The 517,280-nt window shown below is 28.7% G+C and overlaps 9 protein-coding genes, 6 long non-coding RNA genes and 3 other non-coding genes across 27 annotated transcripts; 13 read left to right on the forward strand and 5 right to left on the reverse strand.

Annotated features, from left to right (window-relative positions):
* Positions 1-5,422: 5,422 nt before the first annotated feature.
* Positions 5,423-5,584, forward strand: LOC123262332. The gene has a single exon (XR_006508921.1). It is a non-coding gene; the product is annotated as a U1 spliceosomal RNA (small nuclear RNA).
* A 9,766-nt stretch (positions 5,585-15,350) lies between these two features.
* Positions 15,351-41,960, forward strand: LOC123261007 (neprilysin-2). 3 transcript variants are annotated; one of them, XM_044722442.1, is made up of 10 exons: positions 15,351-15,641; positions 33,041-33,186; positions 35,356-35,484; positions 35,568-35,813; positions 38,480-38,691; positions 38,837-39,013; positions 39,096-39,590; positions 40,727-41,021; positions 41,097-41,347; positions 41,434-41,960. In XM_044722442.1, the coding sequence occupies exons 1-10, from the start codon at positions 15,610-15,612 to the stop codon at positions 41,770-41,772; spliced, it is 2,322 nt and encodes a 773-aa protein (XP_044578377.1). In that variant the 5' UTR covers positions 15,351-15,609; the 3' UTR covers positions 41,773-41,960. The 3 variants fall into 3 exon arrangements, with proteins under 3 accessions (XP_044578377.1, XP_044578378.1, XP_044578379.1); XM_044722443.1 differs by having other exon boundaries at positions 35,443-35,484; XM_044722444.1 differs by having other exon boundaries at positions 35,449-35,484.
* A 5,528-nt stretch (positions 41,961-47,488) lies between these two features.
* On the forward strand, positions 47,489-50,620 carry LOC123261030. The gene is made up of 5 exons (XM_044722504.1): positions 47,489-47,784; positions 47,939-48,131; positions 48,448-48,629; positions 50,119-50,285; positions 50,347-50,620. Exons 2-5 carry the CDS (start codon positions 47,954-47,956, stop codon positions 50,546-50,548), a joined length of 729 nt encoding a protein of 242 aa, XP_044578439.1. The 5' UTR covers positions 47,489-47,784; positions 47,939-47,953; the 3' UTR covers positions 50,549-50,620.
* Positions 50,621-54,212: 3,592 nt separating this feature from the next.
* Positions 54,213-58,281, forward strand: LOC123261048. The gene is made up of 3 exons (XR_006508598.1): positions 54,213-54,231; positions 54,369-54,570; positions 57,932-58,281. It is a non-coding gene; the product is annotated as an uncharacterized LOC123261048 (long non-coding RNA).
* On the reverse strand, positions 58,021-58,743 carry LOC123261043 (interferon alpha-inducible protein 27, mitochondrial-like). The gene is made up of 2 exons (XM_044722516.1): positions 58,464-58,743; positions 58,021-58,397 (listed from the first exon to the last, which is right to left on the reverse strand). The coding sequence occupies exons 1-2, from the start codon at positions 58,578-58,580 to the stop codon at positions 58,275-58,277; spliced, it is 240 nt and encodes a 79-aa protein (XP_044578451.1). The 5' UTR covers positions 58,581-58,743; the 3' UTR covers positions 58,021-58,274.
* Positions 58,744-60,264: 1,521 nt separating this feature from the next.
* LOC123261006 (calcium homeostasis endoplasmic reticulum protein) lies at positions 60,265-69,774 on the forward strand. The gene is made up of 8 exons (XM_044722441.1): positions 60,265-60,340; positions 60,597-60,767; positions 63,203-63,863; positions 63,948-64,019; positions 64,083-64,479; positions 66,666-67,078; positions 67,173-67,613; positions 69,257-69,774. The coding sequence occupies exons 1-8, from the start codon at positions 60,322-60,324 to the stop codon at positions 69,549-69,551; spliced, it is 2,469 nt and encodes an 822-aa protein (XP_044578376.1). The 5' UTR covers positions 60,265-60,321; the 3' UTR covers positions 69,552-69,774.
* Positions 69,775-69,989: 215 nt separating this feature from the next.
* LOC123261050 lies at positions 69,990-75,889 on the reverse strand. Its single transcript, XR_006508600.1, has 5 exons — positions 75,517-75,889; positions 74,200-74,287; positions 73,145-73,352; positions 71,885-71,995; positions 69,990-70,179 (listed from the first exon to the last, which is right to left on the reverse strand). It is a non-coding gene; the product is annotated as an uncharacterized LOC123261050 (long non-coding RNA).
* A 7,383-nt stretch (positions 75,890-83,272) lies between these two features.
* LOC123261026 (transcription factor cwo-like) lies at positions 83,273-99,106 on the forward strand. Of its 3 annotated transcripts, none has more exons than XM_044722496.1 (5): positions 83,273-83,396; positions 92,487-92,616; positions 96,246-96,429; positions 96,742-96,978; positions 98,191-99,106. In XM_044722496.1, exons 1-5 carry the CDS (start codon positions 83,332-83,334, stop codon positions 98,739-98,741), a joined length of 1,167 nt encoding a protein of 388 aa, XP_044578431.1. In that variant the 5' UTR covers positions 83,273-83,331; the 3' UTR covers positions 98,742-99,106. The 3 variants fall into 3 exon arrangements, with proteins under 3 accessions (XP_044578431.1, XP_044578430.1, XP_044578432.1); XM_044722495.1 differs by having other exon boundaries at positions 83,290-83,396; positions 92,484-92,616; XM_044722497.1 differs by lacking the exons at positions 83,273-83,396; positions 92,487-92,616 and adding an exon at positions 95,532-95,911.
* Positions 93,773-93,934, forward strand: LOC123262333. Its single transcript, XR_006508922.1, has one exon. It is a non-coding gene; the product is annotated as a U1 spliceosomal RNA (small nuclear RNA).
* Positions 99,107-102,012: 2,906 nt separating the features above from the next.
* On the forward strand, positions 102,013-107,303 carry LOC123261023 (eukaryotic translation initiation factor 3 subunit E-like). Its single transcript, XM_044722478.1, has 7 exons — positions 102,013-102,206; positions 102,328-102,444; positions 104,133-104,294; positions 104,385-104,507; positions 104,595-104,827; positions 106,197-106,526; positions 106,603-107,303. Exons 1-7 carry the CDS (start codon positions 102,117-102,119, stop codon positions 106,859-106,861), a joined length of 1,314 nt encoding a protein of 437 aa, XP_044578413.1. The 5' UTR covers positions 102,013-102,116; the 3' UTR covers positions 106,862-107,303.
* Positions 107,304-116,116: 8,813 nt separating this feature from the next.
* On the forward strand, positions 116,117-119,045 carry LOC123261035 (actin-binding Rho-activating protein-like). Its single transcript, XM_044722509.1, has 4 exons — positions 116,117-116,348; positions 118,233-118,363; positions 118,436-118,685; positions 118,767-119,045. Exons 1-4 carry the CDS (start codon positions 116,331-116,333, stop codon positions 118,872-118,874), a joined length of 507 nt encoding a protein of 168 aa, XP_044578444.1. The 5' UTR covers positions 116,117-116,330; the 3' UTR covers positions 118,875-119,045.
* Positions 119,046-127,473: 8,428 nt separating this feature from the next.
* LOC123261000 (agrin-like) lies at positions 127,474-464,312 on the reverse strand. 5 transcript variants are annotated; one of them, XM_044722425.1, is made up of 26 exons: positions 385,570-386,683; positions 338,984-340,618; positions 329,030-329,065; positions 297,216-297,248; positions 242,128-242,337; positions 176,925-177,161; positions 168,651-168,866; positions 167,603-167,844; positions 161,720-161,906; positions 148,002-148,099; positions 145,123-145,252; positions 144,795-145,031; positions 144,297-144,587; positions 143,248-143,397; positions 142,888-143,148; positions 142,584-142,730; positions 140,776-141,012; positions 134,263-134,457; positions 133,994-134,167; positions 131,723-132,062; positions 130,367-131,650; positions 130,000-130,253; positions 129,826-129,922; positions 128,232-128,348; positions 127,946-128,120; positions 127,475-127,830 (listed from the first exon to the last, which is right to left on the reverse strand). In XM_044722425.1, the coding sequence occupies exons 2-26, from the start codon at positions 340,395-340,397 to the stop codon at positions 127,573-127,575; spliced, it is 7,020 nt and encodes a 2,339-aa protein (XP_044578360.1). In that variant the 5' UTR covers positions 340,398-340,618; positions 385,570-386,683; the 3' UTR covers positions 127,475-127,572. The 5 variants fall into 5 exon arrangements, with proteins under 5 accessions (XP_044578363.1, XP_044578360.1, XP_044578361.1 ...); XM_044722428.1 differs by lacking the exon at positions 128,232-128,348 and having other exon boundaries at positions 127,474-127,830; XM_044722426.1 differs by lacking the exon at positions 329,030-329,065.
* Positions 174,093-188,809, forward strand: LOC123261051. The gene is made up of 3 exons (XR_006508601.1): positions 174,093-174,104; positions 176,593-176,597; positions 188,395-188,809. It is a non-coding gene; the product is annotated as an uncharacterized LOC123261051 (long non-coding RNA).
* LOC123261052 lies at positions 192,105-214,511 on the forward strand. The gene is made up of 3 exons (XR_006508602.1): positions 192,105-192,205; positions 212,357-212,457; positions 214,290-214,511. It is a non-coding gene; the product is annotated as an uncharacterized LOC123261052 (long non-coding RNA).
* On the forward strand, positions 222,642-235,610 carry LOC123261022. Of its 2 annotated transcripts, XM_044722475.1 has the most exons (8): positions 222,642-222,893; positions 223,462-223,497; positions 232,648-232,792; positions 232,869-233,003; positions 233,122-233,318; positions 233,402-233,637; positions 234,230-234,655; positions 234,747-235,610. In XM_044722475.1, the coding sequence occupies exons 3-8, from the start codon at positions 232,720-232,722 to the stop codon at positions 235,003-235,005; spliced, it is 1,326 nt and encodes a 441-aa protein (XP_044578410.1). In that variant the 5' UTR covers positions 222,642-222,893; positions 223,462-223,497; positions 232,648-232,719; the 3' UTR covers positions 235,006-235,610. The 2 variants fall into 2 exon arrangements, with proteins under 2 accessions (XP_044578410.1, XP_044578412.1); XM_044722477.1 differs by lacking the exon at positions 223,462-223,497.
* On the forward strand, positions 403,755-404,053 carry LOC123261049. The gene is made up of 2 exons (XR_006508599.1): positions 403,755-403,810; positions 403,962-404,053. It is a non-coding gene; the product is annotated as an uncharacterized LOC123261049 (long non-coding RNA).
* LOC123261047 lies at positions 421,889-424,553 on the reverse strand. The gene is made up of 3 exons (XR_006508597.1): positions 424,207-424,553; positions 422,571-422,628; positions 421,889-422,458 (listed from the first exon to the last, which is right to left on the reverse strand). It is a non-coding gene; the product is annotated as an uncharacterized LOC123261047 (long non-coding RNA).
* A 13,490-nt stretch (positions 464,313-477,802) lies between the features above and the next one.
* LOC123262323 lies at positions 477,803-477,925 on the reverse strand. Its single transcript, XR_006508915.1, has one exon. It is a non-coding gene; the product is annotated as a U5 spliceosomal RNA (small nuclear RNA).
* Between the last annotated feature and the right edge of the window lie 39,355 nt (positions 477,926-517,280).

The raw sequence follows: 517,280 nt of genomic DNA on the forward strand, positions 1-517,280 counted from the left end.
CTATTTAGTAGAAAAAAAATGAACCTTTTATTTCATAAGGTTAATTGGCAGGTGTAACAATCCTTTTGTAAAATTTGAACATTTAGTAACATGTAAGACCAAAAAGTTAAGTGATTTACCCCAATAGAATAAGCAGTCTCAATTGAAATTTTAACAATTAAAGGAACTGTTCGATTTTTTTCAGTCAAATTGAATTAATAGAGTATGGAAAAAAAGCAGACAGAGTGGTGAGAGCATAGATTTTTTTTTCTGCCAACAACTTAAAAGTTTAATAATCGATTGTACAAAATTTTTTCAAGTATTGATAATATAAACGTAAGGAAATACATCTAATAGATAACATAAAAATAATACGTTTGACCGTCCAAATACATTCATTACTCGCATTTTATATTGTTAACTGTAAAGAGAAGCCAAATTCATGCCCGTGAGTTGATGATTAAACATAAGGATTACATTCAGTAATACTTTAAGCAGTTCTACACCCTTATCCATTCTCTCCCTTCTTCTCCATAATCCTCTACCCCTTATAGATACAAGACGACTGCACTGTTTTTTTTTTTTTTAGTTGAATTTTATTTTTTTCCTTTTCTAAGTTTCAATAATAATAATGGTTATATTATTTGTATTAAAAGTTTTAATTTTATAACAGTAATTTAAATATCAATCCTGTATTATCGTAAGACGCATCATGTTTGACATACAAAAAATTGTTTTTTATTAATTTTAAAGTTGTTCTAAGGCTGTTTATTGTTACTTATATCCTGACTAGAAATTTTAATGTAAGACCTATTGGGCCCGCGTTTGGTTTCCTAATAGAGACCCCACATGGGGATGTCACGCAAAGTCCTATGCGGCCCTCATTGGGCAATCCCTTTTAGGTCCCAAGGGGGAAATCCCTATCAGAACCCAATATAAATTTTGAAAAAAAAAATATTATGATTTTTGAAAAGATTAAAAATAATTTAGGATCAGATACTCATATTATATTAGACCCCATTAGTAAATTTAATTTGAATTGAAATGAAATCGTTGATCGAAAAAATCCTTGTCGTGAGTTGGGCTCGAACTTGCGTTCTCTGGGTCCTTAGTCCTTGTCGTTACCGCTGGTCCAAGCGGGAGTGCTGATGAGGAAAGTTCCTATCTCGTATACATGAACTTTACCGGTTGACTGAAACATTATTCATGTTATGCTCAAGCTTTAAGAAATTGTTTTTTTTTTTTTTATTTATCCACTTTACTGACGTGAAACAGTATTTTTCTTACCTAGGGCAGGAAAATAAGAAATGTCTCAGATTACATGTAATTGTTGACCGAGGCGAAGCCGAGGTCGACAAACATGTGATCTGAGGCTTTCTTATTTCCTGCCCGTGGTGAGAATACTATTTTTCTCCTCGACGGAGGCGGAAAGCGGCATTTTAATTTAGCGCAGCGGGCGGAAAATTGACGCTTTCCGCCCGGAGGGGAGAAAATACAACTTTTGTATAAATTAAATAAAAAATTTAAAAATAAAAAAAAAATTTACCTAAAAATGTAAAAAAATTGAAAAAATAAAAAATAAAATTCCTTATAACTGTCCGATTTAATTTAGAATCCCCCTTATACTAACACAGAAAATTTTTTTTTGAAAATTAAAATTTTTTTGAAATGCGAGTTATTTTTTAAAATTTTATTGTATGGATAAACATTTAATTATGAAAAAGTTTAATTTTTTTTACAATATAAATTCTTTTGCAAATGTGAATCCTTAAAAGTTGGATATTTTTCAAAAATTGAATTTTTACATACTGACAATAAAAATTATCTTCAATTAAAAGTTTTTTTAACTTCCCGCTAAGAAAATTGTAAATTTTCAAAAATCGGGAAGTTATTGTTTTCACCCCGTTTTTCGAAAATCGAGTTTTCATCAGATCTCGACGTTTTGAGGTCATAGGAAGCTTTCCTGACTATTTCCGCGGTGACGTCACCGTGTCTGTATGTGTGTGTGTGTGTGTGTGTGTGTGTGTGTGTATGTAAATCTCGCACAACTTTTGAACGGATCATCGATTCGATCGAAATAAGCGGCGTTCTGAAGAGTTTCTTCGAAAAATTCGTTTTTTTGAAATATTTTTTAAACGGCTGAACCGATCAATTCCAAAAACTACTCAGCTCTTAACCTCAAAAAACCACATCGATTGCCACCAGCCCGGTCAAAATCGGTTGATTGGTTCGTGAGATATCGTTGTCGAAAAAAATTGAAAAAAATGTTTTTTTTTCAGAATTTCTATGAAATTTTCAGTCTGACCAGTTTACGTTTCAATATTTTTTAAAGAACTCAAAAAACTGCGTTGAATGCCGTAAACCGCGAGAAAATCGGTTAATTCATTCAAAAGTTATTGCGGTTTGAAAATTAAAAAAATAGTGTTCTATAAAACTTCCATTAGCTATTCTTAATAACTTCTTCGAAGAGCTCAAAAGCACAGAACAGCAATTTATTTGAGCTCGGAGAGCTCAAACATACGAAAATTATATTTTTGAGCTCGAAGAGCTTAAAAAATAAGTGAATTGTTGATCACTTAGGTATGGAGGTAGCGGGAAGTTGCAGGGATGGCCTTTAGGGTCAACCGTTTTCCTAATTTTTTATACTAAGAAGTAAAAATTCTGAGTATGAATCTTGTTTCAGCAACATCAAAATGTATTTCAGTCTAAGAACTCACACAGAAAGAAAAATTCCTTTACTGGAGAACAAAATTCTTGGTTTAAGAAAATTTTCGGATGCCTGAAGGAAGACCGAAGTTGTATTGGCCGAAGTAAAAATTTTTCTTGAAATTTTATTCTTGGTGGAAGGAGTTTTTTTTTAATTCAACTTATCATAAATACTTGATACAATAAATTTTTATATTTGATCAAGATTTTTAGATACTTTAGGAAAGCAGCGCCACCTACCTCAGCTGAGAAAAAAATTTTCTCACGTTGAGAAAATTTTTCTCTTAAATATTTGATACCGATTTTGTATTATTTTAGCGTGCAATTATACATTTTGAATAAAAAAAAATGATTCAATATTATTTGATCTTGCCATTTGACATGTTGATCAATAGAAATATTAATGAAAATTTACTTCTATCGAGATATAATTTTTTTGGAGCAAGAGAGAAATTTTCTCAAGATAAGAAAATTTACTTCTATCAAGAACTAAATTTTTTCGAGCAAGAGACTGAATTTTCTCAAAACAATAAGATTTTCTTAACTTAAATAAATTTTCTTGGATCAAGATACTTATTTCTTTAATAAGCAAGAAAATTAATTTTATTGGAATAAGTGAAATTTCTTGTGCCAAAAAAAATTTTTTTTTTCGCTCAAGAAAATAATTAGGAAGAAAAATATTTTCTTGGCTCAAGTGAACCTTTTTTTTCTGTGGAGTACTTGAATTTAATCTGGAATTGATCCCAAATTAATCTAGAATAACTCCGCTAAAAAAACTTCGGATTCACTCTACACGCGAATTGTTTAATTACTTTACTCCAAAACTCCGAGTAATGGGACTAAATTTAAATTTGGATTAAGATTTACTCCGAATCCATCCCGATTTTTTACAATGTATTTTTAATCTCGTAAAATTAAATTTTTCAAAATATAAGGTTATGTAAAATTTGATGAAGCTGAATTTTGTAGTTTTTATTTAACAATGTTAGATGATTTTTTTTCCTAATTCTTTTCTATACTTATCGGCTAATTTTTATTTTTATTTCTAATTAATTTACAATGAATATATGCTAATAATATAAGCTCACAGATCTTTGGGTAATTGACTTTTTATATAAATAAACGATTGTCTAAATTTAAAGATTATTTCTTCATGCATCTACTCTCAGGTTGGGTTATCCCAATTGGATCCTACTACGAGCTCAGTTAGGAAAACCCATCGATGCCTTATTTACATTACGTTGGGAAAATTCTCTTCGGTCCCACACTGATCCCACTCGGAAAAACTTAGCAATTTTATTATTATTTTTCGTTGGGTTATCCCATTTAGGTCTCACACAGGGCCCTATTGGGAAAAACTGAATGAAAGTACTCACTTTTGCATTGGGATTTCCCATTTAGGTCCCACGCCGGGTCCTATCGAGAAAAACTGAATAAAAATTTTTATTTTTATGTTGGGATTGCCCGATTGGGGGCTAATTAGGCCCTTATAGGGATTTCCCAATTGGGCGTACCTCTTCGGGACCCAATCAGGTCCAGATGTATACGCTGGGTAATCCCAAAGTAATTTCTAGTCGGGATAATGATGATTAATTATACTGAAAACTAACTATCTTAAGAAAAAAAAAAAATTTACTCGTAGCTTCGCGAAATTTGTGTAAGCAAAGGGTCCGAAATTGAAATGTTCAAGTCGAGGTTCCAGGTAATTTTGACAAGGATATTTTTTGATATGTTTGATAAAATTTTTTCGATCGTAAAGCACTTTCTGATGCTTCGCATCATGAGTCGTTCAAAAGTAAGATTTATTTCGATATCTCCTTAATTATCTAAATCAAAAATGATATATTTTTCTATCTATCTGATGAAATCTTACTATTGCATTCTTTTTAACGATGATGCAAGTTTTTGGTATTAGTTCGAAAAATTTTCTTTCATTTTGGCTGTTGGATGTTCTTTTCAAAATAGTAAAATTGGGTATTCTATTTGAGAAGTGTAACAAAAATCAGTAATAGCTTACCATAATAAGCTTTGAAAATGTCGTCAAATTTATTTTATCGTCACTATGTAATACAACAGCGAGGTTGCTCTCCAACTGTCGGTACATTAGAAACTTTAGCTCTCCTGATAGTCAGCGCTTTCTTATATAGAAAGTATCAATTTATATAAACTTTACATTTGCTACAGAAGATACAAAGTATAAAAACTTTTTCGATATTTACATACAATGATCATATAAATATACTCAATGTAATTTCAAGCTAGGATATTACCTTACTCATATGACTGCGGCTCATTATTATTATTTTACTTTAAGTATGGCAAAGTAAAATATCTTTAGTCCTCAGTATCTTTTCAGCAAAAACATTTATAAATTAACCGAAGAGAAAGTTTTTATCATTTTTTTTTCCTCAATCTGGAAACATGAGCGGTCCTAATTTATACAAAATCCTGAATTATTCAAAAAGAAATTCCTTTTATACTTGTACTAATTATTTATTTCAAACATTCATATCTTTTTTTAAAAAAATTTATATTTTATATCCAACATATTATTCTTCTAATGAATAAGTGTTTTAGATAAACATAATTAGATTTACTAAACTTTCGGACATCTGCTGTATACACATATTCGATAAATTCGCATACTAACCGCTACGTGGCGCGGAGTTTGACTTTTTGTTCCGACTTAGATACTTGTTCTAGAGTTGTTAAAACCGATTTTATAGCGGAGTAAAGCATACTTACCTGGCGCAGAGGATACCGTGATCAACAAGGCGGTTCCTCCAGGACGAGGCTCTTCCATTGCACTACGGTTGAGCTGACCCCTGCGAATATCCCTAATGTGGATATCTCGGGCGTATTATTTTTGGTAGTCGGGACTGCGTTCGCGCTATCCCGGACAATACATTTTAAACATAATTGATAGTACTCTAAGTACCATTAATTTGGCTTCTTTAGGGATATTTCGAAGAAAAACATTTGTCTATAAATATTAAATTAATTCCAGTTAAGTTTTAAAGTATAGGTTTATACTTAATCAAGTTAAATTTACATCGTCTGCTCTTAATATTTTCTTGTTCTATAAGTTTTTACAAATATCAGATTGCCAAAATACATTCACTTAAAGATTTTTCTTTAAAATATAATGGAAATACAACGAAATATGAACATACAACTAATTTTATTAAAAATATAAATTTTGTAGAGTTAACTGTTGAATTAAATGATTCTGAAATTAATTGACATCAGAAAATATTTCGGTTTAATTCAACAAATAAATTAGTGCTAAAGGGATTAAAGTTGACAGTAAGTTTTTTCAATTTTAACGGGGAAACATATTTCTTTACTATTTTAGAATAGTTTACTTGACAAAAAAATGGTCATATTTCTCCTAATTCGAGTATCAATAAATTTAAAATAAATATGTTTAAAAAAAAAAATTTTTTTTCGTCCGTTAAAAAAAAAATTAAAATCTGGAAAAAATTTTTTTTTCAATACCTATACATTAGTTGAATTTAAAAAAAAAATTTTTCTCGTATCACGTCGATTCTCTATAAAAAATATTTTTATTCCTTCTTATCATATCATTATCATGAATGTTTCGTTGTATAAGTGTGAATATAGAAACATGAAACAATTTCTGAATTATGAATGAAAAAAATTTGAATCTAAAGCAAAGATTATATTAATTTTAATATTTTTATAATTTTTTAACAAATAATTTTGCAAAAAAAATTATTCTACGGAGATTATTTTATTAATGGTATAAAGAAAATCCATCTCTGAGTGAATTTTACTCTGAAGGGATTAAATCAATTAAAAATCATCCACTCCGAATTCACTCCGCAAATTTTTTTATTGTGTATAACTAATGAACAACTATTGTATAAATATTGATACTTAATTTTATATAATTAAATAACAATAAAAACACTACTTAAATAATGAAAAGCAAATAAGAAAACCCCAAATTCAACCATCTTAAATAATATATTTATATTCGTCTGAGAGTACGAAAGTTCCGTTAAATTCAAATATGAGGTCACGGGCATTGTACGTTAGTGTTAGAGAATCCTTGAGCGACACTCCTTGTGTTAACTGCAATATATTTTATCTTAATTTATTTACAACAAATGTTCGGATCCTTTTTTTGAAATAATTATTTTGCTTTTCCTCAAAAAATCTTTTCCATTTATTTTATGAATTCTAATCATTAGATGTTTTTAAATACTAAAAATTAAGAACTAAAATTAATTCGACTCAACTTAAAAGCTGTTGGTTGGGTTTAACCCATAGATTTGGAAAAACTCACCAGCCACAAAATATACTAAGTAACTTATATATTTCCTTCTTTGATTTAATCATAAACCACAATATATTTTATTATTCTTCTTTCTAGGATTAAAATTAATTTTATTTGAAAATAATTAAATCGATGCAGGCCGGTTATTTGATCTAAGTATTGATGAATCTCCGTACATTGTTGATCTTCGCATAAAAAAATATATGCAAAGTATACATGTGTATACATTTTTCCTAAATTAAAAATTTTTTTCATCTTTCATAAAAATAACAGAAAATTTTAAGGATCCAGAAACTTAAAAGTATAAAGTAACAAAACTATCTCGATTTAACCGGAATTTTTTAACTGCGCAGTACTTAACTGGAAGATAAAATAGCCGCTGTTCTGAAAATATTATTCAAACCGACTGAAAATTTGATACTTAGAGATAAAAGTGTTTAAATTAAAATATAAAAATCAAAACGTGAACATTTATCATTTTGTTTGTTCATTATAGATTAAGTAATTTGTTATATTATTTAAGAAAATCCCAATAAACAAAAAATTATTTTTTTGAATAACTTCATGACTTTTCACCCCGTCGGTAATTTGGATTTTAGAAAAAAGTTATTTTCAGTAATTAAAAATTAAAAATCCTCATGAGTACATCCATAGATGCATATATCATCGATATATCAAATGTTATTCACGGTGTTGTAAGTAGCAATCGAAATAATTACAAAAACTAACGAGCATATAATTCAAGATCGATTATTATTACTTAAGTTATCGGATCAGTGAGTGGGTCGCCGAGATATAGAGATAATGTTATAACTTCTCAATGAATTACCAAGACGTACCGTTGCCAGATGTATCCATAACGGAACAACCACTGTGTTCTAAATACGTAAACTTGAATTCAGTATTTGTAGCTACATAATATAAATGGTCATCATCTGCGATGTTTATTCAACTTTACTTCGAGAAAAAAAAAACTTCATTTATAAACTTAAGAAACTGGTTTTAATCGATAGAATATACGCAATTTTAACATTTTAAAGCGATCCACTACAAAGAACTAGAAAAATCTTTTAAAATTTTATCATGATTTTTGTAACGCTTCAACTTACAACAGGTAGTTGATAGATGCTTAACATTGTCATAAAAAAAATTTTTTTTAACTATCTACTGACACAAAATTTATTCGTGTTTTTTTTCTCTTCTAAATTTTAGTTTTTTTAATGCCAGAACATTTTTATTAAAAATAATTCCTTTGTCTGAGCATTAATTCGTAAAAAATGTAATTTTTTAACATAGTCCGGTAGTAATACTAAAGTTCTAAACAATAAGAGAACAATTTAAGCAAAGTGGCATTGAGTACAGATTGTTCGTGATAAGAATATCAAAAGATAAACTTGCATAGAATATAAATTTTATTTGCGTAAATTTGTGTGAATGCTCAATATACTGATGTATAAAGTTATAAATATATCATAACCAACCCTGACTTAGCAAATAAAAAATTAATCTAATTGGAGAGAAATGATTAGATTTACGATTAGTCGATCTTCATAATATTTTAATTGGAAAAAACGTAAACAAATATATATATAAGTGTATACAGTAATTGCCCGATCACTAGCACAGGGTCATTGACTTTTAAGTAGCCTAACAAGTTTATATTATTATGTGTTAAATGCTTTATATATATTATGCGAAAAAAATATTATTTTGAGATTAGGTTAGTCGAACACAGTATGATATATTAAATTTTATCGAAGATGCAAACTAGTTTATATTAATGTTACATGGATGTATCATTTAATAATATAATTTCCTTCATGTCTGTGACAATAAAAATACTGGCAGATCCATAAAATTTAACTGACCTATTTACAATTAGCATAAATAATATTTTTAACTTCAATTAATTTTACGGCCATTAAAATTTATTTTTATGTTGAAATACTTAAATTTTAAGTATAATGCGGAATCTACAGGTCACATTATTATTTGCTGCTTAAATCTTTTAAAACTTTTAATTGAATCAATAGAGAGCCAGATTAATTATTAGGATAACTGGTTTTTAGAAATGTTAAAGTTTAAATTTTAATCTTGGTAAAAGGTTCTAGGTTTTAAGATTCATTATGAAAAATTAATTTTATAAAACTTGAATGGGTTCAAGTAAGCGCAGATTATTTTTTTTTTAATTTCATTACACAAGATATATATTCTCGTAATTGTTGTAATATATATTTCTTAATTGTTAAGCGTAAATTTATTTGAGAATATTTTTATACGTATTAATATTTCATTTTTTATGAGATGTAATTTTTTTGACAACGATATCTCTTAAATGAGTACGATATCTCAAAATCTATCCAAATTCTAATTTTCATGAAATCTAATGCCAATAGAATTCTTCCGAATGCTCTAAACCGAGCTTTAATCGGTCAAACGGTTCCAAAAAGTTAAAAAGAGTCTACACAGTAAAAAATTTTTCGTCATTGTGTAAAGTGTAAAAATATTTGTGTAGAATTTAACATTTTAGTATGTTGATTCAACACAATAGAGTGTTGATTCAATACAGATTGTGTAAAAAAAGTCATCAACACAAATTTTTGTGTTAAATTTGACGAAAAATTTTTTACTGTGTACACGCACATACACTTCTTCGCTGAAATAGTCAAAACGGCTTCATATAGGAAGTTCCAGGGATGACCTGCAAGGTCAATCGTTTTTCTGATTTTTTTCAAGTACTCTGTAAAAAATTTTCGGAGTAAATGCGGAGTGGATGATTTTTAATTGATTTAATTCCCACGGTAATTGAAATTCACCGAGAAGAACTTTATTCCTATTATTTATAGAATTCATTGCACGGAGTGAATTTTTTAATCTTTCGTTTTTATTGAATAAAAATCAGAAATAGTTGTTATTCGTTTAAAAACTATAAAATGCATATTAAGAGATTTTTGAAAGTGAAATTAATGTAACCTTCGCATTAGTTTCAGTTTTTTTTTTTTCATTTATAATTCAGAAATTGTCTTATGTCTTTTATATTCACACTTGTCTGCTGAAAAATTTATAATTATAATATGATAAGGGCGTATAAATTTTTTTTTTGGTAATCGGCATGAGTATATTCAAAAGGTATAATGCTACAAGAAAAAAAATTTTTTTTAAAAATTTGAATTTTTTTTAAATTGGGATTTATTCTGAAAATTAAATTTTTTTGAGACTAACGAAAAAAATTTTCTTGGTATATGAAACTCATTTCTTTAGCTAATTAAAAATTTCAATGTAAAAACACCATACTCAGATGTTTTTCAGTATAAAATGCACATACACTCTGGAGTCACTTTGCGTTTACGGTGCAAAAAAAACTCCAGGTTTACTTTGTACGCGGAGTGTTTTATTTTTTCACTCCGAATTCACTCCCAATTTTTCCCAGCGTAATTATAAGATGTTACTACTCATTAACTATCGAAATCTTAGCTTTCAATTTATAATTTATTCGTCAATTATTTAATTTCTACATTCTTAAAAGAAACTACAAAAACTAAAGGAAGCGTAAAGTATTTATTTTTTCAAAATTTGTCGAATTAATGTTCAATATTTCAAGATTATTGCGTTGAAATTTCACGTCAATCAAAAAAACTGACGAAGATAAAGCGTTGTTATTGTCCGTCTCTCCCACACGGTTTATATATACCGGCTTATATATATACGCTATAGCGTACGCGCGGCAGGAAGTCAATGGACACTTACTCGAAACTTACTGCACCGATATTTTCCAAACTGAAAGAATTAATTGTTTGTAATTTTTAATTTCTCAAAAAAATGCTTTAGTTTTTTATATCATCCAATTTCCATATATTTGATAATGAAAAAAAATTTTTTTTTAATTAAATCAAAAATACAATATCAAAAAAATGTCTTGCTACACTGATAGAAGGATTTGTTTATAGTTAAAAATATTTGTTAATATTTAACAAATCATTTATTAGAGACCACTTTTTAGTCCTTAACAAATATTTCTTAGTATTTAAAAAGATTTATTAATATTTAATAAATGAATATCTGATTTATTAAATACAAACAAATCATTTTAAATATGTGGGAGTACTTTTCCACTCTCGGAAATTTTGCGTCAACCACCGTACTCTTTGGGCCATAAAATCCCTTCCCCGACATTCAAGGGGCTCATGACGTCACGGGACCCCAAGACCAACGCTAAGTGTTAGCAAAGGCTAATACCCTCAAGAGTCAAGGGGCATGAGGCAGATTTTCCTCAGCCACTGAGGTATACACACTTACGGTCTAGGACACATCCTATTTTCCTTTATTTCACGCATCGTATTATTGTAATCGCGAAGTACTATATTGACTATTATTTATACACGAATTTTATCTATTGTATTGTTTTCTGATAACTATATTCTACGGGATTGATTATTTATTGTGAGATTTAATTAACTTCATCCGAATATTGTAAAGAGTATAGTTATAACTTGAATAAATTATAAAACGAAAGAAATAGATTACTACAAATACTAAGAAATATTTGTTTGATGCTAAAAAATAGTCTCTAATAAATAATTTGTTAACTATTAACAAATATTTTTTTAATACAAATAAATCATTCTATCAGTGTACCCTACCCATGAGTCACGTTATATTACACATTGCCCACAACTGGTTGAACATGACTCACATAATATATAATTATAATTATTATTATATATAATAATCTTTATAATAGCTAAAAATATGAGATTTTTAGAAAAAAGTGAAAGAATTTTCACACGAGAGTTAATTAAAATAAATAAAGTTTTTTTTATTTTTTTTTTATTTCAGTAATCAATTAAAACTTACCGAAATTTTGAAAATTTATTGATCATTTCAATAAGTTTTTTGATTAAATAAAAATATTACTTAGCTGTGTGCGGGAATTGAAAATACATGTTTCGGTATCGCACCGAACTGGCTCTAGGTCAATCTTTAGATACATACACTGAGCTTTCACATAATATCAAAATACTGCGAAAAAAATACCTGGTTTTTAAATTATGTTAAAGGTACTAAATTTTTCACTAGCGAATATTAAATGTACATCCTCTAATTTTTATTTTTTTTTTTAAGGAGTTTTAAAATAAAATTTGTAATTTACACATCATCGATTATCTTCAAGAACTCAATGTTTATAAGCATCTCAAATTATTCACTGTATAACTTCGATGACATAAGACTATTGGGTCAAAATATGTTTTTTTATACACAAATAATTTTTTATTATAATACTTCAAATTGAATCATATTACAGTAAACTCTCATTTAATTTTCATGTTTTATTTACTAAATATATAATGATTTTATCTTGCAATAACAGTCAATGGTGCGACAAAATATATATTATATTCTATTTATAAATCAATATACAGTTTCTAACGTACAAGGACAATAATCTTTCATTGGCAGTTCAACAATTCAATATCAATATAAGCATGAATATAAATTGAGGCGGATATTTATCAAAGATCTTAGATTCATTAGCTTTATCACGAGCTATGTATTATTCAAGCGCAAACTCATGTGAACAACACCCGTCAAGATTATATTGATAACTATGCTTGATAAACATCTATCCGTGAATAATATTATGCATTACATTGAGTTGTATTCAATTCCAGTCTTATCTAAATAAAATGATGTTAAAAAGAATCATCTGGTTAATTCAGGTTAATCGACTTCAACTAGGTGGAAAAATTAGTGATACAAGTGCATTTACTATTTTGTGATTAAAACAAGAACGACACTCTTTCAAGCTACTTGGCATACTTATTCTGTAAAATTATTTTATTGATTTATTTATTTATTTATTCATTAATTTATTTTCCAATATATACAATAAGTGTGGGTAGAGCACGTCGCCTCTGCTAAGCCGATTTTCTACCGTAAAATTATTTTACTTTGGTTCTACTTTAAACGATTCCACCGAAATTTTGACAAAACTGTAGTAATCTATTTCTTTGGTTTTATAATTTATTCAAGTTATAACTATACTCTTTACAATATTCGAATGAAGTTAATTAAATCTCACAATAAATAATCAATCCCGTAGAATATAGTTATCAGAAAACGATGCAATAGATAAAGTTCGTGTATAAATAATAATGTCAAGATAGTACTTCGCCATTACAATAATACGATACGTGAAATAAAGAAAAATAGGATGTGTCCTAGACCGTAGGTGTGTGTATCTCAGAGGCTGAGGAAAATCTGCCTCATGCCCCTTGACTCTTGAGGGTGTTAGCCTTTGCTAACACTTAGCGTTGGTCTTGGGGTCCCGTGACGTCATGAGCCCCTTGAATGCCGGGGAAGGGATTTTATGGCCCAAAGAGTACGGTGGTTGATGCACAATTTTCGAGAGTGGAAAAGTACTCCCACAAAACTATACAAAAAAATTAATTTCTGGGGCACAACGGCCCCCGTCCAAAAAATAATAAAAAATTATTTTTTGCCGAAAAAAATTTTCCGAAGGAAAAAGAAGTTTTTCTGTATTTTTATTACTCTATAGGATACCTGATATATCCTGTTTCTTTCAACCCTTCTCTTCAGATTTTTTTCTCAAAAGCAAATTTAATTATAATGATTTATTTATAAATGAAAACTATCATAGTCCCGCTTATGTTTACGTAATAAAAAATTTTTTTTCCATCAAATTTCATGCATGTAGAAACTGTATTTAAAGAATATGAATTTTGGGGAGCCTATGGTTTAGTCTTTAACTAAAATACTAAAATTAAGTGGTTTACGTATAAATAAAGTGATTCTTGAGCCGCGCATTGGCGCTATTAATCAACCCACTGCTTTATAGTTGTAGCGCATGTGCCTTATTTTTTCTCGTTTGAATTGCCGCAAAATATTTGAAACCAAAATTAAGCCATAATTTGTCTAATTTTTTTTTTTGATACTTTTGAATTTCCCAATTATTTTTTTTTTAAACCTTACTTTGTTATTAATCTAAAACTATAACTGTTATTATATTTTAATGCTGTATTCTTGTGTAAAAAAATGTATTGTTTATTGATGGCCTTGAGGAAGCTTTGGCTCTACCCACACTGAAAAAATATATATGCGCATATATGCTGGCAAAAATACATATACGTCGCTCATATAAAATATATACGCCACATACTTTTTTTTGCCCCGTATATGCGGCATATATTTTTTTTCAGTACGGGTAAGGTCAAATAAAAATGTTCAACTATCAACTATATATGTAAAATTTTTTCTATATAATATGTTAACATTAAAAATTGCGAATAATACAATATTAAAAGATTGTCAGGGCAAAGTTAGTAATTTTAGTTCTATAAAAAAACATCTAACGAAAATTCAATGTATATTAATATCTGAATGTTTTTGCTGGAAATTCGAAATTTGTCACCACAAAAATTGATGAAAATTTTATAAAGTGATATATTTTTTTTTAATTAATAGAGATTATAAAGATTCTAAATTTGCTTCCATAATTATCAAGTAGCGTATTTTGAAATTTGTCATTTATTACACAATTGACATTTAAATTATTAGACCAGTATGAAAGTTTGCTGGTAAAAAAAAAGAAAAAAAATTTAACCGAACTATGTATCTCAACTGTTAATTGCAAAAAATAATTAATAATTTAATCAAACTCACCATTATCACAAAAAATAGTATATTATTAGAAATAAAAATTAGAGAGATAATCAGATAATATAACAGTCATAGAGCATCCTGTAATTAAATCCACTTGTCACTTATTTTTTGCTTGAATAATGTTAAATTTATAAATGTTTTTATTTCTTCATTTGTAGTCATAAGATTTTAGTTAAACATATTTACATTTTAATCTCTATTAGTTTATCGTCAAAAAAGAACGAGAGTCCTTGTCGCTAAATAGTGCGAGGAAAGTAGCACAATGTGTGTCAAGAAACTTATTCAAGGATCAAAAAGAATACTTGCTATACAATTCAATATCAAAAATATTCCTTAAAAAAAATAAAATTACATTATGACATAGATGTAAAAATAAATAAAAGTATAGACAGCAACAAAAGTAATGTGAAATTTTTTTCTAATGAATAAACATACTTTTGATCATTGAATTCCAATATTAACATAGTTACCAGTCATTACACTCAAAAGGTGCAATTTAAAAATTAATTTTGTACAGCGTTGAGGTGATACACGAGTTTACGACTAATATGAAGGTGTGCCATTTGAAACAAATGGTTGTTGTGTGGTGAGTGAGAGTAGCGTAAAAAAAACAACTTAAGTACAAACCGCTGTTGGGAGGGAGAGGACGTTTAAATACAGTAGAGAAGTGCGCGCGCTCATTCAGTCCATCAGTTGCATTCCATTCCAATTCATCCGTATCAACAGTATCTTTTATTTTAATATATTACATATAAGTTTTACTACAAATTAATTTTAAAAAATAATAATCGTAAGTCGGAAAATCTAACACTAACAAATTTTTAGCGTACATGACATTGAGGTCACCAAGCGCGCGAATTATCACGTGCATTAAAAGTGTTATGTGTTGGTGAAATCAATTAAACAAAATAAATGATATTGTAAAGATAACAATCGAGAAAATGACAAATAGTATGAAGCAAACTGTTATTAAGTAAGTTTATTGATGAAATTATTTTTAAACATTAATAAATAATTGATAACTGATGAATTTATTGTTACTATTTACTGGCATTGTTTGGGATTTCAACGCACGAGTGAGTTGTTAATGATATAAATATAAATACATTCCAAGCATTGAAATTACATACGCTATGAAATTATATGAAAATAATGTGAAGTTTGAATTTTAAATAAGGTAAAAGACCCAATACCGGAACGATTTGACAATTATTATTTTATATTTTATCTCGTACTCAATCAAATTAAACAAACTTTTCTTTATTAGAAACCTCAATCTTTTTTTTACATAATAAAATATGAATGAAACTTTAAATTATATTGGAAATATTGAAAAAAAATGTTAATGATGTTAATAGTCTTAGATTTCTGACTTATCAAGGTCTCTTAAATTAATGGTTTTGCTAAGAAATCACTCGATGATCTTAAGCTCATAGAAACATAAAGGAAATACTTTTCACTAAAATTTTTTTTTTATGTATTAATACAAATACTAAGAATTCGATGCAATTAATTGATAATACAAAATAGACCCTATTGTTATTTAAAATTTACTGTTCGTCTATTGGTACACCCGAAATGAGCTAATACCCAGTATCGGAACAGTTAGCCATATTGATATTATTTATTTACATTTACGATATATACTGTGTTTATTGTTTACATCAAGCACAACAAAAAAAGTTTTTGTGAAATAACATTTAATACAGAAAGTAATTTTATTATAAAAATTGTTTCAAATATTCGTAAATTTTAACTTGAAGAACAAAAGCAAATTTCTGTTTTGAAATTTTCTTTTTTACATAAGTATCGTCAAATATAACCTCGAATCGTTTATTTTTTTTTTTTTGGATTTTTAGTAAAAATTTATTTGATTTTTTAATATTAAATAATTATTATTAGTTTCACTATGCATACATGTCATTTGAGTTCTGAATTAACTGCTTAATTTTTTATAGGTAGTAGTAGGATGCCGAAAGTTAAGTCGAAGATAACATTTTATAAATTCGTTTTATAAATTCAGAAAAATTCACATAAAGTATTATGATTTGTTAATTAATTATTTAATTAATCCAGCTTACGAAAAGTGGACTCTTTAGATTAAAAAAATTAGTTTTATTTATCGTTCCGGTATTGGGTCAACCATATTCCGGTATTGGGACTAGGCATTTAAGGTGTTCCGATACTGGGTCTTTTAGACTTTTTCAAAAAACATGTTTTTTTTTAATATGAAATTCGACAAAATTGATAAATTTAATTATTTTCGTGTAACTACATGTTTATTCTATATGATTGGATGAATTATTATTACTAATGAACCATTTAAATATTTTCTAAGTAATAAAAACCAGTCATGTACCCTTCGTCGTTCCGGTATTGGGTCTTTTACCTTAGTGTTCTTTAATTTTGTTACAGTATAACGAGTCTTACACTCTTAGACAGTGTATTTGTTTATTTTTACTTGATTTATTAGTTGCAAGTTAAATTATTAATGAGAAATAAATTACCTCAAATAAATTTCTATGAAAGTTATTACAAAATATTTGTTTATTTATTTTAATAACAATAACATCATTTATTGCATGACAAAAAACTAATTTTTTTTTATAATTTAATGGTGTGAGTTATTAATATTTATAGAAGTTTATATAAACAATTTAGAATATAGATACTGATCGAAATATTATTATTGTTAGTCATGTTTTCTATTAAAAATTGAAATTTCTTTGTTGTCTTTATTTTTTTGATAATTCATATTTGTATTTCTACCAAATTATACTTTCTAATTAATTTTATAAAATTATTATTAATAGTATTGTCAAAAATAATTTTTTATTGAACTATCTGAAATTGTCAACAAAACAACTCAAACTTCGTGCGATAAATAAATAAAGCTATCAACTAATTTCAAGAAATCAGTAACTCATGATGCAACTATGTCCTTCACTTCTTGTTTAGAAAAAAAATTATAATTCTGTACAATTACACTTGTTATTCTTTGCGAATCAAAATATTGGGCTTACATTAAAAAAAAAAAAAAGTAGATAACAATGATTTGTATATTGTAAGTATTACACAATTTTGTGATTTCAAATGTAAATGTATGCCATCAGATTTGGTAAATTGTAACAAAATATTTCACGTCAGCGTAAATAGTAAAACATAGAAATTAAAAAAAAAATTTTTTACAGACTACTGATTTCTTATGATTCTGAAATTAACAAACATCTGTTAATTCTCAGAATTTTTTTCGACAAACAAATTTTTATAGAAAAAATTCTACGAGTAAATTTCTAAAAATCTAAGAATTTATTTTGTAAAGATATATTTTTTGTATTAATTTGTAACGATAAAAAAAAACCGAAAATTACAAGATATCTTTGATTTCAGTATCATAAATAATTTTTTTTGTAAAAGTAGTAAGGTAAAAGCCCCAATATATGATCATGTACCAGTATATGATCACTCCATGTATTTCTATATTCACTCCATGTATATCTATATTCACAAACATAGATAGATAGATAGATAAAAAATTTATTTGGCTCTGGAACCTAAGCTCCCTTAAAGCCATCAATATTTAAATTACATTGGTTTACATAGGTTACAAGATTACTTACCCGAGAAAAAATATTTATATATAATTATATATATTTATATATAAATTGGTTATATATGATTATATATGAAAAATGGCCAAATATAATCATATCTAATCATATATAATTATATATAACTATATATAATTATATATAACAAAATTTAATTATATATTGATTACATCTAATTAATTATTGGGTTAATTTTATGGATAGAGTATTTAATATGGTCCTACGCAATTCTCTGTAACCAATTAAAATGCAAAAAAAAAATCTAGCTATAATTTTACTGTTATAACACCATCGGTCACCCATCCAACTATTAACCCTGCTCAATGCTGCTTCACTTTAGTGATCTCCGTGCGTCTTGAAGTTTCTGTCTGCTGTGCTGCTGTCTTAGATGACAATGATTCTATGATCTACATAATGTATCATATGGGTTTATCATAAATATAATATAAAAATTGATTTTATAATATAGTAGGATAGTCATAATTCATAATTTATTTATTTTACCGAATCTCATTATAATATAACACTTATTTAAATAATAAAATAAATAATGATTTTACTATTAGGTAGTAGCAGAGCAAACCAAAACATCTCATAGGAAATGTAACAAATTTTGTATTTCAGAATTATTAACCGTAATTATAAACATCATTTTACTCTTTTTGTGATTACCAAAAAAAAATTTTTTTTCAAAGAAAAAATTTGTATATATGTTAATTATATATAAGCATACATAATTATATATACTTATATATAATTATATATTGGCTATATATAATCTTGCTTGGCTGTATATTGCTCCATATATAGTCATATATAATTATATATGACCTCATATACAATTCCATATATAATCATGTATGGCTATATTTAATTATATATGGAATTATATAATCCTGCATGGCTGTATATTGCTCCATATATAGTCATATAAAATTATATATGATTATATATAACCTCATATACAATTCCATATATAATCATGTATGCTTATATATAACTATATATAATTATATATGGAACTATATAATCCTGCATGGATGTATATTGCTCCATATATAGTCATATATAATTATATATAATCTTATATACAATTCCATATATAATCATGTATGATTATATATAATTGTATATAATTATATATGTGATTCCATATATAATCATATATGATTATATACAATTATATATGATTATATAGAAACATTTTTTCTCGGGTAACTAATTAAAGGTTTACAATTAGATTTAATTTCAAATGTTATAAAATCCAAATAGATTATTTAATACAAACAAATAACTTAATTTAAAGTCATAATAATTCAACAAGAAAAAATATTTAAATACGATCCAAAATAAAGATTGCAATTGTTAATTGTCATGTTCAAAAAAGTGATTGAAGCAAGCATTTTTAAATTCAACCAAATTATCTACAGCCACAGTCTCAGCTGGCAGTGCATTCCAGATACGTATGCCATGAATTAAGAATGAATTATCATACATGACACAATTAGCCTGCGGTATACGAAGATAGTCTTGTCGGACATCACCTCTACGCAGTGCTACAGGCAAAAAGTCTAGTTTTGAGCCGAATAGCTGCCGATAATTTAGTCGAATTTCCTTATAAAACAGACAAGCAATGAAATAGTCTTTTCTCACTGCAAGCATTAGCCAACCTAACTTTTTGAAATATGGAGTAACATGTTCATATTTTGGTACTTTATAGATAAATCTAACACATGAATTCAATTTACGCTGCGTCTTTAATAATAATTTGTCTGACATATTCGTATACGCCGCACAACAATAATCAAAGAAAGGAATTATTAAAGTAGATACTAGCTTAATACGTAAACTTTCACTAAATATTTCATTGTTTATTTTTAGTTGTGCTAGAATACTCATAGCGCGATTGCACAAATTTGTTACTTGATTCTCCCCTGAGAGAGTACTATCTATAGTCACCCCAAGGTATTTTACAGTGCTACTATAAGGAATAGCACAACCCTCCACAAAGATTGTGTCGGCTAGTCTGCACTCACCACTACTAATTTTTGCTCTACTTCCACAAATAATTGCTTTCGTCTTCAAAGGATTCATTTTTAGATGATTAGTTCTACACCAATTTGTGATTTTTATTATTTCACCGTTAAGCTTATTCACACAAACACTGATTTGAGAAAGATGGCAAGAAAGGTATGTCAGTAAGTCATCAGCATAGAATAAGTATTTGCAATCTAAACGTTTAGCTAAATCTGTGATGTATAGTGAGAATAATAACGGACTAAGCACACTTCCCTGAGGTACACCACTTACAATTTCTTCCCACGACGAGTTACCTTCGCTAGAGCGTACGGACTGCTTTCTGTTTGCTAAATAAGATCCAATCCAATCAACGGCTGAATTCGACATGTTCATAGATGACAATTTACATAATAATCTTTTGTGATTAACAGAATCAAAGGCCTTGCTAAGGTCAAACGAGATCGCAATTAAAACCTTTGACTCATTCACCGCTTGTCTTATATCGTCACAGAACTTTACAATGGCAGTCTGCGTACCCAAACCTCCACGAAATGCTGTCTGATATTCATCGAAGTAATTATTGTCATTGATATATTTAACAATTTTGTCATGAGCACACCGTTCCAAGGCTTTTGACAAGTTTGGCAACAGCGATATAGGCCTATAATCTTCATAGTTTACTGGATAAGCCTTTTTTGGAATAGGAATCACATGTGATAGCTTCCAATTCTCCGGAAAGACTCCTGTAGTTAATGACACGTTGAAGAGGTCTGTAATTGCTTGCTGAAAAAAAGGCAGCACACATTTATATGATTTGATAGAAAAGCCATCCGAGCCACATGAATTTGACGTCAATCTCATAATTGATTTTCTAACTGTTACTGTGTTCAATTCTGTGAAAGTGAGTTCATCGCCATTATTATCAACCAACAATATGTCTGACGTGTCAACATCTGAATCGATGACGTTACCCGACGCACGTGCAAAGAATTCATTTAATTCATTCAAGTCAACTTTTATAATAGTTTGTGATTTCTTATGTTTAACAATGCCTAATCTTCTTAGATCATTCCAAAGTTCCCTCGAGTTTTTTGCATTAATTAATTGATTGTCAAAGTATTTTTTCTTTGCTTCAGTAATACGTTTTTTAACCAATCGCCTGACGTTAGAGTACTCTTTATAAGCATAACCCGTCCTTCTGTAGATGCGATAAAGCTTATTTCTCCGACATTGGAGACTTCTAATATCATCAGTGAACCATGGAGCCAGTGGTCGACGCGGAACAACCAATTTTTCAGGCGCGATAGAATTTATAATACGTTCAAGGTGTGCATGTAAACAAGTGTTCATTTCATGAACTGAGTCCAGCTCCTTCAGAGCTTCATAATCAATATTTTCACACAATTCTCGCAGCTTATCATCATCAATAGCTTTCCAATTTCTGAATGTAAAGCTGTTCAGCTGTTGTAATTCAACTTTGTAATTATAAGTCACAGAAATTAAGTCATGATCAGAAATAAATGGCTCTGAAGATTGTTCTGACGCCAACACCTTGGACAGATCATCCACAATGCAAACATCAATCCAAGAATCCGAGTTTTGTAAGTGATGAGTAGGAGCATACTCAACAATATGCAAGTCTAAACAATCACAAAACTTCCGCAGTTGATCACCATAAAAATTCTTTTTAAGTCTGAATTTAAATCTCCAACAATAACAATGTTATTAAATGGCACCATTATGTTTTCCATCTCCTCCTCTAAATCATCTAAATGTTCTATGTTGGCTGGTTTATAGACCACACCAACTAGTATCTTTTGCTTTGATGAACTCAATATTTCAACGAATAAGTACTCCGGATGTTTGTCTTCTGAGTTTGCTGAAGATGCAACATATTTAGCTTTAATATTATTTCGCACATAAAGAGCAACCCTCCTCCACTACGAAGATGGCGATCATGGCGATAAAGAGTGTGATGTGGGAGAGACATCATGTTATCAGGTATTAACCGATTCAACCACGTTTCCGAAACAGCAATTATGTCATAATTATGATCTCTAAAATATTCTTTAAAAATTTTAAAATGACACTCATTTCTGAGCGATTGAGTGTTTACATGACAAACTTTTAAATTACTTAATCGAGTTGAAGGACTCTGCGATGAGACGATGGACATTGACGATAGTGAGGGAGCAGTGATTTGTTATTGAATTAAATCCTGCAGTGGGCCTATTCCCACTGTAGGTCTCAACTTAACAGGTGGTTAATCATCTGCATACCTGACATTTACTGAAGTATTCGAAATCCAAATGTTTTTAGGATGAATTGTCGGGTACTTTTTACGGACCTCGAGCCGGAGCTTATACAGAGATGACGGATGCCTACGAAGAAGATATATAGTAGCATCCGCATCCTGGACCTGAACGCCAGGCATCAAAGTATTAACTTTTACTTTGTTTTTTTTTTAATACTTTTAATGCATTCATCAACATGCTTCAAGCTATTGAACTTGATGCAAACACTGCGATAGCTCCTGTTACTCTTCCTACCCAAACGTTCCACGCTGACAATCTCATTTTCAGTAACTGGTACTTTCAAAGCCTGCGTTAATTGTACAACGACGTCGGGAAGCTTTTCTCCATCTAATTCAGGAAGACCAGTAATCGTTAACTCATCCGCAAGTAAACGTGATTCCATTTGCAGCATTCTAGCCTGCAAATCACCATCAGCAATATTTTTCGCAATAGCTCTAGCTTCTTCCAAAAGATTATTACCACCATCAGGTTGAGCTTCCTCAATTTTAGAAACCCTAGCCTCCAAATCCTTGACATTTTTCTGCAACATATCATAATTAGAAATCAGCTTGTCAACCTTGTCATTGACTGACTTCATAGTTTCATCAAACTTGTCCAACTTTTTTCCGAACTTAGCCATATTCTTATCTACTCCATCTATTTTGTTTAACTTCTCAGAAATTTCCTTTAATGTCGGTGACACATCAGTGACACAAGCCGGACAGCAATCCTTTACCTTAGCGGCCGCATGTGCCTTAGATGGTAAACAACATCGCACCTTCACACATGTGTTATGAAAGTAGTGTTTACAATAAGCAGTTGTTTGGACAGCTGATGCAGCGTCACTGATGACATTTAGGCACAATCCACACGACATAGACATTGTCACAAGAATTGTGAGATGGTAGCACAATATATATACCAAACGCAAGATGGCAGCACACTTAAATTTTCTAATAGGTTAGCCAAAATAAAACTAACCAAAATCAGAAATTGCAACTGTTTTCTTTAAATACAAAATCCGTTCAGTAAGAAATACAAGTTATTATCATTTCAAAAAGAAGCCAGTATTCGAAAATATAGTTTAAATAAATTGTCTATATCAGTAAACCACAATATCATTTACAAATAACACACCAAATGCACCAATGCAAAAACACGTCCGCACTATACAGCGCACAAATATAGGTTTACAAATACATGGAGTGATCATATACTGGTACATGATCATCTATTGGGGCTTTTACCTTAGATAAAAAAATTACTATTCAAATTTAGGTACGGCTACTATCATTTTCCGTTCAAAATTAACAATATTTTTGTATTGTTTGGACTAGATACTCAGTATATAATTTTTATCTGCATGATATTGCTCACTTCTTATGATACATTAGAAAAATACAGTATATTAATATAGAAGAAGTTGAAGCGAAAAGAGGACAAAATAAGATCTCTGGATTTTTTTTACTCAGTATGAAAAATTAAAGACTAAAATTTTACAAATTGTTTCTTTTTCTTTAAATTTTATAACAACTTAACATTTTATGTAACTATATCTAAATGACATACGGCAATTGATTTGCTTGGAAAATTAAATAGTGTATAGAACAATAGATATAAACAAAAGTAAATATTAATTTTATTTTGACAAGTTCTTATTTATTGAATAATTATTCTCAGAAATTATGAAACGTACTATTTATTTATTTTCTTTCCACTTATTTCGTGTAAAATTTACCGTCAACAACTTTTGCTTGGTAAGCATATTTTTTAAAAACAATTGCCACATAATATTTTATGACTTAATTTCATAAATTTAAAAAACTTAGGTGATAACATAAATGATATTTTTTCAGTGGGGTCTAGCATTCATTTAAATATACACACTGTATATAGGGTCGTACTTTTAAAACTTATAATTTTTTCATCATATTTATGGAGTTCGCTAAGTACAAATCTATTGGAATCAAGAAATAACTTTCTGATGCAAACCAAAACTTTTAAAGCTACCGAGATGACAAACAGGAAAAAATTTGTCCAATAATCTCTCACTGACGGAGAATAAATTATGTCTACGGCCTATCATATCAGTGAAAGTAAAGTTTCATATTCCCTAACACAAAAACAACTAAACTTACATTATAGTCGACAGTGCAAGATTTACGAGCAAAGGACTCTACTCCTACAAATCTTGATAGCTACAAATAAAAAAGACTAACATGAAAATCCACTAAAATCTTAGACTACTTACACGATACATACCTTTTTTTGTAAGATGTCACACTAACACTCTACTCTACTCTAAGAGACTACTGCTGACCTAGTCATGATTTTTTTTTCTTTTATAAGAAATAGTGCGTTTCCTGACTTTATCTTTCTTCCTTATTATGAGGAAAGATCGATTTGTATGCTAATAAGGAAGTCAAATAAATTCGATATTTTTAGTTCAGGATAGACAAAGTCAGAATGAAAAAATAACAGTTTGGAAAATTTAAAAGCATATGATTCGTAATACTTATTTAATTTTTGGAAACAGTAAAATTTATTTTTATATTTTCTTATTTGAGAAACCAAAAATATCTTCTCGCTTATACAGTATTACTCACTACTATTCAAAGTAATATTCATACATCACAGCTACACTAGTTTTCGGAAAGATAATGAAATCTAACATGGTAACGTGCATCAATAAAAATTGGTTTTTATGATAATAAATTCCGTTAAATATTAATTGATCAAATGATAATTTATTATCGATCTCCGTTAAGCTTTGTGTTATATTCTGTTAATAATTCCGGAGGTACCAAAAATAGTTAGAAAAATCCAGTTAGAAGGTTACGTCGGGATACCCAAGATATGAATAATTTATTGAAACCTACAAGTAATAATAATGGACTTCAAGAGGTGTTTTTTAATCAGCGATTATTAAGAAATACTTCTTTATGCAGTGGTTAGATAATTTTTTTGTTTCAAAAGGTATAGGACTAACCCAATTGGATACTCTTAAAGTAAACTTGGGAAGATATTAAAACCTGATTAAGACTAACAAAAGCCTCTCAGGCAAGAAATTTCGGATCATATAACAATATGGTCGGATGAAGATAGAAAAATCAATTAACCAAACAAACTCATGATGGGTCTAAAAGAACCTTAAAGAAAGAAGTTCATGTTAAAATGATCATCCATTGTAGATCAAGAACCAGTCGATGCATTAATCAAGGATTAAAATATTGATATTGACTAGTTACTGATCTTAGTTTCCTGGAAAATTATTTTATTTTTAACTTCCCACTTTGACAATTAATAATTTTCAAACGTAGGAAGTTATAGATTTCGGTTCGATTTTGAGAATACGAATTTTCATCAGATTTCCACGTTTTGAGGTCCTAGAAATCCCCGAGTAGAAATTTACCGTCTCAATAGCGCCTTAAAGGTCTCATTTCTTTTGGTTATTTTTTTTTCCGAAACTGTCATTTTTAACGCCTCAACAGCATCTCAAACTCCTCACTTGAGATTCTCAAGCTTAAAATTTAAGGTGCTATTCGCTTTTTAGCGCCTTAAAAGCCTATAGCGTCTCAATAGGTGCTCGAGAACCTCAATGTTTTTCGAAACTGAGCAAAGCCTCAATAACTTCTCAAGTTGCTTTAATATAAATAAAAAAACAAAATTATAATAAATAAATTAAATGATTTTTTTATATCATTGAATTTATTTATCATTCAAATTCTTTGTTATTTACAGACAAGCTAAGATAATTTTTATTACTCACATTTATAAAAATAGATATTTCCAAAAGATTTTCAATAAAAATAATAGTATATTCATTTGTAGTTTGGAAGCCGTATATATGAGCCAATTTAACATTAATATTATCGAAGAGTAGTTCAAAAACTCGATCACCATCAAGTTTTTTTATTATAATATATAATGTTTAAGGATGCATTCAATATTATAATTTGCACATTTATTCATACAATTAATTAAAAAAAAATAATGTATCATTCAATAGGAAAATTTTCGAGCCTTTCAAGCTCGAAAAAAGCGAGAAGTTCCAGAGATGACCTGCCGGTTAACCGTTTTTCAGATTTTTTTCAGTTAAAATCAATACGTTATTATCTCACTTTTTGAAATTTTATTCATTGACTTCATTGCATAAATATATCACATCAACATATCTTATAATTGCTAGATATTTTTTTTTGATTCTCATTTCATCTACTTTGAAAAAATCCGTAAGTTTACTCGAACAATTCCCGAAACAATGTCTATTTACGAGTTGATGTATCAGTAAACTTCAAGCCACACGACTACTAGCCAAAATTAAGATTTATTTCTGATCCGGGTTAGTTGTTCGAGTTATTTGTAATGTGATGATGATACAATTAGACTTTTTTTAAGTTTGTATTAGCGTAGTTTTGTATAACAGAATTTCTATTCGGAAAATAGCTTACTTTTAATTTGGATCATTAATATTGAATAATTCTTATTTATTCTTATTTACTAACATATATTATCTATTTAACATACTTCATAATGACTATTATTTTAAATAAAATTATTTGAAAATTAGAACATATTAAATTACAGCGTAATTGGTGTTTATTTTTATTTTTATGTAAATAAAATGTCCTACGGTTGGTTTAAGTGACAGATTTTTTTTCCAATTCATAACAGATTGATGAAATGATTTCCGGAAAACCTTGATTATATCTGCTTATTTCAATATCATGTTATCATGAAATCATGATTCATAATATCAGGCAACCTACTAATAATTTTGATCTAGTCGTCTATTAAAATCTTTAAAGCACACAATGGTTTCACGTAGATTTAATTTCCATGATTTATAATTATACATAATAAACTATTATTATTAATCATGATCTGTTGACTATTGCATAATATACAACAGCATGTATGTCTAGACAGTAGTGAGTGTAATCTTTATATCTTTTACAAACAGAGACTCAGAATTGTCGGTTTCTTACTATTTATATTATGCAGTTAAACCCATGAACGAGGATAATCTACACTAACACGACACAATTCAATAATTGGACTGAAAATGAATATAAAATAGAAAATCTTCATTGCAAAATCTTTTCAAGTGAATTTTTCCAAACGTACAACTCATTATATTAACAGTTAATTATATTTTGTAGGCAAGTAAATAAACATAATTTATTTTTTAAATTCATCAATTCTTTTCTTTTCTTAAACTATAAGCATTTATAATTTTTAAAATTATATTTAAAAGATATTAATGATGTAAATTTCAAGAGAAAAATTTCATGTTATTTAAATTACATTATCTAAAAATGTTTAATTTTCAGTAAAATGCCGAAAAAATATCCTTTTATTTTTATATAAATTGTATTATGTAAGTTAGTGATTTAGTAGCCTCCCACTCTTAACTTATACGGAGTAATGAGATAATAGAAGGTTGAATGTTAAAAAAAATAATCATCTGGGCTTCTTAAATTTCCGGAAATGAAAAATATGGCTCTTAACACAGTAATTTTCATCAAATTTGTCTTAAATTTCATACGTACTTCTAAGAATAATTTCCTTTTTATTTAAATATGAGTCATGTCATTACAACTCAAATGAACAAAACTTTTATTTAAAAGTTGAAATATTTTAATGCAAATTTTAGTTGTTTTGACTACTAATCGAAAAAATTCCAATATATTATCTATAAAATCTTGTTTTATCCAATGAAATCTTTAATTTTTTATCACTTGCATCGAGACAATTTAGTCCAATGCAAGCTTTAGCAGACAAGAACTGATTACTTTTTCTTATGAAATAAATTTTAAAATTTTTATACATTGCATCAATTTCAGACTTTATTGGAGTTTCATAAGAATTACATTTGTTTATTATTAATCTTAATACGACGAAAGCAAATAATATAAAACAAACTTTTACGGTGAGAAAAGAGTAATCATTCCTTTTTTTCTCATGCAATTATTTCTCTGACTCATAATTCATCATTCTGAAAATTTATCTGTGCATAATTTTCACTTTAAAAAATTTTCTGCAAATATAATAAAGATGAAAATCCATACGACTGAAAAGTACAAAACAATTAAATTTAATTGCATTTGTTACTTTGATTCTCGAATAAAAAATAATTTTTAGTTAATCTAGTTAATAAATAAATAAATAAATTTTTTTTTAAATGCGTAGCTTTATTAAAAAAATTCACAAAATTTATTTGATAATAACAATTACTATTAAAAGCATCAGTAAAAAAAAAGATAGCAAAACAAAACTTTCTTTTTTTCAATTTTTAGAATAATTTGCAAAATTTTCCTTGAAATTAAAATCATGTAATTTTTAATGTTTACAAATTCATGGCTCGTGACATACTCAAAAAACTTTCTAAAATTTGCCAAAATGCGAATAAAAAACAACTTGTTGATCTGGCATAGAATGACCTATAATTATAAAGATAGATTTCTTAATACCAATCTTCTCTATGATATTATGTAATATCAAAAATATCAAATAATTCTGTTTTTTATGGTAGTAATTAAATTAAGTGTGACAAACTATTCCATCAAGCTACTCGGCCAGTTAAGATGGGATATTATTATTAGAAACATGCTGTCCTCGAGACAACTGAAATTCGCAGCACATTTTAAATGGTAAAAAATAAATTACACACATATATGTATAATATTCCGTACATTATTCAATCTACAGTTATCGACCTCGCGTGTATGATTTGGTATAGACTTGGTATGGCGGAATGGTTTAAATACACCACGGGTTTTATTGCTCAATTAACAATGTATAATGATACCGATAATTTTGTTGATTTATTAACATTAGACATTTATATTTCTACATCATGGCAAAGAATTTTATTAGATTTAATCCTAATTGAATTTTTTTAGATATTCTTCATTTATTAAAATTTTTAAGCACACAATTTTATTTAATAACACGTTATCCCGTTAACAGCACTATTTGTCAAAGTACTTATCATCTTAAAAATAATAATGACAGTAACTTTCCGTTTTCTATAAAACTAATTCGCTCTATGACAGGAAGTAAAAGTATTTAATTATTAAAATAACATTTAGAATGATATTTTAGTTAAAATCTTTAATAGATATTATTTTAATAATATACTATTTATATACACCGAAGAAATTTCGCGAAGATTAAATTGAACCAACCGTGAACATCAACCGAAACGCTTCATCAAACTCGATAAGATTGCTGTGGTATTGACGCGGGAAATTTAAGTCATCTTAAGTTAATTTAAATATTATCGTATTTATTAGGTTATTACCGTGTCGGTACTTTTATAAAATAAAAATCTAAATCTCGTTTGATAAACGCAATTATGAAGTTGTTTTTAAATAATATTTAACCAGATCATAAACATTGACTGTACAGCAATAAAAATTTTTATATTAATAGGATTGATAAAACTATGGCTCCCTACACTGGATTTATTAAACAATTACCTGATTTTCTTTATCAATAAAAATATTCATTACAATCACTATTTTATCATTGTGTGCTTTAGAAATTATTAAAAGATTCTAATTATGTAAAAAAAAATTAGGAAAACGGTTGACCCTGAAGGCCATCCCTGCAACTTCCCGCCAATTCTATACCTAAACGCTTGAAATTGCACTTATCACGTTTTTGAGCTCTTCGAGCTCATAAATACAATTTGTGTGTTATTTTGAGCTCTCCGTGCTAAAAAAAATAGCTTTTGTATGATTTTGAGCTCTTCGAGCTCAAAAGTTTGATAGAAGTTTGATAAAACACTATTTTTTGAATTTTCAAATCGCAATAACTTTTGAATGAATGAACCGATTTTCACGCGGTTAGTGGCATTCAACGCAGTTTTTTAATTTTCATGAAGAATCTTCAAGTTTAAATTGATAGAACGAAAAATTTCGGAGTAATTCTGAAAAAACACTTTTTTCGGTTTTCTTTTTTTGATCTTAAGAGCTGATTAGTTTTTGGAATTGATCGGTAAAGCCGTTTAAAAGTTATTCCAAAAAAACCACTTTTGAAAAATTTTTTTTTGTAGTTTTTTTGCGATTTCTCAAAATCTACTGGTCCGAATCGTTCCAAAGTATATACAAAATCTAAGTTTGGTCAAGCCCTTTTGAATGGCACCAACCGCGATCAAATCGGTCAAGCCGTTCAAAAGTTATAAGAGGTTTACATACATCCACACACACACACACACACACGCACGCACGCATACAGACATACAGACACCATCGCGGGAATAGTCAGGGAAGCTTTCTAGGACCTCGAAACGTCAAGATTCGATGAAAACTCGATTTTCGTAAAACGAGGTAAAAACAATAACTTCCCGAATTTTGAAAATCTTCGATTTTCTTAGCGGGAAATTAAAAATTATTTTTCAGTGAGATGAATATTTTTTTCATAAAACATAAAAAAGTTTACATTCATAAAAAAAATTGTGTAATGAAATAAATCACGAAATAAGTATACGTTAGATACTTATAGATTATGTAATCGATTTGTCTGTTATTTATAATATAATATTCTCTCTTTTTAAAGTAAAATAGCTTTATGCAATTAAAATCAACTTTAAATTTATTTTTAAGTAAACAAAAAAAAAATTACTTTTCATCGAATATATTGCACAAAGTAGATGAAAATTTATTTAAAAATTTTCAATCGCTTATATGTGCCGGTTACTTTCTAAATATGACTAGGGCAGAATAAGATATGCTACACTAAACATCGAAGTAGAAGAAATCTCGAGGTTACGAGGTCGATATACCCAAGTTGTTGTTTCCTGTCGTTCTTGTCAGACTTGTTCTATTATGTTATACAGACTCGATTGGTCCGATGAGTACGCGCACTTAATGCAGACCATTTAACTATTTATCTATTTGTATTAGTCAGCACGAGCTACGAGAATTACATGTTGTATAGTACGCATGGAGATTATTTGTCCGCAACTATAAAATATTTCCACTTTGATGATCGGATTGTGTAAAATCAAAATAAAAAAATTAACTATTTAATTACTTATGGCTCGTAATTTATTTTTACACATTTCATAACAAAACACAAAAATGTTTAATATTTAAAAGAACAATTGTGCCTAAATCACTAAATTTTGAAATTGTGCTACTTATTGATGTGAAATTCATATCTAATGCATTTTTTAAGATTCATATTCTTAACATTTTGTTAACTATTTCAACTGACTGATCTTTGTGAATGTGCAGTATTAAAATAATTTCCTTGATTCAACATTATTTCTCTTGAATCAAGTAAATTTTACACAGTAAAAAATTTTGCGTCATTGCGTAAAAAAATTTTTATGTTAAATATTTAACACTTTTTTATGTTGATTTAACATAATAAATGTTAAATTTACACATAAAAGTGTTAAATATTTAACACAAAATTTTTTGACGCAATGATGAAAAATTTTTTACTGTGTAAAATTAACTTAATTCAAGAGAAATAATGTTGAATCAAGGAAATGATTTTAATAAATTTTTTTTTTATTTTGAATTAAGTATCACTGATAGAAGGATTTGTTTATAGTTAAAAATATTTGTTAATATTTAACAAATTATTTATTAGAGACCACTTTTTATTCCTTAACAAATATTTCTTAAGTATTTAAAAAGATTTATTAATATTTAATAAATGAATATCAGATTTATTAAATACAAACAAATCATTTTAAATACTAAGAAATATTTGTTTAATACTAAAAAATGGTCTTTAATAAATGATTTGTTAAATATTAACAAATATTTTTAACTATGAACAAATCCTTCTATCAGTGATGAAATTTTTTATGTGAATGACTTGAACCACAAAAAATTTCTTTCGGTCAAAAAGATTTTTTTAGTTCAAGATTTTTTCTCTTGAATCAAGCTAATTTTTGTATCATTATAACAATGTTAACATCATATAAATATAAGGAAGTTTCGTCGTAGTTGGTCTATTGAAAAACTATTCAAATGAATTTAAGAATTATCATACGATAACATGTTGTTTACAAACATTATACATACCCGGATGTCCTAAAATCACTTCCATATAATTATCAAGCATCCGGGCTTGCATATGGTTAGAATTTCATTTTTTAAAAGAATAGGAATATAATATATATTAATAATAGAAAAAATTATTATTCAAATGAATAAGCCCTGGTTAAAAATACTGATTGAAAAGAATTGAAAAGCGGTCACTCCATGCAAACTGTATATCTATATATACAAACAAAAGAATTGAAATTATTAAAAAGAATTTAAATTTTATCATTTTTAATTCTTTTCAATCAATATTTTTAAACAGGGAGTCTGAAATAAAATGAATAAATATTGACTGGCTTCATTAATAAAATAAATCTATAGTCTATAACAAAGATAAATAAAATATGTAAATAAATATAATAATTATTTATTTTTAAGAAATCCAACATGGTGGAAAAGAAGATCCGCTTTAGAACGAGGATTGACGATAATTGCAGTTTGCGGAGTCCTTTTATGTATTGCCTTGGCAATAAGCATTGGTGTAATAGTTTCGAACTCGAGGTCATGCAATGGCACAGATGCAGGTGAATATCTGTTCTTTTAAGTTAGAAAGTTTTTTGTTACATAAATTTTTTTTTTATTTTTATTGTTATCATTAAACTTAAGATCTTTAATACTATAGAGATTTTATAAGAAAATTTTGTGGTACAATTTTGGGGCTTCAAATTAAATTTAATAAAAATTTTTTTTAATTTGGGAAAATAAATAAATAGTTATAACAATAACAGCTTAATGCAAATGCACTAAAGTTTAAATAAAATGTCATTAGTCATTACATGAAAGACTGTCATGTTCAATTCAATCATCATCGTTTTTAAGGTACTTTGGAACATGTCACATATCATACGTCGTAATTCTTAATTCTAATCAATAAAATACTCACAATTTTTAATTTTGTTTTTTGCTTTAACAAAAAGTGCAATCACTGATTTTGACAAAAAAAAATACATTCGCTGTGGCTTCGGAAATTAGATTTAAAAAGCTACTTAGTTAATAGTCGCTCATCATCAGTAAAATCATGGGGCATTCCATAACAAATCAGCCACTTTTTTAATTTGACCTCCCGATTTTTTTCAAAATTTCATGTATTTTCGAGGCTCATGAAAAACGTGTTTACGAATTTTTCCAAATTTTTTGACCATTCATTTTTTATGTATGATTTTTTTTTAATCCAAATTTTTTTTTATCAGATACTCATTACGTTGCAAAAAATAGACTAATCGAGTCGTTAAATTTTTTCATTTTTGTTTTAAATGCTTTTTTAAGAAAAAAATACGCCGTTCGATTTGTTTTATATATTCTCACACTGAAAAAAAAATTAACTTCAATCAAGAGAAAAATTCTTGAACCAAAGAAATCATTTTGAAGAGTTTTATTGTCTTTAATCAAGACGAAAAATTTTTATATCAAGCAAATTTTACTTAAACCAAGAAAAATTTATTAGCTTGAGAATTTTTCTACTTAAATCAAGAAGATGAAATTCTTCAAAATTATTTACTTGATTCAATTAAATTTTTTTTTCTGTGCAAAAACATTTTTATAGATCAAAAAATTCTGCACTGATAAAAAAATTGACTTGACTTAAGAGCCAAACTCTTGAACCAAGAATTCCATTTTGAAGAAAATGATTTTCTTGAATCAAGAGAATAAATTCTTGACTCAAGAAAATTTTCTTAGACCAAGAATAATTTCTTAGCTCAAGAATTTATTCTCTTGACTCAAGAAAATCATTTTCTTCAAAATGGTATTCTTGGTTCAAGAGTTTGGCTCTTGAGTCAAGTTAATTTTTTTATCAGTGTGGAGCCCGGCCTTTTCGTAAATAAACGTTTGGTTCATTTTATTTTGAAATTTGAAAAATTTTTTCCCAATACTAAATTTTTTCAAACACTTTACCGATCGGACTTTACTACTTTTTTGTATTTTTTCCATTCCCGTTATCGAAATTTAAAAATTAAGTATAAACTACTTACAGTTACTCTTTTTTTAGTTTTTCAATTCAGTTTTAAGAAGTTAGAATATTTTTTTATGGATAATAAAGCAAATTCATTTAAAAAATATGATAATTTTATAATTTCAAGTATTTAAATGCTAAAATTTTCATACTTATATCAAATTAAAATCTATCTTGAACGATAATAATGATTTTTTGTTGCCAAATTGTCACATGGTACCATAAAGAGAGTAGAGCACTTTCACACGCTTGTGCGTTGAAAGGTGTGCAAAAAACATACACTACTAATCGTGGAGTTTCAATTTACTGAAGATATAGTTAGATTAGCTGAATACTGTAAATCAGATATTTTCATTTCATAGTAAAACAATTGAATGAAGTGTCATTTGTCATTTATAACCTGAATAGATCTTTAGTTAATTTAACTGTACAACCACAAATACTTTGAATTTTAACCTGTGACACTAACAAATATAGACGAATAAATTATTAATTTTTTGGGCCAAAATATCGTAAAAAGCAAAATATACCCTGATGACTAGACTAGTCCTTGGTTTTTATAAATGAATAAAAATCAATAACACTGCGATGATGTCGCAAGTTAATATTGAATCAAACGTATTACATCGATTACTAAAATTTAGTTTTATCATTTACCTTTTCACAACATTCATAATTTCAAATATTCATGCTACTCGCTTTGTTTGCTCTTGCACCCGAAATCGCAAATGCATGCGAGCAGCCGTCGCAAAAAACGAAATGCTACCATCAACAGTAGAAGCATTAGGACTAAATTCGTCATTACAACCCTCACCTACTGTTGTTCGAGTTCCAGATAACGTTTGTAACTCGCCAGCATGTATTCATACTGGTAAGTAATAGCTAATTTATTACATTAATTATGCAAAATTGGAATTGAATTGTGGAAAATAATCAACATTTTATTTGATCTAGCCTCGAAGATTCTTAAAAATATGGATTCATCTGTGGACCCTTGTGATGACTTCTACAGATTTGCTTGTGGAGGTTTTCTCAAAACAACAACTATCCCTGACGACAAAGTCAGTGTAAATACATTTAGTATCATTAGTGACCAAGTTTTTGAACAGCTAAGAGAGAGCATTGAAGATCCTCACTTAGCAGAAATGGCTCACCCATTCAGACTTGTTAAAACTCTCTACAACAGTTGCATGAATAAAAGTTAGTATCTTTGTTTTAATAATTACTACTATACTTTTAATTAGACTATGAAAAACTAAAAATGACCCATTATTTTAAGGTTTTTTAAAGACCAAAAAATTATAATCTTAATAAAAAAAAAATTATTCAAATGTTTGTTAAAAGATTGTTTGTTTTATCAAAAAATTTTACTGCGTTAAATATTCAAGGATTAGTAAATTACAACATTTAGTAATTGGTTACAAAAAAAAGGCGAAAAATTTGCTTAAATATTTTAATTACAGAATATGGTAACAAACAGAGTTACTGACGATTAAATAATCACTCTTGTTTTAAGTGGAAAAAAAAACAATTTCTAAGTTTTGTAACGTCCACGTTTTCAAAATATAAATATCTAATTTATCCCCGGCTCGAAATTTGCTCGCCGGAGTCCAGAGTCATAAACGGGGATCACATTATCAATAACAAAATATAAACAAAACACTTCATTTTAAATAAATCAAAAAAAAGGAAACCTCTTTATTGGCCTGATCATATTAATAAACGATATAAACAATATAAGCAAATTAAACAATATAAACAATACATTAGAACACTCTTTTCTTTTTATTTAAGACAACAAATATCAAAAAGCTTAAGTGATAATATGTACAAACTTTATGTCAAAATTAACAATATTCGAACATAACCCGCACACACCGTTTGTTTTTCCCTTTTCGGTGCCACCTGGTGGCTAAACTCTGTCTACTACCTTTACAAAGTAGTATTCCTACCGACGGTTACACCCTAAATCGCGGCCCTACTTACCCCTAATCCCGTTCGGGTGCTTGGAAAGCAACCCTTTCCGGCCCTACTTTCCCCTAATCCCGTTTGGGTACTTGGAAAGCAACCCTTTCCAGCTACGCGGTGGCCAAATTTCCCCCACATGGTCAAGTCAGCACTTTCCTGGTTCCTGGTCGGAGACGAGGTAGGAGTTCCTTGGTAATCTTCCTGGTGAATGGTCTTCTACTAGGAAGGTTTTTACCACTGGGAAACTTGGTTGTCCTTTTCCGTCAATAAAAATTGCTTTTAACAATTTTTTGACTAGTCTTGCCAAGTGAGAATTTCTCGCCACCTAGTGGCATATTTAAAACTACATAAATCGGAAAAATCTTCTAAGTTCTTTTCCGATTTATTCAAAAATGAATTTGATTTTGCCGAAATATCTGTTAGCAGATTCACTCATTACATCTTTTTTTTTTAACAGATTTTATTTCCATACTAATCCTGGTCGGGACTTAGAAAAAATAATTATTTCTCAATTAATTATTCTTTCCGATTTATTATTTTCGCCCAAAATAATTATTTCACAATAATTATTTTGACGATTTAATATTTTTACCAATAAATTGATCAATTTTAATTGTCAGGTAAATGTAAGTAAAATAATTTTTGTTCTTCTATAGAAGAATATATACAAAAATTTCCGTTACCGTGATCGGGTTTTAACATTTCTCAAACTATACTCTACCAGCGACAAGTTTTTGGCTATTACGCCACCTGTCGAGGCCATCGAACTACACATTTCAAACAGTCATTCACATAATTAATTTTATAACTGATTATTTTCCAGAACTAAATAATTAGATCATAAAAAACGCAACAATAATTTTATGAATATAAATATTTTGTTTATTAACCGAATAATAAAAAATTAACCAGATAAAAAGAAATGCAAATAGAACAAGTTAAAGATTTAAACAAATCCGTAATTCCAGTTAGGCTCAAAAATAAATTCTACTTAGGTAAATAAAATTATTTAAACAAAAAGCTTACACGCGTAAATAATTATAATTAAGACTCTGTCTTTTTTTTTTTAAACAAATAATAATAAATAATTGGTAATTTAATATAAGAAACGACGTAAATTAATAGTGACCATCACATCCCTAATGACCATCACAGTTTTCAATAAAGAGCATATATACACTGAAAAAAAAATTTAACTTGAATCAAGACGAAAAATTCTTGAATCAAGTAAAATTTTTTAGTTTAAGAATTTTTCTACTCAAATCAAGAAGATTAAGTTCTTCAAAATGATTTACTTGATTTAAGTAATTTTTTTTTCTGTGTATAAAAGTAGGATATTTAAAAAATTAAAAATTAAAACTTTTTTTCTCACCTCCGGGCGGAAAGCGTCAATTTTCCTCCCGCTGCGCTAAACGAAAATGCCGCTTTCCGCCTCCGTCGAGGAGAAAAATAGTATACACACCACGGGCAGTAAATAAGAAAGCCTCAAATCACATGTTTATTGACCTCGGCTTCGCCTCGGACAACAATTGCATGTGATCTGAGACATTTCTTATTTTACTGCCCTAGATGTGTAATATACTATTTCAGAATATTAAAAAAAAATTAATAAAATAGCGTTTTTCAATATTAAAAAAAAAATGATTGTTAATAAAAAGAAATTTAACAATATAATTTTTAAATAATTAAATTTTTACACTAGTTTTATGATTCAATAAAAACAAAAAAAAAGTAGCATATCGATAAAACATCAATATTTTTCATAACTTTGAATAAAAATTATTATTTTAAGACTAAAAAATCATGAGAAATTTTTTCAATCACAGAATTTCAGAAAATGTTACAATAAAATTAAAAATTAAACGAATTTATGCTGAGAAATAACATTTTATTTTCAGCTGGCATTGAAGAACAAGGACTTACCCCTTTGTTCATCATCATAAAGAAATTAGGCGGCTGGCCCGTACTTGAAGGAGAAATGTGGAAAGAAAATGATTTTAATTGGATATCATCAGTTTACAATTTCCGTGAATTGGGCTATTCTGTAGATTATTTTTTGGACTTCAGTATTGGTGTAGATCTCAAAAATAGCACGAAGAGAGTTTTAGACGTAAGTGTGTAATAAATGTATACTTAATTTTTAAACTTTTAATAACTAGAAACTCTGAATAGTAAGTTGTAAGTATCAACTATTATGTTCAAGAATGAAAAATCTCATGAAATAAAAATCTAGTACGACTTGAATTTTATTACAGCTCGATCAAGCTACGCTGGGATTATCACGAGAGTACTTGTCGAAAGGATTTGACGACAAGATTGTAAAAGAATATTACCTTTACATGGTTGATATTGCGGTGATCCTCGGTGCTGAGCGTGAACGCGCTGAACAAGAACTTATGGAATCCCTTAAATTCGAAATGAAGCTTGCCAATGTAATAATTCAATTTTATTGCTCACTATCATGATATAAAGCATATATATTATGGTCTAATAAAATTTTATTTAATATTGCAGATATCTTTACCAACTGAGAAACGTCGTAATGCAACTTTATTGTATAATCCAATGACACTGGCTCAATTATCGGATAAATATCCAAGTATTCCTTGGAAAGAATACTTCAACACGATTCTCAAACCTCATGTCCAAGTTGATGATAATGAAATAGCAATTGTCAATGTTCCTAGTTATATATCTGACTTTGAAAAACTGATCAAATCAACGCCCAAGAAGATACAGGCTAATTACGTAATGTGGCGTGCCGTTGCTGCATCAGTGAGTTACTTGAGTGATGAAATTCGTAAAAGACAACTCGAATACTCGACAGCCCTGAGTGGCAAGACGGAAAGAGAACCTAGGTGGAAAGAGTGTGTTGATATTGTTTCTAGTACTTTACCAATGAGCGTCGGAGCTTTGTATGTAAGGAAATATTTCCACCAAGATGCTAAGAAAAATGCTGTTGAAATGGTCGCAGATATCCGAAACCAATTCAACAAAATTTTGAAAACAGTAAGTCAATTATTTTAACTAAATTTTCTGAATTTCTTTGTGAATTCTCACTCAATACAGTTTAATAAAATGACAGAAAAACAATCTTTTTTGCCCTCTGGGCGGAAAGTGGCAACTTTGGTCTCACTGCGCTAAACAAAGTTGCCGCTTTCCTCCTTCCTCGGACAAAAAAATATTATACAGCCCTTGGGAAGTAAAAAAGAAAACCTCAGATCACATGTTTGTTGACCTCGGCTTCGCCTCGGCCAACAATTACATGTGATCTGAGGCTTTTCTTATTTTCCTTCCCAAGGGGTGTAATATACTATTATTTACCAGAAATAAGCTTTCCAAGGAACTTATTTTGAATACAACTGGTTGTCTTGCTTTAAGAAATTTTTGTCTTCTATCTCGTCTTATTGGCTTTAAGAACAATTTAACTAAAAAATTAAAAATAATTTCGTTTTTTTTTCTAAGAACTTTACTCTTTTGGTTCAAGTATATAATAGTCTTTCCATTCGAAATAGCAAAATACTCTTTTAAATAACAAATTTTTCATTTAAACGATTCTGAAACGTATTTGAAATTTTTTTTTTTCTTGGACTGAAAATTTTTTCTAGATTTAAGTCAATTTTACTTGATTCAAGACAATGAAATTTTTCAAAATTATTTTCTTAGTTCAAGAATTTTTCTTTTGAATCAAGTTAATTTTTTTTTCAGTTTACTTTTAACGAAATTCTTGAAACATGTCTGTATAGTATCTTGCGCCAATAGTATTTTGAGTCAAGAAAAATAAATTTTGGGATGACGTATAGGTATATGTGGTTAGAAAATAGTGCTTAGTTGAAGAGTAGAATTCCTCTGCATAATTTTTTACTCATCCAAGGATTCTAATTTATTGATTTAAGAGTAAATTACTTGAATTAAAAGAACTGAATATCTTGAAACAAGAATGAAATTCTAAAGAAAACATTTTCTTGAGTCAAGTAATTTTTTCTTCAATTTATGGAACGATCTGAAGCCAAACTGAAAAAATTATTTTTAGATAGTTAAACAAGTGTTTAAATAATCCTTCATTAGCATAGAAGCATCGCTCTTTATGAACAACTTCATCAATTTTAAAGACAGTTATAAAAATTTTTTAAAATAATTCCTAGGTTGACTGGATGGATGAAGAAACTAGAAAGAGTGCTCTTGATAAAGCTGCGTCGATGACAAGTCATATTGCGTACCCCGACGAACTTTTGCAAGACTCTAAATTAGAAGAATTTTACAAAAATCTAGAGCTTGAAGATAACGCTTCTTACCTTAAAAACATATTGAATTTAACATTATTCGGGACTGAATACTCATTTAGCAAACTGAGAAAACCAGTCAACAAGAGCGACTGGGTATCACATGGTCGACCAGCAGTGGTTAATGCGTTTTATTCATCTATTGAAAACAGTATTCGTATGTATGATTAAGTCTTATTAATTATGAATAATAAAAGCATTGTTTTATTATATTTTATTTTATTTTATACAGAATTCCCAGCTGGAATTCTTCAAGGCGCTTTCTTCAGTAGCGACCGTCCAAGATACATGAATTATGGTGCCATTGGATTCGTAATTGGTCATGAAATTACTCACGGCTTTGATGATCAAGGAAGGCAGTTTGATAAAGATGGTAATCTAGTCGATTGGTGGGCATCATCAACCAAGGAAAAATATCTACAAAAGGCTGACTGTATAATTAATCAGTACGGCAATTATACTGTAAAAGAAGTCGGAATAAATGTAAGAAAATAATTAATTGTATAATTTATAAATTTTAAACATTGTTCTGGTTATAATAATTGCATTTCTTTCTAAAATTTTTTCAGTTGAATGGAATAAATACTCAAGGTGAGAATATCGCTGACAATGGTGGTATAAAAGAAGCTTATCTAGCGTATAAAGACTGGGCTGAACGGAATACACCCGAGCCAACACTTCCTGGACTTCCCTACTCGCCCAGACAAATGTTCTGGATAAGTGCTGCAAATACGTGGTGCTCTGTTTACCGTCCTGAAGCACTAAAACTTCGTATCACCACTGGATTCCACAGTCCAGGGGAATTCCGTATTCTTGGACCGATGTCTAACATGCCGGATTTCGCTGCTGATTTTCAGTGTCCATTAAATTCACGGATGAACCCAAAAAATAAGTGTACCGTATGGTAATAATTTAGACAGAAAATATTCATTTATTTTTTCACCGTACATATTTTTAATATTGTATTAAAGTTGTAGTGACTGTTAAATATTTTAAATAATTAATTATCATCACGATATTTGAAGCCGATTAAAGTTTTGATAAAAATATTTGCAGAGTGAGATTTTTTTTTTTTTAATTAAGGTAAAAGCCCCAATATATGATCATATACTGGTACATGATCATACATTGGGGCTTTTACCTTAATACTTTATTGTGCAAATATCTTAATGCTATTGGAATTTTTTTTGAAGTAAAGAAAATTTTTAAGAATAAAACTTTTTTTTTAGATTTTTTAAATGTAAATTCAAATTTTATATCTTAAAAGTGGGCACATAAATTAATTAATGATCAGTTGTTTTTTTTATTTTTATTTTTTATTGAAATTTGAGGAAAAATGTATCACTTTTAATAAAAAATGAGAAATTATAAAATGATAAATCATAAACACGATTCTTTTTAAAGGAAAACAAAATATAATAGCTGTAATTTTTTTACATTATATAGTTTTATAGTACAAAGTAACTGTTTTATACCAGAAAAATATTTTATGTTAGTAATCAAAATATGCATCGCAATTGTTAAAAACAATTTTCCTTAAAAAGAACATTTTTATTTGTTTTAAATATTTGTTATTTTGGATCGTAAAATTAGACTCAGATTGTAATAAAAAAAATTTTTTTTTTAATTGTGATCATTACCATGAAGAATTTCGGCTTGTATAAAGTTTGAGATGTAATCACCGATAATTCATACCGAAAATTCGCTTTTTATATTGTTATTAATTAGTTATCTATTAATAAATATAAAAATAGTTTAAATATATCTATAAAAATTTACTCGTTCTTAAGTACTTACAGATACTTATAATGTTATAATTAAGTCAAAACAACTGATGAAACATGTCTTTCATCGTATCACCATTTCATGATATAATTACATACGAAACTTATAATGAAATATATAAAAATATAAATAAATGTAAGGCTTTAATTTGTAATATAATTTGTTAGTTTAAGAAACAAATATGTTTATTTACTATCTATTAGCTGAATAATAAATATTACTTCTTGGAATAAACTTAAAAGTTTATTTATCACCTTAAATTACCTGAGTATATTTTATAGATTTATAAAATTTTAAAAAGTTTGAAAATTAATTAATTTTCAAGTTTATATAACAGTATTTGTTTTATACTCAATGATATCAAAATAAAATTTTTCATTATTGGAACAAAAGTAATTCTCTTTTAGCACATTAGTGCTTTTCATAAAATTTTCTAGAATATTTAAAGCTTTAAGATTTTAAAAAATTAATTAAATTATTTTTTCAAGTGTTATATGATTGAGATAATAAATGAAAAAAAAATTGGCTAGGATTTTAATCAAATTTAATTTGTGATATTTCCTAAACAATGAGCCGTCGGTAATGTGGATACTACTGCTCTTTATATCGCTGATGATGATTTAGTTGCAGACTGACAGCAGATAGATTCTGGCTTTTCAACTTTCTCAGTTAATTTGCCACAAATCTGCACCTCACAGTGATACTAAATTACGTTAGCAGATTAGCGTCAATCTAACAGCAATATTTGAATTTGAAAAATCTAAATTTGTAGTCAACTTTTAGTTGAAACTAATAATTGGATAGCAATTTTTGATCCGTATCTTTAATTATAGGTATGGAATGTCTAGTCTCCATACTTTTAGAGGTAAATAATTATACGATCTTTTTATATACATTGCCTACAGATAGTAGCAAAATTTGTAAAATTAATTAAACGACCTTGAATAACTTTTTTAAAATAATAAACAAATTCCAGACAATAATGATAGATATATTGCTCAATAAAAAAATCATAAAAAAAAAATAAATAAATAACAAAGACAGTCCAGACCAAGATTTGAACTCTAAATCTTTTGAAAAAATTCTGAGTACATAACACTAAACTCAAAAATTAAAATTTTAACCAGTAGCTTTATTTTTTTCGATTTGAACAATTAATATCAGAAAAAAAAATTTTTTTGGGTCTATACGTTTACATACATCGATAATGTATAAGATATAAGATATAATAATATTGTGACTGAAATAATATTCGAGGTCAAATTAAAGTATTAACTACTTCAGTATGCATCGTCTCATTTTATTTTAAAATATATCAAACCAAGTATTGAATGAGTCGTTAAAAAGAATACAAGAAAATAATATACTATTTCTGTAATATACCTTATAAACAGACACATAAGTAATACGTATAAATTACAGTATAGTTAATTGAAACAAACATGACATCAAGTCATTCAAATTTTAATCAGTGTCTGGTTAACGACAACTATATTCAATGCATAATTCACTAACATTATAAAATTTGAGGAATTTTTATTCTTTTTCTTTTAGTTTTTCCTCCAATGCTAATTGAATGTTTTGTTAGAAATAACTACTCAGGTATCCCTGATAAAAAAAAATTAGGAAAACGGTTGACCCTGAAGGCCATCCCTGCAACTTCCCGCTAATTCCATACGTAGGCGCTTAAAATTGCACCAATGACGTTTTTGAGCTCTTCGAGCTCAAAAATACAATTTATGGGTTATTTTGAGCTCTCCGAGCTCAAAGAGATTGCTTTCCTATGCTTTAAAGCTCTTCGAGCTCAAAAGTCTGATAGAGATTTGATAAGACACTATTTTTTGAATTTTTAAACCGCAATAACTTTTGAATGAATAAACCGATTTTTACGCGGTTAGAAACATTCGACGCAGTTTTTCAAGCCTCACAAAGAATCTTAAATTTTGAATTGATCGCGCTAGGAATTTTGGAGTTATTCCGAAAAAACACTTTTTTCGGTTTTCTATCGTTCACGATATCTCTCGAATGAATCAACCGATTTTGACCGGACTGGTGGCGATCGACGTGGTTTTTTGAGGTTAAGAGCTGATTAGTTTTTGAAATTGAACCTTTAAGCCGTTTAAAAGTTATTCCAAAAAAACCACATTTAAAAAAAAATTTTTTTTCAGTTTTTTTAAGATTTCTCAAAATCTATTGATCTGAATCATTCCAAATAGTTTTCAAAATCTAAGTTTGGTCAAGCCCTTTCGAATGGCATCAACCGCGATGAAATCGGTCAAGCCGTTCAAAAGTTATAAGCGGTTCACATACTTTCACACACACACACACACACACACACACACACACACACACACACACACACACACACACACACACACACACACACACACACACACACACACACACACACACACACACACACACACATACAGACACCGTGACAACCTCGCGGGGATAGTCAGGGAAGCTTCTTATGACCTTTAAACATCGAGATCTGATGAAAACTCGATTTTTGCAAAACGGGGTGAAAACAATAACTTCCCGATTTTTGAAAATCTTCGATTTTCTTAGCGGGAAGTTAAAAAGTATTGAGACAAAGAAAAAAGTATTAAAAAGTATTGGTTTTCTAGTCAATCCAATACTTTTCAATACTTTTTCCTTTGTCTTAATACTTTTTTTTATTCAGGGATTGTTTAATTATTGTTTATTGATACAAAAGAAAAATAAGTATATTAATTAATATTAAATTAGCTACACACTGAATTTAACTAAACAAACAATATTAAACGAGGTTAAATTGACAGAAATACAATGTTAAATTATTTGCAATAAAATGACTCTAAATCTGGACAATTGACACTTGATGGTGAAAGAGTTCAGCTCGACTAACTATAACAGAAAAATTATTAGTTACATCTAGTACTCTCAGTACTCAGTATACTCCTACTACTTCATTAAGGGTCAAGGGGTAGTGGAAACATTACCAGGTATACTGAATACAGGACTTTACAGTGAACTGTATACTATACAAACATGTATACATATTCAGGTATACTAAATTCAGTGATGTTGTCCTGTAAAAATTTTCTCTAAAATAAATCTAAATATTAATTCTAACATGTTTAAAGTAATTTTAAAACACATGCATGAGCTTTAATACACAAAAAAATTAATTGGATAAAAAAAAATTAATTGGATTGAAATATATACTTTTTGTAAGTTAAAATGCCTCAAAAAAATCTAAAAAACGGTTGACCGGCAGACCATCTCTAGAACTTCCCGCTTTTTTCGAGGTTAAAACGCTAGAAAATCTTCCTATTGGTTGATCACTGAGCTCTTCGAGCTCAAAAATTCAAAAGTTATATAAAAAAAAAAACGATTCCCAAGCGGCACAAAGTTTTTTTTGTTAATGTTTTGTTGAATTATTCAAATTTGACAATTATTAATTTTTTAACTTCTTATTGAGTGAAACCTACCAAAAAGTCAACATTTTTTTTGTGACGCTTGGGTTATTTAGAAATTTTTAAATGGATATAACTTTTGAACGCCTGGTTCGATTTTAACTTACTTGTCGTCATTCGACGAAGTTTTTTAAGTTGAAAAGAGTGTCTATGAAAGCTGGAGTTGATTAGTCAAATATTTTGAAAGTTATTTAGAAAAAACTTAAAAAAACATTTTTTTTTAATATCTTTGAAACGGCTTGATCGATTGACATCAAGATTTACACAACTCGAAGTTGATTCATTCTAAAGATATCGTGCGACAAAATTTTATTCACACACGCATACACATACACACATACACACGGCCGTGGAGATCTGATGAAAGCTCGCATTCTCAAAATCAGACCGAAATTTATAACTCGGTACTTTTGGAAATTAAATAAAATAAGATATTCAGAATATATTCCAGAATATATACTTTTTCCGCAGGGGATGTCTAATCAAGATATGAAATTGTACGAAAATTTTCTCTCTCAATATCACAAGGTTTTATTCACTTTCTATTGACTTCTTCAAACAACTATAATACAATGGTAATGAATAAAAATAACAATTTCCACTCTTATAATTTAGATGAAAAATATGAAAATATATCATGTAAGCAAACTATTCGTAACGGTGACACGATAAAATCTCTCCGAAGAAAATCTTCCCAACAAAATCTCCTCTCTAAAATCTAATTTTAAATTATAATATTATTATCTCTGACAGTTATGATGGTCTATTTCGTACAAATATACACAGAAACCATGATAAAAGGGAACAACGAAATTTTGAAGCGTATTTTGTTGGGGAGATTTTGTGGTGGAACCATCCGTAACGTGATTGGTCAAATATATGATAAGCATGACAATATAGATAATTCCATACCAAACATTCACACGCGCGCTTGCGCGCGCAACGTGTCTAGTAATCTATTAAAACGTAATATTTTTAACTCGACTTGTGAACTTGAACTCGTTAAATAATTACAATAATAAACTTTATGCGATGCGCATAGAATACATAAATTAATTTCAATAGATATTATATAGATATTATATATATATTGCTAAATAGAGCCTTCGATAATTATTAAAGAAAAAAAATAATTTTTCATGAATCAAAATTAACATTTTTTTTTTGAAAATTTTTTGTGTCTCATTGAAATTATATTATATTTACATATTGTTTATAAATTTATATTAGAATTCGAACATTATTTATGAGTAAATTAAAATGAAATAAATTTAAGCGTAAGCGAAGTCATAACTTATCATTTTTTTAGCACATTCACACATATATAGTATATATGTATGAAATATGCATTGAAACATTTATCTTGACTTGAATGCTTGCCAGCTTTTGCAGATTTGCAAACTTAAGTTGCCAAGAGTTCTTTTTAATTAAACAAAGTTTTAACATTTTCAAAACTTAATTGTGGGAGTTACAACTTATAAATAATATCTTCACTTAGTTGATTGTAATCGTGACCACACGGTTTGAGTTAGTTAATTAAATAGTTTGTTGAACAAGAACATGAACGTCAGTCATATCTAGCGAACAGTCGGTATACCAGACGTCAAAGTAAACGCACTGACGTTGATAAAATTCATAATAAAAATATTCAAGATAACTTGTGCTATTTTCTAAGTAAGTATTATTTGAAATTGTATTTGCTATCAATACTTAGATAGTAACTGTCGTGATTACAGAATTAAAAATTTATCTGAAATAATAAGTCTTTTTTTGTTGTTTGAGATAGTATCAAATAACGAGTATTTTAATTATTTTGACTCAATTTAAGTTTCTGGTGTAAAATATGGTTTGGTCTCGTCCACCGGGTGATCTAAGAGTTTGGTCTACTGTTGAAGCTGTCAAGCCGGATGGAAAAAAAATAAAATTCATAATTCAAGAAATACCTCCGAGTAGATATGAAGAAGCTCTAGATCATTTGTGCACTGTTTTCATCACAAGTGAGGCTATATGTCGAAGTATCAGTGAGTACGATAGTGAAATAAATTCTTTTTCAAAAAACAATTCCTTAAAAATCAATTCGGCCTCATAACAAAAAAGGCATAAATTTCAAGTTCGATTTTAATGATCATCGAAAAAAGTTTTTTTTTATAAAATTTTCTTTTTATAGAAAGAAAATCATATAAATGGAACTAGAATAATTTACAAATTCAACAAAAGTTAAATTCGATTAAGAGTAAAATTTTCAATAAAAAAAGCATTATGAATATACAGATCTTGCAATTATGATTAGGTATTCAATAAACTATTTGTAAAAATTGATAATTGTTTTTTTTTCAGATTTGATTGATGATGCTGAATCAGTAGCTGAAGTACGAGCTTTTTGGACAACAGCTCTCAATCAAGGAATTTCGATCGGTGCATATGAACTCGATCAAAACAATCAAATATCTAAATTTGCCGGAATGAATGTACTGATGATGGGTGATAAAGATGAAGATAAAACAATCACACCTATAACGGTGAGTCTTTTTTTACTTTGTCATAATATTTACTCTGAAGAAAAAAATCATTTTTTGAAAAGAATTTGTAATTAATCCCTTTCATAATTTATTAGAGAATATGAGAAAAAAATAAAATTTTGTTAGTTTGTTTCTTTTTTTTGATATTGAATAAACTGAATTTTTAAATTGTAAGTGGAAAAAACTAATGGTAACAGAAAATTAAACATTTGTCCGACAGTACAAAAACTTCTCTTCTATCGTTTTTTGAGAAAAAAATTTTTTATATCTTTTACACGTCTGTAGTTACTTTGTCATCAGTCAAACTGTCGTGATATTTTCTTATCATATTTTTAATTTGACAATAAATTATTTTACGTTCATACGGAAGTTTTTACAATAACATTCTAAGCATACAAGATACGTTTAATTATTATGATTTGTAAAATAATTGTCTTGTACATTGAAATATTAAATTTTAGTTATTTGTCACTAAATTAGTAATAACAATAAAAATATAATATTTTTCTTCCGTGTATTAACAATAACATTAGTTAGAGTAATAGTATATTATTACTTCATAGCAATCTATGATTTGATACGAATTATTTTTTTTAACCATACATTATGATTGCTTACAGTATCAATTATTAATGTTTGTATCAATCAATGAAGAGTAATGTAGTTTTCGTAGAATGAAAACTTCTAGAATAACCGTTTTTTTAATTTGCATTTGAATGTATCGAATAAATCAATAAAATCACAGGTACTTGGTGAATTCTTTAGTTTAAAAAACAATTTAACCGTTGTGAATTTTGTACTTTTCATTCTTTTATTATTGAGACTTCATGAAGTACTGAAAATAGTTTAAAGACAATGAATAACTTTTAAAAAAACTTCAGCATTTATCGAAATATTAAAAGCAACATATACATACATAATAATGTATCTTCCGTGACTACAAAGCTGTAACTTAATTCAACTTAATTTAATGACTGGAATACATCTAACAATTGAAGAACTCATTCGAGTACACTAGTATTTTATTTCCTCAAGTAATTTTTATTATGACCATGAAAGCAATTCTGATATTAAGTGATTATCTTATTTAACTTTATCAATAAATGTAACATTGTGACTTAAAAATACTTACTCTTTCAAAAAAAACTTCATTTTTTTCAGTGTATTTTTATGAAAAATGAAAATTTTTTAGTTGACGGAAAAAATAAACTATTATAAATAATAATCAATTAATAATGAACACTATTTGAAACAATAAAATCGTAAATTTAATTATTAATTTGTGATATTTATTATTCGAATGCTATAATTTCACATTTATGTAGCCAAAAATACCATCGCAAATAGTAAAAATAGCTATGCAAATGTCCATAAAATTGAAATGCCAGGTCGGAGTCCGAATTACTATTTGAAACACTAAAAGTTAACACAAACCTACACATATTTTATGATTTTTTTTTCTATATAAAAACCAAAATATTTTATCTAGAGTACCATGTCCAAAAGTGAAAAGCTACTTACTTTCATGCAAAACCTTTCTGCAGAAGTGGACTTTTGTAAAAAATGGGGTGTCGATTATTATCTGGGTGCTGCTGGATTAGATGTAGATACAAATTATCGTCGCCTAGGATTGGGGACACATCTGTTATTAGCGAGGTAATTACTATCTCAAATTTTACTAATTCTATTCTGCATTTTTCATGTTTGAATGTTTTAGAGATAAGATAGCTGAAGCATACAACATTCCAGTGTCATCAACATTTTTTACTTCGCCAACCTCCCAAAAAACTGCCAAAAAAGCTGGATTTGAAGTTTTCTGGGAAAAACGTTGGAACGACATTGTTGATGACAAAGGCAACGTTATTTTTCCAGGACTTGGAGATACGTATTGTAAAGTAATGGAGAAAAAATTCAAGTAAAATCTGATATAAGTAATGAAAACTTAATGTTATGTATGTGTTGTTCTAAATAAATACAACAGAATAAGAGAACAATTTGACGTTTAATTCAATTTGTAATTACATTTTAAGAAATATTTATGTAGGTATAAATAAGAAACTAAGATATTACAATGCTTAATCGTTGTATGATTAGAAAAAAAATACTTATAAGGTAAAAGCCCCAATAGATGATCACGTACCAGTACATGATCACTCCATGTATTTGTATATCTATATTCATAAATATAGGTATACAAATACATGGAGTGATCATATACTGGTACATGATCATCTATTGGGGCTTTTACCTTAAAGTTGTAAAAAAAACTATTGATAATCTTTAGCGAATTATTTTTTTTTAACTTCCCGCTAAGAAAATTGAAGATTTTCAAAGATCGGGAAGTTATTGTTTTCACCCCGTTTTACGAAAATCGAGTTTTCATCGAATCTCGACGTTTCTAGGTCCTAGGAAGCTTCCCTGACTATTCCCGCGATGGTGTCTGTATGTGTGTGTGTGTGTGTGTATGTGTGTGTGTGTGTGTGTGTGTGTGTGTGTGTGTGTGTGTGTGTGTGTGTGTGTGTGCGTGTGTGTGTGGATGTATGTAAACCTCTCATAACTTTTGAACAGCTTGACCGATTTGATCGTGGTTGGTGCCATTCGAAAGGGCTTCACTAAACTTAGATTTTGAATATCCTTTGGAACGATTCGGACCAGTAGCTTTCGAGAAATCCCAAAAAAACTAAAAAAAAAAATCTTTTCAAATGTAGTTTTTTTAGAATAACTTTTAAACGGCTCGATGGTTCAATTCCAAAAACTAATCAGCTCTCAACATCAAAAAACCACGTCGATCGCCGCCAGTCCGGTCAAAATCGGTTGATTCTTTCGTGAGCTATCGTTGACGAAAGAAAACCAAAAAAAGTGTTTTTTCGGAATTACTCCGAAATTTTACGTTGTATCAATTTAAACTTAAAGATTCTTCATGATGCTGAAAAAACTGCGTCGAATGCCACCAACCGCGTGAAAATCGGTTCAGTCATTCAAAAGTTATTGCGATTTGAAAATTCAAAAAATAGTGTTTTATCAAACTCCTATCAACTTTTTGAGCTCGAAGAGCTCAAAAGCGTGCAAAAGCTATTTTTTGAGCTCGGAGAGATCAAAATAACACACAAATTGTATTTATGAGCTCGAAGAGCTCAAAAATGTCATAAGTGCAATTTCAAGCGTTTAGGTATAAAATTGGCGGAAAGTTGCAGGTATGGCCTTCAGGGTCAACCGTTTTCCTAATTTTTTATTTTAAGAATATTATCACCATTGTTAGAAAGAATAATTTTCTTTAAGTAGAATTACAAATTTTCCAACAGCAATTTCATTAACTAAAAAAATAAAAAAATATAAGCGAAAATTTCTTTACCTACTTTTGTGTATGAAACATAAACTTTCATAATACTTTCTTTAAACCGAAAGCTTTTTAGATAACAAAACTACCAAGAGTAGTCGACCATTAAGACCATAAGATCTTCTTATCAAAATTTCAAATATGTAGAAATGGAGTGGGAGTTGTAGGTTATCAGTAACAGTAAGTAGTGTTAAAAATCATCTGTACTGTTGATACCGAAACAAGCTCTGCTGCATTATCGAATATTAATAAAAAAAAAAAAAAAATAAATATTTCTTGGTTGTTTGAATAACAGTCAGTAATATGTGATATAATTCGTATCATAACTTAACTAGTGTTACCATTATTTTCACTGAATTTAAGTTACTTGTGTAAAAAATGGTTTGGTCTCGTCCACCGGGTGATCCAAGAGTTTGGTCTACTGTTGAAGCTGTCAAGCCGGATTGAAAAAAAGTGAAATTCATAATTCAAGAAATACCTCCGAGTAGATATGAAGAAGCTCTAGATCATTTGTGCACTGTTTTCATTACGAGTGAACCAGTATGTCGAAGTATCAGTAAGTACAATGAAGAAAAAAATTCTTTTTAAGAAAATAATTACTTAAAAATAAATTCGGCTTTTTAATGAAAAAAGCATAAATGAAAACACAAATTTCGAGTTCAATTTTAATGATTGTTAAAAAGGGTTTTTTTTTATAAAATTTTCTTTGGATATAAGGAAGATTATGTACATAAAAATAGAATAATTTATAAATTCGATAAAAAGTAACAGTAAAATCATCAAGAAAGAAAATATTATGAATAGACAGATCGTGTATTTATGATCAGATATTCGACCAACTATTTGTAAAAATTAATAAATTGTTTTTTTTTTTTTTTTTTCAGATTTTATTGATGATGCAGAATCAGTAGCTGAAGTACGAACTTTTTGGACAACAGCTCTCAATCAAGGAATTTCAATCGGTGCATATGAAGTCGATCAAAACAATCAAATATCTAAATTTGCCAGAATGAATGTATTGGTGATGGGTAATAAAGATGAAGATAAAACAATCACACCTATAACAGTGAGTCTTTTTTTGCTTTGTCATGATACTTACACAGAACAAAATAAAATTTGATAATGTATGACCAAATAAAGTGTAAAATAATATCGAATTAATTGCAAAATATTGTAATTGAATCGTTTGAGAGGGGATGCATGGATGTATGATAGTAAGTGCATATGAAAATATGCGACTGTACCTGGTAACAAATTTGCTAGTGAGTGTATGTATAAGCATCACATCTTCTACAAATATTAAGTAATCATATTGTTCTTTTTTACTTAAAAATGCTTATTCTGTCAAACATTTTTTTTTTTCGATATTGTAATGCATTATAACGATTTCCAATTAAAAATAAAAATATTCTATCCAGAGTACCATGTCCAAAAACGAAAAGCTACTTACCTTTTTGCACAACCTCTTTGCAGAAGTAGACTTCTGTAAAAAATGGGGGGTCGATTATTATCTGAGTGCTGCTGGATTAGATGTGGATACAAATTATCGTCGTCTAAGATTGGGGACTCATCTGTTATTAGCGAGGTAATTACTATCTTATATTTACCTAATTGCACTCTGTATTTATCATGCACAAAATGCTCGAGAAATCTATTCCGAAGTCTTGAGCTCCAAAACACAACTTTTATACCTTTTCGAGCTGGAAATTCTAGTGGCTATTGAGATCATACTTGTTTGAAAATTTTTAATTGCGATATCTTCCGAACGAATCAATCAAATTTTTCGATAACGATATCTCACGAACGAATAAACCGATTCTGACCGGCCCGGCGGTGATTGACGCAGGTTTCTATATTCTATAAAAGAACTCAGAACATGCATTTAATCAGACATAAAATTTCGGAGTAATTCGAAAAGATCACTTTTTTTTATTTTTTTCGTCAACGATATCTCACGAATGAATCAACCGATTTTGACCGGCTTGGCGGCGATCGGACATAGTGACTATTTATAATGTAATTTTTCCCTTTTGCTTTTTTACGTGCAGTCGGCTCCACATCGGACATCATGTCGCGCAAGGCCGGAATTTCAACTTTCGGCCCGTGTAGTGTTATATACTATTTCGATCGTTTCGGACATGCTGATGCTTTATCTTATGAGTCGTAATTACTGAAATAGAGTAGGAGTGACACGTTATAAGTAACAATAAGTAGTATTAAGAATTTTATGTACATACTATCAATACCTAAACCGACTCTACAGTGGTAACAACCAAACATTAATCTATAAAAATAACCATTCATTTATTAACTAAAACAATAACGTCAGTATCATTTTACAAAATTCCCATAATAATAAGCTGACAAGTAGTGTTTCTATTGCTTTTTCAACTACATTTTAGTTATTTTAGTTATTGGTGTAAAACATGATTTGGTCTCGTTCCCCGAGAAATCCAAAAATTTGGTCTACTGTTGAAGCTGTCAAACTAAATGGAACAAAAGTTAAATTCATAATTCAAGAAATATCTCCGAATAGATACAAAGAAGCTCTAGGTCATTTGTGCACTGTTTTCATCACAAGTGAAGCGATGTGTCGAAGTTTGAGTAAGTACATTGATGCAATAAATTATTTTTATAGTAACATTTAAATAAAAATAAATTTTGTTTTACGTCAGATAGATATGGATTATAACATAGATTTCGAATTAACTTTCAATAATTGATGAATTGCGTTTTTCGATCATTTTTTCTCCAAATGAAAAAAAAATGATATTTGTGAAACTATTGTTGCAAGTAAATTATTAATTAATCAATTTAGGGTTACGTTCTGGATTTTCCAGCTCATATTTTTATAATTTACCAGGCAGGTGTCTATAGGAGATCTATAGATTCCAGGCGCACCCTGCTCTTAGATACTCTATAAATTTTTAGAATAATTATTAAGGGTATTATATTTAAAATAATACACACGATTATATAAAATTAAAGTAAATTGTTTAATTAATTATATAATTTGGGCCAGATGGCACCGGACATACGTCCGGAGCCCCAAGATGATTGTCGCCTGATTGCTCAGGGCAGACTGCTCTGGATTTGCATCCAGTACAATAGATTTTAATAATTAAATGTCGCAACGCCGCATCTCAGGTTACCCTAGTGAACACCATCGAGGCCCGAATCTCATGCAGCGTCATGAGTTTTGAATTCGAGTCGCGATGGCGTTCGCAGAATTTCTTTATCTCCTCGTCACTCCGTTAAATAATTCTTGCAACGGAATGATCGAGGTTTTATTTAATAAAAATAATTTCTAAGAACCGTCAAATAAATTTCGAAATTCGCTAGAACGTTACATTAGCAATAATAAAATTCAGAAAAGAATCATCAAGAGACAAAATATATTATAAATGTACAAGTCCTCGATAAATGATCAACAGACTGGATAGAGTCTGGCGCCAAGTTCCGTTCTCAAGCCAGACTACCGAGTGTGTATATACCGTAAGCAGAACGGTTTTTTGAGGTTACAAATTTTTTTTCAAATTTACTTTGATTTTTTTTTTTATGATATTTTATAATAGTAGTTCATGCTTTTTATTACGCGTATTACTTGATTATTATCAATTATCTTTATAATTTCTATTTAAAATTATTAAAAATAATCAGCACAAACTATAGCGATCCAGATTTTTAGATTTTAACTTTTTTCTTATGTAAAAAAAGGACGGCCAGAGACTAAATAATATAAGGATACATGCTAATCTTATGATAGATGGGAAACTACAGTGAAAAAAAGATATTTGACAGCTTGCAATTACACACGCCAGGCGGCGCAAGAATAACTTTTCCATGAACTATAGCTTAAAGGGGATAGTTTGCCACCGGAAATGTATTAAATTAAAATTGTCAATTTTTATTATAATTACAAAAAATACTGAAATCCGAACAAAAACAGTTTCATTGTAAAAAAATCACGCCAAGTCCACGTTCATAAAACTATTAAGAAAAAAAATTTTTATTTCTTTACAAAAAGATATAAAATAAAAAATTAAAAAATCCAAGTAACCGATATGGTTGTATATGATTTTCGGAAATTAAAAAAAATTTTGTTGTAAATTTAAAAATTAAAAGAAACAATTTTGGAACGTACTTGGTGTGCGTCATTGTGTACTTCATTTTTTTTAAAAAGACCGAGTAGATAGATTTTAGGAATTTCATAAAAAGAGAAATATTTCTTAACCACGCACACTAAATACGTTAAGAGGTAATAACGGTTAACGGAGAACCGGTTAACCGTTTCCTCGGTTATTGTCAAAATACCAAGTATTGTGATTATCAAAATACTTTTTTCTCAGTGTAGATATGTCAAACGCAAGATATGAGCTCGAAGAGCTCAAAAGCACAGAACAGCGACCGCTTTGAGCTCGGAGAGCTCAAAATAACACATAAATTGTAATTTGGAGCTCGATAACGTTACAAGCGCAATTTCAAGCGCTTAGATATGGAATTAGTGGGAAGTTGCAGGGATGGCCTTCAGGGTCATCCATTTTCCTAATTTTTATGTTATTTATTTACAATCAGCAAGTTGTCACAATTGGAGATTAATATTTCTGTGACATGCGGCTAATGTTTATTTATTTTAATTAAAAATAAGTGACTGAATTCAGGGAGAACTACTCGTATGCAATATCATTGTGCTGAATTATTTATTTTTATCATTATATTGGCAGTACTTTTATCTCGGATAAAATTTTATCTCGAATTGAAAAACTGGCCCTATGAATGCTTATATTTAAACAGATTTTTACAAAGTAAATATAAAAAAAAACTCATCATTTTATGCAAAATGAATCAAAATTTATTTATAATAAGCTTGAGCTCAGTACAAACATTTTATTAGATTAGAAGCTATAATTTTGATTCATTTTTTACGGGTCGATTGTTTTTACTGTAAAGCGGTAATTTTTCTTCACATGATAAGATTTACTTTATTAACTTTTTTCCACATAAATTCATATGAAATTGAACGAAAATTTATTTTATCTGTCAGTCTTCAAATAAATTAATATTTCAACAAATAACTATTTTTTTAGCTTTCAGATTCATAGTATGAATTTACATATATAATATATAATAAAGTTTGGAAAATCCGAAAGTGCACGCCTCATAATGCTCATTCATTTTTTAAGAAAAAAATTAATTGTGTAATTGATTAAAAAAAAAAAAAAAAAAATTATAATTAAGTAATTTCTTACAGAGTATTTTTTATTTGTTTTTTTTAAATATCAGCGCCCTTTTTTCTTGTCATATGCGCACGCAGTCTAAAAAAATCTAGCTTGATCAAGTGGCGCCATAGTTTTCACGTGACAAATAAGAAAATTTCGTTTGGCTTTGTACGATTGTATCGTAGTGAATTTTAATAAAAATTCAATTAAAAAAAAAATACGTAAACTAGGCCACTGATATGAAATACGGACCCAGTTTATCGAATTCTTAAACTAATAAAAAAGGTCCGGTCTTGAAATATTAATTTGTTCGGGAGTAATCGTTGGTACATCCAAAATGGAGTGACATCCGGACGTCCACGTAAAATTTTTTTCAAAACGTTTTTTTTTTTCAAAATAGCAACATGATATGATTTTAGAAAGTAAAAGATGGTTTAATTTAAGTGTTTTTTCGGTGTACATCTACTTATATCATTGTATAAGTGTAATATGGTTGTGATAGAGGCATTTAAAGATCACAAAATTGCTTGACCTTGACGAGTCGAGTATAAAGCACAAACTAACAAACTAAAACAAACTAAAATAAAATAATAAGTGTTTACCCAAACTAAAATAATAAGTTATTTACTTTTTACAATTTTTTTAGTTTTATTAAAAAACAGCAGAAGTCAATCAAGTTCAAACAGTGTGGTGCTGAAATGATTACTTATTGAAATTAATAATTTTATTTTAAATATTTGTTGCAGAGGCACTATCCAAATAAATACCGAAATGTGCAGATCAATCCAGCAAGTGTAACAATACAGTGTATAGAGGATAGAGGCAAAGTCTGTCTTATACAAAATGGCTTCTATGGTTTTTTTAATTTGTATTTTATTTTTTTTTACCATAGCTTTAAAAAATAAGTACAATAACATAGTTAGTAAGAAAAAATTTGTTACAAGAAAAATAAGCATACGGTATTATCGTAAGACACATCATATGATGACAAACCAAAAATTGTTTTTATAAAATTATTGTTCAAGTTGTTTAAGGACATTTGTTACTTATGTAAATATGATTTTGAAAGCAAAAAAATAAATGACCTTTTTAAAACCAAAAAAAGACCCACATTCTGTGTACAGCGACAGCAACTAATCCAACTGCTCCAAACAATAAATTTCCTAACCCAGTAGCACCTAATGACTGTAATGTCGCAAACAACGATCCAGACTGTAAAAAATTAATTGATCAATTAAAATTATTAGCAGTTACTAAATTAAAATTTTAAAAGCTTACCACTACTGCTGGGCCTTGCCAACTAGCGGCCAATGATCCTTTGATTATTCCTGACATTCCGAATCCCAAAAGTGGCAATGCACTAGCTCCTGCGATACAGCCAAGTACAGCACCCATTATTAATCTACTTTATATTTATATACGTAATATGTTGTATATGTCAAATTTTAATTTATGTGCAATAAATATGCTTTAATATGAAAATGGATGTAAGCACGGAAATTTATACACGATATACGCTTACAAGTATTGTTATTACAAGTGCCGAAACACGACTATAGTCAGACCAAAGAGTATAAGATATCTTATACTCTTTGAGTCGGACTATATAGTAAATAGCGAAGTAACAATGTATGAGTTTGTTTCTATTTAAATGGGAATCCCCGATCTGTATCCTAACTCAGAATAAAGATCAGGAATTCCCATTTAAGGTTGTACGGACACTAATGCACTTTTGAAGATCAGAAGCTAATTTTTTTATATGTTATAAATAGCTATCTTATACGTCTAAATTAATTTTTTGGAAAAGATTAGTCGAAGGGTTATTGTTTAATAAATTATTAAAAAATAGAAATTTAACATGTAGGTTATAGAGACTGTTGACGAGATGCACATTTATCGATTTATGTGGCTAATCCATAGGAAGATTAAAAAACAAAAAAATTATTTTTAAATCAATCAACTTTCATAGAATACGTTAAAATTAAAATTAATATTTTCTGCCGAAGACTTTTAAAGCTATTTTAATTCAAAAGATCAGAAATTCACAAAAATATCAGTCCGACATACTTAAAAATAATTAAACCACGTGATTCAGCGCAGTGTGGCAACGTTGCACAGAATAGAACGCGCCAACTTTGAATTTTAATTTTTCCTCTGTATTTCTGTGGGTTATGTTCTTATACTTACTTATAAAAAAAAAGAATTTGTTGTTTTCAATTTATTAAGCTGTAGAAAAAAAATACATTTAAAAATATGACTATAATATTAAAAATGTAATTGGCAGTAGGGAGAAAGGAAATGTAGAAACAGTCAACACTTTACATCACATTTTTTTGTTATTTTTAATCTTTTATATTTTTTTTCGCGCTTTTACTGACATTATTTTTCCAATTTACAATACTTTTTCTTGCAAATTTCCCATTGTGTCTAAATTGATTTGCATTACTCATTCTGCTATTACAAATAACCTCTTACAACTTAACACTAACTCAGCTACCCAGCGAGGTAAATATAAACAGCTGTTAAGCGCGATGTTGCCAGATCTAAGTTTTGTGAAAAAATACTCGAGTCAAACGTTAACTATTTATTGTTTTTGTTAATTAAATTAATTTATTTATTTAAATAATAATATTGTTAGATAACTGTTAAATTATAGTAATGAATTTTCGTATTAAAATTTTTAATTTTTATAAAAAAAAATTTTTAATTCTATTATGACTTACGGGGTACTGTCCGTGCAACCTTAAAGAAAAACAAACTCATCGAGCAATAAAGATATATCCTTATTATCCTTATATGGAATTCTCATACATACGGTAAAAACTTTATTATCGATATGCTTAATGTGTTTACTAGTGTTTACTGAAGTTTCAGAAGATGGCGACAGTAGCAAATTTCCAGTGATAAATAAAGTATAGCAAAGAACATGAAAGCAAAGCATTAAAACGGTATAGTGCTGTATGTAAACTAAAAAAAACTTTTTAATGAATCAGAAGTTTTTTAAATTAACGCATTGTTGCTAAAAAAATTATAATGCAGTTAATATTACTCATTTATTAATGAAGCTACATGAATTTTTATAGATAGTTATTTGTGTTTTTTTATTTAATTATTTGTGACTTAATTGTAATTTATAATGGATCAGGCGCCATCAGGTAAAATTAATATTTTTAACCGGTCTCTTACCGTTTTATTTGACGTTTAACTGCTTTTGAGAAATAAAAATTTATGTTGATAAATAGCATATTTAAAATAAAACAAGTAGTATTTATTATATTAGGATTAATTTATCTAAAATGAGTTAACTCTAAAGTTTTAGCTATGACTTTATTTTGTGAGGTTAAATAGTTTGTAACAATGTAGTACTTGACATAAATAATATGATGGTAATTTGTTTTCATTTAATTACAGATATCGAATTGCGCAATATAATCGACAAATTAGCTCAATTCGTCGCTAGAAATGGACCTGAGTTTGAGCAGATGACAAAAAATAAACAGAAGGATAATCCAAAATTTAGTTTCCTTTTTGGAGGGGAATACTTCAATTACTATCAGTATAAAGTGACTACAGAGCAAGCCAGTAAGTTTGCTCTTTTAAATATTTAATCACTTTTATTATCTTTACACATATTTCGTATTTATTATTATCATTTACATTCACGGGCATCTTTCATTTGACTACGGCCATGAAAAATTAAAAAAATGATAAAATTGACATTAGTCGACGTCAGACAGTTATTAATTTTTTTCTTGATTTATAAAATACAAAAAATTAAAATTATCTATATTCCTGTACAAGGAAAAAATTTTTAAAAGCTTGCATAAATTTTTATGTTTTTAAAATATTCAAAAACTTCAAGGGTCATGAAAATCAATAATACTGAAAAAAGTCAACATTGCAAAGTTTTGAGTATTTTTTCATTTATAAATAGATGAAAACAAAAATTGAAAAATTTTAATATTGTAAAAAATCAATATTCTCTCAACTTTTCACAATCAAGTACTTTTTTTTCTATTAATAACTGGTATATAGAATAATACTAAAATGAGAAGACATTTGATAATGTCTAGAATTTTTTTATTAAATAAATTATTAAAAACTAAAAAAAACTTTCAAATGCAAAAATTAAATAAAAATATTTATAAATGCAATTTTTCAAAAGTATTTTCTTTGTATTACATTACTTTTTAAATAAAATTAAAAAATTGTGAGGTACCTGCTGATTTTAGTATGATCACATGAAATATAATGAAAAATTCAAAAACAATTTTATTAAATATTTTCATTGATTTTAATAATATAAAAAAAAATTTAAGTATAAATCATTGTACAGTAGAACCTCGTTAAGTCGAACCTCGATAAGTCGAAAACCTCCGTAACTCGAAGAAATGTTTCATCCCCTTCCCTTCAAGCCGTAAAACCTCCGTTACTCGAAATTTTTACCCTCTATAAGTCGAAATAATAAGTGAGTCCCTACAAGCAGTTTCTGTACATTTTTACCCTCCATAACTCGAATACATACACTTGGACCTCTTTATCTCGAATTTAAAATTATTACCGTATGTAAGTATCTTATTAGAATTGCCAGTTCTACAAAATGGTAATAGAATTTATAGTTAACGTCAGGTTTTCTGTTGGCGTTTGTAAAATACTTTTACTCAATTAGCAATTTCTTGGTTCAAGAAATTCGGTGACGACCAAATATTTTATTATTATTAATTATCAATTCCTGAAGAGAAGCGTCTCAACATTGATCTTTGAATTTAATCTTTGAATTTAAATTAAGTAAAAATTATTTCAATCAATTTAACAAATTTTCAAGAACATTAATTCTTGTATCAAGAAAATTTTCTTAATAAAAGTACTGAACAGTGAAGCAGTAAAGCAGTGAAGATTAATCAAAAAAAACAAGGATGCTGCGGAACAGTTCGATGAAACTAGTTACTGCCTAACTCGAAACCCTCTATAACTCGAAAACTCTATAACTCAAATTTTTTCGCCGCTCCCTTGGAGTTCGAGTTATAGAAGTTCTACTGTACTTCATATTGGCCTATTCCTATTATTCCATCAAAAAAATCAGTAAATTAATCCTATAAATGTACATTTAAGACTGAGTAATTTCTAATTCAATCAATAAATTGTAATTGAAAATGTTAATAAATTATTAAATGTTCTGATCAATAAATAGCAGTTAAAATCTTCTAAATATTTTAATTCTTGAGACAATATGAATGGTGTGATGAAAATTTTTTTTTATGCACAGACATGTTTTTTATAATTTTCATATTATTTTTGGTAATTATTTGCAAGTAGGGTCCACCCTATTTTTGGCCATATCTAGGTGAAAAATTAACATTTTTTTATTTTTTTTATTCTGCTTGTTTTTACGGCGCATTTATGATAAAAAATGCCGTGAAAGAAAAAAATAAAGATTTCGATAACTTTTTTGCCTTCAAAAGCTGAAAATAATTTTGGCTCTCATGTTTTTTGATAAAATTTCTATTTTATCTTTTTTTGATATAATTTTTTTTTAAAAGTACATAAAAAAAACAAATAATTAAAAAAAAAAAGTTGAGTATCACAATTTTCTAAAAAATTTATAAATTTTTTAGAAAAGTTGTTGAAATTGTGATAATCAACTTTTTTTTTTAATTGTTCATTTTTTTATGTATTTAAAAAAAAAATACATCAATAAAACCAAACAGAAATTTCGTTCAAAAAAATGAAAATTAAAATGGTTGAGCCCACTTGTAAATATTTACCTTATTTTTTATTAATAAGCTGACAATCAATAGTAAAATACTTAAATTGATACTATTTCAAAAAAATTATTTGTCACCTAATTTAATTGTACAAAAAATAATTAACGATTAAATTCAGTGAAGATTATTACACTGCATCACTTACAGGCTACAATCATCGTGTCAATAAAATAAGTTGTAGAAAAAAAAAAAAAAAAAAACTAAAACCAAAAAGAAATAAACAATAATTCACCAAACAATATTCGTTTACAGTTTTAAAACAAAAAGGAATAAACCCAATGCAAAATGCAGACCCACGTTTAAACGTTTCGCAGCAACAACAAACACCGGTAGCTGCCGCACCAATGAATAACATGAATCTTACGCCGTGTTTAAGCACCCAGAACAATCCGTTAAACCAAGTGGTTGGGATCGGAGCAGTTGGAAATTCCGGCTCAGTTTTGCCCGGTGTTCCTGGATCACTGGCCGTTCCTAACAATGCCGGACCACCAGGAATAGGATCTGTTCCTAACGTGATCGGAGCTGTGAATCAACCAATTGGTGGCTCAGGACAAAATGTAAATATCAATGGACCAACAGGATGGCTACAAAATGAACTAGCGAATCTTCAATCACAGCAGTCGGTTCTTCAAGAGCAAGTTATACAATCTGAACAGAATTTAGCTGCTCAACATGCTTCTCTGATGAGAGATCAACAAGGCAGAGTGGAGGATGCTGTTAGGCAAGCACAAGAAACAGCATTTCAAAATAATGCTCAAAGCACCAATACTGACTTGGCGGCATTCGATACTGTTCTCCAACCAATCATCGACAGTTGTACAAAAGACAGTATTAGTGCGGGAAAAGCTTGGATACTTCAACACAGTCTTACTGCTCAGAGCAACGAAGTAATTGCTGAGTATTTATTAAAAAAGTATGTTTTAAATTAAAATTTATTATCTTTAAAAAATAAAAATTTTATTTAATTTATTAATTTATCATAAACAATTTATTTCAGAGTAATACAAGGAGCGACGTTCAACCAAAAACTTCACATCATCTACTTGGTAAATGACGTGTTACACCATTGGTAAGTTAGAGCATGTAAATATTATTGAAAAGGAAATTTATCTAAGTTAATTTGATTCTTCAGCGCCAGAAAAAAGTCTATGGATCTTCGCCAAGCGATGGAAAACGTTGTTGTTCCGATGTTTTGTAATACTTCACTAGCTGCAACCAGTGATCAACTGACTAAGCTTAATAAACTTCTCAGCCTGTGGGAGTCCAAAAATAATTATTTTGATGAGAATATTGTTGAAAAGTTGAAACAACCCAGTCATTCATGGTCAGACTACCAGGCCGGTCTTGTTGCGCAGTTTGCAAGTGCAATCACCCCAATAACTACTTCTACCAAACAAACCTTTGATAATTATCAAGCTCAGCATCAGGCATTTGTAAATCACGCGATGAGACAAATTTCAACTATTGAACAACAAAAAATAAGTATTAATCAGCAATTAAAAGCTCCAGCTCCACCACCATCTGCAATTGTAAGTATATGATTGATAAGCTGAATCTAAAAAGGAAACTATTTCAGTTAATGTTTTTTTAAATATGAAAAAAATATTCTTTATTGATTTTAAAAATTTTTTTTTTTTTTTCAAGTTTAATTTATTTAAGTGATGAAAATATAAAAATTATTAGTATCAATCTGATTTTTCAAAGTTAAGTTTTCATCAAATCTAGATATTTTTAAATTCTAAGGAGAAATGTAATTTTTAAAATTAAAAAAAAAATGGTCAGATTATTGCATCATTTTATAATTTTATAAATTTCTTTTTTAAATTTTATTCTTTATTATTAACTATAAAAGTTTCCTTCCAATGAAATTTTCAAATTTTCAAATACATATTAAAAATTTTAGCGAAATTGAACAAATAAATCGTAAAAAAATGTTTTCTTTCTGATCTTAAAACAAATTCATGTCGAATTATAGATACAATATGGATACAAAAATCATGTGGGATGGATTCAGTTTTTTTTACACAAAATTGGGTCATTTTTTATGAATTCATATTATTTTTATCTAGTAGTTAATTTCAAATCAGAAAAAATCATTTCATTATTTAAAACTTAATTTCACAAAATCTTTTTACATGAAATTTTAATAATCAAGAATTTTTCCACAATCAAAAAAATTCATAATAAAAACAGATAGGGTAGAAGTACCGTTTGTGGCCATTTATTGTTCAAATAAACGATAGATTTTAGATTTTGTTTATTGATGCCAAGGCACAGGCCAAATAGTAATTTCAATTACATAGTATGTATAGTTTTTACAAGAAAGCAATTTCTGTGAGTACATAATATAGTATTGCGTAAAAATAAATTAAATTAATTTGTATATAAACAAGGTAAAATCAAATTAAACTTGGAAATTAATAGGCTGTGTTACAGGTCTACTCATAATATCTTTACTCACAGCTATCAATGACATCTGCAATCAGTTACATTTTTATTCGAAATCATATTCATTCAGTCACAACTTTATTCAATCAAATCTTTACTCTGATTCAACTTTACTCAATATTACTAGCATTCAGGTAGAACTTTAATCAGTTACAACCTTACTCAAATTCGACAGTAGTCAATTACAACTTTGCTCAGTTTCAATTGTATTCAGTTTCAAGTCTATTCTCTGAATTTTTAACTCAGTTACATCTCTATTCACAAAGAATTTATTCACTTACATTTATAATCATTTACAACTGTACTCACGTTCATCTCTACTCACAAATTTATGGTTAATTGATAATGTAAAAATTCGTGAGTAGAGATGAACTTGAGTACAATTGTAAATGATTAAAAATGTAAGTGAATAAATTCTTTGTGAATAGAGATGTAACTGAGTTAAAAATTCATTGAATAGACTTGAAACTGAATACAATTGAAACTGAACAAAGTTGTAATTGACTACTGTCGAATTTGAGTAGGGTTGTAACTGATTAAAGTTCTACCTGAAAGCAAGTAATATTGAGTAAAGTTAAATCAGAGTAAAGATTTGATTGAATAAAGTTGTGACTGAATGAATATGATTTCGAATAAAAATGTAATTGAGTGCAGATGTCGTTGATAGCTGTGAGTAGAGATTTTATGAGTAGACCTGTAACACAGTCAATTAATATAGAAAAATAATAATTGAAAATATAGAATTTTAATGTCACCAATTCAGATGATAACTCAGCATAATAATTCTGCGAATTGCACTTACTTTATCCTTATTTTAATCTTTAATCTTCAATGTATTAAATTTAAATTTGTTATTCATCAGATTTCGTTTTAATTATCAAAATTTTATAAGTAATTGAAAACTTCTTTTTTGAAGACTTGTAAGCTACTCGAACTTACAATTTCGCTAGAATTTACAAAAGCTAGAAAATACAATTTTGATAGAAATGAATTTATATTAATAAACCATTACAAACTCAATTTGTTTTAATATAAATTTTTTAAAACTCAACAAAAATATGGTTATAATATAATTTTTTATAAATTAATTCAAATGTTAACTGGCCAAAAACGGTGTTAAGGTGGCCAAAAACGATACTTCTACCCTATTAAATATCTAAGTATTCAGTTCTAAATTTTTTACCAGGTTTCTAAAAATAATTTCAGTTATCCACAAGGAAGTTTTATTATTATCATTTTTTATTCCTAACATTTATATTTTTTTTAGGTTCCAAATCAACCAAATCTCAACATCCCACCAACACATAGTGGACCTCCGCCACCAGCTATAGCTGGTGATTTAAATTTCTCTCAACCTCCCCCCGGTTGGGGTGTTCCACCAACATCTGAGCCACCACCATTCACTACAGTACCTTTACCGGATTTTTCAAAACCACCACCAGGATTTGGACCGCCACCTCTTATGCATGAGTCTTCCATTGAAGATCTTATGCCTAGCATGCCTTACTTTGAGCTTCCAGCCGGGTTGATGGTACCTTTGATCAAGCTAGAAGATGGTGAATACAGACCGTTAGATCCTGAAGCTATAAGATTACCACCTCCGACTCCTCCAAGCGAACGTTTAGTTGCTGCCGTTGAAGCGTTTTACGCGCCACCTAACCATGACTCTCCCAGAGATAGGTACATAAATTGTTTATATTTCTTTTTTGTGTTGTACATCATTGACTTAATAAAATATAAGTGTGTATTAAATATCAAATATATTTTTTAACAGTGATGGATGGGAAAAATTAGGACTGTACGAATATTATAAGGCTAAAAATGCAGCTCGTAAACGAAAAGAAGAAGATATTCAGTCAGGATTGAGAATTAAATCGAGATCGCCGTCGCCGATCTCAAGACCTCGATCAAAAAGTCCTAGTCCGCCAAAGAAACGCTACAAGAGTAAATCACGCAGTAGGTCAAGGTCTAGATCTCGAGGAAGAAGTAGATCTAAAACACCTCCAGCTAATAATCATCGCCGGAATAATCGTAACAATAATAATAGCAACAACAACAATAATATTAGTACTAATAATAATAGTAATAGTAATAATGCCCATGGTATTATTATTCATAATAATCGAAATCGACGCCGAAGAAATAGCAATAAAGAACGAAGTCCTGACAGAAGAAATGATAGATTAGATCGTAGTCCTACACCTCCGAGCTTCCTGTAAGTATTTTATTTAAATAATAATTTAAGGGGGTCTTCTGGTTTGACGACCTGATTTTTAAGCATTTTTTTGGGATTTTTTTGTAAAGACCAATGAAGAGATAGAACTTTGAACTTTTTACCATTTATTTATACACTGAAAAAAAAAAAAATTTTTGTCCAGAAAAAAATTTCTTGGTTCAAGAATCGTTTAAAATAAATTTTGATTTTTTGACAAAAGAATATCAATATCTATCATGATAATAAAATATTGGCATTAATTTTGATAGATTAATAAATGAATAGGTTCACTTGAATTAAACAAAAAATAATTCGATCGATTCTTGAGACAAGAAAATATATTCTTGAAAATTATCAAGAATATACAGTAGCGCTTAGAAGTATTTTGACAACATTATGCGTTAGTTTTTTTTAACAATGTTAAAATACTTTGGTGCCACCATTTTTCTAATATTTTAAAAATTAAACTTTCTATTGTTACGAACAAGGACCACTTTGACACTATTCTATAGATTATTCAAAAGCTGTTAAAAAAATAAATAAATGATTATTGTGTTTCATATTTATCTATACTAATAAATGGAGAGCCGGTTTTTTTGTCCGGTTATACTGCGAAAACTATTGAACCGATCGGAATAATACTTATACTATAAGATGCAGCGTATTTCGGAGAAGGTTTTAGTATATAACATGTTGGTGATTACTTATCCGGAACTTACATTTTTTTGACTTATAAATAATGAATTTTTATTGTAACTAAATTTATTCTATTCGATTATCATTTGTTTAGAATAAATTTTTTAATTCTATTGGTTATGTTTATATACTAGGCAGATTTCTTCACTTATGAGACCGGCAATTTCTTTAACTGAAACTTTTAATGCTCATTACAAATTTTTTTTTTTCATATCAATTATTATTAATTTTTGTAAGAAAGACATGGGAATGTTATAATGATTGCACATTGAAGGTTACGATAAATATTAGCTAGAATAATTATTATGGATAAAAAGTGCATGCCAATTCGATAGAATTGAGAATCTGTGCAAGTCAAAACAATACTCTAATTAAATTTCGTCTAGATCTAAAAATGCGATTCTATAAAGCGCCCAGTGGAGTGGACGAATAATAGCTAGTTTTTAATTAAACCATTAAATATATTTGTCAAAATACTTTTGAGCGCTACTGTATATTTTTGTGACAAGAAAATTTTCTCAAGAGTAGTACTTTTTTTTTCTCAGTGTACATATTTCAAGAGTATACGGTTAAATTTTCAGCTAAAAACATTCAGTAGAATTAAAGTAATAAAGGTCTGAAGACACCCGCCTCAAAAAAAATTAATGCTCACTTTCTCCATGATATCAGCTGATTGGCTTATCTGAAACAAAAAAACCCAGCGGGGTTTTAATCTGTATACTTAAATACACCGAGTGTACTACGATCAAAAAAAAATTTTGAAAATTTATATTTTTTTTGTATCAAAAAGTTGACAAAAAAAATAAAATTCGGACTTTTTTGTTTCAAAGTCTATCAAAAATCCAGTTTAAAAAATTTTTTTTTGGTCGTCAAACCAGAAGACCCCCTTAATAATTTGATGTTGATTTTTCCATTATTTGTTGCTATATTTACAATTATAATTTTAGTGGCTCCACATACAGTAAACCTCCACTAGAGTCGTCATTAGATGAAAGCAATAAAGGACATCAGTTGATGAAAAAAATGGGCTGGAGTGGTGCCGGCCTAGGAGCGAATGAACAAGGCATTGAAGCTCCCATCTCTGGAGGAGAAATCCGGGATAAAAATGATCAGTACAAAGGTGTCGGTATTAATTTAAATGATCCTTACGAAAACTTCCGAAAAAGCAAAGGGCAAGCTTTTATTACGCGAATGAAGGCTCGTGCGGAAGAACGCGCAGAAGAAAGAGGAGATCGAGATTAATTGTTATTTTTTTTTATTTCTATTTTTATTAATAATTATCTGCTTGCAGTTCTTAATTTTTGCATTCCTACATTGATATTGTGTCAATTGAATTTGGTTGTTATTAAGAATTCTTGGATTGCTGAAATTAAATTTTATTTTAAATTTATTGCCATTGTAAATATTATGGCATATTATATCTGATTTATGAAACAGTAGTTTAATAAATTTTTGAATTTACAACTATAAAACTTTTTTCTTTTACATTCTTTATTATATTAAGAGATTTTCTATTGCAGATATAAATAAAATTATCGTAATTTTTATCAAGTTTGAATTATCATAAATAACGTTATTTAAGATAATATTCATTATCGTGATAATAAAATATCTTAAGGGTTAAAAATAAAATTTTTTTTAAAGTATTTAATAATAAATTAATTTAAATTTGTTTTCCTCCTCGTTTCTTAATATATGTTTGTTAATAATGTAATACATATAGTTCTATAATTAAGTAAATTCTTATTAAACAAGAGAAAAAATTAATTCATAGTTGATGATAGCTTGTGAGTAAATATACAATACGAATGATACATTTTGTTTTACCAATCTTGCCTTCTTGAACTCTTGGACGATAAACTAATTGAATCTAGAAAAAACCAGTTTTAATAGAATCAAAAGTCATCAACAATAACAAATCGTACAATAAATCTAATAGCTTAATAAATAATTTTTCAACAATTATTATCATTTTTTCCGCTATTTATTCATGCCCTTGATTGCGGTGTAGGTGTATTAATTTTATTCTTTTAACTTAAATTTTATTGTTTATGACAAAAAATTTTTTCAAAGTAAATCGGACATCATCTTTTTTTTTGCAATGATACACTATTAATAGACCAGGCAAAAGAAGCCTCGACAAAAGAAAAGATTGAAAAAAATTCTTCACTATTACCTAAATCTGGTATAGTATTTTGAATCATAAACAAAATGTCCTTCTAAAGGTAGTTTCTCGTCAAACAATAGCCCAAAAACATTAAGAAAAACCCTTAAATTTCTAAGTTTTTTTAGAATAACTCAAAATTAATAATAATCACACAAAGTTTTATTAATTTAAAATTGTAGAGCATAAAGTTGCCAACAAATATTACAGTAACGATTTTTTTAACCGTCTCTATGTTTAAATAGTAGAGCGCTCCAAAGTTGCATCAAAAAATTGCTGATAAGTATAGGATCTTTTATTGAATGTAAAATATATTAAAAAATCATTGTGATGGGAAAATAGTTCTGCGAAAATTCACCAAGCATCTATTATAAATAGATGAAAAATTTTGGACAGAAAAAATTTTCGTTTATTTGCAGTATATTTAATTTTTGTCAAAAAAACTTGAATTTTTTATCATTTTTGCCCTGATTATTAGACAGCAATCGGGCTCGTAGTAATTATAAGGGCGCGCTCTATTAGGTAAATAAATAAATGGATGAAAAAATTCTTACTACAATATTGGTTGGAAATTTTATGTTATACAATTTTAAAATAATGACATTTTCTATGATTATACTAAATATTCAGTTATTCTGATTTTTTAAAAATGTTTTTCGGCTATTGTTTGACGAAAATCAACCTTTGGAGGGGCATTTTTTTTCATCATTCAAAATACAATTCCACATCAGTTTTTATGCGGTAATCGAAAAAAATAAACCCGGAAAAAATTTTAAAGTTATGCAAAATTCATATTATTTCATTAAAATTATTATAAAATAAAAGTAATAATAATAATTGTATCACACCTACAATTTTCCTGAAAAACAAGCACCCCCAGAATGATCGCTCCATTATTTGTTACAAAAGAAAAAAAATATATCATTATTATTGTTATTAGAATTTTTATTTTATAATAATTGTAATGAAATAATATGAATTTTTCATAAGTCTAACATTTTTTTCGGGATTCTTTTCATGCTTACCGAATAGTTAGGCACATTTTCCAATCTTAGTTCTAGTCCTTCGCTTGGTTTCCAACGTAATATAATTTTAAGAATTTTAATGATTTTCAATCTACATTTACAAAGCAATAAATATTTTATGAGGTCTCTTATAGTTATTTTAGATATTTCAATTTCAAAATATGCGTTCATTGGTAAAAACAAAATAAATATTAAAGTTTAAATAATCATTTAAAAAATTCCTTTATAACTTCTCACTATAAAAATCTTTAATTTTTCAAAATTTGGGAATTTATTAATTTCGGTCCGATTTTAAAAAATCATAATTATGAAAACATTTGAATGGCTAAAAAAATACGTTTAAGATAGATTCTTCTAAAGAAAAAATTATAAAAAATAATACGTACGTTTATATTGAAATTTTTAGACTGTCATTTTTGAAGGGAGGGCTCACTCTTGTTGACTTGATATGTTTCTTGATCGTTGAGTAAAAAATAACTGTATGCTTTCAACTCATCCTAAAACCAACAAATAATTTTATAGTATCTATACTTTCTAACAAGCCAATCTTTGAGTGCTTTGAACTCCAAAACAGCGGAAAATTCCAGAGATGGCTTACAAAATCAACCATTTTATAAAATCGACGATCAAATTAGTAATTGATCTAACTCCTTACTTTTTAGAGGGTGATTTTTTAACATTTTGATGTAGCAATAGTCTAATTATAAATTATTTGAATGATCTAAACCAAAGCATTATACCTCTATTAGTTATTAAATTGTTTTTCAGAGTGATAATAAATTTTGAACTAATTGTTTTTTCGTACAAATGAAAGATTGTCTAAAATGGAGTTAGACAATTTTCTAATTAGAACGTCGAAATTTGTCATTTATAATAATTTTTTTTTTGTATATTTGTAAAATATACAAATGATTGTAAAGTGTAAGCAGGATGTACCTATAATTTCTTAAATTTTTGAATATATTCCTAGACAGAATTTTTTACTTAATGAGTTTAAATTTAAATAAACATGTAAAATTACCGAATCAACTTGTATTATTCTGCTCGTAATTGGCAAAACTTTCAATAGTATAACAAATTTGCTTCATGATACACACTATGCTACACGTGTTGGGAAGGGTAAAGCATGATTAAACGCGTGACTTAGCGGCCAAGACATACCCTTCTCTTTGTCACGTGGAATGTAACGCGGTCGTTTCTCTCATTCTTTCTCTCTGTTTCTTTACAAACATTACGTCGGTGTAATATATTATTTAAATCATTCTTTTACGCTTCTTTATTTACCGCTTATTACTTAAGAATGTGATTGCTTTTTTACGTAGAAAAAATCAATTTGAAACACTTACGTTATAACGATATATCGACAAATTATTAAGCTTCGTGAAGAAATGAATTCTAAAATCAAATGTTTCATGTAAAATATTGATTACGCGTATAATGAGACTGGAATTCATTGATATTTCGTTAAGTAAAATGAAAGTAAAAAAATTTATTTTCAAAAAGATCGTTTTGATTGAGATCTCGCAATATTAAATAACTTAAAGTTATGTGTGATTATGATTAGTTAATCAAAACCACAGACGAATTTGAGTCGATTAATAGTATGTCATAAGTTATAAGCTTACGACATCTCATCATTTACTGACCGTAACTGGTTGCGATATTGAAAAATATTGTCCTTCGTAACGAGGATCAGAAAACGATAATCCAGTTAGCTTAAGCATTCTCTAAACGTATCCAATAACATTTTGATTTACTGTCACCAGTATATATTCAATTCAATAGTATTGCCACCACCATTTAATATCGTTTTAACTTGCTTTGAAACTTCACTTATTCACGTAATGTGTCTATCTGTGGAAAAGAACATTTATGGTAATGAAAATGAATAATTAATTTTACTTACTCCGAACTACTATACTTGTGGTTACAGATGACTTTTTTAGTTATAATGCGGCTAAAACCAGTGGTAAGGTTTACGAAAGCGAGGAGTTAAAAGTTCATAGCCTACACAGTCACTGATATTTTATTCAAAACGCCTGTCTGTAACTATCTTCCAGTGTTCAAAACAGCTGCTTGTTTTAGCTTATTTTGCCAGGTTGACCCTTATTCAATAGTTGTTTCAGAACAGTTGCCAACTGCTCAATGGTAGCCATTTCAGAAGCCCGATTCACTGGTTTTGTCTCGAGTTACATCTTCAGCTCACAGTTAATTAGCTTGTAATTTTCACAACTGTTCATCTCTACTCACAAATTTTTACATTATCAATTAACTATAAATTTGTGAGTAGAGATGAACGTGAGTACAGTTGTAAATGATTACAAATGTAAGTGAATAAATTCTTTGTGAGTAGAGATGTAACTGAGTTAAAAATTCAGTGAATAGACTTGAAAATGAATACAATTGAAACTGAGCAAAGTTGTAATTGACTACTGTTGAATTTGAGTAAGGCTGTAACTGATTAAAGTTCTACCTGAAGGCAAATAATATTGAATAAAGTTGAATCAGAGTAAACATTTAAATGAATAAAGCTGTGACTGATTGAAGATAATTTTGAATAAAAATGTAATTGAGTGCAGATGTTGTTGATGGCTGTGAGTAAAGATTTTATGAGTAGACCTGTAACACAGTCAAGTTTAGAGAATATTTTTAAAATTATTTAAAGATTATATTTTTTAGTATAGAAATTCCTTATTCTTACGAGATTTTAAAATGCGGAAGCGGTTACATGAGGGATCCTGAATTGGAAGATAATACCCTGGAAACTTGGTCAGAGTGTTCTAAAGAAGCTTTTAAAAAAATGACCTAGTTAGTGAATTTATTTAAATATTTAACTTAACTATTGTTATTTATGTATACAACTTCTAATTTATAGCACATTACGTTACAGCAATTCCAAATTTGATTGTCTGAAATATACTATACATACATAGAAGACGAAACGAATTATGACGACTAAATTTTAAAAAAGTTTGGCAAATCCAAAAGTGCACGACTTATAATGCTCATTCGTTCGATGAATAAAAAAAATAATAGTTAATGTTCTGAAAGAATATTTTTTTTTAAATGTTATTTTATTTTTTTTTTTTCGCGCGGTGTTTTAAACTGATCATGCGCACTGAGTGGATTTTTTTCATTAATTTGAGTTTTTCGTTAATAACAAATAAACAACATTTAATAAGGTGACCATCTCCAATGGAGATCTCTGCAAAGGGAATTTCAAGCTAATAAAAAAAAACTGATTGAATTCGTGAATTTTTACGCAAGTTATCGTGTTTTTAACGGAAAATTGAGTTGATTGACACGAATTTTCTTTTAACTATTTTGATATTTTTTTCTGGTTCTATTATCTTAAATTGATTTTTACCAGTGACAGAATTATTCTCCATTGAATTATCTATCGAATGGTGCGCAAATGCTTCGCATCATGAGTCGTGCAATTTGAAGTATGGATTCATACCGGTGAATTCGGTTGAATGTTTTTTTCTGTATCACTGAAAGAGCTTTCAAGATATGTATGAAATAAATATCAAGATGTTTGTTTTGTGCACAATATATGAGAAAAAAAAACATATAATTCAAATCTTATGATTTTTTAAAAGTTTTTATACAATTCAAAGTTGGAAAAACATTTCTCGACATCCATATATATATATATATATATATATATATATATATATATATATATATATATATATATATATATATATATATATATATATAGACACGGAAAGAAGAAAAAGGAAAAATTACATTGTATAATGTAACGTCGTGCTTCATATTAAGACTGGAGATTTTGAAAGAATTAAATTGTAAAATATAAATTTTATATTTAAAGCTGTGAAAATTAACATTCAAAGTTTGAATTTCAAAAATATTATTTTGAACTGCAATTTTTCTAGTTATAAGTCAAAAACAACACTTATTACTATTTATATGGTAATTCTTCCCTTTTTCTTTTTTCCGTGTGCCATTACTTATACGAAGCTGAAATTAAAATCGATTAGGTATAACTCACCAGTTAAGTGTATAAATTGGCTATAACTTCAGCAGACACATTTAGAATATATCAACCTCTGAATATAAAAAGTTACAGTGAGGAAATATGCAATTAAAAGTGAACGCTCCAATTTCTTGAAGGCCACGACATCCGATTATAGAAACTTGTAAAGCGAGATTTCATTGTAATAACTGTCTTGAGGAATACATAAAAACAAAAACAGTCATCTAATAATCTGTTAACCATTTGGTTAAGTCAATAAAATATTTTTTCTAGTGGTTAGTCAATAGCGTTTTGTCAATTCATTTTATTTTAGGAACAAGTTATTTTACTATCCATGATGCTTTTTTTACCACTTTTCAACGCTACAAAAAGTTTAAAATAAATTAAACTAGATTAACAACATTTAAACATTAAATATTTACGATTTTTATCTGCATTGAATTCATTTACATTTAATTATAGCTATTTAAATTTATAAATATGATCAATGATTACAGTTGCGATAATTCTATTTACATGCATCTTAGAATCTAAATACACATAAATAATAGATTAAAAATATTTTTTCATGTATAAATATTAAATATTATAGATAAATAATAATAAGAGCAATATTTAAAAATGATTACTAATACGTACCAAATAAATACATACAGGCACAATGTGATATAACAACTTTTTGGCAAATTCTCGATATCTTTAACAACAATTAATACATACAGTTGCTCATTTAATTATAAATTTGTAGGATCAATAATATATATAAGTTAAATCAAGTATTGTAAATGTAATTAGGACTATGTCAAAAGACATTCAGACGTTCATATTTCCGGTAATTAACTCTGCTATAAGTAATGTGATGACGCCAACTAAAATTTTTGGCGTATAAATTAAATAACTTCAGTAATTTTTAGATTTAGATATGTGATTTTTTAGTAGATTTCATAGAAATCTAACTATTGCATTGGTCCTCATGACGGAAATTTAAAAAAATTTTGCTATATTCCGACTTAACTCGACGAGCTGAGTCATAAAATACATATGGTTCAAAAGTTTACATATGTATGTGTACGATATAATGCGGCTTGTCACGACGATAGCGTTGCCAATTTACAACGGATCTTTACCAAACTCAACATACTTATTCTACAGATAGATACCGAGGTCAAGTTCGAAAATGAGCTTTATCGGTCAAGTAATTTAGAAATGCCAGAATTGAAGATTGAAATTCATATTTTGCCACAAATATGAATTAGTTTTGAGATCAATCCAAATTTGAAATTAATTTGTAAATAGAAATTAGCACGTCTGTAGAACTTTCGATCCTGCTTCAGAATTTTAATAAAGACTTAAAAATATTTAGGATTAATTTTATGTATAAAATATTTTTAAGTCTTTATTAAAATTCTGAAGCAGGATCGAAAGTTCTACAGACGTGCTAATTTCTATTTACAAATAAATTTAAAATTTGGATTGATCTCAAAACTAATTCATATTTGTAGCAAAATATGAATTTCAATCTTAAATTTATTTTGAATCAGAATTTGTTTTGCACGGGAACTTTTGAATGGGATAACTTATTAAATCTCTGTAAATTGCATCTGAAAGCTCTTTAAATAAGCCAATTATAAAATTTGCTGTTGCACTGGTTTTTTTTTGCATACAATCCTAGTATTTTTTTTTCTATTCATTATGAAATCTACTTCCATTTCGGCTGCCGAATGGATTTTTTTTTAGTTAAATTTAAGTGAAAAATTAATTAAAGTACAGAATTTTAACTGACAAAATGATAATACATTGTTTTTCTTGTATACATAAATAACTGAAAGAAAATTTACGCGTGAACAATAAATAAAATAATTTGTCGATGATCAAATAGGGTATTGAGGCGTACTTAACGCTATCAAGATCTGAAAGTTACATAGTAGAGTATACAACCTTTTAAAGGAATTGATTGATCAATCAATCATCTGTCTATTTTATCTTAGTCGCATAAACATTATTAACCAATAAATTTTTTTTTTTTTATTAAGGATTATGTTATTATACAATATACTAATGCAAAAAATAAGAGTTTTATGTCACATGACTTCAATTTTTAATTATTTAATTAATTACTCATAAACAATATTACATAAGTGAAAGGCAGGTGTCATCTGGCGAAATATAAGTAACTTTAAATAATTTAATAAATTTTCTCTGTAAAAAGAGATAAAAGTTAAATTAATTGAAAAAAATATAATAACTATAATTATTTTGTCAATTTTGTGTGAAAGATCTTCAAAAAATAATCAACTGTAGTTGGCATAAGAGTTTAGTTAAAATAAACAACAATTTCATTTTTTAATTTTGTAATTTTCCACAGACGTGCGGGCATTGCGCTCGTATTTTGCATGAATGACAGAAGGTCAAAATATATATTTATTTATACGATGTTTACAAAGTTGCATGCATTTCAAATTATTTTAGGGTACAATAAACCCAATCTCTATTTATGAAATTTTTATCATTCTTATAATTATTGTGAGATTAGCGAAATTTAAATATTATCCATGGTTTCTACTATGATTGGTATAAAAGTAATTTTTAATATAAACTACCCTGATTTTTTCAAATTCAACCTGAAGGGAAAAATCGAAAATTCTTTTTTTGAACTCCTAAAAAAAAAATTTACATACTATGATAGTTATTGACTTGATAAACTCATAGACTTAAAAATTGTAATTAATGATTTAAAGAAAAATTTAATCAAAAAGTAAAATTTTTTCAGAAAAACAAATGTTAGTAAGAAAATGATAGTTTAACATCAAGGTATTTAATTAATTATTGTTTATATTTTCTTTTATCTCAATACTTATAACTTATAAAAAATAGAAATTTGTAATCTTCATTTTGTAAACTTTGGTTTTTTTAATTTTTATTTATTTGGAAACATTGAATTTTGTTAAAGACAAAAAATACGATATAAATATAAACTATGTATATAAAAATATATTATTAAAATGTTTGAGAGAACCAAAAATTTTAATAGTAAATAATTTGATAAAATAATAATAGATATTACGATCAAATCTTTCAATACTATTCTAATAATTTCTAAAATAAAATCAGTGAATTAGAGTTATATAAAAATTGTACCGAATATCAAACTAAATAAAGACGAAGATATTAAAGGAACTATTTTTATCGGCGCCGGACAGAAAATACTTCGTTCAGTTTAAACTTCGCACACGTGTACGGATCTTCACACGTCTGCATATTGACAAATTTATTTACGTATTCAGCTTATAAATAATATCATAGAAATACATTAATAACAATATGAGACATCACTTTTATCTGTATATTTAATGAAATTACAATCAATAATTCTCATTACAAAACATTCAAATTTCATTGACTCAATACTGAGCAATAAATAAATTTTTACAAATATTTTCAATAAAAAAATTACAGTTCCCGAGTCGAAATTTAAATCGTAGATTCAACGTATTGAACGTTCAAATCGTAGGTTGAGCGTATTAGACGTTGAAAACGTAGGATCAACGTATTGAACGTTGAAATCGTCATTTGAACGTAATGGACGTTAAAAACGTATGTTGAACGTATCCAACGTATTATAAATGTGAAGAGAACCAATAATGAGTGAAAATAAGTAATATTAAAACTACTCAAATAACTACACATGTTTGAAACGTAAATAAACAAAAAAAAATTTTTTTTAGTTTTGTTAGGGAGATTTTACATTTCTTAGCTTAAATTTACCATTTTTTTTTTTGACAGAAATGCTTTATCAAAATTTTTTACCCTCGGAATGGTTTCCAAAATTATGTAAAATTTTATAAAATATCATTCATACGATTTTATACCAAAAATGGCCTCATAAATCTGTATATAAAATGATAACTTTTTATCCAATTTTATAAAATTTTGTACCACTGGATTTTTACAAAAAAAAAAAAATAAAATTTTCAATTTCCCGCTAAGAAAATAAAAAATGTGTAGTTATTTGAGTAGTATTAATATTACTATTTTCACCCATTATTGGTTCTCTTCACATTTATAATACGTTGGGTACGTTCAATATACGTTTTTAACGTCCGTTACGTTCAAATGACGATTTCAACGTTCAATACGTTGATCTTACGTTTTCAACGTCTAATACGCTCAACCTACGATTTAAACGTTCAATACATTGAATCTACGATTTAAATTTCGACTCGGGTTATTAAAAAAAAATTTTTCATCAAGTAAAAATTTAGTTTATAACTAGTAAATATAATTTTATTTTTATAATGTATTGAGTTAAACAAAATCTTCATAAATTATAAATTATTCGATATTTTACATAAGAACAAAATAGAAAACGAGGAAAAAGAGCAAAGTCTAGTGTATTCTAAAGAAAAAATATATACAGGGGAAAAAAATTAATTAACAAAAAAATAAAAATATTGCCTTTACTTTGTTACATTGTCCAGTTATGAGAGTACCTATCGAGAGGTATGGTACGGAGTACGTTAATCTAGCGGGGAAAAGAAATTGGTTACGGTGTAAGCGCGTGACAACACACGTGACTTGGAGCACACATTGCTCGCGTGACCGGACTGATGACGTCACCTGCACGTGTCATGTAGCGTGGTTGTGTGAAGTTGCGATGCCGCCACCCCAAGTACTTCCCAGTACCGTCTCAAGTTTATTAGAAAGTTCGTCGATTCTCCTCCATATAATATTCAACGCTTATTCTTTATTTCGCTAATATTATTATTTTAATTTCAATTTTAATAATTATAAAAATTTAAGATAATTTCAAATAAAAATTTTATTTTTTTTTATAGAATAATAGAAATACTTCACCTGCGTCAGATCACTAAAAATAAGTTAACATTATTTATAAATTGATGATATTAAAATTAAAATTTTATTATTGTCATCGTCAAGGCGCAGATAAAATATTATCAATTATCACAAATTTTTCATGTTTTTTTTTTTAATTATAATAATTAATAATAAATTGATATTTTCCCGAACTTGTATTTTTAATTTATTTATTGTTTAAGGACTTAGTGATAATTGATTACAGATATATGACTGATTGTAATTAATTGTTATTAATTATTTACTTATCCATGCAAATAAAACAGAGAGAATATTGTTAAAATCGATTTCGCTTGGCTTGTAAGCCGTGAAATTATTTTATAATCAATTTATCTTTTCCTCGTAACTGATAATACGATAACATGACGCACCACTACCTTGTACAGATTATACGCGCATCATTATGCCAAGTGCAATATTTTCTTCGAAATGACTTCAATGTTTAATTATAAAATAAAATTAACTAAAATATGTTTTTAAGTGTGAGTTTTAAACTTTACTTGGATTAATAAAGTTTCTGAGATTAAACTTACAAAGTGCTAATATTGGAAATTGATTAATTTATAATTGTTTATGCATTTTTGTAAACTCGGTGGGTTATTTGATCATCATAAAGACTGAAAAAATTAAAATTAAACCGTTTTATGGCCAAAAGTAAGAGACATTCAACAAATATTGTATTTTGGTAATTAATATACATATGGAAAATTTTTGTAGTTTTTATTACGTAGGCATGGATATCTCTGATTTGTTTATTTGTCGGAAGTCTAGTAACTCGCGTATCATATAACATTACATAAAGTAATTATAGATTTTTCTTTTTTTATAAAACTAATTCAATATTTGCTACTTTTAACAAGATGAATTTAACTATAGCAGATTTTCAATCATTTTTGTTTTATTAAGAAATAAAATTAGTGAAGAATTGAAAAATTTAATGCAATTGTTTTGGAGTTTTTTAAAATAATAACTAATTTGTGTAAAAAACCCCAAAAAATTATGAAAATTAATTTAGCCGATATCTAAAAATTTTTATAATTTTTTTTTCATTGAAAAAATTATTACAAATTAATAAAAAAAAATTTTCATTTGTACAAAACTTGAAGAACTATAAGTGCAATTTTTTAAAAATATTTTTTAGTTCTAATTTAATAAATTAAAAAAAAATCAAAAAGTCAAAAATGTCGGCTAACTTTAATATTTTATTTATTTATTTATTATTTAATTTCAATGCCAAGGCAGTATAGCCAGATGGCAAAAGTATACAAAAAGAGTTACAATAAAAGTACACGTATGACTAATGAAAATATAAAATTTCAAAAATATTAGATATTAAGAATTGATCGTTTTTCTTTACTTTACTTTGGTAATATCATAAAAAATTATCAAATATTTTTAGTATCATCACTTTTTACATATTTTAAATTTAATAACTTTTTATCCATAAAAATTATATCTGTTTAAATCTTATTAAAATATCTTTTGAGATTAAAAGTAGACATTTATAAAAATTTTGAAATTTTTTATAAAATTATTAAAAGAAAATGAAGCTAGCCGAAATTTCAAAATTTTTAGAAATTTTTTATCAAAAAAATTTCAATTAAACAATTAAAAAAAAATTTTCACATGTAAAAAACTTGAAAAACTATAAGGGCAATTTTTTAGAAATATCTTTTTAGTTGTAATTTAATTAATAAAAAAAATTAAAAATTTTTAGACCTATTTTTAAAAAATTAAAAAATCAGCAATCTTCTAATTTGACAAAAGCAATTATAAAAAAAAAAGGTTTGATTGTGGCATAATATCGTGTCGGGCCGTACCTGCGCTAGTCAACAATTGTTCCCACCACGTAACTCTACATGTCTACACTACATCGTGAAGATCGTAGCACGACCACACGTTTTATACGTGTATTGCAACCTGCCGGGCAACGACACGCGTGCCAAACGAATTAATCGGGGTCGCCCTTATTTGTTTAATTGAACCGTTTTATTTGAATTTTAAACAAACTAGACAAGTTTTCTTCCTCAGTTACTGTCATCGTGATTGTACGGACTCTAAAAACAAAACATTAATAATAATTATTATTTCTTCATTAAAATAGAAAAAAAAAAAAACTAAAAATATCTTTATATTTATAAATAAAACATAAGTAAACTTACACGGTCTTGGTCTGTTGATGCATGTTTCACCTACGCATTCGCAGATCACCTGACAATTGTGAATAGTGAGGAATTTTGAGGAGTCAATGGCCGTATCGTGGATCTCAACTCGAAGGCTTCCTCCCACTGCTTACTGATGATCACGTGGAAGGGCGTGTGGTTGATGCAAGAGTAACACGCGAGAACAGAAGCACAAGTCTGAGAAAAAGAGATAGACTGTTTGGTTGAGATTTTACTCCAAAGAGACACAAGACATCTCACTCGCATAAAACATCAATAAATATTTTATCTGGTGTGTGAAAAAATTTTCCATCAGTGACAGTGATATATTTTTATTTTTTAAAAATTTATTGTAATTTTTATTTTTAAACTAGTCCAATTCACGAGATTAATTACATCTATACCGACAAAAACAATTAAAACTCCAAGTTTTCCCAGACAAATTGAAACTTGCTGCTATAAGACTAAATAATTTATTATTATTTAAATTTTAAAATACCTGAGTGTAAATCATTGAAACTGTTTTGTAAGACATAGTTTTGTTTTTTATTGCCAATGCTTTAATTTTATTTGTTAACATTCATGTTATGTACAAACTGAAACGTTAACATGAGCTTGACACAAATCGTACTTGTTACGTGGTGGTTGACACGCTATTGCATATAAGTTATAAGTTTTAAGTTGTAAGATACAACCAAAGACGATTATTAGAGTTTTAATTTCTTCAACCGATAATACAACTAGTAATAGTGTTTCGCGTGTTACATTTCTCGGTTCAAAAATTCAACTCAAAATGATGGATACTCAAAATTACTGGGATGAAAGCTCCACGCACTCCATGCAGGTGAAATATGAAAGGTGAATAAATTATGATTTTATTGTTTTATTCTACATTAATTTTATTTGAGAAAAAATAGTCAATAGTTTGAATTTAAAATAAAAAATTACTAACAGGTAAATTTTTTTGGCAGGTGAAAATTAGTTTTAAGGTCACCGCTTACGATCACTCTTTCTCTCTCTTTCTCTCTATCTCTCTCTCTCTCTTGAATTGTCCTTCGGTACAGTGAATAATAAATAATGTAGATTACAATGTTCGGTGTTTGACCTTGTGAAATTTGCTGAGTTGTGAAATTTTTGTTGTAAAAAATTAGAATTTTTTTGGGGCAAAGGTCGGAATTCACTACAATTGAGATCTGAACATTTTTAGGATTTTTTTTATTAAAAAAATTATAATAAAAAAATAAAAATAAAAATTCTGCATGTAGAAGATTTGAAAAACTATTAGTCTTATTATAAAAAAAGAAGAATTTTAATTAATGTCCTGAATAATACAGAAAAGTTTTTAATTTAAGTAAAATTTTCTTAAATAACAAAAATTTTTTGTCTTGATTTAAAACATGAAAATTCTCTAACATTATTTGCTTGATTTAAGATTTTTTCTTTTAAATAAAATTAAATTTTTGATCAGGGAAGAAATGAAAGATAATTGATTAGTTATATTTTTCACAATTCTAAATTCAAATTTGACATAAACGAACAAGTTCATAAATTTTTAAATTCACATAAAAAATAGAGAACAAAAACACGAAAGCTCCGCAAAAAATTAATTTTCGTAACTATTTAATGTGACTTTTTTTTATTTTGTTTAAAGCATGCAAATAAAATAAATTGTAAGTTGTAAAAAAAACTTTTTTTTATGGTAAAGCTAAATGGGATGTACAAAGAAAAACATCAATTCAAAACTCACTACTTTTTAAATATAAAAGTGACAATAACATCGAAATTCTTACAGCGGTGTAAAATTTCGTAAGAAAATCTTTTAGATTTTAAATAAACACTAAAATTTCAAAGAAGTTGCTCTCAAATACAATAACTAAAGTATATACAGTCGAATCTCGTTATAAGTCTTTTTTTTTTTTTTTTTTGACGGACTCGCGTTAATATGAGAGAGACACTAATAGGACTCATAACGAGACCTGACGGTAAAATTTCTATTTTGGTCTTAAATCTTATTTAGAACGTTAGTTTTGAAATATCAATTAATTTTCAATAGTGACCTAAGCAAGTTAAGAATTATTCATCGAATCTCTTGTAATCTTAAACTGAAAAATAATCATAAAATCAAATTATCATAAAAAACAGCGAGAGAAATAGTTGTGTTGTCAATGATTTCATTAAAATCACGTGCACGATTTCTCGTCGCATATGTTTATTGTCACAGACAAATATATCATGCTAGCCGTTGACACTGTCCAACCAATATATAATCTCAACTTACTTCTACACCGGATGTACAACGATTCATATTGTAAAAGATAAATTTTACAATAGGTATAAAAAAACGATACAGTTCTTTAAATTTTTACTCCCAAATATTTTATGAGTTATAGCTATTACTATTACTATTTAATTTAAAGATCATATCTTATTAATTTGACAGAATTATTATCATTTAAAAATAGTAAATAAATATATATTATAGAAACCTTGAATAAGTATGTCTGCTTCAGACTTGAAGTTTGGTAAAAGCTACAAAAATTATGTTCAGTGAAAAATTAGCATAAATAAAATTTAAATAAATCACACGTATATTCTGTGTTTACCTTGTATTTTTTTCATGTAAAATTTTGTCATCAACGAAAATTAGATAATTAATTTGTCAAAATAGTTTTTCATTTAGTAATGACTTTGTTATAAGCTATATCAATTTTTTTATAAGCCTTTTTGATTTTATGAAAATAATTTTCAAGCGAAAATATTATTATTTTAGCTTCTACTAATTTTTCCGACCGTGATAATATAATTCTTTTTTAACCCGTTCCTGCCTTTACGGTCATTTTTCCGCTAGTATAAATCTAATTCAAGTGGATGGTAATATTCCATCTTCACTAACAATTTGGGACAGATCGTCCCTGGTAAAAGCATCCTGACATGTAATCGGGGAGATCCAGGTTCGATTCCTGGCTTGGTTAATTTTTCATGGACTTTTTCAAAAAGTTGCTCTTCATTCTCAGTGGCTTTCCATCGTTAATACTTAAAAATTGAATCGAACAGATACTAGCATTCACCAGCTAACTAGTGTTCAAGTTCGATGGTTACCCATCGACCTAACTCTCCAGGGACGATCTGTCCCAAATTGTTAGTGAAGATGGAATATTACCATCCACTTGAATTAGATTTCTACTAGCGAAAAAATGACCGTAAAGACAAGAACGGGTTAAAAAAGAATATTATTATAATTATTATTTTTATTTATTGACCATGGAGTCTAAGCCCCTTGTGGCCATCCAAGTTACAAATAATACAATTTTCATGTAATGTACGTACAGAAATAATATCAATGAACATTTCAAAAACAAAATAAACAATAAATTTACAAAAAATGATTAACATTCTCAATACCATAAAAATAATTTCTTTTTAAACTACTTTTCATAAAAATTGTATGGAGTAAGTGGTTTTTGATTTGAAACTATATTTACTTTTCAAGAAACTAAGTAATAAGTACTTTAAACTAAAAATTTCTTCGGTTAATACCGACTGACATCCAAAAATTAATTATAATTTCTTATTATGTTTGCCTAACAATGGAGTTATTGATTCTATGTATCCATACACCTCGGTGCGCTAACATCAATAAACTGAAAGTAAATAAAATTTACGATAGAATATACCTAATAAACATATATCTGTAACATATTCGGTTAATTTGTTTATGAAGTTCTGACGTAAGTACTGGAAACATAGACACTATACGTCATGGAAAATAACGATGCTACTATATATGTTATAGTGTACGACATTAGTTGTCAACTATTTATATTTACTTGTTAACGTGCATTTTACTTTTTTCACCATGTAATATGCGAATAACATTTACTCATTTGTTGCATTAGTAAATGCATGTTTAAATACTGTTCTTTTTCTTTAATCTCTGAGGACTATGATCAATAAGATTTATTTATAAACACTTTGCTATACTTTTTCTTTACTCGGTAAATTTTAAGAGAATAGTATTTTCTGTACTTACACGAAACGAGTTAAATTTATTTATTTATTTATTTGTAAAGAAACGCCCTCGGCAATTTACAAGAATATGTTACATTTTCATGTGTATAATGTTTAGTAATGTTTATATACAATAAATAGCATTTGTAAAGAGAAGATAGATTTAAGAGATTTGAGAGAAGAGAAAAACAAAAAGAAAAAAAAATTTTAGTAATTGATATTTGAAAATCATTAATTTATAATTTATAATCAATAGTTTATAATTACTATTTGTACACCTGGAATGTTATTATTTCAGAATCACCCTTAAATTGTTTTAAGCTTTTTTTTCAGAGCACTCTAAAAATTGATTTCTCATTTTTTTCGATATAGAAGAAACGATTTATAAATTTAAGAATAATTAAAAAAAATTATTAAAGAGGAAGTAAGTTAGAGAATATCAATAAATGCTGATTTCATAAAAACTTTAAGATATACTCAACAGAATTCAGTAATCACTTATGATTTTCAAGTTATTTGAAAAAAATTCAACAAATTTTGATTTTTTTACTCAAAGAAATTTTTTAAACACCCACTTTGAATTGGAATGATGTACTTTCTTTGTTCATGTAATAAATGTACCAAGATTTTCGGAATTCGTTAAGAATTTCGGGCGTAATCATCAAACAATATATCGGAAATTATTTCACCATAGCAATTTGATAATAAGATATCTAAGACACATAATTTTTAAAGAAATTTTTTAATTTTCTTCGATTTAATATATTCGTGTTCTCGCGAAAAATATCAATAATCTTATGATTTGGATTATGTAGATCCATTAGTAGATTAAGTGAATTGTAGTTTAATAGTAGTTAAACGTCAACGACTATTCTATGCATATATATTTACATCGATATATGTTATGGAGTATAAGACACGCATGAGTAAATCGTGTGCAGGTTATTTAGGAATCACGTTCAAGTCTCACTTGTATTTTTCAAGTCACGTTGATTGCCACGCGGTTATTTCGTGCTTTTTACGTTCGATATATTATTTTACTGTTGCCGAATTGTTTTTATTATTAATATTTTGATTACAAAAATTATTTCAAAATCAAGATTTTATATTTATTAAAACCTACTACTAATGTATATTAATGAATTAACTAATGTAATTAATATTATGTGTAAGTAGAGGGGGCAATGAAATTTCGAATTTTTTAAGTTTATTTTTTTTTTATGAATTTAGTAGATGAAACTTATAAATTCGGAATATTTCGTTGAAAGATTTAATGGTCAATTATTGAATCTTCATTGTCATATAAAAAGATAATAACAATTATTATGTAGCCTCTTAATTTAGATACAGAGGAGTCTACAATTTTGACTTGCAACGTGTCTTCAAGTCCCAGAATTAAATAAATAAAAACTAGAGAATATACACGGCAAGAACCAAGCGCCGTGACTACTTTTAGTGAAAGATTGTGGGAAGTCAACGTTTAAAAACGAAAAAGTCATAGAGACTTCTATTTGCAGTATATTTAATTTGCAAATGAACAAGTTTTTGATACTTTTATGTAATTTAACTTGTTAATTTAAGGGATCATTCTGGATTAGACACTCGAAAAAAATACTATTTTGATTAATTTTTTTGAAAATATTACTATAGGTATTGATAAAAGGTTTATTCAACACAGCAAACATACTTTAGACAATTATAAAAATTATCTTCATTTATAATTTTTTACTCTTGTCATGTTAATAAATAATGGGAAAAGTGAGCTCCTCAAAAAATTCGTACGTTACTGGTAGCAGTGATAACTTGATAACGGCTAATCTACTAAAATACAAAAACCAAAATTATTTATGTTCAGTAAGTCAGTAGCTACAAAACTTAGCTCGGAAATTCCTGTTTATTGATAAATGATGAAATAGATAAAAATTAAAAAAAAAAAAAAAAAAAAAAACGAAGTTTTATGTCCAAAAAAATTGTAAAATCAATAAACATTAACTATATTAGGTTCACAAATTCAATCAGCTCTATCGTTAAAAAAAACTATCGAGTGTTGCCGGTTTATCGTCAAAATATTCTAACTTTATAAATATAACAGAACAGAGTAATGAATGGCTTGATTCTAAAGATTGAAAAACTTTATAAATCAAAGTTCCAAATGCCTATAAAAAATTAAATATATTATGTGTACCATTCTTTTCGAGGTGTACACGTTGGTATACACGTGAATTAACTATGAGTCAACAGAGTTTTTATTTTAACATATAAGTATAAGCTGGTACACGTGGATATTATCACGCTTTTGCTAATAAGAAATGTTTTGCACAACTTAGTTCAATGCTCATATACTCTAAATTCTCGTATGGAAATATCTATGCGGCATCTATGTGGCATATATAATATATATGTTTGCAAAAAAAATTTATGTCAACATATATGTTCGGACATATCTTTTGCATAAATATTTTTATAAGTAGTTTGGGAAGTAAGGGCGTTGAGTTATTTAGCGAAGTAAACGAAGATATACAATTATAATTTTTATTTAAATATATTTAATTGCTAATACACGCGTGTACTTAAAACAAGGTGAAGTTACAATTATGCGATACGAAGCTTAGGGGTCACTCGGTCGAACTGAAAATTTTAAAGTGTCCATCTCGGCCCCCGACCTCTCAAGGGGTAGGGGGTACTCGATGGAAGTATATAGAAAATATATTAAGGGTAGGAGTACTTAGTTGTACGTAAGTATGGAAAATTGTTATACGTAGGTACATGTACAGGAAAGATTCTCTAGGTACACACAAATTATAGAATTGATATACGTAGGTACATGTACAGGATAGATTCTCAAATTATAGAAAAGTAGAAGTATTTTAGTTAAAAGAGATAGATAGATAGAGAGAGAGAGAGAGAGAGAAATAGATATTGAGAATATTTTGTGGAAATATTTGGGAAAAACCCTTAAGCTTCTTACCGACTAATTTTACATATTTTTAATCCTATTAGAATAAATTTTATTAGGGTCTCATCAGCTGCAAATGTGAATTTCATTACTTGCAATACAATTACAATAAAATAAAATTTTCCAAAAATGGTCTTGCAGCAGACGAGACTTTATCAGTTGTTTGGCATCACCAAGTAAATTATAATCTGGTATAATTTATGGTGATGCGACACAACTAAGACTTTTCTAACACAATACTTAATATCGTTGTAGAAAAACTTCAACTTAAATAATAACTATATTAATTAACTATTATTAATAAATAATAATAATAAAAATTAAATAGTGTTAATAAACATAAATGATAATAATAATAATTAAATAATATCACTAATCATAAATAATGATAATTAAATAATTATATATTATTTAATAATAATAATTATAAATAATTATAAATAATAATAAATAATCAAAAATAATAATAATTAAACTACCCGGGAGTGGGTGGAAGATATGACCCTCACAGTGGGTTTACCAAGTAGGTATCCTTTTATAGATTATCTTAAGAATTAGACTATTTTAGATACATGCACTGAAAAAAAATTAACTTGAATCAAAATAAAAATTCTTCAACCAAGAAAATAATTTTGAAGAATTTTATTGTCTTGAATCAAGATGAAAAATTCTTGAATTAAGTAAAATTTACTTGAACCAAGAAAAATTTCTTAGTTTAAGAATTTTTCTACTCAAATCAAAAAGATGAAATTCTTCAAAATTATTTACTTGATTCAAGTAAATGTTTTCTTCTGTGTGTTTTTATTCTTGCTTGTGTAGTATAATTTCATACTAAAATTTGAAACATTCAAGTTATTTAAATTTTTCAGACTGAACTTAAAACGGTATTTTTGCGTGGATAGAAAAATTTAATAATAACTGAAATCACCTCGAAGAAACTATCTATTACCTCGGTAATTAAAATTATGGTTAGCCTGTAAAAAAGGTAATAACTCACATTATTACTTCTGAAAAGATCTAAAAGTAAAAGTGTATGAATATGAGGACGAGATGAATGTTGGGAGGAGAAACCATTGAAGGACGCATCTAATCGTTACTGATATTGTATTTCTTTACATACAAACAATAAAAAATAGTGCTCTAGATTCCTAAACTAAACAATAAACAATTTGTTAAGAGTTTCACGGTATTCTTTGTTACTTTTTAAATATTATTGATTTATTATATTATGTAAACGGTGTTGAAAATTATACGAAATGAATTTATATTGGAAATAAATTTTGCTTTTTATTATTACATAATAATAGTTATATTTAGATTAAATAATTTAATAAAAGCTCAAGGCAAAAATCTGAAAAATAGTTGAATGGCTGGCCATCTCTGGAACCTGGAACTTATTCCGAGATAATTCAGATTGTTTCGCGATCCCTGAATTGTTGCAATGTGAGAATTTCAATATAGAATTATTATATTGTAGAAGCAGCTGACGATATCGTTCAGAAATCATTTCAGGGGATGAAGCTCTGACTTGAAGTATTTATGAATTTCATAAAAAATATTTAAAAGTTAATTTTATTGTTATACTTGAATTCTCTTACATAATACTAATATCTTACATTTGCAAGTAAATAAATAAATCTTGTAATATATCGTTATCATTGACTTTATCTACTTGCACAATTTTTTTAATTAATTTCAAGTGGCCCCACTGGGCGATTGTCTTTCAGATAATCTTTAATGATTCATTATCGCAAATATTTTTCATAACTCTATAATATTATATATAAGAAAGACACGTTTTCCAGTAAAATAAAAAAAAAGACATTAAGTTATTGGAGGTGGCACACCATACTGTTCATGAATATTAAGTAATAAAATTTATCACCATGAGTCATGAAGACAATTTTTTCATTGTGCAAAACAACGTTAAACAGATGTTTTATTTTTATAATTTAATATGAGAATTTATTGCACAAACTGTAATCTAGTTTTTGTATGAACAAAAATTATCAAATTTCATACCTGAATTTGCTGGTAAAACACGGAAAAAAATAGGTGCTGCAACAGGATGCAGTTCTGTGGGAGCAACAGGATAAAATCCGGTCGTAGCAACAGAATTTTCATGGTACAGCAACAGGATTTTTCCTGTTGGAGCTGCAAGATAAAATTAATTATAATTTTGAAGAGAAATTCGAATTTGAAAAGCAAAATTCAAATTTTCAAAAAAATTTCAATTTTAAAAAATATTTTTATTAAAAAAAAAAATTTAGAATTTTTTCAAATTCGAATTTTTTTTCTCTTCAAAATTTGAGTTTTTTTTACAAATTTGATTATTTTTTTCAATTTAAATATTTTTTTAATCCCGACAAGAAAAAATTTATGTTTGAGACTTATTTTAATTGATTCAAAATTATTTATATTTATTCAGTCCGGTTCTCTCAGTGATAGAAATGAAAATTTACTCTAAATTCACTCCCGACTCTATATAGAGCAAAATTGCTAAAAATAAACGTTATTTAAAATTTTTAATTTTCTCTTGTAGCTCCCATAGAAAAAATCCTGTTACTGCAACGGGATTTTATCATATGTTCTACCGTAGGACTGCATTCTATTGCAGTACCTATTTCTTTTTTCCGTGTTGATAACATTCTAATAATTATTTCATGAAATTTTGCAAATGGTTTTTTATATTAAGGTTTAAATGTTAAAAAAAAAAAAATTATTAACTTGAATCAAGACAATTTTTCGAAATACTAAAAGTCATCTTATCTTTGAAGTAAAAATTTACATTACAAATTTATGAAAATGTTTATATTTTAATGACGAATTAACTTTTTTCGTGTGTTTATTTTTTTTTCTAATCTTAATAATGTTTTACCTATATTCAACAAAGGATATTGCCTCTCAAGTGGTTTTTAGAAGAAAATATTTTGAAAGTAGTTTTGTATAAATTATTTAATATTGTTACTTTTTTGTTTTAGTAGCTTGGAGGGAAGATCATGTAAAGATGAAATATACAGAATGGGAATAGGTGCAGGATACTGCGAAGGAAATCTCAATTTCACTACAGCTTCTGAAGATGATGAAGTTTATACTAAAAAAAAAGTTTCAAGAGTAAGTAATTTTGTTTTAACTATTTGTTATCGAAAAGCATATCTTAATAAAGAAAATTGTTTCTCTTTTTTTTTTCTTTTACAGAATTACAGAATAAAACGTAGATGGTAATAAGAATAAGCAATAATGTTTTAAGTAACATTTTTGCTAGTTTTCTTTTTTTTTCATTGTATTGTCATTAAGGAGATCTTGTGAAATTTTTATTAATGTAACAATTAAAAAATTTATAAAAACATGAAAGTTTAAGCAATTTAAAATAAAAATTTATCTTCTTATTATTTTAAAAGTTTCGAGTAGATTTATTACCATCTATATAATTTATAATTTATTCAAAAACTCTTACTTTAACAAGTAACTCGACAATAATATCAATAAGAGTTTCGTGTATTATACATTGATTATTCAATCGTTTCTTACTCTCATGATTTATCATTTTTTGTCAACATGATGTACGCATGTGTTTTGCACATGATGCACAGACAAATGCTAAACAGTATTAAATGTTGGTCGTAGACGCAATGATTGGGTAAACACAAAATAAAAAAAAATGAGCCAATGTAGACTTATAGAAAAGATAAGTGAAAAAATATTCTTTTTAGTTGAAAAATTAATTTTGTGAGAATAATCATTAATAAGTATACATCAATAATAAGAAAAACTAAGTAACCGACGAAAAAACTATGATTATAGAATAGAATCTTCGTAATTAAATCAGAGCTGAATTTAATTAATTTGGCCAGAAAAATTTTTTAAAATCAAAACCACAGTTTGCTCAAGAACATTCTTATTTTAAGATGTTTATTTTGATAAATCCATTATTTATGGAAACTCATTCAACTGAGCTGCTTCACAGACTAAAAGTGACTTGTATAGTTTAAATTTTACGTATACGTGAATTTATTTACAAATCAAATATATTGTCGTGCATCACTATCATCTGGTGAAGGTTAATCGTTTTTCCTAATCTCTATTATATTCGTATTACACTCGTATTGAATATCAAGATAACCCGTATAGTATCTGCTCCATATATGTGTTATACACGTGTCAAGCAAGTTCATGAATCAACCGCTACGTGGCGCGCAGTTTGTCTTTTTGTTCCGACTTAGATACTTGTTCTAGAGTTGTTAAAACCGATTTTGTAGTGGAGAAAAGCATACTTACCTGGCGCAGAGGATACCGTGATCAATAAGGCGGTTCCTCCAGGACGAGGCTCTTCCATTGCACTACGGTTGAGCTGACCCCTGCGAATATCCCTAATGTGGATATCTCGGGCGTATTATTTTTGTTAGTCGGGACTGCGTTCGCGCTATCCCGGATAATATAATTCAAACTTAAAAATTTTACATCTAAGTGGAGATCAAATTGAAATATTTCTGATCTTTCTTTTACTTAATTGAATATATTCAATTTAGTATGTAATTTCATACCTATAAAAATTTCTTAGCTCCGAATTTTTTAAATCTTTATAAAAATTCACAGATTTAAAAAATTTAAGTCTTATTAAAAATTTCCAGCTTTAAAAAATTTAATTATTACGTAAATAATCATACAGCATGATTGAAAATAAACTTCTCAATATAAAATTTAAATTCATTTACTGTAAATGATAGTTAGATTATAGTAATAATTAAATCAATGATTGCTTCCAAACGTTGAATAAAAATAAATAAATTATAATACTACCAACTCATTATTATTGTAATAAAAAATAAATAAAATTTTTTTTTTAACTAGCAAAGGAATGAATAGTGTGGTAATAATAATTATTTAATTTATCTATCAAATAAATTTCTTAATTCGTAAGTATACTAAAAATGATTTGTTTTTTATGACGAGGCCGATCACCTCTAGTAACCTAATAATCACGTACACCAGACAAGATAGCGATAAAAAAAAATAATAAGAAGTCTTGCTGTCAGAGTCAGGCCGTATGCAAGATCCGGTAAATCTCAGTTATCGTTTGAAAAACATGCAGGGGACCTCTGCTGTCATTTGCGAAGATAACCGGACCATAATGAGAATATTTATACGAAGCACAGAGTTCAAATATACTAGATATATCCAGTTTATTTGATATCATTCGACCCGGATTGCTGTTTCTCCTTGATAACATTACTTTTTATATTCATCAATCATTATTCTTGTAAGCTGTATCACGTGCCACTTGAGGAATAAGTAGAAAAAAACGTGATTTCTTAATTTTTCATCGTTTACTTCATTATTCGGATTTATCTTTGTACCAGCGGTATTCCCAATAAAATTTTTATTTTATTAATAATCAAGTACGCAAAATAATAAATTAAGTCTAATAATATTTACTTAATTCGCTTTGACCCCCTTGAAGCACCTGTTGCACCAATATATCTATAAATTTATATCTGTGCTCTTCAAACTTGTTAAAATTATTACATATTACATATAAGCACATTGTATTGTGTTTATCACGTTGTTTTAAATAGGTTGACATATATATGTTGTAAACGTGATGTATACATGAAAAATATTCAAGTAATGTTATTTGTTATGTCGGCAAATAGATTATTTAATTAAAATTATTTCTAGTTAAAACCAATTTATAATTCTCATTTATTTTGAACTTTTCTACTTATCAGTTTTGAATTTTATTCGGGTCATTATATTTTTAATAATAAAAAAGATTAGTTTTATAAATAATCGGGTCATATACATCTTTGAATAATCTCATAATTATAAATTGAATTTAATAACTTAAAAATATGTTTATCATATATTGAAGTAAGAATTGAAAATGGGTTCACTGGTGTGTACTTGGATCCTCACGTGTTGTTTATATTATTGAAAGAAACATACACGTGATTAGATGATATAATTTACAGCGACAAAGAGAGAAGAGTATTGAAAATAGGATTCAGCTTTGCTTACTGACTATTATATGAAAAAATTTATTTATTGTTGAGTAACGTTGAGCACCACTCTTAGCTACCCAATCATTCAAAACGACGTAACTCAGTATTGTGGTTGGTGCTTCAGTCTGAGTTGATATCTTGTCGAAGGTGGAACAATATAAAATTCACAATTATCATTACGACATATTTTTGTTAGAAATGATACAATAAACATACGATATTATTTTTTTTTTTAATTTTATAAACTTTTTGTGACAGTGTACCGTTTTTATTGAAATTTTTCATAAATTTTTAATTGTATGAAAATGGTAACGCATAGCATGGAAAAAATTTTGAAAATGCAGTATTACACCTCAACTAATCAAGTGTCTCCGTTGAACCGAAAAAAACGTTGTTTAAGTAAAGAGGTAATAACTAATTTGCAAAGAAGACAATATTGTTGCATTAAATAAGTAGATTAAATACCGTAACACATCGAAAGGAAAATATATTTAAGATTGTTATCAGTTTTTATCAATAATAACAACGTTTTGACGTAAAAAAGTTAATGACTGTCATTTCCGATGACGTTGATGGCATGCGACCTTTTTCGTGAAATGAATAACAATAAAATTTATAATTAGAACCATGACTCTAGTTGTATTGAATTCATAAAATATATTGAAATCATACAATGAATATTATAAATTTTAATTATATTGTTTAATTGATAAATAATTTAAGTGTTTGTTAATGTTTCAGCAAGACCCCATGTCGCATAGGATTATTGAGAAGCGAAGAAGAGATCGTATGAATAATTGTTTAGCTGATCTTAGTCGACTTATACCTACTGAGTACTTGAAGAAAGGCCGAGGGCGAGTTGAAAAAACTGAAATTATTGAAATGGCTATTCGGCACATGAAATATCTTCAGGGCGCTCATCAAGGTAAATTATTTAATTCACACTTTTTTTATATAAATTATCTGATTTTTTTTTCTTAACTTAAATTTGGAACAAAATAATAGATAGAGAATTCGCAATGATGCAAAATATTTGCTTAAGCGTTGAAGAAAAAAATTATTCAGTTAAAAAAAAAATATTTAAAAAAGTTACTTTAGAAACGGATCATTTTATTGTTTTTAAGTTAAATAAATAAAGTGTATTTTTTGCAAGTTTTTTTTTCTTATATAAAATGTATCAATAGAATAAAAAATCATTTGAAAAAATACTTATTAATAAAAAAATGTTATTTTATAGATACGAAACATCCTTCAGTAACAAACATTCATAATCACCAGGAAGATAGTGTTGACAGTGTTTCACATTCAGCATCTGGATCAATAGCCACTGAACATTACAGAATGGGCTTTCAAGAATGTCTCAGCGAAGCTGTACATTTCCTTGTTGAAGGAGAAGGCTTTTTTGCAAGAGATTCTTTATGTGTACAATTAATCAACCATTTGCAACAGCATTGTGAAAAGATTGTTGCTAGAAGTAAATATTTATTTTATAATTAAGTCTATAACATACAAGTAAATACATTGAGTGAAAATTTAAAAGCTTTTAATCAATCTTATTATGCCGGTACATCTAATAATATATATATCATATTAAAATCTGATCATGTTTGAACACACATGATCATATAAATACTAAACATTCCTACACAATGAATTAAATTTAATGATTAATTTATTAAAAAATTTTCTAATGTTCATATTTCTATTGATCATAAAAATCATTTCTCCATTATGCTTATGTGTCAAGATATACACATATATGTTTATGGTCGAAAAAATATTTACACGAATAATAAGTGAATTTAAAATTTTTCATTTTTCATAACTTACTCAGAAAAAAAATTTACTTGAATCAAGTAAATAATTTTGATGAACTTTATCTTTTTGATTTTAGTAAAAGAATTCGGCAATTATTTACAAATGGGGTCAACCTCATTTTGGGCATTAACTAGGTGAAAAATTAAAATTTTCAAATTTTTTTTTTATTCTACTCGTTGTTACGGCGCATTTATGATAAAAAATGTGAAAGAAAAAAATAAAGGTTTCGATAGCTTTTTTCCCTTCAAAAGTTGGAAAAAATTTTGGCTCATGTTTCTGGATAAAATTTCTATTTTATCTTTTTTTTAAAAAAAAAGTACATAAAAAAACGAACAATTTAAAAAAAAAATTGAATATCATAATTTTCTAAAAAATTTATAAATTTTTCTAAAAATTTGTTAAAATTGTGATAATCAACTTTTTTTTTTAATTGTTCATTTTTTATGTAAGGTAAAAGCCCAAATATATGATCATGTATCAGTATATGATCACTTCATGTATTTGTATATCTATATTCACAAATATAGGTATATAAATACATGGAGTGATCATATATTGGTACATGATCATATATTGGGGCTTTTACCTTATATAAAAAAAATATATCAATAAAATCAAATAGAAATTTCGTTAAAAAAAAATGAAAATTAAAATAGTTGACCCCACTCGTAAATATTTACCAAAAATTCTTAAACTAAGAAATTTTTATTGGTTTAATTAAATTTTACTTGATTCAAGACAATAAAGCTCTTCAAAATTATTTTCTTAGTTCAAGAATTTTTCTCTTGATTGAAGTTAATTTTTTTTTCCAGTATGCAATTAATTAAATAATGAGAATCAGGCTATTAATAATAAAAAATTTTTGCAGGTGATAGACTGGGATTTCCTCACCCAGAAATGCCAACATTAAACGATACTGGAGCTTCTAGTTTTGTTGACGCAAGTATTCCAACACTTTGTCCACAGACGAATCATTCAGATCGTGGTTCGAGCTCCGGAATCAGCTCACTTAGTGATTCTGAACGTCCTCAACAGATAATTCCTCCACCTACAATGGCTAGCGACGATAGCAATCACAGCAGTCATTCAAACAACGCATCCTCATCAGTTCCCAGGCCGTCAAATTACAAATTCAAAAGTTCAATTAAACAAAGATTCTCCGCGGAAAGGATAAAATCATCGCCATTAGCCCCTTCAGAAAAGTCACATGGCGTACCAATTTTCGCTTTACATGAAGGGGGTGCTTTTTATATTCCGCTAACAATAGATTCCGGTTTTATTAGACCTCAAATGTCTTATATAACCGATACTGGACCTGACATCGTGCTTCATCCTGTAACGATCTCTGTTAACTTCAACCAAGCATCCAATCCAACGTGGTCACCTCAATACAGTCCAAGACATCAAGATCATTTGTAATAATTACAATAAAAATAACTAATAACTTTACAGAATACTCTAAAATAACTTCCAATGTCACGTGATAGCAGATATATTTTTTTAAATGATTGCGCAATTATACATTAATAAATCATCAAACCTTATTTTATATACATAAGAAGCATTTATCTATTTTGTAATAAATAACGTATTGATTATATATTATATAATATTATACATTACATTATTATATGTTAGATTCGGTTTAATGTTAATGCCGTATTATTTTTAAATTGTCAATGTTTATCGATCGACCCTTCGAGTATTTGCCGTTTATCCTTTATTACTTAGCTTACTTTTAAGATGAGGTATTTTAATATCAGTTATTAATTAGTTAATTTCACTAAAATGTTTTATAAAATTTATTTTTCATGCTTTTGAATCATATTTCATAATTAAATCTTTCAATTTGTTGAAAACATGGTTTAATAAATAAAAAATATGCTCAAAGTTAAAAAAAATAATTTGATAAAGTTTTTCTTATAAAAGTTAGTAAAACTCTATTTAATTATAATGTAATAAATAAGTTTGAATAACTATGTTATTGTGCAGGTGAAATAATGTAAATACAGTTGTAGAAAGTTATATAAATTATTTTATAGAATTTTATGTTTCTTGTTTAATTTATCGTGTTAAATTTTTTTTAATTAAAAAATACTTTTGAAATTATGGATATTTTTAGTAAGAGTATTGAATTGTAAAGTTTTTGACTGGGTGACTAAGTCAGTAAACGAATCTTATTCTTCCAATAAATTAATGCTGACGTTCATAAATGTTTTTCTATTAAGAGTTACAAAAATTAGGACTCAATTTGAAAATTTTCAATAAAAAAAAACAAGAAATTTCAAAAAATTTTTATTTGCTAGACCAGTCATTAAATTTTACAATTAAAATGACTGTATGCACTCGAAGGGTTAAATTCAATTTCCTTTTTTATGACTTGTATTAATATTAAGGCAAAAATATTGTTATATAAGTTGATCGGTAAGTGGAAGCAATTCAGTGTTAAATCTCTTTATCATGTACATTACTACAATAATAGCAATTATTACTGTTTAATTATACTACGGTACCCTTTCCAGAAAAATTTTTTTTAAATGAAAATGTTTTTGAACATGAAAATGCTCGATTAGTAATTAATTGTACAATTATTGGAATTTATGTTGTAAAAAATTATTAAAGGTGCTTGAGAGAGAACTTGAATATTTTGAGTATTTAATTACTTACTAAAGTTAAATATATACATATGAACTGATATAAATATATTTCATTTTTATTACCTCAATATAATGTACCATAAATATATCTATATAGTTTTCTTATAGTTTTAATCTCTTAATATTATAGAAATACAAATAGTGAGTAAGTTTCATTTAAAAAAAATTTTAGTATATTAACAAAATTCTATAAATTATTTTATTTTTCATAAGCAAATATATGAATTATTGAGTTAATGAGTATGATATTACCAGAAAACAAATTGTTTTGTTATTTTAAAATAAATTTAAATTTTATGTTTGGGAAAAATCTAAAAAATTTCATAGAAATGGGTTTCATAAATTCTTAAGTGCATTTTTTGGTATTGTTATTTTTGTAATAATTTAATTATTTATTAAAAATCAGAAGATGAAGGATCGGTGATAATAAATGAATGTAAGAGAATTATTACTGTGATTTGGAATTAAATACGATGATATGAATTTGTCGACAAAACATACTGAGAGTAATATTTTATGACCGCCTGATAAAGTGTTAATATAAAAAAAATACGAAATGTTGCGAAGTAAAAGAGTTTTTCTTGATAGTTTTCATCGATCTTTCATCCTTTGATTTGAAAAAAAAAAATTTCATCCTACAGGATCTTAATAACTATATTAGTTTAATTATTATCGTTTGCTATAATCACATTCATTATAAGAAATAATCTTTTTATTAATTTTATCAACCGTGATTTATTATAATTCTTCTAACCCGTTATCACCTATTCGGTCATTTTTTTTTATGCTAGTATAAATCTAATTTCAAGTGGATGGAAATTTCCATCTTCACTAACGATTTGAGACAATTCGTCTTCGGATAGTTAGGTCGATGGGTAACCATCGAACTTGAACACTAGTTAGCTGGTGAATGCTAGTATCTGTTCGACTATATGTTTAGTATTAACGATGGAAAGCTACTGAGAATAAATGGCAACTTTTTGAAAAAAATCCATGAAAAATTAACCAAGCCGGGAATCGAACCTGGATCTCCCCGATTACATGTCAGGATGCTTTTACCAGTTAAGCTACCGGGTCATTCTCCACTTACTTTCTCTCAGTATACACTTAATTAACTCTCAGTAGTTTTCAATACTATGCTTATAAATCGTTAGTGAAGATGGAAATTTCCATCCACTTGAAATTAGATTTATACTAGCATAAAAAAAAATGACCGAATAGGTGATAACGGGTTAGAAGAATTATAAGAAATAATTTAGTAATTATTTACAAGTGGGGTCCACTCTATTTTTGGCTATATCTAAGTGAAAAATTTACATTTTAAAAATTTTTTTATTCTGCTTGTTTTAACGGCGCATTTATGAAAAAAAATGTCGTGAAAGAAAAAAAAAACATTCGATAGCTTTTTTGCCTTCAGAAGTTGGAAAAAATTTTGGCTCTCATGTTTTTGGATAAAATTTCTATTTTATCTTTTTTTGATGCTTTTGATATATTTTTTTTTGAAAAGTACATAAAAAAACGAACAATTTAAAAACACCAAAAGTTGAATACCACAATTTTCTAAAAAATTTATAAATTTTTTTGAAAATTTGTTAAAATTGTGATAATCAACTTTTATTTCTTTTAATTATTCATTTTTTTATATATTAAAAAAAAAAAAAACAATATATCAATTCAATCGAATAGAAATTTCATTCAAAAAAATGAAAATTAAAATGGTGGACCCCACTTGTAAATAATTACCAAAAATTTTTATACAAAAAAATTTTTGCTTAGAAAAAAAACAAAAAAAAATGCAATTTCTGCTAATTTTAATATTACAATTGCAATCACGGAATATCGTGAGTTTCTAACTTTAATACTTTTGAATATAAACTTAACTAACGTCACATTTTCTAAGATCATTTTTTATTATATTTTGAAAAGGCATATATACAATGCGGCTTCCTACAAATAAAAGGTGGATTCTTCTCTTCAAGTTTTGTATCGTAGCCAATGACGTTGCGCTAATAACGACGCCATCCCATGTTACCGGCTGAAACGATTTGTAGTTATGTACAGTTGTATATTTTTCAGCGTGTCGTAACTTTTTTGATAGACATTTTTATTGAAATCATTCAATAAAAAGAATTTAATCATGGCTAAATTTGATCTTACATTAAAAATAATTCCATACCTGGATCTACATTTAGGTTTTCCACTCTTGGAGTATATAGATACTAAAAGGGTAAGTTATTTTTTGTCACCCATGTTGTAGTTGAGGTTATGTCAATAATTTTTCAATTGATTTTATTAATTCTTAATTCTTAATTTTAAAAATATAATTATTTTTACAAATTTGTTCGCAGATCTATGACGAAAATGAACTACTACACGCTAAACTCGGTATTCTCAGCAAAACAAACATGATTGATTATGTTATTGATATTAGGAAGCAGCTGTATCCTGATCAAGAAGTATCAGAGGTAATTTTTTTTACATTTAACTTCTTTTTTTAGATTAGCTTTTTTTCATAATCATGAAAATAGCAAACATTACATGTGAAAATTAATTGAGCAGATATTTGATAATTTTTTAAATTGTAACAAAAAAATTATGGCAAAAAAAATTGACATATATAGAAGCGTAGAAGCTGTAAAAATTAAAAATGCAATTTCTTAAAAATAATTTTTTGTTAAAGAAAATAAAAAAATTGTCAAGTGATAGCTAAATTTAATATAATATTTTTTTATTTTATAAATTTTAAAACATCATTTGTAATAATATTTTTGGAGTGTATTTTTTAAAATTCATGTAGTTTATTTAAAAATTATTAAATTGTCCAATGTTTGCTACTTTGACTTTAATTTTTTATCAGTATTTCAACATAATACTGACAGTAGTTAGCAGACATTAAAAAAAAATTTTTTTTTAAACAATTATTTGTCATGAACAATGCTTCAAAATTTACATATTGACTTTTTTCTGATCTGAGCAAGTTTCTAACTTTTTTTTTTAATTCAATTGTTAAATAAACTGTCTGATTTATAGAAAAAATTTTTTATTATAATTTAAGGAAGTCCTTTCGTTCCAGTTGAGTCATAACAACTGTAGTAGTAAATTTTCAATAAATTAAAATACAAAACCCATAAAAATTCCTAAAATTAAAAAATAAATAGTATATGAGGCATTAATCGTTGAAATTTTAAAAATTAAAAAAAAAAATAGTTAAATACAAAAATTAATTTGACTTGTAAATCAGCTGTTAGTAACCTATCCGTGATTTGGCAACGCTTCATTTTGGTTGTTTACATTTTTATTTGCACAATATAACCTTAACCGTGTTTAACTTTTTGCAGTCAGTGTAAATAAATAAATTAATTAAAAATGTTTAGTCACAAAACCATAACATTCTAATGTCTCATGGTAGTAATGCTAGTATTTTTTAATTATTGTTTTATTTTTCAATTATGAATTATGAAAATTTGCTAACAATAAATTAACTAATAAGTATGCATGAAAAACATAAGCGCGTTAAAGTTTAGTTTGAATTTATTGAATGGTCTGAAGCTCGCGCGCTACGCAACGTTGCCAAATCTTTTGACTCCATTTTATAGTAGGTAACTTGAGAATTTTTTGTGATTTTTAAATATTAATTTCTCAATAAATATCTCGGTAACTGATATATTTTATTGCAAAAAAAGAAACCTGAATATTTCGAAAATCTGATTTTTAGTTTTTTTTTACTTCATCTAATCCATGACTGATAGTATAATACGAGAAATACTGCAAACGTCTGATTTTCTCGTAAGACTCTGAACAAATACTAACATTTAAAAATTTTATTTTTTCAAAAATTTGTCCGGTAAAGTATAATTTAAACTTCACTATAAGATAAATAAGGACCTTAACTATTAGAAAAAAATTAAATTTACTCATAATCTAATATTTTTTATTTTACATTGGCGGCGAAAGGACCACCTTAAATACATTTGTATTAATAAATTATTTTAGAAAGTAATAGTGAAACATTTTTTATTTTTAAAGAAAAATTGTCTAATTTATTTCTATTAAATGTCTATTGTTAAAATCAAAAAGATTTGAAAGACTGACAGATATTAAAACAGTTTCAAATTTGTTTCTCATTTATAAATTTTAATATCTTATTTAACAGGAACTGAAGATGCGTCGTGCTGAGGTTGTTAAAGAACTAGGAATTTTACAAAACAATGTTTCCAAAGTAGTCGGGTGGATGAATGACGAAGAAGTTATGAAAAAAATGGAAGAAATGCGTGACTCCAAAGCGCTTAACAATTATTTGGTTCAAGATTTAGAAGTAAGTAAATAAATATATTGTATCAAGTACGCTTAAATTTTGATAAATGGAAAAAAAAAAAAAATACTAATAACAATTTATTTAATCTAGTTTAAAATTGAAATGATGGATGAACTCGTGAAACTAGCCAAGTACCGTTATGAATGCGGTAATTATTCTATTTCCACTTCGTATTTGTATTTCTACTTATTGATTATGCCGCCAACTGACAAGGTAATTAAAAGAATTGTTAATATTTAATAATTACCATTATTAATTGCTTAAAATTATTATTAATTCTCATTGATTTTTTCTGTTTAGAATTACTTGAAAGTTTTATGGGGTAAACTATCGTCGGAAATTCTTACGCAGAACTGGGATGCTGCATTAGAAGACGTTTATAAATTACGTGAATTTATTGATAACAGTGCTCTGGGTAGTCCTGCTCACATTCTCCAGCAACGCACGTGGTTAATTCACTGGAGCTTATTTGTTTTCTTTAACCATGTCAAAGGACGTGACGCACTTATTGAGCTGTTTCTCTATCGCCTTAAGTAAGTATTTTACAGATCATGCTTATTTATTTAAAAATAATTATTAAATTTAAATTAAAATAAATTTGGAAAATCCAAAAGTGTACGTCTCATAATGCTCATTTAATTATGAAATAATAATAAAATCAAACGAATAGGAAAAAAAATATTAAACAGCTGAAATGGGATGATAATGTGTACTGCGTAGTGGGATAAATGTACTCAATATATATAGATACACAGTCCTTTGGCTTTTCTTTTAATTTTATTAATTACAAGTAAACGACTCTAAGTTATCTAGCCATTCGCATTTGGTGACCTACAATTTTTTCAAAGAATTTTTCAAACAAAAATTTGACTCAATCAATGATTTTTTCGCAAGTTACAGTGTTTTGAGGGGTAACCCCTCATAATTTTTCAGCCTATGATGTCTTGGCAAATATATCTCGGCAATCATATCTCAGACAATAATATCTTGTTTGTGTTGGCCTATTTTCGAGCATTAACATACCCAAAAACCATGTTAAAAGGGCGCAACACGATTACGCGCATTTGTGTTGGTCTATTTTCGAGCATAAAATCTGGACACAAATTCAAAATTGCATCGAGATATTTGAATCCCGGAAAAAATAGACCTTGAAAAAATTTTAAAGTTATGAAAAATTCATATTATTTCAGATTTATTAAATTATTATTATTATTTTTATTTTATAATAATTTTAATGAAGAGGCGCGCAGTAGCCCTATCGGATCCGGCCCTTGCTTACCAAAGCATTGGACCGGGTTCGAGTCCGGCGTACACCAATGAATATTTTCAATATTTAAGTGTATTGTTCTGCTCAGCCTAAAAAAATAAAACGAGTTCCAATCTCAAAAGTTTACCCCCTACCGTAGTCTCTCATGACCTTAGTAGTTTATGCGACTTTAAACAAATTAAAAAAAAAAAAAAAAAAAAAAAAAATTTAATCAAATAATATGAATTTTTCATAATTTAAAAATTTTTTTCGGGTCTATTTTTTCCGATTACCGAGACATTTATGTCTGAGATGTTATTGTTAAGATATTATTGTCTCGAGATGTTATTTCTGAGATGTAAAGAGGGGTAGCTGTTTTCAGGGTTTCATACATGACGGACAGGAAAATTTTTTAAACTATTTTCATATTTTTTCCGTTTCTATAGCACTTGATAAATTTTTGAAAAGTATGGAATTAATCTTTATTAAATAATTTTGACAATAGTATGCAAAATATCTTGATTCTGTGAACTAACAAGTGTATAATAATAAAAATAGTTGCTGAAATGAGGCGAAAAAAATTTTTCAACCGTAAAGCATGCTTCGCATCATGAGTCGTGCAATATTTATTCAATGTAATTAATGAATTTTTTCAGTTACTTGAATGCCATTCAAACGACTTGTCCCCACATTCTTCGTTACTTGGCAGCTGCAGTTATCGTAAATCGTTCTAAGAGATCAACTCTGAAAGATCTTATCAAAGTAATTCAACAAGAATCTTATACATACCGTGATCCAATTACTGAATTTTTGGAACATTTGTATGTGAATTTTGACTTTGAAGGAGCGCGTCTTAAACTACAAGAGTGCCAGACTGTTATTCTCAATGACTTTTTCCTAGTTGCTTTGTTAAATGAATTTGTGGAAAATGCAAGGCTGATGATTTTTGAAACTTTCTGTCGTATTCATCAGTGCATCAGCATCAGGTTTGTATTTTTATTTATTTATTCAATTGTTTACCGTTGGCAGTTTCATTTAATCATAAATAATTATTCATTTCAGTATGCTTGCTGAGAAACTTGACATGAAACCAGATGTAGCGGAATGTTGGATTGTTAACTTGATTCGTAACGCCCGACTAGACGCTAAAATTGACAGCAAACTGGGACACGTTATTATGGGTGTAGAACCAGTGTCTCCATATCAACAAATAATTGAGAAAATAGAAACCTTGAGCGTACGAAGTGAAGCATTGGAAAACCTTATTGAACGTAAATTAAAAGTTAAAAGCCAAGATCGTGGCGGTATTGTTTGGAATTAATTTTCTTATAATATTAGATAAAACTTTCAATTAAATAAAAACGTTGATTTTTTCATCTAAAATAATTCCATTTTTTTAAATTGATTCTCATTGCCTTTTGTGAATTATGTTATTTGATAATTCTTGAAGTTATTCTTATAGAATTTTTGAAACATTTTAGTGAAAATAAAGTGCATTTTTACTAAAATGTTAGACTGCCTTTTTAAGTCGTTCAGTGACATAAATTCATAAATTATCAAATAAATGTAAGTCAGAATTTATACGGGATATAGTTAAACGGAAAATAAAATTCATTGCTGTGCAATAGAAAAAAAAAAAAAATGTAAATTTTTGTTCATATTTACAAATGTATAAAAAGAATAGATAACTATTTCTATTTTTACTAAAATAAGTGCTTTTGTACAGGTGTAAATGTATTGATGAATAAATTTATTACTATTAATTTAATGTATAATTATTTTAACCTCTAGAGTCATGGCTAATTTTTAAATCTAAAATTGCATTTTTTTAATTGATGTGTTTCAAAAAATGAAAAATTTTTTCAAGAAAGGAAAAAATTGAATAATTATGGATACTTAAGTAAATTAACATACCTTTGATTATAATTTCAATTTACAAACAATGTCAAAAAATTTCGACTTTAGTAATTCTTGATAAGATAAAGCTTCTGGAAAATGATCTGAAAATTTTGAGTTTCTTTTATGCTTCAATTTTATTCGTCAAGTTTTTTTGTCAAGAAAAGGAAATGATAAAAATATAATCGATTAATTACTTCCAATCCACGATTGCAATTGTCGGAATCTTCAAATGAAATAACCGCATGAATAGCGTGAAGGATTATACTAATTTTTCTTCATTTTTTATAGATCATAAATCATAAATAAATTCTCTAGATAAATAGAGAGATAAGATTTTTTTACGACAGAATCAGTTATACTCTTCAACTAAAAATAAATAAGTTGACATGTCAGTGATCGTTTGATCAGAAGTGGTTTTTCATAGTAAAGGGGTGGCTAAGAAATAGCTTATTTACTGAAATCCAAAAATTTTGGCCTATATGAAGAACCGATAACAAAAATCAAGATAATTAACCACTATTCCCAGAATTTTGAGTTAGATCCATTTGAATAGACTATTATGAATCAGGTATGAAATTTTATTTTTTTTTTTATTAATGATTAGATATCAAAGCAAACTTTAAATTTGTAAGAATAAAAAATTAGTTATAGTACTCTGAAATTGTCTTATTTTAGCTAGCTCAACAAATATTAAGACTTCGATTTTCAATGCAATTCATATTTAAATTAAATTATTCTAAATATACTTAATTTTTTCTTATATTAAATCTAATTATTGACAAATATAACTAACAACTTTAAGCTTAAAAATATTGCCCATTAAACATTAATTTGGCATTATGTTCACGTCTAAAATCAAAAAATACATGAAAGTGATCAAAAGTAATTTTATCAAGGATTAATTACTTAATCATGTAATTTTCACTTCACGATGTTTTTAATATCTTATTTAGTATTTATTAAGTTATAAAAATACATATTAATTAAGAACAGATTATTCTTTAAAAACATCAAATCTATATTATTATAAGAGATTCCTATCTATACACTGTAAAAAATTTGCGGAGTGAACGCGGAGTGAATGAAGAGTGAATGATTTTTAATTGATTCACTCCCAGCGGGAGTGATATTTACTCCGAGAAGGAGTTAATTTTTATTAATAATAAAATTCACTCTGCTAAATATCAAATAAATCGTGACACACCAAAATATATCAGGAAATGCCCAAACACAGCTCCTGTTAAAAGCAGAACTCAAAATTCCAATTTTAAAAGGTTACTTTCGGAGATTAAATTTTGACGCACCCTAATATATAAGGTCACAAAATTATTGAACCAATTTATCATAAAAAACCATATGACAGTAATTAAAAAATATTATGTATGTTGAGATAAAAAAACACTGGTCATCATAATAATCCAACATAACAATTAATTAATGTTCGCAGTATACATCTGGCCAAAAGTGATTCGATTAAAATAAACAAATAGACTCACAAACATGAAACATTAATGTGTTCAAACTGTGAGATTTCTCCAAATGCAGAAATCCCGGAAAGTCTTGGGGTTTTAACATATAGGGTCAGCCCTTCTTCTAATTTTTTTTTAATTTTTGAACTTATGTACAAAAATCACTCGCGCAAATATTTTAATCACATCACCTCAGTATCTGAATCAATTAAATCAGGTAATGTATTGAATATAATTCGGCACCAATGAATTTTCCAGTTAGATAAACATTTAAATTATAAGCTGCTTAAAAGTGTGAGAGTGGAAATTTATTTATTCAAAAGCTGCATCGATTAGATGATAACCCGTTTTTCATAACATATAGACAGAAACTCCATTATCGAAATTTCGTCGTTTATTTATTATTTTATGCATGCACGCGCATTGTACAGATGCGGATGTGAGCGTTCGTGCCTGCAAATAACTTTATTGCTTATATCTTCTCCGATAAAATTGATGGATAAGGCATTATTTAAGGCATTAAAAAGAGTTTATTGAGGCTAAGCTCGGATGAAAGTTTTTGATCAATAAATCCGGTAATTACTGAGTTATTTTATGGACTTCCACAAGATGAAACTCAAGTGTGAACTGAAATCATAAAAATAATCGACTAAAAAATAAAATAAAAAGGGTTACCATTAAATAGTTTTGTTCTAATAGGTTCGTGAATTTGAATGAGTTTTACGACACAATTAAAAGCGTTGAAATTGTCAGGTATTGCAATTTAAAAACCATGAGATTTAAACTTGTCTTATTGTATGTCTGCTAGTTTTTATGAAGCCCTTCTCTGTTATAAAAATTATCTTTATGAGATGGCTATTTTTGCTATGCCACATTATATATTTTATTAAATCAGGGTCGCAAGAATTTTTAACTTTCCGTGTTGAAAATGAACAATTTTCAAAAATAGGAAATAGATTTTGGTCCGATTGTTAGAATGCGAGTTTTCATCAGATCTTGACACATTTTGAAGTCCTAAGAAACCGCTCCGATTATTTTACGGCTGGACGTCCGGCTGTGTGCGTGTATGTAAATAAAATTTTTTCGTACGATATTTTTAGAATGAATCAATCGATCGAGATAATTAACACGGCATTCGAAAGTGTTCATTGAGACTTGAATTTGATTAGATTTTGAAGTCAATCGGCTGAGCCGATTTAAAGATATTCAAAAAATAAAAAACAAAAAAATCTGGAAATCGGTTGACCGCGCAGGCCATCCCTAGAACTTCCCGCTAAGTTTGAATTTTAAGTACCTTTAAGGGGGTCTTCTGGTTTGACGTCCTGATTTTTGAGTATGTTTTTGGGATTTTTTTGTAAAGACCAATGAAGAGATAGAACTTTTAACTTTTTACTATTTATTTATAAATAATTTAAGAGTATACAGTTAAATTTTTAGCTAAAAACATCCAGTAGAATTAAAGTTATAGTGGTCTGAAGACATCCACCTCGAAAAAAATTGGTGCTCACTTCCTTCATGATATCAGATGATTGGCTTATCTAAAACAAAAAAACTCGGCGGGATTTTAATCTATAGGGGAACCTGGGGCACGAAGGCCCCCCTGGGGCACGAAGGCCCCCCTGGGGCACGACGGCCCCCCTCAAAAATTAAGTAAAAATTTTTTTTTTCAATTTCCCTCAAGTTTTGACCTCTATAATGTTTTTATGATATTTTGGGCCAATATGTGATATGTGGGGCATAATGGACCACTCGAAAAAAAAAAATTGTAACGAAAAATAATTTTTTTTTTTAAATTGTGATAAATTTGTGGTAAAATGAGTTAGAAAAAATTTAATTGAACTGAAAAATTTTACAAAAAATTGAATTATGCAGGAGAGAGTGGTACACGACGGTCCCCGGCATAACGGCCCCTCTCATAAATGAGGTAAACATTTTTTTTTCCATTTTCCGTCAAGTTATGGCCTCTATGAGGTTTTTATGATATTTCGGACTAATAACACGTGATACGTGGGGCATAATGGATCATTCGAAAAAAAATGACAAATTTGAAGAATTCATTATTAATAATTAAGGCCTTTTCAGGTCAATGAATCGGAATAAATTTAATTAAACTGAAAAATTTAATAAAAAGTTGAATTATATAGCTTATAAAAAATTGAAAACACAGTTTTTTGAAATTAAAACAGTAATAATTATATTATTAATTATTGATCACGGTATTCTCTGCACCAGACAGAAACCGAATCTCAAAAATTTATTTGAATTCCTCCAAGGATGTCTTACTTTACGCAATTCATAATTCTAATTTTGACTTGATAAAAATATAAAAAAAAAGGTCTGGTTCAAGATATTACGTATTTTAAAAGCTCAATCTGAAAACTCAACCTGTGATTTCAATCAATGTAAACTAATGTAATCAATTCATTGCTAAATAACATTTCTGTATTTTTTCTTATACGTAGGTATAAAACCTCCGATTGCAATAAAAGAAATTAATTATATTTTTAACTATTATCTATTTAAAACTAATTAACAGCTTAACAATGAAATTTATAATAATTTCTTAAGACGTTAACACAAAAATTAAACTTTGAATAAAACATGAAATATAAATATTCGATGATTAGGAAATCACATCGAGATATTTTAATGAATATACGATTATTCGTAATGATCACAGACATATTCGTCGAATAATCTTCGCCATTACCTGCGCAAGAATCATAAGATCATTTATTACAATTTTTACATTGAACCCATGATTCTGAGAACTCTGAGGAAAGTCCATAGCAATAAAGACAATGGCAATAATCATTTTTATATTTTAAATGTTTTTTTTTTTTCAAATTTTTTGGTTTTGATTTTGTTTTTTTTTTTTTCTTTTTGTTTAATTGAAGTCTTTTTTTTTGCTTCATGTTGATTTTTTTTTTCTGTGAGTTCTCGGCGATACTCAAGACTTGTAAGAATCGTGGTTTTCCCTCGACAACGTTTTCTGGGAGGAGAATCTCTAGATTTTGATGGTAATAGCTTTAGTAAAAAAAAAATTTTTTTTATATGATTTTTTGGGGAGGGGGCCGTCGTGCCCCAGAAAAAGAAAAATTTTTTTTTCGATTTTTAGCAAAATGTCGACTGATTCGTTCAAAATAGATGGAAAATAAATGAATTTGATGGTTAAAAGCCACAAAATAAAAAAATTCGCTTCAGGAGGCCGTCGTGCCCCAGGCTGCCCTATACTTAAATACACCGAGTAGACTACGATTAAAGAAAAATTTTGAAAATTTCTATTTTTTTTTGTATCAAAAAATTGACAAATAAAAAATGAAATTCTGACTTTTTTGTTCCGAAGTCTGTCAAAAATCCAATTTTCAAAATTTTTTTGAAAAGATAAGTCAATCAGCTAATATCATGGAGAAAGTGAGCGTCAATTTTTTTCGAGGCAGGCGTCTTCAGACCGCTATAATTTTAATTCTACTGAATATTTTTAGCTAAAAATTTAACTGTATACTCTTGAAATATGCATAAATAAATGGTAAAAAATTCAAAGTTCTATCTCTTCATCGGTCTTTACAAAAAAATCCCAAAAAAATGCTCAAAAATGGGGACGTCAAACCAGAAGACCCTCTTAAATATGTTTGTTGGTTAATATTTGAGCTTTTCAAGCTCAAAGCACAGTTTTTCACCAGATATGCAATTGAAATTAGCGGGAAGTTACAGGGATGGCCTGTAGGTCAACTGTTTTACTATTTTTTAGCTTTTGAATTTTTTCAACAATCAGTTTCAATATGTAAATCTCTTTTATGACAATAATAAAGAGAATCATCTACAAGCATAAGCTACTTAGTCATGAATTATTTGTGTTTTAGTTCCAAAAGCGTGTAGTTGTATTATGAAATCTAATGTTCAGGAGTTCACATGTTTATGAGTTAATTATACACTAATAGCTTACTAAATTTTCTTAAACTGACGACCTTCGTAACTGACTTACAATGTTAAAAATATTTAAGTAAAAACTTATACATCACAAGGTTTTTCCAAGATAATAAAAGTATACTAAATAGAAAATTTACCAAAGAGTAAACACGTATCTTTGTTTGTTTGTTTATATTTATTAAAAATTGGCATCCACGAATTACTACATGTAGTATGAGTCAATTTCGTTATCTTGGATAATTTAGGAGTTACTATGAAATGACGCGTAATTACTCTGAAATTCTGAGGGATGTGCCAAAAGACTCCGGCACAATGAGATACAAAGGGTTTGAACATTGGAAAATAATTGGTGATAATATTTTAGAGCATATAATGACTAACAATTTTTTTTTTTTTTTTTTTTTTTTCAATATTGTAATCACATATACAAATGAATTTTTTTTTCTGTATAAAATAAACCGTAAAAAAAGATTGTTTATTTTTTATCATACAAAAAGTCAGCGAATTACGAATCTTAGTCGACAGATAAATTTAGCGCGGCGTTTACGGCTCTTTCAATTGACTTTTATCTCAAATTTAGCGAAACTCTGATTCGAAATGTCGAAAATAAATTTAGTATGACGTTAAAAGATTCTCCCCGCATGAATATACATCGCAAGAATGTGGATTACTACTATCGTGAGTTATGCAATGACGTCTCATTCATTTAGACGCAGAGACAACGTAAATAAGATGGTTCTAATTCCGAACTTCCGAGCGAAGAATTAAGACGTTGAGATTTACCATTTTCAGTAATATGAAAATTATTTTTTGACAATTCACTATGACGTAGATTAAATATTATTCATTTTATAATTTAGAAGAATTTTTTTGTTTATTTATCAAACAAAAAGACTCATGATTTTTCATAATATTTAGAGAGATTTTTTTCAATTAATGACATCTAAATCATAAATTTATCATTCCAATATCAAAATAGTATTATATGAAGAGACAGTAATTCTGACGTTTGTTTTTCTCTAAATTTAACTTTCATAGCCATATTGTAACTAAAAAGTAATTCAGACACACAAATAGATTAACAACCGGTTTAAGTCTTGAAATAAAAAGATGAAAGGCGTTCATATTCATTAACTCAAACGGATTTGCGTATGTTTGATAATTTATTTATTTTTATTTCGCTATCCAATTTTTTAGATCAATTTTTAAGGTTTTGCTATTCGTTCTAATTATGAACAAATTTATACTGATAAAAAATTAATTTTAGTCAAGTAAAAAATTTTCGAATTCAACTAACATTATTTTTAAGAATTTTTATTCTCTTGATTTATAAGCAGAAAGTTCTTGAACCAAAAACTTTTTTGTTTGGATTTTTAACTTAAATCATTTTGCTGATTTATTGTTGTCAGTTATTTATCGTAGACCTAAAGGAAATCTTTTAAATGAATTTTTTGCTATTATTATGAATCTAATCTAATCTAAATCAGTATTTTCTTTTTCTGAAATGAATTCCCAGTTTTTAGTTTCGATTTTCGAGCCTTAAATGAAATTAGTTAATAGTATTCTTCAAAACTTTTTCAAAATAATAACTATATAATCGATTTTCCTGGTTTTGGGCTTATGATGATTTTTAGAGTTTATTTATCAATAAATCTGCTGAATATTTTGTCCGACCTAACATTTAATTAATTTATTTTATTTTATTCACGTAAATTATTTTATGTATGATGAAAGACAATTAATCTTTCTTTTGTCCTAATAAGAGTGCAGAAATAATTCAATGTGAAGAAATCAAGTGAGAATTTTAGAACGATTGATTTATAAAATACTTTTCAGCATACCACGTGTAATTTGTGTGAATAATAACAATAATGATGTTTTAATTTTTAAAATTGAGTTATTAATGTTGTAAATAAATCTAAATTCAACATTCTTAAAATTGCATGTAAAAATTATTTTTCAAAAAAATTAGAGAAATTATCTACTTCAGTGAAATTGTTAGTAAGAAAGAGTATATCATATACCCTTATGTTGTTGGCTAGAAGCATAAATTTTGAACGTTTTCTTAAACCTGAAAAAAAAATTTTTAGTTTTTACTTTGAAGATATTTAATAAATAAACAAAAATATTTTTTTCCTTCGTAAGAATATTGTTACATAGTTCTTACCTAAAGAAAAAAAAATTTTTTCACACAGTGGCGACTGGAAAAAGATGAAAATTTTTTTTTCAAGTAATTGGTATGTTATAAAAAATTTTTTTGATAATTTTGAGAATTATACCTATGTATAATATTTAATTGTGCTGGAAAATGAATAGAAACATTTTATCATGTAAGAGATTTTGAATTCGTATGCAACTCTCTACAGTGATAAAAAATTGCAAAAATCTTGAATCAATTTAATTTTATTTGAATCAAGAATGATTTTTCAATTTAAGAATTTTTCTGTTTGATTCAAGATAATAAAAATTTTTAAAATTATGTTAATTTTTTTTATTAGTGTAGAATTAATGCTAAGAAATTCGCAATGTCAATACCACCGAATCAGAAAAAATCTAAATCGAAAAACAAAATTTATTGTAAAATTACAAATCTTTGAAAGTGAATTTATTCCTCCCGTCTTTTTCAGAAGAATATTTTATCAATCAAAATAGAGCTGTCAAAAGAAATGAATGTTTCATAAACTACGTTCAACACAAGTACATGATAGTTCATATCCAACGGACTGTAAATAATAAATACAAATTATTAACACGATTGCCTACTATGAAATAAATTAAAAATTTTTTTATGAAAAATATAAAAAAATATTCAGCGCATGAAATTTGTCAGAATGGCAAAGAAGTGATTACAATAATTGATGCAAACATTGCTTGAATAAAATATTTCATTGAATAATCATGTCATTGTTTATACGCTTGTTGTATTAACAGGTTTATGACCAGTAGCTTTATCTTAATCCAATTATAATACTTAAACATGATAAATAATAAATAACCATTCAATATAAATGAATGGTATGTTATACCCAGTTTACGAATTCTTCGAGGCGTCATTTCCTGTCACAAAATAAAACATTACTTCCGGCGCTGGCCTTAAGCACTTTTAAGTTTGGCATCCAATCAAAGATACAGATTGGTTTGAAATTGGCCCAGAAAATCATCCGAGTGAGGTAATGAAAATATTTTGTGAACGAGAGATGGTAGATGCCGAGACTTTTCCACATTTTGTGTGGATGACTTTGTCGTATTTGAGGTTGTTATAAAAAGACTTGTGAATACTTGGGATAAAGTATTCACGAAACGTTCGCCGGAGCGACGTCTTCAACGTCAGTGTGAAATTATTTTAATAACCAGCCGGGTGCACTCATTTATTTACTCAATTCCAAATAAATAATAACATTCACTTACAGTATTTTATACTTTCACTTACTTTCCATTTTATTTTAATTTATAAATAATATAAAATCTTCCTATTGTGCCCTACACTTCAATATGTCTTCGGTATTATTCGTGAGTATTAGAAAAATTTTTTTCAATAATCAATTATTGATCATTAGATTAGATGACAATATGATTTAGATTACAATTTATAATTTGGCAAATTAACATGTAATTGGTGAATGATTTTATGAGTCTTACATATATGCATACGGACAAATGAACAATAACAACTCTCGTGCAGTTATCACGTGTCAGATGAATGTAAAGTATGAATTGCGTGACAGAAAAGTTGTCATGATGCCATTGATGTGACTTTTATGGTAAGATCCAACCACAGGCTGGCCAGTTGGAAATCATCCAAAATTCCTTGGTTGTTTCACCGTTTCAACACTGAGATCTACTATCCTATGTAAATCAAAGAATAATAGAAGTCATTGTAGCATTATAACATAAGTAGTCAGTTGTTTTGTTTTTATAATACCGATTCAACAATTGAGTTTTCAATTAATAGTTTATGGGTTGGATATAATAATTATATTCGTATTCATTATAAAGTTATCAGTTATGATTATTAATTAAAACAGTTTTATTATTAATGCCGATGAAAATTATCCACAAAGCTCAAGGGCAATGTCAACGAGTCATTGTCAAAGATTAGAAGCCTTATATTTGAAGCTTAACTTTCTGTGAATGATAAAAATCAGTCGATCAGATCAACTGACAGTCACAACGCTATTCTTCATACTATTCATTTTTGTATCAATTAATTTTGACTAAGCATAAACGTTTTTTTCTTATTTTTCGGAATAGTGACTTTTTATATAAAGTTAATTGAAATTTTATAAAAGATTAAAAATTTTTTGAATGTAAAAAGTTCTCGTTAAATTTTGAACTATTAATATATTAATCTCGGGATAAAAAAAAGTCATAAAACAAATGTCTCTATAAAAAGTCAGTTTCATTTGTTGTCGCTTAATGGATCGGACGTTGCAACGTGAATTTTTTTTTTAAACATCTAAGACCTCACAGTGAGCGAAAGATTCTTTCAGGAATGTTTATTTTATTGTTATTATTATTATAGATATTTGGATAATTCGTTGTAAACGGCACTATAGTTGTTAAGAGATAAGGCGTTTACATTACACATATATTAATAAACATCTGCACTCAAGTATGTGCTTAGTATATTTAGAATATATAGTGAATAGCAAGGACAAGGGCATTACGACGTGTTTATGCTCAAAAATTTATCTCCGAGACAATTCTATTTAAAAGCACCGTATCTTATGAATTACGAGTTCTATAAAATATATTTATCATGAAAGAAATAAATTTCTTATTTCAAAAAAATTATTTTTTATGTTTTAATTTTGGTGTTATAAGAAAAAAAAAAATTGATGAAAAATTATCAAAAATTGATCCATTGAGATTTTCAAAATGTTTTTTTTAAATTACACGGAAAAAAAACAGCAATAATTACAGTATAAAATTTAAAATCGGTCCCGTCGTAATCAAAACTAGAAAAATTACAGTTCGAAATAAAATTTTTCTAAATTCAATTTTTGAATTTAATTTTCAGAGCTTTCAATGTAAATATTACATTCTACAATGTAATTCTTATAAAATTTGTATTAATTACAATCTGAAACTGTAATTTTCCAGTTTTCATTACGAAGCGCCACGTTGCATTATATATTGTAATTTTTCGAGTTTTCTTTTTTCCGTGTATTTTGTTTTTGATAACTTTTGAGAAAAAATTCGCGTGGTTTAAAAAAAAATTCAACTATCAACATTTCAAGCTAAATTGTAAATTTTTAAAGTTTATGAATGGAATTACCGTAAAAAAATTAAAATTTTCATGAGCTTTTTAATCCAAACATGTTTTGAAAAGTAAAAAAGAATAAAATTTTATAACAACATAGAGGTTAATTTAGTTTAATATTTATTTTTTAGGAATCATTGAGTGACAAAGTAGCATTATTTAATAAACAAGCTACCAGTCACGAACTAAGTCAACAACAGAACCCTTTCACAAGTGGTATGAATCTCGAAAAACCGAAGTTTTCCAAAGAAGAGTATGGCAGGTAAATTAAAAAAATTAAAATAATTTTGCTAAATTAATGAGGGATGATAAAGTATTTATTTTAATTAAACAGACCAGCAGCGGGATCGCTGTCAGATATTCGCGGGCGTAAAGCAACAGCTCATATTCTCAAAGAAATCCTTGAACTCTGTGATGTTATTTATCAGAACGGACAACCTTGCAAAGATGATCCAAATATAACTGGCATTACTTTTGGAGATTTATTCAATATTTATGTGGCGATCAGTGACAAATGTGTAGGGCTGTTACTGAGAGCTAGAAAACAAGGCTTTGTTCAATTTGAGGGCGAAGTTCTTTTCCAGGTAAATAAAAATAATTTTTTTTTTTTATTTTTAAAAATTTAATGAGTTTAATCGTTTATTACATTGAAATTATTATTACAGAGACGTGACGACGATGTACCAATTTTTCTAGTTAAACCGATCGCAGAAATAAGGCAAACATTGAAAGAAAAAATTGAAGAATCGAAGCGCGAAACAATGTTTCACTGACAAACGTTTATTTTTTTAAAAGTTATTGTTTAAAATAATGAAAATTGATTTTTAAGATAAGGATGAATGTTTTTGTACATACGTTTCAGCTGTACATATTTTAAGAACTTTTTAAGGAATATATTGTTTATCTGATGTGATATATTTTAGAGAATAAACTTTTTGTTACAACTTTTAGTATGTTATTATTTATCTTTGACTATGTTCAAATATTCATAAAGTGACCACTTTATTTATTTCAAAGAATTATTGTGTAGAGAGAGATTGAATATTTGACGATAAAAATCAGATGACCTATAATGAAGTGCCTTGAAATGCATCATTGCTGCGAAAAAAGTAGTCAATTTTTATAGGAATAAAAAAAAGTTGAGCTTTTCCATAAATTTCTTCCCGAAAGGCAAAATTTCTTCACAAAAATTAATCATTTCTATCAAATAAATTTTGTACTACTTATTGAAGAATTGTCAATGATTTTTCGAAATTTTTTACCTTTTATAATATACAGAATTTTAAGTACGAAAATTATAAATTTTGAAAATAATATCGTTGTGTGATTAGATCGATTGACAATAATTTAATGCGTAGAACCAACTTGTGGAAATAAAATCTTAATATCTTGACAATAACTTACCATTATATCGATTTATATTTAATAATTCCACTACTAAAAAGTCTAAATAAATAAAAAAAAAAAAAGACCATTCGGCAGCCGAAATGGAAGTAGATTTCATTATGAATAGAAAAAAATATAACGAAAATTGTATATACTAAACTAGGGCTTTTAACTTCTATGCAATCGACAAAAATATATATCGACGGACAAATACTAAAACCAGTGCAATAGCAAATTTCATAATTGGCATAGCGGAATGGGACATAATTTCGAGACTCACATATGATATGGTACTCATATTGAAGCTTATTTAAAGAGCTTTAAGATGCAATTTACTGAGATTCAATAAATTATCCCATTCCAAAGTTATTCGGGTGAGAAAGTGAAAAAATATGAATTTTTATAATTTTGAAAATTTTTAAATCCTGGCATTTCTAAAAAATTTTACGACTACACATATGATATGGTACTCAAATTAAAGCTTATTTAAAGAGCTTTCAGATGCATTTTACAAAATTTCAATAAGTTGTGCCATTCAAAAGTTATTCGAGTACGAAAGTGAAGAAATATGAATTTTTATGATTTTCAAAATTTTGAAATCCCGGTATTTCTAAATTACTTGACCGATTAAGCTCATCTTCGAACTTGACTTTGGCATTTATTTGTAGAATAAGTATGTTGAGTTTGGTAGAGATCCATTGTAAATTGGCGACGCTATCGTCGTGACAAGCCGCGTTATATCCGATATATATATACATTAGGGTGTCTCAATTTTAGGCGACTTATTTTTTTCAACGAAAAAACAGGCTGAAAACTTGCATGAAGGTAAGACCAGAAGCTTGTTCAAAACGGAGCTCTTAATATTAATATTTAGAGGTGTCTGTCCCTAATTTTTCATTTCCCATTTAAATAACATAGAAAAAAAAATTCTTTTTTTTGTTTATTTTTCTAGCTCGGCATACGCACCTCATATATATCAGTCCATAGCATAATCTTGTAGAGAATTCAACGCTCTACAAAAAAGGTCTCTTACACTCTTATCATAAAGACAGCCGTTCTAAAGTTATTCAGACGTAAACTTCTAAATGTATAAAATTTTGATTATTCAAGTATCAAACTGATACAAATTAATTTATTACTGTCTTAAAAATTATTTTTATATGTAGAATTGGTTCTGATGCGCTAACATTTTCATAAAGCTTAAAAAAAAATTACTCATGTATCAAATTTTTTTCTTCTTTATTTCATTTACTGTAAGAAAATTATTATTATGATTATTATTAATGATATATATTATTATTAATGATTATTCGTTAATTCATTTAAGAATTATTGCACTTCGAAAGTTCAAAAAATAGTGTTCTATGAAACTTTTATCAGACTTTTGATTTGAAGAGCTCAAAAACCTCATAAGTGCAATTTTAAGTGCTTAGATATGGAATTAGCGGAAGTTGCAGGGATGGCCTTTAGGTTCAACCGTTTTCCAGATTTTTTTGTGATAAATGAGCGTTATGAGACGTGCACTTTTCTGAGTTTCCAAACTTATCTTTTCTCTCCGTGTAGAGTAATAAATTGATAATTCCGTGAAACTTTTCCAAAATTTAATTCATTCAACTCGGATCATGATTTTCTTACAGTAAATGAAATAAAGAAGAAAAAAATTTGATACATGAGTAATTTTTTTTTAGCTTTATGAAAATATTAGCGCATCAGAACCAATTATCCATATAAAAAGAATTTTTAAGACAGTAATAAATTCATTTGTATCAGTTTAATACTTGAATAATCAAAATTTTATACAATTAGAAGTTTACGTCTGAATAACTTTAGAACGGCTGTCTTTATGATAAAAGTGTAAGAGACCTTTTTTGTAGAGCGTTGAATTCTCTACAAGATTATGCTATGGACTGATATATATGAGGTGCGTATGCCGAGCTAGAAAAATAAACAAAAAAAAGAATTTTTTTTTCTATGTTATTTAAATGGGAAATGAAAAATTAGGGACAGACACCTCTAAATATTAATATTAAAGCTCCGCTTTGAACAAGCTTCTGGTCTTACCTTCATGCAAGTTTTCAGCCTGTTTTTTCGTTGAAAAAAATAAGTCGCCTAAAATTGACACACCCTAATATACATATATAAACTTTTGAACCATATGCATTTTCCGACTCAGCTCGACTAGAATTAAAGTTATAATGGTCTGAAGACAACCGATTAGAAAAATTGATGCCCACTCCTCCATGATATCAGATGATTGGCTTATCTGAAACAAAAAAACCTGGTGCACAGAAAAAAAAATGTTTTTGAAACAAGTATATAATTTTGAAAAACTTAATCTTCTTTATTTGAGTAGAAAAATTCTTGAACTAATAAATTTTTTTTGATTTAAGGAAATTTTACTTGATTCAAGAATTTTTCGTCTTGATTTAGGACAATTACCCTCTTCAAAATTGTTTTCTTGGTTCAAGAATTTTTCTCTCGAATCAAGTTAATTTTTTTTTAGTGTGGAATTTTAATCTGTATACTTAAATACACGGAGTGGATTACGAGCAACAAAAAATTTTGAAAATTTCTATTTTTTTTGTATCAAAAAGTTGACAAACAAAAAATAAAATTCGGACTTTTTTGTTTCGAAGCCTGTCAAAAATCCAATTTTATAATTGTATATGTATAAATAAATGGTAAAAAGTTCAGAGTTCTATTTCTTCATTGGTCTTTACAAAAAAATCCCAAAAATATGCTCAAAAATCAGGACATCAGCCAGAAGACCCCCTTAACAATTTATCTGTAAAAAAAAAATTTTTCCAAATGACTCTTTTTTTATTTTCTTTGTTTTAGATCGTACACTGTAAAAAAAACCGGGGTAAGTCCAAGCGGTGTAGGTGTTAAAATTTGCTGTGTTAAATTCCAACACCGAAAGCGGTGTTAAAATAACATCGCTGCCGGTGTAAATTTTTTTTTCCGGTGTTAAAGCGGTGTTAAAAATTTTCCAGTGTTAAAATAGTTTTCGATGTTGAAGATATTTTACTTTGTGAATATTTTAATTCACTAAATTACTACTATTGGACAGTATATTCATTAATTCATAAAACTATTAATTATTGAAATGGTAGGTGTAAAATTGTATAATATTTAAATAAAGTTATTACATAGGTAACAATTTAAATAACTACAAACCAAAATTAAAATTTGTTCTGGATGATACTCATAGAGTTTTTATATTTTTTTATGTCATACATTTTTTTCTTAATTTTTATAGTCACAATTTTGTTTATTTCACTAAAAATCATAAAAATTACCCCGGGCCACAAAAATAAAAGTCTGTACTTTTGACCGGACCTACTTATCTTTATGTATTTTGACGCGCTGAATCCGAATCTGAATCCGAATCTGTGTGTGTGTGTGTGTGTGTGTGTGTGTGTGTGTGTGTGTGTGTGTGTGTGTGTGTGGATGTGTGTGTGTGTGTGTGTGTGTGTGTGTGGATGTATGTAAACCTCTCATAACTGTTAAACGGCTTGACCGATTTGATCGCGGTTGGTGCCATTCGAAAGGGCTTGACCAAACTTAGATTTTGTATATATTTTGTAACAATTCGGACGGGTAGATTTAGAGAAATCGCAAAAAAAGTACAAAAGAAAATTTTTTCAAATGGGGTTCTTTGAAATAACTTTTAAACGGCTTTACCGATCAATTCCAAAAACTAATCAGCTCTTAACATCAAAAAACTACGTTGATCGCCGCCAGTCCGGTCAAAATCGGTTGATTCGTTCGTGAGTTATCGTTGACGAAAGAAAACCGAAAAAAGTGTTTTTTCGGAATTACTCCGAAATTTTTTGTTCTATCAATTTAAACTTAAAAATTCTTCATGAAGCTTAAAAAACTGCGTCGAATGCCACCAACCGCGTGAAAATCGGTTCATTCATTCAAAAGTTATTGCGATTTGAAAATTCAAAAAAAGTGTTTTATTAAACTTCTATCAAACTTTTGATCTCGAAGAGCTCAAAAGCATACAAAAGCTATTTTTTTGAGCTCAAAATAACACACAAATTGTATTTATGAGCTCGAAGAGCTCAAAAACGTCATAAGTGCAATTTCAAGCGTTTAGGTATAGGATTGGCGGGAAGTTGCCGGGACGGCCTTCAGGGTCAACCGTTTTCCTAATTTTTTTTTTGCATTTTACTCAAAATTTTGAGGGTGTACGGGCAAAACTGAATTCAGATTCAGATTCAGCCCTTTAAAATACATAAAGATAGATAGGTCCGGTCAAAAGTACAGATCACTTTTTTTTTTGTGGACCGGTGTAATGAATACTACTTTAATATATATTTTCTATTAATATTCTTAATTTAAAAACTAAGTTTTATTATGTTTTATAGATTTATAATCTTGATATTTTAAATAGACTGTTTACTCTACTTTTACACTGGTATTACTCCGTTTTTACACCGATTTAACACCGTTATTTTGACACCGGAAAAGTACACCGTTACGCCGGTGTTATTTTATTTTAACACCGCGCGGTGTTAAAATAAGTCCATTTTTAACACCGCTCTTTTTACAGTGTAGTTTTTAAAAAAAAGAAAAAAAAATACCAAAAATTTACACAACACTATCTTCAATTTTGTGTTCTTATTTTTCCGAAAAAAAATAAAATTTTTTCTAGAAATGATACTTTCAATTTTTATCCTTTTTTAATTTGAAGGTTCTCCGAACATCCTCGGAAATTTGCAAAGTAGCATTATGAGAAATAATCCAAAATTCCTCTCCTAGATTGTTTAAATTTATACAAGTGGAAACTTATTTTTTTTACAATAATTTTTTTGTGAAAATAAATCATAAAAAATTTTTTTCGATGTATTTTTTTAATTATAGAAGATAATTTATTTTATTTAAGCATTAATCATTACGGATTCCTTTAAAATCTATTTATTAATTAGAACAAGGTCATTAATAAACCATAAGAATAATTAAATTCAATTATCGCATAGTTTATATATTTATATACAATTACTTTACATTGCGCATTTTATTACATAATAGAGTTTGAAAATAACAGTAGTGGTATTACAATAATAATAATAGTATCAATATAAAAAAATTAAATAGATAGCAAACCCTCGCGCGATTGATCGATGGAAGGCCTAGTTTAAATTTATTACTTTGTTTTTTTGAACATATGTTGTAGGTACATTAATTAATTAATTAATTGAAAAACACTCCTTAACCCAATCAATATACATTTAAACAAGTTGGCAGTAATATTCATTGTCATAATATAAATCAGAAATTCATCTTCCAAGTGTTCAACTATTTTCCAATTAACTTATTAAATTTTAAGATTAGGCTTGCTTTTTTTTTGTCCAATATCACTAACATACAATGGAAGAAACAATTGATTAAATTTAAAATCACAATCACTAGACGTAGTTGACACTTGTAGTGTTCCGATAACTTATTATCGTAGACTGATATTACTTGCCGTACGATATGTTCAATAATAAATTCGATATGTTTCTGATACCTTTTAATTTAGAAAAGTAAATACATCAAAAATTTTAGATATAAAGTCAGAGATATGTAAGTTTGCCTTTAAAGGGTTTTAATATTTACCAAAAAATTATAATTAAAATAAATTTTAAAAATCAATATAATTTAATCATTTAGGTATTATTTTTCGTTGGATGTAACGACATTAAATTAATTTATTTATTTATTAGTTACCTTATGAACTATTTGTTCATTTGTCTGATAAAAGCCGATGGCAAGGCATGTGCGTTATATTTATTTCTCTATTCAGTAGGCTGTGCTTAATATTTTAATGTTTACAAGCTTTTTTTTTAATGAAACATTATTATAATTATTATTATCATTAATAGTATTATTATTTATCATTATTATTATTATTATTATTATTATTATTATTATTATTATTATTATTATTATTATTATTATTATTATTATATACTATCATCTAAATTATAGTGTATGTAGGTTGTTTAAACTCGAAGCGTTTGCTTACAGTGAGTATTTAATAACAGAAAGTAAAAAATAATCGAGTTTGTGCCCTTCATAAATTTACTTTTGCATTTAAAATTTATATTAATTACACTTGACAAGCAGTGATCGGTAGAAAGTCGATAAAAAGTTATTTGCGTCATAGTCATAGGAAGAACAGTTGGAGTTAAAGTTTAAATTAAGCCATGGATAATATTGAAAGGCCCATTTGTGAGTTAGGTCGTTAACAAATATTTTTAGATGAGTTTTTTTTCACTAATCACAATTAAAACATTGCTATTGTATCTACATACTCCATGACGTATATTCATTGTGAATTTATTTTCAATAACTTATACGCTAACATAAATCACACATTCGTTCGTTTTATTAGTTAATTTTTTTTTCTTATTTATAAATACGCAGTAATTATACTTTTATGTCACATTAATTTTTTCTTTTTACTATCCAGTTTACTTTACATATCCATTCACATTACATACCAGCATATTGTTCATTATTTATAATAATAACAACTAATAAATATAATTAAGTACAGTTGTTATTAGCTTATCGTTATTGTTATTATTATAGTCTTTATATCTCTATTCTTTGCGCATTTATATAAAAAGCTTCTGCTACCTCGAATAATGTGATTTATCAGGATAAATCAACAGTCCTTTCAAATACATATTATATATATTTTAAATTCCACAATTTTCTACGATAACATTCAAACATAACACCGATTTTTTTAATCAATTTCATTTATTTACTTTTTGTTTTTTTTTTTTTTTTTTTTTTAATCAGTCTTGGTACAATTAATAACGTTTTAATGTGCGAGTTTAACAATTTGTGCTGAAATAAGACGACATATAATTTTTTTTATACTTTTTAGCTTTTTTTAAGGGAATATAGATTTGTTTACGTTGTTATAATGATATCATATAATTAAGTCATTCACAATGCACATAATGTTAGACGACTAAAATTTATTTTTTATATTAATAAACAATTATTTATATTTTAATTTAGCTTAAAAATATATTATTGTCCTTTAATGAAAATGTAGCACTTATATTTTATTCCTATTTTCACTTATTACATAACATCGCTTGAGTATTTATTATTTTTATTATTAATTAATAATTAATATTAATTATTATTATTTGATAATGAGAAATATCAAGCTGTTTATTTTGAATTTTTGACATAATTTAAGCCAGCTGAGGACTTGTTATTATAATGCAGCATTGCTTCACTAACCAAGCTCAATATAGCTTGTTGAGTAACCACCAAAATTATCGCATCTTCTCAGCATGTTGATGATATATTAGTATTAATATTCCTATTCGATCAGTTTAATGATGTAAATATTTATTGTAGTTGAATTGAATCTTGGTACTTGATCTGCGTGTCTTCTTAAATTCTTCGTCTTGAAGTAATGCCCTCAGCCGATGACTAAAACATTAAGATTTAAAAACGTAAAGTTTTATCCGAACTAGTGATCCGTATTTGAAAAAACTTTTGCAATTTTTCTTGGTAGTAGATTCACCTATTGCTAATACGGTAACCACTTTTTAATCTCATTAAAATATTGTCACAGGTGATACAATATAGTAGAGTTGCATTCTAAAATTTCATATCACACACAGACTTATAAAATGTTGTACATGTTTCAGCAGTTTTACTGCAGAAAATTGTATTTTTTACATTTATTATTATCTTTTATCTTTATCAATACAGTTAAATTCTGATTGTTTCATTTCATTTTTCACATCATATTAATTGATGCTTAGACGAATAATTTTAATCGCCTTAACAAATTCACGATTTTAATAAATTATTATTAATATTATTGTTATTGCTCTTATTATTATTTTTATAATCATGATAAATAACTTATTTATATTTAAGAGATTGACATTTCTCATAAAAATATATAAGAGATGTCAATTATTAATTAATATCTGATATTTCAAAATATCATTTTTTATAATATTATTATTATTGTTATTATTATTACTAATCTAACATTCTCAATATAGAGTTTGCGATGCTGTGAATATCGATAAAATCGGTAGTACACTATCACACGTCATTATCATGGCAAAATTCGATCTTTCGTCTTGCCAAAGGCAGTCTTCTTTTATCAACGATAAAGTCAGTCACGCAACCCTTGATTCCTTTATGGCCAGGCTTTCCGCCAACAAATAATTTCCCATTGGTTGTTAGGAGAGAGATTTCCGTGGCAACTTTTATGGGAATTTCGTCATCAACCTGGATTACCGTTGCTTTTCGCCGACGTGCGGCTTTAATGTGATGAAAAATACCATCGTTAACTTTTTTCTGCAAAAAAAAAGTAAAATAAAAATAGACAATAATAATATAAAAGAATAAATAAAATTAGTACCACAAAACTCAGCTTTAAAACAATGAGTTTTGTTAAAATAGAAGTACATACTCGACTTTTTATAGACACTTGATCATTTTTCCCTTTATAGGTGAATACAACAAATCCGTCCTGTAAAGATAATACAAGGTTCTCTATTTTTCCTCGGCCAATCCATGCTATCATTCCATCTGGATGTACGGTACGTAAGCTTAGCTCAAATTTATTCGATTGTTGTCCTTTGTATCTATGTAAATACAATTTATTATTTATTAAATTAATTAATTAATGTTTGTTTATTCAAATAAAAATAAAGCAAAACAAAGTGATTTATTAGAGTAAAAAGCTGATGACTTACTCAGTATAATCATAATTTTCATACTCGAAATCACTATCCTCTTCAAATTCGTAATCAGAGTAAGAATCATCATAATATTCCAAAAGAGAAGTGTTAGTTGTTAAAGTATTGTTAGAGCTAAAGCAAGTTAGTAAAATTATTTGTTAATTAGTAGTAAAGAAGATGAAGAAAGGTAATTATGCAATAGGGATTTAACCTATTCTTGGCGATAAAAAAATCTAATAATTAAGTTCTTCGTTTTTTTTTTTTATTTTGCTGTTCGTGGATTTATAAATAGAGTTTGAAAAGTAAGTTTTTTGATAACATTATTCGATTTTAAAATTAAAAAAGTTCATGTTCGTTTCTTTTTTCATTAAAAATTTTTAGGAATAACTTTTTCGAGTACCATATTATTTTTTTTCTCAAAGGGCATGAAAAACAAAATAAATTAAACGAAAAAGTGTCGTGATATCATGATCTGGAAAAAATTTTTTCATCAAAATTTTTAAAATTTCATTCAATTTTATGAAAACATAAAATTTTCATTAAAAATCAAGATGTAGCTTTTATAAAAAAAATTTTGTATAATCTAATCAAATTTTGTTAAATATCATCAAATTTCAAGGAATTCTGTGAAATTGCTGTACTTAAGGAAGTTCCGTGAAAAATCACTTTTCTTACGATATTCTTCAATTTTTAAATACGCGTACTCTTAAGTGTCCTCTATACGAATAAATTTTTTTAATAGTCCTTGCGGTGCTAATTTTTGAAATATTAGCAATTAAAAATCGTACATCTAACATGTATTCTCTATTCTGACCGTAGTTATAGTGAACACTTTATTGAATAACCACCAAACTTTTCTTAGGATTTTTTTGAAAAACTGAGAATATTTAATTGAAGTTATAACAAGTATTTTTTATCAAAAATAACATAAACGAGCGGTATTCATTTTTTTATAAAAAATGTTTGAAGTTAGCTATTTTCGATGTTTTACGTGAATGGAAGTAAGTGAGCGATAGTCTGTAAAGAGAGGTAGCACTAGTGCGTGAGAAAGAAACCAATAGCCATGATCTATTGCTGTCTTTTTCTTGCTGATGAACCTCCTTAAATATTATACTATTTTATAAAACTCTCGTCAAGGACTGAAAGTTCTACGGATGTAAATATTTTCTAAGTATGAAAAGTTGGAAAATTCTAATTTTTGATCAATAATTAATACATAAAATTTCGACGATTTAATGAGCAATTGGTCTAATTCCTTATTTTGTAGAGGGTGATTTTTTAACATTTTGATGTAGCAATTGTTCAATTATAAATTATGTGAATGATCCAAACCAAAATATTGTACTTCTAATAGATATTAAATGGTCTTTTAAAGAGATAATAAATTTTTTACTAATTGTTTTATCGTACAAATGGAAGATTCTCTAAAACAGAGTTAGACAATTTGCTAATTAGAACGTCGATTTTATCAATTTTAATTGAAAAATTCATAAATCAACTGTGAAGAACAAAATCAAAAAAAAAAATTATTTTCTTATGGCCATAACTTGGTAGAGTCCCACTTTTGCATATTTACCATAAAAAAAAGTTAATTAATGAAAACACGAACCTTCTTCCGTAACGATGCTTAAACTGAAGAAAATTGTCGCCATCAAATCTGACGGGTCGTTCTGATATTTCGCCGCCAGAAACGTCGTATCCCATGACTATAGAAAACCACAACAAATTTGTGAGGAATCTCTCTCACCAGAATATACATAACGAATTTAATTAAATTACTTACAGAATTCACAGTGAAGCCCATTGTAACTAGTTGCGCACTTACAAAGATAACTATTTAATAATGGCAAACAGACTCCGCCGTTATGACAGGGATTGCCATCAGCAGGACAAGGTAACCCATCATAGATTTCAGTATTGTGTTGAGTGAAATTAACTGCTAGATTCTGGTAAGTCTTACCATTGACCATTAATCTTTGTATTGCGCCTGTAAGCCCAGTCCAGGCACTTTCCAGACGATGAATTTCTCGCCAGTGTCTAAAAAGTAAATAAATAAATATATATGATTTAATTTAATTTTATTAAATGTATAAGAATGAATAATAGTATTTAAGAATAAATGTTAAGATAAAAATATAAATAAATCTTACTTAACGCCACCAATGTAAAGAGGCATCTCTAAATTCAATTCAGTGAGAGGACTACCAGAAAAGCCTCGTGCAATAGTGCCTTCATCTAACTGCAGAAGACCTTCTCTACCAAGTCTACTGATTCTAACACAATGCCAAGTATTAAGACTCACGGGATCGGGAGATGTTATATTAGCTATACCACTGCCTAGATTAAATTTAAACTCCAATTTGCCATTAGCTAAGTTAAGACTAATAAAATCTCCCCGGCCATTGTTAAGTTGCCCATTGTAGAGTATTAGGCCATCTGTAGCTCTTGTAAGAAACCATATTTCTATTGAAAATGCCTTTGAGACTCCTTCAAGGCAGGGAAGTTCAAGGAACCCATCGGCATTAAATTGTGGGATTAAAAATTCTGTTAATTCTCCGTCTAAAATTTCACAATGTTCTCCTGTTCTCCCAGGTGGGCACTTGCAAACATAACCCCCTTGCGGTAAGATATCACAAGTCCCGCCATTTTGACAAGGCTCGCCCAAACAAGGGTCCAATGACTCTTCACAGTTTGCACCTGTAAACTGAGGCGGGCAAATACATTTGTATGTTGGTGGTTTGTAGGTCGTTACCGGATAATTATCGTGCTCATAAGAAGAGTCATAATCTAATTCGTAATCGTAGTTGCAATCCAAAGTTGCGCATCGTTTTTTCGAATATTTTTTCGACCTTTTTATCTTCTGTTTGTTGGTACTTTGAGACTTAGAATCATTGTTGCAGTGAGAGCCCTTACACTTGACAAATTGAATTCCGTCATTGTAATTTCGTTTTCTCTTTGTTTTACTTCGCTTTGTTTTAGATTTACACTCTCTGTTATTGCAAAGATCTTCTTCGAATATCGGCTGACAGGTAGCACCATTTTTACAGGGCAGATTAGCACAAGCATTTTCGTTACACTGTTTAACGCGGTAAGTTTCTAGAACGTCTTTATCTTTTCCCAGATGAAGATCAACTGTAAATCGGTTGATCTTAAGCTTGCGAATGCAACCTAAAAATCCTTTATTGGTCCCAATGTTGTCGTATACTCGGCTGTAATTTGTTGGCATGTTACCAATAAATGTATCTTGATTAAGATCTAATGATTTAAGTATCCCTTGGCTCTGACCAGCGATATCTTCCCCGTCGTTAAAAATTAAAACACCGTCCTTGTGGTATCTTTTAGCTGTTATGCGATGAAAGTTTTTCATGGTAACTCTCTCCGGTGATGTCAATATTACTGGCCCATTTCCAAGGTTATATCGGAATTGTACGTATCTAAAAAATAAAAAAAAAGCACTAATATTTTTTTTGTAACTTATTTAGAGGGTAAATTTTATGTAATCTTACCCATCAACAATGGCGAGTGAAACAAAATCTCCGCTACCGTCATTTTTCTGTTGGTTGTAGAGAATTATACCGTTATCTGCATAAGTTTTAAACTCAACTTCAATGCTGAATTTATGATATGCTTTTAGTCGACTCATTCTGACATAACTTTTACCGTCGAATGATGGAACATCGTATTCCCGTTTGTTTATTTCTTCATCACAAAGCAAACCTTTGTAATTAGGATTACAAATGCAAAGGAATGTTGAACTTGGTAAATCGATGCAAGTTGAAGATGAATGACATGGATTTGAAACACAAGCACGAACTTCTTCTGAAGGTGTTACTGATATGTAATTTGCTGTAAAATAACAAACATAATTATTTATGCACGCTTTAACTGGGGTCAAATTATTTTAAATATACAAGTAAGGTACCCGCGGGTAATAAGGCCTAAGTGATAGAAATGATATTTAAAATAACCGCTTCCTCTAAAGGCTTCTCTAGTAGAAGCGTCTAGCATAGAAATGTCGCGACAAGCTTATAGAGTCTCGATACAACGTTCCCTGTCTTCTATATTTCATCATCCGTCATATGCTAAAGTAGCGCAGAAGAATTCCTAAAAAACGATTTGAACAAATGGTAAGGATTTTTTATAATTTTATATTTAATAATTTAAAATCATTGTTCTAATTTTTATCAACATCTTAAAAAGTATTGTTGCTAAATTTAAGTGATGATTGACCTCTAATACCAATTTTATTAAGTATAGTATAACTATTTCCAGTATGTTTAACCCGCAGGCCTTATTACCCTACCGTAGTAAAATAAAGCCTATTCGCAAGGTTTTTGAAAAAATTTAATTTTGTGTTTGTTGACGGTGAAAATTACTATTACTCCATTATATTTTGTGGCTAATGTATTAATATAAAAATTAATGTTACAATTCAGTAATTAAATGCAATATTTTCGATTTTTTTCAGAATCTCCCTTAGCTAGGCCTTATTACCCGCCAGTAACTTATTTCAAAATTTATTTTCTTAATTATGAAAATAATCAATACAGTAAAATTTTCTATTTTGTGTTGTTTTAGTTTACTTAATTTGATAGATAAATTTATACCTCAAATAAAAGTTCATAACGCACGGAGAGAAAAGAATAGATCTTATTCCTATGTAGAATGGTAACCATTACTATGTTACATAGTAACGGAAATTTTTGTGAGAATCCTTTGTTAATTTGCTGATAAAAATCTCAGAAAGCGCGACTTTTGACACAAGGCCGCACCAATGCTAAAATACGACGGCAGTTGCGCGGAACCCTATTTTCATTATTAAATAAAAATTATTGTTTTTCAAGCTAGAGCTCCAGGAGTCGAGACTTTTTGTCAGAAATTTCTTCCTCTTTAAGGATTTTTTCCGATTTTCGATATCACCTATAGTTATTTAGTTATTTACGAAAAACTGAGATTTTTTATTTTGTTTATGTTTTTTGTTAATAACAAATTGAAATTTTTATCAAAAAAATAAGAAAACATAATTATGTTCAGAATTTAATTCCGCAACAAATGAGTGGTTGTTCATATTTTTATCACAATTTCTAAGATTTTTATCAGCAAATTTACACAGGATTCTCACAAAAATTTGTGTTACTATGTAACATAGTAATGGTTACTATTTTACATATGAATAAGATCTATTTTTTCTCTCCGTGCGGACAATATGTAATTAGATGTGAAAAACTTAAAAAAATTGTACATTTTTTTTCATATGTGTGTATTTATGACTATATGATCATGGATTATATGAATTTTAAAATGATGGAATGTAGTTTTATAATGCATCATACATGTTCATAATTGATTACATATGGTCAGATCTGAGTATGTATACGTCATTTATGATCAGATATTGAATTTTTACAATAAAATATTTTATAATTCAAAAGTCTGTACAATTTCAGTGTGTATTAACAAAAATATAAATATTAAAAAAATATAAATATAAATATTAACAAAAATATAAATATAAATATTAAAAAAAATATAAATTCATCAAATGCTCTATAATTGAAATTGATGTTAAATTTAAAAAACTGATTAAATTTTAAAAACTGAATATTTAAATAGTTAAAAATTATTTCCCGAATTTTAAACAATTAAATAAATTTCTGTAATTTAAAAATTCGATTAAAAAAAATCAGAACAGAGTAAATTACATCAAATGTATGCACAAGGAATTCTTTGTATTTAGTTACAACTGGTCGGTATTTGAATTTGGTATTTAAATTTACCAAAGCATTCCTGACGATCACTTGTTTCGGCAAATCCATTAGAGCAAATACAGCGTCCATTCAAACACTCGCTATTGGGAATCGAGCAGTCTTTATCGTTTGAACAGAGATCACCAAGAAGTGCTGTAACGACTCGAATTGTTGCTGGAGTAGGTCGTGATGCAGCAGCTACACCTACAATATCAAAATGGACCATGTTAAACACCCCAATAAAAAAAAAATACTCTCTATTAAATAAAAAATTAAATAGGAGAAAGTAATGTCTGTACCATGTTTAAAATTATCACGATCAATTGTAATCGTTTCTTGTTGAGCGCGATGAGTGTAATAATAACGTTGGTCTGGCTCTGGACCAAGAAGATGCCTAGTTGACTTTGACAATGGTGATATAGCTGCTGCTGGTTGAGTGTATTGGACAGCTGTAAATCTTTTCACTGGAAAATCCGTGTTCACCGTGGGATAGTCTGGAAATCGTGTAATTTCAATTGTTTCCTGTCTTAACTTAACAACTTGGGGAAGAAAGTTTGCTACAATTTAAATCAAAGTGATGCTGAAAGTGTGTTTCAAGAAAAATATTTCTATTTAAACTTCAATAATAACGAGAAAACAGTTTACAGACATTTTAAATTAGTCTTTCACGGTACGAGCATTCTATTAATTGTTCAAGTCATTTTATCAACAAAAGTTACTTTAGAACCAATTTTATTGAAACACAAGCATTTTTTTTTATAAGACAACTTGGGCTCTTCAATTTTTTATAAACAACTAAATTAAAAAACTTTATTATTATTATTATTATTTTTTTTTTTTTTTTAAGTCAATAAGTTATTTTTTATTTGAAAACATGATTTTCATGCAATTATGTAGATGATGTGAGAATCCTCAGTAAATTATATTACTACTCAAAACTTTTATATTACTAGTTTTATTTTCAGTAGAACGGTATTATACTTTATACTCTATTGAAACCATTCGTGCAGAACGGTAAAATTCAATAAAAACAAAAATACCTGAAAAATCAGCTGAGTATCTCAGTTTATCAAGCTCCTAAGTATACTACACGTTATTCGTTATTCGGTATACGGTATGTGGAATACGGATAACTGCTCTACAGATAATTTAATTTATATTTAACTTGAAGAGTCGTCTCAAATCAAGTCACAAGAAACTTTTTCGCAAGATTTACTCACTAAAAAAGTATATACTAACTAGAAACATGATAGCATGTGCACGATTGAAAATAAGTGATGTCTCGGAAATTTCCTGAGTTTAATCGGCTCGGTCTTAACGGAGCAAGTGACTTCCAATTGAAAAACAAATCTAAAAGTTTACTTTTATTTTTTAATTAGCATTGCTTCTTTCCAATATCAACCATTCAGGTTCTATAATTCGTAAAAAAAAAAAAAAAAAAAAAAAAAACGCACAAATTATCATTCATCTCTATTAAAGGGCAACATCTATGTAAACAAGTAATTTTGTTATATACTTACAAAGCTCAACAAAGAGTTCATCAATTTTCATTTAGCTCACCGTTAATCAAACGAATTATTTTAATAACTCTTTAAATATTCGCAAAGCATTTGTGATTTATAATTTATAATTTGATCTGCTTTTTAATTTATTGTTTCCAGATATTGATTTTTATTTATTTTAATAACTAGAGCTGGAGCAAGTTATTGTTATCAGCTTTTTAGCTAGCTAAGCGTATTTTATGATACAAGAAGTAACTTTTCCTTCAATTTCTTGTCTCGCTGATAGTTTCAAAGATATTTATAAATACTTGTTATACTTATAGCTCACAAGAAGTTACTTCTAAAGCAAAAGTTTTATAAAAATAGAAGTTAATTAAGTGGACATTATTATTAAGTTATTGACTCATCAGTAAGCTTATTAATGAAAGTTATCAATCAAATTTTTTTTTGTACAAATTAATGGTACGTGTATCGATCAATTACACTGTAACTTGAAGTCTTTCGGAGTGGAAATAAAATGGATGATTCTTTACCTGAAGCAAAAAAATCGTTTGCAAAAAACTGAACAAATAATAATCATGGCAAAGTTTAAAATTTCAGTAGATATCGAACTTTTTGTTAAGATTTTCGGGCTTTAAATTAATAGAAAAAATTTTAAATACTATATGAAATTGAGTTTCTTCGATCTATTAGTGAACATTTTCTCCACTCGAGTGGTATTAAAGTAAGTACTACTTAAAAATTGTAATTTTCGATTTCAAAATATAATTTTTTGTATGCTGCTCAATAAATAAATAATAATTAAAAATTTGTTGGAGAAAAATAATAATTAATGTTCACCGAAATCGAACCTACTTTTTACGGTATTGCACTAATTGCTTTAGAATTTTTCTCCAATAGTAGATTTTTTTAATGTGTTTTAAACAATTACTTGATAAAGAAAAATATGAATGAAAAATAGAGAAACGAAATAGTATTGAAAATAATTTAAAACTTCGTTTTACTGAATGTTTTGTAAACCTTTCTTTTAAACAAATTTTAAATACTTGACAATGATGATTAAATTGTCATTCTTACGAAGTAAAAAAACTCGAGGAAAAATCTTATAAAATCTATTCAAACAGATGTGTTTAACTTTGAAAGATTCTATGCATATATTTGTCCATATTGTATTTGTCCATATTTTATGAGATTTTTATCCTCAGGGAACTGAAGCGGTATTTTCAAGTACCAGTGTAGATTCATCACACTATTACTACGAGCTTTCATATATGATTTATTGATTTATGAACGATATTGTGAGTCGATATTTTATGCTGTAATAAAGCATCAAAAACCGCTAAGATAATATCATTATTTCATCATAATTACTCAATAATTCAATGGTTTTATTTAGTCTCATTACAGATGCATGAAGGCGTGTCTGAGTAAAAGGTATGAGAACGTAAGAAAAATCAACGTTAACAACCGATAGATTTACGATCGAGAATATAAAAATAATAATGTGAATACTATTCAGATTTTCCTAAATTAATAAGACGAATTTTTATTAATTGAAAAACGATTTACTTCAAATTTTTTAAATCTTGTTTGTAGAAAATAAATACGACAATTTACAAAAACAATTTTTTTCTGAACTAGTATTGTACCCGGAAACCATAAATGCCTATAACTAGAGATCTACATTTATATGCTTTCACGACATCTATAACGCGGTATGCTGTAATAAATTTTATTGCAATAAGTGAATAAAATATCTCATAAAATAACAAAAAGATATTATTCTTAATGGCTAGTATTTAAATATTTTAGCTATAAAATCTTAATTAAAGTTTATGGAGATTAATAAATAAAATATATACAATCCAAGTTCGTTATACTGTAGGCAGCTACTTTCATTGTGCTTGATACTTTACATTCGAATTTTTTCCCATACATTTAGAGTGCTCAAATTTTATGTTTTGATGTTTCTATAGTAATTTTTTTATTGGCTTTCTCAATACGACTCCATCTCTTTAATTAATTTAGTAGATCTATTTTTTTTTATTTATCCGAAACATTATCACAGAAAGATATTTAAAAATTTTTAAAAGTAATAGAGATGCGGTACAGAATTCGAACCCATGTCTCTGGATATCTAGTCAGTTGCCCTAGACTAAACATGTTTATTAATAATGAGAATTTTAACACTATTCTTTTTCAGAAAAATAATTTTTAAGATTTTTGAAAATTTTTAGACATAAATGACTTTTAAATGAAATCATATTTTTTTTATTACCGAAATGAATTTTTTACAATAGACAATATTTAAAATTATATTATTTGTAGAAATGAAATGAATTGTGTTGTAAAGTAGTAAATTCGTAACGCGTTGGTACCAACTGTCCGTAAGAAAATTTTCTGATAATTCCGGATAATCCCATGAATAATCTTTCGACTAAAGGTAGTTTTGAAAATTTCAGACAGAAGGCGCATGATTGCTGAATCGTCTCCTTACAAGAGAGTTCAGTTTAAGGTGTTAAGTTTTAAAATGAGAATCTAATTATCTTTTTTTGTTTTATCAACTACTAAATCAATTTTTACTCAATACAAAATGTTAACAAATTATATACAGTCTGATATGGCAACGTCAGAAAATTTTTTCACGGGTGGGTTATTACCTAGTAACCATGACGCAGAACTAGAACCAGAACTACATAAGGTAAAAGCCCCAATAGATGATCACGTACCAGTATATGATCATTCCATGTATCTGTATATCTATATTCACAAGTATAGGTATACAAATACATGGAGTGATCATATACTGGTACATGATCATCTATTGGGGCTTTTACCTTATATCTAATATTTTTTATGGTTACGATAGAAGTTATCTATAACGATTCATATTAGAGCATACGTTGTAATTGAAGAGTTGAGTTTCAAAAGGGTATCTTTTCATTTTGGATTAATCGAGAAGAAAAACTGGTTATCTTCAATTACAAATATTTTTATTAAACTTTTTTAATTTAGCTATAAATGTTATCGGTTATGAAGCTACAATTCGATTTTTATTTAGAAATATTTATAATTCTCAAAGTAATTAATATTTAAAAGTTCAAAAAACTTTTCTTTTAAAATATGAAAAGACTAGCTGTTACTCGCCCACTCCGCTGGGGGCACTTTATAGAATTGCATTTTTAGATCTAGACTTGAAATTTAATTAAAGTATTGTTTTGACTTGCACAGATTCTCAATTCTATTAAATTGGCATGCACCTTTTATCCATGTAATTATTCTAGCTAATATTCATTGTAACTTTCAATGTACAATCGTTATAACATTCCCGTGTCTTTCTTACAAAATTGAATAATAATTGATTTGAAAAAAAAAAAATTTGTAATGAGCATTGAAAGTTTCAGTTAAAGAAATTGCAGGTCTTATAAGTGAAAAAATCTGCCTAGTATATAAACATAACCAATAGAATTAAAAAATTTATTTTAAACAAATGACAATCGAGTAGAATAAATTTAGTTACAATAAAAATTCATTATTTCTAAGTCAAAAAAATATAGGCTCCGGATAAGTAATCACCAACATATCATATACTAAAACCTTCTCCGAAACACGCTGCATCTTATGGTATAAGTATTTTTCCGATCGGTTTAGTAGTTTTCGCAGTATAATCGGACAAAAAAACTGGCTTTCCATTTATTAGTATAGATACTCTTTTGAAAATTAGGACCTCAATTGAAAAACATCAATTAAGGGTGTTGAAATTTATATGAATTTTTTCTACGCCTACGCGGAAAAACGAATAATTTAAAAATTACAATTTCTACAGTAATAAGAGGAGCTCCGAATAAAGAAATTGAAAAAATGTCCATTTCAAATAAAATTTTTATGGAATAAAATCTTAAGTATTGATTTTTACAGTTTCAAATGTAATTTTAGAATTTTGAAATGTACTTTTTACAGAGTTTGTAAAAATTTAATTCTCAAACTGTAATTTTTTCCGTTTTTTGTTCAAGGATAAAAAAAAATGAAATTGACAATAATATACGTAAATTAAATGATAAAAAAGTCGGTCATGTCATGTGAAGCGGAACCAAAATAATTCATGAGTAACTGCATCGGGTTAGTGACTAAAAAAATAAATAATGATAATATTATTAATTCAAAAGTCAAAAGCCAATATAACATTTTCTCAATAATATTTTTCTCTATCGTCATGTCTCAGATGTTTGCTTCTATACCGAGCTTGGACTGTAATATTAATAACATTCACTTCGTTTAATATAACGTAATATTTTTACTTTTATTCGTTCGTGATGTCAATTGCCCTAGAATCTTAGAACTTTGAGCAGAATCACACAGTGAATTGGTATGAAAATTTAATTCTACATCTACTTTTATAAATTTTAGAGTGTATAGGTATCGTAAGTAAATAAATAACTACAATTTCTGGGAATATACTAGTCGCTTGTTAACTTTTCATAAAGATTAAATAAAAAATGAATAAAGTAAAGTATTAAGGGTTTATGTAAGTTAAGTTTGTCGAAAAGTTTTACTATGTTACTGAATTCATAAAATCAATGTAAAATGTACATAGTATATATACCTATATTTATATGCTTATATATTGTTAATTGAGGGTACTTATGGATTTAGGTGAGAAAGGGGATGAGTCAATAGAATTAAAAAATTGAAGTTACAATAACATTACAAGGTTAATTGTTTACAAAATTTATTGTTATTATTTAAAAATAACAAGCAAAAAAGCACTAGAAAGATAGTAGAAAATTTATTTCACCCTAGATATGATATACGTCAAGTGAAAGGTCAATTTTATTAAGTAACACAAGGAACAATGCAGCAGCAGCAGCATCTTTCGCAGATGGTTCGGATTAATTTATCTACTAACATATTTATCAATAGGTATACAAACTTCAGAAATTTTATTTTAATTATCTCTGATAAATTACAACAGTTAGGTATCGTCTACGTCTGGATAATTTAATTATCATTATCATTTAATTTAACTGTTGTCTTGGCCCACTAAATTATCTTTTTTAATTTTACATCTTTACGGATTAACAATTACATGTGCGTTAACGAAATATTATTAGATCACCTGGTATGATATTATCATCCGTTTTAACTTTATCTACATTTATAATAATAATAATAATTGTAATAGCAATGGTAATGATGATAATAATAATAATAGTATATCGTTAAATCTTGAGTATATGCACTTTGCCAAGTTGTCTTTTCAGTAACGAAGGATGTAAAGCGGCATATAAGGCGAACGCTCAGTGAACCCACCTCTGCAGTGCCCGAAGGCTTGAGTCACAACGTCTGCCTGATGACGACAGGCATATAGTCGCAATTCACACTCGTTGTCATACGTTTGTCCATCACTTCCGCAAACTGGTACTGTCGGTAAATCTGCTGGGCATACTGATGGGCACTCACAATGAAGACTACCAATCTCTGAACAATGCCCACCAGAGTAACATTCGAGCTCGTTACAATTTGTTGCAATCATAGGGTTCGCGTCCACTGAAATTTTTTATTTAGAGTTTTAAATGATTAGATTATTATTCAATTGATTGTAACTGATTTAAAAATTTTTAGGTCGAATTCATTTTATGATTAATTAAAATTGAACGACTATGAGTCAGTGATTTTCAATTCGCTTGTTTTCTGGACAAAATAGATTTATTGAAAAAATATTAATTTAATTTAAAGATTTCTATATGAGTTAATATGCTTCCAAAGTTTTGAATTCGACAGTTGTTAAAGAAAGTTATTTTTAATGTATTATTGTGTGCAAACCATCATAATTCTATAACGAAACAAGAGTGTAAAAGTAAAAGATAAAATAAATTTTTAACGTTATGAAACGGCTTTTTAATAAATTAGAAAAAGTATAAATTCATCGTTTCTCTGCACGAAAACTATTTAGTTTCAGTGAATAATATTAACTGATAATAAAAATAATAAGATTAAGTTAAAGTTTTCAATAACTGAAATAGTATGATACATACCTAGGCCAGTAAAATAAGAAAGGTCTCAAATTACATGTAATTGTAGCTAAAATGTGTAATATACTACTTTTCTGCCGAAATGTGGCAACTTTGTTTAGTGCAGCGGCCAGAAAGTTGCCACTTTCTGGCTACGTCGAGCAGTAAAATAGTATACACACCTTTGGCCAGTAAAAAGTATAGCCTCAGATCTCATGTTTGTCAACTTCGGCTTCGTCTCGGCCAACAATTACATATGATTTTTCTTATTTTATTAACCTAGATATGTAATATACTATTTTTTAATTTAGTCAATGTTTAAGTGTGGCATAGTTATTTCGTCCTACTTTATAGTTTAACATTACGATAAATTATTAACTAAATTAAATTGGGAAACTATTGATAAATCATGGAATTTACCCGATTTTCTTGTTTAATAATTGATAAATTCTATTATTACTTCAAAGTCAAATAAAAGTATTAGAACTCATAATTTAAACTATTATTAATTTTTGAAATTTTGATTTTAAGTCACCATGTTAAATAAACGCGTTGTTGTCAAAATGACTAAATGTGATTTCAGTGGATCTACTTAATTAAAAAAAATTTTTTATTGAATAAATAAAAGAATTTTTGTTATTTTTTAATGCAATAAAATCATAGATATTTTTGTGTCTCACATTTTTTCATTGCATTTCGTAAATTAAATTTTCAATATTTTTATATTCATTTAATACGCTAAAATTAAAAAGAAAATATTGTAGTGTAAAAAAAGTGTTACTACGTTCATTACGATATTATGCGACTAACAAAATATTAATTAAAAAACATACAAATTTCTTCTTTTTTCTTTTTTAATATAACTCATCATATTTTATCAACTAATATTATCAGATTAATTCGTAATTTTACAATTATTGTAAAAATACTTTAATAAAATAATGTTTAATTATTTAAAAAAATTTTGTTGATTAAAATATAAATGAATTATAGACAGAATATTTACAACATTCGAAACGAAAAAATGAATATTAAAGAACCTATGGATTCTGGTGATAAATTAAAAGTTGAATACAAAAATACGGTTGTGCAATTTTTTTATAATACCTGAATAACACCCAGATGGTGTGAGTATTTTAGTGTGGTCTGTGCAAATAGTGCATTTTTGTCCCTGGATTTCTGGCTTGCAAACGCATCGTCCGGTCATTTGCTCGCAATCTTCTCTAACTGATCCGAAAAGAGAGCAGCCACAAGCTAATAAAAATAAAAAATCATATTAATACTATTATATAAAAAAAACAGTAATAAAAATAATAATCATAATAATATTAAATAATTGAAATAGAGTCGAGTTTAATTTTGGTAGTTGATGATTAATTGAAGTTTGTAATTAATTATAACAAGCCCTTACGAATGCATCCTTGATGTCCTTCACTAATTTTCGGTAAGCCCCAATATCCTGGCATACAACGGTCACATTTAAGACCACCTACACCAGGCTTGCATTCACACTGACCAGATTCAGGGTTACAAGTATCTGAAATGCTGCCCAATTTGTTGCAATTACACAAACTAGGGCACCCGGCATTGTCAGGACCAAGAGCAGCGGTTTTGCCGTCGGGACAGCAACCGTGCCATGAATCCATACATTCGACAACCTGAATACCTTCATCTTTTTTAAAATAAAAAAGATAAAAGAAAAAAAACTTATTAATTTCGAATAGAAGAATGTGAAAGTGTACAATCTTCATTATAATCATAATTAATATACTTTTTTTACAGCAGCGAGCGAACCGGGGCGTTTGATGACAATAACTGTTGCTCGGGCAATCTCGTCGATTAGCACCACTTCCACAGTCGTATTCTTTTCCTTCATCATCTACTAAGGGAGTATCGCCGTTGCATGGCTTAACTTCCATGCCTGTTAAACATTTTAATTCAGTATGATTAATAAATCAATATCAATATTTATAAATTTTTTTTTCTTCTTACTTTTAATCTTCGCGAAAAAATCAAGTCATTTGTTTTCCGATAAGAATAAGAGAAAATAATTTTTTACGTAAGATAGAAAAAAAAAATGAAAACTGGAATTAAAAAGGTAATATTTTCATTTCTTATGACGCTATGAAAAATAAAAATCATACAATATCATTTCTGAGTATAAATGGTCAGTTAAAAAGTAGTGATGCTTAGAAAATTAAAGAAAAATTTTCTTGATCATTAATTAATAATAAAAATTTACCATCTTATTTCTGGCTACAAAATCTACATGCTGATTTTTTTTTAAATTAAAATTTTTTTCAGAGCTCCTTAAAAATATAACAATTTGAAAAAATTTCAATTTTTCGACTGGAAAAAATTTTTTAGAACCATAAAAGTTTCATAAGTAAAAAAAGTATTTTTTAGTGTTGAAACTAATTGAAGAATTTATTGTTGAATATATTTTCATGAATTTTATCTTAAATGTACCGCAAAAGCAAATAACTTGAAAAAATCCCGGAAAAGTAATCGGAAATATTTAATTTAAATTTTTTCTGAAAATTTAATATCTTCATTTCTGCTATTTAAAAAAAATTGATAAAAAAAAATAAATATCCGACCCATTTATAGATAAATAGAACAAAAAGTAATTTGATGAAATAATTATCTCGAGTCAAAGTGTTTTTTTGCGCAAGTTTGAGTTTTTTTTCAAGCTTATAGCTTCAATGATAAATTATTAAAAATTTAAGTTCAAGTAGTAAAGCAGCTTTAAAATAAAAATGGACGATGATAAAAGAGGATGAAGGATAAAAGGAACTTTAGGGTAAAAAATGTTCAAACCTTGACAAAGGTCTAGCGGTCGTAATCGTAACTCTTGTTGGCGTTGACAGGCTTCCATCTTCATTGCGCAGATAGAGGAATAAATTTTGAGATCACTGCCACAAACGGGTAGCATATTTTCAGGGCGTATCGAGGCACAATCAAACTTGCAACTGCACCTCGGAAACCTGTCAGGTCCAAGTTCACAAGTTGCTTCAAAATCGCAATGTATATCTTTGCACATCTCTTGAGCGCTAGTGACTTCCGTAACTGCAGTTGACAGTCGAGTTACTGAAGGTGTAGACATAGTTGCTGTAGATGGAAATGGGCGGGTTAGTTGATGGTTAGTAAGCTTCACGGTTAGTCGAAAGTAATCTAATAATATATTCAAACATTTTTAAACTTTTTATTCAAACTCAAACTGTAATTTTCCTATACCATATAATGGATACTATCCGTTCCGTTATCGATTGCAATTAAATGATAAGATACATATACATATATATAAGTTGATCTTACTTAGAGCAGCGACAGCAAACTTCTCGCCACATTCACCATGAAAAGCGACGTGTAAAGCAGCAAGTTTTGCTTTATCTCGGTCGCATGCAGCACGCTGCAGCTCACACTCTGAGGAATAAGTCTTTGCGTCTGTACCACATACAGGCTCGTCTTTTGGCTCTGGACAACTTTCTGGACAAATACATTCCCCTGCCGAACATCGAGCTCCATTTGCACATTCAACATTTGTGCATAACTCTGTATAAATATTATCTTTTATTATTTTCTCTATTAATTTATGATGAACTGTGGAAGAAAAAGGGAAAGAGAGAACAAAAAATCCACTTACTGCAGTCTCCCTCAAATGCTACAGTTATTACAGTTTGAGTTAAACATGAAGTTTTTTTCAAAGTACATTCATTGGCGTAAGTTGTTCCATCACTTCCACATACTTTGCGAGCCGAGCTGCTGTTTTTTTCCTGAAATTATATTATTTGAGTTAGGACCGTTATTTTAGAATGAAATATAATTCACTAGTTTTATTATTTCAAGATGATAATAATAATTTTTACGCATTGGTATTTAGTCGATAATTAAAATAATTATTGATGAGTTTAATATTTCTTATTGCTAGCATTTTTTAAAATTTAAGTTAGAAATTTTTTGGACTATTTATCAATATATAGTAATGGAATAAAATCGAGGAGTATCTGTAAGATTATAAAATTTACGTTTTTCTTGACAAAAAGTTAAGGGCTAAGAATTTTTTTTGTTTTCACAATTTTGAAGTAAGAATATTCTTTGAAGATATTGGGTTCTTTCATAGAATATTAATTAATAATAGAACGTATTTCAAAGATACATGACAGTAAAGAGAGAGAATGAGTTATTTTATTAAATAATATAAATTGATTGATAGGTTGAGTGAAGTAGGTTAATATAAGAGAAAAAAAAATAAAGGAAATAAAACATAATAATAGAGTTCCTCATATTGTTACATGCATTACTATGTTTCTCGTTCTTATAATTTTTTTTTAAGATTTCGAAAGAAATTGATTATTTTTTGTACATTAGATGAAAACTTCCTTCATTTTTTTAAATATAAATAACACTTATTTAGCTTACCAAGGTCGGTAGAAAAAAAAACTTTTTTTTTTTAATTTATCATTTTTAAAAAATATCGATATTAATAATTTTCATAATCTCTTAAATTAAAGGTTTATATTTTTCCGTATTATTATTAGAATTAATCAATACAAAGTAAATTAGAATGCGTTAAAAAAAATGCCCAAATTATCTTTGACTAATAAATAGACAATTGATATATACTGTAAAAACCTTATTGCAAATTAATGTAAGATTATGTAAGAAGAAGGTAAGTAGAAAATTATTAGGAAGCTTTTGAGAATGAATAATAATTATTTAGCGACTTGGCCAAATTTGATATAAGCTTTAGTGAGAATAGTAGAGGAGGATATTGAAACAATATAGAACTCTTAGCATACAACAAGAGCTTAGTTGTCTTCCATTCACGAAGCATACATGGAAGCTTCATTAGTTCTAATTGGAATTCGAGACCACTGTGATGCTTGTGGTGGTTGTGCTAGAGAATAATAGTTATAATATATACCGCAGTTTAGATAGTCGTTGATAACCGGTAACTAAAATGTAAACATACTAAAAGTTACACTATAAATTGTTTATTTAATTTTACAATGAACTGCGGTTAAGTTTGTCGAACAATTGCTTGATAGTGATTAAAACTTTACAAATTCATTTAATTGTTTCATATTTTGTGGCAGCTACCAACCACATTTATGTTATTATACAGCCGTATGGTTATTTTATTTTCGGGTAAAAGTTTAATTTATTCACAAGTGTCCATTTAATCAAAACTTTAAAAAAAATAAAAAAAACGTAATAATTGAATAACGCTGCAGTCCAGGATCAGAATTTCCACTCATAACTATTTAAACTAAAAATTTATTCAAAAAAAAAAATATAAAAAAAAAATTTGGGTTTTTACGAAAGTTCGATTGCCGTCAAAAATATTTAAATTGTTTTATTCGTGCGAGAGATATCGACTATTTACATACAAACAAACTTGTAGGTCATCTCTAAAATCGTCAGAGATAATTCCTAAAATCAATAACATGGATTTCTGTAAAATGAACTCTGGACTCTCTGTAAGAGAAAATAAGTACGAGAGGACAAAAAATTTATTGAAAAATTATAATGAATAGTCTAGTATAGTCAACATTGGTTAAGATAAATTTTTAGGTCATGAGAATATTGTAGGAAAATATAAAATAAGTTATTTTTCCCGAAACGAAGATTGCTATGATAGGATAGTATTTTTTGTAGCAGCTACTGGGAACCGAGCATTGACATTTTTCTGCGGAAAGAATGGACAATAAATTTGCTCGATCAAGTTTACGCTCGGCTATTACTGATAAGGGTAGCTGGAAAATGTAGTATGAGACCAATTTTTGAGTTCGTCGGTGTTCCATCAACGATGCTTGGTTCCACCCAATAAGCATCGGTTAGCTGGCTCAGCTTAGCTATTTTTCCATCGGTTCGTGCTCAACCACTGCTCATCGGCATTATTATACTACATCTCTGCAACCTACATCAGTAAATGATTCTCTACTCGTCGAGAATATTCAATTCTTTTTTCTCTTCTCTCTACTGTACAGACATTTTCTGTTTGAAATACTTCCATGATTTAAACTGATTGTACTTTTTGTGATGAAGTTAAATTTATAATTGTTTTTCATGAGGGATTACGAAAAAAAAAAAAAAAATTCATAATTGTTAAACCTGTAAAGAAAAAAAAGTAGGACTTTGATAAAAATAGTATACCGGAAAATTTTAAACTTGTGTCTCTTTTTGTGTTGGGGAAAAGATGAAATAAAAATATTGTTTTAAACTTGAATCTATGTTACGATGAAGGGTCGTATAAAAGGCTTCATAACGTTCCCGTGTAATTTACATTGTTTCAAAAGAAAGTTTTCCTTGACGATAGTGGCTTTGAAGTTGCAACTCTCAGCAAAAGCAATTTTTCTTTGGCAAACGCAGGAGTCGTTTTGCGACACCGTGCAAACAATACACGCAGGGATAGTAAGCGTGAACAAAAGGGGATTATTCAGTGAGAAGTCCGAGTTGGGCGTATGCGGATCCAAAGCAATTTATGGTAACGAGGCATTGTTATTCTGAAATGAGACTCACCAAATCCCCACAGTTGGTCGGACAGACACATCTGGCTTCACCGGAGCTGTCGCTTTCGCATTTTCCATAATGCTCACACTTCTTATTCTCGCAGCCATCTGAAACAATAATTAAACAACTCAACTGTATTTTATTTTTATAACACTTTCAGGTTTTGCTCAACTTTTTAAACCTATTACTTTTTTTTAACAAGTATCGCGTCTGTATAGTTATTCCAAGCTATCATTTGGTTTCTAAATCAAGAAAAAAATACTTTTTTTTTTTTTTTATTTCATAACATCTTATCAAGTCCTTCCTCTTTATTCTTTGATACACTCCCCATGGAATAATACCTTCCCATTAACATTTTTTTCGAAACGGCCACATCAGGCTATATATAGAGAATAAAAAAATAATTTTTCATTTTTTCTCCAAATGTGTGTGTTATTAAAAGATATTATTATTATTAAAGTTGTGTTTTATTTTTGAAATTTTTTTGTTTTTTGAACTTTCGAATTTTTTTTTTTTTTTTTCTTTTTTAAGTTTCTGCAGGCATCGCCAAATGAACCATTATATGTATAATTTTCGAGCCAAAATTCTCAGATTCAATAATTTATAATTAATATCTCATAATTTAAAGTATGTACTAATTATTGTATAATGCCAATTAGCGTCAAATAAATAAATAAATAAATAAATAAATTATAATAAACAAAAATTGGTTAATTAGTTGATTAAATTGAAAAACAATGACAGATAAGCTCTTCAGGAGAATCAACAAAAAAATTTTTTATTTGAGAATTCAACCCTTCATATTTAATCCTTTTGTCAGGCGCTAATTCAGCGACCATGCGTCCTCCGTCGGAGATTTTTAACACTAACTTTGATCGAAAAATTACACATGGGTGGATTAGGGTGTTCCAAAAAAAGTCGATAATTTTTTTTTTTCGATTGCATGTGAAATTCTTGTTATATATGCTATAAAATAAATTCTGTAAAAATTTGAGCCCTTAACATCAACTTGAAGAACTCCATCACCGAATTTGAAGATTTACCATTGATTTAACATGGAAAAATGATTTTTTAACCTTCATTTCTCCTGCAAACTATGTAGAACATTATTTTTCGGAAAAACCATCACTGACCCTTCTTCAGTATTAAATTTTGTAAAAAAAGCTCTTAGGGTTCAGTCTCAAACGTCAACCCTCTCGTTTTTATTTGCGTTAAAAAATATCGATTTTTTGAAATTTCGATTTTTTCCATTTAATGTTTAAAATTTTGATCTCAGACCATAAAGTTTGAGGAAATTTTAGTAGATCGTTCAGTGTTTCACAAATCTGAGCCAAGAAAATTTTTGTATCACTTTTGGCTAAAAATTGTGAGGTTTGCAATATCTATTTTAATGATTATTCGCTATAATAATAAATTTTACAAAAAATTTTAAAATCTATCAACAAAACATCAAAATTTCTTTATAACAGTCAACAAAACGCTGTATTTACGCTTCAATTCTTTCAATTTTATTATTTTTCTTCATTTAATATAACAGTTTTTGGCTGTAACATAAAATTTACACTCGGCCAAAAACTGTTAGGGGAGGGTGGGGCACAACGGCCCACTTAAGTTAATTATTACATTTTGTGGTTTCTAAACATTAAATTTGTTTATTTTCCGTCTATTTCGAATAAATCAGTCGAAATTTTGCAGAAAATCGAAAAAAAAAATTTGTTTTCTGGGGCACGACGGCCCACTCACCAAAAAAAGCACAAAAAAATTTTTTTTTTTACTGAAGTCATTACCATCAAAATCTGGAGATTCTCCTCCCAGAAAAAGTCGTAGAGAGAAAACCACGATTTTTACGAATCAAGTATTGCCGAGAACTCAAAGAAAAAAAAGATCAAAATGAAGCAAAAAAAAAAAAAGGAACTCAGTTAAACAAAAAAAAAAAAAAATAAAATAAAATCAAAACCAAAACATTTGAAAAAAAAATGTTTAAAATATAAAAATGATGATTGCCATTGTCTTTATTGTGATTGACTTTGCTCAGCATCCACAGTCATGGATTCAGTGTAAAAATTGCAATAAAAAATGGTCTCATGATTTTTGCGCAAGTATTGACGAAGATTATTCCGACAAATATTTCTGTGATCATTGCGATTAATCGTATATCGACGTTCTAATGAGCAAATTGTCTAACTTCATTTTAGAGAATCTCCCATTTGTACGAAAATACAATGAGTTCGAAATTTATTATCACTAATAAACCATTTAACGTTAGGTATCACTTTAATAAATCATTCAATAATAGAGGTATAATATTTTGGTCAGGATCATTCAAATAATTTATAATTGGACTATGACTATATCAAAATATTAAAAAATCACCCTCTGAAAAATGAGGAGTCAGACCAATTGCTAATAAAACCGTCGATATTAAATTATCTCGATGTGATTTCAAAATTATCAAAAATTTATATTTCATGTTTTATTCAAAGTTGAATTTTTGTTAACGTTTTTAAAAAATTATTATAAATTTTATTGTTAAGCTATTAATTAGTATTAAACAGATAATAATTAGTTTCTTTTATTGCACTTAAAGGTTTTAAACCTACGCACAAGAAAAAAAACAGAGATGGTATTCAGCAATTAATTGGTTACATTAATTTACATTAATTAAAATCACATCTTAAGTCTTCAGACTGAGCTTAATAATATAATTAAATTACTGTTTTAATTTCAAAAAACTGTGTTTTTAATTTTTTACAAGCTATATAATTCAATTTTTTATTAAATTTTTCAGTTCAACAAAATTTTTTCCTAATCCATTTTACCTCAGATAAATACCATTGACCTGAAAAGGCTTAAAAAAATTAATTCTTTAAATTACTAAGAATTCGAAAAAAAAAATTAGGACGATGGTTGACCCTAAAGGCCATCCCTGCAACTTCCCGCTCATTTTGTACGTACGCGCTTAAAATTACACATTACGTTTTTGAGCTTTTCGAGCTCACAAATATGGTTTTTGTGTCATTTTGAGACCTTCGAGCTCAAAACTCTAATAGCAGTTTAATAAAACACAACTTTTCGAATTTTCGAACGGCAATAACTTTTGAATGAATGAACCGATTTTTACGTGGTTGGCGGCATTCGACGCAGTTTTTAAAGCCCCATGAAGAATCTTCAAGTTTAAATCGATAGAGCCAGGAATTTCGAAGTAATTCCGAAAAAACACTTTTTTCATTTTTCTTTCGACAACGACAACTCACGAAGGAATCAACCGATTTTGACCGGGCTTGCAGTGATCGACGTGGTTTTTTGATTTTAAAGGCTGATTAGATTTTTTAATTGATCGGAGAAGCCATTTAAAAGTAATTCCAAAAAAACCACATTTCAAAAAATTTTTTTTTGTAGTTTTTTTAAGATTTCTCAAAATCTACTTCTCCGAATCAGTCCAAAGTGTATTCAGAATCAAAGTTTGGTCAAACCCTTTCGAATGGCGCCAACCGCGATGAAATCGGTCAAGCCGTTCAAAAGTTATAAAAGGGTTACACACACACACACACACACACACACACACACACACACACACACACACACACACACACACACACACACACACACATACATACATTCATACATACAGACACACGGACATCATCGCAAAAACATTCAGGGCAGTTTCCTGAATGTTCTCGACCTCAAAACGTCGAGATCTGATGAAAACTCGATTTTCAAAAAACGGGGTAAAACCAATAACTTCCCGATTTTTGAAAATCTTCGATTTTCTTAGCGGGAAGTTAAAAATAATTTTTTCGATACATTTTTAACTTCCCGCTAAGAAAATTGAAAATTTAAAAAAATCGGGAAGTTATTGGTTTTACCCCGTTTTTCGAAAATCGAGTTTTCATCAGATCTCAACGTTTTGAGGTCCTAGCAAGCTTTCCTGACTAATATTCCCGCGAGGGTGTCACTATGTCTGTGTGTGTGTGTGTGTGTAATATTGTGTATGTGTATGTCAATGTAAAGCCTCTTATAACTTTTGAACGGTTGAACCATTTCATCGCGGTGTACCATTCAAACTTAGATTTCCTGAAAATTTGAACTGATTTGATTATGATATTTGATACGAAACTTCTATCAGAATATATATATATATATATATATATATATATATATATACTAGCTGACCCGGCAAACGTTGTTTTGCCATGTGAATAATTTCTAGAGAATTTCTAGTGTAGAAAAAAAATTACTAACTTATTGGAAGAGTATAAGGATGTGGAATATGAGTAAAAAAGGCCTGGAGTGCTGTGAACGATGATGTTGTTTAAAAATAACAAAACACCAAACATTAATTGTTTTAATTGATTAAAAGTAATAATTATTTATATAATTAACTAATTACATAATATTAATCTCTTAATGCTGCAGCGTGAACAATATTTTTTGTTAGCCCGTCTTTAGCTAATACAAACAAACTTGAGGGTTTACCCACTCGAGAGCATGCAACGTATAATTGTCCGTGTGAAAAACATGGTGTGCTCAAATCTAAGCCACAAACAGACATTGTTTGGCCTTGGGATTTATTAATAGTCATTGAAAATGCCAATCTAATCGGAAATTGAATACGCTTAAACTGAATTGGCACATCTGTGGGTATAATAGGTATTCGTGGTATCAATATATTTTCACCTCGAAACTTGCCATTTAAAATGGTGCCTTCGATAACGTTTTTCATTAATTTTTTAATGACTAATCGCGTACCGTTGCATAGCCATGGCGGGTTCAAATTACGAAGCAAAATAATTGGAGATCCAACCTTCAATTGTAAGTTATGTGGTGGCATGCCTGGCAAATCTAGTGAGTTCAAAAACTCTGTTGGAAAATTTACAGCTTCAGTGTCATCGCAAACTGTATCAATAGATTTATATGATACCAAGTCCCCTGGCAATAACTGTTGTATCTTCAGATTTAAAATGTCAACGTCCACATTTTTTGCAGCTAACATTGCTCTTTCTGCAAGCCACTCGAGATTTATGTAATTCGTGTGTACATCAGGAAATATTTGTTCAATGAGAGCATCTTGCGAATCAATGATTGTGCAGAAATCATTCGCTAATTTTATGTATCTAGTTTCAACTATAGTGACTTTTCCATCGCCGATATCTAAGAGTTGTTTTGAGAATGTTTCAGCGGATGGATCTTGAAGCATTTGAACGCGCATATTTACTTCCAGCTGTACTATTTCAACATTACGCCACAATGTCGATGATTTTAAGCAGGCGTTATTTTCATCAGCGTATGTTGAACGTGGAATGACGGGAAGTGTTTGTCTGAAGTCACCTGAAAGGACTAACAGAGTGCCACCAAATAGTTTGTCGTTGTTTTTAATATCTTTCAATGTCCTGTTCAACGCCCCAAGCGAATGTTTGTGTGCCATGGTACATTCATCCCAGATGATAATTTTACACTGTTTCAGCACTGTGGCTATGGACGATTGTTTTTTCATGTTGCACACTGCGTCAGGGTTATTTTGAATATTTAGTGGTAGCTTAAATACTGAATGAGCTGTTCTGCCTCCATCCAATAAAGTTGCCGCAATGCCTGATGATGCAACGGCCAATGCGATGCCATTATTGGATCGTATTTTGGCGAGAATTAGCGAAATAAGGAATGTCTTGCCAGTTCCACCTGGTGCATCTAAAAAGAAGAACCCACCTTGTCCTGCTGAAACTGCGAGCATATGCGGTCGTAAATGGTTCTTTGTTCCTCATTCATTAGTGGGACATTGCGAGTAACAATCGCCGCCGTTTCTACAGTGTTGTACTGCATTTCACGATTCATTTTAGTGTTCATTAAATCAGTTGCACCTCGATTTGGCGAATTCATACCGAAATGACTGAGTGGTAAGTTGGCAATGATAATGCAAAGATCCTCAATAGCAATCAATGCTTCATTGTACATATCGTCGCTGAATGTTATCGCTAGATCGTTACACCGTGTACGATGTTGATGTAATATATCATCAGTCATTGAATCTTTGTGATTATCCCACAATATCTCTGCTCGGGCTGGAAAACATGTAGTAAACACTATAGCGAATAGTAGACTAATTTGTATTGCTGTACAGTTTAATGCTGCTTCAGCAAGCATACATTCCCACTGATTGTCATCTTCTAGCAAGCCGAGTGCAAGGCATGCATCTTTATACGTTGTATACTGTTGCCCATTCACTTTACGTATATCTTGAAATGACAATAGGCCAGTAACATTAACCAACAATAGTCGAAGATAAAAGCACTCAATCTGTCTTGGATTCACTGTAAATACTCGCCCCAAGGCGTTTGATTTGAATAAATTGGGGCATGCATCAACTGGTGAGCCTTGCTTGCGGGGTATCCATTGTTTTGTTTGAGTCCATGTGAAATAGCGTGGTACTTGTGAATAGAGTAAAGTACGTGCAAAGGCACCAAAATCATCCGCACGATTACACAATTCAAAAAATTCAGTAAGTGTAGATTTTAGTGGATTTATAGCACGATCAATCGCTGTCTCGTTCGTGAAATATACACGCTGACCATTTTCAAGATGAACGGCTAACTGAACAACTGCTGGATCCCGTTCATGAATTGGAAAACCAAAGATACGCCAAACAGCTTCATTGGAGCTGATGTACCGACCTATTTGGTAGAGCGTTATTTCATCGTTTTTATTTACTGGAGGAGCATTCACATTGGTATTTTCCACTCTAAACACCGCCATGTCACTGCCTTTATGGACATACTTGCAAATGTATTTGATGCTCTTCACAGAACTGCAGAACTCAACATTAATATGAGCATTGTATGTTTTGCTCAGCAGCGGCGAATATGGCACGACCCAACGATTGTCAATATCAATGTCTGTGTTGCTGATGTTTTTAATAAATGATTGTTCGCCATTATCTGGATTCCTTCGACGATATATTGGATATCCGTCGACATTCGTGATTGTATCGTTAGTGAAATCTTTAGGGAAATTTTTTGTACATTTTCCATCTGACATGCAAGGCGATGAACGATTAAAAGTACCGCATGGGCCATGAATCATGTTTGCTGTAACAATATCAAACAGCAATTGATCAGTAGACGGATCGGGAATTTCTGCAGAAATTATATTATCTATTTCTTCAAGACGGATTTTGTCGATTAACCAAACCAAAATGTGGGCATGAGGTAATCCTCGCTTTTGCCACTCAACCGAATACAGCCAGCAACGTGTGGGACCGAATACATGTGATTTAGTAATAAAATTTATTAATGACTTCAGCTTTTGTCTAAACACACGTGCTGTAATGTCATGACGATGTATTGCATTTTGGCCAGGTAACAGCAAAAATGTAATCTCTGGCCATTTTGGATTACATGTGAACGTGATAAATAAACACGGTCACCCATATTCGCGCACGAAAGTCAGAGCATCCTGTATATACTCTTGCATATGACGTAGACTGCCTACGTACGATGATGGTAGAATGACAGAGTTACCAATTTCGGCGGCGTAGGCGTTGTTGACAATAGCGTCTCGTAAGTGAATGTACTCTTCCACACGTAGCTTGAGTTGATTATATCGTAAGTATCGTAGTCGTTCGCCTTCTATCTTCGCGTACATGTCGACCATGAATTGTTGACAAAGCTCTCGAAATCGTAGAATGACGTTATCCAGCCCGCGTCTAATTATCAATCTATACGCATAATAATCCTTCGAGCTAACGTTCTTGTTTGTTTCGGATCCTGTAATAATATATTGATAAATATTAATTTAAGTTAATTGCGTTTAATAATTTAATTGTTTTGTTAAAAGTATAATAATCAAATTCATAATAAATAAAGTACCTGATACGGAATCTCGTTGTTTAATATTTATGCTATATCCGTCTTGTCCCTTCCAGAAGATTAGCGGATATTGGAGAGCGTCATATGAACGGTGTGTATCAGCAATGAACTGAAGATTATTATTTCTCCTACGAATCACAATTTCTCGTGCACCTGTACGATCGCCAACCATGATTCCAGCAACGTCGTCAGCAACAGGTGCATTGAATCTACGAATGTGTTCTCCAGCTGGTGTTTTATCAGGATTAATAACAATAGCGTGATTATCGCTTTCTAATTTGTGCATGTGGGATTTGAATATTTTCAACAATTCATTATGCTCATTCAATAGAGCATCCAGCTCACTGACGATGCGTCTAGCAAAGAATGAATCAAGGTTATTGTAGCCACAACGTGCATCCACCCGATTGGCTAGTGCGCTTCCGGAGTCCTCACCGCCCATAAAGTAGATTTGTAAAAATTTATGTGGTTCGTTTGGCATTGGCAGCAATGAACCTATTTTATGATAAACTTGGCCTCTGATTTTAAATGTAGAATTGTATTGTTGACCATTTGCATTAGTATTTTGAACTATTTCTGTTGCTCCGAACGATGTCATTTGAAAGCATGAGTTGAATGTTCGAATGGACTTCAGGAACACGTTAGAATCTGGATCTGTGCCGATAAGCAAACCGTTCAATGGTTCCGGTGGTGTTTCAATTACAGGTAGTTGTACCTTCCCTGACGCGCAACACATCCCGGCTGGTTCATTTTTGAATTTCAAAGCATGACAATACGGGCATTCTTTGTCCATAGCACCAATTACTACTTTTGAATGAGCATAATATTCAATATCGGGCTCATACTGGAATGCTAGACGCAGAAATGATGTAGCTACAAATGCTCGATGTGCCTGTTGGCGTTGTTGGTCATTCTTTCTGCGTCTATTGACAGTAAAACGGTGTGATTGTCGTTGTTCTAATCTCATGACTTCATTGCGTTCAGCTCGTGTATCGTCTGATTGTTCTTGACGCAATTGCGCCATTCTCATACGTGCTCCAGTATTTTCTTCCTGAACTTGTTCTTCGGTTCTTTGGGCTCTTTCGAATGCTTCTAGATTTATTTGTATCACGGCTTAAATTGGCCCCTTTGCGTTTTGTTGGCATTGTTCACTGTACAATACAAAACACACATGAATAGAACTGATTGAATTATTTAATTATTATATTAATCATTTATTTTATCTTTGATTACATTAAATATACATGTAAAAATTAAATAGTTTCACGAAAGCGAAAAATTTTGTTTCTTAATTATATCGAAAATACATATTGTTAGAAATAGTGAAAAAAAAAATTTTGTCGAAGTTAGAGCTCTCATAAGTAAACACAAAAAAAATTTCCCAATTGTTATAAAAAACTAACTTTCACCGAATTCGTTTTTCACCATTCCCAACAATATTTTCGTTATAAATAAGAAAGAATAATTTTTGATTTTATAATAAACGTAAAAAATAATTTATACTTACAACTCAATAGCCGTTGTTTACGGGAATTCGTGACACGTGTTGAGTATTTTAGAGGTTATGTAAGTCACTTAATTAACTGATCGTGCGATTTATACTCAAAATTAATAATTTTATTAGTTATTAATAATTAATTATATTCAATAATATTAGTTATTAATAAATAAATAATAAAGTGACTCGAGAATATATTTGATATGAGAGTTACACTGAGATAGTAAAAATGTTTAACTACTACGCTTGAAGCATAAACACTAATAATAGCCGAAAACTGTAGAGGTAACATCCCTACTCCGTGCTGTTTACAGGGTGAGAAGTGACACCGGTAGACACATGGAGGGGATAACTTACCAAGTGATAATAATTGATGTTATCAAGCGGGATAGAAAATGATAAAATTATGAAAATGACTATTAAAAAGCAAGGGTTGGTGATAAAAAAGTGCAAATTTAGAGTTGTATGTATTTTTTGATGCCACATAATAAAAAAATAAAAAAAAAAAAAATTTTATCAAAAAAATAAAAAAAAAAATATTTGGAGTGAACACCCCTTATCACTTAGAGGTTAGAAAAATAGATAGTAGCCGATTCTCAGGCTTACTGAATATGCATAAAAAATTTCATGAGAGTCGGTCAAGTCGTTTCGGAGGAGTATGGGAACGAACATTGTGACACGAAAATTTTATATATATATATATATATATATATATATATATATATATATATATATATATATATATTTATATATATATATATAAATATATATATCAGGTCTAATATGGGTATATCAAGTCATACTTAGCCATATCAAGCCACAGATATCTTGAGCATTTTAGGACATATCGTAAATCATATAAATTTTATGTATAGAGATATAAGACCATATCATAAAATTTTTTAACGGGTTATTACTGAATTCAAGATATTATTTTCGACGGATACAGTGAAATTCTATATCCAAGAACAGTTATTTCTCTTTCAACTAACAATAACTTTGTTTTCTTCTAAGAACTTTATATTCTTGGTCTAAGAACAATTTTCTCCATTCAAAGTAGCAAAAATTTAAAAGAAAAGATATTTTCATTTCAATATATTCTGGAATGCATTTGAGACTTTTTTTCTATGGTATAGAAAGTCGTAAAAATTTTAAGTTTAAGTTTTAACGGTCTTAAACCAAATCGGTAATATCTTTAACCTATTTTACCCCGTGTATTAAGCCAAGAAAAATAAATTTTTGGGAGAAAAATATAGGTATCTTGTTTGAAAATAGAAAATTGCTTGGGAGAACTTCTGCTCTTTATCCAATAATTTTACTTGATTGCTTTGTTATTTTTAACTTTGCAATTATAAAAATGAGTTTTCAATTCAAAGTGTTGTTTCTGGTAACAACCATTTCGGGTTTTTTTTCTCTAATTTTTTTATCTAAAAAAAAAAAAAATAAGAAGGACGGTCATTTATTTTTGGATTTTTTATCACTAAAAATACGATAAAACTTGCTCTTAAGCAATTATCTGAAAATGAGTTTATAATTGTCTACTTTTGTAGAAAATAAAAATTTGTTTGCCAAAATAAACTTTTTTTAACTTGTTAGGTTTGTCAAAGTACACGTTCGTTAGACTAAAGTAGATAAAGTGTTAGTAGTACATACACGTGCTAGTGATGTGGAGAGGATGTTGACCGGCTTGTTGGTTAGGGGTTGCATGTACATGTAGCATGCATGCTTCAGGATAACAACTCATAGTCGGTAAAGTAAAATCGCGCCATCGTGATATGCATGAACTGTTCTTTAATTAATCTACATAACGATTCACAAGACGTCGCTACAATTCCGAAAATTATTCTCTGACAGATGAAAAGTTTGCTTACTACGGAATCTCATTAAAATTATTTTAAGATTGCACCGTAAGTATAATAAATCCCATCTACTTGTTTTCGCATTTAATATAAATTTGTACATCTATATCTAGTATATACATTTCAATAGTCAATATTGTAATTCTGATCCCTAATGAGACCTCACATTGTACACATAATTTGATCCCAAGGGGACTAATGCTAAAGATCCTTGTCATCGTGCATGCTTGGAATAATTATCGAGATTAAAAAATCAAATTACTCAAATATCCCAACGCAACTATATTGAGCATTTATATTTATATAAGCTAGTTTTTATTTTTTGAACTCCACGTTTTCGAGTTTAATTATTAAAATTTCGCTTATGATATCGCGTCAGAGTTATGAAAGACAAACACAACTTTTTCGATTCTATTTCGCAAAATATAATGCAATGTATTATTGTTTTAGTTAAAAGTTAACGTCGATTCAGGTATGTTTAAATAACGTAATGTACTTCTTTTTTATATTTCGACTTTCCTGAAATGAAACGATTATTAATAAGTGATATGTAGTATTACAATTAAATATACTGTAATTTCGAATTATAATGTTATTGTTTCATATTTGAATTATTGATAATATTTATTGACTGTTGTACACCTTAAAAAATTTTAGTTAGTTGATTTTAACTTTAAATTCGATTTTTCATTACACTAAAAAAAAGATTTTTTCCTCCCAGAATACAAATTATTATTGAACAAGTATTCTTACTGTAAGGAAACTGGTATAATTCCTATAATAATACTAAGTTTAATCCTAGGACTAATACCCCATGCTATTATGTCATGGCAAAAGTAATGGCGGTGCCATCATAATTCCTTTCATTGTGAATAGAAATGTTCAAAAATCATTTTCCAACAACTGTTCTCATGAGATATCCATGTGTAATATTTTTTTATAAACCGAGTTCCATATCGAGTCTATGTGCGCATGTGTTTCTACTATTCGTAGTTGTTTTGGTGCAACGCGTGGAGGCGTTAAACTTGCAAGATAATTCCTACTTGCGGAAAAATTTACCCAAACATCAACATTAATTTGTGAATAAAATTAATTTCTCAGAGTGACTTTATTAATGAAAGTATTTTATATTACTTCTGCATTTGGAAATGGTCAGTGAATCATTTTTATTCCGATTCAAAAAACGAAAATAATATCGAGGTTTTTAATAAAAAAAACATTTTTAACTTCTCGCTAAGAAAATTAATGAAAACCGATTGATTCATTCGGGAGATATTGCAAATTAAAATTTTGAAATAAAGTATTTTTCGAACACGTTTTTTTGAGCTCATAAACTTTTGAGTTTGATTAGTTCAAAACTTTGTGGTAGGAAATGCTTTGTGCGTTTTGGACTCAAATATAGCAGAAAGTTCCAGGGATAGCCGGCAGGGTTAAACGTTTTTCAGATTTTTTTTTTTTGATGTCACTCAATCCTTTGATCAACTGTACTATATATTTTCTTCAAATATGATCCATTTATTTTACCATTAAATATTGTCAAGATTATATTTATACTTTTTATATTTTATACTGTATTAATTATTGTTAGAAATTACCAAAGAATGGCTTGTTAGTATGCATTATATTGAATAAATTGTTTTTTGAGTAATAAAAAAGAGGGATGTCTAATAGAAAATTTTTAAAGATGAAAATATTATTTATTGTTACAAATTTAATTATTATTTTTTCGACCGAATTATATATATATATATATATATAAATTAAAGTTTTGTCGCCTAGCGGTCAAGTGACTAGTAAATCTAAATTCAAATCTATTTATTGTGTCGAGAAATTAAATTTTAACTTATCAATATTAATTGAACATGAAATCATTTTAATGAACAGTTGACAAAAAAATATTAGGGTAGTTTGATGATAATAATAATTTTTGGTAACATCAATTCTTTGAATTTATTCTATTCTTTGTAGAAGATGAAAAATAGATAAAAATGTAACATGCTCCATGTTGTTACTCCATATATTTATCCAAAATTGAATATGAATAAATTTTTTTCTTAAATTTTATCTTCTTCCAGTGCGTGATAAGAAAAAAATATTGCAATACTGTCTATTTGTCGATTAAAAATTAGAATTTAATTTTTTGACATTTTCAAAGCTTAGAATTAAAAAAAAAACTATATTTTTTTGGAAATCGACTCCAGTCGAAATAACGAAAAACAAAAAAAAAGATTGATACCATTTTTCAATTATTTATATCCGAAAATAAAATTTTCGGAGCTTTGCTTTTCTACAATTAAAATTTTTTTCATTAAAAAATTTTTGTTGTACTTAATTTATGATTTGTTAAATTCATATTATAATCAATTGAGTGCAAAAAGTATGCGTACTTGGATTTCCGATACTTTTTCTCCTGTTATTATTTTCCATGTCTGTACAATAATTGGTGGTAATCCAATTATAACGTTATTAATTAATCGTTGATTTTTAAACTAATTATAAAATACTTACTGCAAAGACCCTGATAAAGTACTTTGATCTCTCTACGATGTTGACAAGCCTCCAATCTAAGTTTACATTCGTTTCCATAGCTGATTCCGTCGTCACCGCACACCGGATTGAATTCTACAGTACACGTAGGACACTCACAGATAGCAGTGTCCCCACTCTCCGCACAGATTGCTCCCCACTGACAAATCTGTTGATTAAAAATCCAGTTTTAAGTGTATCAATAGTCATGGAAGTGCAAATATATGCGCATATATATGCTCTTCAAGTGCACAAAATAAAATATAAGTATAAAAGAATGAACAAAAATAGAAAAATTAGCTTTCAAGTCACGTTGCATTTCTAGTACTTGTAAAAAAAGTATCCGTCTCACGATTTTATTCACGTTCTACAAGAGGCTGGTAATAAAACAGCTCTTTCAATTGCTTGTTATGAATACATGGAATGGCTTTGATAGAACTACATTTCTATGAAATTATTTCAAATTTTAATTATTAATTATTTTTATCAGTTTATCGCTATAGATGCTACATGAAATTCACTTTTCGTTTAATTAGATCTGACACAAATATGTGTGAGTGCAAAAAGTTCATTTAATAATGAATATGCCACTTTGCTTAATAATGATCAATAATATACATCAATGGAAAAGATAAGATCACTATTGCTAAGCTCAATTGTGTTGTGTTTTATAGTTTATTGTTATAACCAGACTAAAGGTGATGTTTTAAATTTTTAATAAATAAAAAAATTTGTATATGATTAATTATATTTTTTATTCTTATATATAGCCTGTCATTTGGCCATATACATAAAACCATATCAGAAAATTTTTTGCCGGGGACTATTGTTAAGCTCAATTGTTTTCTTTTGTATATTTTATTGTTAAAACAAGACTGAAGATGATGTTATTTTAAAAAGTGGAAACTTTATAGCTTTTAAATAAAAGGATCTCCGGGATCTGTGTTATTGATTTTCTAGCTCTATATTTTATTCAGAAACATTGTCTCAGAACATTTTATTTTATTTGCAATTTTCGAAGTATACTCTTTCAATTTCCGTGAATATTTGATACTTTTTATTCTTTCAATTTTGTTAGTAAAATTTTATAAATTTATTGTTAAAATTTATTGAGTTTCACAAACTTTAGTTGAACTAGACATTCATTAAATTTCATCCGTAAATTCGTTAAATTTTAATGCTGGTACATTAATTTAAAGGGAAAAAATTCTAAATATCAGAACTATACAAAAAATTTATCTTGATTTTTTTTTGTTCAAACTTTGTTTCTGTTCATGTATGTGTAAAATATTATCGAACTACGTAAAAGTCGTAAATAAAGATCAAACAATTTATTGAAGAAATGGTTAGGTAAGCTTTGGATTATATTTTGTTCTTATTTCTATTAAATAAATATATCAAATTACATATAGCATAAAAACTAAACAAATGTATCACTGAAGTTCTTTCGACATAAAAAGGCTGTTGACAAATGACATTATTTAAAATACGTTAGTAATAGTATATTACACTACAAGGGCAGAAAATTGAGAAAAAGTTTTTCTTACTATGCCGGTCGAAAGTACAGGGTTCACGCTGCGATTTCACGGCAGAAAGCCTCAGTTTTATGCCGTGATCAAGTCGCGCATGCACCCTACGACGGGGAGCCGAAATAATGTATTCATGCACTGCCAACGAGACACGAGGCGGCAGAAAGTCCGAAAGTCGGTAGTCGCGCTCACTCTATTACTTATGTTTATAAGCCTAACCTTACTTGTGATTGTTATGAATGTATCTGTCTTGTTATGTGTCGATGATTTTAGGTTGAAACTAAGTTAATTAGAGAAAATAAATATTTATTTTAATGAAATGAGACTTATTAAATATTTAAATTACAAAAAAAAACGAGAAATATTTTTTATTCTGATAGATATTTTCAAATAAATAAATTCATTATTGAACAAATAATTATTTAAAAAAATACACAAACAGATTTTTTTCTTAATTTTTCTTTCTATGCATTTTACGATTATTATTTCATTTTTTTGTTTTTTTCTATTCTTAAAATCAGAGTTAATTTATAATATATTTATAATTTTAAATTTATTAAATTAAATTAAGTTCTTTTCTCAAAAGAAAATAGTAATATGAGAGATTCTAAATTAATATCTTTATTGACAGGTGTATTTGATGCCCCCCGACCAGCAGCACTCGCTTCGCTCGTGCCGCAAATGTCGGGGGCAGCATCAATTTTTTTTCAAAGCAACTTTTTGCGTACTTTCGACCGGATAGCAAGAAAACTAGTATACACTACACGGGCAGAAAGTTGAGATTCCTGCCCTTGTAGTGTAATATAATATTAATGCCTATTCTAACAAATTTCACTTTATTTACTAAATTTACTAAATTACACTTCATTCACAGATAGGTAACGGCGAATAAAATTATATTATTATTATTTTATGCAGTTTGATTTTTATGAAATTGATTTATTTATTTACAATCGAAATAAATTGTATTGAATTAACTTATAAAAGGTTCGTTGGATATTTGCATTAAAATAGTGAAATTACATTGAAAATACAATGATTCAGTTAATTTTTTTTTTTTTTAAATAACAGACGTAGATTTAATTTTACAGTATCTGATTGGTTTAATCTCAAATTAAATTGATGTAATTGAATATTAATAATGAATTAGATTCAAGTTATTAGATCGTTCGATTTTAGTTTATAGAGTTATAATTTATCAAGTTTGTGAAGTACAGTCAAGTTCAATAAATTTACTCCAGACTAATATGAAATATAAATAGCCAGTTAATTATGACTGGTTAACTATTAACTTTGCTTTCTTAAAATAAAATTACAGTTTTAGTTTTGCAGTATATCGAATTTCATAAATATCAAACTATTGTATTTTGTATTTTGTATTTGTTCATGACTATCAAAAAATTTTTCCAGTTCAAAGATTTTCTAATAGAAAAACTCTTGATTAAAGACATTATTTTTGAAGACAATCAGGTATTTTATTTCAAGAATTTCTTGCCTTGAATTTCGTCATCTTGGTATAATAAACCAATATCTTCCATCAATAACTATTGTCACTTTATTCCAAAGTATATTATTTTCGATCGATATAATCAAAAAAGGTTCTTCTAAAGTTTATGTACTTGGTTTGAAAACAAGCTTCTTAATTCAAAATACTAACATAAAAAAATCTTTTAAAAGAATGGAATTTTTACTTCAACAACACGGAAACGTATTTGAGATCTTTTTTAATCATATAGAAAGTAGAAGAACTTATAACGGAATTTATAAAAAAAAGTCCATGATATCTTGAATAAACTTTATCGCGTATATTAATCCGAGAAAAAGAAATTCTTGAACGAAGTACATGCTCAGAAAGAAAAAATGCTTTGTCGGAGAACTAAGCTTAACAAAATATTTAGGAAAGGGAAAATTTTCTTAACTGAAGTAATGTTTTATCGAGCTAAGAAAATGTTCTTGTTTCAAAAAATTTTCTTATTGTTCCAAAACAATTTAGGTCTTCTGAACAAAATTTTTTAATCCAAGAAAAGCTTTTTATCTGTGTACACTACCGACAGAAAGTTTCCGGACAAAATGAAAATTTATTGAAACGATTATTAAAAGTAAAATAAATCAAGAAGAAAGTCAATAACACGATCGTACACATTTTGTAAAATGAAATAGCATTTTCTTTATAGATTAAGTTAATTTGTTTATGTATCATATTTAAATTAAAAAGTAAACAAGAAAGTTGTCCGTAAATTTTCCGTCGGTACTGTACATTTTTTTTAAAAACAGATAAGTCCTTTATAGAAGAGCATCGTTCTGCTGGAAAATTTTCTACATATCCAAGAGCTTTAATTTATTAATTCAAGAGTTAAGAACATATAGGACAGGTGAATATTTAAATTTTGAACAAGATACTGGGACGCTTTTTGACCAAGTAATTATTGAATAAAAAATTATGAAACTTGTCAGGAGTAAGTAAATAAAAGTCCTTCGTAAATTGATTCTTTTATTTTTAAATTTAATTATTGAAAAAAAATAACAAAATGATAAATAAATAGGTAGTGTCCGCGCGTAAAATTGCTTTATCTCAGGACCCATTAAATAGTCAACTAAATAAATTTTACTATAAAGAAATTACTACACGGAGAAAAAAATATCGTTAGAATAAGGATACGTTTCGTTATTCTGACTATACGCCGTATAGTCATTTTTTTTAGAGATATACGCTGTATAGCCAATTCAGCTATACAGCGGATCACCAAAATGACGATCCATATCATTATTTTAGCGTTACATTAGTTAATTCAACTATACAGATCGTCACGTTAACAAAACAGTTGCCTGTTTTGACGAAACTACATATATTGACAAGAGCTATACTCTGTATGCTTAAGTCAAACAAATGAATCCTTAAATCAGCAATCCGGATCGTTATTTTAAGGAAACGTCATTTGTGGATACGTGGGTTAGTCATTTTAACAATATTTTTTTTTCCGTGTAATAAAAACGTACAACCAATTTAAATTAATCTTTGAGATTGATTTAATTATTTGGTTACTCTTTATTTTAGTTCAGATTACTTATGAGCCAAAATTATTAAAATGCAGCTAGGTTAGGGTAGAAAACTAATTATCAATAAAAAATTTCATTTACTATACTTTCATATAGGCCGCAAGAGAGTGCCAAAAGTAAATTATCTAGTTAAATTTTCAACTTCCCGCTAAGAAAGCGCAATTCCAAAAACTAATCAGCTCTTAACCTTAAAAAATCACGTCGATCGCCACCAGTCCGGTCAAAATCGGTTGATTCGTTCGAGAGATATCGTGAACGAAAGAAAACCGAAAAAAGTGTTTTTTCGGAATAACTCCAAAATTCCTAGCGCGATCAATTCAAATTTGAGATTCTTTGTGAGGCTTGAAAAACTGCGTCGAATGCTTCTAACCGCGTAAAAATCGGTTTATTCATTCAAAAGTTATTGCGGTTTAAAAATTCAAAAAATAGTGTCTTATCAAATCTCTATCAGACTTTTGAACTCGGAAAGCTCAAAATAACCCATAAATTGTATTTTTGAGCTCAAAAACGTCATTGGTGCAATTTTAAGCACCTAAGTATGGAATTAGCGGGAAGTTACAGGGATGGCCTTCAGGGTCAACCGTTTTCCTAATTTTTTTAAGCAGTGTTTAGAGTAATTAGTCAGTCTGATAACCTGCTTCAGTGCATTTTACATATGTTTCAAATAAACATACTGATATATTCAATTGGCATTTGTTGTCACTGGTCCAGACTGAATTACTGACACTAGACTATACTACATGTTCTTAATTTTCTGATTGAAGAAAACTAAATAACTTGAAACAAAAATGAAAAATGAATAGCTATTTTAATTAGAGCAGATAAATTTACTAAAACTTCGTAACTGGTTTTAGTCATGATTATTAAAATTTCAAAAGACTTTAAAAATAATGATAATGCAACAATTATTAATTTGTATTTATCATTTATGAAAAAGCTCTGATAAAGATATTTTCATCTATAGGTGACTGTTTAAAGTTTTATAAAAATTAATGCAAATAATATTTTCATATATACGTCGGTGAACTTTTGTCTTGGTGCATATAGAGCCTTAAAAATTTATTTTCAAACTGAACAGTCTGGTATTGAACATTTTGAACTTATGGAGAGAGTAATTTTTAATCGGTACTGTATAATGTATACAAAAATCCCGTTATTTACAGGTAAAAGCTGTTTTCTCGTCCATGAAATATGCAGTGTTACAGAGCTTTTCTAGTCTAGAAATAAAAAAAGCTCAGGAGAATATAAGCTAGTGAATGTGCCATAATATCTGTCTTGCCTTTTCAGAACATGCTCCTTGAGATCCGCAGGTACCCGTATATGCGACCTCAATGTTACTCTTAGTTAGGCAAGCATGTCTTTTGAGCTCGCAGAGAGATTTGTATGTAGTACCGCCTCTGGCGCAGACTGGCTTCATTACGGGCTCACATTCTGGCCCGCATTCACATTTCGTGATGCCATAACGGTCGATTGCACACTGCTCGACTTCACTACATTTGGCACCATCGCATGGATTGATACCTGAAATCAAAAAAGAACAAAAAATTATAAAATTATATTATATTTAATTGATACACCTATATTCTACATTCACATTAAATTTTATTTTTCCATTACAATCCAAATATTTGATTAAAAAAAAAATTCACTATGTTATTGGAAGAGTTTAGAACTTGTAGTTAATTTTTTCAAAAGCACAAAACTATTTAAAAATAAAAAAAAATTCCGTTTTCGCAAGTTTTTTTTTATCAGTTAATCAGATTTGTTGGTAATTTTTTGTTTATTGTTTGTTGCAATTAAATATGATTCAATAAAAGTACAATACAATAAATTCCAACGCGTTTTATATTTAAGGTATGCAATTCATGTGGTTATTAAAAAAATGAATACGTATGAACGATACAAAAAAAAAAGAAATTCTCTACACCTCTAAAGTGATAGGTACATTTTCAACACGCATATGACGCGAAAACTGCTGAATATTTTGATATAAAATTTCTTTTATGAGGTTCAGCGTATGTCAGAGAGTTTTGGGCTATATATTATCAACATTTTGGTAATGAAAATTGAAAAGTGAATAAACATAATAAAAATAACGAACTTTATTTTCAATAATCAATTGTTATGCTGATATTATAATAAAGAAAAATTTGGATTTTAATTTTCTAGAATAATTTTTCCAGTCGATGAATCTGAAATAACTTGTATTATACTTTGAGTAAGTCTTGAGTGTGGTGAATTTTTTTTTTATTTAAATGATATAAGTTTTTTTTTATCAAATATAAGATTTCGGTAGTACTTTATCGATATAGAATAATAACTCTTACCAGAACTGCAGACACCATTGTAGATTTTTCTCAGGGGTAATCTAGATCTGCAAGATTCCTGTCTAAGGCTGCATTCATTAGAGTAAGTCTTGCCGTTACTACCACATACTGGTGAGAACTCAAGACCACATTGCTCGCCACAATGACAGGCAGGCTGTCGTGAAGCGTCCAGTTGACAGACCTCTGGTTCTGAGCACTCGACAGTGCTACAAGGATCTACAAGTAAATATTCATTATGTTGACTAACTACGTAAGCCCATTTACATGATGAGATGAGGTAAGACTTATAGTGACATATTTAGTAACTATTAACTATCCGACTGTTCGGCTACACCACTTTAGATTAACAACTGAGTAAAATTTTCGGTTCTTTTGATAAAGATATCAACAGCAGAGATTCTTTTCAAACAGAAAGAGGTTAATAGGTGCCTGAATGTCTGCGTCGTCCCTGTTGAATTAAAACTCAAATCTGTGACTACAGGGGTTCTCGGGATAGAAGTAGAAGAAAAAGGATCTAAAAGAAACCAAGAGCCAGCAAGAGACGGAAGCATAACGGGTTTCAGTGGTGAGATTGGGTCGAGTTGTTCCGGTATCGCGTCGAGATTAATCTTCGCTACGAAAGGAAGGAAGTTGAATTCCGTTTCCCGTTTGTAGATGGGGTCGGGCTGACGAAGCAAGTTTCATGAAGAGAGAAGAGACAGAATGAGAGCAAGTGAAAGGAGTAACAGTGGTGTTTCTTGGGGTTAGTTTAAGTTACTCTCCAGTAGAGCAGCTAAACTCGATCATGATTCTTACTAGTACTAGTAGTATAACCTTTGATCATCCGTCAACTAATTTAATTTTTAATTTCATTTCATAACTAATTATTTAAGATCATTTATTTTCAAAAAAAAGCTTCAAAGTTGAGTGTTTTTGTGGTTTATCGCTTAAGCTAATAATACAATCACGATACTTATCGGACTATACTTTGTATGCGGAATATGTTCAATTTACTATTATCGCAATGATCACTATCCACATGAATCATGACATAGTATGCCTGTATTGTTGTGGTCGCGATATTGTTTCCTTACTGTGAACATTTTTCCAAATCGTATATATAGATCGCGATAATCACGATGCGTTTAGCCGCAGCAGGAAAAAATTTTCTTACGTTAGTCAATTTATTTCTTATTGAGGTGTTCTAAAATAAAAAATATAAGGTTTTGGGTCTTAGCTTCATCCTAAAACCCTATATTTTTTCGGAATGGTTCTTTGATTACGCAAAAACGAAAGTCTCAATTAAATAGTGATTATAATAATTTTTAACTTCCCGCTAAGAAAATCGAAGATTTTCAAAAAATCGGGAAGTTATTGTTTTCACCCCGTTTTGCAAAAATCGAGGTTTCAACAGATCTCGACGTTTTGAAGCCTTAAGAAGCTTCCCTGACTATTTTTACGATGATGTCCGTACCTCTGTGTGTGTGTGTGTGTGTGTGTGTGTGTGTGTGTGTGTGTGTGTGTGTGTGTGTGTGTGTGTGTGTGTGTGTGTGTGTAAACCTCTTATAACTTCTGACCGATTTGATCGCAGTTGGTGTCATTCGAAAGGTCTTCGCCAAACTTAGATTTCCTGTAAGTTGAAACCGATTCGGACCAGTAGATTTCGAGAAATTGCAAAAAAAGTGAAAAAAAAAGTTGTTTTTTTTTCATTTTTTTTAAATATCTCCGAATTAGTTGAACCGATCGACCTCAAAAACTAATCAACTCTTAAACTTGAAAACCCGCATCGATCGCCATCAAAAGCGTCAGAATCGGTTGATGCGTTCGTGAGATATCGCTGTCGAAAAAAATCGAAAAGTGTTTTTTTGTAATAATTTCGAAATTTTTCATCAACCGTTTTCCTAATTTTTATTTATTATACTAGGACTATATAGTAGTAAACATACCACTTTGGCGTAAAACTGACTCAATATTTTATTTTTGAGAATTCTCAAAATGTACCAGACCGAATTGGTTTGAATTTACACAAAATTTGAGAGCAATAGGACCCTTTAAAATACCACAAACGCTTCGATCGGTCAAACTATTCAACAGTTATTAGACACACACACACACATCATCGCGAAAATAGTCAGTATAGCTTTCTAAGATCTTAAGACGCAGAGGTCTAACGAGAACTCGATTTCCAAAAATCGAGGTGAAATCAATATTTTTCCGATTTTTTAAACCTATTGATTTTCATAACGGAAAGTGAAAAAGAAATAGTTGAATAATTCCAATTTCGAATACGAATTTTTATATATTCTGTAAAAGTGTCCTTAAAATTGTAAGGGTAACTGAGCTGTATTTTATAAAAATATTATTCGAAATTTACATTTATAGATGTTACAAGTATCTCTTAATATTAAACAAAATGTAATTTCTCCCGTGTACTAAAATTCGAGTATTAAAATAGCTATTACTTAATAGTTGTGAATACAATTATACGGTATTATACGAAAAAAACACATCTTAGAGTTTTGTTATGGAGATAATTTGTCAAAAGTGGAACGTGAGATAAAGATAATAGTGTCATATCCAAGGATAACTAAACGTAGCTCGTTTAAAATTCTGTCACCATCACTCTCTTGAGGCAATTGTTTTTGATTCACTCGCCCTCTCTATTCTCTAGGGTATAAAATGTGACGCGGTCGTCATACCGCTAATCTTTTTAGTTGCCTTAAAAGAACTTTCCATGTACTTTTTATTTTTATTTTTTTATATATTTTCACCATCCTCTGTTACTGCGCATAAGTTCCCCAGACTATTTTGCATCCCAGTTTAAATGCTTCTTGTACGACTAAAAATATAATAATCAAGGGTCTTGGTAAAGATATGCTAATAACAGGGATGTATATGGAGCACTTATAAAATTCGATAGAATAAGCGGATTAGAGAGTCCTTGCATATATGTTTATAAAATTTCTGTTATAATTTTTTTTTGAACTGTCGCATAAAAATATTTTATTCAAATATGGTGTTCAGTGCACAAAAGCTTTGCAAAGATACAGTATATAAAGAGAACTTGTTAATGTTTAACGGGAATTACAGCAAGAATTTATTTTAAATTGTGTCGTTATAAATTCTTGAACCTTATAATCTTGTATTTTATCGCAGATCTAACGGTAGTAAGAAAAAATTGGAATACATTTGTTTTTATTTAACATTGTATTGCGAATTCCCAATATTTTTTTTTTATTTAAGCTTGAAAACTAACCGTCTCTAACAAGGTATACAATAATTCATGCAACTTTTATTACGCAACACAATTGCTTAAAGGATTCATGATGCACAAAATCACAATTTCAAATGAACCCGTGAAAAATTGTTTGATATAGCCATATTTAGCCTTCCGTCGGAGATTGTAAAAACTATCTTTGGTCGAAAAATCATGTATGTCTAGGTATGTCTATATCAAGTCAAATACGTCCTGACATGCCAATATATATATGACCTAATATGGCCAATTTTTATATAAAACCATGTTCACGGAAAAAAATAAATAGTAAATGCAACATGATGCAGTCTTGGTAAATAAACATGATGAAATCATGTTGCAGCCACATGATTTGTCATGTTTCGGTTACATGATAATCATGTTGCGGTAGCATGAGAAAAATCATGTAGCAGCAATATGATTTTCATGTTTTGGCTACGTGACAATCATGTTGTGGTAGCATGAGAAAAATCATGTGGCAGCAACATGATTTTTATGTAGCCTTAATAGCATAAAATTAAGCTGCAACAACTAAATATTCAGAAAAAAAGTTCAGAAAAATTATTTATTACCAAGCAACTAGATTTTTTCTGATTTGTAATATTTACAAAATTTACAATATTTATAAAATTTACAAAATTTATGCAATAGTGAAAGATGTTTTTCTTGTCATGTATGTCATAACACCGATAGCATTTGATCGTCATTATCATGCGTGGAATGTAAAAATAAATTGTTACGCTAATTGTGTAAGGAACCTTAATCTTTTACCTCCCATTGTACCTTGTCTATCGATAAAAAAAGGCTTGAATTGTGTTGCAACAAGACACTTAATTTGAAAGTCATAGCAATTAATAATAATTTAATTACTTTTATCACAAACCAAAGCTATTGGCAATAAAAATTGTATATAATTTGAATAAAATAAGATATCGTTTACAAATTGTATAATTCGATAATTTATTCTTATTTTCATCTGCAATATTATAAATCCTAAAAAACCTAGTTACTTTGTAATAAATAATGTTTCTAAAGCATAAATATTTAGTTGTTGCAGCTTAATTTTGTGCTATTAAGGCTACATGTTTCTGCCACATGATTTTCCCATGCTACCGCAACATGATTGTCATGTAGCCAAAACATGAAAATCATATTGCTGCCACATGATTGTTCTCATGCTACCGCAACATGATTGTCATGTAGCCGAAATATGACAAATCATATGACTGCAACATGATTTCATCATGTTAATTTACTAAGACTGCATCATGTTGCATTTACTATTTATTTTTTTCCGTGTTCGTGCAGTATCAGGACATCCCTACAGTAAAAATACATGAGAGTGTGAAGTTAGTCAATAGTCGAAACTCGCAAAAAAATGGGACCTGATCCCTTATTGGTCGAAATTAAGTCGCGCGCGTAGCGCGCTATTTAAATTTCTAGTATCAAAAATTATACATGGACGTGCTACACCATTTCAGGTTATATACGAGAATATCAAATTTTCTGATCTGACAATAAAGCTATATCAGAAAATTTTTCCACGGGAACTTTTTTCATGCGTACAAACTTTCATACTTTCAAATTAATGACATCCTGCTCGACTTTGTTTAAGAAATTTTAACAATTATAATATCCGCAGTAAAATTTGGTAACTTTTCCAGTACTAATATAATATTGAGAATAGGATGCCCTACTTTTATGACTATTTCATCATTTTTGTGCACGTTTAAAAGTTGAAGCCGTACATGCATCTTTTTTTTGTAATTCCTATGCGACAATGAACCCGATATATTATTTTTACGTTTTTTCGATTTCACGGAATAACGTCGTTATATTTCTGTTTCGAACGAATAATTTTTATCTATACTCACAAAAATGATGGACAAAAATACGTTCTAAATCATAAACGAGAAAGAAAATAAATAAATAAATGAGAAAGAAAATTTTTTTGTTGTCAATTAGTACTTAGTAATTATATTTTAAGAAGTTTTAATGTAATTACAAAACCAGTAATAAAAAATTTTGATTAACAGATTGTAATAAATTAATACAATAATTAAAACCGTCATAAATTTCTGCTCTTGAGTAATTATAATTAGCACATAACGAAATGGACTAATGTACATTAAAAAAAATTTGCTTTCTCGTTGAAGTATATTTAATTAATAACTTTTTTTTTTTTTTTTACTCAGTAAATACTGACATACTGAATAAATGTTTTAACCGACAAAAAATTTTCCATTAACATTATTTATTTACCGACTACTATATTTTATAAATCTGAATTTTATATTCTCTCAAAATTTATTTTTTTCTCTTTGTGAGGTTTAACTTTTACTAATCATCTTAATTAAAATATTGATTAATTCCATAAAGTTTTTATATTGTGTTCACTATTATATAATAATAAAAATAAATTTTACTGGGTCAATTCAGATTATTATCATTATACTATTTTAATAATCCATGGAAGGAAGATAAAAATATTATAAATAAAATAAAAAAAATTAATCTTTTTCTGTCTACCCGTGGAAAAATTTTCCAATATGGTCATCTATGGGCATATATAATTTTTTTATAAAACAATATGTATCCTGATATAACTTGATATGTCATGATGTGCGGAATTGGCCTTATCAGAACATAACAAATCTTATCAATAAATTATATATCGACGGTACTTTGGTAAAACCTCGTATTTTCTGTGTATTTTAAATGAGAGATACGAGATTTTACCAAAGTACCGTCGATATGTCCATTTAAGACTATATTCAGACATCAGAAATTTTGATTTTAGAATGTAAGAGCATATTAGGCTATATCAGAAAATTTTTTCAGAGGTAATTGGAATAAGTTTTTCATATATAAATTTTCTTTCGTTAAACTAACATGATAAAAAAATAAACGAATCACTAACTTTAATCAAGCATTATATTGTTTGATTAAAAGTTTATACCAACCACTTATTCACTCGATTATATGGCAGCTAGATATGAATACGTGACGCATATTATCATTTCATTAGGTTATGTAAATGAAAATTTGTATGAAATTAATAAATTATTTAATTATGAACGTTGATGGTAGTAATATTATTATTATCCTTATCATACTATTTAAAATACTATTTAATTGCACCGATGTATTCACTCATTATTGCGAAAATATATTAACCACAAATGTGATGTAATAACTTTATAAAACATTAATAATAACCCCTTTCTTTACTTAGACAGAAATACATTGAGAATTAAAATCTGATAGTCAAATTGATTTGATAAACGTTGTTTCCCAGTTTTTTATGAACTTCAGTAAAATTCTGAGCTAAATGAATACAAATATGAAATGAACGATTTTTAGTACATTATTAAATCATGTGTAACACTAAGAATATTTAGAAGGTACATTTCTTCTTCATTTGACTGCCTAGCTTATTAAAATAAAATATCAAGCTTAATCGATCAAAGCCATCATTACATATCAAGTAATCTAGATAAAATTTCTGTTAAATATATACTCTTCTTAATTACCCACATCAAATACAGATCATAAGCTTGTTTTATTTACGACTAATAAGTGTAAATTCATGTTGACATTGTAATGAAAAAAGAACTATCTTAATTGAAGAAAAATAATTTTGCTCCAAGGAATTGATGTTGAAGACAAGTAATTATTTGTTTCAAGAATTTCTCGTCAAATCTTGTCAACTTGACTTAAGCGATCAATGTACTTTTGGCTAATAGTAATTTTCACTTGATTTAAGAGAATATTATCTTCGAATAATATAAGCAAATTCTTCACCCAAAAACGATTTTCTTCAATACTAACTGCGTTTTTTTTTTATTTAAGAACTTCATAAGAATATATTCTTGCTTCAAGAACGATTTTCTGCATTCAAAATTGAAAAAAAAAAATTATTTAAGATACTAAATTTTTACTTCAATATATTCTGAAACGTTTTTAAATCTTTCTTTTTACAATATAGAAGTAGCAGAAATCCGATAATTTTTAGTTTTGACGACAGTCTGTAGTATCTCGAACCGATATTATCACATATGTTAGAACGAAGTATAATACGTGTATTTTTTGAATTAAAAGGACTGAATATTTACACTGAAAAAAAAATTAACTTGATTCAAGAGAAAAATTCTTGAACCAAGAAAATAATTTTGAAGAGTTTCATTGTCTTGAATCAAGACGAAAAATTCTTGAATTAAGTAAAATTTACTTAAACCAAGAAAAATTTCTTAGGTTAAGAATTTTTCTACTCAAATCAAGAAGATAAAATTCTTCAAAATTATTTACTTGATTCAAGTAAATTTTTTTTTCTGTGTAGAATCAAGAGTGAAAATTTTAAACCAAGTAATTTTCTTTAATCAAGCCTTTTTTTTATTTAGTGTAGTTGTATTTAGTAACTCCGAACTTTTGTTTGTTAATTAGAAATTTCATCAATGTTCATCTGAAAAAATGTAAATAAATGTAAATAAGCACTACCTGCATTTTTTCTGTTTCAGATATTAGCTGAGAAGTTTAAAATTTAAATATGTGTGAAGGTTTATTTACTCGTAAATGTTTCTTAGTTAAAAATATTTTTAGAGTAAATAGATAATTATGAACCAATATATTGTAGTTGATAGCAGTATTCTTTTAAGTTGAAAGCCAAGTGTAAGAGGGTAAAAAGTTAGGGTAATACCTAAGAGCCAGTGTTTGTGTACTTACAAAAGCGTAAGGAGAGAAAATTGTTGAAATTAAATTTTGCAAGGAACTGGGAGGTCGACCGTAAAAAGAGACGATATAAAGTGTGATGAAATTGCGGTGGTCTTGACGACGATACAACCGTGTTTGAAACGAGAAACTCAGGCTTATAATATAACGTTGAATAAAATTTTCATTAGTTTGAAAATTAAACTGGTGTATAAGTACAGAGTAAGATTTGAACTATAATGTAAAAAAAACACAATAAGAACAAAAAAATAATTATTATAATAAAAGGGGGATGAATAATTATTAAATAATTAGTAAAAGGAAATTCTCACCGCATTTGCCACGAAAAGCAACGGTGACATTAACATTGTTGGTACAAGCTAAACGGTTGAGATCACAAACATTTGGGTAATCGACTCCATCAGTACCACAAACTGGTCCAGATCCCTCGTGATCGCCGAGATTTGGACAACTCTTGAGGCATTCACATTTCACTTCAGTACCATCTCTGCTCCTAACACATTGAGAGCCAAGCGAACAATTTAGATTGCGGCAAGGATCCTTGATTTCTGCAACAGAAAAATTTTGTGTCAAATCGAATTTTGTTCAAGAGAGTATTTTAAATTGCTTTATTATTTTTTTTTATTTCTTTTTATTATTTAACCTTTTGGAAAGATGTAACAGCAGTAAGATGTGCTGAGATTCGTCAGAAGTATCAGGAACGAAAGAGATTTCATATTTCTGATCAAGTAAAAGATTATTCTTTTTAATCCATTATAAAATATTATTTATGTATGATGTGTCGAATTAAAAAGTTTCAGCATTTATTTAAAAAAAAATGTATCATCTTTTTCAATATATTATATGATTGAAACTGCAATGCTTATCAATATTTAATATAATTTTTTTATCTTAATTTGATCTATAATTTTTTAAATGTTGAAATCATCTAGTGAAAAAATTTTCTGATAAGACTTGTTGGGCTTCTCTTTAATTTTTCAATCAAAAGTAGTGTTTAAAATCTCCGACAGAGGGCATATGATCGCTCAATCATCTTCTAACAAGAAAGTCAAGTCTCAGATATTTTTCTTAAATTAAAATCATTTTCGTTATAATTTTAATAAATTATATTTTTATTCTTACATATATTCTGACAAGTGGATCAGGCTACATATGGATATATCAAAATTTTTTGTCACGGCATAACTATTATTTATACTAAAATCAATACGATACTTTTTTGAATAATACTCATCGTTATATTATATTACTACAACGATTCTTTATGAATTCAATACGGATACACGAAAAAAAATTTTCTTCAAAAATTATTGTTAAATTCACGGTAATCGTGGGACAATATAGCTCCTGATTTATTACCATTGTTAATATAAAAATTACGAGAAAATTGAATTATTTTATGTTGGACTAAATAAAACTTATGGAAAACCATAATAATGACCAAATATTTGATGAAAGATATTTAAAAATTATATCAGTTACCAATAAATTGCTAGTCAGTTGAAATAAAAGTTATATAATACATTGTCCATGTTTACATTTTATAATGATTATCCCGAAGATGATAATAAATAAACGTCAAATGTGTAATCAATAACTGTGTACAATGCATATAAAAAAGTTCTCTTAAAAAATTACCATTAAAATTACGGAAATGGTAGGACATTATAAAGAGGCTCTACTGCGCGTCAGTAACGAAAAATAATTTTTTTAATTCTTTCAACAAATTTTACTGTTGTATACCACAATAATACACTGCATATGACCATAAATTTTACCGAGTTAACTGTAAAATTGATAAATTTTTTCGCAATTATTATTCGAAAAATAGTAAAAGATCTGGGATCGCACCATGTCTCACAATTACTACGAGTTTAATAGCAATTTAAAATGTTTTTTTTCTGTGTATATATAAACTTTTGATTTATCTATAATTGATAACTTGACGTAAAATTTAATTACTTCAGCCATTTTATCTCAGATATTGTTGAAAACTTTTACTGTCTCTCATTTTTATTTTCTGCATGACATGATGCAAAAAATTTTCATTTATTTTTCCTAGCTAATTTAATATTTAGATAATCTAAACGAAAATTGAAATATTAAATTAATTTAAACTTTTATTAAAGTTGAAAATAAATATTCAAGTGTCTCAATTGAAAGTACTTTGACATTGTAGTACTCTGTAGTATTTTTAATTTCGTGATATTGCATTAAACAGTTCCTGGCACTTGCAGCTTCAAATGTCGACTAATCAAGATGTCATGAATTTTCATAAAAAAACTTGAGACACCTTCAAAAAATCATTGTGTATTTAATTAATTGTTTAAAATGTAATGTCACATGCATACAAAAATAAAAGAAAATTTTTTTATCATTTTTTATTTATTATAGAATTGTCTAAATCAATTAACATGTCGACTTAAAAAAAAATTTGATTAACTGCTAATGAAACTTAAATTCAATTTCAGATAAACTTCTTGAGAGAGAAAAAAATTATTGTTATTTTTAAAACTTTTTAACGGGCACTTATTAACGTTATATCTGATCATATCAAGCCGTATATGTTCTGATGCGACGATAGCATATATATGGCTTGATATTATCATGTGATGGCAAAATAGAAAAGTTCAAATGATAGAAAAAAATGTAAATAATATGACTTTTTCTGATCAATATAATAAAAAAAAACGAATGTTATCTTTAATTTTTTGTAAACTCGAAAGAAATTAAAACTTCAAATCAGATAAATAAATGATAGATTTATGAAAAAAATAACACAATGTATGTAGTTTTTAGTGGTCAGTAGAATACGTTTATGGCCTTCTCAGGGCACTCAACTCTGCGGTGTTGGTGGGCGAGTCAGGAGAAAGAATAATTAGTAGTTGTCGAGTAGTGCTAGAGAGGCAGAGAGAATGTCAGAGGGTTGAGGCTAACCACCTACATGGGGACTCTGAGCTAGTGGTGAGGTAGATTAGTGGTCGGACGTAACGATTAAGTAGCCCGTCTCAGGGACCATGTTGTATATCAAGAATAAAAACACCGATCTTTAAGAATAAGTAAAGTGTAGTGTGTGGTAAATAAATTTCCGATTATGTTTCCAGATTAACAATTATTTTTTAATTCTTCTGACTATCTGACTTACTTAATTATTTTAGTTAACCGGACAGGAATAATTAATGAATTAAATGCATGAGTAGAAAACTAATTTAATTGCTGATAAATAATTGAAAAGACTCAATAAAACCCATAGAAAAATGACACAAACAATATTCTGTAGAATTTTATTTTATTCAAGGAAAATCATAAGCTGTTAAATTTCTGCTTGATTTATTCTTCCGGAAGTTATATGTTTATAGATGATTATTGATTACGATTACATACGTATATCTACACAGACTAATTAACAACTACTTGGAAGTTTTCTTGTATGAAATTTCTTTAGGTGCGACTTGAGAGTTACTTATACACTTCTACAAACGAATGCAACGATCAGTACCTATATTCTGCTTAAGAAGTTTCTATATTAATAAATGTAGCCATTTACTAGTATTACGTGACTAAAATATGTAATGTATACACATTCATATAATTTTCAACCATTATATATTGCTCATACTTGAATTTGTTTCGATTCTATTTTATGTTGTTCAATGCTAATAATTATTTTTTTAGCTACAAATTTTTTATATTAGCGGAAAAATATTTGAAAAATGTTTTGATAATTTAAGTCATCTATAATTTGTAGATTGAATTAATCAATGAATAATATAAATAAAATACTCCATCATTATTAACAGTGATATATATAGTACGACTATTGACTCCGTTTTTTCAAAAGATTAAATAAATTTCAGCAGCAAAAATTGAAATTGTAACAATAATTGAATTTATTTACTTATAATTCTTTTAGTAAAAAAAATGAACTTTCTGTTAGTAATTTTAAATGATATTACCAATTAGTACAATATTGAATTCTTATGTGGTTTATATATCTTTAATTCAATCGTAATTTGGTGCGACTTCGAATAAGTTTTACGTCAATAGCCCGAACAAGTTGCTTTTCGAACTATTTCTACGTCAATTTCTGTCATATCTTGCAACTATATTTTAGGAGTGTTATAGCGAACACGGAGAGAAAAGAATAGAACGCATTCCTATGTTAGAATGGTAACCATTACCATGTTACATAGTAACGAAAATTTTTGTGAGAACCCTGTGTAAATTCGATAATAAAAATCTTAGAAATTGTGATAAAAATATGAACAATCACCCATTCGATGCGGAATTAAATTCTGAAAATAATGTTGTTGTTTTTTTATTTTTTTGATGGAAATTTCAATTTGTTATTAACAAAAAACATGACCAAAATAAAAAATCTCAGTTTTTCGTAAATAACTCAATAACTGTTGGTGATATCAAAAATCGGAAAAAAGATCCTTAAAGAGGAGGAAATTTCTGAAAAAAAGTCTTGACTCCCGGAATTCTAGCTTGAAAAACAATAATTTTTATTTAATGTTAAAAATAGAGTTCCGCGCGACTACTGTCACACGGTCGCGCCGATGCTAAAATACGACGGCAATTGCACGGAACCCTATTTTCAACATTAAATAAAAATTATTGTTTTTCAAGCTAGAGTTCCGGGAGTCAAGACTTTTTTTCAGAAATTTTCTCCTCTTTAAGGATCTTTTTCCGATTTTTGATATCAGCAATAGTTATTTAGTTATTTACGAAAAACTGAGGTTTTTTATTTTGGTTATGTTTTTTGTTAATAACAAATTAAAATTTTCATCAAAAAAATAAAAAAACAACAACATTATTTTCAGAATTTAATTCCGCATCGAATGAGTGATTCATTGTTCATATTTTTATCACAATTTCTAAGATTTTTATTTACAAATTTACACAGGGTTCTCACAAAAATTTCCGTTACTATGTAACATGGTAATGGTTACCATTCTACATAGGAGTAAGTTCTATTCTTTTCTCTCCGTGAATTAAATTCTCGAAGAAGGTATACTAGAAGCTTAAGCGTAAATTTTTTAGCTTACAAGTAATCCAAATTTTTTTAATTTTTTGTAGCTTTATTTTTTTATTATGAAGATCGTTAACGTAGCGGGAGTCCTAAAGAGCTATGAAATCGTTTTTATAGACATCTCGAATCAAAATGAAAAAATTGCGATATTTATACTTAATAGAACTTGATATAACTTGGATTATATATTGCAGATTAATTAAAAGATGATATCATCACTCGTTTGAAAGTAAAATCATCAAATTTCGACGAAAATAAATTCATAGATGTGTGTCAATGAATTAATATTATTATCAATAATAATAGTTCATATTCGTAATGGAAGCTGTACGTGTTATTCTATAGGTAGAATTGTATAGTATATATTTCTATACGAATTTTCACTTTGTAGCACACTACTCAGTACTTTGCGCAGAAGACTTTGTAGTATCTAACACTATAAAATTGAAGATTTTCTTAGGTACCATTTTATATAGCATTGAGTACAATCTAGAAAGTAATCATTAAATAACGTACATAGAAGTTTCTTTTGGTACACACTATTTTTTCAATACACATTTTCTAGATTGCTAAAATAATGATATAAATATAGATCATATAAATGAGATATATGTAGGAGTATAAAAGCATAAATACTAGTATAGTAGACTCCTCAAAAAATTTAATTTGTTAATCATTATTTGTTAACAATGCAATTTTATCAAAATAAATTGTTTAGATGAAATTTTTTTTCAACATTTATTATACGAGTTTTAACGGACGTAATATTTAAAAGTTTTCAAACGTTTTTTTTCATTCCAAAGTGCTAAATTCGGCGAATCACTCTCCTCTCATCCTGCCACAGTAGACGATTCGTCAGACTGTAATTAATAATCCATTTTGCAACTTTTTTGTCAGTGAACTCGACGGTTGGAGCACTACTCTTGCTTTCAGATAATTTATTATCGTCCACCAACTGCACCGCATTATATCGTAGCTAGGGGCTTCTCCCCTCATATATATTTTATTTTAAAATTCAACTCGGTAGTCTGAAACAATTCAGTTGTAGGTATTTGTGTTACAAACTATTATATTTATTGCATTTACAGTTAATTTATAGATATATTCTGTGTTGCTGGAAATTATTTCTGTAAATAACGAATAAGTCAAAAATGATCGTTATAATTTAACTCAAATTGTATTTTGTAAGAATTAAGGTTCACATTCTCACTTGTTTTATACATAATGTTTAAACTATTATAGATTTATTAAAAAACTAACTTGACTGAAGAAAAATAATCTTGTACCAAGCAAATATTTTCAAAGAAAACCGGTTGTTTTACTTTAAAAACTCAGTTTTTTTGATTGTTTTTTATCTTGATCGATAACTATTGTAACTCTATTCAAAAGTATATCTTTACTTAATATAATCAAATTCTCCAACTGAACATAATTTTATTTTCTTTCAAAATATATCTACTTTTGTTTTCAATAGTAATTTTTTTGTTCAAAATATTATAAGCTGTATTCTCTTGAATTAGAATCGCTACCTATCTTACATTATCCAAGAGAATAGTGTATTACATAGCTAGTGTACTAAGATAGTCCTTGTGTGACGTGGACGATGTTTTTAGCATAAGTTGTGACGGCACATATCACGGGCTAAAGTTTCCTACTATTCGTGTCAAAAACATTGCCTTCACCACACAAGGACTGAAATATCTCTGTACTGGACCGGATAATCTTTATATTTTTGATAATCTTGTCTTCCACCACCATTTTTTTATATCCAACAAAATTTTCATTAAGTGTGGGTATTTTAAAACTCTGTCAAGAATTTCCACCTAGCGTGCATCTGAATGCGCACACTGAGAAAAAAAAATACTTTTATATACTCAATTAACAATTTCTTGGTTTAAGAAATTCGGTGAAGATCAAATATTCTATTATTATTAATCTTTAATTTCTGAAGAGAAGAACATCAATATTTATCTTTGGATAATAGATAAACAAGAGGATAGCTTTATTTAAATTAAGTAAAAATTATTTCAATCAATTTAACAAGTTCTTGAGCTAAGAATATATATTCTTGAAAATTTTCAAGAACATAAATTCTTGTATCAAGAAAATTTTCTTAATAAAAGTATTTTTTTTTCTCAGTGCATAAGGAGATGAGCTTTCAAAATAGTGGGGATGGAGGAAGATCTCAAATCCATGTTGTAGTTTCCTTAGCAAAATTATATCTCACTAGTTGATGAGCAATTTAGGTAACGCAGATATGATAAACAAAGTGGTAATCAGGTATACACAGTAAAAAATTTTGCGTCAAAAAATTTTGTGTTAAAAATTTTTATGTTAAATATTTAACAATTTTTTGTGTTAATTTAACAGAATGAGTGTTAAATTTACACATGAAAGCGTTAAATATTTAACACAAAAACTTTTAACACGAAGTATTTTGACGCAATGACGCAAAATTTTTTACTGTGTACGTTGAATAAAAAAACCTTTGGGTGAAATATTTATTGCTTGGAAACAGTAATATGCTTGTTTAAAATTTAAATTTCTATAATTAAGATTTTTTAATTAACTTTTTTATTTAAAAGTTCTAAATTATTGATCAATAAATGATTTCTTGAAGTAATAGAACTCAATAGTTAGAAGCATCATCGCAATTTAAATGAAAAATTCTTCTACTTTTTATCGATAGTATTATTTGCTTATCATCACCACAGTCCATTTAGAAAAAATCATTTAAAAAATTCATCAGTTTTAATTTAATTTTATTTAATCGTCAGATTTAAATCAGATAATTTTTATTGAAAGTTATCATTTGTGGTTTTCAACTAACTCGCAAACATGTGAAGGACGAAAGTTTTCAAACAATCCCACAGAGTTATTTTTTATCTGTTCTATTCTATTGCATAACGAAAAAAAAAATAACTGCAATAAAAGAGTAGTTTCAGGTTCAAATGAAAAGTTTTAGACTATTTTTGTCAGATTGGTGCTTATGATTTTATTAAATTTTATTTAGTCTACTGGCCATGGTAGACATGATGAAAACAATTTCTTTATAACTAACAAATTCGTTACAATAGCCAGAATGTAATAGTTGGTCAGTCACAGCGGTTGAACAAACGATGTGGTTTGATCACGTCACAGAAAGCTGCCGATCGAAGCACGACTCGTCTGAGCGGTAGATAGTCTGTTAAACTATAAAACTCAACTAATTCACGCTGACTGCGATAAAATATTGAGTGAAGTGACAGTATTAAATAAAACCACCTGAAGTTCTATTACTGCCCTCAGAATTTCTCGGGGAAATAGATAAACTAATAACCAAAGTATTAAAAATTTTTTGTTTTTTTAAATTTATTGTTTCAAGTTATTACTTTGTATGACAGGTGCAATTTTCGCGTATATGCCCTTTAGTACTATTTTGAAAAGTAAAGGTTGTGACAGGCTGATGGATAGACGTGTTAGCGCCAGCAATAAGGTTCTTACATTGTTATGAAATGAAATTCTAAACTGTGTGAATGACTGCATTTCACACTAACCATTTTATCAACTATACATCTATATATTAGACCACATAATATTAAGCCTTGTAGCAAAGTATAGTTCTGTGGTTTAGAAGCATTATCAGCGATATGTCATGTACAGACATAAACCGCTCGTTAACTACTCTTTGTTCCTTTATGTATGACATGCTTTGTTTATAAAACTAGATCTTCATGGAAAGTACTTTGTGTCATTATGAATTAAATTCAGTGTAAGTATTACAATGATATTTTAGTAGTTTCGTAGCGTAATTATTACATTAGGTACGGTAAAAAATCTTTGTCATCCTTGAAAAGGGTTGCAATTTATACGTCAAATATTCAACACATCAACGTTAATAATCCCTCTTGAGCTAAGATGATTGAAATAGTAATTAGTTAAATAATTATATTGTTTTTTAAATTGTCATATAAACATATTTTTAGAACTGAAAGACTTTTGTGTAAATATAGAACGAAATTTTTATTTTTTTGTTAAAGTAATGATTTTGCAATGCCCTGAGCTTTGAATAATTAACTTTACATACTTGAATTCTTTTGTTACTCAAATAATATTTACGAAGCTAAAACTGTCAGATTTCTTAGGTAGAAATCTGTATTTTAATTTTTCTATTTATTCTATTTATAATTAATTAATTAATTAACAAAAAAAAATTCATCAATTAATAAAATTATTCTCTTTTATTACTATTTCCGACAATCCAGTCAAGTGACAAAATAATTTTTTTCCAATGTAGAGTTTATGCTATTAAAACTTACAAAAAATTTGCCTATTGGTTTGTGCTACTTTTTACTGAAATTATTTTCTTAACCCCAACAAAATTATAAGAATTATGTAAAAAAAAAAAAAAAATAAAAGTAAACAAATCGTTGTTTATTTTAACAAAATGTTATATTTTTGTAGATGAATATAATAGGTAAGCCGCCTGAATAAAAAAATAATATGAAATATACGTTGACTGAGGTAAGCTGTCAAGTTTCTATCATTTATACTGTAAATGAGGTCGAATATTACGACTATGAATGTGTGTACGAACAGCGAGAGCGGAAAACACATGGAATTAGTCTCATTAGGAATAAACTTCTGACTGTCTGTTACGACAGGCATTATCGAAGTTTAGTAGTATAGTGAACATATAGAACTTTCGCGATCAAATCTTAACGAGGGTTCTTTATTTCTCTCCATGGTTCGTATGTCTTATGTACTTATTAAGACTGAAATTTTTTTTTGTTACAGTTATAAGGTAAATCGCTTTAACATTTAACTATTTTATTTTGGAAATAAAATTTCAGAATTGAAATGATAAGATTTCATTGTGAATTATTGCAATTTTGGTAATTTGCATAAGGTTATCAATTTTATGTAATAAGTGATTTCATCGTTATGAAACAAAAAAAAAAAAAAAACCGTACTATTTTTTACGTACACGACCACAATGCAAGTATTTACCCGCAAGCTCGAAACCATTGTTCACAGGAGTTGATATTTTCGTGCTTGCCGAGCATGGATATGAGAGAAGTAAAAAGAAAAAAATAGCAGTTAGGATAAATGGAAAAAGACAAAATAACGTAAACAACGAGGACCTGGCACTCTTGGGAAATACATGTCAGTTAAAAATAATGTTGCACTCGTATATTCTGTCTATGATTCATGTCTGTTAAATCAGATGGAAAGATGATAAATTTTTATGATGATGGTGATAATTATACAATCCTTTTATATAAACTACTTTAACTATTTTTTATTTTATTTTATTATAGAATTATGTTTTTTGTTCTAGAGTTTTTAATGCCTGATGTACAAAAGTAAATGAAAAATGTTTTTGAAAAAATTTATTTTTTGACGTGACGTAAAAAGTGACGTAAAAAGTGACGTAAAAAAGATATTTAAAAATCCTTTTATTTAAAAATTTCTCCTCTAAATGTTTGTTTGTTTTTATGATTATAATAATGATAAATATTTTGAGAAAATGTGACCTCGTCTGCCATCCACTCTGATATCATTCAGAGCTTTGACCACATTGTTGTGTTGAGAGTCCACGCAGAGAGTTATTTTAGTGCTATACGAACTGACTTCTTTTGATGAAAATTTCTGAACTTGATCGAAAACAGCTCAAAGGAAGAGGTGCAGTGCTAACACCAGTTTCTTTTTTTAAGTTCCAGATTATAAAATTAAAAAAAATTTACTTATTAATACTTTAGAAAAGAATAATAAAAAATGTGATTATTTTGTGATTTTTGCTGACAGACCGAACATGATTGAACTGTGTATAATATTTTACTTAGTCACCTCATTTATATTTCATCTTATTTTATAACTTTTTACATATTGAATATTATAAATTGATTATTACGTCAGTTGAAATTATTATTCGATAAATGAAAAAATTTGTTTTTGAACGGTACTATTGAATTTTATGGATTGAAAATTAATTTAACCTGTCAAGATGAAACTCCACATTATGTTTGAAAAATCTATGTATTATTTATTTCATACCATTCTCAATTATAAATATATCATTTTTTATCACAACAGCACTTGTCATGATATTCCGTTGCATGAATTATTGCACAGACTGAATCTGCTGAATGAATAAAATGAATAAAAAATAGAATTGCAAATAATTATTATTCAGAACACTCGGTTGTTGCAAATTAACAACACCATTTTTAGCTGTACATTCATGAAATATTGATTGACAATGAAGTTACTTAATAATAGTTTATTATTTTAAATCAACAAATAATTGAGGGTACAATAAAATAACATTTCAAAGATATTTTAATTATAGCTTGATTTTTTGTGTTACTATAACAGTATCTAAAAGTAATGGTCATTGGATTAATAAAATTAAACTTATTAAATAACACTGTATAGAATTAGACATAATTTCTTTGAAACTCATTTAAAATCTTACTTGATATTTATCAAAGAAAGATCAATTTTTTAACCAATCATTTAATACTTTCAGCTGTGTATTAATGTATATTTTTTGAATAGTTGATTAGTTTTTAATTTTTTTCGATAGAAAGTAAAGTTATCGCTTACATTTAGACTGTAATATTCTAATGAGCATAAACTAAAATTTTTACAAAAATTTCAATCAAAATTATAAACTAGGTAGATTTAGCTTATTGTAAACAAATTATAATGCATAGGAGTTTTTTAATCATAGTTTTTTCCTGACATACTGATTTTAAACGAAGCTGGTCAAATAAGGTACCCGCGGGTAATAAGGCCTGTCGGGTAATAAGGCCTAAGTGATAGAAATGATATTTAAAATAACCGCTTCCGCTAAAGGCTTCTCTAGTAGAAGCGTCTAGCATAGAAATGTCGCTACAATTTTATAGAGTCCCGATACAACGTTCCCTGTCTTCTATATTTCATCATCCGTCATATGCTAAAGTAGCGCAAAAGAATTCCTAAAAAACGGTTTGAGTAAATGGTAAACATTTTTTATAATTTTATATTTAATAATTTAAAATCATTGTTCTAATTTTTATCAACATATTAAAAAGTATTGTTGCTAAATTTAAGTGATGATTGATCTCTAATACCAATTTTATTAAGTATAGTATAACTATTTCCAGTATGTTTAACCCGCAGGCCTTGTTACCCTACCGTAGTGAAATAAGGCCTATTCGCAAGGTTTTTGAAAAAATTTAATTTTGTATATGTTTATTTCCCTTAACTAGGCCTTATTACTCGACGGCACCTTATCGTTATCAATTTTCAACTCGTCCTTAATAAAGTTTTTGTAACAAGGATCAATGGTCAAATATGTTTATGTATATTGTAATTGTTATGATTAGATCTTCTTGTGATCAATAAAAAACTTTTAAAACTAAAAAAACAATTTTTGATCCTCAATAACTTTTTCAATTTTTTTTAACTTATTCTATAAAAACCTTCAAAACTTAAACTTTATATTCATATGTTTGTATTCTAACTAAAAAAATTTAGTGTTAAAGTAGTATTCATGGTAGAGGCGTGCAATAATTAGTAAATAAGGCGCGCAGTACTAATAAGTAGCTTATCGGATCCGGTCCTTGCTTACCAAAGCATTAGACCGGGTTCGAGCCCGGCGTACACCAATGAATATTTTCAATATTTAAGTGTATTATTCTGTTCAGTCCAAAAAAATAAAACGAATTCAATCTCAAAAAGTTTACCCCCCCCCCCCCCCTAACGTAGTCGCTCATGACCTTAGTAGTTTATTCAACTTGAAAAAACAAAAAAAATTAGTAAAATTTTGGAATTTATTAATTTTGTAATTATTGAAATTAATATTATAAGCTATAAAATGGGTATATTTTACATTAAGTAAGGCAGAATGATATTATTTGAATTAAACATCAAAAGTGAGGTAGATTTGGAATAAGCATCATAGTTTTTGAATAATTTGATGTTTCCTCAGACACGGATATTGGAAGTAATATCCGAGAGAAAAACAATTTAGATCTACAGAGATCTGAATTCAGCATTTTATCTATACCTCCAATGGTCTAAATAATGGGAAAATTAAATCTACATTGATCTATGTATATTTACATAGATCAAAGCTAAAAAGTAGAGAGTGTCACCTCGTGTAAATTTCAATTTTCGATTCCAAACACCCAAACTCAGCAACAAAAAAAGGTAAAATTTAAATTTATTTCGAAAAATTTACATCGATTCAAGCCTACATAAATTTTCGCTTTTAGAAAATTAGATATTTGTTGATTTAGATTTATGAATTATTTATTTTCTCGGAAAATATTTTAGGGGGAATAAAATTTAGTTTATGTATTGGTTATAAATAAATAATACTGGATACTTTAATAAATATTTCAGATTGTGGTTGTTAACAACGAAATAGCGTTCTTCAGTAAACTACAAACAAGACTAAAATTTTCTAGTGTGATTTGATTTCTTGACAGTATTATCGCAGGTACAAATAATCAGCTATAAAATAGCGTAATAACAATAAATATAATCTAATTTAAATAGAAGCGGTAGTAAAACAAGGTGATATATTTTTATGTACATACAAAGAAAATTAGTTTTGGTGTGTACAGGTCTAGTCACGTTACAGATGAGTACACAAAACGGGCGCATCTATTTACGAGCTATGTCGTGAGGTTGTCAACCCTAAAAGTGTTATTCGCTTACTTCAGTATTAATATAACAAAGCTGAAGCTGATTTTTAATATCTCAATTATTGCATTACTTAAATTTTTGTTGATTTAATATTATACTAGAATGCTTTATATAGGAGTTTAGGAATGTCATTTGCAGATCGTCGCTTACAGGCTTGTGCGCTTGCGTTACCGTATAAGAATCGATTGACTATATGCTACTGTTGTCGGTATAAATTGATTATTTTTATTTTTGTTTGTATGTAAATGATTACACAGCTAATAAACGCATGCTTTATCACTTATTATGTTCTATCATAATTAGTAGTTACAGTACTTATGACCAATACCTCTACAATTTTTGTTCAAATTACTATATAGATTATCAATTGTTTAATTTGACGTTTAATTTATTTGCATATATTTGTAATGAAATATGACATTATTAAGTATTAGTGTCCATAATGTTATTAGATTTATTGATATAATTATTGCCTGGATCATCAATTACAGTTCGAGTTTGTGTACAATAATATATCTCTCAATTGATTTCAACGTTATCTCGAATTATCTGCCGCTCAAAATTATTATTATTCGATAGTATTAAATTAGGATCATCAAATTTATATTTAACTAATTATAATATAATATTGGAATTTATTTACGTTTCTTGTCTGTTAAATTTCTATGTTTAGATCTCTCAATTACTTTTATTTTTTTCATAAATTTATAATAACATAAGTAGATTTTACTTTCAAATAATTACCAAATCAAAAAAGTTTTTCATGGATTTATCGCAGAGGACTTTGTTAGTTAATTATAATGGCAAAAATGGCTTGGCAAATTACTAAATTTGATAAAATTTTACTCCACTAAAAACAAAATTTTCTTGGGCAATTTATGATCAAATAATATTTATAATTTAAATTTTTTCTCATTTTTTTTTTTTCAAAAATTTAAATTACTCATTGCACATTGTAACATATTTAATGATATTTTTCAAAATATTATTGAGGGCTGACTACTTGTAGTTCTAATTTGTATTTATTGACTTTAAGGCATTTAAACTCACGATATTTCAGTGTTACTCGAGTGCAAACAATGATAATAATAACAAGTTGTTTTAATACTAAAGCGAAAGTATAGATTAAACATTTATTTGTGTTTGAATTTTCTTAAGTAAGAACCATGTGACTGCTGAAGCAAGTATATATGTATGTTAAGTTAGAGTTAAACCTAGTCTCGATAAAAGCAAACTATTTATAACTTGATAAAAGTTAATGAATAATAAAAATAAAAAATTATTTTTATTCATAATTAGTTTGGTTAAGTAAATAAATATTTAATAGCATAAAAAAAAAATAGTCGAGTAGTAACTGATGAAGATCATGTTATTATAAAGGAGCAGATGACACGTAAATAATAGAGAGGGCGCTAAAATATCGCAAGATGGCGCGGATAGAGCGAACGTTTTTGGACGATAACATCGAAAAAATAACTGAACAGCAACAGATATAGCAAGATGCTACGTATTTTTTAAATAATAATAGTAGTAAAATACTCTATTAATTTTTGTAACTATTTTAATATAATAAAGTCACCCCGTTAGTCACAATATCCTCACTCACAGACGTTAATTTGTCCTGACTGGTCTTTTGAAGTTTAGTTTGGCAGAGATAGCTCTGGCCTCTACCGTTACACCGTAACGTGGGAGTTGGCGCGTCACAGATTTTCGTGGCAACTGAGATTCGTCTCGAGCGAACGGCGCTCGAGAGGCGCTGCAACCTTCAATATTGATTTTCCAATGAGGAATAAAATACAAGTACCGATGATATGCTACCAGTGTAGTTTATTCTACGTGTGTATTATTCAGAAGGGAAAAAAATTCTTATACAAAGAGGTACTTTTGTTATATATCTATAGCTTCTGAACCAAATGAATGGAGTATCGTTGAATTAGCAATACCTACAACTATATCCACTTAACTGAGAGTCCTTGAACCTCTTGATTTATCTTTAAAATTTGAAAAAGTGACAAATAATTTTAATTATGTTTAATACTTTGATAGCAAGTTTTTTGACTTTAGTAAATAATTTTTAATTTGTAAAACTCTCAACTATTATCTTAAGTTACCACAAATGGTGGTTAAGAACAAAAATTTAAGATTTGTTTTGCAATCCGATATTTAATAGTTCATTCAATTTTAACGTAATATAAACTATGAGAAAGTATATTGCTGTTCTCAGATTGCGTGACTAAAAGTTATAGAAACCTTATATATCGGGTGCTTTATTGCTAAACTTTTTTTTTAAGGTGAATAACCTATAGAATATTTATCTAATTTGGAACTAATTTGACATAGAAAATTTTTCTACGTCTGTGTTTACTAGTAATTAAATCATTAAAAATATTTTGTAGACTTCAAAGCGGTTTCCGGCAGCAATTGAGCATGCATTAGGCTAGATTTATGTTGTCTAGTTACTAATTTCAATTATAAAAGTCAAAAAAGCTGCGAAAGCCCCAACTGCTAAATCTAAGGCACGAAAACCGAAACAGGCCGCGGCTCCTAAAGTAGCCAAAAGCCCAGCCAAGGAAACTTCTGCTAAGAAATAAATAGACCTTGAATTTCCAAACTGAAATAAAAATTGTGCATATAGTTATTAAAAATTTGTTCCTAATGCTTGTTTATAAAAATTAAAAATTTTAACAATTAACAAATTAGAGTTGTATAAAATTAGAAAATCTTCAGATTTATTTACCTTAATATGTTGGGTAGAGTGATAATTTTTTTTTCACAATTAATTTCGATATACACAATGGATTAATAAAAAATTTTTTTCATATTAGCCCAATTAATTTTTACAGTTGGACTTATCAACATTAGAAAAATATTAACAAACTTTAAGCAATTTGCCAAATTATATTTTCTGAAGTAAGACTTTTTACATTGTCTTTTTGTCAAATAATTGAATTTTTAGATACTCTAAAATGTACTCAAAGAGCCCAAAAGCGTAGATATTATAATTGCAAGCTAGAAAAATTTTGAAACGTGTAAAAAATTAGATTTTTGAGTTCAAGCGTTTTGATCTTGAAATAAATTTTGGTTTTGTAGCAAAGAATTTCTAGGGTAGTCTGCAGCGTCGACCATTTTTAAAATATTTTTTATTGCATTCATAGTAATATTAAAAATAATTATGTATAGTTAACAGATAAAACCCATAATTATGTTGTAACATAAAAATCAACTAATAATCATATTGACCCAGTTAATTCCATAGTTTAACTTTACAAATATTTAAATAACTTTCAAAAAAAAAAAAAAAAAAAAAAAAAACAATTTCCATAATATATGAAAGAGACGCTCACAATTTTAAAAATCGATTTCATTCGTTTTTCTTCGCATACAATCACTCTTTTTGACTATTACAGGATTCACTAAAACGGTTGAATAATTTTGCACGATTTGCAGAGAGTTAATTTTTCAAATGAAAACTTTATTAGCATTAGTACTTTTAGCACATTTACGAAACTACATTTAATTTATAATTTATTGACTTTTAGAATTAACCAATATCATTTTTTTTTTTTTTTTTTTTTTTTGAGTATAATTGTTTTACTTATAACTACTGACATCAAATTCATTTTATATAAATGTTTATATTCAGTGAATAATGTATAACAAAATTTTTTTATTGAAACCTTGTCATTAATGACATGATTTAACATTGATGCGTTTGTCTTGCTCACGATATAGAATATAACTAGGTATATAACTTTTAATAATTCAGTATGCAATATATACTTAACCAATTAAAAGTCATTTTTCTTTTATAATAAGAAAAAGTCAATAAATTATAAATTTAATTGCTCGCTTCAAACTTTTATAGTAGTAAAATTCAAACTGAATTTCTATAACTATATCTGTGCATAAATTTGAGCTCATATGTGAGTCTTAATGTCCTAACTTAAACTTTATGTGAATCTCCATAGTCTAACTGGAATTTTCGACGACCTCTATAACTTCAATATTGACAATACATTATACTTAATCTTTCTCGGATATCTACCCTTACATAAGCCCTATCTCCATAACCTTATTAAAAATTAACTTTATAGTTTTTATTGATTTACCCAACCTTATTTTCACCTGTATCGGCTTTTGCCAATAAATAATATATTATCATTGATTTTTTGATTTACTCATCGAAATAATAGAAATTACTAAAACTTATTTAACAAATAAGTAAATATCAATGGTATATTCACTTTATCTTAAATGGTAAATATTTTTAGCCTTTACAGAACCTTTACCCTGTACATGGAAAGAAATTTTCATTAAAAATGACCGTTAAATTTACTGTAATCGTGGGACTTAATGCGGTCCTTTTATTTATTACCATTTTTGAAATATAAATTACGAAAAAATTTATTTATTTTATGGTAGACTTGATAAAATAAACCGAAAACCTAATAAAATTTATAGTAGATTTCGGTAAAATTTGTTGAAAAAAAGCTAAAAATTATTTCACTTATGTGAAATACGTCAAATACATGTAATGTATTTTATAGTTTATCATATTTACACTTATGTTATGCAAAAATTAATTAAATTAATTTTGTATGCTATTATTGTAAATACAATTATGTAAAATTTCTTGCCATTCGGCTAATTGCCTTGGCATATTAATAAACACAATACAAAAAAATACAATACTTACTGACAAATGATTAGGTCATGCCATCCGTTCCATGGTTATCGTGAATTTAACGTTAATTTTTAAAGAAAATTTCTTTCAGTGTAGAAGAATTTATTAAAAAATTTAATTTTGCGCTTTTGGCCAATAAACTTTCTAATATTGCTGTGAAAAAATGTTTTGATATATGGTTGATCTTGTCACCTTGGGTATATATTAGGCTATATGTGACAATAAAAATATAAGATAAGTTACAATAAATATAAATAAGTTACATTAATTTTTCGATTTTCTATTTTCTAAAAACATGTCAATTAACATGTAGTATTAAATAAAACTTGATTTAGTAATTGTTTAAATGAAAAATCAATGTCAAATTAGCTCTTTAAAAAAATTCAAAGAAAAAAAAAATTTTTTTAATTTATTTTATAAAGAAATAATTTTTATTTTAACACAGTAGACTTAAATCTATTAATTTTTGGTCGAGAAATTATATATGAGCATATCGAGTCATGTTAGGACCTGTCAAGCCATATCGAACCAGACATGTCTTGATACGACCCAATTTGGGGCCGTATCTAATGCATTTGCATTATAGATAAAGATCTGGTTTAACATGAGTAAATAAACATGATATTATGAAATATTTACATTAGATGCGTGTAACATAAAATCAAAAAGTTCACAACTTGAATATTTATGTTACGATTAAAATAGTTTCATCAGTTATTGACAAGAATTTCTTATTTTATCTGACGTGACAATTTCAGAAACTTAATTGACAAGATAATTTCCTCAGCATACTAAACTAAAATATTATTAAAAAGTAGGAAAACCTAGCATTATAAATGACGTCGGAAATAGTGTTTAAATTAACGATTGACTACGACAGAGATTAAATATTAATTCTAAAATCGAGTGAATTCGTCTGTCAGAAATATCCTGAAATATCCGTATGTATTTCCTAATACCATTAACGTTTCTTTCATTGTTATACTTTATACTGTCACAAGTTTTTAGTAGTCTGTAAAGACAATGAAAAAATAAAACTGCCAGTAGAACTGTCGATGAGTATAGTCACCGATGGTTTCATTAATTATCACAATTCAGACTATCAAGAATTTAGTAGTGTTTTTAGTCAAGCTTACTGCTATGAGAATACAATATAACTAATAAAATAACTAGCTCAACCAGTTGGAATTTATTTTATTTTTTAAAGTTTACGTACCGAAGGTAACGATCTAAATATTGGTACGCAGAGATAGAAATCACTTATATTTTAATTGGAGTTAACTTTTCGGTATGAATATTTTAATGGATTCAGGTTGAATCACTTCAGAGTTTTTCATTTAAAAATCTCCTTTGTGAAATGCATTTTATACTCCTTTAACTAGAGTCCATTATAAAAGTTGTAGAAAACCATTTAATGTGAATACATCAGTGGAAAAATTTGATGCGATAGTAAAATGTACATTCAATGCAATCACGCTTTATCCAAAAAATATACATCATAAAAAATTTTACTATTAATTTTATCGATGATAATCTTATTGTTTAAGTTTAAGCATAAAAAGTCGAGAGCCTCCAATCAAATTTGCAGAAAAATTTGCTCATAGTTTTATAAAAATAATCAGTTAAATAAATAGAAAATTTTTTTTTAAGAAAAATTTTTCATTAAAATCATTATTTTATTCCTTAATTGTAAGGTTTCTCGTTCAAGTATCAATTATAATTCAATGATTAAGTATTTTTACACAAAATCTTTTAGAAATAGTTTGTAGACTAGTTTATAGACTATTGTTTTTCTGTGTGAAAAAAAAATTCCTGAAAAGTTTCGGAACAGTTCCAGGGGCGGAACATTTCTATGATAAGACGTTCCAGATTATTTTTCAGAGTACTTCCGAAACATCTCCGTAATAATTCATTTTTTCGATTCAAATGAATTATTTTGATTTTAGTGTATTATTGGCATGATTTAAATTAATTAAACAAATTTAACATGTACTCATTTATTATGACTTGTTCAGAAGTTTATGACGTAACTCAACTGTCAAATTAAAAAAATCTTTTTATTAATAAAATATTTTATAATTAATATCTTCTTTACTCTTATAATTGACAGTCTTATGCTGTAATGAAATTAATTTCTAGTTATTTAATAAATTATTCATTTTACATAGCTCTAGACACGATCAATGTAATAAAAAACGAAATAATTTCATTTTTGCCTATTCAATTTATTTTTGATTAATATAACAAAATGTTTAATCAAGTATTAATTAAAAAAATTTTTAAATGTCTGTTGGACAATGAAGACTATTAATAATATAATTTTCTGAGAGTTTTAAATAATTACATAAATAAGAAATTATTCAGAAGTATCCTTTTTTCTTTGTATAAAAAAATATTTTATTACTGAAAAAAGGATTAAAAAATTGATAAATACAATATAAAGATAAATTAGAAAACGTTTAAATTTTTTATATCTTTTTATATTTATTTTGAATTTCTTAAAGCTACTTCTTAATTAAACGCATTCGTAACACGAGAAACTGTCGGGAGTAATACAGCAAAAAGAGTTTATGGTATTGCTACGGTTAAAGGTATGGTTACACGAACACATATAGTAAAGCTCGTGGCGATTTTAAGTAAGACTTTCAGTTGCTGGTTGAAGTTCGGGTAGAAGTTTCGTGTAGAAAGTTACGTTTGTGGGAGTTGATTCACCTCATTCAAAAGTGGTTATAACTTTTAAGACCGCCGGGTGCAGGAAAAGACAACTGTGACAGAATTAATTTTTATTGCCAAGATGAGCCCAGAAACGGAACCGTCATATCTTTGTTAAATTGTAGAGTGGATATTAAGGTTTTGTAATAGACTTCTTAATAATTTTTCTATTATTACGGTTCATTCTTTTAAAATAGTTTTTAAAATAATTTTTTTATTTTTTAATCAGTTTTATCTACAAACAAAATTAACTTGTAAATCACAAAAATATACAAGAAGTTTACAGTTATTAGTTTAAATCTAAACCTGTAAATTTTTACTGTAAGTAATTTATATTCAAAATAAAAAGCATAAAATTTCTTGTAACAATTAACATCTTTTCGATTATCAATTTTTTTTAACTAAAAAAGTGAATTAATTTTTACATCGACTAGTATTGAACGTAATTTCAATTTTTTAACCAGTAACTGTTAGCACAGAGTAAATTAATATATAATTTGATCTTGTTATTTTTCAATATTCGTTTAAATTACTTTCTAGAATGAGGTCACTATAAAATCTGATAAATAATAATATAATAACTCGATGTAAAAATTCAATATTGGTATTTAATATAAATATATCCGGAAAAAATTTATATATCATCATATACAATAAGATATAATCGTATATGAATCTTGTATGATTACATAAATAATTTCCTATAAATCATACATGGTAACATATGAATTTATTATGTTTCTATCTGGGTCTATAAAGCGTCATATTTAAACACATATTCTCATGTAGCTCAAAATCACACGAAAACGAAATTTTTGAGCTCGAAGAACTCAAAAAAGTACTACACGGAGAGAAAAATATGGAAATCATTCCTATAATTTTATTGAAATGTTTTCCTATACCATTTTAGGAGCCATTACTTAAATTATGGGAATTGTACCCATAATTATTGGGAAATGTTACAATAATTATGGGAATGGTTCCTGTAATTATAGGAACGATACCTATAATTATAACTGTAATATCGGCATGATTCCCATAATATATAGGAATGGTTCCCATAATATATAGGAATAGTTTCTATAATATTATAGGAACCATTCCTATAATATTATGGGAACCATTCCCATAATATTATAGTGATGATGCCTAATAATATTGAGATATTTATCATTAAAACTCAAGTTATTTGTGACTTCGATGACCACTTTGAAGCATTTGAAATCATTAGTAATTTCGATAATTTTACTTGCTTCCCAATAACATCATTTAAAATATGTAAAATAAATAATATTGTTCACATAAATAATAAAAGTTACATTCTGAAAAGGTAGATTTAATAAATATTCAATATATGTATTGTAAATAAATAATTTGTTGTAAAAATAGAATGAAATTGTAAAATTAAACAATGAATTTCCATATCTACCTTGCTCCTATAATTGTATAGTGAGAAAATATCCCTTTTATTAAAGAAACTTTAGAATTGCTACAATATTTTTCAATATTATCTAACACAATATTAACTGAGTTGGAATAAACAATTTAAGATTAAGTAAACACGTGAATAAAAACTATGAAAAAGAAATTTTTTCACTCTAGTGAAAGATCAATTTTTATTTACAAAAAAAAAATTTATTAGCAAAAAAATATATAATAATTACTTTATATTTTTGATGTGATTGCTCTATTATTATGAACATAAACATTTTTCTATTATTATGTGCATCATTCCCATAATATCATAGGAACCATTCCTATAATATTATAGGAACCATTCCCATAATATATTGATACTAATTCATTATTATATAGGAATGTTTCCAATAAATTATGGGTATGCATTATGGTTCCCATAATGAGCATAGGATTAATACCTATAATGATCATTTTATTATAGGAATCATTCCCATAATTTTTGGAAAGGTTCCTATAAATTTCTCTCCGTGTAAGTGCAATTTTGAGCGCTTAAGTATGGAATTAGCGGGAAGTTGCAGAGGGATGGCCTTTAGGGTCAACCGTTTTCCTAATTTTTTTTTCTGTGTAGACAAGGGAAAGTCTTGATTAGAACTATACAAGAACATTTAAGGAACATATACGCATAGACTATGTATGGTTCTTATGTGATTTCGTATGCAACTTTATATGATCTATATGTAATCATATGAGATTCATATACGTAATTATACACGCAGAAAAATTTTTTGTTAAAGCAACAAAAAATAAGTTGTGACAACAAATTGTTATGTCGATATAGGGATAACAAATAATATGTTGTGTTAACAAACACATAGGTTATAATAAGTAATTCATATGTTCATTCAACAAAATTATTTTGTTATTGTAACCAAATCTTTCAATTATTAAAAAAAAATAGTTTTATTGAAGTAACAAATCGATTTGTTAAAGCAACGGAATAGCTTGTTCAAGTAACAAATTTTATTGATAAGAAAACTATTTTGTTATTGCAACAAAAAAATTTATTATAATAACAAAGCGATTTTGTTAAGACAACAAAATTAACTTCAGAGCAGTAAAAACTCATTTGTTATTACAACTTCGTTGATCTTGTTAAATAAACTAGTTGATTTGTTATTGTATGTAAATTCATTTGTTATCACAGCATATTTTTTTGTTATCCCTGTTTTTGTTGTCCTAACAAATAATTTTTATGCGTGTATCTTATTAATCTGAGTATTCATAATAATACATGCCTTTTGCCCGAGCTTTTATAGTTGTTTACGTTGTCTTAAAATATTCGATGTTATCTTAGAGAATCAAATATTGTCATATATAACTATGTACTTTGATTACCGTAAGATTGCAAACATTTGGAGAAATTATTTTTTTTTTCGAAATTCAAAAATTATAAAATAATATTGAACGTTATATTAGGATCATTTTAAGAATGAAGTTTTGAAGAAAATAATTCATTTGAAAAAAAAAATTTTTTTTATCGTATTTGTTGAAATATTGAAAACTGCGTAGTTTTCGAATTAATTTTCTTCTCATAACACCATCTTCAATTAATTCACCTACAAATTTTGTTAATTAAACAATCTTTGTTGTTATTTTAACATAAAATAAAGTTAGCTTAATGAACATTGAAAGCAGACAGAGTAATATTCGAGCGGCTCATTAAACTAAATATTAACTTACACTGAAATTTCACAATATTATTGATGTAAATAATATGAATAAATTTAACGAGGTACGATCAAATTTTTTTTTTTTAACGATCTCCAATCCGATATCAATTAATTCGTGAATTTATTTTAATTATCTTATAATATTGAACATTTCACAATAACTGATGAATAACAAGTTAAGTGAGGAATTTGAATAGTGAAGATGAACTTTTTTCGTCGATATAGATCGATTTATTTGCTTTAGTAGAAAAAAAAAAACAAGAAAGTGAACTTGAACTTTTAATAATAATGTGATTGATATTATCGATTACTAAATTATAATTAGCTTCGTTTGAATGGAGTTGTTTAAAGGACAGTTATTCCTTAGTTGAAAAGTCATTTATTATTCTGAAACACATTTACAGTTTTAGTTTTAAAAGTCAGGTAGCGAGTATGTCTTTGCAATAAAGATACATGCTCTGAGTAGTGCGGTTTCAGCGATAACATAGCAGAAATCTTTGGATTAATTCAAGTGACATTTTTAATGAGGGGGGTGTGATGTTTCTTATATTATGCAACGTACACATCTAGAGTTGGCACTGAGAAATATGAAAGAAACTGGAGTTTTGTATTTTCACAAGAATTTTTCCAATACTCGTCGTCTTGGACGATCGCTTATACCGATCTTAGAAAGTGTAAATCATTAAATTTTTTTCGATCTCATTAGAACTTTCAGTTAAAATTAAGCATCAGAAAAATTCGCAAATGACATTAAATAATAAATTATGTGCCTACTCAAAAGTTTTTTAATTTTATAAATTATAATTACATTTTTTTTTTAAAACGTCAAATATTTTTTATGAAAATATCTGATCGTCTTCGTTAATTTTTTTTTGCTTATAGAGTTAATTGCTTAATTAATAATCTATTGCATGTATTTTTTAAAAACTGAATTTAACTTTTAAGAATCTACGGTTAATACGGACTAAAAACTGTGTATTGTGCCGCGTCTAATAATTATCCTTGTAATACTTTGTGCCATCAAAATTTGTGCACTCCTTAATTTAATTAATTGAAGGGAAGAATATTCATCATTTATTCATAGAATTCCTATTGACTTTGAGTCACAGTTTATGATATGCGTTGAAAATCATTTTATCTGATGTTTATCAAGCATATCAGCTTCTGTATATCATTCCCTGATTGTGATTATGATATTACTGGCAACAAAGTGATGTATATTGGGATCGAACAGGAAATTTGGTGGTTTGTTCCACAAATCTAAACATATCTCTCCATTTTGCTACCTTCCGTAGAACATGCTCTTCGACACTTCCATTCTACTTCCGCCATTCAAGATTGACTCATCGCTAAACTACGGTGAACATACTATATATGCTCTGATGTTTATCGCTTGTCTAGAGCTAGGCTGAGTCAATTGCTTTAGAATGGTGGTTGATTTTTAATCACTTATAATATTCTATTAAAATTATGATGACATTTGAATCTCATAATATAATATTCTTCAGATTAAAATACTTATATTTTACATATCACAATTTTGATGCAAAATTGTCAAGTGTAAACGCGTGGTGGTATGCTTTATTATCACCCAAAAATTAAGTTTCCGATTTTGTCACATTAAATCACACCTGACAGTCATAATATCAACATAAATAAAATAAGTATATGGTGTGAATTATTCAGGTATTTGCTTCTTACGTCTTAATCAGTAAAAAAATTTTCGTCTCTTGAATAGCCATGTATATAATTTTATTTCTAAACAGAGCTTGAAGACAATTTCGTAGCTAACTGATTGTCGTATTACAATTTTGAATTAGTTCTTTTTATAATTCACTTGTCAAAACGCAAGAGGGCGTTGAACTCGTATGGAGATAAATACCCTCTACGGAGATTGATTTATTTACAATTAACTTTTTAACATTATTTATTTAATTTATTTTTGTAGTATGCAGTAAATAATTATTTTTTTTTATCGATGTTCTACATAAAATTATTTATAAGTGAAATGCTTTCACAGTTGGTACTTTTGGATAATTCTCGTGGTTAGTTTATAATTTGCTTCATTATACCAATCTTCTAATATTGAAAGTCAATTTACTATTAACTCCCTGATACATTTCATGCTTTTGAAGCCATAATGACCACTTTCTTTAAACTCAATTATACATGCTATTACTTATATAATTTGGAACCTTAGTGAATTAGACAGCAATTTTCAATGCAAAACCACCTGCTGTAATTTCGAAATTAAAATAAAAAAAAAGCCATTTGGTAGCCGAAATGGAAGTAGATTTCTTGTTTTTCCCAAAAACTAGTAATATTTTCGAAACGACTGTAATAGCAAAATATCATGAAAAATATGGAAAATTTTTATCCGAGAAAATCTTCTATACATGGAAATTAGAGCTTATGTTATATGCCTTTCATGCATTTTATGGAAATTGCGTTCAATAGTTATTTGAAAAAAAAGCAGTGAAAATATGAAATTTTGAAATTTTCAAATTGTTGCTGTTCCCAAACTAAACGATATATTTTGTTTGTAAATTAACTTGACTTTGATAATCGTTTAAGAAATGTTTACATGCAAGGTTTCATTAAGATCCATTAAGAATTGTGAGACCTAGGCTAGACACATATCTCAATATATCGTATATATATATATATATATATATATATATATATATATATATATATATATTATAGATTATAAGAGTGTAATAATCATGTGAAATTGATTTCCAATATTTTTATTTACAACAGGGTTAATTATTAAGTGTAAAATGGATGATTATACGGAACTTCATAAATTTTCATGTTTCACTTTAACATCAGTTGATAATTCTTTAGCGCTGGATTAAAAAATTTTACTTCTATTTGATTATTAACGAATTTCAAAATTTCATCTTTGATTGGTGTTATAACTTCCAAAATACTACAGCGTATTCGACGCTGTAGTATCAGAACACAATGCTTTGATGTTATCAGTATTAATATTCCATTGTTTTACTGTTGTAATAATAGCTGAAGCTTGATTTTGTCCAGTTCCAGATATTCTAGTTTGGGGACTCCTAACAGTCGAAATTTACCCGATGATGATAAAATAATAGGAAGCCGGTCAACTTGTTCTATACCTGTAATATCTGACAACAGTTTTCCATCAAAATATAGCACATAATTATCAGTTTCCAAATTAGTTTTCAGATTTAACGTCGCTTCTTTGCGAAATTTTTACCGTGCTCGGTGAATAGTCAAATGACTGAAGTTTACGCTTGCACAATCAATATTTAGGCTAGGTAATAAAATAGCAAAAATGTAAGTCGCCGACCTACTACTCACATTAGCTCTATCCAAAGCCGCAGCAAGTTCTGGTGTCATTAGATCAATTTTAGGAACTTGTTGTTTTGGAATTTCATCTTCATAATCAGAGATTATACGAGAAGTATTACTTTCCAAAGATTTCTGGGATAACTTAGATGTTTGACTTGATATTTCATGATTAACAACATTATCAGTCTCAACTGTACAAGAATAGTCAACATTGTCATTACCGAACTCTCCGACATCAAATGTACCACTATCATTATTGTTATCATAATTGACATCAATGTTCTCTTCATTATTGTTATCACTATTAATGTAGTTATTATTTTCATCGCTTACATCAACAACCATATCTTCAACATCTTCTGGAATTGGTTGAGAATTATATGAAATAAAACCACGTCGACTGGAAGATTTTTGTCCCAAATAAAATAATCTTTTTTCTTTATCCAGTAAATTTAGCACATAAGCATGAGCTATATCAAATAGTTTATTTAATTCGTCCCGAAAAAGGGATTCATTTTTTTTTTTGAGATTTTGACTTTTTCCTCTTACAGTTTTTTTTTGTAAATTCCTCCATCGATTGTGATTTGAGGTTAGTTTTAAAAAAGCAGATCTTTTCTCTCTTGTCGGGATTTGTGCCACACACCAAATTTCGAAAAATTTGTCGACAGTGGTTGATATGCTTTCTTTCACTGAAAAATTTTTCGTTTTGAGATAATAAAATAAAAGTGATATAACCTCTTTCAATGAAGGTAATTTTTTTCCACCAAATTCACTTAATACATCACCAATCAAGTACACTGTTTTCACCATTGTGATCATAAAATTTATAACTTATATATTTTAATTATAAGCAAATTAAATTAATAATATAACGAATTTAAATAACAATCAGTATTAATAAAGAAAGACAATGACGAGAAGATAGAACAAAGCATTGAAAGCAGAGCAACAAAGAGAAATTGGTACTGAACGACCAAGCTTACCAACACAGAGCTTACTAACTACATTACTCAAATCAAACGAATATACTACTTTTATCGACGGAGCTGAATAAAGCTCATTGAATATTTTTTAAATGAAAAAAATTAATCAAATTTTATAGTTGATTGAATTGATTTAATGTATTTATAATTTTTTTAACATTTTTAATAAAATACAATGATGAGTGTTTGTTTAGTTAGTGTGATCAGGAACTTTACATTTTCATCTTACAAAAATTTATAAACTTTATGAAATATAAAATTAATTTGTTATAAAAGAGACCTAAAAATCATTTGTTTGATAATTTTAACCTTTATATTTATGTATTTGTACTTTTTGTGAGTTACGTATGGAGTAAATAAGCAAAAAAAAATCAAAATCTTAAATTAACAGAATTCAATTGATTTTACAAAAAAAAAACAATATCAATATAAAGTATGATTTTTTTTTGCAATTTTATTGGAAAATATTTGAAATTTTTGATTGGTGTTATTTTTGATTGCAAATTTCTTTGAAACGGTTGATCTGAGGAACTTTGTATACAAAATTTTGAGGAACTTTGAGGAACTTTGTATACAAAATTTTTATTTTTAAATGTACTTTCAACTTTTCAACACCATTAAAAAAAAAAATTTCTTTTTTTTTTTGAAACACCCTAATATATATATAAATTTTTGAACCATATGAATTTTTTAAATCAGCTTGACGAGCTGACAATAAAATTAGAATATATACATGTATTTTCATCGATGAGATAAGATCAACGTAATACTATTTTAGGTTGTTATACAGGGACAAAACTTTTTCATTGATTACACGGAGAGAAATGGATGGCGTTTAACACAATGTCAGTATGGTCTCCAGACCGATACTAAAATAGTATGTGTAATATTGCAATTCAGTATTGTAACGAGTCCCATAAGTATGGCGTTATTTACTATGTAGTATAGTAATGGTGCTATTGTATTTTTTACACGTATGCATAGCAGGCTTGACAAGACAGTATGGTCCTGAGACCCATACTACATTGCTGATGACGCAATGGTACTAGCGGTTCCCACTATAATTTTTGGTGTGTTAAGCAATTAAACTCTTGTGTTACCACCAAAACTACACTGACGGAAAGATTTGTTTTTATTTAATAAGCTTTATTAACTGTTAATAAATGATTTTTTAACATCATAGGATTTAATAAATATTTATTAAAAGTTAGTAAATTATTTATTAAATACGATTTATTAAATGTTAATGAATATTTGTTAACAGTTAACGAATATTTATTAACAGTTAATAAATATTTATCAATGGTTAATTAATATTTGTTAACTGTTAACAAATATTTATTTAAAATAAAAAGCTAAAATAGCAATTTTTTTTTGACACTTTTTATAATTCTATAGCTGAAATACATAATAATTTAATTCGCTAAATAAATTAACGATTTCAATATTTAAAAATATAAAAGATAATTATGAGCTGTGATAGAATTTGGTATTTTATAATAAACGTTAATATAATTAATGCAAATAATTTATAAAGATGATTTTTGTTCATAAGCAATCTTCATATCATATGACATTGCAAGTGAAACAAATTCACTCAATAAAATATTTATTAACTTTCAATAAATATTTGTTAACTATTAATAAATACTTATTAACTATTCATAAATGTACTTTCCTCCCAAATAAATATTTATTATATTAAAAAATATTCATTAAAATTTAATAAATTAAATAATTGTCCTATCAGTGTATATAAAGTAAAAGACCCAGTTACTGACGCTGACCTAGTTATTGACACTTGCAATTTTATTTTAATTAAATAAAACAAATCGACTCTAATAAATTAATAAATATAGTTTTTGAATTATAAGTTTTAAGATAATTGGTTTTTTGAAAAAATTTTATTTTTTTAATTAGAATAAATTTTTTTTAAATAATCTCTTTCATATTTTTTATAAGACAGACATAAATTCTTGTAATTTTTTAATTGATTGTTGTTGTTATTTTTCTTCACTAAAACCAATTCATATCAGAGTAAAAATAAAAAAAAAAAAACAATCATGTCATGAAATAATTAATATCATTTTTCATTTATATAATATATTTCGGACATAACCTTCGTCTATAATTAAATAAACATTCTTGTTACTCCAATGGTGTTTGTAGCTAATATCACAATATTGGCTAGGTCTACTCGCCAAAAGAATTGTACATACGGCAAGCCAGTATGGGCCTGACGGCCATACTAGCATTGCGGCATCCGTGATAACTATCGCCAATGTTACCATTCCCGCAATGGTCGAATCATCGATGTGTACAATTTAATAATGGACAAAAATCTTCGATACCATACTGTATGGCGTTCTCGCCCATACTGGTATAGTGGTATCTACCATCCATTTCTCTCCGTGTACAAAGAGATGTTTTCCTTCAAGCCGTTGAAAAATGTCGAACGAGCGCTGAGGAATAGGATTTACGATTCATATTGCCCGATATAATCAAAGTTCTTGTAAACTCACCTGAAAAGCATTCTTGAAATATAAAAACTGAGAAATTACATAGCACGCGATCGTTTTGGTCTTTTCATGGTTAGCTAATTGAAGGGTTGAGGAACCGCGTTTTTTCATCATTTCATGAATGCATAAGAGTAACTCCATGTCAAATCATCTGATCTGATATTTTTCAATATTAAGCAGACTCTAAATCTATTTATTATAGAAAACTTTAGTCAAGCTAAGAATTTCAAATTAAGAAATTAGATGTTTCATACTTTATAATAGAATATATATCAATAGAATTCAATATTATTAGATATACTATATTGTTTAGTTTGGTATTTGATAATCAATACTGTAGCGAGCGTGATATAATACCCTACTTGGGATTTAATTTTAGACAATACGATTTAATCTCTCATAGAGATCCGGGGATACAAATAACTTACATACGTATGTATTATCAGTACTCAATCATCACAATGGTGTACTATTAACTTGAAGCTTATAAAACTAATTATAATTCTGACTATAAACACTACAATTATCTGGAAATTATGAATGTTGTAGGAGTGAAAAATGAAAATTATAATTAAAACCACAGTTTGCAATATATATCAGAAGTATATTCTTATCACTAAAATAAAAAAAAAGTTTGAAAAATCCAAAAGTGCACGCCTCAGAACGCTCATTTATTTTTTAATTAAAAAATTAATTATGCAATTGATTAAAAAAAAAAAAATTATAATTAAGTAATTCCTTACAGAGTATTTTTTATTTTTTTTTTAAATATCGGCGCCCTTTTTTCTTGTTATATGCGCACGCAGTCTAAAAAAATGTAGCTTGATTAAATGGCGCCATAGTTTTCACGTGACAAATAAGAAAAGTTCGTTTGGCTTTGCACGGTTGTATCGTAGTGAATTTTAATAAAAATTCAATTTAAAAAAAATAAGTAAGCTAAGCCACTGATATGAAATATGGACCCAGTTCATCGAATTCTTAAACTAATAAAAAAGGTCCCGTCTTGAAATATCAATTTGTTCGGGAGTAATCGTTGGTACATCCAAAATGGGGTGACATCCGGACGTCCACGTGAAATTTTTTTCAAAATAGCAACATGAAATGATTTTAGAAAGTAAAAGATGGTTTAATTTAAGTGTTTTTTTGGTGTACATCTACTTATATCTTTGTATAAGTGTAATATGGTTGTGATAGAGGCATTTAAAGATCACAAAATTGCTTGACTTTGATGAGTCGAGTATAAAGCACAACCTCACGCGATTCACGCTATGAGGCGTGCAAAAATTTGACAAGACGCGGTAAGGTATATTCTTGTTCACTACTCAACAATTTACTCTGGTTGTTTTTCGAAAATTTTTCTGAAATACTTTCGAGGAGATTATAAAAAAAGTCTGTAAACAGCGTAGTTTTTGAAATTAATATTTAGAGTTCGCTCATCGCAGATTTTTATTTCAAATTTAAATAATATAATGAAAATTTTTTTTTAAATTTGAGTTTTGTAACTCTGATGGCTCATAAGGGCCGTGAGAATAGAACATATTTTGTAAGAGAGAAAATGTTCTACAAAAACAGTTTCTTATGATTTTTTTTTTTTTTCTAAAAATGAATCCTTTAAAATTTATTAGGTTAAAGTTCTAGTAATACAAATTTGTTGGCTTTGTTCATCGATAAAAAATGCCTATAATAAGGTTTTTTGGTTAAACTTGTGTTATAATGTGATTAAGGTAATTTTAGAACTTCAGATAAACTCTGGGAAAATTTTTTTTGGAGCAAAATTATGGAATAAGTGGAAATGACTTGAAAAAACCTAAAATTTTATATAATTTGATGTAAATAAGCTTTGAATTCCTCCTCTTTTATTTTAATTTAATATTTTTTTTTTTTTTTTCATTTTCTTTTTATACTTATCAGAATATTCGATTGCATTTTTATTTTCAGTAATGGCATATATACGTTTAATATTCATAGCAAAAATCTCTTGAAGTTATTGTCTAGAGTAAAAAAGTCGAGTTATATAGCCGGGGCAGATAACGATAAGAAAAAGAAGAAAAGGACAGTGCAGCTTATGGATTCAGAATAAGGGAAGAAGTAATCGTTATCTATACGACTCAGTTAATGAAGTTTTCGTTAACGTCATTCTACCCTAGCCCGACTCCTCCTGCTATCGATTCGTCGATACTACTATGCTGGTTCTCAATCACGTTACGAGTTCCGGTGTTTCGCTAACGACTGATTGAGTTACTCGAAACCTCATCCTGGATATTCACCGATGAATCGGCTTATCGGTCATTCCTGTGAATCCCAAAAATAAAACAATTGTACAAAATATTATTGTTAAAAAAAATATCAAAAATTTCCAGTTATAATAATCTTGATTTTATGATTGATGTTTGGTATTTAAAAATATTCATCTAATTAGTCAGTATGAAATCGAACACCCATTATATAATCTATAATTAAATCTAATTGGTTACAAAAGAACTTACTTAAAATATAAAATCAACAACTTTCTACCTTCAAATATATTGGATTATTATTAAGAAAGTTATTGTGTTCATGTTTCTAAAAACTTTAAAAATTTTTTTTTCTAAATTTTTCTTTGTTTATGAGTTAGTTAGAAACTTTAAGATTGATTGATGAAATTTTCAGAGCAATCAGAAACTTTTGCATAAAATCGCAGAAAACTTTTTAAAATACTGAAACATTTTCAGAACGTAATCAGAATATTCTGAGATATTTAAAATTCTATTATGCGTATTGTATCATTCCGTAAAAAAATTTTCTTTGGCCTAATACGTTCTGATACATCCTTACACATTGTTTTGCTATGTCCTGATGTATTAAAAATTATAATAAAGTATTTTTTTACGCTCATAGAAATTTTTTTCACAGGTATTCTTCTATTAGATAATATTCTGAACAATAATCAACGATTTCTTAATTTAATAATTCTTACCAGTCCTTAGGCTGGGTTACTTTACGAAAAATCGTCGAATGTTGTCTTCCGAATAGGCATGGGTTCTTTTAAAGGTACTTTAAGTACTTTATATCTGAACAAAAACAGTTTCACTGTAAAAAAATCGCGCCAAGTCCACGTTCATAAGACTATTAAGAAAAAAGAATTTTTTTTTTTCTTTACAAAAAGATATAAAATAAAAAAATAAAAAAATCCAAGTAACCGATATGATTGTATAAGATTTTCGGAAATTAAAAAAAATTTTGTTGTAAATTTAAAAATTAAAAAAAAAATTTTGGAACGTATTTAGTGTGCGTGGTTGCAAAATATTTTACTTTTAATGAAATTCGTAAAATCTATTTACTAGGACTTTAATAAAATTGAAATACACAATGACGCACACCAAGTACGTTCCAAAATTTTTTTTTTAATTTTTAAATTTACAACAAAATTTTTTTTAATTTCCGAAAATCTTATACAATCATATCGGTTACTTGGATTTCTTAATTTTTTTATTTTATATCTTTTTATATCTTTTTGTAAAGAAAAAAAAAATTTCTTTTTTCTTAATAGTCTTATGAACGTGGACTTGGCGTGATTTTTTTACAGTGAAACTATTTTTGTTCAGATTTTAGTATTTTTTGTAATTATAATAAAAATTTACAATTGGTACCAACTTAAATCTCGCGTTGGCTGCATTTTTCATAGCAAACTATCCCCTTAAAGCTACAGTTTATGTAAAAATAATTCCAGCGCACCCTGGCGGGTATATGCAAGCTGTGAAATGTATTTTTTTAACTGTAGTTTCCTATCTATTGGAGGATTACCATGCATTCTCAAATTATTTAGTCTGTGGCATATCACTTTTTACATCGAAAAAAAGTCAGGATCGAAATTTTTGAGCTTGCTATAGTTTGCGTTGATAAAATTTAATAATTTCAAGTAGATTAATTGTTATAATTGAATATAATGAACTAATATCAGTAAAATAAAGTATGAATTACTGTTATAATATAAAATTTAGGAACAAAAAGTACCGTAGAATTAAATAAAATTTTGCAACCTCGAAATACCGTTCTGCTTACAGTAAACACACTCGGTAGTCTGGCGCTCCGTTTACAACGGATTTGAACGGAACTTGGCGCCAGATTCTACCGAATCTGTGGATGATAAAAATTATGTAAAATATAACAAATTATTAAAGACTAGAATATCCAGATTTAACTTGAATTTTTCAGATAAATGGAGCGGATGATTTGAATAAATTATCACATGATAAACGACTGCATAAAGTTTCTATTATCGTACAATAGCTAAAAAAAATAAACAAGTGAAAAAAAATACGTCGATTTGTATTAATATATTTCAATGACATTCAGACAATAATAAGACATTAAAAAAAATTCAGTGTTGGAATATTAAAAAAGAGTAGTAGTGGTTTTAAATTTTCATCTATTTGTTGTCACTCATTAGAATGAATTTTTTGACATTTCATTTCTCAATATCAGTTCCTATGTTCCGTCTATAGCAGATAAAAACGAACATATAAAGATGGATGTGTAGAATCGTTGGTACATGTATACATACACTTGCATATACATATTATTACCTACACAGAAGAAGTATATTTGTCTTCTTTTAACTTCACCGCAGCCAGGTAATAATTCCTTGACGGTATAATATTTTCTTTTTTTAGAATATAACTGATGAAAATGTTCAACGTCAATTCCATATAATATTCATCGTCCTTTGAGAGATATCGTATAAAAGAGAAAAGTTTAAAGTAAAATTCGAGAGGTATGCATTGATGATGACTAATTAAATATCGACAAAAATGTCAGAAAAAAAAATTATTCCATCTATCACATTGTTTATTTTTGTAACTGTATTTATACTCTATTATAAAAGAAAAAAAAATCCGCTGGTTGACCCTACGAGGTAACTCAAATGTAACTTTTATAGATTTTTAGTTTTTCAAACTTTTATGACTTCATTTTAACAGATTGTTGAGTCCTAGAAGTCTTGAGTTTTCTTTACAGCGTTTTTTATTGGTAAACTCAATTAATTCAGAAAAAATAGAAAAATTAAATGAAAGAATTTATTGAAAAGAATGTATGGTCTAATATGATCTGATATGTCCATATATCATTTTTGATAAGTACATGAACTGATATAAAAATTGACCGCATTAGGCTATATATGGGCATATAAAACTATATCAGAATATATCTGGCTTTATAAGCCTCTATCAGGTCTAATACGGTCAAACATACCCATATATAATTTTTCAACTAAAGATAATAATTTTGAAAATCTTCCATAGAGGGTACATGATCGCTGAATCGTCTTCTTACAAGAAAATTAACTTTGAATGACTTTGGCATGTCTTAAGCATGAAAATGTGAACTCATTGACTTCAACATTAATTTTTAGTTTGATTATCTACTAAGCTAATTATTGTTTAAGTGATGTGTACATTTCTAGATAAAATATGAAACCGAAAAATTATATATAATACTTCTTTATTCTCATATATAGTCTGATGTGGGCATACATAATCAGATCAAGCCATATATAGCCACTTCTGAAATTTGATCATTTATGACCGTATCGAAGAAAATTTTTTATCAACATAAACAATTATAATTTTTATTTTTCGTTTATAACGTACACACACTCTTTTTTTCATTTAATATGATTGCTTAATCAATCTACCAAGCCCTGGTTTGTTCAATCTTGAATTGAATCAGGGTTTAATCTTGATGAAACTTCTTGATTTGTTCAGAACTAATTTAATTCAGTCAATTCTTTTAGAAGACATCTTCACACAAAATTAAAAAAAAATCTATTCCTGTTCAGTAAATATTGAATGAATGTATTAATTTAGGTGAGTCTTACAACAATCAGAAGTTAATCAAGACTTACAGATGATAGAAATTTGAGATCTATCGAGATGTTAGTTTTACGAGCCATACATAGAAAGTTGTTATAAATATTCGCCTTTTTTTACAGTCGCAAGATCTATTAATTTAATCAAAATGAATTCATTTTTTATAAATATTACAATGAAGTAATAGTGAATTATTTTTTAAGTAGATCAGAACAATTAACATTCGGTGCTTAAGTGATGATATAATAAACATTATTTTTTTTTATCATAAATTATTTTGTAAATCTTGTTTGCAAAATTTTCAATTTTTTTCCCGAGAAACTGAATATGATTCAATATATATATATATAATGTTCACTTATTTATTATTGAGCATAACGCGGTGATAGTTTCTCACGTTCACAAAAAAATAAATGTTTATGAATACTTGATGCCGCTGAAGACGTGATATATTTTCACTCATCTGTTATGTTGGAGAGAAAAAAAGTTTTAGGAAGATTTAGGGACATGAAATTTGCAGAGTGGCTTGTAATATATTATTGTAGTTTGTTGATGAATGAACTCATAAAATTTTAATTATTCAAAAACAAAAACCAATTTTTTTGCAAAAATTGACATTTGAATTTTGCATTGTAATAGATGGAAGTAATAATAAAATTATAGTGCTAATAAATAATAATTTATTTAGATAAAATAATACAAAAACTTCTTATTTACTTGATTTGTATTTTTATTTCAGGCTGTCTTATAATCATTAAGATTCATTGTCTTGATAGCTAATGACCGCAAAATTGGCAAGTTTCATCAGAAATCTCTGTAAGTTAATTCTCGTAAAGCTAACTCAATTCCACTGCATAGTTAAGATTTGTAATTTATGTTATAACCCATTTCCTTCCATTGTATAAATTTATGAGCTCTCACTTAATATCTCGTTTAATCCTGACGGCTAGCTAAAAACTTCATAGGATTTTCTAATCATATGAGATTGTTTTTTTCATTTACTTCTAAATCTTTATTTCAATATAGATGCGGTGTCGCATATCGATGTTTTATCATCTATTGTACCAATATTTTTCAATTTAAATTATACTCAGTATAAATAATTGTATACAATACAGTGGACTCTCGATAACTCGAACTTCAAGGGAAGTGATAAAAACTTCAAGTTAACGAGTTTTCGACTTAACAAGGTGTTCAAAATTTGCAAGTAGATTAGACCAAAAACTAAGAAAACAATTGATTTCTGTTATATGAAGCATATTTATTTTAAAAAACTATCAATTAATACGGTAAAAAATATTACATAAAGTCTGTTATTTTTTTCTGAAATAAAGAATTCTCAGATTTGTTATCAATTAATTTCTCGAGCTTAATGGTAGTACTACCGTTACCACAAGAGTCAAATCCCAAAACCTAACCTTATTTGATTAACGTAGTAGATTTACTTATACTAAATCACGCTGGATAAAGAGAGACAAAGATAAATTTTGAATGTTTTTTATTAATAAATATTCTCATATGCTTGGAAACCATACTGATTGTTATTAAATATGTTCTAGATGTTATTTTCTCTTGTTGTTTTAATTTTTATAAGAATCTGAACGTCCAGTTTTGTGAAATAAAATAAAGTCTTTGATTTTCCATATAAGGATCAATGGTTAAGGCAAAAATATGTAAATATTAATATCTTTTTGTCAGGACTTGCCAAGGCTTCCAAAAATTTTACTGCTTAATTATGATATTATAAAGTACCAATATGCCAAATTTCATTAAATTCTGAACGTCAATTCTAAAACCGGTAGCACTACCTTAAACAGTGAATCAAATACATTATCCTCAATGTCACTACATCTTTCAACATAAGATTCATAATCAAATTACAGTAGCATAGCTAGAGTAAAGAAATTAAGAACAAATCAATCTCAAAGTTTTATTTTTGAGCCATTGCTTGAAATAAATGATCGATATCCAGTTTTCATCAGATAGTAGTATGAAGTCGACGCATTTGGATGATCATTAATATTACATTATTGAGTATCTGTAAAGTGTCTTACTAATTATGATAGAGTGAACATTAACTGTCGATTTTCAGGTAAATTAAAGATGTTTTAAGTAATATTTTAAGAATACTTGATTAAAAATACTTTGTATTCTTGGAGTAAAAATAGTTTTTTCATTTTATCTATAACAACTTAACATTTCACATCACGTGAGACCGAAAAATAGTGAGCACAACTATACTAAGCACAGATTGTATGCGTAACTTCGCTAGCAGCAGATAAGGTAATAAGTCACTCTCCAGTGAAACATTTTTCTGATATGGCCTGATGTAGTTTAATATATCCATATATAATTTTTGATATGTCCTGAAAATCAATCATATCAAATCATATATGAGCCTATCAGGCCATGTCAGGACAGGCCTGGCTTGATATGACTTGATATTCCAACATCAGGCCTGATATGATCATATATAATTTTTTGACAAAAAGTAATAATGTTGAAAATTTCCAACGAAAAATTGAAAAATTATATTTAATGGTTTTTATTCAACGCAGGTCTAATTTAAGCCATTTATTATGTCTGCTGGATGAACTCTAAGTGGCTGTTTATCGACCGGCGCTTAGAAGGTGATGAAAATCAAAGTAGATCCTATCGTTTTCTACCGACGTGTCGAAATGAATGAAAAGGGTGTGTTGTAATAAAAAAAAGGTAATGCGAAGCGATCAAATCTGAAGAATTTTGACTGAGCGATCTATTAGCATTATAAAAACCAGTCAAGTCCCTTTAAGTTTTCAGACAAAATTTTAGCTGAACAACTCGTACAGTAATTGTCGTAATATTAATTCATTTTAAATTAATTACATATTTCATTTAATTTTTGAAGAAATTTTGTGCGTTTCCACCGTGTTGATAAATAACCCAAGACTTCGCTTCGCAGAATATCATAAATCGCATAAATCGAATATGCAGATATTCGTTGAATAAAATAAAATAAAATTTATATTATTTAAAAATTAATTAAATTTTGGGAAAGATTATTTGGAACAATGTCAAATCTTATTTTTACTAAGTTTGAGAAAATAAATAAATTATAAGTTTGAGAAGTGTTATAATCATAGACTGATAAAAAGAAATTTCTATTAACTTGTCAGGTTGAGCCGTCAGAATAAGATAGGTCAAGTTACCGTAAGGAAACTGAGGAAAAATGTGACGCAACCAACAAGAGGCAGGAAAATGAGAAAAAATAATAGAAAAGAAAAAAAAAGAAAAAGATTGGAAAGGTGAGAACTTTCCGGAAACCTCGTAGACGGATAACAAAGACTATTTTAAAAGGGCAAAAAGTGGCACTTTCTTGTGACATGTAATTATTTCAGCCCCTCTTACCTGTCTCGTTATTGTTGTACTGTCTAAGAGCTTTTATGAGCTGTTGTACTTCATCGAAAATCCAACGGAAAATACGAAATGTTGTATGCTTCATATATTATTATTAATTAGAACGTACAATTATTAAAAAAGCCTACTTTGATAAAACTTGGAATTATTGGAAATGCTCATGAACAGCTATTGTTAAATCTTTTTTGAACATTATTACTTAAGGGCTATTGAAAATTTTTTATGTACTTGAAACATACGGAAAACTAAAAGAGGAAAATTTTTCTTTCTTTCTTCGAGTTATTATTAGCTCATTACTAGTATTAGCTCATTAATTTATCTTGCCGTCAAAATAAAAACGAAACGTCGAATTGGCATTAAAACTCCGCTTCTCATTATAAAATATCTGAAATTATCTCTAATGATATCGTCAAGAAAAAAATTTTACTCGATAATTACTAATCCGTTTATTCTATAATATATAAGATTAATAAAGTTAATAAAATTATGTTGACTTTTTATTAATTTAATAATGCATTAAACAAACAATAAAAATTCAACTCGATTCATTTTCTCAGTTACAATATTATTTCTTACTGTTTAAAATTCCAATTTTTTGATAGAAATAACAATACAAATAATTATAAAAAAATATAATTTTTTACTGAATTTTACCTGACACAATTCGGTCACTGAATTGGAGAGAATTCAAGTGTGATATGAATATTCATGAATATGTATGAATAGACAGAAGCACTAAAATCGCGTGATCGCTTATCGGCTACAGAATGTTATAAATTCAAGAATTTATAATCTGTCCTACTGTCAACTTTAACACTACATTGATTTCGTTTTACATGAATAATTATCATTTATTTACTTGTAATATACTCATCTGCTACACCGAACTTATCTTCTACTTAATTGACTCGTAACGACTTTTCGAAGTCTGTTGAAATTATTGATTAGTAAAACCTGAATTTTTACGGCGAAAAGCGGGGGTAAATTAAATGAAAAAAAAAAAATATTTTTATGAAGCTATTTCAAAATTTTTTTTTGGCAGTTTCCTCTACAAACAGGAACTGCCCGTGAAAAAATTTTTTGATATGGTCACATAAACAACAAAAAATCTTCACTGAAGTTAATCACATAATTTCTGCATTCCAATATAATTTTATTCGTCTATAAAAAAATATTTAATAACATCAATAATTAAAAAAACTAATTGCAATTATTATATTGAATACCAACTTTTTTACATTATGTTATTATTTTATCAGACAACTACGGGGACAAAAAAGATACTTTATTGAGTTGTTTCTGTTTAATTTCCAGTCTTATAATTAATTGCTTGAGAATTGCAATATCAAACTTTGTGATAAAGATTCATTAATATCGTATTCAAGAGGAATTCAATTAAGTAAACTCTTTGATAAGTTCTCCAATCAAGTTAAATGACAAAACATTTAACATTGATTATTATTTAATTGAAATTTTAAAACTTATTCAAAAACTGAAAGATAACGTTATAATATTTAAATTCATACTGTTTAAGCACTAGTAGTTTATGTTTCTCGTGGGTGAATGGATAAATACGAATAATATGATCGTGCAATCGGAATGGAAGTTTATATTAAGATTTTAGTCGCATTTACTCGAGTACAAGCCATAGGCGACAACTGTAGTCATATATGCGACAATCGCACGCGTATTCAAGTAAATACAAATTTTAAGCGAGTATTGTTATTATTATCTTCAGATTCACTTTTTGGTTCAGTAGCGGGATATAAAAGCTGAAATTATCTGTCGTATACTATATACACGGAGAGAAAAGAATAGAACTTATTCTTATTTTAGAATGGTAACCATTACCATGCTACATAGTAACGGAAATTTTTGTGAGAACTCTGTGTAAATTTGCTAATAAAAATCTTAGAAATTGTGATAAAAATATGAATAATCACTTATTCGATGCGGAATTAAATTCTGAAAATAATGTTGTTGTTTTTTTATTTTTTTGATGAAAATTTCAATTTGTTATTAACAAAAAACATTAGCAAATTAAAAAATCTCTGTTTTTCGTAAATTACTCAATAACTATTGGTGATATCAAAAATCGGAAAAAAGATCTTTAAAGAGATTCCGTGCAATTGCCGCCGTATTTTAGCATCGGCGCGGCCATGTGACAAAAGTCGCGCGGAACCCTATTTTCAACATTAAATAAAAATTATTGTTTTTCAAGCTAGAGTTCCGGGAGTCGAGACTTTTTTTCAGAAATTTCCTCTTCTTTAAGGATCTTTTTCCGATTTTTGATATCACCAATAGTTATTGAGTTATTTACGAAAAACGGAGATTTTTCAATTTGGTTATGTTTTTTGTTAATAACAAATTGAAATTTTCATCAAAAAAATAAAAAAACAACAACATTATTTTCAGAGTTTAATTCCGCATCGAATGAGTGATTGTTCATATTTTGATCACAATTTTTAATATTTTTATTAGCAAATTAACACAGGGTTCTCACAAAAATTTCCGTTACTATGTAGCATGATAATGGTTACCATTCTACATAGGAATAAGTTCTATTCTTTTCTCTCCGAGTACACAGTCGAAGGTCTTAATTACAATTTTAAAACAACCCTTCAATTGTGATCACTAGATGGTAGTCGTTAAAGTAAATTACTATGTTTAGAAATCAAAAGAGGTTTGTTGATGAAAAAATTTTGATTTTAAATTAAAATTAGTTAAGAATATGGAAATTTTAATGTTATTTAAAAAAAATTAGAAAAACGGTTGACCCTGAAGGCCATCTCTGCAACTTTCCGCTGATTCCATACTTAGGCGCTTAAAATTGCACCATTGACGTTTTTGAGCTCTTCGAGCATAAAATTACAATTTATGGGTCATTTTGAGCTCTCCAAGTTCAAAGAGATTGCTTTCCTATACTTTTGAGCTCTTCGAGCTCAAAAGTCTGATAGAGATTTGATAAGACACTATTTTTTGAATTTGTAAACCGCAATAACTTTTGAATGAATAAACCGATTTTTACACGGTTGGCAGCATTCGACACAGTTTTTTAAGCCACACAAAGAATTTTAAATTTTAAATTGATCGCGCTAGAAATTTCGGAGTTATTCCGAAAAAACACTTTTTTCATTTTTCTTTCGTTCACGATATCTCTCGAACAAATCAACCGATTTTGACCGGACTGGTGGCGATCGACGTGGTTTTTTGAGGTTAAGAGCTGATTAGTTTTTGGAATTGAACCATCGAGCCGTTTAAAAGTTATTCCAAAAAAACCACATTTGAAAAAAAATTTTTTTTTAGTTTTTTGAAGATTTCTCAAAATCTATTGATTTGAATCGGTCCAAATAGTTTTCAAAATCTAAGTTTAATCAAGCCCTTTCGAATGGCATCAACCGCGATGAAATCGGTCAAGCCGTTCAAAAGTTATAAGCGGTTCACATACTTTCACACACACACACACACACACACACACACACACACACACACACACACACACACACACACACACACACACACACACACACACACACACACATCTTAGCCACCAGAAGGAAGAGCGGCAGCTAATTCCTCCCCCCGCGAAGAAATGCCTTACGGCGGTACCATGGGGGATCAGAGGATAGAAGAGAAAGGGGTTTAGGGTTTAGTGGGTAGGGGCGTTAGCGTCGAGTTTTTAGTATGACGCTGCGTCGAGTCGCCACATATCCAGGCCAAACAACTATGCCTAGAATCCGTAAAAAGGATTCCCCCCCCTAAAAGGGAAAAAAAAAGAAAAAGACACACACACACACACACACACACACACACACACACACACATACAGACATACAGACACCGTGACAACCTCGCGGGTATAGTCAGGGAAGCTTCCTGTGACCTTCAAATGTCGAGATCTGATGAAAACTCGATTTTTGCAAAACGGGGTGAAAACAATAACTTACCGATTTTTGAAAATCTTCGATTTTCTTAGCGGGAAGTTAAAAATAGCTCTTATTTGAGAGTTTAGTGAATCGAACGTTAATATTGTCCTTAATGTTTCATTAAAGCGATACCATTATGAAAAGATTTGACACTATTTCCGTAGCAGCCATAAATTGTAGTTCATTGTCGCATCATGAAACGGACTTTCGTTCGTTTTGAATGCTATCGCAAGAGATAAGTTAAGTAGAGTCATTAATCATTGATCGCAATATCACATTAATATGTTAGTATATCAAGAGCGAAATTGAGCTCTAAATTTCATAACCATAGCGTTATTAGCCAACTAGTGGAATCAACTAAAACATAGATAAAGTGAAGCTGGAAATATCGAAAGCTTAATATAACATTATCAAAGTGAACTTGTAGCAGATATTACAAAAATCAAAAAATAGTTGGCTTATTTTATGGCAAAGTCTATTCGGAAGGACCATGTGCAAACTAGAATTTCGATTAAGCATGAGAATTAACCGGCAGCAGAAGTGCATCAGCGAATGTTTAACTAAACAGGATGCGCTCAATGTCCCGAAAGACCATTCGTCTCTATACCACCTACGTACTACATGGTTGTTTACCCGACACATCGATACACCCCTAGGGTGAGAGGACTCGCCATTTATGTGACTGCATAGCTATGTATCTATTCACATGAGCATATCAGAAGGCCATTAAAGAGGTCTATTGGATATACCGTTCCTGTAGAACATATAAATATATATATATATATATATATATATATATATACAGTCGTAGCCATTATTGCCAGTAAGTTATGAAGTTTAGGGATGAATAGTCGTCTGTACATTCGTCGGTTTCTAAACTCTAAATTCGAAAAATCTTAAATGTTACCGTTTATAAAATGAACTAAATTTCAATAATAATATCACTATAATGAAAAAATGTTAATAATGTTGAGAATAATTGATACCTGTGGTAAAATATGAAAAAGAAAAAAATATCTATCTATAAAAAATAAAATCATTTGTAAGATAAACAATTTTGAAAAGTTGGCTTTACTAAAATAATGGTAGTATAAAAATAACTGAATAAAAAAAAGAATTATTAAAGTTAAATTATAAACAAAAAAAATCTTTACATTTTCAAGAATCGTCTAAAAAATAAGTGAGAAAATTTCATTAAAATATATTAAGGGTTGTGAATGTAACACATATTTTATCACAATATCAATTAACTGTTTTCTACGTGGATAGAAAGACAAAAAGGAATAGTGATCTATTTGATGTTAATAATTGCTGAAAGCATCCATTTTGTTGTAACGCTACATAAATTTATACATTTAATTTTCAAATCAATTCTATCTTCAAATTTTACTCACTTATGAGAAAGATTTAATTGCCAAGTTCTTAGTAATACACAAGCATTATACAAATAAAAATTTGTCACATGATTAGCAGTAACCTTGATTATCTAAATGCTCGTTATTTTATTCGCGTTGTCTTAATTAATGTGTACTACTGTACTAACCATATTGGTATTAACTGTAATTGTATTATGAGATAATAAGGTTTTGATATAAATTTGGCCCAAAAAATTTTTAAATAATTTTTTTTTTGTAATATTTAATACAATTTACACACTTTCGGTGTGATATTTTCTATGCAAAAACGTTCACACCGGTCCAGAAGCTAATTATATATTACAGTGTAACTTGAAATTTAAATAAAATTTCATTATAGAAGCGAAAATAATTACGAAGTTGACAAAATAAAATAAATAAAACATTTCGCAGAGAAAGTATGTAAGGGTGTATCTTATGAGGTGCAAAAACTCGTTTACGCCTCAACTGTAATTAGCTTTCGAGTTAAAGTGGTCTGGTTGCAAGTAAAAGCACGAAAGCGGATGTCCAACAACTTAAGAGGATGGGAGTCTGAAATAAACTTAAGAAAAAATCAAACAAAGAATCGCAAAGTTCTTGCATCAGCTGAAGCCGAGCAAGTTCCAAGTAAGTTTTTTTTTATCGCTTAACATGCGCATTAGAATTCGAACCTTTTTGAGATAATCAATTTATTTATTAACTTGATAAATAAAACTTATGATACCTATTCGAAAAAGCTTCTTACAGTAGATAGCTTGTAATATAAAGTTTAACTTTCGTTTTTTTACTCCTAGCTGTCAGAAACTTTCTGTCAGGGTATTGTAATATCTCCATCAGTTAAACAAAATGTTGACCCCCTAGGCTAGCATAAAAACTTTTCGCTTTTCAAACTGTAACATATTATTACTCATCAGATTTTTTTGTTGGTTTTTTAAAATACTTTCAATAACTTAATTATCACAGACATCAAAATTCATGTATATGATTTGAATTTTTTGAATTTATGCGCGTATATGTGAATTTTATTGAATGTTTACGTGGAATTTTTATCTTAAATATATCTTTTTTGTGCAGTGTATGATGTTTTTGAAATTAAAAAAAAATTTTGGACTTTGATATTTGGTTAAAGTCAAAAATTGAAACTTCTGAAGTTTTTTTTTTGAGGATCATATATTTATTTAATTTTAATCCCAAGGTAAAGGCCGAATTCCAGAAGTACATATTTAATAAGGTAAAGTAAATTCACGTATTATTATTAAACAAGGATTAAACATTAACTATTCATACATTGCATTAGCTAAATCAACATATTTTTTTGATTCAATAAAATTTAGTAGGTTAAAGATAACAATTATTGATATAATATTTTTTATGAAATTTTTCGAATTTTTCAAACTCACTATTTATTTCCTATATATCTTGGAAAATTTTAATGAATTATAAAAAGAGTATAGTTTCTAAAATTTCGATGAATTAATCTATTATGAATCATACAGAAAACAAAAAATAAAAAGATAAAATAATTTAACACTTAGTAATAAAATGATTTGTCATTAGTAGAGCTGACCATTTCGGTGGTATATTATGTTATATTTTTATATTTTTAAAGTCATTAAATTTTTGATTTATAAAAAAAAGGCCTTTGGCATGCCTTAAGCGCGAAGCGCGCAGGTATGCTCTACTCTCGCCTAAAAATCGTGATTTCGATTAAGACGTGATTTTCATAATTTAAACGAAAAAAATTATGGATAAAAAGCATATTGAAATAAATAATAGTAACTACAGGACACGTTAAAAAAATTTTCTTATCGATTAAATAAGATTTCTCAGAAAAAACTCGTTTTTCTGATGAATTAAATGAATAAGAGCGTGGTATTCACGGGAGCTATGGGCTTGATAACACCACAACTTTGTCAAAAATCACTTTCACGATTTAATTTTTTTTTGTTTTATTCCTGAGGAAGGTTATCAAAACCCTTGTGAAAATTGCGTGTCAAAATAATTCCGTTTCGATACAGTTAATTTTTTTCGATTGTCAGTTCGGTGACTTTTTCTCCGATTGCGGCAGCCATATTATTTTTCACAAACAGAATTGAAATAACTATAAACATGCAGAAACTATACATACATGATGGTATAATTACTAACTGTTTTATCATTTGTTAAAATTTTTCTTCAGTTCGACCTACAGAGGGGATAATACTACTCGCGGGAAAATTCAAATTAAAAACGAATAATTTTTGTTATGATCTAAATAATTTATGTATGACATGAGCGCTTAAGGCATGCTCATTTGGATTTTCCAAACTTTTTAATTTTGACGACAATGATATCTTTCGAACGTATGGCACAATATAGATGACCTTGCAGTGTGTCACGAACTTTTTTACACTTTGAAGCTAAATAAATTTTAACATCACAGTAAAGTATTACAAAAATTTGAAAATATAGTTTATCAAATGTTTCTTAAAATAAAAGTAGTAAAATTTAATAAATCATACATTACGAAAATTTGTCAGCAGAATATTTTATTTCTAAAAGTACAAAATTGTAAGAAACAATTGAAACCATTGATTGTAAAACTTGTTCATTTTTTATATAAATTTATGAAAATTTTGATCGATAGAAATTACATGGAAGTTGGTTTCATAACTTGAGGTGTGATTTTAAATAAGCAAAAAGAACGTTATAGTGATAAAAGAAGCTATTGAAGCTAATGAAAAGATGGAATGAGCGATCTCAGTTTTATTTTTCTATTTTTTTTTTGTCTGTCATTAAGCACAAAGATTGGGTGCTTTCCGACTTTGGTAGAGACACTTAATCAATACAGCAGTCAGTCCACCGCGTCATTACTCGCTAAATACTAGCTGTAATTCTGGTTGAATACCTGAGATTAAGTTTTTTTTCTTGCGAAAAGAAAAAACTCGAATGAAAATAAATTCAATAAAGTCGGTAGAATACTTGAGTATAAAAAGTTTTCGGAAGAAAATGTAGATCGTATATTTTGATAAGAGAAGCTGATTTAAGAATAATACATAACAAGTTTGAATTAATATAGTAATCCATAAAATAATTTTATTTATTTTATTCATGTTAGTATTCTTATGATAGGACACATTTCAATTGTTAAATCTTCATTCAACTCAAAAATAACATATAGTCGAGTCTCGTTATGAATCCTATTTGTTTTCTTTTTAGTAGATTTCATAAAAATCTAACTATTACATTTGTCCTCATGACGGAATTTTTGAAAAATTTTGCTATATTCCGACTTAACTCGACGAGCTGAGTCAGAAAATACACATGGTTCAAAAGTTTATATATGTATGTATCTATCTACATATATACACGATATAATGCGGTTTGTTACGACGATAGCGTCTACAATTCTTAAGCGATTCTAATGAAACTCAACATACTTTTTTTACAGACGATTATGAAGGTCAAATTCAAATATGAGCTCAATTAGTCAATTAGTTTAGAAATTACAGCATTTTTTAATTTGAAAAATTTGAAAATTTCATACTCTCACTACTTCTCCTTCAAATAATTTTTGAACGCGTTGAGATATTCAATTTCTGTAGAATGCATCTAAAAGCTGAGGAATCAAGCTTCAATTTACATGTTTATATGTATTTCTTAATCAAAAAATATCAATCTTAGCATCATTTTTAAGAAATTTTACTTTTGCAGTCGTTTTATCCACAGAAATGAAATAAAACGAAATAAAATGAAATCTATTTTCATTTCGGATGCCAAATGGCCTTTTTTTTTTCTTTAACCAGACTCGCATTAATACGAGAGAGACACTAATAGGACTCATAACGAGACTTGACTGTATAATGTTCTTGTTTGGCAATTTTTTGTAGCTTATTATACGATGCATACATAAATACGCATCAAGATTGATGGAAGTAAGTGCGATAACGAGGGTTTGACAGAAATTTGTTAATAATTCGTTCTCAATAGATATATAATTATACAAAATACTGATATGAATTTTATTTAATTGTATATAATAGTTGTCTCAACTTCAACTTGTCTACAAAGGAATACCCATTAAATATCCATTAAATTTATTTCAATAAAAAAATTTATAATATTAAAACCGATGTATCACAAATTTACTCAACAATTTTTTAAAACACTATCAGCGATTAATTTCATTTAATGTGAGCTTTTTTTTTTTTTTAAGATAAAAAAGTCGTAAAAGTGTTTGTTCACTCGATCAAATAAAAAAAAGTGAAGAATTCTATAGGACGATGATATATAAATATCATTAATAGAACATTTAATAATTCATAAAGAAGGTCATTGTAACAATTATTTATTATTTTTAAAAAAAATTTTTTATAAAAATTTTTTAATTTTATATTTTTCTTAGGAATCTTTACTTCAATTAACGAATAGTATTAAACAATAATTAGTTAATTTGTTGATTAATTACTGATGTCAATAGCTCTTTAGGAAACTCAAATAAATATTTTTTTTTTGTTATTTCAACCGCGAAAGTTGGATTTTCGAGCAACATGAGAGGGCGTAAAGTATACAATTTCTGGAAATCTATAGTTTAGTTAACTTACCTCGCACTTGTATCGAAAAGTAACTTCGCTCTCTCTTCATTTCTACACGACTATTAAAATACGCTATAGATGAGTCAAATTATTTTTTAATTCGTCAAACGTCCGCTAGGTAGAGTAAGAATCGGAAAAAAACCTTAGTTACAGTCGAATCTTGTAAACGACTTCAACATATATGAACATTAAATAAACAGTAATTAAACATTTTTGACTCTTCTCTTTCACATCCAACTTCCGTCGTTGATATAACAAAAAATTTTGTTCAATACTTTATGCTCAAAGGTAGGAACCCTGACAGACTTGAAGTTAAAGCACACGTTTGAGGCTATGGATACATTCTCATCAAGATCTTGTACAATATTCGAATTCACTTTGCTCGGCCGGATAAGGTCTTGAGAAGAATTCGTCCATAGCTTCAAACCCGTGAAATCACTTCAAGCCGTCAGAATTCTTACCTTTATTATTATTATTATTATTTATTAAATTTTGATCCTAGAGCAAGTGCTCCCTAAGGACCATCAGAATTAAGTACATTACATAATGAGTACATATAAATTAATGTAATATTAGGATAATAGAATATAATAGATTAATTATAGAAATTATAACATGATAAGTAAAATGATAAATAACATAATATAATAAGTGTTAATGAATATAATAATGACAAAAAATGTTATTGTTATTGTTCTTGATTCTTCGCAACAATTCTTTGCACAGTTTTATATATTTCTATCAAAATGCCAATTAAAACACGCTACTCTAAACTCTTCAAATGTGCCTAATGCAACAATATCAGACGGGAGCCGATTCCAAGTCTTTATGGCTGTTAACAGAAATGAACGCTCAAAAGTCACTGTACGGCAACTTGGTTGATGAAACACATCATTTCTACGCTCTGCACGATTTCTAACTGAGAGCAAAATACGAAAACCGTCACACAACAAATTATAATGTTGCAAATGCAACATCTTATAAATCATACAAGTTATCAAAAATTCGCGTCTACTATGCAGTGTCAACCATCCAAGCTGCCGTCTGTAAGGAGTAATGTGATCAAATCGCGGAACACCATAAATGAATCTTATGCAGGCATTAAACTTTCTCTGTAGCCTCTGTTGAAGGCTACCAGATATGTTTGTTAGAACAGCACAACAGTAATCAAATATTGGCATTGTAGTGTTCAACACCTTACTATTCATTTTTAACCGTGCAAGGCAACTCATAGCCTGCTGGCTAACAGACACCATTTGGCCATGCCATGACAACGTATTGTCCAACACTAGTCCAAGATACCTGACACACTCAACGTATTCAACCACCATACTATTCACTATTATCCTTGGAGCATTAACACACATACTATTATTCGCATGTTGTGGGCTACCAAAGATGATAGCCTTCGTCTTAGTAGCATTAAGCCTAAGCATGTTGTTACGACACCAAGCCTCGATCATCAAAATTGTAGCATTTATCTTCTCAATCACTCGTTCTATTCGATTTAATTTGCAGGAACAGTAAATCACCAAATCATCTGCATAGAAGAGGTGTTTACAATCAATGAGTTCACCAAGCTCAGTAACAAATATTGCGTAAAGCAATGGGCCTAGAACGCTACCTTGTGGGACACCACACTTCACGTTATTCCACGATGATCGAGCATCGTCTATTTTAACTGCTTGTCTCCTTCCACTCAGGTATGAACGAAACCAATTTAAAACACCAGCTGACAGATTCAGTTTTTTAAGTTTCTTTAGAAGTAGTCGATGATCTACACAATCAAACGCCTTAGTAAAGTCAAAGAACACTGCAATAGTAACTAAGTGTTCATCAACACCTATACGTATATCATCACATAAACGAATCAGAGCTGTCTGCGTATTCATGCCTTCCCTGAAGCCAGTCTGATACGGATCCAATAAATTATTTGAAGATATATATCTAATAAGCTGTTCATATACACATCGCTCCAGTATCTTAGACAACGGACAAAGAATTGAAATCGGCCTGTAATCACTGTATTGCTGTGGAGAACTTACTTTCGGAATAGGTACAACCCATGAATCCTTCCATTGCTTTGGAAACTGTGAAGACGTTAAGGAGGCATTAATCATGTTAACAATTGGTTCTAAACTGTAAGGCAGCAACTGCTTGTAATGCCTAATCGAGAAACCATCTGGACCAATTGCGCTAGTGGTAACACGGGACAAATTACGCCGAACTTCATTTGATGTAACCTCCACAAAATTGAACTGATTTTCAATTTCATCAGCCAGAGAAGTTGGAAGAAGCTGTAGATTATCAAAGTGACCGCCTCCAACAGAAACAAAATAATCGTTCAGCCCATTTATGTCAAGATTATCCGGACAAGTTGACGTTCTTGTTTTAAGAAGTCCTAACCTCCTGAAGTCATTCCAGATAGTCTTTGGGCTTCGAGCTAAAGCAATCCGTTCTTGCAAAAACTTTTTCTTAGCCTCAACAATTCTCTGCTTAACCAAACGACGAACACTACAGTACTCAGGATAAGCAAACCCAGTCCTTTTAAATATTCTGTAGAGCTTGTCTCTTCTCCGCTGAAGATCACGAATGTCATCAGTGAACCACGGTGCTGGAGGACGAGATACTTTTATCAGGCGTTCTGGCGCTATTGCATCTAAAACTCTTAGAATACCTTGATTTAAATCTGCAATTAGACCATCAACTGAGAGATCACAATTCTCCGAAACTATACTGCACTTTGATAGCTGCTCCTCTATAGATTCTTGGCACACCAATTTCCATTTTCTGCACTTCAAATGCTTCGTACGCTCCCTTGGGGCATCAAAATTGACAAATACTTCAATCATATCATGCCCAGATAAAAACGGTACCTGAGATTGATCTGAATGAGTCACAACTAATTGATCATTAACAATGCAGTGATCAATCCACGTTTCTGATGGACCTTTAGCCATAATTTATAGCTAAATTTGTCATTAAAGACAAATTTGGGAACTGGGGAAATAAAGGATAAAGGGGGGAGGAGGGACCTTACTCAGTAGGAATTTTTCGGTAACCGAAAAAATAATTCAGACAGCCCAGACCGGGACTCGAACCCGGATCATTTGGTTACGCGCCAAATACCTTTGTGCATATGTATCGAAAATAACATAAAAATAAATTAACATATTATAAAATAATATTTACGAGCGATTTATTAACTGAATTAATATTGATTAAACAAATTCATTAACTTTCAATTTCAAGAATACCATTTTTTTACAAAAATAATCAATTTCTGTGTAACAAAATACAAAAACAATTTCGATTATTTTTATGATCATTATAAGTTTTAATGATATAAAAAGCCTCGGTAAACGTTAAAGATAACTCAGTACGTTAGTTTCTAGACTAGTTAACGATCCATTGTTCAACGCATCGCTTTTTAAGTTAAAATAATTTCTTAATTAAAAAAAAAAAAATAAAGAAGTTGACAATGATTTTAAAGGGTTTCTTAGTTATTTTAACTGTACTTAATTTACAAACAAATTTCATTGCTTTTTGTAACGTAATTAATCTCGATGAAATGAACTCAATAATCGAATATATAAGGAATATAGAACTAAAAACTCTCAATGATTATAACTTAAATTCGTCTTTAATTAATAAAACTAATTATGAGGTATTAAAAATAATTTTCAAGGACGGACTGAATGTGCTAAGTGATTTTGACGAAGTATCGGAAAATTCTAACTTCGAAAACTTTGATTCTAAATGGGATGATTTTATTAAGATGCTAAGTTTTCATGAAACAAATTCTCATAATTCTTCTGAAACTTATGCGTTTTTAAATATGAATTACCAAGTCAGAAATCATGATGAGAAGATTGGATTATTGACAGATACATTTAAATATATTATTGAAGATAATTCTGACAATATCGATTACTTTTGTCACGGAGTATTCAAAACTTCTAAACATATTTTGGGTTATTTTAACTATGAAAATTACGCCAACGAATATATAAATATTATTCAAGCGGTGAGAAAATCAACTGATTCTTTATTGATGAGCAATGAGGTAATGTGGATTATTTTATTTAGTAGCAATATGTGAACTAATAATAATAAAATTTTAAAAGAATGCTTTTGTGATTCTCAATATTTAGAAGCAATTAAAAATTAAAAAAATTTTTTTTAATATTATCTCTAAACATGTAGCGATTATTTTCAAATTATCTGTTAATTGAGAGAAAAATTAAAAAAAAAATGGTCATTGTTGTGACAAAAAATTAATTTGTTGAAAACAATTCATTTTTTAACCACTCAACAATTTCATTTTTTAGCCGAAAAAATCAAATTTTTTCTTATAGTAACTTTTTTGTAGGAAAATAATTTTTTTTTGATTTGGAAAAGAACAATTTCAGATAGACAACTAGTGAATTTTCATCCAAAATACTTTTTTTCCAAAGCAAATAATGTTTTTTTCAACAAGAAAGTCACTGGGGGAAAAATTTTGATTTTTTTTTAGCTAAGAAATAAAACTGTTGAACATTTTCAACAAATTAATTTCTTATTCTAAAATGACTTTTTTTCCAAAAAAAAAATTTTCTCAGCGTATTAACCAAAATTACTTATAACAGTCGGTGAATTTTCCAACTTTATGTCGTAAAATTCCTTGTTGAACATTCATTTAATATAAATTTGATAATTTTTTAAATTACAAATCCATATTTAAACATTTCTTCGAAGATTATATTTTAAAGGGTGTAAGTAAAAAAAGGCCATTCGGCAGCCGATTATACTAATAACGTATAACTTAGTTTATGAATTAAAAACAAAATTTAATAATAAGTTTAAAACTATTTAGAACAAATTTTGGAAAAAAAATTATCTTGTGAAGAAAAAGTTTCTCAAATATTTATCAAACAATTGCAAAGATTATAAGATTTGAATTATAAATACCCAAATTTTAAGTAATCGCTTAGGAACAACAGTTTCCAAGTTAATCAGAATTTTAAAACCGGACAAAATTTTAATTGAAGAAAACAATATTTAGAACTAATTTGTGACATATTTACTGACGACCTACCCAAAAACATTACACGAAAGACTGATCAATATCGCAACTATTGAATTTACATCATGATTAAGCTATGATGCAGACAATAATTCTAAAACGGCTGCAACAGTAAAACTGTTTCATTAAACGAACTCTAAAAGGAGTAATATTGAAACTATTACCACTTCTGAGTAGTGAAAATTGAAGCTTATTAAAAGACCTTTACGATGCATTTTACCAAATTTTAATATCTTGTCTAGTTCAGTAATTATACCAAGTTGCAGTAGTAAAAACAGCAATTTTTACGATTTTTAAAATTTCAAAATCCTGTAATTTTCAAATTACTCGCCCGATTAAGCTCATCTTAGAACTTAACCTTGGTTTTGATCGATAGATAAAGCATGTTGAGTTTGAGAAGAATCGGTTATAAATTGAAAACGCTATCGTGCTGACAAGCCGCGTTATATCGTATAAATATATATATATATATATATATATATATATATATATATATATATATATATATATATACTGCTCTATATATATAAATACATACATATATAAACTTTTGAACTATATGTATTTTCTGACTCAGCTCGACAAACTGAGTCAGAAAATGGTTAAATTTTTTAAAAGTTGCGCCATGAGGACGGCTGCAATAGTTAGATTTTTATAAAATCTACTAAAAACGTAACTTAAGTCGAATCTCTTTAATTGTTTTTATTTTAAATTCAATCCTAAAATATGCATAATTTTTCAGAAGCTGACAAAATCCAACAGTTGCGGAAAATTTACGTCATTTCGACAATTATTGTTCAATTATTATAAGAGAATGTTGTTTGTTCAAGTTAAATATTCAATAGTCAATTACTACATGTGGATTATTGAACAACAGTGTAATAATTGTACGTAATAGTTGAATATATCTCCAAATATTTTTTTTGTCTATCATCATATTAATTTATATAATTTATTCGATAGCTTCATACAGAGACAGTACAAATAAAGCTCGTATCTATAGCATGAAATTACAGGATATCATGAATTCAACTGTAAAGGCACTCGACGGAATAAATTACTATGTATATCAATGCGATCCGGGGGTTCACGAACGATGTAATTACTTGACATATATAAAAACTATTTTGATGAATTTTAGAAAAGATACTTATAAATTTCGAAAGGTATGACTACTAGATGCTAATTTTCAAATAAATAATTTTTATTTTTAAAGCCTCTGAAAATACGTACATCGAGTTAAAAAGAATGATACAAACAATTATTATCGATGAAAAAAATTTAACATCTTCACGATCTTGTAACAACCGGTGTAACCTTGAACGAATTGCAAATGACATTAGCAACGAAACAGAGTGTCAAGAATTTCTCGATTGTAAAGAATTGTCTACGGATTATTATGTCTGTGAAATGGTGATAAAACTTTTTGAATTGTTTGCTCACATTTTATTTTTTAATAATTCTATTAACTACGATATTTAACTAACATCAATTAGGACAATGATGTCAGACGTTACGAGTGGTTTGAAGACTCCTATGGACATACTTATGGCAACAAAAATGATGACACTTGTCACGGGAATATGAAACTTTTATCTAGTTACTTTGAAGAACCTTTCTTTGACAATTGTGCTTATTGTGTATGCACTTGTAAAAGTAAGCCAAAACATGCACCAAATGTCATAACAAGTATTAGTTTCCGAGATCAAGTGTCAGATAAAAATTATAATAAGTAAAATACTTTATTTTTATAATAAAAAAAAAGTATTTTTCCTCAAAAAAACCAAAGTTTATTTCCCACAGTAACATGAAAAAAAAATTATTTTAATTTTGTATTACGGTGGTGCTATTTTCGGCTGAGTGGTTTAGTAAATACTGTACTTTTATAGTAAGTGATAAGATACAAATTTGTAATTAGTTTTTTTTCCGTTAATACGTAGGCTAACTTAATTAAAATTTGGTTTCACACTGAGCACAGTATCGAAATAAAAAGCGCTAATATCACACACAAATTATTCAAATTAACACTCGAACATACAACTTTTCATAGAAATTTTTATGTTGGAATAAAAATGATCTTTTACACATTTCAAAAACAAAAATTCTTTCATTATCAATAATTTTACTCTGAAAAATTCATTTTTTCTCTGTCGTTTTAATTCACATTTAATGTTTGTTGAATAATTTCAGTTGCCTTATTACAAGAATGCTCTCTTAATAATTCTTTGTATTTTAAAAGGAGAAATACTTTTTTTTTTACAGTATACTTTTTGCTTTTTAAAAGATAACAAAAAAAACTTAAATTGAAAATTGTTTGGTTTTAGGATTGTCACGGGTGCAAGGTTTGTGGAAAAAGATAATATGATTCATATTCAAATATTACAAGCAGAAGTTTTACCGCATGGAAAAACCATTAATGCAACATGGAAACCGCTTGAAAATTTTAATTACAACGAGACAATTAAAAACTATTATATCATCAATGATGATAAGTCACAGATTGAATTACGTTCGGGAATCGATTACGGAGAAGCGAAAATCATGAATTTGAATGATGTGATGTGTTATAAAGATGAAGTGGTTGTAGGTGTTAGAATAAGATTTGCTAGAGACTCGTTGGATACATCGAATTCAACCAAAGGTGCCATGGAGCTACAAATTCAAACTACTCGATTAGATTTCAATACAGGAAAACTTATGATCGATATCGATGAACCTCATTGGATAACTCCGAAAAATCAATTCGTCAAGTTTGTATTTTTTTCATGTGTAAACTCAATTCCTTTGATTAAATATCGGTTTTTTTTTCCAATTTTAATAATATAATGATGTTATTTTCAGTGAATTTGTACTCCGCAATCGAGGAAATCCCAGGAATTCACCAAAAACTGATTTTATGTTAACAACGAATAAATCTGTCAAGTTTTATAGATCAGATCTAAAGAAAGATGCCGGTCAGACAACAGTCCCTTTCTTTGACAGTCGTGAAGTATTATTTGATGAAGGTTTTCTTCTTGGGGGCATAGGTCTTTTCCTTCGTAGTGACGAAGAATCCGCTGGATCTTTGGCTCTCAGACTTTTTGATTTTGATATGTTCTAATGTAAAAGTTGAGTACGTACCTACTGAGAGAAAAACATTTTTTTTCGAGAAATTAAATTATTTTTTTAGATCGATAGTGAATCAAGTAATTTCTGATAAATTGAAGTATAAAATTTCTTATCTTGGATATTCAATTCTTTAATCAAGCATTTTTGGATTGAATTACATGTAACAAGCTATAGTTACTTTAATTGAGTAAAAAATTCTTCTATTTTGTGAAGTTTTAGCTTCAATCAAGAAACTAATCAATTAGTTCTAAGAGGAAAATGAATAAAAAAGTTTTACTTGAAATAAAAAAAAAATCATTGTTTTAAGCATTGATCATAGGATATATTGTTTTTCTCTAGGTTACTGTTTCGACTTAAAGCTAATTGTATAAGCATCAGTTAAAGTTTTCTTAATATTTCGATACTTATTGTTAAAATATTTCTTTTACTTAAATACAAATATGACAAAAAATTGTTCCATAAAAAAAATTATTAAATTTTTTGTCAAAAAATTAAACACGTCTTAATTTTTAAGCTATATATGTACCAACTAACACTTAAATCGAGAGGTATTGTGTATAATTGGATGGTTTAATAAACGCTGAATTTTTTTGTTAACTTTTAGACTTCGTAAATGTAGAAATTTATATATATTATGGGCTTAAATATATTTTCTTGACAAAGTTTGTGAAAAAAAAGAATTCTATATAAAATGGTTAAATCCTTATTACTTCAAAACGGTATGAAAAATGTTTCACATATTTTTAAAGATTAGCGGCCTGTGGATTCAGAGCAAGACGTAAAGTTTTAGCTAAAAGAGTCACCCGTGTAACTTTAAAAAATAAAAAATAAAATTGTTAAGAAAGTTCCAAAGAGAGAAGTTAAAATAAAGAAAGAAAACAAAAATTCAAGGAATAAAAAAAAACATTACGAAGAAACATAATTCACGGGTCTTTATTGAAACTTCCTTACAAGTATGGATTTTAACTTTGAATTTACAGGCTTACTCATATATTCAACTGTCGACTCGAAATTTCATACTCGTAATAGATTAAGAATACTATTAATAACAAGAAGTTGATTGGATTTTACCGAAATTTTAAATTAAAAAAGCATAAATCAAAATTTCATGTTATTCATAGCGTACAATATATAAATTCGACCTTGTCAGACCCCTTCATTACTTCGTATTTTGGTTAGAAATACAACGTTATAACCATTTTCACTTCTGTGTTTATATTATTTATTTACACCGGAAGCTTTCGTATATTGTAACGTAATTAATCTTCAAGTAAGAGATGTCTGTTGTTGTTAAGTAAATAACAGTTAAATAATATTTAACATTCTCTTTACACGTTAAAAAATGAAAAATCTGTGTGGTATGCATACTTAATTTTTTCACCCTCACATCTAACCCACCAGCTATTAGTAAAATGAAATAAATGTCATAAGTTCCGGTAGTATTTCAGTATTTGAATGGGAAAATTCGGAGAGGATTTAAAGAAAAGGAGTGCTTTTGACATGTACAAAAAAATGCTTATACTTTATCATTTAGGGATTAACCCCTTATTCCCTAACCAGTCGTACAGCGTTTAAAAATCGAACATTCTAAGCAGATTTCACAGAAAAATAGTCACTACACTTTCGTTATTTATTCTTTCTATAGAATTTCGCGAGTTGATTTTATTTTCAATATATTCCATGATCTATTCATAAACGATGGTGCGATAAAATAAAATAAAAATAAACTATAACAAAAGAAAAAATTAAGTTAGGCTGATTTTGGATATATTTGAAAAAATAGAGTAGCTTATAAAAATTTCTGAGCTAATTTTTGAAGATGACAAGACATGATGAACTTATATTTTCTTAAAGAAGACTTGAAAAAGATTCATTCATTTTTTAATACAACTCTATTTTTTACTTTCATTTTGAAATTGTTTAATTATTTTCTCAGTTTCAAAGCTCAGCTTCATTTCAAAACTCAATTATAAAGTTATAACATCTATGTCTTACGTGATATTGTTTGCAAAATGATAAATAGGAAGAAAGAAATAGTTTCTCTGTACTTAGTTATCCAAAGCTAAAATGTTATAGTAATATTGCACAGAAATGCTTTTGAACTTTAATGTGGATGAATGTTCATTAACGTATAATTGCGAAAATGTAGTCAGCGTTTATTTTAATGCAATATTTGCACTTGTCAGATGCCTTTCTCTGTATATTATATTATTATCATAAAATATTATATATTATATAATATAATATTATATTTGGAGAAAATTATACGAGCTCAGGAAAAAATTTTTCTGATATGTCATGAATCATTTACAGATATATCATGAGTCATGAAATGTCTGTAAATGGGTTGATATGTCCTGACATGGCTATATGTGTCTTCATACAATTTATTGATCAAAGCAGTAAAAAATATTCTGTAATATCAATACATTTTTAGTGTTAAAATGGTCTACACAAAGTTTGTGTTAAAACTTAGCACAAAAAATATGTTTTATTACTAACCTAAATTTCTATTGTGAAAAGAAGTGTTGAAAATCTCCGACTGAGGGCGCGTGATCGTCGAATCGTCTCTTTAATTTGAGGTGTTAAGTTCAGAAACAGACATTACTTTTTTTACTCTCTCAAAGAGCTTATCTGACATTAATTCTTCGTTGAATCAATTACTAAAAAGTTTCACATAATACGACAGGTCAATTGATGCAGTCAATTCTAGGAAAAATAAATTCTAAAAATTATTTATTTACTCTCGTGTATGGCCGTACATCAAAATTGGCTATATCAGAAAATTTTTTCACAGGTATACTCAAAATCTATGAATTTGATTCAACGTCGATTTCAAAATCAAAATTCAGATTTTTATTATCATAAAAATAGGTTAAAAAAAAAAAAAAAAAAAAAAGTGAAATATGCATTGAATATATAATGCATTTCAACATGAATTCTTCAACAGAATCACTTACATTTACAGGGAAAATTCACGTGAGAGAATACAGCAGCCGTCTCTTCAGGTTCTTGTGACGACGGTCGGTTGGCCAATTTTGTAGTATGTCGTAAGTTAGACAACGTTTCCATTTTACACGGCTGAATTATGGAGGGCGAGATTTTTTTATTCTTTCACATTTTATCCTCGAACATGGAGAGACAGGTAATGCTTGATGTCAACTTTTCTGACGTTAGGCATTCTCACTTATTCGTATTACACCTACAATGTATAGACCAAAGAAGCAACACAAAGAAATCATCAACTTTTAAAAGCGAGTTATGATTGAAAACATTGATCGATATTTGAATAGAAAAATAATTACGTAATTCATATCACACATGAGCGATTATTCTTTATTCATTAATAAATTGTGAGACGAAATTCTCCTCGTTATTAAAATTGAAGTAATGTAATATTTATGTTGTAAAAAGTGAATAATTTCGACATAATCATGTTAGATACTACTAAGCTGGCAGTAAATCTCATCCACGAACCAAAGAGGGATGAAAGGATCTAGAACTATATGAAGGAATTTACGAAATGGCTAAAGAGGAATATTACAAAGTTTGCTTTTACCTAATAGTTATTTCGTATTACTCCCTCAAATGAAATATTATTTTTTAATAAATTAGTATTCACTAATTTGAAAGATCAAAGTCACGCTTTTACATTTTCATATTTGAAGAAAATTAATAAATGCTTTTCAAACGTATGAATATTATTATTTAACTATAAAGCATGAATTAATTAAATCCTTGTTTTTTCAAAAGTGAAATTAACATAACGAATAATTTAATTAAATTGGAATAACGTCATGTTTTGTACTATAACGAGAATTAATATTTTGATCAGCTCACTTTTCAAATGCATGTATGTATACAATAAATCTTTCAACAATATCGACAATCGAGTTACGTACTATAAACGTTAGAATATTTAGTAGGAGTAGATAGAAACGAACATTGTATTGGTTCTCTGAACATAGTAGTGCTATTTGCTTTGCTGATTGTGAATGGATTCTAACGGGTTTAGCAACTATTTTCACTAAGTGTGCAAGCATTTTCTGTCAGTGTAAACAAGTGTTTAAATCATTTTAAATCGAATTTTAGCCGATGAAAGGGTCTGTTCCAGTATTGCTCTTAATGGCTGATAGCATTAATTAAAACACTAAAATTACATGATACTATTATCTGATTAGTTGTCGTTTGTGTGCAATTGGTTATAATTATCTGACTAAAATCTGGAGAATTATAATAAATAAAATAATACTAAAAATATATTTTTTAAAAATTAAGCTTTTAATTTATTGAAATTTCTATACAAGAATTCGGAAGGAATATTAGGAAATAAAGGAATCATCTCAAAATATTCTTTCAGTCAAATTTCTTCGATTATAAAGATGAATCATTTATTGTATGTGTGTTTGAAAATAAATAAGATCATCTTGAATTTTAGTAACAAGCAATATTTTTCTCGACAGAACGGTTGAAAGTAGCGTATTAAATCTATATGCTTTTTAAGCTAGTATATTTGCAAGCTCTTATGATCTTTTCTATAATCCTGAAAGCCGAATAAAGTTCACTAGCTTTTATATAATACTTCAGATCTTGTTTTTTGTTGAGTTTTAGAGAAATCCTACATCCTATCACTTCTAAAAGTCTGGTTGTCATCACCTTTTAACTTTAAAACTAAATTTGTTATATGCATGGAATTCGTACTAGTTATATAAAGTCACAACTGGTATTATGATATCAAAAAGAATTTTTTTCATGTGACAGTAATACGTGCAGAAGTCTGAGATATTATTTTATTTTTATGCTCAGTAAACATATCACGAATAAACGAGTGTATAAATAATTCGAACTTTGTTTTTGATACTTACTTTTTTTGCATTGGTTTTTATTTAAAGTAAAATAAGAAATTCTGTTGATATTAAATCGACGAATGATACTAACGTAAACATTTAGCGTAGTAAGAAAATTGACAAATGTCAAACATATCCTACTATCAGCTTATATCGTCTGAATTATCAGCTTACTAGCTTGTATCGTCTTTATAACCGTTTTTCATCAATGCTCGTCTTGGGTGATACACTGGCTTTTCTGTATACTCATAACTAGATATAATATATAAATATTATAAAAAAATTATTTCAATTTAAACAATTTTTGTTTACTAACAAAAAATAACAGTAATAAATTAATAAAGTTTTTAATCCGAAAATTATTAATCCTTTATAGAGTAATCTACGTCTTATTAAAAGATCTGCGTCGGTATCACAAATCTTCAGGATTAACCCATGAAAAAATTTTCTGATATGGCTTTTGTTTATATATAGTCATAATTGCACGCCTCATAAGCGAAGCGTTGAGGTAGTGCTTTATTCTAGGCATTTCAAAAAAAGCAGTTTTCTCGATAATTTTTCAGGCACATAAAATATATTTCAATAACAATTATTTTGCTTAACAGTAAATAATAAAATTAAAAATAATCTTTTCTGGACGTCCGTGTGTCTGTGTTTATGGATTGGTGTATGTGGCAGGGAAATTGGTATAAAAAATGATTGTACCGGAATAATTTTTTTTTTTATTATCTAAAGTAATACACGACGAACTTACTCAATTAATATGAACGTTCAATTCACTGTCGTTAAATTATTATTTATAAAAAACTAATATATGACTGTTGATTTTTTGGTATATTTATCTATACATTTTATTATAGTATTTTTTTCCTCAGCTTAGAATTATGGTGCCACTAAACCATAGCAGAGTTTTCTGTTTTTTATTATTTTGCTTTTTATATTTTATTTTAATTAATTTTATTGTGAAAAATGAGATTATGAAACGTGCACTTTTGGATTTTCCAAAATTTTTTTATATATTCTGAAATGCCTTTATATGGTCTGATATGACCAATTTTCAGATCAGATAATATATTGTGCGTATCAGGCCATATCTGACTTTGTACGGTTTGATAGGTCCTGACATAACTTCATATGTCCATATGAGGCCTTACGCGGTCATATATGATTGTTCGACCAAAGGACATATTGAAAAACTCCGACAGAAAGTGTATAATGGCTAAATCGTTTTTTTTGCAAAAATTTAAATGTGAAGTATCAAATTTTAGTATAAAAATCAATTCTTTTCACTCTCTCTAGGAGCTCATAACAATTACATAAACTTTTAGCATGATCTATTATTGCAGCGAAGTATAGTCAATGTAATAATCTCTTTTTCTAAAGTTTTTCTATATTACCGGGGTAAATTCTTGATGCTTACATGCTAACATTGAGAAAATACCTGTGTTCAATAAAAAAAATATGCAAAGATATCATTCTTCTGTTTATAAAAACGAATTATTATATACTCTAAATTATTTGAATTAATTAACATGAGTGATTTATCTGCGGTTAAAAAAAAAAATTCAACCGATCCACAAGATATCTCGTTTTTAACGTTAACCACGAGAATTTTATGAGTATTAAACAGATGTAATACCCGACTGCAACCAAATGTTATCATACATTTTATGAATTCCTACGAAACCTTTTATGTGAAAACGGAGTTATGCTTCACCGGTTTTTATTATTTTTCTTGAATAATACTCATTGCAAATTATGAACCGTGAAATTTAAATAATCGTTTTATGATACTGTGTTCAGCATTTCGCAGATAAACAATATTTATTGTTTTTAGACTGTCATACTTAGTTTTTACTTTTATCTTTAGCAAAAAAGCATATTTAGCATATTTCAATACTGTTTGATTACGATACGAGCTAACAATTTTGATAAATATGAAAAAATTTAGTGGCAACTGAATGTCTTCATCAGGTTACACTATCGTGGGTTTCTAGTTAATTTTATTAAGAAAATTTTAAGTATAAACGTAAAACTAAGTATTTTAAATAATACCATACATTCGGTAATATAAAAACTTTTCAAATTTTTAAAAAAGTTATAAATCTCTCTCTTACTTGGAGTTTCTGTTGTTTAAGCACAATGGCACAAAAAATCGTAAAATTTATACGAAAAGTTATAGTTGTGATTATAAAAAAGTTGTGATTTAATAAAATTTTAAACTACTATTTATAGAATATGACGACACTAAGAATTAACAAACTTACCACAAACACCTTGATGTTTTACCCGCGTGTTCTTTCGATCACGGCAACTAGTCTGACGCAGAAGACATTGATTTAAATATGTAACGTCATCAGTACCGCACACATGTTCAAGAGTTTTTGGACAGTTTGAAGGACACTGGCAAGTAGCTATTCCATTATCAGATACAACACAAACTGCACCCCAGGCACAATACGTTTTCTCGCATGGTTCTGAAATAATAAATTTTTTTTTAATTATCATTCAAATATTTGATGAAATTTTTCTTCAATAAACAAAGCTTAAATATTCATATAACAAAATAGATTTTTAATTATAAAATTAGTTTTCAATATTAAAAATTTTTTTCAATTAAATTATTAGTATTATGTTTGTATCTAGACATTATTGATTCATAATTTAAAAGTGGAACATTTAAATCTGAGTCTTCTCTATAAGTTAAGAAAAATTTTGTGCCAATTCGAAAAGGGTAATTAGTTATTAGGGTAATTAATTAGGTTAGAGGGTAATTAATTAGTTATTACGGTAGAAGGATTAAAAACTTGAAACGTTTATTGGTTAAATTAATAGTACTTAAAAAAGAAAAACAAGATTTATATTTGATACACTAAAAAGATTTCAAGCAGCGAAGTTATTTGTGATGAAAAATTTTACTGAAACCTCGGAGCCGATTTTTTCCACTGCGTTCCTAGTAAACGAGGTCAACTCTTCACAATGTCGCTGATACAATCTGTTGGTGCGAGGAAGTCGTATTTCACATAGTTTATAACAGGCAGCGGTAAACAGGGAATGACTCCCGCTTGGTCGATGGTAAATAAGGTATGTACGATAAGTAGTATAGCGCCACTCGTGGTCAGTCGTCTCACGGATAGGGTGAATGCTCGAGTTATTCGAACAACTCGTTTCATCTATGCGCCATCATTGATTTTCTACTCGTAGTTAAAAATTAACAAATTGCAATTTAACCGATAGGGTGTTACTTATTTATACTCACGATATGATGATGAAAAATCAATTAAAAAAAATTGTTCTGTCAATCATCAATTTTGCAAAAATATCAATTGTTAAAACTTTTCTAGTATCACGAGAGGTCAATAGTTTTTTAAACAAAGTAAATGAATAAGAGAAAAATAATCAACTCTATATATAAATTAAATTAATTTAATTAAACGGTACTTATTAAGCGGTATCAGAGAGTAATGTTTTTTACTTTTTGACAGAGATATAAAGTTTTATGACACTTATTACTTCTTAATCGAAAAGATCATCTATCATAATTTGTCTCATAGTTTGTTAATACAATTACTCACGTTTTTCTGAAAAATAAACGAAAAGTCATACTTATCACAAACTTTAAAGAGTTAATAAATTAAATCATTAGCAACTTTCGGAACCTATAATCAAATACGTTTGATAATTCATCCATTTTATATTATTTTACTATTAATAACTTATTTAATCGATAGTTTTGATTGTTTAGAAAGGAAGGTTTTGATTTAACTCCATTAAATTTTATTACTTCAAATTAAATTATATCTGAGCAAAGTATTTTTTGACTATAAAATATTGAAAATTTATTTTCGTCAAGCTGTTTTTTTTTACATTTCATTTTTTTTTTTTTTACGACAAATTTATAAATAAAATTAAGAAACTTATAGAAAATATGTTTTTCGATTACATTTTGCAATAAGCATGGAAAACTGATTAAATTGACAAAAAAATTTCATAACGGAAACGTTTTTTATACATTTAAAAAAAAAAAAATTGTAAAATTAGACGTTTATTGAAAAATCTAAAAGTAATGCTAAAATTTTTACACAATACTTTTACAGTTCTGTAAAATTAATAAAATCGAACCGAACCCGAAATTGTAAAAATTCGAAAAATGGAAGTATCAACTGATTATTTTGTTTAACTAATCCATTTTCGATGCAGAATGTTAAATATGATGTACAAATATTGAAAAATTATCGCATTACCTCAATTTGTTAATTGAATTTCAAAATTTACGAATTTTTTAAAATTCATAAAAAATGTTTAAATTATGATATCATGACTTTTTTTCTGTTTGGTCAATATTCATGCTCTTTGAAGAAAAACATCAGTATAAAAAATTGATACATCTAAAATTTCAATGAAAGATAAATTTAGTCAATTTTAAAACTAAAAAATGTCAGTGAAAAAATTTTTCTTCTTAATTTTGGACTGTCAATCTTTAAATCCACCGCGGATACAATCAAAATAACAACAGTAAAGTCAAATAAGTTAATTTTTTATGATCAGTGGTAGGGTTTAATATCTAACAATAATCTCTCGAATGAAAGAATTTAATACTGGTCTATAGAATTTACTTCTTTACATTGTAATAAAGGTGAAATTGGCAAAAAGAAAAGAGATTTAGTGATTAATTATTACTAAATTATTATTAACTGTTACAATGAATTAAAATTATATAAAACCACTATTTATTAAGAAACATAATATAATACTGTAATTTTTCTTGAATTATTAATTAGCATACAGTTACTGCAAGATAGACCACGAAGCTTAATATGTATAAATAATTAGTCCGGTAAGTGATATAGGGCCGGATAGCGTAACTAATGGAGCATCCGGTGTGTAATTGGTTAATCTGGACTTGGCTCGTGGTCCTTAATCGCATTGTGTTCTGCGGTACGCATCCATCTAATGTTTTTCTTACAAATTTACGAATCCAGTTTTAATTGTTGTTAGGCAATGTTTATTACCTTTTAAAAATATATACTTTAAAATATTAATGATTAAAATATTAATGATTGTGTCGAAATATATAACCAGTTTTATAAATTCTTAAGTTATTGCTAGTAAATAACTTTTAATTAATTAATTAGTGAGCAATATTCAGTTATTATAATGATAAATATAATGAAATTTTCTCGAAAATTTTTTTGGAATATGTAGAATTTATTGGAAAATTTTCCAGTGAAATCTTTTGGTAATTATAATTATGTATTGAAACTTTCTGCAACAACTAGTGGTTTTGTAAAAAACTCGAAGCGAGAAAATGTAAAAAATAACAATTAAAACTATTTAATAAAATGAAATGAAAATAATTCTCTTTCTTGTTGTGCTGATTTATAGTCTCACGTTCTATTCGTTACTAATTTGCAGTTCATTTTCTTTTTTCACATTATATTTTTTTTTTTTGAATTAGTTACATTTTTGTCCATCTCGGGACATTAAAACTTTTTTTTTTTTTTTTTTTTTTTTTTTTTTTTTTTAAACGTAAAGCTAACTATTTAAATTTAAATAACGAATGATTTGGAGTAATTAGGTGAATTACAATGCAATAACTATGATATGTTTCATACTCGTTAAATCCATTCTGATTTATTTGATAACATTTAAAGCCGATTTTTATAGATACATATGCACAAGGTCGTGGAAGGATCGATCGAGAAATAACAGAGTTGTATAAAAAAAACACTTGTTTTGAAAATTTACCGATTTTGATATTTCAAAATCTTTCACCCTAAACCATTTCAAATTTACAGTAAATCTAAGTTAGGAGCAATCTTTTGCATTGTCGTATACCGCGTTTCGATTGGTCAAGTCGTTCAAAAATTGTAAGACATACACACACACACACACACACACACACACACACACACACACACACACACATACACACACACACACACACACACACACACACAAGTAGACATAGTGACATCCTCGCAGAAATACTCAGAACAGCTTTCTAAGACCTCAAAAGGTAGAGAAATCTGATGAGACTAGATTTTCGAAAATCGAGGTGAAGCCAACACTTCGGATTTTTTTAAAAATCATTGATATTTATAGCGGCACTGAAAAAAAAAATATAAACCTGACGTTGATACGTATCGATACAATAGCAACATTTGTATAAGCTATGCACTAATACAGCGGTTTAGCCCCACCATAATATTTTTTCGGTAGCACAGCGATACTTGTATAAGCTCTAAATGTATACGAAGTTTTATTTCGACCACAATACGTATAAGCTCCATTTTTAAAAAAATTTCTTAGTCTGTAAAAGTAAAAAGTTATGATAAAAGACATTGCAAACCTCATTGTAAAGAAATTAATAATTTTACCTCTCTTAATTTATTATTGTTTGCTACTAAATGTATATTAATGATCTTTTTAACAATCAATTAATGAAGTACACCTTTTATATTTAAAAATTTTTAAAACTGTATTAATTTTGTAAATCAAAGCTTATATAAGGAAAAAAATGTTTACCTGATGTATTACGATACATTTAAAATTTATTTTGCTTCTTCCTATATTTAACCAATTTTGGGAATTTCAAATTTTGTTTAATATGTTTTGATTCTTGCCTCGACAATTGCGGTAGAAACATGAAAAAATTCTAAAGTTACGTCAGTGTCCGAAAGAATTGAGAAATTAAAATTGAAGACCACGTAAACATAAGCTGCTTAAGAGTTTTCGATAGAACGTTATTTTATTGTTTATAGAAATGTCATTAATTAACGTCCTTTCGACGGACAGTAAAGAAAAATTGTATACATCACACGAACAGAAATTGGATCACCCTGCACTGCGGGTCATCATGCGAAATTTCAACTTTTGGCTCTTGTAGTGTAATATACTATTTTAAAGATTTTAGATAAGTATCTGTGCCGTATTCTGGTGTAGTATAAATTCAGAGCACTGCCGTATTTCATTGGATTATAGAAATACGGCGGGCAATCGGTTCTGTAAGCAGTAAAAGTACTGTTGAAAGTTTTACTTTAATTTATCTTGATCACTGACTCGCAATATTTATGTCTTTTACCGAGTGTGTACGAACCAACTGCTTTTGTTAAATTGATTTATCGATTTTTTTCTTCAACTTTTTACGCAAAGAAAAACTAAAAGAAAATATTTCGAAAAATAATATAATATACTGCAAAATTTTGTGGCTTCATGCCAGGTTCTTTTGTGTGTAAATATTAATTCGCCCTACCTATACTATGTAAGATAAATGATCGAAACAGGTTTATCCAACATTGGCTAACCAAGCAAAGATTTTTAAGTGATTGCTAATGCAATATAAGCTTAGTAAGTCAATACGTTCTAGCAGAGGAAGTAACTTAGTTTAAGATAAAAATTCTTGGATGATGTTATTTTAGTTCTCTTAACCCATTAAAAAAATTTCTGATGGTCTGAAATGTTCATATCAAAAAATTTGATTTATCCTTATATGGCTTCACTGAAAAAAAATTTTCTGCTCTGCACGATACGATATTGCTACTGTCACAATACACGCGTGGCTATCTAGAGGATAGTGAGGTTAGGAAAACTGTATAATAACGGTGGCAATAGTATCGTGAATGGCATCCAAATGGATCGTGACGGTCGCTATCCAGACTGCTATTCGTAGCTATACTGATTGCACACGGAAAAAAAATATTGCTACTGGAGCCATCTACTAGAGAGCTACTCGTAGAGCGCTACGACAGCAAAACGTTTTCCTACAGTAGCAATACTGTATGGCTCTGGTAGGAATACTTTAGTTAGCTAGAATCGCTAACTACATTTTTCAATGGCGCCGTCTAACATAACCACATACACACGTACCAATATCTATTAACTGAATAACAATATTTATAAATAATGATTTCAATACATAATAATATTTATAAACAATAATTTCAAAAATTATATTTATTAATTGATGAATTTGAAATGATTTATTTAATTTTGATTGAATAAAAAAATTAAATTAAATGACATAAAAAAGGTCAATAAAAATTTTTGATAATTATCATAATAAATTATTATTTAAATAAAAACATGGTTCCATATTATTTATCACTAATAAATATAATTGAAAATTAATTTAGCAGATATTTAATAATTTTTAGAATTTTTTTAACAAATAAATTATGGTAAAAAAAATGAAAAAAAAAAAATTGACATGTAGAAATTTTAAAAAATCATAAATGCAATTTTTTAAAAATAATTTTTCAGAAAAAATTTATTTGTTAAATAAAATTAAAAAATTATAAGTATGAACTGGCAACACTGTACGCTCTAAAAGCATTGCGGCAAATCCCTCATCACTTGACCAAAGTCGTTAGGTCGCGTTTGTTGATCAGTCCAGAGTTAACGCGAGATGCTGGTTGACGTACACTTTTTGGGATAAAATCAAAAAATTACACTGAATTGTTTTCTTTTCTCATTTATATATATTGAGCCATACATGCTCAAATATGAAAATGTGCCACATGGTTATATCTGAACATTTTTTCGGGGAAAATTCTTTATCAAAACATCAGTTGAAAAGTTTTATTAATTATAAGCCAACTATCACGCTGATTTACGATAGTTTGATGAATTTACTACAAAAATCGTCATCTGAAGCTCAAATATTGAACTTTTGAAGCAAAAGTAATAAAAACCATTTCTAATCACAGTTAGCCTTCGAAGTTTATTGTACTAGTTTCTGACCATTTCAGTTCGGTCCAAATCAAATTTGTTTTTTATAAACTAACCAACCTAACAGTTGAATTCGGACGTGTACTATTGGTCTTAAATTGTTCCTCTTCAACTAGCTGCAGGCATTGAAACTCAGAGCTTGAACGCAGCCATTGTGAAATAGTAGATTATGTATCACAGTGATGAAGATTTAAAGAGTTTGTGGAATACCAATTCTTGGTTTTAGATCGGACACAATATATTTGCTAACCTACTATTTTTAAAGTTAAATAAATAAATTGAGATTGAAACTTTTTTAGTTACTTCATAATTCCAGGTGTCAATAAATATTTTTTTTTTTTTTTTCGAATAAAAAAATAAAGAGTGATCATAAAGTCAAAGGATCAGAAATTCCAATCAGAAATAAAAAGATTAAAGAAAACTTTTTGGTACATACGTACATATTCATACAGGTAAAGCATATTGATTTTATGAAGTATGTCAGAGGTATATCATTTCACGGTAATTAACGTAAATACAGATCGAATATCAAACCCACTTGACAAGACTTGCATCAAACATTCTGTATTAATAACTGAAGTTAATTAAAAATCTGATTATATATCAACTGCCCACTTACAAGTCTTGAATTTTTGGTAAATATGGATGAAAAGTAATGTTTTATTCGATTCTCGATAATATAGTTGCAGTCAGATGTTTAGGCGGCGATGTGTCAAAAATAAAAAAAAGCGATGTTGATTATTTTTTGAAGATATCGATACTCAAAATTTGTAAGGTAAAATCTATTTCTACACTGAGAAAACAGTTTGTTTGGCTCAAATGCGCAGATTTATTTGAAATAAATTAAAAATATATATTTAATGTTAACAAATTTCTTGTATTCAAATATATATTACTTTGAATCAAATACTACCTCGTTTTGGTTTATTTAACTGAATCGACTCATTTATTTCATTTAATTAACTATTAACAAATCTCACTTTAAGTAAATTACGCTTGGTGTCGCTACGGTCACCACTGTTATTTCTCGACGTGTTTTGTAAAAAATAACTAATGAAAATTAACTCAGTTTACAAATGTATTTGTTTAATTTTTGTAGAAATAAATAAAGTAATAAATATATATATATATGCTTAGACAAATATGTATTGAAATAGTTAACTATAATAGACATTAATAATTATGATGCTGAAGTTAGCAGAAAGCTGTCAATTTTTTAAATTTTTATTACAGATCAACGATAAAAAACATATTTTAATGCACTTGTAATTTTTTTTAATTTTTAGACGTGGAACTTTTTAATTAAAATTTTTTCGTGATAATTTTATTATTATAAAAGTCCTAAAAATTGACAGATGTCTGTTAATTTATGAAAATTAAGTTAGCCGTCATCTAAAAATTTTTAGAAGTTTTTTTATTGAAAAAATTGTTACAAAAGAAATTTTTTTAAAAAACTTCATTCATAAAAAACTTGAAAATTATAAGTGCAATTTTTAAAAAATATTTTCTAGATCTAATTTAATAAATAAAAAAAAAAATTAAAAATTAAAAATTAAAAACGTCGACTAACTTTATAGTATTATTGTTGATTTCAGTATAATTAATAATTCCAAAATAATTGCCCATTTAACCCTAAACGTTCGATATGTCTACTTTTACTACTTTCCTAACCTAAAACTAAAAATCATTGCTTTGAGTATATTCAAACATACCATTTATTTATAGTTAACAAATCTGATTTGGTTGAAATATATCATTGTTAGTACAAAGAAATATTTGTTAACAATAAACAAATCTGGATTTCATTCAAATATACTGTAACTTTGTCTCAAATAAATCAATTTATTTGTATCAAATAAATATTTCTTGTGATATTTAAATAAGAGATTTATTTATAGTTAACGAGCCTCATTTCATTCAAATGAACTGTTTTCTCAGTGTATTTTTTGACTATAATAGCTAATAAATCTTGCTTATATGATACGAATTTTCAATTTTTTTTTTTTAAGATAAAAAAAAACAAGATAAAAAGTTTTTGAGTTTAAAATTAGTGATGCTGAATTTCATATTTTTAAGCCTGTAGAGGTGAATTATTTTAAGGTTGAATACATATAATACATATTGATATTAACCCGGGCTTTAAATTTTATCGAAGCGTTATAATTATCTTGATTCCATAATTTTATCCATTAAAACATTCAATTATTCAACTTATACGTTTTAACTACCAGATTTTACAAATAATACATTGATGTCAAGATTAATTTAACACATAAATATTACTAGTGCTTGCAAAAGATATGCAGCTGAATAATTATTCATTTTCTTTAATAAAAAAATTACATTAGTCAACTAAGATCTTTTTCGGTCAGATATGTCCATGTATTATTTCTGATGTCACAATATGCTTATGTATGCATGGCCTAATATAAAAACTGGCTATATGAAGTCGCATATGACTTGACCTCTCATATTGACTCTCCTAAGAAGTTCAGTGGACACTAGATTTTAGTTTAACTACTCAGCCAATTTCTATTTAATAATATATGTTAAATGACATCTATATTTCTAGAAAATATAAAAAATTATAATAACATCTTTTTATTCTCATATACAATCTAATATAACCATTTATGACCAGATGAGAAACTGTCAAAAAATTTTCTCACGGACGTATATAAGTATTAAAATGATTCTGCGTTATACTAATATCAAACCAAACTATAAAACAAATACCCTGGTGTATGTAATATCTACCCGTGAAAAAATATTCTGATCAGGCTTGATATGAGTTGATAAGGCCATATAAGAATTTTTGATGTATTCATATTTGGCCTGATATGACCTGATATGTCCATATTTAATTTTTGATATGGCCTGATATGAAAATTGGCCATATCAGGCCATATCAAGCCTTATCAATTTGATATGTCTATATCAGACTTGATATAGCTTGATAAGCTCATATATAATTTTATATAAATTATATATGATTTCACATAAATTATTAGTTTTGTCAAGTTCATAAATTGTTAGCTGGACCCTCCAGCAATATATAGTTCCATATACTAAACAAAAATAATTCCATCAAAATTTGAGCTTTTAATTCTGATTCTACCTTTATTATTTTTTTAATTTTAAAGGAATTATGAATTCTAAAGCAACGAACTACCTTAACAATATCGTCAAATCATTTTTGCGATTTCATGTATATGTAGATAATTTTATAAATCTACATATAGATACCATTGTTACTTATATATTGATAATTAATAATTAATAAATTAGATGAAAAATTTTGTTCACTACAAACCGATTATGTATACGATTTGCATTACTTGTAGTTATAACAAACTACGCAATTCAAGTAAGTCTCTTAGGTAAACAGGTAATGAATTAGTCTTCTAAGTGTCAGGTCCACGGTTCGATTCCCACACGCGCCGATTTTTTTTTTTTCGGTGGAACTAATTATTTATAATGATACATAATGCTATATAATTATATATGGCCATTTTTTATACATAATTATAAATAATTTTTTTTACCCGGGCGGGTATATAGTCTGATATACTTATATCAAGGCATATATAGTCTAATATGGCCAATTTCCATATCATACCTGATATGAACGGTTTATATCAGGCCTGATATAGTCTGATCAGAAAATTTTTTCACGGGTATATTTATCATAACATTTATAACAGAGTTTGTTCTTGATATACGATTAATTTTACGAAAAGCCAAACACTTTTAGCATAACAATGGTTGTTATTTCTTTCCGTTAATCCTAAAATAATGCACTGATAGAAGGATTTAGTACAGAGTACTAAACTGATTTAGTAACAAAATTTTTATTCATTTATTTGGGAGAAACAAATATTTTGTACCCATCAATATTATTTGTTACAGTTTAATAAATGATTTCTTTATATGAACAAAGCCTTATTACATCAAAATAAATATTTAGTACCACCAAATAATATTTAGTAACAGGTACTAAATATTTCTTTGGCAAGTATTGTCGGTAGATGGCTATGCTTTAATTCCAATGTTTATGTGATACATAACCTATTCACTAACTTAGATTATTTTATTCAGCTCGATTTTGGGAGATTTATTAAACCTTTAGAAATACACATACTCTCAATAAATGTCTTCTATTTATGTCTTTCCTCAGTGGAGTTTAGTTTACATTTCTTAATTTGTCTATTATTGATGTGTTAAAAACTTGTTTAATTTAAAATTTTACAATGTCTCAAACAAAAAAAAATGAGTGAGCCTCACAGACATAAGGTCACAATAGAAGTGAAACTTTTTTAAGCCGCTTTAAATAAATAAACAGATCAATATATATAAATATATATTATAGCATTTCATTTATTCTCAAACAAAATAAATTTATTGGATTAATTATTCGGTTTTTAAGAATTAAAACAATTACACATTTTTAATTAAAATTTAAATGAATTTATTTCTAAGAATATTATGTTTACAACAAATGTAAGTTTTATTTTTCCTTTTTATTTTTTAGAATTATCATCTCATTTATTCTTTATTATTACTTGAATTATCAACAAATGTTATCAGCGGCTTGTGATAGCTAAAATGTGAAATAAATATTTTTGTCTGTATTCTATTTAAGTATCTCGAAAAAACCGCATCTATTGTTGTCCCATGTTTTGTCGTTGGTTCATTTGGATTATTATTTATCGCTAAATCAAATTTGGTCTTTAAAAAATCAACCAAAACGGCCGATGACTCCGATGAAAAATTTACGTTAAAATCTCCACTAAGGATTATAGGTTTTTTTTCTAAGTCTTGATTAAGTTCTTCCGCAACAGCAGCCGAAAATGGTAGTAGTACACGATGAATAAATTTTATTATGTCTGTGATATACTTATTCGGTGATATATAAATTGATACTAGTAAAATTGACTGGCCATTTTCCGTTGTACATTCAGCGGCACAGATTTCTCCTACAGCACTGAGTTGTACTCCAAGTGCCTGTATATTATGTACTAAAATGTCCATTGATGGTGTTACAATGTGTGTTGTATCGTTATCATTTTGATAAATAGCTCCACCTCCAGATCTTATATTAGGGCGTTTATATTTAACTACACAATTAAAATTAGGAATGGAAATGTCTTCATCATTATGAGTCCACGTTTCAGACAAAAGTAGAATATTTGAATTAGCAGGTACTTTGTCGATAATGTCATTGTTATGGGCTTGTAAACTTTGAATATTCAAACTATAAATTGACAAACCAGGCTTTTTAGTGATAAATTCAAGTAATTGTGATTCTAATGTCACTAATGGGTTTAATGACAGTCTTTGAAGCTCAAGTTTTAACGGACGAAGTGCAGCTGGCTCTGTTCGCCCATGATAAAAAGTAGCCGTATTATTTTTTGTAACGATATATAATTTTTCAATCGTAGTAACTCTCGATAAAGCAACCTACAATAATTATCATTTACTTACCAGGATTAAGAAAATATAATGATGAAATTATTAACACGAATGTATAAACAGGAATTGAGAAATTTATATTTGAGTCAACACGTGTAAATATATATACACCCCACTATACCCCAAAACTATTTACACAAAATAATTAAAAAATATAATGAAAAATAATTTTCCAGGAATAAATTTTAATATATATATCAAATAAGTGTATTTTTCATGTATTTATAAGTATTTACGTATTAATTTGTGCATATATCTGTACTAAAACGTTTTAAATAACAACGGTTTGCGACAGCTGATATACGCATATACATATAGCTGATATACGCATATACATATAATATATACACACACATTATATATATATATATATATATATATATATATATATATATATATATATATATATATATATATATATATATATATATATATATATATATATAAAGTAACGTGGTGGAATTACGACGCACGCGCACTGCACTCGTCCACTCTACTTGACTCTCCTTAACTCTCCCCACTCTTTAAAATATATAAGGCTTGCTCGGCTTGCTATACAAGCGATTCCCCCACTCGCCTACTCTAAACTTTCACTCAATGCTTCTCCTCTAGCGCTACTTCCCCTTTTCCGCCTCAAATCGTTCAATTTTACCCTACGTAAAGAAGTTTCACTTCAAAAATATAATTTAATGAGATTCTTTTCTTTATAATACCTTATATTTTTACTTAAAATTATTTATTTTAATTATCTTTATTTATTTTAAGTTAGGTTACACGCTAAAATTAGTTAAAAAATTAATTTCTTTGATACCAATAAACGATTTATTGAGTACCAATAAATCATTTGTTAAATACTACTAAATATTTATTTGGTGGAACTAAATGAGCTTTAATAAATGATTTAGTACCTATTACTAAATATTTGGTAATGAAAGGTTTATTACTAAATCATTTAGTATCTGTTACTAAATCTTATTACATAGAACTAAATCCTTCTATCAGTGTGCAAATCATAATTGTCAATATTTACATAAACTATTAACTGATTATGTAATTACAATAACTTTATCAAACTATTAGTAGATTACATAGTGATCGACCTCGATTGATAATTAAATATTAATTTGGTAAATCTCATCAACAATAATTATTGTTATCTATAATTATCTATAATTATCTATAATTATAATTATCTTATTATCTTGAGTTTCTATCAGTTTATCTTGCCGTGAAAACGATTCACGCACCTCTACTTCCGACACTCTGTGGTTAGTAGCTCATGCCTTTTTCACATTCCTATAGGTTTATTGTTGTAGAATAGTTAGATAACTTGCATGCACGATAATTGTTTTCCGATAGAATCTATTAAAATATTTTTTTATTATTTCTTCTCTTATTTTTTCTAACTGCAATTTCCGTACTTTAGTATTGTGTTTCGCGAGAGCCAATTGAATTTAAATAGAAAATATTTAATAGTTATTTTATGTGTAAGAATTTTCTAGTAAATAAAGTGTCTTTCATAATTTATAAAAGTCAGTTATAGAAACCATATTCTGTAATTGAAAACAACCAAATAAATTTATTGGTAACGGTGTAAAAACATTATCCATTTCAAACTTTTTCGCTTAAAAAAAAAGGACACAAATATCATAATAAATTGCACAGAATATTTACAATCAAACATACACGTGCATTAATCTTTCACAAATATTTAAACTGCTATTTTATCAATATTAATAAACTTAATTTTATATTTAAATAATCTTTAACTAGGTTTGTTATGTAATTTATCTATATCAAGCGGATATGAACGCTCACGCTCGTTGCTTTTTTGATGAAAATAAATCAAATGATATATTTTGATAAATAATGGAATGATATATAAATCTCAGGACAATTGTTGTGAAATAAACGAGCAAAGGTTGCGACATGGTTATAAAAAAGCAACTAGTATAAGAGCTTATGCTCTTGGCGAGAGAAAGATTAAAGATCTTAAAAAAATATCAAGCATCCGTCATTTAATCGCAATTCATTATCTTTTCTTTTATTATTATTGTTTTTGCTACTATTATAATTAAAAACGTAAATACATCTAGTAAACTTTACATTATTGCGTTTATCAGATTTTTTATACATTGAAATGCAAATATTAATACCGGAAATCTCTTTTTTCATTTTTTCGTTATTACTAATAAAAACTTGATTATATGTTAACTTAAGAGCCTGTGCCAAAATGTAAAATTAATTTTTTAAACCGACAGCAAAATCAAAACGTTTGATCTCTTTATTGCATTAACATTATTTTATTTAGATAAATTCTTGTTCTGCAACCATATGAAAATAAATTCAATAAGAGAAGTGTCAACTCTCAACAGTCTCTCAGAGTTACGCTAACCCAGCGACAAACGGAAAATATTCAACTACCTTATTTTACCGGAGGACCCAAAGACACGGTCGTGTTCGCGCCAAGTACTCACTCAATAAACAGACAAGTGTATGTGAGCGTGGCAGTGCATGACAGTATACTTCTACGTGTCTCTTCAATCTTTTTTATATTTTTAATTAATGATTATTAATAAGTGCATTGCTGGAAGTTTTTTTCTTTTTTTAAATCCGAAATACTTCAATTACTTTTTGTTTTCAATTTTTATTATTTTCAAGCTATTTTTATAGAGAATATGTAATGAATGTTGAAAGTATATTTTTAGAGATTTATCCATCAATATCTTAAATACTTAAAATTTTTAATATCTTTTGTGAATTCAACCTAAATTTATAAATGTTCTTGATTCAGAAGTACATCAATCTTTTAAAAGTAATTATAGTCAGTACAAAAGAGATACCGCTGAACGTTAATAGAATTCTCTTCAATTTTTTAAAAGCTCTCCATGTAATTATCTGTTTATCAATATGAATGGAAATCACAACTTTTTTCTTTTAGTCGCTTAAGGAAGTACGAGCACCAAGGCAACTTTTGATAAAAGGCTTGATTTTTTTTTTAATATGAAGTTTAAATATGTCTAAATAAATTCCGAAAATTTGAAGGAGATTGCCCAATCATTTAAATAAATAATTAACTTTGAAGTTGAGCAATTTAACATTGGTCTTATGGGGTAACCTCCAAACATTGATACATTTCTGTAAATTTTTCTCGTAAAACTGTCGGTGAATATTTTTAAAAAACTTATGGATGAAAGTAAATATATTAGTGATAAATTTAGTTCAAAAAAATTTACACTTGCCCGACTAATTAAAGTGTATTAATTAAAAGAAAAATAAATGCCGCCATTAGCCAATGTTAAATGTATATCTATATATTGAGAAAAATCATATGGTTACTGCTCTCCCCTTACCGCGCTAGGGTCGATACCTATCCCCACCCTGCCTAGCGCTCGTACTTCCTTAATTTAGTTTTTTGATACTTTTTTTTTGACATCTAGTGAGATTTCTGACACGTAAAAGAGCTAAAAATTTTCAAACCTCGGGTTTTGAAAATTAGAGATTAAACCAAATGAGCTCACTTTTGTCAAAAATTTTAAACTTTTGTGGTTGGAAGTTAAGCAAACTGTTGTGATTATTAATTTCAAGTCTAACTGTTAAATATTCAAGGCTCGTTTGGTACAATATCGATGTAATATGTGAATATTTGCTAGCAAGTTTTTATAGAATCATTATTCTCAGAAATTAATAACTCATAATGGAGTTCTCAAGAGTCAAGTTTTATTTTTAGACACTAACTATACTTATCATACCATTTACATTAGAAATAAACTTCTAGTTCTACTTGAAGGTTTTAGGAATACGACTGTCTTTTAATGAACCGATAATTATGATTTATAATTTATACAGAGGTATCAAATAAGATTTCTGAAGTAATCATCATTCCACAATCTATATTTATCATAACAACTTGTTAAATTTCGATAGGTTTGAAATATAACGTGATTTTACAAAAATAGTTTCTTAAAATCGATTTATTGTAAATTTTAATCTATGATTTCTCCTCAACTAATTGATTGAATTAGTTAATCTTCGAATATGCCTACTTTCTAGAGTCTAAATCTGAAACACTGACTGCTCACTGTTTCACACAGTAAAAAATTTTGCGCCATTGCGTCAAAAAATTTAGTGTTAAAAATATTTATGTTAAATATTTAACACTTTTTTGTGTTGATTTAACAGAATAAATGTTAAATTTATACATAAAAGTGTTAAATATTTAACACAAAAATTTTTAACACTAAGTTCTTTGACGCAATGACGCAAAATTTTTTACTGTGCAGCTATAAATATATGAAGTGGTATATTATTTTTTAGAAACTTTTACTGATTTGGATTCAGAGAGCACGGTGAGTGCCTAAAAAAAAGTGTAGAGTTTCGTCAATTGCAGGCTTTATACCGATGACCAGACTGGTTGCATACCATATGTTAAGTACATTTTTCAATAACACTTAATAAGGGAAAATAAATTAATACTATTGTATAACGAAAGTACCATTGATAAAAAAATCGATTGTGATGAAATGAATAGTACATATGAGTGAATATGATAGGTGGGTACTGATACAAAACTTCTCAAAACAGCAGTTTAATTAGCTTTGGTATAAATCGCTTACTCTACCCCTCTCGATGCCTATAAACAATGAGATTTAATCAATAGAGGAAATCAATATGAATGGACGAAAAGGACATGAGAATCCCGTGTGTTCCCGACACGTCATCTGATTCGGATTGACGTGAACGACTAATTAGCTGCGAACGATCCTTGTTAACTCTTGAATGTCCAGCATGCATACAGAGTCCTTGACAAGAGAACAAAATAATCAAGGACTCTTTACCAATCGATCGAACAGGTGACGTGCTTAACGTCCTACGGCCCTCCGATCGAATTCATCTCTGAAGAGCCTGCACTGCGGTAGGATACTCAGTCATTCCATAACCATCTGCATTTGACGTTTACTGGGTCACTTGTCAACGATTCAATGCTTTGTCGCTCCGGTGCTTTATCGCGAAAATAGAGACAGATACCTACAGAAGAGAGGGTGAATCAATCTGTCAATTCAAATTAGACTGCATTATAAGGTGATTGGTCATAACCTGGGCTCTATTATTAGTAATCATACAGATGAATATCATTACCAATAACAACACCGAGAGATAATAAATCCACAGCCTGGAATTAAAATTAGTTACTTTTGTCAATAATTTATTTTTAAATGATTTATTTTTTTCTCATTGGTTAAGATTAAATACTAAATCAGAATATCTTTTTTCATAACACTTTATTTCTATATTAATTTTATCGGTAACTAATTATTAATGACAGTATAAGAGTTATAAATAGGGGAGAGTAGGGCATGACGGCCCCCTGGAGCACAACGGCCCCTCTCAAAAATTAGGTAAAATTTTTTTTTCTGGCTTAATAATTGAAATAACTGAAATAACTGGCTTAAGGGGGCCGTCATGCCCCAACCTCCCCTACATCAAGTCTTGATATTTCTTAGAATAAATGCAATTGAGATTAAATAAGCCTTTTCTTTTGTTTTTAGAAATAAGAAGTCCACTCAAAGCAGATTATGGAATTACGGGATTAAGAAATAGATGTTAATTTGGTTTATTTTAAAGCGATAAGATTTCTTACAGCTCTTTCTATAAAACATTAATTAATTGAAAGCTAGAATAAAATGGAAATTTGAGTTTTTCTAAAATTTTTGCCCACTACATAGGCGTTAAAGTAAAGTGTTAAAAACGTAATCGAGTAAAATATCTAGAATGAATTAAAACTTTATAGAGAAAAGATAAGATTAATATAAAAAATTTTTTTGTTATACTCGCTCCAAAAATTTAACTTTTGAGCGCTGGGTGGCGTCCGAAAAGATACTCATTTTTAGAGACTCTACCATACCGTCTTTTTTTCGCGGCCTAGGCCGCAAAGTTTACTTCTCCCTTTTTTTCCGTACTGTCCTTGTGCAATCAGATGAAATTTAGAACGAAATAAATCAAATTCTAGTGTACCGACTGATGATTTTTAGTAAATTTAAACTTAGTTACTATTGAGTGGCACTAATTATTTCTCTGCTGGCAGTTTATTACGAAGCGGACCTAATGTTAATAAAATAACAACTACGCCATAAATAAATATTAATAAAAAGATAATTAATATAAAATCAAGTTTTTTTGCCCTTGTAAAACTTCATAAAATTTGAATATGTCATTATTTGCTTTCTATCCCTCAAAAGTTAAACTTATGAAGCGATAATAACAAAAAATACTGTATGGCATTTGGCCGCAAAGTGGCGATTTTCCGGCAACGACGATTTTGCGATATGAGCTTAAGGTTTGTGGCGGGAACGTACGAAAACGGGCGAAATTTTAACGTCCGAGGCGAAGCCTTGGACGGAAATTTACCCTCGTTTTCGTACATTCGCGTCATAAACTTTAAAGCGAATATATGACATATGACATAAATTACTATTTCCTTCGAGTAAAATTTTTTTACAATTACAAAATAGGTATTAATAAATCTTAACCATGCAATAATTTTATAACTGTAAAGAGGTAAATTTTTTGACTGATCAGCGATTTGTCAATAAACAGCTGCTTTTCATGTAACAATTACGAATACAGGGTAAAAAATAAGACTTTTTTAATTTTTGTTACCATCAATAAATTTTTAAAGACCGAAGAATTAAGATTAGTTACGAAGAAAGAACAAAAAAAATTGATGCTTATAAGTTTTTATAATAATGCTCTGCATTATGAATCGTGAGGAAGGGCATTCTACATCAAGTATTTCATATTTTTCTAAAACTCGATGAGTATAAAAATATATTATTTGACCATAAAATAGAAAAGTTTTTTCTATACCCCATTTATAGATAAGGTCAATGCGCCTCAGCCGAATCACAATGGCTCAGTTTTTTCAGCAGTTGATGACTTCAGAATTGTAAGATCGAGCGAGCCTGGCGAAGCCAGGCGAAGCTCGATATTAATTATATCTATAGCTTCGTTCGAAGAGATCACTAAGTAGTACCGTCCATGTACGCTTATACTTACCACATATTTAAAAGTAAAAACAAAAGCTTTACGCCCTAGCAACCGCTTTGTTTATTAATCATATAGTTTAGCTAAGATTAAATAAAGAAGAGATCGCAGGGAGGGAAAAGAATAAAATTATGAACGAAGCAGGGAGGGAGTGATCTCTTCGAACGAAGCTATAGATATAATTAATATCGAGCTTCGCCTGGCTTCGCCAGGCTCGCTCGATCTTACAATTATATCTATAGCTTCGTTCTCAAGATCACTAAGTAGATGTTCAGAGCTACAGTGAACATAATTTAAATAAAATAGAACTAAATTCAAAACAGTTTACATTTTTTTTTTTTTTTTAAATTTTAATGAACACACATAGAGGAACAAAATACAATTATGATAAAATTGTCTCAGCAAAAGTATTTTTATCAGGAATAATTGGTCGGTTATAAAATTTCTCAAAAGTCTTTGATTTATCCGACCAGCCAGCTAAGTTTTTAATAATATCTAGGTTAACGCCTTTTTATAAGCAGTAGAGGTAGATGCATGTCTCAAACTATGAGACGTAAAGTCATTACCTACACAGCTTTGTAAAAAAGAACGAATCCACCTACTTACAGTATCTTTCGACGCTTCTTTAAAAGGTTTAACAGTAGTAATAAATAATTTATTTGGATTAACAATTAAATCAGAAGTTTTTCTAAATATTTTTCTAAAGTTAAAACAATACAAAGTTTTGAATTTTGTAAAAATTTTGGTAAAAGTAAGAGAGGTTGAGAGACACCTCGTCTAGAAGTCTTAATCTTATCAGATATTTCTATTTCATAATTATTACCTCTCTTCAAAATATTACACCTTTTAATAGATGCAATAGTTTGAATACGATGAGCAGTAATTAACGCCAACAAAACAGCTAATTTTGTAGTAAGAGCAGGTAAATCAAGATCATTTAAAAGGGCTTAATAATTCTAATTTCTCTAACACAGGATCTAGGCTAAAAACTCGATCGTAGCGAGGCTTAGCTGGTTTTAAATTGTAAGCGCCTTTTAAAAGGCGAGAAATTAAAGGATTTTTACCAATTTCAGTAACACAAATTAAAGATAAAGCTGAACGAGCAGTGTTGAGTGTGCTGTAATTAGCACCATTATTAAATTTATCCGTTAAAAAATGAATAATGTCTTCGTCTTGCGGCTTAAAAATTTTAATATTCCTTGAATAACAAAAAATAACCCAATCACCGATTGGTTTAGAGTATTGATGTAGGGTTGAATGGGAAATAGAATTGATAAGTAAATCAACTGCGTCCTCAGTCACACCTCGTTCCTTGAAGGCCTGGCGGATAATCGTGCAGCCATCAGTGACATCTTTTGGGCAAGAGGATGTTGTACTTGTCTACAAGGAGATCGTAGAAGGTTAACATCAGGTTGAAAAATAATTGGCTGTGAGTCAAGTAATGAAAGCCATAAGGGATACCATGGCTGACCACACCAATTAGGAACTACTAAAATACCACAAGCCTGGTCTGTTTGAATTTTCTTTAATGTTTTCAAAATTAAAGAAAAAGGAGGAAAAGCAAAGAAATAAAAATTGTTCCAGTCAATAGTGAACGCGTCAATACAAAACGCTAGCGGATCACGATGCCAGGAACAATATTTCTTGCATTTTTTATTAAGATTTGATGCAAAGAAATCAATTTCCGGTTTGTGTAAAAGCGAAACAATTTCTTGGTAAGCAGAAAGTGATAACTCCCATTCTGTATCAATATTACTAATTCTTGAAGCTTCATCCGCGTCCACATTTTCTTTAGATGGGATGTATGACGCAAACAGCCAAATATTCCTACTCTCGCACCAACTCCAAATTTTAAAGGTTAAATCATTCAGGTACTCGTATTTAGTACCGCTCATTTTATTAATATAAGCGATAGCCGTAGAATTATCAACTCGGAGCAAAATTTCACAGTTAGATAAATTAAAAACAAAAGTCTTCAGACCATTAAAAACAGCTAAAAGCTCAAGATAATTAATATGAAATTGTTTTTCATGGTAATTCCAATGACCATAAATTACTTGACCTTCACAAAAGCTCCCCAGCCAGTAGATGAAGCATCAGAAAAAATAATCTTTGAGAATCTTGAATTTCTAATAGGATTTTTCGACGAATTGATATTATTTAACCACCAATCAAATTCACTGATTAAATGAAGTGGTAATTGCATGACACAATCGTAATTATAATTAAATTTTAATAATTCGAGGTAACGGTGTCTTTCAAATTTCTTTGAATGGAGCCAACCATAATTAACCGCTGGACAAGCTGCTGTAATGTTACCAACAAATTGAGAAAATTCTCTAATCGAGCAGTATGAAAGATTTTTAAATTTTAAAATTAAATCATAAAGATTAATTCTTTTCTCTTCTGTGAGCTCCATTGTCATGTTAACTGAATTGAAAATAAAACCGAGAAATTTACAAGAAGTAGAAGGAATGAAGTTACTTTTCTTCTCATTAATTAAAAATCCCAAAGATTCTAAAAGTTCTCGCGTGACTTTAATATTTTGCGCACATAAAGCCGCAGAAGTTGCTACTAACAACCAATCATCCAAATAAACTACTGATAACCAGCCCAAAGAACGTAAAAAACTAACGATTGGCTTGCAAATTTTTGTAAAACCCACGGAGCAGTGCTTAAACCGAAAGGTAAACAGATAAACTCGTAGAGATGATTATTCCAAATAAATCTTAAATATTTCCAGTAGTTTTTATGGATTGGAATCATGAGATAAGCATCCTGTAGGTCAAAGCTAGCCATGAAACATCCTTCTGACATCAGTTTGAGAACCGTACGGAAATCTTCCATTTTAAAATGAGAAGTGTCAGTGAATTGATTTAAATTTTTAAATTCAGAATAAATCTCATTTTCCCATTTTTCTTAGGAACAAGAAAAATACCCGATAAAAATTGCCCATTTTCTTCTGTACATTCTTGAATAGCACCAATAGACAGAAGGTCATTAATGGCTTCCTGCATTTTAATTTTATCATTATTAGAAAAATTATCATTTGTGGGAATAAAAGATTGAGTTGGTGTCGAAGAAAAAGGAATTTTATACCCAGAAATTGTTTCTAAAATAAACGCGTCAGAGGTTATGCTAGACCAAGCGTGTAAAAAATATTTTAAACGACCAGCAATAACTCTCACCTCTACTTTTGAGTTGAAGCTGGAGGATGTTGGGCCTGATTCGTTTGGTTCCGAGCCCGGGATCGAGTTGCAATTTGATTGTTTTGTTTGTTTGGGTACGTTGGCTTGGCAAACGGAGGACGCTGGTAGCCCGTCTGATTGAAGTTTGCTCGAGGGCCAGACGGGCCCTTCCAGTTTAAAGAAGTCCGTGTAGTTGGAAAATCCTTTTTTGGAGGTTGGGGTTTAATAGATAACCCTGTTTTTTCCACGGCAACCGAATTTTTAATGCGCTTGCCAAGATCTTGACCAAAAAGAAAATCGTCAGTAATAGAATCTTCAAGGACAGATTTTCTTTTGTCATCCACACAGGGGTAAATTTGTGAGCGTCTGGATTTACAGAGCTGATGAAATGACTCACAAAAAAGAGCACTGGAGTCACATAGAAGTTGTAACAACTGGGTTTTATCGACAGGTTCAACTTCATCATTAAAAATATTACAAATTGCCTGACCAAGAGAAACTAAACCACGACCAATCAAATCTTGGTTATTTGATAGATATTTGTCACGAGATTTAGCCGTCTTGTGGAGAAGAGGCAGCAACTCCGGGTTTAAAACAGGAGATGATAAAGTACAATTACCCTTGTTGGGATATTTATCAATAATTGTCGTCTTATCATTTTTATCTAAACCTGATGAAATGATAGCTTTCCAACAGTCCGACAATTCAGGATGAATGCTGTAGGTTTTTCCTTGTGAAGGCGTTTATCCTTGCCCAGCATTTGGAGAACGGAATTGGACAGGGAGGGAACTTCAGGACCCTTCGTCTCATGCAGTTCGCCTGACGCCTTAAGATCGTGTGTACAATCAGTTTCAGGATCAGAGTCAGAATAAACACTCTGACGACGGTCGTCATCATCTGAGTCTGCAATGAGCATAAGAGCTAGGTTAAGATAAGCGACCAGGAAATAAATAAATAAATTCCTGATGCAAAAATAAAATCAGATTATAAAAATCTAATTTTACTATTTTAAAAGCTTAACCTAGTCAAAATAAGTTCTACAAATACAAAATACAAAATTGTTTCCCAAAAATGATAAAAATTTAAATAAAACAAAATATAAATAATTACCCTCAGATAAGAGGTTATCAACGGGAGATTTAGTTGATGCCTTAGCTTTTTCAAGATCAATTAAATCACGATACTTTTGTAACTTTTTTTCGAAGGATTGTAAGAGGGAATTATCCTCAGCCTTACGCTTAGACATGATGTTTAATAATCAAAAAATAACTATTTAATCAATATAAGAAGATTTTGTGATGTTTATTCAAAGCGCACAAAAAACGTAATGATTAATAAACAAAGCGGTTGCTAGGGCGTAAAGCTTTTGTTTTTACTTTTAAATATGTGGTAAGTATAAGCGTACATGGACGGTACTACTTAGTGATCTTGAGAACGAAGCTATAGATATAATTTAAAACGAATTATTTAGTTCAAGCGAACGTAAATTTCTTTCTGTTTGGTGCAATAAATTTTTCATCTTGCAAGTTATAATAAGGAAAAAAAAAGTAACAAAAACCAATAAAAATAGAAAAACGAATTTACATCTCAACCCTTTTTAGTTCGTCTCAACATGAAATGCGCCTGAGAGTTTATTTGTGGTCTCAAGAGATGCACCATTCCTTTTCTCAAGTACAGGTGTCTATTGCAGATTCTTTGGTTTTATTTTTTTGTTCATGTCAGACTCCTATACCTTGAAGATCTCAAGAGACTTTCGAGAACGGGCGTTACATTATCTTGACTCAAAACATTAACTACGTGACTATCTACTTCTAAAGACTAAATGGACTAGTAACTTTGCGATTGGAAGTTTGTTAAAGTTACTACACTACGTAATGTCCAGACGACAAATTTACGTTAAATTAATTAATTATTTATGTTGTTTCTGATCTTGACTTTCGATAATAGACCAGAAATAGTGGGGCTTTGAGGAAATTCAAGATGTATTTTTTAAAAAAATCTTTATTTTCTTGACTACATTTCGTCTCAATTACATTTTTCTTTGGTTCTGCACTTTTTAGGTAGATTTCGTTTAATTTACTAGATTCAATTTTCCGTATTGAGTTTGAAAACGATCTTAGAGAAAAAATTGACATATCTGTTTGAGGCGTGCGCTAAGCATTATTTGATCATTTTGCTTTTTTTCGTTGTTAAATGTATTAAATTTTAATTTTTAAAAATAACATATCTTATGATTTATTTACGTAGATATTATGAAACTATAAATCGTGAATGCTCCGATAGTCGATAGTAAGTGGCTATTATACCTTCAAGTTTTATTTTCGTTCAATGTAATATAGAAAAATCTACTGAAAGTATTATTTATTCAGAGCTATTATTCTAGTATAATCTATTGATCGTTATACAATCCTATCTTTCTCTGTGAAGATTCTTTGTTAATTTAAACAAATTAACTTTTACTATAAACCTGCAGTAACTATGTGACTGTCGAGAATTATGAATTATGCATAAAAGAACTTTTGCTTAATGATATTTGAAATCACAATATACATAGTTTGGGTACTTTAGATGTAAATTAAGGAATTAATATTGCTTTGACAAGATCAAATACCAATAATTAAATGAAAAATATCATAGAGGCCTCTTATGATTCCAAGAAACTATTCAAAACTGCCCAAAAAACTTGACATAGAAAATTGACTGTAACTAAAAATTATATAAAGTCATGAAAAGCCACTAATTCTACACTGTTAAAAATTTCTATTGTAATTTTACAAGAAATGTATTAGAAGCTAATAGGCAAAACATTTATTTAAAATTACAATCGGGTATAGTAATATTACAAAACATATAGTTCTGTGAGGTTACTAATTTCACAAAACGGTTTTGTAATTTTACAAATATTTTTAGATTAGCTAAGTTTGTAAAATTACAATACTTTCCTTGAATTTTACTTTAATTGAAATAATAAAAAAGAAAAATTTGATTTAAGGTAGTTAGGCCTAAAAAGCAAAAATTCAAGAAATCTCCCAGACTCCGTATAGAAGTAGTTAAATACATAATACATACGCTGTTAAAATTTAGAGACGATTTACCACGTCTAACCGAAGATAATTCCAATTGAAAATGACATTTTTACACAGGCGGTATGGGACAAGAGAGAGAAAACCGCGAAGTTTTATTATTTTTGTATTGAAGAAATTTTAAGAATTTCACGAAAAACTAATATTACTTAGATTAATACATGTATAATTACCCTACGAAATTCTGGAATTCCTTACCACATAGTTTTTGAGAAATCATTGATAAACTAGTAAAGTAAACGAATAAAGTCATGCGTGGAAGTAAGTGAGCAATAGCCCGTAAGAAAGGCAACACTAGCGCGTGACGAAGACAGCACTAGCATAAACTATAGGTTGGGAAAGAACTACCTTAATATTTGTTGTCATTTTATTTTTATGAAGCGCTGACTATATTTTGCATCTCACGTAGACCTAATTTATACAACTCTGATGACATAAAGTGAAAATAATATTTACCCTAACTAAGAATCGAACGCGAGCCACGCGCTTGCCAGACTGATACGTAACGCCCTACGCTGTACGACCGATAGGTGGTTCAACATATTATTCTTATAAGCTTATCCTATGTGGTGATTGAGCATTACGGCTTATTATTTATTATTTACATTATTTGTGTTATTTGATGCTATTCATTGATGGAAAATAATTAACTTTTATATTATTTATAATTCATTGAATATTATAAAAATTAAAGTCTAACATATACTCATTCAAATATATTGATTTTTAAATAATCATTTGAGCGTAATATTAAAATTTATAAAAGATAAATGATGCCTCGAATTTATTATTACAAATAAACAACCATAGACTAAAAATAAGTAAAAATAAATATAAAGGACATTGTTTTTTTTTGATACATCAGTCTCATTTTTGTAAAACTGATAAGTATTGTTTTTAAAATTGGAAAACAGTAAAGTAGAATTACAATTCGTGTAATATAATTAAAATTGTCTGGTAACATTACATTGCACTGTGTAATTTTACAATAAAAATTGTAAAAATAAAAAAAAGCTTTTTAAATTTTTTATGAGATTATTATAATATAAATTACAATATTTTTTTGTGATTTTACATACAATTATGCCGAATCAGATCACAAATAATGTTTGCAAAATTAATAAGCTTTTTCTTAAAAATTGACCAACGGTTTTGTAATATTACAATGCGTGTTAGGTTTATACATGAAGATTGTAAAATTACAATACATCTTAGTAGATTTCCTGACAAGTGTTGGAAAATTACATGAATTGTATTTTATTTTGCATTGCTATACACTGATTTGTAATTTTACTTATTATTTGTTTTATAATATTCTTGTAATTTTAAAAAAATTTTTAGCAGTGTAATTATTTCGTTTGTTTTTTACTTTTTACATCTTAATTACTTAACCAATCATCTTAAAATTTCGTATACACATTTTTCAGGGATACAGAAGAGAACACGAGGTGAACTTTCATTCAAAAAAAAAAAAAAAAATAAAATTTCGAAGTCAAAAAACAAAAGTTACCCAAGAACTATAAGAATCCCTTTTAAAAGAAATAAATCCGTTAATTTTTCAGTAAAAATTTTCCTTATTTTCTTAATTGTGTAGATTAATATTTGACATATGACGACATTAACATGTACAAAACAAAATAAATAAATAAGAAAATTTTATCTAGTGCGAAATTCGAATTTATGTAAAACTAGTCCGAATAGCATTCATAATATATTAACTATCGCTAAAAAACATATAAAACTTTAACAAAGCACGAATTTAGATCAATATCTTTCCAAGGATACTAAATTTAACTGAAAATCTCATTTTATCATATAAATACGTCGGAAATAAAGTTTCCATTATTGTCTTGATTATATAGATAATTTGTAGTAATAAGTTAATCGCGTTGGAATTTATCAACTGAATAGCTCTAAATTATTCATATTTAGTTTGTATATAGTTTAGTTAAAATTTTTAATTAATTTCACAATTTTTGCACAACCAAACGGCTCAAAATGACAAGCACTGAGTGCACTAAATTCGCGAGTATTAACTATACATATTTCCTTATGTAAAGTGTATGCACTAAATCAATATCGTTAGTTGCCTTTGTACGAGCTATATGCACTCTGAGTAAATTCTTGAGCACTCAACGCTAAATTATTGAAGGTACAATGCTTCCTCAATTTGGCTATCATAATTTTTTTATTAATTAAATTTTTACTTCACAGCTTTTGTTATGAGCTGAAAAAACAAGGTAGTTTTCTTTTCGATAATAATAATTATTGGTTGAGATAATAATAATAATAATTATTATTAGTGATGTCATAAGTTGTGATGAAAAAATATTTGTATCAAATGATTTAGTTATAAACTTCCCACTATAAAAATCAATGTAAGTAAAAATTTGGAAGTTATTAGATTTACCCCGATTTTCGAGAATCAAGTTTTCGTTAGATATTTTTATTTGCAGATCTTAGGAAGTTATTCTGACTATTTCTAGGAGGATCTTATTGTGTATGTAAGTATGCATGTATGAGCGCGCGCTTGTGTGTGTGTGTTTGTGTGTGTAAACCTCTCATGACTTTTTAACGGCTTGATTGATCGAAATACATTGAGGCTTATTAAGAGGTTCCACCAAGCTTAGATTTCATGAAAATTTAAACCGATTCGGTTTGATAGGTTTTGAGGAATCTCAGACATAAAATTTTCAAAAATTTTTTTTTAGGATTATTTTTTAACTGCTGAGCTGATCATTTTCAAAATCCAATTCGCTTTTAACCTGAAAAAACAACGCCGGTTGCTATAAAATGCATTAAATTCGGTTCATTCATTCAATAGACATCGTTGTTGAAAAATATTGAAAAAGTAATTTTTTTTTCCATCTATTTAATTAATTATTAAAGAGTTCAGTAATTCAAAGCCAACTTTCCCGATCCAAATTGATGGTAGACTAATTTTAATTTTCATTAAATTTTAATTTTAATTTATTAACTATTTTCACCACACTATTGTCGGTATGAGCACTCATACCATCCTCGGGTGAATATATCTAACAATTAAAAATCTTTATTTAATTAAGATTAAGCAAAGATGTTATATTTTTTTTTTTCTTTTATAAAGATTTTAAATAAAGATTTTCAATTATTAGATATATTCACCCGAGGATGGTATGAGTGCTCATACACGGAGAAAAAAATATCGTCAAAATAAGGATACATATCGTTATTCTGACTATACGCCGTATAGTCATTTTTTTTTATAGATATACGCTGTATAGCCAATTCAGCTATACAGCGGATCATCAAAATGACGATCCATATCATTATTTTAGCGTTACATTTAGTTAATTTAATTTAACTATACAGATCCTCACGTTAACGAAACAGTTGCCTGTTTTGACGAAACTACATATATTTACAAGAGCTATTCTCTGTATGCTTTTAAGTCAAACAAATGAATCCTTAAATCAGAAATCCGATTTTAACAATATTTTTTTTTTCCGTGTACCGACAATAGTGTGGTGAAAATAGTTAATAAATAAAAATTAAAATGTAATGAAAATTGAAATTAGTCTACCATCAATTTGGATCGGGAAAGTTGGTTTTAAATTACAGAACTCTTCAATTAGTGAATTCACCGATCTTCTGAATAAATAGTAATTAATTATTATTAACAATGATTTGATGTAGTAAAAATATTAATCAAAATATATTACTTCACTGATTAATTCATTTTTATCAATTTCAACAGCCATCGAAAATGTAAATAATATTAAAAAGTAAAATTACCAACATGTTATTTAGTTCGATAGGCCGACTATCCTAAATCTAAGTATTGTAATCAGTAGCGAATAGTCCTAAGCAAAATACCACCTATTGTTAGTTGAACAATACCAAGTTTTTTGTCTGAACGAGAAATATTGTCAGTGGAAAATAATGTTTTTTCAGGGTAATATTCGATTGTGATAAAAATAAAATAAACAAAAAGATTTGAATTTGTACGTGGAAAATTTTCATTTGTATAATATGCACTGACTAAGTAAATCAAACTGTTAGTATTATCGAAGGCATTAAATAAATGGAATTAATTACACGTGCAACGTGTAAATATCATAATGTTTGCTGTGTAGATAATTGAAATCAAATTGATGCAGATAAATTTACTAGAACTTAATTGAAGGATGAGTTGAAAACGATAAAGGTGAAATCAAATGTTTTTTTCAACTTTCAGCGGGAAGTTAAAAATAAAGTTAGATATTGTTTGTGTTATTCAAGAGTGTATGTATTAAGCTGTATAAGGTTTATATCAATATCTATAATAGTTTCTGTGTAAGAAAATAATGAATGTTTGCTTTTTTTGAGCGTCGGATCCAAAATGATCTCTTAACTTCCAGATTACTAAGCTCATAAAGTCCATTACTTTATAGATAAGTATATTTATGTGTTTTTTAAAATAGTGATAAGATTTCGAGATGAAAAAGTATCTACATCGGATAGGATTATGACCAAATATTTCGTCCAACAATATACCCTTGTCCCTAGCCAATAATATCCAGATCCCTAATGAATTTTACACGACATTATCCTGTCCTCAGTATTTTTAGTAAGGAATATTATTTTGTGTAACAATATTAATGCTATTTAATAATCTGGATATTTTTAGAAGGAATATCTACTCATATATACAGACCCATGTTTAATATTTAACATTTTGTGTGATAATTCAATACATAATTGAGTGCTGCTTGACTGGAATATTTTTTCTCACTGGGATGCTATCGCATAGAAAATAGTAATAATTTTATCTTAAACTATGTTGGTAGTAAGTCAGTCAAAAAATATTTATAACGTGCAGTTCTCTATTGGAAAAAATGTATTAATATTAGTGTTGTTATTATTATTATTATGTACTGGCTGTTACTTGCCCGCTTCGCTTTATATAGTAATATAGATATAGATTATACTTATTCAGTAGCTGCGGTTACACAAGTAAGCAGACACATAAGTCCAAGTTTATTAAGATGAAAGCCTTCGTTCATAGTTTTCACTCGGTTTCCAGTAAACTAAGTTTCAGTTGGCAAGAGGGACTAGCTTTGTAGTGAATTAATGTCCATTTCACAGCAGTTAAATCTCAGGAAATTACACAATTATAACATTGAAATAGTAAGTACATAATAAAGTATTTAGTACGTAATAAAAAATTATAAATTTAAAATTGATCCAATTTTAATCAAAGGATTATTATTAGTATCATTAAAATACCCACTGTTTTTCTCAAGTACTAACACTGTTTCCCTTGACACGTATTATACTAGCAGAGAAAATGTAAGTCAACTTTTGAACTAAAAGCTCTAACCAACTTCGTGATTCTATTTTCATTTCAGTGGCTTGATAGTTAAGTGACTCTGACACATTACCGTTCTAAGCCATAATGTAAAAAATATAATTTCTAATGCTATAACAAACTTAAAAAATGAAAAATCAGGTTACTATTTGAATCAGCTACATTATTATATTCATATGCAAAAATCATAATCTTTAAAAAGTTTTGTAGTTTGAGTTTATTTCAAGCGAATAATGTGAATATGAGGCTTTTTACAGTATTAAATACGTTGTCAGTTTATTTTAAATCGTAAAAGTTCCATTAAGCACTATTCTTTTTGAATCAAAGAAGCTTTTGTGTATGCTATTGTGATGCTTTAATATCTGAACGTACTCACCCTATACTTAGTCTTTTTATAAACGAAAAAAGTTCATCGAACTTTTTTAACACGAAAAGGGTTTTGATCCTAGTCTTAAACTTATTAAAAGTTTTTTTAATTCAGTAAAAGCATTAATAATGATAATAGCAAAAACAATATCTCTATTGAATCTGATGTTTTTCGTTTTTTTCAATGGTTCCAAAAAGTTCTATTTTTTTGGACTATAGAATGCATAAATTTCAAACGAATTCCGGTAAACTTAATTGTGAAACAATTTTTTGACATAGTCTTACTTGTCCATATATAATTTTTAATACGTCCCGGCATAGCTTGATATTATTATTTTTAATTTTTCGACCAAAGGTACCCATGTAGGAACTGCCAGAGTTGAATGACGGGGCCATGCCTGGCCCAGTACTGGGCAACCAAGCTTGGCGCACCGATATTGGCCCATGCTTGGGTCAAGACTGAGTAATCAGCCTTGGCCAACCCAATGATTACCCGAGCCTGGGCCAACACTGGGCAACTAAGCCTCGGCCGGCCCAATGATTATCCGAGCCTGGACCAGCACTGGTTCGCCATAGAATGGCCGAGGCAAGGGAACCCAGCGTTGGGCCAAGACTGGTTTGCCATAGAATGGCCGAGGTAAGAGAACCCAGCGTTGGGCCAAGACTGGTTCGCTATAGAATGGCCGAGGCAAAAGAACTCAATCTTGAGCCAAGACTGGGCAACCAAGCCTTGGCCGGCTCAATGATTACCCGAGCCTGGGCCAAGACTGGGAAGCCTAGCCATGGCCGTTGAATGGCAACTCACATACTTGAGCCAGAATTGAGTAACCTAGCCTCGGTCATTCAATGGGAAATCCAAACTTAATTATCATTAAGTAATAGAATTTTAAACAGTACATATTTATTGTTTAACGAATATTTGTAAGCAAATGCTAAAATTTAAAATTTATTATTTAACCAAAACAATTGCATATCGTCAAAATTGATATGGTCTTAAAAAAATTAAAATATAATAATTTACAGTTGAATTTTTTATATTGATAATTTTAAACAGTAAAATTTATAATATGATATTAAAAATATTCAGAACAATGAAAAAAGTCTGAAGTATTATAAGAGCTTGTCTTGCATTTTTTTAACTAACAAAAATTTGTAAAAAATAATTAATTTTCATCAAAACACAATATTAAATAACATAAATTATATAAATAATAAACCATCACACTTCGTCACTATGTAGATTTAGTTTATATGAATGATGAGATATGAATCAACTTATCGGTCGTACAGCGTAGGGGTTAGTTATCGGTCTAGCAGGCGCGCGGCTCGGGTTCGAATCTCGGTTAGGGCAAATGCTATTTTCACTTTATTTCTATAATTAGTAAAAGTTAGGTCTAAATAAAGAGTCAAACGATCTAAACTTGCGTTAGCTCTACATCAAAATTAAAATAAAAAAATTACACTTCAAAAGTTTTTTTTTTTTATCATTTTTTATCAAATGGCATAGGCCAGACTTGAAAATTAACTATGGCCCAGTCCTGGTTACCGGGCATGGGCCAGTCCTGGTAACCAGGCTTGGGCCAGCGTTTTCATTCCAGACTTAAACCAAGACTGGGCCAACTCTGGTTTACAAGACTAACCCAGAGTTGTACAGAGTTGAGCCAGGTCTGGGTCCGCCATACTTTCCTACATGGGTAGTGTTAAAAATCTCTCCTAATGAGCTATAATATGACATGTTAATAATGTACACATTTCTAGAAAAAAAAATATTGAAAAAAAAAAATTTTTTAGTGCTTATGTATAGCCTGATATGGCCATATCAGAAAAATTTTTTACGCGAATGATTGACCGTACATTCTAGTCTTGAAACTACCTGCAGTTATCGATTTTATGGGGTTCAAGAATATCATTGTTTATACAGTTCCGAGATCATAGAACGCGAATAGATCGAATTTTTCTTCTTTGGGTTGCATTCAATTCTATAAAATGTTTAAAATATCTTCGAAAATTGTTCATTGACAAAAATTTTGTAAATGATATTTTTTGGATAATCGACCGATTTGAATTGCACTTAATGAATAGAACTTAGTACATTTTAAGTAAATTGATGTGTATCTTGAAAAGTCATGCGAAGAATAAATGTTATGAAACTGAATTAGTCAAAATTTTCAGTGTTCATTAAACAAACATTTCTGAATATGAATGTGCTATTAATAACTAACGACATGTTAAAAAGAATTTTGATCGATACATTATTGTTTATTACTAAGTAATTGGCATAACTTCCCACATTTTTGAAAATTTGGCCGGAAATTAAAAAAAAAATCGGCATAAAAAAATAGTTTAACTTTTGATAACGCGGTACGTCACAAGTTAAAGTGAAAAAGTTGAAATTTTAAATAGTGATTTCGATTAATGACATAAAAATGTCAATGCCATAAATCATTAATTACAACTTTCAACAATAATTTTCACTGTTAAAAATTACAGTTTCCGATTTCGAATTTTAAGTGCTACTTCATTATATACTACACTATAACTCCTTTTCTTTTTTTTTTCTGTGTAATTTGTTTTTATCAATTCTGTGTAGAGTGTTTTTTATCAATTGAAATCGGTGTAATAAGTGCTTGAAGATGCAGGATCACGCCAACTCTAAAGAGACTGCTACAGTTGAGAATGTCAAGCATTGAGCTAATAAATTAAAATCACAAAAAAATAATGATCTATATCATTTCAATCAAATTTTATAAGTTACGATTCTTGTAACCCTTGAAATAAAACATTGATTTCCCAATCAAGTCTGGAAGTTCAATCAAAGTTGAATCCTTAGTCAATAGATTAATTAGATTTCATAGTTTGTATTGCCGTGATTTTCGAAGAAGATTCAGCTTAATTACGCTCGGAATTTCACAGTCAATAAATATAAAATACACTCGTACCCAATAACAAAGATTCATGAAAAATCACCGTGAAAAATTTTCCTTTGTCATATTTTACCTCAATATGACCAACCCTAATTTTGACACACCCTAAAATAGTCAATTAACTAGAACACATTTAGTAAATAACATTTGGTATTTCGTGTAACAACAGTATTACTTGTGATAATTAATAAAGATCAATAACTATAACAACAAAGTTCAGCTGAATTTTTTGACGTATATACCCTTCGAAGTAATTCTTGCATTCTTCTCGAGTTATTTTGAAACTAAGCGAAAAATCGAGCTAATACAATTTTAACGTGTACGCTCACAACTGTTGTTGAGCAAGTTCCTGCGGCAGCTTACTTAACTGAATTTCTTTCAAGGTTATACCAGAATAGATCTTCTGACGGGTTTTTTATTCAGCAAAAAGGACCGAAAAGAATAGCTACCGGTTGACCCTTGAATAAAAATAAAAAAGCAGATTGGATAAAAGGAAGAATGGAGTGACAATTGGGCAAAAAAGAATATCCAATATCGAACGATACAATGCTATTGACGTCATCCATGTTGCTTCCCTTGTGTGCATAAGAATAATGTGGGTAAGATAACATTAATTACCAATGAAAATAAACTCCAATAAATTGGAAACGTTCAATTACTTATTCAATAATTGAACAAATTGTTATTTCAATATTTTTAAAAAAGAATTAAGTAACTTTCAGAAAGTAATGAATTAAGAAAGGATAGATTATGATTATAAATAAAAGTTGCCACAAGTTTTATCTGCTTCAAGTTTAAAACGATCGTGATACTTTAACTATCAGTAATAAATACGAATTCATTTACACGGGCTGATAGACTCGTAAACATACGTACACGTTTCTTGCAGCAAATTTTTTTACGAACCTTGGGATGTTAGAGAAATTTTATAGCCAGATAAACTACCTAAATACTATTTTATGCGCATTATATGACGATCGAATTTTATTTTTAGGTGATAGTTGTTCAAGATTAAATGTTTTTTACTTTTAAAAAACCTAAATTCACTTTTATCTTAATATTTTAAAGAACCTTCTTGTTGAAGAAATATTATTGCACGCCTCGTAACTCGAAGCGGTTGAGTTAATGCTTTACTTTCATCACGTCAAGGTCAAGAAATTTTGTGGTCTTAAAATGCCTCTATCATAGCCATACTGCATGCAGTATCAGTGCACTGATACGATAAAATGAGTAGACGTATATCAAGAAAACACTAAATAATCCATCTTATTTAAAACAAAAAATAACTATTTTTAAATTTTTTAGGAATGGGTATTTTCTCTTGGATAGAAATTATTCTGTTTGAAGGTTTAAAAATAATTTCTCTAGAAAGTGGATTGCAATCAATAACTTCTCAAGTTAAAAAAAATTTATAACTTTTCTTAGCGGGAAATGAAAAATGTTTAATACAAAATAATCGAATTCATATTAAAATATTTTATATCTTTTTATACTCAAAAAAATATATATACTTATTACAAGAATCCTTCCTTATTAATACTTTGCATTCTGGGATAGGGGATATTTTTTTTTTCGTGTAATATTGAGAATTCCATTATATGTAATTTTAATTAGATAAGATAAATTTAATAATTACCAAAAAATATTGAACTTCCAAAAAGCTCCAATTCAACAAATTAAAAACTGACAAAGTCAATTATTTTCCGTTTGTATTCAATATTTCTTTGAGTTAATAATAACTGTTTAACGATCCAATTATATTTCAATGGCTATAGAATTGAAGCTTAGCTGATTGTACAACTTAGAGCGTTTGTGATTTATTTATAGAATACTTTATTCGACGCTTGCTATAAGAAGATTTATATTTGAATCGATGACGAGGACTATTAGCTAATACTCTATACCCTATTGATTAGATTAATGATGCGTACATCACTTCTCATCGTACGTTAGTGCGAATGAATAAAATACTGCATTGAGAAGAAAATTTTGGTTAGCCCGTTTGAATACTCACACTGAATTAGTAATGGTCTTGATTGAAATCATGTAGAAATGAAAAAACATTAAAACAATTTAGTATCTTTTTGGAAACTACTATCAATTATTTTCGTGTACTATAAATAAATCATTTTTTCGGTATTTATGAGAAATTCTAAAAATTACTTTGCAATTTAACAAATTTAATGAGAATGCTTCACTTTATATAAATAATAATAAGAAATAAATCGAGAACTAAAAATAAAAAGAAAATGTACAAAAACATAGTAGTAGATGAGTGATAATTTTCTAGAAGCTCTACTAGTTTTAAAAAGAGCACACGCAACTACGACTGAATAATAAACTTCATAATAATGCTTTTTTTCTCTTCCTTTCATTATCAGAACCTCAATATAACAAAGTTACCTCGAGTTCGTTATTTTACTAATGCTTTACTCAAATTATTTTTACAGCCTGTAATTTTTTATGTTTTTACTGACTTAACTACGAGTGTTTTTTGTGCGTGTTGTATTCTTTTAGGTAAAATTACTCAGTGGATATTTTATGGTAGTAATCGATTTAATTATGTGTTAGTATTCTTGCTAAAGAATCCGAGTGTATATATTTTTTAACCCATATTTATGATATACTGTAAAAAAATTGCGGAGTCGATGATTTTCAATTGATTTACTTCCTCCGAAAGTGAAATTTATTCGGAGACTTATTTCATTTATGTTATTAATAAAATTCACTTGACGAAGTGAATTTTTTATTTATTTATTGAATAAAAATAATAAAATAGTTGTTACTCGCTAAAAAAATTATAAAATGCGTACTTACAGATTTATATAATTAAAATTAATATAACCTTTCTGAATTTCTTTCAAAATTAAAAATTTTTTTTAAATATTTGAAAATTTTGAATTTTTTTTAAAATTTGATTTTATGTTAATTGATTTGATAAATTCTGCATTTTATTTTTTTTTAATTAATTTTTTTAAGATAATCTTTAATCTATTTACAAAATATACATGAAAATTTTTTAAGTTTGGTGAAAACCATTCTTATGTATTCGAATTAATTTACTTGTCAAGATAATTACAGGTTAAGTGCATTACGTCGCCGTTAGCCATTTTGGGCGTTATACCGATCAACCGTGGATTAATTTTAATTAAAACTTGCATTTGACTAAAACCCACGATGTTAAATCACTAGAAGCTAATTTTAAGATCTATTTCCTACCTAAGTTATATCACTGTTGATCGTAATTAATTAACAAAGTATAAATTTTTAATCGTCATACACAAAAAAAGAGCAGTATAAAGTTTGAATATTACGGAGTTTTTTACGCTTTTGAGCTCTTTAGGCTCAAAAATCTGCTCGTAAAACACGTTTTTGGAAATTTTGAAATAGTGATATCTCTTCGAAAATCGATTTTTCAAGGAATTCGAACGTTGTTCAAAAATAAAAAAAATGCGTTTAAATTAAAAGCTGATTAGAATTTAGAATTTATCAGTACAGCAGTTCAAAAGTTAAAAAAAAAACATTTCTTCAAAAATTTTGTTTTCAAGGTTTCTCAAAATTTATCGGGCCGAATTGGTTCATTATCACAAAACCTAATAACTACCCATACACACACACACACACACACACATTTAATGAAAATTGATTTTCGACATTCGAAATGAAAACGAAAACTTCCTAATTTTTGAATACTTTTAATTTTATTAGTATGAAGCTAAAAAAAATGTACTTGATTTTTAACTTCCTGCTAAGAAAATTGAAAATTTTCAAAAATCGGGAAGTTATTGTTTTCACCCCGTTTTGAAAAAATCGAGTTTTCATCAGATCTCGACGTCTGAAGGTCACAGGAAGCTTCCCTGACTATCCCCGCGAGGTTATCACTATGTCTGTGTGTGTGTGTGTGTGTGCGTGTGTAGCTCTTAACATTGAAAAACCACGTCGATCGCTGCCAGTCCGGTCAAAATCGGTTCATTCGTTCGTGAGTTATCGTTGACGAAAGAAAACCGAAAAAAGTGTTTTTTCAGAATTACTCCGAAATTCCTGGTTCGGTTAAACTAAACTTACAGTTTCTTCATGGGGCTTAAAAAATTGCGTCGAATGCTGCCAACCGCGTAAAAATCGATTCATTTATTCAAAAGTTATTGCAGTTTGAAAATTTGAAAAATTGTGTTTTATCAAACTTCTATCAGACTTTTGAGCTCTCCGAGCTCAAAAGCATAGAAAAGCTATCCCTTTAAGCTCAGAGAGCTCAAAATAATACATAAATTATATTTTTGAGCTCGGAGAGCTCAAAAACATCATTAGGGCAATTTTAAACACCTAGGTATGAAATGAGCTTTTCTTAAAATACGGATGTGATTCTAAAAATTTTTTCTTAAATTTGTGTACTTGCATTATCTCATAAATGAAGTATACGTATAATGAAGCCAATTAAAGTCAAATAAAAGGTAACTTCCGCGTTATGAAGCATGCTGTTTAAATCTTCTAGGTGATTTATTAATTCTTTTGCCTCATCAATTAATCACTTCAGATACCATTATAACAGCGGAGAAAAAAAGGAAATTAGAATCAAGACAGTTTACAAGAACTTAATTTAAAATAAAAAACTGTTCGTAGAGAGATCTAATTAAATAGTAAGATAAATATTTATATAGGGGGTAGGGAGAGCAAAATGGGGTCCTCCAAAATTTCGTAAGAAAATTTTTTTTTTCCAAAAAGCCCTTTCAGCTTCCTAAAATATATTTTAACTTCATTTACTACAATTTAAAAGAAAAAAAAATTTTTTAATTAAAAAAACAAAAAAATTTTTTTTTCTAACTTTTCTTACAGTAATTTTTATCGTCATTGTGCATCGTAATAAATTTTTTTTCACATCTACGATTACTTTTTCTAAATTTTTAAGTTCTCGCTTTACAAATGAATGATTAAAAAAAAAAAAAAAATCGGGGAGTCATTGGTTCCATGCCAGTTTTCGAAAATCAAGTTCTAATCTGATCTTCACATTTTTAAGGTCCTAGGAACTAGTTCTTAATATTCCTACGAGGATATCTGTCGGCGTGTGTGTATGTGAGTGTAAACCTTTAATGTGTCGAAAAAAAATCTTACACAGAAAGAAAAATTTCTTGACTGAAGAACAAAATTCTTGGCTCAAGAAAATTTTCAGGTGTCTGAAGGAAGACTGAAGTTGTGTTGCCCGAAATAAAAATTTTTCTTTAAATTCTATTCTTGGTGGAAGTAATTTTTTTTTAATATAAATTATCATAAATACTTGATGCAATAAATTTTTACATTTGATCAAGATTTTTAGATACTTTAGGGAAGCAGTGCCACCTACTGCAGCTGAGAAAAAAATTTTCTCACCTTGAGAAAATTTTTCTCTTGAATATTTGATACCCATTTTATATTATTTTAGCGTGCAATTATACATATTGAATGGAAAAAAACGATTCAACATTATTTGATCTTCCCATTTGATATGTTAATCAATAAAAATATTAATGAAAATTTACTTCTATCATTATATTTAATTTTTTGGAGCAAGAGGCTGAATTTTCTCAAAACAAGAAGATTTTCTTGACTTAAATAAATTTTTTTGGATCAAGATACATATTCATTAAAACAAGAGAGTTAATTTTGTTGGAATAAGTGAAATTTCTTGTGTCAAAAAGAAAATTTTTTTTTCGCTCAAGGAAATAATTAGGAAGAAAAATGTTTTCTTGGCTCAAGTGAACCTTTTTTTCTGTGTAAACTAACCATTCTAAAAGAATGTCTTTTTCAAATAACTTCGAAATTCATTCTCGGATAATTTTTGATGTCATAATTTAACTATCAATGCTCAGAAAACTGTGTCAGAGGCCGCCAATTTCTTCAAAATCATTTGGTGGGCTTGTGAGATATTTAATTTAAAAAGTAAGATCTTCAGGCCTACAAGATCATTCAACTTGAAAAAATTTTCCTGAATCCCTAAACCAAGAAAGAGAGTGCAAAAAAAATTACGAATATTTTTTTTCGTGCTATTGCTTGGAATTGCGTGAGAACTATGTCTAAAAAATTTTTTACCGAGAGATCCAAAAATTAGAATCTTCTCAAGGGAACTCTTTTTTTTTTATCTTGATATTATTTTTACTCAAGCGAAACCCGTCAAAAATTACTACAAAATTAAAAAATTTTTTTTGCTACCTCAATTTTTGTTAGGAGTATATTGCGTCAACTATAACAATGTTTCTTTTTTGGGTGATTTGTTCATCTCTCTGGGTTTTTTCGTAGACTTATCGATAAGAAAATGTTATTTTTTTAACGACATTTCACTTTCGGATAATGAAATTTTTTTTTCACTTTTTCAGGGGGTACCCCATTTTACCCGCAAAAAAAAAGAAATTTTTTTCTACGGAAACTTGAAATTTGATTATTTTCCTTCAATTACGACTGAAAACGAGAAAAATAAGCATATTTAAGTCCTTAAAATCATAACGGTTTCTTAAGTACCCCATTTTGCCCCCCCCCCTAAATATGAAATAAGCAAATACATTATTTGAAAAAATTTAGAGGTAAACAAATCTATGGATACCTTGATAAAAATGTTTGTCTTTAAATATAATTTTCATGATAGTTACTTAAATATAGCCTTGCGAAAATGATTACTCTTAAATCATGCAGAGGGAATATTAAATACTTCTCTGAATTTATAATGGATGTTCTCATACATTTGTATATACGTTTGTATAGTGTGTATGTACAATTTACATACTACATATTTTGGTATATTTCGTGTATACGAGATGACACATCGACCAACAATGCCCACTGGACGTCGATGACCCAGTTGTTATCTCTATTTGCGCATTGAAACTTACGAATTGAATTTGCATAAAACAAGCGCCTATTCGCGAGTTGGCGCTTCGATTCATTTCGACAATTTGCTGCAACCACGGCAATTAACAAAATGAAATTGGCCCTACTAACTGTGATTACTCTGTATTTAAAAGTATTGTTTTACTGTTTTTGTTACTATTTTCGTATTATTAATTCCTCTATACAAGTACAATGGAATTCTATTGTGTACTCTATATTCATTTTTGCAGACCTGAAAATGCTGATTCAAAATACTCCAATAAACAATTTACCTATTTAATTATGCATCAGTTTTTAATTCCAACAAATTAGCAAATACATAACATAATCCTGTGGAGTATTTTCTATTTTTCTCATTCTCTATTTCTCCATATATCGGAGCCGTGTATACTGAGGAATTTATCAACTGAATATCAATTAATCTTCGGTAGGACAACAATTGACTTGGGAATCGCAAAGCAATTAAATTCTCCCATTTTGCGATCTGTTCTCTTTCATATTCTTTTTATTAATTTCTTCATCATTTATTCACTTCTCTTACACTCATACATCTCCGATCACGGTATGACTTCAATAAGCAAGAGTAATACTCATTTATTCATTTCATTCATTGGAGAATTGTTGGTACAACAAATTTTTTTAATACCCTGTCAAAAATATTACAAACTTTCAAATATTCCTTTAACCCTTCGTTGGTAGCGTGTCTTTTCCGAACTAATTCGGTCACATGGTGAGCGCTCCGCCGCCGTGTTAAAACGTACGCGCTGTTGCCAAATGTAAACTAATAGTATTTCCTCGTGAGACAAAAATATTTTTTCAATGTTTTATTATTAGATATAATTATATTTTTATATTTTATCATAAATTTAATTGAATAATAAAATTTTTATTCTGCAATTTTTATTTTTATCACACGTGACATTATTAAATTTAACATCTAGGACCAGATTATAAAATTATAATTAAATTCAATCTTTGATTAAAATTTATCACATGTAATAATTAATTCTTATTAAAAAAAAAAATAATTAAAAAAATTGGCATTCATTGTTTTTTTTTTAATTTGTTTATCTGAAAATTTTTTTGTTTGTTTTTTTTTTTTTTTTATTTAAATAATTAGTAATATATAAAGCCAGACATCTGTTAATTTTAGTATGATATATTATAAAATAATTTACTTATCAATTGTATTTTTATTGTTGTTTTTATATAAATAATATTGAATACGAGTGTAATTATTACATTATTTTAAACAAAACACATAAGTTATAATATAAACATTAAAAACTAACCTTAACCGTTACTTTATTTTTGTACTTCATATGCGGTAAAACAGACTAAAATAGTAGCGGTAACGACATTTGGCAACAGAGCAGTTAGAAAATCTCCCGGAGGCTCACTCGCACCGGGCGGCAATTTCCGAAAATTGCTTTTTTACATTACTTTGTACATATTTTTATGCTTATTAATAACGTCACAATTTTCAAAAAGGTTAAAAGAATGCACTTAATTTTTTTCAAAATAATTAATGAACTCAATTTCGAGAAAAAAACAATGCAAAAAAGGCGCTGCCGCGCTCATTATGCGACCTACGAAAGGTTAACTAATTGCCGATTTAGAAAATTGCACGCTTCATAACACAACGCTTTTTAAGCATTGTATTACTCTCAACTAATTAAGATGGAGCTATTCTAATAATTATTTTTTATCACCTTTTTTCACATTCATTTTGCGGTCACAGCTTTTTATTTTTTTTTTTTTTGAAGTGAAACTTCTTTACGGAGGATAAAATTGAACGATTTGAGGCGGAAAAGGGGAAATAGCGCTAGAGGAGAAGCATTGAGTGAAAGTTTAGAGTAGGTGAGTGGGGAAATCGCTTGTATAGCAAGCTGAGCAAGCCTTATATATTTTAAAGAGTGGGGAGGGTTAAGGAGAGTCAAGTAGAGTGGACGAGTGCAGTGCGCGTGCGTCGTAATTCCACCACGTTACTTATATATATATATATATATATATATATATATATATATATATATATATATATATATATATATATATATATATATATATATATATAATGTGTGTGTATATATTATATGTATATGTGTATATCAGCTGTCGCAAACCGTTCTTATTTAAAACGTTTTAGTATAGATATGCATGTAATATAATATATGCACAAATTAATACGTAAATACTTATAAATACATGAAAAATACACTTATTTGATATATATATTAAAATTTATTCCTGGAAAATTATTTTTCATTATATTTTTTAATTATTTTGTGTAAATAGTTTTGGGGTATAGTGGGGTGTATATATATTTACACGTGTTGACTCAAATATAAATTTCTCAATTCCTGTTTATACATTCGTGTTAATAATTTCATCATTATATTTTCTTAATCCTGGTAAGTAAATGATAATTATTGTAGGTTGCTTTATCGAGAGTTACTACGATTGAAAAATTATATATCGTTACAAAAAATAATACGGCTACTTTTTATCATGGGCGAACAGAGCCAGCTGCACTTCGTCCGTTAAAACTTGAGCTTCAAAGACTGTCATTAAACCCATTAGTGACATTAGAATCACAATTACTTGAATTTATCACTAAAAAGCCTGGTTTGTCAATTTATAGTTTGAATATTCAAAGTTTACAAGCCCATAACAATGACATTATCGACAAAGTACCTGCTAATTCAAATATTCTACTTTTGTCTGAAACGTGAACTCATAATGATGAAGACATTTCCATTCCTAATTTTAATTGTGTAGTTAAATATAAACGCCCTAATATAAGATCTGGAGGTGAAGCTATTTATCAAAATGATAACGATACAACACACATTGTAACACCATCAATGGACATTTTAGTACATAATATACAGGCACTTGGAGTACAACTCAGTGCTGTAGGAGAAATCTGTGCCGCTGAATGTACAACGGAAAATGGCCAGTCAATTTTACTAGTATCAATTTATATATCACCGAATAAGCATATCACAGACATAATAAAATTTATTCATCGTGCACTACTACCATTTTCGGCTGCTGTTGCGGAAGAGCTTAATCAAGACTTAGAAAAAAAACCTATAATCCTTAGTGGAGATTTTAACGTAAATTTTTCATCGGAGTGATCGGCCGTTTTGGTTGATTTTTTAAAGACCAAATTTGATTTATCGATAAATAATAATCTAAATGAACCAACGACAAAACATGGGACAACAATAGATGCGGTTTTTTCGAGATACTTAAATAGAATACAGACAAAAATATTTATTTCACATTTTAGCTATCACAAGCCGCTGATAACATTTGTTGATAATTCAAGTAATAATAAAGAATAAATAAGATGATAATTCTAAAAAATAAAAAGGAAAAATAAAACTTACATTTGTTGTAAACATAATATTCTTGTAAATAAATTCATTTAAATTTTAATTAAAAAATGTGTAATTGTTTTAATTCTTAAAAACCGAATAATTAATCCAATAAATTTATTTTGTTTGAGAATAAATGAAATGCTATAATATATATTTATATATATTGATCTGTTTATTTATTTAAAGTGGCTTAAAGAAGTTTCACTTCTATTGTGATCTTATGTCTGTGAGGCTCACTCATTTTTTTTTTTTCAAGAATAATGAGCAATTTTAAAAATTCAATTAGATATATTTAATGGAAACTACATCAGTTAAAGTCTTAACATAAAACATACCGCAATACTTCTTAGGGTTCAACATATTCTTATTTTATAACTAATAGAGGTGAGAGAGTAAAATTCACTGTAATAAGGCAATGTCGCAAAAGGAAATCCTCTAACACTTCTTGTCATGTCAAGAGGCAAATGTCGTAATTCAGCAGTTTCGCCTACTCTTTATCTTGATCTCTTGAAATTACTGAACCGAATGAGTCTTGAAATATTTCCGAATTTTACAAAGACCTCAAAAATTAAAGTTTTTTTTACAGCAATATACTTCTGAACGTAATTAAAAAATAATGAACGAAATATTCTATATTATTCAACGTTTATGGGTTAGTCTGAGGCAAGCCTCAATTGCCTCAATATATTCTTTTGGATGTTTGTAACGAGCGTTTTGATCATTTACATTACCTAAAACATACCTTTAATTAAACAACATTTAATACACAAACTAATTTGTTTAATGGAGTGTGCATTACACTCAAAAGAGATCATAGAGGTTAAACTTAATTTAATTTTGATACTAATGTTATTGGTTCAATAAATTAAGGCAATAAATTATTTGACTATTGAAATAGCTGAGTTGCAATGAGAATAACCAAGTATCTATGAAGCGAACAAACATTTAAATTATTCCTATAATTTTATTAGGTAATAACTAAGAATTTATTTAAATAAATATATTAAAAACTGTGCAAATTAAAATTAAAATAAGTTTTTTTTTAATATCAACTGCCAAAGTCTGACTTTTGAGCAATGTTAAGTGAGAACTAAAAGGTTTCTTGTAATTAATTATTTATTTTAAAAAAACAAAACAATTCTTCAAATATTCTTCCTCGTAAGTTGTTAAAATACTCTACTACATTGAAAATTTAATATATTTTCCAAATTATTTGCTAGATAAAATAAAAATCTGAATAACAATCAACTTTATCGATATCTATACTAATAAATCGAGAGCCGGTTTTTTTGTGCGGTTATAATGCGAAAACTATTGAACCAATCAGAATAATATTTATACCATAAGATGCAGCGTGTTTCTAAATTCTGCAACTAAATTTATTCTATTAGATTGTCATTTGTTTAAAATAAATTTTTTAATTCTATTGGTTATGTTTATATACTAGGCAGATTTGTTCACTTATGAGACCTGCAATTTCTTTAACTGAAACTTTCAATGCTCATTACAAATTTTTTTTTTTCATATCAATTATTATTCATTTTTGTAAGAAAGACACAGGAATGTAATAATGATTGCACATTGAAAGTTACAATGAATATTAGCTAGGATAATTACATGAATAAAAGGTGCATGCCAATTCGATAGAATCAGGAATCTGTGCAAGTCAAAACAATACTCTAATTAAATTTCAAGTCTAGATCTAAAAATGCAATTCTATAAAGCGCCCAGCGGAGCGGGCGAGTAACAGCTAGTATGTAATATAAGCAAAATAGGGTTTCTTTGACGTTCCATCGCGTCAAAACTACTGAATCTATCGGAATGACTGCAACCATTCGACGCGGAATTTTCTGTAGATAGTTATAGGCTACTTATTTTTTGGATTTTATCATCCCTTTCTCATTTTTTTATATGTATTCACAAATATAGGTATACAAATACATGGAGTGATCATATACTGGTACATGATCATCTATTGGGGCTTTTACCTTACAAGTCAGATAAGAACGGATTTTACGAAATTCCTCCCCCACATAGGAGTGCTGGGTCGTTAATTGTAAAAAAAATCATATTCTTCAAATACGGTTCTGATAGCTATAAAATTTGATAGAATCTCAAGAAAAACAGGAAATTTCAGGGATGGCCTCCAGGGTCAACTGATTTAAATATTTTTCCTTTTTAATAATTAGATATCGGCTAAAAACGAATTTCGCGATAATTGACTTCATATGCAGGTTGTGTCAGTGGTAAGTAGAATGAAAAAAAAGACCATTCGGCAGCCGAAATGGAGGTAGATTTCATAGTATTACTCAAAATCAACTTATCAATCAAAATTACGATTGAATTTTAACGTATGATTTTTATTGTAATCATTACAATGAAAGTGTTCTGATGGAAAAAATAAAATAAAAATTTTATAAACGAATGCAATAGCAAATTTCATAATTAGCATAGCGGAATAAGACATAATTTTGGGACTACAGAAATGATATGATACTCAAATTGAAGCTTATTTAAAGAGCTTTCAGATGAAATTCACATAGATTCAATAAGTTATCCCACTCCAAAGTTATTTGAGTTAGAAAGTGAAGAAATATGAGTTTTTATAATTTTGAATATTTATAAATCTTGGCATTTCTAAATTACTTGACCGATTAAACTCATCTTCGAACTTGACTTCGGTATCTATCTGTAGAATAAGTATGTTGAATTTGGTAAAGATCCGTTGTAAATTGGCGATGCTATCGTCGTGACAAGCCGCGTTATATCGTATATATATATATATATATATATATATATATATATATATATATATATATATATATATATATATATATATATGTATAAGCTCATCGAGTTTAGTCGGAATATAGCAAAATTTTTCAAAAGTTCCGTCATGAGGACCATTACAATAGTTAGATTTCTATGAAATCTACTAAAAATGTTTTTTTTTTTACATGAAAAAAAAAGTGGCTTTAAAATCTCATCAGGTGATACAAAAATTGTATCACCTGTGAAGTCAACAAAGGTGAACCTAAATTTACATCACCCGGTGATACAATTTTTGTATCTAATGTATTTTGTATTTTAAATGGGACTAACTTGACGGTTATATACGTACCCTCAAATCTTGAAATAAATTTTTCAAGACAATATTCTTTTAGCATTGAACATACAAAATCATTGGCTATGTTATTTTCACGTTTTTTTATAACAAATTCTTAATAAATAAAAAAATACATACGACACGAAACATCAACAACAAATATAACCTATACAATATTCAAGCGCATGCGTATAGGGCACGTATAATTTACTCCACTGTGATGTAAAATCTACATCACGGTGATACAATATTTGTATCACATCAATCCAAAGCTCACTCGTACAATCCGATTTCTACATCATTTGTGGTGCATATTTAAAATCATCGTTTTTTTACGTATATAAGCTAGGACTTCTTGAAACATGAAATTTAGGAGATGTCTATTGAACTTCAAAACATTTACTAAAAATTTCCTTACGACAATCATCCCTTTTGGCAGCGGGAAAAAAGTCATTGTAAGGTTTCTAAAATTTAACTTTACATGTTGTTATTCAGTCAAAGGACTAAGAATTTTACATGCATGTTATTTTTGCTGATCACATAATCTGACATTGGTTGTTAGTTTCATCAATTTTTATTTAATACAATATGTCAAATGACGTACATATTTTTATAAAAATAAAAAATTGAAAAACTATAATGTTATTTTTACATTTCATATATAGATTGATGTGGGTATATACATCCAGTATATACAACCAAACCAGGCGAAATATGGCCATGTCAGAGAATTTCTTCCTGGGCTGTCTTGTTTCCTTCCATGTAAAAAAGTTTAATCTATCTTTCTTTTACTTAATAAAACTAATACACTCCATTTATCAACATTTCGTAGGCCAAAAGTAAAATTAGAGAGTTTTATTCAAGAGAATTGGGTACTAACTCACTTGTAAGTGAGAGGTATTAGTAGAGTACCAGTTGTATCGATTAGAGTTTTCTGTGATTTTTTTCACCATCCCTCGACAAATGTGATACAATATAAGACAATTTCAGCACTACCACAATAGGGGAGTATTGAGTTTAGAACTGAAAGGAAAAAGTTGTATAGCAAAAAATACAGGAGCTGCTTGAATTTGACTCTATCTTTGTTCAATCAAAAAACAAAAGATGAAAAAATTTTTACTCTATAAGAAATTCTACAAATTTATTAATTATCCTTTTGTTACAGTTACGGAGTGCAATGTAATTAATTTACATCTATGGTAGTATATAATAATTGTGAAGTTAGTGAGTTGAAGCCAATAAAGTTAGAGCCTCTATCTTAGCTTATGCATTATAATTAACACAGAATCATTAGAAACTATTGCATAGAAACTCTTGTCATTATAGTTGAGCTACAACACAACTACAAGCATTACAAGCAGAAGCTTATTGTTTTCATACACTTGTATCTAAGTGAAAATGAATTTATTTTTCACTTGTTTTGACTGTACTCTAACGTTAAAAATTAAAAAAAAAAAAAAGAAAAAAACAAATTTATCAATGTCGATACACTGTTTTTTCTTCTTTTATTCCATTTTTGTGATATAGTTGATCTAGTAACAGCGAGAACAAAGGTTGAAGGGTGAACATTAATTGATTGCAAAATAAACTGGCTTGTAATTCTGGTTCATGTACTTAAAAATTCTCCACACGGCACTTGCGTAATCGAAAAGCGAGTAGAATAAGATGGAGTACACATATAAATTGAGCAATTTAAGGCAGTACAATGGACTATCGATTTTCCAAGGTAGTGTCATAGTCCTTTTCTCCCTATATATTCTTACTATTCACTGATGCAAAACAGTTGACATTTATTTACTGGAAAATTAACTATAAGTCAATGCCTACATTTAAGTAAAAGATTCACTGATAAATGAGCTTTTTTCACTGTACAAAATTAAGAAGAAAGTAAGAGTAATAAATATGTAATTAAAATTTAACAACTGATATATTTAAAATGGTGAGTTTGCATAATTTTAACAAAATTTTTTATTAAAGTTTTAGGAAAAACATTTTTTTTATTAAAAATTATTTTGAAAAATTAAATTTTTACAAGTTGTTACGTTAAAAATTAAAAACATTTCCTTTTGTGTCATGATGGAAAACTATAATTTCTGTTTAATACTATTTTATCTATTGTTTGCTAAGCTTGATCAAAATGTTTTACAAAATACTCTTTACCAATACAACATAATATTTCAAATAAAAGTATTGCATGATAGAAAAATGAAAGAGTTTAGAAAATTATATTTAGCGTTTTAATTAACAAGTGAACTTTTTACGCTGAACGTGTTGGTACAGTATATTGCTGGATGTAAAAAAAAATATAAAGCTCTAAAGATATAGCAAAAATGTGACTTGTATTAAATCTGAGATTAACATTGCAATCACTGCACATGTCGCCACAACAATTCTGCCATGCTAAGCGTAAAGAGGGTACATTATAGTAGAGCATTCCCACATAAGATACTCTCTTTACGCTGAGCACGGCAGAATTGCAAACGCACAGGAATATATTTACAATTGAAAAGGTTGGTGCAAAAATGTATGAAAGTTTTTTCTTTATTTTCTAGCGTTACTCAATGATGATATTCTTCAAAGAGTTAATATTTTTTATGACTACAAAATTGTTGAAACGGTGTCGAAAAATAATAACAATGATTGCATTAAACTACAGTACTAATGAAAAATAAACTTTTTGAAAACAATTGAATAAAATCCTGCGAAAGCTCTTCTATGAAGTTCATTACATTGGAAACGAGATAAGCTTCATGAATTGAATTCGCCTACAAAATCTAGATTAGTATATAGTGCACTCATGTTTGAATGATTTTAGCCTATTCGGCGCGCTTGTTCTCGCGTACTTTACATAAATTCTAATTTTAAACAGTACTAATGTAATGAGACTTAATTACTTAATTATTATTGATGTGATAAATTTTAAACTTGGCTCAATGATTATTTTAAATGTCAATTGCAGTTCACGTGATTTAACATCTATTTAATTGTCACTGTCTCATTGTCACTCGTCATGAATTATTATTAATTTCATAATAATTTGGTAATGCCAAAAAATATATAAACTTCATTCGACGAATAAAAAACAGTTAAAAAATTTTAATTTATACAGTATAACTTATATTTATTTTATATTTTATTTATTCAACGGGATGCCAAGGCGAAAGCAGAATGGAAAAGATGCATAACAGTTTTAGAGTTACATAAGTACTATAAAATCTATATATCTATATATATATATATATATATATATATATATATATATATATATATATATATATATATATATATATATATATATATATATATATATATATATATATATATAGGAGACTTTCTATAGATATAGTCACTCATCACGATATCTCTGGAACTATAAGACCTAGAGATTTGAAATTTGGCAGGAATATTCCTTTCGCCAAGTAGAGGTCAGCTACGAACGAATTTTACGAAATTCCACCCACAAGGGGGGTTGCCGGGGCGTTAACAATCAAAAATTCCCTTTTTCAAACTATAGCTCCTATCGACTCCAAATTCGGTAGGAATCTTCTGTAAGAGATGTAGAAATAATCTATAAACAAATATTATGATATCTCACCCCAGAGAGGGTTGCGGGGGTGGGTATTAACAATGAAAATTTTTTATTTTCAAGCTATAGCTCTTTCAGACTCCAGATTTTGGAAGGATTTTCTATAAGTGATGTAGAAATAATCTATAAACGAATTTTACGATATCTCACCCCACAGAGGGTTGCGGGGGCGTTAACAATGAAAAATTCCCGTTTTTAAACTATAGCTCCCATATACTCTAAATCGGGTAGGAATTTTCTGTAAGAGATGTAGAAATAATATACGAATGAATTTTACGATAGCTCACCTCACAGGGGTTTGCGAGGGTGGGTGTTAACAGTTATAAAATTTTTTATTCTCAAGTTACAGCTCCTATAGTCTCTGAATTTGATAGGAATCTTCTATATGTGATGTAGAAATAGTCTAAGAGCGGATTTTACGACGAACCACCCCCAATAAGGATTGCAGGGGTAGGTGTTAACAATAAAAAATCTTAATTTTCAAAATATAGCTTCTAAAAGCTGTAAATTTGGTAGGAATCTTTTATTTGTCATGAGAAGATCAACTCGAAACAGATTTCAAAAAATTCTACTTTCGATAGGGATTGCGGGGTCGGGTTTTAAAATCTAAAATTTTAATTTCCAAACTGTAACTTCTGCAGACTCTAAATTTGGTAGGAATCTTCGCGTATGATGTCAAGTTCAGCTACACGGAGAAAAAATAATTATACTACCTACTATACAAAAATAGTAACTCCTACTATCTAAAATGGTAATAAAATTAATTAGTAACAAAATGATAGGTGGTATCATTGACAATTGTAATAGTTACTATTAATAATGGTAACGATTACTATCGAAAATAATAATTGTAATTATTATAAATTATAACCGTTACAATCAAAGATGGTAACTGTAACCATCTCAGATTGTAAAAATTCTGAAAAAAAAAATAATATAAATTTACTTAATTAAATCCTTTATTTACATCCATATTTTAGCTGATGTACATTTTTTTCTTTGAAATATTAAAATATTTTAAATTCCCTTCAAAATTTTTTTTTGAAAATTTGATTTTTTTGAGGATTAAAATTTTTTTTCAAATTTTAATATTTTTTTTAAATTTGAATTTTATTAAAAATTTTAATTTTTTTGGAAATTTCAAATTCTTTTTGAAAAATTTGGCTTTGAAACTTGTTTTAGACAAATAAAAATTTATAAATATAATTTGAATCCTAATTTAATCCGGATTTTTTGTGTACTACACTGCACTAGAGCTGCTTTTAGTTTATTCAGAAATGCATCCACAGTAACGCAGATTCATAATTTTTTTAATATTTTTTACTAGCTTAGAAAGCAGTTATTATTATTACTGATGGTAACTGCAACCATCAGGTTATATTAGGAATTACGATTTTGTTAATAGTAGTAACTAATAAAAATAATAACAGTTATTATTACTGATTACCATCATAATAGTAGTAGCTACCATCAGGATGGTAAATACTACAATTCAAATGGTTCATTTAATTATTTAAATAATATTTACTACTATCGAATTCAGTTAATAGATTTTAACATAACTAGATAATAAACTTTACTATAAAATTTTCTCTGTGTAAGAATGGATTTTCTCGATTTCTACTCCCAAAAGGGATTGCGGGAGCGTTAACAATGAAAATCTCTCATTTCCAAACAATAGTTTCTGGATACTAGCTATATAGAATAATCACATGGATAAAAGGTACAGGCCATTCCAATGAAATTTGGAATCTGTGCAAGTCAAAACAATACCCCAATTAAATTTCAAGTCTAGATCTAAAAATACAATTCTATAAAGTGCCCAGCGGAGCGGGCGGGTAACAGCTAGTATTTATATAAAGTTCATTTAGTCATTTTAGGAACACAAAAATCAGTAAATACATTTCAATACATTTTTTAGAATTTACATTATTTAGAATAATCAAACAAAGATAATATTGAGTATTTTTGAAATCATTTGAGTTAAATTAATAAAATTTGATATGAATTTTAATAATCATAATTAATTAATTAATTATTTCATAACCTTTACGCCCATCACGAATTCCGTTTGAGACACCACAAATAAAAAACTGAAAAAATTGGAGTTTCAAATAAGTATTTTCACAACTTTTATGAGAAATCTTAAGCACATTTTGAGAATATAAAATTAAAGCTGAATCTGTAAAATCACGACTTGACGTAGTGTTCTATAGAAATGTAACTTTTCTACGATTTTCTTTTCGTTTCTGAATGTTCATATTATTTAATAGTAAAATTAATATCATTATTCAGATCTATTCATAATATAAATGATGAAATTATAGAAATACCTTATCCCATTAGCGAAGTTCAATAAAAAAACTTACTTTATCTGCTCAAAAATAAATTATAGTTACTGAAGATAGAAAGAATTGCCGTTTTCCATTATAATAAACAATTTCATCAACATTTTTGTAGATAAATTGGAGTTATCAAAACAATCTTATGACAATGGAAAGTAATATATAAAAAAAGCGTATTATTCGAACTATTTTCTTTAAAATAAGAATAATAGATTCTGTTTTAAGGATAGAAATGAGTATCTTATCAGGCGCGCACTGCAGTTGTATTCTACGAGGCAGTACTGTAATCACGATACTTTAGTTATTCTCTTACTCTTGAAGATTCTTGTTGAATAAATATTTTATGTAGTAAACACTGAGAAATACATGTAAAATCAACACAGTTAGAGAGATGATTCGATTGCGTAATTGAGGTAGGAAAATTTGTGCAATGTGTAATCAGGATAGCGGAAAAATAGTTTCAGCCACTTAAGAAAACTGTTTATTATTATTTTTAACTAAACAGAAATGATTAAAAAAACCAAAAATTTATAAAGCTTTTTTGAAATTGATTGGCGAGTGATAAAAATAAAATAATTTTTCGAAAATATCACTCATGCAATAAGCGATTAGATACAATTATAAAACTGATTTTTTTTTGGATTCAGTTTTTATTCAAAAAGTTTTAAACTTGTCTAATTGTCTAGGTTAATGCAAGAAAATAAAAAAATTTCAAAACAAAGACCATGTCTAGCTTCAGGCAAAAGCAACTTCTATGATATTCTAACCAGCTTGACACACATTATATAAAAAGTAGTGAGTTGCTATTGAGAACATTTTAAAAAGGTATAGCTTGAGTGATGGACTATTTTCTGCTGAAATTTTTAAAGCTTTCTGTAATATGGCCTTAGATTTATTGTTCATGATTTTTTATCTCGTAATTAGAGAAACCCTTGAATATTTTAAGTTTATTAAATTCATAAGTTTATAAAAATGTACATGAAAATAATGTGAATCACTATAATATTTTTTTGAAAAAAATAAATAATAAGACATTGGTAACAACGAAACAAAAATAGTTCATTAACTCATAGCTCGGCTAATTATTATAATAACAATTCAGGAGAGATTTTATCTACGCGTAGAAGCTAGGGGCAAAAAGTAAAATTTGAGTCAACAATGTTCTACAGGCAAAGAAAGGAATCACTAAAATGCTTCTAAAACGAAAAAAAAGCTTGGATAACGATTCCAATAAAAAGAGGAAAATATTTGTTTAACTGCTCGTTAAAAAAGTTAGAAATATTGTGAAAATTAGGAAGTTATTGTTTTCAGGCTAACATTTTATTATATTAGTTTTAGAGAAAACGACTATAATGTAACATAATTTCGTTGTAAAAATGAGATGTATCCATTGTACTCATTTATATTTTGTCCAAAAGTCAAAAACATTAAGCTCCAATTCTTTTAGTAGACAAGACTTCAATTCTTTGTGGTATTTGTTCTCTTTTCATCACGCGATAGTCGCTCATCTTTCACGCTTTTGGTTCATTCCATGAACAGTATCGGACGAAACGCCGTTGGGATTACACCCACAGAGCTTAATCAGTTAGATTGCTCGCAATTTACCGTTCTTATCCATCTGTACCTCGCAGTTTGTTCACTTAACTCTTTGATTCTGTACTATAAAATTCTTTGCTCAAATTTATTTGTCCTGATTGAATTAACTTTTTTTATGGTCTTACACTGACAAACTACTATTTTTTTTTCCTTTTATCAAAGAATATAATTTTTATAGAGACAATGTTTTCTAAATATTTTTCTTGTAATAAGTTCTTAATGGGTTACATTCACTAGAGTTTAAAAGAAAATTACGAAATTTTGTCTTATAAGCATACTAGCTACCGTGATATGTGAATACATAAGCTTAATTCAAACCAACAGTAGAATCCTCAGAATTAAACTTACCCACGTTATTACTGGCGAAACTTTGATCCTTACCTGAAACAAGCAAGGATATATCTAAAGTTAGTATTGCTAATTTTTAAGAATATTCTACATAACTCATTTTAGAAGTAAGTAAATGAACATTGATGTTTTTTAAATTATTAATTAGATTAGATCAATTATATGGCTTTCATGTTAATGCAAGAAAATTATAAAAGTAAGCACCTTAAAATTTGTCTTTTTTAGTTCCACGATCAGCTGGTTTTTTGGACATAAAAAATCCAAAATTTAATTTTTCTTAGTTTTGTATTTCATTTTCTTTTGAACTGATGTAAGAGGCATAAATAAAAATGTTTCTTTCCTCACACCACTGCCAAATCAATTTTGAAGTATAGCTAAGATTTTTAAATTGAATTCCACCCATCCGATTGATATAAGCTATAGCTGTAGTATTAACAATACGCAAAAGTATATCGCAATTTTTTAAGTTACTGGCAAAACATTTTAAACCAAAAAATGCAGCCTGTAATTCCAGTAAGTTAATTGGATTATGACGTTTATTTTTATCCCAAAAACCATGAGCTTTACTAGTGCCGCAACATGTACCCTAACCGGTCAGTGAAGCATCTGAGAAAATTTCTAATACAAATTTATGACTTCTAATTGGCATAAAAATCTTGTTAACATTTTTCTTCCACCAATCAAGATCATCACTTACTAAAGAAGATAAAACAATTGATGCCCCGTAATTACCATTACTTTTTTCCAAAGCAACAAATTTTTCTCGTTCTATACTTTTTATATAAACCCAACCATATTTAGCCGCAGGACATAAAGACCCCAAAACGCCAATAAAAGATGCAAAATTTCTGATTTTATGATAGGAATTAACCCTGAACTTATTAAGAAGGTTAATCATGTTAATAACTTTTGATTCTGGTAATTCAATTTTCATATCAGCAGAATTTAATATGAGGCCCAAAAATTTTCGTTTTTGTAACGGTTCAAGCTTACTTTTTTGTTTATTAATAATAAATCCAAGACTTTCTAATAATAAAATCGTTTGTTGAACATTTAGTAAACATTCACGCAAACTATAACCAATTAGTAAAAAATCGTCAATGTAAACAACAGAAGAGTAACCTCTTTCTCTTAGAAGAGAAATAACAGGTTTCATTAACTTAGTAAAAACATATGGAGCTGTATTTAAACAAAATGGTAAACAATTAAATTCATATAAAACCCCATTAAATATAAATCTTAGATAATATTTAGACGAATTTTTTATAGCGTCTAAATAGTAAGCGTCCTTTAAATCTAAAGTAGACATAAAACAAAGATGTCGTAATAAATCCCTCGCAGTTCTAATATCTTCTAACTTAAAATGTTCAGTTTCTATAAATTTATTTAATTTTTTAAGATTTAAGATAAAACGACTAGAACCATCCGGCTTAGGAGTAAAAAAAATACTCGAAATAAATTGGCCATCACATTCCTGACAATGTTGAATAGCTCCTTTTTCTAAAAGTTCATTAATGTGATCAGTAAATTGAGTAAATTCTGTTTTGGACCAACATGGTTCCTTTGGTATAAATGATTGTTTGGGTGTCTTACTAAAAGGGATTTCATAACCAATTATCCAGGATAAAATGCTATTATCCGGAAATAATTTTTTCCAAACAGGCAAAAAGTATTTTAACTTTCCTGCAACCGCACTTACCGGTTCGACTATCGGCGTTTCCTGGAGGATATTGACCCCCCCCCCCTGTTTTTTAATCGGCTGACGGTAACTTGAGCTTTTTGGAAGCTGGCTGTACGGTTTGCGTTGCCCCAACGTCGAAGGCGGTTGGTTGTAAGGTTGACGACGGGGACCCTTCAAGTTTTTTGAATTTCGTGGGATAAAATTCGAAGTTGCCTTAGATGGAGGTTTAAGATCTTTAGAAGAACGTTCGAGAGACTTGGCGGTCTTCAGAGTTTCACCAAGGTCTTCCAAATAACCACTCATCAGCAGTAGTAGCATTTAATGTTTCTTTCATAGATGTATCGAGATTAGAACAAATAATTAAACGTCTTGTTAAGATTTCATCCCGTTGAAGGTCTACAAAAATGCGTCCCATATCACTCAAATTAGAAATTAAAGTGAGTAAATCTAAAGTAACACCTTTAAGGAGATTAGACAGCATAGAACCCAATGTGGATAAACAAACGGAAACTTTACGTTGTTTATCCACTATTTTGTTATCTCTTGTAATGATTGGTTCTAAAACGGAGGCTTTAATTTCAGCATTTAATTTTGGAGGTTCAAAAATAACACAATTTTCTGGAGTATGATGTTTTTTGAAGAGATTTTTTCTCTCTTCTTCTGGTAAACCTTTCTTGATAATATCTTTCCAACGAACAATAATGTCATTATGAAGAGCAGAAGCACGTTGGTTATCTGAATCTAGAGGTTTCCCCATAGCCTCCAAAATTTCTGGAACAAAAGATGGCTCACTTGACTCTTTTTGAGTAACAGCAGAGTTATCAGTTGCTGAATTAGCGACAGGCGGAGTGGTTGATTGAGGATCAGAAGATGATTCATTTTGTGAAACACCCGAATCACCAGCTATTTGAGCACTAGATGAGGTAGACTGGTGAACAGTTGGTTGTAAAATCGTAGTTGTTACAGCTGATGAATTATTATTTGACGGATTAGTCAATGGATCGCTTACAATAGGAATTGACTTGGAATTTTTTGATAATTGAGAAGACAAAGTCGAAGAAATATCAATAATAGGATTTCTTTTAGGTCTATCTCTTGATGAAGACCTAGAACGGCGACGATTTCGATGAGAAGAGTCATCCCGATTGCGATTAGAATGATGGTGAGAACGGTGATGAGAGCGGCGGTGAGAACGATGATGGGAGCGGTGGTGGGAACGGACAGTTGAGTTGGACCTGTTTCTATTGGATCTTGAACTCGATTTTGAGCGAGATCGGGTTCTAGAGTTACCTGTTATACCAAGTAAATACTATAGGAAATTTATTCCAAACCAAACTTATTGGTTAAAATTAATTAAGTGTACTTGACACTAGTTAACTTTGTGAAAGAAAGTATTTAGTGACTTGCACAATATTTGATTATAATATTTTAATGAAAACTTGTTCATTGAAAGCAATTAAATATATTAATATGCGTTACTTGAACGTAAAAGACCTTACTTGAAGGATATAGAAAAGCAAAATTTATTTGCTAAACTAAAATGACATAAAACATAACCAGCCTGTCACTTTTATTGAACTTACGTTGCTTTCTTCGTAGATAATTAATTTCATCATCTTGTTTTTCTAATTTCCTTTTTAATCTTCGTAATTCTGCAGCAAAATCTGAATCTTGATAATTATTATTAATACTCATTATATAAGTGAATTCTGGGCTAAAGTCAGGGTACTACGTTTGGTGATCTTGAGGAGGAGGCGCGTAATACAATTGGCACCAAACTTTAATATAACATTCCCTCTAAATATCTTACTAGTTATTTTTAATTTCTAATTATTTAAAAATACCGAAATACGAATTTCGGTCAGTCGCTTAAAATGAGAATAAGACTTTTAAACATGCAAAATAATATAGAAAGATTTAGTTTTTTGTCATAAAACTTTTTTATTATAATTATTACAATAAAAAAATAGAAATATCTTCAAGAATATCAATGAAATAAGTCGTAAATGAGACTGTCTCATTTATAAATCTCCTTCTAAATTTAAAATTGCCTTAAAGTTTGTCTGGGGCCCACTGGACCCCATGTGTCCTCAACGGGTTAAACAAAAAACTCCATTTTGAAGAAAAATATTTTCTACTTTTTAATTGCATATTTTCAGAGAAGCCACTTCTGTTGGATAAATATATCTGTCTTAATCTCAACTTGATTGAACTATTCGAGTGTTTCAATTAGATTATACCGATGATAAACTCAGTAGAGTTACTCTCAGAGGGTTCTAATAGATCTATCTATATAAAAGGAATCCAATGTCAGTTATTTTCATCAAGTTTGATTTCATGAATCTATTATACAAATATGTTTGCTTTTGAATTCAATCAAATAAGAAGTGGAAGCTTGATCACTCGACACCTCAAATGCAAAGTGTTTTAATTTAATGTATTTTCTACTTTAAAGCATTAAGTACCGTTGAGGTACTTAATGCTTTACGCATTAAGTACGCGACCTTAGTGCTTAAAAAAAAAGGTGAAAAAATAAATATTTCTTCTCTCACAGTTATTAATTATAGATAATTATCGTTATTTAACGATCACATATAGTAGTTTTACCAACAGTTTACAAGATTGATTACGAATAATTTTCTACATTGAAGCATTAATTTTGATGTTTTAACTCGCAAAACAGTACATAATTTAAGATAAATAACGTATATGCATTCAACTTTCATTTTGGTTGATTAAAATGACACCTAAATACGATTTTGACAGAATTAAATGGTCAGAAACAAATGCGGCTGACAGCAACACGCCAGATTTATCCAGAGGGCAAAAACTGATAGTTTTCAACCCTCTCTTCGCATTAGTTCAAAATAACTTCTTTCGATTGGGTAAACACGCATTAAAATATATTATGTCTGTTTAAATGATGTGACTTTGAGAACAACAAAGTAAATATATATTTTTTACTTCTTTCCTCCATTCTGTATAATGTAAAATATGCTACATATGACTTGGTAAACATTATGAAATTCACTAATTTAAATTTTAGTTTTCAACTGTAAATTGTTTGGTTTAGTGAGAAAAGTAGTAGAGATAAATATTTATAGGGGAAGGGGGGGGGGGCAAAATGGGCCCCCTAAAATTGTCAATATCCAAAAATATTTGGGGGCAAAATGGGCCCCCAACATTTTCAACTCTCGAAGTGTTTGGGAGGTATAATGGGCTGATTAGACTTTAAAAACCAAATAATATTTTTCAGTTAAACGTGTTCTAGAATTTTTGAATTATAGGAAAAATTATATAAGTAAAGTACGAACTAGGTCGCGAGTTAAATAGCATTATTTACTATATTTTTTGTTAAAAAACTATTTATTTTACAAAAGTTTCCCTGACTATTTTTGCAATGCTCTGTGTGTGTGTGTGTGTGTGTGTGTGTGTGTGTGTGTGTGTGTGTCTGTATGAACGTAAACCTCTCATAACTTTGAAACGGCTCGACCGATTCAAACGGGATTGACAGCAATCGAAAGAGTTTCTTTGCCCATAGATATTTTAGAATATTTAAGGTAATTCGGACCAATAGATTTTAAGTAATCTCGAAAATAAAATTTTCAGAAAATGTTTTTTTTTTTAATACATTTTAATCTGCTGAATTAATCGTTTTCAAAAACTAATCAGCTCTTAGGCCTAAAAAACTGCATCGATTGCCGTCAACGCGATCAAAATCGGTCGATTCGTTTGTGAGGTATCGTGAACAAAACATCAGGGAAAAAGTGTTTTTTTTTTCTTACATAACTCCGACATTTATTCCTGGATCGTTTTTGATTCAACGGGATGATTTTTAGAGCTTAAAAAATCACTTCAATCGCCGCCAATAACGTCAAAATCGGTTGAATAGTTCGAGAAATATTCAATTTTAAAAAATTAAAAAAAGTATTTTTGTAACATATCTTTGAAATTTCACGTCCGATTATTTGGTTAGTGATAAATAATCTTTTTGTTCTAGAAAGACTGCATAGAATGCCTTTAATTTTTTTTTTAATCGGTTAATTCATTTGTGAGATATCGTCAAAAAAATTCTAAAAAATTGTTTTTTTTTGTGATACATTTTTATTGGCTTCACCAATCGATTCGAAAAACTGATCGGTTTTTAAGCTTAGAAACCCGCGTTGATCGCCGTTAACGCGACTGAAATTGGTTGATTAGTTTGAGAGATACCGTTGTCGAAATAATTCAAAAAACGCGTTTTTTTTTTTAAATTACACCGACATTTTTTAATTGATTTATTATTGCTTTTGGCGTGAAATGTGGAGCGCTTAGGATGGAGCTAGCGGGAAGTTGCAGGGATGACTTTTATGGCTTTTAGGGTCTATTGTTATCCTAATTTTTTATACTGAATACATAATAAAAAAATTCAAAATATAAAACAAGTAAGAAACATATTGAGTTTTTTGGGGGGCCCGTTTTACCCCACTTTTCTCAATTTTTTAATTTCGATATACACAAAAAAATTAATACCATAAACTCAGTAAAAGGCCAAAAAAAGTAAAACGAGCTGAAAAACTCATATTATAAAAATTTTCTGAAGGTGGCCTATTTTGCCCCACATTTTCAATTTTTCTTTTTTAATGAACAGAGCAAATTGAGGTCAAATACTTGGCAAGGGACTAAAAAAAAGTAAAACCAGAGAAAAACACTAAGGATATCAACATTTTTTTCTTAAGGGGCCCAATTTGCCTCCCCCCCTCTTCCCCTATATTTGAATGCTGCCAGCTTTTAGAGACAAAATAATATAATATAAATAAAATGAAAAATTGAGTTTTAGTACTGCTCTATAATTCATAGATATGTTTAGTTTTAAAGTTTAAATTTAACTGTTAGAATTAATATTTTCAATATTGATTCCTACTAAAATTAACACATTATTTTAAACGTGATTACCCGAGTCGAAAAAATGAACCTAGATGGGTTTCAATCAATTGTTTTAGTATAACGTTTAGTTCATTTAAGTTAATTTTTTCAACTTGGGTAAAATAATTAAAAAAATAAAATATTTATAAATTTAATCCTAGTAATATTTTGGACTTTGATAAATGAGTACAAGAATATCTGAATGAATTAATTTGCAATCTCACTAATGAGCGTATTACAAATAAAATGATATGAACGTTTACAAAGCTTAAACCATTTTAATCGTCTTTGTATGAGGTCTCTTAATGCTTTGCCTTTTATTCAATGAGCAACGCCTTCTGTTTCATTACCTCCTCTATGAAATATTTTATATTATAAATATATAATTTTTAATTTAATTGAGTTCATTGAGGGACTGAAAACTTATTAAAAAGAAAACAGTCGTTTGGCCAGAATTGAAACACAAAAATTCTTTAAGTAAAACTTTCTAAGCTGAATCAAAAATTTTTCATCATACTATTGCGAAACAAATTTTATTTATTTTAATAGAATTTTTTATTTTTTCCTATTTCGTGTGTGAAGTTTTGCAACGACAATTTTCATCACTACTTTAACTCACTAATTTAATCGCGCTGAAATATTTTAACACTTTGGTTAATATAACATATAGTATTTAAATAGATCAAAAAATGAATAATTTTTATCAAAATTCATTAATAGGCAATTTTATATTAATAGGCAATTCTAACGTAGTTTTTTTGTGAATCTATTGATCTATTGTTACATCCCCATGGTACGAGCCAGCATATTTCTCAAATTTCTCAGTAAAGTTGATAGTGAACTTTAATTACCTTTTTTTTTTTTTTTTTTATCATAATTCCATTCTGATATTCGCTTTTTCATTATTTTTAACAGAATTTAATTAACTGGGTTATTCTATTTCGGTAATTTTGTTTTATTAATGAAATGAAGTATTGAAATCAAGATTTTCATACCGGGTAAAACGAAATGGTACTATTATTTGATATCTTTTGTTGTTAATCAATCAGGTAATTCCAATCATTTTATGTGAGTTTTTAATAAAAATTTTTTTATCCATGAACTCTTATAATTTATGAACATATTCAATGAAATTACGTTTTATCCGGTCATATTAATTGAATATTAAAATTATTAAATTGAAATTAAAACATAAAAAAATTCAATGAATAGATACTATGAATTTAAAAATTATTCGCTGATTGTACTTATTTTTCTGAATAAACTTTCAAAAATTAGTTAAGTACATTTTTTTTTGTGAAAATTTTACAGTTTGATCTACATTAAGTTTATTCATACATGTAAAACATTTTAAGCGAAAAATATGTATGAATCCCTAGTTACTAGCTTACGGGGGTGGGGAGTTCAACGTAAAAAAATGCACTTTTTTTACGAATTTTTTTTAGAAACGAGGTTTGAGGAAATTTATTAAAACCTTTTATACATTATTGAGTATGATTTTAAGAATATTCTGTAAAATTTTTATGCAAAAATATTCGCATAAAAGCCGGTGACAGAGCTCTTTCCAGAGCGCCTTTGGAAAAAGACGATTTGTCGTGTTCAATACATCTCAGTTGAAATTATCTAAAATCAAAAACCATTTGAATTTCGTCAAAGTATTAAAAAATCCTCCTCCTATCATTTTTAGATTGGTTTTTTTTTTCATTTTAAAAATTTTTTCGGCCATTGGAAGTAAAAGGTGCTGTTTTTCACGAAAATGTTCGCCATTTTGTAAGTAACAAATACCCTTGATAGAAAAAAAAATTTTTTTTATTTCACTGTTATAAGGAGGTATTTTATATGTAGAATGTGTATACCAAATTTGAAATGAATTGGTCAAGTAGTTTTAAAATTGTATTGAACACGGCCTTTTTCAAAGGCGTTCGGGGAAAAATTTTGTCACCCGCTTGTTTGTGAATATTTTTGTATTAAAATTTTACAGAATATTTTTAAAACCATACCTAATAATATACAAATGGTTTTAATAAATTTACCCAAACAATTTTTCTAAAAAAAAATCGTAAAAAAAAAGTGTATTTTTTTTTTCGCTAAACTCCCCCCCCCCCTTTCTGAATGTTTTATTTCTATCTTAAGCTTAAAACTTTTTTTTCTCTCTAAAATTTGACAAATCATAACTAAATTTACAGGATACTTTACCAATAACTTAAATTCAAGGATTGAGCTTAAAATTTTCCTTGACTTCAGAGTACGAAATAAAATTTTTATTGTCAGTCGCTTCTATGAACACTCTAAGTACTGAAAGAAAAACTAAGTTACTCGGTTTAAAAAAATATTTGTTAAAAATTTATCAAATAACAATCTGCTGAAATCGCTAGGTGATCTAGCGACATTATTATAAATGGTATTAATAGATAATGGATTTAAAAGTTAAATTCGTTTATTGTTACACATAAATCATTAAATTCTCAGGCCCGGATAAATATTGGGCACCCATGTGAAATAATCTGACCCATCCTGAAGAAGTCCGATTGCAGTTCATTATATGTATCATTATCGGATTTATTTATTAAATAAAATTTCTTTTTGTTATATAAGAAAAATTACCTTATAAGCTCTATGATAAACTTTTAATCAAAAAAATGTTCTAGTATTTTAATATATTTTGCCATGTGTAATAAGAGTCAATTTCAGAACTCGACAATAAATGTGACACACTTTTGTCTTTCTTAATAATGAGGCATTCGAAAAGTTTGAGTAACGTGCCATGCCATGATGTGAGTTCCAGGTAGATAATGATTACAAAAAAATTATTTGCTATTCAATACGCAAATTTACGACAATTTCAGTGAACGAAGGTTAAATATTTGATAAAAAAAATTGAATTGAAACGATTTCAAGTTAAGGAAATGGATATTATCCGAGTACAATTAAGCCTGCAATACTTCTTATCAAGGGTAGCTGAATTTCATGAAAAGAAATTGGATTGGAGTTATTGATTCATTTGAATATTGTAAAATCCTTCCTTAAAGATCTCCAGTCACATATTTTTTTCTTTTTTGATTATCGCACCAACTTCGTGAAGCCACCCAAGTAAAATATCGATAACTTTTATGTAGAAGAATAATTTCATCTCCCCTTACTAGATATATCATTTTTTCCAGTTATTCCACTTTCAACAAACTTGCTACGTTCATATTGAAATTTACATAACTTTTCAAAAATCTCAAATAATTTCTTCGAATAATAAAACTAAATCGTAATATAGGAGTCTATTCCACTACGTCGTTACGTTATTAATAACATAAGAAATTTTATTAAATTTACCATAGAAATTTGTGAAAGCAATTTTTTATATTCAGTAAAATAAAGCTTTGTATTAATATAATTTATTAATAGTTATTGTGTTATTATTTATTATTAAAATTATCAATCTGTCACGTTAATATTCCCCACAGAAAAATTCTATATCTGTAGTTATAGGGAATGTGTCCGAGCATTTATAAAATTATATATGTTTATTAAATATATGTCGGATATATTCAAATTTGCTCGAATACATATACTAAATATACAGTAAATGTATATAATAACTATATACTATATATAGAGTAAATGCTGTGACATATTGACGTTCTAATTAGTAAAGCGTCTCCATTTTTTAGAAGGTGATTTTTTGACATTTATTTTTACAATACAAGCTCGAGTGCATATTATTAGTGTAACCTAAATAAAAATATTACACATTATTGACATTATGGATATTAAATTTATTTTTACCCGGGAAAAATGGAATCGATCTGGCCATATATAAACAGATCTGCCCAGATCTGCTAAGGCAGATCTGGCCAAATCTTTTAATTGTCTCTATCTGACCAGATATTATCAGATCTGGTCAGATCTTTAAATTGCCCAGGTAAAAAAGATTGTATATAATTATATATACTCATACATAATTATATATGAAAAATGGCCCTGTATAATTATATAGAATTATTTCCATACAGAAAAAAAAATCGGCGCGCGCGGGAACCGAACCTGGGACCTGACGCTTGAAAGACTAATTAATTACCTGTTTACCTACGAGGCTTACTTGAAGAGTAGATTTTGTAATAACTACAAGTAATGTGAATCGTGTCTATGATCAATGCGTAATGAACAAAGTTTTTTATCAAATTTGCAAATTATTAATTATCAATATACGCTGATAGAAAGATTTATTAACTATTAACAAATTAATTTAATTTATTCGAAGACAATTATTTAATTTATTAAATTCTAATAAATATTTTTTAACATTCAATAAATATTTATTTGGGACGAAAGTATATTTAGTAAAATAGTTTATAAGTATTTATAAATACTATTAATATATTAAAAGTTAACAAATATAGTTATATCTGGTCAGATATAATAAAATCTTTTTATGTCTGATGTATTTTTCAACCCAGATATAGTTATATCTGTTTAGATCTGATCAGATATGACTAAATCTGATTATGTCTAATGTATTTATCAACTCAGATATAGTTATATCTGTTTAGATCTGATCAGATTTTACTAGATCTATTTATGTCTGATGTATTTTTCAACCCAGATATGGTTATATCTGTTTATATCTGATCAGATATGACTAGATCTGATTATGTCTGATGTATTTATCAACTCAGATATAGTTATATATGTTTAGATCTGATCAGATATTACTAGATGTGATCATGTCTGATGTATTTTTTAACTCAGATATAGTTATATCTATTTAGATCTGATCAGATATTACTAGATGTGATCATGTCTGATGTATTTTTTAACTCAGATATAGTTATATCTATTTAGATCTGATCAGATATGACTAGATCTTTTTATGTCTGATTTATTTTTCAACCCAGATATAGTTATATCTGTTTATATCTGATCAGATATGACTAGATCTGATTATGTCTCCAATCCCATATCTGATCAGATATAAATAGATCTGACCAGATATAATTATATCTGGTCAGATCTAAACCTTTTTCCCCGAATAATTCAGAAAGATTTTTTATTTTACTGTTTCTTCGCTTGGATCCAGGATTTTTCTGAAATTGATTTAGACAATTCGCTTATTAGAACATCGAAAATATGTTGTATTATATCTGATGAATTATTGTTGAATAAACTTTTACTCTTTTTATACCCACTTATTTTACTGTAAATTGATTCAAAATTTGATTTCCTAAAATTAATTAAATACAGTTTTGTACTCTTATTTTTGGGGTTGGATCCAATGAGTTTATGAATGGACATCAAATTGTCAAAATAAACGGAAGGGTTGTAAAAGTTTAGCTGGCTACTTGCTGTATCATAAAAGTATGATCGACTAGAGAAAATAAAATTACAGTTAGTACATACTCTCTACATGTATCCATGTAGACTGTTTTTTGTCATGTAAATGAAGAGGTTTCTAGCTGAAAAATGTGGTTAAGGTATGATTATTTCTATGATCAAAAATGTATTACGACATCATTCTGAATTGAGAATTATCACTATTGTAACAAAATTTATTTTTCCCTTTTTTTTTATTCATAGAAATTACTTACATACTAAAATTTTTACCTTTAAAATACGTGATCTGCCTCGTAATGAAACCTTCAAAGAACATGCTTGTTTAAGTTTTATATTGAAATATTCAATAGATTTTTTTTTCTCAAAGCATTCTCAGACATTGGAGTGGTGCACAACCCACATAACCTTTGAGCTTAATGTTAAAGGTATATCTTTTAAGGGTTAAATAGAGATTACTTTTTACATTTTGTCACTTTAGAGGATGAAAGATTTATAACATGGCCTTATAATTTATATTATGTAACTGTGTCAACTAGACTATCGGATACAAATAAAGTTTGCCGCACGAGCACAACGAGTATAACGAGATAAGATTGGTTGAAAGTTCGTTTTATTCAGTTGCATACAATAGTTTTTTTTAACTAACTGAACAAAGGCTTTCGGTCCATGCACGCTCCCCTACGGCTCGTTCTAAATACATCACACTTGTCACATAACGAAGGTTTTTTAACGTCATTTTGTGTCTCAAATATGACGATTTTTTAGGAGAAGCAGATCATGATACATCAAAAATAATGGCGTATTTATCCATTGGAATGATTTTTTTTTTTTTTAAATAAAACTTAGTAAATAAATTAGAATCTCGCCCTAGATTTAATTTGCTGCTTCATTTGTTCCATTTTATCCATAACAATGTGTATATATATGACAAATTTAATCATTATAATTAGGGGAATAAGAAAAATTTTATCACGGGCAGATCTTTACACTGAGAGAGAGAAAAATATATGTATAGATCTAGATTTTATGACTTAAGAATTGGTTGAAATAAATCATTTAAATTTATTAATTTTTTGATAATAGAATATCAATATCTATCTGTATTATAAAATATTTGTTATCATTATAACATATATAAACATTCGAATAGCATTATTTTAATTAAATAAAAATTATTTTGGCCAATTCGACCAATTATTCAGATAAGAAATGTATTCCCGATAATTATCAAAAATATATGATATCTTGTACCACGAAAATTTTCTGAATCGAAGTATTTTTTCATTCTGCGTGTTATAAAATGAGTTTTTATAGTTAAATTTAGTACCATTGAAAAGGTTTTAACCTGAATTTATACCTTTTCATTGTTTTTTATCTTTTTTAGTAATGGTATATTTTTTATATTAGAATAAAAGAACCGTTTGCGGACACTACAACATTTTTTTATTTTTGAAGTCCAAATTATTGTATAAATAATTTATAAACGTAATAGTATTATAAATTCTGTTTGTATGAATATAAGCATTTGAAAATTCTATGAAAATAATATTTTAACATTACAATTTTCTGCACAATCATTGAATTTCATAGTAATCAAAACTAGCACTAAAGTGTCCAATACATTCAAATTATTCAAAAAATACCCAAATTATGAATATTTTAATTAAAAATATCGAAATACTATCGAGCAAAAGTATTTCTAATGGTACATATCATTCCTAATTCTTGGTAAGTTGTTAGTATTAATTAGTTTTATTTTTTTAAACAACCAATTACTAAGCATTATTTTATTTAAACAGATTAATATTGAGTTATTAATTTATCAGTTAAAACCTTTAACCTTTAATAGTTAAGATATATGATTATTTTAGTAAACCTTTGAGAGGATTATCTTAGTACACTAGTCATGCAATCTACTCAGTATCATATTTCACAATAATCACAAAAGTTAATTTTGAATAGAACGTGATAAATGCAAATATACAGTGTGGCAATAGGCTACCATTAATTATTGCAAGTTTCAATCAAACAGACACCGAAAGTAATCTCTACGGCACGGTAAGGAAGAGAACCAACTCTAATGAGAAAGAGGGAGAGAGTAAAATAACGAGAAAGCTAGAGAATGTCTTTGGGCTGAGTTCTGAGTAAAACAAAGTGTTGCGACAGAATACTCAATGTAGACAAAAGAATGCTGAAACGGCCTTGTCGACAAAAGGTTAATCTTTGTTTATTTTTATTTATTTTTTTTTTTTTGTGAAGTTTAACTCTGTCGCCTGCAGTTTTCTAAGTCTCATTCCTTTCGGTATCTAGCTGTTACGGTTTTTCGAAACTCATCACTCTAACACTGTTTTTTTTTATTTTTTCTACCCAAAATCCGGAAATGCTTGTGAACTATGTTCAACACAACCCACTGTTCGTAATGATACTTGTTATTTTCTATTTATTTTTTGCATTCAGTTTCTTCTGTCGATATTAAACTCATATCTTGCCACTATCGTTAAGATTAACACTACCCGTTAAAAAATTTTCTGATTGCCTAATGTATTAAAATATGGCCAAGTATGAAAATTTATGTGTTCTTATATAGTCTGATAAATATATATGTTATTATACTATACGTCTTGTTGTCGACGTACACGGAGAAAAAAGTGTTGCTATTATCACGATACAGTATAGTGATGATCACGATCCACGTATGACTATACTTTAGATGCGCATATGTCCAATCTAGTGGATCGTGATTATCACGATCCATATGGATTCGGATATCGAATGTCTATATTGCTACAGTTTATAGATGATTATTAGTTGTTTTTGATTAAATGTTAATTATATGTTATTGCAGATTATTTTTTTTTTTTAGTTTTTTCGTATATTATTGTTATAAACATAAATACAAATTCCTTGTATAGCTTGATTAGTTTAAAATTTTTGTGTAGTTTATATGACAGTCAAGAATTAGGTTAGGTTTAAAAATGTTTAAATAATGACTGACAGCAGTTGGAATGTTGCTCTTTCTGGAGTAAAATGCGTCCAGAAAGAGCGTACTTTCGGGTAGGAGAGCAAGAAAAAGCAATTTTTTTTTCTTTTATTTCTCGAACAGATCAATCGATTTTTAATAAGTTTCACGGCATTTTACGTAGTTTTTATGAAAAAAAAGTTGAAAAATTTTTAACTTTATGAGTAGAAAGTTAAAAATAAACAATACACTCAGATTGAGATAAAAAAATAAGACCATTTAATATTTAACAAATAGCAATTTTACTAAATTTTTTCAGGACGAAAAAATTATCCGTAGGTTCAATTTCTTATAACTTTTATTACCTTAGAAAATTTTTTATAACTAAAATTATAAGATAAGTGATATATCTAAGTAATGTAAGGTAGTGATGGCAAATTTTATACAGTTTCAAACACTAAAAGCGCCTTTCTTGATTTTCGTATTACTTTATTACACGTTTGAAGCACTTTTGATCGCGTGATACCAGGTCGTTAACTGAGCACGGCCCAATGTAGAGTATATCGTAGACGATAAAATCAATAATAGTGGCCTTATTATCAAGTTGTAAATGTTAATCTGTGCATGTTGTTCTTTACTATTTTAAATTTTCAATACATAATAATATAAATAATATATAATACCGCCTATAAATCTGAAATGGACTGACTTGTTATTAAAATAAACAAAGTTTTAAATAATTCTCAATGCGTTAGATCTTACGTACACTTAATTGCGCATATTCTTTCTACATAAAAACATAATCTTTAAAGTATTTTGTTGATGTAGTTTCGTTGATACAGTGCAATAAGAGCGCCATACAAATGTTGACATGTATGAGATAAAGTTGTGTTCTATAAATTGCTTTTGGAGCAAAAATACTTACCCAGAGGCAACTCCCTACATAATACACACATTCACTAACACATTTCTTTTTAAGGTTTGCTTTTTTCCTTATAAAACATCTGCACTTTTGTTCTTTACTCACATTACTTTTTATTTTTAGTTTTTTTTCCTTTCCCTGTTTTTGCCAATTATTTATATTATTTTCATCTTACTTATAATACTTTTCTTAATTTAAAAGAATTATACAAAAACAATACTAACAGTAATTACAGCTCATACACATAAATATATCTATGGTTTTACAGAAAAAAAAAATGTATAGCTTGAAAATACGTTTTATGATTTAAGATAATTATATGAAGTTAATTAATGAAGTAATTTTAGTAAGGTAAAAGCCCCAATAGATTATCACGTACCAGTATATGATCACTCCATGTATCTGTATATCTATATTCACAAATATAGGTATACAAATACATGGAGTGATCATATACTGGTAGATGATCATCTATTGGGGCTTTTACCTTACGTCCAGGAAAAATGAGCTTTTGATTTAACTGAGTAAAAGTTCTATGCATCTGTGTCTGATGAAAATTCATCCAAACTTTTTATGACTAAGTATAATAACATTTACAATTTTATACATGAATATATAATGGTCAGTTTTTCTCATATATATTATTGTTAAGCATTTTTGCCCATTATTTCCATGTATTTATAGTGAATCTCCAATGTTTTTCGTAACTTTTTTGAAATCATTATTAGTGTACAACTTCTAAAACTTGTTAGTTATTTTTTTAGATGTTATTACAAACTTTGATTTCAACTTCAAGTTATTGACGATAAACATTTTAGGAAATTTATTCCTCATTAGAAAAAAATTCGCTAAAATTTTGACTGCCAATAAAATTAACTCAACCAGATTAACTCACGGAACTACTCATTGTTGCATAATTTAATTTTTTGTTTTTTAATGATTTCCAGGAATCATTTTTACTAAACTTTTGTAACTATTAAAAACTAAAAATAAGTAAGCTAACCGTAGAAAGCTGTGAAACCAGGATCATCTTGCTTATACAAGAATTTCACCCAAATTTCATACTTTTGGTGATTAAAACAAAAAAAAATTCTACACTGATAGAAGGATTTGTTTATAGTTAAAAAGATTTGTTAATATTTAACAAATAATTTATTAGAAGCCATTTGTTAGTCCTTAACAAATATTTCTTAGTATTTAAAAAGATTTATTAATATTTAATCAATGAATATCAGATTTATTAAATACAAACAAATCATTTTAAATACTAAGAAATATTGGTTTAATACTAAAAAGTGGTCTCTAATAAATGATTTGTTAACTATTAACAAATATTATTTAATACAAATAAGTCCTTCTTTCAGTGTAGCAACGTAAATGCAACAATTGGCTGAAGTGCTTCTACGCTGATAAAAGCTATAATCTGTGTATATGTGCTAGCCACCAGGCTAAATAACTTCACATGTCATCACATCGTCTATTGTCGTCAATCCTCTACTATCATTTTGTTTTATTTAAATTGAATCGTTACCCTTTTCATGACGACAACCTTTGGAGATTATACAATAGCTCAGGCTAGCTTTTTAGTAAATGAAAATATCGGAAAATGAGAGAAAAAATATAAAATCCTGATGTTACACCCCAGGATAGCTACATATCTCACCAGTATAAAATTTCTTTAATGCTAATAGACATAAAATAGAAAATCGAAAATAAACAGTCCTACACAAAAAAAAAAAAATTTCGTTCTGGTAACCTAACTGTAGAGTTACCACAACTATACACAGTTTACTGTTCGTTGTAGAGTTACAGTAACAAAATGTTATTAAGTTCTGATAACTCAATGTTGTTGAGCTCTCAGAGCTCTACGGGATTGTTCTCAGAGCCCAACGGTATAGTTGGGAGCGCTCTACGTTTCGCAGTAGTGGAGTGCGCTGACATATTTTATAACCTTCTAAAATGACAAACAGAATTATTTTGTTACTCATCCATATTATTAAAAATATATGAGGACAATTAAGTTTCCAGTTTATTTATTTATTTAAGGAAATAGGTTTTTTTTTTGTCAAATTGAATTTCGTTAGAACAGTTTTGTATTTATGGTTTTTCAAGGTTCATTTGCAGTGACTGTTAATTTAATTTATTAGTTGAATATATTGTGATATTAAGTAATAAGTTATCGGAATAGATTTAAAAGACTCCATTTAACACAAAATAAAATTTGTTTTCGTTTATTTATCTTTTCTTGTGCATATACGGTAGTGATTTTATGTCCAATATTTATTGATATAATTAAGAAAATAAGATAATTTTGTGACGACCATATTTTTATTTTCAAATAATTTTTATTTGTAATATCAGTTCTATTATTATTTTATTTCTATTGTAATACTATTCTTATTTGTCATATAAAATTATTTATGGCAATATAAATTCATTCTGCTACATTTATTTATTAAATTATCAATGCTAAATCGTAAAAAAAATTATTAAACAGACTGTCAAAAATTTGTTATAGTCTCAAAACGATCCTGTAGAGTTGTGAGAGGTAAATAACGTTTAGCTCTCAGAGCTCAACGATGTAGAGTTGCAGGAGCCAAACGGTATTGTTACCATAAGAAAACGTTAACCTACTGGAACTTTTTACAACTAACTAACTACTATAGAGTTCCTATAGCAAAATTTTTTTCTCCGTGTATAGTTGATCTATAAAATAATGATTGAATCGTTGATTTATGATTAGTTATTTTCAATGTTTAAATAAATGTCCGATATTTTAATTATTACTTACTATACTTTGTATACTACTTACTTAGTTGATCTAATATTTTGAATTAATTTTATAAGTGTATTATATTTTTCTGGTATCTACACTGATAGAAAAATAATCTTGATTCAAGAAACTTTTTTTCTTCAAAACTTGAACTCTTGAAACTAGATAGAGATATATTTTTTTCAAGAATTTTCGTCTCTTGTTTCAAGATAGGCGATAACATTGATTCGAGATGTTACAGACTTGTGTTAAGAATGGCTTTTTTTTGAATCATTAATATACTTATTTCCAAGAAATAATTTTTTTTTGATATAACAATTAAAGACTATTTAGTTCTTGAAACATACTTTGATGAATTATTTTGTTTTTTAAACAACAATGTTATTTTGATTGAAAAACTTAAATGTATCGATTGAAAATAATATAGCTCTTAAGCCAAGAAAATTTAAATCAAGACAAGAAATTCTTAAAGCAAAATAATCATTTGTCTTCCAAAATAAATTCTTAGATCAAGAAAATATCTCTTGAGTCAACATAAATTGTCTACCAGTGTATGCACAGGTGCTTTTTGCACCTCTATAGAATGTTTTTGCCAGAAGTAAATAAATAAATAAATAAATAATTTGCAATCATAAACATAATTCCAACTTATGAAAACTTAAAAGATTAAAGCTTTGATGAACCACAAACTGGAATAAAATTCTAAAATGTTTTCTACGATGAATTAGTATTACAAAGTCAACCGCATGTTTCAAAGTAATAATATACACCATTAGTAGCGAAACTAAAATAATAGTATATTACACTATTAGGGCAGAAAGTTTGAGATTTCTGCACTGCGTGCATCACGGCGCGCAGTTTAGAGCTCTCAAAGTTCTGCCCGTGTAGTGTATATTATTTTTCTTTATAGCTGGTCGAAAGTACGTAAAATATTTAAAGTACTGCATCGAAAAAAAATTGATGCCTGCCCCCGACATTTGCGGCACGAGCGAGATGAGTGGTGCTGGTCGGGGTGGGGAGGGGGGGGGGCAGGCATCAAATAAAAAAAATTAATGTAAAATCAAATAAAAAATAATTAACTAACATTTTTTTTGAAAAATTTTTAGATTAAATAAAACTGAAATTTCTTGAATTCAACAAACATAATGAAGATTATTCTCGGTTAAAAATAAAAAAATTAGAAAAACGGTAGACCCTGAAGGCCATCCGTGCAACTTCCCACTAATTTCATACCTAGGTGCTTAAAATTGCAATAATAATGTTTTTGAGCTTTCTGAGCTTAAAGTGATAGCTTTTCTATGCTTTTGAGCTCTTCGAGCTCAAAAGTCTGATAGAAGTTTGATAAAACACAGTTTTTCAAATTTTCAAACCGCAATAACTTTTGAATGAACTGATTTTTACGTGGTTGGCAGCATTCAACGCAATTTTTTAAGCCTCATGAAGAATTTGTAAGTTTAATTTGATCGAACCAGGAATTTCGGAGTAATTCCGAAAAAACACTTTTTTCGGTTTTCTTTCATTCACAATATCTCTCGAACGAATCAACCGATTTTGACCGGATTAGCGGCGATCGACGTGGTTTTTCAAGCTTAAGGGCGGTTAGTTTTTGGAGTAGATCGATAAAGCCGTTTAAAATTTATTCCAAAAAAACCACTTTCAAAAAAAATTTTTTTCTTAGTTTTTTTGAGATTTTTCAAAATTTCTCAAAATCTATCGGTCCGAATCGGTTCAAATTTTCAGGAAATCTAAGTTTGAGGGAACTCTTTAGAACGCCGTTTGGTACGTTCCGATCGGTTCAGTCGTTCAAGTTATAAGCGAGTCACATAGTCACACACACACACACACACACACACACGCGCGCGCACACGCACCGGCAACACAAGCATGGTCTGGTAGCCTCAAAGCTCCTAAAGTATGTCTCCTCCTCACGCTAGATGTCAAAAACGCATTTAACAGCGCAAATTGGAGAGACATTTTAGATGCTCTGGAGCACAAGTTTGACGCGGAGCCAAAGAATCTGGCACTAGTCGACAACTACCTGGACGAAAGAAAGCTAATAGCGAAAACTACGGAAGGCCCACAAGAATACGCCATAACGGCTGGCGTACCGCAAGGCTCAATAATGGGGCCCGATCTATGGAATGCGGACTACGACGAGCTTCTTGAAATCTCGTTACCAAAGCAAGTAGAGCTAACCGGCTTTGCAGACGACGTTGCGGCCACGATAGTAGTAGACAGCGTAGAAGAGGCCGAATTACTGGTTCGGGAAACCATTGACGCCGTCGAGACCTGGCTTGATAAACACCACCTGAAACTCGCCAAGCATAAAACCGAGATGGTTGTTCTGACACGTCAAAAATGGTTCCCAAAACCATTCGCTGTGGACATGGAAGGAACAACACTGACGTCAACAAGGGCCCTGCACTATCTAAGGGTAATGATAGACGAGAAACTATCTTTCCGCGAACACCTTGACAGTGCATGCAAGAAAGCCAGCAAGACGGTGTCTAGCCTAGCAAGAATCATGACCAACACTATGGGAAGAACCAAAAAGAGAAGAGTTCTTCTAGAAGTAGTCCACTCGGTACTGCTTTATGGAGCAGAAATATGGGCAGGCACATTGAAACAGAAGACCTACCGACGAAAAATAGCGGCAGTACAGCGGTGAGGCGCTCTCAGGGTTGCCTGCGCCTATTGAACGGTTTCCGAGGCGGCTATATTGGTCATTGCGGGAGCCGCACCCATCGACCTACTCGCGTTTGATAGAGCGAAACTCTATGACGCTAAAAACAGTGACGAAAACATGAAGGACACAAGAACGAGGATAAAGATGGAAACGCAACAAGAGTGGCAGGACCGATGGACATCGGGAGAGACGGGCAGATGGACGGCATGCCTGATCCCAAACATCAACGTCTGGCTTTCTCAGGAATACGGAGAAACGGATTTTTTCTCGACCCAGCTATTGACGGGACATGGGCAGTTCAATGCCTATCTTTTTAAGATGGGACTGCACAGCACACCAACGTGCAAATACTGCCCAGACAAAATTAACAACGTCGAGCACACGTTCTTTGAGTGTGACCGGTGGAAGGACTACAAAAGCAGTACTGATGAAACTATTGGCACCACGCTCTCCCCTGAGAGCTTAGCAACCTCCATGATCAAAAAAGAAGATAACTGGTCAGCTGTCGCAGCCTATGCGCAGCGTCTTTTGAAGGAAAAAATCGCAGAAAGAGACTAGTAACTAGGAGCAACCGTCGTGAGACGCAACACGGACTGGATTGAAGTAATGCTAACGCGGTCCCGATCCAGTCTTCCCCGTAACATCTATGGGGAAAGAGAGAGGAGGATGTTTAGTCGGTATTGTTGTCAATAATATTGACTTCTGAGTCCGACATACCCAGGACAAACATCTCGTCCTGGTATACGTAAATGTATTTGACCTCCTCTATAAAAAAAAAAAAAAAAAAAACAACAACAACACACACACACACACACACACACACACACAGAGCATCGAAAAAATAGTCAGGGAAGGTTTCTACGACCTTAAAACGTCGAGATCTGATGAAAACTCGATTTATGCATAACGGGGTGAAAACAATAACTTCCCGATTTTCTTAGCGGGAAGTTAAAAAAACGAGCATACTATCTGAAAATTAACATTAATTAATAAAAATGAAATTAAATTGTTGTTACTGCGTACATTTTTCTAAATAATTCATTAATTAAATAAAGTTGATCCATTTTACACACGTCACTGTCAAACTGAATCTTAGTACAGTACAACCTGGTTATAAGTTACATTGGATGATCTAGTCACTCTTACGGCAATTATATCTTTATCTATACCTCTATCGAAATATGGAATATTCCATGTAAGTAAAAGAAAGAAAGAAATATAACCAAGTTGTATTGTACCATCAATCGTAAATGATCAGCGTAAACAAAACATAGTTAGTAACAAATGACTAATGTCAGTCGCGGTAACGAAAGCATTTTATGCTCCCGCTGTTATAGAAGGCGAATGTGTAGCTTTAACAATGCACGAATCTTTAATTTTCTGCCTCGAAATAGGTGCAAAAGATGCGTACTTTCAACCGAGGTATAAAGAAAAACTAATATTGACCACCTATTCAATTCAGGTCGAGAACTTGTGCTTGCCATCAATTTATAATTTGAAACTTTGTTCTCATAAAAAGTAGTACACGGAAAGAAAAATATGGGAACCACTCCCATAATTTTATGGGAACAGTTCCCATGAATTATGGGAACTGTTCCCATAATTATAGGAAATTTTCCCAGAATTATGGGAAAATTTCCCATAATGATGGGAATGGTTCCCATAATAGTATAGGAATGGTTTCTATAATTATAGGAATGATTCCTATACAATTATAGGAACCATTCCCATAATATTATAGGAAATATTCCCATAGTGATATAGTAATGGTTCCTATATCATTATGGGAACTATTCCCATAATGGTATAGGAAGGATTCCTAGAACATTATAGGAATCATTCCTATACCATTATGGGAATCATTCTCAAAATAAAATAAAGATAAAATCTTCGTACAGAGTGAGTTCGAAATGATTCCTATAATATATACACGGAAAAAAAAAATTGGGGCAGCCACATGATTTTTATGTTGTAGGCAATAATAGTTAAAACAACAATAATAATTAAATAATAATAATCATAATAATAATAATCTATATTATTAAGAGAATAAGGAAAATGTTGTGGCCAGTGTATTTATGTGATAAAATGGGTTTTTGCTTGGAGTTGTGCCTTTTCAAGGTTTCATATCATTCTCACCAATAGTCAATTTATTATAATAAGAATTTAGGCTGCATTCGAAAATGCTCTGTGTCTAGATACATAATCAAGAAATGACCTTGTATCTGGTAAACTATTGACATTTTTAAAGATATAAGCTCATCCCGATGTTATACTCATCAAGAGCTTTCATCTGAGTACCCACATGCATTTTTGATATATGTAAATATATTGATGTGGGAAAAATTGATGTGGGTACTCAAATGAAAGGTCTCGATGAGTGTAACATTAATATGAGCTTATATCTTTAAAAATGTCAATAGTTCACAAGATACAAGGTCATTTCTCAATTATATGTTTAGAGATAGAGCATTTTCGAATGCAACCTAAATATGTATCATCATAAATTGACTATCGACGAGAATGATATGAAACCTTGAAAAGGCACAAATTCAAGTCATGTCCTTTGCAATGACACTTAATTTCACTAAAAAAATCGATTTCATCATGTGACTATCCAGGAGACAAAATTGTTCTTATCCTCTTAATAATATAAATTATTATTATTATTATTTAATGATTATTGTTGTTTTAACCATTATTGCCTGCCACATGAATCTTCCATAGGAATGTATCATGTGGCAGCCCCAATTTTTTTTTTCCGCGTAAAATTTATACCTATGTATTGTGGGAACCATTTCTATACTCTCATGGGAATGGTTCCCATAAATTATGGAAACCATTCCTATAATAGTATAGGAATGATTCCTATAGAATTATGGGAACCATTCCCATAATATTATAGGAATAGTTCCCATAATATTATGGGATTAGTTCCCATAATGATATAGGAATAGTTTCTATAATAGTATAGGAATAGTTCCCATAATTTTCTTTCCGTGTATTTACTGAAATTTTAAAAACTTTACTGGGTCATTAAAGATACTCAAGTGAAAGAAGTAACAATTTATTTATAAAAATAAATTTAAGGAAAGCAACTTTGTTGTTTATATAAACTTTCTAAGTGAAACAAGAAATCTTGCCAAATAACAATATCACTGAGGTCTTGAACCTTGCTGCTAACAGTGAACTTTCTTCTATATTTCACTATTTTTTCAAAACATTATCCTTTACATTTAGTGCAAACTTCTAAATACTTGTCAGTTTCTGATGAACAGCATGTACTTATAACATTTTCCAACTTTTTAAAATTTTGATCGATTATAGTCGCATGGATTCAACTCCGACGGAAAATGTATACATGTTTAAAATTTATGAAAACATTTAAGAAAGTATAACAAATTTATATTTATTATATACGTACTTTCACCGACAAACTTGTATGAACAATTTTTTACATGCATCATTTATAAAATTTATTGTATTTTCATTTAATCAAGTTTCACTCTTCAATTTTCGAATGTGACAGGAATTAATGAACTTAAACTTTACTTTCGTTAATACATATGTATGAGCGGTCGAACGCAAGTTGGTGTTTAATTACTTTCTATGTTTCAGGTATCAGGGATGAAAAGTCATAGTTAAAAAAAATATTTTTTTTTGGTTTAAGATATTCTGCCAAATGCATAATAAACATAAAAGAAATCCTCACAAAGGGCTGTCTGTTAAATCTAATTTTAAAGGGTCGTTGAATGAATTATAAGTTTTCTCATTTATGCATCATGGAAAAAATTTTTCATTCTCTTGATTGTTATAAAACTCAGTTCAATATGTTCGAGTCAAGGATCATTAAGAGCAAATTTAAAAAATATTACAAAATAAATAAATGCAGTATTCTTTAGACCTAAATTTGATATTTTGAACTGAGATTGAGGATAGTTACGTTTATTCAACAAAACAAAATCGGTAAATAAACTAAAACTTATCTATTAACATAGTCTTTATTGAGAGTAAAATAAAAGATAATATAAAACTAAACGATATTTAATATTCATTCACTAACTTTACTTATTTTAGTATCTTTTATACATGAATATTCATTTTATGGAAGCGTTGATTTAAATAAATGATGTTTTTAAAAGTTATTCCTTATAAGATTGGTGCCATGGTTTCATTGTTTGTTGTTTTTTTTATCAAACAAGCTAATCGTAAACTCATTGTCTTATTGACAAAATCAATATTTACATTGACCGTACTGAAATATCATAAAGGTTATATTTAAAGTTACATTCATCAATTCATCGATAAAAATAAATTCAAAATTTTTTTAACAAGTTTCTTATGCAGTATTAAATTATAAGTTTTTATGTAGCAAAATAAAAGATGGTTAAATACAATAGTGAGTAGATAATGTTAACTCACTTGTGCGAGTATTTCATACAATTTCGTGATCAAGTAATAAATAGTTTTGTAAATTAGACAGATTTTCATTATTACTTTAAAAATAAAATATTTGTCATTAATAAATTTTTATATTTACTCATTTTCATATTATTCAGTGAATTCAGTGAATTAGGCATTCCTGAGGGTTTACTAGCATTGTTGGTCATATTTATTAAATAGGAGAAACAAGGTGGCCTATGAGGATATATATTCTGAGATCTATGAATCGACATCAGGAGTTCCACAGGGCTCAAACCTGGGTCCATTGCTATTTATAATCTTTATTAATGTAATACTTATTGATCTGGAGCTGTATGACTAAGTGTATGGTTGAAGCTTTTGCTGATGATAAGAAGTTTTACTTATGTATAGAATCGGTCCGAGATTGTTCTAGACTGCAAAAATTTGTTGATCACTTTACTGAAATATGTGCTGATAATGATATGATAAATATGAAATGTTAACTATTACTAGAAATAAGTCGCCAATAATCTTTAATTACACTATAAATAATATTCTGGTGAAACGTGTTCAGACGCATGTAGATCTTGGAGTGGTCATAGACTCTAAGTTTAATTTCTGCCTTCATATTGATAAAATTGAATCGCAGTCCTGGAAAACCGTAGGGTTTGTAATTTGATCATGTAGACTACTAAAATCTATCAAAACAATGAAATCGCTGTACTGTTAGTTAGTCCGAGCCAGAATGGAGTACGCATCAATAGTATGGTCTCCAAACTATGAAATTTATAGCAATAAATTAGACAGAATTCAGAAGAAATTTTCAAAGTTTCTCTGCTGGAAAATAGATGGTATGTACCCAGACTATGGCTCTGACTATCGTGGTATGTGTAAAAGATTCAATTTGCTAACTCTGAATGATAGACGTCTTTATGCATCTGCTATGTTATTGTCGCGAATTATCACAGGACAAATTAACTGTGCGAGACTGTTGGAGGGAATTAGATTTAGAATACCTGCAAATAGACCTTGTTCTCCATTCTACTTGCCGTGTGTGAGAACCAATTTTGCAATGTCTGCGCCAATATATAGACTGATGAGTGCTGGACATATTTTTTATGAGTATGATAATGAAATAGACTTGACTCAGATCAAGAATATAAGAACACTTGCTGATGTTATTGTAAAATCTATATATTAGTATAATAATTGTTGTAACTTTAATTTTATATATCGCCTGAAATATTGGCTGTCAACAATTTTATTACTGTGTGTGTATTGTAGTACATACATACAAGTTTCTATATTATTTGTGCAATTATTGTAAAGGAACTCTGTAATTGGCTTAAAGCTGTTGAGTTCATTATTCTATAAATAAATAAATAAATAAATATTATAATACGATCATTCGTTTTTCGATCACAATATTGTGTGAACGGTTATGTTAATTACGTTAGGTAATTAAATCTATTTATTCATAAACTGAGTAGATAAGCCTTTCAGCACTCGTGTGTTGTTGAACTGGCTTTTTTACTTACTAACGGTATTTTAAACTGAAAATAACATTTTTTAACCCTAGACTGGTCAACGTATGAGCGTGACGCCGCGCTCAATTATATTTTTTTTATTACATCTTCAATATTTACTAAAATTATTCAAAAAAATTTGACTTTGTTCCTTGAACATTTTAGAATATTTTAATAATTTTTTCAAACACCTTGGAAAACGTTAAATTGCTGAAAAAAAATTTCTTAAAAAAATTCGCGGGGCTTTCCTCATCGCTTGACCAGAGTCGTAAGTAGTTTTTTGTCCGTGGCGTTGCCGAAAACACCTCTAATCTCTGCTTGTCAAACGTGTATGAACTGGCAACACTGTACGCTCTAAAAGCATTGCGGTAAATCCCTCATCACTTGACCAAAGTCGTTAGGTCGCGTTTGTTGACCAATCTAGGGTTAAACAAACTGCATAGAATAAGTGAGAAAACCGCACATTTTTATGTTTTTGCATTCAGGGGACAGTCAATATTTAAATATTGGTCATTTCTAACTACACGCACTTGTATAAATTATCAATAAACTAGTTAAGTAAACAAAAATGATCTGATGTAAAAGCGAGTAATTAACTTATCCTTGTAAGAAAGACAACATTAGCGAGTAAAAAAAGAAAACAATAGCATTAACTATATATTTTGCAACAACGACCTTAATTGAACTAAGCATGTGCATTTGATTGGGGCTAATAAAGAGTAATTAAACAGTACATGCGTAGTAATATTATAATAGCTTACTATTATCATATCAAAAACATAAACCAGTTGTTTTTGTGAGATTACCGATAACATACCAAATCGATATTGATTACAATGCTCTACTTTAATTAGCTCAATAAAATACAAACAATGGTCATATTCGGGCGAAATAAGTTCTTGGTAAACTTAATAATTGTAAATATAACAAAAGTATACCTTACTATATTTAAAATTAATAAGTTTATTGAGTACTTAGCTCGGCTAAATATAGCTGATCACGAATTTACTGTACTTCAAGCAGAAAACAAGAAAGCTTCTGTAGAGTGAATCGACACTAAAGATTGAAATTTGAATATAAAGAAATGAGAAGTAAGTAAAAAAACAAATACCTAATTAAATTACTGTATCAACCACTGAAATCCTGACTGACAACTTTGAAGTTTGCAGAGAAATTTAATTTAATACAATACCTTTCAGCCACATTTCTCTTTCTGAAGTTATCTGCTTTGCAAAGCAAAGAAACTTCATTGCAATTTTTTTAGCTGTGCTGTTGATACTCAACCTACAATTACTGTTTTATTTAAGTAGTATAAAATGAAGGAGATTCCTTGTAAAAATTCTTTTGAGTTTTTCGTATTAGTACAAACAATTTATGAGTCACCCTTAAAAAATTTTCTAATATCTGCATAAGATCAATTTTGTTATATGCTTGCCCAATATGGTCAAACAACCACTAAACGAACTATCAAAAAACCAGAGAGTACAAAATAAATGTCTAAGCATGATTTTGAATTCCCACTGGGTACATCAATTAAATATATGCATAACTCATTCAATATCTCAGAAATAAAAGAAATTGTAGATGAATATTAACATAGCTCTGTAATGAAAACATAAATAAATCAGACATCTTATTAAACGTGGGTGAGTCAACCCAAAACCTATGGATAGAATACAAAGTAATGAATCAAATAGTAATCAATAAAAATAACAAAATTAATATAAGAAATGTAAAACAAATGTGCCTAGCGTAGTTTTAAGTTGTAAATATTGTAAATAAATAAATAAATTTATTTGTTTTGAGTTAGCTGTAAGATTATAACAATACTTAATTAGCTTTTTTTATAAAAAATTATTTACCTAAATGACCAGATTAGACTAAATATGGCCATGTCAGAAACTTTTTTACGAGTCATGTCCGACAGCTTGCAAATACTTTTCAAGAAAAAATAATTTTTACAGTCCAAGTGAAAATGATCAACAGAAATCTTTAATATAAAATATTGAGTGAGTAAATAAAATGTAAACTAATAAAAAGAGTTTCAGACCTAAATTTTTTTCCGTAAAATTTGTCGCCAATATATAATTTTTCTTTTTTCAGCTATGCATTTAAGTACATTTTATTCTCCGTTGCACATACTATTCAACCACATACCTATTGTAAAAAATTTAATATTTATTGTCGATAATATAGAAAGATATGTGACAATTTTTTTCAGTGAATGCATGCACAATTTTTCTTTTTACTTCATCAAATTTGAGCATGCGAATCATGCAATTTTAGTTTTTCCAAATTTTTTTCTATTATCGTTAAATTTATCTTGTTGATCGAAAACTATTTTATTGCTTCAACCTCATTTACGTTATCATTACACTCACGATTTCACGAAGAATTTTTTGATTTACATTAAAGAAATCTACGTGTTTATTAAACCAATTATTTTCATAAAATAGCATAAAGTGAATGAATAAGTAAAATAGTATATCACTGCTAGCTTAATGTTTCTCGTTATATAGTTTAAGAATCGTGACTCACAATCTCAAATAATTTTCATGATGATTTACTTTTATTCAAGATAATATGGAAACAATCACAAAAACGCTCTGTTTGATGTAGTGAAGATAGTAATACTGGGCCATATGTGAATGAAGTAAAAGGACTCTTTTCCGGGACTAACACTAGACCAGGATTGTAGAAGACCGTATTAGGCATAAGTTCAAACAACTAACATGCAAGTCTTCCATAAAACAACGACGAAATCATGAAAATAGTATATCACTTTGGCAAAGCGCTGTTTTTGATAATATCTCAACTATATAGAATATCTTAGAGCCTTTCATTAACCAAGCATACTAAGCAAAATAGGTAAAATCGCTAAAGCTATCAATTTAATACGGTTCAGAGTTCAGTACACTTTTGTAAAAAAAAAAAAAACAAAAATTTTATTAATTGTTTTTGAGTAAATATTTTAAGTTATCGGTTAAAAGAGATAATATTTACTCATGGGAAGGGAGAAAAGTGGGCAAAATGAGCTCCTTAAAATCTTTTTCTTTTTTACCTAATGATTAAGTGAAATAAAAAAAAAAAATAAATAGTTGATTCTTCTTATAATTTTTTATAGGACCCGGTTTACCCTTTTTTCTTCTGATTGTTAATAAATTTGAAATTTAGACTTTTAAAAATTATAACTGTTAGTTTCCATTCATATTATTTAAAATAAGGTTCAAAATTTCTGAATCTCATCTTCAAATATAGCAAAAATGATTATTCTTAAATAATTAAATAATTCCTTTTCATTTGAACTAAATATTCAACCATAATGTGCCCTATTTCAATTAATACTTTTTTTAGTAATATCAAAACTCAATATGAGAAGCTATTTACGGGTCTTTAAATATACTTGATTCAAATGGATTCAAAATGTAATTATTCATTTCAAAAGATAAGTGTCATTCAAACTGACAGATTTATCTTTCAATGTAAGCCCGAGTAATTGACATTATATTAAGAAACAATTTTCAATTATTAAGATAAATGAAATGTCTAGAAGAAATGAGTAAATATTTAAATTTCATACATAATATATAAACTGTAATCTTTTTCTATGGTTTCACAATAATTCATTAAGCTGCACGTTAAACTAGTATGTACAAAGGCTGGCGCCCAACTGAAATACACTAACTCAGTCTGAGGAGTTCGAGCGTGTTATCTATAAATTATTAGGTTTTAATTTTGATTTAAATCCCTTGGTTATAAAATATAAACAAGAAAAATTTATGTAAAACTTGATTTCATTCGTACTTAAAGATATGTCTTCGGAAATAGATTTCATTAGCAAATTTCGTCACTTTAATTATTCATTATTTCTTACATGTGTTTCATTTGAAGAAAAAGATACTTGTAGTTAAAATTATAAATCTAATCACTTAATTTTCTGAAATAACAAAAAGTAAAAATTCTTAGTGTTATTGTCTTTTTTATCTTATTGATGATAATTATTATTATTAAATGAAGCGGACTCGGTAAATAAAAAAAAAAAATCCATACCTGATATGCAAAATATCTTATGAATCTAACACTCATATTTATGGAATTTATACTTTGGTAAAATAATATGATCATCAGCTTTCTTTGACACGTTATTCTTACTAAATGCATGTTTAAATGTGTCAAGTATACGCGTTTGATTTCGTATGCTTTGTAATTCGACACTCACATTTTTAGATTATTTTGTCAGTAAATATAATAATTTCAAGAGCTTTCAATATTTTTAATCAAAATTCTTTTATGAGTATCAAATTATCTTACAACAATATTTATATTATTTATCGATTATGTTAACAAAATTTTTAATTTTGCATGGAGTAAATGCTCCAAAAAATTTTGTTGTTAGTAAAATATCAAGATGTGCATGTACATTATTGCAAAAATTCTATACTTTATTAAATATTTTAAGGGCTGGTTTTACTTTTGTTAGTAGTTCCACTTCACATTCTCTAGTATATTCTATGAAATTCACATTCTTCAGCATAAAATATTACGCTGAGATATTACCATAAAAATTTAAACGATGTGTCATTTTAAATACGATATAAACATGAATACTGTTATGTTTACTATAGAGAAAACTTACCCTCAATTACCGGATGTCGTGGTTTATAGGACATATCTGAAATTAAAAAAATAATAGTATTACTATCAATATTCTGTTACCTACAACTATAACTAATTTATAATCACTATCGTATGCTCATTCTTTATAAAAATTAAGAGAATAATGTTCAGTATTTATATTTTCATTGCGAGAAATTTTGATCAATACCTTAAAGAAGATATAGACTAAGTAATGCATGGAAAAAGTTTCTGGTATATTCTATGTTAGTGGATGCTATAATTCATGTTGCATAGACATTTCTAACAATATATATTTCTACCAATTAGGAATATGACTTCGACATTTCAAAATGAGTCATATATTTAACATATAGAACTGATACTTATTTGCCACCTAATATTTTAAATCAGAATTAATCAAAACTCTGTATTTTTTTCAAAAAACTTTTGATGGTTGTGCACAAAATCAATAAAGAAAATTTTGGAATTGATAATCGGATTTTATCGAGATTATTAGGCATTACTAAATTACAAATAACTACATCAAAATGGCGGCTGGCTATATCTTACAGACTTTGCAGGTAATCCATCTTAACTGACAGGTAAGCTTTTTTTTGTTGACATTTAATTAAATTATTTTTTATATATGTTTTCCATTATGATGAATAACAATATAAACAATAAATTATTATATAAATTTATTAATAAGGAAAAACAATTAATATTTCTTTTATGCAATATGAAAATAACTACACTTGGGAACAAAAATACTTGGTATCTAAACTGTTAATTTTTTGAATTGTTAATGTCTACTATTATCGAATAATCTTAAATTATAACGTGAGTCATGTCTTTTTTAAAATTCACTTTTCTCTTTGTCGAAAAAATTAATTTGATTTCTGTCAGATTCTGAACCGAGTTGACTGACTGAAATGTGGTTTGTTCCAAAAAAGTTTTCCCTACAGGTACTTTTTTTAGGTAGATTTCATAGAAATCTATCTATTGCATTGGTCCTCATGTCAGAATTTACTTAAAATTTGATCATGTTATCTTTTAAATAGTTGATTAAGGCTCGAAAAATAGTATATTACAACCCAAGGCCAGAAAGTTGGATTTCCTGGCGTATGGGATATGATGGCCGAGGCGTAGCCGAGGCTTTGCTGGTCTGGGCGGGTATAAAAATAAATAAAAATAAAAGTTAATAAATTGAAAAAAAATGTTATTTTAAACTTTACTAACAAATGCTCTGATTAAGAGTGATATCATGCACAGAATTTGTCACAAATATTTAAACTCATTCTAATTACAGAATTTATTTTTTTAAGTTGATTAAAAATTAGTTTTTAATTAGAATTCGACGGCTAAGAAAGATTGAAATTAAATTATTACAAGTTTGTAGAGTACATAGATCGTTTTATAAACAATGCTTTACTAACTATCAAAATATAAGAAAAGCAAATAAAATTCACAAAACTATTATGTTTTATTTTTTAAACTTTTTATATAAATTATTTGTGCAGTATTATTATTAAATAGTTCATTAACAATGATCTAGTTAAAAATTATTTTTATTTTTTTGACATTTTTTGGTTAGTTTATGCGCTGACATGTTACATACAGACGATGTTGTGACTGTTATATATACAGCTGAAACTCGCTGTATAGGCCGGTCGCGCCACGAAAATGCGAAAGAAAGCGAGGTTCTGTGCTGCCGAGCCAGAAAATATGCGTAGCGCGCATGCGTTAGAGCAGGCCATAAAAGTTGCTCTTCCTGGAGTAAATTGCTGCCAGGAAGAGCGTACTTTCGGCTAGGAGAGCAAGAAAAAAATTTTTTTAAGCCGTTCCACCTTGCGAGGAAAGACCAAAATATAATCAGTACTCCGTTAATTTATATAACAAGCCCCATTACATAAAGATTAAATCAGTGGTTAATGTTGATGATATAGAAAGTTAACTTAAAGTAAATTTCTTGTCGCCTTACGATGCCTAAGTAACGAGAAAATTGGAGCTTCTATAGTTAATGCATCGGGGTGATGCCTGTCATACGTAAGACTATCGAAAGCTTCTATAATGAACCTTGAAAGCTAGCGGTAACAAGAAATGAGGTCAGACTGATATAGCAAAGTAAGAGTACCGTCGTAATAACCCTTCCCTAGCTAAATAGGCCCTATCTAAAAGCATTAGAAATAAAAGGACATGAATCTATTGCAGCTGCTATCTGCGATAATAATCGCCGAGATTAAGTTAAATGATCCCATCATCTACAGTGATAGTTGGAAGATAAACATGTGCAACATCCTGAAAGTGTGACGTGTTAACGAACCGAGAGTTTACCAGACTGGACAAGAGCTTTCTCGCCAACGTTACACGTATCCATCCATTTGTGTAGCCTCAAAATACGAGTTTGAACCGAAGGGTTGAGTCGTTTAAGCTACTTAAAGCCATCAAAGTAACGGGTATCAGTACATGTATGCAATAACGTTTTCCTGTTATGTACATAGTCATACATATTAACTTCCGTCGATACTACGTCATGTAAGGATATGCGTCAACATGTGTAGTTGACACATGTCGCCATAATCTACTCGAGTGTCAGTGTCACTATCTCAGCTATCAATGGATAATATCCCTTTGACTGGACCTCTGATAATAGCACACTAAAAAAAAAAAGTTTTTTTTCCACCCAGAATACAAAATATTTTTATCCAAGTTTTTTTATATCCAATAAGTATACGTTTCTTAATATAACAAAACTGGTATTTTTCGTCTAAGAATACCTAAGTTTTTTCTGGAGCTAAAATTTTATGCTGCGTTACCATAGCAACCGCAGCAGTGGCGCAACCAATTCTCTGATTTTCCCTCCAATTTCACAGTTCTGGCGTGTTTGCTTACATCATTGAAAAGTTGAGCTGATTTATAATTTATTGAACAATCACCTAGTTGTATTATATTTAATATCATAATTTGGATGGATCTTTCGGTACCAAAAAAATTTGCTCGAATGGGATTTACGTAATTAAAAATTCAATTTTTTAACGATTTAATTAATAATTAATTCAATTTTTTTTCAATTGAATTATTATAATTAATTTAATTTTTTTAATTTAATTATAATTGATAAATTAATAATTATTAATTTATTAATTATAATCAAAAAGATCCACAGTATTATAAACACATCATTTGCATCTGTGTCAAATGAGGTTAAATCAGTCATAGTTCTACTTTGGTATTTTGCTGAGGAAGAAATCGAGTTTTTTAAAAACCACTATACTTTTTAGTTTGGAATTCCCCTCACAGGAATACCAGTTTCTTTACTGGAAGGAAAAATTTCCTGGATGGAAAAAAACTTTTTTTCAGTGTACACGTTAAGTTGCAACAACTTTTCCATAGACACCATCAACTCTTTATGGTCACAAATTGACTTTTACACATTTTATTAGTTTAAAACTAATCATTTAATGTGATCTATCATTCAATTTTATTGATGATGAGGTCAAACAAAGTGACGTTTGACAGAGAAAATTTATTATTTAACTGATAAAGAGAGAAATGAACAAGAAAAACAGCGATCAAAATAGGGGAGCTATATATTGCTTAAGGGTGATTGATTTTCTTCAATACATTTCGACTAAAGTTTCTGAGAACGAAAAAAGTGAGCGAAATATGAGAAAACTTTCGACAGTGAATTTGTGCTTTAACATCACGAAGGACCGTTTCAATATTTTATTATTTCTACAATCTCTCACTTTATATTTGTAATTTCAGCAGAATCGGTTGTAATCATAAAATCACAAAAGTATAAAATCATTTACAGATTCAGTATTCATTTTATCTTCCTGCATTTATTGTTTAAACCTTTTCTTTTTATTTTTATTTACAACAATTGTTCTCATATAATTTCCGAGTCATTTTCAAAATAGACGCTGAAAATTTTTTGTTGAAGTTAATTTCATACATGTTGTTAAATAAAATTTGTAAATTTATTAACTTTAAATAATACTGAAATTTATACGTGCATCAAATTTAATGATATACATATTTTTTGTTATTTTATTTACTTAATATTTATCAGCAGGAAAAACACAGAATAATTTTCTACGTTTTAAAACTAGCTAGGCATTTTTAAAAAGTTATTTGTGCATTTATTACTATTTTAGATTTTATCAATTAGACTTTCAAGGGTTACTAAATAAGTAAAATAATCCAATTTACGTTTTATACAAAATTTCAGTTCATTAATTCAGTTATAATTGATTTTCAATAATTTTTTTTTAGTATTGGAACGGATGGATAGAAAAACACACTTCTAATTAGAGTTTTTATCTAAATTTTACTGGAGTATTAATACACATCAAACCAAATGGTTTGTAATTTTCTAAGGGTTACAACTATCATGGTAAAATCAGTTGATACTTACCGATTATAGAAATAGTTTTATTAATTTTTTACACCTTCATCTAGTTTAATAATTTTTAATTAATAAAAAACGAAAATAATTTATTTATCATCCATTAAACGACATAATGGATAACTTATTTGGGGTTTATTGATGATAAAATAAAATATATCAAGTCTGTTATAAAAGTAATTAAATTGGAAAAGTATTTTGTGAACATCTAATGCCTGACTTAAAAACCGGTGTTCATAAGTCATCACTCATCACTGTTACTACAATGAACTCGTTCTTATATAAAATAGTTCTAACACTTGAGCGTTTATAACAAAGGAGAAGATAAGAGAAAATTTTTTTTATATTATAGTTCAAGATTTTCCGGTTCACGTTCGTAAATGTCACTAGTTCTGGCTTTAAAACAGATCTCGGGTTTAATCGAATACGGAAATTTAGTATGTAAGGCACGTGTTTGAGAATCTGCCTTTATGAACGTTTTCTGTGCTATTCTCCATTTCATCCTCATTTTCAACCTGCAACAGCACTCATACTATTGCCAACTGCTTGTCTGCCAAACACCCGCTTACATTTTATCTTATTGCTCTTGTTGACCTCAGAACTACGATAACTGTTACTGAAAAATTGAAGAAGCCCTGGATCTTATAATATTTCTACAATCATCTATTCAACAAAAATTTGTTTAACAGATTTTTTTATTTTTAAGCTCAAGACATTTAATCTTTGTTTTTTTTTTTCAGATGCACAATTTGTGAAACGAAGAGCAGAAACGCTAACGATAGTCAACAATGTTTAGACATACTTGAAATATGGGACAAGTATTATGAAATTTTTGCCAAAACAAATTATGCAAATATCTCTTCTTTAACAGAAGGAAATACCGTATAAAAAAATTGTTGGCAGACGAAGAAAACGAGGAAAAGGAACCCAAGCATACCATATAAATGAGTCTTGTGTAAAATTGGATTCTCAGGTACAGCTATAATTGCAAGCACCAGTTCTTCGCACCTCTTTCAAGTACGTAACTCGTCTCCGACTATGCCTGCACTTTTATTTTTTTTTTGCTCATTTGTTTTTTCTTATCGAACAATAGAAACAAATGTTGAGTCGACCTGACTCTTTAAACTACGAGACAAAAAATAAACTTGCTATGCATAAATTTACGTGCATTTTTATTCCTCGGTCATAAAATTTATTAAAAATTGAATTGATAAACGTAGATCTATTCATTCGATACTTATTAACGTCGTATATTATTATTTTAAAACTTATTGAATGAAGAAAAAATATTTTTTGATAGTTAATACCTTTTTTTACAGAAAATAAAACAATTTTGGTGTCATATCAATCAAAATCTTTACGTAGAAGGAAAAACGTTTGATAAATATTACTTATGTATGATATAGGCGTTCTATTACTTATCATCTCTGAGACAAAGTGTTTTTAAATTTGCTAACAATTTTTTTAAGAGAGTAGGCTTTGCTTTTGAAACCCCTTAAGCTAGTGATTATCCGCTTTTCAAGAAAATAGAGATGATAATTTTTTGTACAAATGAAGAATCTGTTACTGAAAAGTAAGAGCAGAAAAACAGATCAATTAAATAATTCAATGTAACTCACTAGATTGCCTGAAGATAGTTCTCTTTTTTTTATTTGTCAAATAAAAATGAACACTTGTATAGAACGAAATGATCAGAGATTTATAGTTTTATTTCTCAACACTAATCTGAAAAATATTTAGACCGATGATATTTTGTCCACGGATAAAGACGCCTGTTATCGCTAGAATAAAGCCTAGTACGTAAAAAAACAAATGTCTATCTATACCAAATTATCTTCGAAATATTTGTTTCATGAATTACATTTTGAAGTCTTTACTGAAGATTTTTTTTAAACCTTCCACTAGTTGACGCTTCTAAAAATTTCTGTAATGCTACGGTATATCTTCTATTTTTACTGCTACTTAGATCAAAGTCTTTGAAAAATTTTATTATTTTGATAAAGGTGAAATGTGTTTATCGAAATTTTATACCACAATTTCTTACGGTGTGTTGAAGAAAAGGAACAAACTGACTCGAACAAATTATTGTCAGCCTAAGTAAACATTAATAAACATAATTTGCTGATTAATCTAATTTCATACATTTTCGCGGTCAAAAAGATTGATACTTGTTGAAAGTTTCATTTAGAAACATAAAAGGAAGTAATTTCACTATTATTACTTAATTTTGAGGAGCACTCACCTATTAAATTTACCGATTAACAAGCGAAAAGTCGAAGATACCTTTCGCCACTTGCTAAACGTCCTACGAAATTACTTAACTAAAACTATATTTTTTTTTTTATAAGTAGTTAAAAAGATTTATGAACTAAAGAATAAAATTTGATAGTCCCTTAATTTCCGTAGACACGTTACATACCGATAACGAAATAGATGCACAATAAATTTAATGTCTTCATCTTTATTTGCCATTTAAAAAGATTTTCTTAAAATCAATACATTTTACGTAGCTTTAATAAAAATTCTAAAAGTTCATCAAAATCTCCAAAAAGATAATTGCGAGCTGAAGCTTTGAAGTTAAAAAAATAATTTCAACCATATTATTAAATCCAATTATAACTTAATTCCAATTTACATCACGCGAAGTGGACGACAAGCAACTAGCTCGTAGGTAAGTATCATGTTGAAAATATAAATTTAATTGTCTCAAAGAACCTGGGCTTAATTATGAAACATTATGTTTGAATTAAATATCTGCATAAGCAGGAGTCTTTTTTACTTAATTTAAGAGCGTATACAATGTTTTACATTTATCGATTTCGAGGATATTTTTCAAAGTCGTTGATTGGGGCTTCACGTGAATAAAATTTCATGAAATTTGGCAAAAATAATCAGAATATCATTACGAAGAATATGAGACTTCCTATTTTTACTAAAAAAAATTTTTAAAATACTATTAATTATTTTAAAATTCGGCGGTTAATACTAGGTTATGGTTGAATATTGAAAAAAATTAAAATTAAATTTTTTGCAGCACTTTTCAGAAAAATAATTACCGTTATGTTCTAGAGAAACATCTAATGAATTGATTTTTATATGCCATTTGATAGTTTCTAATCACATAAACTCAATCAATTCATTTAAAAATAAAAATTGTAAAAATTATTTGAAATGTCAACAAAAGCATTTGTTGCGTGATTTTTAACCATGTCACTAGATGGTGGTTTTAAGATAAATTGATAATTTTCTTTTCGACCAATCTATTAGCTGTATAAAGATATAAAAAATAAATCAAAGGAAAGTTTTTATGATAAAAATAAAGTGAAATCCTAAAGAAGTGGAGGATAGGATAAAATGTTGATCGTATGATTTGAAGCTGGCTACACTCATCTGTCGAAGTTTACCCAAGATTAATGTTAACTTTACTTGAAAGTTAATAAGTCTAACACCGATAAATCCTAGAAACTCTCCCTTTTACTTTTTTTTCTCTCACCTCATCTTACTTTTTCTTATTATTTTTCGCTCTTTCTTTCACTTCTCTATCTTATTTTCTTTCCTTCTCACCGCGTACTCTTTCTTTATACTTTTAAGTAAAATCTTAAGAACGTTTTTCGATCATAGTACATTTTGGTTGAGAGTAAAGAAGTTTGAAGGGAAAAAAAAAAATAGTAGCTTCAACTAGAAAGTCTTTCTTAAAAGTAAAAAAGATGCAATAAAATTACCTGTAATCACTGCTAAAACTGTGAACTGAAACTGGAAAGGTTACCGTAACTTCGGTATATTATATGTGTATTACTAAGTAATTACAAAAATGTATAATATGTAAAAAAAATTCCTTAAACGTTGTTAGTTACTGTTTTATCGAAAGAATAGTAACTAATTCATCTTATTAATAATACTTCTAACTCATTGAAATAGAGTAAATTAATTGCTTATAAAAATTCAACCTTATATGTAAAACAAAAACTTACTAAAATATATATAGATATTTTTTTTTTTAGGTCACATGCATTTTTGCTAACTTAATTAATTTTTCACTTGATTTCTCGGTGTTTACGTTAATATTTTATCACTTCTCATAAAATTAACATATTGCAGCAGGAGATTAATTTCAGTTAAACTCTATTTAGTCAAATATTAATAGATTTAAACTGTCGATAACAAGAAAGACTAAATAAAATATTTCAAAAATGGTAAAGCATATTTCGTAGAAATTTATGTTTTTAATACCTAGATTATGATTTTTTTTTTTTTTTAATAATTATACCGAGCTATAAAAAATAAATCAAGAAAAAATATCCACTAAATATCACTTAGCAATAACCAAAACGGTAAAACAATTTATTTTTATTTTATAAGCTAAAAAAAAATTAAGTCAACTGAACAGAATTAGTTTAGTTTTTAAAATCATAGATGTAGGTTATAGTGTAAAAGTATTTTGAAGAAAAATTTTCAATCAATTTGATTTTTTCTAGAAAAAATATAAGTTGTGGCTAATCATACGGTAACTAGCGATACGAAGGGTAGAAAGTAGAAGCTTTCCACACGCCCATGTAATAAACTTTTACTTTCCACTATTCGTAATATCCAATTTGTCGTAGTTTCAGCTATGTCCAAAAATATGTGTTATTCTACACTACAAAACAAAATTTTTGAGCCATTAGCAATAAAAAGATTTAAATATCTTCGATTTTTTAATCTATTTTTCCTCAAACTATTTATGCATTTTGTATTTTTATATATATTTTTAAATATTTTGTAAAATTAGGATAATTTATCTAATATCTAACTCTATGTACAGATGCTTTCGCATCTCTATAGACCTGTATGCTAGAAATAAATAAATAAAATAAATAAATAACTGTTTTTTTTATTAACCTTTTATTTGACGCATCATGAAGTAGTAACGTATTTGAAGAGTTTTTAAATTTGCTAAATTGTTGCAAAGTGATCAACATTACACAGCAGAATATTAAAAGTATGAAAAACTTGAAGAGTTATGCGACAAAATGTTTGCCAATAAAAAAATCATAAAACAAGAATAGTGATCCCAGTAAAAATAAATTGACGTGACTTTGACAAAACAAAATAATAGCGTTCTGAAATCAACATTTTTCTTTCTTTACTAATGTTCCCTTTCCTTTACCCGTAGAGTATCGTTTTGGATACTGTGTCCTCATTGCTCTCATTACGGAACACATTGTAATTCCGACCAAACAGTTTCGCTAGTGGCAAGTTTCTACGTGCCAGGCATGTCAAATTCGACACATAAAACTGCAGGGGAGACAGTTACGCCCCACTAACGTATCACCAGCACGTGCTACCGACATCGAGGTAACTTCTTGACTCTTTCTTTATTTTTTATTCTTTAATTTTTTGCTATTTCATTGTTCTATGTCAAAGACACAACCCTGAGTTATTACTATCGGAAGTCATTACTACAAGATAAATTATTATCGACAACTTACACCTTGATAATTTGAATTTACAATTTGAACAAAAAAAAAAAAAAAAAGAATTATTAACATTGTGAAATAAGAAAGAAAGTGTTATTATACTTACAATTAAAATACAACAATATCCCAGCAATGAGAACGAAAATTACAATAAGAAGTACAAGAAGAAGCAGTAAAATGGTGGGTCTACACCAAGGACTCGAGGTAACTGTTGTTTGTTGGGGATCTTTAGCCTTTTTTTGATCCACCACGCTGGATTCTCCGGTAGCATTTACCACAACTCCTTTGTACGTATAGGGAGTTGTTTTCTTTTCAGAAATAAACCCGTGATCATCCTCTGGATCAGAGTAGACTCCATATGCTTCAAAGTTATTTTTCTTATATCCATTGATTTTCTCCGAAGTTGACGTTACAGCAGCGGTAGATTCGGAATTCTGTTTCCTTTGATACACATTCGAACTGGTGCCCAATTCACTTATTTTCAAAGTCTGATCATAGGATTTAACGGATGTATCTTGATACCGAGCAACAGGCTCGTACTTTGATCTCTCGTGAATATAGCTTTTGCAAGTGCTAAGTTCATACTTAGACGTTGAAGATTGAAATCCCTTGGTTCCGGAATCGTAAGTTCCATCATCGTATTTTGATTCATAAGACCTTCCGGCTGTATCGTAGCCATCATAACTTTTCCCGGATGATTCATATCTAGGTAGAGTACCATAAACTTTAGCACTAGAATCATATTTGCTCTCGTATTTGAGTCTGCCAACTATTTCCGAATTACTGCAAGTACCGAGCTCATAAGATGATTCCCGAGTTTTTACCCCCGATTCGTATCCACTTTTTCCTATGCTGCCGTAAACTTTATTCACCGGCTCATATATTTTATCAGTAAGATGACAATGGTCTTTTTTCGGCTCGAGCTTAAGGGTTTCTTCAGCATATCGAGACGAGTATTCGTAATTCCCCAGATCTCGAGAATACCTTCTTCCAATATCGTGAGAATCCTGATTGTAAATTCTAAGCTTTTGGTTATCCTTTTTTTCGTAAGGAGCGTCCAAATCAGACTCCTGATAAGACCGATCTGCTGTTCTGTCATATCTTACGCTTTCGTCTGGATAAAGTCTACTATTGTATCGATCTACATTGTCCCTATCATAACCTGCGTCCGATAAATTTCTGTCGTAGCTCCGAGCTAAATAACTTCTATCACCGTAGCTGACATCATTGGTAGTCGCGGCTCCATCACTACTGTCAATGTAACCTCCAGCTGTTTGACTCTCTTGGAAGCACTTGGGATCATAATCCAGGTAACGGGAGGACCGCCGCTCGTTACCATAGTCCATGGAGCCTTCAACGACGTTTGGCAGTTTACTGTTCAAATTTTCACCGGCTATACCGGTAATTCCCTGACAGGTGCTACTCTCCGCATGTTCCACCAAATTAGGTAACCGTGATGATGAGCTACCTGGTGTGTGTTCTGTCAAATCCAGTTTCAATCCATTGCCTGCTCTTCGCATTTTCGGCAATTAACATGTTCGCGGTACAATTTATATCATCCATATGTGAACAATATTTTTAATCTTTCAAATTGTCGATTTTTTTGAACAGTGATGATTTCCAAATCAGTTATTTGAGCGTTTTACTGTCTTCATTTTTCGTCACTACCATGTACATTCTACGAACACTGATGTCAATTTCTAGACCATGTCAACCATCATTAGTCGCATTATTGGCACATCTGAAAATTAAAAAATGAAAGGTTGTGTTAGTTTTGTTAGTAATGTTAGTAAATTTTGGTTGTTAATAATTAATTACATTGAATAATTCAATGGATGAAGGATATCATTAATTATTCGAAAAATATACGAGCAATATTAAATTTAAATGATCACTTTTAGCGAGTTTACATCGTTGTTGATGTGGAATGAATAGTATGAATGTTAATAGTATTAATTGTGTAGATAAATAGAGCAAAAACGATTATATTTTAATGAACTATCGAATCACCATAAATCTTATTTCTCAAAAATGTTTTTTTGTGACGCATAGATCTATTTTAATTCTTCACCACTATTAAAAATTCAAATACCATGTTAAAGCTTATGTTTTTCTCTATTGACGAAAAATATGCAAAAAAATTATTGTGTGGTTTTATGAAACCACGATGCAAGTGAAACTTTTTTTGGATTGTTGACATTCAACTAAAAATTTTCAGAAAATTAATCAATTTAGGGTATTAAAATTGTGTTTTTAATCCTAACTTGATAATTGGTAAATGAAAAGGGTCAGACTAGGGGATGTTGCAGCGATTGTGCTTATAGTCATTAACGGATCTTAGTGAAATTTAGTACATATGTTACTCAAACGATTATCTCAAATAAGTTCAGAGATTAGCTAAGTAGGTCAATAAGTTAAGAAATAATAGCTGTTTGAATTTTTCTGAAGATAGTAGAAGTTGCATTTTCTGTCTTGTTATTTTTAAAGAACATTTAATTGAAATAAGATAGCTTATTATTGAAGTTATACTTGTTTTAGCGCGTTTAGATGAGAGTGAAATTTTTGAGCTGCGCGCGCATGATGTCCCAAAAAAGCGACATGATGAAGTTGGCTATCAAATATAATTAAAAATATAGATTTCTTTTACTGACTATGGTTAACTTATAAGTTAACTCATATAGAGGGTAGTCGAAAAATATCCATCGAAACGTTGTTATTTTTAAATTCGATAGAAATACCATTTAATATGAAATATATTATTCATATTATTAATCAATTCTAAAAATGGTCAATTAAATATTTTACTTTTTATTTAACTTGGTGATAATTTCTTTTTAATTAATATTTTTTTAAAAATAATAACAATTTCATGAATTAAAATACTTGAACTAAAATATAAATATTGTAGTAAGGTAAAAGCCTTAAGTAGCTGCTCATGTACCAATACATGCTCACTCCATGTATTTGTACATCTATATTCACAAATATAGATATACAAATACATGGAGTGAGCATGTACTGGTACATGAGCAGCTACTTAGGGCTTTTACCTTACTTATTACATTTAGGTATCTTCTGATTGAGTTCATAATTTTTTAATACAGGCTTAATCATTTTGTTTATCAAATCTAGTAATTCTATCCATATTTTTTTAAATTTATTTTATAGACCATTTTAATAATTTTTCGGAATTTTATTAGTAACAAAATCTAGTTTTGTGCTACAATATTTGTAAGTCTTTAAATTTATGTAATTAATATTATTTTTGAAAAAATATTAATTAAAAAGATATTATCAATAGGTTAAATAAATAATAATGAACTATTTTATAAGATACATATATTTTAAATAAAAAACAAAAAAAATAGCGTGGAGCACTGGCACAAATGAGTAATAGTCTATACACTACACGGTCAGCTGCTGCGAACTATAGGCGCCGCCATATTGGCCTTGGCTGCTCTGACGAGCGCCTTTCACTTTATCCCTACTCCGCGGCCGACCGTCACGCAACATGCAACACACAGACGAAAAAGTTTGAGACGATGTAATAAAAGTTTCACTTTAAAAATTAAAAAAAAAATTTTTGTTAAAAAAAAACTATTATTAATAAAATGCAGCGCTAACAGTTGAAAATACATTTAACGATGTTGGAAGCCGACAAAGGCACCATCTATTAACAGCTTGTTTAACGTTATGGATTTTGGATTGCTTACATTTTAAGCGTAAATGCAATCTATGACGTAAATTAATTATAAAAAATTGGAACACTTTTTATAAATTGTTATTTATAACCTAATGTAATAACATCTTAAATAATTAAATGAATGGTGCTATCGGCTCCGATTGTTTTGGCGCAACAACCGAAACAAGTGTGCTAACACACGAGTAGCAAAAGTCATATCAACTCAATTTATTAAAAAAAAAAAAAAACATAAGTCGTTCAAAATTAGTTGCCGAAAAAACAGCTGTACTAGGAAGATACTGCACAAGCGCCTCTGGTGGAATAAATGTACATAATATCTATAGATATGTCACCATCCATGTTAATTTTACATGGATATATATAGATATACAGTCTTGTAGTTTTCGTTTTTTATTAATTGCAATTAAACGACACTGAATTAATTAATCATTCGCATTCAGTGACCTACAATCGTCGATTAGAATTTTTTTTAAAAAAATTTAACTCAAATAATGGATTTTTTCACAAGTTACAGTGTTTCCGGGTTTTACACATGACGGACAGGAAAATTTTTTCACCTATTTTGGTGTTTTTTTCCAATTCTATTGCAGTAAATCAATTTTTAAAAAGTATGAAAATAATCTCCATTAAATCATCTCGACAATAGTATGCAAAATATCTTGATTCCGTGAACTAACAAGGCTATAATAATAAAAATAGCCGCCAAAATGAGGCGAAAAAAATTTTTCGATCGTAAAGCACTCTCTGATGCTTCACATCATGAGTCGTGCAATATCAATTTTATTTTCACAGTATAATATGACTTCTTATCATTCGATCATAATGTTTTGCAAAATATTTGCAAGTTGTCGTATACTAAAATTAAAAAATTTACCGAAAATTGAGCTAAACTTACACGAAATTTTTGTCAAAATCATGAAAAATCCCATTCATACGATTAATATTAGATAAGCTAATACTAGTAAGGAAACCAACGTTCTAAAAAACACTTTATTAATATTTTTAAACAAAAATTTTTTCGCATAAATAAATAATAAGGTTTGATTTTATCATGTAAGACTAGTATAAAAATTTCTCAGGTCGGCTGTTTATTACAAAGTTGCAAGCAATTTCTTTATCCCAGAAATAATTTACACAAGAATCTTACACATGAATGAGCATTGATAAGAAAATGTATGATATATTTTGTCTTTCTTATCTTCAGTTTTGTATTATTTTATTGCATTCACCCGGGCATACCACAAAAATAGACTGCTGCGTTTTATTCTCGTTCAATATGCGAAACCTCTGACCTAGATCTGAAAAAAAGGATTGTACTGTCTTATCTGTAATTTTTGAGATCAACATCATACTTTCTTAATGTTAAACTTAAACATCAAACTCAGAATATATCAAGATGAAGTATATATCTTTTGCCAAAATTAAAAAATATTTCATCTTATATTATTATCAATGAGTTAATCTATAAATTCTTGAACTATTTTTTTTTTTTTCAATTTTTTGTTGCTATTTTAATAACATAGTTAGTAAGATGAGGACGTTACTTGGGGAAAAAGCTTTTTTAACTCCGACAATTCCTTCCTTATGGCTACTGAGTCGATCTATTGAAACAAAGTGAGAATTTTTTAAATTAGATATTTTCTTTTCTTCGATACAGAAATATATATTTCCTTTTCCGCTTTTTCTTGAATATATTAAGATTAATATTAATTTCGTAAAAAACCATAAAACTATTAGCTAACTATTTTCATTTCAACTATTTTCCGATATTATATTAATTTGTGTAACATCAATATATTGATACATCAAAATGAAAAATAAACTTTTTAATCAGTTTATGGCCACCCGAGTAACAGGAGAGATTGAAATTTAAAAACTTATTTGCATATTATTAAACTGTTTTTTTTTAATCTAAAAAGTATTAAAGTGAAGACTTAAACTGTTTTTTATATCACAAGTAGACCCGTAAAGAAATGTTTTGATATGGCCATAGATGGCCTAATGTGGTCATATTTGGTCTTATCAGGCTATGTATGGGAATGAAAAAAGGTATTTATTAAAATTTTTTATTTTTCTTATCCATATGTACTTGAATTAATATGTTGTATTAACCCTTTTCCGGCTTGGAGTATATGTGAGTCTAGGTGAGAATAGATTAGAGCCAATTGAAGTCCGTTGTAAGGCTTTATGAGTGAAAGTTTAGTTGAGGTAGTGTAGAAAGGCGCTCCCTTCAGAAATTATATTTGAATAAATCAGGCTACATCAGAAAATTTTTTTACGGATTGCCAGTAGTAGTATATTTAATCAAATTAGAAATAAAGTACAGATTTTTCTATCCGAGCAAAGAAAAAATTTTAATCGATTTAAATATCGATGGTATTGAAAAATTATTCTGTTAAATAAAAGATAAACGTATACTTCAAGAAGCTTTATTAAAGCAGGCAATTTTTATGTAAGCTCAAGAAAATTTTTAATAATGAGCTTAATTTGTAAACGAGTTTGATGTTTTTAAAAAGAGATACCAGGAACTCATGCATTTTAAAACAACCCACTAAACATGATTGACGCGATGTTTAAATGATAAAGAGATTAAGAAGATCATAAAAGTATGAAAAGTCATTGTGCTCTTTCTATATTAATAATATCATCTAATAAGTAAGAAATTAATAACCATTTTGTACGAAGGTTTTATTGTCTTTAAAGTTTATGTGAGAGATGATTTTTAACTTATCGTATTTATAACATGAAGCTTCATGAACGATTTCATGCTTTCTGCGCATTACTTTATCGATAAATATACAGTATTATAATATTTATAGAAAATTTTATGAAAAAACTTGAGTTGTGTAAATGTTTGATCCCCATTACAGTTAATATAAAATTACGCATTTAATTAATCAAGCAAAATGAGTTAAATAAATTATTGCGAATAATCATGGCTAATAAATATTATTGCATAACCTTGGTAAAGAGACAATTATTCTCAATTTATTGCATTACGCTGTTTCATTCATATTGTTTGAATCAATTCGCGAAGCTACATTGATCGAAAATTTATTGGCATAAAACTTGCCCATTTTTTTTTTTATGATCTGAACTTATACATTTTAGTTTATTTATTAAAATCTGCTTGATTGATGAGTTTGAATATTCAATCAGATTAAAACCTTGCTCACTAGAAAAAAAGAAAAAGACAACTTGATCTAAGAAAAATGTTATCTTAAAAATTTTATTCGTTTGAAATATTTATTTTTCTTAATAAAGAAGTGAATCCCCGAATTAATAAATCAACTCTTGAAAAAGCAGGAAAGCAGAAAGCATATACCATCATCAACTTTAAAATAATTTTTACAAATCAAGATTCGAAGAAGCTCACGTAGCACAAAAAATTTTATTAATATAAATTGATGAATCTCTCAAATATCTACATTCGTTTTTCAACGTAATTATAATTGACTTTGAAAATCAATTCAATTTACCAGAATTAACAGTTTGCTTTCTAGTGTATGTAAATTAAATATTCAAATAGAAAACAAATATTTAAAGAAGCTGAATAAACATTATTAATCCACCGTAAAATGTGCACACGATTGATTTCGATGCATCGGAATAATCAGTCATATGACAAATAAATGAACAACGCAAAACGCAGCACATTATAGATTAAACTTATAATTATAATAGCTAAGCAGAAGCTGAACAATTCTAAGTGTATCGAAGAATACGGTGGTCCATAACTAGCTACAAAAAAATAATTCTAATGACCAATACAGTGACAATTCTACGAGGTACAGAATATTTAATGTCTGTCAAAATGACTTAGTCATACGTGCCAGAAAGTAGTTAGTCATAATTTATGTACGCACATGACTATTTAATTATTGTTGACGCACGACTGATTACGGTACCTGAGTTTGTGTGCTTTACAACACTTGTTAGTACTATATCGTGAAGCAAATAATCTATTTCTGAGAACAGAGAAATCAGCAAAAGTCTACACGAATTTCGCATTCGTTGTAGTTCACAATAATTATTCATGTATTTGAACTTTTTTGTGCTAAACATTAATGTTACCGATTTTTTTCTTACATTTTCACCAACAAAGAAGTATTTACCCTACCAATAAATTTTTTCCCTTAGTAAAAAAAGTTGGTTTTTTTTGTGATAAAAAACACCAAAGTATTTATTTCCCACAGTAATACGTTTACTGACTGCAGCAAATCTTTCTTGATTAAGAAAAGAGATTTTGAGATATTATCACAATACAAATTGTATATATGTATAACATTTAAATCAAATACTTTTTAATATGTTCAAATTATGAAATTATTTCAAACTTCTTTTCTTCATCAGACCTGTAAAATGATCTGATGAAAAATATTGAAGTTGTGTAAAAAATTGATTTAAGAAATTGACTTGATAATATTGTTTAATTAATAAACATTTATGAAAGTTAGTTAGTAGTATTAAATAACAAATAGTATAAATAATAAGCGGTAACACTCCAACATCACATAGGGTTAGCTTATAATAATGATGAGACGTATAACTTGATGGTCGTACGGCGTAGAGCATTAGGTATCAGTCTGACGAGGGTGCGGTTCAAGTTCGATTCTTGGAAAAATACATTTTTTACTTCATTAGCGAAGGATAGGTCTAAATTAAGCATCAAAAGTGTCTTGTTTATGTTAGCGCTAACATCAAAATAAGAATCAATAATTATCGAATCAAAATTTTTTTAAAGTACATATTTTATACACATTTTTGAAACCCTTTTGTACAATATCATCATTTCCTTTCAGAAGAATAAATAAAATCGAAATTTGGTTCTGAATATTTATTTGGTTCAAGATAAAGCAATTAAAATCTAAATATATTTCATAATCTACTTTTTTTAGTTAATTCTGCTGATGAATAAGCCTAGGCTTTCTTTGGCTTCCTAACTTGGGCCGGATTCGGTTAAAAAGCTTGGTCCAGTGTTATCATTCCAAACTTTAACCAAGGCTGGGCCAAAACTGGCTTACAAGCGTGGGCCAGAGTTATACAACTTTGGGCCGAGCCTGGTCCTGTCGTAGTCTCCACTCTGAGTAAATGAGAAAATATTGAAAAATATAAAAAAGTTACGAAAGTTAAAACTATAGTGAATTACTTTAATCATTTTGACATTTTGCTGGCACTGCATTATAAATTTTTTTACGTAAAAGCAAAAAATTGAATAAAACTGATACCATTAGCTTGGTTTGTTATCTCCGACGACACACGATGTGTAATTACGAACTTTTATTCTTCCCTAAAAATAAGTATAGGCAAGTGGAAAATTAGTAACGCTTTCTACGTTATTACTCGGATTCCAGCGGGTGAGTTTCAACGAAACTATTTTCTCCGACAACGCACTCCGTTAAAACTTTGTTGAAATTCCGACTCTCTCGATGCCCGTACTCGACTAAATCGAATTGTCGACGAAGTCCATGGTTACGTTATCACTGTTCTTCCAGTACCTTCATGTTCTCTACAATTTAAAGGGATACCAGAAGATATGCCAAAACGGTATTAAGTATTCCATTGGGTAATAATAGATGAATCCTAGAATACTATATAATCTTTGCGATCACCTGGACAATTTATTTAAATATATACAGTGGCTTAAGCCCTGATACTAAAGTGCATCTTTTACACTAATTTATTACATGCTATATAAATGGCAAAGATAGTTCGAGGTAAAAGATTACTCACCACACCCCTATTGCTTTGTGGTTAAAATAGACAGTAAAAAACGCACTAGTGGTAATTAAAACTACTAAAATTAATATAATTAAAAGCTCTTAAAAGGATAAAACTTCGATTAAAATTTTTTTTGGTGTGTAGTTTTTTTTTGTGTTATTCTCTTCATAAAAAAGTAAATTCATAAATCTAAAAAAAAAAAAAATGTTAAGAATCACTAAAATATGTGTAATTGGTTAAACAAAAATTTTTTTTATTATTATTTTGAAAACTTTGTTTGAATACCTGAAAGTCTTTTCCGCAATGTTTTCAAATTATCAAGTATGGAGAAAATTTCTTTTTGTCAAGAATTTACAGTCAACGCTCTCTGTATTTGACTCACCCGTACAGGACCATTCTCTGTATTTGACTCGTCCTTGTCCATAAGAGATGTGTAAAATCGTCAAATACAGAGGAAGAATGTGGTCAAATACAGAGAGCGGTCAAATACAGAGAGATCCAATACAGAGAGCGTCGACTGTATTCGACCTTTCAAAGTTACTTTTAGATTCAGTATGCGATAATTTGTTGCTGGAATGTCGACGCCTGAAGACAAAAGAGTCATTTTTCATTCAACTATCGTTATCTCGGTAACCGATAGCCTTACAAATACCTTTCAGTAAGCAAATTGAAGCTGAATAGACAAACTAACTGACCTTGTCATCGATTGGGTTGAAATACATTTTTCTGAGTTCATCAGCAGTTAACAAAAAAAAAAAAAAAAAAAAAATAGAGGAAAGATTTTTTCAATAGCTGCACGGAGAAAAAAATTTAGCTACAGGAACTCTATAGTAGTTAGTTAGTTGTAAAAAGTTTCAGTAGGTTAACGCATTCTTATGGTAACAATACCGTTTGGCTCCTATAACTCTATGTCGTTGAGCTCTGAGAGCTAAACGTTATTTACCTCTCACAACTCTACAGGATCGTTCTGAGAGTATAACAAATTTTAACAAATCTATAATGCGCGATTTAATATTGATAATTTAATAAATAAATGCAGCAGAACGAATTTATATTGCCAATAATAATTGTTTATGACATATAAGAATAGTATTATAATAGAAATAAAATAATAATAGAACTTATATTACAAAGAAAAATTATCACAATCACAATATATTAAACTAATAAATTAAATTAACAGTCACTGCAAATGAACCTTGAAAAACCATAAATACAAAACCGTTCTAACGAAATTCAATTTGACAAAAAAAAATACCTATTTCGTTAAGTAAATAAACTGGAAACTTAATTGTCCTCATATATTTTTAATAATATGGATGAGTAACAAAATAATTATGTTTGTAATTTTGGAAGGTTATGAAATATGTCAGCGCACTCCACAGTAGCGCAACATAAAGCTCTCCCAACTATACCGTTGGTCTCTCAGAACTATCTCGTTGAGCTCTGAGAGCTCAACAACATTTAGTTATCAGAGCTAAATAAAATTTTGTTACTGTAACTCTATAGCAAACAGTAAACTGTGTATAGTTATGAGAACTCTACAATTTTGTTCCCAGAACGAAATTTTTTTTTTTCATATAACCTGCATTGAAAATGTAAGTTTCAATGCCTGTTGAGCCAACCGAAACTAGACAATTTCAGACCAATGCGACTGTGTCGGGCAGGTATCAATTATTTCTTCCCGGCGGACAGAAAATGACGATTTTCTGTCCGCGAGGTGAAGTTGCAGCTTTATTTTCAATCCTATCAATTGTTTGTTTATTTTATACCTTTATAATTGTCATTCTAACCGTTAACTGTATTGACATATCATAATTCTGTTATTAAGCATAAATAAGAATGATAAAAGAAAACTTGTCAATTTACGAATAATGTTTGGTAAAAAATAAACTATTACTTTCTATTTTATTATAAGTTTCATAATAAAATGGTATTTTCGCTGTTTGTCTGAAACTATCTAGTTCTGGTTGGCTCCAGACATTTAAACTAGCATTTTTAATGCAACTTATATGAAAAATATAATGTGTGACGCGGGATGAAACACGATTTCAGACCGAGTGATGCCAGCCCTCGCTTCGCTCGGGCAGGCAACTTCACTCTGGTCTCAAATCGTTTTGTTTCATCCCTAGTCACACAATATACTATTCCGTGTGTCAATTTACAAATTAAAAGTCTTCCGTGATCATAATGTGATTAATTTTTATAATTTTCGTCAGTATTTATAGTTGCAAAATATATCAAGTTTTATTCGTTACGAAATTATTTTGCACCGGACGTTCTAAAAGAGGGTTTAAAGAAACTTTCAGAGCCAAAAAGATATCTATTTATGTTTGCGTATCACTCTTTTTCACTGGCACTGTCCCATTTTTAAAGTATGACTATAACATAAAAACTGTTGAATTATTTATGTTTTCCTGGACCACAGTCGCAATGCAGAATGTGAATGCATTTTCCTTTTTATTGCTGCTTTGAATGTTTAATGTGAGAATACACACCTCTCTCAACCCTCTAGCGCTTAGCCATGGTGAAAACATGGCGAGGCATATGGGTGAATGAAAAAAAATACTATAAAAAAGAAAAAAAAATTAAATGATTCGTAGAAATCACAACCTGGAAAATCGAGTAAACTTGAATGTTTTAACCAATTTCAACGTTCTTTCGCACTACTTAAGAATTAAAGTTTTACAGTAACAGTTATAGAAGCCTGAAAGAAACTGAGCTTAGCTACCTATATACAACTATATACTGTTCATTCTAATTTTCAAAGTTAATTTTTAAATTGTTAAATATAAATTAATGATTGATAATATAATATTTAACTATTACTCCACAGTGAGGCAGAATTGTAATTTATGGAAATTGAAATTAAACTCTAGGTAATTAATTTTGTGGCAAATGAGTATTTTTAATTTATTAGTACTGCAGTTATTCCAAAACGATGATAATGAAGCACTTGCGTTTTATTCTTGCAATCCCTAAAACATTTTTTATATTATCGACTGAAATAACCGTAAAACAAAGAAGCGACTAAATTCAATTAGTCGGGAGTAGAATAGTAATTTTTTATAACTCAGGTAGTCTCGGATAATTACACAATTGAAATTAAAAAGTTTTTACTTTTTTTTCATCTTTTAACTTTTATTTATGTTCCATTTATTTTCAAAAAGAGTAATTTTACGCTGGCTATGCTTATTTAAAATTAAAATAATAAACTATGAAGGATTTTCTCTTTGAAGAAAAATAATATTAATAACAATAATAATAATATTTTTACTTATAAAAGCTATTTTCTCTATTCATACCGGTCTATATCTAATTTCATTGGCTTATTATACACATTTTTCGAAACATGATCCTAAACAACGTTAGTTACATCCATTCAGAAAGTATACACTAATGGACTCATTAAAAAAATAATGTATATTAATTTACTTCAGGTATAACATTATTAACGTATAGCTTTGTCATACATATTTCCATCCAGAATCAATCAAGTATTACTTCCCTGCACTTTTATGACTTCCTCAATAATAGTCATGTTTAATTAATTAAAAAAAAAGTTCAAAGATACTATTTTTTCATTCAATTTAATAATAATTGAGCAATGTTCTCTATGTAAAAAAAATCACAATTTTCTTACTATCACAAAATTTTCTTTATAATAGAGAAAGCTTTTCTTATTCCGTCCCATTGTGCTGTTGTAATTATATCTCATTGTGACGAAATTTTTCCTTTAATGGTATTCTGCTTGATTTCTCGATAACTCGAAAACTTTTATAATGAAACATGCAATCAGTTCGATTCACTAAAGTAATTGAATTTCATTTTTATTTCAATGAAATTATCCTGTAACATTAATGAGAATTCTTAAAGTCTTATAAAAGTTTTTAAATACCACGATTTTTCATTTTAATTCATTATATTCTTTTATTTGTTAAGGCTTGAACTGCTTTGTCGATAATCTTCATTCTGATCTGATTAGTTTCTGATTTCTTAACTTTACAGTGAGATATAAAATTTGACGTCGAGTTACTTTTAATAATGTAGAATTTACTTCACTGCACAGAAAGAATGGTTCACTTGAACCAAGAAAATATTTTTCTTGCTAATTATTTTCTTGGGCGAAAAAAAAATTTTTTTTTGACAAGAAATTTCACTTATTCCAAAAAATCAATTCCCTTACTTCAAGAAATACGTATCTTGATCCAAGTCAATTTATTAAAGTCAAGAAAATTTTCTTGTTTTGAGAAAATTTCTCTCTTGCTCCAAATAATTAAGTTCTTGACAGAAGTAAATTTTCTTGTCTTGAGAAAATTTTTCTCTTGCTCCAAAAAATTAAATATCTCGATAGAAGTAAATTTTCAATAATATTTTTATTGATTAACATGTCAAACGGGAAGATCAAATAATATTGAATCATTTTTTTTCATTCAATATGTATAATTGCGCGCTAAAATAATCTAAAATGGGTATCAAATATTCAAGAGAAAAATTTTCTCAAGATAAGAAAATTTTTTTCTCAGCTGAAGTAGGTGGTGCTGCTTCCCTAAAGTATCTTAAAATCTTGATCAAATACAAAAATTTCTTGTATCAAGTATTTATTGTATCAAGTATTCGGGCGACCGAAAATTTACTTGAGCCAAGAATTTTGTTCTCCAGTCAAGAAATCTTTCTTTCTGTGTGCTAACGGCATCCGATATTGAATGAAAATTGTAAATTATTCAACACCTAATGGTACAACGACGTCAAAAGTTAAGTATGATAAATAATATAGTGTTAAAATTATGAGTCATCTTTCTTCTTTAGTTTCCGTACTAACATTAAATATCAAATATCAAAATGTTGATGCTATTTAAAATAAACAGTTATAATCAATGAGTTTTATTTATAATACTTCAGATTTATTCATGAAAATTAGGTCATTCAATTTAATTTATTGAAAGGTATTGTACTAATTAACAAGCATAGATATTGATTAATGTATCACTAATATTTCTAATGAAAAAAAAAAAAAAAAAAAAAATTAGGAAAACGGTTGACCTTAAAGGCCATCCCTGCAACTTCCCGCTAATTCCGTTAATAGCTGGCCGCTTTTTTTGAACTCTTCGAGCTCAAAAATACAATCTGTGTGTTGTTTTGAGCTCTCCGAGCTCAAAAATATACCTTTTCTATACTTTTGAGCTCTTTGAGCTCAAAAGTCTGATAGAAGTTTCATAAAACACTATTTTTTGAATTTTCAAACCGCAATAACTTTTGAATGAATGAACCGATTTTTACGCGGTTGGCGGCATTCTACGCAATTTTTTAAGCCTCATGAAGAATTTCTAAGTTTCAATTGTCAGGGAAGCTTCCTAGGATCTTAAAACGTCGAGATCTGATGAAAACTCGATTTTCAAAAAACGGGGTAAAACCAATAACTTCCCGATTTTTGAAAATTTTCAATTTTCTTAGCGGGAAGTTAAAAAGAAAATTAGTAAGTGAATAATATGAATAGACTTTGATTGTATTCAAATTACATATTTAAGAAGTCGTTTTGTAACGACATAGAATTTGTTTTTTTTTTTTTTTTTTTAAGTCCATTAAAATTATAAAAATAATTTAGGAATTTATTTCTTTTAAAAAATATATTGAGCGTTTTGAGGCAAGCAATAATGGGTTTATGAAACTTTCATTTGAGTAGCTGGCAATAGCAAAAAGTGTTACTCTTAACTCTCTGCTGTAAAAATCAATAACTTTTTTAAATTGGAAAATTGATGTTTAATTCTTTTCGGTTCGACGATTGAAAAATTAATTATTATCAGATCTTAACAGTCAAATTTTTGAGCGTTTTAAGCTTGAAAACAGTGAAAAGTACCAGGGAATGCCTGCATGGTCAACTGTTCTTCAGTAATAATCGATGTAATTCTATGTCCAAATAGTAGAAAAAATTTTTCCGTTTCTTCTATAAGTTTTTTTTTTCAATCTCATAAAAAAATTATTGACAAAAAGAGAAATCGAAAACATATAAGAAAACTCTTCACTTAAGTTTACTATTTCACCGACGTTACCGAGAGGAGTGGGCTGACTTAACAGCTACTATAACTCCTTACATGAATAAAGTAATTCAGAAAATCTTACTTGAAATAAATTGCCCACAATTTCGCAATAGTACCCTCAAAACTTTACTACTTTTCGATTCAAATAAATATTTTATAAATACGATTTAAAGTATTTGAAGAAAAATAATTTATATTAAATTTTCACGATTTGAATTTGATTACTGAACTTGTAGAGTAGTTGGTTTATAACATCAGTTATCATGTTAAATTTATGATACTACTTTACTTCAAGATTACAAACAACATTTTTATCTAACATTATAAATACTTTTCGAAGACAATAAGAATTTTATTGATTCATTGCTTTCATAAATATCTATATACACAGAAAGAAATTTTCTTTAAAAATTAATTAAGTAGGTAATTTTTTTTTAATTTATTAATTTTTTTTTAATTTGTAATTTTATCGGGATAACAGCTTACAAGAAACCAATGAAATTTGATATGCAGAAAATACAAAAAAAAAAAAAAATAAATAAACAATTGTTCGAAAAGATCAACATTTTTTTGTTTAAAAGTTTTTTGACGATAATATTTCTAGAGTAACTAATTGCGTTTAAACTATGCTTATTGAATTTGATGTTACTATATCACAAAAAATAATCATATCAAAATAGTCATTGATTCATTAAAAATTTCTTTGAAAAAAAAATCTCTTTTTTGGAAATTTATCAATTCTGATACCTTTGAATAAATTTAATAATTTAATCATTCAAACAAATTTTTCAATATTTGACGAAGTTTTTCGTGTGTTAGTAGTTATTATTTTCCAAGAGTCAATTATGTAAATAATTTAAAATAGTTTTGGAAAGATGATTTTTTCTAAATTATTTTTGCTCAAAGAAAAAATCTTATGAGATTTTGAAAGCGATTGGTTTCATTCGGAAAAATTATATAAAAAAGCGGCAAATCCGACAAAAATCATTATTTGCACCCACCAAAAATATACAGATGTATTTCCAGAAAAATGAGAGCCTTCTGAAACCTCGAAATATCGAAAATCATTAAAATGTATGTATTGATCGAAAATATAACTGAAAATAACTCCTGTAAATTTCATAACTTTATTATATCGTTCCTATTTGTTATTCAAAAGTCAGTAAATTATTAATTTAATGATAACGAATTTCAAGTTCGATATGACTCATTTCAAATTATTTTTTAAAATTAAAACGATTAGTATTGGATACAATTGGACCTTCAGTATTCGCGGTGATTATCCACGAACCACCACCAGTTTATGATAATTTATCGATGACCACGAATTTCCATATTATGAGCACGAACACGATTACGAAGCATCATCGAGCCCATGCATACAGGCTCCCTCAAATCACTCATCATTATGCACATTCGTGATGACATTATTAAAATTAACTGTTTATTCGTACACCCATGTGAAAGAGAGCTTCATTAAGTGATACCAACCGAATTGTAAATACATCATTTTGTCCAATACGTAACTTAATCAAATTTTTTTTATCAATCCAATTGAGCAATCATTAATTTAACATGCTTTTATCTTTTTAAAAATTTTCAAAAGACGGCTACTTCAATTGTAACATCTTAAATAGCTTTTGCCGGATCTAGTTTGTCTTTGCTTTCTTAATATACCCTTTATTTGTCTGCAGCTTTCATTTGAACGTGATTGTTAACGTTCTCTTGCTGGTTTTCAAGCTTTCGTATATTAAATTACCGGTACAATAGCTTTGAAGTTACTTTTGAGTTTTACAGAAAAATCTTTTATTTATAAGTAATATATGGTCAACTCGATCTCAACATGAACCAGCAAATTTTTTCTTTGTGCAGTGTAAGAGATTTGATATTTTTTTCCGGCAACATACAGACCATCTTTTTAAATTTTATAACAAGTATGAGATCTTTTTGAGACAAAAAAAATAAAGAGTATGTTTTCAATAATCTCATACTTGACAGTATTTATTTAATGAGATTAACTACTTTAAACTCAGAAATCAAGTTTTGAACTTTACCAGGAAATGCTTTTACGAATAATTCAAAAGTAGTGGGGGATTAAAATTAAAAAAATTAAATCATTCACACCCTAGGCACTCATATTTTTGTTATATTTGAGTTAAGAAAATAATAGTTCATAAAGGGAAAAAATTGAAACTAAATTTAGCGCTTCTGATGCTAGAGAAATTTTAATCAATTAACTTTGGAGTGTCATTAATTAATTCATCAATTATTTCTATTAGTAAGATAGTATGGCTTTGTATCATTTTTATAAATATTAGGAATTACAGATACAATTTAAGACTTTTTTCGTGCTTACGGTATACAAAAATACTTAAATAACTTAATAACAAATTTACTAAAAAGTTTATAATTGCCTCAATTTTTGTTATTACTACAATTTCCATTAAGACCTTTGTAAAACTTTGAGTAGAAGAGAAGGTGATCAATTAAATAGGTCTCTCGTAATATTAAAGAACAAGTAGAATGGAGTTTCCAACAAATTTCTCGACAATTGGTGCATCGTAGTTGGATCTTGTTTCTTCGTTTTCACTGTAAGTACATCCCGCATACAACCTTTCATAATGTTGGCAAATACCCTCACTCCATTGCAGAGAAAAGAGAAGCGAGATAGAGAAAGAGAGAAAAGAGACTTTATCTGTTTCGCGTGATACTCTGCAGTCGGCACCTATCATGAAGACTAGTAGTTGTAGTGTGCTCGGTAATGGAGTAAAGTTCTTCCCACTTTCACAGTGACAAGCCTCAGAACCCTCGTAGCCGCTGGGACCAACTAGTTTTGGATGAAAGTACCCGCTTGGTCGTGTAACGAACACCGAATCTCGAGCATGAACGAAAATGTTCTATACCCACAAATAAACTTGACATGCTCTAAGAAACAAATTTGCGCACTTTGTTGGAATCCTTGTGAGTAACATAAATTTTGGTTAGCCGAAGAAATTTACTTCATCATTTTTATTGTTGTCTGCAGTTAATTTTTCTTTTTTCTTATAGAAGTGCTTTTAGCTCAATGATAAAATAGTTGCGCCCAGCGAACAAAATGAATATTAAATTATAGTGAAGAAACTTTAATAATACTTGCAGACTTGTATGCAATGTTTTAATTTGTTCTATAAAATTTCAAATTTATAAAAAATTACATTAAATTTAAAAAAAAAAAACACCTAATACTGCATTTTATTTCTCGTTTATAATGTAGTTCTACTCTGTAGAAAGTTCAAAGCTTAATTACAGTGCTTTAGAAGGTAGAGCGTTATAAATAAAAAATAAAATTCTTTCAGTAGTTTCAAAGCTTTACATCACCGATATTCTCTGATGTAAGCAATGTTTGAATAGTAAAACTCTGAAATTGTAAAGGATTTTTGGTTTGAAACGAATTATATAATAATAATAATAATAATAATAATAATAATAATAATAATAATAATAATAATAATAATAATAATAATAATAATAATAATAATTAATGAAAATTTTTTTCTCAAGATTAATCGATTCATGAAAATAAAAAAAAGATTTTTAATAATTCTGCAGAAATCTCAGAAACTTTGACGTAAGAAAATGATGTTGGATTTTTAAAAAAATTCTTACGATGTTTTGTTGGTTTATTTCCAACATCAGGTAAGATTTTAGGTTAACATCAATGTTGGTGTTTTTTCTTTCGGTTTTTACCAAGTCAGCCATCAAAAATCGATGTTTAACCAACAACTACATTTAAGTAACTAGTAGGTCTTATGTTCTTATACAATATGCAAACAATAAAAACTGATTTTTTAATAAAAATATTTCACTACAAACTACGCGTGTTCACGAGAATAACGGGTAGGTCACAGATTTACAAGTTGCTCAGATTTCTACACGGAAAGAAAATTGAAGGAATTTTTACTATTTTATTATCGTAATTTTTATTAAATAAAATAGTAACGGTGGATTATACAAGAATAATCATATTTACATTTTAATTTTTATTCTCTTACTTTTTACAATAGTAATATCGTATTTTTTCTAATCAAATTTAATACAATAATTATTTGGTAAAATTACGATAGTAAGTTGAAAAATTTCGTAAATAGTTATTTCGTAAATAGTTATTTTCTTCTAAAATATTTGACAATTATTAACAATGAAAGTATAGTCCAGCTTTACGATAGTTGTATCGTAAATTTTCCCAGAAATTTTTTTCTGTGTACGGAATTAAATAAAAATGGATGAGACTAATAACAGAAATTTATAAAAATTTTTTATAGAAATGTGAGCGTCAATAAACAATTCACATTGAATAAAAATTGATTTGGTAGTTGATTAAGATAAATATTGATGTCAGATAAGCTGCTTAAGAAAATAAAAAGAAATTAATTTTTATTTCAGAATTTGACATCTAAAACTTAACTCTCTCATAAGAGACGATTCAGCAATCATACACCCTCCATCGGAAGTTTTTAACACTACCTTTGGTAGAAAAATTATATGTGGCAATATTATCAAGTCATATCAGGTCAAATATGGACATTTTTAATTATTTGATGTAGCAATTTGAGGACATATCAGGCCATATCAGAGAAATTTTTCAAAAATAGTAAGCTTTTATAGTGATCTCAGTATACCACTTTCTTGCAGGTTTGAATACCAAAATACTCGATTGAATCTGAAGTGTTTGATAATTAATTAATTAATTAATAAAAACGAATTACTTGCACAATATATTTTGAAACTAATTTATCGATCTTAGGGAAAATTGAACATTCACATTTTGTGCTCAGAATGCTGGTTAACCTATCCCAAGAGATCATTAATCCAATGTAGTATGATATGTATTCCGCTAACCCTTTCAGAATGTCTAAACAGTTACGTTTCATCTACTACATTCCGTCAGCGAATTCTTGCAGCTATATAGTAGATTGTAGTTAAGCAGCAACAAGATGAGATGTAATAAACTTCGAAGCTTCTTAGTCGTACTTTCATCTCAGAGCTGTATATCTTTAAGCGACATATTTCGAGTACGATTTTTGACACATTATCTCTGTATAAATAACTGTGTCAACCTATTCAAATAATACAGCAAAAATTAACGATATGCAACAATGAAATGATTTAGATGTTAAATAAATTATGTCGCACGAGAGAAATAAGCTTTTCATGTTATAAATCAGGGAAAATCTAGGACTTGTAGTACTGCAATGCACTGAATTTTTTTAGTAGTTTTTATCATTAAGTTGAATAATTATGATTCTGGTTCCTGGTCTTTCAACTCCTTGAACTATACAACCCGCATATATATTCTCCGGAGCTTGCTAGCTTATTGCACTAGTTGTTGTAATTTTAATGAAGAAACCGAGGATTATCACAGTTTCCTTTGTCATTCCCTTGTACTCTGTAACTATACTATGTCATTCCTCATACCCTTTTCGAGTTTACCTTTTCAGTTCTCAGAGAACTATAGCGTACAATAAAACCGACAAAACATTCAATTTACATCAAAGATATTTTTCTAACTTCACCCTTACGTTGTCATCTTGTGCTATCATTTTCTACATGAATTTACTTCTTTCAAATACAAAGCCACTTTAAGAATTACATTTTTGCTTTTTTGATTTTACTTTAAACAAAAAAAACTGTAAAGAAGAGATTTAAAAAATTGCGGCTATTCACCTTGGTAAGTACACACATACGATCTGTTTCCTATATTTTTACAATTTACATAGATAAGTTAAAGAAAACAAGTGCAGTTTGTGTAATAAAAAATACTACAAGGAAAGAATATGACGCACAAAGCTATAAAAGTACGTATATAACCCAGTCGAGCCAAGAATTCGTGCCAAGATTCAACAATTTCCTTGTACCAAAAATATGTATCAGTTTTCCTCCTACTCCAGCCACACTGACAATATTTATTTGGGTTGAATTATATAAATATTTTTTTTAGATTCCTTGCATGACCTGGAGCTTTGTATCCAGTCTTCGAATATTCCAGCTAATAACTCTCAGTGCACCACCAACATAGTTCAAGTTCGATTCCAAGTTTGAATTATCTAAATTATGTTTCTTAATTCATTGTTAACTTCGAGTAAAATGGTTTCCTCTCTTATTCGAATTTTTCTTAAAAAATCATTTAATTCATATTAGATTAAAATCTCTAAAATCATTTTTCATTTCGTTAAAAGTTTGAGGGTTGAAATGAATAATTTTTTTTTTTAATTCAATGTCTCTTGAACAAGTAATCGAAAAATCTCAAAATTTACCTGAGAATTATAGAGTAGATAATATTTACTGAGCACGTTAAGAGTAAAAAAAAAATTATTTTGTCGCTTTCAATCATTGCCAATATATATTATTATAAGAAGCTATTTTTTAATATACAGTATAAAATTCAATACTTTTATTTCGTAAAATTTCCATTACTACCATAAAAAGTGACAAGAGTTTGATAAAAGAGTCAACTGTCTATGCAAATAACAAAAATTTCTTATAGAACTACTTCATTAACTATTAATTGATTCTAAAAGTTTGTAAAAGTTTCAAGACCATCTCTAATTGAATAATGAACTTGAAAAGTTTGAAAGATGATATATTACTGTTATTAATAGGATATAATACATAAAGGCACAAAAAATAGATCTTTATATTGACTTCTTTTTAAATTTCTTTTTTACGCTTTATTTATTAAAACATTATAATAAGATCCAACAAGCAATATGAGAGAATAAGGATTATTATAACGTAAAATTGAGCATTGGAGACATTTGATGTTTAGAAAAACTTGAAAAATAACTCATACATTTAACTTTTGGTAATTAGTGAGCCACATCTAAAATTATTTATCATTGTAGTCAAAAGTGTAAAGCTTCAATTTATTTTTATTTTCCTTTTTCAACTGGTTCAAATAGTCAAGGATGAATCTTTTTTAGTAAGATGACGTTATCTCTAAAAAATAAATAACACTCAAGTTTAAAAATTCAAGCTCGTGTTGGTACGCTCGTTCAAAAATGGCTAAAAGCAAATTAACCTTGAGTAAATAAAACAAAAATAAAAATGATTGTTATCGTGCTTGAGGTTCCATTAAAAAATTTAAATCAGTTAGTTTTTCAATATTCCTCTCCGGTGGCCAAAGGTCCTATAAATAACTATAGACACCTCTGGATAATAAATAGAATCTTATATTACCTTACTTCGATCCAACTCCTGAACTGTTCTAATTCTGTGACACTATCAATTTTGTCGCAATAGCTTCAAGCGTTAAAACGATTTTCAATGCGATTTACTTGCCATCGAACAGCGGATCAGTCTACTCTTTGACCCAGCTATAATCGGATTCGAAGGGATAGCGAAATTTAAGCGAGATATAATTAAACGGTTCGAACTTCATTAGGAGACTGCAAGTGAGAAATAATTACCTAAAAAAATTTTTATTCAACTCAAAGACATTGTTAAACCTGTAACTTCTCTCATTCACGCCATTTGTTTGATCTATCTAATCGAAATTTACATTTATAATTACATTATCCGATAAAACACTTTTACCCATACTTCATTAGTTTTTTCTAAGCGTCATATCGGAAAAATTTGATTCAATAAAAATATTTTCTTCAAAATTTCATTTTTGTTACAAGTCACTTAGTTCTATTAATTCAAGAAATTAACTCTTAAATCAAAAATTGAAACTCTTGAATAAAGAGTAGAAATTTCTCTATTTAAAAATTTGTAATCTTACGCATAGTACTTTACAGTTTTAAAATGAGATACACATTTACTCTGTTTAATAACTTCTTTCCTTTTGATTAAGACACACTAGCAAATTGGTTTCGCATATCGCCGACTTGTATCAAGAATACATTTAAAACTCAATATTCTTAGATTTGTGGTGTTTTATACACCATTAAATAAAAGTATCAAATACGTTTGAAAATATGTTGAAACAAAAATTTTCGATCGAAGATGTACTCTTAAATGAGGTGACAATATATAGCTATAGCTATAGTTATCGATCGAAGATATATTGATCTCTTGATCTAAGACGATGAAATTCAAGAAAAAAAATTTTTGAAGTAAAACAACCGGTTTTCTGCAAGATATTCTTCTCAGATTAATATTTATCTTATTTATTTATCTAAAGTCACATCAACCTCTAAAGGTAGAGATCTTTACATGAAAAAAAGAAAACTCGAAAAATTACAGTATATAATGCAACGTGGCGCTTCGTGATGAAAACTGGAAAAATTACAGTTTCAAATTGTAATTATTACAGATCTTATAAGAATTACATTGTAGAATGTAACATTTACATTGAAAGCTCTGAATATTAAATTAAATAATTTAATTTAGAAAAATGTTGTTTCAAACTGTAATTTTTCTAGTTTTGATTACGACGGGACCAATTTTACATTTTATACTGTAATTTTTCGAGTTTTCTTTTTTCCGTGTAGAGACTTATATTTACAATTTTTAATTCATGTACGTGGTTACGAAGTGATTTCTTAAGATTAACTTAGAATTGTTTGTAGATTATTTGCGAGTTGGAGAGATATCCTCTTATCTTTTAGGAAGAAGTAGTCAGTAGTTATATGTTCTACGGTGATTGGTATGTTTCACTTTAAATAGTAATAAGGGCCGGTCTTGTGCAATAAATATCCATGTAAGGAATAAGTATCTTCAATTTTCAGTTTTGTGAGTATAAATTGATCAAGTTATTTCTCTTGAATCAAGATAGTTTATATTTTACTGTATTATATTACTATGTAACAATTGAGCAGAATAGCATCAGAGTTGCAGCACACCAAGATGGAGGCGTTGTTTTCAGATTAAATTTTGAAAATAGAATTATTACGGAAATTTGTGTCACTTATTCTTTTTTTTGTATTGATTAGTTAATTGTCACTAATCTTATGTAGTCAGAAAGGGATAACTTAAATTTTAACTTTGAGAAAATTCGAGTTAAATCAAAAATTTTTACTTTCATATTAATGAACTGAAAAATAAGGAATAAAAACTTTTGTGAAAATTAAAACTGTAATTTTTATACAATTTTTAAAAAGACATATTTAATTTGAAAATCTTGAAATCAAATAATTAACCAATTCGAGGAATTCAGAAGACGATAGTTTACACAGAGTGCATGCTTAACGTGAACTTGTAAGCTTATTCAGAGTAGATATGTTATATACAGAAAAGTTTCAGCAAATAATCAACTACTAACTTTGAAACCTAACAGTCTCCGCTAAACTAAAGTAAAACATATTTTCCCAAGTCCACTACCATTTGTATAAATATTATAACTCAAAACTATTCCAGAGTGAAATGGAATATCTCTAATGAGTATAAAATAATCAAATTTAATTAATGGAACGTTCAATCAAAATAGTGAAGATTTGAAATTATCGCTGCACATACACATATGTGTATGAATATTCACGTACTTAGTATTCGTGAAGTGACTTCTTCAGCAAGATGCATATCCTACTTCATAAAGCCTGTTCTTACTTTCTCTTCCACATTATTCAAACATATATTTCTCTTCTTTGTCCTTTGTCATTTCCATTTCTCACTTTCGGTTCGACGAGAGTTAGATTCTTGGTATATTATATTCACTCATCTCTCCTATGCCAGACGACTTAACAATGGAAAAGCTCGTGAGATAAATTTATAGCTTACGTCATATTAATTTGATCATTACTTTCTACCCTATATGCTGCAAATTAATCGGTGCATCCGATAAGTCACATTAATGACAAAATTCTTATTCATTAAAATATAAAACTAATAAATTATGCATTCAAAACCTTGTGACTTTCAATCTAGCTTGGATCATGAAGCAGTAATGGATAAAATCTTTTTACTTTGACCGAAATAGAGTTTTCTTTAAAGCACACCGAAATAAAAACTTTAAATCAAAGGGAACATGAAATAGAAAACTTACATTCATGTCAACAAGAATGCAATTTTCGCTTGCGAATTTTATTAGCTAACATTGCAGTATTTCAAGCCGGACATGTGAATGAGACAGTATGCGTATTTCATTATGCTTTTACTGTTTCGAGAAACTCTGTAATTTTTTTTCTAGTTTTTATCAATTAATTTTAACGAAACCTCTGATACACACCTAAAAACTATAAAGAAAAATACACGTTGTAATAATTATGCTTGCCAAATTGTAAAATGTAAAAAATATTAAATAAAACTATTTTCATCACGTTTTTCTATTGTGCATGCACCTTAAACGATACAGAATCAACTCGGACTTGTTTATAAGAATAAAATTTTTACAATAGTGTCTAGTCGTATTCTTGCAGTAGATTGCATTGTATAAGCTGTAGATATGATTCAATGAAAGTATATCAATGAAAAATTCTAGAGGAGAGTAGAACACAATCGATACAGCGCGGTCCAAGTGTGCCAAAAAATAAATCAATAATAAGAACTTAGTGCCTATACAGAAAGTTGCGGAGACGTGGATGTCGAGTATAGATACATACATGTTTTTTCAACCATATAAAACCTACATAGTTGATTCGTCAAAAATTCTGATTCGTCAAAAATGACCATTCCACATATATATATTGATTGAAATTCCATAAATTTATAGATCCATATATTTCAAGATAAAACCGAACTTTTTCCAAACATGTACTTTTATCTATAAAGGAAAATAATGTCAATAATGAAAATCACCATCATATAAAATTAATACTTTTATAATAAACACACATGAACATTAAATGATAGGTTTAAAAGGCCTCTCTAAACATCGTTCGAATCAACAGTTTCTCATGCAGCTTAAAAACTTTATTTTTTTTAAATAGTCAAATATACTTCGTTAAATAACCAACCCCTGACTACTACATTGTATTCTTGTAAGCTATTGGAATCTTATTAGAAAACAAAAGCACACTTTAATAAAGCATTCCCGAACAGATCTAATATGTTCCGATTGTCGTTAGAATAAAGTAAGGGTACCTTAGAAAAGAATGCTTGATAAAAGGACCCTGTCGGAATCGTATCAGAATAAATACAAGGAACAAAAGGCCATGTTTTCTTGGAATTATCCGTTTACGTATAAGTGAGAATTGTACTGGAGTTACCGTTTAGTGTAGAAAGAAAAATAACACCGTACAATTTATGTACCAGCAAACATACTGTGAAAGTATTATCCTTATAAAAATAAAATTATTTTTTAAAAATGCTAGTGTCATTACGTAAATTTATGCAGACCGTTCTTTGAAAAATTCTACGTCAAATATTTTGGCACAAAAGGAAATTCACGAGCAATATAGTTCTGGAACTATATGCTCTCTAAATCTGAAATAGTGAAAATCACTGGAAATTAGTGATATATTCACTATTTCACAGTTATAAGTATACTACTTGGTATACTTATACACAGTAAAAAATTTTGCGTCATTGCGTCATAAAATTTTGTGTTAAAAATTTTTGTGTTAAATATTTAACACTTTTATGTGTAAATTTAACATTAATTGTGTTAAATTAACACAGAAAAATGTTAAATTAACACAAAAAAGTGTTAAATATTTAACATAAAAATTTTTAACACAAAATTTTTTGACGCAATGACGCAAAATTTTTTACTGTGTAGCTGTCAAACAGTGAAATTCCACTGATTCATTTTAAGAGAGTGATTTCAGAGTTAGAATTTTTGAGACTCTTAAAGATTGTTCTGGATGGGTTATTATTTCAAGTGTTCTTGCATATGTGATTATGATAGTAATAAGATACTCTTAACATGATTGACATTAAAACTAAATTAACATTAAACAACAACTAATGTAATTTTCCAAAGAAGTTTGATTCAGATCAAAAAATTTAATTTATCGATATATAGCTTGATATGGTCTGTTAAGTCGATGGATAATTTTTCGATCAAAGGTAGTATTAAAAATCTCCAATCAAGAGCGAATAATCGCTTAATCGTTTTTTTTACAAAAGAGTTAAGTCTGAGATGTTATAAAAAAAAAAAAAAAAATTTTTATTCTTCTAAGAAGCTTATCTGGCAATGATTTTCAATTTAATCCATTATTAGACCATTTTTTATTTAATACGATATGTTCACTGATGTACATTGATGTTTTTTTATAAAAATAGTGAAAAATTTTTAAATCATAATGAATTATTTTTTTTCATAAATAGCCTGATAGTATAACCTGATCAGGCCATATATAACCATATCAGATCATACATAGCTCTATCAAAAAATTTTTTTACGGATAGTTGCAAAGAAATTTCTCAAATAAGATTAGTTTGGAACTAAAGAGTTCGAAAATACTGATGAGTATAAGTGAGAAAGAGATCGTAAATAAGAATAAGAAATATCATAAACCTAAGTAAATTTTTTGTCTCCATTTTTAAATATTTTTGTCGTATTAGTGCAAAAATGTAGCGCAAATAGTTTTTAAAACATCAAAAATTGATTTCGATTTAGAGAGAAATTTAAAATCTTATAAGTCGAATTGGTGACAAAAAAACGTTCTGAATATTCTGAATTTTAGAGTATAAAGTCGTAAAACGATAGACTATAGATTGTAGTAAAAAAATAATATTTATTTTTTTCATCTTCCTGGAACTTTTATCTTTTAGTCACCGAAGTCAGGTACGTCACTTTTACATCACAGTCGTTCTGAAGAAACGACTCTGCATACAAGACATCTCCATTTAGAATCTTTTTCGTTCTGGTGTTTTCTTCTCACTCATGCTCCATTACTTTCTCACCCTTTTAAAAAGCTCAGTTGACGCCCTTGGACCCTCTTTGCTTTCGTTTGTCTGCTGCCAATGTGTCCCTTTCACTCTCGAGCTTCGTTGCACACTATTGGAAAGTTTTTCCACCGACCATTCTCGGCGTTTTTCTACTGACAAGCTTTCCAGAACATCTTCATTGAGATCTGCCACATTTTCCTCGTCTATTCTCACTGTTTTCTATTTTTACTTTTAAGTTATCAAAAAAATAAAAAAAAAAAAACTCTTGCTATTTATATATTCCTAAATGTAATAAATGTATGTTTGGATAAATGATAGAATCAGAATCAGATGAATATTAATAACAGAAAAAACATCAATTGACACTGGTATTGAATAAAAAAAAAAATAAAATAAAAGATAAATTGAAATAAAAATAAATATTTGTAAAAATTAACATAATAGAATTTTTCACACAAGCGTGAAGGTAAAAAGTTCTGAACCATCTAAAAAAATGAACCACTGTGAATTAATATTTTTAAAAAATATATAAAAAAAGATGTTGAGTGTTACATTAAAAACATCTCACGTTATTTTCAATGCAATGAACATTATATAAAACGGATGAATAGAATTTAACGAAAGTACGTCAAAAAATGCTGAAAGAGCATTTTATATACTCGCTATTTTAATATATGATAGGTTTCAGAAACGTTTTTTACTTATTGAATCACATATATTGAGAGGAAAAAATTTTTAGTAAACAAAAGATAAATTTTGAAAATGAAGTCATGGACAGTTTATATGTTAACATAAATTAATTCTAAATTTAATCCCAGAAAATAACCATTCTATTCAATATATAGCATTACGTTTACTTGATTTTTCTACAATATTCAAAATAATCATAATATGTTCAATAAATAATAAATATATAAAAAATGATATTCAATTTAATTAAATAAATTATAAAATTAACTTTGGGAATTCGGCCTTTGGGCCTCAAAGCGTGGAGATTTGATGAGAACTTTATTGTTAAAAATTCGGATAAAAACAATAACTCTCCAATTTTTAAATATCATTGATTTTCATCGTAGCCAGTTAAAAATATTTTCTAACAGTTAGTGGTACAATAAGAAGCCCCCTAACCTTATACTGTTCAACTTATATTTCACAACTATGAAAAAAAAAACTAACTGCATATAAATCAATCTTTTTTTGTAGTTACTATTGTTTTGTATCAAATCGCTATAATTTTAATTTTATTATTTCATTTACTTGTTCCCAAATACTTTGATGAATTTATGACTAAATTGTTATAAAAAGTACTTTACATTTTTATTAGCTCTCCAAGGTGCTTCACTCTCGCAATTTTTTTAACTTTTTTTTATTTACAGATCTATTTATTTATTTTTTTTAGTTATTTACACAACTTCTATTTGCAATAACGATGGCTACGCTTGGAATAATGTGAATAATGGATGTGAATAATGTGAATCACTCTTATCACGTTCCTGCCAATATCACACAGTTTACTCATGTAGTAGTAAAAGAAACACTCGTTTTTCACCCTGTCGGTGATACTCATTCATATAATATATAAATATTTCTAGTTTGTTTTTAAATTTACCGTTTATTTGAAGGATATACTCAATTTAATAAGTTAGAGTAATAAAATAAGCTAAACAAATAATTTTTGTTAAAGATAAAAAAAGTTGAATATCAATGTTTTATACTTTCTTATATTACAACCTAACACTTAAATTCTATTTCTTACAAACATTTTTATTATTCATGATATCCTGTATTGTTATGTGAAAAACCAATGCTATTCTTTGAAATATAGTTTTAGTCATTTTTTTTTTTTAAGATAGTGTTTTACTTACAAAATATGTAAAATCTGAATGTACATTTGTTAAAAAAAAAAAAAAAAAAAAAAAGGATAACAGATCTTTAAACAGTATAGAATAATGCTGAATATATTTGACAATCGGAGAACTTTTAAATTATTTAGTTCAGAAGTGCAGCTGCTGGTATTGGAAAAACTTCACAAGCCAGTAAAAAGAAATTATTTTTACCGATAAAAATTCCACGATAATCGCGCTCACAAAAATATTGAAAGTTTTTTTCCGTGGGAATCTAGCGACTCCACAGGGACAGCGTAAATAATATATTTTTCCTCTGTCCGTTTCCATCGAGAAGTAGGTTGGAGCAAACGTCCCTCTTTCTCTTCCGTTCCTGTGACGAGAATGTGGAAATAAAATAAAAACGGACTGTATAGTTAGACCAGAAGTGCACGCGAAAGTAACTTTCCCAAAAGTTTCCGGAGACCTGTTTCCCTACGCTATGAGAGGAAGAGATTAGAAAAATGTCTTTCCTCCGCCCATCCCTGAACTTTTCCGACGCATTTGAGAAACGATGAACCTAAAGAAAGTATTCTGAGCGATTCTCACCCCATTTTAAACCCACAAAACAGTTCACGTCTTCTCGACTTTTTTCACAGTAATTCATTTTGTTACTATTTACTCATAATTTTACTTTTTTCTCTTAATATTTTTATACGGTGCGCTCATGTTTTTATTTTTATTTTCAGCGATCGTCATAACAGAATACTTTTTTTTTTCTTTGGTCGTTATTTCTCTCCATGGTAGTTTACTTACGTTCTTCAAACTATAAAAAAATAAAGAAAAATGTTTAAATTCAATAAATATTACATTAGAAAATTTTTTCTCGGAGTTCTATATTACCTACATCTTTCTAAAATCCAATTACTATAAAATTATTTAGATAATATATATTGTAAAGATCATTTAGGGCCCATTCATTAATTACGTAAGGGTAAGGTGAAATTCATTCTTACGTAATAATTCGTGAATCAAAATTCAATATTAAAAATCTAATTCCATTTTGGATTCCAAATAATTTTCTTAATTTTAAAGTGTACAGTTGAATTTTTATTTTATTTAAATAATTTTTATTGCTTACTGAAAAAAAAATAACTTATTAAAATTTCATATGTTTTTATTGTTATCCATGTTTGATTCTACAGAAAAAAATTATGTACATTTTTCCGTATATTATTGTATTTTTATGATTTAGAAGATCAAGATAGAATCTTACGTAAGAAGGGGAAGGGGGGGGGGTTCGAGAAATCTTAGGTATACTTACATGGAGGTAGGGGGGTCAAAAGTCATTAAAATTGTCCTTACGTAATTAATGAATGGCTCCTTAGTGCATTAATCCTTAAAAAGAGTAATAAATCCAAGGTCTTTTTCTGTCCATTTAATGTAATAAATTTGATTTTCAGATACGGTAATTTAGTTCTTTAGCACTTGATTAAATACAAAAGAATAATAATTCCAAACATTAGTGTTTCCCCAATTTTGTTTCTCCCATCGTGCATGGTCCCTATTCATATGGGTGTGACGATTTTCTGTACATGACAATGGTAGACAAATGACTTAAATTTCTTTCTGATCTCCCAAACTATAATCAAGAGCAAAGTCATAACCACATTCAATTGTAATAAATCTCCATTCACCCGATATCAAAAAGAAAATATCAAATTTCTTATTTCTTTATGTTGCAATTCCATATTGATGGAAAAATTTACGGCTTTCCATAAAATTGAAATTTTCAATGAACGATTATATTTTATTAAATGCTGGTAAGTCAGACGTATAAAAAACAGAATGATGTGGATTACTATTGCCTTGAAATATATTGAAATAAGCTCACATAATAGAGTTGATAACCGTAAAAAATTTTACGTATACGACAGATTGCATTTAAAGATGTTTTTAAGGGGAACATTCATGTGAAGAATTCAATACTAGTGAAATTTTTGGTCCTTAATAATTTTTAATATCGGCATAAAAAGAATAACGATCAAAGAATAGATATATTCTGATATGTGAGAGCCATTAAATTGGTAAATCAATAGTTGTAGAAGCAAAATATGTCATCTTTATGAATTGTCCATCCTAGCAGAAATGTTTATCATACCGACCGTTTTATTCCAAAAAAAATTTCAACTTTTGTAAGTTTCTGCTTAATTTAACTTTTCGATATTTATAAATAATTCAACTTTACCTTTTTAAAGAACTTTTCAACAAGAGCAGCAATTTAAAAATGAAGTTATATTTGTACTTGTTAATTATTTTGAATTTAATGATCTCGTTTGAATACCTTTCAAGTTATAACTTATATTAGTATATTTTCACAATTAGCTTTACCATCAATAATATCTCTATTCAATAACAAAAAATTTATACAATAAAAATGACTAATGCTACAGACAAGAATAATATTTCTTATCAACGTTGAACAAGAATAAGAAAACTCTTATTCTTACTAGGAAACACTTGAAATAAATTGACAAGAGTTGTAATTTCCTCGCAAACACCAGGAAAATTTAAACTTTTAGTTGCAAGAAAAAGCATACACGCCAAGGATCGAAGTAGGATAACCCAATCCACGTGCTTGCCACTTTAGTCTTCTGTTCGGGTAAGAATTTTTACGCGAGGGTTAGGATGTCCTACTTTCCGCCCTTGATGTGCAGTCAACTATTAAATTAAGGCGAGAAAGGAATAAAAAAAAAATTGTGTTGATGTTGAAAAAGTATAAATTTTCGCATTAACGTTTTTTGCGCAAATATTGAAAAATTTATTGAAGAATTAACAATGTATGACTTAGATTTCTCCTGTAATAATGTCCGAACTTGACCGAATAGACCCGACAGACTAAACAAGAATACGCTTTAATGTATGTTATTGTGTGAAACTAGACAATTTCTATCAGAAATCACAATCGTTGGAAACTTCCCGTGAAAAAATTTTCTGATCAGACTATATCAGGCCTGATATAAACCGTCCATATCAGGCCTGATATGGAAATTGGCCATATCAGACTATATATGCCTTGATATAAGTATATCAGACTATGTACCCGCCCCGGTAAAAAAAATTATATATCATTATATTACATAATTATAAATGAAAAATGGCCCCATATAATTATGTATAATTATATATAATTATTTCCATAGGAAAAAAAAAATCGGCGCAAGTGGGAATCGAACCGTGGTCGCTTGAAAAACTAATTCACTACCCGTTTACCTAAGAGACTTACTTGGAGAACAAAGTTTATTATAACTACAAGTAATTCAAATCGTATACATGATCGATTCGTAGTAAACAAAATTTTTTATCTAATTTATTAATTATTAACTGTCAATATTTATATATAATAATGGTATCTATATGTAGATTTATAAAATTATCTATGTATACATGAAATCGCAAAAATGATTCTACGATATATCGTTAAGGTACTTCGTTGCTTTAGAATTTATAATTTCTTTGAAATTAAAAAAATAATTGAGGTAAAATCAGAATTGAAAGCTTAAATTTTGATGGAATTATTTGTTTAGTATATGGAACTATATATTGCTGGAGGGCCTGGCTAACAATTTTTGAACTTGACAAAACTAATAATTTTTGTGAAATTAAATTTTTTTTTAAGTTCCTATTATTTCATCCGAAAAATACTATATATTAAAAGATTATTAATCATTGGAGTAACAGACTCTTAGATATAAAAAGAGAATGTTTTATGGTAATCACAGAATACCCTCTGGAGTAAAAAAAATTATATAGAATTCTATATGATTCATATATAATTTTATATGAATTATATATACATCTATATAATTATAAATGAATTACATATGCTTCTATATAATTAGATATGAATCATATATAATGATATATAGTTTTTTTTACTCGGGTATGCCTTTATATGAGTACATAAGACTACTTATGTGTTGGTAAGGGTATGAGTATATCAGACTATATGAATCCATATCAAGTTATATCAACCCTGATCAGGGATTTTTTTTTCAAGTTTATCAAAGTATATATAACTTTATAAGGTTATATCAGGGCATATCAGGACCTATTAAAAAATAATGTAAAATTAGATATGAGCATATCAAGTCTGATATAGACATATCAAATCAGCCTGATCAGAATATTTTTTCACGGGTTTATACAAAGCACTCCGCAGTTAAATTGATTAGTTATGAAATTTTTTTACAAAATTTAAGGAAGTTCCAAATTGTAAGTTACGGTTAATGTTGTATTAATTTTAGTTTGAAATTTTAGTACCCGCGTTAATACAAAATATTGAACACTTGAATACCAAACGATAATGACTCGACAGTTTTATACGCAGACCAATAAAATACGAAAAACTTTCGCTATCGATTACATCGTTTGCTCACTGCTGACTTATAATAGCTCCCCAAGTGATCATCCCTATTTGTCCCAAGCATTATGCCCTTCCCACAGGACACTTTATATTTTTTCTTCTAGTTCCCCACAGACTTGCATCAATGACTATCGTCTAGATGTAAAAATAAGTTTCTTGCTATCGGTAAATTTGAAAATTTAAACTTTTAGTTATAAAAGTCAAACTCAGTACAACTACGGTAACGACGGAAATCCATAATATTTACAGTTGTTATAACTTAAATTTACGTAAAATTCAATGTGTCCGGTGAAATTTAAAAATCAACATGATTGAAAATGAAAATATAAATGCACGTGTTATTGGTATTGTCACCACAATACGTTAACATTGATAAAAGTTGAAATGTCCAACAGATGTGAGTACGAGAAGCAGCGGAGAACTGGACAGTGAGATTTAGACGGGCCACTGCGCAAACATGTCGAATGCCAAGTAAAGTGTTCGAACTGAAATGAGTTGGCAAGTAAGTTTACATCATCTGAACGAAATATATAGCTTTGCCATCTGTGACGTCCATTTAAAAGAAACGTGTGAGCAAAGAAGTGAAAGACTAGTGATGAAGCACAGAGAAGACGTATAGACGAGTGCCAGTGGAATTTAAATTTCAACTCTTTGAGCGTCAGGGTCTCGTCCATTTACTCTTCTATAAAAGAAAAGTAAAGAACTCGAGGGTCTCTGAGAGCTGAAGAAGCTCAAAGCTCGTTTGAACGCGGATGTACCCTGGCAAGCCGCCATCAACTCTTCTGAAATATCTTTGCCCAAACTTATCACCCTGATATATTAATCTTCATCAATTATTCTTCATTTTAAACTGATTTATCATACGTATGAATTGAGTCTGATTAGAAACACAGCAAATAAATATTATAGGATTTATAGTAATTTGTTAGTATTTAAATGTTATTTATTACATGCCAGTTGTTCATCGTCCCCTTCGCTAGACATAAATTAAAATTTGTTTACATTTTTTAACAAAATATCGATATTATTATAATACCTTATGAGTTAATAATTCAAATACCTAGTAACTTTTTCTGAGATTACCACCGTTATAATGAAGTAAAACTACGCTCAGAGTTTTAATGACTTTGAAAAAAAACTAAAGCAATTTTTATTTTAAGTCTGACAACTTCGCCAAAAAATCTCAAAATTTCCGGTGACTTATACTTTAAATAATTTTTAAAGAGTCGAACCGAAAAATTATTAATAACCTTTTTTGAGAAACGTTCGATTACTTGCAAGAGTATACCCTGGTCTTTTTGGTCAGATTAGCTGTTGATAGTTATAAAATTTTAAAGTTTAAAAAAAAATTTTCTTACGTCAATCAAACGGAAAATTGAAAAAGGCTGCTGTTTTCATATTATTTTTTGGACATTCCGAACAATATTTTGAGTGCATCTTTTCAAAAAAAAAAAAAATTTTTTTTTTTGAAGTTTAGCGTACTTACCGTAAGAAATTCGCTCAAAAATACTTTTTATCTCAAGAATAGAAATACTAATTTTTATGAAAATTGTTCAATGAAAAGAAAAATAAATAAACAAACAATAAATATGTAAATTATGGTATGAGTCTTTATCTTTTAAAACGCAAAAAGAAAACGATTTGCCCTAATATTTATTTTCTGTGAAAGTAAAGCAAGAAAAGAGCTTATTTTGCATGAATAATGAATATTTCTCTACTTCAGCTCACTCAAAAGTATAAATAATATCATTTCAATTTTCCAAGTGATTATTTACTAATTCATTTCAGCTATCTTTATTCGTATCTCAAGTACTGTGAATAGCTCAATTATAAGTTTATAATTATTCTCTTTCATATTCAGTATAAAAAACAATTCGATTTTCTCTACAATTTCTTTGGTAAATTTAAAGTTTGAAGATGCCAGAAATTTATTTTTTTTCATTTCTTTCATCTAATGGATTGTACTGCAGCAATTAAGTAGGGAAAATAAAGTAGAATGTTAATTAAATAGCTTAATTAGCTTCTTAAATATAAGTTGTCAAGCATTCAAACGCTTTAGTTCTCTTTACTATCTGCAACTCACTTCGCTTTCTTATACTACCGAAGCAACCTATAAACGAATCTTCCCCCGCAGATCCTCGAAACCATCAAAGTAATTTGAATTACTTTGAGCAAACTCTTTCTAATAAAAAAAAAAAAAAAAAAATAGGTAAAGGGATGACCCAAAAGACCATCCCTACAACTTCCTGATAATTCCATAATTAAGCGCTTAAAATTGCACTTATGACGTTTTTGAGCTCTCCGAGCTCAAAAATATAATTTGTGTTATTTTGAGCTCTTCGACCTCAAAAAGTTAACTTTCTATGGTTTTGTGCTCTTCAAAACACACATACAAACACACAGGCGCGCACTCATACATACATAATGATATCCACCTAGAAATAGTCAGAATAGCTTTCTAGGACCTCAAAACGTTGAGATCTGATAAAAACTCGATTTTCGAAAATCGGGGTGAAGCCAATAACTTTCCTGTTTTTTTGAAAATTTTCAATTTTCTCAGCAGGCAGTTAAAAGAAAATCAGTTTATTTTCTTTCTCTAATTAAACACTTTTGTATTTTATTCATGCAATATCTTTTACAATGAATAATGACATTTGATTTAGCATATAGTCTATACGAAAATATTGAGTTCTATTTCCCATAATAGTCTCAAGTGAATCTGAGCATTTATTGACAAGAAAATAAATTAATGTGAGGAAAAGGTCTTGCACAAAATATTGGCTTCCTATTATATATTCTGATCGACGTGCGCAGCATTGTTCAGAAGAATAGATTCAAGTGACGCATACATGCAAACGTTTGATCAAATTTTCGACAAATCATGTACTAGCTCTCGTGACCATCTAAATAACCTTTATACGAACGGACGTTTCGTAAAGTTTTGCTTGTAAAATGAGAGGAAAAAAGTTTTCTCCATACATCATAGTTTTTTTTTTATTCGTTCTGCATCAAACTTTTTTTCAATCATTTATTGAGTAACTAGATAATATAGAAACGTTGAGCAAGTTTAAGATTTACTCTTAAGTTATATATTGTTTCTGGTCGATTGAAAAAAATCGATTTTTTTTTCATTTTGTACACAAAAAATCAGACTGATAGTTCCTAAAAAGATGACTTCTGCTAATATAAGCCCTAAGAATAACTCATATCTAATTAAATTTTTTTTTTGTTATTTTTCTAAATAATAATCAAAATACATCATCAGTACAAACAAAATCATATAAATAGATAAAGAACTATAGAATAATTTAATATAATCAACAACTGCTATGGTCAGTTATTATTAACCATACTGAAAATGTAACCTGAAATATTAAACGTATGTAACTAAAATCATCAATAAAGAAATTATAAAAAACCAATATGAGTTTTTGTCCATCAGTGTTGCCAGTCAGTAAAACAAGAGTATTTTTTATTCAGTAAAGAAACTGATATTCTTGTGGTATAAACACCAAAGTTTTTATCCCACAGCAATATCCCCCACGAAAAAAATTTATAAATAGAATATAAAAAAAATATATTTCATTTTATACCCAAAATATATGTCAAATATATTTGAATTATATTCAAAATATACTTGCATATATTCCAAGTATATTTCAAATGTAAGCAAATTATATTCGGTTTACTGAACTTTTGGCCGTTTTTGGTATATGAGAAATATATTTCAAATAAAAGTAAAATATATTATTAATGTATTTATTTTATATGATAAATATAAGTTATGGAATATAACCGGAACATATGAGAAATATACTTACTGTGTATGAAAAATACAAGCTGTAAAATATATTCAAAATATATCCGAATTATAATTTTTTTATATGAAAAGTATAATGAAAATATACGGAAATTATAGTTAAAATATATGCGTCATGAGTCGTGCAGTAGATAACTTATTCATATAAATGAACATTCGTTCTGGTCAGTTTCCAGGACATCCAAAAATTTCAGACATTTAAAATTTTAGTACATATTTCAAATATAATTTTTGTATATTTGTTATATAAAAAAAATTATAATTCGAATATATTTTGCAGCTTATATTTTTCACATACAGTGAGTTTATTTCTCATATATTTCGATTATATTCCATAACTTATATTTATCATATATAATAAATATATTAATAATATATTTTAATTTTATTTGAAATATATTTCTCATATACCAAAAACGGCCAAAAGTTATATATTTCACATATATTTTGTGTATAAAATGAAATATATTTTTTTTATACTCTAATTATAAATTTTTTCCGTGGGGGATGTACTATCGCAGAACTTACTTCCACTCAGAGCACGATACCGAAATTGAAATGAAACGTCTTACTTAATCGACTTGGGTATATGTTCTTGTAATATGGTCGTTTTTATTTTATAATTAATGTGCTGTTAATAATAAAATTTATAAATTGATCAATTTTAACAAATACTCTAACAACTGTAAAAAGGTAAAATTTTGTACTGTTTAACGATTTATAAGTAAACACCTCTTTTTCATGTGACAATTACGAACATTAGGTAAAGAGGAGAAAAATGTTGGCAACACCATTACTTTTGCTATGCTACAATAGCATGGGATATTAGTCCGTACAATATATCTGGAGACACTGGTAGTGTCTCGCGCCAAGTACACGTTCAACATATGTAATATGTCCATAAACGTGTTTCGATCTTACTGAGAGAATTATACTCGTTTCCTTACAATATGAATATGTATACTTAATGTAAGAATACTCGCTTGAAAAATCTTTGTATTTTGGGAGAAAAATGACTTTTCTTCCAATTTGTATATTATAATTTTTCGAAGAGCTCAAAAACGTCATATGTGCAATTTTAAACGCTTAGGTATGAAATTAGCCGGAAGTTGCAGGGATGGCCTTCAGAGTCAACCGTTTTCTGTCCTTAAAATCAGTTTTATAGAGTTTCTCTACGTCAATTTTTTGCGGAATTGTCTGACTCGATGAATAAAAAAAATTATATCCTTAAATAGTAGTATCTCAATAACAACTAGTCGCACGAAAGTTGTCGAGTCGAGTCGTACCTATACGATAGACCATAAACGTGTGTGTGTGTGCAGAGTAGAGTCATGCATGTATTGTACTATACAATTACATCTATATCTGTTGAGAGGGAGCGTGGGCGTACGAAATCAAATGACTATATCTATATATTAGCTCTAGCTTTAACGAGAATTTTCTCGAACAATTTCGGGAAACATCGTAGGCGACAAGTTGCGGTGGATGCGCAGAACGGTATAGCGCCGATCGGGGCCGTATAGGAAAAACCGAATTTGCTCGTGCGGTGGCCAGTACCACCAGTTGCTCTGAGGCCCTTGAATCAGTAGTAATTTTCACGCAATCGCTCTCGCATATTACGCATCATACAGTACAATTGAGACATTCTCAAAAATCACATCGTTTAACATCATTTTATTTATTATCATTCAAATCATATTCATGAATTCAATTATTTTCGGTAAAACGCAATTTTATAGAAATTACACATAATCCGGACTAACGCCATACATCCGAGCTCTCTCTCACTCTTTTGGGTATTGACGGCCCGTGGTTTTTATCGTGCCTCCTTGGCTTTGATCGTTTCTCTCTCACACATATACAATTTAACAGTACTCTCCAGAAGAGTCATCAGTATTCGCCTACATTTGGCAATACGCATTAAACTATTCTCACCAAGAAATAGTTTATTATTCTTATAGCTCAGGCCCTATCCTGACGAAATAACAATAGCTCAGGCCCTATCTTGATGAAATAACAATAGCTCAGGTCCTATCCTGACGAAATAACAATAGGTCAGGTCCTACCCTGACTAAACAACAATTACACATTCACACACATTTATTTCTTGTAATTATCATCGAGGAGGTTTTTTATCTGATCATCAGGTTTTTCCTCCTCTGAGACAATAAATTTTTTCCTGTTGTCCCAAACATCGAGTGTAATTTATTTAAAATTCCTATCCATCTACACTAATAATCACAATCAAATTTTGAAAAACTGAAGCACGAAATCTCGGCGCTTTTACGAGGTTTCGACAAAACAAAAGTTAAAAGGCATTTTTAAAAATCGGAATAAATTATCCACAATATTCTTTCATTATTATTAATGATAGTTTTGACCTATTGGTGAACATAAGGTAACTTTCCGATTTTTTTAAATCATTGAATTTTATGGTGGAAAGTTAAAAACGATTTAATTCAAAATAAGATATTCAACTACATGAAATAGTTTTCTGTCAGAATGTGTGAATACAGGCATTGAAAAAATTCAGGTAAGAATAGAACACATTTAACGCTCAGCACTTAAAGCTTCTAAAATATAACTATTGTCTGACTTTATAAGTGGGTCTCAATTTTAAGCTGCTTTCGAGCTTTTCGCGTTTAAACATATTTGTTTAGCATAATAGTTACTGCAAATAATTAAAAAACATAAATATATTAAATCAGTACATTTAAAGTTAACATGCTCAGTAACTCCGGAAGACGTGTGAACTGCAATTTAGTTTTCCCCGTAAACTATTCACAAACAATTCAACATCTAATGCAAGAAAAATCGTTATTTTGCTAGATTATTTGTGCTTGAAACTGCTTGTCCAATTGGTGCTATAATGGAATAATCCTAATCGAAAGTCTTGATAATCCAATCTATGATTCATTCAAATCTTCCAATTAGATTAAGTGTATGTATCGTAGATGTTAGCATTCATCTTTATCCATGAAAACAAAAGTACTCATTCTTTTTCAAAAATGTTCAATGCGATTAAAAATAGAAGTACAAAATAAGACATTTAAGTAGACATCATTATTGGAAATTAGCAGAACCTATTCATTTTAGAGGCTATGAATATGCGTTGCTGCCTTCCAAAACAAAAAAATTTTAAAAATTTTAGAGTTATTACCCAAGCTTAATTAGTAATGTTCAATTGACTTGAATTCAAAAAATTAGTGTTTCTTATTTTTTCTACCATTTGCTAAGTGTTGTACTAATACGCATTCAAAATATTTCTCCATTCAATGTATTGCATGGTAAAAACACTAAATATGTTATCCCGAAATATAACCAATAAATAATTTTATATTAAATCTTTTCTTTAATTTATTTATTGAAATTTTATTTATACCTAGAAATTATGATTCAATACTAATAAAAGTTTACCTATCAATTAAGCCAAGTTATTCTATGTACGTTATGAAAAATTTTATCGTTTTTTAAAAAACTCTACAGATGAATTCTTGCTGAAGGGTTTGCATATTACCATACAAAAATAAATTGCTCATTTAAATACTTCAAATCTTACGATCATAAATCATTATATATTAATAATAATAATGTAGATGTTTAAAGGTAATTGGACATAAGATTAGACTACCATGTAATTTTTGCAGTAAGTGGGAGTTTAATCCTTTGTTCAGCTACCTTTGAACATCTACAACACTCACGTTTTTGGATGTTAACAAAATAATTAATAAAAATACCAAATTCACTTAAAAAAAGTAATTATTTATTGACATTTCGAAAATATCGATAACATTATTCGTAGAAACTATGATCTATAGTAAAGATTACTGAGAATCAACTTGTACGATTGAAATAATGCATTTTGTAATCAAACATCGAATTAATATGAGAATAGGTTCAAAGTAATATATCGTGACCAAGAGTATTAGATTAGTTCAGTTATTAGTTATCAAACAAGTTTAGTGGTCGTAACTATATCTTCATGCCACTAATTAAGCTCGAATTTAAACACAAATTAATGATTTTAATCTCTAAGTAATTGACTCAATTCTTTTATTTTTATCTTGAAATACATACCTCTGAGCAAATCAATAAATGAATTCAGTCACTGCGTTTTAAATTGTTATGGTTATGAATTATGAGCTTAAATAAACGTGATTTTCGATAACATGTGTTCCAGCGGTGTACGGATATATTATAAATACGGTCATAAATATAAACAATAAACCCACTTTTTCAAAAACATTTTTTTGCGTATAACTCAATAGTTAAAAAACATTTCGATTGATATAAAATTTTAATCTTTACCAGCTCAATATATATTTTGTCATTCCTAATCACAAACACAAATTACAAAACACGAATTAGCTTCTATATTGAACTGCATTGACTTCGCTTCAATGTCTGTTTAGTCACTCGAAACAAGACAATTTCAAACTAATGCGAATTATTGGGCAAAAACTAATCAGTACCGTCCCTAGGGAAGAAATTAACCTGTTTCCGCATGCTGCATTACCTTCTAATTTCATTTTAGCATTTTCGTAATCACATTTGTTTATTGTAAACCTCAAAACCTAATCAAATCCAGTTGAATTTAAACGAGTGCTACTGTTGGTATTATCTCATTTCGATTGATTTCAAAATAAATTATTTTTATTGTTTTTAACTATTTTTGCAAAGTTCAGACTCAAAATTTCAATATTGATGGTGATGATGATAGATGAAAATTATTGTGTAAGACTTTACTAGATAAAATACTTTTCTTAACTATTCTGACGTAGTGCGACAATCAATTTCAATCCCGTCTAAAATTGTCTTACTCTATTCCAAGCTGTTGTGTATACTAAAAGTATATTTGTGACCATATCTGCACCGAAAGTTTAAATTCCTGCCCTATTTTGCGGAAAGGAAGTGCCACTTTTTTCTTATGAGAGAATAAATGAAATAGTTTGATATCTGCACTAATCTTATCGCAAAATAAAGGCAGAAATTTCAAATTTCAGTTACAGATATGGTAAAAAATACTGTAAATGCTAGCAAGAAAAGTAGGATATACCAATTCGCGTGTTTGCCATCCTCACCTACGCTGGTTTCCTTCCTCGGTATATAATATATTATACAACCCGTAAAAAAATTGTCTTATAAGGGCTTATCTGATCATATCAAAAAATTTTATGGGTCTATGTATAGCTTAATATGGCCGAAGATGTCCTGATATGCCCATTTACGGTCTGAGAATTAGCCATATCAGACTATATATAGAAATATCAAACCATATTAGTACAAATCTAGCTTTATATGCTACTTTATAAATACCTTTATAAATATCCTTAGTAATAAGTACTTATTACCTAAAGTACTTTAAGGTGACTTTATATGCCCATATCAGGTCTGATATCATCATATATACCCACGTATAATTTTTCGACCGAAAGTAGTATTGAAAATTTCCGATAGAGAGCGGATGATCTTTAAATCATCCCTTTGCTAGAGAGTTCAAACTTGACGTATTAAGTTCTAAAATAAAAATCATTTTTTTATTCTCCTAAGGAGCTTACATCTGACATTGATTTTTAGTTTAATAAAAAAAAATATAAAATTTAAGAATTGTAATAAATTATATTTAAATTCGATCGTAAGATGAAGGGACTATTTTACATTAATTAGAATATTAATATTGGATGTTATCATCAAAATTAGACAAAATTTAAAAAAATTTTTGTAAGTCTACATCGAATTTATATCTCTCTAAACCCATTTAATCGCACAAACCGTGTTGGCTGGTTACGCAGTTAAAAAAAAATAAAAAAATAGATGCAAATGTGAATGCAAATATTTGAACAACTGAAAAAGTGTTAGAAAATAAAACTAATGAATTCTCGAGGCGATTTTAAAATGAGTAAATTCACAATAAAAATACGACAGATATTATAGAACTTATTATTTGAAGTTTTTATCTATTTTTCTTCAATCCTGAGTAAAAATAATACTTCTATTAAGAAAATTTTCATGTCAAAAAAGCATATTTTGCGAAATTTTTATATAATTCAAATAAAACTATATTAGTTTATTCAGCTCTTACAATGATGAAATCTTATTGATGTTCTTTTGTCTAGAAGCTGATAAATAAAATCCACAGATTCGGTAGAATCTGGCGCCAAGTTCCGTTCAAATCTGCTGTAAACGGAGCGCCAGACTACCGACTGTGTTTACTGTAAGCAGAACGGTATTTTGAGGTTGCAAAATTTTATTTAATTCTACGGTACTTTTTTTTCCTAATTTGTATATTATAACAGTAATTCATACTTTATTTGACTGTTATTAATTAATTATATTCAGTTATAACAATTAATCTACTTGAAATTATTAAATTTAATCAGCACAAACTATAGCAACGCAAAAATTTCGATCCTGACTTTTTTTCGATGGGCAAAGTGATCTGCCACAGACTAAATAATTCGAGAATGCATAGTAATCCTTCATTAGATGGGAAACTACAGTTAAAAAAATATATTTCACAGCTTGCATCTACACCCGCCAGGGTGCGCTAGAATCATTTTTACATAAACTGTAGTTTCAAGGGGATAGTTTGCTATAAAAAATGCAACCAACGCGAGACTTAAGTTGGTACCAATTGTAAATTTTTATTATAATTACAAAAAATACTAAAATCCGAACAAAAACAGTTTCACTGTAAAAAAATCGCGCCAAATTCACGTTCATAAGACTATTAAGAAAAAAAAATTTGTTTTTTTCTTTACAAAAATATATAAAATAAAAAAATTAAAAAATCCAAGTAACCGATATGATTACTTATGATTTTCGGAAATTAAAAAAAATTTTGTTATAAATTTAAAAATTAAGAAAAATATTTTGGAACGTACTTGGTGTGCGTCATTGTGTATTTCAATTTTTTTAAGGTCCTAGTAAATAGATCTTACGAATTTCATTAAAATTAAAATATTTTGCAACCGCGCACACTAAATACGTTCCAAATTTTTTTTTTTAGTTTTTACATTTGTAACAAAATTTTTTTTAATTTCCGAAAATCATAAACAATCATATCGGTTACTTGGATTTTTTTATTTTTTTATTTTATATCTTTTTGTAAAGAGAAAAACAAATTTTTTTTTCTTAATAGTTTTATGAACGTGGACTTGGCGCGATTTTTTTACAGTGAAACTGTTTTTGTTCAGATAATTTATAGCAACAAGTTCTTGAACAAAGAAACCCTTGTCTAGATAATATTCCTTATTTTTTTTTTATTTTAATGGAACATTAAAATTTTTATTGTTATTGTTATTACGGTTGGAACAGTTTATTTTTACGAAATTTTATGAAGCTTTTTTATGAATTTTGAATATAAACTACTTGTTTATGTGTACTGCGTTAAAATTGATGATTGGCGCATAATGTTAAGTTTAATCAAGATATCTTTAACCATTGTAATGCTTAAAGTTTTTAATTGTTATATTTTGTTTTTATTATAGTACGAAAACTTCGTACTGGAGTGTAATAAGATCCTTAGTTTTGTTTTTATAACTATTAAAAACTTTACAATTTTAAGTCACTATATGCTTCGACATTTACAAAAGAAAAAAAATTCAATCACATAATAATTAAGTTAATATTTTAATGTCAATAAAAAAAAACCGATATTGTAATGTTAAGTGTGCCTTAAAATTTGAAATTTATATCAGACAATATGCTAAAAAACTATACATTATTCATCAAATTAGATTAACTAACGGATTAATGATCCAGATTATGCAAATTTACTTAATACATTCTATCTAATGAGATCGAACGGGACAAAAAAAAAGATAGCTGTGCTCTGAGCACCATTAAATAAATATGTATCTTTTTACTTTTTTCATTGCCGGCTAAGTAGCATTTATTCACTTGTAACTCAATAAATATCAAATAACGATCTTAATTCCTTTGCAAAAATATAAATAAACCGCTTAAGTAAAAAATATCTAATTTTAGTAACTCGTAGTCTAAGAAACTTTTATCAATTAACAAGCATCTTTTCCCTGAATAATTAAGTAGCTTTAGTATTGATGTTTAATATTACAAATAAACCTAAAGTCAAGCTTGCCCAACCTGAATATGCAACCTCTAATATCTCAAAGGCAATGACGGCAAAATATTTCAAAGGAAATCAAAAAAGTCATATAAACAATAATTTACATAGCTATTTAATAATTCAATAAAAGTATAAAATTGTCATTGCAATACAGCTACTTTAATAAATATTATTTCTGAGATATATTTATCTAGAGTTTTTTAAGATGTCAAGTACCATTCAACCCATTATAATATTTCTAACGATTTATTATTTTTTCCGCTTAACATTACCCGAGATTTTCTTCACCAATAAAGTTCAATCATAAAGATATACATACCCGTTGAATAATTGTTGTTTCTTTGTGCCGGTTAATTGAGAAAACATCCTTTAGTACTATCATCCTGTCCAGTTATTTTCTTAACATCAACAATTTATTGCAGTTTTATATTCAAATGCTTCCATTTTAATCATCCCAATCACTATTTGTTTATTTAATTATGTACACCGATTTGCTTATTCACAAAATAGCCAGAAAAATTGGATAATTTTTCTACACTAGTATTCACTTTAATTTCCAATTACAGAATCGAAGTAGCGAAGATTGTGCTGTTGTTCATGATCACTGAATAAATTTCTGATTTCGGTAAAAATCACAGAGCTATTTGTTGCTAGTTAATACTGTTAATTGTTTTTAATATAAAGTGTCTATTTTACTATTTATTCTAACTGAATCTTACATCAATGAAATTAAACTAAATTTTTGTAGATTACCTTTGATCTAGCTTAGCTTTTCCACACCTATTAACATAACTATTTAAAAAATTAGAGCATGATCATTGATTCGATAAAATTACTATCAATCACCAAAGTAAAAAAATTCAAGTTAATCATGTGTACTCTAATTGCAATTTCATTACAGTTGTTTAAGCATAATTGCCCTGATAAAGCTTGAGTAATCAAGCTCCTTGACTACTCAATCGAATAACATTGGGGTTGATTTATAATTATACAAATAACCGGACGTTTTAGCGATTGGATTTTGCAGAATAGTCAATGCTACAACTTAATAAAATTTCCTTTTTATCTTACTGTCGTGATGATTTAACCGGTAATTTCACATAACAAAAATATTGTCGATGACATCCGATAATTCTGCACTATAAAGAGAACCAAAATGATTCCAAGGTATAAAAAGTTATTGATGGCATTATTGACAACTAAAAAATTGATATTTTGTCAGCGAAATTTGGACTGAATAAAAAGTGTAAAATATCCTCATTTAATAAAAACAACAACAACAATAAACTCCATAGGTCAAGTAAAATAGCACTTAGCACTCAATTGGGCTTAACCACTCGGACGGAAGCGTCTATATGGAGGACGCGTTAACTTCCGGTGACCGATTGTGAAGACCCGGCACGCAAGTTCACCGGCCGACTGAAGCTTACTTCGGCCCGAATTTTCAACCCGTCTTCGTTGAACGAGTTCGCCGCCTCCATAGTCTGCCAGCGACCACGAGGGGGATAAGGATAGCGCCTGCGCTATGCTGATTGCATCTACCGCGCTCAGTAAGAGAATAGAGTCACTGCACTGTCTCTTGCAATGATATAGATTTACCACGCACTAGACGAGTCGATCCCTTTGTCAAAAAATAAAAAAAAGTACACTCACACCCCCATCTATATCTACACCTCGACCCGCATACATACGCGTACCCAACTACCCTCTACTGCTGGTATACAATCGAATAACGATAAAAAATACGTTTATAAAGAAATAATCGCGACTTTTTTTTTGTTTTTTTTTTTTTTTTTTTTTTTATTGGGAAGCTATTTTCAGGATCATCTCGTACGCTATACGGAAACGCAATTTGCTAAGCATACAATCATTGTCTGTTCACCACTCTCATGTATGGTGCACGGCCTATACTACGTTTCCTCACAATAACAATACAATCGTGATACACACAACATAGCTTCCCACTATCCCTTTAGTTTCTCTACGCTATTATCTCCAGGGTTACACTGCCAATATTATCCAATATCAAATTACCACCGTAAATTGTTCGGGTTTATGTTTATTAATCAAGTTATATATTACTAATGACACGTGTCCATTAATTTTGGATTTTATCGCTTTAAATTCAAGTTTTTAGAAGGTGGTTACCCATTTACTGGTTCTGTATAAACACCGATAAAACGACCAGGTGTCTGTGATGTTTGATAAGTACACAGTTAATTTTAATCTGTAATTAAATAAGCTAACGGTTTTACTTGTGCATTGAATCAATCAAATTTATACTGCTCATCATTGAATATTCATACAGTACTCCTATTATGATTCTATTACCAATATTCTCGTCGGGTTCGCTGAGAATTAATTCACTTTTTACGATCTTTGCTTATGTATGTTGAAGTACGAAGCAACAATCAAACAAAGTAAAACATATTAATGACAATATTTTTTTAATATATTGTTATTATTTGATCCTATTTTTGACAAATCTATTTAACTATTATGAATTATTGACAAGACTTAGTAGGATTTTATACTTTAAAAATGTCAAAATTATAATTATAATTCCAAACTCGTGAAAACATTACTTTAATTATTAAATAAACGTGTTTTATAATATCTATGATTATCAAATTTTTAACTTCGAGAATCGATACTTTGTTTAACGTTGAACACTATCAGCTATATAAACAAGATAGACGATAGAAAATAACCAATCAATTGGCTTATAAATAGATCAAAATTAATTATTATAGTTTCAGAAAGAATATATTTCTACCACTAACAAGTTGAAAAAAAAAGTTTAATAATGAAAGATGAGCATTTAAATTTCTATGGATTGATAAAAATTTTAATATTCTTATATAAATAAATAAAAATTTAATCTTTGATAAAATCATTAACTGCAATTATAGTTTATAGGCAGGAATTAACATTTATGAGATTAGCTAAGAAAAAAAGTAAAAAAAAAAAATGTGGATTGAAACAGTACAGTTTTAAAAACAAATTTTTCTTTGCACAACATTTTTAATGTACTTGATTCATTATTTTAATTCAGAAATAAATGTTTAAGATATTTATAGTTGAACTTTTAGTTCATCAGAAAAAACAAGAATTGTAGTGTAACAAAGTTTATGTGTAAACGATAATTCTCAGTAATAAGCACTCTGTGAAGAATAAATTTAAGTGACTGAGAAGACACCGCGAAAGATCATAAATAATAAATAATTCAGCGAAGCGCTTGAAATGATGAAAGTAATAAATTATAAGAGAGATGTATATGTATATAAAATGAATTACAGGCTTGACTAGGCTTTCAGACTTGCTCTATTGGTTTTCCATTTCACAGAAATAAATTCAGTGTAGTGACAATAATTTGTTGAAATGAAGAATAGGGGATAGAGTATTTGAGTAAGAATGACAGGAGAAAAAATTATAAAAATAAAAAGAACAATATTGTTAAGGCAACGAATGTATATATTATAAAGTATATATGATAAAGTATATATTAGTAGTCTTTGAGAAAATAAAACGTTTTGTCGATTGCAGAATGAATGTGCATTCAAGACGGGTTAGTTTTGTCGTTGTCAGTTGGGCATCTTTTGCAGTGAGGCGACGGAAATAACGGAGAATGGCTTGAGTCGTTGGGCGCTCTCCGAATCTCAGAGGGTTAATAGTTGAACGTGCCTGCGAGCTATGCTTTGGGACTCGACAAGGATATCTCAAGCTCTGCTTTCTTCTATAGTTACTCCCTTCACCACCATGTGGAGTAGTCTACTATCCTCTTTACTCTCACTTAGTCTTATGAGTTCCCTCGTCTTCTGTTTTCATTCCTCTCTATCATTGTTCCTCTCTAAGAAGTCGTTGATACAGTGCAATCCCCCTTATCTCTTCACCCCGACGCCTCTTCTAACTCCCTCGACTATTCCTTACCATCTGAACAACCCTCTTCTGTTGTCTGCGTTCTTACTGCGCTCCCGACAATGCCTGCTTTACTGTGATAATATGTTAATCAGTCATTAAAGTTAATCAATAACCAAGCTTGTCAATCGTATTAAACCTCTAAATTTCAACTGTCGTCGTTAAGTTATGTCATAATAGTTTATAATTGTGTGAAAGTAGTTGCAGAATTTTATCATTTTATAAGTTAATTTTATCGTAGACGTTAATTGGTCTGTAGTTTGGAAGTAAGATTGTGATGACAACTACGTTCAAACGGCTTTATTAAATAAGCTGATTTTTTACACTGAAGAAAAACTACTTGATTCAAGAAAAATACTTTCTTTAAAATATGACTTTTGATTCAAGATACTTAGTTTGGATTAATTTAAAGAATTAACTTTTAAACTATCGCTTTTCAACGAAGTAGTTTAATCTTTTTAAATAAAATTCAAACATCCTGCATCCAGTAATTTCTTTCTATTCAATTAAGAGATCCAAAAAAATTTATTCAAAATACTACCGATCTGTTTTAAAAACACCGTTTTAAAATAAAAAATTACAGGATTTCTGCACAGAAAAAAAATTACTTGAATCAAGTAAATAATTTTGAAGAACTTTATCCTTTTGATTTGAGTAGAAAAATTCTTAAATTAAGAAATTTTTCTTGGTTTAAGTTAATTTTACTTGATTCAAGAATTTTTCGTCTAGATTCAAGACAATGAAACTCTTCAAAATTATTTTCTTGGTTCAAGAATTTTCGTCTTGATTCAAGTTAAATTTGTTTTCAGTGTGCTACTTTTTGAATAAAAAAAAAGTTTCAAATACGTTTTAGAATCGATTGAAATAAAAATTGTTTTTTGAAAAAATTTTTTTGCTATTTTGAATGTAAAAACTTACTCTCAAACCAAAATTATAAAGTTCTTAGAAAAAAAGCAAAATTATTAATAGTTAAATAAGCTTTGAAACCAAATTGATTATCATTTTTATTATACATTTTGAGTGGTACACTTTTGTCGATTTATAAAAGTAAATATTCGAATATATACAGTAGTGAATACTGTAGTATGTAAGTATAATCTGTATAAAACATAGAAACAAGACCAGGATCAATATTTTTAGAAACGTGAAAACGAAGACGTAGCCAATAGTTACGCTACGGGCATCGACGTAGTTATAGTAGAATATTCGAAATCAGCTTATTAATTAAATTGTCAAATTCTCTAAGTCGAAAAGTAACTATTAGAAATAGCTGTTCACAAAACATTATTAAATTTGTATCAGAATTTAAGATATACACGTAGTTTTTATCTTTTTAAGTCCGTCACGTGTCAAGACTTTTCTGTTTTCTTGTGCTCTTACTTTTTTTTACCAGTATAAATTTGTTTTTTTCATCATGAAGAATTTCTCGTGTGCAAACGAAACATGGAGCGCATAAGACCGAGGTGACAACGCAATTTCACGACTTCTTCCTTGTCTCTTCCTTCACATCAACCTACTTGCTATCATGAGCTTACGCAACCATATAAAATTGTAGGAAAACAAAAAAATAAAAAATACGAGAGATCGTTCTTCTCAAGCGTTTAAAATTCTCATTTTTCTACAAACCTAAATTATCTATCTACACCATTTTAAGGTTGTAAAACTTTTATATAAAAATACATTGTCAAAATTTTACGTGGAATTTGTTTTACCCAAGCCACGACTGTTTAACAATCTTATTTTCAAGAAATAATGACACTGTAATACACAACTTCATTCTTTTTACAAAGCCTTTACATGTTCTACAAATCAATTGGGTTTTTAGCATAACCTTCTGAATTAATAAAAAAAATAATAATAATAATAACTCAATGGCTATTTGCAACAAAATTTATTTTTTTTTAATGATACCAACATATTTACAATACCTAAATGGCATTTACGAAAACTGAACCGACTGTTCAAAGGTATTTCATTTTATTCCAGTTATTTTATGAAGAATTTAACAAATTCAAACCCCAAATAGTCAAATCAAAGATTTTCAATAATTCAGTTTGTGGTAATTGCTAGTCTATAATTTTTTTTTTATACATGATTCAGCAAGAATATTGTCGTTACTACTAGCAACTATTTATTGAATAGATTTTACCCTCGCTCTTGATACTACATTCTTTATTTCTGAATATGTTCGGTCACAATGCCAAAAACCGCAGCAGTGATTCAATATTACGATACGATAAAATTTAAAGATAATCTTGGTGAACGGACGATGAAACACCAGAGAAAATTCTATTCATGCGAAAGTTTAAAAAATAATCTTTATCGAATTATCGATTGTCAGGTAGGTCTACTAAAATGAAAAATTCTTGAACAGTGAGGATAGTATTAGTAACCATCCGACACATACGGTGGTGGAGGGTTCTGAAAGTATTTATGATGGGATTTTCCAGGAGCAATTTCAATTGCTACTAACAAACTTATGTTATTCAATAGTACACAAAGAGCTGAACAAAATGAAGAGCATTAGAAACGAAGAAAAAAAATAGAGAGTGATACTACTTAACGAGCTCACGTTTGCCGTGACCATGCACCATAAAACTGTTGATCTGTCGATAAGAATCGATTCAATTACCTATTCAATTACCTGGAAGGATTCATGATGGGCTACAACCACGAAGCCGAAGCTCAATGAAACTTTTTCGTCACTTTCAATTGGTCTCAATAAAGTTTTCACTGAAACATTAATAAGAAAGAAACGTACGAATCAATAGTTTGAATGCCTGACCCGTCGAAAATTATTTCAATAAACTACATGTATTATATTTTTATAAAATTTTCAATTCAAAAACTTTTCATTCATAGTATGATTACAAATTTTCTTTATAAAACAATACAGACGATACATTTTACATTTTATTATCAATTTTTTTATTGTGCATAAATATGATTATCGAATTGAAACACACGAAAAAATTTTGAAAACTTTTAAATGTCACAATTAATGTTCTAAAATTATCAATTCAAAGGATTTAGGTAGCTATACTAGTTCCTTTTTAATAAGCTAATGTTACCGTTTATCTAAAAAATTACTGTTGATTTTGGTAAGACGAGAGTAAAGCACTACCTCAAGCGCTTCGCGGTATGAGGCGTGCAATAACTCATCTGAATCTTAATATTAAAATAGACATGAAATGTATGTGAAGCCAATTTATTCGTGATGTGATTGGTCGAATATATCATAAGCATGAAAATATATGTAAACTCTGTATTCAGGCGCGCGCTTGCGCGCGCAAATTAAGTTCTAGTACAAGAAAACTCTTGTGAACCCAAAATTATTATTTATCTAATTTATTTACTTGGATCAAAAATATAAAATAATATCTATAATTAAGAGATAGTGTGTAATCTATGTGTTCGAGGATCGGAAGTTCTTTCGAATTTTTTCAAATATATAATATATAATATATCGAAATTACTCAATGAAAATTTTAAGCTGATCTTATTAAGAAGTACTGTATGAAAAAAAAAACTTTGAATCCACTTTTATGTGCTATATTGCTTACCTTAAGCGCGAAGCGAGATTTCAACTTTCAATTTGTTTTTAAATTAATTGTATACGGTTAGTTAGAAGAAGAATGTATACCGTTACAAAAATGTAATATTAATTAACGAATTTCATACATTTTAAAGTTGATTGATTAACAATTTTAGATTAAAAATAAATTTAGCGAACTTTACAATGTAAAAATAGTAGTAACATTATAACTTTCGAAGAACACAATCAATTGACCTAATTATTTTTTATTCAGTTCTATATAATCAATGCGCAAATATAATTTTAAAATCATAAATAAATTATTATTCATTTTATTATGAATGAATATTTCTCAGCTTTTTCTCACAATTTTTACTCATTAGGCAGCCATGTGTAATTTTTTTTTCTATCTCGCAAGTTAGGATTAATAAACCGTTTTTCTTTTTTTGTCAAAGTTCGAATTTAAAAAATGTTTTTATACAAATAGAAAAAAAATTTTTTTGGAATTCGAATTTTTTCAAAAATCTTTTTTTCGTTAATTTAATTTATTTTCTTCAATTCGGATGATTAAACAAAAATTTTTTTTACTGATGGAAAAACATTATTTTCGGGAAATTAAATTTGATTTTAATTTTGAATTTTTTCAAAATTTTGATTTTTTCCAGTTTTTCTCGTAGGTGTAACATCGGAATGAGCTTTTATCGAAGAAAATGTCAATAAGATTCACTCCGTACGCGAATTATCGAATTCCTTCACTTCGGTACTCCGAGTGATGGGAGTGAATGCGGAGTAAAATTTACTCTCAATTCATTCCTGATTTCTTACAGTGTATTGAGAATTTGAATTTAATGGCCTATTTTTCAATCACGAAAAATTATAAAAAAAGTTTGGAAAATCCAAAAGTGGATAATAACGCGTCATAATACTCATTCATTTAAAAAAAAAATTAAGAAAACGGTTGACCCTGAAGGCCATCTCTGCAATTTCCCGCCAATTCTATACCTAAACGCTTGAAATTGCACTTATGACGTTTTTGAGATCTTCAAGCTCATAAAAACAATTTGTGTGTTATTTTGAGCTCTCCGAACTCAAAAAAATAGCTTTTGTATGCTTTTGAGCTCTTCAAGCTCAAAAGTTTGATAGAAGTTTGATAAAACACTATTTTTTGAATTTTCAAATCGCAATAACTTTTGAATGAATAAACCGATTTTCACGTGGTTGGCGGCATTTGACGCAGTTTTTTAAATTCTATGATAAATTTTTAAACACAAATTGATAAGACCAAAAGTTTCGGTGTAATTCGAAAAAAACACTTTTTTTCGATTTCTTTCGTCAACGATAACTCACGAACGAATCAACCGATTTTGACCAAATTGGTGGCGAGTGACGTGGTTTTTTGATGTTAAGAGCTGATTAGTTTTTAGAATTGATCGGTAGAGCCGTTTGAAAGTTATTAAAAAAAAAAAAAACACATTTGGAAAAATTTTTTTCGCAGTTTTTTTTAAGATTTATCAAAATCTATCGGTCCAAATCGGTCCAACTTGCATTTCAAAATCTAAGTTTAGTCAAACCCTTTCGAATGGCACCAACCGTGATCAAATCGGTCAAGCCGTTCAAAAGTTATGAGAGGTTTACATACACACACACACACACACACACACACACACACACATCCATGTATACATATATACAGACATACAGACACCATCGCGGGAATAGTCAGGGAAGCTTCCTAGAACCTCAAAACGTCGAGATCTGATGAAAACTCGATTTTCGAAAAACGGGGTAAAAACAATAACCCCGATTTTTTTACATTTTCAATTTTCTTAGCGGGAAGTTAAAAAAATATAAATTGTGTAATCGATTAAAAAAAAAAAAAGTTATAATTAAGTAATTTCTCACAGAGTACTTTTTTTTTTTTTTTAATATTAGCGCCCTTTTTTCTTGTCATATGCGAACGCAGTCTAAAAAAATCTAGCTTGATCAAATAAGAAAAATTTGTTTGTCTTTGTACGGTTGTATCGTAGTGAATTTTAATAAAAATTCAATTAAAAAAAAAAAAAAAATACGTGAACTAGGCTACTGATATGAAATACGGACCCAGTTAATCGCATTCTTAAACTAATAAAAAAAGATCCGGTCTTGAAATATCAATTTGTTCGGGAGTAATCGTTGGTACATCCAAAATGGGGTGACATCAGGACGTCCACGTAAAATTTTTTTCAAAACGTTTTTTTTTTTCAAAATAGCTACATGAAATGATTTTCGAAAGCAAAAGATGGTCTAATTTAAGTGTTTTCTCGGTGTACATCTACTTATATCATTGTATAAGTGTAATATGGTTGTTATAGAGGCATTTAAAGATCACAAAATTGCTTGACCTCGACGAGTCGAGTATAAAGCATAACCTCACGCGCTTCGCGCTATGAGGTGTGCAATATGTTGGTTTTGCAAGAAACAAAAAATCAAGAATAAAAAAAGAAAATATTAAAAAATGTAATTACTTTACAGCCGATAAAAATAAAAGACCTGAATATTCAATCATACTCTTAAAGAAAATATAACTAATAGCATAATTATATGGCATGGCTAAGAGGTATAAATGAAATAATTGTATGTATTATCTGAGAGATCAATATAAATATCGAAAATTGGCCCCATTAGTAATTAGATCTCTGACAAGCCATCATGGGAGAATACGGTCGACCTACATCCGCAAGCTTGCATATTTGTGGATCCACCTTGGGATTTTGCTTGGAACGTGGACCAGTGGACAGCTGAACATGAAAATAGTGGTATTGCAACACAGGCAACACATGGGCTACCATCAACTGCGTCGGTTGCGGATGCGAATTGTGTGTGATGTGGGCTCGACATCGAGGTTTACCCAGCTATATATTGTTGAGAATACCTCGCGCACGTACCATACCAAGGTGCGAGATGTCGACAGGGATGGCCAAATAGAGGTGCGTGGTATGGTATACAATGTTCGCCAAGTGGTAACATACAGGCTTTACGTTATAACATTGAGTTGATTGTTTTTAGAGAAGCAATAGGGTCCAACAAGTTTCGTTCACTACATGTCACATAGATGCACTGGCAAGAGTGTTTCAACGTAATATGAGAGCTTGTACATGCGGTAGTGACTCCCACGATCCGTTCCACGTTTCGCAATTAACCTTTGACGACGCCCGACGCTTGTCCTCTCCATAACCCTGTATACTGACATTTTAACCCACACGTATACATACACTTTTCACCCTATTCTTAACAAACAACCGACACTTTTTTTTCTGGCACGTACTACAAAAATAATTGTTTGAACTTGGTTTGTTTTGATAACGACTATATATCTCCTCTTTTTACTACTACATGTAGATTCTAGGATACGATAAAAGACTTATTAATAACTTTTATAAACATTTTATTCAATATTATAAAAAAGTTTAGATAATACACTCATAGACAAACTATTCAACTGTATTCTTGAACAATAACTTATTTCAGCTAAATGTTACATTCTGTCTTAAAATTCATGCAATTAACTTTGAATTAAGTTACCTATCTGACTATCTGGTAAGTTGAGAAATCTAACAAGCTGCTAAGGGCACCTTAAATTTTGCTTATAAATTATAAGCAAAAATATAAAATGAGATTTGAAAAATTTTTATCTCCAAAAATCCTGAATTGATGTCACGCTTTTTACCGTATTGTGCCCTTTTACCATTGTGCCCTTAAATAATTTTTTTTTATTCACATTTGCGAAAACTATAACGAATACAAAGGATAACTTGTCGGGCTTTTTTGTCATAGTAGATCCAGAATAAATCATTAGATATGAAGAAATAAAATTTAGGCTAAATTTCATAAACAAATGATCTAGTGTACTGAAAAATTATCCAATCACTTTAAAATTTCAACAGCTTATTTTTGAGATAAAAACGAATATTTTAAGCTTGGATAGAAGTTTTCAAGTCAAAAATTCAAGTTTTCAAGCTAAAAATGTGTTTGTCTTAGAAAGTCGATATCTTACTACATAATTACATTATTAGGCCCTATTATACACGGAAAAAAAAAAAGTGTGTGCGTGTAACCTTTACGCGCGATTGAAATAAAACTTTTTTGGCGTTGACGGCATATATCACTAAAATGATTATATTTTAACTTGAATAATAAATATCACATTATAATTTAATTATATTTAGCTCCCCGCCTTTATTAATCCCGCCAAAATTTCTCAGCAAAAATTTCTCACAATTATTTACAATTAAGTACAATTATTTCTAAAAAAAAAACATTAACATGGCCCTTTTATTATGGTTTTTGTGTGAAAAAATATTATACAAGAAATTATTGCTGACAATTTTTACATGAGAAAAAAGAGACGGTCATCGATATTTTGCATACTATTGTCAAAATAATTTAATGGAGATTAATTTGACACTTCAAAAATTGATTTAGTTTATTAGAAACGGAAAAAAACCTCATAACAGGTCAAAAAATTTTCCTGTCCGTCATGTATGAAACTCTGAAAACACTATAACTTGCGAAAAAATGCATCAATTGAGTTAAATTTTTTTTTTTAATTCTTTAGGATAATTGTAGCCCACCGAATGCGAATGATTAGGTAATTCAGTGTCATTCATGTACAATTAACAAAATAAAAAAGCCAGAAGACTGTATATATATATATATATATATATATATATATATATATATATCCATGTAAAATTTACATGGATATATCTATCCGACCAAAAACAGTTTCACTGTAAAAAAACCGCGCCAAGTCCACGTTCATAAGACTTCGAAAAAAAAATGATTGTTTTTTATAAAAAAATATGAAATCAAAAAAACTCCAAGTACTGTTTATAACATTGTAAAAACATGGAAAAAAGTTAGTAGCAAGTTTAAAATTTAATGAAAATCTTTTTTAACGTACTTGGCATACGTCATTGAACACCCCAAATTTTTAGAACTTAAGACATTAACGTTTTCTATGGGTTTGTGCATATGAAATTAAATATCGCTTACGAAAAAATTTGGGGTACTCAATGACGTATGCCAAGTACGTTAAAAAAGATTTTCATTAAGTTTTAAACTTGCTACTAACTTTTTTTCATGTTTTTACAAAGTTATAAACAGTACTTGGAGTTTTTTTGATTTCATATTTTTTTGTAAAAAACGATTTTTTTTTTTCGAAGTCTTATGAACGTGGACTTGGCGCGGCTTTTTACAGTGAAACTGTTTTTGTTCGGATTTCACATCTTTTTGTAAAGTGCCAATGTTATTCAAATGAGTCTTATGAACGTGGACACATCCTTAAATTATTATTATAAATATATTTTTTATGAAATATAATAATTTTAATTCTGCATAGAAAAAACTGGCCCTTAATGACCGAAACAGATAATCCCATAGTTACGTCTGGCATTTAAAAACTTGGCGCCTAAAGTTTAATTATCCAGTTACTACAGTGTATGTAAAATTTCTCGCGTCGCACTAGTGTGTAGAAATAGAAACTGTTAAGACTCAATTTTAGAATGGAGTTTCCGGTCTACCTATGAAATTACTGCACATAAGCATTTTTTATAGTCTATGAATGTCAGATTTTGCACCGAAAAAAGTTCTAAAACTAAAAATTTACGTTGCTATAGTTTATGCTGCTTAAATTTATTAATTAAAAGTAGAATTCATTAAAAAATATGTAAAAAGTAAATTATTAACAGTTTATTAAGATGTCTATTATTAAAAAATATAACTTTTAATATAATTATTATAATAAATATATAAGATTTTCTAACCCTAAAATCAGGCTCTGCTTACGGTATAGTACTCGGTAGGCTGGCGTTTGAACGGTACTTGGCGCCAGACTTCTACCGAGTCTGTAGATACAATAAATTATGTACATTTATTCCACCAGGGGCGCCTGTGCATTACCTTCCTAGTACAGCTGTTTTGTCGGCAACTAATATTGAACGACTTATGTTTTTTTTTTTTTTTTTTTTTTTTTTTTTTTTTTTCTAATATTTCATTATTAAATGAGCATTATGAGTCGTGAACTTTTGGATTTTCCAAATTGAATTTTATAGAATGTCGCAATCGTCAGAAAATTTATTAATAATTTATTGATGACAAAAGTAATAAATAAACAAGTATACTTAGAGATTTTCAAAAAACTTTGCAATTTAAGGAGGTCCTTTCGCCGTCAATGTAAAATAAAAAATTAGAAAAACGGTTGACCCTGAAGGCCATCCCTGCAACTTCCCGCTAATTCCATACCTAGGCGCTTAAAATTGCACTTATGACGTTTTTGAGCTCTTCGAGCTCAAAAATACAATTTATGTGTTATTTTGAGCTCTATAAAAAATTTAGAACAAAAAAATTGATCTAATGAAAAATTTCGGAGTTATTACAAAAAAACACTTTTTTCGATTTTTTTCGACAACGATATCTCACGAACGCATCAACCGATTCTGACGCTCTATGTGGCGATCGATGCGGGTATTCAAAGTTAAGAGCTGATTAGTTTTTGAAGTTGATCGGTTGAGCCAATTCGAAGATATTTAAAAAATGAAAAAAATGTCGCAGTGATTTTAAAAAAACACTTGTTTTCAAATCTTTTATTGACGATATCTTTTGAACTAATTAACCGATTTCTACGTTTTTGGCGGCAATCGACGCGGTTTTTTAAGCTCTATAAATTATGCTATGTCATCAAAAGTGATCCGAGAAGAAATGACGAAGTTATGTGAAAAAAACACTTTTTTCGGTTTTTTTCGGTTTTCTGTCGTTCACGCTATCTCTCGAACGAATCAACCGATTTTGATCGGGTTGACGCCGATCGGCGTGGTTTTTCAAGCTTAAGGGCGGATTAGTTTTTGAAGTTGATCGATAGAGCCGTTTAAAAGATATTCCAAAAAAACTACTTTCAAAAATGATTTTTTTCTTATTTTTTTTAAGATTTTTCAAGATTTCTTAAAATCTATCGGTCCGAATCGGTTCAAATTCTCAGGAAATCTAAGTTCAGCGTAGCCCTTTCGAATGGCACCAACCGCGATGAAATCGGTTCAACCGTTCAAAAGTTATAAGCGAGTCACATAGTCACACACACACACACACACACACACACACACACACACACACACACACACACACACACACACACACACACACACACACACACACACACATACATACATACATACAGACATAGTGACAACATCGCGGGGGTAGTCAGGGAAGCTTCCTGTGACCTTCAAACGTCGAGATCTGATGAAAACTCGATTTTTGCCAAACGGGGTAAAAACAATAACTTCCCGATTTTTGAAAATCTGAGATTTTTAGCGGGAAGTTAAAAAATATTAGATTATGAGTAAATTTAATTTTCTTCTAATAGTTAAGGTCCTTATTTATCTTATAGTGAGGTTTAAATTATACTTTACCGGACAAATTTTTGAAAAAATAAAATTTTTAAATGTTAGTATTTGTTCAGAGTTTTACGAGAAAATCAGACGTTTGCAGTATTTCTCGAATTATACTATCAGTCATGGATTAGATGAAGTAAAAAAAAAAAACTAAAAATCAGATTTTCGAAATATTCAGGTTTCTTTTTTTGCAATAAAATATATCAGTTACCGAGATATTGATTGAGAAATTAATATTTAAAAATCACAAAAAATTCTCAAGTTACCTACAATAAAATGGAGTCAAAAGATTTGGCAACGTTGCGTAGCGCGCGAGCTTCAGACCATTCAATAAATTCAAACTAAACTTTAACGCGCTTATGTTTTTCATGCATACTTATTAGTTAATTTATTGTTAACAAATTTTCATAATTCATAATTGAAAAATAAAACAATAATTAAAAAATACTAGCATTCCTGCCATGAGACATTAGAATGTTATGGTTTTGTGACTAAACATTTTTAATTAATTTATTTATTTACACTGACTGCAAAAAGTTAAACACGGTTAAGGTTATATTGTGCAAATAAAAATGTAAACAACCGAAATAAAGCGTTGCCAAATCACAGACAGGTTACTAACAGCTGGTTTACAACAGACAAATTAATTTTTATATTTAACTATTTTTTTTTTTAATTTTCAAAATTTCAACGATTAATGCCTCATATACTATTTATTTTTTAATTTTAGGAATTTTTATGGGTTTTGTATTTTAATTTATTGAAAATTTACTACTACAGTTGTTATGACTCAACTGAAGCAGAAGGACTTCCTTAAAATAATTTTTTTAAAACTGTTGAATTTTTAGTCACTTTGCTATTCAGAATTGATCCGTTTAAAAATATTGGAAATATATAATCCTAATTGATTATAATATTTGCCACTAGCTGGCGTATAAGTCAAGAAGCGTGGAGTATATCAGCAGACTCGATAGAGTCTGGCGCCAAGTTCCGTTCTTAAGCTAGACTACCGAGTGTGTATATACCGTAAGCAGAACGGTTTTTTGAGGTTACAAATTTTTTTTCAAGTTTATTTTGATTTTTTTTTTTATATGATATTTTATAATAGTAGTTAATGCTTTTTATTACGCGTATTACTTGATTATTATCAATTATCTTTATAATTTCTATTTAAAATTATTAAAAATAATCAGCACAAACTATAGAAACCCAGATTTTTAGATTTTAACTTTTTTCTTATGTAAAAAGCGGACGGCCAGAGACTAAATAATATAAGGATGCATGCTAATCTTATAATAGATGGGAAACTACAGTGAAAAAAAGATATTTGACAGCTTGCAATTACACACGCCAGGCGGCGCAAGAATAACTTTTACATGAACTATAGCTTAAAGGGGATAGTTTGCCACCGGAAATGTATTAAATTAAAATTGTCAATTTTTATTATAATTACAAAAAATACTAAAATCCGAACAAAAACAGTTTCACTGTAAAAAAATCACGCCAAGTCCACGTTCATAAGACTACTAAGAAAAAAAATTTTATTTCTTTACAAAAGATATAAAATAAAAATTAAAAATCAAGTAACCGATATAGTTGTATATGATTTTCGGAAATTAAAAAAAATTTTGTTGTAAATTTAAAAATTAAAAGAAACAATTTTGGAACGTACTTGGTGTGTGTCATTGTGTACTTCAATTTTTTTTAAAAGTCCTAGTAGATAGATTTTAGGAATTTCATAAAAAGTGAAATTTTTCGTAACCACGCACACTAAATACGTTCCAAAATTGTTTCTTTTAATTTTTAAATTTACAACAAAATTTTTTTTAATTTCCGAAAATCATATACAACCATATCGGTTACTTGGATTTTTTAATTTTTTATTTTATATCTTTTTGTAAAGAAATAAAATTTTTTTTTCTTAATAGTCTTATGAACGTGGACTTGGCGTGATTTTTTTACAGTGAAACTGTTTTTGTTCGGATAACATTTACTTACGACCAATCCAAATTATTATTTTTGAATAGCGGAAACTACACAGACTACAATAAGCGTTACTTCCGTCAGAAAAAAAAATCTGAGTTACTCTCTAGTCGCGCCTAAAGAAGTTTTACTTCAAAAAAATTTCGTTCTGGTAACGTAACTGTAGAGTTACCACAACTATACACAGTTTACTGTTCGTTGTAGAGTTACAGTAACAAAATGTTATTTAGTTCTGATAACTCAATGTTGTTGAGCTCTCAGAGCTCTACGGGATTGTTCTCAGAGCCAAACGGCGGTATAGTTGGGAGCGCTCTACGTTGCGCAGTAGTGGAGTGCGCTGACATATTTCATAACCTTCTAAAATGACAAACAGAATTATTTTGTTACTAATCCATATTATTAAAAATATATGAGGACAATTAAGTTCCCAATTTATTTGTTTAAAGAAATAGGTTTTTTTTTTGTCAAATTGAATTTCGTTAGAACAGTTTTGTATTTATAGATTTTCAAGGTTCATTTGCAGTGACTGTTAATTTAATTTATTAGTTGAATATATTGTGATAAGTTATCGGAAAACATTAAAAAGACCCCATTTAACACAAAATAAAATTTGTTTTCGTTTATTTATCTTTTCTTGTGCATATACGGTAGTGATTTTATGTCCAATATTTATTGATATAATTAAGAAAATAAGATAATTTTGTGACGACCATATTTTTATTTTATAAATAATTTTTATTTGTAATATAAATTCTATTATTATTTTATTTCTATTATAATACTTTTCTTATTTGTCATATACAATTATTGTTGGCAATATAAATTCATTCTGCCGCATGTATTTATTAAATTATCAATGCTAAATCGTAAAAAAAAATTGTTAAGCAGGCTTCCAAAAATTTGTTATAGTCTTAGAACGATCCTGTAGAGTTGTGAGAGGTAAATAACGTTTAGCTCTCAGAGCTCAACGATGTAGAGTTGCAGGAGCCAAACGGTATTGTTACTATTCGCTATGAGTGTGACTGCAGCGCCAGTCAAAATATGAACTACGGGAGGCTGTCAGAGTATGTTTTTATACGTATGTCAATAGCAAGAAACATAAAAATAAATAATTGTAAAAAAAAAAGTTATAAAAAATATGTGACAATTTTATACACCGATAGAAGGATTTGTTTGTTAATAAATATTTTTTAACTGTTAGCAAATATTTATTTAAAATCAAAAGCAAAAATAGCATTTTCTTTTGACACTTTTTATAATCCTATAGCTGGAATACATGATAATAATTCAATTCACTAAATAAATTAACCTTTTTAATATTTATAAATACAAAAGATAATTATGAGCTATGATAGAATTCGGTATTTTACAATAAACGTTATTATAATGTAATATAATTAATACAAATGATTTATAAAAATGATTTTTGTTTATAAGAAATCTTCATATCATATGATATTACAAGCAAAACAAATTCACTCAACAAAATATTTATTAACTGTTAATAAATATTCGTTAACTATTAATAAATGTACTTTCCTACCAAATAAATATTTATTGAATGTTAAAAAATATTTATTAAAGTTTAATAAATTAAATAATTGTCTTCAAATAAATTAAATTATTAATAGTTAATAAATCTTTTTATCAGTGTAATAATTGCAGTTTTGTTTTTTAGTTAAACGAATCAACAACAAGTACGTATAATGATAAAAAATAAAAAAGAATGCAGTAAATATTTCTGCTGGTATTTTTTAAGACACAACAACTCTGGTGTCTCATTTTTTTTTAATTTATTAAAATTAAAACAAAATAAATACTTCCACGTGTACTTGCTTATAATTTTAGGAATAATAGCCTCCCGTAACTCCGAAAGTAACCACTGCGAACGCTTCAGTCGATTTCATTTCCCCTACCATGGCTTCACTCAGAGCGAATAAGAATACGTTAACCTACTGGAACTTTTTACAACTAACTAACTACTATAGAGTTCCTATAGCAAAATTTTTTTCTCCGTGTACGGCACGATGAATCCAATAATTTCTCATTTTCATAATATTATTTTTGTCGTTTTCGGATTTAAGTTACTTTTAAATGTGTTGAATGTTTTTTTCGAAGTCATTTTAAAATATAGCAATCAATTTTGAAACAAAAAAATTAGAATATTTAAAAAAACACTGATAAAAATTGATGGATTTTTTCCCAACTTAGTCATTAATATATTATTGTCTGTTACTTACTCCACTCACATTTATACACTTTTTCTTTCTCGTATGTATTATGTTAATATATTTAAATTATACATAACGAATTTAATACCGTCACAGTCCAAGTCCTCTGTAGAAAATTAACAAAAAGTTCCTTTTGTACATGTAAAATCATAAAGAAAGTTAGTTAATGATCGAATTAAAGAGCCAACATGAAATTTGTGCTACACGAAATTTATTTTTTAATGGTCAGAATAATTTAAAACCAACTATTTACAGTTTGTTTTAGCTTTTTGTTTTTAATTTCGTTCTATATCAGCATAAATGTCAACTCGGGAGTTATTTTCACTCTATGTCTGAAATAACATTAAACTTATAATTTTATTTATTAAAACCAGCAAAAATATCACGTCTCAGAAATAATTTGCAGAACAAACAATGGGAAGAATTGATTAAATCAAAATAGACGAAATATTCAATAATTATTTATCAGTATCTAGGATAGTGATGTAGGATTTGCAATAAAGACGATCATTTCAGTGTAACGGAAGCACCAGTAATATTAGACAATAGTTAGCAGTAAATGAAGCCCTCAAGGGCTGGATCTCGTTGATAATGGACTTAGACAAGGAGAGAGAGCGTATAAGCTGTACTATACTAACCAATGTTTGCTGCCACTCAGATTCCATAGGAGTATGATACGCTCATTACTCGAATATATCGACGTGTTAACTGCAGTTATAGATTAATTATGCATGTCCGTTTTCATGATCACTATTCAAGGATTTCACACTGAAAAAATTTATTTGATTCAAGAGAAAAATTCTTGAACCAAGAATATAATTTTGAAGAGAGTAATTGTTTTGAATCAAGACGAAAAATTTTTAAATCAAGTAAAATTTCCTTGAATCAAGAATTTTTCTACTCAAATCAAGAATATTAAGTTCTTCGAAATTATATACTTGATTCAAGAACATTTTTTTTTCTGTGCAAGTGTGTATATTCATTTAAATCACCAAATTGTTACTCCTAAGTTCACTTTTTTGTGCAAGTTCTATCCAACAAACATCATATTATATAATATCGCCTTCGATGCAATTTCTCTTTTTATTGTATTTCTCGTCCATCATTTGTTATTTATCTACCAATATTTTACCACCCGTATTTTAAGAATGGTTTCTTCTTTGAAAGTCTTTTGCTTCAATGAGCGGCATTTTCAGTAGACGAATCACTAGCAGTAACTTATAATGGCAAGCCAAGCTACCACCACCCAAAAAAGTAAAATGGTTCGCCCATAAAAGTATTGTCTTGGTCGTTCTTCATTTTTTTCCTCCGGATCAGCTAAACCTTTTTTTTCCTTTTGTAGGTTATTTCGCTACCCTTCTTTTCCGTAAATCTCTTTCAGTCTTTAACTTGCGAGTACCCTTAGGAGCTTTTCCTCACATTTAGAGAAATTTTTAAAATGTAAAGCGTTTAAGTATTGTAAAAAGTATCTGACTATTTGAGAAATAGCTCTTATTTTAATAAGAAAACTGCTAAAACCTATTACATAATTTTATTTTGATAGGACTTTCTCCACAAAAGATAGAATGGAACGATAAATTCTACTTTATATTATTAAGCTAAAGGGTTGATGCAAATAGTCTATATCAAAAATAGTTTTCATCGAAATTTATTGTTCTTCCTCGTATAAAAACTTTAACTTTTTCTCAACTTAATGTTACAAAGTATATTATACCTGATAGGATTATTAGAATTATAAGTTTTAATTATTAAAGAATTTGTTTCGATTTTATGAAATGAGAACTGTTTTGACCAGTTTTACCTGATGAACTCTAGAACTTTTTGGAAGCTTAAAGTTGAATTCTCGAAAGATTAGTTGAATAGTTTCAAAAATGAGGTTAAAAATTTTTTCTAACTATTTTTATATTTGCTTTAAGACAATTTCTAAGCTTCTACCACTATAATAAAAATCAGAAGTTAAAAATTGTTTAATTAAAATAAAATTATTTTTCTTGCTCTCCTAGCCGAAAGTAAGCTCTTCCTGGCAGCAATTTACTCCAGGAAGAGCAACTTTTATGGCCTGCTTTAACGCATGCGCGCTACGCATATTTTCTGGCTCGGCAGCACAGAACCTCGCTTTCTTTCGCATTTTCGTGGCGCGACCGGCCTATACAGCGAGTTTCAACTATATATAACAGTCACAACATCGTCTGTATGTAACATGTCAGCGCATAAACTAACCAAAAAATGTCAAAAAAATAAAAATAATTTTTAACTAGATCATTGTTAATGAATTATTTAATAATAATACTGCACAAATAATTTATATAAAAAGTTTAAAAAATAAAACAATAGTTTTGTGAATTTTATTTGCTTTTTATTATATTTTGATAGTTAGTAAAGCAATGTTTATAAAACGATCCATGTACTCTACAAACTTGTAATAATTTAATTTCAATCTTTCTTAGCCGTCGATTACTAATTAAAAACTAATTTTTAATCAACTTAAAAAAAAAAAATTCTGTAATTAGAATGAGTTTAAATATTTGTGACAAATTTTGTACATGATATCACTCTTCATCAGAGCATTTGTTAGTAAAGTTTAAAATAACATTTTTTTTCAATTTATTAACTTTTATTTTTTTTTTATACCCGCCCCGACCAGCAAAGCCTCGGCTTCATCTCGGCTTTGCAAAAGTCGGGCGGCGCCCCCCTCACACCCGGCAAAACCCCTTCCACGGGGTAGCGTACTTTCGGCTGGAGAGCAAGAAAAATAGTATACAACCCATGACTGGAATGTTGGATACCCTGACGTATGTGATATGATGAGGCTACGCCTCGGCCATCATATCCCATACGCCAGGAAATCCAACTTTCTAGCCTAGGGTTGTAATATACTATTCGAATATTGGAGACATTTTACTTAGTTCTAATCAAACTAATTCTAAATTATTCTTTTTTACTTATTTTTTGTTATGGTTTGATTTTTTGTTATTTAATTGTAGATCAGAATTGTTCTCAAAAATGTTATACAGTCCCAGGGACAAAATGGCTGGTTTTATGAAATAATATAAATTATTTATTAAGATGTTTACCATTATTTTTTTGAGTTATGCACAAAAGATAAAAATCGATTTGTTAATAAGAATGTTCAAGGCAAATTGAAATATTGAAAAATTTGAAATAACCTAAATTGCGACGCCGTTTTCAAAGCAGATGTCATTCTAAAAATACTTGGAGCTAAAACTACCATTATACTTAAATAATGAAAAGGTGTAAAGCTTATAGAAACTTTCAGTATACGGATAAAGGGTAATTAGGCTTCATCTACATATGTAATTTTAGTTCTCAGCTGCATAAATTACCTGTTTTCTCACCAAGTGTATCGTCACTCGCATAATTCTAGTGAATTTAAGAATCTGAATAAAAATACATCAAGGACAATCAAAAAGTTAAACACCGCAGTAAGGAAAATATTAGAAAATTAACTTCATAATTTCAATATATTTTTCATTAAAATAACCTTATGAAATTATAAATAAGTTTTAACAATATAATTTCATATGGATCATTCAATCTCAAGTCGATCAATAGTTGGTATTGGCTTCTTTTAATTTGGATTAAATTTGGTCAAAGACTTTTTTTCATCATAAAACTAAGATTAAAAAAATTTTTTTTCAAAAGTTATTCAAAATTTTTTTAATCCTTCAAAAATTATTTACAGTCAATTATGTTAAAATTACAAAAAAATTTTTTTGGAATTTTTTTTTAAGATTTCTCAAAATCTACCTGTTCGAATTGGTCCAAATTGTATTCAAAATCTAAGTTTGGTCAAGTTCTTTCGAATGGCGCCATCACGATCACATCGGCCAAGCCGTTCAAAAGTTATGAGAGGTTGACATACATCGACATATACACACCCCGTACAAAAAAAATTTTGGCTCATGGTGAATTTCCGGATGAACTTCAGATTGTGAAACAAATATGAATTTCATAATGAATTTCACGGCGAATTCCAGCTGAATTTCATGATGAATTTGAAACAAATTGTATATGAAACTTAATTTTTTAATCTATAAAAAAATATTTGCAGTCAATTATATTGGAATTTTTAGTTAAATTTATGCTGACTTATAATTTACGATTCTTTAACTTCTATTTGGATATATTTTTTGGAGTAAAAGAACACAATATGCAAAATAATATTTTGAAATTCATCATGAAATTCAGTTGGAATTCGCCGTAAAGTTCATGATGAATTTCGAAATATTATTTTGCATTCTGTGTTCTTTTACTCCAAAAAATTTATCCAGACAGAAGTTTAAGAATAGTAAATTATGAATCAGTATAAATTAAACTAAAAATTCCAATATAATTAACTGCGAATATTTTTTTATAGATTAAAAAAAATTAGTTTCATGTACAATTTGTTGAAAATTCATCATGAAATTCAGCTGGAATTCGCCCTGCAATTCATGATAAATTTCGAATTATTTTTTTGCATATTGTGTTCTTTTACTCCAAACAATTCATCTAAATAAAAGTTTAAGAATCGTAAATGTTGAATCAGTATGAATTAAACTAATAATTCTAATATAATTGACTGCGAATATTTTTTCATAGATTAAAAAAATTAAATTTCATATACAATTTGTTTCAAATACATCATGAAATTCAGCTGGAATTCGCCCTGTAATTCATGATGAATTTCGAATTATTATTTTGCATATTGTGTTTTTTTACTCCAAAAAATTATCTAAATAGAACCTTAAGAATCGTAAATGTTAAGTCAGTGTAAATAAAAATAAAAATGCCAATATAATTGACTCAAAGCTTTCTTTACTGATTATAAAAAGTAAGTTTCATACACAATTTGTTTCAAAAATTTTTTTTGTACGGGACACAGACACCATCATAAAAATTGCCAGAAAAGCTTCCTATGACCTGAAAACGTCGAGATCTGATGAAAACTCGATTTTCGAAAAACGAGGTAAAACCAACTTCCCAATTTTCGAAAATTTTCAATTTTCTTAGCGAGAAGTTAAAAATCGCCAAGGGTAATATCTCGTTTTCAAAGGTTTTATCAATGAGTTTTCGATATCTAGCGGTCCGTCTGAAGTTCACAGGCTTGAATAAACTTATTGACAAAGAAAAATTGCGCAGCGAGTACCTGTTGTACGGTGGAATGCTTTTTTATAAATTGTCCAACGTCGATCGTAGAATAAAGTATTCACAAGAAGTTGAGAAATTTATTGAGGGAATATTGTGTACTTGAGGATTACCAAATTTTTAACTTCCCGCTAAGAAAATTCGAAAATTTTCAAAAATCGGGAAGTTATTGGTTTTACCCCGTTTTTCGAAAATCGAGTTCTCATCAGATCTTGACGTTTTGAGGTCCTAGGAAGCTTCCCTGAATGTTTTTGCGATGATGTCTGTGTGTGTGTGTGTGTGTGTGTGTGTGTGTGTGTGTGTGTGTGTGTGTATGTATGTGACCCTCTTGTAACTTTTAAACGGCTTGACCGATTTTATCGCGGTTGACGCCATTTGAAAGGGCTTGACCAAACTTACCGATCAATTCCAAAATCTAATCAGCTCTTAGGATAAAAAAAACCACGCTGATCACCGCAAGCCCGATCAAAATCGGTTGATTCGTTCGTGAGTTATCGTTGTCGAAAGAAAACCGAAAAAAGTGTTTTTTCGGAATTACTTCGAAATTCCTGGCTCGATTGATTTAAACTTGAAGATTTTTCATAGGGCTTCAAAAACTGCGTCGAACGCCGCCAACCACTCGAAAATTGGTTCATTCATTCAAAAGTTATTGCCGTTTGAAAATTTAAAAAATTGTGTTTTATTAAACTGCTATTAGAGTTTTGAGCTCAAAAAGCTTAATATGACAAAAAAATCATATTTTTGAGCTCGAAGAGCTCAAAAACGTAATGTGTAATTTTGAGCGCTTAAGTACAAAATGAGCGGGAAGTTGCAGGGATAGCCTTTAAGGCCAACCGTCGTTCTAATTTTTTTGTTACATAATTGTGGGACTACTTTACCAATATAAAGTTGAAAAAATTAATATTCTATCAAACGATAACATTAAATAAGTTATTGCAATTTTACTCGCATAATATAGGGTATAATTATTCCTGGGTTTGTATCATCTTTTCATATGTTTGCACCAGATTGAATGAAATCAAAATTTTGAATAAAATTCATATAAATATTAAACAAAATCACGCGTTTTTAGTAGATTTCATAGAGTTTTAATTATTGTATTCACCCTCATGACCATGACACAACTTTTCAAAAATTTTGCTACTTTCCGTCTCAACTTTACGAGCTAAATTAAAAAATGAATTTGGTTTAAAAGTTTGTATATGTATGTAGATGACCCAAGTAAGTGAATTAGTTTAAAAACTGCAGCAATTCAAAATTTTAAAAAATTAAAGAAATTAATAATTTAAGCGTTTTGAAAATAACAAAAAATTTCCCATACATTTAATAAAACATTACTATTTCATTGGTTTCTATGGTTTTAAAAATTTTGGGTAAGAGTTCGAAATCGATTTCATTTCAACTTCTAAATGTCCTATTCTGTTTTTAACCAAGTTAAAAACTACCTAAGTAATTAATCTTAAAATCTATCTACCTTTTATTTGACTGAAAATTTTATGACAGCAAATTAAGATTATCATTAATGACTGCGATAAAATAAAATAAAGTCAACTTTTAGCTTATTTGAAAAAAATACACAATTTGAAAATGTACATTTTTTATACTTTTCTTTTATCAGTTGCAAAACAAATGCACAACAAAAAATAGATACTAGTAACTTAAGTTGCTTCAACACTATTTAAAGTTTCTGCTCACCGCTGAAAAGTACTTTTCTGTGATAAAAAATCAAAAAAGATGACACATTCAACTAAAAAAAAAAAAACCGTTATTTCGCTTCAACTATATTTTTTATAGAATTTCATAAAATTAAATCAGACTCAAGAAAATTTACAATTTTTATTAAATCATTAATGTTGCATTGAAAGATAGAAATTTTTCTGCAGTTATAGCTAAATAACACAAGTTTCTCTTTTGTTTTTAATAACGCCGATATGCACTCAAAAGCAGAATTATGAAAAATAAAAGTTTTGGTTTTTTCTACTTTATGTAATTAACATTCCTGTGGCATCTAAACTGTGTGGGTTTTCAGTTAAGAAAAAACTTCTTATCGTGTTTTAGTTCATAACACGTCCACAACACTCTTTAGAATCATAAAAAAGTAAATGTTAGTCTCTTTGTAACGAAAATTCCAGTCAAATTTCAAATGTGTAAATCCTGGAGTTGAAAAATATGTACATTGTTTTTTGATGCTTTCACTATTTTATTGAACAATTAATGTACATATTTTTTTACTTTTGTTACAATTCAGATGCTTTTGCGACCATGCGCACAACAGCTTACCAAATTTTCATTACATTTGTTTAAATAGTGTAGAAATACATGTGAAACAAGCAAACAAATGTTCAATATTACGCATAAAAACATTTTGATGCTAATATTGTTAATAAGTCAGATTTAAAAAAAGGTAATAAAAATTTTTATTGAAATGAGTATTTGTAGGTACACCGCTTGTAAATTTACATGCTACGATAAATTTGCGATTTAATTAATATTTACAATTATTTTGTTCATTCGACTTTATTCAATAAAACCACCAATATCAATGGTATATAACGATAGCTTGAATTTAATCTTACAAATAATATAACATCATCCAATGTTTTTCTGTAGTTACTAACGTTTTTCTTTATATAGCTTTTTTGTTCTCATTTATTGTTCCTCCACAGCACCTCTTTTTGTGTCTTTTCAACTCTTATTCTTCATCTGCCAAAAGTAGTATAAAACAAAGAAAGAACAGGAAAAAAGCCAAGAAGATAAAAAAAAAAATGGAAAAATGACAGAAAGTCGAGAAAAGCGAAAAGCCCGCGAGGTCGTGCCTTCCGGCGTAACATGATTATATCGAAACCGGGCGACTATATGGCAAACGGGAATCGATAGCCGCATGCCGGTGCGCCGTCGGAAGTATACAGACGAAACGTAAGGGAACTGTAAGGCTACGAATAAATTTGTCAGAAATCGCGCCTCTCCTCGATCCTTTTCCGTCCAATTCAGTCGACCCAAAACGTCAGCAGTGACGTATTATCATTTGAAAGAAACCGGCAACTCGACTCTTCATATATTATAATCTATTGAAAATTATGCAGCTTTTCTTATTTCGAAAATATAAAATGATAAAATGTAAATTGAGACGAGTAAGCTAATAAAATATAATTCTTATGTCTTGCCAAATACAAATTTATATTAAACTATTTGAATGAAATGTAAATATATATTTTTCTGCATGGTAATTATTAAATGCAATACGTTGGAAAAAAATCTACAAAGCGGTTGACTCTGCTGGCCATCTCTGGAACTTCCTACCATTTTCAGGCTCAAAGCGCCTGAAAGTCTTCGAGCTCAAAAATATGATAATTGTTTCAAAACGACACTCTTTTGGATTTTTTTAACTGCGAAAACGATAACTTCCCAATTTTTTTTAATTTTTAAAGCGAGAAATTTACATGTTTTATTACAGGAATAATAAAAAAAACTGAGATTTGAATAATATATCAACCTTCATTATGCACTGATCAAAACTATATGATTCTTTAATATTAATGGTACAAAATTTTAAAGTTGGGATTTGGTATATTTAATCCGAACAAAAACAGTTTCACTGTAAAAAATCGCGCCAAGTCCACGTTCATAAGACTATTAAGAAAAAAAAATTTGTTTTTTTCTTTACAAAAATATATAAAATTAAAAAATTAAAAAATCCAAGTAACCGATATGATTGTTTATGATTTTCGGAAATTAAAAAAAATTTTGTTACAAATTTAAAAATTAAAAAAAAAATTTGGAACATATTTAGTGTGCGCGGTTGCAAAATATTTTACTTTTAATGAAATTCGTAAAATCTATTTACTAGGACTTTAAAAAAATTTAAATACACAATGACGCACACCAAGTACGTTCCAAAATTTTTTTCTTAATTTTTAAATTTATAACAAAATTTTTTTTAATTTCCGAAAATCATAAACAATCATATCGGTTACTTGGATTTTTTAATTTTTTTATTTTATATATTTTTGTAAAGAAAAAAACAAATTTTTTTTTCTTAATAGTCTTATGAACGTGGACTTGGCGTGATTTTTTTACAGTGAAACTGTTTTTGTTCGGATTTTATTATTTTTTGTAATTATAATAAAAATTTACAATTGGTACCAACTTAATTAAATCTCGCGTTGGTTGCATTTTTTATAGCAAACTATCCCCTTGAAACTACAGTTTATGTAAAAATAATTCCAGCGCACCCTGGCGGGTGTAGATGCAAGCTGTGAAATATCTTTTTTTAACTGTAGTTTCCCATCTAATGAAGGATTACTATGCATTCTCAAATTATTTAGTTTGTGGCAGATCACTTTGCCCATCGAAAAAAAGTCAGGATCGAAATTTTTGCGTTGCTATAGTTTGTGCTGATTAAATTTAATAATTTCAATTAGATTAATTGTTATAAGTGAATATAATTAATTAATAACAGTCAAATAAAGTATGAATTACTGTTATAATATACAATTTAGGAAAAAAAAGTACGGTAGAATTAAATAAAATTTTGCAACCTCAAAATACCGTTCTGCTTACAGTAAACATAGTCGGTAGTCTGGCGCTCCGTTTACAGCAGATTTGAACGGAACTTGGCGCCAGATTCTACCGAATCTGTGGATACATTATTCAAAACAAATAAGATATAAATATTGCAAAACTTACTTTTATTACTTTAAAATTTTATCTTAAGATAAAATTATTGATTTACATATAATTAAATAATTAATCGAAATTAAAAATGAATTTGATACAGTAGTTGTACAAAGTAAAATTCAAATTAATCTCTGTTAATGAGATAGTTAAGGTTACATCTATTACAAAATCCATACGCGTTGTTCCGTCAGAAAAGTTTTAGTTTGAAAATCCTCAACGTTTATTAGTTGAACGAGTATAGTTTGGGTGAGCTAGAGTGGACGGGTTGAAACGCTGCTTGATTAGGCCGGTGTAACATTTCACAACTCTAGTTCTACAGGCATTCATGGGTTGGTTCTTGAGTTAAACTTAAACAGTATTAAATTGCACTTAGGCAAGAACACGTCTCATCCTGTCGACGACATTAAAATGAGAAAACCACCTTGGTTTCACTCTATTCGTCTTTTAGCATTAGAAATGTTGAGAAAACTGAAAATGTCGACTGTGTGATCAGGGATGTTGCGATGAGAAGGTGAAAAGCAGGAAGAACTTCAAGGAATTTAATATACGCGCAAGACAGAGGAAAACTCGAGAAGTAGACATGGAAACTGACTATGAGCAGTTTTACACTCCCCTACCGTGTTTCCTTACTTTTAAAGTGTCATCTTCAAGAGTTCTTCGACCATTTTCTTATCTCAATTTACCTTGCCCATAAATGAAGTTTATTTAGTTTTATAGAACGTTCCAACGTTGCTAGTTAATTTTCACTAAATGCTTTAACTAACAGCGAATTTTTTATTTTAGATTGTACCAATCTAAACGAAATTACACGCCCCATAGTGCTCATTCAATTTTTGACAAAAAAAATAAATTATATTCTGTAACGTGGTAGATTTTTTAATTCGATGTCCAATACTTGGGGTGAAATTAACCTTCCAGGCTTGAACCCAACGTCGTGAATGTTACGTGTGAATGAATGAAAATTTGACTAATTTGTAATGAATTTATATTGTATAAATACGCAACGTTGGTCGAGAGTGACAAGGAGCGATCGAGTAACAGCGAGTACGAGTCTACGATTAGGAGCAAAAAGGATAGCCAAGAGACAACGACGAGCGAGTATCGAAGCACGACGTGCGAGGCACCGAGCGGCGTAAACACCCGAAAGATCTAGGTATAAATCGACGCTGGGTGGATTTCTGCATTGCCGGATCTCCAATACGACGATCACCATCGATGACAGTTCATTAATCAATACTTCAGGAGCAGAAGTGACCAAAAACTGTCATGTAGGTCCGTTGACCGTTATACGGACATAAGTCAACTATCGACGGGGATCAATTCCAATGGAAAAGACAACTAGCGCCGCCAATTTCAAAGGTAGCAGAAACTAATACTTCTCCGTGGAGAAAAGGATACAAGGCTGGACTGTCGACCGATAAGGATGCGCTTTTGCACGCTCGACAACATAAAAATTATTTCGTAATTGTGTCGAGACTTTGTTTATTTGATAAAATTTGTAAGCTCGCAGTAAATTATTTTATTTACGAATCTATTTATCGAGTCAATCGCACGACACTTCTCCAAGCTTTTGCGACGAAGAAGACGCTCTGTTTCTTAGTAAGACGACGTTCTTGTTCAGTGTTGAATCCAGTGTTTAGAGTCTACGTTATAATTTTGTAGTTCATTTTGAGTGACGACAATTCTAAAAAAAGTAATTAATAATTTCTATTATTAATTAAGAGTCATTTTTGCGACTTTTGTTTTTTTTTTTTTTTTGTGGACCGATTATCGGCCGAGCGTTCTTGATCTTCCGACGATGTTGCGATTAAGTGCGAAATTGTTCGCCAATCGATGAATTAATATCGACCGCTGAATTGTTTGGTAAATTAATGAATTGTTATTTTTTTTCTATAATTTCCCTGAATTTATTTTGGTTAACTTTAAGTAACTTTTTTTAAAACTTATTCCTTCCAACGACGTGCATTTCAATATGGCCCGCCGCCCTGAGTAAGAGGTAAGATCGAGCTAGTCGAAGTCGAGTTGTAAGGAATTAGAGATTATTTCCCTGGTACCCTTCGAAAAAATCAAATATTTCATTTATGTATTGGTTATTCGCGTATTATATAAATAATTAAATATTTTGTGAGCGATCGAGACGACGATTTCTAGGTTCCCAAACTATTTGTTAAATTTTAATTATCACAAAGACAAGAGGATGGTAGAAAATCAGTCGTGCAGTTATCAGATAGTATAGACTCACTAGTCGACTAAGAATTGAATTCTATTTACTCAAAGCAAACGAGTAAAACCGATAATTATATTTGCTATTGATATGTCCAGCACACAAAGCAAATTGGTGTACATACTATGGAATTAGGAAAAGAGACAGAGAACTAGTTAGTGGTTGAACGAAAGTATACACTGTAAAAAGAGCGGTGTTAAAAATTGACTTATTTTAACACCGCGCGGTGTTAAAATAAAATAACACCGGCGTAACTTTTCCGGTGTTAAAATACCGGTGCTAAATCGGTGTAAAACGGAGTAATACCAGTGTAAAAGTAGAGTAAACAGTCTATTTAAAATATCAAGATTATAAAATCTATAAAACATAATAAAATTTAGTTTTTAAATTAAAAAAATAAATAGAAAATATATTAAAGTAGTATTCATTACACTGACCCACAAAAAAAAAGTGGTCTGTACTTTTAACCAGACCTATCTATCTTTATGTATTTTGACGCGCTAAATCCGAATCTAAAGTCAGTTTTGCCCGCACACCCTCAAAATTATGAGTAAAATGCAAAAAAAACCCAAAAAAGGCAAAAAATTGCGAAATCTGCAGTCACAGCGATGAATAAGTAAATGTGAACCCAGATCAAGTACGATTTTTATGTACGTCAATTCACTAAATCTAAATCTAAACGTTAAGTAGCCCCTTGATCCGTCAAAATTTGAAAAAATTGCAAAAAACCCAAAAAAAAAGGCAAGAAATCATGATAAATCGAAATTATAGAGATGAAAAAAATTTTTCGGATTCAGATTGAGTATGATTTTTATGTACTTTGTTCCACTGAATTTGAATCTGAAGTTTTCTTGTCCCATTGACGTTTTAAAATTAAAAAAAAATCTCAAAAAATAAAAAAAATCGAGAAAATTGTAGTTTTAAATATGAGAAAAAATCTATTAATCACGATTGTTAATGACTCAGGTGCATTTTAATGGATGAAATATGAACTTAGAATTGAAATACTCACAAAATTTTAAAATCTATAAAAAATGATGTGTAAGTAGAATGAAGAGAACGATGATTGCAGTTTTTCGCAATTTTTTGCCTTTTTGGGGGGGTTTTTTGCATTTTACTCATAATTTTGAGGGTGTACGGGCAAAACTGACTTCAGATTCGGATTCAGCACGTCAAAATACATAAAGATAGGTAGGTCCGGTCAAAAGTACAGACCACTTTTTTTTTGTGGGCCGGTGTAATTTTTATGATTTTTACTGAAATAAGCAAAATTGTGCCTATAAAAGTTAAGAAAAAAATGTATGACATAAAAAAATAGAAAAAGTCTATGAGTATCATCTAGAACAAATTTTAATTTCGGTTTGTAGTTATTTAAATTGTTACCTATGTAATACGGACTTTGTTTAAAAATTATACAATTTTACACCTACCATTTCAATAATTAATAGTTTTATGAATTAATGAATATACTGCCCAATACACTGATAGAAGGATTTGTTTATATTTAAAAATATTTGTTAATATTTAACAAATCATTTATTAGAGGCCACTTTTTAGTCCTTAAAAAATCTTTCTTAGTATTTAAAAAGATTTATTAATATTTAATAAATGAATATCAGATTTATTAAATACAAACAAATCATTTTAAATACTAAGAAATATTTGTTTAATACTAAAAAGTGGTCTGTAATAAATGATTTGTTAACTATTAATAAATATTTTTTAATACAAATAAATCCTTCTATCAGTGTAGTAGTAATTTAGTGAATAAAAATATTCACAGAGTAAAATATCTTCAACATCAAAAAATATTTTAACTCCGCTTTAACACCGGAAAAAAATATTTACACCGGCAGCGGTGTTATTTTAACACGGCTTTCGGTGTTGGATTTTAACACCGCAAATTTTAACACCTACACCGCTTTGGATTTACCCCGGTTTTTTTTACAGTGTATTAACAATTTATGATACGTATAAGCTTTAAAAAATTAATAAATAATAAAGAACTAGTCCAAAACACGATCCACATTATAATTGTATGTATGTATGTAAAGATAGAGATGTACGGTTCGCTAGTCTAATCTAGGTTTAACCAGAGTTACGTTAAGTTAACGGAAACCTCGTCGGTATTAGTTGTTGCGGAATAGTGTCGCGTTGCCCAAGCTAAACTTTGCATACTACTCTCCTAGAAAATGTCTCTCTCATACTCAGTTTCAACCCCGTAACGCTATGACCCCAGAACGACCCTTTAGTGATCCATGTCCTTAGGGGTTCTTCACTGGCCCTCACATTCAGAGGAATAACTTGACTATGGTCTCGCGAATCCTGTTGTTCATTAACCCATCTGTTGTTCTCTATTCAGTGTGGTACATAATTGTAACTGAATACTGAGCCTATATAAACCTCTTTCTGAATACTCAGATATTTCCTTACTGCAAATTTCCATCGATGTTGTAACATAATCTTTTCGAATTTTCTCTTTGTAGTCATTATAATAATCTAAAAAAAGTAATAAGAAGGGTGCTTTCGCTACAGTTTAGTAAAAAATTCATTATCCAAAAGTGTACATAATGAATTCAAATTTTATATTATTAAAAAAAAAGAAAATCGCAATTTAATCTTATTAATCCTCAAGTAGCGTACTATTATGGCATTACGATTGACGTGAACATGGTTATGGTATACCCGTCAATCTGTAATCATTTGTATTTTATGAATAAATGAACCGATTCGTGAAAAAAAATCCAAAAAGCGGTTGATCAGCAAGCCATCCCTGGAACTTCCCGCTTATTTCAAGCTTGAAACGCTCGAAAATCTTCCAATTGAGTGACTTTTGAACTCTTTGAGCTCAAAAATTTAAAAGTTATATGAAAAAAACTATTATATCAAAATTCTTAAATAGCTATCACTTTTGAACGTGTCGTTCGATTTTGATTTACTCTGCATTGTTCAACGCAATTTTTCAAATTCAAGAAATTGTATATTAGGTCTTAACTCGATGGATCGAAGAATTTAAAAGTTATATCAAAAGAACGATTATTTATAAATTTTTAAATGACCATAATTTTTGAACGTTTCGTACGATTTTTGCTTACTTAGCGCCATTAAATGCAATTTTTTTGGGTTAAAAAAATTTTCTCTAAAGGCTGAAGTTGATTAGTCAAATATTTTAGAAGTGATTCAGAAAAAACTGAGATTTTTATTTTTTGAATATCTTTGAAACGGCTCGACCGATTAACTTCAAAATCTAATCAGCTTGAACTCTTTTTGAGTCAGTTAGCCTCAAATCTGCGCAATCTAACAGCAATGTTTGAAAAGTCTGGATTTTTAGCCAACTTGACTTCTAATTGACACCAATCATTAGAAAGCAACTTTGGTTATTGGGGTCCCATAGAATTTTTAAAAAGTGCTTCAATTTTTTGAAATTTTATTTCTAAAAATTTGGACGGTAAAGTGTGATCGAAACTCCATGATAGCACAAGTAAAGGTTTGAACTATTATGAAAAAAATTAATTTAAATTAAAATCTAACATGCTATATTTAATATTAGCGGCGAAAGGGCTCCCTTAAATCTGATAAAGCAGACATGGCCAAATCTTTCAACTGTGCAGTATAATTTGATGTGAAGCTAAATAATTATATTTGGTTAAATATGAACTTTTTTCTGGAAACAAGGAATATTAATCAAAGGTATTTCAATTTTAATTGTGTCATAATTTATGAGATGTTCAGAAAAAAGAAACAAACAAGCAAATTAATTAGAGCACCTTGACAACTTGAATTATTGTACTTACTTGTTACTCATAACTTAATTGCAATTATGCGATGAAGATCAATTAGAGCGTTGGTAAACGACAAGAGATAAAATGGCAGACGGTGGCATCCAACGGATGTGCCTATATCTTCCTGACTGGAGACATAAATAGTAGGCTCTCGACCTGGATTCTCGAATTAAAACGATAAATATACGGTAAAAGCGACACGACCCACGGGGATGACTCGAGTTCCTTTCATCCTTATTCCTCTTGCTTTCACGATCTGCTCAATCTAGGTAAGGGTAACAAGACCAGTATATTTTCTCTTAAACTTCAACATCTCTATATAACGACTTTACTTTACGAGTGTCTTGTGAATCGTTATATTTGTTTGTTCGTTTGTTATGCACCGTATAGATATTTTTTTAGAAGCATTGTTAAAATTTATACTCTAAAATAACGATGTTTACACTTGATTTACTACTTTCGATTGTCTATCGCTTCCTCATTTTTTGTTATGACTATGATTATATTATAGTGATCGTCAGAAAGTGAATCTATATTAAAATTCAATATTCGAGAATTTCTTATCCCTTCAAGATTACGAAAAATAAAGTACAAACTGGCTCCTTGTAGCACAAGATTAGGAATAATTCAGGTGCGTTCAAGTGAATATAAGTTGTGAAAAAGCTTTTTTTATACGACTCACCAGTTGATAACGAGTTCAAATCTCCGTTATTAATTTATAATAGTAAAATCAATATTCCCAGGTTCAAAGCTACGTCTTTAAAATTCGTATTTCTTTACTGACATTTGTTGAACATCTTTCAATCGAAAATTTTTATATGTACTTAGCTGCTTTAGAAAATACTCTGTTTTTAATCATTTCTACAGACCAACAAACATTTTTTCATACTTTTTATTAACATAGCATTGATTTAGCTTTGGGTAATTCAACTCATTTTAAATAAAGTAATTAAATAATTACTTTCTAAATTTCACCTTCAATATTAATTATTCATTCGATTTCCCAGGCTGCTAATATTAGTAACTGTTGGAAAGTACGATGTTTCAAAAATTTATTTTCTTGGTTTGTTAATTCTGAGATTCAGAATTTGGTACATCCCGTCGGTAACGATTGTGACTTAGTTCGAAAGTATATTATTATCTTCGATCAATGTAATCGAATTCTTTAAACGAAAATAATTTCATTTTCTTTCGGAAACTTTAATATTTTTGTTTTGAGTAATAGCTTCCTTGATCCTAATCTTATCAATTTAGTCAAAAAATTCAAGATTCAATTTTACAAAAACAAGACTTTGCTTTAACAAATTTTGAAAAGTACTCCACAGTTTTTAATCATACAGAAAATTGCAGCAAAGTTGAAACAAATCGACACCAGCTTGAACAAATGTTACAACCAATCTTGATCCAAGAGAAAAACCAGGAAGAAATATATAAGTTCATAAATAACGATTTTTTGCTTTCCTATTCAAGAATTTGAATTTATCAATCTAAAATAAGTGATTCCTTAAACTTAGGCAACAGAATACTTTAATACACGAACACAATTTTAGAAAACACACTTTTTTCCAATTTTCGCACTGTTTCCATTTTGAAATATGTTATAATAGCTTTTGAAAGCTCGTAACGTCGCCAAAAATTCAAGTTTCCAAAAAAAAACACCAAATTCAGAGACTCCGATTCATTTTATTTTTTATTCATTTTTTTTTTTTACAATTTTCTAAAAGAAAAGTTGGCAGGTTAAGATGAATAAACATAGCTTGCTTAAGTTTACATCATTTACTATCTGAACATACTTTGCATTAACATTTATTAATAGTGAAAAGAAAAAAATCAACATTGAAAAGTTAAATAAGACAATTGAAAAGATCATTGTTAATTTCATCATTATTAATCGTGATGTCACTTGAACAACTTTAGCTAACTCTGTATTAATAGTGATAAAATAATAAGAGTAATCAATGTCTATCTCTTTGAATAACACTGAAGAACGGAAACGAGAAATGAGAAACTTACTAACTGTCAAAAGACAACGAATTGGCTAAAATTAAAATAAGATATCGGAGGTGTAATTCTATGCCAGGCAGTTGAACGTAGCATAATCCTGCATAACTACATAAAGGTCCGGTAAAATATGCATGAAGTAAATAAGAAAAGAGGAACGAAAACGCTGCAGTCAGACGGTCAATCGATACGATATTGCCAATATTTTATGCATGAATATAGGTGTCTCTGGCTACTTGCAAATGTATATCGGCTGATTCTATCTTCTTTCCATCCTCAATACTAAAACGGAAACATCGAAAATGTATGTCCTTCCCACGAGAGCATGTCGTATTTATTCTTTCTTCTTCTGTATGAGTAATATTTGCTTTACGTATTAATAGATATATCTTACCCAAAATGTATCTGCATACGAAGATGTCGATTTTGATTGAAAAATGGGAATACTTTACCTGAAACAGAAAGAAACATTTATTATTAGCAATCATATTTAATTGATTTAATGACGTAAATACAATTGATCGATACTATTCCCAGCTGCATGGACATATACATACTAAACGAGATAAAAAAATTATATATATATTTTTCTATATTCTTCATTGCTGCGTAAAAAAAATAAATGAACAAAAACTGAGGGAGAAAAAAATGGATTGTCAGTTTAAAATGAAAATATGAATAAAAAAAAATTTTTTTTTTAATTGAAACTTATACAGTATGTTTACTTAATACAAGTAACGAATTTACTCAATTTTAGAGTTTTTCAATCAATTTAGAATTAAATAAATTCAAATCAAAATTATATTTAGATATGGTGTAGAATTGTTCTGTACACAGTAAAAAATTTTGCGTCAATGCGTCAAAAAATTTTGTGTTAAATATTTAACACTTTTTTGTGTTAATTTAACACTTTTCTGTGTTAATTTAACACAATAAATGTTAAATTGACACATAAAAGTGTTAAATATTTAACACAAAAATTTTGCGACGCAATGACGCAAAATTTTTTACTGTGTAGAAACAAATAAGTTTTCATGTTTTTATTTTTTAGCCGCACAGCTACACTGATAGAAGGATTTATTTGTATTAAAAAATATTTGTTAATAGTTAACAAATCATTTATTACAGACCACTTTTTAGTATTAAACAAATATTTCTTAGTATTTAAAATGATTTGTTTGTATTTAATAAATCTGATATTCATTTATTAAATGTTAATAAATCTTTTTAAATACTAAGAAATATTTGTTAAGGACTAAAAAGTGGTTTCTAATAAATGATTTGTTAAATATTAACAAATATTTTTAACTATAAACAAATTCTTCTATCAGTGTATGGCTAAGTCACTTGAGAGTTTATTACACAAGTTAATCAATTTCGAAGAAGATGTAGCTCATTACTTCTAATTTCTTATTAATACACTTTATTTCAAAACTTATTGTGAGTCAACGAAATTTTATTCATGAAATAGTCGATGCATTTTCTACAATACTCATATTATAAAAATCGAACGGTAATTAGTTTTGGAGCTAGTCCAAAAGTTTTTAATCATAGAAGTGATGAAAGGTAACAAAAAAATAGAATGATGGTTGTAGAATAGGGAATAAAGTGATAAAAATATGGGATTCGAAGCCAACCAGAAATCAATCTCCATTTCAAAATGACAATAAATCCTAGTAACCTATAAAATGCTATCAGTCAGTTATTCGGCAACGAAGCTTTTCTTCTACTATTTTCATTTTTACTGACAGTCCGACAATTTTTTTCTAAGCTCATTTCTCTGAATCAACGGCCGTTTTTTTAAAAATAAAAACACATAATGCATCGACAAAAATGAATATATGAGTAAAAAATTTAGTGAGAAAAAATTTGAAAATGGTGCATTTAGTCATTCCACATAGAACTTATACTCAAGTTTTTGGTTTAAAAGGTTAAAGACAATAACTTATCCATTCCATTCCAAAAGATTCTTAAATCAAGATGAAAAGTTCTAAAATTAAGTAATGTTTATTTAAATCGAAATATATTACGTATCTAGGGAGGAAAGTAGGTGATTCCAACCCGCGCAATATTGTCACCCACGCCAAAGGCGACTTCAAAATTTGAAGCTTGAATCGAAACTTATGAGACGAATTTGATACTTAGATCAAACTATTGAAACTGAATTAAACTTTTGGTTAACTTGACGAGGTTAGATTGACATTTAAACCAAACTGTTCAGCCTGCTAGAGGAAATTTTAATATAAATATTAATAAATATTTAATTTTTATACTGAGTTGGTATTATATGGAGAATTACAAAATCACACTTCTATCTCTTTACTGAGAATAGACAAACAGAAATCAATGACTGATATTATCAACAGAAGCCAGTGTAGGCAAAAAAAAACGAATACAGACGATCGAATGGGTAACTTTTAATTCGCGTGCCCCACGCCACCCAATCTGTGTCGCGCGCACTTCTATTACTCCCTCCTTTGTCCTTTGATAAGCTAAAGTAATTTATTTGCCACGAGCAAGGAATGTTATCACGCGAATCGTGACGACTAGCTCGTCAGACGTAAAATGTCTACCTCAACAACAATACCAACCAACATATTGGTTATATTGTATTTGACGAGAATATAATATAATATATAAGGCAAGACATCGGTATGTCATAGCAGTAGAATAGATGGAAGTGAAACATGCGCCTAGAATATAGCTCACAAAAAAGATTTGATCGATAATTTATAAGATGGATCGTCGTGAGGAAAGACGACCATCATTATAAAGCTATGAGAAGTATGACAAGCATATTGCTCTTGCACTGAAAAGTACGAAAATAACAGGGGTAAATGAATATCTATGATCGATGAATGCCCGTGACTTTGATAAGATTTTATTAATGAGCTAATGTGCATAAAACCGCCGTCTAAGGTAATTCTCAAAGTAATTTTCAATGAAAAGAGAATCTTACTTTATGCACTCAAGAATTATGTCTTTTTCGAGAGATAATATAATCAAAGTAGAAGCAAACACTGTATATTATAAAATCTTATCGATCATATCAACAACCGAGAAAAATATCAGAAAAGTACTTCAGAATTTTTTGAATGAAAAGACATCGATTGTTGCAGCATCAATATCTTCCAAAAAGAGACAAGTAGAAAAATGCAGTAGTTTTCTTTTTAATTTTTCATCAACGATATCTGGTTAAATAAATCAACTGATTTCGAAATTTTAAAACTAATCAACACATTAACTTAAAGTTATTTCAAAAAATATATTATACTAGCTGTTACTTGCCCGCCTCCCTTGGCACTTTATAGAATTGCATTTTTCTGTCATCATTCTCCTGTCTTTTTTACAAATATGAATAATAATTGATATGAAAAAAAAAATTTGTAATGAGCATTGAAAGTTTCAGTTAAAGAAATTGCAGGTCTCATAAGTAAAGAAATCTGCCTGTTATGTAAACATAACCAATAGAATTAAAAAATTTATTTTAAACAAATGACATTTGAATAGAATAAATTTAGTTACAATAAAAATTCATTATTTTTAAGTCAAAAAAATATAGGATCCGGGTAAGTAATCACCACCATATCATATGTACTAAAACCTTCTCCGAAACACGCTGCATCTTATGGTATGAGTATTATTCCGATCGGTTCAGTAGTTTTCGCAGTATAACCGGACAAAAAAACTGGCTCTCCATTTATTAGTATAGATTCTTCAGAGTTTTTGCGTTCGATGGTTTTTAAATTGTAATAATTAAATGGTAGAGTATATATTATGTATCTCTAGTAATATATTAAAGTTTTGTTATATATATATATATATATATATATATATATATATATATATATATATATATATATATATATATATATATATATATATATATATATAATATATTTTTTATATTAATGTTAATACTATATTATATTACAAATATAAGTAATGCTGTGAAGCGGGAAAGAATAGGAGTTACGGTAATTATTACGTGAAGCGTTCCGCATTCACGTAACAGGATATTGGTAGGAAAGGATTGAGAAAGGAATGTGGATAGGATCATCTTAATGTGAGTTTATAGAATATGCGAGAAAAAATTATTAGATAGCTCGGACTGGGATTCGAACCCAGAACCTTCCGAAGACATTTCGGCTACTTTACCATTTGAGCTATCCGGTCTATACTAAATTTCCTTTCGCTTATTTTATATACATTAAGCCACACCGTCCATCTTACGGTAAGCATTTTTTATAAATATAAATAATGCTGTGAAGCGGGAAAGAATAAGAGTTACGGTAATTATTACGTGAAGCGTTCCACATTCACGTAACAGGATATTGGTAGGGAAGGATTGAGAAAGGAATGTGGAGAGGATCATCTTAATGTGAGTTTATAGAATATGCGAGAAAAAAATTATTAGATAGCTCGGACTGGGATTCGAACCCAGAACCTTCCGAAGACATTCCGTTTTTAACCCGTCAGAACTCACGTGAATTTTAGTTTCTCACTTGCACTACAGCGCCGCTCTATAAGTCGGATGTTGTTGCGTGAGCAAAATGCTCATAACGTGAGTGCTGACGGGTTAAGACCTATTCAACTGAATCGAATCAAATTTTCACAAAAATTTTTAAATGGGGGAAACCATTCTGAAAGAAGTTTTGTTTCCATCAAAATATAAATTACTATCGAACAAGTATATTTTTTGGTCAAAGTATGTTTATGATAATCAGAATACTTAAGTCTGTATTGCTGTGAGAAAAATACTGGTCCGCTCATGTTTACTCTTTCATAAATACAATAAAGCAGTCATGGTGTGAAATTATATAGATGGGCGCAACTGTTGGTGACCTCAACTCTCGCACGCTCTCTCAGTAAACTCACTGTAACTTTGTGATAGAAAAAAAATCAATTTTTTTGAAGTATACAATTTGTTGGTAATTCTTTTCCGAATTTTTTATGATATAAGGCAAAAGAATATCAAACTGAAAATTATGACATCGAGTTTTCGCAACTCTAAAAATTTTGTCAAATAAAAGTTGGAGATATATGACTTTTAATTGCTGTATCAAATATACACATTTGTTTGCTCCACCAGAAAAAATTGTATTGTATTATAACATTATTGTGCTTTATCAATTAAACTGAGGTTCCACTTATAGCCTTAAGCTATACAATTTTGTATTTTTTTTTTTTTTTTTTTTTTTCAATAATAAGATTATTTTCTGAGATAGAAATTTTTGATTTCAAAAGCAAAGTTGTATAATGTGGTACAAAGGATGATACAAAAGCTCTGGCTCGGGAACCTCACCCCAATCTAAAATCATGTATTATCCCTTGACACATATTATACCTTTTATGATAACCTACATTGAAGCTACATTTTAGTGTTATCACTATCACTAAGCTAAAAATAAATTTATTTAAGACTAAGTACCAGGGACTGAGTAATTGAGAAGGTAAACGTAAATTTCGCGATTTGCGATGTAAGCGAATGAAAACAAACAGTGAATATCATGCAAGATTATGTTAAATTACGACCAAAAATATTAGTACTGATTAATTATGGTGTAAAAATTCATTTGCTATGATTTATAAAATCATTTAGATAGTATTCACGACTATCGGGCTGATAGTAGAAAATTTTACCATAACTAAATAGTAATTGCTATTATTTAATTTTCTCCGTATAAAATTATTTAATTTTCAATTATATTTCTACCTCATTTTCGATAATATTGAATCAATCTCGCAATATTAATCGAAGTATGTAAATTAACAAAGTATTGATTCATATACATACGATACTCAACTGAGTTCCAGCAAAATAACAATTAATTTTTCAAGATATTCCAAGTATACAATTTAATTTTTTAATGTTTACAAACGATACATTTTTATTCCATAAAATTCGAATAGATCGATCGAAATTTATCTCTAATTATAATTGTATTTACCACAATCGAATCTAATCTGACTATTGTAGGATAGGGTTAATTAGATTAATACAGTAAATTTATTAGCACCGGTTAATTTCTAAATGACCATTTATTCATAATTATTAGCTGATAACATAAAGCCAATAATTTCACCATTTAAACGAATAATAAATAAATGCTTATGTTAATGATGGAATAACCTTATTTACTTTGCGGTATGCTTAACTTAAATAAATTTGTAAAGTAAAAATCGGAATTAGAAGTAATGAAACTTTGTTTAAGATTTTTCGAACCACGTCATCTATTTTACCATTCAATTTCAAATTTCAAGTAACTTAACTGATTATTTGAACCAACAATTCCTTTTGATTAACATAAAAACGATTATATTAAATAAATAAAATAGTTTCTAAAACATAAAAGACTTACATATATTGGAAAATACAATGATTATGCGGAAAATTGTAATAATAGATCCTTTGAACATCAAAATAACAACACTTGAAAAAAACTTGATTTTCTAAAATTTTTTTAAAATCTAAATTTTAAAAGTTTTTAGCTAAATAATCTTCGAACTAAAAATTCTGATCGTTATTTTATATGGCATGTTTTTAAAAATTTTTAATCGTGATACCTTTTGAACGAATCAACCGGCTTTAGTACATTAAAATTTGTTTTTTAACTTAAAAAATTTATCAAATTTTGAAGTTGATCATTAAAGTATTCTGCACATTTCTTAAAAAAATATATTTTTTGTATTTTAAGTTTAAAATGTTTTCAAAATTTCGGGGACCATATCAGTTTTGATTTTTAGAAAATCTAAGTTTAATAAAATTTATTCCAGTTGCCAGAAACCTCAGCTGAGTGCTTAAAATCACATAATTATACATGAAAATATTGTTGTAAAAAGCGTGTAAAAATAGCTTCTCAGGACCTCAAAATGTCGAAATCTGATGAAACGTAGAATCTTGAAAATCAGACTCCAAAATCTAAATCTCTATTCATTTTACAACTAATTGAAGAACTTAAATTGTCTATCATTTATTAATCAAGAGAATACTATTTAATTATTGATCCGGAGAAGACTCCATTACGTAATAGAAACGAAGACAAATTTATAAAAAATCAGTATACTTCTATTTTGAAAGTCACCCAGTTATCGATTAAGTAAAAATCTATACGAGTTTATTAGTTTATTGCTCGAATGCACTGCAATTGAGCAATTTAAGAATAGCTTTGACGTCAGTTTGCTTTCTTCAATAAATATTTTATATCTTTGGATATATCTATATATTTAACTGAATATTGTGAAGCAACACAAAGCAAAAAAATGAATTACTTCAAGTCCGAAATAAATTTCGACAATAATGAGAGGTAATTAGTAACAATTTTCACAGCAGTCTATCAATGCAAATATGCTTAGAGAAAACTCCTAATTTATAAATCTCTTCTATGTCCTGTACAATTAAGAAACACGGTTGAGAATTATTTAAATTTTAGAAAAGTAAAGTTATAGTATCTAAATTCTTGTACACTACGTAGATGTAATCGTTCTCTGGTATCAGGTGATTTTACAGCTTCAATGGCCTCTATAACTTACGCTACTTATGCAAACTAATCTATTATCACTATCGTAATATATCAAGGTATAGAGAAGACTTTGCCATTTGAGAAAACCTCAAATTTTCCGAAATACTGCGTAAAATACCGATGCTTAAGATATTAACATTCATCACTGAAAATCATGCAGGAGAAAATTATGTTAGAGAATTATCTTCTTTAATTTGTGAATTGTGAATTGAGAAATGAATATTTAAACTGAATGTCAGTGAAGCGTTTAAAGTTTTTTTTTTTAATCATCTGCAAAAGTTTTAATTTTTGTAAAAAAGATATCGAATTTAAATCGTTATTAGTAGATTATTCAAACAATTATTTTAACTTTAACACAAACAATTGAAATGACATTTTGATAGGTTATCCATCATTGTCATCATCATCGAATTTTTATTTCATAAGTGTGAAGAATTTCTGGTAAAATCGTGATGTATTTTTCAATATATTATATTTATTGTTTTCACTCAGTGATTCAAATCGAACAGGTTTATTGTTTTATTTATATATAATGAAATGTGATTCATGACGTAAAAGTAATTGAAAATTTTCAACAAATTGTTATCAGTCTAAAACCGTTTTACAATGAATCGTACACAAATTATATATTTATCGTATGTTTCATGAACATCTGTTTTTATAAATAATTTTTATCTCCAATTTTTATAAGTCAAGTACATAGTTTGTGTGATTTAATTTCAATGTAAGTGTTTTTTTATAACTCCAAAACCATTTTAAAATATTTTTAAAAAATCTTAAAAACGGTTAACCCTGCCAGCCGTCTCTGGAATTTGCAATTTTGAGCTTTTAAGCTTTTCGAGCTCGAAAAACTAGTAGTAGTGTTAATAGATCATTTTTTTGAAAACTTTGAACGGTTTGCGACATTCGATGCTATTTTCTGAGCAGAATGAGATTATTCATTACCTAAAAAACAAACCGACAAACAATTATAAAGTTGTGTGAAAAAAACTTTTTTTCTTAATGTTCTGAAACTGATATCCCTTGAATGAATCAACTGATTTTCGTACGGTTTGGGGCAATCAAATTTGTTTTTTGATAAATCTTATTTTTCAGATTTATTAAAATTATAAAAGAAAATTATACTAAAAATTACGAAATGAATATCATAATTCAGGGCCCGATTTTCAAAATCTTAAGTTCTATTATTTTATATTTTTATATTTGAGTTCACATTTATTTTTTTCATTATTGTTATAATTCACAGAATTAATGACATCACTAAATAATTATAAATTTCACTAAACACTGTCAAGTCCAATGACAATAGTATAGACAACTGTATTATCTTATGGTGTAAAGTAAGATCAGTGGATAATATAACAACTTTCTTCACCTCGCATGCGAAATATTATGCCATACAAAGATAAAATAGAATGACTACGAATCTCATATCATTTACCGCTACAAATTCGAAATCTCTTTCCAAAGTTTTAGGAGGTATTAACACCTTAATAATTCAGTCACAATTAGGCTCGGAATTTTTATTGTTTAAGAAAGAGACACTTCTATTTTCCAGAAAAAAAAAATTGATAAATCCGTACCTCGAGAATACAACATCTTTAAATCCACACTGCGTAAATGTAAGGTCCTCATGTTCACATAGCGTGAATTCATCAAGGTTTTTTTACGTATATAGCCACTTATAAGAAAAATATACTTCATGTGAAAATTGAAATTATGTGTATTAAGTGTATTATCTGTTGAAATTAATTCAAATAATAACCACATCCGAAATAGCAAACGCAATAAATAATTATTTCCCCAACAAATCAGAATTATGACAGGATATAATTTTAATCTTACGAAAAGAAAAATAAGTTCAAGCTTTAGATTTTAGTAGTCTCGTGAGAAACACAAGAGAGCAGAGTTAAGTAGTTTAAATCTACAACGGATGAGTGGCACGATAATCCAGTCTTCCTGAATTTCTTCACTAATGCTCACTAATAGATACTTTGAATTATTAATTTTACTGTTACGCACCATGAGCTTTAATCTCATTTTTTAAAATAAAATTCACACTTCAAATTTAAACTAAAGCTTTTTTTATCTTTGCTCATTTTATTTTAAAGCTAATAAATAGATGATATTTAACTTTTAGCTGTCGACTTATGTGCCAAAATTTACTCAGTATCAAATAAAGAGTAATCATAATCATACATGGCTGCAGTTTGTTTATATTTATTTCTCGTTGATAACTCAGTATTTTTAGTTTTTTTATATTTTCGAATTTATCTTATCAAAGCAAAAACTTTTTTTTCATCCTTAAAACGTTATAATAACTCCTATAAAAAAAATTTAGTTATTTAATTGTTCAAAATTTTTTTTAAAGTTATATTGTTCATACTTTTGTAAACGAAACAAAAAATTATCGACCGTAAACAGTATCTAACTGTATATCTGTAAATTTTGTGCATTTCACTGAGAAATATCAGTATCGGAATTCCTAATCAAATTCAAAATAAATGTATCAAATATATAAAATATACGTATATATGTTCAGTAAGTTCACAATCCTTAAAACATGTCTTTTCTTTCAAAAGCGTAGGCGTTATTTGGGATGAAAAATAAAAAATGTTGTGATAGCACATGCAGTCTCAGTAAAAAGATTGAAGTCGTAAAACTAACTTAAAGATACGTATCTCTACATGCCCTCATTTAAAAATCAAAAACACGAATGAAGAAAATAAATTTTTTATCTTTATCGTCCTACAGCTATATTTTTATCGTTACTATGCTTAATGTGATTTCAAATTGTTTAACAGATACATATTATGTAACCTAAAAAAAGACATACAGAGTTGATGTCTTAAAGAATTAAATGATAAATTAATTGTTTCTAAATTGCTTTTTACAAGGTAACTAGCAGTTACTCGACCGCTCCGCTGGACGTTTTATAGAGTTGCATTTTTAGATCTAGACTTGAAATTTAATTAGAGTATTGTTTTGACTTGCAGTTTCCCAATTCCATCTAATTGGCACGTACCTTTTATCCATGCATAATAATTACACAATTATTCTAGCTAATATTCAGCTATTTTTATAAATAAGTTCATTTTTTACGTTTACATTTACACAATTGTGTTATTTCAATTTCATCAAATTTGCCTTTTTTTCTCATAAATTATCAACAATAGTAAATTTTCTTTTTTTTTTTATATTATTAATCAGTCATAAAATATATTGTTTATCAAAGTGTAAATTAAAATAATAATTATATACGTCGAAGAGAAAAATTATTCCACATAACTGAGTTAATGCACCAACTCAAAGTTATGGCTGTAGATGCTAATGTACATAGATTATGAAACACACCTAGCATACAATAATGTGATTTTCAGTCAAAGTAGTGGCTCGTCTTCAATCTTCAGTAGCATGTAGTTTTGATGTATCGCTATTATATACTTAACAGCTTGGAGCATAAGGTCCTTCTACGACCCTGAGAGACTCACGCTTAAAGATTTATCCGCGACGATTCTTTACAGCTACAACTTATGGTGCTAAATCATACTGCTGCACGCGTCTAATTATCGCGTTTGACGTTCTTACGAGCCCATTTTAACGCGGTTCGCGCAAGTATATACCAGCCTTCACCTTATTCGTTATCATTTCTAGTCTGAAAAATGTTCTAAAAACCAGCGATTTTCTTTTTATCTGATTCGGATTCATATAGGGGAACCTGGGGCACGACGACCCCCCTCAAAAATTAAGTAAAATTTTTTTTTTCAATTTCCGTCAAGTTATGACATCTATAATGTTTTTATGATATTTTGGGCCAATATGTGATATGTGGAGCATAATGGACCACTCGAAAAAAAAATTGTCACGAAAAAAAAAGTTTTTCTTTTCGAATTGTGATAAATTTGTGATAAAATGAATTAGAAAAAATTTAATTGAACTAAAAAATTGAATCATTCAGAGTAGAGTAGTACACGACGACCCCTGGGGCATAACGACTCCTCTCATAAATTAGGTAAAAATTTTTTTTTTCCATTTTCCGTCAAATTATGACCTCTATGATGTTTTTATGATATTTTGGGCCAATATGTGATATGTGAAGCATAATGGGCCACTTGAAAGAAAAAAAATTTCACGAAAAAATTATTTTTTTTTTTTAATTGTGATAAATTTAAAGAATTCTTTATTTTAGGCCTTTTTAGGTCAATGGTATTTATCTTGGGTAAAATGAATCAGAAAGAATTTAATGGAACTGAAAAATTTAACAAAAAGTTGAATTATATAGCTTATAAAAACTTGATAACACAGTTTTTTTCAATTAAAACAGTAATTATTATATTGTTAGTTATTAACCACGGTATCCTCTGAACCAGGCAGAAACCCAATCTCAAAGTTTTATTTGAATTCCTCCCAGGATGTCTTACTCTACGCAATTCATATTTTTAATTTTGATTTGATAAAAATATAGAAAAAAAAAGTCTGGTTCAAGATATTACGTATCTTAAAAGCTCAATCTGAAAACTCGTGATTTTAATCAATGTAAACTAATGTAACCAATTTATTGCTAAATAACATCTCTGTATTTTTTCTTGTACGTACGTAGATAGGTTTAAAACCTCTAAGTGCAATAAAATAAATTAATTATATTACTAATTATTATTTATTATAAATGTTTGATAATTAGGAAATTACATCGAGATAATTAAATGAATATATGATTATTCGCAATGATCACAGACATATTCGTCAGAATAATATTCGCCAATACCTGCGCAAGAATGACTGTGGATTCTGAGTAAAGTCCATTGCAATAAAGACAATGGCAATCATCATTTTTACATTTTAAATGTTTTTTTTTTCAAGTTTTTTGATTTTGATTTTATTTTATTTTTTTTTTTTCTGTTTAACTGAGGTCTTTTTTTTGCTTCATTTTGATTTTTTTCTTTGAGTTCTCGGCGATACTTAAGACTCGTAAGAATCCTGGTTTTTCCTCGACGAAGTTTTCTGGGAGGAGAATCTCTAGATTTTAATGGTAATTGTTTCAGTGAAAAAAAAAATTTTTTTGCACGCCTCATAGCGCGAAGCGCGTGAGGTTGTGCTTTATACTCGACTCGTCAAGTTCAAGCAATTTTGTGATCTTTAAATGCCTCTATCACAAGCATACTACACTTATACAATGATATAAGTAGATGTACACCGATTTTACACTTAAATTAAACCATCTTTTACTTTCTAAAATCATTTTAAGTTGCTATTTTGAAATAAAAAACGTTTTGAAAAAAATTTTACGTGGACGTCCGGATGTCACCCCATTTTGGATGTACCAACGATTACTCCCGAATAAATTGATATTTTAAGACCGGACCTTTTTTATTAGTTTAAGAATTCGATGAACTGGGTCCGTATTTTATATCAGTGGCCTAGTTTGCGTATTTTTTTTTTTAATTGAATTTTTATTAAAATTCACTACGATACAACCGTACAAAGCCAAACGAACTTTTCTTATTTGTCACGTAAAAACTATGGCACCACTTGATCAAGCTAGATTTTTTTAGACTGCGTGCGCATATGACAAGAAAAAAGGGCGCCGATGTTTAAAAAAAAAATAAAAAATACTCTGTAAGAAATTACTTAATTATAATTTTTTTTTTTTTTTTTAATCAATTACACAATTAATTGTTTTCTTAAAAGATGAATGAGCGTTATGAGGCGTGCACTTTTGGATTTTCCAAACTTTTTTCGAATTTTTCCAAAATTTCAACCGATTCATTCGAAATAGACGGAAAATAAAAGAATTTGATGGTTAAAAGCCACAAAAAGGAAAAATCGGCTTAAGGGGGCCGTCGTGCCCCAGGCTCCCCTAACTGAGTACTTTCATATTCTATTTATGTTTCGAAATCGAATCCCTTTAGATAAGGCCAATTAAATCATACGTGATACAATACTTTAATATATGCTCTATTTAAAAAATTACACATATTAAGCTATATCATAAACTAGCGCTAGTTTTATGTCAATATACAATTGATTGGTCAAAGTTCAACTTTAACAATATGAATTTTGTTTCAAGAAAATATTCGAATGCGAATTATTTACACAAAAAACAATTATTTCTTATGCCCAGAAAATGTTGAGGAAACTAAAATTATTTTGGAGTAAAAAGAAATTTTATTAGCTCGAAAAATTTGACTTTTTTCATGAAATTTTAACTTAATTCAAGAAATTTTTAGTCTTTCTTAATATTTTCTTGAGCCAAAATAATTTACCTTCAATCAAGAATTTTTCCTTTCTATGTCTATAGTTAAGCTTAGAAAAAGTTGAAAAATTATTTAACGATATAGATCAAATAACGAATACGTTTTTTTAATCATGACATTAAAAAATTGAGATTTTAACAAAGTTTAGTTTCTTATCAATACTCTTCATAACGCATTTAAGAATATGAATAGGTTGATTCAAGGAAATTGTAATTCCCTAAAATGAGCTAAATTTATAGACTTTGAAAAGCTCTTATTACTCTTGCTTGAAAATTTTGATAAAATTTTCTTTTTTTGAAAATAATCTGATCATTTTCTTAACATTTATTATAGACTATGTCAAAGACGAACTACTTTCACGTAAGTTACTATGTTTATTATCATATACAATACTGTACAGTACTATGTAAATTCATCATGGAGCTATGGTCCAGTACAAAACCACAAAACAATATAAAGTTACGCACGCAAATTAACGTGAAAGTAACTGAATATTTATCATGAATAAAACAATTTAAGAAAATGTAAGTGAAATGATTATTACTAACAAAATGGATTCCGTAAAAATTATCAGATCATTTAAAGTAGTTTATCGTTTATTGATTATTAACTGAAATTAGAGCTCATCAAAAATATCTTACACAGCACTAGAGGGTTTTAACAAAACCGTTTGAGAAAAAAAAATCATCAATGTCTTCTCAAAAGAAATATCATTGTTTTACGAATTATGATGTTAAAAGTAAAAAAATTGTGACAAAATATAGTTTTGCATCAAAGTTTTTTTTCCGACCTAATATAGATTTTAAATAGATAATGTCTTGCAATAGTTTGAATGAAAAAATTATGTCATCCTTAACGATTGTTCTTGTCTTTATTACTTCCATTTTTAAAACAAGAATACATTAAATCACAAATATTTCATTTGTGGAACATCAATTTTTCAATATATACACAGACCAAGTCGGAATACAGTCGTTTTGTCTATCATTCCATTGATATAGATTTCGACTGACTCAAATAATAATAAAAACGAAGTATAACCTATATAAAAATAGTAAATCATAATAATAACAAAAAGTTCAGAAAATAAGTTAATTGAAATGTGTTCAAAAGATATAGGTTTTTTTTTCATATATATTTTTTTGCGGAAAAAAATGATTAATCTGAAAAAAAAAATCATACAGAAATTCATAAAAATTTAAAAAAAAAAAACATTATTGAAAATCATATAACATTTTATAAAAATGAACTAACTAATATTTTTTTGATAGTGCAATCTATGAAAGTAGCGTATCTTTTAACTTATAGCCATATTAAGCATTGCGCAGACAAACACATAATGAAAAAATTGAATCGAAAATGCTCATGAATCTTTAGCATACAAATTGATTCAGTGAGGTAGTTTCTCTTGAGATAACGGAAACTATCATTTAAGTCACTCGCCAGGTGTGGTCCCAGTGATCGCAATTTTATGCCACCTTAATGGACCCAAGAGTAATGACACCATGAAATCTATACCACGTGGATATAATGTATCCACATAATTATAATGTATGAGTACTTTAAGTTTGAAGATAAGAATAGCGTCACCGTGGATTAACTTCTTATCATAAATGCAAATCATCCAACGAATTCCATATATTCACACAACTGTGATATGCGTATTCCTTTAAGTATTCATGAAAGTTATTAATTTTATTTGATAATAGATAATGATTATAATTATTTAATTCCTCTCTCTCTCACGAGTGGAATTATTTACTTGTGCATAAGAGTCTACAGATATTTAAATATAGAATAATTAAAATCATGACTCATGATTGAATGGTGTCCTTTAAAATATTGAAGAGGCGCATTTGCGTGTCAAGATTCATATCGTAAATATAATGCGCTCCACACTCTATACACGACATGCAACTTCGATAATAAGTGGGCTTCGTATACATTAACATCAATTGATGCGCATAGTTGTTATTTTTTTTTTATCCCCGCATTTACTGGGTCATAAAAGAAAACATAACGTGTCAAAATATTTCATAATATATTATTTTTTTCAGTGCATTCTTAGTAATGCTAAAACGGCTGATTGAAATATCAGGACAATTTATACAAAATAAAAAGATTAAGTAAATCCAAACATGCATGTCTCAAGTACTAATTTTAAAATAGAAGATAATTCGTTAAGAAATTTTCATCAAGGAGAGTTATCAAGTTTTTAATAACCCTTAAACCTTAACTTTTAAGGATATCAACGTTTCATATATAATAAGGATAATTTATCCTTCCTCCCATGAATATATTGATTCGTCATTAATATTTCGGCATTTAATTTTTAACTTCCCGCTAAGAAAATCGAAGATTTTCAAAAATCGGGAAGTTATTGTTTTCACCCCGTTTTGCAAAAATCGAGTTTTCATCAGATCTCGACGTTTGAAGGTCACAGGAAGCTTCCCTGACTATCCCCGCGAGGTTGTCACTATGTCTGTATGTGTGTGTGTGTGTGTGTGTGTGTGTGTGTGTGTGTGTGTGTGTGTGTGTGTGTGTGTGTGTGTGTGTGTGTGTGTGTGTGTGTGTGTGTGTGTGTGTGACTCGCTTATAACTTTTGAACGACTAAACCGATCGGAATCTACTAAACGGCGTTCTAAAGAGTTCCCTCAAACTTAGATTTCTTATGAGTTTGAATCGATACGGACTGATAGATTTTGAGAAATTTTGAGAAATCTCAAAAAAAATTTTTTTTGAAAGTGGTTTTTTTGGAATAACTTTTAAACGGCTTTATCGATCAACTTCAAAAACTAATCCGCCCTTGGGCTTGAAAAACCACGTCGATCACCGCCAATCCGGTCAAAATCGGTTGATTCGTTCGAGAGATAGCGTAAACGAAAGAAAACCGAAAAAAGTGTTTTTTTCACATAACTTCGATATTTCTTTTCGGATCGTTTTTGGTGAAATAGAACAATTTTTAGAAGTCAAAAAACCGCGTTGATCGCCGCCAAGAACTTAAAAATCGGTTGATTGGTTCGAGAGATATCCTCGACGAAATATTTGGAAACAAGGATTTTTTCAACATAACTCCGACATTTTATGGAATAACTTTCAAACAGCTCTACCGATCGATTCCGAAAACTAATCAGCTCTTAACATCAAAAAACCACGTCGATCGCCACCGGTCTGGTCAAAATCGGTTCATTCGTTCGTGAGTTATCGTTGACGAAAAAAGTGTTTTTTCAGAATTACTCCGAAATTCCTGGTTCGATCAAACTAAACTTACAGATTCTTCATGGGGCTTAAAAAATTGCGTCGAATGCTGCCAACCGCATAAAAATCAATTCATTTATTCAAAAGTTACTGCAGTTTGAAAATTTGAAAAATTGTGTTTTATCAAACTTTTATCAGACTTTTGAGCTCTAAGAGCTCAAAAGCATAGAAAAGCTATCCCTTTAAGCTCAGAGAGCTCAAAATAACACATAAATTGTATTTTTGAGCTCGGAGAGCTCAAAAACATCATTAGTGCAATTTTAAGCACCTAGGTATGAAATTAGCGGGAAGTTGCACGGATGGCCTTCAGGGTCTAGCGTTTTTCTAATTTTTTTTTTTTGCCATTAAATTTATAAAATGTAGAAAAAAATAAATATTCGTAATAAAATTACAATAATTCTTCATACACCTACAACAGCTTCCTATTACGCCATTTCACTGACGTCACATATTGATTAAATCATACTAACCAGGACAGTAAATGACTAATACGATAAATATGTGAAAGTTAAATTTTTTAGATCCTATAAAAATCAAATAATCAAAAATTAGAAATTTCCCATTATGTTCCGAATTGTTTCATTAGAACACTTAGGGCGGTGATTCATTTCTACGAACGCAAATCAATCGACCATAATCCGAGTATAATAATTATTGTTCAATTCATTACCACACGGAAAAAAGTAAACTGTAATAAATAACATCTGATTTATAATAAGTAATGATCAACTCGTGATTTCACATCAAATCGTGATTTTACTATTCACTTTATAAATATTTACCATTTAAACGTTACAATTTATTCTTTACATGGAAGAAAATACTATTTCAAACAGTAATATTCGCTATGTAAATGTCTAAAATGTTAAAGTATAATAATTAAGAATTCAGACTTTGATATTTATCATTTCGTACCTAAAAAATGATCTTATGATATGTAAAAAGTATAAAATAAAGTTAGTAAATTTCTAATACAAGCAACGTCAATATTTACAAAGTAAAATGATAAATTTTAAACGCAACGCTAAATATCAAACTGTAATTATTGACTTGCTTAGACTGGTAAAATGTATATTTTAAAAGTATAATTTTTACTGTTTCAAATGTGAAATTCTCCCAGAGTAAGACCCCCTTCTCTTTCATCTGAGTTTCCCTTCTCCTCATAATATGGACTATATATTGAAATGGCAATTTTTACTGTTTAAAACTGTAATTTTTAAAGATGAAAGAGTCGTTATTTACTATAGTGACAGCTACTAATCTCTTATTTTGAATATTAAATTATAAATTGCGGCTTTTATACTTTCTACATTAAGTTCTGTAATATTTATATTTTTGCCGCCCCGATGTCCACTTTACTGTTTGAAACTATAAAAATTAACCGGACTCCGAGTGAATATTACAGTTTACTTTTTTCCGTGCACTAGTAACCTGCAGTCATTATGTGACTGCCGAGATTTACGAATTATGAATAAGAAAACTTTAGCTTAATGATTTTTTTATATTTATAATCACACTCATAATTTGGGTATTTTTTAAATACATTTTAAAAATAATAGTGCTATCACAGAATCAATTACAAATAATTTAATGGACAAATGTGACCAAACAAATTTATAGAACCAAAAAACTATTAAAAACTCCTCCAAAAATTTGAAATAAAAAATTGACTACTAAAAAATATAAAAATCTAAAAGGCACTAATTCTTATCTCGACCTTTCTGATGATACCAAATTAAACTATAAAAATTCCTATAAAAATAATAATATGCTCGTCACAAAATTTTGCTTTCTCTCTCAATTATTTAAATCATAAATAACTATCGCTAAAAAATATCAAACCCAATTTACGATAAAGATAAACCCGTTACTAAATTTTTCTTAGTCCTTTAATTATATAAGTTTATTTTTAACATATAACCACATTGACGTGTACAAAACAAAATAAATAAATAAACAAATTTTGTTTATCGCTAAATTCGAATCTATTTATAACTACTTCGAAAACTTATCATAATAAATAAACTACTTTAGAAAAACATATGAAACATTGGAAAGGCACAACTTCAGGTCTCGACCTTTCCAACGATACCAAATTTAACCATTAAAATCTATTTTATCATATAAATACACTGGTCACAAAATTTTGCTTATTCTCTTAATAATATAGATAATGTAATGATTCGTACAATCATCAATCTTAAGGATTGAATCTCCACGTAAATGGAATAAGACTATTTCACTGATAAGAAGAAGAATGATTGGTTAATCGATTATAAATATACTTTAAAATCTATGAACTGACCCATTGATTGCATTATTTATCTTCAAACCACATTAATAAATTTAGATCATTTATAGATGTCTAAAAAGTGTAAAAAATATCTAACAAGATCATTAGCTAATTATATCATCTTGAGTTGATGCTCTCGCTTTTCAGGTTGATTTTAATTAGACGTGGTGTAAACGTTTGCAATGTGAATTAATTGAATCAAATTAAGCCACGCTTTGCTTGTATAAAACCTGTGCATAAATGATTTCCTCGTAATTCGTATATAATATAAAGTTCATTTAATAAAGTTTATATAAAGCCGCTGCTAAACCAAGCAAATCCATTCATATTGCTTCTTTTAACATACTTGTATTCATCGCGTAGTTATATCATTAAATCCACTAATCACTTGCTCAATTTAATTTTATTTGCAACATAGTACCATTTTACAACCACTGGTGAATCTTATATCGATATCAACTATCAACATGTCTCAAAATGACAGTAATATCATGTTTTAATAAATAATTTCATTTGTTATTGATCATGATTTATGATTATAAAATAAATAAAAAATTTACTTTTAATGGAGAGATGATTGAAATTTATTCCCATACAGGAGTTTTACATGTTACGTAGTCCTCTGTCACCATCTTTAACGGTCACTCGAATATCCCGTTTCAGTAGTAATTAAGAAAATTATAGAATGCAAATGAGCTCTATACTTGTCTCACATGCTTCACGTGTTAACAGCCCGTACACCAGGTTTCTCTTGTTATTTGCGTATAGACAAACACGTTCCGACGATGTAGCTGAAGAAAAATCGGAAGCTACTTGATGTGATGATTTCATCATGGTTTCACATACTTATCATCATAATACTATCATATACTAAAAGATAAAAATATTTTTTTTTTTTCTTGTAACTAAATTACTTGTTCGAAGCAACACTTAAATATGTTATTTTAAATGAATTACATTATAAACTTTCTCATTTTTAATATTTATTACGTTCATAAAGCATTCAACTTTTTTCGGTTCAAACTACTTGAGATAAGCAATAGCCTCTTCAACTTTATGAAAAAATTCTACAATTTATTGTAGTTCTAGATTCAATCAATAAAATATTTCATAAAATATAAAAAAAGAATTAAAAATTGATACTAGTAATTCTTCTTAGACTTATAAATTTCCTACAGTTAGTGTCTCTGTAAGAACAATGTACATAGCGTGAAATATTTTTCAAGATTATACGTAATAAAAAAATTGAAGCATAATTATTAGGTATCAATTAATAAGGTACGCCCATGTCGTTATTGCTCGAAGACTTTTTTTATTTTCAGGATCCACCTCCTTTCTTCTAGCCACTTAGAGGCCTTTGAAAAAGCCGATTGGAAGCTGAATCTCATTTGCTATTCCGATCCGTTTAATAAAAGCCATTACTACTTCTTTTAAATTTAAGGCTTGATATTTTTTATTCCGAGGGAAAAAATAAAAACAAAAATAATAAATAAAAAAGAATATAAGAAAGACGATCAAAAAGTGTTCCACTTGTTCTTGGATAAACTAAAGTGATCAGTAGTCTTAGCAAGAGCAAGCTTGCTATGTAAATGAGTGATGGCAATTAACCGTGCTGTTAAGTTGTATATGTTCACCAATGTCGTGGTAAATATGAAGAACCTGCGAGCGTAAGTATACATGGCGTGAAGTGAATGTCAGACTTGGTTTCTCTTAAAGATAGACTATAACCGTTCGACGCATCTTCTCCGCGAATCAAGAGAGCTGAGGATGAGAGCCAACTCTGTATCTGCGTACGATTAAATGTCTTCGTCCGATTACGATAATAACAATAATTACGCGACCGTGACGTCGTCGTCAATCATATTTTTCGTATACCATATTATACCGGACAAACAAAAGACTTGCTCCATGTGATGATTAAATTTAAATATTATGCCGCTTTACTACTCAAATATTTTGCTTTTTAAAATACCTTCAAGTAAATTAATGCTTTTGCACCTTAAAAAATTCTTAAGAAATTTTCATACATTTTTTTATAACTTTAATAATAAAAACTTTAAAATATACTGATTTTCTGAATAGGCGCTGCCCTGCGTTATATTTAGTACACACCTTATTTATATACGATTAAATGGTCGATGCATTTAGGTCCTACATTATACATTCGTGTAAAGGATATTTATATTTTATGACATGAATTCAAAACTACGGTGAATTCATACCTTTTTTTTTAATCGTTTTTTGACAAAACGTAATGTAGTACATCGGATTTGCATGCAAACTATAAACACTCGTAATGTTCTTTTAGTTTGTAAAACTAACACGTATGTGTGTATGCAATACCGCTCGATTTAATTTGTGTTTCAGTCCGAACGATGTAACTTTTTTACATTAAATTAAATTCATTTGTGCAATGGAAATTTTTTTTACCTCTTTCGTTGGCTTTAGTCAATGCATTGCACATACAGTTAAAAAAGTTTAAAAATATATTTCACGAGTTTATTGTTTTTTTTTTCGCTATGATACTTAACCATTATTTACAATTTGAAATATGTTACGATGTTGCAATGAAAATAAAATTCGTTACTTAAAATTTGTAGTCGTAGTCTAAATGGTTAAAATTCCAAGCTCAAGTGGATTATTAATTCGAGAGTGAAGACTTGTTTGTTCAGTTATTTCCAAGAACACAAAAGATGCTGCTTGGTCAAACACTTTGACAATGTCGGTGCATTAATGCCAAGAATATTATATTGTTGAAACGTGATATAAAGAAAGACAAGAAATCGTGTAGGCATAAATCCTTTTCCTGTAGCTACCAATCACCTTGGATTATATTGGAATGACGTTATTATGAATATAGATGAAAATAGAAAGTATCAGTTTAAATAATATACTATATTACATATCACTTTTTAAAAAATTAATGATACTTGTTGTATTTTTTAATGTTTTATAAATTTCAAAAAGTTTTTGACGAAAGGATATAATGTGTAATAAATAACGTTAACATACCATTGCATATAATATATATTAAATATTATATCTATATAAGTCAACAGAAAGAAATTAAAAAAATATTTAGCCGTTCGAGCAAGCTCATAGAACTGGTTTCACGTGCATATGAAAATCTTCATTACTCCCGACTATATCTAGTAACTAATGGCAACTTAAAACTTATTTTGTCGAACTTAATTTTGTTTTTGTCGGAGCAAGGAAAAACAGATTGAAAATTGTCGAGTCTCCATAGAATAAAATTTTCTTACAAGTTCCGATAACTTTTATTGGAAACCTTATTCAATGCGATAAAACGTATTTCAGTATGAGAAACTTTACTTTCAATTTATTAAATTACTTGCTTGTTCAAAATTTTTTCTTTTTAAATATTTTGAAGATATTTCGATTAAAATAGTTGTGGTAGGTATTGATTATCTGTACAAAAATTTTTTTAATTTCTCTTGAGACAATGCTATTCATCACATCATTTCATTTCATCTATTTAACAATAAAACATAAATTAAATATCGCTACATGTTATTAAGACATATGCAAAGAGAAAAATAGTATCGTCAATTTAGCTATGCGGAGTATCCTCATTTCAGGTGTCCAAAGAAATTGTGTTATGACTATTCAATATTTAAGGTTCCGTTTACACATACTCTCAGAGTATAAGATTCGGTGGTCAACAGCAATTCCTTGTATAGCTAAGTTGACATACAAATCCTTACGATGACCATACGATGTATCTTTGTTTCAAATAACTCTACGGATAGTCAATCTGAGATATTTTTCACTCCGTATATTATCAATAGTGCGCATGTAAGAAAAAGATCGGTTCAACTAACTTATTTTTAATTTTCTGGCTTGATGTATCCTAATTTGTCTTAATATCCCTATATTATGTCGGAATTGGTCACATATAACTATACATAATTTTTCGATCAAAGCTAGTATTAAAAACTTCCGACGAAGGGCACATTCTCGCCAAATCGTCTCATTATAAAAGAGTTAACTTCTGAAATAAGTAATGATTTTTTCAGCTCTATATTAAAGAGCTTATCTAAAAATAGTTATTAATATATTCAACTACTCAACTAAATTTTATTTAATAAAATATGTTAATTGACGTACACGTTTATATAGAAAATAAATAAATATAAGGAATTATTTTTTCATTCTGATGTAAAACCTAATATGACCAGATGAAGTGAAGATTGTTCTTTACGACACTCGGAAATTTTCTCAGAAATTTCTTTGTAGCATCGAGACTTAAAAATCTCAAAACACTTTCGTATCCATTAACCTATGATAAAAAATGATGAATAATTATTCAATATTTTTTAACTTATTAACAGATTACATTTTATCCATTTTAAGAATACAAATACCGAAAAAAATCAAAGTTGGCTATTGACGTATATTTCTATGTTTTAAAATCTACAACTATCGAATTTATCTAATTTGTCTATAATTTTTTTAGTCATCATACAAGTAAAGTAATAAGTAATATCAATCTGAGATAAGTTCGTTATGAATATTTGACCTTGATCTTTTTTTTATTGTACTCTGCAATTAAATGCAAGTTTATCTGTGTTATTTATTTTTGCCATAATGGCATGAGAAATATTTGTAAATTATATTCCGACCGATGATAATAATTACAACAGTAAAATAGAGAAAAAACGGTAGTCGCCATTAATATCTTAACATATTATAATGGAAAACGAATATTATAATAATTATCGTGGGTTCTAAAGTAGTAAATTGATATTTTGAATTGATTACTAGACTCACTGGCTAAATATTCCTTAACAACATATATATACAGCGTCAAAAACGGCTTCATTATTCAGGAATTTCATCAGTATAAACACTTTTCTTGCTTACATTCCAGCGACATCTTTTCTTCCGTCTCTGCCGCGAGCAAAGTATTTTAATGATCTCTTTAGGGAGATACCTTTTCATTGATTATTGGTCAATTTCGACGGGAGTTTGAATTAAGAATGATTATAATAATCAATGTTAAAAATTGAGATAAAACTACTACATCATTCTTGTAATATAAATAGTTCACTTAAGTTAATTGCGCTATTTTATTTATATTTTTCTTCATTCTAATACTCAAAGAAACTTCGGTGTACTATTTAAAAATATCAATTTAAATTAATTGCTATGAAAAATAAAAAGAGGTCCGTTAAATTAAAAATCATACCAGAAAATTGTTTAAAATTAAATTGATATTAAAAAAATCACCGTATATAAAATGATATTGCCAAAAAAGTTCTGCAATACCGCTGGGATATGCTGATTTTTTGTTCATTCAATTTTGCTTGGTCGTGTTAGTAACAGTAAATAAAAAAAGATACACTGTGATCTCTAAATCAAATTACTTAGTAAGTGTATTAAAAATATTTACATTATGCAATCATTTTTACTAAAAAAAAAATTTGTAGCATATAATTTTATTAATAAAATTTTTTTCTCACGCTTGAATAACAATAATAATTATAATTATCGTGAATATAGGCGCCACAGTGAAATGTTTTCTGGCGGATTATGGTTTGACTTAACTGATCAATATCGTAAAAAAAGAGAAACCCATATAAATGGCACCTGCAGAAGTTGAATTGTGTATACCAGTCAATTAATTAAGACTGTCAGTCTGTTATGCTAGAAATAAGGTTATATTTTATCGATACTGATATTTACAGCAGTAAGTTTTAGTGAAGCATAATTCAAGTTTCAGTTATTTCCAAATACCTTCAATCTTAAATTAAATCATTCAATTGTTTTTTCTTTTAGACGTACTGTATCTGAAAATTACGTCATGTTATTTCATAAATAAATAATTATTATTACAAAATTTTAAGTTTGAAACCTAAATTTGTATGTATCTTTCTATACATGTGTGTATTTATTAAAAATAGATGCTGTTCAGAGTAACTCCAAAATTGAAGAAGAATGGTTGTTATTTCTAACGATGACATTTTGAAATATTACTGCGTCTCATTTCCATGAGTATCTATCGAATCAAGGCGCCGACGCAGAAATATATACATGTATCCTATTAGTTAGCATTGACAGGATGTTATTGATGAAATTGCAGAATCTTTGCAAACTTTACTTCTTAAGAAGTCCGTTACAATAAATAATTTTAATTCTATATTACAGTTGATCAAAAATTTTGAAAGTTAAGAATTCCTTTTTCACAAATTATAGGTCAATTGAATTAAAAAAAAATTTATTTATATAAAGTTAATTTTACAAATTATCCAAAAAATTTTTCTCACCAATATTTATCGCTTTTTTTTACTGCCTTTATAATATCGCAATAAAACGCGTCAAGTTCTCAAATTAAAGTAAATACTACATAACTTACATATATCCAGAATGCGATTTATCCATCGATAACATTCAATAGTTATAGATGCAAAGCTGTTTCTATCACCCTGAGCACTATCGATATGATCTATGCTTCATCTTCTGATGGCTACCGATCGTACCAGATGTAATCTTCTTCATGCATAGAGTATACAAGATGCCCGCGGGAAAGTAATATTCGTTTTTTTTAACGTCCATGCTAACTAATATCACTCATAAATTCACGTAAAATTATCTGTCTAATATTTATTAAGGTAAAAACATGACGTTAATCATATACGAATACAATATAATATATGGAATTATATTATTTCTTTGTGCTTATACATTCATTTATATAAACAAAAATATAATGCGTTTCACTTGCTCTGATAGAAAAAACAGTGTAATAGCATTATCATATCACAGTTACATACATAGTTATTATATACTTTGCATAATATTAACCTGCCGAACATTATTTTTTTAGATAAAATATCTATTATGTTTCATTGACACTTTATCCGAGGGTTTTATAACTGTCTAATGATTCGGTAAGATAAAATTTCAAAACAAGTTCATTATGAGATAAGAGTCTATAGCAAAGTTAATTAGATATTGAGGCTATTGAAACTTTTTTACTTTTTATACACCTCACAACGCAAAATGTTTAAGGATGTGCATTACACTCAGCTTGTCAAGGTCAAGATATTTCTCCAATTTCAGACTTCTATTCCATTCATACTACACCTATAAGATAATATAAGTTTATGAATATGAAGAAAACTCGAAGTATAAATACACAGATACTTCAAAGAAATATTTCATTCCGTTTATTATAGAAAAAAAAAATCTAGTGTTCCAAACATTCGACCTATTGACACTGTTTTTTATTTAATTAGCTATAGAATCACCCTGAATAATACCCTATCAAAAATGGCTGTCTTTTTCATTGTCATTCGATTAAAATTTATAAAAATGAGAAATTAAATAGACTGGTCTTAGTATAGATGAATGTTAAATTTATAGACTGCGCATGGGTGCTATTAATCAGCTGATTTATACACAGAAAAAAAATTTCTTGACTGGAGAACAAAACTCTTAACTCAAGAAAATTTTCGGGTACCTGAAGGAAGACCGAAGTTGAGTTGGCCGAAGTAAAAATTTTTCTTGAAATTCTATTCTTGGTGGAAGTAATTTTTTCTTAATTCAAATTATCATAAATGCTTGATACAATAAATTTTTGTATTTGATCAAGATTTTGAGATACTTTAGGGAAGCAGTGCCACCTACTTCAGCTGAGAGTAGTATATTACACCCCTTGGGAAGAAAAATAAGAAAAGCCTCGGATCACATGTAATTGTTGGCCGAGGCGAAGCCGAGGTCAACAAACATGTGATCTGAGGTTTTCTTTTTTACTTCCCAAGGGCTGTATAATATTTTTTTGTCCGAGGAAGGAGGAAAGCGGCAACTTTGTTTAGCGCAGTGAGACCAAAGTTGCCACTTTCCGCCCAGAGGGCAAAAAAAAAATTTTCTCACCTTGAGAAAATTTTTCTCTTGAATATTTGATACCCACTTTATATTATTTTAGCGTGCAATCATACATATTGAATGAAAAAAAATGATTCAATATTATTTGATCTTACCGTTTGACATGTTAATCAATAAAAATATTATTGAAAATTTACTTCTATCGAGATATTTAATTTTTTGAAGCAGAAGAGAAATTTTCTCAAGACAAGAAAATTTACTTCTATCAAGAACTAAATTTTTTGGAGTAAGAGGCTGAATTTTCTTAAAACAAGAAGATTTTCTTGATTTAAATAAATTTTCTTCGATCAAGATACGTATTTCTTAAAGCAAGGGAATTAATTTTGTTGGAATAAGTGAAATTTCTTGTCAAAAAAAAAAATTTTTTTTCTCTCAAAAATATAATTAGGAAGAAAAATATTTTCTTGACTCAAAAGTGAATTTTTTTTTCTGTGTAGTTGTAACGCATGTACGTCAGTTTTTATATCTGAGTAAAGAACGCCACAAAAAATTTACAACTAAAATTAAGCCACAATTTGTTTACATATTTCTGTTGTTACACCATCTATCAAGCATAATAATTTTATCTTTTATCTAAAAAATATTATAAAGCATGCATTTTTGTATTTTTAAAAATTACGATGTAATTGAACTGTTAAGAATAACTTTTAGAGTTACATTCGGCTATTGTAAAAATAACATATTAACTAACAAAGATGATTCGGTGAAGGCGATTTATTGCTAAAAAAAAACCTTGAAAAACTGGTACTCATTTTATTTTATCATTTACCTGTCTCTGCTTTACACACTAACTTTCTTAAAAGACATCAAGGTACTCATACGAGCACATAAACAACACTTTTAAGCTCTTAGTGAGCACTCAAAAAATCAAATAACGTTGTAGCTGTTCTCATAGTCACAATGCTGAATCATCGAATGTTTATATATGTACGAATGTACTGCATGTACTACTGGTAGGAATGCATTGGTTACTTTATATATTATAAATGTTTTCCATCGTCATATCTTCATAAGTCAATAAAATTCGATTGTACAAGTGATCTTTTACTTTACAAAATTAATTAAGTATAACACGACGTGAAACAACAAAACATGAAACAACTCTCAAGCATATGTTCACGTTGATGATCAAATTATACCAATGACATTTTGATGACACTTTATGTAGCATAAATTGTGTTCGAGAAAAAAGCCCAAGCGTACCAGTATTCAGTTTGGAAAAATAAATAATGGGGCTCATATTTATGATTGCCAAAACATGATCAAATACCACCCAGGTGTCCAAAAAATACAGATATGTAGGTACATTGTGTATATATGTACCGATAAGTGTCATTAAAAGCGTCTGGCCGTTGAGTCCAAGACTTAATATAAAATTTACGACGAATCCATAATGTACCATGACGCCCGAAAACGACACAAAACCCGCCTACATCATGTAGCGTGTGAGAAAAATAAATATAAACACACAGGTATATATTGTATAGTATTATATGCTAAACGAAGATATATTGAAACAACATCTAACATTGCGTCACTGTGAAAATATTGTAACTTGATACCACGATTGATCGACAGTAATTACAGAATCTCATCCTAATTCTCCGAAAACATCTTCGGATTGCTGTTTCATTATGTTAATTTATAGTTCTTAAAATTTAACAATACTGATTCAGACAGTAAGAAATTTTTCGTTATTGGTCATGTCTTGATAATAAATTTGTGTTAAAATTTCAGTAGTAAGTATTTAATATTGTTGTTTTTTAATTCAACATAATAGATAAATTTTGTTTGGTAGAATTTGGAAGAAATTATTATTTTTATCACTTTTTTTTCTTAAATTTTTTCGAAATAGGATAATTTGGAAAATAAGCAATTGTTGAAAAAATAACAAAAGAAAACTGTAATTTTCGAAAATTTATTGAAAAATGTACTTAGGAAAATTTGAATAATAGATATTATAAGCTGTTGAAATATAAAATTATTTAACAAACGAAATGTCTATTTTTCAATATTTACTGCCAAAAATAGAGTGGGCCCCATTTCTAAACAATTACCATTATTTTAACCTGTCAAGATAACATAAAATAATTTTTTCAATTAGTACTTGAAGTATATAACAGAAAACATCTTAAGGAGTTATAAGTAAAATTAATATTTACGAAAAAATTTTTACTATGTATATAAGGACGACTCAAAAAATTCGAATTTTTCGAAAAATTGCTCCAAGTCGAAGTTTAAGATTGCTCAAAATTTTTAAAAATATCACTTTTCATTTTTTTCTCGTTACTCTACCATTTCTTACTCTAAAAATGAAACATATTTTAAAAATTAAGAAGAAAAGTAAATGTCCGGACCGAAATACCATCAATTTATATTTTAGCATGGACTTAAATATTCTAGACTGTAAAAAATTTGCGGAGTGAACGCGGAGTGAATGAAGAGTGAATGATTTGTCATTGATTCACTCCCAGCGGGAGTTATATTTACTCCGAGAAGGAGTTAATTTTTATTAATAATAAAATTCACTCCGCATTCACTCCCAAAATAAATGAATTTAGAAATAAATAAATTTTTGTAAAGAAAATATTTTTATAAACCCTTTTTATATTTAATTATTAAAAATTTAATGTATTATTTTTTATAATATTTCATTTTAATTATTATTATAATGTTTTTATTCATTTTTTTTTTTATAAATTAATTATAATTAAAAATTGTCAAATGTCTCAACAATAAAATTTGAAATTTTTTTTTATATTCAATATCTAAAATAGTTAATTAAAAAGAAATATGTAGATATATATATATAGCGGACCCGACAGACGTTGTCATGTACACACGTCTTAAATTTAGAAATTTTAGGAATGAGCTTGTATAGTTAAAAACATCATTAGTTAACAATATGCAATGGGCATTCTTCAATAATTAACATTTTCGTAAATATAAACCCATTCTGATTTTATACTCATCAAGAGCTTTCATTTGAGTACCCACATGCATTTTTGATATATTTTATATATTTATAAATTTCACAAATACCATATATATAAAATATATAAAAAATTTTATGTGGGTACTCAAATGAAAGAACTCGATGAGTGTAACATCGGGATGAGCTTATATCTTTAAAAACTTCAATAATTAAGAAATGACATTGTCTCTTGTCAACTAATGATATTTTTAAAGATATAAGCTCATCCCGATGTTACACTCATCAAGACCTTTCATTTGAGTACCCACATCAATTTTTCATATATTTTATATATTTATATATATGTATATATGAAAAATATATCAAAAATGCATGTGGGTACTCAAATGAAAGCTCTTGATGAGTGTAACATCGGAATGAGCTTATATCGTTAAAAACATCATTAGTTAACAAAATACATTATCATTCGTTAATTATTAACATTTTCATAAATATAAGTCCATTATGATTTTATACTCATCGAGACCTTTCATTTGAGTACCCACATGAATTTTTTCATATATCTTATATATATGATATTTATAAAATATATGAAAAGTGCATGTGGGTAGTCAAGGTCAACAACAATTTATAAATAAAAAATCTATTAAATAAACATTTTCCCGTGGACTGAATTGTGAATCTAAACCATTTTGGAATCCACCGGAAGACACACAAAAAATTTCATTAAAATCGGTCCAGCCGTTTAGGAGGAGTTCAGTGACAAACACACGCACAGAAGAAATATATATATATAAAGATTAATTTTGAGATTTTTTTTGCAGAACGAAAATTCATCCTTATTTTATTTATTTTAAAAACTTCGAACGCGGATGTTTTTCGGAGTGAAATTCGAAATCACTCTGAAATCACTCCGCAAATAAAAACTCCGGATTCACTCCCTACGCGGAGTGATTAATTACTTCACTCCGGAACTCCGAGTGATGGGAGTGAAATTCAGTCCCGATTCACTCCGGATTTTTTACAGTGTAATAATATTAATATACATTAATCAACGACATACTAAAAATTCAGGCATCGAACTCCATCAACCAAGAACATCCCAACCATTTCTCGCTTCTCATCTGGATGGTTTGATGTTCATTATGTATAATAATTCTGGGCACATTAATTTTTTTTTTTACCATGCACCGTTGACGCTCGTTCCTAGTTCAACCTTTAATAATTGATGATCGTTGCATTAAATGAAGATGCCGCGATCCAAGCCCATAATATGAATAAAAAAAAAGAGACGCTGAGAATGTATATATTCAAAAAATAATTATAAATCTCACGAATGTTTTGTTTGAGACACAGGCATAGGCCCTTTAAGAAGGTGTGGCAGAAAACAAAATAGATGTATTGATCAAGACAATAAATACATCGGTGTTTCTTAGAAGATCGATGCTAATATAATAGAAAAAATATTGAAGAGAATACGATTAAATAAAAAATAAAATAACAAACTTATGTCCTTGCAGGTATACTAAAAGTCAAATGGTTCGTGAATTCATATGTGAAAACACTAGAAATGCAATTTAATCGTGGAAAGAAATTATACATATACGTTATTAATAATACTAGAAAAATACAAACAGATAATGAAAATGAGAATTGGAATTCCAAGGCAAAGGGAAAAGATAAAGAAAACATGTAAGACAAATAATAGCGTAAAAAAACTAGTAGAGTTAAGTTGAAAGGCTTTGAAAGTCGAGAATCGATTCACCCAACAAATGGCTCAGTTATAGTCGCCTTCTTCTTTTATTATTTCTCTTTCCAATTGTTTTTTTCTTCTTTCTGTTCTGCTGCTTCAAGATACTTTAATAATCCCGTTTGCTTACTCACAAGGAGCAAGGAGCGGGTGAAGAACGAGAAGCAAGACAAAATAAAAAGGCTGCAGCAAGAAGAAAAAGGAATTTTATAAATTAAAAAAAAAAAAAAAAATTCAGGAACAAAAAAAAATGCAAAGGTTTGGTATGGCCACCGTGACAGGCGTGATAGGGTGTGGTCAAATTTGTTAGGGGTTGTGTTTTCTTGGATTTATACTTCATAAATTATCCATACGTAACAATATACCTCCTGCATGGAATACATATATGGGAAAAAATGTTTTTATCAAATTTTATAATACTTTGTAGGATTTTATAAAAATCTATTAAATTTTACAAAATTATCAAAAAGGTTATAAGGTATTTTTTTCATAAAATTGTATATATTTTCATGAAATTTTATAAAATTTTATCATCGGACCAAGGGTTGGCTTTTAATAATAAAATAGCAGCACCTAAGTTTTATAAAATTTTATAAAATTATAATAAAATTTTATACAATTTCATAAATTTTATAAGACTCTTATTAAGAACGAAAATTATTGCTGCTATAAAATTTTATATAAATTAGTGAAATTGCATAAAATTTCAGGACAAGTCAGCACTTAAATTTTATGAAATCATTAAAAATTTCACGAAAAAATTTTTTTCCATATACATTTAAATGAACAACGATATTTTTTGTTGTAGTAGATTAGAATTAGGTACACCGACTTTTACAATAATAATGACTTCTATTGCTTTATATTACATTGATAACATTAGTGTACAGATTTACATACTTATAAAAAAAATAGAATCCATTTATTATACAGTCAGTAAATTACAGAAAATAGGTGGCATTATATGTAACTGGTATTATTAGAGGGGTTGATTTTACTAAAATTTATTTTCCATAAATTAAACGCAGCCACTTAAATGCGCAACACGGGCTTTTAATGCAAATGAGCCACCGCCTTTGTACGAGTTTCGGGACGCCCCAAGTGTATCTGAAAGACGCCCGCACACCAAAGTTTTGTTGGACTGAGGTCCTTTTCTGATTTTATCATGATCATCACATCTCTCCCGCTGTCTTACAATTGATTTCTCGATTCAACGAAATTCCACCTTCATACAAGTCTTTGTTCAAGTCTCAGGTATTAGAAACCATTTAACGCTGACCAAAATAAATAAGTGGAGAATCAATCTGCCGTATCAATAAAAATACAATAGATGTATTTACTAAAAGTTAATAAAACGATAGTGTTGGTCTCGTACAGTTACTATTTTGTAATACAAGAAGTATTTTTTAAGTAACGAACTATTTTTACTGTTCTTCAAAGTAACAACTCCGTTGTATATCGTTTTGAATGAAAAACATGGAAAAAAATTTTCATTTTTTTAAACGGAGCGTAATTTTTCATTTTTTGATCAGTAAGTCTGATTTCAAATGAAAATATTTCACTACCTCTCAAATAGCAATATAAAACTGAATACATTTAAAAATTTAATTTTGAAATTTGTGTTAAGTATACATTGAATATTACTTAAAAAAACAAATGTGAAAATTTAAATGAGTTGGGAATTTCAAACATTTATTATAATTATGATGCGACGTCTACTGATTAAAGACAGTTCTTTGTTCAGTTTGACAATAACTAATTGCTATAACTTATATGGATATAGCGTCCTATTTCTTGAACTCAAGCCTATAAAGTATGAATTTAAATATTTTCTGTGGTCGGAACGCTTGTTGCAGACATTCAACAGTCAATAGTTTATTCGTCTTTTTATGATTTGTTGACATTTTAATGCTATTTGAAATTTTTTAAAACCAATAAAATATTAGTAAAATATAGATATTACTTATCAATATTATCCTGATTCATAAGTTGACTATAAAATTAACGCAATTCAGAATTAATTGGCTATATTGTAAAATACTTTCTTAATTATCGAATATCTACAAACATTTTTGTTCATTAATTTAGAATTTAATTTTACTCTATAGGCATTCATCTATCTTTTTTTTATATTTTATATTTAGTGTATATATTCAAAGTACTTAAAACCGAAAATGTGGCTTATATACTTTCTCTATAGAGAATTCGATGCATCAAAATAGTAATATAACAGGTAGGTAAAGATTAAATATGGAGAAAAGAATATTTTCATCACTAGACAGTTTATAATCATATATTATACTCGAAATATTTTTACTCTCGAAGTACAATATTTGTTTTATCAATAGAATCATGTAGTTCATAGTAGAAGATAAATTATTATCTGTCGAAGAAGAAATGAATCAATGAGATTATAAACTAAATGAAAAAATACTACGTTAATGCATTCAAATGATTAGGTGCAGTGTTATATGTTTTTTATACTGAGCACTTCATGACATTAAAAAAAAATACTTTTTCTTTCTTAATAACAATTTTTTTTGTTCATAAAACTATTCTAGTATTGTCGACACTGATAAAAAATTAATTTGCTTTAATAGAGAAAACCCACGAACTTATTATTATAAAAAAAAAACTCTGAAGAGTTTGAAAATTTTTAATGAAGTAGAAAAATTCTTGAACTAAAAAATTTTGTCGATTTAAGTAAATTTCACTCAACTCTAAAACTTCTCTGATAAATAAATCAAGACAGTGAATTTTTCATTAGTGCAAACACGATATTGATGACCAAAACACAATAAAAATTATTTCTCATTATACCCGTAAGGTATAACTTAAAACTTAACTCAAAAAATGTTTATTTCCCGGGAGCTACATCGCCCCGATAAGAACCAAAAATCTCTGAGCATAACCTAATTAAAACCATCTAACTCAATCTTGATCCTCATCATTAAAATAATGACAGGTTATTTAAATGTTTAGCTTTAGGCTCATTGTAATACAACGATTCAATTATAGAACTCTAAAATATATGTATCCTCCACATAAAATTAATTAAAACTAATTCATCAACCTATGTATTCTTTTTAAGCCTGTTACAAACAAAATCATCGCTTCTAAGTAGATCCTTTCGGGTTTTAATTAATAAGAATTCAAATACCCTTCAAGTATTTTTATTTCTAGATTTTAAATCTGATAAACTTATGCAAATAATTAAAAATGTAGATGAGAGATTTTGTTTTCTTTTATTAAATGTAAAACTATTTCCAAGAGATTGATTTTTCTGCTTTGATTTTTTTATTCGTTCTTCATCATTACTTATTTTTTAAAAACGAAGAAGTTTTTTTCAGCGTCAATTTTTTTACGAATCTAAAATAATAATAACAATATAACCACTGACATAACTTCAATAGCCTCTTTATGATTTCTGAGAGAAGACAAATATGAGACATTCTTAAAACCATTGAAAGTCTTGGCAACGTCTGTATTTTTTTTTCTTGTTAACTTTTAATCAGAAATCTTTAATCTACTGAGTAAAAACTCTTATTTATGTGCCAACAAAAAATAAATGAGACAAACTGATAAGAATAGAAACGCGCCCGCATCATTTAGATCTTAAGTCTTAGAAAAGTAACTGACACAATGAAATATTAGAAAAAAAATATAACGATATCAAGATAAACAATAAAATATCTTTTACTGGTAAATATTGAAACACCATAAATGTGTCTAATCGATATGCATCATACATGCTTACTGGACAACTTAATTAGAATGTTATATCTTTCAATCATCTTGAACTTGAGCTTAGACTAACTATCAAATTATTATTCATCAATATTGATTCAAAATCATTTCAAATAAAATAATAAGAGAAAATAAATTATTTATAAGTTTAAATTATATGATTCTCTGAAAGTTTCCAAAGAAATTTTAACTTTTCCACTATTTATTTTATCTTTTAATTCCTTAATTAAAATAATTTTATTTTTTTTCAGAAATGAAAATTTTTTGACTCGAAGAAAAAATTATTTTTAATCATAAAAATTCGAAAAGTTGAGAATGTAAATAATTTTTTTTTTTAAATTGTTTGCAATCACATGTAGACGACTGTAAACAAATGACAACATCGCTACTCTTATTTAGATAAATTTTATCATTAATGATTTTCGGTAAGAATTTAGTTCTTTTTAACATTAAATGCTTCAAAATTAATTGAAAAGTTTATTTCCAATTTTTTTGCGAAATTTTAAGTAACTAAAAAATTTTATTAGAATATTTCTAGTAGTGTTAAAATTTTCAGACACGAAATTCAAATCTTATTAAATAATGTAATCCGCGTATTTATTAACTTAAGAATAATTACTGAGGATATGTGGCTTAAAAAATAATCCTAATAATTTATATAACTAAAACTAGCACAATGTATTTAAAGTTTTTAACCGAAAGTTATATTTATATTGCCCCCATGAGAGATAGATCTCACTATTTTTATTATGGCTCAAGAGAGCTACCAAAATAGTTGACAGTAGAATAATAGGATGACAGGTGAAGGAAACTTCATACTGTAATTAAATTTAAAGTTAATGCGACATTATTTTTTAAAAATTTATTTAGTAAAATACGATACCATTAGTACCACTTAATTTATTTTAATATTTGTTTTTATTAAAGCATTGGGAAGACAGCAATCCAGTGTAAACTGTTTAACATTATGTATATACTAATGGCTCGGAGATAACGACAGGCATTGAAGCAAATACTATACACATTAAAACTAAAAAAATAAAAAAGAAATAAAACGAGTTAAACAGAACAATTTGAAATGCAAAACAGACTGCGTCTACTCGAAGGTGAAAATTTTTTAATACCTCAGTTTCAAAGCGTGCTTAATATGCGTCGCATTGGACTCGGTCTCTTGCAATCAGCCACCTATCTGCAGTTACAACTCTCACAAGCGATCGCTAAAGATGAATGTGAGGACTAAAGTATAACACCCGAGTACAACAGACCACTAGTACAGCAACTTTGCCGTTTGTGCTAAAGAAAGCTTTATGATGAGACAAATGATGAGGACACGTTGATATACATTGTTATAAATTGCAATTACACCGATAACAACTTCGAAAGATGGCGTATCGAAAATTTTTACGAGTGTCAATTGAATAAACGATTAATAAGAGTAAACTTTAAAAATCACTTTGAATCACTGGGAAGTATATAAATAAACGTTTATATACGCTTTTACCAACAAATTTATTTATATATAGATACATTATAAGTGTTTCGATCTTCAATAAATTTTTTTTTCATTACGACCATCTCCACTTATTTTCAAAGTTAGTGTACCTACTTGAAAAAAACAAATCGTCAGACCCTTGAGGCGGGTTGATGGTTGTTGGCGGTAACAGGATTATCTATCGATGTACGAAGCGTTTTTTGAAAAAATTATTTATGAGTGACATGCTCCCCAAGTTTCCATTTATTGGACAAGTGTAACAGAGATACTACTATTTATCTAACAGAGTGTAAGTAAAACAGTTAAAAACGTTCTTACCCCCACGGAAAAAATATATATATATACATTTAACATATATAAAAATATATCGAGGATTTTCCAGCGCAGCCTAGTATCTCAAAAATGAAATCTTTTGAAGTAACTTCGAAAATGGCTTATAAAAAATTAATGATTATTCAATAATAATATTTACCAATTGTGTTTTGTTAAACAACAATTTATGTACTAATGAGTATTTCATTTTATGATGAGTTTTAGTAAAAATCAAACCAGATTACACTAGCGTTTCTGAACTAAGCCAATTTGATTCTTGAATATGGTTTTAATTCATGATTTTAATTTTAAAATATCGAGCTAACACTGGTCAAATTATGAATTATGTACGTGATATCAATATTAAATAGATCAGTTTGCTATTGATGAGATTACAATATAATTTAATTGTTATTTGATAATATATAAGATGATTCTTGTGGTAAACTTTTTTTCTATAAAAAAAATTTACGTAGCTATAAAAATCCAATTTCTCAATTTAAATTTTCAAAATCAAAAAATATCAAACTATCAATATTTTTTTAAATTAAACACCTTCCAAAAAAGATCCTTGGATAATTAACTGAAAATACCAAAGCCAAAACTTTGATACATTTACATATCTTAACAATCAATTTAATAATGAATATTTCTAAACATCTACTTGAATTTTTGTCATTCACAGAAATATTAATTAACATATAATCTTCGAAAGTAAAATAGGAAGCCAGTGCTTACTCAAATAGAACACTCTATTATAAATAAACATAATATACATTTGAGAGATGTTTCCAGATTAATCATAATGATTTCTATATTAACCCAATGCAAACATTAACAGTTTCTGAGACAAAATCAAAAATAGGTTAGTAATTAGAATTACCGATATTGAACGTAAGCTAATATTGACAAATCAAGCTAACTAGGCAAATCAAAATAGAGCAACTAATTAGCAACAAATTTAGCACCACAAATAAATTTTGTTGCTTGAATAATAAGTCAATGCCTGATGGACGAGTCCATGCTAGCTTGATAGACCTAGCTATATGGAATCTGGTATAAAAATATATGATATGCAATTCATATCATTCATTCAAGAAAGTACATCGAACGTTTTGATCAGCGTCTACCATATCCTTTTTTCGTTCCATTTTAAGAATAATACACTCAAGTTAAAATATCTTACATTGTTATTTGTATTTTCTGAACAGAATTTTATTTAAAAATTATTTTATCTAACTGAGTAGATACATATATAAAAATATATTATGTAAATCACAAAAAATTTATGATGAATATTGATTTGAAGTTATATATAATACATTCACAGAACATTTGATACTGACCGAGCATCATAAATGGCTTCGGCTTTTTAAGGCATCAAAAAAGGCAAGTTTAAAGGATTAATTTTCTCAGATCGTTATAAGAAGGATCATACATATATATATATATATACGTCGAAACAAGATCAATCCTCTCGCCCACTCATCAGCAAATCGAGGCTGTGCTCTCTGCCCTCGGATTTCTGCGATAACCATCAAAGCGCTCCATAACAATTTTTTTAAATATCTACATCTTTTAAACCCTGGTTACTGCAATCGATAGTATCGAGACAACAATAATTATCGGTTATTGATGTCGACCCTGCGAACGAAGATAGGCGTTAATAGAATAAGAATCTCATTGTGTTACATGTATATTAATAAATTTTTTATTTAGTTTAAATATGGATAGAGAAAAAATAGTGCACGGCATTGTAGAAGACAAAAATGTACGAAAGTCTAACGCATGAATACACCTGGTCAATTATGCTCACTCTTTGGGTGTGTCCACACTAGCGTGCGTAGTATAAGCTTAGCGCACTGAGAAATTTTTTTACGTGGGTAGTGCCATGCATTATGGCCAGCCTTTCTAACTCTGACGACTCAAGTCAGTACAATGCGTTATGATACTACGCACTAATTCTGTGGTCAACGCACGTGTATGCATTAAAAATTTATCATAAAATATAACATTAATAATTTTTAGAGACATATTGTTTGATTTAAAAATAATATTAAGTAAAAATTATTTTATGTGCACTGAAAAAAAAATTAACTTGATTCAAGAAAAAAATTTTTGAACCAAGAATATAATTTTGAAGAGGGTAATTGTCTTGAATTAAGACGAAAAATTCTTGAATCAAGTAAAATTTCCTTAAATCAAGAATTTTTTTACTCAAATCTTCAAATACAAAATATTCAAGAACATTTTTTTTTCTGAGTGGTAAAAATCTAAAAGTCAGGTATGTAGGTGATATCTCATTCGCATTATATGTATTATGAGATTCAATATCAGCTAGTTTAATAATGAATATTGTGACATTCTCAGAAATCATATATTTTAAATTGATTTCGATGCACCGAAAAAATTTAATACACAAAAAAAAAACTATTAGATTGAAGAAATAAATATTCTTAGAAATTTTAGTCTTGATTCAAGATATTGAGTTCTCTTGAACCAAGAAATTAACCTGAATCGAAAGAATAAAACTCTTAAATAAAAAATAAAAAATTTTACTCTTAAATAAAAGCACTTTACTGTTCTAAAATACGATACACATATACTACGTCCAAAAATTTCTTCTTTGGATTGATAGTGGTAATATTAGTTCAAGATTACCGTTAAACCTGAAAATTCTTGGATTTCAGCTACGTTCTTTATTATGAATGTGAATTTCAATCACAAAATTCTCAAGCTATTTATTTCGACACTTAAAAACTAAATTAACAATTGAGATGATTAAAACAAAAATCTGAATACTGTAAACAGTAAAATCAAACTCTTTCCATCTATCAAATTAAATCATGCAATAATGAGAGTTAACAATCACAAATAACATGTAATACTTTATCAATTTTACAACTATAAAGATTCACAAAACGAAAGCTTTCTCACGATTGTCGTAGACTGTACAGTCGTAATGCAGAATTTCTCTTCCTTCAAGGGTTATCAATATTGTGAACCGGTACTATTACGATTACCCATAAACAGTACAATAGATAAACCTATATAACAAATATATGTGAAAAGTCAATAAAAATATGAATGCTTGTTAAATGTTTTATGGGAATACGAATATTTTTCTAAAAAAAAAATTTTTATGCAAATATCCTGATATATTTGACATTTTAATCTTCAGCTCTAAAAATAAAACGTTGAGATACCTAAGATCTTACAAAAATAAAAAAAAAGTGCAACGAAGCTGTTGATCAGACGCTTTTAAATATCGAGATTAAAAGATCGAATGTGTCTGGCGGGTAAAAGTGTCATGTTGGCGAACAGCGTAACCAACACCTTCTGGATGACATCAACTCAGCGCTGTCGGCGAATTAAAACGATCTCGACTGGCACTGATATTCTTTTCTGCAAAACCCGAGTGTAATTTATCGCTGACTGAATAAAGTGAAATCTTAAGCTTTCTTTCTCTCTTATAGCTTGTAGAAATGCATCAATTATGTTTTTATCCTTTTCTCTGGTTTCTTTGCTACCCAACCGTCCTTTTGAATCGCCATTGACATATTTACTAATTTTCATCGGACTAACTCCCGTATTTAATTTGCATTCGCATATATATTCGTATATACCAGAACATTTAACATAAAAAATCGCTAACTAAAGGCACGTGCTATTAAGCATAAACTGTTCGTCAATTACAAGAAAAAAAAATTTAATTAACTTTTTCAACTTATGGTCACTAATAAAAAAACAAAATATGTTACTGCAACAGAAATATTTCTGTTGAATTAAAACAATAAATATTAAATCTAAAAACACAATTTTTATGTTTAACTAAAAATTGCTCATGTTCGTTGTATAAAAATGTACACAATAAAAAAATTTAAGGGATTTCTGATTCGATCGATATTTTGATTCTAGATATGTTGTTCAAAATTTTTTTAACTTTTAAAATAGTCTTTTTTAGATGTTTTTGTTTACCGATCTATACTTAAAATAACTCTTTGGATTGGATATAATAACTCGTAAAAATTTTAGAAAATGACTACTTTAAAAGTTAAGTAAATTTTAAGCAACCTCTTAAAATTAAAATATTAACTTGGAATTTCCAGACTATTCATCAACCCAATTTTGAAAGAGTGCTTTTAAAATATAATAAACTATCATATTTTCATAAGTAAAAAAAAAATTGTTGATATTTTAACTCAACATATATGATTTGTATGCATACCTCGAATAGCTGCATTTATTTTATCCAAATTCGTCAAAGTGAGTGATATAGGGCCGAAATTCATAGCAATTTTTCCAGAATTGTGAGAATTTTCAGAACTATGAATGCGACGAGCCATAAAAATTCCAGTAAAACTTCTTCTCAGATAAGATTCACAAGTGTCATTGAGTACAAGAATCATCGTGCTATTAAGATTGCCTTTGATGGCACGTTTCACCCTCACGTGGAGCTCATTCGCTCTCAACTCCTTGATCTTTCCGGTAAAGATATAATCCGCTTGATGAATCTTGGTCAAGAATACACTCTCATTCTTTAATGCCACATTGAGATTAGCGCGACACTCAAACAATTTTTTTGTTGTACTTGAGACACTACCAGCTATTCCCAAAAGTATCATTAAAAAAATGCTCCACCGAGCCATTTTGCTGATTATTTTTTTAACACAATTCCAAACAAAGTCATGAATAGTTTTAATTATTTTCTTTTTGAAAATTGAGATGTTCCTCAAGTTGCTGATGTATTTTCCTTTTTTTCTGAAACCACTTAGAATGTGTAATCAAAGACGGCAACAAGTCATTTTCTCTCAAGTAATATAATGCATTACAGCGAGCCAATACATTGCTAGCGGTTCCTTTCAATCGCTAGAGGTTCCGGATGTCAATCAAGAAAATGCATTCAGTTCAACTTGGCTTTAAACAAGAACACGTAGTCCGCAACTCTGTTGAGCAACAGGTTGGCGCCATTCCTCTACCCACACCGACGTAGAGTAAGTCTTGTCAATATTCAATCCACTCGTTTCACTACACGCAATATTCGTGATCAGTGATCACTAAGACTACCCGTTGATAATGATCGATTCAACCACTCACTCTATATTGCAATTATTCACAAACTAAAAATCACTAATACCTAATTAAAACTATCAAAAAACACTCAGGATATTATTTTTATTCAATGCTAGCAACGAGGATATAAAATAAAACAATTTTCGAGCCGGCTCATTTAAAATTTGACACGTCAAATCGTTTGATCTAATCAAAGCTTTCAGACCATTGAAACGGCTCTTAACTTTCTTTATGAATCGAATCGAATCCAAGCTTATATCGTAAATCAAAAAAAAAAAAAAAGCTGATTAATATATTTTATTGTATACCATCTTTACTGAGTAAATAAACTTTTAAAAAATATATCTTTATGCTAATGAACTTGTTTGATGAATTTTTTTATTCATCTAGTTTAACATGTATGCTAGCAATGTAAATATAGCTTTAAAAAGTATAATTAACTTTCACCGATTGCACAGATCGAGTTTTTTCAGTAAATAATTGAGTAATTATTAAAATATTATAAATTTATCCAAGATGTATTAACATCGCCAGACACATAAATAACCAAATTAATCACCCACGTTAGTTTCTTATTTTTCGATAAATGTTTTTTTTTTTTTTTTTTATTTAAAGCCAGTTACAACATTAAAAATCATTATTCTTCAGATAAAAATCATTTAAGGATATACAGTGGCTCCTAAACCGGAGAACAACAAGGTAGGGCAAAAAACATATCGGCTAACAGAAACCACAAGTTGTAAAATTTTGTAGAATCTGATTGCAATCTTGCGAAATAAATTGGAAAAAATTAATTACGAATAACAATATTTTATCACTGTTTTCACTTGATAACAATAAAACTCAAAGAAATTTTCAATCATCACTTTTTTGTCTCATGATCAAATAAAAAAATAATCAAATTAAATTTTTTTGGACACGAAATTTGCATAGTTAAAATTACTCAAATATATGCAAATTATTGGCAATTTAAGTCCATGATATTAGCTGTTGCTCTTAAAATTATTCAAAGAGCACTCTTTGATTGGTTATTCAAAATAAAATGCAAATAGTTATACTTTAACCATGCAATTTCATGCTCAAAAGTTATTACTTTGAAGTAATTCATTAAATTACAAGATAATTAGTGTGCCGACGAAGGGAACAATTATGATATGGTAAATAAATAAGATCTGCGGTATGATTATCATTCACATTTATCCATAATCCTTAATACTCTTCGACTATATTTGCAAGGTATAAGCTCACTCTGTCACTCTTCGCGTTGTCTCACGTTCTCGAACCAGTGGTTGGTGGTGGTTGGTCGCGTGGAGGCACGCGCTTGACTGCGGAGCAAAGTCAAAGTGTGGATGCTGCAACTACAACGTGTAGGCGTTTGACTTGTATAGGATCAGATGAGAGTGAACAACCGACCAAGAAAGAAAAAGATGGAACAAGCAAGTCGGTCCACAAGAAAAAAGTGAGATGACGAATAATATGGAAAGAAGTTAACAGTAAGTGTGATGAAGATAAAAAAAACACCCCCACTATGTCCAAAGCGTTAAGTATCCATACATGAGTCAGCTAACGATACACGATGTGTGGGTGATGCTGGCACACTTACTGGCTATGAGATACATCTTTGTATTGGTTACAGCGCACTCGCTCAAGCGCAGTAGCACGCACCAACCACGCGACACTTGCATTCAAATATATTCGCACGCACACATGCGCAATAACGATAATACACCTTACACCTTACACAACTTTGCAATGATTAACCGATCTAATCGATATTTACCTAACGAGCTCCAAACTACCGAACATGTTATTCAAATAATTTTATCATGCTTCTTTATTTTAAGCTTTTGGTTATTTAAGTTACAAATTTAAGGCCGCTCATAAAATATATCATATCTATCCTGTTATTAAAATATGATTAAATTTTAGCACATCTCAACATGCATTTCTTAAGCACATATTTCAAAAAGATAAAAAATGTCTTAGATCAAATTTTTTGATTAGAAACTTAATATTGCAATATTTATCATGATCTCAATTATTTGAACATTTTTTAGTATAAATTTTTACTTGAAAAAACGTGAGTATATACAGTGCATCTTTTTTTGATATTTTAAACAAACTTTTTTTTAACTCAAAATACGTCATTTTTCAATATATTACCTAAAATGTCTTCAAATAACTTTTTGTAATACCAACCGCGAAACTTGGATTTTCGAGCTATAGTTAAGAGGGGTAAAATGAATGATATCTGGCCAGCTATAGTTGAGTCTACTTTTCTCGCATACGTATTGATAAGTGACATCTGTCTCAACATTCCTGCACGGATGCTAAAAATTACTATAGGATATTTAGTTTCGTTTACTTCTACAATCGTCCCCCAAAGAAAGTATAAATCGAAAAAAAAAAAAATCTTGGCGACAAGTCGATTCTTGTAAACAAGATTTTTATATCTGCTTAAAAATATTGCTTTGAACTTTAATAAATTTTGTTTGTGTTTTCTCAAATCCAAATTTCGCCGTTGATATTACAAAAAATTTTGTTCGATACAAATCCGCAAAGGTAGGTATTTTGGTAATAACTTGAAGTGATGACACTCGTCTGAGGTTATGGATACATTCTCAACAAAGCCTCATACGTAATATCTGGTCTCGCTTCGCTCGACCGATAACAACGTACTCGGTTTTGTTGAGAATGTACTAAGTATCGAAAATAACTATTTTATGACAAGTTCAAATCATATTCTAACAGACATTGTTAAAAAAATTTTAGAAGCCAAGTAATAAATAAGTCTAAAAAATTTCTTAAAGTTAGATTTCTATGACAAATTTTAGATCTTACTAGTATAGACACTACAAAAAAAGTTATGAATGAAAAGTCGAAAATGGGTCTTAAAAATTACTCCAAGTTATTTTTCTGAAAAATTTGATTCATCTCTAAAGTTATGTTTAGCATTTTGGATCACACTGGGAGTCATGCATTTGCTCAGTTAAAAAAAGATAGAAAATTTTCAAAAAATTCATGTAAAAGCTCATGAAATTGCTTTTGATTTAATTTACATAACATTGACTTTTTTTTCTTTTTTACCTTCAATATTATAACTAAAATTAAATATACAATAGTATTTTTAGATAGATTTTGTTCATCTTCGAACTAGTCCAAGATAATTATCCAAATAGTAAATACACCAGGAAAACTTCTGCAGAACTTCTTTATTGTAATTAATTTAAAAATTTGGTTTTTAACAAATTATAATAACGAAAATAAAGAGAATTTTATATCAAATGAAATCTACCTTCCATTTCAGGTAAAGCCGAATGGGATTTTTCATTATTGTACTATGTTTCTAAAACGCAATTATTTAAGTATACTTTATATATATTAAAGACATTTTAAATGAGGAATTTAAGAATTTTAGATTTTTAGATGAGAGTAAGGCGTAGTATGTAAAAAATTGGGCCATTATTGAAAATAAAAAACACTAATTATAAATCTAATGCTCTTCTATATAGATAAACATTGCTAAGTAGATGAAATTAAATACAGTCGATTGTCAGATTACAAAGGTTGTCTTTGCTTTCACGTCCCAGTTACAAAAAAGAATCGGCTAACCCACGCTACACGAGATCGAATGATATAAATCAGCTCGCCAAAGGTACAAGTTCCCTAATTGAGAGCCATGCAAATAAGTCCTGCTAATATTCTTCAGAGTTTTTTGCGTCTCTTGATGATGTAGCTAAAAGCATTAAAGTCTCAGGAGCTACTTACTGCTATGTTATTCTTGAAACTTGATATTAATGATCATTATGATAGTGACCAATGCACAGAAAAAAAAATTAACTTGAACCAAGTAAGTAATTTTGAAGAACTTCATCTTCTTGATTTGAGTAAAAAAATTCTTAAATTAAAAAATTTTTCTTGGTTTAAGTAAATTTTACTTGGTTTAAAAATTTTTCGTCTTGATTCAAGACAATGAAACTTTTCAAATAATTTCAAGTAATATTCATATTTATTTTCTTGGTTAAAGAATTTTTCTCTTGATTTAAGTTAATTTTTTTTCTGTGTATATAGCATTGAAATAAAAGTAAAAGAAATAAAATTGTATGCTTTTTTTCTTATAAATGATATCCTCAAGATACCACCGAAGTGCGGGAGCGAATTTCTAAAAACTCAGGTAAAGCTGACGACGTCTCAATGAAAATGAGTTATAGCAAGTGTCGCCCCAGGTTCCATACAGAACTAGAGAGAGCTCTTCAGTACACTTTATACTATATATAATATAATAATATAATAAGAGAGACCAAGAGAAAGAGAAAGCACGAAAAAACAAAACGATGAGAGAGCTAAGACTTAAATGCTCGCGTGCACGTCACTTATGATGCCGGCATCGTTAAACCTTTATATATTTGTCAAGAATGTTTGAGTAATGTCCAACCAGCAAGATCGAGAAGCTTGAATTGCTTTGCTCTTGTTATCTCCCTTAGTGTTCTCATTATTTTTTTCGTCTCGTCTTTAGTCTTCGATCTTTACCCAGGCCCAGACTTTCATTCTTCTTCTTCTTCTTCTTCTTTACTTTTATTTATTTAAACGTATGCAAGCAGTTTCTCCTTCGCTTAAAAAGGCAATCGACCAGCAGGTATAGTGGCAATCATTGGCAGCTTACCTCCCCCGCGGCTAAGAAGAACAACTTGGTAAACTCTCGCTAATTCATTGGACATCCTCTAAGTGTACAGAAGCTTTAACAATTTAACGGTAATTATTCGAGAAAATTTTGTTTTTTTATACTTTACGCATTGTTTATTTGTCAGTGATGTAAGAAAAGATGCAACCATAAATACCTTAGATCTACCTCCCTATACTCAATTAAACTTCGAAATTTATTACATTAATCAAAAAACTATGATTAATTAAATTTTATAGAAAATGTTATTATTACTTACATTACTACTCAGTTATTTTAAAAATAATCTAATAATGTTTTCACTTTTAGTAAGTTATTAATGAAAAAATTATGAATTATAAAAATCGTTTTTTATTAAAAAATAAAAGTATTTATTTCACAGTTAATAAAATATAGATTTTTAGGTACATAAATTTTTTATGAATTAATTTCCTCTATAAGTAAGATATTAATTTTCTCTATAATCTCAACGTAACGGTTCTTAAAAAATAAATTTAAATCAAATACATTTTAACATAAAAAACTAAGTAAAAAATTAATTAGTAGAATTATGATTCAAAATTTTTTTAATTTAAAAAAAAAATCATATTGTACATCCATCATTGATTACCATAGTTTTTAGAAGCATCTCATATTAATAAAGATTCAAATCCGAAAACTGTCGATGCGTTAATGGTTTTAAATTTTCCTCGGCTGTCAAATATAATCGTCAAATAACCCAACAAAAAGTTAATTAGATGTGTATAAGTCTAATTTTATAAAAAAAATTTTATGTTTGAGCTCAATTCTATTTACTAGATGGATATACTCTCAGAAAAAAAAAGATAGTTAACTCAGACATAAACTTATATACAAAATTTATCACAAATATCTATTGTGTAAGTGAAAAATATTTTAAAATAATAATTTATCATTGTTTATGCACAATTTTTTTGTATGTTTGTTAGTAACTAAATTAATAACTACATTCAAAAATAAGAATAAGAAATTTTTTTTTTAATTTAAAAAGTGAAAAATTTTAAAAGAAGCAAGCCAAAATGAAATAATTATTGTTTTTAGAAATTTTTCTTCTTTGCGTATCTTCAGTAAATGTAGTCAATATTTTAGTAACTTTTTTTTATCTTTTAAATAGCTATAATAAAATACTTTTAATAAAAAAACTATTGAAATGTACTATTACAATCATTATGTTTTCAATATTATAATAACAATAATATCCTCCCTACAGTTAAAGTATAAATTGTTTTTTAATTAACAGTAAACCATTGCTTCTGAGATGTAATTCAATTTCCGTTATACTAAATTGTATTTCATAAAACATTAACACAAAAAAATAATAAAAAAAAAAACTTTCCATTAACATTATTATGTTATTAACACTAAGGCGTTATAGTTTCTTATTGAGTAAGAGTTAATGATATTTTATATTCGATAAACATCGATCGTTAAAAAAAAACAACAAAGTATTTTTCTATTTTTTCATAGCAATATTTTTACAATTTTTTTATAATATACAGAAAGTATTCAATAACATATAATGAATATGGTAGGAATAATCCAACATTATATGACTTAGATTTAAAAAATCGGTAATACGAATGGTCGAGAAAAGGAATTTTCAAGACGGTCATCTTTATGGCACGGGCGTGTCTTCGTTGGCACTACTGTGTTGCATTCCCGTTCAAACCCATCAGGATCCATATAAAGAGTGGCAGGTACAACGAACATAGGGGCCAAAGTTCTCTGAACCTTGGACGCCCACTAACGTTCTCTTACACGCTCTCGATACAAATGTGTGTTATGTATATTTATACTCTCTACCCTCATAAGAGAAACGAAATAACAAATTTTAACATATTTGCTGTGATGACTTCCGGAAGTACACATTATTTAAGTATAAAGACGAAGCTTATAACATTAATATTTTACACCAGTTAATAATCAGAGAGGTCATTATTTTTTCGCTAAATAAAATCAAATGTATGCACCCACCTCACTATATACCATACCTACCATATATCTCTTTATACACATAAGTTCCACGCACTATACCAGTATGCATGTACTTAACATAAGTCCTGCACCCGAGGCACTCTCTCATCGTATTTTATGCCGGCTATACTTATATACTCACAAGACCTCGGCTTCAGCTCATAACCACCACAGTGTCTTCTTACATATTATTTTTCTCTCTTTCTCCCTTTTCCTCCATCTCAATCCCTCTTATTTTTTCTTTGGATCTCGTGCGAAATTCATAAAACTTATAGGATCCAACTTATTTGTATCCCTCATCTGCCCATCTGACTAATCTGCGTACCCCTCGGCTGATATATAGTACAAAAGATGGATCATCGATCGATCCTGCTTTCCTTGACACTTGTTGCTTCGTATCGCTGTTAAATTATGGTTAAGAATGACGTATCGCTTATAGCTTTATACGACCGTGAAATAATCGAAAATGAGCCGGGAGCAGTATATGTAATTCCAGTTATCCAATGTCTTCTACTCGAAATGTGCCACTAATGAAGCTTCTGCTCGTAAATCTTTCGTATCTTTCATAATTAGCTTTTATTTAAAAATTACTGTAAGTGATTGTTATACCGAAGATGACCATACAAGCTTTTTCTTAACATGAGGAACTTATAATAATTAGCAGTCATAATTTTTAATATTTTCGTATTTAAACGATTTACTAAGGTGATTTAAATATTACAGTTTCATGCAAAAATTAACGAGCTTGGAATTTACTTTTTCACTTTAAGTTTTCTAAAACTATGAATATTTAAATTACAATTACTATTCTAAGAAAGTGTTAGGTGCTGTTTTTCTGGAATTTTTTTAAGAAAAATAGATTTTTATTACCCATTCACGGAAAAAAATATTGATTTAAAAATTACACCACAAGTGATACTAAAATTGCATTTCAAGAGTGGTTATATTTTAGAATCACACCCGAGTAAAAATGAAATTATTATTTTTTACGGAAAAATAATAAATTTCGTTCGACCGCCGCACCACCGCTGCACGACCGCCGTTTGGCGGACTATTACGCCGCACGCTAAAAATTTACTCCCCCTAGCATCGCCGCACTACCACTGCACCACCGCCACACCAATGCTAAATCATACCTACAATTTCACAAAAAATGGTATCATAATTGATTTATCACGCAATAATTAATTAATAAATAATGCGAATAGAAATCTTTATGTAAGACCTATTGATCAACCTCCTTTTAATCGAATGCCTAATATTAAAAAAAAAAATTTTTTTTAAATCAGGCCAAAGCACTGCGAAATTATTGATTTTTTTAGTCGTATTGTTGATGTAGATTTTTAATTTCGTCCTCGGGTTGCACAGAAGCGGTACGCCTATTGAAATACTCTGAAAGAATTTTAAAAATTGAACTGTGATGGGATTCGAACCTGGATCGTCTGCATGGAAGTCTCGAACATTGCCAACTGCACTGCAAACCATACTTAACTTAAAAAATTTAGTTAAGCTATTTAAATGATCAACGAATATATTATTTCAATGTATATACCATCAAACAGAGTGCTATCATACGTTACCGCAATCTCGTTAAGGCCCAGATCTGGAGGTACCCGACTAGAAATTTCGTGAGGCATTGTCGAACAATCAATTCGGGGCAAGTTTGGCTTTCCGAACTTTGGCAAGCCTAATTCACGCCTTATTAATTCCACTATAGGCAAGCCAAAGATCGGCATTGCAATAGTTTTTCCAAGCTACGCCCAAATTCGGCAAACCGAACTTCGGCGAATCTTCGGTAACTGTGATTTCATGCAAGTCAGGCATACCAATAGTATGTCAAACTTCGAACTGCCGTAGATTTTCCAAGTTATGCCCAAGTTTGGCAAAGCAAACTTCGGCAAATCTTCGGTAACCGTGAGTTCATGCAAGTCAGGTACACCAATAGTTTGTCAAACTTCGTTCTGCCGTAGGTTTTCCAAGCTTCGCCCAAGTTTGGCAAACCAAACTTCGGGAAATCTTCGGTAACCGTGAGTTCATGCAAGTCAGGCACGCCAATAGTTTATCAAACTTCGTTCTGCCATAGGTTTTCCAAGCTACGCCCAAATTCGACAAACCAAACTTCGGCAAATCTTCGGTAACTGTGATTTCATGCAAGTCAGGCATACCAATAGTATGTCAAACTTCGAACTGCCGTAGATTTTCCGTTATGCCCAAGTTTGGCAAAGCAAACTTCGGCAAATCTTCGCTAACCATGACTTCATGCAAGTCAGGCATGCTTATTGTTGGAATAGCAACGATACTGGCATTCACCCCCACAGTGACAGTCACAGGTCATACTGTACATAGCATTGTGGAAGGGGTTTATGACCCTATCGGACCCAAGCTAGAGGACCACTGCTAATACAGTCAGTCCCAAGGATCCCTCCCTAGTAATAACATTGTGACCCATAATTTACATTACTTATTCTCAATCAGTTTATATTATTCATACTATTGTAATCAACAGTTAATAAACTCTCACTCATTATTAAACCTTATCGCTGTGTCTTCCATTATAAAGCTAATACTTATAGTATGTCAAACTCCCGACTAGAAATTGTAGTGAGGAATGCCGAAGAATTAGTGAGAGACTAGTTTGGCTTCCCTAACTTAGGCCTGCTTAGGTTGCACCTCATAAAAACCAAGTTAGGTAGAACGAAAATTGGCATGCCGAAAATATTCCAAATTTGGTTCTGATCTTGAAACTGTGTGGCATTGCCCAAGTTCGGCACATCATGGAAATGCCGGACTGGTTTCCAGTAACGATAACCTGAGTGTTGCCAGTTTGGAGCGAACTTGGCTTTCCGAACTTAGGCTAGCCCAATTCAAATCTTATTTGTTTTAAATTAGGCAAGCCGAACATTGGTTGTGCTTATAAGTATCTTGAGGCAAAAGGTCGCTCATCATCGGTGTAGCGTCGCGGTATGGTATAGGGCTCTCGTGCGTCAGGTACGGTGTTCGAGTCTCGCGTTCGACATGTACGATTTTTAATAATTAATAATTACTGATTATAATTACTATTAAGGCGAGTGTGGAGTAAAGTTAAGTGTTATGTGTGACTAATGTATCTAACTCCTACATCACCTCCTTCCCCCTTGACTTATCAAATCTACCAATCAAAAAAAACTTCTTCACATTAAAAAATGCTCCAAAAAATTAAAAAAAAAAAGATGACCGAAAAACTAAAATTAAATAATAAAAAATAATATTAAATAAAAACAAAAAAAAATTCTTTTTTTATTCACGAAATATTTGAAAAATTTAGTCCTAAATTCCATATTTATACTTAAAATAGTAAAAGTAGATAAAAAAAAAAGTATTTGTTGTTATTAATTTTCGCTTGATAATAAAAAAGCTAAAAACCAAGAAAGAATTAAATTTGGATTCTTCCCTGCGAATTTGGTTTCCGAACTACTGCCTACTTAGGTAGCGAAATTCAGGCCGAATGAGGTTTAGATAGTCACCAGCAAGTGTGGTTTCCAAACTGCAGCCTAATCAGGAAGCCAAGTTAGGCTGAGCCTCGCAACTGCGTTACATCCCAAACTTGGATCTGGTTTGGATGCCTCACTTACCGCAAATTTGGAATTCGGCATGCCTTACTTGCACCAAATCACTGCCTCACTGAAATTTCTAGTCGGGTAGTTGGTTTGCTTTCTGTACATCACTTTTTTTTCGTATTTCGTCCCATTTATAACCTAAATTTTGGTCACCTCAAAATTAAAATTTAACGAAAGTAGTCGAAAAAATAGTTCAGTTTTTTGTCTAGAATTATTCCAAATTATTTTAAACTTTCATAGTTTTGTAACTTTTTTAGTTGTTAAATAACAACTTCACAGGAATTTTCTAAAAATATAGGCCGTAATATTTCTTAGCTTGTTTATCAACCTTGATTTTTTCTAGTAAACAGTATAATTTTTATGATAAATTAAAATTAAAAATATTTTAAAATTAAAATTAAAATTAAAAATATTTTTTCATTAAGCAAAAAATACATCACCAGGAAATCTTATGATGATTACAATTTTGTTCATGGCTTAATAATTTTCAAATAGTGAAATTCCAAAATAAGATTAAGTAATGCTTTCAAATTTCATACGACTAAAAATAAACTTTCCACCTGTGAAATTTACTATTTATGATTAAAAAATCATTATTATTACAAATATTTTAATAATTTTAATTTGAGCTATAAATTTTACACTTTTTTTTACCGTGAATTTTTTTTTACTGTAGAAGCTATAATTATTCAACTGCTCTTTTTTCCGTACAACTTTCATTTAATAATTACTATAAGTAACTGTTGTACCAAAGGTAGCTACACAAACTTTTTCTTAACACGAGAAACCTAACAATTAATAATCAGCATGTATGAAACTTAAAATTCAAATTTTATATTGAACATTTATCAGAAAATTACTTGGCTTCGCAGTTAACTAAGATTATACCTTTTTTACCCACGATACTTCAAAGCCAGCTCTCTTGACTAAATATATCGGCAAAGATGTATATCCTAATAGTAATAATGCTGGCCCGTAAGATTAAAAAGCCTCATGCTCATGACTGATAAACGACTGCTCAGGGTACGTCGCAATACGAATAAATTACGATCGTAAAAACACACACCAAACGTGACTCAATTTGAATCGCTCAAGGGAAACGTGTGAAAGATTGAGATGAACATAAGTCATTTTAATAATAGTCTTAAGAATATAAATATTCCACGGCAATGCAACAAAGACATTACTGGATTTATACGTAAATGTTGGGAATACAGAGTATACAGTCGGAATAATCTCTATCAAAAGTAGGTAATCCTAAGTAAATATTGATATTTTTCGTATTCATAGTTGTAGCCGCAACTGCTCCCATGATGTTTTCTTTAGCTGATCTCTTGTATGTTTACATAATATTCATTTTAAGGTACATATTTTGAATTGAGTAAGAGTTTTTTTTTTTCTAATCAAATATTACCATAAATTTTTCGAACTACTGAAAAAGTAACCGTTCGGCAGATAAAAATAGGCTGCCAGTCAAAAAGTAATTTATACAGAACTTGTAATTTCGGTGATCGTTATTATCTTAGCATTTATCTCTTAACATCCTGCTGCTATCCTGACTGTTATTAAAGACATATCCTAAAATTTCAGTGTGTTTAGAATCGTGACTGGTCATTTATTTATATGGCAAAGGTGCAGTTTTAAATACACACTCAATCGACATATTTTATTGCAATCCTCAATCGCAAAGGCATTGAATGTATTTTACGATCTCATAAATATTTTCAACTGATTCACTCACATTAAATCATTTCAAGTTTTTTATAGTTAAGTATAACAGGATACAATTTATCCTATCGTAAAGACATTTTATTAGTAAACGATCTTGACACAATTTAAAAACAATCCAAAGTGATGTATTAATCTTTTTTAAATTTTGTTATGCGTGTGTAAAATTGAAAATATATGTGAGACTCCTTCAGATGCAAGCAAGTTGCAAAAATTTTCTTCCGCATTCATCGTACTTAAAATTTAGCAGGAATGTATAATAGATTAGTATATCATTATACGTGACATACTGCTCAATCGCGATCTACTATGCTTCATCTGTTAATTGCAAAGTACGTACAGAGGAACTTACATGTAGGTAAAAAAATGTTAGAAAAATTTCAGATATTTATTTAAATCAATTAAAATTTTTTTTTTTTTCACTAACGAAATAATAATCTGAATTTTTTAATTTATACACTGTTAAAATGGGAATGAAATCAGAGTGAAATTAACTCCCGATTTTTTACAGTATAAATCCATCTTATGGACCTTGCAGTCGACTGGATAAAATTGATACATGGGATATGTACTGAAAATTTAACAATCATAATTTTATATACACTGAAAAAAAAGTTTTTTTCTACCAAGGACATGTTTCCTTATGGTTAAAAAACTGGTATTCTTATGGTTAAAATACGAAAGTTTTTTAACTATAAGAATACCGTTTTCTCACTGTCAAAAAACTAGCCTTATAATAAAGCGTGGTATTTTAAGGTTAAGAATACCAGTTTTTTTATATCAAGAAAACTCTAGTAAAAAATTTAGTATTCTAGGTAGAAAAAAATTTTTTTTTCAGTGTGGTAAAGGTAGAAACATGACATATACTGAAAAAAATTCGCTTGCTTAATTAACTTTAGTTCCGAATATAGTTTTGTAGAATTAATTTAAAAGTAAAAATTTTTGCGAATTAAAACATTATTCAATTATTGATCGAAAACAGTTCCTTTCATGTGACATTTAAAATTTCTGAATTTGCCTTACATTAAAAAGTTAAACCCAGAGTATTATATTTACTAAAAGAATTATTTTTGAGTTCAGTTACAGCCCAGCTATTGCCGGGCTTAAAAAAAAATAGTCATATAGACTCATCGAATCGTTCCCCGCCACGGAAATCTTTAGTAAAAGGCGAAAGATTTATCCGTCCATTGAAGGGAAACCAGAGTGACAATCGTACTACAAATTAGTAATTAACATCTTACTCAAGTTTCTACCTAGGGTAAAATAAATTCGTTCTAGCCACCTACCGTTACTTACGCTTACTACTCACCACTCTTGAATAATTTTTTCTCCTACCCTTATAATTAGCTCTCATTTTTAAATGTGACAAATCATTATAAGTTTTGTTAGATTATATCACCACAAACTTAAACGCTATAAAAAATAATTTATCAATTTACTATTTTACAACAATTTTATATAATTGCAAAATATTCTCAATATATTGTAAACAGTAGATCATCAATTTAAAACAAAATTAACTGCGAATACAATAATTGAAGTGATGGCTGATTTTATTGAATGCTAATTATATGATAAGACATGATTTTAAATATTCCAAATATACCCGAATTATTCAATCACAGACCACCCAGATTCTCTAGTCAGGTACTAAAAATAAAAAATGTGACATCTTTAATGAGACAACGGTTGAATTGTCCAGCTAGTGCACTACTATCGGGGCAATCTATAGCTAGGCGCCAAGTCTTGGGCTGGATATAATTCCCATGAAAGGTCAAGTTCGGATTTGTTCACACGAAAAACGGTCCCATTTTTATACTAGTAGATTTGACTATTTAATAGCTATTTAAACTATTTTATAGTCAATAAATATTAAATTAAAAAAAAATAATCTTAGAAGAATTGAAAGAAATTCTTCGTTTCTTTTTTTTCTTCTATACTTTACGACTTACAAGTTTTATGCTCAGGTTCACGCTTTTTAGCTACGATTGTAAACAGTTTACCAAGTAGTTTAACCGACCCAGAATTGGAATACTTCAAACGCTAAAATTTTTTAGCAATAAAAAAAATAAAGTTTCTGTATACTTTTTTCGTTATTCATAGACGCGTCAGTGACGTTACATTCATTTTTTTTTTTTTAATCTAACTTATTATCACTGTTTCAAAAGTTTCAAAGTGAGTTAGTCTCATCGCGAACACCGAGAGCTTCCGATAGCAACCAGATAGATACTAAGCAGCGAGCCGTGTATTAGCAATTTCGAGCATAATTTATTCTGTACTCTCACAACTCGTCAGCTACCGCTGATTGACTCGTCACGTGCTCATCGCTTTGAGCTCTTTTCACATTTATTTATTTTGTTGTTTAATTTCTATCGCAATTTAATTTATGCTGAAGTGTATTATTATGATTTAATTTTTACCGCACAAAAAACTAAATAAAAATTTTATCATTGAATATGTTTCCAATTTTATAGAAGAATTGAAGTAACTATGCGATAAATCTGCTGTTAATTTAATTATTTTTTTTGTTAAAAATCTGACGAATAACACACGAAATATAAAAATATCAAATTTAAAATTTTTGAACAAAAAATTGTACTCAAACTTTATTTAGTGATGTTAATATTCAACCAAAAAAAATCTGTTAAACATAAATCAAGTTTGCAGTTATTTACTTATATTTACATTACTTAATTTCAAATTCTAGCTATATAAATATATTCATATTGTAGCACAGTAGAGTATTGAATAAAAAAGCGCGAAGAGGCGTGGTTGTTGATGGACGGATATTATTGGAGATCTCAAAATCAACCTGACTGGAGGTAAGAGATTAGATCTTTCCATTCAACACAGCATACTTAGTGACTCACTGAAATGATTTTATCTGATGTTTTGTTATACAAACGTCATTCATTATATAATAAATAATTAATTTATAAATATTTGAAGTAGGATATATGATAACAAATCATTCTTAAGTCTTCAAAAATATAACTCCTGTAAATATTTATCACTCAATAAAATCTTCTAAACACATTGATTTATAAAGGATGTCAACTAATTTTAGAGTTTAAATAATTAACGGATGACTTGATGGAATGTAGAAGATGACAGGTGAGATTCGTCGAGTTGTGAGCAGTGTAGTGTCGTGGAGATTGAAAAAAGATGAGGTCGGTTAAGAAAGAAAAGAGTGAAAAGAAAACTTGGCCCACGGGTATACAGCATAAATTGCACGGACAAACAGCATGTTCAACTAATTACAGATCCGTGATTACCGCAGTGGGCGTAACTCATGTTAATAAAGAAAAAATAAATTAATAAACGTTAATATCAAGAATTAAAGATCTTTCTCTTAGTGAGCAAAAAAGTGTTTATTAATTTATCGACTATTATGCGATAAGAGACTAAGAATTCGATGGTTCAAAAAATCAATTTTATCTTTTGTTGCATCTATAAGTTCATTTTTACTTATTTATTTGCAATTTTGAATGCCGCAAACTAAATCATAATCAGCCGACTTGTTCAAAAAATTCTTGTTTAAAATTTTCTTCATGAAATTTTTTTTTGATTGATTTTTTAATTTTAACAAAAATTTTTTCAATAAAAAAACTGCGTTGAAAATCACATATCCATTAACCAAAAAATTATTGTACTCTTTTTTCCATATCCCTAAAAAGTCTTTTATTTGTAATCCTATTTTCTAAACTGCTATACAAACCACTTGACCAGTTGATCTTAAAATCCATACAGATTAAAATCTAGATAAGCTCATTTGATCACCACTACATACTTTCTGATACTCTGGTCCACTCAAAATGGTCAAAAAGGTTCCGTAGACCACGAAAAGATTAACGTCAACATGAAAATCTTAAGCGTCAACAATTGGGCTTAAGTAGTTATTTTTTTTTTTAATAACAATATTGAATTTTTATAATATAAAACTACAAGAAGTGGCGAGTAATAATTTTTTTCGACGTCGAAAAGCGAACATCAATGATTAGATACTACATTAAACTTAAATCTTTATTGGTGGGACGAGCTAACTTCCGCGTGGGCATTATAACTGTAGTATTGCCAAAGAAAGAAACTGACACGTGCGCATTGTTATAGACTTAAACTTACTATTCGTCTCAAATTAATTAAAACTTGAAAGTATTAAATGTCACACAAATCTTAAAAAGTAATAAAATGTAATTACGCTTGTGTTTTAATTTAATGATTCTAAATCTATATCTACTGATACTGACAAGAAAAATAACATAAATTGACCGAATATAAAATAGGTTATCTTTCAGTAATTTTCAATTTATTTTATTATTTTAATAAATTTATGATAAATAATTAAATAGCAAATCCAGTGAGTTTTATTAAAATTTATTTGACTGAACTGTATTATAAATTATACATAGTTAGTAAATTGATTTCATTTAGTGAGACTTATTCAGATTTTTTATTGTTTGGTACAACAATTCGGTTAGCAATACGTACTTAAGCGGTATAAAGTTATACACACCTCTATCCACTGGCACGGTAATGGTTGGCTTTATAGCAGGTGTAACAAATCGCAGACTACAAATTCCTTACGGCTGATGTAAATCGCTCTATAAATCGGAGTATATATACAGTTTGGCCAATTAGCACAACGCATACAAATGGCAAGGTACCTGATTATATACATACGTACTTTTGCAGTATACTTCTGGATTTCCCTCTTTCCCTTCTACTTTCAAGTCCACAAAACAACTTTACGAACAAATGTAAACGTATTCTTTCACAAATATTCTTAACGGTTTTTTTGTCCATAATATCAAGAATCAGTTCTGAGTTCCCCTTCATACTGAGACAAATATTAATAATAACAGAAAATAAATGAGACAACTGCCAGAAGTTAGCAACTAAATTGTCAAATTAAATTGACTAATCCTATTTTTTATGAATATATAATTTATTGAATATTTTTAAATCTCAAATATGCAAAATGTACAAAAAATACGAAAAAATGAATATTATTATTTACAATATGAGATTGAATTTATTATTCGAGCTGTATAAAAATATAAAAACAACTGAATCACCAAAAAATTCTGTTGTGTCCTAAAAAATGCTACCAAAATTGATTGTATTTTTTAATCAGTTATGATTATTAGCTGAACATTTTGCTTAAAATAAATATCAATAGATTCTGAACGGATTATTGTATGCAAAAGCAAGTTTTTTTTCTTCTTATAGAATATAAAAGAAAACGAAATTTAATCGGATTTTAAAGAATCGTAGTACAGTGCTCCTAAAGAAGCGTTCAATATATGTATCAGTTTCTGATACGTAAATTGGAGCACTTAACGGCATGATAACTCAAATCGTGTTTATAAATCACGGAATTGTAACGATAAAGAGAATCGAAATAATTAATTAAGCAACTTCACTATAACGTTAATCAAGTTCTTGTATTTGAGTATGTTAGGCTACTCCAGAAGCTCTAGAAGCTCATTAGAATGTTCTAATGATTTGACTGCACGTTATATATTGTTATTATTGGTGAAAATTGTTGGGAAATTTGTTTTAAATAAAAAATGTATACCCTGACATTTATTCATAATTATACTACTGCTACTAATAATAATCATGATAATAATAATAATAACAATTGCAATAATGATTATTTATGATGTTATACGTTACTTTACTGCTATCTTAATCCTATACATGTAATAGACATTAATTTTTATTGTAAATTAATTTTTTCACCTCATTTTAACACACTTTGTGTCCTTTTTCGATGACTTTTTTTATGACTTAACAATTAAAGTTAATGTAGACTAACTGAAAGTGTACAAAACGATTCTAATATCCTTTCAAGTGGTTCTTTACACTTTTAGATACACCCTTGTATCATTGCTAGCTTAAAACAGCTTAGCAGAAAGTCTATTCGTTTAGTTTATAATGAAGATAAGTGTGATATATCATTCAAATTTTATTATCCTCTTAGTAATAATATATTAGACTATTCCAATGGAGATTAACTTAAGAATGTCTTAAAAAATTCAATAATGATTTTATGAATGATCTATTGGTTATGTCCTCTTCAACCATTTTGAATGCCGTACCAATATCAGACTATTCAGCACATCGTTCAACCACTTGACGAGACAACGAGTTTTATTCATAAAAAAAAAAATCATACGCACTTACGATTTATAGTGCATACTATCTTACATCATTTTTTTGTGTGAACCAGACTATATAGACGTTCTTTTTAAATACCCATTAATTTCTTTTTTGTTTGTTTTTTTTTCCAATGTCATTATAAATTCATAGGAATATGCGGTTGAAGTTTTTAAGCGGAATTACTTCAACACCCTTGTTTTGATTAGTTTTATAATCTACACGGAGAAAAAAGTATTGCTATTGTAGCGATCCAGTGTATCGTGAACGTAGTATTGTGATTAGCTCAAAACAGTATTGTCATTTTCACAATATTATAACCTGATATACTCTATACTTCGGATTCTTATATTAACTTTCCATGGTATGCGAATATGTCAAAACGTATTGCGATCATAAAGAAACGTTTCCTTACTACGGCGAAACGGATCGTGATTATCACGATCCACGACGCCATCAGCGCCACCACGCATAACCAAGTCTGAAACTTACGAGTGGATTTGTTTACAATTTGGTGATGAAATAGTGATAATTACATAAATTAGTGAATTAATAATACCAGCGATATGGATGATTGGGTTGTTGATAAATTACTCGAGTGGAATCTTGAAAAACTTGTGTCGATTTTTGAAGGCTTGTAAAGAAATAAATCTTCCTATGTTAACTGTTTTAATGCTGTGTCCGTGGTTATTGTATATAATTCTACTGCGTTGATAAGGAAAAATAATGTACATTATATATTATATTAAATAAATAACATTTTTGTTCCCATAAAAGTCTTTTTTAGAATAAATGATTTGATCCCATACTGTTTTATACAAAAATATGTTATTGTATGAAATATGTACATTAATAAAGGAGTAAAAATTCCATTAAAAAATTTTTTTTTTACGATAAAAATATTTGCCTCTTTTAAATGAATATTTCAATAATACAAATTTCTAGGCTAATAATAATAATATTTGTAAAAATTAAAAAAAAAATTAGGAAAACGGTTGACCCTAAAGGCCATCCCTGCAACTTCCCGCTAATTCCGTTAATACCTGGCCGCTTTTTTTTTGCTCTTCGAGCTCAAAAATACAAACTGTGTGGTGTTATGAGCTTTCCGAGCTCAAAAAGATACTTTTTCTATGCTTTTGAGCTCTCTGTACGATGCGCTGGTAAATCAAAAAGTATGAGTAATTTACAGGAAACAAACAAGAATGGAAACAGGCTTCATGCCTAACAAGCAGCGATTGGAGCAAGCGCTGAAATGAAGAGAACGCAAGCGCTGGAGCGCCTTGAAAAGCTGACCATTGAGCTGCAAGAGTTTGTCCAAACTAAGGTCAATATCCACAAGGAGATAAAGACCAACACAACCGGTGTAGTCAATGCTCTTGGAAGATTCAAGAAACTGGACGAGGAATGGCAGTCATCACGACGACGCATTCAAACTGAAGTTGAGACGGAAGAAGCAATGGACACTGGAGCCGACGGTGACGGCGAATCTGCTGCTGAGGACAAGGGTGAAACTGACACAAGGCCTGGAAAGAGAAAGGACCGAAATTCGCCAGAGCCAACCGACAAAGTCACAAAGAAGAAGGACTTGAAAAAAAGCCCTCCCCAACGACTGGCAGGGCAGGGCGACGAACCTAAGAAGGCGACTGATTGGGAAAAAGTACAGTCTAAGAAGGAGAAGAGGAAGCTAGCTAGAGAGCAACTCTCAAAGCAGCCGCCAAAGGAGCCCAGGCCAGAGCCTAAGCGGAAAAAACCACGCAAATGGATCAGACCCGACGCAGTGATCATCCGCCCGGCCGAGAAAACAAAGTATACCGAGATTCTGCGTCGCATAAAGCAGAACGTCCCAGATGAGCTGGTTCGTTCAACGGTAGATAAGATCAACAAGACCAGAAGTGGCGACTTGTTGATTACGATTTCGAGGAAGAGCACTGACAAAGGCCAAGTCCTCCAGAAGACGATCGCAGACATCCTTAAGGAGGAGGCCAAAGTGATCTGCAAAGGACCACAGGAGACCATAGAGATCCGAGATGTCGATGATGACACGACGAAAGAGCATATTCAGACCGCTCTAAAGAGGGAAGCTGGAGAAAGTTGTGAAATCCCACTAGAGGCAATCAAAATCCGTAAAGCCTTTAGGGGTACGCAGACAGCCACAGTGTTACTACCAGCAGCTGCAGCACAAAAGTTACTGGAGGGAAACTGCAAAATAAGGATCGGCTGGGTCAATTGCCGAATGAGAGCAACGAAGAGACCCATACAATGCTTCAAATGCTGGCACTTTGAGCACTTCGGATCTCAGTGCAAAAGCGAAGTCGACCGGTCTAAACACTGCATAAGGTGCGGAAAAGAAGGACACAAAATTGCTGGTTGTAAAAATCTAGCTAAATGTACACTGTGTGTTGAACAGCACGGCGTAGAAAAGGCGGCTCACCATGCAGGCACGAACAGATGCCCCGTCTTCCAAGAAGCGCTCCAGAAGATAACGAAGCCAAAAACATGAAGATATTGCAGGTCAACCTCAATCATTGTGAGGCTGCGCATGACCTGCTCATGCAAACTGTGCGCGAATTAGAGGCAGACGTAGCACTTATAAGTGAGCCTTATAGACACCTGAGTAACCAACCCGACAGCACTAACAAAGCCGTCATCTGGTCCTGCGGTAAATGTTCTTTTCAGAGAACAGTTAACAATAAAGAAGCCGGCTTCGTAGTAGCACGGGTAGATGGCCTCCGCTTCTACAGTTGCTATGCACCACCTAGTCTCTCTAATGAACAGTTTGAAGACTTCCTTGATCGGCTAACTGAGGACGCAAGAAAACACTTTCCCGTGGCAATAGTTGGTGACTTCAATTCCTGGGCAGCAGACTGGGGCAGCAAGTTCACTAATACACGTTGAAAAGTACTTCTTGAGGCAATGGCCACACTGGACGCGATCCTTCTTAACACCGGTGACACGCCAACGTAGACTAAGGGAGAGGCAAACTCAATTGTCGACCTTACATTTGTCAGCAGTTGCTTAGCTCGAAGAGGTTTTTCTTGGAAAGTATTGAACATCTACACAGCCAGTGACCATAGTGCGATACTATGGGAAATATCAATTGGCCAGAATCTAACAAGAGTCAACAGGAACGCCAGCGTGGTTGGGTGGACAGTTAAATCTCTCGACCTCACTGCTTTAGTAGTAGCCCTAGAGTGCGATCCGATCATCGTAGAAACTGCTGAAGAGAAGACCAAGGACCTAATGAGAAGAGTCACCCAGGCTTGCGACGCCAGTATGTCTCGGAAACGTGGCATGAGTTCAAGACCTTCGGTGCACTGGTGGAACAATCACATTAGCATTCTACGTTCAGAGTGTCTTAAAAAAAGAAGAAAGTCTCAGCGTGGCTACAGACGACCTAACTCCGCAGAGCTGTTGGCAGAGTATAAAAAGGCCCGTCGAAAACTAAACAGAGCCATTAAAGAAAGCAAAAGACGCTGCTGGAAGGAACTGGTCGCAGAAGTAGAGAAAGATCCATGGGGCAGACCGTATAAGGTGGTTATGACCCACCTGAAATGCCAGCCAATGCCATCACCTACGTGTCCACAGCTCCTAGAGAAGACTGTTACTGCGCTGTTTCCCCAACAGCCGGTATTTACCTACAAGTTGGAGCAGCTCAACCCTGAAGACATCCCAACTATCACGTTGGACGAGTTGATAGAGGCAGGCAATCGAGTAGGGAATAATAAGGCGCCGGGATTGGACGGAATCCCTAATATTGCCCTGAAATCAATCCTTAGGGCAGCACCGGCATTATTCCTGGACGTTTACGATACATGCCTGAAGGAAGGGACTTTTCCCCAGAAGTGGAAACAGCAACGGCTAGTGCTACTTCCGAAAGGGAAAAAGCCGTCGGAAGAACTGTCATCCTATCGACCACTCTGCATGTTAGACACGGCCTGCAAGATATTCGAGCGCATAATTCATCAGAGAATAGAGACTGTAGTCGATCCTGGCAGAGAACCAGTTTGGTTTCCGAAAAGGACGGTCAACTTTGGATGCGATCAAATTGGTTGTTGATACAGCCAAGGATGCAATCGCCGGAACGAGATGGAAGGGTGGAAAGAAGAAATACTGCTTGGTGGCTGCTTTGGACATCAAGAATGCCTTCAACTCCGCTAACTGAGACTGCGTTATGCGGGCTCTAGAAGAAAAAAATGTACCAGGATACCTTCGCAGAATGGTAGCGAGCTACTTCACGAATAGGGTTCTGAAATATGACACGAAGAACGGTACGGAAGTGTACGAAATCTCCGAAGGAGTGCCACAGGGATCAGTTTTAGGTCCTCTGCTATGGAACATCATGTATGATGGCCTCCTGAGAATAGCATTGCCCACAGGAGTCAAATTTGTAGCATATGCGGATGACGTAGCTGTCGTGATCGTCGCAAAGCACCTCGAAAAGATAGAAATGGCATTTGATATTACATTCAGACGAGTCAATTTGTGGATGGACATGATGAACTTGCAACTAGCCAAGCATAAAACCGAGGCAGTGCTCATCACTCGTAGAAAAACGGTAGAAACCATCAAGTTGAGAGTCGGAGAACAATAAATAACATCACAACCATTTATCCGTTATCTGGGAGTGATGCTGGATGCCCGACTCAACTTCAAGCAGCAGGTGGAACACATCAGTGCCAAAGCGTCAGTAGTGAGGGCTAGTCTCGCACGGCTGATGCCTAACATCGGAGGCCCAATGTAGAGCAGGAGGCTACTATTGTCATCAGTAGTCACATCAGTGCTCACTTACGGAATATCCATTTGGGCTGATGCACTGGAAACCCAGAAATCATGGAGAAAAGCTGGACCAGTATATTGACTGAGTGCCCTACGAGTAGCTAGTGCCTTCCGCACTATATCACAAGAAGCAGTGTACGTCATTGCCGGAACCCTACCTTTTAGAGTTCTAGCAGAGGAAAGACGAGCCCTTTACCAACGAAAAAGGTCAACTGCACTGAGCCCTGAAGAACTTAGAATTGAAGAACGGCAGAACAGCATAGGCCGATGGCAACTACAATGGGACGCTGCAGAGAAGGGTAGGTGGACGCACCGCCTCATACCTCGGATCGACATTTGGCTTAACCGGAATCACGGCGAGGTCAATTACTATCTTACGCAGATGTTGTCGGGACACGGGTGTTTTCGAGAGTATCTACACCGCTTTAAGCACGATGACTCCGGAGTGCCCGTCCTGCCCAGGAGTTGCTGAAGATGCGGAGCACGTCTTCTTTGTATGTCCTCGTTTCGATCCATAGCGTAAAGAGTTGGAGAGGATCCTGAACCAGAGAATGCAACCAGATTCACTAGTGGAAGCAATGTTGTCATCAGAAGCTGCCTGGAACACTACCAACACGTTTGCAACAGAAGTCCTCAAAGACTTGCGTTCCACCGAAAGAAGAAGAGCAAATATCAGAAGATAGAAGGAAGGTAGTTAACACCTTAGCCACTAGAAGGAAGAGCAGTAGCTAGTTCCTCCCCTCACGAAGTAATGCCTGACAGCGGTTCCCATGAGGGATTAGAGGAAAGAAGAAAAGGGGTTTAGGTTTTAGTGAGTAGGGGCGTTAGCGTCGAGTTTTAGTATGACGCTGCGTCGAGTCTTCACATATCCAGGCGAAACAGCTATGCCTGGAATCCGCAAAAAGGATTCCCCCCTCTGAAAAAAAAAAAAAAAAACACACACACATACATACATACATACATACATACAGACATAGTGACACCCTCGCGGGAATAGTCAGGAAAGCTTCCTAGAACCTCAAAATGTCGAGATCTGATGAAAACTCGATTTTCGAAAAACGGGGTAAAACCAATAACTTCCCGATTTTTGAAAATTTTCAATTTTCTTAGCGGGAAGTTAAAAAAGTCATATAAGATAAATTCCAACAATACTGCTGTAAGTCATTTTATTTAAACATTTTTAAACCTAACCCAATTCTTGACTGTCATAATCTACACAAAAATTTTTAACTAATCAAGCTACAAAAAGAATTTGTATTTATGTTAATAACAATAAAATACCAAAAAAATAATAATCTGCAATAAAATATAATTAACATTTAATTAAAGACAACTAATCACCTATAAACCATAGCAATATAGACACTCAATATCCGAATCCATGTGGATCGTGATAATCATGATCCACTAGATTGGGCATATGCGTATCTAAAGTATAGTCATGTGGGGATCGTGATCATCACTATACTGTATCGTGGTAATAGCAATACTTTTTTCTCCGTGTAGTTTGTCAAAAAAAATCTCGAAAAGATGTTTTTCAAAATAACTCGAAAAATTTTTTCAAACCAATTTTTTTGTTGAGCTTAAAAAACTGCATCGATCACCACATATTACATTGAAATTGGTTGATTTGTTCGAGAGATATTGCAGCTCAAATATTATCAAAAAAATGTTTTACTGAATACAAACTAGATATCTGAGCTTGAAGAACTCAAAAGCGTATAACAATTCTATCCTGGAGCTAAAAGATACCAAAATAGCCATAAAATCATATTTTTGAGCTCGAATGTCGTAATTGTTAAAATATAGAGCACTTTGTATTTTAAATTAGCAGGAAGTTGCATGGATGGGCTGTAAAGTCAACCGTTTTACTAATTTTTTTATGCGTATAGTGACTGAAATAATTAAATTATTATTGTATAAAAAATGATCTTAAAATAGCCACAAACAAACTTCATCACTAAAATTCATATTAGGTCTTAATAAAGCTATATCAAAGTGTTTGTTTCAGTAAGTTTGATTATTCATCAATGTATATGTAAATTTGAAAGAGTTGATAAGAATAAATTAAATATTTTTTTTTCCGTATACAATTTCATCGAACCACGAGACAAATATGTTAAAGAAATAAATTTCAGAATCCCGAAAAAAGTAAAAATTTTTATGCTTAAAAAATTGTACTTAATAAAAACTTTAAAAAATATCCGTTACAGTATTTTTTGAAATAAACATAAAGCAGTAATATTTTTTTCAAGTTTTTTTTTTAATTATTTTCACAATAGCCTTAAATCGGTTATAGGTGTATCAAAATGAAGTCATTATTTCTCGTATTAAATTGTAAGAATTTGTATACTGATTACCTTCGTGTGTACATTATCTGTTTAAACACGAATAAGTATTTCGATTACTGTAATCAATAAATAACTCACAATAATAATAAAAACATAGCTATAACAGAATATATACGTAAATCTAAAAGAACGACAGATGACCACAGGGTTTGCAAGTTTTACATCGGGTTGAAGAAAAGAAAACAAATCATGTGTAGTTGCACACATAAAAAAATAATACGGAACAAATATTTTTTTTATTAAAATAGTAATATAGAAATTTTATTACCATTATTCATTGAGTAAATTTCTTTGTTATTATAAATGTCATCGAAAAAATTGTAGGTGTAATTATTTTGCTGCAAATCTCTGATCATTATAGAGAATTTATTTTATCAAAATTACGTATGTATTAATAAATTTGATATAAAACTTATCTGTGGCATAGTAAATATCTGTTGTAATCAAATAAGGTCTCGTAAAATGTAAAAGGATTTTATTAGCTGTAAACTTTGTTTCCATACAAGTAAAAGGATATAAATGCTTGTATTTTTACACGTGTTATTAAAAAATCATCACTATCAAAAATCGTACTATCGTAAGAAAAAATAAAATCAACATAAACCGATCTTAACTAATAGCTTTGAAGTTTTACCGCATTAAACCGTGATTAGGCTAGACTGAAGTGTGCTAACAAGCTCAATAGAGATAACACTAATTAAAGCAAAATGTGAAAATCCGTTGGCCTGATCGTATATAACTATTTAAATTATCATACAGAGAATATAGAGTGAATCTCACGCACGCAGAGTGTGGGCGAGCCACGCGACCGAACGGGTTCCGCATTCGTCCTTGTACAATTCTTAACTTTCTTGATTCAACCCCACCTTGTCGACGTGATGTACCTTGGCTTCTCTAGAGAACGTGTACAACGTAGAAAAACGAGATAACCTGGTGTTGAAGTTTGAACTTGCTCTTGCGCACTTAAAATTTTTTTCTTAGTCTTTTTAGATTTAATATTCAAATTCTTATCATATCGTTAACTAACGTGAGATAAACCAATGCATTTAAAATGTATAAAATACAATAAAATTAGATTGTTTTTCTTAACACTTTATATTATCTAAATAGATCCTATCAATTACAATCTAGATGAAACTATTTATATTGGATTAATACTTTCTATATGAATGACGTATACAAGTACGTAGGTGTAGTACTACATGTGTTTATATAATTCAAGAGAAGTAATGGGAAAAAACCTAAATTCACGTACTCTACATTTTATAAAATGTATACGTTTACAAATATAAAGATCAAGGATCTTTTTAAAAGAAGGACACTATGAGAGAAGAAACTGGAATCCTCGCTGGACTTCAAAGCATCAGAGTTGTAATAAAAGAAAAAATTATGATAAAAAAAAGAACAAGGTCAAGCTTTGATATCAAATGTCTTAAGCAACGTTTGCATTTCTACACCTTGTCTTCTTTAATTAATTAATATATGTGAGTCTTTTAATTTTTTAGTTTTACCGCTACTGTTATCAAGTACAATCATCGAAATATACACCAAAAGACGTATAATAACACATTAATTACCATATTCTTTAGGTGTGATTTTCATAACTTAGAAAGAAGTATTTTTTTAAATTGTTAACAAAGGTTTACTTTGTACTTTAATACTAAAAATGAAATCTTTATTATTTTATCAAATAGGATATACAAAATTTGTATTTAATGCAATAAAGTGAAATTCTATTTCTTTTCGCTCTATGGCTTTAAATAAATATGAATGCTAAACGTTCAAAATAATTAGAGGTTTTTTAAGTTTACATTAATTATTGGTCACAAGATTATTGTGAAAAGTTCACTTTTTCTGAATTTTTTCAACAACGATAACTCACGAATCAATCAACCGATTTTGACGTTCTGGGAGAAGATCGACGCGGTTTTTTGAGCTCTTATACACAAAAAAAAATGTTCTTGTATGAAGTATATAATTTTAAAGAACTTAATGTTCTTGATTTGAGTAGAAAAATTCTTGAACTAATAAATTTTTCTTGATTTAAAGAAATTTTACTTGATTCAAGAATTTTTCGTCTTGATTCAAAATTATTTTCTTGGTTCAAGAATTTTTCTCTCGAATCAAGTTAATTTTTTTTTTTTAGTGTAGTTATATCATTACATCAAAGACGATCCGAAAAGAAATATTTCTTTGACATATGTCGGAGTAATGTTAAAAAAAACACTTGTTCCCAAATTTTTCATCAACGATATCTCTCAAAACAATCAACCGATTTTCACGTTCTTGGACGGTGATCGACGTGTTTGTTTGAGCTCTAATAATTGTTTTCTCTCATCAAAAACAATCCGAAAAGAAACGTCGAATTCTTTCGAACGAATCTTTTTTTTATTTATTTTGACAAATGAACAAATCCAAATCAACGCAAATAAAATTTTATTATCCCTTATATTGTTAGCAGCACTTTAAATCTCAAATAAACTTCTGATATGATTAAAAAATATACTTTATAAACAGTCTTTTTCCGTTCCCAGCAGTTTGTTATGTCTATTTTTCTATTAGATAATTGAAAATTAAATCTCATATTTTATTCCTTTTCTGTTTTGACTTCAAAATTATTGTAATCTCCTCTTTCTTGATAATAAATCAGACACTTAATTTCATCGCAAAATCCGACAAAATCTTTAGAAAAAAGATAAAAAAATAATAAATAAAGAGAAATATATCCCAACGTCGAGGGAGAACGCCACTGTACCAAGTGTGGGTGGAGTAGAAAGATGTGAAATACAAACACTGTATACTAAATAAAGAAAAAGAAAGAGAGAAGTTGACCATGGGTCACGTGCGAATAAACTCGGATCACACACGAAGATGCTTGAGTACTTAACGCATGTGCTTATGTACACTAAAGATTCGTGCGCAACTGAGATTTCGTGTTTCGGTACGTCTTGAAAACGCAGCTGGTAATCATCGCGTTACGGCATTTTAGCGACTTACACAGCGACCACCAACGGCTTTTTTGTGTGTACTGTTAAAAACTCATTGGAATTTATTTATTGAGTTATTGCATACTCTATGTAATATATATTTATAAACTTAGTATAAAAAATTAATTGCTGACAATTTGTAATATATAGTTATCACTTATTTAATTTTAAAATATTGCTTACCACGCTATAAATAGTTTCTGATCAATCGAATGCTGATTAATTTTTATTTATTTGATAGCATTAATGCCAATTAAAAACTATCTACCTCATTAAATAAAATTTAATGTCATGTAACGTATTTAAAATAACACAAAAACTATCATCAATTTTAGTTAATTAATATTTAAATAAATATTAAGTAGACCAACCCAGAAAGAAAGATTTCTTGACTCGAGAACAAAATTCTTGGCTCAAGTAAATTTTCGGGTGCTCGAAGGAAGACCGAAGTTGTCTTGGCCGAAGTAAAAATTTTTCTTGAAATTTTATTCTTGGTGGAAGTAATTTTTTCTTAATTCAAATTATCATAAATACTTGATACAATAACTTTTTATATTTGATCAAGATTTTTAGATACTTTGGGAAAGCAGCGCCACCTACTTCAGCTGAGAAAAAAATTTTCTTACCTTGAGAAAATATTTCTCTTGAATATTTGATACCCATTTTAGATTATTTTAGAGCGTAATTATACATATTGAATGAAAAAAAATGATTCAATATTACTTGATCTTCTCATTTGATATGTTAGTTGATAAAAATATTAATGAAAATTTACATCAAGATATTTAATTTTTTGGAGCAAGAGAAAAATTTTCTCAAGACAAGAAAATTTACTTCTGTCAAGAACTTAATTTTTTGGAGCAAGAGAGAAATTTTCTCAAAACAAGAAAATTTTCTTGACTTAAATAAATTGTCTTGGATCAAGATACGTATTTCTTGAAGCAAGGAATTAATTTTGTTGGAATAAGTGAAATTTCTTGTGTCAAAAAAAAAATTTTTTTCGCCCAAGAAAATAATTCGGAAGAAAAATATTTTCTTGGTTCAAGTGAACCTTTCTTTCTGTCAAGTTATAAAAGGCGTGAATATTATTACTAATTTCAAGATTTTTTATTACAAGACTACATTTACAGATATATATTTAATGTATTCAATCATTAACCTCTAATTAGCATTCTGGAAGAAGCAGTTCACTGCAAACGACGATAAAATTTCTGGCGCCGAGAAGCAACTTTTAATCATATGTGTGTCGCTAATAATCTGAACTCAATCTTTCCTGAGTTGTTTATCGTAGGAGTTGCTCAAGTGGAACGAATCATCCATCACTCACTTCGGATACCATCTATCATAACTATTTATTACCGACAATATCGAAGTGTAGGTGTCGGCTAATATGTCGATCTCATGTGACGTTATCTATTTTGTGATAAGACCAAAATAAATTCTTTATCTAAAGTCAATCAAAGCCCTCTTTTCTTAATCCTTTTTTATACAGAGCACTTTACTTTTTTTTTTTTACAGGTTTATAATATAATATGAAAAGTATCTTATTTGAACAGAATGAAATCGGCTGCCCTTATTTTATAAATATACACTGGAACAACTATTTATAAGCTTTTTTTAATGTACCTGTTAAAGAACAAAAATTTAAGTGTGATAGATTTATAACCATTACTGATTTTTTTAAACCATTTTACTTTTAATAAAGTTGAAGAATAAATTAATATATAGGTGATTCTCTGTAAGGACATCTTAAATCTATGCAAAATTGTCCGACCAAATTATTTTTGATTTTATTAGAAAAAAAATTAACAAGGGCTACAAAACTATCAGCTTAATGATAATAAATAAACAGCCGAATTAATTTTTGTTTTTTCGATATTTGTGTATCTTTTGCCATATAACATGACAGGGGACTGCTTGCCAGGGGACTGTTTTTTTTTATCAAATTGAGAATAATCAAGCAAACTATTTCAATGCATTCAACTTTTCAAGTTCTCAATGAATGTTTACATTAATTAGAATAATATTAAGACTAATGGATCCAACTAAAGCAACCAATCAATCGGTGCTTTGACACTAAATAAAATGGCGATAAAGCGCTAACAGCCCTATGGTTATTAACTCAAGGCTAATTAGATCCTTACAAACCTTACAAAAGGTAAAATAACACGCTGGATTTTTTTTTTTGGCTTTGAACTTCTGGCAGGGGACTGATCTTAAAATGCCTGGGACAAACTTTGGTTTAATGAATTTAATGAAACAAATTAATTTTCGGTACTTTTTATTGAAGAAGATTGTTAGTTAACTAATTAAATTTATAAACATTATGGACCAAGTTATATATTATTGACGAATAACTTAAAATTTAATCTTAAAGTTTTAATTTTGGGAATGGGACAGCCCAGGGGACTGATATTTCGGTGGTTTACGAATTTATAGCAAAAAAACCAAAATTTATTTCATTTTAGTTTTCAATGCTCCAAATAGAAATGTTTTTTTACTTTCGTAATAAATTTTTTTTAGTAACAAAATAACAATTTTTCTATTAAAAAAAATGCCTGAGGCAGCAAACAACATCCTTACAGAGAATCACCCATATATTACTAAAAAAAAAATTTAACCATGTTGATTTTTTTTAGATTTCTAAACAATCGTGATTCTAAACGATTACCAAAAAAATTTACGTTTTTTAATAGACATTATGACATAATTACTGAATTAAGATAGCTGTTCGAATATTTAAAGATTAAGAGATTATAGACATACTTTTGATTTTTACTTGAGATCGCAAAATGGTTAATTAAGTATAAATGGACAATTTATTATATTTTAGCAAGAAACACGTGTTCAAGAAATTAATTTAACCGGCTATTTAATTACGAACATATTTTTAGCTATAATTTAAATTGTAATTTTAAATGTATGACAGAGACCACTGAGAATTATATTAAGCATCTTTGCCGTTAGAAAGTTATAAGTTATTATAACTGAGTAACTTCATTATGGTATATTTCTTCCCAGTGTATTTATTGATAATAAATACTGACTAAAATTAATGATTAGTTTATTGATACAAATATTGTTTATACTCAGTGCCTGAAATTAATTGACCAGTCCGAAATATCAATTCAAGAAACTATATATTCTACCTCGAAAATTCCGACCGGGTGGCATGTAATCAAAAACCCTGATTTAATCTACATTCTGCAACAGGAGCTGCTGTTCAATAAGATTTTTTTTTTTTAATATAAAACACAAAGTAGTCTCTTTTTAGTTTGATAAAAACTCACAAATTAATCAAGATCTTAACGCAAAATCTTCCTTTTTCAATTCTACACTGACAGCGATTAAAGTATAAGTTTAATTAGAGTATGGTAAATTGCCTTAGATATCCAGTCAACAATTTTTATAAACCTCAAAACTAGATAGTTAATGCTTAGTTATATTAGATATCAGTGCACGTCTTGAGAAGTTGCAATAAAAAAATAGGCCATATATGGCTTCTAAGAAAGAGAACAAGGTGACAATTTATTCTACATCCGTCAGTGACGGGCTTTTTGATCCTTCTAGTAGTGATAATATCTGATAACAACAAAAACAGTTCAGTAACGCTATTAAAAATATCTTCCAATTTATAAACCTCAGTAGCTATGTTAATGATCACAAATTAAGGTATTTATTTGAATAACTCTTTTTCAACAAGAGACTGAAGGAATACACTCATTAAATTTAATTACCGAGAAAATATTCGAATACAATAAATATCAAGGCTGAATCTATACGGCATGTGTGTATATAATGATTACTATTTAAAGACCAACGAGTGGTAATAAAAATCTGTCAAAAAGCGAAGAATTTTGCGCCATAAATTTAAAGAATTAATCGAATAAAATTTACATGCAGATAATTCATTGCGCTCAGCTGTCGAAAATGAATTAAGTCTTCTAAACATGATATTTAATTATTATGATTATTATTATAATAATAAACCAATAATTTTTATTTCTATGCAAGAAAACTTAAGATTAGAAAAGAAATTAAAATGCTTAAAGTTTTTATTTAGTTCATTAACAATATTAAGATTGAGCTATTTATTTTCAAATTTTTAACAACTTCAATTAAAATGGTAATTCAGTACTCAACAAGGAAAAATTACCATAAATATTCACTGTATGTTTGAGGTAGTCGCGTGTTTTGAAAATTGAAATTTTGAGCTCGCAAGTTTTATTCTTTGATTTGTAATCACGATAAAATATCAAATCTAAAAAATAATTTTTTATTAATTTATCAAGATTACATATATTTACTATCCTTTTGGGAAAATTTCAATTTTACGACATAGTTACATTAATTTCATAATGATAAAACGCTAATGTAACTCAAGATATCGTAATTGACCCGCTAATGAAATAATTCTAATAAGAAAATTATCTAAGTATATTTATGAAGACTTTAGTTATCCCGATAAAATTTATTCGGACTAATGCTATCTAAAAACATCATAAAATCACATTCTAAAAAATTTAGAATTAGATAAGTTGCTAATTAGAATATCGATTTATTTTCTATTTTTTTTACCACAATCTTGTAACATAATGCATTGTTTAGACGTATACAAGATATAACAAATATTCATTTTCATTAAAAAAATAATTTTAATGTAAGCAACGCTATTCTTATTGCCGAGGCTGAAGGCTGTCGAGTATCGTGAGGCCCAAGATCTGTGACGTAAGGTCTTACCCCCAGCCCGTGACAAGACTTGCCCCCACTCAACGAGGGTTGAGAGGACTACGAGAGAGATTGTTAGGGTCATTCCGACGCCACCCTCCGTGAGGACCTCACGCGATGGGTCCTAGTACAACGTCACCCAGTCATTGTCATCCCTTAACTTAATTATATTGGCTTTCATTAGCTGTCTCATTCCGTAGTCATTGTCGGGTTATTACTTGTAGATGTATAAATAAATATGAGTGGTATACAAAATATAAACCTCGAGTCTTACATTAATATGAAAAAAATTTATTTGAATAACAAAAAATAGGTGATTTATCGATTCTTCTTAACCTCCTGCAATGAAAATCAAAAATTTCCAAATTATTAATTTTACTTTCATTTTCGAAAATTAAGTGTATCATCAGATCTCGCTATTTTGAGGTCCTAGGAAGCTATTCTATTATTTTTATAATACTAGCATGAACCGCACGCTACACGCGGGTAATATGTCTGCAATAAAATCACATCAAAATAAAATTAAAATAAAAATTACACACAAATAATTTGTACACTAAGACTGATATATAATTATTAAATACAGAATTAATAATACAAAATAAGTAAAAAACAAAACAAAAAGTAAACATATCAGTGAAGTTAATAACAAATAAAATTAATACAATCAAATCAATGAAAATAATCTCGAGCGCTTACGACCCTTATAATGTTTCCGACTACCCCCCCCCCCCATAGATGAGACCCCATAAAAACCTCATACCAACCTCCCTAGATAACGCCCCCATAGAAACCCCCATAGCAACCGTTTCTAAGCAACGTTCCCATAACAACAGTTGCCTTGCAAGGCTTCACATCTTACCAAACCAACTTTTTAATTGGAGATTACATATATGACTGAAATAAGTGTTCTACCAATATGACTACTAGATTATCGAGCTCGAAGATCTCGAAAATTCGTAATAGAAGAGTTTTTAGTATTTAAAGCTTAAGCACATCAGAAAGTTTCCGGGTTAGCCTACAGGGTCCACCGTTTTTCAAATTTTTTTTCTATTAAAACCTTTATTCTGCTCTAATATTATGTTATCAATAGCTATATATACTGAACTCATATTGATAACTATATTTTACTAATATAATAATTACGCATATCAAATTGTAATCATAAATAATATAATTGAGTTAACGCAAAGAATGTTTTTATCAAAATTACAAAAACAGATTAACATAGTCTCTATATAGTGTGAAATAATAAAATACAAATATTACAGTTATAGTTAATAGTTATTACGCAAAGGTGCAAAAAACAAGGGATAATGAAATGTAATCCAAGTAAAATAGACGAATAATAATCAAAAGCTGTGAGTTTTGAAGCAAAAAATCACCTTGCGTGACACAAAGACATTCTCTTGCTGAGTCCTCAAGTGGCGAGGGTCAACCAGTCGATGGGTATATTATTTAAAACCTCACTAACTGCACACTCTCACCATCATTTTTTTTTATTTTCGTTCTTATTTAAATAACACATACATATTTTATACGTGAGTCTTTAATCAACTTGGATAATATATTATAATTTTAATAAATTTCGAAAAGTTCGATGTTACAGGCTCATACTGGTACGTCAAAATAAAAATTTTTTTTTACTCTGATGTATTTATGCATATTATTTTTTATTCACCACTGATTGACACCCTCATGAGTAATGCCAAAGGCGCAAAAATTCTCGTGTACAGGCGAGGCAAATTACTGCACGCACGAAAACAGAGAAGACTCTAATGACGTGAACAAACGAACAAGCTACAGTGAGTGTTAAATAAACGCGGAAGAAAAAAAATAAATCGTGTCGAAGAGTGAAAAACGACAACGAGAACGAGGCATTTAATAAGAATTGTAAAGAAAAAGAATTGAACTTCTACTCTAATTGAGAAAAGAAAAAACAAAGAAAAGAAGGTTGAAAAACGGTTGACTTTGCAAGCCAATGTTGAAGCTTTGCGCTATTTTTGAAGCGCTTGTCGTGAAAATACATATCAGAAAATAATAAAGAATTTAAATTTTATAAACATATAACTGTATAACACAGATATATCTTGAAAATGAATTATACAATTAAGATGTAGTTCGCGACATCTGAATCGTTTCAGTGAAATTTATAGATTTAAGTAGATGTTGAAGTCGGTCGAGAAGTTGCGAAATTATTGTTAAAAAAAAATTCGACTTTTAACTCATAATAATACCTTCTATACTCGAGAAACCGCGTTGAATGTCATAAAATGAATCATATTCCAATGTCTCACTTGCAAAAGATAACTGTCACAAAATTAAAAAAAAAAAATTATTTTCAAATTACGTTCAGATTGTAAACTCGAAAATGAGTTTTAAGGCTTTTTATATTTGATAAAAGTAATTGGATTTTTGTCGTGGCTTAAAAAAGTAGATTTATGAGTACCTTCACAATGTTTATTTTGTAAGAATAAAAATCTCTTGGCCACCATAAACAGAAATTTAAAAAATGCTTACACCACAAAAGAAGGAAAGAAGCGTCAATCTATACATGTGCCAACCTTGCTTTTGGCTCGAGTAGGCAATTATATACGTGGGTGAAATATCTCACACTTTCCCTTTTCATGTGTAACATAATTATTTCAACCTGAAAATTTATGAAAATGCGTGTTATTAAGATTGATTTTGAAGCTTAAGTAATTTTGCAAGTTAACAAGAAATGTCATCAAGTTTTACGATAGCGAAAGATGCTAGTCAAGTTTTCAAAATGTCTTACAAAATCTTGAAAATATATTTCTAATTTTATTCCGAAAACGTTTCGAGAATATTCCTTACTATCTCTCAAAAAAAGTTTTTAAAGCCTGTAAGACTAAAAAATTCAGATACTTTCAAAGAGCTGTGAATCTAATCAAAATTGAAATTGCATTACTTTCCAACTTTTTTTGTCCATTCTTTTCTGAATTCCGGTGTTCTAGACAACGCTCTCAACTGTCTTCCGATCGAAACGTTTCGGACACAGTCTGATTCTCGAATTTTTTTTAGAACTTTTTTTTACACACAGGCCAATGAACAGAAAACCGAACTCCTAGCCCAACAGCACAAGGATCCAAGTTCAAGTCCCAGGGATTACTTTTAAAACTGGACAAGTTTCGGATTTAATTGAATAATTTACACTTGTTTCTAAAAATCAAAAAATCGTATTGAATAAACTCGGGAATCAATTAAAAAAAAGTAATAATAATAATCAAATTACCACAAAACGTCCATATCTTTATATAATTGTATTCAACGGTGACAACTGTGACCGTCATTTGAATAACAGACATCGAAAAAAAAAAGTTTTAACTTCTCTGACCATCACAAAACGGTATGTGTGACGTTTATGACACACAAATTGAAAATTCCAATAATTGTGCATTTCTAGGCCCATAATTACCGTAATTGTAACGGTAATTTTGAAAAAAAATGTATTTCTGTTCAGTAGCTCCTTGTATTATTACTACTATATATTTAATTATTATAATTTGACCCAATGATTGAATTACACTGACAAAAAATATCTTCTATTATCTTCATCTTTATTGTCAAGAGTTGAATACTAAAAGTTATTGGACTTGTAAAGTTTATTTACTACAAAATGTATGTAGCTCTAAATGCGAAAATATCTATAACATCTTAAAGTGCAAATAATGAAATGTTAAAACTCGATCTCTACACAGCTTCCATTATCAGATAGATCAGAGACAAACAGCTAGTAACATCTTTACGAGTATCTCAAGTTCGATATTTCAGTACTGAAACGAGAGAAGAGAAACGGAAATAAAATAATAAAGGAAGATGGAGAAACAACAGTGAAGATTGTACGCGTGGCCAAGGTCTTATTACTATACCTGGACGGCTCGTCTTATGTCCCAGGTTCTGCTGTAGAGGCTGAGAGCATCGTCTGAGAGATCCGGCGATGGGAAATCGTGGGTGTATGTCCCACGCGTCTAGGTGGGGCTTGACTCTTGCCATTCACTTCAAATATTTTCTTTCTTTCTTCACAATTCTCTTCGTTACCCTCGTCTTCAGCTGTACATATACACGTCTTTCTAATATTCTCTATCTCTTCTTACATACATGTATATACCCCAAGAACCACTCATTACATATAAGGAAGGTACAATCTCCTAACTTGAGTGTCTTCTCATGACAAGAAAAATATTTTTTCAATCTAATTGACCAAAGAATATAGATAAATGAATAATAGCTTGATTATAACTTTAAATAAATCCATCAAAATTGAATTATTACAGACTTTAGAAATTTAGTATCAAAGTAATGAATTTATCATTTTTTATTGTTAAATTCTAATATGCCCGTGTAGATCAGTTATCATAGCCACGTGGATTCATCAAAGGCTTTAATAGAAAGTGATAAATATTTACCTTAGCTATTATACTAATAAAAAACTTTGACATTTTCACATTTTTAAATACGCTGTAAAGCTGGAACCTCTTGACAATAAATAAATTATTTCATTTTATAGTTAATAAAAAAAAAATTATTATCGGTAAACACATTAAGCACTCTTGAAAAATTAAAAAATAAACTAGAATTGACGGGTTAATGACGCAAACAACTATCTTGATTTTTATGGTTAAAAGCTTAGACTAGAAAAATAAACAGCTATCAGTAGTAAGAAAAATTATAATATAAAATATCGATTAATGTTATAGCTGTATAACGAAATACAGTTTATGAAAAATTTTTTTTATCAAACAACAATTTATAGTGAAACGTCTTATGTGCCCTTGGGAAAGTTGTCATTTTCAAAATTATTTGATCTAATTCATCGCATTAGTTAAATTTTTTTATCGCAACTATCAAGTATATTACGTGAAAATTATTTTACAAATGTGCATGGTAATTTTTTAAACAATTGATACACAGTAAAAAATTTGGCGTCATTGCGTCAAAAAATTTTGTGTTAAAAATTTTTGTGTGAAATATTTAACACTTTTATGTGTAAATTTAACATTTATTGTGTTAAACGTTAACGAGTATAAGACAGATTCTAAATTCTAAAAATGAAATATGAGCAAAGGAGTAGAACCTTCTCTCGAAAAAGTTCACTTGTGGTATTTGCACGCCTCATAGCGCGAAGCGCGTGAGGTTGTGCTTTATACTCGATTCGTCAAGGTCAAGCAATTTTATAATCTTTAAATGCCTCTATCACAACCATATTACACTTATACAATGATATAAGTAGATGTACACCGAAAAAACACTTAAATTCAACCATCTTTTACTTTCTAAAATCATTTCATGTTGCTATTTTGAAAAAAAAAACGTTTCGAAAAAAAATTTACATGGATGTCCGGATGTCACCCCATTTTGGATGTACCAACGATTACTCCCGAACAAATTGATATTTCAAGACCGGACCTTTTTTATTAGTTTAAGAATTCGATGAACTGGGTCCGTATTTCATATCAGTGGCCTAGTTTACGTATTTTTTTTTAATTGAATTTTTATTAAAATTCACTACGATACAACCGTACAAAGCCAAATGAACTTTTCTTATTTGTCACGTGAAAACTATGGCGCCACTTGATCAAGCTAGATTTTTTTAGACTGCATGCGCATATGACAAGAAAAAAGGGCGCCGATATTTAAAAAAAAAATAAAAAATACTCTGTAAGAAATTACTTAAGGAAGTACGAGCACCAAGGCAACTTTTGATAAAAAGCTTGATTTTTTTTTAATATGAAGTTTAAATATGCACAGTAAAAAATTTTGTGTAAAATCAACACAATCCTAGTGTTAGAATCCGTCGACACAATTTTAGTGTTAATTTTCAACACAAAAAATAGTGTTGAATTTTTAACACAAATATTGTGTTAAAATTAACATTAATTTAGTATCGACTGTATCTAACACTAGAATTGTGTTAATTTTACACAAAAAAAGTGTTAACTCACTTATTATTTGAGTTTATTGAATATAAAGGTTAGGGAATCAATTAAAAATAAATAAATCTTCACGCTTATCAAGAAAATTAGTTTATTTAATTTCTTTAATTTTATATTTAGCGTCAAATACGGACATTAAGGTAATAATTAAATTTATAAATAAAATAAGAGAAAAAAATATTTGAGTAAATAAAAATGAATGAGCAAAAATAATTTGTAATTGCTCTTAATTGTAATTTTTACATAAAAGATATAAAAAAAATGACAATGAAAAAAAAATGAAATACAATAAAACTAAAATTGTACTTGTGATTAAATAATAATCAGGCTTATTTTATAATGTTAATAAATATTTAAATTAAAAGCCGATTTGATGTGGTTTAAATCACGTAGACACGCCTTAGGTACAATGAATTTTTTAATTTTATATTTAGCGTTCAATACGCACATTAAGGTAATAATTAAATTAAATTAAATTAAATTTTAGTCAAGTTAACAGTCTTTAACTTAAATATATGATTTACTCATCATATACATATTTAATACTTGTTTTTTTTTTTTTATAAAAAGTAATTCGTTATTATCACAGAGTTTTCGGCATCCAATTCGTGAAATTCCCAGCTTTAAGTATATGGTAAATATACTATTTAAATATTCTATTTAGAACATTGATGACAAATGTTTGACATGTTTGTTCAATAGCGTAACCAAAGCAAGAAGGTGATATTTCTTTAGTAATCCATAATTCACAAACAATATAAATTTGCGAATCGATCTCACAAAAAAATAAAGTTTTGCTAAAAGCTGGTAATTTATTTATAAACGATGTACAAATAAACTTATTAAGAATTAATGTTGCTCCTCTGAAATTAATACTGTTACCCACGATAACCAATTTTTCTGACACATTAACATCTGTTAAGTGATTAATAATGGCAGTTTTAAATTTAATGTTTCCAATTCTCAAATAGTGAATATTAAAGTATCAAGTGATTTATACTTACATAACCTAGACCACCTTTCGGATTTCGGAGTTTCGGAAATAAGTCAACTATTACCTGTGCACATTCAGCTTTTTCCCATCCGTGTAATGACCTTTGCACTTTACTTTTATGATCCTTCAAATGGGTAACGACCAATGAAACAATTCTTTTTCGGTTTATATCAGTCACAATACCTAGTTTATTGTATTCTTTAAATAAGTCTTGGCCATTTGGGCTGTTAAGAATTATTTTTTGTAATTTCTAAAACGAAAATTAGTTGTTAGTTGAACAATTTATTATTCTTTTTCACATGAATCTAAATATTTATTTTCAACTTGTAATTTCAAAGTAAAAACGAAGAATTTTATAAATTTTTATACATGACTCACCTCTTTGGTAAGAACCGTTGCTTGAGCATGAGATTTTAATTTTTGCTTTTTAGCAGGAACTTCATAATGTTCTTCTCCAGCAACAGGACTTATATCTTCCAATGATGATGAATTTACAAACTCAATAACTGGTAAATTCAGTGAACATTCTAAATTTTCTGGAATTGTTACATTTGTAGGATTAAAATTTTTAATGTTTAATATCAGACGTAATGTGTTTTAATAGTGTAATTAAAAAAAACTCACCATCCGAGATGTTATGATCAATACATTTTATTTTTAATGTAACACCTCTGGGACTGGAGAGAACGTAGTCGACCCAAATATCATCCAACCTAGCATCATCTGAATCAGTGAAATAAAACTCTGTTTCAATCAAACTGGGAAAGTCTTCACGAGCTGTAATAAGCAATTATTTTTTACAACATACATAAAGAATGAGTTTGATAAATAAATGTCAAAAAGTATAGAAATTAACCTTTGAAAATGAAATCATTTAATGTAACAGGTAGTTGTAATTTCGCCCAAACTTTATTATTTAGCCAATGAAAAATAAACATAATATTCCCTTGTGAACTATCTGTCATCTACAAAAAAAAAAAATAAAACTAGTGTCAGAAAATGTAAAGTAAAATTGCAAAAGAAAAACATAAAATCAATAAATTTTTTTATATTTTTTTTATGAATTTGTTAAACTAACAGAGGAATTGTTCAAAGTCTTTCATTTTTAACAAATATTATAAATTTTAACGTTAAATAATAATTTATGTATCAAATTTATTATAAGAAAGTGAGGTTAGTTGAGCATTTTATATAATTATAAATATAGTAAACTTTTACTTACTTTAATTAATATCAATTTTTCTTTTTTTTAATTGTGAACAAACTGGTTTTTTTTATCAAATATAATTAAATAAACTATTTTTCATAAAATTAGGCACTATAATTTATACGCCCGAGTGGTTAAGTAGCTGTCCGGTAAAACAATGCGTTTGGCGCGTAAACTGAAGAAAGGACGCGCCAACAACACAAACTTAGTGTTAATATTTCCCGCTTGACCCTAATTTTGTGTCATTTTATCTAGTAACACACAAAAAGTGTTAATATCTTGAAAACAACACTATTTTCATGTTAAAATTCAGGTAACACAAAAAAAGTGTCAAATTAACACACAAAAATCAACACATAATTTTTTAACACAGACCGTTTTTGACGCAAATACACAATATTTTTTACTGTGTGTCTAAACGGATTCCGAAAATTTGAAGGAGATTGCCCGATTATTTAAATAAATAATTAACTTTGAAGTTGAGCAGTTTAACATTGGTCTTATGGGGTAACCTCCAAACATTGATACACTTCTGTATTTTTCTCGTAAAACTCTCGGTGAATATTTTTAAAAAACTTGTGGATGAAAGTAAATATATTAGTGATAAATTTAATTCAAAAAAATTTACACTTGCTCGACTAATTAAAGTGTATTAATTAAAAGAAAAATAAATGCCGCCATTAGCCAATGTTAAATGTATATCTATATATTGAGAAAAATCATATGGCTACTGCTCTCCCCTTACTGCGCTAGAGTCGATACCTATCCCTATACCCACCCCGCCTAGCGCTCGTACTTCCTTAATTATAATTTTTTTTTTAATCAATAACACAATTAATTTTTTTCTTAAGAAATGAATGAGCGTTATGAGGCGTGCACTTTTGGATTTTCCAAACTTTTTAATTTTTCTGTCAGACATTGTTAGAAAGACAAAAAATTTTCCAAAAATGACAGTTGTTTGAAAAAAAAAACTTCGAAATTTTGAGTTCAAAAATAATTTCAACTTTTAGACATAACAACCAATTTAGAACATTTCTTGCTAGGTGAAATTAAATAATATTGGGAAGAAGAAATCTAAAAAATTTTATAAAAAAAAAAAATTGTTCTTCTGTCAAAAAAAGCTCAATTGTATATAATAAATTGTAGATAATAATCGTCATTGACGGGTAGAACAAGTGAATTGTAACTAAACGAATCTAATTTTCCTCTGGAGTTTCCTATAGTATCAAAAAAAAGCTAATTGTCGTCGGTATTAAAGTACAATAAGCCTAATAGCTGAATAATACGCTACGTTAATCCTTCAATGACAAAGTAATACAATCTTTTAGAAGCAACTGTTATCGATAGCGCAAAAGTGTATCCGCTTTCACATAAATTACTGTAATTTATCTGTTCTTAATATTCTCCCTATTCTAAGCTTCCATAACGATAAAATAAATTTTTTACCTCTAAAGTTTATTTAATAATATCGTATTTATAAATAAGAACTCTGTGGTCTGAATGTATCTAATGATTACCTAGAAAGATGAAATTAATAATTAATTATTATCAATCATTAGAGTAATATTTTGTGTTTATTACTTGATTAAAGTCTGATTAAGGAAATGCACACAGTGAAATACTTGACATATTCCTTGACGTTCCATAAAATATCATACGCCTACTTACATCTAGATTGTTGGCTCGTAAACAGCAATGTGTTTCATTAGACTCGTATTTAATCGTGCATAAGACTCGTTTCATTGCCCAGCAGATCTTATGCGGAAGTTTTTAAAACTATTTTATATATAATAATATTCTAATGCGTAGTTAAACGATACGAAGTTAAGAAAAACAGTGGAAAAAAAAAATTATAAATTGTCAAGAAGACCACATATATAGTTTGCATGATATTATCATTCCAAAAGAACTTCCTAAATACTTTATTTTCTCGAATATTGATAGCTACATGTTTTCGAGGCCTGCGAATCTTGTTTGTAATTAATTACAATCAAACCACAAGTATCAATATATTTGCAGAGTAAGTTATACTCTAGATTGTGAAAAAAGAACAATATCCTCGCGGGTTTTTACCTTGGAATCGGCCTATATAAATCATCGTAAAATTTTTTTTAATTATGAGGAAAGCGGAAGCACGCAATCGTTTATAATCTTTTAAATACTGATTTTAATTAAAAAATTTTAATTCTTATTCAGAGGTAGATCGGAAAAAGTTAAATGAAAAAAATTTTGAATATCTATCATTTTTTAATGAATTGATTGTTCTCTGGTTTGAACAGGCTTGCGAATGTACCTAAAAATATGTTCGTGTAATTTAATTGCTTTATCGTATATCATGGAAGTGTAGAAAGTGTAATATTAACAATTACTTGCAGAATTTCTACGGTGATAGAAAAACTATCTTAATTACAGAGAAATAATGTTGAACTAAAGAAATTGGCTGTTTTGTTTTAAGAATTTATTATCTTGGCTTCCAAATCTTGGATTTAAGATCTTTGTATCTCGTATCGATAACTGCTGTGACTTGGTTTAAAAGTATTTTATCTTCAATTGATATGACGATTAAACTAAAAATAACTTTGATATATTTTCAAAACTTCAAGCCTTAAAAAAAAAACAAGATTTTTTCGGGAGAAATATGCCCCTATTTTTTCTTAAAATAACTGTTTTTTAAATTAGAAAGAGCTGAATATGTTTAAAGAAGGGTGAAATTTGGAATAAAATAATTTTGATGAACAAATAATAGTTTTTTCAGCGTAATGAGTAAAAAAAATTTAATTAATTAGATAGGATAAAAAATCTAATCAATTTAGCATAGGAAAAATCCTATAACATATAGGAGAAATTTCTATAAATTATAAGTTTCGACGGTCTAATTAGCAATTGGTCTAACTCCTTATTTTTTAGAGGGTGATTTTTTAATATTTTGATGTAGCAATAGTCCAATTATAAATTATTTGAATTATCCAAACCAAAATATTATACCTCTATTAGATATTAAATGGTTTTCTAAAGTGACAATTAATTTTTAACTAATTTTTTTTCCGTACAAATGGAAGATTTTCTAAAATGCAGTTAGACAATTTGCTAGTTAGAACATCGGTATTTTTTCCAATACTTTCGGAAGTATTGAAGACTTCCTTATAAAATTTTCCCAACGCAAAAATGATAAAAATTCCCATTTTTGTTATCCATGTTATTTATTAAACGTATATTAAAAAAAAACTAATGCTATACATAAAACAATTGATTCATCAGCTTACTAAAATTTCTATTGACTTATATTTGTTTACAACTTTAGCTAAATTTTAGTTTATTTACACAATTTAGCAGTACGAGTGTTTACGTAAAGCAGCTTGCAACAACTAAAAACAGAACAATTAATTTCAGAAAAATACTAATTTGTACAAGCATCGATTGATTCTTGCTAATTTTTCATTATCTACCTGAGTGAGTATATTTGCTGTAATTACATTCGATTAAAATAAATAAGACCACTAACATATTCTTCAAAAGAAATTTAAATATATATGTATATTGGTACATACATTTGTTGCCAATCCGAAGCAGGTTAACTAAAAAAACTTTACGCAGCCGTACGGCGTAAGTAAGAATGGATATACAAGAGTACCTTCTGCCAGCAATACCATAACTTTTCTCGCGAGAAACATACTTTCCTTCTCTCAAATCTATCTCTCTCGAGCTCGTCGTCGACTTAATTGGCCGCTGGAAGAGAATTATTTATGTTCAAGAATCTCCATTTGACTCTTCAGCACATTTTTTTCAACTTTGCAATCGCTTATGTTACACTATTTTTTTCAAATATCGATCAACTAATATTGAAAAGATATATTTTCAATCTTTTAGAAGTCAGAGAAGAATGATTTTTATGTTTTTACTGTTCCGCTAGTCATGCACAATATATATAATGATGATGATGACGGAAGAAAATAATTGGTAATAATTTCGTCGAAGATTCAAAAACAATTAAGGGAGTGAAAAAAAAAAAAATATTCATAAAACATGTTTTTAAATTTTGTCATTGAGAAATCAAATATTGTGACAACTGAATAATTAACATTATATTTATATTTATATTATATTTATACTCTTTATGAATTGTTTTGTGACCCTGTTATTGGCCTTACAGCTGTTGAGTCTTTTATATTGAAACAAATAAATTAATGCCTGATAACTTGCTTAGTGTTATATTGATTTTTAGTTTACCTACTTAAAATTTTCAGAATGATTTTACACGACTCATGATGCAAAGATTTACTCATGATGAGAGTGCTTCACGTTCGAAAAATTTTATTTTATTATTATTATTATTATTATTATTATTATTGTTGTTGTTGTTGTTGTTGTTGTTGTTGTTGTTGTTGTTGTTGTTGTTGTTGTTGTTGTTGTTGTTGTTGTTGTTGTTGTTGTTGTTGTTGTTGTTGTTGTTGTTGTTGTTGTTGTTGTTGTTGTTGTTGTTGTTGTTGTTGTTGTTGTTGTTGTTGTTGTTGTTGTTGTTGTTGTTGTTATTATTATTATTTGATAATTAAATGAGCATATGAGTTGTATACTTTTAGACTTTCCAAATTTTTTTTTAGCCGACAAAATAGTAGAATAATCAGGAACAGTACACTGATAGAAGGATTTGTTTATATTCAATAAGCTTTATTAACTGTTAATAAATTAACGTTTTTATTATTTAAAAATATAAAAAATAATTATGAGTTGTGATAGAATTTGGTATTTTACAATAAACGTTACTATAATGTAATATAATTAATGCAATTAAGTTATAAAGATGATTTTTATAAGCAATCTTCATATCATATGACATTGCAAACTAAACAAATTCACTCAACAAAATATTTATTAACTGTTAATAAATATCTGTTAACTATTAATAAATACTTATTAACTATTAATAAATGTACTTTGCTCCCGAATAAATATTTATTGAATGTTAAAAAATATTTATTAAAATTTAATAAATTAAATAATTTGTCTTCAAATTGTCTTCAAATAAATTTAATTACTAATGGTTAATAAATCCTTCTATCAGTGTACAAAGAAAAAAATTACTTGAATCAAGTAAATATTTTTGAAGAACTTCATCTTCTTAATTTGAATAGAAAAATTCTTAAACTAAGAAATTTTTCTTGGTTTAAGTAAATTTTACTTGATTAAAGAATTTTTCGTCTTGAATTAAGTTAATTTTTTTTCTCTGTATAAAAAACACAAATTTAATTTTTATCGATTTAAAAATTTTCTAAAGTCTTGAGCGATTTCTAAAAATTTTTTCAATCAAACCCATTTTTTAAAAGAGTTGTTAAAAAGTAATAAACCCACATATATTTTAATACAGAGAAACTTGATAAAAAAGTTGCCAAATTTTCGCATCGCCCTTATGAATATAAAAATCTAGTAAACGTTTAAACGTAATATTGAATAATGGAATTTTGATGAAAAGAAAAATCATATGTAAGAGGGAACGAAAAGTGTGAAGCGCACTACTCTTGAATCCTTTTATCGTCAATTTACACCGTGACTAATGCTCATAGCCTTAGGGTCTCTTCGAAATTCATCAAAATGAAATTAGCTGCACGACCGCCACGTAGATAATTCATTGACTGTTGTATATAGACCGACAAATATGCACCCAAAGGCATATCAAAACGTCAAGAATATAAATAGTAAATATGAATTTATTGAAAAAACTATTATGCTTTTTTTATATAGTTTAAGAAACTTTTGTAAATGGTCTATCAATTTTTATTGATATATCGATTTATCAAATTTACTTTTCTGTGAAAGATAAACTATCACGAAACATAGTCACAAAAAAATGATGTTATAAATTCTCTTCTCTTAATCAGTTTTCAATCATAACTATATATCTTGTACTCAATTTACCGACAAGAAAATGAAAAGTACAAGTTATTAATAGTTTTAGAAAAATATAACCGTTAAAAAGCAAGTACACTTTATGTCATTACTTGAAAAACAAATAATAAAATAAAATGTGGATGAAGTATGAATTGATGATGAATACCTAAAGATTAATTGTCAGTGAATGTCGCGGCTTACAACCGGTTAGTTTAGCTTCTGGCAAGTAATCGGAAATATTAACATCGCTTAACATATGTACAAACGGACACGAGAAAGGCCGGACCATGGTGAATTCTTTGTAGCGCGATTAAATGTCACTCGGGAAATACATTTGTTTTATAGAAGACAATCAAAAATTGTGTTCTATATGTACTTGATTGAAATATTTCAATCACTGGAATTTTTAATATAAATAATCAGCTAAATTTATCTGAACTTTGAAACTAAATTGCAATTTTTAATATTGTTAATAAATAATGCATGAAATATTCAACAAAATCGTACTCACTTATAATTAAAAATCGTGCACGTTCACTAAAAAGGACCACCTACGATTTCAAGTGTTCTCTCGAGCTTACGAAAAAAAAAAAGAGATACCATTATACCCAAATAATAGAATTATAATGCTATTTTTCAAATAATATCCATGACAAACAACCAAAATAACCAATTTAGTTAGCATAAATAATATTAAGTATTATGTTCATAATTTATTAATATTATACAGGTAGCTGCTTTATCTGAATTTCATGCGTGTAAAAATGTTTTTACATACATTATGACAGCAAAAAAGAAGATGTTATTAATTTTACAATTTTTTCAATTCAATTGCTGTATTATTATTATTATTATTATGAGTTTTACTTGTATACCGTTTGCTGGTTTTTACAAGGTTACTTTCCGCTCTATATTATCAACTCAGTTTTTCATCCCTTTTTTATTATCAACATATTCTCCACTCTTTTTATACTCAACATATTCTCCACTTTTTATTATCAACATGTTCTCCACTTTTTATAATCAACATATAATTTTCGCACATATAATTTCATTCCAATGCGGCTGTGGACCGACTTGTGCTTTCTGTACTGCATTTACCCTATTCCTCAGCCCTTTCTATCGGTTGTTGGAATAGTGGCGATGGGAAAACCACAGAGAAAACCCATGCCAGTACAGTTCGGCTACCGGAGCGACCCCCGACGGTTGGTGTTGAAACTATTCGAACAACCGTTGGGGCTCGAACCCTCGCCTCACGACATGACGCACGAACGAACTATTGGGATAATGACTTAGTCCGCTCGGCCATCATGCCGCTCAATTCAATTGCTGTATTAAATATACAACTACACAGTAAAAAATTTTGCGTCATTGCGTCAAAAAACTTGGTGTTAAAAATTTTTGTGTTAAATACTCAACACTTTTATGTGTAAATTGCAGAAATTTTTTTTCAGTCACACAGGAATTGAATGTGGACAGATTATTACAAAATTAGACTTCTAAACGGTAACAGTGGGGGCGTTTATCACAAAAAATGACCATTTTTTAACTATAGCACCTGTAGATTAAAAACATAGCAGAAATATTTCTGTTATCATACAAAAATCTGCTAAAGACAGATTTTACTTCTTGAAAATAATTATCAGGAAAGCATAAGTGATCTAAAGTATGAATTGCAATTTTTTTAGTTTTAACTTACAAAGTTGTAAGGTTGGGTTAAGTTGTTTCATTCCATGTAGATTATATAAATCTCTGATAGGTTTTCAGAAAATCGTTACAAGAGGTGCGAAAAGAAAATTCTTAGGTCGTCAAAAGTTGACGTTTTTTGAGATATCTGTAGCTTTTAAACGACGATAGTTAAAACTTTTTTTTAATAACCAGAGATTGGCTAAGATCATATTCCGTACGAGTGGTGAATAGTATAGAGAAGATTTCAGAGACAGAACATCTCTATTTATCTGTAAAAAATTTTGATTCATCCACGCTATCAGAATATAAAATCTTCAAATCCCCGCTCACTGTAAATCGAAGTGTTTTAAAAGTGACTACAAAAGGGCATTTAACATGGGAAATTAAAACACATGGAAGTGTTTTAAAAGTGACTACAATGCTTCAAGATAGGAACAAAACACTTTATGTGTGTTTTGTTAAAACACTTGGATTTACAGTGCTCTGCGAGTGTAAGGTCCTTATATTTATGCAGCGTGGATTTATCAGAACTTTTTTACGTATGAATAAATACTCCTTTTAAAAAATTGATACGGATGTTCTGAAAGTTGTACATTTGAAGCTATGCAGAAAATTAGCTACAAGCATCAAATGTACAGAAAATATAAGATATTCAAATAAACAGATTACGTGAATTTCAAATCTGTGGAAGTAAGTTAAAGAAATATTTTAGTCAAGTTTCAAGTCTAGATTTGAAAAATCAACTTTATTATACGCCCCGCGAAGCGGACAGGGAACAGCTAGTTTTAATATATTTGCAACGTTGCCACTGAGTGATCGCATTCTGCAATTTTAGCCGCAAAACTGATCCTAATTATAGTTCTTCTATAATTTACTTTTTCTCTATCTATCTACATAGACAAAGATTAGTGTCTCGCCAGTTAAACAGCGAGATAAATACTGTCTATTACTATTAGTTGGTTCAATCAATTTATTATACTTAATAACCTTAACCGCTGAATATAAATTGTTGGTAGAAATTTAATATCAAATTTATTAGTAAAAAAGAAGCATATAATTTAGGGTATCATTCATGTGAAATATGGCGTGCCGTAAATCAAAAATTTTTACTATATAACGACGTAAAAAGAAGTATTGTATAACAGAATTACAATACTTATTAGTTTGACCAGGTCTGTATAATCATTTTTTTTTCTTCATTTTTTCCACTCACACTTTTCATGCGTCGTCTTTGCCGTATAGCCCTGTTAACCACATAATACAATTGCACAAATTGAAGGTATACAGAGACAAAAGCGATAGCCGCCTACAGCCGAGCAATATAATATCATACACCCTTTTTGTCACCTACACAAAATCACTTAAAAAAATATTTTAAAAATATTATCATTATCATGTTGGAAATCGATTAAACTATGTCATTTTAAATTTTGTTTTGTTCTTAAAGCATACATGTTCATAATTCTTAAATTAACAAACATGAGGCAATTTTTTTCATTATTTCACTAAAAGAATCATTGTGAAAAAAATATTTTCCAAAAATTCATATGTTAAATTGAAAAAAAAAAACTTCCAGTTCAATTTTTTAACAATGTTTTTTTTTTTTTATTCTAGCTTATCTGTTAAATAAGACCAAAAAATAGTCAGTTGTCCGCACTGTTTTCACTGTCACAAATTTTCATTTTTTACAGAACGATAAATATTACTAGAGGTGAAATTTTATAAACACTCTAAACTATAAGGTAGGATGAAATTAATGAACAATAATTTGAAAAAAGTAAAGTTTGGAAACAAAAACGAAAATAAGACTATTTGGCAGCCGAAATGGAAGTATATTTCATAATGATTAATTAATTTAAAACTATTTAGAACTAATTTTGTTCTAAATAAATTTTTGCTGGTTTTGTTACAACACTAGTGTGAATTCAGTAAGTAAATTCTAATATCAACTTATTGAAAATGTTTCTATTTAATATTAAATTACAACCATCAAGCCAAACAAAACGACTACAAGAGTAAAATTTCATTGAAATGAACCCAGAATAGATATTTTTTGGTCTAGAAGTACATGTTAATATGTAAATTGAAGCTTACTTTCTCAGCTTTCAAATGCATTTTACAGAATTCGAATATCTCGACGCGTTCAATAGTTATTGGAAGAAAAATCAGTACAAATATGGAATTTTCAAAATTTTGAAATACTGTAATTTCTAAAATAATTGTCTGATTCAGCTCAAATTTGAACTCGACCTTTGTAATCGTCCATAGAATAAGTATGTTAAATTTTATTAAGATCCCTTAAAAATTGTAGACGATATCATGCTGACAAGCCGCGTTATATCGTATATATTATATATAAATACACACATAAACTTTTGTTGTATATGTATTTTCTGATTCAGCTCGTCGAGCTAAGTCGGAATATAGCAAAATTTTTTAAAAGTTCTGTCATAAGGACAAATACAGTAGTTAGATTATTATGAAATCTACTGAAAATCAATGCAATAAAGAAAAATTGTAAAATAAAAATCACTTTGAATGTGCATCTGCAAATTGATCCAAAACTCCATAATACTAATTCTTTAACTGTCATAAATTATCTTTTTGGAACATTAAAAAAATAATTTGAGTATACGAAATTCCCATAGCATACCATCAACCAGTTCGACCAGTTTACCATGGCCGCGGCCATATACCGAATCATGAATAAATTTCAAACGAGATTACGCGCGGGAGGAGAAACTTCTTCGCACTCACAAAAGACAGAGCAAAAGATTGCAAAATATTTTACCAATATATATATATATATATATATATATATATATATATATATATATATATATATATATATATATATATATATATATATATATATATATATATATATATATATATATACTTGTATGTCGAGTGAGACTATATCTAAGTTACGATTGTGTGAATCTCGATCGTTCAAATTCCAAGCTTAAACATCGATAAATCAAAGCTCACAATCACGGAGTATATCGTCGATATTTACTTGTTCATAAATTATTAAAGTAGTTTGACAAAACAAAAATAAAAAATTTCATTTTCGCACATTGTAAATGCAAAATAATAATTGAATCCAATTGTTAATTTATTTTCAATAAATTCGAAAACATACACTGGTTAGAAGAGAAAAAAAATGTTTCCATTGTCGAGTTGTAAAATCTAAAAACTTAACTAAAAAGTTGTCACACTAATCGTCACCCACTTGTGTGGTCCCGATCTATTCCGGCGTTTCTTAATCGATGGTAAGGCTTTGCGTAAAGCCATCATTTTAGATTACTATGTCTTGTCTAGCCGAAAAGGAAGGGACGATAAATCAAAATCATTTTAATAAACATAATTTTATAAATCCAATAATGCATTAATAAATAAATAAAAAAATAACATACTTATTTGCAACTATAAGTTTTATATCATGTTGATTTTTTAATTAAAAATTCAACAGAAAGAAAACTAAAAGGATCGAATATCAGTCAATAATACGCAATGATAGAGTACCGTAAAGTAAATATCGTTAAAACTGGCTTTCTCCATAATCTTGTAAAAACATTCCTCTAATCCAAGGAAAGCCTGATTTATCTTGTTGTTTATCTTATTATTATCTGTTTCTATATTAATACAAGATGGTCGATAAAGTAAAGTCATAAAGGAAACAATAACGAGTTACTAGATACCGTAAATAATTACAAGGAATCAAGAGAATTGAGTAAAATTAAAATTTTTATTATTGGACGTTCTGAGAATATCGAGTTAAATAAATTATTTTCACACCTACATGGATCCAGTTATCTGATTACT

Source organism: Cotesia glomerata, linkage group LG3, assembly GCF_020080835.1.
Source record: "Cotesia glomerata isolate CgM1 linkage group LG3, MPM_Cglom_v2.3, whole genome shotgun sequence".
In the NCBI taxonomy this organism is placed as follows: Eukaryota; Metazoa; Arthropoda; class Insecta; order Hymenoptera; family Braconidae; genus Cotesia; species Cotesia glomerata.

Bases quoted from the DNA above. Each gene is read 5' to 3' on its own strand.
- LOC123261007 (XM_044722442.1), top strand. From the start codon at position 15,610: ATGACAAATAGTATGAAGCAAACTGTTATTAA. The intron at 35,485-35,567 runs GTAAGTAATAGC...TATTTGATCTAG, and splicing joins GCCAGCATGTATTCATACTG to CCTCGAAGATTCTTAAAAAT. The intron at 39,591-40,726 runs GTAAGTCAATTA...AATAATTCCTAG, and splicing joins TCAACAAAATTTTGAAAACA to GTTGACTGGATGGATGAAGA.
- LOC123261030 (XM_044722504.1), top strand. From the start codon at position 47,954: ATGGTTTGGTCTCGTCCACCGGGTGATCTAAGAGTTTGGTCTACTGTT. The intron at 48,132-48,447 runs GTGAGTACGATA...TTTTTTTTTCAG, and splicing joins GGCTATATGTCGAAGTATCA to ATTTGATTGATGATGCTGAA. The intron at 50,286-50,346 runs GTAATTACTATC...TGAATGTTTTAG, and splicing joins ACACATCTGTTATTAGCGAG to AGATAAGATAGCTGAAGCAT.
- LOC123261043 (XM_044722516.1), bottom strand. From the start codon at position 58,580: ATGGGTGCTGTACTTGGCTGTATCGCAGGAGCTAGTGCATTGCCACTT. The intron at 58,398-58,463 runs GTAAGCTTTTAA...AATTTTTTACAG, and splicing joins GGCAAGGCCCAGCAGTAGTG to TCTGGATCGTTGTTTGCGAC.
- LOC123261006 (XM_044722441.1), top strand. The intron at 63,864-63,947 runs GTATGTTTTAAA...AATTTATTTCAG, and splicing joins GCTGAGTATTTATTAAAAAA to AGTAATACAAGGAGCGACGT. The intron at 64,020-64,082 runs GTAAGTTAGAGC...TTGATTCTTCAG, and splicing joins AATGACGTGTTACACCATTG to CGCCAGAAAAAAGTCTATGG.
- LOC123261026 (XM_044722495.1), top strand. From the start codon at position 83,332: ATGATGGATACTCAAAATTACTGGGATGAAAGCTCCACGCACTCCATG. The intron at 92,617-96,245 runs GTAAGTAATTTT...TTAATGTTTCAG, and splicing joins CTAAAAAAAAAGTTTCAAGA to CAAGACCCCATGTCGCATAG. The intron at 96,430-96,741 runs GTAAATTATTTA...GTTATTTTATAG, and splicing joins TCTTCAGGGCGCTCATCAAG to ATACGAAACATCCTTCAGTA.
- LOC123261023 (XM_044722478.1), top strand. From the start codon at position 102,117: ATGGCTAAATTTGATCTTACATTAAAAATAATTCCATACCTGGATCTA. The intron at 102,207-102,327 runs GTAAGTTATTTT...ATTTGTTCGCAG, and splicing joins AGTATATAGATACTAAAAGG to ATCTATGACGAAAATGAACT. The intron at 106,527-106,602 runs GTTTGTATTTTT...TATTCATTTCAG, and splicing joins CATCAGTGCATCAGCATCAG to TATGCTTGCTGAGAAACTTG.
- LOC123261035 (XM_044722509.1), top strand. The intron at 118,364-118,435 runs GTAAATTAAAAA...TTAATTAAACAG, and splicing joins TCCAAAGAAGAGTATGGCAG to ACCAGCAGCGGGATCGCTGT. The intron at 118,686-118,766 runs GTAAATAAAAAT...TTATTATTACAG, and splicing joins AGGGCGAAGTTCTTTTCCAG to AGACGTGACGACGATGTACC.
- LOC123261022 (XM_044722475.1), top strand. From the start codon at position 232,720: ATGTTGTTTGTTCAAGTTAAATATTCAATAGTCAATTACTACATGTGG. The intron at 233,319-233,401 runs GTGATAAAACTT...AACATCAATTAG, and splicing joins ATTATTATGTCTGTGAAATG to GACAATGATGTCAGACGTTA. The intron at 233,638-234,229 runs GTAAAATACTTT...GTTTGGTTTTAG, and splicing joins TCAGATAAAAATTATAATAA to GATTGTCACGGGTGCAAGGT.
- LOC123261000 (XM_044722425.1), bottom strand. From the start codon at position 340,397: ATGCGAAGAGCAGGCAATGGATTGAAACTGGATTTGACAGAACACACA. The intron at 168,867-176,924 runs GTGAGAATTTCC...ATTTACTTGTAG, and splicing joins TGCTTTTCGTGGCAAATGCG to ATCCTTGTAGCACTGTCGAG. The intron at 145,253-148,001 runs GTGAGTCTCATT...ATATAATTTCAG, and splicing joins CGACCAACTGTGGGGATTTG to GAAAAAAACAGCAGCTCGGC.